General features: G+C 45.6%; 5 protein-coding genes and 1 long non-coding RNA gene across 10 annotated transcripts in view; 4 read left to right on the top strand and 2 right to left on the bottom strand.

Annotated features, from left to right (window-relative positions):
- The first annotated feature begins 27,847 nt into the window (after window positions 1-27,847).
- Window positions 27,848-60,406, top strand: LOC119393288 (uncharacterized). The gene is made up of 5 exons (XM_037660221.2): window positions 27,848-27,998; window positions 33,290-34,406; window positions 54,868-55,030; window positions 55,682-55,835; window positions 56,757-60,406. Exons 1-5 carry the CDS (start codon window positions 27,906-27,908, stop codon window positions 57,000-57,002), a joined length of 1,773 nt encoding a protein of 590 aa, XP_037516149.1. The 5' UTR covers window positions 27,848-27,905; the 3' UTR covers window positions 57,003-60,406.
- An 8,637-nt stretch (window positions 60,407-69,043) lies between these two features.
- Window positions 69,044-115,434, bottom strand: LOC119393287 (TBC1 domain family member 23). The gene is made up of 17 exons (XM_037660220.2): window positions 115,358-115,434; window positions 112,295-112,403; window positions 110,645-110,744; window positions 107,742-107,946; window positions 101,863-101,986; window positions 100,480-100,604; window positions 100,341-100,387; window positions 98,785-98,888; window positions 92,248-92,361; window positions 90,387-90,482; window positions 88,856-89,069; window positions 87,851-87,996; window positions 85,173-85,261; window positions 82,039-82,118; window positions 79,592-79,724; window positions 76,508-76,789; window positions 69,044-74,698 (listed from the first exon to the last, which is right to left on the bottom strand). The coding sequence occupies exons 1-17, from the start codon at window positions 115,390-115,392 to the stop codon at window positions 74,695-74,697; spliced, it is 2,007 nt and encodes a 668-aa protein (XP_037516148.1). The 5' UTR covers window positions 115,393-115,434; the 3' UTR covers window positions 69,044-74,694.
- A 146-nt stretch (window positions 115,435-115,580) lies between these two features.
- On the top strand, window positions 115,581-171,940 carry LOC119393282 (E3 ubiquitin-protein ligase CBL). The gene is made up of 12 exons (XM_037660216.2): window positions 115,581-116,174; window positions 122,075-122,221; window positions 125,041-125,172; window positions 126,507-126,644; window positions 128,029-128,248; window positions 135,507-135,674; window positions 151,678-151,752; window positions 154,556-154,698; window positions 156,168-156,265; window positions 156,923-157,258; window positions 164,187-164,301; window positions 168,085-171,940. The coding sequence occupies exons 1-12, from the start codon at window positions 115,627-115,629 to the stop codon at window positions 168,293-168,295; spliced, it is 2,331 nt and encodes a 776-aa protein (XP_037516144.1). The 5' UTR covers window positions 115,581-115,626; the 3' UTR covers window positions 168,296-171,940.
- On the bottom strand, window positions 154,653-302,931 carry LOC119393286 (uncharacterized). Its single transcript, XR_007416326.1, has 3 exons — window positions 302,819-302,931; window positions 204,196-204,333; window positions 154,653-154,765 (listed from the first exon to the last, which is right to left on the bottom strand). It is a non-coding gene; the product is annotated as an uncharacterized LOC119393286 (long non-coding RNA).
- Window positions 256,133-303,453, top strand: LOC119393284 (Friend leukemia integration 1 transcription factor-like). Of its 5 annotated transcripts, none has more exons than XM_049416187.1 (6): window positions 256,133-257,111; window positions 277,968-278,168; window positions 290,668-290,763; window positions 295,945-296,016; window positions 297,134-297,185; window positions 302,860-303,453. In XM_049416187.1, the coding sequence occupies exons 1-6, from the start codon at window positions 256,172-256,174 to the stop codon at window positions 303,395-303,397; spliced, it is 1,899 nt and encodes a 632-aa protein (XP_049272144.1). In that variant the 5' UTR covers window positions 256,133-256,171; the 3' UTR covers window positions 303,398-303,453. The 5 variants fall into 5 exon arrangements, with proteins under 5 accessions (XP_049272144.1, XP_049272142.1, XP_049272145.1 ...); XM_049416185.1 differs by having other exon boundaries at window positions 256,135-257,111; window positions 297,134-297,181; window positions 302,856-303,453; XM_049416188.1 differs by lacking the exon at window positions 290,668-290,763 and adding an exon at window positions 280,329-280,406 and having other exon boundaries at window positions 256,135-257,111; window positions 297,134-297,181; window positions 302,856-303,453.
- A 95,872-nt stretch (window positions 303,454-399,325) lies between these two features.
- LOC119393283 (protein c-ets-1-A-like) overlaps window positions 399,326-476,563 on the top strand; it is a 191,830-nt gene continuing 114,592 nt past the window's right edge. Inside the window, 2 exon segments of the mRNA XM_037660217.2 lie at window positions 399,326-399,766; window positions 425,498-425,606. Coding sequence (XP_037516145.1) covers window positions 425,508-425,606 — 99 coding nt within the window. The 5' untranslated portion in view covers window positions 399,326-399,766; window positions 425,498-425,507.

The raw sequence follows: 476,563 nt of genomic DNA, 5'->3' as shown, positions 1-476,563 counted from the left end.
GCTCAAGGAAGCCGTTTGCTTTCTCTCTTGATAATTGCCCAGCGAAAAGACCAGCAGGGGGAAGAGCCGAGAAATAAGCTTTGTACGACGTACCGTGCCGCGCCGTGTCCTGTCTGCAGGATCGACTTATGAGCGGCCAAACATAACAAATGACCATGTACCTTGCACCCAATTTGTCGAGTGGGAATACCAATACATTCATTGACACGGCATTGTGTAATTATGACAAGTACAAGAATAGACCATTTGTATTAGTTGGTGACCTGAATGTCGATATTACCAAAAAGAACAATGGGTGGTTAATACAACATATGGCAGCCAAATATGCCCTCACGTGCACGTCCTTTGATCATATGAAACCAACGACCATCCGAGGGACGTGTATAGACCTGGTATTTTCAAATTTCCAATTGCAACTTGTACAGGAACCGCTATCCCTTCATTTAACGGACCAGAAAGCCATGATAATGAAGGGACAACGCAAGCCAAGCATCATCTAATTAAGAAAAATAAAAGTTTGATGTTTGTAATATACACACAGTGTTTCTCACTCTTTATATGATGATTGATGGGGCGTTACACGGACGATTCACGGTTTACCGATGATTCCCTTCGTAGATTCGCTCCACTCATCATCATTCACCACGTGGATATGCTGTGATTTCATAAACATTCCATGGCAGTCAGGCTCCTGCCGTTTTCGCACATGATCTGTATCATGTGTGAAAATGATCTGATCTCTTTTAGTTGTGCCCTTTTACACAACTAAAATGACATTGACGCGACTAATTAACGAAAACGCGTTAACTTTTAATTATTTACTTGAGAGCAGTTTATATGCTACAGTTGTAGTGCGTGCTAATTTATGGTATACCCATTTTTTATAAATCACGAAAGTTGCACGTAATTAGAGATGTTCCTCATCGAATTTTAAGGGAGATATCGAATTACGACGTCGCCTTCATCACGGAAGCCAATCGAAACGCGCTTCAGGAGAGTCCCGTGACTCCAGCTCGAAATGCTAACTCTCTTCCTCTTCATCTACCTTCCAAAAGGGGTCAAAAGGACACCCAAAGAGAGTCACGCGACCGTGACCCTCTTTTGACTCTTTTTTTTCTTAGAGTGAAAGTGACGGCGCCCGGCGCGCAGAAAACGCGGCTTCTCTGCTACGTTAGACCGGAACTACCCGTGTCAGGGAAGTGACGAAACTTCAATGAAGGAGCACAATCTGGTCAGAAAAATCGGCAGGCGTTTTCAAGCACACAAGCAGATAGCTTATTGTTTGCATGCGATGTGTATGCTTGTCTGTTTCTTGAGCTATAAACATGCGCGAAAAAATTATTTCGCCTGTCTGCAAGAAGTGTCGTATTGGTTGCCCCTGAATTTTATTCTTCCTAGACAAGGAGCAGGTTGATATTGTGGTTCTCTTGCGCCCAGCTCGAAAAAAGCAGGTAAGCACCAAACACTACACGCAAAGGTAAGGCGATGCGCTGGCACAAGTGACATGACTTGCCGATTTTCACGAAAAGATACGGCCGCTGCGCGCCTTCATTCAAATTTCGTCACTTCCTTGTCACGGGTAGTTCCGGTCTGACGTAACGGAGCGGTCACGCTTCGCACCTTAAAATTCCCATCGCCCTTAAAATTCCATGATGAATATATCGAAGTATGCGCAACTTTTATGATTTCTAAAATATGGGCATGCTATAAATTCTTATGCACTAAAACTTTCTAATATAGACAACTGCCCTCAAGTCAACAATTAAGAGTTGATTAATGAGTTTTTATTAATTAGTCACGTCAATGTAATTTCAGTGAGGGAAAAGTATTTCCACCTCGACCTGCAGTTTGTGTGCGAAAACGACAGGAGCCTTGCTGTCGTAGGATATTTGTAAAAAATCTGTATTGTCTTAAAAAAACAAGACACCCTGTATCTCGGGTCAAGCGAGAACTCAGCGTTTGCGCAAATTTTGCGTCCTCGACCCTTTTTTTCTCAATAGTACTTCCTTGTCGTTATGTACTAGTGTGCGATTGTTTACTTTCTGCAGATTTCTCGATAACACATCCCGCAGAATAAATTAAGCAGGACACTTAAATGGCTTATTCAAAAGCAGACAGGTACAGAAACAGTAAAAAACTTCAAGTCGCTCCACTTTTAAAAGTGAAATCTCTCTCCGCTGCGCAGACACGGAGTGAAATAAAGGTAGGCACTACCGAATACCATTCACGCGTGAGGGTTCGTAGCTATTCGCATGACGGCATGACTACGCGACCCATATTACGGCATCTTAGGATCAAACAGAGTCTCACAATCTGCGCTGCACCTACAGTCTCGGAAGCCAAGCGGCCAAGTTCGTGGTGTTCCTGAGCACCGCGAGGTAGCGGCACTCGTCCAAACGAGGTGTAATAAAGAAAATTGGAAAAACAGAGATTGCAGGTTAGATACAAATTATAGAAACTAAGAAGGCTGTAGATATTCACAAAGGCAAAAAAAATATAGAGAGAAAGCGAAGTTTGTATGATAACACAAAGGACAACGCTTTGCTATTTGAACCCCGAGCTGGCTCACCGGGGAACACGAATGTTCGGCAGCGTGTTACACTCTCTGTAACACTTGAAGGCGAAATCCTGTCTCACACTTGCTCTGTGCAAGAAGCAATGTGAGAGACACGTTCTCAGCCAATTGCACTGTATCACCCCCCCCCCCCCCCCTCCCCCGAAGCTTTCTGCCTTGCATATCAGGTGGTGTTGCATTCCGCCCAACTTTGATCATGCGATAGTGTCTCGTTTCATCACCTTCAACCGGCAAGCAAGTAAGCGTGGGAGAAGGGGCTGTCCGGCTTTTTTTTTTTTTTTTTTTATGCACGACACACGCAAGTATGCGGCAAAAAAAAAAAAAGCGGCGCCTTTGCCCTATCGGGAAAAGGTGGGCAAGCGAGGCTTTACGCGAGATCAGGAGTCTCAGGCTTTTGTGACTCCAAAGCGTACGGAGATGGAAAAATCGACAGCACATCAGCGATCTGGCTCTCCTCAAGCAGGACCTTCCAAAAACTTGGACCAAGCTGATGTGGAAACCCTAACAGATGATTCCGACGATATTGCAGATACGGACGCGGACTCTCAAATGACACTGAAGCGTACTAGGTCGCCCCCTGAAAAAATGTCTCCTCATAAGTCGAAATCAAAAAAGTACCTGTCAAAGAAAGACTACTTTGAGAACCTCTCTAAGAAAGACTTCTTGAAAACGGATATATTGGATCAAGCAGTTTCGGCTACTGTTCTAGCATCGAAATAGGCTCCCTAAACATTTTGCAGTGGAATTGCCGATAGATTGTTTCGGCAGCCACAGATTTATCATACATTTCTTTACAACTTTCCCCAGACCTCATTGTTCTCCAAGAAACCTGGCTTACAAATAGTCAAAAATTTTCTCTAAAAAAATATCAACTATTTCTATTGGATCGACCTGGCAGAGGAGGTGGACTTGCCTTCTTAGTATCAACTAAGTTTAGTCACAGAGCCAAGATATCTTATCAGTGTATGGCTACTGACTGTGCAGTTCTCGTATTAGACGTAACATTGCCAGACTGTTCTCCTTTTTCTTTTGTTAACGTATATTTTCCTGCAGTAGTGCAAGACACGAGATGCCTAGACGTCATGTTACCTTCCTGCAGAAAGGACATATTACTGACTGGGGACGTCAATTCACACCACGTGTCTTGGGGTTTCAGAACAGATTTAAGTGGAAGACGCTTGTGGGAATGGGGTGCTGACAATAATCTATCTTGCTTGAATTCGCACGTTGCTACTTTTGTTAGAGGTCAGTCTAAAATCGGCAATAGACTTGACATTTTTCGCGCTCCTCTTTAAGCATATCTTCGTGGAACACTTTAGACTGCGCTACAAATAGTGATCATCTGCCTATTACCTTTGACTAACTTTCCGAGGATACGTTTCGCCGAAAAGGTTGGCTCATTCGTTAATTATGTAAAATTACAAAAAGACTTAAAGGCTACTTTGATTGCTCGCAAGGACATGCGGGAAGATATTAGGGCTATGAGCCTGTGTGCAGTATTGAAAAGATCATTAAAAAATTCAACTTTTAAATTAAACTCGGGCACAGGAGGATCTTTTAGTCCATGGTGGAACGCAGAATGTATGAGGGCTTATAGAAAACGAAAAGCTGCGTGGAAACAACTGCTAGTCAACCAATGCCCCAAAAATTTGTGTGATTATAAATTCATAGCAGCTGATTTAAAACGCACTATACGCAAAGCAAAAGATGACTACGATATTAACAAATTTAGTTATCTTTCTCGGGCTAAGAATAAAAAAGCGCTTTTTAGATTTTGACGTTCTCGAAAGATGATTCCACCGTCAGAAAATATGGATTCTTCAATTCTTTCACCCCGTGAACTCTGTGAATTATTAGAAAATATTGCTAAAGGATTAGAAGATAGATTTAAATCAACTATGCCAAAATACATTGTGAACCCAATTGCAGGTGAGAACTTCGATGAGGTTAATGTAGAAGAACTGGCGGATGTAAGAAGGCATTTAGCTCCTGCAGCACCTGGACCAGAAGGGGTGACCTCTGCAATGATAAAAGTAATATTCGAAATATCGCCAAATGAAATCCTTAATCTGGTCAATTATTCTTTGAAAAATGCTTGGATACCTGCAGATTGGAAGCTATCCAAGGTAATTCCGATACTTAAAAAACAGGGAATTGGATTTGCCCTTGACAATATAAGGCCAATATCACTCACGTCTAACCTGGTTAAACTCATTGAAAGAGTTTTGAATGTCCGGTTAAATAAATATATAGATGATCAATCAGTACTAAACCCCAGTCGAATTGGCTTTAGAGCTGGATGCTCAATATGGTGTGCGCATGTTGATTTAGAGAGTCGCATACAGCTGGCTCGGCGTCGGCGAGTAATACTGTGCGTTAGTTACTCTGGATTCAGCTAAAGCATACGATAAGGTTGAGCATTCGATACTCATTAAACAGATGGAAAATTACCGGTTTCCAAACTACATAACAGCGTGGGTACCAGAGTTTTTAAGAGAAAGGGAATTTTATTGTTTTAAAGATGGTTGCTCATCTAATAAATATAGGCAGAAACGTGGCGTACCACAAGGGGCCGTGCTGTCGCCCGTATTGTTTAATATATTCTTAAGCTCCATTCCTACTCATCAGGATATTCAATTGTATGTGTACGCAGATGATATTGCTTTCTTCGCGTCAAATAATGATCTGCACTCACTATATCAGACGTTACAAAATTATCTCAGTATACTAGAATCATGCCTTCAAAATATTCATATGACGTTGAACGTCAAGAAAAGCGCGCTTCTTGCGTTCTCTTTTAAGGAGCCTGTCAATATCTCGCTGACTTATAGTCAAGAGCTCATTCCACAGGTAGATTCCCTTAAATATTTGGGCATCATATATAATAAAACATTAAACTGGCGAAGTCATATTGAAGAAGTGTACTCTAAGGCAACACGTGTAATGGGGTGGCTGCGGAAGCTTGGTAACCGTAGAACGGGATTGCGAAGAGATACGCTGATAATGATTTATAAAATGTATTTGCGGCCTATCTTGGAATTCGGGTGCGTTTTATTTTCTGGCAGCGCAACTTATAAAATGAGACCCCTAGTACTATTGGAAAGGGAAGCTATGTGTTTGTGCCTTGGACTTCCAAAGTTTGTTGCTAACAATGTGTTGTATATGGAGGCGCAACTACCTTCTTTGTTAAATAGATTCAAATTACTTACTGTTCAAACATTCCTAAAGATATACGATTCGCCTCAGAGACGATCCCTTTACGTTTTCATTAAAGAACCGAGTTTATTCTTTGAAAAACATTGGTCGCGACTACAAACCCCACATATTATATTTGTACAAGCATTGCTAGAACCACAGAATGTAAAAATTAAACATATTGGCTCAACAGGTAATCCTAATTCAAATCTTCACATACAATTTCATGATATGTTTCCTTCTAATGCGAAACAAGTGCCATTTCGGTATCTAAATAACCAGTTAGAAGATTATATAGCTCATCTGAAAATAAACAATATAATTGCGACTGATGCATCAGTATCAAAGGAAAAGGCGGGGGTTGGCATCTTCTCTCCTTTTCTTGACTGGTCTTTTTCGGTTCGACTTCCAGATTACACTTCTATATTCATTGCAGAATCATTGGCAATTGTTCTAGCATTACGCAAACTTCCCTCAGGTGAATCAACAGCAGTGATAATTACAGATTCTCTCTCAGTATGTACTGCACTTTCTGCGACAACAAATTTAACACTCATTCGTTTGTTTAGTCACCTAATACCGGCAAAATTACAAAAAGTTCAGTTGCTATGGGTACCAGGCCACCGCGGATTATCTTTGAACGAAATGGCTGACTCATTAGCCACAATCGCCCTGAGTGGACCCCTCATCCCAATTTTACCAGATACGGCTTACGCGACAGCATTGAGAGTTCATAAATGCTTGTTTGCAAAGCGAAATAGGCAAATTCTCATTGGGTAAATTTAAAGACTTCGCACATCTAAGATATGGCTGGAATAAATAGTGGTGTTTATCTCGCCAGTTAGAAGTTTCATACAGCAGATTAGGATGTAGGATTCCGCAATTGAATTATTGCCTAAATAAAGCTGGACTCAAGGCGTCCTCGTTACGCATGCTTTGCAATGAAATTGAAACAATAGAGCATTACTTTTTACTTTGTCGCCGCTACTCTAATCAGAGAAAAAGATACCTTGTAGCGCCATTTAGGAAGTTAGGATTAGCAATGAATGTTCCAGAAATTTTATGATTTGGCGGCACTTTGTTAGGGTATAGCCACAGGGATGTCTGCTCTGCTGTGCTCGATTGCATCTGCATGCCTGACATACTACTTTTCTTTCCTTCTTTCTTTCCTTCTTTCTTTCTTTCTCTCTTTCTTTCTTTCTTTCTTTCCTTCTTTCTTTCTCTCTTTCTCTCTTTCTTTCTTTCTCTCCTTCTTTCTTTCTTTCCTTTCTCTCTCTCTCTTTTCTTTTCTTTCTCTCTCTTTCTTTTTCTTCTCTCTTTCTCTCTTTTCTCTCTTTCTTTCTTTTCTCTCTTTCTTTTCTCTTTCTTCTCTCTCTTCTTTCTTCTTTCTTTCTCTTTCTTTTCTTTTCTCCTTTCTTTCTTTCTTCTCTTTCTTTCTCTCTTTCTTTCTCTCTTTCTTTCTTCTCTTTCTCTCTTTTTTCTTCTTTCTCTCTTTCTTCTCTCTCTTTCTTTCTTTTTTTTCTTTCTTTCTTTCTTCTCTTCTTCTTTCTTTCTTTCTCTCTTTTCTCTTTTCTTTCTCTCTTTCCTTCTTTCTCTTTCTCTTCTCTTCTTCTTTCTTTCTCTTCTCTCTTTCTCTTTCCTCTCTCTTCTTTCTTTCTTTCTCTCTTCTCTTTTTCTTTTCTCTTTCTCTCTTTCTTTCTTCTTCTTTCTCTCTTTCTTTTTCTCTTTTCTCTCTCTTCTCTTTCTTTCTTTCTCTTTTCTCTTTCTTTCTCTTCTTTCCTTTCTTCTCTCTCCTCTCTCCTTCTTTCTTCTTTCTCTTCTTTCTCTTCTCTCTTTCTTTCTTTTCTCTTCTTTCTCTTTCTTCTTTTTCTCTCTTTCTCTCTTCTCTTTCTTTCTCTCTTTCTTTCCTTTCTTTCTTTCTTTCTTTCTCTCCTTCTTCTTTCTTTCTTTCTCTCTTTCTCTCTCTCTTCTTTCTTTCTCTCTTTCTTTTCTCTTTCTCTCTCTTCTTTCTTTCTTTCTCTCTCTTTTCTTCTTCTCTCTTCTCTTTTTCTCTTTCTCTCTTTCTCTCTCTTTCTTTCTCTCTCTTTCTTCTCTCTCTTTCTTTCTTCTTTCTCTTTCTTCTCTCTTTCTCTTCTCTCTTTCTTTCCTTCTTTCTTTTCTCTTCTCTCTCTCTCTTTCTTTCTTTCTCTCTTTTTCTTTTTCTCTTTCTCTCTCTCTTTCTTTCTCTCTTCTTTCTTCTCTTTCTTTCTCCTTTCCTTCTTTCTCTCTCTCTCTCTTTCTTCTCTCCTTTCTCTCTTTCTCTTTTTCTTTCTCTCTTTCTCTCGTTCGCTTTCTTCCTTTCTCTCTTTCTCTCTCTTTCTTCTTTCTCTCCTTCTTTCTTTCTTTCTCTCTCTCTCTTCTTCCTTCTCTCTCTTTCTCTTCTCTCTCTTCTTTTCTTTCTCTCTTCTTTCTTCTTTCTTCTCTCTCTTTCTTTCTTTCTTTCTCTTTCTTTCTCTCTTTCTTTCTCTCCTTCCTTTCTTCTTTCTCTTCTCTCTCTTCTTTCTTTCTCTCCTTTTTTCTTTCTTTCTCCTCTCTTTCTTCTTTCTTTTTTCCTCTCTCTTCCTTTCTTTCTTCTCTTCTCTCTCTTCTTCTTTCTCTCTTCTTCTTTCTCTCCTCTTTCTCTCTCTCTTTCTTTCTTTCTCTTCTTCTTTCTCTCTTTCTCTCTCTTTCTTCTTTCTCTTTCTTTCTCTCTTTTCTCTCTTTCTTCTCTTCTTCTTTTTCTTTCTCTTTTCTCTTTCTCTCTCTTTTCTCTCTTTCTCTCTCTTTCTTTCTCTCTTTCTCTTTCTCTTTTCTTCTTTCTTTTCTTTCTCTCTTTTCTCTCTCTTCTTTCTTCTTTCTTTCTCTCCTTCTTTTTTTTCTCTTTCTCTCTTCTCTTTCTCTCTTTTCTCTTTCTCTTCTTTCTTTCTCTCTTCTTTCTTTCTTTCTCTCTCTCTCTCTTCTTCTTTCTTCTCTTTCTCTCTCTTTCTCTCTCCTTCTTCTTTCTTTCTTTCTTTCTCTCTTCTTTCTCTTTCTTTCTCTTTTTCTTTCTCTCTTCTCTCTCTCTCTCTTCTTTCTTTCTCTCTCTTTCTCTCTTTTCTTTTTCTCTCTTTCTTTCTTTCTTTCTCTCTTCCTTCTTTCCTTTCTTTCTTCTCTCTTTTCTCTCTTTCTTTCTTTCTCTCTTTCTCTCTTCTTCTTTCTTTCTCTCTTTTTCTTCTCTCCTTCTTTCTTTCTCTTTCTTTTCTCTTTCTCTCTTTTCTTTCTCTCTTTCTCTCTCTTCCTTTCTCTTTTTTCTTCTTCTTCTCTCTTTCTTTCTTCTTTTTTCTTTCTCTCTTTCTTTTTTCTCTCTCTCTTCTCTCTTCTCTTCTTTCTCTCTTTCTTCTTCTCTTTTCTTTCTTTCTTTCTCTTTCTCTCTCTCTCTTCCTTCGCTTTCTTTCTCCTTCTTTCTTTCTTTCTCTCTTTTCTCTCTTTCTTTCTCTTCTCTCTCTCTCCTCTCTTTCTTTCTCTCTTTTCTTTTCTTTCTTCTTCTTTCTTTCTCTCTTTCTCTCTTTCTTTCTCTCTTTCTTTTTCTCTTTCTTCTTTCTCTCTTTCTTTCTTTCTCTCTTTTTTCTCTTTCTTCTCTCTTTCTTTCTTTTCTTTCTTTCTCTCTTTCTTTCTCTCTTTCCTCTTTCTCTCTTCTTTTTCTCTCTCTTTCTTCTCTCTTTCTTTCTTTCTTCTCTTTCTTTCTTTCTCTCTCTCTCTTCTTCCTTTCTTTCTTTCTTTCTCCTTTTCTTTCTTTTTCTTCTCCTTCTTTCTCTCTCTCTCTTCTTCTCTCTTCTTTTCTCTTTCTTTCTCTTTTCCTTCTTTCTTTCTCTCTCTTCTTTCTTTCTTTCTCTTTCTTTTCTTTTTCTTTCTCTCTTTCTTTCTTCTCTCTCCTTCTTCTCTCTTCTTTCTTTCTTTCTCTCTTTCTTCTCTCTTCTCTTTCTTTTCTCTTTTTCTTTCTCTCTTCTCTCTCTTCTTTCTTTCTCCTTCTCTCTTCTTTCTCTCTTCTCTTTCTTCTCTTCTCTTCCTCTCTTTTTCTTTCTTTCTCTTTTTCTTTCTTTCTTTCTTTCTTTCTTCTCTCTCTCTCTTTCTCTTTCTCTTTTTCTTTCTCTTTCTCTTTCTTCTTTTTTTTTCTCTTCTTCTCTTTCTCTCTTTCTCTCTTCTTTCTTTTCTTTTTCTCCTCTTTCTCTTTTTTCTCTTTCTTTCTCTCTTTCTCTTTCTTTCTTTTTCTCTCTTCTTCTTTCTCTCTCTTTTTTCTTTCTTTCTCTCTTTCTTTCTCTCTTTCCTTCCTTCTTCTTCTTCCTTTCTTCTTTCTTTCTTCTTTCTCTCTTTCTCTCTTCTCTTTCTTTCTCTCTTTTCTTTCTCTTTCTCTCTTCTCTCTCTTTCTTCTCCTCTCTCTTCCTTCCCTTTCTTTCTCTCTTCTTTTCTTTCTTTTTTTTCTCTTTCTCTCTTTCTTCTTTCTTTCTCTCTTCTCTCTCTTCTTTCTTTTCTTTCTTCTTTCTTCTCCTTTCTTCTTTTCTTTTCTTTCTTCTCTCTTCCTTTCTTTCTCTCCTTTCTTTCTTCTCTCTTCTTCTCTTCTTTTTTTTCTTCTCTTTCTTTCTTTTCTCTCTTCCTTTCTTTCTTTCTCTTTCTCTCTTTCTTTTCTTTCTTTCTCTCTTCTTCTTTCTTTCTTTCTTTCTTTCTCTCCTTCTTCTTTCTTTCTCTCTTTTTTTCTTTCTCTTTCTTTTTTTCTCTTTTCTTCTCTCTCTCTTTCTCTTCTTTCTTTCTTCTTTCTTTCTTTCTCTCTTCTTTCTTTCTTCTCTTTCTCTCTTTTCTCTCTTCTTTTCTTCTTTCTCTCTCTCTTTTCTTCTCTTTCTTTTCTTTTTCTCTCTCTTTCTTCCTCTCTCTTTCTTCTTTCTTTCTTTCTCTCTTCTTCTTTTCTCTTTCTTCCCTCTCTCTTTCTTTCTTTCTCTCTTTCTTTTTTCTCTCGGTCTCTTTCTTTTTTTCTTTCTCTTCTTTCTCTTTCTCTCTTTCTTTTTCTTTCTCTCTCTTTCTTTCTTTATTTTTCTCTTTCTCTCTCCTCTTCTCTTTTCTCTTCTTTTTCTCTCTCTTTCTCTTTCGCTCTTTTCTCTTTCTTTCTTTCTCTTTTCTTTTTTCTTTCTTTCTCTCTTTCTTTCTTTCTCTTTTCTTTCTTCTTTTCTCTCTTTCTTTCTTTCTTTTCTTTTTTTCTCTCTTTCTTTCTCTTTCTTTCTCTCTTCTCTCCTTCTTTCTTTCTTCTCCTCCTTCTTCTTTCTCTCTTTATTTCTTTCTTTCTTTCTCTCTTTCTTTTTTTCGCATTACACAATGCTCCCTGCTAAATGTTTCCTTTCTCCATGCCGGAAATCGGACTTTCATTCACGTGCTTAGCAGCGCAACTCTTCAGTTGCTACAGGCGACAACGACAGTCATGCGTTCATATCCAGGCAACAATGACACGTGGAAACGTGAACCTGACAAGTCACCTCGATAAGAGATTAGGTTGCCATATCAGGAACGGCTGATCGTCGACAAGCCCACGATTGAGAGAGCATCAATTATTAAAAATAAACGGTGCTTACAAATACGCGTGTGACCGACGCGCCTTCGAGGCCGCATTTCTGTACACTCGCCGGCGCCAGGTTTTTCCGCGTACGAAGCCACCGAAATATGAGTCATAAGAAGTTACATTTGAAAAACATTTACATGGTTTTTGCCCTGCTAGCCTTTCGTGTCAAGCGTCAACTCGGACGAGCCAGAGCATGCAGCGAAATCCGCCTTTTTTCAAGATGCCAAGGCGGATGCGCCCTTCCCTTAGCGGAAAAGTCGCGAAACGGCTCCTTATCTCCGAACGTTCCGTTCTGGCAATACCGGTTGCCCGGACCCTACCAAAACTGCAGAAGGCAGCAAAAGGCGGAATGTAACTGGCCTTACATTAGCTGCACCGCGAGTGGTGACCACTGGAAGACAAGGAGTATTGTCACCCTATTGACACTGTGCTTACCACGCACGAACGCAAAACAAGCATGGACAGTGACGGTGACAAAAGAATGAAGGAAGGAAATTTCAAAGGCTCGTTTCTTTGTTTGACACAACCTTAGTGAAAGGGTGACAAAAGAAGTTACTTTAGAAAAACGATAGAGAAATTATGGCATACGATCGTTAAACCGAGCAACCAACCTGGAGCTGAAGGGCCACAAAGAGTCCAGTGTTTGTAGCATGTCAAGCAGCGGCCGGCGAAGTTTCTGGCCATGTGGGATGCGTAATGGCGGTGGCGTTACGTCGCAGGAGCACGGGGAGTACCAAAAATTTACGCAAGCGTGGCCCACAGTTTTCGCAGCGTGTTCGTACACGTACTATCGTGATGAAAAGAAACGCGAACAGTGGCAAGCGTGGCTTTCGGCACAGTCAAACTCCGGCATGCCTTGACTGTCGCTCGGCGAATGTGCGCTATCGCACTGCGTGTGCGTATCATCTGCCAGTCATACCTGGTACTCGGCACGCACTGCGATGGCACCAGCAGGAGCAGTGTGTGCGTGTTCGAAGCGAAGCGAACGGCGCCCGTGCAGGATATGATGCTAAAATCAAATGCTGATTGATTGATTGATTGATTGATTGATTGATTGATTGATTGATTGATTGATTGATTGATACGACGTGAAATCGTGTCCCAATACGTTTGAAAAGCCAAGCAACGTAGCTTAACACTTCCGTGACAGCGCCTATTCTCATCTTTACTATGCTAACGATAACTTCAAGTTCAAATTTTGGCGCTCTCTGAGCGCTTCTGGACAGCTAACGCCATTTAAAGGCTAAAAGGAGGCAGTATTTTGTAAGTTTCGCTTCTCACTTTCTTTTTTCCGCCGCGGGGGGACTTTTAAAGCTCCTTCGCAGTCGAGGCCGTGGGCGCTCGTGGTTTCGATTATGGCGTCGATGCCGCTCGCGGGTGCTCCACGTAAACGGCGAATTTCGATGGATTCCGATGAATCTGAGCGGCAGTCTCTGGATGGTGGTAGCATCACAGACACGGAGTACGGACGGCGATAGTGCATCAAACCACGCCGAAACATCAGCAGGTATCCGCCGGTAAGTTTCGCACTCTCTTCGGGCCGTTTTATCACTGCCTCGCGTTGATGTAAACGGATCCGGTGAGTACTAAAGGTCACAGCTCTTATCTGCAAGGTGTCAACTTCGTTCGGGCGGGAGCGTTTGGCACGGGCCAGCAGAAAGAGCGGAGTTATCTCCCCGAAGACGGCGCAGAGTGTAGCTTGACCTAGAGCTTCGAAGTGCCGCGTGGTGGCTTCAACGTGTTGTTTTCCACCGCAGAAGTCGTCACAGAGATATGCAACCACACAAATAAGTGTGTGTGGATGCATATTTTCAAAAAGCCAACGCACATTAAGAGGTACGGATCCTGGAGGGATGTCACTGAAGAGGAGATGCGCATGTTCCTCGGACTTCTGCGGTGTACACTGGAATCGCCCAAGTCCCGCGCCTACAATGCTATTGGAGTCGACGACACATATTTCGAGGCCTTCTTCCACCGTCAGTGACCCCACGGGAAAGGCTCAAGGCGTTGCTTGCCTTCTTGGGTGTCTCTGATCCGGAGAAGACGACCGTCGCATCCCACGGGAAGTTTCACCACGTGTCTTCTCTGCTGCAAGGCATGAACGACTCATCCGCGCTATTTTTTCAACCGCGTCGGAACCCTTTCGCAGATGAGAAAATGGTGAAATCTGAAGGTCATTCCTGTATTGGACAGTACATGAAGGATAAAGTGGTCGGACATGGATAGAAATTATGGGTTTTTGCAGATTCGGAAACGGAATACACTGTTCATTTTAACGCATACGCGGGAAGGCACCTCAGCTCGCCTAGCACCAATTATAAAAAAAATTGAAAAATACCAGAACTACAAACTATGTCACAAAGAAAGGAAAGTTGAGCAGGAAAAAAAATGTTTTCTGCGAGACATGTGCAGCCAACCGTTGTTTCACCGCGTCGAGAAACTGCTTCGCGCGGTGGCATGATAGGCACTAGTGCTTATATTTTTGTATGTGTGTAAATACCTTTTGTACTTACAGAGCTTATAATGCAATGTCATTCTATAAGGGCTTCGTGTTCAAAACCTATATTTCGATTTTTTTATGTTTAACCTGTACAGAGTAGCATTGATGGTTTTATGACTTTTTTCTTTTTGTTACATATTTATATGTTTTGATAATTTTTTATAATATTCCATATAAATTAGTTGTTTTAAATTAATACTGCTAGAAATACAAATTCTTTCTCTATCATTTGATACTCTGCACTTTAGCATCATTCAATTTCTGTGGCAGGAAATAAAATATTTCATGGACTACCCAAAAGCAACCGATTTTTCCGCGGTCACGAAATTATTAAGACCATCTTACACGCCTAGCCTTTCTTTAATTATTTTCACGTGCTAAAACGCAGCTTTGGTAACTTTACTGTGAGCATGCTGGACGATGTAGTTACGCTGTATTTCGTGTAAAATGTTTTAGATTCGTGTTTCTAATGAAGAGTTGTTTTGAGTACCGCACTCGAAAATAAATATGTCCATATCTGTATAGCGCCGCTGCTACATATGCTGTTTTGTTTCTCATTAGGGAACTATGAGCACCCAGCGTCCCACGCGTCTGCGTTTCACCTGGCGCGTATGCATCGACGGGACGCGGCACGCTCAACCGGGCGTGTAAATTTCACTCTCACGCGCGATGTCGCGCACTGTGAAATGAGCGATCGAGAAAAAAAAGTGCCAGATAAATATAAATGTTATCTATTATAGCGGCAGCAGGGCGGCGGAAGCAGAGCGGCGTGCGCTGTCGCCACGCTATATACAAAACGGCGCGGCGTGGTGCTAGCTCCCAGGTGTGCAACCACCGCTGGCTGGCGCTGCGCGACCCACGCGTAACTGGACGGCATGGCAGGTACAAAAAAGTACCGTGTTCACGCGTAGATAACAGTACTTCTTTCCTTCTGGTAATATCATTCCAAGCAATTTAGCGAATTTTGGGGTTCACGAGCATATGTGAGGTCGGCAAACTCCCTCATGAGTCGACTCACTCAGACTCAGATCGAGCCGTGAGTCTCAGTCTCAATGAGTCAAGGTGAGCAATATTTTGTGAGTTTGAGTCCTACTGAGTACGGTTGAGGAAATTTTTGGTGAGTCTGAGTCCGAGTATGCCTTAAACCCAATATACATTTCTTGAGTGAGTCTGATGAGCTCCATTTTTTTTACGACTTATGCTTACGAGCCGCATGTCCACGACCTGATTATCAAAGCGAAAGCCTTAAGATGCCTCATGACACGCGAAAAGTTCGAAACACTCCCCCTCAGCGTTTCTTTCCACATCATACATTTCGCAGTGTGTCACTCAAGCCAGCTTTCGAGCAGAAAAAGTAAGAAGAAAGTGATACCATTTCTTGCATGATATCCGCGGTCCTTCTGGTAACACAATCTGTACGACGCGCTTGTGAGAATAGACCTTATGCAAAATTGCTGCCATCTAGAGGCCGCCGTGCGCATTTCCGCCATGTTCAAGGCTAAGCGCGATCCGCATGTGCACACACGGAGCGTGCGTATCAACGTGTGGCAGCTGATAGGAGCGGCAATGCCACCATATTTTCTTGTGCCGTGTTGCTCAGATTGAGGAAATCGCGTTGCTGAAAAAAAGCTTTGCAGGAAACTAACCTTCACGTTATTAGATTTCCTCACCGCCGACGAGAATCAGCAGATCGTTTCGTTACTCCGGCTACTGCTTATGACTAACGCCGTGTTCACGCTCACCGTTCTTAATATATGCGGTATGTGACAGCATCGGCACTCATCAGAGAACACTCTTTCATGTCATGCCGGAACGAGACACTTTTCGCGCCGTGTGCTTACAGGCACAGACAAACTCGCTTCGTGTACGAGCTTCAAAGCTGCATCGCGGCTACTCGCGTATGCCTGCGCTACTGTTGACATTACCTTGTTTATTGCATTACGATAACAATTACATGTTAGACAGGTAGCTCGTGCGCGTCATTGATTCTCAGCGAACGGACCGATTGTGCTGCAGCGTGTTGTTTGTAGTTTGTTTTCGATTTTGGAGTTTAACAAAGTAGCGTTTGGTGGGATGCTTTGCGCGTGTATTGCTTCACTATGCGTATTTTTCAAGCATTTAATGTGGTATCACTGCCCGATTCAGACGGGTGGCCCGGATATCCTGACCGACCCCCACCCCTTACCTTTTTTTTTTTGGTTAATTTATACCCGCAGAAGAGCACATCAGTTGCTCCCAAAAGCTGATTACCCTTCGGAAAAGTTCTGTATCCACCCCTGTGTGCTAGGTAATTTTAACAGGTGTTTCAAGTGCGTGGCACTTTTCTTATGAAACTAAAAAACATGCTATTCCGGGAAATGTGCTGAATTCGACCGTTGGTGCGCTACCGCTGGTGGTTTCGCAGGCGTTCAGTCGGCGACGCAAAACTGCCTTGCCGCTACGGGTTGACATTGTAAGGCACCAGTAAGCCCCGAAAGCGACGATGTGCACGTGATTTTGGCGTATCGTGTTATATAGGAACACATGTCGGAAGGATATTTAATAAAACACCAGCTGATCGGCATCTACTGCTTGGAGACACAACACTTTTCATGTTCACTTTTCACATGCGTGAGATGCGCAAATATCTTACATTTTAATCGTGCAGTAATTTTATACATAACATACGTCGGTGACTAAAGCTGCGAAATATTTTTTTATTTAAAAAATAAAAAAGAGGACAACGGCTTTAATTTAAAATTAGATGCACAACACATCATCTCGACATTAGGCTGTCCCTTACAGGGGCGTAGCCAGAAAATTTTTTCGGGGGGGGGGGGGGGGGGTTCAACCATACTTTATGTATGTTCGTGCGTGCGTTTGTATGTGCGCGTGTATATATGCGCAAGCAAAACTGAAAAATTTCGGGGGGGGGGGGTGAACCGCCCCCCTCCCCCTGGCTACGCCCCTGGTCCCTTACGAAATACGTTTTAAATTGGGTCCACAGCACTTTCTTTCCGTCATCGCTGTGCCTAGCCGTGTCGCGCGTTAACGCTTTTTCCATCCATCCTATACTACACGCATGATATTCAGATAGCTAACAACGCTTTATTCGCTACATTGAAAACAGACAGACCAAATTTGTAACCTTTCATTCATTAAAGTTTCATTCTCAACGACGGCAGGTCTACATGTAACTCGCGGTGTCAAACTTGTATTTTCTTCTCGCTTTGAGGCAGTTCTTTACATGTAATAACCGTCAACGTAATAACTAGGAAATGCCGGTAACACACTCGTCTGACGTTTTTATGCCCCGATTGCCCACTATCAAAGCAGATACGAGCCAGAAGTTATAGCAGCGACAGCAATACGATTCGGCCACAAGCCTCCAACATGGCGCCGAATGGGTAGCTTCGTCAAACCTCCGACAGGTGGCAGCAATTTTGCATAAGGTCTATACCCCATGCTGTCCAGAAGATTCCTCCTTCCAGAGCGAAATCTCTTCATATGCTGGTAACATGTGGGCAAATACGGTGTATCGCAGTGCATGTACGCCACCAGTTGATCATTCGCGCCGTGAGAGGAACGTGACAAGCAGCTCGTGCGGTCGGTGGAGGTTGTAGTATACAGTCCGGCATCTGCCGGAATATAAACTGCGGGCGCAGATCGGAGAGGAGGCAGCAAGATAAGTCTACAATGACCCAAAAAAAGCTACAACGATGACAGCAGGAAAATCGCGAGTAAAGATGTGAGCGGGGCTCAGTGAAGCGAGAAAGCGATCGCTGCATAGAACTTCGTGCGCTCATACACCAGGCGGAACGACACGTGCTGCGTTGCTTACTACTGAGCGTTTGCGTTCAACTCCGCATTACTTTTAGTGTAGCTGCTGTATTGCATTCTTAGTCATTCTTACTTTTTTTAGGTTATCCTGTTACGAAGTCGACAACTGAGTCTAGAAATTTTTGCTGACAAGGTTTTGGCAGTCATATGCCAAACATTGCAACGGTACCTCATCTTCTGTGACGTTTTATGGACTTGCTACGCATCATCACGCGTGATAACAACTATAGTGATAAGATTTCAGCCAGCTGTTGGTCAGTCGCGTCCAATGAAAGCGTTTTAACTCTAAGGCCGTTACGTTTAGCACGTATGATCTGATGTCTGTTGCAGCAAAACGGTAAGTTGGGCCAGTTGGTTGGGATTCATTTTTTCACTCGGGGACAGCGCAACACACGAGGACAAAAGAGAAGGAAACGGACAACACGGCGCTGGTGTTGTCCGTTTAGCGCCGTGTTGTCCGTTTCCTTCTCTTTTGTCCTCGTGTGTTGCGCTGTCCCCGAGTGAAAAAATGATCTGATGTCTGTTATTTATAATATCAGCTATGTCACTCGCGCAGTAACGTAGAACGCTGAGGAGAGAAAGAGAGAGGTAAACATGAGGGAAATGCATGGAGGTCAACCAGAATTGAAACACCCGGTTTGCTATCTTACACTAGGGGGACAGCGGGCCATATGTTGTTAAAGGACTGTAATGTTGGCAGCACCGTTATGAGCAAATAAGTGGTTTTTGTGATGTATTTTTCATAAGGTGTTGTGCCGGGCCCCCATATCATCAAACCACACCTCCATATAAGTGTCACTCATCACCAGTCACATGCGATGTCTGTAACATTTAAAAACTTCAAAAGTCTGCGGGATAGCTCATAGGCCTCCGGCATGTACTACGTTGTTGCGTCGCGCTGCGCGCGCCTTGTTGGTAGCCTGCCCGCGCCTTCGCTTTTAAAAAAAAATGGACACATTTGCAACATAAGCTGAAAGGAGGAAACCGAGCGGACATATTGCCTGCAAATTTCGCAAGGCTAGATTTCGCAAGTCCTCTTCATAGAACCAAATCTGTCTTTCCTCTTTTTTGGTGGTATACAACAAAGACACGTAGAAATATTGCGCTTGATGTCAAGTCGTTTAGGCTCTCCGAGAGCGAGTGCCTTTAGTCCGTGATGTTACTTATCCTACTGTCGTGATTGTTAAATAATAGGGAAGTTTTGTTAAAGTAACTAAGGTTTTCTAATAACAGACAACATTTTAAGGAGCACACTATGGTGAACCGGTGTCTCTCTGAGCATCGAACACAGCAAAGGACTGCACGCATGGCCCGAAAAAAGAAACAAAAAAAAAAACAAGGCGACGCTGCCAGCGGATGCAGGTGTTCTGAAAGGAAGTGATGTACACCAATAAAAAGTATATCAGGCAACAACGTCAGAAACAACGTCGGCCACCGACATGCACACCGCAGTCTCTGGGACTCACGTTTACTTCAACTGTTTGGTTTTATTTTATGTTCTTTCTTCATGCATAGGGAGCTTATGACACGTGCGATTAATCTGCAAGACCCGTTTGTACAGGGAACATCAAAAGACACGTCCGCATTTTTTTACAGGTGTCCTCATTTTTATGCTGCCTATATTAGGATCACCGGTGTCCTCCTGGTACACTTCCGGTTCAAATATGCAGAGTGTTTTACGTAAGTAGAACCACATATTAAAAATATATATAATAAACTGGATAATCGCAACTGAATGAAACCAACTACATATGGTTTGCTGTCGTGCGGCACCCGTTTAGGTAATTTTTTTTTATATCGCGCTTAGTTGGTTCGTTAACTAAGATCAATTATGCAAAATTTTTAATATTTACTTTTGGGCCAAGTGCGTTTCGTTATGTTCTATAGAAGGCATTCCAAAACAACCGATCCAAGTTCTCGTGGCAGCGTACGTTTTCCGTGGTGATTCTTCCCGGCGTTTAAAGAAAGCCTGCGAAAGCTGAAATCGAGCTAATGGCGCGTTCACACTTGGCCTCGATGGGGGCGAAAGCGGCAAAACTAACCGGAAATTCACTCGCTTCGCCGCCTAAGCGGCCGGAAAACCACGCCGCGAGGCGGACGCGAAAAAATCGGTCCGAGACCGATTTTTCCGCCACGCGAAAGCGGATCGCCTTTCCGCTTCACGGGAAGCCGTACTTTGGCTGCGCTAGCTCAAATCACGTGACGTAAACAACAGACCGCAAATTCAACATGGCGGCCAAGGCGTCGGCGGTGGCTCACATCGGCGCATTTGCAAACTACCCGTCCAGCACGACAAGACTCACAGCCTCGACAAGGACGCGTTCCTCGAGAACCTGGTTTGGATTACGATTGACAAGAACACTGGAAGTAGAAAAAGGTGTAGCAGTAGCGAGTCGGCGTGCCCCAACGTGTCTCGCTTCTTGCAAAGCCGGGTGAATCCGCCGCCGCAGCCACTGCTGCCGTGTCCGCTTATGTAGTTTCTGCTGGTGTATCTCCCGAAACGGCGGTTTGAAAAGGTGAAAGCTATTTATTTTCCGTGTTTTGCATGCTCAATTTGAATTCGGTACGAAATTAAATGCTCAGGAAACGGGGAAAAGAGAATGAATTCTCGAAGTGGCGAAGGCGGCGGCGGCGGCGGCGGCGGCGACAGCATGCTGGAGAGGCAGAACAAATGTGAACATTTCCGACGCGCGCGAAAACGGTTTTCCGGCCGCTCTGGCGCTTTCGCTTTCTCTTCGCTTCTCAAGTGTGAATGCGCCTTAAGTGACTGCGCTCGTGCGCGACCGTACTACTGCGCTCTCAAATGTGCTTTGAGTGAAGCAACCGGCGCGCGAGCTCCGGGCCCTGCGTAAACACCGTGCAAAGAATGGCGCTTACAGACGGATTACAGTGGTTTTTTAGGGGTGGTTCTTCATCCTTCAAAATGCTTGTTCAAAGCAGTGGTTTCAGAATGGTTTGACCTATAGTTCGCAAGACAGTAGATTCGCCTTGGTGTTTGACGTTACAGGTCAAAGCGCACGAAAAGGAGGAGATAGCGTGAGAAAGTCGACCAGATGCACGTTTGGTTTGCTACCTTATATACGCCGGGGATATGTCGTAAAGGACTGAAGAGAAATAAGAGTAAAGCAGGGAGAGATGTATTAACTGTGTGACCACGCAACGCTGCTGTCACGCTTACAGTCACGGGCTTTCGGAAACTGTAGCAACGTAGAAAGTGAGTGTCTAAGACCTCACTTGTCAGGGACTGCATCATCTATAACACGCGTATCAGTGATGTGGTATGCAGACTCCGATGCGGCTTGTTTTGAACCATCTCAAAGTCTTGAAAGGTTAACAAAAAATCTAAAGAAAGCAAAGAAATCTGAGTCTTAAGTCGCAACTGTAAGGAGCCATTCTCTGAGGCTCTAATTTTCAAAAAAATGCAAGGCCTATCCTGTGGAATGCTTAGCGCACAATATCAGAGGCTTCGAACAAGCTCGTGCATGCTTAAACGACGCGGTTTCACGAATGCAACAATAGACATTGTCCAGCGGTATACGTAATCGTGGCAGAAAAGCCGTGGACATGATTGGAGTTGGGATTTGGAACGTACTTTGCCATAAATAGAGCAGCGTGCATATGACATAGAGCTTTTTTAGATATTCACACCAGCGGCCTTATAGCTGACATTTATAAAGAAAAGATGCATGTTTACATTTGAAACCCAAAAACGGTCGCCTGTGTTTTGACTCTTAGGTGTACGGGCACTGTTGTTGAGAGCACGATAATAAGTCGTCATAGAAGCCTTCTAAAATATCATAAGAAATGCTTACTTCAAGTGAAAAACAATCGTAGTCGTCATCATATTTCGTAACACGGCATTAGTTGTACTGATTGACATACCTTATCAGGTCCAGATGAAACGTTCAACCGGATAAACTTACCAGTGACAATTTCAAGGTAATAATTAAACGGTGCCATGCCTCATGGACTGACGTCATCGCGAAGCTATAGTTCACAGTCAAAATGATCAAACTATAGGTACGCTATGCATGCTTCTTTAATTGAGTACATATATCTTCCCTTTGTGGTGCCTGGGGAACAAGGGATGCGAGATGCGTTTCTAGTGAGTGGGCACTATCAGAAGCCTATACTGTGCTTCTTTGTGGCATTCTAGGAGAAAGTGTTGTGTCTTGTGATAACAACGCTCCTTTTGGCTTCATGGGCGCCAGAAAATTGATCGACCGGTGCGATTCATTCAAGGTTGAACCTTGTAAAGGTACGTTGAATTGCTGTAATACACCATTGTAAAAGAGACACTACATGGAACGTGCGTGCGGCAAATTTTCAACTCCACGCTGCATGATAGCAGCGCCCATTTCACGCTGATAAGTATCCTCGCTGTTATCCCGGCAGAGATAAGTCCGACACAGTGATCAGTAGAAGCAATTGTCCCTATGTAAGCTTTTCGGCTAATACTTCCGGATGCGTAGTTATCCCATAGTGTCAAATGACATCTGTACCTTTTTCTTGTCTGAAATCGAGAAAGGAAGAACTTAATCGACGCGATCGACGCCGCATCACGAAAGGTGTCAGAAATATATACTCCACGCCGTGGCCTGCGCCATTAGCTCCGGTAGCGCGCTGTCGGAGCTAACCGCGGAGGCCGCATCCATCGGGTATTCGGGGAGTATATCTGTCAAACAACTATAATCGTCATCTGGCTTATCTGCGTTTCCTTTCTTCAAAACCCGGCTCTCGCCACTTTCCTATAAAGAGTGCTATGTCACGCTAATAGCGCGCACGGCGTTCGTGACTGAGAAGGGCCGGGACCGCCGTGATAACGAAAGGAAAGTACGCGAGGGGTGACGATTATAGTTGTGTGGCAACATTACTCCCCAAACGCTCGATTTTTTCTTATAGTGTAGCTTTAAGATTTAGTGTCTCATGAGGCCACACTCAGGATGACTTGCAACTTAACAACAACGATGCTCATTCGAATTTTTTTTTTTTTTGTAAAAACTGATCGACAGCGAAGGTCCTTCGCTATCAGTCAGGGTTCATTGTCTACGTTAAGCTCAGCGTCGCGAGTTCATAAGAAGCGTACGCAATATACGCAGGAACCAGGTGGGAGGCTAGAGGACGCCCAACGCCGTGACGGCCTGTCTGCGCTCGCCGCCTGCAGCAGAGCGTTCGATGAAGGAGAGACAGGCCGGTACCGGGAGGACGCCGCCGGCTATTCGAGTGTGACGTCGCGCTCGAGTACGGTACCGGCGCACCATGTGCGTCTCTGTCCGGGTGCCACGTGTGATGCGCGAGCGAGCAAGCGCCGGCCGGCCGGCGCAGACGGCACGTGGCGTCCGGCGTCAGCCACGCGTCGGAGTCGGCTGTGCGGTTACGACTACAACTTCCGAACCTACACCCTCCTTTCTAGCGCTGCTACTGGAACGCCCGGCCGCGCGGGAATCGGAAGCGGTGCCTGACGCCAATCACTTCCGCTAGTTTTGTTAATGAGTCCACGTGCGTGTTATAGGTGTAACGGGCATGTCAGCGCAGGGGGGTGACAACGAGGCGATCAGCTGCGATGCGGCACGCTGATTACGCCTCATTATGCGCCCGATGCAGGGAGCATGTACCACGTCAGATGTGCTATGCGGTGTTGCACGTGCAGTTTGGTTTGACTGGGCGCTACTCGCGGCAAGGATGAATATGACGAAAGGCAAATATCATCTGACAGCTTGCAGCACGAAGCCACAATTTAGAGTTTCTTCCTATAGCTTAACGTCATATACAGGTGGAAACACTTATCTTTTGCTTCTTTCGTTAAGATTCCTTCAATTAGGAGGCTTTCGCAGAATTTGGTTCGTTGTATTTAGTCAATGTGCTTAGAGATATCGATGAATTCAACCTGGCGCAGCGATCTGCTAGCCTTTAGATCCGACGGTAAAGCCGCCTTCCCGAGAAGTCCCGGGTCCGAATCCCTGACCAGGACCAATTTTTCGCAAGCTGAGAAGCTTTCTATATGAGAAATCAGTTTGAAATTCCTTTGCTGCATCGAGCCACAAATGGGTGAATGACTTTTTTAGGGGCGAAGCTCCTTATAGCGGCACCCGTTCGTCCCTCGTAGCGTAGTATGTAACCAGTCTTACGCTTTGACCTGCAAGGTGGTGCCGGTGGGAGATTTTTCCTGTGCGTTGTTGAACAATAAAAAATTCGCAGCGTTAGCTAAAAGCCGACTTCTTCTGTCTCTCATTCCCATTAGCAGCCATTCTTTACCTCCAAGGTAGTGCCTGGTGAGATTTCTCCTGTGCGTGATTAAACAATAAAAATTTTGTTCAAAACGCCGTTGATTGATGAAATAAACCAACAAAAGACGCCAGATGTTTTGTAAAAGCAAAACGAAAGAACGCCAGATGTTTCTAAAGCAAAACGAAAAGACGCCAGCTGCTTAACGAAAGACGCCAGATGTTTTCTAAGCAATGGTTTTCTAAACAATGAAAATTCACAGCGTACATGTAAAATTAAAGTGTGCTGCAAGTCGTCATAACTCATCGAACCTTTAGTATAAACGCGCCCGATCTCACGTCGGTGATGATGTACTGGGCAGAATTCACGGAAGATTCACGGTTTACCGATGAACCTCCGCAGCTTCGCCCACTCATCATCATTCACTCCGTGGATATGCTGTGATTTTTTTTCCTTTGAGCCAGCTGCTTAGCCGTACTAGTTAACATTAGACAACGGTTGGACGTCATTAGCCAGAAACCCCAATTTCTCAAATAATAATAATAATTGTTGGGGTCTTACGTCGTAAAACCACGATATGATTTTGAGGGACGCCGTAGTGGAGGACTCAGGAAATTTTGACCACCTGGAGTGCACCTAAATATAAGTACACGAGCCTCTAGCATTTTGCTTCCATCGAAATGCAGCCGCTGCGGCCGGGATTCGATCCCGCGACATTCGGGTCAGCAATCGAGCACCATAACCATTACCCCACCGTGGCGGGGTCCAATTTCTGAGAGGATGTCTCGCAATAACAACGTCGAACAGCCCGACTGACTCGCTATGTCATGGGTGCTGCACGCCTGGCAGCACGCTCTCTTCTAATAGCTTCTGTTGAAAATCGAAATTATAAACCACGTCTATAGGAAGCCTCTAAATGACTCAAAGAATGTACAATGAGAGGAAAAATAAAAATAAAAACTCGGCCGAGATGCGAAATGTCACGACATTTTAAGAAAAACATGACATTATCGGTGCAAGCGCTGTCTTTTCGTTTGTTTTGCTTCACACATAGAAATAAATTATGCATAAGCGTGGAAGCCGGTTTCACGCCGACGCTGCAGCTGCGACTTGTGAAGCGCATTATTCTATGAGTCAGCGCTCACGTAGTCATTAAAGTTGCTCAGCTGTTAACTTGTGCGTGGATTTCAAAAACGAGCAATATAGGCCTACGCTTTAATTAATTGTAGGGTGTACACTGGGTGCCTAGCTAATGATAGCCAGGATAATTTATTTTTAATTACTTTTCTTTAATTAACCAAGTTACCGATGCACTAACATAATATCGTTGGTGAAAGTGGACAGATGATCAAACACCGCGTACGACTAATAACGGCATCTCGTACGAGTTTTTCCTTTCCTTTTTTTAAGCATTTCTAAACTTGGCTGGGACGCTCAATACAGAGCAGTGGTACAGAAAGAAAGCACATTGTTTCTTTACGGAGTCGTCGATGGTCATTTCCACGCCTAGACTGCTATATTTTTATAGCCTCGTTATCACCCATTTGATAAAAAAAAATAAGAAGACAGGCATGTCAAACGCACATCTTTCAAACTGCATGTGAAGAGAAGGAGGTAATTAAGTGCTTAGATAGCTACAACGACGCCCTCATTTGTGTTTACTTTCATCGTATAAAACGTGTCGTCTCATGGCATTCGCAAATTAAATCAAAGTTGGCCCTTTTCCTTCTCTATCCAGCAGACGCAGAACACCGCATCATGCTGCAAGTAATAGCTACTGCACCGTAATATCTGAATCGGATGACAGGTTGTCCCTGGGAGTTGAAACTAGAAACGGCCGCCACGTGAACCCTAAATAAATTAAGCTGGTCTAGTGTAGGGCTGTTTGTGGAGTTGTCGGGTCCCACCTGAGATGCCAGTGCGGTTTGCGAGGTTATAAGAACTAGCGATGCACGTACAGTGCTAAATGATCGACGCGTATTCCCTACAGGAATATTCCCAAGAGGTGAAAAAATGTTTTGCTGGGCGAGTTGGTTCATTGTCTTAAAACCCTAAACTGTGACTTAGAGCTGCTTTGCCGCAATCTGTAGCAGATCTTTGGATGGATTCGCTTTTTGATGCGTACGCAGGAACTCTGCTTTTATTTTAAGAGGAGAAAAAATTCTGGGAAGGAGCTTGATTACATATGAGGACATGGTGTTTAACATCAATACATTCTGCAGCATTATATGGTAAAGGTGGCGGTCATGGTGTAATAGAGCTGAATGAATCGTACAGTATGAAATTATTTAGCGTGATAACGCACATACACTTGAAAGAGGGAAAAGAAAACCAAGGCTGAGACAGGTAGCAGCCACCAGAAGGAGCACTACTCCTGCCTGCTCTTCGCGAGGAGGAGACGGAAACAAAGAAATGAAAAAAAAGAGGAAGAAAGAAACTAAACCTGTACATCCAATAAGCAATGAAAAAGGTTAAAATCAATATACCGTAATCATGAGTGGCTTCAATGCGCCATTGTGGTAAAAGTAGGCTGCAAAGGAGGCAACAGCTAACTATAGCGTCGCTTCTATAAATATAGTAGAGAAGTTGTCAGGCATATATTGCGGAAATAAATTGTCCATAGCGAAAACATTCTTCGCGAAATACACTAATCGACACTGGACATGGAAGTGCATGTGCGTACGAAACAAACGACAGATACGTAAAAGAGTACCTTTCAGTCTTCCAACCATGACAGCCCGCCTCTTTATTTTTTCGTTTATCTTGTGATACGTTGTGACATTAATGAACCATTCCTTTATTATCAACAAGCTCAAACGCAAAAAGAAGAAAAAAGCTCAAGCAAGCTATATGGTTCACTTACCCTCACTATTGTACACTCCTATTTGTGGCTTAGCTTCCCGCGCCGATTGTTCGTGAGTGCAACAGCTGCGGCTCGCTTTCCTATATAGCAGCTAAGGCGCGACGCGGTCGCCTGGACAGGCCAGCGGTCTTGGGAAGGGGCGATAAAGCAAGACTGTTAAACATCGCTATATGAAAAGGATCTATTTCTGAGAATACCTTGCCGTTTGTGTTTTAGCCGAGTAACAAAAAGTCTCGCTATCTCTAACGCAAGAATAAACGACAACCAAGGACAGAGAACACGATGGCGAGCGTTTAAAAACAAATAGAAAAGTTGTTCGCGGTATTAACTGTTATGGTTGCTTTGTATGAGTTGTGAGTGAGCAAGCAGAGTCCTGCGTCCATGGGCGAACACTTGAAGTTTAATGTTCTTCAAAGACCACGCTCCTGTCGACGTGATCGAAAGAAATTCATATCTGGAATAAAAGGACGACAGTGAAAGCCTACTCGCTGGGCACTGTCTATTTCAATCTACAATGCATCTCTCTTGTAGCATTTGCTGCTACGCTGTACGCTACGCGGCCATTCGCACTAAAAAACTCGGCCCTAAACTCTCTCGCCTATCTTCTCGCCAGGCCAAACAACAGGTTGCTCTCAAATGCAGCAACACGCGCACCATCCCTAAACTCCGACATCCGTATATGCTTTGTGCCACATTCCTCGCATCCACCGGTAAGCACACCTACACAGAAGCATGCATCGCTTCCAAACGTGGTCTCTCCGCGTGTGGCTCGTTCGAATCGCGGGAAAGAATCAAGCTACAAAGAGACCCAAGGGGGGGAATAAATGAAAAACAGAGCGTGTATTTGCAGCGCGAGAAAGAATACGGGGTCCATGAGGGCATCGGAGGACAACAACAATGGCTGCCATCGCGTAGTAACCCCGCTCTCCCTGACGCGAGATCGCTGGAGCGCGCACACCGTGCTCGCGCGCGCCACGCTACGCGGCCGGCACCGCGTGCGCTCTCCTATCAGGCTCGCGCGAAGGCGTGGCCCCGCGCGCCCCCGCTCCGCCCCGAGGTCTGCCGCCGACGTCACGCATTGGCAGGCCGCGGTATTCACGCAACTGGTCTGCCGGCTGCTCGTGCCAACATGGACGAGGGCAACTCGGAACCGCAGACGAAAAAAAGACGACGCCTGGAACCGCCGCAGACTGCACAGGTCGCCGTTGTGCCCGATGGCCAGGTGAGGGACACCAGCGACCCTTGAGACGCCCCTGAGAGACGTCCTAGCCCTTTCGTTGCCCTGTTCCACGGCACGCGCTAAGCCTAACGCGAAACCCCCGGCTCAAGCCCCGCCGAACAGCGATTTCGCTCCCTCAGACTCTAGCTGCGATGTTCTCGATCAGAGATTACAACACAAGCCCACGCGCGTGATGCAATGAACATAGCGATGCATGACCTAAGCGTTCTACACGATCTGACATGAAAGAGGACGCTAGAAGCCGTCGAAGAGGGACAAGCGGCTTGGGCTCTAAAACGCGCGCTCGAGCTTCTATAACGCGCAGGAATTGCGGCAGCGTCTACTTTAATAGTCTACCTGAGGCGACTGACTGCGTGTCGCGTGATGTAAAGATGAAAGCTCGATTTAAAGGGCTGTGCTTGCAGGGTTGTAAAAGAGGTACTCTCACAGTACCCGTGCCACATAAGCGATGAGGGACAAACCGGTAAACTCCCGATGGTGCAGGCATCTCTGTAATATCGGAAGCACGAGTAAGCCTAAAACGACGAAGCCTACGTGCGGGCACATACTGACCGAACCCATAGCACCGATGTTTTCTCACGTTCATCCACCTTTTACTCTTTGGTGGCACCATCAATTCGCTCGATTTAACTCGGTAGAGTTAGCGCCGGCTCGCGACAGTGTGTGTTGCTTTGACACCGGTTCCGTCGGGGAATAAGAGCGCGCGTGACGAGGTTTGTTGTTCTCTCTCTGTCAAGAAAGCCGCTGCCGGCAAACTTGTGCATGCCAGCCGCCATGTGGCTTGCGTGTGCCTGTGTGCTTGCCGTTACGCCCACTTTTTGACGCGCCCGTTGGTGTGTTCGCTTACACGTGTGCTGCGTTCCAGATGCCGAACAATGACCACATCACTCTTGTACGTCAGATCTGGTTGCGGTCGTCGTAGGTTCCTAAAATTTCGTTATAGCTACACCCGTCCAACGAGCGATCGCTGAGCTGCTACAAAATAGTGGGGCTATTTTTCTGGAGATCGTTTGTTTTCGAAATTATTTGCATGAAACAAACGAATTACAAATATTCGCCGAAGGCCTGAAACAAGCTGGTGTTTTTCGAGGGTGGTGATATTGGTTGTCGCGGTTCACTCATAGCCTGTTCGTTCGATAAAAAAATGGAAGAAGAAAAAAAAAAAGAAAAGCTCGGGCTTCTTAAATTTCATACCCGAGCCACGGTTTCAAGAGCTTCGTCTTGTGATTTCGCAATCATTCTTTATTTATTTACATGGATTCTGATTCTTTCTACATGGGAGGAACTCCTGTAAGTAAAGCCTATGTTGAGGTTTTGTGCGTTCTAGAATTACAGCTTTTCTTCGCTAATCAAAAAGTGACTATAATCTACCCTACATTTCTATAAATTTCTATATAGCGCAGTGCTATATTTATTTATACGCTATAAGCTCTTTACAGTATGCGGTGTTCTCACTACTGTCCATATCATTCGCTTTCATTTATTTTTGCATGTACATTTGCTTTACAGATGTCCGTTTGCCGCTTATCTCTTTAGCATTTCACTTCGGCGTCCCTTTAGTTCTTCAGCCAGATTTTTTTTTTCTCGGTAAACAACTGCGTGTGCACCGCCCGTAAACCAGGGTATAAAACTCATAAGTGTTCTTACTATTCCGCTCGAAAAACACTGCATTCTTTGGGGATACCAGAAGCAGGTGTGACCCTCATTTCCAGGAAATCGAGGCTTGAAGCACCTAATTTTGGCTCGTAGAACATGCCTTGTGTGCTTCCACATTTAACATGCAGCTGCTGGTCACTGGTGGCAGCAATACACAACAACGCGCAGGATTAAGACCAACGTAGATACGCCAACCTATGCTACTGTCACCGTAGGAAAGCGCCGGCCGCCTTTCGTGTATGCCGCGTGGCGAGTTCCATGTCCTTGCCATGACTGTGAACGCAATCCATGCTCAATCCATATCCAGTGCTGTTCCCGTGCTTTTTACTTCACAGCTCGCCGATTCTGACGAATACATGCAAGGCGAATATTCGAACTCTCGGAACCTTACATGGCCGCGCGCTACACACGTACACAAGACTACCACGGTGCGCCCCTATACTGACGCTGCAATCATGATCGTCCGGGAAGATCAATTCCAACACACGTCGGATTTGAAAATCTCGCTAGACACATCAAACATCTTTGCCCAGTGCCCAGTCATGATACCAATGCCTTGCAGTTTCAGGAACAGCAAGTCACATTTTTGAAAGACTACAATTATCCTTTGACTGGGACAACCTTCCCGTCGGCCTTTACACCAGCAGCAAGGGTGCTATTTTGGACACTCAAATTCCGCAAAATTGTCAAATTCCGTAATGGCGGTATTTTAATCCAATCAGAAAGGTCATAGCAGACCTCTGGTCCAATCTGAGCTTACCAAGGGGGGAATTTGATAACATGGCGGAACTTGGCAATGTCCAGAATAGTACCCAGGACCACTGTCGAACCTCCGTGGTGCCTACGACAGCCGCAAGTGTGCCTTCCGATCCCCGGCATTACGAAGAAGGATAGTCATTCCACAGTTGCCCTACAATAGGCTACATTGTTCTTCAGCGATGAGCACGGTCAAAGAACTCATGATTTCCGAGTTCCTGAACTTTGCTGCCATTCACTCACTATAGGCGGCTCGCTAGGAAACAAGTTAGTATGATTAATTTAGGAGCATCAAAAACGCTTCGTCACAAATTCAGGTATATTAAAGAGGCACGGCTCAAATGGGCTTACCTGCTCGCTACATGTGTACTTATGTCGTGATGCGATTCACTTGACTCGCATCTCACTAAATGCAAATTTTCGGGACGGCACGGCGAACATGATTAACTTATCCACGCAGGTACTCTGGCGTCCGTTATACCATTTAATAGACTTTCCTCACCCCTTAAGCAGTAATGGAAGATTGTACTGGAGCCAAGATGTACTCGTTTACGTGGTGGATCAGTACAAGATGGTCTTGTGTACCAGTTTGGAATCTCCACGTTCACTAGATTTTTGCACGACTTCTGACAGAACTGCAAGCGCCGAACATAGTAGTTATTTCCTTCTGCCTGGCGTGCCCTGTTTCAGTTTGTTTCGCACATTAACCATATTAGCAGGCATTGCTCTGAACCAGGCGAATGTCAATTGAACAATTACCTAAATTAATTAATTAATTGATTGATTGATTGATTGATTGATTGATTGATTGATTGATTGATTGATTGATTGATTGATTGATTGATTGATTGATTGATTGATACAGGAAATGATGAAAGCTCATGTCGCCAACTTTTCCGCATTTTACTGCCAACTGAAAATCCGCTCCTCGCGTGTATAGACAGTGGCTTGTGCGTGTTTTCACGGGTTTTAGACTCTTATGAATCACTCCCTACAGATTACACATATCAGTGGTTTTGTGAAGGAATTCGCGTATATCGTAGCACTTGCGATTATTGTCATGACAATCCACACATAATCATCCTTTTTTATTACCGTTTATTAAGCGACGCATGCAGCGCAAGGTAAAACACGTAATCGAAATCTACGTGATCCTTGAATTCCGCAAAAGCGCAGAAAACATCCATCAACCAGCGCGCTTTGTTTTTGAAGCCGCAACCGGCGATGAAGGCGAATAGATATCCTGCGCCCTGAAATTTGGAAGCACTTTCTTTCACTTCTCGTAGTGCAGATGCTCATTAGAACGAAAGATAGACAAAAATGAAAATAGAAGCGTAAGAGATAAAAAACCACAACAACGGCAGCTCACAGAAAATGAATTGCCCTGATGTTCAGAGTCCATGTTCACAAAAATTTGGCAGATCCCACGCCTTGTGGGAATCGGTTTTACGCGAAGCAGGCAGCCAGTTGTTCAATTCTGTATTTTTTGGCCTTGAGCCAAGCTTTACGAGGGGAATCGACGTGTTTTTGTAAACGGAGGAGTTGTGTGCACATTGGATGAGTTGTGTGCACACCAGGCACGCCGACTAGACTGGCGTTGAAATGGTAACTTATGGTCTGACGTGGTATCGGTACTCACGTTAGAGCACAGGCGTCCATGTTGTTGAAGCGAAGTGCACGTTATGGTGCAATCATGTGAATATCATACATAACTTTCCTTAACATATACCCATCCGGGGTCGAGCAGCGCTGGAATGTAGCTTGCTGAATCATAGGAATACAAATGTAATGTTGACTGGAGGGCTATAAAAGCGTAGTCAACACTGGAACCACAACTGACGTTAACCCGACACGAAGAATGTGTAATAGGTGTACATATCTAGTGAATTAGCACAGAAAGCTGGGCGAGTTGGTAAGTTAACATGTTCGGATAAACGTGCAGCGCGGCACAGTCGAAGGACAAAGATACAGACGACACGAGCGCTGTGTTTATCGGTTTATTATAAAATTGGATAGCCAGCAGTAGAATCACAATTGACGTTGCACCGACATTAGGCCTGCATAGTTTTCTTTTCCAAAGCAGTTCCTAGACCTGGCGTGGCCCTGTCGTAGAATGCCTGACTGCCACGCAGAATGCTTGGGTTCGATTCCTGCTAGGATCTTAATTTTTATTCTTTCTCTCGTCGGATCAACGCTGCCGGTGTCGGTTTTTCTTAACGCTCTCGCATTTAAATTACCAGTGTCTGTTCTCGTTGTTCCTGGGGTAGATATAAACTGTCAATCAAGGCGTATACCCGTGTACCACGGCCCGTGGTATACGGGCATGTGCCACACGTGTCTGGGTGAAAGGGTTTGACGACGTAGGAGACAGGATTTTCACGTTATTCATGTCATGACCCGACAGTCATATTCGACAAATCATCTTACCCTCCCATGACAATTTTGGCCTACACCAAGTTAAGGAGGCGATCACGAGAGCACCCAGACGTAGGCGGCTAGATAGATAGATAGACAGATACGTAGATAGAAACGCTCAAAGTGCCTATAGGGTTCGCTAAGAAATTCTTCGCATTTAAAAGCTCTTGTGCTTGGATCGTTCGTAAGAAGAAATTTCAGCCAATCCTGATGCGAGACATATCAGCGAAGTCAGCTGACCAATGGCATAGAACCCTTACGGAAGAAAGTTTCGTGGATTCGTCCTCAGGAAGAAAAAAAAACGCGCCAGCAGAAAACGCCCCATTTAAACAATTCACCATTACGCGAGCAGGATAGTCTTGAAGGGTAGATGAATATTTTATTCAAAAAGAAAAAAAATATCTTGCACGTCACAGCGGTGATATCTTCTTTACGCACCTGCACAGGTACTAGTCCCGAGGAAGGCAAGCGACAACGTCCAGCATGGGAGTCCTAAACGTGAGTCTCTGTCGCCTCCGGTACAGTCGTCTCAGGGAGTCACCGAAATCGTTGTGCATCAGCAAGCACCGCAGGGCGTGGACGACGACGAACCGGTGCAGGTTAAATACGAGGTCGTCGAAGAAGTGGTGGCTTACGAGACCTGTCCGGCAACTATTATGGCCGGACATATCGCCGACGAGGATCAGGTGGACAACGACGCCTCCGATAACGCTGTACAGTCGCCAGCGCTGGTCCCAGCCATAGTCTCAGTCGGCACGGTCGAAGATGAGGACGCCGCCACAACGCCCAGCGGCTCGCCCGAGCTGGCCGAGCTGAGAGTCGAATGGCCCGTGTCTCCGTCGCAGGCGGCCGTGGTGGTCGGCGCTGCGCACCAGGACGGCCTGCAGGAGATGTACGTTCTCGACCCGCTGGCGCAGCCGACCCCCGAACAGCTCGCGGTCGTCGGCGCCGCCGGTCCCGATCACATGCCTTGCGACTACCGCATGATGACGCTCAACCAGGGATCTCCGGGCCCTCACGGCGAGTTCCAGGAACTGCCGCCGCCCCACCACCACCCTCAGGCGCAACCGTACCTGCTCGCCTCTGCCGACGGCAGTTACTCGGTGCGAATCCTTTCGGACGATGGCCAGACACTGGCGCAGACTCAGCAGCAACATCTGAAACTCGTCAAGGACAGTGCCGGCCGCGGAACAGCGGTTGTGGTGGACGGCAGCGGCAGTACCGGTGAAGTGGTACACGGCGAGGTGTTTCTCCCGTCAACTGTGGACATTGTGCCGAGGACGACCGCGTACGGACACCACGCGGGTGTGATCGCAACAGCGGCGCCGGTCACCACGGTACTCCCACCAACCGCCGCCGCCACCACTACGGGAACTACGTTTCTTTCCAGGGACGTCAGCTACGTGCTGCCCCAACAGCAGCCGCAGCAGCATCACCAGCGCCAGCAGACGCCGACGACGGTGCATCAGCCGGCGCAACAGCAACAGCAGGCGCCCCAGACGCAGCCGCAACAGACTCATCAGTCCAGGGGCTCCAGGAGCAGCGGCCGGACGAGGGACAGAAGTGAGTGTGTGCACGCTGTGCCTACCACGCGACCTGCTTCTCGGCACCAAGGTGCTTCAGAGTATTGTTAGGTGTGATTAGATGCACGTTCTTCGCGTCTCACTCCAACACCGAGGCATGACGCACCGCGTAGTGGATAGCCTCTCTTAAAGTATTCTACGTCTCACAGGTGTGGAGCATCTGTGCTTTACCAGAGGTCTAACTCTTGTTAGTAAGGTAGGGTGAACTCCAACAGTGAGGGCTTATATTCAACCCGGCGACTTCAAAATGTAGCGCATCCAATTTGGTCGTACATGTTCTGGCACACACTCAAGTCGCAAGGCGACCGGTTGCAATTAGCCGTAAATGGTTGCTTTTGCTGTAAAAGTGATTGTTTTGGCTCGCGGCTCCTATCCGTAGTAGCCAGTGTGTAAGTTGCGACCAACGCGGTCGCGCGACCTTTGGGAAACGCCGGTGTGTAGTTGCGCTGTTACTAGTTTTATGCAGTTGCAACGTTAACAGGTGGCACTTGTACAAGCACCCGTTGCTTGCTCATCCACACAAGGACAAACTAAATCAAACAAGCAGAATGAAACAATTTTCCCTTTTTTTTCATTTTTTTTATACTTGAAAGCAATGCGTCAGTCTGAACGTTTTCACAAATAGATTTCTGGATATCTAGTTCGCGCCACCGTAATAGGCAGAGTCGAGGGACTTTTTTAACATTATGGCAGAACAGCGAAAAATACGGGGCAGTAAAACACGCAGGACACGTTCATGAACTAACTACTCCACCTAAGAACCATTGGGCGATTTTTTGAGCTCTGAATTCAGTTTCCGCAAACAGCGGCTATCAGCACCAGACTCCGGGTATATACGCTTATACACCTACATGTGGTATCAAAAAGAGTATATTGAGAAATCGAGATGATCCAAAGAGAGGAAAGGTAGAGACGCCTGAAAGGCGTACGTCTGGTCCACTGCCTTGAAAAATAGTGAGGGGGTAGGAAAGAGAACACACCGGAAGAAATAGGGGTCCCAAGCCCTGGCCGAACGCAAGAGGATGCGTCTACATAAGGACAGGCAATGACAAAGCATTTAGGCCATTGCATTGTTGTTGCATATACAGGGTGTTTCAGCTAAAAAGCACCACGCAATAAAGAAATAAACATAGGTGGCACGCGTCTCCAATTAGCGTGGTATTGTTCTGAGCCATATAGAGCACGTCAGAATGTTTTTTTTCCAATCCGCCAAGCTCGGTAATTAACAAATATTGCTCAATGAACTTTTTAAATATTAACTTTAGAGAAAAATCTTCAACACAAAAGATGTAGCGCTTGTTCAGAAACATCGAATTTTTCGATCTATATTAAGATAACTCCACTGCTTAATTGCAATGCAAAGCGCGCGAATTTTAAAGAATACCACGTAACTGCCGCCAAACGCGCGGGGCTTTTAGTGCCCTCAAATGTAAGTTGAACGAATTATCAAAGGCTGCTCCGAGCACGGAGGTCGATTGAGCAGGCTACCGGTGACTGCGATGGACGCTAAATGATGATAGAGGCGTACCGCCTAAAGAAAAAGAAATCTACGAAAAAGCGGCCGTGCCGTGTGAGTGAATCTTTTATCTCGGTCCTTCATCACGCTGTCACCCTCGCCCCTTTCAATATGCTTCTTCATTGGTGCGACAAGAAAAGAAAAAATGCCTACGCTGCATCAAGTGCTGCCGACGGTCTCATGTAGTATTTGCTCCGTGGCTGCCGCTTTTCCGTTGAAGATGTTTCTTTCGTTGTTGTTGAAACGGTATGCTCATTTTGTCACTTAACGTCCATCGCAGTCACCGGTAGCCTGCTCAATCGACCTTCGTGCTCGAAGCAGCCTTTGCTAATTCGTTCAACTTACATTTGAGGGCACTAAAAGCGTCGCGCGTTTGGTGGCAGTCACGTGGTATTTTTTAAAATTCGCGCGCTTTAAAAAAAGGCCAGAAAAAAAATTAAGCAGGGCAGTTATCTTAACATAGATTGTAAAATTCAATGTTTCTGAACAAGCGCTACAACTTTTGTTTTGAAAACTTTTCTCTAGAGTTACTATTTAAGAAGTTCATTAAGCAATCTTTGTTAATTGCCGAACTTCGCGTATTGGAAAAAATATTCTGGCGTGCTCTATATGGCTCAGAACAATACTGCGCTAATTGCAGACGTGTAGCGCCTATGCTTAATTTTTTAATACTTGATGCTTTTTAGCTGAAACACTCTGTAGAAGCCTACGCACAGTTGCATGATGACTTGACATGGTCTACATCTGAAATCTAGGTTTTTCTTTCGTTACTGATAGCTATCAGACCGACAGAATAATACTTCACGCACGCCTGCAATTAGTAATGCCACATATGATTAGGACAGCTGTAAAAGGGACATCTCATGTTTCAAGTGAGCGGCGCCTATTAAATGAACAAAGGTGGCCCGAAAGCTGCCTGCTGTGCGCTTCAAAGTGAGCTTTGAGTGAAACCGCTGTGCATAATGCGCACAGTTTTACCGGTTTTCGTAATTAGGTAGCTACAGTGCCGATTTGCCGTCATGCATTATTATGAGCAAAGATTAGCTCGATTCACTAATTATATTAAAGCTACACTTCATGACTGTGATTTATAAATCTTTCACCCGAGGGACAGGACTGTGTGGTGTGGATTCACTTGGGGGAGGGGAATGTGGTGGCTTCGTGTGAGATTTCACATTCTGCAATCACGTTGAAATGTAGCACAGCAAAGCAAAATGTGGCACAGTAAATGAAGCTGCGTTAGGCAAGCCTCTACAGAACGCCGCTCTTCATTTTGCTGCACTTCATTTGCACTTCATTTTGTTTTACCTCCTCTGCATTACATAGTACAATGAAACTGAACACTCATAATTTTGTGACAGCATTATTGTGTCTTCTATGTAATACATGCGTGAGAGTGAACACATTGTAAAATGCACGAGGATGAACCCATTGGCTGTGGGAAAAGCTCTACCTAATGGCTACCACTGCCGAACTTTATAGTACAGCAACTATAAACTATAGCAACGTATAGCAAGACGCGTATAGCGAACAGATGACAGTTATCTTTTAACCTAGCTATGATGAACGTTTAGCCTGCTGTGTATAGTCTTACTGTGGTGTCTGTAAAAGAAAGGCTACCGCGATGTTGCGTTGCATCAAAACACACAAACACCGAAGTTTCTGACTGCAGGCCTCAAAGGTGTACCGGGGATTTCACATGTAGCAGGATTAGATGTAAGGCACCGGCACTAAGACACAATAACAAGAATGGGTCGCTGATGAAAAAAAAAGAGAGAGAGAGAGAGAAAAAGTGAAAAGACGTAGGACGCAGTGTGCGCTCTAAATACTCCAACGAGAAATGAATTTATGAATTTTGATAAAACTTGAAAATATATATCTTAAAAACGGAGATGATAATTCGTAGCACGCACAAAGCGACGCATGCGTCAATAACAGTCAGCTTGTTGTCTTTTTATTTACACTAAGTATTTTCTGCACGAAAAATCAAGAAAACCTCTGAAAAATGCCTAGGCTTCCAGATCACAACTTCTACAAAAAAAAAAAGAATCAACATCTTGCAGTGTTAAGAGTTCTGTAACTCTCGAGTGAAATCGATCCAACAGGCAATGGTCTTAAGACCTTTTCCTACTTCGCCATCCGTCATCTCATGGCTGAAATCGAGAAGCATTTGAGTAAGCCGCGTTAACTGTCATGAATTTCCCCGAGTGCACTTTCGCAACAGCATATCTTGAATCTATTGACATATATCAAGAATGCAAGTGAGAATGAAGGTGAGTGAGTGAGTGAGTGAAACAACTTTATTCGGTCCACAATAGACGCGAGTAAACTCAACGTCACCTGGCAAGGTGAAAAATTTTCATTTATCCCTTCGTCATTTGAAGCTGGAAAGAGAAAACAAACGGATTTCGCAGAAATTAAGTTTCTCAGCTGAAGAAATAGTCACCCGGGTCCGGTATTCATGCTACAAAACAGGTAGATGACAACCTTTCCCTTTCACGAACCGCGCTCCAGCTTGTGGGCTTCGGCAGAACTGCATTGCCGTGTTCAAGAATGCAAGGTGAGCAGGAAACTCACTGTAAGTCGTCGCCAGAGTTGCCGAACGCTGTAACGTCATCTGCAAACTGTTCCTGAGGCACTCTATTACTGAGCAGATGAAATGAAAGCAATCTCTCTTCTCCTTAACATTATCATATATTCGCAATGTTTCTGCTGCGGTCTGTGTTGTCAACGCTATCGTTGTCGTAATTCGTGTTTACGAAGCAAGCGTCATAGCGCGGTCGTCGCTATCATATTGTCATCGTTCTCATAGTCTTCTGGGCAACTACTGTTGTTCTTACTGGCACTTAAGGTTCGCTTTCAGGGCGACATACTCACGTATAGCTCCCCTTCCCTATACACGGAGGAGTGGGGAATTGGAAAGAAAGGGGAAAAGGAAAATCGTAATTTGAGGACGAACGATAAAACTCCGTTCGTCGTGAAATCAAAGGAAGTCACAGAGCGCTCAGTATATATCTTCGGGAACGTTGTTTTTCAAATGGTGTCATGCGGCACGCAAAGTCTGTCTTTTACTACAACGAAAAGAAAATACAGTAGATAGGTGCTATGCTGTTGTGGACCAATTACAGAGACAGACAGACAGACAGACAGACAGACAGACAGACAGACAGACAGACAGACAGACAGACAGACAGAGACAGATAGATAGATAGATAGATAGATAGATAGATAGATAGATAGATAGATAGATAGATAGATAGATAGATAGATAGATAGATAGATAGATAGATAGATAGATAGATAGATAGATAGATAGATAGATAGATAGATAGATAGATAGATAGATAGAAACGCTCAAGGTGCCTAAGGTTCGCTATGAAATGCTTCGCACTTAAAATAGAGGTTCCCGGTATAGCTCGAATGGATCAATATGTAAAGATCAAATTGCGCGACGAATGTCGGGCTGAAAGAGGCTTACATTTGAAATAAGTGACGCGTCGAGCAAGTGATACAAACTTTGCCAAAAGCACGCCGCTGTATCTGACGCTTTGGTACGAGGACCGCAGCGGCAGTAAAATGCTAAAGCATCCTCCTCCAATGTGGAAGGTGCTGGCACGGCCGCTACATAAAAAAGAAGGTAGCGGCCGTGGTACTGGTCTCGTGTCCCAGTGCTGCCGCACATCCACTTGTTTTATTGCGATAGCAATTATATGGACAGACTCGGCTGGTTTTTGCCGCCGCCGTCATGCACCGTATATGTATATTTGTAAAGGTGAGAGAGGTACCCCGACCTGACGCTTGGTAGTGTATACGGGCAGCAGCAGTAGTGCTTTTAGAGGAAAGACGCTTACTTGTGCAACCCAAGACGGAGCACGGCGCAGCGTCGTTGGGTGGAAGGGGAGTGAAAGAAGGGAGAGGTAAGGAGAGGCCGTCCTCTGGAAAAATGAGTGCCCACCACCGAGCGCCAGGTCGGGGTAACTGGCTCCCCATTAGAAAAAGCGGTGGGTGCTCGATATTTCCCGCATTGGGGGCGAACGCTCTAGCCCCTCGACCGCCGCTGCGGTTGTTTTACGGGCGCTCATCCCGAAAGGCGGTCTTTCCTCTATATACTATGTTTCTCTCTCCTTCCCCAACGACGCACCGCCATGCGCTTTTACGTGGGTTGCAGAAATAGGCGTCTTTCCTAACCTGAAACCACTATCTCTGGTATGATGATGCTGGTTGGGTGAACTTCCGTAAATATGAACGTAATTAATTGTAACAGCAAGACAGAATGATGTCGTCTATCTGTAGTACAGAGGCGCAGCTCCGCTCGAGATCACCGAAGGTGAGAGAGAAGGCATCAAAGAAACGAAAACAAGACGGCAGTGAGGCAGCAGCTGAGTTCGCCGGCTCGACGCAGAAACAGTTGTCGTAGGTCACGTGACGCAGCGAAGCGAGGCGTTAGGTCGACCATATCCGCCGGCGCACGCGCGAACGTCGCATCACGAATCTGCAGCGACGGCGCGCTGCTGCGCCCGCGCGCAAGGATATAGGGAAAAAATACATATATTAAAGACGCACGACTCGCCAAATGAGCGCGCTGTCTCCTCTTTTGAAAACGCGCCCCTCAAAGCGGAGTGTGGCTCCGCAGTAATAAACGCGAACTGTCGTCTCTCATCCCGCGCGCAGCGTCGTCGCCGCCTGTACGTTTCGCGCTTTGCGCGTGTACACGCAGAAGAATACGCTAAGGAAACGTGAGCGCTGGCGGCTGTCGGGAGTTTCGCAGAGCGCTCGCGCGCGCAGGCCCCCAAGGCGGCCTATATATTTCTTCTCCGCAGAAGAAATCAGCAACGCGGGCGGCATGCATGCACGCACGAAAGCAGCAGCAGGCAGCAGTTCGGGACAACAAGCTATAGCTATACAGCGAGGAGTGTGTCTGTGTGTGAGCGCGCACAGACACTCTCAACTGCTGGCGTGCGCGCAGCACACACACAGACATGGCAGCAGCAGCAGCCAGCCAGCACACGCACGTGGCCGGACATCTGTGGCTGCCTACAGGTGCCTGTGCACTTGCGTGCCGCCTGGGATCTCAGCGCCGATCCCTACGAACACCCTTTGTCAGCAGTCCTTGTCGAGGGACAACGCGAGAGCAGCGCCCTGTACAGCGGCAGACATCTATCTCTGCGACCGTCTCGCCTACAGCCCGACTGCCTGCCTTGACGACTGCCAACTATACCGCTGCTGCTGCTGCTTCCTGCGATAGCTCGGCGCCAAAACGACTGTCCCAGCGAGCATTCTCTCTAGGCACCCAAACACCGCCGTCCCGATGGTAGTGGCCCAGACCAGCCGCAAGGCCTCTAGGGGCCCGGCACCCGGGCGTCGAACCAGGCGGAGGACCGTGGCTCGTCTGCGTACGTACCCGGATGTACAGTGCATAGAACGTGCCGCTTTCACGGCATGCCCTCCTTTTCTCTCTCGCTATCTCTCTCTATATATCTACCGGAAGAGAAAAGAAGCACTGCACGTATAGGCGGCGGCACGCGCACAGCACACCCGCGTTCCTCCTCATATCATTAGTCCTAGCTGCTATACAGGTTACCCAAGGTTTGAGAAGCTGCGGCAGTACTGCGGTTCAAAACCAGTATTTTATGTGTAGAACATTAGCCCCGATGACGCTGCGTCTTCGGAAGCATGTCCCTTCGAGCTCGCCTGGTCTTCCTCTTAAATATTGAAAAAAAAATGAGGGAGAGGGGTAGAGGCAACGAGCTAGTAACGTACACAATGGCAGGTTCTACGCAGATGACGAACAATAGTTGATTACGTCTAAAGCATGTTGCCAGTTTTTCATTCAGGACAGCTTAACGCGTGCGTACAAACTCAAAGAAACACGAATAAGTATCAACCGCTAAATTAATTCAGCTAACGTACCTGGAAGAACATTCTGATGCCCGGTAAAATGAGGCTGATCAGGAATGAAACGCTGCGAAAAAATTATGGCAGCAAAGCGAGCAGGAAGACTGATTAAGTCTGGTGAATTACATGCAACACATTCTTTTCAATTTTAGCCCCTTTTTTTGTGTTTGTGCTTTGTGTCTGTAAAATGCTTACGCCATGAAATTGAGCACAGAAAGCACCCATCAAGGTATTATCGTCATTCACAATGCAAAAAAGTCGTGAACGTTGTATTTATTGCTTTAAAATGTTGTCTCTAAGTGCACGAGAAATTGCGTTGCGCCCGTTTTATGTCCAATGACGTCATTTTTTAATGAACCCTGTTAACTACATTGAGCAATATGATACGTGTGTGCTCTTACATCAAAGCTAACAAACCCATCCTCATAACCACTGTGTGGCTAGAAACGAACTGGTTGCGGATCCAACAAGCTTGATACGAATGTTCACTAAAAGCCAACCTGGGAGTCATGTTTTAGATTCGAAGGGACCAAAACGCCGTATCAGTTCACGCCCATGGCATCAACGAACGAAGAGCTATGTTCTCGGTCGTTTAGGTCTAGGATTCAAAAAATTATGCACGCATGTACTGACGTTGTTCAATTAAATTGCCTTTCTCTTGACAATCGCCGCCGCATTGGTACAGTGGCTACGGTGCTCGGCTGCTGACCCGAAAGACGCGGATTTGATCCCGGCCTCTGCTGTCGTATTTTGATGGAGACGAAATGCTAGAGGCCCGTGTATTTAGGCTTAGGTGCACGTTAAAAAATCACGGGCGATCTAAATTATCCGGAGCCCTCCACTACGGCGTACATCATAGTCATCGTGGTTTTGGCACGTAAAATCCCAGATATTATTATTATTCTCTAGACGGTGATCTTTTTAACAATTAACCTGTTTTTTTTTTTTTTCTCTTCAACCTAGGAACGACGTAAAGAGCGTTATTTGGTTGGAACAATTTTACGTTTCACCGGCAGTGAACAAAACGTATCTCGTCATCAAAAAGAAAGGAAATGTAGGTGACCTGAAACGAAATAATGTGCCTAAACAAAGCACAAACAATATGGCGCGCAGTATACTTTTTGGTATGCCTCGTTGGAACGCTAGTTCAGAGGGAGGAAAATGAACTGGAGAAGAAGAAAAAAAACAAAGAGCTCAAAGATTGGCAGTGAGCTGGAATCCTGCGTCATCTGGGCGCTTGCCAACGTTGCTGCGCGGCTGCAGCCGAGTGACGTCAGGAACGCATTTTGCGCGGCGCAGGTGCGCTCCGTTAAGTGCCCGCAATTTCATATATGGAAAGAAGAGAAAATGTTGAAGCTCGGCAACGGAGGTGTATGCCGCCGGCAGACCGCACCACCACCTGTGTGCTTCTTGTCCGTGACACGGCTGCGCAGGATGTTCGAGCCCGCGCGACTCAAAGCTAAGCTCGGAATATCATTTTTTTTCTCTCTCTTTATCCGAACTCCCACTGCGTGGTGAGTGAGAGCGAGACAGAACAGAGCATAAAATGGCGTCGCCACTTTCTCTGACGTCATCGCAAATACTACTCAGGTTGCAGTTCTGAAAAAAATTGGGAGCAAAAAAGAATATTTTCCGTGTTATCCGACTGGCCGAAAGAGCCGCCGAGACCCAAGACAAGGCCATGCTCTGAGGCCACAGGGAATGGTGGAGGGAAACATGGGGAAGAGACAAAAGAAGACAATGACCTGGAAATTTCCACGGCTCAAGCATCAAGCCTAACGTTGGCCAATGAAGTCCTTCCTCTCTCAAATTATCTCTCTAAACCTACACAAGCTAGACTAAAAACAAAAGGCTAAATATTAATATTAAGCCACGGGGTTTTGCGTTATCAAATTCACGATATGATTATGAGGTATACCGCAGAATAAGGGGGAGGGTTGCTTCGGATTACTTATTTTAACCACCTGGGATTTTTGAGGTGCAGCCAAATCTAACTGCAAGGATGTATTTTGCTTTTCGCGCGTTTCCGTACCCTCAAGAGCGCAATAACAAAACTAACGATCGCCGTCAGATGCGGCAGTCACGTGACCCGAGCATAAACGTCACGTGCGACGTCATATCACCGCCATAATTTGAATGAAAGAACAGTCCTGCCTGGCGTTGCGCAAGTATCGCCAATTTTCCAGTGTCATTTTTTGGCAACTAATACGCCGTTAGTAATAAACCAGTAATACGCCGTGCCGCTAGGTGGTTCTCACTATTTTGCCAGCATCGCTGCTGTCAGAGCCAGCATCGACAGCGACGTGCCGTTCTACCAATGACGTCACATGTGACGTTCATGCTAAGGTCACGTGACTCGCCCGCATGTGACGGCGACCGAACGTTCCGCTCTTTATGGTACGGAAACGTGCTTGCATTTCGCTGCCATTTAAATCTAATAATAATAATTATTGGGGTTTAACGTCCCGAGGTATGATTATGGGGGACGCCGTAGTGGAGGGCTCCGGAAATTTCGACCACCTGGGGTTCTTTAACGTGCACCTAAATCTAAGCACGCGGGCCTCAAGCGTTTTCGCCTCCATCGAAAATAAGGCCGTCGTGGCCGGGATTCGATCCCGCTACCTTCGGGTCAACATTCGAGCTACTTAAATATGGCTGCCTTGGCTGGGAATCGAACCCACGTGCCCTCGAGCCTAGCAGCGCAACAGCTTATCCGATAAGCTACCAAGGTGGAGATATATACATATGCATAAAAAAAAAGGAAAACGAATTCAGCTGGTGCTGTCTTCCGTTATATAGATGGCATTTTCCTGCACTCACCGTTGAAATTCAACAACGACAGTACAAGCGTTACGTCTTCGGCCGCGTTCGCGCAAAGGCGATCGTGTGGTATCGAATGTGCTGTTCCGACCCGATTCGACAAGCTATGTGCCCGTGTCATTTCACGAGTGTCAACAATGTAATGCCTCGTATATGTGGGGTACACAGTCGAGCGTAAAGAATAATAGGATTTGCGATTCTCGGTCGCTTTGTTAAGTAACGTCCATACGAAGAAACGGACAATGAAGCCAGATGAAGTTTTTCGTTACTTCCACAAGGATACCCCTGTGGATAGAGAATATTTTTTAGCCGTTATCGGGAATTTTAGTGCAGCTAAGACACAGTCAAGAAGGGAAACGACAGCAGCGCTTTGTCGTTCAATTTATTGTCCATGTCTCAGTTTGCGCTTAAATATTCAATGACGCATATGCATTAACTAGCTCGTCTTTCCGCCTTACATTAGTTCTAGCCGCAGGCGTCTCGTAGTATACGTGAGCTTAAAAATACAGGGTGTTAGCTATTAATTTATTTTTTTGCTATTATCGCATTGTTTTTAATATTTTCTACTATTGTCTGTGATATTTTTGCTGTTTCTGTCACTGCTCCTGAGCGTATGTATGGGTGGATGGACCTCAGTCAGGTACAGCTAATCTGCCTTTAGTCCTTTCAACTCAGACAGTGTATGCATAAACCATCAAATGTTGTCTCATGACATCAGAACTATCAAAATCCGAGGCCCCCGAAGAAAAATGAGTGAGTTGAATAAGAGAACTCGAGTACCTCGTTTTTTTATACAGTTATATCCACATACGAATAAACATTTTTATGGGCGGTGGAGAACCATAGCCGGCCGACTCACGTACCTTTCATGACTAATTACCTAATTAATGTTATAATTAATGCTTACCGACTCCCGTGCACCTTTCTGCTCTTCGATTTCATAGCGGCTTTAACGTAGCGCGCAATTACTATATACGGCGGTTTGCACAAACTCTCTGAAGGCGACCCCGCCCACTCCGAGCCTTTCGTCATCAGCGCGAAGCATTTGAACAATGAGTAAGCCATTCCTAGAAAACGAGAAACCGCGCGAACCACAGGACAACAGGACAGAGACCGACCAAGCGCTGTTATTTCTGTCGTCGCTGCGCGCAGCATGTGGAAGCACCCACCACGCTTTGACGGACCACTATGGCGCGCTTTTGCATGCATTGACATTTATTCGCACTGATAGAATCTTGTTCTCACCTGCTTTGCGAAGTCGAGGATTAATTAAAAATTTGATTAATTTAAATTATCTTTTTTACTGCCGCAATTTAAGTCTCTGGTCATCTGAAGCTGTCTGCCTCTGCAGAAGTGATTATTAAGGCGGCAAGCAGACATTCCATTTCTTTTACGTTTGAGGATTTTCGGACGCGTTTCTTGTGTTTAGAAAAATTTATTGTCACAGACGGTTAACATAAATAACAATTCAACGTAACATTACGTTTACGAGAATGACGAGTTCATTTACATGGGAACAATATTTTCGGTGGCTACGTGTGGTGTTTGCACTGCTGCATCCATCAAACAGACGGTTCAACCGACTACGAACTCCAGGTCCTTCATATCCCAGACAAAAGCGTATGGCGCAGCCAGCGTATCAATGAACGTACGAGACATGACCCATTCCGTGCCGCCTATCGAAACGTCGGCCGTCCTGTGTAAGATACCTTGCCACCGTTTGTAAAATTTTTATTTCAAAACACGCGCATTTAGGTGATTAGGGCGTATTTTCCTGCTATTTTAGTGCAAAGTTATGAAAATTTCTTTCGGGCATCAGCATTGTTGGATTCAACACGAACAATATATTAAAGTACACACACATTATGAATGAAGTTTTTAGAACTTAAATGATAAATCCTGTCGGAACGAATACAGTCAAGGCTGTAGTAGTGGTGATGATGGTGATATTAGTGGTAGTGATGGTGGTGAGAGCCTGATAAAATATGTGTTGTGTACATAGAATGATTTTTTTTAATTGAAACTAAAATTTATTAGGTTGTTCAGGCCTATGAGCCGAGACTCTGACATGATTTTGCTCTCGCCTCAAGGTAAAGAAAACTAACAATTCTCTGTGCATGTCAGTGGCATCGGTGGCATGAAGATTCGACGGGCAGCACAATATATACATGGACAGTTAACAATAGTAAACTATGTACTAAAAATGCAAAACTCTGTGTGAATTGGGCATCTAATGCATCAAAAAGAAAACAAACTGATTTATGGGGAGAGTTGGTTAGACTCAGGTATCGGCGTCTGCCCCGTCGCTTCTCACGATTTTTGTCCTTGTCTGTAAGACGTTGTTACGCAAGAGAAAGAGCAACATCACGACAGCTGAACGGAATTGCAGTTCGAAGACCTCGACTTATTGATGCGGTGTACACTGGTTGGAAAGGACATGTCACACGTTACTTAAATATTTTAGTACAAACTAAACATATAGTTACCCTTCTAAGAAACTGCGTGAGCAAATAACGAACACAGAACACGTTTCATAGCTGTAAGCACGGGCGCGAAATTTCTCGCTATATCGTGAAAGCGTTTGACTCGCTTTCTTGTAAAAATAGCGTTGCATTGTGTTAGAGAATATTTATTTATTGCATTAGCTACTCTTTAGAACATGCGAGGCGACTGAATAGGCATCAACCTGAGAACGGATTGTCGATTGCGAACCGGGGCAGGAAATATGAAAGCGAAGCCGCTTCACTCGCGTAGCTTGTTGTTCTTCGATTAAGAAGACATACTCTGTAGCGTTTGGTGAAAATTTCGAATCCTGGAAACTCGTGCACCAAACTGAGTAGCGGGGCCAGGGTCACATTCTTGTAGTATCTCGAGCAAAATACGCATTCACCAGTCGCAGCGGCAGTCCTAAATATTATAAGTGCGCAAAGAGGAATAATAATAATAATAATAATAATAATAATAATAATAATAATAATAATAATAATAATAATAATAATAATAATAATAATAATAATAATAATAATAATAATAATAATAATAATCAAACGTTTATTTAACGTGCCCAGGAACAACCGTAAGGTCTTTGTACTGGCGCACGCAAAAAAACAAAAAACAAAGGCCAACATTCATAATAAAATATCAGGGATAACAAACGTTGTAAAATTGCACATATACAACTATGCGCAGGCAGAAAAAAAAATGTCAACAGTGTACGAGGCTATGTAAGTACAGTGCAAAGCTCGGAGCAGAACAACGACTGGGAGCTGTGAAAAACATCGAGCTCCAAAAAGTAAGCATTGTAAAGACGTTGTATCCTGCCAATGGTCGAATGTTCACAGAGGCAGGCGGTTACATGAAAAGGTCTATTCTCTCTGGTCAGCTTACGTGGAATTCGGAAATTAAGACGGTTGAGCAGTACAGGGCAGGATATGATACCATGCACAAGCTTGTAAAGAAATAACAGATCAGCGCGATTTCGTCGGCAGCAAAGTGATGGCAATGATAATAATCCAGCAGTGTTAGAACGAGATCCAGAGTCATTTCCAGCGAAACTATGGTTGTAAATGCTTAGGAATTTTTTCTGGGCTCGCTAAATGGCGTTGCTGCTGGAATTATGAATGCCATTCCAGATCACAGATGCATACTCAAGTTGAGGAAGACATAGCGCGGTGTACAATATCCGGAAGGGCGTAGGAGAACGGAATCTCTAGACATTGTGCAAACACAGCCTAGGGTGCGAAGACCTCGCAAAGCAACATGCTTAGCGTGAGCAGAAAAGTGTAAGGTGCTATCAAAAAGAACACCTAGATCATTGATCTCACATACCTTACACAACGACACAGAATTGACAGAATATAAATAAGACACACTAAATGTTTTTCGAGTGAAATTCATTACCTTGGTTTTTGAAATATTTAGGGAGAGGTTATTGCTCCTGCATAATCAATCAATCATTTATTTATTTAACGTGCCCAGGAACAACCGTAAGGTCTTTGTGCAGGCGCACGCAAAAAAAAAACAACAAAAATAAACAATACAATACAGACAGTTTTCAGAAATAAAAAGAGCAAAAACACGTAGACAAAGCGAAATGAACACAAAAGGGGAGGAGTAAAATAAGACAACACGAGAAATATTGACGGGGAATAAAAAATTAGATTGCATATATACAACTATGCGGAAAGACTAAGAAGGGAATACTTTGTACATTGTGTCACACTATGTCAAAACAGTGCAAAGCTCGGATAAAAACAATGATTGTGGACTATGAAAAACGTCAAGATCAAGAAAATTAACATTATAGAGACTTTGTATCCTGTGAACGGTAGAGTGTGGGAAGAAGCAGGCGGGTACATGAAACGGTCTGTTCTCTCTGGTTAACTTACGCGGAATTCGAAAATTAACACAATTGAGAAGTACAGGGCAGGATATGATACTGTGGACTAGCTTGTAAAGAAATAAGAGGTCAGAACGATTTCGTCGGCAGTGAAGTGATGGCAGTGATAATAATTCAGCAGTATTTGAACGAGATCCAGAGTCTTTTTTAGCAAAGCGATGGTTATATATACTGAGGAATTTTTTCTGGACTCGTTCAATGGTGTTACCGCTGGATTAAGCAATGCCATTCCATATCACGGACGCATACTCAAGTTGTGGAAGACATATTGCCGTGTACAACTTGTGGAGGGCCATGGGAGACCTGAATTCTCGACATATTCTACAAACACATCCGAGAGAACGAAGGCCCCGCATAGCAGCCCGCTTAACGTGAGCAGAAAAGTTTAACGCGCTGTCAACAACACCACCAAGATCACTGATCTCATAAACGTTGCATAAGGACACAGAATTGACAGAGTATTGAAATGACACGCTAGATGTTTTGCGAGTGATAGACATGAATTTTGTCTTCGAGGTATTCAGAGAAAGGTTATTACCGTCGCACCATTCGGAAAAAGAGCGCAAGTCTGACTGCAGCAATCGACAGTCGTTAACTGAATGAATTTCCTTAAAAATCTTGATGTCATCGGCATACAAGAGGAAAGAAGAATTACGAATGGCAAAAGAAACATCATTAACGTAAATTAAAAATAGGAGTGGGCCTAATACCGACCCTTGAGGGACCCCACTAGTCACTTTATACAAAGAAGACGTTTGGCCATTTACGGCTACATAACAATATCTATTGAGCAGATAGCTCTGCAGGAGATTCACCACCGACAAGTCAACATCAAAGTGCGCAAGTTTAACCATAATCAGTTTGTGGCTGACTACGTCAAAAGCCTTGCTCAGGTCACAGTAAATTACGTCAACCTGTCCTCTCTGAGAAATAGGTGTGGAGACCTGCGTCATGAAACTAGCGAGATTTGTGGTAGTTGAGCGGCCAGCGAGAAAACAATGTTGATTAGGAATCAATGAGTTTTTCACACTAAAAGACAATATGTTGTGAAGAGCCAGCTCGAAGATCTTTGATGTGGCACATAGTAGAGAAATCGGGCGATAATTAGAAGCATCTGTTTTAGAGCCCGACTTAAATACTGGGAAAACACGAGCAGTTTTCCACATGCTAGGAAATGTGGAAGTGTCCAGGCAGTTATTAAATATCGTAGTCAGTACTGGGGCAAATATACTACCATAAGCTTTTAGTATGGCGGAGGGGATGCCATCTTGGCCACATGATAATGATGGTTTTAAGCGCTTAATGCATTCGCAGATAAGATTTTCATCCAGCGACAAAGCACTGGATGAGCTAACTGCCTTGGGATGTTGCCTGATATCAGTGCTAGTGTCTGAGGCCTTATAAACGGATGAGAAATGCGTGGCAAAACAGTCAGCGACGGCATGGACTTCTACCCCATTTGAGTCCAGTAGTCTGAAGGACTCTCCGCTTTTGCTCAACCGTTTACGAACATACTTCCAAAACTCAGCCGGCCTGTCATGGGCGCTTTTTTCTAAGAATTCAATATACAAACTATGATCCCGTTTATATAGGCGTTTAGAGGGAGTTCGAAAGAAGCTGAACTCTTCCTTCCACTCGCTGAATGGAGAACATTTAGATTTCCTGTGTGCGTGATCTTTATGCTTCAGTGCACTGATAAGTTCCAAAGAGAACCAGTGGGGATATTTACGTCGTTTAGGTGTATATTGGGGAATAAAATTACGCATGCTGCTCAGTACAAGCTGCGTAAACCGATCAACCTGGTCATCAACATTTGGTTTGTCAGTAACCTGTGACCACTCAACGGTGGACAAGTGATGATAGAGGCCCGTGTAATCACCTCGCTTGAAGGCAAATCTCGGAGATTTGTTTACGTAACTGCTGAAGCTCGTTGTTCGGCTGATGCGGATAATCTTACGTTAAGTGGTGGGTGGAATTTGTCAGGACGTACAAGAGAGATGTCGGAGCGGGAAACTTCAAGGGGTTGATTGTTTGACACACACAGGTCTAAGACGTTACCACTGGAATTGACGACTTATAATAATAATAATAATAATAATAATAATAATAATAATAATAATAATAATAATAATAATAATAATAATAATAATAATAATAATAATAATAATAATAATAATAATGATGAAGAAGAAGAACGAGAACAAACAACAATTAAAATATTAGAGTGGCAGAAAGTTCAGCTAGCTTGTAGAGACTTATCGCAGAATAAAAGTAAGGCGTGCAAACAAGAACGCAATTAAGGGAAGCGAAACGGATGAAAAACAGCCATTCGTGTGCAAATTTTGTCTGTTTGTTAAATTCGAAGCATTTCTTAGCGAACCCAAGGCACTTTGAGCGTTTGTTTCCACCTACCTACCTACCTCTACCTACTGGGTGCTCTCGTGATCGCCTCCTTAACTTGGTGTAGACCAAATTGGCACGGGAGGGTAAGAGGGTTTGACGAATATGACTGTCTGGTCATGGCATGAATAACGTGAAAATCCTGTCGCGTTCGTCGTCAAACCCATTCCGCCAGACACGTGTGGCACATACCCGTTTACCACGGGCTGCGGTATACGGGTATGTGCCACAGGTGATTGACAGTTTATATCTATAGGAGCGGCGAGAACAGACATGGGTAATTTAAATGCGAGAGTGTTAAGAAAAACCGACATCGACAGCGTTGACCCGACGAATGCAAAGAATAAAAATTAGGATCCCAGCAGGCATCATACCCAAGCATTCTGCGTGGCAGTCAGGTATTCTACCACAGAGCCACGCCAGTTCTAGAAACTGCTTAACCACAACATCAAGAAGGTGGCAGGCAGGTATGGTGTATCACTCGCCTTGTCAGCCTCGGCGAAGCTGGGTCATCTGTGCTCCTGTATCTCTGGTGACGGGACAAGACCGCAAGGCAAGGCTGTGGCACGAAACACGGTGCTATGAAACCAGATGTGAGACAGGAGTGGTATACGAGATCCCCCTGACGTGTGGCAAGTCTTATGTTGGACAGATTGTATGCTGTGTTAATATACGAACCAGGGAACACGAGCTAACTCTAAACAAAGGTAATGAACTTGCGTATTCGTCTGCGCACTGCAAAGTGTGCAAGTGTGAACCGCGATTTTATAACGTTAAGACCCTCGGTAGGAGCAATCAACAAACGACTCGTGAATCTTTGGAAGCCTTTTATATTTAGAAGGTGGATGATGCGTGTATTAGTGAACTATCGTTACAACTGCACTCTTCGGAGATTAGGTTCCTTGAGCGTTGGTTGCCCCGTGCGATATGTTTGTGCTTTTAGGCGCATGCGTTGTTTTTTCCTTGTATATTCTCTGTATCATGATACACATAAATTCAGTTGGAAATGCCGCCCTTTTCGCCGTCATTGTGCTCATCTGTCTGCGTGCATCCTTTTAGCGACAATTATGCTATCAAACACACATCATCTAGGCCAACGACATGCAAGTTGTCCTCGCGCTCAGTGCACTACAAAGGAAGCATAAAAGGGCAGAAATTCGGGCTAGTGGCGTTTGTGTTGCCTTTCTCCCTTCTCGTGCGTCAGTGCCTGCACGCCTTTCACACCAATCTAAAGGCTTATGTACGCAATTATTTTTTTCTGTCATATAGGATGAATTCAAGATCGACTACACCGAATCCAACACATCTCGGTTCGCTATTCTGCCACGGTGTTTTTAACAATTAAGTTTCAGAGATAATGGGCGTGAGCAGGTCGTGTATACGCAATTACGACGGCGTAGGCCCGCTTTCGGTGCACTATTTGTAAAGGTTTTCCATTGTTCCCCACATTCGGAGAAGCAGCAAGCAGAAACCTTTCCAGGCAACCACGCGCACACACACATGTACACTTGCAAGCACGCACACACACACGCTCAGACGCAGCCGATGTTCTTTTTCGCCTACAACAGCAGCGCGTACTCGTGAAGCACTAAGCTCCGCCTCCGCAGCTGCGCGGCCGGTCGGAGCGAAGCGCGGCGTCAAAGCCCGGTACACGCGCGCGTGCGGCTGCTGCCCACTTGCCTCCTCTTCCTTTCTTTCTCTCTAGCAAGCACTCACACTGACACACACACACACACACACACACACACACACACACACACACACACACACACACACACACACACACACACACACACACACACACACACACACACACACACACACACACACACACACACAAACTATACCGGCTTTTCTCGTATACCGCTAGCGGGCAGCCAAACCGTCGTCCAAAGCTGCAGGTACAAGGGCATTACACTGCGGGAAAATAGGAGGAGGAAACGGGGGCATGGACAGAGTGTGACGTGGTGGTGGCTTCGAATGTATATATGCAATGAACTCTTCTTTCTTTCTTTTTTTTGACATGACAAAACGAATAAATTACGTTTAAGCAATGCTTTTTGATAGCATGCCGGGATTTCAGCATGCCAGGATAGCATGCAACCTTTTCCGCGTCCGCGTATGCGCAAATGTACCTCAAAACCCGTTGTGCCATTTACACCACTCGAGCACTATAAGAGATACTTGAGCTAGTGGGTTGGAATTCATTATTCATCAACAACAGCACTAAAAAGACAAGGACCAAGAAAGACACGACACGGGCGCATATGTCGTGTCTTTCTTGGTCTTTGTATTTTTTAGCGCTGTTGTTCTTGAATAATGTACACCACTCGAGGCCTATATCTAACCCCACGTCTGGACTGCCTTCACAGTAGTTTCAGTTCACGACTATCTTCTCTCCGGCATTAAGCAGGAAAACGAAAAGCAGTATCTGAATATTATCAGTACGCGTGACCAGTGGCGTAGCCATGGGGTGGCACACCGGGCCCGTGCACCCCCCCCCCCTCCCCGATCTTTTTTTTTTTTTTGCCGTGGCATACAGAGCACAAAATGACACTCGACCACATCTGCCTGCCCAGCCCCCACTTCAGACCAAGCCCCCCCCCCCTCTCCGAAAAAAATTTCTGCCTACGCCTTGTACGTGACAAATAAATAGAACGCCCACTTTAATGAAACAAATCTCTGAATGAGTTTTGCGCCCCAAGTTTATCGTTTCACGCTCCTGCTTGGTCGCTCTCTCACCAGTAAGGTGTCGTAAAGTCGAATGTGTCGATGATCCTCCACACTCGATATGGCGCGCCAACACGAAATCAACACACTCTGAGTGACCTTGCTGCAGAGTTTGCGCATCAAATTCAGTCTGAGAAAAAAAAAAAAAAACAGACTGGAAAGCAATGCATGCGTATACGTCGTACTAAGCTAAACTCGCTACCAAATATCTCGTCTGTGCAAATTGTAAGTGCCATACATAACGACAACGCTCAGTATACATATGACTAAAATATTCATTATGTCTTTCCTGCTTCTTGAGTGAAGGAATTATGCCAGCTATTTGCACAATGTCCTCTATAGAGCATGTCTCCAAACAAAAGCGCTTGGGACTCGTGCTTAAAACTACGGCATATTCTGGGCCCATGGAAAGGCATCACCTGTGCGTTACGCGCCACGAAAGCGCAGCTGTCGTTCTTGCGGGACACGAGCCACAACGAAACTTTGCGAATTGTGTAATGAGTGGCTGTATGTGCTCCTATGTTTTTATCAGTGTATATACCGTAATCATCACCCGTCACCTGGAGTAGCATGTCAGGAGAATAGCCAGGCCAACGTCTCCAGCATTTCATTAAAGCATTTATCTCTCTCTAAATGTCCGTATTCACCACTAATGCTCACTCGTATTCTTTGCACACGCAGCTCGCAGTTCGAGCACGCTGAGCCGGGAGGAGCAGAAACGCAACGCGTGCGACCGCGAGCGGAGCCGCATGCGCGACATGAACCGCGCCTTCGACCTTCTCCGAGAAAAGCTACCCTTCTGCAAGCCGCCCGGAAAGAAGTTCTCCAAGATAGAGTCCCTCAGGCAAGTCACTCATATGTAGTGTACAGCAGTTCACGCGTACTTGCATGCTTCCTGAGCAACATGCCGAAGTTTTTACTGTTCTACTCTATATAATCGACGGTTACAGCGCGAAGAATAAGCGACGAAGACGAAGGCGGTCCGAGAAAAACTGTTATCTTCAGGTTTGGCGCTCACTCCTCGCGCCATTAGTAAAGGTCATCACCATCTTCGCCACAACATCATAGTCATCATCGTCATTATCATCGTGTAAAAAGCTTTAATTTTGTGCGTTATGTTCTTGATAGCTGTTTCTCTTCAGCCTGATCCCTCTTTTTTCTTCCTCTAAAAAGTGGTTACGACGATACCTACAGTTCTCTGTCGACTTTATTTTTAGTACTTTCTTCTAAAGCTATAAAGCTACGTCCAACCTATCCTAGTGATCAGCAAAACAATTTAATTGATTTAACTAATACGCTTCGCACTAGTTATTTTTGGGTATTGCCGACCAGTGGTTCTCAAGACCTAAAAAACTGGCCTAGAAAAGGTCATTCTCTAACGTCTGAAACAGGCTGAACGCGCGTGTGGTTTTTCCGCACCTGACGGCGTTCACTGCGGAACTCGTGAAGCGTCACGCGGCTAGGGTGGTACTAACCGGCAATTATTGCTTCTCAGGATGGCCATCAAGTACATCGGACAGCTGGAGTCAGTGCTGTCGTCCCAGTCATCGACTTCGGCGGGCGCAGCTAGCGGCCAGCACTACGACCCATCCTTTTTCTCATCATCTGTGTGGGCATCCGCACCCAACTACTACAGCTGGATACGACAGGTACGAAGAACGCGGCACCATGTGTCTCTGACTCTATGGTTATTTCTTTGTACTGGCTCGCACTTTTCATTTTTCTGTGAGTAGGAGGTACCGTACAAGTAAACGCCTTAAAGGGCCTGATAATCTTTTTTAACATTTCAAGTAAACGCGCGCATCGAGTTCAGAATGCCGTCACGATTAACAACTCCAAACGCGGCAGCGCTACGAGCCGCGGGCGCTCCACAAATTCTAAGAAACAATCCCTTCTCTTCTCCGATCCCCAGCGTCGGCTGTGACGTCAACATTCGCGACTGGTCATGCCATCCCCAAAAAGAATCTCTTTGTCTGCTCGTAGGTACGCGCGCTCGCTGCTCTTGCTCCTCGCACGGTGAGGAGGAGCACTCGGCCAGGAGGAGAGACGAGCCGATGAACGGAGCATAGCGAAGGAAAGCGAAATGAGCGAGGGCCTCTTTTGTATCATCAAACGCGTGTAACTCCGCTATTACGGCGCCGTTTCCAATATTCTCGCGGCTACGTGTTTGTTGAAGACTCGTGCACAACTGCAACGCCACAACTAAAGTTCGACCTCTGTGTGGTTTAGGGGCCTTTTAAAAGTCGCTTAAGGTATGAACGCAGCTATTTACAGGGGTTGTGAAGTCCTTGTATAGCATGGCAGCGCTTTGCCAGACCCATGGGTACGATGTATATACTAACTTATAACATGGAATGACTTAGTAAATGTATGGGGCAGACAAGGTGCATCCCTAGTAGATGATTATGAGGAACTGCCCCCCCCCCCCCCTTTTCCCTTCCGTGCGCACGCCCGTGCTTTTAGTGTAGAGTAATAGTAAATAGCATGTCGGTGGCGATGTATATTTCCATGTTATTACCATGACAATATATAACCGCGCAAATGAATAAGTACTTTACATCGCGGTACAGGATGTAGAGAACGGAGGGCCGAGCGGCAACGGAGGAGGTGCCGGAGGTGGCGCCGCCGGCGCAGTAGGCCAGGGAAACAACGGCATGGTGGTCGACTCTGCAACTGGCAACCCGAGCGCATTCTCGCCGCCCAGCCCCAAGTATTTCGCCAATTGCGACAAGGTGAAGGAAGTGACCATGACGGCTGACGGCGCCTACTGGCACGGAGACGGCACCGCACAGGCGGCGCAGTTCGTCTACCAGTAGGACAGCAGCGCATCCGCTGTGTCGCCCTCTGCACGCCGCCACGCCATTTTGCCTTGGAGCCATGTACAAAACCTGTATATTGTTGTTCTAGTCAGCCCGCCTAGCCCCCGCTACGGACATAGGGCGGGCTCGCTTACTTGTCTTCTTGTTTTTCGCCACTGAAACTGCCGACGGTTGTTTGACAATCGGAAATATATGTTGTCTGTTTTACAACAATTAATGGGAATAGGGACCAGATTCACAGTGCCCTTCACAGCTAAGAGCGACTCGCCGCAGCCAATAATGGCAGCAACCCGCTGCCACTAATTTTGTCACTGGCTAACACGTGTTAGCCAGGCAATAATGAAAGAAGCCAGCTGAGGTGCTAGCCAGTGACAAAATAAGTTCTACCGATCTAAACGCCTTCCTAAAGTCTCTAGTATTGCGCTCCGATGTACATATTCATAAATAAGAGTGGCTAAATGCCAGCGGTCAAGTTGGTCACCGACGAATGGTCTATGCAAAACGTTGTTTTTTTTTTATATAAAACCTCGTGTGATTCCGGCTGCTTGTTCACAGTCTTTCGTATGTAAGGTATACTTCCGTGAATGCTTGAAATTAACTACAGCCTCGTTAGTCATAGCTATTTCGCATAATTCGAGGAAGGCTTCTTTATGGAATAGTAGGAAGAAACATTATATGAACGAGTGAAACTAACCGCGAGCTACTGAACTACACAGCAGTTTATTATGTAATTTTTAACACAATTTCGTAAGTTCGCAAGCGAGCTTACAAAATAACATATTCGCATATCCGCTACACCATACCTCAAGCTGCGTTTGCATCAGATAAGGCATTGCTTGTGCTTTCCTGAAGAAAGCGCTTTTCTTTGGTTTGAGGACGAGGTGTCAGGATTTTCGCAAAGGCTGACAGAAGAAAACATTCCTTCCTTATCGCTTACGAGTAGCTGTGAAGGTATGTACACATGGTTACACCGTGTTATGCATTTTACATATTTGTTTTTTTTTTCGCTTGGCTTTTCTTTTACATACCAATATCTCGGCTTTAGTGAGTAATCATTTCATAAAATGGCGCATGTACTGAGCTAGTCAATGTCGCGGTGCGACATAAGTTGAAAGTTACCTGCAATCACAAAAAAATAATAATAACTGCAGAAAGTTTTACTAGTGAAGCGTATTCTGCTACGTTTATGCATGCAGGCCAATTTTCTGGCAGCGTTGACGCTATTTTTCATATTCAGGGCTACTCGGCGTCGGCGTAATGCTCTTGGTGCAGTTGAGATTGACAGCGCCAAAAATTTAACTCCTCTTAGGATGCCGCGAAAAAGTGATAAGGTTTTGAAGCATACCGGTTAAATACTAGACAGCGGCTGAGTTTTTAGTAAGCAGACATTGGCCTGGCGATTATATGTCGTGGTATTACATGACACGACACTGATGCGACATGCCACTGGAGATCTTTAGCATAGCGCTCACGTAGCACAAAAATGGCAGAAATGCTACGGGACCTAAACAATATGTGGTGATGCCAATTGAAATTAAACAGCGCCTAATCTTTAATTAACAGAACATGTATCTATTGCTGCCAACCATCAAGGACCCTCAGAAGATTCCTGTGGCTCTCTCACTCTTTTAGCCGTAAAAGAAGAAGAAAAAAAACTGCGCCTAAAGAACACTTCTAATGCATTAATGTTGACAGTGCTATCTCAAAATGGCACCACCAGTCCTGCTGCTACTGTCGAAGTTCTTCCAGTGTTTCTGAGCAAGTCAAAGCTGTGATAAAGCTTTATATCGTTCCTAATTAGCTCGTAATATTACTTGAGTTTCAGCAGTTATGCTCTGCGCCCGCGAACATAAATTATTACATTGAACGTCAGCACCACAGATTCGCCAGTGACTGTGTTTGCAATTGACTGATCAGCAGAGACAGGAGAAAAAAAAAAGAATGGCCTCGACAACACTCGCAGGAATGCGACGCTTCGAGCCAATCCTCCAACTTTATTTAGACGCCTTTTTTTACCTATGTGCTTGGACTAAACACGTGGATTACTAGGAAGTCATAGCATAATGGGCATTAAACTGTGTGGGAATAATTTATTTATAAATGAATGGCTCTATGCATTGAAAATATTGTTGAAAACATCGTTGTATTTTAACGCGTTGCAGATGATTTCAAAAGTTCTGATACATCGTTGTGGCGAACAGAGTTATGTACATTAACATTTGAAAGAATAGAGACGTTTGTTGCTTTCTCCTCTCTATTTATATGTGTGTATGCGTCCGCGCAAATATGTTTATGAAAAGCTTGGACATGTATCGTCTATTATGTCTCTCCGTTCGTTCGTATTCTTTAAAAATTATATATATTTTTTTTTGTTTTCTTAGTCGTTCGGTGATTTTGTTAGTCTGATTCCGAACGACCAGCAACGTTCCGAGCTTGAAACGACACCCAATTCTCAGATATCATTCAATAACGCGATACTGTTCCACTCGTTTTTTTTTAATTATTATTCCTAGATTTGCAAAATTATCAACGGCAACGAGATACCGACCAACCTCCCTTATTATAATTTCTCGAATCTTAAAAGCACCTTTGTTTTTGCGTCCTGTTGCCTTATAACATTGTGCAGTTATAGAATGCAGTGTTAAGCTTCACCTAGTGCACCCAAGTACAAGGTGCAGCCAGCTTTACAGCCGACGTCGCGGGAGCATTTTCGCTGGTTTTCCGGCCCGTGCATGGACGATATTATTTTCGATTGATGGGCGCTGCCATTTTAGAATTTTACAAGAATGATTTCGCAGTTTTGTATGACGTGACATCAAAGTAATCAGGTCTTGGAACACCGAATGCGCCCGTACAGCCGTTTTCATGCGTGTGAGTACGTACCGTTCAATTTGCTAGGCTACCGTCAAATAGAAACCTAGTGGTACCAATGGACCCACTGCATACATTACGGCATTATGAAGTTTCGCTGCTATTATTTCGGTGTGATTATACAGTCATATCCTCTGGAACTTGCAATAAAAGCGAAGTGCCAATAAAAGCGAAATGATGATATAGCGCACTTCTTTATTTAGATATATTTATCTTTAGTAGTAAATAAACATAGAAATGACGGTAGAGGATTACGAAAGTGAGGGGTGAGGAGATCACTGATGAGTTTTGTAAAGCATTCTTTTCATTTATTGTGTTGCTTGTGTACAGTGTGCTTAAAAGACGGCGTGATGATCATAAATGAGGTAGGGGGGGGGGGATATGACGATACTACGTATGTGCCTTATTTTGCCGCAGACGTGTTTTGTAACCCTGCAAAGCAATACCAAATCGTGCCTGCTTATAAGATATTGTTGCTCTTGCGCAATAATTGTTGTCATATTTCAGGAATAAAATGTTTTTTTTCCTCATGCAGCATGTCGCAATTTGTATCAACACCATGTCGCCTTGCTAGTCTAGCTGCGTTTGTGCAGGTGGGTTAGTAAGGCCACAAATGAAACAACTTTCAAATGAAAGCCCGTAAGCCTTTCCTTTGAATGGAACCCAATTGCTCCTGGAGAATCAAGGCTACATGCATGAACACATAAGAATGAAAGCTTGAGCGAGCTGGTATGTTTGGCATGTCCTGTGCCTTCTTTCTTCGTCGTCGTCTCGTGAGCGCTGTTCCACAAAGATGAACGCATGAACACATGTTGTTACCTTCTTAACACATAGGTTCATATTGCGACTATCAACAGGGCTTGGTAAGGATACTTCGTAACTGCATCGCGATACGATACAAGATACTCGGGCAAGAAGTATATGAGATACAGATACAAGACACTACCGTAATCATTGTATCTGATACAATATCTTCCAACTGTATGTCGATACCTCAATACATATGCAAATTTGTTATTATAGATCTATATAATGTGGCAGCAAATGCCTATACACAGAAATGTTCGCTCGAAAATTCCTTAAGCGCGATCAACTCTGCTTCATTTGAATGAAATGTCTGTTGGTATCTCAAAACATTTTGTGTTTCTTGCCCAAAGTATACTAGTTTCCTTACGAAACAATTTAGTAAGATTCTTTAGGCTGCTTAGTATGACAGCTCTTTATACACTGCACCGTCGGCGGCTTCTGCTCGTCGCTTTTGTAATTGATGCGAGTCACTGCTCTGCTTGTCGACCAGATAGTGAGTTGCAATCCAATGGCAAGAACTTAAAGGAGCCCTGCAACACTTTTTCAACATGGTCAGAAAGCACTGCCGATTGGTAGTCGAGGATCCTGAGACCACGCGAGCCAAACATTATAACGCAGTACCAGGCCTGGAATTTACAGTTAATTCTCAAAATCAGCTAGAAATCGTTCCCTCTTCTCTCTACAAATGATGTCATATACCCAAATTACCACGCTATATACCCAAATATTCGGCCATTGGCCGATTTGAGCATCGTGAGCTGTATAGTTAGTGCGGCCACCGCGGGAGGTCGCCACGTGCCCGCACGCTCGCTCGCGATCACACTGAAAGTAAGCCGCACGTTCGAAGAAAAAAAGAAATGCTCAAAGTTATGACGCGTGCGTGACGTAACTTCTTTGCCCCATGCTATCCCTCCCTGCTTAGCTTCTAGCGCGCTCGTCGGGACGAAAGAAGAGAGAGAGAGAAATAACTTTATTTATAAAGTCCAGCGAACTTGACTTGGGGTAGGCCTCATCCCCCGGCCTAGGCATCGGCCGCGAGCCCTTGGGCTCGGGCGGCTTCGTCGGCTCTCTGGACGGCCCAAAGTTTTTCTTCGATTGCGGAGCTGAGCAGAGCCTCCTCCCAGCGTACCCTGCGGTTCGATACTGTCTCCTCATGGTTTCCGTGTGCTTTGTCGTCTAAGGTCCAGCACTCCCATAGTATGTGGCCCAGTAGTATGTAGTACGTGGCCCAGATGAGGACAGCTGTGACCAATCAGGGGGAAATTGAAGTCGCCGAGGAGGTAAGTAAATTTAGTCGAACAAAGCTGTGTTGCTTTATCGATGCTAGACCGGAGTTCATTATTTATTTATTTATTTATTTATTTATTTATTTATTTATTTATTTATTTATTTATTTATTTATTTATTTATTTATTTATTTAAATATGCTGCAGCCCTAATGCAGGGCAATAGCAGGAGTGGATAAGTTATACAGAACTAATACAACGGAGCAAAAAACAACAATAAAACTGAAGTACATTACAGCAATACGTAAGAAAACATCACTTTGCATAATACAAACAAGATCCTTAAATATTTTCTAAGTGGTTATATAGCGGCATTAATTAAATCCTTTAATGGTAGTGAACGAATACTGCCCGGTAGGGTATTCCAGAGGTCTATTGTACGCGGGAAAAAACTAAATTTGAATGTGTTAGTACGAGCAAATAAAGGCTTTATGTTCAAGTTGTAGGAGCTGCGGGTGCAAGTTTCTTCCATAAATGCGATGTAGTTACCCCCAAAGATGCCAGGAGAGGAGTTGATGACTGTATATAATAGTTTTAAAGATTCGATACGATAACGAGAATGTAGTGGTACAATGTTCAGTAATTGCAGAGCCTGTGTTGGTGAGAAGTTGCGGCTGTAGTTACGGCATATGAATTGGATGGCTTTACGTTGAACGCTATCAAGGATTTTTAGGTCACATCGTTTGTAAGGGTACCAAACGACAGATGCGTATTCTAGAATAGGGCAAATGAACGTTTTGTACAAAGGTAGCTTGGTATCGCGGGGGGATTTAGCCAAAGTACGGCGCAAATAGCCTAATTTTTTTAGAGCTTTCCCGCTGATGTATTCGATGTGGTTGGTCCAGGAAAGATTTTTTGTTAGAATCACACCCAAATATTTATATTGTGACACTCTTTTAAGTTGTGTACCATCCAGATAATAATCAAATGAGAATGGGTTCTGTCCAATCGTAAATGACATGACGGCTGTTTTAACGCAGTTGACGTCCATCTGCCATGTTTTGCACCAAGCGCTGAAAGAAATGAGCGATTGTGAAAGACGGCGACGATCTTCCGCAGAATTAATGGATTTGTACAATACGCAATCATCAGCATAAAGTCCTATTTTAGATGAGGCGCAGTGAGGTAAATCATTAATATATATGAGAAATAATAATGGGCCCAGCACAGATCCCTGCGGAACGCCTGACGTGACGTCAACAAGGGATGATTCCACTGAATTAAAAGAAACAAATTCTGAGCGATAATGAAGGAAACTGGCGATACAAGAAACAAGACGGGAATTATTGAGTATGGTATCTAGTTTCACAAGCAACTTAGAATGAAGAACAGAGTCGAAAACTTTAGAGAAGTCAATGAAAATGGCATCTAATTTGATTTCCTATATCTAGATTAGAGGCGACGTCATGAACAAAATCGACTAATTGTGTAACGGTGCTGTAGCCACGACGGAAACCGTGCTGAGCTGAATTTAGAACTTCATTGGAGTCGAGGAATTCGATGATATGCTTGTGAATAATGTGTTCCAACATCTTGCATGGCTGTGGTGTAAGAGATATTGGCCTGTAATTAGATAAGAGTTGTCTATCACCAGATTTGTCAAAGGCAATACTTTCGCTGATTTCCATGAAGAAGGTACTTCACCACAGTCTAGGGATTTCTGGAAGATTACAGTAAGGTAACCGGCTGTCCATGCGGAGTATCTCACAAGAAAGAAATTCAGTACGCCGTCCGAACCGGAACATTTCTTGGTGTCGATATTCAAGATTAGGTTCAATACACCTTCACAGCTTATTACAATATCACCTAGCTTATTGCTTTGTATGTCATGATTAAAGGTTGGAACAACATGGTTGTCGAGGGTGAAAACTGACTGAAAATAAGAGTTAAATGCATTGGAAACTACTATGGGGGCGTTTGTAATGGTGTCATTAATCATTGAAAGAGGAACTGGTTGTCGTACTAGGCAAGACTGAAGTCCAGAACCTGCGAGGATTGGATCTAAGTAATAAATGAAGTTGTACAGAAAAGTAGAAGTCTTTAGCGTTTTTTGTGCAAGCGCGAAGTTAGAGAAGCATTTTGTGGAATCCGGGGTGCGGTAGCAAATACCAAACAGAACGTTCGTTGTGAAACTGAGACACACGGCCCACACAACCTCTAGCTCAGAATCTCTGTCAACCACATGCAGGATCAACAACTGCAATTACAAAAAAAAAATTTTTTTTCACAGCAAACTATGTATACTAACTTCGAACACCCATATATTGAAACTGTTGTACTGAGTTAGTGTGTAAACCGAATCACTGTAACATCCCCTTGCAAGTCCCATGCAACTGTCTAGGTTGGCTTAATACGAAACATACATGTAGAGCATTCACCTAAACTGTACCTGTATAGCTTTTTACATCATTGAAAATATTCATGTTCAAAAAAACAGTACTGTTGTTGCTGATTATATCAAGCGAGGCAATGAACCTCAAATGAATTACATGGCATAAAGGAAAAATGAGCATGGTGACTTTTTTCGAGATAAAGATAGCTAACAACAATTTCTTTTACTAATTTATGCTGCAACACAGTGATGATCTGTGACTATGCACACTGTTACTGGAAGGAACTGCTTTGCAGTGAAGTATTCAGTGGATGTCCTACATATCCCGTGTTGATTTGCCCTTCCACTGAACTATTTTGATCACCTTCAGGTCAGATATATATTGGTTGAACTGTATTAGATTTCTCATTGTAACTTTACTTATGTACAAGTGTATTCACCTAAGCCATCAGAGGTGATGAGGCAAGACAAAAGCCTATTTAAAATTTAGTAGCAGGGCACCTCAATGATACTGAAAGACAATCGTAGTGGTTTCGTTGTATTTATGATTATGGTGCCTATGGAAAAAAAACACTAAAATGTGCGCGTTTTCTTTTATTTGCAGAGTGAACCCATTCCGTAATTTCCAAATGAAATCCTGGGTGGCTAAAGGCAGCTGACCGAATGTATTGTCTGCACAAGCTTCAGTGCGGTGACTGAGCCACATTGCATAATTTTTGCTTAATTGTGGCATGGTGCCTGATTAATATATAAAATTTTGCCTGTCCTGCTTATATATAGATCAAGATGCTGGTCTGCAGTATGTATAAATAAAAAAGATAAATAAAATTAATTTTTTCAAACTGCCTGCCAGGACGTGCAAGGCTTTTTTTTAACGACGTGACGAACTTGTTACCTTTTGCACTCTGCGGAAGTACAGCGCAGTATTTATTTCTGCACCTTTATTGACATTCAGTTGCAAGTTGCAGGTCCATACCTGTGAACTCTTTCTATTTGCCCTGAAGACTCCAGATTTGTGACAAGTTCTCCAGATTGTATGAGTGCGGCTTATAATCTCCCAATAAACAGCTCTACCCCCACCTAAAGTAAAAATAACAAAGGAAAGCTGTTCTAAAAATTTTCTGGCCTTGGAAGAACCTCAGCAGATTGCCAGAGGACCTTCCCCTCTGTCCAGTGATGTAAGGGAAGGGGAAGCTGCCACATTTGTGAGTGGCCTTGGTTATCTACCGTTCAGCACGTTGCCCTGACGAGGAACTCGCAATAACATGACACTGCAGCGCAGGCAAGTTGGCTTTGCTGTCGTGTGCCATGTGTGGGAAGGGGCTACTGGATTTCTCAGGTCATATAATACATTGTGCGCTGCGCGCTTGTGTAATAATTACATATGCACTCTGGTGTCTATTTGGACCTGTAAATAATTTATTTCGAGCCCGCTCGGCTCGTATTCGGTGCAGCAAGGCCAACCTGCGCCTCATCTGTCTCCAGAATCCAGATTAAGCAGAACTGGCAAGCTAATCTTTTTCATTATGGTCATTAAGCTTTCGTGAAACTCGACGGGCAAGACGCGGCGTGGACGATCTGTCAATGAAGTACTATGTTAATACTCATGAAAAAAAAAAAACATTATTTTTACAGCACCGTTTAAATTCACAGTTTCTGGCAACATCAGCAAGCAAAAATAAGGTAGAGCTCACGTAGGTAGTTTCTTTTTTAATTGTGTGAAGAAAACTTCAGACCAGGCCAGCAAACCTATTTGCTTATTTAGCATTTTACAATAACGCAGTTTCTTTGATTGGGAACACTCTTCAGGAGGTACTGAATAAACCATTCGGTTTTGAAGTCCATGCAAGAGAACTGAATGTTGCAATACTGCTGTATTGACGCTGTGCGTCGGTTTGTAAAATACGTGCAGTTTCCACACTGTCCTGGGCAAACCAAATGATGTAGGCTGTTCTATACTGTGCCGTGGCTGACACAAAGCAGTGCCCTGTTTGGCCTATTTAGGATCTACCGCATACATGATACCAAATTCTGCAGACCACACCTTTAGAATATCTTACAAATATCATAACAGATGGTTAAAGCATGCAAACAAAAACATGAGTGAAGAGAACTAGACAACGCAAACACTACCTTTCAACTGAAAGGGTGCACTGTGGTGGAAAACCAAGTATACACTTAACTCATCAGCGCATGCTCAGGCATGGTAGCGCCACCAGTCAATTAGGCACACATGCAATTCTATGCGACAGTTAATTGTTTAGGCATTCAATTTCTTTAAGCAAGTTAATTAAAAGCTGGCTAAAGCATGCACTGTCACTACTGGTGATAAGCCTCTACCATAAGACACCTTTCTTTGTTCCTGTGCTTTTAGGTAAATGTGATTTCATTAATTTTGTGTGCATTTACAATCTCAACATCGCAAGGACCTTTAATGCTCCATAAATCTGATCAATATAGCGGCTCTGCCCTACAAAGAAACAGTTGCAAGGAAAATTATATACCACCCCCCCCCCCCCCCCAGTACATTACTCATCATCATTCTCAGCCCATATTTATCTCCACTGCTGGAAAACCGCCTCTGCCAATTATCTCCAATTTGCTTTGGCTTGCGCAAGCCGAATTTATTGCATCCCTGCCAACTTCTTAATTTCATCGCCCCAACTAAGTTGCTGCCGTCCTGGGCTTCTTTACCTTTTGCTTCGTATCCACTCCGTTGCCCGTCCTACATATTTCAACCAGGCGCTTCTTTCTATGTGGCCTTTGTGATCCGCTTCGGCAGCACATGGCACATAGTTCACCCAAGCAGGGCACACAAACACCGAGTTGCGAGTGCCCGGACCAGACACACAAGTCCAGAATTAGGGTCGCCTCCACATTTTTAATGCCTTGTTGCTTCCTCAATCGTTGTACGTCTAGATCTGTGCCATATCAATTTCTAACTCAGCTCCTTCGGTATACCAATACATGGCTGCAGGCTTCACTGCACTCACCGAGGCGTACTCGCTGACCGGAGCTCTCGGCATCGAAGCCCTGACCAGAACTCTTAACAACTTCTATGGGCACATCATGCAGCGTGAGCTCAGCAGAGTACTACTACGAGTCGCACAAGTTATGCTAGATCGAACGGGTTGAATTTCAGTTAGACTGGATGCAATGCTTCGCACGAGAATCGAAAGCAAGCAAAGGAAACTTTTTCAAAAGTACTTACTCCATAATAACGCGATCATTTATTTGGTTTCGTGCAGACATATTTTCTGCTACGTGGGGCACGTAGACGCCAAGCTTCGCTTGCCCCCCTTTTCCCAATAATGAAACGGCTCCTGAATTTTTTGGTTTGAGAGGAGGAAAGGAGGGAGTTATGGAATTGGGTTAATAAGCGGTATTTTGTGTAGGAGGCAATGCTGTGGGCATGCATTGTGAACGCAGTGAACACGGTATACGTGAGGGGGGGGGGTACCGCAGGAACTGGTACATTCTTATATGTTTACGCTGCAAATTTTTGCCCGTTTTGACGGTCACTATGGGGGCATCCCAAAAAACGGCACTATGATCGGACCTCTCATGATGAGCGAAAAGGGGGTAAGTCATTAGAAGAGTATTCTATCTTGTTTCCTGCACTACGTCTGATATGCAAGTCAATATGTGGAGACATCGTAAAATCAATAACTTGAAGCGGTACGAAATATAGCCATTTCTGCAAACACGGCAACTGATGATGGTGGCCACGACGGTCGTACATGGTGCCAATCAATAGAATCGATTTTTAACAAAGTGCTTTCTTGTCCAGGATCTTATATATACAAGAAAATGTATGGATCCCATAAATAACTTCTTGATAAGGGTGACAGATGCCACGGTGTATTGGTGGGATACTTTTGATAATTGTCGCTGCAAGGATACTTTTAACGTGCATCTCCTCATGACCCGAATATGTTACAAAGTGGTGTGTTACGAATATAAAAACCCGTTTTGTTTAAAAAATTCGGCAGATACAATGTACCACGGTAATCGATGTAATGCGGAGCACACGGCGGGAAGGCGACTGTGGCGCAATTTTTTTGCATTGAGTGAGATATTATGAAATGACACTAAAGATAGGCGCAAATGGTACACACAAAAAATTGGCTGGGCGTAGAAGTTCACGTGATCATTTTTTGTCGAGACAGCATGAGCACCACCATGCGACTCTGCTCCACCAATAGAGATGAGCAGAAATCATCGCCTGCTCTCGCTGAAGGACTCTGGCGGAAAGATAAAAGAATATTACTGTCTTTAGCTTGATTTAGGTGGCTTGGAGGCAGCAGTATTGGGTCTAGATACGGAGTTTGGACAACGTTCACTGTTTCGCACGGTGGTGTTGCGATCGCGGTATCTTGTACCTCAAGATACATGGTACATTATTTCATGTATCAGAAATACAGATACTGATATAAGTCTTGCGAGACGTATCGTGACACAGATATAAGATACCCAAAGGGTATCTACGATAGTATCTAAGATGCATATATCTTCGATACTGTCTAACATTGGCTATAACACGATGAATTAAGGTCTGTACCAGGGCACGGTCCTAAAGCTCAGCATTACACAGCAGTCTGCCTACCGAGAGCATGTCAGTTGCTTATAGTGGTCAATAACAATGAACTCAAGGAAACAGCACAAAAGAAACACTATGAATCAGCCTCCTGAAGAAAAAGACTCTTTCTGGAAGGACTTGCAGTAAGTACAAGGCAAGGAGCTTCCATCGAGACTTTATTGAATGTACAAGAAGGCTATAGATTGTACAGCAGAACACATAGCCATCTAACACTATCAACATATATAAAATACTATTTACATCTTGCCAACAAAATGATAAAACCGAAAGTAAAGTCTGGCACAACAGAGGCCTCTTACTTGAGTAACAATCACATGCGCAGCATCTGTCAAACATTTAGTCGTACAATATTTGGTCAATCTCAATTATGTCGCACATCTACAGGCACACAACATTCAACCTCACAAACAGGCTTCGCCGAAACAGCCCCAAGAAATTTCCCGGAGCTGTCAAAGGGACGGAAGGTGTGAAACAGCATTTCCTTAATATCCAAGTGAAAACACAGACGAATCTTCCCTGTCCACAGATTATAAATAAGCACTATGTATAGGCACACCACTTTGAAAGGACACTAACGGCAAAGGTTAAAAGCCAAGCTGAAGTGACAGATATGTACTCCCAAGAATATCTCCAAGTTGTGTCTCTGTTAATGAGGACATGGCTTTCTTAAGAAAATGACAAGCATAAAACAGGGTCTATGCCACCTCTGTAGAACTAACCAGTGCTCAATGACATAACACGAACACACAAATGATATAATTGGAATATAGCAGCCAACCGAGTACAAACAATAGAACGGTTGTGTTTGATATAAACACTAGATATTTATTTTCTGGATAATTATTAGGGGTTTTATTACCACTTTAACCAATGCTACTCTTTTTCACTGCCTCATCAGAGTTGCAAGCTCTTTGGCTCACCGATGCCTAAAGCATCCAGCTAACCTAATGTCCAAAATAGTACCGTGGTACGTCAATGCATGGAAGACTTATCACCACCTGTTATCTTGGGTTATCTTCCATCTACAATTACAGCTCTCTAGACGTTTAAGTGATCTGTTGGCGCCAAACAAATGTGGAAGAGTGATATCCATAACGGTAACCAGTCACTCCAGCTGCGCTTCAGGTATTTGCCTGTAGTGGCCCTTCTAGAATGGTCTCTAAACAGGCCATTCATTCAAGCTCTATTTGCTACAGCAATATCCTTTAGGCGTGCTATACTGTATATCATAAGAAGCACCAGAACAATGTACACCAGACACTCCTTTGTGAGCCCACTTTCAAAGGGCTCAAGTTATTACAAAAGAGCAAGGAAAGTAAAAAAAATCTAGAATACATAACAGCAGCACTGCGGTTAAACGAAATTAATACACAGTTAAAGGGACACTGAAAAGAAGCGCTAGACCAGTTTATATAGAAGTAAGCTTTCAAAAGCCTATCTGCAGTAATTTAATAGATACTGTTCATTATAGGCACAGAAAATAAAGAGCATGTTCACCTTTTCAAATTCAGCGCCAAGACTTGAGCACTTATTGCGCCTGTCCATATCATAGATTTCACTGCTGTAATTTATACGGGTATTTGGTGAATAAATTTTGATAACAAAAGTGCCCCGAAAACCTTCTGGTTCAACTATGCAGTCAGATTCAAATGCAGTATTAGTCTGACTAGAGTTACCATACAGGCTCCTTTAGGAGCCAGAGCTGCACATAAATCTTGCACGCAGAAGCAACCAATGTTCTCAGGGAGCGCCACACTTCACATTAGCACCAAGCAAGCTCATTGCAACACGTGATATTGTGGTCAAACTACACTACCCCTCTGGTCTATCTGCTTTAGGGGGGACAATCAAGGACTATTTGGTTGTGAGCTCATAGGTTTGAGCAATAAAAAAAACAGTTTGACTTTTTTTTTTAAATTGAAACATCCCGCTGTGGGTGCTAACACGCCTACCATTATATCTTTTATTGCCCATGGCTTGGTGGTAGAATCTGTTGAAAAATGTGCTGATGAGCAGCCGTAAATTAACTCAAAAGACAAAAAGGAAGGTGTTTATCATGCAGTTTTTGCTATAAAGAAAGAATAATAAGTCAAGACAAATTTCGGAAGCAATGTCTTGGACTTTGGTTAATGAATAATGAGCTAAACTGTAGTGACATGGTGGTGCTGCAATCGTCTGTTGTGTTTATCTGCACCCCAGAGGCGGCTTTTCCACACACATTCGACAGCACAAGCAATGAATAAAAAAACATATATATATGTGTGCAACTCGGGCTTCCCAAAGGGAGCCTATCAGCGCATACAGTAACCATTAAGTGTAACCATATTCAACAGATAAAAAAACCTGGTCAGTTGCCAGCACATAGTCAAAATCAACATTATGAACAGATATTTTAAGGAATTGCCACCACCCAGCATTTGTTGCTGAACCCTTCTAGGTAATCAAGAATCCCTTTAAATGGTTGAACTTACTCAGTTTTGTATTCCACTAAGGTCGCATACAAATGTAACTGGACCTGAAATTTTTTCTCTTTAGCATCCTTTTAAATTGTGCCCATCTTGGGAATGTGTTCATTGGTCCTTTCTCCTTTTTGACTTGAACATAAATGCTCAGTTCGATTTCAACACACAACTACTGCACGTATAAATAACAAAACATTTGTATGAAAATAAAAGAATACAGCACACTATATGGAGGCAGTAGGAAGATTAATCGGCTCCTTAAACATCACCACACGTACATTTTACGGCAACTATAGCAATGACAACATTATACGAACATGCGTGAAACTCCGTTCATCTGCTAACTTGTGATTTTTCAACGACGTGCCGCACAATCACACTGTATAAGGAAAGGCCGTTGAATCGTCCTTAGACAAAAAGCCTGAGGAAACTAGTCCGAAACATCGTAGTGATGAAAATCATGAATGGTCTGTTACAATGTGAATTAAGAAAAAAGGATAGTACAGACAATGCAGCTGCCAGCTCCCATTCGTGGCCATAGTTAGAAAAAAGTAAACAAAGTACAGATGCATCACATACTAAATGTTATTGTGGAGAATTGCAACTGTGATTACACCCTCTCGAAGGCAAATCTGAAGAGATCTAATGTCAATGAAGCTTCATGGAAATACAGTAAAACCCCGTTAATTCGGACTTCACGGGACCAGAGAGAATGTCCGAATTAACCGAGGGTTCGAATTATCGCGAGTACGATCAAAACACTAGAAAAATGTTTCCGCCACCACCAGACTTTTATTTCTTAAAAAAGTCGGTGATCGCGGTTTGCTTCGCGGAGGCAACGTGCAAGGAAATCACAATTTTGCTAAGTTCCTGAAGGTGGCTGTCCGCGCACACTGTGCCGCAAAGCGGCGGTCTAGCTGACGCAGCCAGGCTTGAAATATTTCGACCGTCATCCAAGCCTTTCTATTAAGGCGGTAGTCGACAGGCAGCTGCTTAATGTTCTTAAAACATCTTGGCTTCGCAGCCTTTCCTATCACCAGCAGCGGCAGCTACTATGTGCCGGTCATGTTCGTAGCCAGAAGAACCGTCACCCGCTCTTAAGACGCACGGGTGCCCCTTACACACGATCGTCTTGTCAGGCAGAGCCTCCTCGTCAGTGTTGAAAACGTTGCACGGCTCGTACGTAGAAAGGCATGCGGAAAGTCCGGAACGCCAGGCCTGCACAACGCTTCACCGCGCACGTTGCGGAACACCAGGGGTGCTATCGCGGAACGATGCCTTATGCCATATTCTATGCCATTCTTATCATCCACCACTCGTGGCTGGCTGATCGCGTTGATAACGCGGACGGACCGTCGCCATGTTGCCTGTTGCTGATGACAGTAGCGATGCGCTGCCTTTCATTGTGTATGTGCCTCCGAGATGCAAAGCTCGTTTTAAATCTCGGAGGCCATAATCCGATCTCGTTACCTCGTTTTAAATCTCGGAGGCCATGATCCGATCTCGAAGTTGTTAGATGCGCCGTCGATTTCGGCTGCGAATCCGAATTATATCCGAACCGCGGCCGTGGCGGTATCCGCTGCTGCTTCCCCGTCTCGACCCGACCTCGGTCGGGAGTTCGAATTAACCGAAGCGCGGTCGAATCTGTCCGAATTAATGAGAGTTCTCAGCCATAGAACAATGCACATTTTGGACGGGACCAGACGCCGCGTCCGAATTAACCGAAGTTCCGAATTAACGGGGGTCGAATTAACGAGATTTTACTGTATGTCCAACGCAATGCAATGCTAATTTTTCTTGATTATATGTGATATATATACTATTCAAATTCAATTCGAAATCATTCGACCAAATCACTATTCGCTTCGACCATAAAATTTACTATTCGCACAAGCCTAAATGCAATGAAATGCAATGCAATCAATCAATCAATCAATGAATCAATCCACTTTAGTTGCCCTTGGGCAACTCTGTTCAAGGTTAGTGTGCAGTAGTAAGGAAAACACTACACAGTGGCTCTTAATAGTGTTTGAATTCCCACACACTGCCCCTTCTTTCTTCAATGTCAAAGCACAAACAGAAAGCCCTGAACGTTCATATAATTTTGCAGATACAGGAGTCTTAATTTTGCACGTATAAAAAAAAAGAAAGAATCCTAAAGTCTCATTTAATTGATTACCTAACTGCATTGCAGTGCTGTCTACTGCAAAAACTAATCAGGACTTTAATGAGAAATACAGTCCCTTAAATCTGGAAATAAGAAAGGCTTACAAATGGAGCTCATGATTGTCACTATAATATTCTTATACATACTAACTGAAATAAGAGTCACTGAAGGAGGACTAAGTGTTTCGAAAACCACATTCGAACGTTTGTTATTATGTAATAGGAGTTATAACTGGCGATATAACCAAGTACTTTTTCGTGGTCAGGTGTGTGCTGGAGATGCATTCAGCCCTTGTTAAACATCGGTGTGAATTCCCTTAAAATAAATAAATAAATAAAGAACAACTCGTGCTGCTCTAGTACTACTGGCGATCCATCCCTGGGCGCCCAGTTCCAACGATTCAGCATCGAACTTTACATTTGGCGACTCCTATTTGAGTAGTGCACACAAAAGGTGCTGCAAATCTGCACTTAAACGCAACCTGTGATCTCATCAGCTTGTAATCTAATACTATAGTCACCGGTAAACACATCATCAGCAGACATTGAGACACTAAACACATTTTTCAGCATTGGAAGCTATACAGCGTGAGCGAGACGATTATGTTCATAAAGCTTAAAAAAATGTTGCCAAAACTTTTTAAACCACTGCAGCACCCTGCTAGACAAAGCAAAGGTGCTTTGTTCTACATTAATGATCGTTGTGTAGCAAAATGGGTGAAATTCCATTTCAACACGCGCAGTACGAACTTCTCTTGCAAAATCCGCAAGATTGAAGCGCACAAGACAAGATGCACAGCAAACTCTCTGCCACAATCTCGGTGATCTATAGTTTGTCTACTGACGGCACGTGTCCTGTACAAAAGAAATAAGCAACTAACAAGTAGCCGTTAGTATGCATTCTGTCCAGTCAGTTCAAAGAACACAGCCTCGAACAAGCACAAAGGAAACACCCCTAGAGGATGCAAGCGAGCTTGTAATAACATCAAGAAAAAAAGGGGCAACATTGACGTAATGTGTCATTGTTGTAAAAGAAAAAAAAAAGTGCCGTAAGCGCTGCACCGTCACAATCTTGCCGTGGTGCAACATTTGGCTCCTGATGAACTGCTAGAATGTTTTTGCTTGATCCCATTCATACTGACCTCAAATGGCCTTGCTGCTCCCATTACCTGCAAAGAAAAATGAATGCACTGAAGATGGAACAATCCAGAGGGCTGGTTTAGACATGTGAGCATTGCTTGCATCTTAGAAACGTGAACATATCACATTTTAGAAAAGCAATGACAGTGACAATGACTATTAGCCTCAAGTGTCCAGATATAATAGCCATTATAAAGACAAAAATAATAAATAAATAAAAATAAAAAGAAAATAAATGAAGGCAGAGGTCCTGCATCAGCTAAAAACACAAGCATACCATGAATTTCCTTTTTAAAGAAAGTACAAAAAACAACTTCTATTATAAAAAGTGGGCAATGAATCGTTTTTCCTTTTTGTTCGCAGAACTGAACATGACCAATATGTTCCCATTGTCAAGAGCATTTTAAGAAAAAGGGGGAGGATATAGTTATAAAAAGTAACACAAGGTTATAAAAGAACACTTAAAAAGCCCCTGCAGTTGCAGCGTATTTAGGCACCTCTAATCTGTTCAACGCATAGCCTCCATGCTTAGGGGAAATATCATGTAGATATTCAGGCAATCGCCGTACAAATGATTACTGTTTAACCACTCACTAAAATGTGGTATATATGCATAACATCTCACAGTGATCAGGTTTTTTTTCTCCCCCTGTGGAATCTCCAGTGCTGTAGCAACAAAAGGACACAGTACACAGCGACACCAGGGGAAGCTGGATTTCAGGAAAGTGCCAGAGCCACGTGGGAAAAATAACATCAAGGGATGAGAGAGAGTTGAGCATTTCCACGGCCGCCTCAAAGTTGAAGAAATTTTAAGCCTGATTCTTGCTTATGAGTACTCTGGTATTTCTCCTAAGAGTCCATGACCGTGTACGTTGTTTACACTGTCGGGCATTCTAATGCCCATGCATTAAAGCCTCATTCTGTACGAAAAGTGCAAGAGAAGGATGAGATAACAGCACCCCATAACACAAAAAATGAAGAAAACAAGCAAAACAAAAGTTAAAAATAATAGTTATACAAAAGCAAAGAATTAAAAACAACCACATAAAAAGACCAGATAAACTTTTCTGCAGGATTAGAACACATGACCTCTACCACATAAGCCTAATACCGCAATCATTATGCCAAGGGCGCACACACTGATGGAGTGAATAGCGCATGGCAAAGAGTTTCCTGTGCGCAAGCTGGCGCGTTGAGACACTTGACACATTTTCATTTCACAACCTGCGCACAGGCCCCCACAGCTCAGCACCACATCTGTGTCTGTGCATCTTGCACTAAAGATTATTTCAGTGTTTTGCCAGTTGGTAGTATGGCTGATAGGTGGTGCTATACAAGTTCAGTATTACAGATGCTGTGGGGAAGCTAAGGAAACGACAGAGCACATTTTAATTCAATGTGGAGATGTCCGCACGGATGTATGTTTAGGCATTAGCCTACATGAAGCCTTGGGTTTTAGGGACAGCACTGGAAAGGTAAACGCATCCACGATAGAAATAAGTAAGAGGCGGTTAGAGGATCGGTGGCGAAAAAGTAGGGATAAAGGACAAAAATAAATAGTGAGACAAATAAGGTCAGTTTACCATAAGGCGCAGATGGTTGGGCTGTGAATTTGGTTTTTGTTTTTTCTATCAGAAGGTCGTTTTAATTAAAGTACACAAGGCATTAAGCCGACTTAAAACAAAAGAAAAGAAAAGCTCCCCCCCTCCGAGCTTAGTGGCGCACAGGTCACTGCCCCGTTATAAAGGGAACGCTCATAGCATCTATCCACCCATCCATTATGCTTAAGCATTTCAGGTTGTTTTACCAGTAATAAACCCCTAATATATTTCCTCTACCTAGCATCAGTCTCCTCGAGCAGCTTTGTGATCTGGGTCTTGACGAGCTGTGTGGCCTCCTTGGCCTTGGGGATGAGTAAACGCTCCATCGCGACAACCGTGAAGGTTCCTGTGGCATTGTCGTTCAGGCCATACTTGAAGGTGATCAGTTCGGGGTGTTGCTTCTTGCTGGTTATCTTGAGCACCGAAAGCAGGGGTCTCTGGGACACTACCCGGGCAGTTCCCTTCCTGTGGCTCAGCTCACGCAGCAGGTACAAGTGAGTCTGAGTCACCAGCAAGTGACTGCACATTGGGAAGAAAGAGGCACGCTTAGTTATGCTAGGCTTTACATCTTGTTCATCAACTTTGAGGGAGATCTCTAACTAAGCTTAATCAAGACATCCTCAATGAGAAGAACACAAGAAAAGCTCAGTGACATACATATCGTATACAACTAAGACAACATTGAAAAACACTCAAACGTCATTTAACAGACTCGCATCAGACACGAAAATAAGTTCGTTAAATGTCCCAAAATTCGTTATAAATGTATATTTGTAACGCTCTATCTACGACAAGACTATTCTTCATGTGCTCCGTTATAACTGATAATTCGTTATATCGAGGTTTGAGTTATGTGCAATAGACTTCCTTAGGCAAAGTGACATGGCCTCAAGTAGGAAACAAGTAGGCTTGTGCGAATATTCGAGCAGTTCGAATATTCGAACGAATATTACAGTATTCGAATTCGCTTTGAAACGAATTTAAGTTATTGTAAATTTCGAAGTATTCGAAATGAACAAATAGACATATATAAACCGCATGTAACCCCCTGTAAAGGTGGTTTCACTGCAGCACAGCAGTGTTATGCTGTGAAAACACCTATTCAGAAATCTGCACTGCCGCAAAGCCCCACATCAAGGTTAAATGAACAAATTACCATCACATCGATGCATCAATTATTAAGCTTAAAAGCTAGTTACACGGGCTTATATGCTCTAATTATAGTAAAGTTTAAAACGTAATGTATTAAAAGCTACTATTCAATGTTCTTCCCTTCCACTTACTTTTGAACCAAAAAGAATGACATTTGCACATGCCTTGTTTCAATTAAAAAAAAAAATATTGTGCAGGTTAGTTGGGTCATGACAAATATGCTCATTTTTCTTTATAATATGTGATATATACTATTCGAATTCGATTCAAAATTATTCAACCAAATCACTATTCGCTTTGAACCTAAAATTTACTATATTTGGATAAGCCTAGAAACAAGCTCAGAAGAATACGTCGTTACAGGGACAACTGTTTCCATGCAGCAAAAGCAAGTAATACAATTTGATGAAGTGGCGCCAGTTTCAGATCAGTAGCAGGTCTGTGTACAAGTGCACACAAGCTCATTGGGGACAGCTGCACAAGTCATCTCCTCTGTTGCCATGTCAGCTGCTGTCTCACCTTTCATACTTTTGAAATGCTCCTTGGTATCGACACCGGTCACCCGGTTATTCTTTTTCCACGCTTCGATGAAAAGCCTGGCAATATTTACAGGTTAGTGCCCATTACTGTTTAGATATGCTGCATTCCCGGCAAGTACATAACTGCGGCATTACTGAATTCCCCAGAGGTAATATTTTTAAAATTTTCTCTGTATGAGGCCTAAAGTATGTGTGCGACACTGTGGCTGTTGCAAAGCAGGACAGTGAGCACAAAATATTTAAGTAAATGTTTATTTTTTTCAATAAACAGGAGGTTATTTCATGGGTACACAAATTACACACAGGTTATGCAAGTAAATATGGTAGAATAATGAACAAGCATAGGCTCATACACCACTTGTATATGCACCTGTGTGCTGTATTCCTTTAAAGGGACACTAAAGGCAAATAAAAATTTATATCAGAGTGAAAGCTCAATGTATGACAACTTCTAAAACGGCAATATTATCAACAGCAGTGCCCTACTTACCGAGAAATTAGGCTAAATGTATCACATGATGAGCGCCACGAGTGGGACATTTTCGAAGTGATCCCGATGACGTATGAGAGTCTGCCTACAATAAATCACTAGTAATTAAACTAGCAATAAAAAAGGAACCTTCCGTGCATCAAAAGACGTAATAAAATGCTGTTTGTTCGTTTCCGATTGATTCATGGAAAAAAGAACCTCTGTGGCGTTGCCATGGGGAACGGCGCGCGTGGTTCAAAGGTTCTGTTTTCGCCGAACTGCGCTTCGCCCGGTGCCCTGCTTCGCTCACGGGGTCGTGTGTCAGTGGTAGTTTCGGGATCGCGTACTGCCGCGTGTGTTTTGCACGCTCGTGAAAGTCGCTCTGACAGAAAGTTCGACGAAATGCCGCATGCAACGACGCCGGCACTACGAGCCCTCAGCAGCATACCACGTTTATCGGGGCTCAAGTCGCTGAATTGGAGCCCAGCGTCGCGAGCCAATGTCTCGTCAAGTTCTCCGTCCACATCCATTGCGGCGATTGCGGCAAGCTTCGACGGCAGTTGTTGCTGCTGTGAGTCCCGCTACTTTCGCTCTGCTGCTATTAGTGTCGGCGGCCGCGCAGTAAAGGCGGGCAACGTTGGGCACGGCAGCAGTGACGTATGAAAGTCGGATTTCAGGCGGGTGATTTGAAGTGCGCTAAAGCGATGCGGACCACTAAAACGTGATTTTATTTCAAAATAAGCACTTCCTTGGCATAAAAGTAGCACTACGAGGTTTCTGGACCGCTATTTCAACAATCAACGTGGACTTCACATTTGCCTTTAGTGTCCCTTTAAGCAGTGAGCTTTATTAGGCAAGACACGGCCAAGACAGCAGCTGCTACCCCTCTTCGAAGTAAAAGTTTAGAAAGCCTCCATTAAGTACTTATTTTATTTTATTATTTTTTTAACGCCCCAAAACTAAGATATGATTATGAGGGACGCTGATACAGAGTGCTAATGTGGGCTTGTAGTTGTCTACGGGTAAACAGCGTTGTAGTGCGGTTTACCCGTAGTTCATGAGGGACGCCATAGTGGAGGGCTCCAGAAATTTCGAGCCCCTGGGGTTCTTTAACGTGCACCTTCCTTTTAAATACTTAGAAAGTGTGAAACTGAAACAAACCTGGGGTAGAGATGTCCATTCTCTTTGATTTCTTCACACTTGAAGTGCCCCAGAACCTCGGGCTTTTTCACCCATGTGCTAATGCTTTCCTCCTCGTGTACTGATGCATCTAAGTCACCGTGACCGCCAAAGTCTGAAATAAAACTCGCACAATAAGCTTATAATGTACTGCTTCATGTTCCCCAAAATATGTTGACTACTGTCATCAATATTTAGATATGTAATTTGGAGAAGGAGGTCAGAGCTGCAACTAATCTAAACAATGCCTAGCAGAATGACGACATGTTCTTAGGAAATATGATCACCTTGATGTGCACCTCGATTAAGCAAAAAAGTATTGGTCTACATATTAGGCAACATTATTTCTGCCTTGTCTTATATTAAGGGGAGACGTGGCACTTTAAATCTTTTTTTTTATTTCTTGATCAATTTTGCTGGAACTCGCAGAGTTTAAGAATATTTGTGTGCAGATTTCAAGTATGCAATTGTTTTTTTTCTATCATAAGTAGTTTCCAGGATATCACACACACTTACTTCTTTGTTCAAGGCCTAATTATCTAATCAACCGCAACCTGCACACGAATGTACAATCCACAGAATACACTGAGAATGTTTGTAGTGTGTCGTAAAGTACAAATCATTGCTTTAGGCCATTCCCAAGCAGAGTTGTGAGCTGTTGTACAAGATTTAAAAAATGCCCTCATTAATACTCAAGACAAAACCTTGATTTAGAACATTTTCTCATGGAAATACTATAACAAAACTTGCCTTAAGAAACATCGCATCTATTTATCTTAGAAGCAAAAAAGAAATAATAATGACAACCTACAGAACAAAAGATATTGCTCCTCCATCACAGGAAGAACATGAAAAATTGTTTGCTGTTCGCCCTCAATTTAAAGGGCAGGATGCACGGTTTTGGTTTTTTAAAGTAGGATATGGATAGGAGACGACGGTATGCAGCAATAAAAGCTTGTAACTAAGTGCACAACGATGTCAGGAACATGCAGAAATGGCCAGCGAAAACTATATTTTTTGGTCGATTTTCGGTTTCTGAGTGCCACGTCGCCCCCCTTTATTTCTTGGTTGATTTTGATGAAACTTGGCGAGTTTATGTATATTTGTGTGCTGATTTCAAATGTGCAATTATTTTTCTAGTATAACGTGTAACTTTTAAAATACAAAATATTTCATGTGCCTTTTGGAGACCAAGATTTTTTCTCAACAGAGAGTTACAAAGTAAATCACCACATCAAAATAATCTGGAATCAGAACTGTGTGCAGTGTTACAGAAATGGATGTTCTAAACCCATATGAACAAGAGTTATGGTATGTTGAACATTCGCAAGTGAGTCAATTTCAAGCTGGGATTTCACTTGCGAATGTTCAACATAGCATAAATTTTGTTCAAGTGGGTTTAGAACATCCATTTTTGTAGCACTGCACACAGTTCTGATTCCAGATTATTGTGATATGGTGATTTACTTCGTAACTCTCTCAGTTGAGAAAAAATCTTGGTCCCCAAAAGACACATGAAATATTTTGTATTTTAAAAGTTACACATTATACTAGAAAAATAATTGCACATTTGAAATCATCAAGCAAATACATAAACTCACCAAGTTTCATCAAAGTAAATCAAGAAATTAAAAAATAATTTAAGAGCCATGCCCCCCAATTATTGTGTGAATGATATCACACACATACTTATGGTTCCCAAAAGGCAGTGTGTTACAGCTACACCTCCATTCGGTGACAAACGCAGACATTTGGCAAATGAAGGCCTGCCCGGATCTGTATCACGTGCCATCAATGATGAGATACCAACAATCAGTAATTCCACATATTCCAATTTATCCACAGTGCACAACACAAAGAAAACGCACAATTCAGAGTACTGCTAGAAGAGACCCGTCATCTAAATCTAAATGTAAACTGACAAATGAACCTATAAGCCGTCACTATATTTATAGGCTTTTCCTTAAGTACACGTATTGATTGTCCACTGCTGTTTTGCTTTGTAGTTTTGTAAACGGGGTGCTGGCCTTTGTCAAGCCGTTAGAGGCTTTTTGCTAGCACCCTGTAGCCTCACCAGAGTTGTATTCTTCCCTGTTGATGCTGAAATAAAGTTGTCTTGTCTTGTCTTGAGACCCGGAGCTGTACTGCATCTTATGACAAGTGCAACACTGGAGGACTCCAGATTAATTTCCACAACCCACGGATCTTTAGTGCATACTAAAGCCTAGTGCAAACCTTGTACGATAGCTATAAATGAACGTATAGACGAAGAAACAAGTCCTTCATATCATAAGCCACTACCAACATATGTCGCCAAACTCACTCGTATTCGGATTGACCTGCGAGTACAATTGAGTCCTCAACGAAAAATACATTTCATACGCGAGTCTGCAAACCTGTGGCTGCCAATGCTTCAAAACTCAGCTCACCATCGTGTTCGTCGTCAATGCTGAAGACTGGTGCCATGCCGCGGTAACGTTTGCCCAATTTGTCAGAGCTGCTCACATGCCTGCACGGAGAGCAAAAATGCTGTTGAACTGTTTGCTTATCGAAAAGTCAAAAGACACAAAAAGCAAGTCCTTCAAGAAACAAGCTCTTGTCCCGGCTAGTACTGTAGTACATGTAATGTTATTTTATTGTACCTAGGGGTGTGCGAACATTCGAAATTTCGAATATTGTTTGCTATTCAATTCGCACTAGAATTTTACTATTCGAACTCCCCAAAGACAAATACAGTCAAACTCCAATTGAAAGTGACCCCTTCAGATTTTCAATATACTTCACCTCATTACACACTCATATTGCGGCAAAGCTGCCTTTCAAGCTCCGTTACGGTTGAACTTGGCCAAGACACAGTCGACGTCCGATTGGAAGTGGTCCCTAGATTTTCAATATGCTTCACCTCATCACACCCCCGTATTGCAGCAAAGCTGCCTTTCAAGCTTCGCTACGGTCGCAAATGTATTAACTCAAGAAAACGCATGTAGCAGAGGTGGGGGCTCAATTATAGCTGTTTTGGACCTAAAATTTGGGCAGGAAGTCTGAAAAATTGGACGCCGAAGCTCTATATATCGACGTCTACGAGGCAGATTTGGAACTCCGGACTTGAAGGGAGCACACCCTTGTCCGCAACATCAGTTGGGCTTCCACAGAAGTTGAAAGAAGAGGAGAGGCTGAGGAAATGGCACCTTTGCCCATCATGTGTAAAGTGTTGTCGGCAACACTTTGCTTGCACCAAATCATCTACATAAATACAATTCGGCCTCTACATTGCCTCATTCTTGATAAGATGACTATGATATCAAGCTAGCGAAAAAAAAAAAAAAAGACACTTCATGTTGCTATCTCATAAGAATATGCTTAGGAATCCTCTCCAACATTTTTTTCTGCAATTTTGCTTCCAAGTGTTAGAAAAATATTCAAGAAATATTCAAAAAATATTCGAAAAATATTTGATTCGATTCGCACTCACACTTCAATATTCGAATTCGCTTCGCACCCAAAATTTTGCTATTCGCACAGCTCTAATAGTAGTACCGGATACAAGCAGTTTGTCACTACTGGTAGAGCCATCAGCAAAAAACCGAAAATTACCGTATTTACTTGCATAATGATCGCACCCCTAAATTTTGTCGTCAAAATTCAATTTTTTTTTCCCCGCGTAATGATCGCACCCCGAACTTGCCGCAGCGATATGTCGTGTGCCAAGTCTAGCTGATGATCATCATGTTTACCATCTGTCGAACGTTACGTAAGTGGCTCTTCAAGACTCACCAAGTGAACTGCATGCACCAAACAGATTCCTAAGTTTTGCCCACCTTTGGCAGAAGCGTGCGGTATTAGGATAGCAGTAAAGACAAATGCCGTAGTTTTCACCACATGCCCGCCATGTGTTTCTACGTCTGTGGCAGCTGAACGCGCCCATCTCTGTTTCTGTCCTTTAAACATGGCTATGCTGTTGCTGCAAATTTACCAATTTAAACGAAATAATTCATTATTTCGACGGAAGAAACTGTTTTGGCGCGCATGACGCACTCACGACCTCCATGACTTACGAGAAAAAAGGCGTTCGCTTAGCTCCGCCAGCCGCCATGTTTGCTTTGCCCACGTGGTTTTGATATCCCGCAGTGTTAAGGCCCAACCGCATGCACGCGATTTTCGAGCGACGGAGACGAGTGACAGGGATTTGCTGTCGCGGAGGGCCATCCATCGCCGTCGCTTGTCGCGTCGCAGGTTTTTGGGAAACCAAAAAAATCGCTTGTCGCCCGGAAGTGAGTGTGACGATTTCCGGCAACATGGCAGCATCACCGATCTTCGCTTCGGTTGCAATTTGCTCTTGATGCTTCTAATCGGCGCGTACTTCAACAAGGAATGCAAGTTATAGACTACCTTCTTTACAGCCCCATCTCACGCGGAGAGCGAGGCAGCGGCCGTATTTTGTCGTTAATTTTGATCGACGGTTCGTTTTGATGTTTCGGTGGTAGCTTGCTGCATTTGTGGTAGCTTGCTGCAATGTCAACATCGTCGTCGTGTGAGGTAGCCCTTCTCCTTGTGAAGCAGCGATGCGAGGCGCTGCGGCTTTTCTTAAACGTTTCATGACAGCAAGAGGAAACGTTGTCGAGATGTGCCTCGTGGGCTTGTTTGAGTGCCGGTTCACGATGGGGCGATACGCGAGTTTCACTGCCGTGTTTAAGTTGAAGGCGGTTGATTGCGCGCTTGAGCACGGCAACCGCGCTGCCGGCAGGCATTTCGGTGTCGACGAAATCAGAATTAGGTATTGGAAAAATCAGCGTGAGAAGCTCATGGCTACCAACAGCACGCGCCGGGCTTTCCGCGAAACCAAAACTGGCAAGAGCAAAACTGTCGCCAACAGCTTCAAGAAGACAGGCGTATCTAACGCGCTCGACAGAACGGAAGATAACCTTCTGTGCGACTGTGATGACACTGCCGGTTCCGACAGGGAATCGAGCGGCGACGACACTGACGCCAGTGACACTTCAAATTCTGAATGAAAGTTAGGGGGTCAGTGAATAAAAAAAATAAAGGACAATATGCAATGCATGTAGTTCCTGCGTAATGTGTGCATTTATTACAAAGACTCTACTTTTATTTTTGGTTATGTTCATGATAGCTATCGTAAGAATTCCGATATGCGACTTGTTCGCGTTTTCGGTGCTCAAAATATTTCGCGGAAAATTTACCCCGCGTAATGATCGCACCCCGAAATTTGCGTCAATTTTTTTTTTAAAAAAGTGCGATCATTATGCGAGTAAATACGGTAAGGGTGGGTGAAAAAAAACTAAAGTTACTTGCAACTTTGGCTGACAACATAAAATTAATTAATGTACTTTGATGTTTGCAATGCTAAATCTGAAATACAGTTTTGTTTCAGGTTACAGGCTTGGGCATTGAGGAATTATTACTTTTTTTGGAAAGATTTATAGGTTCACTTGCTTTCAATGATGCGTGCACATTGACATGCAGCCCCTGTTCCCTTTTACCCAGTAAGTTGTCTGTTTCTTTCTTTAGTGCAAGAGCCGAAAATTGTATTCACAGCACACACCTTTCGACAGGTGGTTGCTGTGGATTCGTAATGTAGTCCACCAGCTTGCCCTTCATGTCGCTGGCTCTGCTCTTGAACACAGTTGTGACCTACAACCAGGAAGCAAGGAGGAAATACTAGACATTTCAGTGCAAAACACCTCCAAAGACAGTTTTTCTTATGCTCATAAATATAATGCATACCAAACAGACTTGAAAAACAGGAAAAACAGGGAAAACAGAAGTGGATGCTACAGAAGAATCTAGATAAATGGAAATCGCTTAAAAGGAATTGATGCTCAAATGAAACGACTGCCTCTAGTGTGGTTGCTTTTGTATTAGACAGCTGTTCTCCTATGCATCTTTCTCAGTAAATGGAACACTTGTTAAATGAAACCTATTTTCCTGGACTCTTCAGCTTCATATAACAAGATCTAACGGTAGTTTGCGATGAGAAATTGTTAAACAGGCTTCATTGAAATACCCTGTTCGACGATTTCTTGTCACTTCAGGCCATCATCTTCCCCTGAACTTCTGTCTAGTTCGGATTACTGTACAGTCAAACCTCGTTAAAACGTACCCGCTTTCAATGTACTAACGGTTAAAACGTAGTTGCGACGAATCCCTGACCGACTCTCATAGAGACCAATGCACTCGCTAACAAAGTTGTAGTGGTTCGTCTTATGGCTACCTGTTAGTGTGTACCAGCTGCGTACCGCGATAACCTTTTGTGCCATGAAAGTTTACAGCACCGCTGAACTTTCCGACGCCATAATGTGCTGCAAACGGTTTTCCGTCATTTCGAAAAGTGCGGAGATCGGCCGATAAATTATTTTGACTGCCACACGATTACGGTGATGCCTTTGCGGGTAATCATCGGGAAAGAACGGAGGTGAGGTGGCGACCACTGACAAACGCGCCTGTATGACTTATCGCCGACTAAAAGTCTTATCACAGTAAGTATTCTCAGCTATCTGTTCAGACACGCGTGCAGCGTAGCGTCACTTTAAGCCTACTGCACGCTTTTAATAGGCGACTACCTGAACGCGCTGGGCCGCCAATCACTGCTGCCTGGTTGTGCGGGACCGTGTTCAAGCTCGCATCGCTTTGTAGAAACGAAAGCAGCTCACTGTTACAGAGTTGAGCACTGCCGGTCACGGGCACCAATAAACCTCACTGTTTCGATGCTATCACACTAAACGCATGCGTGCGGTATAGCAAGCGTAGCACTGTTGTAACCATACCGCATGCTTTTATTAGGCGACAGCCCAAATGCGCCTCCGTCGGCTGCCAGGACCGCTAGAGCATCCCGGAATGAACATCACTTGAAAAAAGCTTGTCATCACTGCGTTAACCCAACAGGCTATATACTACAGCAAGCGGCTCGACAGTCACGCGTGTGCCGAGTAGGCGAAGCGCTGCACGCAACTAGCCAGTAGACGATCGGCTCGCTGTGACCGTACCGCATAAAAAAAAAAAGAAGCTGTCGGTTTCCGCTTAGTAGTAGATCGCAGTACACATGTATCGTGGACAGCCGATTACGTCTGTTCTGTCGCTATGTCACTCGCAATGCATGCATCCTGGACCCCACAGTAGTTTCGAAATGCTCCTTGGCGTCGCCACCGCGTGCTATCAGACGGTCGTACGAGAGTGCCACAATCTTTTCTGCAGTTTGGCAAAAAGGAAGAATGGCTTTGTGGTGGGCACTTTAGGCAATATTTGCTGTGGCACTGTATTTATTTCTTTGTTGGCGGCGATGGCGCACGTCAGGAGAAGCAAATTTGTACTTGGTGGTTAATGCGTACTACGTTTAGTGCGTAGTTATGCCGTGTTCCCAGCAGGTACTTATTAACGAGGTTCCACTGTAGCTTCTTTACCACATGAATCATAAAACTGCACAGTGGATTCCTTAGTGTGCAATGAAAGCATTTTACTACACAAGCATTGTTCAATTCGAACACCATCAGAATATGACTACTCCCGCCAGGACTTCAATCATTGACCCCATGCTCAGAAGGGGTGTAATGTGACGGCCACTTCACTGCAGCAATGGGTAAGAACATACAAGAACCGTTCCAACAAACACAACTCAATAATCATTCCTAGAGTGCCACCGGTGTGTCTGGTGTTTGTGATGCAATGACCTTAGACCTCACTTAGCCAACATGTATTCCCTGCTGAAATATATTAGTGCTAAAGGGACTGACAGCTGGCCAAAACTTGTGATTAGATCTTAGTGGAAATAGAAAGATTGTGAATTATAGTCACAAAATTGAGCATTCTTTTCGTGATTTGAATAGGATTCGTAATATTACATTGTGTTTGAAGGTCACAAAAGCCGGTACATCACTCTGTATGGCGGACAATCCTTGGTACTACTCAAAAGAATCATTTGTATTGCTGCATGTAGTCTGCTGATAGAAAAATTCCAATAAAAAATGTTTCGCAGCACTTTCCGTGTTACCATTACATTACACTCCGACAGGTAGGCTTTCTGTAGCACTGAAGGAAACCAGTACCATAAAAATTGGCTGTCAGTCCCTTTAACATATTCCCTACTCACCATTGCGCACATCGCATGACATCTTGGTAATGCTCAACATCCAATGCCCAATGAAGGTTATCTACGGTGAAGGTCACTTCGTGCAAGTCACTGAGAAATAAAGAACGGGCAAGACAAGAAACCGAGTCAAATATAACCTGTTGCACTTTGGCGAAGAAGGAGACGTCGTCATCGTCCATGCCGTTTGTGGAACTGGCACTGGAGGAGGAACAGACGATGCATAACCGAGGACTGTGGTCAGCAAGGTAAGAGTCCAGATCTTCGGAGATGAAATCGTGCAGTGCTGCAGAGAAAAAGAAACAAGCGTTTGCAAGGTGGAAGCCCTATATGCCTTATCAAACGGAAAAAGTGACCGTTGGCGTTGACAACACAAATGGCACCAGAAACTGAATTACATCATACAAAATCTGATGATGTTGCATCATCACAACATCGTAGACCATCGAAATCTGCGACAACATCATGACTTATGATGACACAGTCACGTGACATTGTTGCTTGGTCAAAGGTGGGCCAGTCCCAAAGGCAGTGCAGCACCTCATGAGGTGCAAGAACCTTTGAAAGAGGGGAGCGTTGCATCTTACAGATTAAAAAGTTTTTTGCGGTGCTCACGGATTCAAACCCGATTCAAAGTGACTTCAGAGACAACTAATTAGCGCAAAAAGGAACAAAGGACAAGGCGAAGATAAGAGACAGGACATGGACGTTAGTGCCACGCCTTGTCTGTTTTCTTCACCTTGTCCTTTGTCTTTTTCGCACTAATTATATTTATGTCTGAAGTGAATTCGCACCAACTAGCCCAACCTAATACAACCTGAAGGTTGTGTTTGGGCACTATGCATGCCTTCTTCCTGCTTATTTCAGTGATTCTCTTTTACTATCCTTATTCTTTATTTGATTTTTGTTGAAATACACATTCGCGAAGGCTTTACAGCAACGAAAAAGCATCGCCTCTCTCGTGCATGCCTTTCAGCCTACCTTTGCTAATTTATTAAAGGGGTGAAAAAATTCAGGATAGTGATTTAATAAAATGTGAGTGCAAATGCAGCCTGGTGGCTTTTACAACGGTTGGTGCTGTAAGAAGGCTCATTGTGTTCACTGATACCTGCAATATATATCACAAGGCAGGGCACACTGCTTGCCTTTGTATCCACCCCGGACGAGGCCTACGTACTGCAGGTGCTTCTGGAGAAAGCTCGAGATGACCATGTGCACGTACTGGTCCTCCTCCTCCCGGCCGCTGCCCATGAAGCAGAGGTGCTCGCCACTTGCCACCGAGTTGGCCTCCATCGCCTGCTTCTGGGCTGCAAACAGTGCTTGCACAGCCGTCTCAAAGGCACGCGGCTCCTGCAACATCTATACGGGACGTGCCAGAGATACAACGTAAGCGGCAGGGACACTTCCCTTTACATGACACTCATTCTCTGCGGACAAAAAATAATAATCATAAATCCTGGGGTTTAAGCGCCAAAACTATGATAATGCCAAACGCGCTTCCTTTGTTATTTTTGTTATGGGCACGTGGCAATATTATTAGCAGGCATGCAGTAGTGGGGGACTACGGATTAATTTTGATCACCAGGCGTTCTTTAACACACATCCAAATCTAAATACATGGGTATTTTAGCATTTCGCCTTCATCGTAGTGTGGCTGCTCCAGCCAGGAATTGAACCCACACCCTCATGCTAAGCAGCACTATACTGCAGCTGCTTTAAGCCACCGCGGCAGGTACAGACCAGTTATCCGCTCACTGCACTACACGACATGCCCGACTACATTTTGGCCTCCTAGTCTTCGTCCGAGCATCAGCCACCTACATTTGCTCCTTGAGATATAATCCGGGCTTCCTGTCTTTTTGACATAGCAGCCACAGTATTTTCTGCTACATTATTTTTGTGTTGTTATTAGTTTACTTTTAAAGTTTATTTGCCAACGTTGTACTCCACAACTAAAGTTCAATAGTGGCATAATGTACTGATCATACACCACAAATGCCACTGTAAGTGCCGCCATTTTCCTATCAGTTTGAGGACACCACACCTGAGCTAACAATACAAACATGACCAAGACTGGCAGGAGTTCAACACATATATGACTGTTCTTGATCATTATGCATCCACAGGAGGAGTATACTTCTTCATTACAGCTCAAGGCCCTGTTAGCGCACACTTGGCAAAGTATGGAGTTTTTTCAGTTGTGAATAGTCAATTACTAATTCGTAAGGAACTCCAAATGCATGCTCAAAAAACATATCACCAAGTTCCACGTAGATGCGCCAGTTAAAACACAAGCCAACATAATTATGTCGGGTTGGCTCAGTGCTGGGCATAAGGGGGAGGGTTCGATTATAGGCTTTTGCGGGCAAATTTTAATTGGAGTGCAACACAAAAACACTCGTGTATGTACTCATGTCTAGGTACACAACAGAGAACTCCAGATAGTCTAAATTATTACAGAACCCACAATAAAAATGTCTCTCCTTTTATAGAAACATTGCACTCACTCACTCACTCACTCACTCACTCACTCACTCACTCACTCACTCACTCACTCACTCACTCAATCAATCAATCAATCAATCAATCAATCAATCAATCAATCAATCAATCAACAGAACATTTTGAAACCTGAATGAAAACAAGAAGTGAATAAACTCAAAACACTGCACCAACCAAGCTGGCATCTAAATGGAATGCAGTTTTGAGGTGTCCACTGTTGTACTGGTCAGCAGGCCTGCAATCCACCACAAAGTAGCGCACCAATGTATGCTGCAAAGAGTAAAGTCACCCTTTATCAGTTTGGTACGTGTTCATCAAAGCACAGTGTAGCAGTTTATGTGGTAGCATCTTATGGCATCACTGGGCAAGTGAAACATTAAAGAACATGCTCTCCGGTTTATAAGATTCTCTTTTGAACCTCAAGGCTGAATAACTTCAGTTTTCTCGAGCCAGATTTTGTAACCACTTTTGCCTGGACTTAAGATAGTACAAAGAATACATGAAAGTGAAATGATTTAGTTGAGGTAGCACCAAAGAGCCTCTTCTAAGAGATAACAATGCCATAAAAATTTTGCTGGGAAACAACCAAGCAAGCTTTAGCGAAAAGTGTACTCCAAATCGGCACATAACTACACATAGTAAACATGCATGAACACACACAAAGAAAGAAAAAGCCGAAGCTTTGCAATGAGCTTCTGTCTAATGGGCGGCCTCAAAATGTGTCAGAAATGAATTCCCCTCCACGAACATATGCAAACAGGCAATACTATTCGCTTATTTTTATTAATGATACAAGCTGCCAGTTGTGTCTGTAGAGACTGATAAAAATGGTATCCACCAAGAAAAGAAAAATAAAAGCAATGTCATTAATAATAATAATATCTAGGGTTTAACGTTCCAAAACCACGATATGATTATGAGAGACGCCGTAGGGGAGGGCTCCGGAAATTTCGACCATCTGGGGTTCTTTAACGTGCACCCAAATCTAAGTACACGGGCCTCAAACATTTTCGCCTCCAAAAAGTAATGTCAGTGTCAGTAGAAAGGGGAACTTAAAGGGGTCATGAAGCACCCCTTGGGCTTGTTGAAAAAACACATCCTACGGAAAGCTGACACGGCTATGAACTGCTCAGCCAAATATTGCAGTCGTGCGCGCCGCGTAAAGGCTACAAGCGGAACACGAGGTTGCCGTTTTCTCAGGTGCCCTCTTTTCAAATAGAGGCCGGTTCTCACTCTCGTCGGTGGGCGGGGCGTCTGCCGATTGACGTCGCGATCTGCATCGCCGCATCGCAAGAGACATAGCATCCTCACTGGCCGATAGCCGACGTAAATGGAGAGCGGCGTTCGGATCAGATGCGCTTCTTGCCACGGGGTGCCGCCACTTGCCGGCGCCGCACTCCTCAGTACACGGTAGCCACGCTCGCGCATGCGAATCACAGCGGGAGAGCGATCGCGTTTCATGACGCGCGCTGACGTAACTTCTTTCCCCCGTGCCATCCCTCCCTGTATAGCTTCCAGTGCGCTCGTCAGCACGAGAAAAGAGATAAAGCGCTGAGAGCATGCGCCCAAACCCCGTAACTCCGCTCATTGTTGACGGAATCGAGAAATTTTTGCGGCAATCGATTCGGGAGGCAGTAAACTCAGATACTGAGGTCATTAGATCATTACTTGGAAAAGTGGTTCATGACCCCTTTAAAGATCCACTCTATAAAGAAAGGTTATTAATCAGTTGTTCTAAAACCACCAATCACAAGGAGGTGAATGCGGTGATGAGAATAAAATAAATCTACGCACTGGGGTGCTATTGCACAGCGATGCTTTATGCCTTATTCTATGCTTTTCTTATCCACCACTCGCGGCTAGCTGATCCCGTTGATAACGCGGACAGACAGTCGCTCTGACCATTGGCCAAGTGCGAAAAGCATTGGCATCGGAAAAGGCATTGTTCCGCTGCTGTTTAAACAGAGAACAGGAACAGGTGAGGGCAATGCCGTGTGTAAATAACATATATAGAGAGACAGTGCCAGATGCTTACCCTGTCCAACCTGTTTGTTGTGACAAGCTCGGACACAGATACAGGCAGGCACAATGCCTGAGGGAGGTCCCTGTCCACACATTCTTCCGAGCCAAATATGATGGCGTGATGTTCCTGCACGTAGGAGATGAGCACATTCTTATCAGCCTGGAGCACCCCATGTAAGCCTGTCGTCACATGTAAGCCTGTCGTAGTTGAGAATGAAACTTTGCACTTGGTTTGTGTTTGTTTTCAGTGTAGCGAATAAAGCGTTGTTAGCTATCTGAATATCATGCGTGTAGTGTAGGATGGTTGGGAGGAGGCTTCAGCGCACGACACGGCTAGGCACAACGATGACTGTAAGAAAGTGCTGTGGACCCATTTCAAAGCATATTTCATGAGGGACAGCCTACGTCGACCTGGTGTATTGTGCATCTAATTTTAAATAAAACGTTGCCCTCTTTTTTATTTTTGAAATAAAAAGTATTTTGCTGCTGTAGTCACCCGACGTATGTTATGTATAAAATTACTGCCCGATTAAAATGTAAAGAATTTCCGCGTCTCATGCACATGAAAAGTGAACATGAAAAGTGTTAGTTGCTCTAAGAAGTAGATGCTAATTAGCTCGCATTCTATTGAATATCCTTTCAACATGTGCTCGTAAACATGATACACCAAGAATATTCGCGTTCACATCGTCGTTTTCGGGGCCTACTGGCGCCTTACAATTTCAACCCATTCCAGCAAGGCAGTTTTGCGTTGCCGACTGAGCGCTTGTGAAATCACCTCAGCACGTAATCAATGGTAGTGCACCCACTGTCGAATGTAACACATTTTCCGGACCGGCATATTTTTTTTCAGTGTCATACGAAAAATGCCACACACTTGCACACACTTGAAGCATCTGTTAACATTTCATAGCAACAGGGGCGGATACAGGATTTTTCTGAAGGGGGATCAGATTTTAGGAGAACCTGATATGTGCTCTTCATGGGGTATAAATTTTTTAAAAAAGTGACGGGGCACAGTCAGGACGTCTGGGCTGCCCTCTGAATTTGGCAATGATAGCACATGAAGTGCCTGAAAAAAACGCGTAGTGAAGCAATATGCGTGCGAAGCATCCCACCAAACGCTACCTTGTAAAACTCCACAATCGACAACAAACTACAAGCAACACGCTTCAATACAATCGGTCTGTTTGCTGAGAATAGATGATGCGCAACGAGCTACCTGTCCAACAAGTAATTGTTATTCCAATGTAATGAAGAAAGTAATGTTGTCAACGGCAGCGCAGAGTCTGCAGACAAGTGCGAGTAGCCGCAATGCAGCTTTGAAGCTCATACACGAAGCCAGTTTGTCTGTGCCTGCAGGCACACGGCGTGAAAACTGTCTCGTTACGGCATGACACAAAAGAATGTTCCCTGATGAGCGCCGATGCTGTCACATACAGCATCTATTAAGAACGGCGAATGTAAACACGGCGTTAGTAATAAGCAGTAGCCGCAGCAACGGAACAATCTGCCGCTTCTCGTCAACCGCGAGGTAATTTATATAATTACATGAAGGTTAGTTTCCTGCAAACATTTGTCCAGCATCTCAATTACCTCAATCTGAGCAACGTGGCACACGAAAATACGGCCACTTAACCGTTCCTATCAGCCGTGATACGTTGTTACGCACGCTCCGTGAGTACACATGCAGAGTGCGCTTAGCCTTCAACGTGGCGGAAATGCACACGGCGGCCGCTAGATGGCACGAGATTTTGCACAAGGTCTATTACAGGAGTGATATGCAACAGTTTACCTAAAGAAATACCTATCCACTATGAGCACAACTGTCACTGAGCTCTGGCTCTCTCATCCCTACATGGGGGCACAAACCTCATCCTAAGTGAAGATGACTTTTTGCTTGCGTTCACCACAATGACTATTTGATATTAAAATAAAAGTTAATCGATTCAGTGACTGATTGATTGAGTGACTGAACTCGTGCTGCTAGAAAGCTACACCATGATTGCATAAGAATGTGAAATTGCATGAAGCGTTAATGAACAAGGTTTAATATGCATTATATGCAAACATACACACATAACATGTCAATACAAGAGCAAGGTTTGTGCATGATATGGAGCCCTTCAATTTCTACCGATTCGCAATATTCCTGTTTGAGAAATGCGACTTCATACTATGCTGATACAGGAAGTGCTCATTCTTAAACAGCTTTAAAAAATTTCGGCTGCGAACATTAGCACACATGCACGCGCCCTTTAACCCCATAATTGCCGATGAAATTACGAAATTGTTCCACAATTGCCAAATTTTTTTATGACGTGAAATGCTTCAGTAACATGTTCAAAACAAAAAGAAACTTGTGAAAACGTTTTACGGCTTACAAAAATGCTTTATTCATCATATTTTGCACTGTCATGTAATAACCAGGCCCGTAGCCAGGAATTTTTTTTTGGGGGGGGGGGGGGCCACTTGCTAAAGGCCTTGAAAAACACATATTTTTGTTATTTATTTCGGTAAGACACACCCCTCCATCAGAATTTCGGGAGGGGGGGGGAGGGTGCCCTAGACTCCCCTCCCCCCTTGGCTGCGAGCCTGATAATACTCCATACCTGGAGCATTTGATCGGTATTCTGAAAGAAATTTCTGCAACTCCAGAAAGTATGGGTTCCATTTGACTTCCCATGGACAAAATGTACTATTCCTCGACAGTTCAATACAAACTAGATGAGACTACCATCCATGTGGTAGCGTTTAAAGCACGGCGCTGTGCCATGTTCGTTTATAATGCGTGGGTATGGTGGCTAGAGGGTGAAGTGCGACAGGCGCTGCATCCCCGCCGTGGAAGAGGGATGCGCGGAACAGAGTGAAAGTCCTGGCCGCCGCACGGGGAGCTGGTGTAGTAATAGGTGCTCGCCTTGCCTGCTTTGGCTCTTTCGTTCTCTCTGTGCTGTGCCGTCACATTGATCGGATGCTTCGCCTTCGCTGTCGTCGCTTGTTTACCCACGTGTTCTGCGAAGCATGCTGTCAAGTCGCACAAGTACATGCTTTGTCTCTGGTTGGTACAGGCGGGTATAGATCGTGCTTGGAGAAGCTTTCGGTCTTTAAAGCCCCGAAGGATCTCTCGAGGCGAGAGCAATAGACTCGAAATATTAAGCGGGCTGACAAAGAGCTGATGAGAGACAGCGCTGCTTGCGAGCGGCACTTTGACGTGAGTTTCATCGAAAGGACGTAGAGGCTCATTATAAATGGGGAGGTTGTTTAAATAACACGCGATTGTCCGCGTTTGTCGAAGTTGGCTGCGAAATTCACAGCAAAGAACTGACCACAAAAGTAGTGCACTTTTTTCTGCTCACGCGTATGCACGTCTGGACAAAATCTTTAAACAAAGACGAGGTTGTCCAAAGGGGGTGTCAAAAACACTTGAAGTTGAGGAGGGTCAAGTAATTTGACCTCTTAACGTGATAGGGAAGTATGTGATGACAAATGTGTGATAAATAAACATGTTTTACCATTTCCCCTGCGTGTATTTAGTAAACATCTAAAGCCGTAAGTTAACAGAAATCATTGGTCCTAGCATAAATAGAACTATCACTAAAATAATAAAATAAAATGTTCAGCATCAAAGAGCCTCCAGCTGTAGCATTCCGATCTCCACTTCAAGTTTATCGAGGAAAAGGAGCCGGAAAATGTAAATGCTTTGAACATTTCACACTGACGGGAACCCTCTACAATTAAGAGGAAATGAAGGGGGGTGCGGACTGAGAGAACATAAAAAAAAGACGCACAGCACTGCAGCCAATATACTCGCTATGAACGACTGTAAACACTTTACATTTCACCAAGATGAAAAAGCACTCTAAAGTCAGTTTAGCTATGCAGCCGAGCAAGTTGTTTAGTTCAATTGAAGCAGACTATAAACATGGTAAAAGCAGTGCAAAAAAAAATACGATAATGAGAATGACACGGGACAGTTCAGCGCCTGTCCTGTGTCGTTCTTATTATCGTGTTGCCATCTTTTTGCTCTGCTTTTATCATGAAAAATCAACCAACTAGCCCAGTTTTGCATGCTGTTGCAGATTAAACATGTCCAAGCAATCAGATATTAAGAACAGTGTTGCGGAGTTGCCACTCCGGAGTTGGAATGACTCCGGAATCATTCCACATTTTCGTGACCCCGGAATGGAATGGGGACAAGGCTTGGAGGAATGGAATGGGAATGGAATTAAGCGCCTTTTGCACGGAATGGAATGGGACTGGAATTACGTCTTTTTTCGAAAATACTAGAGCCTATTTTCGTCTACGCGCTCTTTTTCAAATTTCAGACATTAGTAAGTCAGAACCTCGAATTCAACAATAAAGCAGTATTTTTAAAATGGCTTGGCTGATTACAAGCATGGTACATTCATAAGCAATGCACCCACTACAAACCGAGGCAGAAGTTGGTGTACAAACAAATGCATTATCCCAGCAGATACTGAAGGGAGAAACAAATTATCCCTGCGCGTTGGTTCCCATTGATACCCATACAGAAAGTGTCGAATACACTATGCGCAGCCTGATCTTTATCTTACGAGCAGTTTAGTGCCTGACACACGTACATAACCTTTGCAACAAGGAAGACATTGCATACTTGCGCACAGGTGAACACAGTGAGTTCTCCTCACCCCATCCATGCTTGCGAGGTGTCCTTGACAAGCATGTGTGCTGACGAGCAGTGCGGCCCAGTGTTCCGTATTCGATGCAAAGGCACAAGGTGCCTGAGCGGTGCACTGTTCCAACTAATAACACCAGATCCCTAAAGGGTTTTGTTCCTTGTTAACCAAATCTTAGTTTTCTCCATATTCACGACCGCCACAGACGTGTGGCAAAACTGCTTAGTCCTCTTGAAGACTACTTTTGTCAGCTTAAAAATACACTATGTTGTCATTTTAGCATTAACAGATTTAAGCTTAAACAATATTAAAACATCACCATTCGTTCAAACATGCTGACCATGCGAATACTATAGGTAGCGAGGGAACTACTCCTATGGGAATTAGGAGGGTGGTTGTAGTGCATGAGATATGTCACCAAGATACTATCCCTCTACCTTGGTAACGTGTTTTGCATCCTTTTGCAGTTCTTAATGCATCTGATGACATCAGCTTTACGGGGCGTTTATTCTTAACTAGATAAAACTATCAAGGTGCCTTTCCTACGCTGAGGAAATACAGGAATGGTATTGAACTGCCTGGCCATTCCCGGAGTGGGAATGTGCTAAGTTTTTTCATTCCGTGGAATTGAAAGGAATGGAACGGAGGCGTCCATTCCGCAACACTGATTAAGAAACATTTAAATATGAAAACCTGACGGCACGGCAGTTCCGTCTGATTTAAAAGCATTCTTGGTGTTTATTTTTTCCCTCTGGCTTAACACCGCTCAGAACTTGCAACACATGCTTCTTAGCGAAACAAACACGTAGCGCCTTTACGCACGGGCGCGGTGTATAAGCGATTATTAGAAACAAGTGAAACTAACATCTAGCGGCCATACGCAAAGCAGGCAAATGCCGCCGCAAGCACCATGGCAAGCACCTACGTAGCGCCACCTGGTGTGACCGCCATCTTTCACTGGGAATTCGTACAGCCCTCCGCTCTCGCCCGTCACACTTCCCCCTCCAGCCACCATAGCGTGGGAGACGCAAGGCGTGCATTTCGCCATTTAGTGTGCAGAGCCCTCATTCAATAAAAGGGCCAATCACGGAACCAGTGCTGCCTTCTATGTTTTAAATAGGCTTTTGCTTATTTAGGCTTAAATAAGCTTTTGCTTATGATGAGCACAGCTCGTCATATGCAAAAAAGTGACAATTTCTCATGACAAGCTCAGCTCGTCATAAGCAGTTAAGGGATTAAAAGGACACTAACGTGACACAATGAATTCATTTATATTGATAAACTGTACTCTGAAAACTCTAATGTTGTTAATTTTACCATCATAGGTTTATTAATAGAGGAGAAAATCAAGGTCAAAGTTTAATCTTAAATTTCACACCAAAATCGCCGAGCATGACGTCATGGATTTCAAAGTATTTTTTGTATCTTGGCGACATTGGCTTTTTTGAAACTTGGTATGTTAAGTCTATGGCCCCTTCAGAGGACAATGTAGTACTTCATTTTTACTGATTAGGAATAATGCAGGACCTAGTAGATCCCTTCAAAATCTATGAAATCACAAACATTTCTTCAGGAATTTCAAGGTGGCCTCGCCACCCACATTTTCTTTTTGCACCGTCTCTCACTAACCAAGCATCTTTTCTCATGGCAAGCAAGGCGATTTTAGAACTGTGAAATAGTAATTTACTAATATGAGGAAAATCGTTTTTCTCGTTAATGTCCCTTTAAAGGCTGTTTGTTGGCTTTCAATAAACAGCTAGAAGTAGCGCATTGTACTGGAGTAATGTTTCTCTGCATCATCTGTATATACCCTGTTCTTTCATTTTGCAAACCCCTTACAAAATGCCCACCAATCAGCCCAGCCCGATGCTCTTCTCAATAAAGGCAAAGCATACCCGACTAAAAGAAAGGGGAGTCCTCGTTGAGTAAAACTGGGCAAGTGAGCAGAAATCTTCAATGTCTTCCGCTTCTAAGGCACAAGGAGCAGATGATATGAGTTCTGGAACAACACAAATAGAAAGAGGTTAAAGATACTATGGTCAAGTTTAGTACAGCCTGCTACACAAGTGCTCAAGGATATTCTGGCAATGCCAAAACCATAAAAAATGTGATATAATCGTAGTTTCCCGAGCTATGAGCATGTTCATTTAACTTCTTAACCCTTTGAGGGTCAAAGACGTAAATGCATGTAGGTACGTCATCCGCTAACAGCCACAAGGTGATCAAACACGTACATGTACGTCATTGCCTGTATGTTTAAAACGCATGCCTTTTTCGATCATTTCTCTTGCTTGGCATGTGCTGCCACACTGGGAATACGTGGAACTTTTTTCTTGCGCTGATATCTCTCAGTTGTTTTTTATGCCTTACTACAGTGGTGTGCCAGCTAGTTTCGGTTTCGTTCCTTGGCCAGTTCCCGCTTGTTGCGCCCGCAAAACTGATGGCTTTCCGGTTTAAAATCTTTTTCAAAAGGCAACCGACTTGTCACTCTCAATTATAGCTCCCCGGTATGCGATTACGCCTGTTTCCGTGCAGGCACTGACTGACACAAACGATGCCGCTGTGGTTGCGTTTCCCGTTTCAGGGACCCACAAAAACCGCTTCCGTCTCGTTGGCTCATCCGTGCAACCTCCGCGCTCACCCGTGCAGTTTGCTTGCGCTATGGAAGTGTGCGCCGGTTTCTCTGCCGCAAGTGAGTCGACTGCCGAATCAGAATCTGATTCAGTAAATGTCAGCCCATCATACGAGGAGTTACTTACCGAGTTAAGACTCGGACGTTGATGAGTGAGCGACATCTCAAAAGCGTGCGCATGAGACAATGCTGACTGGATCAAAAGTGGCTTTTCTCCCCCCGTGTTTCCACTTAACACCATTTTGTGCACTTATTCTTGTACGTCTGTGATCTACACAGACGTTTACTTCAACGAATAATTTTTTAACAGTCGTAGGGGATTTTATTTTTTTTTAGAATTTATCTTGCTGTTACTAATAAACCATATGTATGTAACAATACAAATTATATTTTTTGTCACTTTACGGTCACTAAAAAAATATGTTACACTTTTTTTCTTAATTAGATTTGTCTGAAGAATTCAGTTCAGTAATAAAAAAATACACTGGGGGGATGCATTTTGCGAAAGAAATCGATTCTCAAAGGGTTAACGACCCAGGGATTGATGGAACTAAGGGATGTAAAATGCAAATGTTACCTGCTTGAAGCAAATCACATTATTATTGTTATTATTCAGCTCTATTATTATTGTTATGATTCAGTTTTGTCAAGCGATTAAAACCAGTGTTATCCCTTATACACACTTTGATCTTAGCCAAAAGGCCGAGATCACTACATGCCCAAGCCTTAATGTGATTCAGCATGCTTTCATTAGTTTCGCTTTTCCAAAGTCTCCTATAGGCAGCTATGTTAAATACTAAATCAGAAGCAGTTACTCACCTATGATTGCAGCTTTGCTGTCTCCTTTCCTCGACATAATTTCTTCTCTGCAAAGGCAAAGGGTTACCGTGAAAAGTGCTGCCAGTATTAGGCCAGCCAAATGCAAGACAACCACCAAAACAATGCAACGGCCTCTTACTTGGTGTTTGCCAAGAGCACGAGGCTGAGATAGAACAGAAGGAACGGGTCAGCCAGCTGAAGGTAGATGTCCCACATGTTCTGGATCACTTTCAGGTCACACGTGGACGAGAAGAGACTCCGAAACTGGAAGGCATGATAAAAATAAAATAAAATATTAATATATAAAAACTCTTAATACTACCACCTTATCTGTTAGACTAACACTCATTATTTGTTATTCCATTGCTTACTACATAATACTTTCGCTCTATAATTGGAGTTTCTTTGTTACACTCCAAGCACAGAGAAAAGCATGTGAGAAGAGAAATCCGTTCGCTTGTGACAGCCCGCACGAGTGGTGCAATAACGTTACAGCTGAGGAAATGCAGGTTTTTGTCACTGCGCAACAGAACGCACATCATTCTTAAATAATATCTGGGGTTTAAAGTCCCAAAACCACGATATGATTATGAGAGACACCATAGTGGAAAGCTACGGAAATTTCGACCACCTGAGGTTCTTTAACTTGCTCCTAAATCTAAGTACATGGGCCTGAAACATTTTCGCCTCCATCGAAAATGCAGCCGCCGCAGCCGGGATTCGATACCGTGACCTCCGTGGCGGGGCGTCGTATCATTCTTCCAATGTGGACCATTCCCCAAGTGCCGAATCAGAACCTGATTCAGAATCGGAATCTTGATGTCAGTACGTCGGACAAAGATGAAGGAGCGACATCTTGACTATCACGTGCTGAAAAGTTTTTAGTGTTAGAGCAAGAACATTTTTTATCGGAAAAGTACTCTGGTGTGCTCATTTTTGTGTCTGTGAGCTATGTTTAATACAATGCATAATTTTTATTTATAAAAAATCACGTATTTATTTTTTACTATTTTGCTTGATGTTATTCACGAATAGACCATGTTTATGTAAAAACAAAACTGATTTTTTTTGTCATTTTACAGTCACGCAAAAAATTTTTAGACAATTTGTTTCTTAAATAGAATTGTCTGAAGAATTTAATCCAGCAATTAAAAAAAATACACATTTTTGGAGCCCATTTTGCAAAAAAAATTCGACCCTCAAAGGGTTAATAAAGCACTGTTGATAATCCAGTCATTGTGTGAGCCACTTCTTTCCTTTGTCCTTTTGACTGGTTTATTCTTTCAGCGTTGTGTATCAACTGACCCAGCCTTCAACCTTACTACAGCAGCTAAGACACAGGTTCTGGCATCATTTCTTACAAACACATTTATCGAGTGTGCTGATTCAAAGGACTTAAAACACAATTCAAGCCCATAAGTCAAAATCAAGTGTCCTTTTACGATTACTGTGGTACCAGAATGTTTTCAGCAGGCAGGAGATGCCACTCACGAGCCAAGAAAAGTACTGGGAGTATTCTCACCCAAGGCAGGGCATAGCAGTCTGGGGTGATTTTCATAGTGTCGAGAAACGAGCACAGCTCGGGGTCATGGTACAACAGCAGCAGCCGCAGAAGGTGGAAAGGGGCTCCATCTTTCACGCAATGCCTGTGAACACACAAAAGCCGCATGCATAAATTCAGCCTAACCATCCGCCAACACTATGAAAGCTCAAGAGACCACTCTCTGCTTGCTTTTGTGACCAAGAATAGCGTGCCATATGCGAATGAAATGAACAAATACGTGTAGGTGTTACACATACTGGGAAACGCCAGTGCGCACAATTAACACGAGAAGTGGTGCAAATGTTTGACCTGAGGCAGATAAATCACATTCTTTGCTTTTCATAAGCTATGCAAGAGCTCAATATTAAAGTTGTAAAAGACAAGACAGAAAGTATGATGAAGTGACATAATTAATTACAAAAAAGGTTTCAATGATGACCCATAGCAAATGATCACACTAATCCCGAGAAAAGGATGAAATGCTACATTTTGGGTCCTCGGTATCAAATTACCTATACATGCACCGATACCCAGAAGTGTAACAGATGTGGGCCACGACCAAAAATACCTAACTCGCCAATTTCGCAACTCTATCAGATGAGGAAAATGCTGCGGCTCAAGTGACTAGAGAATAGCCCAGGGTGTCTACCGAGTTGACATTTCTAAATTCCCTGAGTTTTCCAGGTTTTCCCTGAGTGTTTTTGCTAAAATTCCCTGAGTGAAACAGAACTTTGCTTTATGTCAAGATGGGTAGAGACCATATCGCTCGGTGATGTCACTCTCTAATACGCATGTTAGAAAATGAAAACAACTTAATCCCATTTGAATAGTACATAGAACAGATAAACCTCAATATAGCGAAGTTGGTAAAAGCGGCAACTCACTTCGTTATACTATCGAAACTTCGTTAAACTGAAATTCGACCTTTCATGCAAGGCATAGTTACTGAAGGATTAATCTTAAACTGAAAATGCCACAAGAATGCTTGACTAATATGGCAACATGAAAAAACTTTTTTTTTTAATTTTTTGCGTGAAAAAAAAGTCACAGTTTCGCCGCAAGGGCGAAGCAATGAATGCGATAGCAAGAAACTAATGCTACATGAAGTGAGGCTCGCCAATGGATACTCTCAGTTTGAACAGCGCTCCTGTTGCAAAGGCGGCCGAAGCGGCGAAGGAAACTAGCGTGCTTCAAGTGTCGAGCTGTGACACTTGATAGTTCGCGCTCATCTTCTGTTTGTTCGTTTAGCGGCGTCCCTTGAGCTCGAGTGACTTTCGTACGCTCTGTAACATGACCGCGGACATCATGGTGAAAGCTCGAAACATCCCTCTTCCCCTCACCACGAGAAAACCGCGCGAGCAGACACTAGAACGGCAAGGTTCTCCCTGCGCAAATAGAAGAAGCGAGCGAGTTCGCCGACGACTTTTAAATGCACCCGTCGCGCTCCTTGCGCCATCTCGCCGGTAATGAAGAAACGCTTATAAGCGCCGGCCGTCTCTGAGCCCGTCCAGCGGTAAAGGGTGTGTGTATAACGCTCGCCGTTAGCTACGTGGAGGATCTGCGTTTCGTGGCGTAGTGGCTAGCGCCACTCGCTGCGGAGCAAGAGGTCCCTGGTTCGATTCCGCGCTTCGGAAGCATTTTTCTGAATTATTTTTCTTTGGGGCTTTTATACATATATATATATATATATTATACATATATACACATATAGGGTGCATGACGGCGACGGCAACGGCAAAATCCAGCCGAGACTGTCCATATAATTGCTATCGCAATAAAAATCAATTTTGTTGAGCCTGAGATGCAGCAATCATGGTTAGATGCCTTGCCAGATTGTCACATGTAAAGACAAAACAAATGCGGGTTTAATGCACTGTGGAATTGCGCTTGTTCTGCTGCTGCGGGTTGTTGTCAAATCCTCGCGCGTTGCCCACAGCAATGCAACGCCTTTGCTATCATGTTGCCCAACCGAACCATTTGCTCTCCACAAACGCACAACATTGAAAACCATACCACGTTAGAAAAAAAGAGTCACAGTTTCACCGCGAGAGCAAAATAGTAAATCCGATAGCAACAAATGAATTTTATATAAATATAGGCTAGCAGCTCGCTCCTTCAGGAAACGCAGCCACTGCACTAACACAAGTGCCCTATCTATGGCTCAGGGGCGGATTCAGGTACATAAGGGGGGGGGGGTACAAAGGCTGAAGCCAACGCTCAGCAGTGCATTTTGGTGGGTCACGCATATTTACAACAGCCCAGAGGGGATTATGGCGGTGCATAAGAAGCCTTCGTTGGAAATGTGCATAGGGAAGCAGGAAAGGGTAGAGCTATGAGAGGCAGACAGCAGGGACAAGATTCGATTTACCCCTTTTGGACAGTGGCAGGCAAAGCAACCTGACAAAGGGGGCAAACTCGACAAGCAACCTGACAAAGGAGGTGGACGACAGGCACTGAAGGGAGGGGGCGGGGGCTGGCTTGGGGGGGGCGATCGCCGCTACCGCCCCCCCCCCCCCGGGATCTGCCACTGCTATGGCTTCAACGGAAGTTTTGCAATTAAAGCACAACACCTACAAAGTTATGAGCCGTCTGCTGGTCCCCACTAAAGATACCGCGGCGCACGCGACCACGCCCGCTGGTACAAAGTACGCACTTCCTGTCGGACTCATGCAGCCCCCCCCCCCCCCACCTTCCCAACGCGCCGGCTCCTATCTCCATGTGCCCATCGCGCGAATGAGACGGTCGGCTCGTTTCATCTCTGCTTAAGCCTCGTTCGTCGGCAGCGCTCGCGCACTTTCACTCGCACATGGAGCATACGACGCGCGGGGTGATGTAATCGCGATTTGGACTTGATAAGGAAGATCATGGCGAAGGCAAAAAATTCGCGTTGGAGTGTCTATATAATTGCTATCGCAAAAAAAAGCAATATAGTTGCGGGCTAAGATCGCATGAGAGCACGGCAACTGCCTGAATTACGGCACATCCGATTATGGTGGAAACGTTACTGTTTTCCGACATCGCGCGCCGAATCGAGCATGTGGGACCAGTGCCGGTGTCGCGAATTTCGGTCGCCGCTATGCCATGGCTATGAAAAGTTTTGTAATTCGGCTTTTTAGCAAACATCCGCAAAATTTCAGTCGACCGCCTAAAACTTGTTTCAGCAGTGCCCTCATCGGGAAAAAAAGAAAGAAAAAAGCTTTCACTTGCTGTGAATGGGCCCGTTAGTTACGCTAGCTCTCGCCTGGAAACTCATTATATTCTTCACGGAGTTCTAAATAGCATCTTTGAAGCTCGGGGATCTGAGCGAGTGAGCTCTCCGATAACAGCCAACAAGCGTCTTTTTTCTCGACGATCGGGGTGGCTTGCCAGATACAAGCCTTGTCGAAGACATCCGCTTCCTGCACGATCGCGATCGCTTGCAAGATAACTCAAGCTCGTTACATCTACTGCTACCGCTTCTACAACTAATCATGCTTGTTACTTGACACGCGGCGATAACAAAAACACCATATCGGGCGCTAACGCACAGCACGCGCGAGAAAGATGACAGAACTACACCGCGTACTCACAGAACACCCTGACAACATTGCGCAATACGATGTGTCGTGGTTCGCGGTTCCCGCACGCCACGCATTAGCCGGATTCTCTCCCACTTCACCGCTCCGAAGGCGATGACAGCATCGAGGTGTGCCACTTCCCCGCAGCCGCAGCGGCCGTTTGATTTGAAAAATGCGTTCACAAAATATCGAGCAAGCGCTACCCCGACTTTCGTCGCCTTTCAATAGTTACTGTGGATTTTCCCTGATGGGAGCACAATTTCCCTGAGTTTTCCCTGAGAATTTCCAGACTACCCAAAATCCCTGAGAATTCCCGGTTTTCCCGGTTTTCCCGGTCGGTAGACACCCTGATAGCCACATCATTTCCGTTTAGCTCAATAGCATGCACAGAATTCTCCACAGCATGCACAGAAATACTGCCTACCCATCCACCAAGTGAGCCTGTCACGGTGGCAACACTTTCAGAGTAAAAACACTTATTCCATTTCAAACACAGCATGCAACGCTGCAGAAGCTACGCAAGTAAGTGACAATCTACCCTTCGCAAGGTAGTCTTTCACCTGCATTGCTTTCTACAGATGATAATTCTAGCTGTGATGGCAGGTTCTTACTTAGAATGTGAAGAGGGTATCACTTTTTGATGTGACTTAGAAACTATTTAAGAGTAAATAAATAACACCTCAGAATAAGGTAAAGAGTGATCACCAAGCTAGAGCGGCTGCTGTTGCTTCGAAACCTGATGAAAATTGGCACTTTTGGCGAGAGGTAACATGCCTTCAATGAAATTGTCAATAAAGAGCGTCAAGGATGTACACAAAGAACAAAAGAAATTCATGCAGTCCTGCATGCATTTGCCTAAGACAACTCGAAGGCAAAAGCCATCGTCTTCTTTTTCTTCTCAGTTGATTGTATCAATCCCTTCCCGACCTCCCCAAAAGAGTTCTGCACCTCACGTGGTTTTGAATCGACTCCATGATCCACCCACCTTTTACCAAGAGAGGTTGTGTGATAACGGCATCATGTTACATCGCTCAGACAAGGTCACGTGGGTTTTTGGCAAGACCTTGCGAGACCTTGCAAGACTTTTGCGAGCCCTTATGGTTTTGCAAAGTCTCGCACACGTCTTGTGGATGGGACAGCCAACATAGCAACTTAAGGCTTTCTCCTTAAAAACTTGCAGGATGGTGTGCACAGTCTCAACTGCAGTTTTAATAACATTATCACTAGAGATCGGATTTTAGGCAAATGCCTATTTTCTTGCTTGCGCTCCTATTGTCGCAATTTGATACATGAGCATGAATTAGAGGTTAACAAGGGCTTTATAGTGTTTTTACAGTGCCTATAAATGCCTATTTTTGGTGTCTGTGGCTAAATGCCTATAAGTGCCTATAAATACCTATTTTCAAAATCAGGGCCTATAAGAACACTATTTAGCCTCAAGTTTCGGTTTTGAGTGCAGTTTGAGACAGTTATTAATGTTACTGGGCCACATTAACTGTTCGGAACTCAATGGGGTTCAACCCTCTAGTTCAGCCGACTTCTGGAAAACAACCGCAAGCACCAGTGAAACGGGACGCACCGACCAGCTTATGCCGCCGCGCTGACATGGCGCAAGCGGTTGGCTAATGCAAAATTGCAGAGAGCAAAGGAAGAAAGTAAAATGTGGTGTGCAATCAGCTTTTTTGTTTGTAATTTACTTTTTAAAGTGTTCACCGACAGGAGAGAAATTGTCCCTACACGTCTTGACCCGGCCAATCTGAAACATCCCTCCATTCCGGTCAGTCTGGTTATCTGCTCCTGCTCTGCCCCTCCTAGCAATGCCGAAAAGAAAGAGACCCAGGAGTGTGTTGGTTCGACAGTGGACACTTGACTCACCATGCTACAGAATAAAAGGAAAGGCCATGTTCTGCAAACCATGTGGGGAAAAAGGACAATTACACGGCTGTGTTCAACTGTTGGCACCTTTGTGCTATCATAAACAATGACATTTCTTGCTTTAATGCTGTAGATATAGGTCGAGCACGTCTTTGTTTTGAAGTTATTTGCATTGATGTAAAAACTTATTGTGCCTATATTTACGACGTTGGAGGCCTAAACCCCACTTTTTAAATGCCAGAAAATCCGACCTCTAGTTATCACACCAACTTGCCCAGTTGTCCCCACTTCTGCAATGCCTTTGACACTGTGTCCTATCACTACTAAGACAGACACTTGTAGCAAGAGTAGTGGGTTTGGTATTGCGAAAGAATAATTAACTTATACTACTGCGAGAAAAATCTATTCTTTAAGCTGCGGGCTTACCTAGGAACATAGGTGGTGATCAGGGCGTGGAAGCAAAAGTAGAGCTCTTCTTTTGACAGATGGAGCGCGATTAGGGGCTCCAGTACCTCCATCCAGCCATTGCTGCTCTCGTAGTGGAAGCCGGTGGTTTTGCAGAACCGGGTCAGCACGGACTCAAGGTCACATAGGACAGACAGCTTCTCCTCTTCATCATTACCAAACCTATCTGCAAGGAAACAAATGGTTCTGATACCACAGCTGTACAATAGCTGTGATAACCTAAGCAAGTTACACGGTCTGCCATGTGACGAGGATACTTAAAATGCCAATGACTTACAGTAATTTGCAATAATTACAGTACTACCATGACTGCCGTTTCGTCTTTTGTGACAATCGCATTAGGATTAAAAAAAGGTACGATCCAAAGCGCCACAAAAGACAAGATAAAAAGAGCATGTCTACATACGCACAGCCATGGCCCAGTCTGTGCTTTTCAGCTCTATTTCATGGTCTAGAAATTGGCGCACTGATTACTAGTCACCAGAAGCTATGGCTCACATTTCTGAATGTAGTAAAATGTTCCACATTAAGGATTATAAATTATCATTAGTATATGTTAAAAATTCACATTAGACTCAGAACTGAATAATAATAATAATACAGCATAGACCGCTTATAACGTAAGTCTCCGGAGTCGCGAATATCCGCACTATAAGCGGTACCGCACTATAACCAAATCAACATTTTTGAAAGGTTGCACGTGTGCAAAACATGACCAACAGGCAGGCGCGCGATTCCGACTATCGAGGCATGCGACTGGGACGCAAGTTTGCATCTGCTTACATTTGAAAATGTTGAACGGTTAGCGTCCGCGGACCTGCGGTGCCGACATAACGAACGCGGAAAAAATGCGCCGTCACGGGAAGTCGCCGCGGTAACATACTGCGCGTGCGCGATGTCGAAAACGGTGGCGACTGCAAACCACCACTCGAGTGTTTCACACGCACGCCCGCGTTTTCGTTAAAGATGTAAGCCACCCCTTCTAAATGCAAAATGTTTCATTGACTCGGCACCAAACCGCGACTTCTGTAGTCCGCGGCCACCGATATGGCAGCTAGTGCCCGTTAGGCCTAGCGTGCGCGTTGCAACTTCGCATGCCGTCACGAGAAGCTCGCCCTAGACAACACGGAGATCGGGCGTAGCAGAGATCGCACTCGCGAGCCGAGGGCATCGCGCGATAAACGAAGTTTCGGTTCGCGGTCGGGAGAACAGCCGCGGCAACTATCCTGAAAAAGTCTTTCAAGGTTGTAAGTCCGCCTGTTGGTGGCAAAGGCGAAAACTCAATCGCGTCTCAAAGCATTGTTACTTTCGGGGGAATCGAGATTGCACGCGCGATATCTGCGCTCTACGACGAAGCAACTATTTTCCCGACGGAGACAAACAGCGGTAACGCGCCCTTGATGCGGACGCGGGCGCCCGTACGTAGCGGAGCGCGCATGTCAAGCGGCCGAAGAAAGGGGGGCAAAGGCTTCTCCGTCGGCCACGCAACCGCTCCCCCTCCACACACCACGCACCCGCGCCGGGCTGCTGCCTCCCACCGCAGTCCCTTTTTTTTCTCCCCCCGCTCCTTGTTCGTTCGTTCCGCGTCCCCTCCTCCTCCGTAACGCCGTCGCCGCTCCCTCCGCCGCCGGCGCATCTCCGCTGAGAAGCACGCTCGCTCCCTCGCATCTCTGAGAACGTCCCGGCAGCCGCATTATAACCGGCCTTTCATCTCGGGGGACTGCACAATAAGCGGTATGCGTATACAAGGAGTTCTATGGGAAGGTAAACGGGAGTCAGAAAAAACCGCATTATAGCCGGTACTGCACTGTAAGCGGTTACGTTATAAGTGGTCTGAGCTGTAATAATAATAATAATAATAATAATAATAATAATAATAATAATAATAATAATGATGATGATGATGATGATGATGACGACGATGATGATGATAATAATAATAATAATAATAATGCACAGGCCTAGGAGAGCTTTCTTACCACAAGAAGCAGATTAGGTGCTGAAATGCTTTGCATTGTAACATGACTATTTTTTATGAGTCTCTTTACAACAACCATTTGATTAGTCACATAAATTGTTTTATGCAGTCAAAATGAGTGCATAAATCCTGTTGTGCATTTTGATTTTTCCACTCATCGTGTGCTTCTCTTGTCACACTCTGTTTTAGTTCTGGGTGTTTGCATGCCAAAACCAAGATATGATTAAAAGGCTCACCTTAATGAAGATTCAGGATTAATTCTGACTAAGTGGGCTTCTTCAAAACACCAGGCACAAAGTACCTGTGTGTTTTGCATTTTGCCCCCATTAGAATGTACCCATCGCAGCCAGGATTTGATCCTGCCACCTAATGCTTAGTACTAGCACAATGCCATAACCCCTAACACCACAGCGGTAGGGTTCTCTGCATACTTTCTAGCACTAGTGACTATGTCCACATGTGAGCATTTGTTATATTGAATATTTTGAAGGCAGGTGCACCATTCACTAATTGTTACAATTCCCTAGTGTGCTGGTGCTTACAGATTCATCAAGTCACTGAACCTGCCATCTTCATCTTCATCACTTCATCTTGCCTGATGCAAATGATTATCACTACTATATAATTTCAAGCTTCAAGTAAATGTGAACAACATAGACTGGATCAACTAATCGAAGTGACCTTGCTCTTGTGTAATAGCTCCCTCTGACAAATGTGCTGTTAGTCCTTATCCACTAGATACACTAACGGGCGATTTGCAGAAAGGAAAAGGCAAGCGCCCACAATAATGCCATGTCTTTTGGGAATGCTTTGCTAGTCTCTTGCCCTCTGATGACAAAAACGACTGCAAAAGGACAAAAAGAAACAAAATATGAGATCAACTCACCAACAAGTGCCTGACAGTCTTTTCTAATCAGTGACTGCTCTGCAAGGTCATAAATCTCGTCCCAATCGCCAAGTTCTTTACCTTTGACGCCCAAGCTTATCTGAAAGAATGATAACGAACCACTCGAAAAGAGAGATACAAAGGTGCACGAATGTGCAGGGAGGAATAGGGTGCTTTTGTAACACTAGCTATGGACAACAACCGCTCAGAACAACGTGACCACTATTTTCTTTGTGTACTAAGCAAACATTAATGAAAATTTCTGGGGTTGTGCACAATATCCTACAATAATATCAACATTTTAACTTTTAAAAAATCCGCATCTATAAGGGAACTCTCAAAAATAGTTTCCAGTGTGAAAACAAAACTGGCAATTTTACACTTCATACTCCTGAGGAAGATCTATCTGTTCAACACATTCAATTGGTACAAATTGCTACAGCAAAACATAACGAGAGGCGAGAATGAGCTACATGGTGATATGCTCACATTGCCAGCGACCATCCAGGGATTGCCAATAAAGATTTAATGTCTTCTTGTAACATGCTTGGTGCAGATTAGCTGATTTCACATGCAGGTCAAATTACAAGCGTCTTAAATAGTGTGAAATATGTTCCAAACATTGTTATTGTTGTATGTGCTTAGAATCTGACGTACTATCCTGATATGTACAGTTCAGTGCACTGTTAAAGAAGACACTAAATTGCTCTTCACTTTATACAAAGCAGGCGACACTATGAAAGCTAAAGCGACCACTCTGCTTGCATTCCTGACCAAAAAATAGTGAGCAATATGTGAATGATACGTATAAATATGTTAATGAGAACTGACAGACAATAATGCTAAGTATGTATGTTACACATACTCAAAAACAGAAGTGCAAACAACACTGGATCTGGTGCAAATGCAGGATTTCGGGCAGTTAAATAACCACCTTTATCTTTGCTTCCAATGTGCTGCTCAAAACCTCAATATTAAAGTTGTAAAAGAAAACAAAGGAAGCATGATGCAGTGACATAATTACAAAAAGGTTCCCAAGAGGAGCCATAGCAAAGCAGCACATTAATGTTGACAAAAGGATGAAATCCTATGCTTTAGGTCCTCGGGATCAAAGTATACTTGCACTAACACCAAGAAGTGTAACAGTGATGGCCTGCAGCCAACAATGCCTAACTCGCTGATTCCGCTACTCTATCAGTTCAGGCAAATGCTGCACTTCAGGTGATCAGAAAATAGCCAGACCCTTTTGCTTTAGCTCGATAGCACACACAGGATTCTCTCTCCCCGCACACGCGCCATCATTCACCTCCAAACGTACTCTGAAAAGCATTCCCTAACTACCTTCTACTTAGAAAACAAGTTCGTGGAATTGCAAAAAAAAAAAAAAGGTTAAAAGATAATCCATACCATATCAGCACACAATGATGGACAAAAGGACAAGACAGTCTTTCAGGTCATCAGCATCTAATTCTATGTGCATTCACCCCCAAAAATTCGCCCAGTATCAGCTACGATTAACAATTCCCAACTAACAAACACCACCATAGAATGCAGATCTGTACAGGATGCTGCAGCTCAAGCGACCAGAAACTTAGCATACCCTTTTCCATAGCATGCACAGGATTCCCTCTCCCACCCCCAAATACTCACCTTCCAAACGTATGCCCGAAAGCATTCTGGAACTGGCTTCATCTTGGAAACCTGCCGCAGTGTATTCAGGTCGCATTCTGAAAGGAGAGCACTCTCCAGCTCTTGCATCCTTTCAAGTGGTGGCCGCAAGAAAAAAAGAGGAGAGGAAAAACAAGAGAGAATAAAAAGAAAAAGTGAGACACTGGTCCTTTATGACCCCTTCTCTGTACGAAAAGGAAGTAAGAAGCAGTGAATAGCCTTGCCGAGGAAAGAAAATCAAGAAACTTTTCATACATACATGAACAAGTTAAAATAAGAAGAATCTACAGGGGTGAAGAAGCCTGAAATGCCACCCAGAGTGAATTTAGTAAATGACAGAAAGTGGGAGACACTGTTAAAAGATTTTAAAAGTGAGCTTTTAGGAAGATTTGAAGTTCTGTGTTCACTGAGGATTCAGTTATTGACAGGTCTGTTTTTCTTTTTGCTCGTAAACCGCACATGTTTCTTTATTGACTCCATTAAGTGCAAGCCGTCTGCGGTGCAGTCATGGTTAATGTGCATGAATGGTCAAACGTTTCAGTGACTTTTAACTGTGTTAATACTAAAAGAAAACATCACAAAACTGACATAGCTTGTAATGAAAATTCCTGCAATATTAACCACTGATAAATAGAATAACACATTGCGGTGACAATCTAAGAAAAAATAAAAGAGTAACAAGATTGTAGTAGATTACAATGCCACGTCTTTATGCTGAAGCACCTCATAGCTGCCAAAACATAGCACATGATGCACCGTATAAGCTCACCTATTCTCTGTGCTAACATTTCAGCTTGTTACAGCCAAAATTTCTGAAGCCCTCCAACATACAGACAACTGACACTGCTTTTTTTATGCAACATTATATTCAATGAACAAAAATACAAGACTAAACTCAAACTTATTCAATGATTAAAGCCCAAATCAAACACCACCACTTAATCAACTAGAACTTCTAAAATATCTGTCTAGCATGAACAGGCAGAATATATATCTGTACAAAAGAAATGTATGGTGTACTTTTACTGACTCCCTCTACACTCATATTTTGCAAAATTCTTCTGGATAATAGCCTATTTGGTTAGTTTAATGTCACTATTGAGCATGGCCTGGCAACAAGTGGGTGGTGACCCGCACTCATGACCATATTTGTTGATGTTACCTTACATCCAATCACCCATAGTCACATGCTCATCCACTCACTGAACGCATTACTGAACAAGCAGGTGGAACTGCGCTAAACAGACAGAGACACTATTTAGTGACAACTAAAGTACCAACTGACAACATTCTATAAGGACATTTAGAACCTTGCAAGTGCCCTGGCAGTTCTTAATATACCTGAACAACCACTGACACAAACTTCCTATCCAGTCAAGCCTTTGTGGAGCAGGACTACATGAACGGTATGAAATAAGCAGTGTACTGTTCCCATAAAAAGATCTGGTGCCAAACAAACAAGCAGCATTTTGTAAAGACTTATGCTTGACCCCTCTCCTGATCTCGATCAAAAACCAACAGTGATCAAAATAAGTGAGCGTCATTCTCTTGTTATTTTCTCCATTAGGCATTTTTCAACATTAGAAGAAGCATGAGCGATGTTCTAAACAAACATTTTTCTTCTCATGGTTAATAACGTGTTGCAGAAACATTAGGGCAAACTGGTGAACCTTTATTTTCAAACCTTAGTAACTACTGCTACGGCACCTGTACCAGGGGCATAGCAAGAAATTTTTTTCAGGGTGGTGGGGGGGTCAATCATACGTTAAGTATGTTCGTGCATGTGTTTGTATGTGTGCATTTATATATACGCATGCAAAATTGAAAAATTACAGGAGAAGGGGGTCGAGCCACACCCCCAAACTCTGGCTAGGCATGTGACCTGTACTGTAATTATAATAACAATACATAGCCTTTCTAATGACAAGTACTCTGATCGCGAGATGGTGAGCGGTCCGGGGAAAATTTTAATGCAATGTGCTGCGGACGACAGTGGCAGACAATGGCTATGGAAACCTAAACAAGCTTTTTTTTTATCGTCAAGGCCAATTACGCGGGCCAAGAAGTGATTTGTACAGTGATAAACTTGGCATCTAAAGAGACCGTTAAGTGGTTTGGCAAGTAAAGCATAGAATAACAATTAACGAGGCTAGACCGGTCACAATTATGCGAATCATGACAGCGCCTCCAATGCCCTGCAAAAGTCATGGCGAGGACGTAATGACCTAAAATGCGACCGCGACGTTGAACAAAGTTCGTCAAAGATAAATGAAGTCTGTAAATATCTTACGTGAAACCCGCTCTTTGGCAGAGGCAAAATAATGTTGAAAGAAGGCCAAAGTAATTTTCCTATTCTGAAACCCAGCATCTCGCAATTTGTGCTAGGGAGGAGATAGCGAAAGCTGATGTTTCCGCCTCAGTAACAGCGCACCCTGTACGCGCAAGTGAGATAATATGCCAGGCGCGTTGACGTGAGATGCGTACGGGCGGTGTAAAAGGAGTTTCGAAAAGTTTTCAAAGGAGGCCTCAGGGCAGCTTGAAAGCGGGAGCGATTGCCTCGTTGACGTTTCGAATGAAAATACGACACAACAGTGCACATTTAAATTCATAAGTGAGATCAAGTACTTGTGGACAGATGTGCCGAGATATGAGAATTCCTGGCATATTAACCGCATGATGTGTCAGTGACGGGCGGCAACACCGATGTCAACACTTTAGCAACAGCGAAACATACATTAATGCAAAACTTGGCTGATTGAGAATTCGCTGCCAGTACTGCGAACTGACATAACTTACAATGTTAAGCAGGGCTCTCCGTTAAGCGGTAGTTTCATTAAAGAGCCAGAAAATTAGAACTGCTGGCATGCAAGATTAAAGAGCGCTTAAGCACGCAACTCTTGCAATCATATGCGTAAGTCGACCACCGGTGAAAAGTCCTACAGCTTTATTAAATGTTTCAGGTTCTTCCACAAGACGCTTTGAACAGGGCGTTGCTAGGTTGAGGTAGTCGTTTGGTAAACAAGATTAAAATCCAACCCGGCTTACCAGCTTGTATCGTCGACGTCCACCGAAGTGGCCATGTTGGAAGAGGATGGAAAAGTGGCGAAATGGAAGGTAGCGAAATTTTTTCTAAGTAAAAAGAACTACCTCGTTACGTATATATTAAAACTGAGTGGTTAAGACTTACGATAGTAATTGTTTCGAATTATTTTATGAAAGATGAAAAGTAATGTTTATTGTGCGTGAATTATTTCTCTGGAGCTGTGCATTGTGGGTAGTTTTCTAGTTCAGGGTGAATAGCCAGGCGATGTAAGATGGCGGTGAATAGTAGGTCTAAGAATTTACAAGCAATGAACATTACGTCGTTATTTAGTCGAATACACGGCGCATTTTCCGAAGCGATGGCACCTCCCAAGTTTGTGATCGACCGACGGACTATCGAGAAGACGTGGAAGCTTATGGACAAAGTGGTCAAGCTGTGCCAGCACTCGCGAATGAACCTAAAAAATAGCCCGCCGTTCATTTTGGACATCCTGCCGGATACGTACCAGCATCTGCGGGTGATCTACAGTAAGCACGAAGACAAAATGCACTTGCTGAACGACAACGAGTACTTTCGTGTGTTCATTGAGAACCTGAACAGGAAGTGCAAACAGGCGATCAAGCTTTTCAAGGAGGGAAAAGAGAGGATGTTCGACGAGACGTCGCACTTTCGGAGGAACCTCACCAAACTGAGCCTAGTGTTTAGCCACATGCTGTCCGAACTGAAAGCCATTTACCCCAACGGCGTTTTTTGTGGCGACACTTTTCGGATAACCAAAAGTGACGCGTCCGAGTTCTGGAAAAACGCGTTCGGGGACCGGTAAGTAGTGCTCTGCGTGTATGTATGCTCGTGCTGTTTTTTTCCCGCAACACCACCCACCCGTTCCGTCCATCGTCTCTCGCGATCGACCTGCGTGTTTGCATGCCGTTTCTGCGAGAAGCTAGGCGTGGGAAACATCTCTCGTTTCCCCGGTGATGTCTGTCAAATAATACCCGTCGCTGCCGCGGAAACGCTAGACGGACGCTCTCCCGTTTTTTGTTGGTTTCGCGACGCCGGGGCTGCCGAGCCGTCCACGCGGTTTATCCGCTGATTGGGTCCTCCTCCCTAGCGTCAAGCGGAAGCGATCGCTCCATTGAGCCCGGTAGCGACGAGGGATCCTCCAAGCGCAACGAATTCTTGTCCTCCGCCCATGCCATATTTTTCTTTCTTATCTCTTCCTGTAGGTGTGAACCACTTCGACCGCGTTTAGTCAGTTTTGTAAACGCGTTGGCATAAGGCATACGCGGGAGCGCCTGCGACCACGATGTGTCAACTTGTGAGCCTACTGAATGCTTTGCCATATTCGAATGAATACTGTTACAACAGTGCGAAAGTCGGTTTGTTTAACTTCAGTTTTATTTTACTTGACTGGCATTCTACATTGTTTTAGAACATGAGCTGAGTGGCTCTGCTGGCAGCTGTATGCGAGTTAAAGCTGTTATATTTGCTTTGAGGCTTTTAGCGTACTTAATACGTGAGTTAAAACTGTTACATTTGGTTTTGAGGCTTTTACTGTACTTAACACGCCTGAAACGTCGGTTTCTTATACTGACATACAAAAGTGTTGCACATAATGCAGCAATGATACTGTTGACCTAGTGTATTCGTGCACACACACACACAAACTGGCTCTTTCATTGCTGAATGTATGAAAAAGTAGGTTTCTGGCATGGCCATCCACTTTGGATAGGTGCACTACAAATTGTTGGATTGTTTACAGAAGTTTAGTTATTAGTAGCTCAGTGGGTTGCCATGTACGATTATATGGTTACCCCTGCATTGCCTGCTGTCATACACGCTATGAAAGGAAGAGGTTGCCCACGGCTTTAACAGCACACTGTCAATAGTATGACATTCAAATTCAGCCCATACAAGACCATAAGTGAGGATACCACTGCCTAGAACTGCCTTTTAGAAGTAATTGTCATTGATCCTTTTACATAGATTTTTTTTCTTACCCATATCAAGTGGTGAGCATTACAGCACAGGGGGTACTACGACTATGTGAAATGCTATTAATACACTAAAGTATATGAAGTACATAGTAAACAAAATGAAACAGTGGAATCGATATTGCCTGACGGAATAACATTCATGAAACAAGATATATAGTTCATATTGATGTATCTAAAATGGAGTCTGTAATCAGTAAACAAATGTTATGACAATGAATTTTTAAATGCAGATAATGTTGCTTTAACATTGTCAAAGGGTTTCATTTATGATAGTTTCAATTGAAAAGGGCATTTATATTTGTTAATACGGCACTTGTGTCATTGTGCCCCTAACGAATGATCTCTTCTAGCAAATTAATAACATTGGTCCTTGACATATATGTGCGTGGGCACAAATGCTTTGTTCCTGTTTGGTTATATGTCATGCAGGCATGACTGATTTTGTCTGTTAAAAACTGTTTCACCACATTTCTTGCATTTCAGAATCGTTGAAGCATACTGCAGCACAAATATTTTGAATTCTTCGGTCAGTTTTGTAGTTTCCAAAATGTAAACTCCATGCCGGAACTTATTCATGTCCAACATACTTCAAAAGCCCCCATTCAGTCACATGGAAAATATGCCTGATACAGAAAATTGTCAGAAAGAATTGCAGAAGTAATATCACTCACACAAAGGCATAACAGCACTGAGAGAAAACTCAGATGTCTACCTTTTCATTACCTTCTTAAGAACACTGCAAATATTGAAATTTGGAGCAAAAGTTCAATCTGAAGTGCCTCAAGATACGCCACACAAATGCCATTATTTTTATCAGTGATTCTTTTGATGTGCTATTTTGGCAGGTGAAATTGTGCACACAGTACCTTAGTGATCATTTCAACATTTTTATAATTTCTCGCTGTGTTTGTCTGTGTTTGTATGCTTTAAGAATTATGAAAAGAAAAACAAAGAGAAACAAGAAGAATCATCATTGTATTTCCGGAACACAAAATGTTAAATGTTTTAGAGGCAACATGAGAGCATGTGCTTTTGCACTCACACTTTTTCATCAGTGTCACCTGACATCACTTACTAAACGAACTACCTCGATGGTAAGGGCTCTGGTCACCGACACTTTCAACTTCACCTACGTATTACACATGACCGACCCCCAATTTTAAAGCAAGTATAGACGTAGTGCCCCGTTTATTTCATCTGAGGACGATAGGGAAGCCTGCAGTGAACCTTGTATAACACTTAAATCTAAAAAAAAAAAGAAAGATAATTGGGTTGCTGTAATCATGCACACTGCTTCTTATCTTGTCATGCAAGGAACATTCATGTAACCATATGTTGTGCTTCAAGGGATACTAAAGGCAAATAACAATTTATGTCACAGTGAAAGGTCAATGCTTGAGAACGTCGTAAAACATCAATATTATGTGCAGCAGCGCTTTAGCAATCGAGAAATTAAGGTAAAAGTGGGACACGATTTGAGTCACCAGTCTGATATTCTCTGGTACAAGCCCGATGATGTAGTAGGGCCTCAGTCACTACCCATGACATAAAGGAGCATTTTAGTGCATTACAGGATGGAGTAAAGTGCAACTATTATATATTTCAGTCTGATTCGTCGAGAAAAGAACTTCTTGATGATACCTTTATTTCGTTTTTGCTGGGCTGTGCTTTGCTAAAGCTCCTTGCCCCGTTGCACCGCAGCACTGGCTGTCAGGCAGTAAAGGGAGGGCATGGCTATGCAGGAAGCCGTTCTCAGAGGTGGGTGGCTTGAATTGCGCTAATGGTATGCAGACCTCTAAGACGCGATTTTCTTTGAAACTAAGCATTTACTTGGCACAAAACAAGCACTGCGAGGTTTCCGGAATACTATTTCAACAGCCCAAGTCGACATATTTGCCTTTAGTGTCCCTTTAACATGTCCCCTACTTCCACCAAATAATCAGACTGTGTGTAACACAGAGTTAGTATCTTATGCCAGGCACGTAGGCAAGGGGGGGGCCCGGGGGGCCCGCCCCCCCCCCCCCCCGAAATTTTTCCAGCCTTCTATATTCCCAGGCAACTTTTTTTTTTGTTTTTGCCATGTAAAGACTTTCTTTCGAACAATTAGGCCTTGGGCCCCCCCCCCCGAAAAAAAATCCTGGCTACGTGCCTGTCTTATGCCATATGACATCGATTTGCCATAGCATACCCCCTCGTGCTTTCGCCAGATTCGACCTTGGTGGTGTTCATAGCTCTGTTCGGGCAACAGACTTGTATACCACACTGTTATTATTATGCACCGCTTGTACATCACACTAATAACACTTTGTACCAAATTCTCGGAAAATCTTCTGCTAGGAGTGCTAAAAGAAACTTGACATCCTGACGAAATTTCACTTTTCTTCACACTTTTTTCTTGTCTAGTATTCATTTGCCACCTGGAAATTCTTGTGGCCATCTGGAATTGGCTCAATTTGGGGCATGTTTGTGGAGTTAGGATTGGAAATTGTGTTGCAGTTTATTTTTGCTTTTAGGATGTCCAATACAGTCACTCGGCAAGTACAGTAAGATAGACTCACCCACCATGGCTTGCAATAGTAATTTTTACATTGACATGATGTTCCCTATTCTTAAAGTACAGCTACAGAATTCCTTGTGCTCCTTAGGCAAACATTCGTTACTAAGCGACACCTGTTGGCAGGGGCGTAGCCAAGGGGGGGGTTTGCGGGGGGTTCAACCCCCCCTCCCTGAAAATTTTCAATTTTGTTTGCTTATATATACACACACACATATAAATGCACGCACGAACATAAAAAGAAGTATGGTTGAACCCCCCCCCCTCCCCGCAAAAAATTTCTGGCTACGCCCCTGCCTGTTGGACATCAAACAAGAACACATCACTTTCGTAATTTATCAAGTATCGCACTGGAATTATCTTCAGAGCGGTGACACACGAAATGTATTTGCTTACATCACTTGCATGTAGACACTGTCATGGCTCATGTGATGTGTGCTACCTGTATCGAAGCTTTTTTTTTTCTGACATTCCGACAACCTGGACAAAGCATATTTTGTGTGTACGCTTTAGCACTGGTTTCAAGTATCCTGGGAGCAAGTTGTGTAAAAGCCCAATGCCTTATTGGCAAGGATATTGACAAGAGGACCACCGCTCTTCTTTCACAGTTTACTTTACCTTCTGTCAATATCATTACTTGCAAAACTCACATTTATGTGTAGAATGTTCCTCAGTCATACATAAGGTTGAACGAGCTTTCAGGTCTGTAGGACCTCCAGGGAATACTAAGCACATTTCCAAAAGCATGTCATTGCTACAATAGCAAGAAAGTGAGTGAGCAACATTGGTTTAGTTTTACAAATGGTATTTCTTTCTGGTAGGCTATAGAAAACATCTTGATCAAAGTTGTGGGTGAACCCCTGCCCCCCCCCCCCCTTTTTTTTAATACCTACCAGTGACTCATTATCATTGTCCTGTTAGTTCAAAATTTCTGAGCAAGTGTTTGAGCTGCAAAGCATTTAAAAAATTTTCAAAATGAAAGTATCTCTGCCTGTTCATTACCACTGTGAGTCATTCCACGTCACCTGCACAGACTAGGCATTTTTGTCTTGTGTCAGACGCGAGTTGCCTGCGTCAAAGATCAAATTTTTCGCCCTCTTCCTGTCGCCATTGACAATCCTGACATGAGTGGGTTTGCACACCCACTTGCGTGCCAGTTTCGGCTCTCAGCTGAGGCTGAGAGAGAAGCAGTGGGCATACACGATGTATGTGCACCTGAGTCAGTGCCGAAGAGTGAGTTGTCTGGCCGTGGGCCAGCATGGGAAGGCGACTGGGGCTGCTACGTGAATGAAAAAGTTTGGCAGTGAGCACGACGAGTGGGTAGTGGCAGGCAAGAAGGCAGGGAAAAGACCCTGGGCTGACAGCTGCGGCTGTGACCTAGGTTTCTATATTTGACACACCCCTCTTCTTCAAGACTCTTTGCTCGGGGGGTGTAGCGTATGACATCACATCCTCCCTCCCCTTCCAGTTTGTTTGCTCCTGCTACCTTGCGAGTTGGGAAACAATGAGGTTTCCTTTCCATGCAACTGAGTTTCGTTGTTTTAATCTTGTGTGTTGCTGTTTACGACACCGCTGACTGTTGGGCCATTACTGTTGGACAAACATGCCCTCCTCCTGATTCCATTTTTATCTGGGACCGATTTCTATATGGCATTGCTTCTTTTTATAGTCTAATACTGCCTTGCCCATTTGTTTGCCTGATCTCGAAGCTTAGTTTTTAAAGATATTTTGGTGGTCTTTGCTGACATATTTATATGGGCACTTGCTGCTGAAGGCATAGTCAGTACAGCTTTTGTTGTTAGTGCTGGTCTGTTGGCTAACAGATTGGTTTTGCAAGGCTGATGTTTCTCTGAGAGGAAACCACTCTAATAATGTACAACCATTACTGTTAGTGTACACCTAGCAACAAAAATGTACAGAACATGAGATCTGAAAAAAAAAAGCTGTATTTCTGCATAATCTTAAACATGCCCTCTAATGAAAAGTTTCAGCCTGTAGTAGTTCTTATGATCTGCACAGTTATTAAATTAGAAGCGTTGTGCACTAACCAAAAATAATTTCATATTTGCCATGGAGTCCGTGTCTTGTAAACTTCTGTCTGCATGTGTACACAATGGCATGTGTATGTGCATGACACTATTAATTGTCCATTCTCATTTGATGCTGTGCAGGACTGTCGTAGCGTGGCGGGTTTTTCGACAAACGCTTCACGAAGTCCATCCCATCAGTTCTGGGCTTGAAGCAATGGCACTCAAGTCCACCATTGACCTCACCTGCAATGACTATATTTCAAATTTCGAGTTTGATGTGTTCACAAGGTGAGTAGAGTGCACGGCATTTTTATGCAACTCTGCAGATGTACTTGTCAAAGAACAAAGTTTCTTAGGGTTCTGCAAATATCCACAAAGCTTGTACAAAGTGTGACACAAGTGATATGGTCCGAAAAGAGCAGTTAAAGTATGTCCCTGGTCTAGAGGTTGAAGTCGGCAACATCGTCAGTTAATGTTCCTGGATATTCACCTTGCTAATGTTGGTGTCATGCATAGCTTCATGTTACATCCTTTCTCAAAAGATTTCCACCGTCTCGGTTATCAGCTCTGTAGAACTCATTTGCATGTTTAATGTTCATCTGCATTTTAATTCTGAGATGGCCATTGCTATGGTGGCCTACTGCTAAGCATGACATTTATGAGCTCTGTAGGAGTCATTTTCATATATAATGTTCATTTGCATTTTAATTCTGATCTGTTGTGGTGGCCAGTGCTGTGGCGGCTTCCTGCCAAACATGACGTGATGCTAACTCGTGTTTGTAGCAGCCTTTTTTTTATTGATGTGTAATGCTAAAACACTGGTGTACTGCTTAAATAATCCTTGATGATTGAAGCTGCAGACTACCATTACAGTGCCATTATGATTCTGCTATGCTGGTACTTACAGCAGGAAAATACCTGTTACACCCAACATCTTACAACCATATATATTTACTAAAGGGACACTAAAGGCAAATATTAAGTCGACGTTGATTGTTGAAATAGCGATCCAGAAACCTCGTTGCGCTACTTTTTTGCCAAGGAAGTGCTTATTTTGAAATAAAATCACGCTTTAGTGGTCCGCATCGCATTAGCGCACTTCAAATCACCCGCCTGAAAGTGATCTTTCTCACGTCACTGTTGCCGTGCCCAACGTTGCCCACCTTTACTGCACAGCGGCGTGCACCATTCGGGCATCCTTCAACATCACATGCATGCGGCATTTTGTCGAAATTTCTGTCTGAGCAAGTTTGACGAGCGTGCAAAACATACGCGGCAGTACGCGATACTGAAACTACCACTGAGACGCGACCGCGTGAACAAAGCAGGGCGCCAGGCGAAGCGCATTTCGGCAAAAACGGAACTTTTGAACCACGCGTGCCGTTCCCGATGGCAATGCCAAAGAGGTTCTTTTTTCCATGAATCAAACAGAAACAAACAAGCGGCATTTCATTACGTCTCTTGATGCACGGAAGGTTCTTTTTTTTTATTGCAGCTAGTTTGATTACTAGTGATTAATTGTAGTCGGACGCTCACATGTCATTGGGATCACTTCCACAATGTCCCACTCATGGCGCTCATTTGTGATACATTTAGCTTAATTTCTCGGTAAGTAGGGCACTGCTGTTGATAATATTGCCGTTTTAGATGTCATACTACACTGAGCTTTCACTCTGACATAAATTTTTATTTGCCTTTAGTGTCCCTTTAATGCTGATATCAGTGCAAAGCATTTTCATTTTTCTGGCTCACTTTATTTAAGTGAGGTTCGAATGTATATCTTGACTCACAAATGTCAAATATGTTATTAGAAGACTGAACTGAATGGGAAATTCTTCTTGTTTTCTGGAAGTTTTGGATTATGGCACACTACAACCCTTCGTTGATTCCCAGCTTAAGCCGCTTCCTTTTCCACTGCTTTTGTTGTGATAGTTTCTTTGAAGACCAGCCTTGTAAGGTACCCTGCTTTGCTTACCAGAGCCACAGTACACTCATTGACCCACTTAATGTGTGAAGTTTAGGTGCTCTATGTTATGGTTTGTGCTGCTTTCTTTACCATGTATCCAAACTGTAATACCTGAACCAATGTTTTAACTCAAAAGCCTTTCATTTAGAGGTGCCCTTAGCTATGTTTTTTTTATATGTTAACATAACAGACCTTATTAATACTAGTATATACTTTCATCTGTTAAACCAAAATGCGCAGGAACTGGGGCCAGTTTTCTGCAGATTTATCTGGAAAAACGGAGTTGAAAAAATAATGTGAGCAATGTAGCGACATTAAGAAACTCTGCTCTGCGGATCGCAGGAAGTGCACCAGGAAGTGGGCGTTCGTTGAAGCAGGATGTTGTCTAATGATAGTGCAGCGTCTCAACTAAACTCAAGCTGAGCATGTGCGCAGAACGCCTTCTTTTCAGGGCAGGCATGTACTGTGTAAAGACAACGAATATTGTTTCACTGTCTTTCGTACCCCTTCGGGAGACAGCTTCCATGTGAATCTAATGTTGTCCTTATGATTCTTTTTGTTATTTGCTTTTAAAGGGGTACTGACACAAAATCTTGCGGCTGAGATCGCCAGCAACATTGATTCCCTTATACATGCCTATATCATCTACCAAATATCAAAAGCAAACGTAGCTTGGAAGGTGCTCTTTCCAAACCTGCGTATTCGTGGTTGCCAACGTTTTAATGAGTGCGAAATGCAATAGCACCTGCTACTTAGATTTAGGCACACATTTAGCAACCTTAGGTGGTCGAAATCTTTCTGGAGTCCTCCACTATGGTGTGTCTCGTAATGATATTGTGGTTTTGGCGCGAGAGACCCCAGAAATAATTATTCGCGATTGACAGCACGACAGCCAACATTGCCCTTTTTGTAATAGGATTACTTTTTTGTGTGGGTGCTCTGAAAACTAACCTTTCCTGGTAGGCCAGCAAATTCAGTGTAGCTGCGTTTGCTGATGACATGCATATAATGCATGCATTGCTATTATACGCATGTCGTCTGAATACTGTTATGCTCAATTCACACTACAGGTGATGAGGAAGTGCTATTTTTGCAATGTTTATACTGCTGTGTTTTAAGTGCACCAATCTCATCTTTTCAGGTTATTTCAGCCCTGGTCAACACTTCTTAGAAATTGGCAAATCCTGGCAGTTACCCACCCTGGCTATGTTGCCTTCCTTACATATGATGAGGTCAAGGCACGTCTGTACAAATACATTAACAAGCCAGGAAGGTGAGCTGTTGCCATCATGTGTCAAGAGGAATGACTGCACCTTTTTGTTGTCATTGTTGTTATTATTATTATAATGTCTAATTGAATTTGTGCCTTCACAATATATCTTTTACAATTTGGAAAAAGGAAAGTAATTTTCATCCACCAACTGTATTGCCAGACCTTCTGTATTTGTGTTCACTTAGATAATAAATTTCATGTAACAATATCGGATGATAAATCTGCTCGAGCACTGTCACTGTCACGTATCGCACAAGTTCGGATGCCGGCACATCTCGCAACTTTGTTTAATGACCATGGCTTGCGTGCAGAACATCCATGCTATGGTTGGCCATTCATTGCATGTCTTTTTTTACAGAGAAAGCTGTTATAGAGATCACAACAACAGCCGATTTTGGTGGCGTAGTTGCCCACCACCGCCATTGCCGCCTGTGTAGTAACCACTATCGTGCGAAATAAGAAAAAAGTGAAATTAGAAAAAAATATCCTGGATTAGACGGGATTTGAACCCGGGCCCTCTGCATGGCAATCAAGTTCTACCACAGGGCCACACCGGTGCTTGAAACTCCTTCGCAAAAAGACCCTATACAGGAGTCATGTTGGGCCAGGAATCACATTAACATATGTAATATAGTGGGGTAGAAGAGTAAAATAACAAGCAGGTGTCACACAATGCGAATTGCGTAACGAGTGGGACGTTTAATGCTTCCAGCCCATTACAAAGGGCTCAGCCATCATTCTTCGTCATCAGTCACAGCATCAACAAAGTCTGCATTATGCCTTACAGATGTGTAGCGGGTACCACGCTTCTCCGCAGAATGACAAATAATTGCGTAGTGGGTGCTTCCCTACTTCACAAAAATTATGATTTATGGTGTACTGCATACCTTCCAAGTGTACTTGTATGAGTGGCCCCAACAGAGTTTACAACAGGCTCTAGAAAGGCCACTCTTCCAGCTTTCACTGCGACTGTGCTGTGTGTTTCGCGCGTTAACCTGCCACACCTAAAAAGATGACTTATCTGAAACAGTGTACTAGTTTGCAAAATTTAGGCTTAGAAACTGCGAATTTCCTTTGTAGGAACTGGTTTGTGAGCTCACACAGTGTGAGGGTAGTGCCTGGCTTTGCAGGTGTTATCTGCTTATAGCTTCTTCGTAATTAAAAAGAGCTTCTTTTCGCGCTGTTGATATGCCACTGGAGGAATAACTGTCATGTTAAGCTTACTGGTTTTCTCATCTCTGTTGTTATAGCTGCCATTGCAGTTTCTGGTTTTGTTGATGCACTTTTAGTGGACACTGACATCTGACGTACAACTTTTACCCTTGTGCACACAGCTACGTATTCCGGCTAAGCTGTACAAGGCTGGGCCAGTGGGCCATTGGCTACGTCACAGCTGAGGGAAACATCTTGCAGACCATTCCACAAAACAAATCCCTGTGCCAAGCACTTCTCGACGGCTATCGGGAAGGATTGTGAGTGACCTGTCGTCCCCAACTTTGTGCCGTATCACGGTTTTTCTTTCTTCTTATTGCTTGTGCAGTCTATTTGCCACTGGGGTTGCATCTACAATTTCTAGTAAATTGCTTTCAATGTGTACCTTGCCAGTATGCTACAACTTTCTCGTGCCGCGTGGCCCCTCACCCTTTTAGATATTTTTATTCATAAATAAGGTATAATAATGATCGGATGAGCAATGACATGACATAATACAGTCCACTTCCATTACTTCAATCTTAAGGGACCCCTGACAGCAAAATTTTTGTTGATGACTTTTTTACTGTAATTTGTAGCTTTGTGTCTGGTAATACCTAAGTTAAATCGTAAATGCTCTAGCGTAGTTAATTGTGACCATTTTAGCGTCACTTCAAAACACCCGCCTAAAAACCATAATAAACTAGCGCCCCATGCGGGGGATCATCAAAGACCACGTGCACTCAAGTTGTGGTGACGCGGTTTTCAAATCGGGGGCCCTGCGAGCAGTAGAGATTGAAAGTATGTGGGTGCCTCGGTATGGGTTAAACCTGTTAAGTGCGTGTCCCCTCACGAAAACTACCTGGACAGCAGGCCAACAACAAAGCTAGAGGGGTGCAGAACAATAGGCCTCGTCGCCCGTGCGCAAACCTTCTGTGACGTCCACAATACTTGCTTTACTCTTGGAACGTCACACATGTCACACCAGGATGTCGCGAGGTGCAGCCAACTCAAATGAGCACTCACGCTTACTTTAAAACCAAATTGAGATATCTTAAAGGCAACGTTCGTCACTAATAATCGGTCAGATGTGCCCCCGTATACAGGAAAGTCAAACAACACAAACATCTCGAGGTTTCAATTTTGGTGTCAGGGGTCCTTTAAGGGTGTCATCAGTATCAATTAGTTATTCACTGAGCCACCAAAAAAGAAAAAAAGAAGGTGTGAACATACCATAAATTTATTGTACGGAAGGCCAGGGGACATGGTATTTTCTACTGGCGTAAAATGTATTTATTTGGCTGTATGTACTGACACAGTTCTAATGTGCCCTTGAATCTAATGGGCATTTTTGTGAGTTCAAAGCAGAATACAATGTTTGCCCTCATCTAACACTCACCCATTCGGAAAGCCAGTCTGAGATGGATTTGAGGGGCTAGAGCAAAGTCGTGTCGACGTGCTTTACGGTGTAAATGATGCAACGGGATTTTGCCCTTTTCGTTGTCTTTCAAATATAGTTACTGTGGGTAGTTTAAATTAGTTCAGCAGTTCCCTAGTGAGAGCACGCGTGTATTACAGCTTTACACACGGACACTAATGCAGGGAGCGCAGATGCTAACGTTGCTTTGTGGCAACACAGTGATGCCCTTGGACTGTTCTATGCAGCTACCTCTACCCAGATGGGCGCAACGTCAACCCCGACCTGAGTTGGGCCGTCCAGGCGACACCCGAAGACCACATCAAGGTGACACAAGAGCAGTACGAGCTCTACTGTGAGATGGGCTCCACCTTCCAACTGTGCAAGATCTGTGCCGAGAATGACAAGGACATCCGCATCGAGCCCTGCGGGCATCTGCTCTGCACACCATGCCTAACCTCCTGGCAGGTGAGTGTCTCCTTTTTGCAGCACTTTTCTCGCTTCCTTTCTAAGTGTGCTGCCATTAAATGATAGAAAAAGAATATTTATCAGATGGAACATAGAACAAGCACTAAGTCAGAATACTGCAGTAAGTTGCTGTGTTTTCTGTGCCTGTTGCCTGCCCCTGCATTACGGTCACCACCATTAGAAAAGGCAAGTTTAGTGCACTTGTGATTCATGCAAATCACCTCTTGTGTCGTTGTGCCTTTGCACAACTCGTCTTGCACAATTGGAGGCGCAAAGCAGTGCTCCAGGAGTTTTGTGTGCGTCCATTCACTACTGTTTTCACTGCCACTCCGTTTTACAACATGTGGCTTTGCATAGATGTGGGTTACACATTGTTGCAAAGCAGCATGTAAGGATTGTACCCGTCACACGGGTGCTTTAAAGTCTTTTTTAAAGGGCCCCTAAACCACCTTCAATATTTTTTTTAACATTTCAAGTAAACACATGCATCAGGTTCAGAATGTCGTCACGATCAGCAGGGTGCCAAACACGGCAGTGCTACGTGCTGCAGGTGCGCCACGAAAGAAAAAAAAAAAAAAGAGAGAAGCAATCCTGAGCTGCTCTCCAGACTGTTCAGTATCCCCAGAGTTGGCCGTGATGCCACTAGGAGAATCTGGAAATGTCAGCAGCAGCAAAAACCAGTTTCACGCCACAGAAAGCTTTGAAGGGCACATTGATTACGATTGCTACATCGGACGCCACCAGAATAAGGTACATAAAAGGCGTCTCCGATTAATCAAATTGAAGATTCCTTTTTTATCTGTGCAACAAAATACAAGAGAGTCAGAAGAATTTTCATGGTATAAACATGACACAGTGTTTGTTTCCAAAGTTTGCGCATTATACGGTGCCATCCATGAGCACAATCACTGGAAAACGTTCCGGTTATAATCGATGCACAGAAAAATAGGTTGACACAGGAACAAATATATTGCTAAGGAGCTATGGAGATCCTTCGCTCTAGCATTGCAAACAGCGTGCCTTGCCCTTTGTTCACATTATTTACAAATGCTGCCATGTTACCCAGATGGCTGATTGCTTAACCGTAATGTTTCCTAGTGGTACAGTAAAAGCTCGTTAATTCGGATAATTCGGACGGCTCTATTGGTCCCGGCCAAAGTGCATGTTAATCTATGGGACCAAACCTTCGTTAATTCGGCTCCGCACCGCTTAATTCGGATAAATGCTGACGGCTGCCGCTACACAAAAGTGTGGTAAAGCAGCGCTGGCGCCACTGGAGTGATACTGAAACCTGAGTGACATCACCATCGTCATCAACTAGCGGGGGGAAATCGCAGCGTCACCGAACGTCAGCATCTTCTTTCTTCGCTCCACTACGGTCCCTAGAATATACTGGCTAGTCTGCCGTCTCCGTTCTCCGCCGCGGCCTCTCGGGGATGCATGCGGCGGTGGCGTTGCGGGCAGTCGGAGTTCCTTGAGCAGATGTCTCTCCCGCGACTCTCGCTTACGGGCGGGCTGGCGGTGCCGTTTACAACCGTACTCTCGCGTTTGCTTACGTTTTCACGTCAAAGGTCTGCGGTGTTTGCTTTTATTACAATACGTGACATTGGGTACAAATAAGTAAGGAATACCTTAGCGCTAGTTAAAGTTGCAGAAGAGCACGAAGTCTGGCGTCACACAAGTTTCCCAGTGATGACCACCATCCCTCAGTGAATCCGTCCTGCTTATCACTTCTTGAGACAGAATTGAGAGCATCGGAATTTTTAATCTTTACTGGTTCCTTGTCATGGGTTTCATCAGCGTCATTTAATTGAGTCTTATCATCTTTAGTTCTCTTTTGCTGTTCAGTGATTTCGTGAAGGAGCGGAATCTAAGTAAAATGTAGAACTTTTGAGGCTTCTTGTGATGAAATTTGAATGTTCTTCACATCCCAGATGAGGCAAATCTGTTTTATTTTTCAAGAAAGCGCAGAAATCCACAGCGCTCTTTTCATGCACCTTACTCACGCTGAAATAAGTGGTAAAACTATTTTCAAGTTTTGCAATAGCTGCTTTGAGAGGTCTGGAGGGGTATATCAGGCCTCCGTTATCAAAGTGCGCTGTGAATAGCGAGGCCTGATCACTTCCCGTTGCTTTCTGTCTGATTTGAGACATGTTGCGCAAGTCTCGCACTGCGTCTGCTTTAGTGTCTTACGCGCCACATAACCAGCAATATAGTAAGTCAGCATATCGTTGCTTTTTTTTCCACATATGCACTGTGGTCTGTGCCTGACGCTAGTGCAGTCTCCGCGCCACTGAAATCTCCACCATCAATGAGGCTGTCAACGACGTCAATTGTGGCAGGCGTGTGTGACTGTCATTCCCAGATAAAAGAGAGCTGATTACTTGCAGCAAACAGTTCCCCGACTTTGGTGGTCTTGCGAGGTTATAAAATGCAAGGGCATTTATAGTAATAAAAAATTGAGCAGCGGTGGGATGATCAGTGGGATGATCACCACACATCTGGTTGATTATTTCTTGCGCTGCGAATGAGTATTTCTTGTGCCGCGCTTCGCGCCTATTTCCCGCTCATTCCCGCATGCAACAGTGTCATTAAAGGACGAACCTATAGCTTCAGTGGAGGAGCCAAAAACCAAATACAACGCATACTATGAAAACCAACACCCCTTTCATTTTATAATTTCGAACCTTGTGGCAAGATCGATACTCGTGGAAAAAGATCCCATATGTATGTTCTTCGGCTGATGCACATGGTTCTGATGTGCCAAGCTTCTGTTGTAAATGTCTCAGCCCGTGGGAGGCGCAACTGATATATATATATATTGTCGGACAGTAAATAGATCTAATATTAATATATTGGGCGAAATCTTATGAACTTTGCTTATTGTTGAAAAAAAAAACCTTCTCCAACATTACGATGTCTAATTAACACATCGAGAACAAACCTTTATGATTACGAGATTTAGCACATTAAATATATCTGAAGTAATATTCTTACTCTCAGAATTGCTTGCTTATTAAAAACTGACCTTAGAAATGTTTGGTACCTTCGTAAGGACAGTTTAACAGTATATATATTATGATGGCAGTCTTGTGATAACAGTAGCTCCTTAATGCAAAAAAAAAAAGGGGAATTTTTCGCCCTTTGGTTTTGCTTCGAGCAACCGCCTGCTCGAGTGTCTGGATCCACCGCCTATCTTAGTGTGATCATGGCAGTGTCCAGAGACGACGTGGAATGCAATGTTTGGTCGGTTCAAGACGTTCCATTCTCTGGCCACATGAACAGAACGAGAACATGTATAGTAAAATCTCGTTACTACAAACATCAGATTAACGAAATTTTCAGATTAATGAAATTTTCAGATTAACGAATCTTTTTCAAATCTCCGCCAAAATGCCTGTATTGCCAATGTAAGAAACTTTCAGTACTACGAATTTCAGAATACCGAATATTTCAGATTAACGTACGTAATTTAACCCCGAAATCAACAAGATGCTTCGTTATTACGAAGTTCCGTGAATGTTTCGATATGGAAATCACTGAAGCTTACACCTATCATCATCTGCAGCAGATATGCGCTGGGAAACCCACTTCAACGGGTGCAGCCCCATCAGCGTCGACATCAAAGCGAGCGTCACCAACCGGTCAAACTGGTCAAACCAAATCAAACAACGTCGCAGGCTTAGTCCCACTGTTGCCGCTGTTCTCACCACGTTTCCAGTTGCTGTCGTTTGGAGCTGCGAAGTTAAGATCGTGTTGTGTGGTCGCTTTTCTGGCAATGAGTTCTCCTGGCCTCAGCGTTAAAAAGAAGCGATGCCAGTTTTCGCTCAAGGAAAAAGTGGAAATTCTGACGGAGCTGAATGCTAGAAAAAAGCAAGTGGACATATGCAGAGAGCGTGATATCGCGCCGTCAACAGTGGCAACAATACTGAAAGATCAGGAGAAGTACGTGAAATTACATCAAGAATCACAGCTGGGCTCCCTCAAGAAAACACTTGCGGCTGGGCAACTACCAAACCGTCGACGACGACGTCCTCACATGGTTTAAGGATGCCAGACAACACGGTGTGCCCTTGTCAGGCCCTGTTATTCAAGAAATGGCGCGACAGTTCGCGGTCGCTTTGGGCACCTCCGGCTTCAACGCAAGTGCCAGATGGCTCTATCGGTTCCGGCAAAGGAATGGCATCATGTGGCAAGTCGTGTGCGGGGAAGAAAAGGCGGCTGATGCCGAAAGCGCGATTGCCTGGTGGAACGAGCGCTTTCAGGAAATCGTCGAGTCGTTCAGTCCAGACGACGTTTTCAACGCCGACAAAACGGCGTGCTTTTATCAGCTGTTACCTGATAAGACAATGAACTTTAAATGTGAAAAATGCATGGGTGGAAAAAAATCATGTCTTCGCGTGTCAGTGCTCTTCTGCTGCAACACCACAGGCACGGAAAAACTCAAGCCTCTTGTTATTGGCAAGTCCGCCAAGCCTCGCTGCTTGAAAAACTTTGTCTCGTTGTCTTGCGACTATTGGGCAAATAAGAAAGCGTGGATGACGCGGGAACTGTTCACGCAGTGGCTGCTGCAGTTCGACAACACAATGAAGAAGAAACAAAAGAAGGTTCTTCTAATCGTTGATAACTGCTCGGCACATATGGTGAACGTGTGTTTGAGCAATGTGCAGCTTGAATTTCTGCCCCCGAATTGTACGTCTTTGCTCCAACCTTTAGACCAGGGCATAATAAGATCTGTGAAGGCCGAATTTCAGAAGCGACTTGTGCAGCGCCTTCTCATTAACGTACGACCGAAGCTGCCCACGGAGGTCAACATCTGTCAAGCCGTAGAAATGCTGACAGGGTCGCGGTGGAACGTCAAGGCAAGCACCATTAGCAACTGCTGGCGAAAGGCATGTCTTCTCGAGACTTCGCTTACACCGCAAGGCTGCGAGCCTACGCCACAAGACTGCGATGACGAAGCGGAGCTCGACCCAGAGCTTTAGAATGAGCTTACTGAGAAGCTCCTGGTAGACGCTGCGGTAACCTTCGAGGATTACCTAGACAGTGACTGCGCAGCGGCTACGTCCGCAGAGCTCACCTGCGAAGAAAATGTGAGTCAAGTGCGTCAGCAGGATTGCTGTAGCAGTGACGAAGACGACGCTGGAGATGCAGAGTCTGGGACAACGGAAGAGTCTATTTCCAGCTCGGATGTTGTGGTGTTTTTGAGAAGACCTGATCGTACCTCGGGTGCTGCAAGGATGTACCCGAAGACATCCTTAGGAAGGTTGCAGATGTGGAGGTATACATGCACCAGCGCCTGCTTTCTACTCGCCAGAAGATAACCGACTTTTTTAAGCAGTAAATTGTTTCCACTCGGTGCCCAGTGTTTTCGTTCATTGTTTACGCCCCAACACGTGCACATCCTGCAAAGGTACGTTATTTTCGCTGTTGTGTTACATTACCGACATCATTTTTCAGTACTACGATATTTCAGAATAACGAATTAAATTCGGCGGTCCCGCGAAGTTCGTTGTAAAGAGATTCTACTGTAGTAGTCCATGCAGGAGCGCAAAATAAAAGGCAAGGCGCGATACTCCACCGATTCCTCCTGCGCGACATGCACCGCGCAGGCACTCCAATGGATCGCAGCGCCCCCTGCGCACGCAACCGCGACGCGGACGCGGCCTTGCATGGGGACGGTGCAGAGGCGGCAGACCAGCCAGTATGTTCTAGGGATCGTAGCTCCACTGCGCCTCCGACGCCATTTTCCCTTGTGTTGTGTCGGCACGATCTCTTCTTGCGGAGTTCTTCTTCCCCCCCCCCGTTGTGACCGTGTTTGCATGTGAGGCCCAAGCATGCGGCAGTACCTGACGGACGAGGTGTCTGCCGAGTCCACCGGCGATGACTGCCCGACCTTCGATGCTGTCCTTCCCACAGATATGACCCTACACCGCGATTGATGATTGTGTTGCCACGACTGGTCTCCGGACCGATCAAGAAATTATTAATGATGTCACGACCTCATCGCACCTCACGGGAAGTCTAGGAGGCGCTTTTGATATTAGAGGACATTTGCCTGAGTACTTCTGACAGTTTGCGTGCTGTTGGCCATTTGGAAGAGTTAAGAAAAATTGTAATGTCAGCCGGAATCTGTGCAAAAACACAGATGACCATTACAAAATACTTCAGCGAATAAAGGTATGCTTCTCCAACTCGATTTTAATGTTTTTTCTGTTCATTCGTTAATTCGGCATTCGGTTAATTCGGACATTTTTTCCGGTCCCGTGAAATCCGAATTAACATGCTTTTACTGTGCAATGCCAAAAGCGGTGAGTACTAATTATTGTAAAGAATATTTAGTGCAGGTATTGAACACCTGACACTGCATGGACACAGTGCGCACACTCCTAACAAAATTTCATTAGTAAAAATTTCTGGCACTTTTCTTGCATGGGCGCACTTCCGCAGATGTGTGGCATGTACGGCTTCATCACCGCTGCACATCAAAAAATTCCAATACCACAATCTTTCACAGTGTTTTCTGCGTTACCACTGCATGATTACAGACTCTGACCAGATTTCCATTGCACTAAAGAGCTTGTCCCAACTACGTCTACTGCCCTTCATGTGACACCGCTTTCCACCTTAAACAATGGAACATGGTGCGCGCTGAGGGCTGGATTTGACCTTTTCATGCTATTAGTTCGTACAAAATGGGATGTCATCAGAGCTTGGAGAGATTCCAAGTTTCGCCATACTCAGGCCATACTGCATAGCACCCCAAGCATTGGTATTGCACGAAGGATTTGGATCAGATTACTGTACATAGTCTACTGCTGCTTGCGGTCTGCAAGTCGTTCATAAAATTACAGTCTTTATATTATTGGGCACAGCTGCTTGATTTTATGCTCATTATGAGGTAAAAGGAGTTGACACCTAGATGCAAGCCTTTACGGCAATTAAAGAAAGCATGTTGATTTGTGGTGCATGTGAAGTGAAATACAGCATACAAACACGAACCGCTGTCGTACTCACCTACCACTGTCTGCAGGGTGTATTGCATGTACGACTTCATCGCTGCTGCAGATAAAAAATTCCAATAAAACAACCTTTCACAGTGTTTTCCACGTTACTGCTACATGATTAGAGGCTCTGACTGGCTTTCCGTTGCACTAAAGAAAACAGGTACTATAAGAATTGGTTGTCAGTCCCCTTAAGAATTTCGTGGTCTAAATTTAAAACGAACCCCTGTGCCTTTTCGTTGTTCACATTCCAGGATTCTGAAGGCCAAGGCTGCCCCTTCTGCCGAGCAGAGATCAAAGGGACCGAGCAGGTAGTGGTCGACCCATTTGACCCGACGGGCCGAACAGTGCGCAAGACCGACCTGCAGAACTACAATCACCCCAACAGCCTGGTTGACCTTGATGACGATGAGCCTTTCGAGGTAAAAGAACTGCTCACTATAGCCTCGTGACCCCCTGCACTGCTGCTCTCTTTCCCAATCTCCCTCCCGTTGTTCGTTGTGTGTGTGCGCTGCCAGACGATTGCTGCTTTCCCCGCCGACATGGGTGCGTCTTTTGATGGGGGTGAAGGAACTGTGCGTCATCACCTCCCTTCGTGCTGCGTTACGAGCCACCCTTTCGATGTAAAAGGGATCCCCTCCTCGGCATAAGAGAACTGCTCACCACATTATCGTTTACTGACTGCTTTTTCACCTCCTATCCCGTGTGATTAGCGCCTAAGATGTCTGCAAGTTCGTGTTGCTGACACCAAGGTGCACTGGAATCGCTGACCATGTATGCACCATATTTGGGTTGCCCCTCCTAAGCCTGCCTGCCCCAGTGTGTGTATGTGTGATGTGTGCACGATGACTCGTGGCCGATGTTTCACCCTCCCCCAAGACGACAGACAGTCCAGATGCCAAAGAGCTGTCGGCCAGGACACCTTTGATGCCGTAGAGGAATGTGCAGTAGTCACAATGTGCGTGTCACAACGCTGCACTCTTTTTGTCAGCTTTTTTTTTTTTCATTCTTTGTTTTTCTTCCCTCCTTGGTTATTATGCAGCACTTGTGCATGTTTGTACATGGTTTGAATACCTGCACCAGCGCACCAGAGGTGGTAGAGGCATTGTTTCTCTTTGCATAGCTGCTAATATTTGATGCTGTGCTTCTAAAGAAAAGACACAAACTGTGGATTGACAGAGCTTATGGGGGCTTACATTTAATATTATCAGCGATAGTTGCAGTTTACACCTCAGACAATACAAAAACTTATTTCTATAATGCTTGCAGCACATTAAAGAACGACATGCACATGCCTGCTCCCACCTTTGCCAGCTTGCTGGGGTGTCTTGTTTGCCTTTTTTAATCACTGTTATGGTGTGAAAGATGTTTTGGCCTGTGCATTATGATGCCAAGGTTTCTGGCGTATTTATTTTCTGTTGCTTCTCTCATTTGTTCCTTGTTTGCCGATGCAAGAGACCCATCTTCCGAGTGCAATTTGTTTTCTCGAGGTGAAGATGGCAAGCTTTAAGTGTGTTCTTGGTCAGCATGCCTACTGACACATGTGCCTGCTGTGCACTTTCATGGACACTCTCACAAGTTGCGCAGGTGGCAACAGAAGTGTGATGCTACAATTTCTGCCAATGGTGTTTGCTGCTGCTTTTCTGCGATGCAAGGCTTGCCTAACAGCCTGGAGCAATGCGCTTCCAAAAATGAATTCACATTGCACACCGAATTTCCCATTAGCCTGTTGATTTCAGTACCATGTATCAAATTGCACTAGAAACAGCTAATCTGCGATGGAAACATTATGCGCCAAGTCATTTAAGGCCATTGTTACAACATGCTCAGTACATATCGGACTAAAGTATGCTGTTTGACCTGTCATGTGAATCCGTTATAACAGGAGGGGGACAGACATTAAATAAAAATTAAATTGCAAATAAATAAATTAGTGTCAATAGGGCCGTCACGGGCAAAAGTGGTACAAGGTGACGAATTGGGCTAGTTGGAACATACTCGACATGTTCAGTGCAAAAAAGGAACACGAAAACACAGTGTCGTGCACTTCCTTGTGTTTTTGTGTTCCTTTTTTGCGCTGAACATGTCGAGTGATACAAATACAAAATGTGAGTAGTAACACAGTGTAATAATCCTGTACTTCTTCCCTGTGATGTCATAGATGTTGAAGAACTTCAAAGGAGCCCTGAAACACTTTTCCTGCAATCATCAAATGACTTCACTATTGAAGTTTATTGGCTCACGTACAATTACTGCAAAAATTGTTCGAACCAGTCAAAAATGAGCGGAGTTACAGGGATTTGTTGCACACTTTAATAAGCGCTTCCTCTCTTCTCCTGTCCCAATGAGCACACTGGAAACTACACTGAGGGGAATGACAAAGGGGCAAGAAGTGCATCACGAAGCGCAATCTCTCTCTCCCTCTGTGTGATTCCTGTGCACACTAGTGTTACTACTTTGTAATTTTAGCGCATTATAAAGTGCGGTGTTGGCATGTGCTGGGACCTCTGTGCAAGATGCACATCTGATCAAAGCACTGCTCTTGATTTATCTCAGCTATTGACCAAGAGCAGCAATCTGCTCTAATGAGGAGAGCTGATGCCGGCAGCTTTGAAGAGGGTAAGGATGGGACTCTGTATGAATAGAGGGCACTTGTGAAATTGGTAACTTCGCGCTCTGCTTGTGAACTCTACATGCTGGGCACGACTGAGCTGTTCATAGCATTGCTTGCTGTTAATAAAATGCATTTTTACACCAAGCACGAGAGATGGTTCAGGACCCGCTCAAGTTTTGTGAATCCAAAGTTAGGGTGTGCAAACCACTGGGATGCACAAAATAACGCAGACCAACTAGTGGTGTCTACTGTAAGGCTGGCACTATATCGTTCTTAGTCGAAATTCAACTGCTCAGTTAGGAGAGTAGATTTGCACATTTGGCTGTTCACTTTGTATCAACAAACATAGTTTGCAAATCACCCTTGCTTGCTCTGCCAATCCATAAGTTTTAGTGTATGTTGGCATTCTTAAGGAAAATTTGAATGCAGGCTAAAGGGTAAACGTATGTGAATTAGTCTGTAATATCAAAAGGATTAAAAAAAGATTAAAAAAACAAGAAAGGATTAAAAAGAAAAGAAAAGGAAAAAGAAAGGATTAAAAAGAACCTTAGAAACGCAATAAGGTACGCATTTGGGCTGGTTGGTTCATGATTAACTGTAGAAACAGCGCTAAAAGACGGGACGAGGAAAGGACACAAACCACGGCGCTGACTAACAACCAAATGTGTTTTATTCTTCCAGTCTGCATATATATACTCCGCCACAATCTCGAAGAAACAAAAAGCACAGAAACAAAGAAAAATGATTAGCCTGCACAGAGGTCAAAAAATCTTCAATCGGACAAAAACGTTAACTCCTTCGGAAGGAGGGCGATCGAGGGGAGGCTGACACATGCTTCTCCGCCATTATAGATATGATACGCTTCAGAAATGACACGCGCCCGTTCATCATGGTACTTCGACAGGAAAATGGAATCTTTAAAAGATGGCTGGCAACCACATTCATTACAGTGAAGCGACAATTGACTATCTCTGGCGTGTTTACGGACGTTGTTCGCATGCTCGCGCGTGCGGTCATTAGCGCAACGCCCCGTTTGGCCAACATAGTAACGGCCACAAGAAAGAGGTATCTTATACACAACTCTATCACAACATTCAACGTACTTCTGGCGATGCTTTTTGCTGCATCTTTTCGTCTTGGTTTCTCGATTTACTTGCTGACACAGGCTACCAAGCTTATTTTTGGCAGAAAACAAGTCTAACGCCTGCCCTGCTGACCAGGTGGCACATAATCTGAAGAAAGTGGTCAGCAGGGCAGGCGTTAGACTGTTGTTTTCTGCCAAAAATAAGCTTGGTAGCCTGTGTCAGCAAGTAAATCGAGAGACCAAGACGAAAAGATGCAGCAAAAAGCATCGCCAGAAGTACGTTGAATGTTGTGATAGTGTTGTGTATAAGACACCTCTTTCTTGTGGCCGTTACTATGTTGGCCAAACGGGGCGTTGCGCTAATGACCGCACGCGCGAGCATGCGAACAACGTCCGTAAACACGCCAGAGATAGTCAATTGTCGCTTCACTGTAATGAATGTGGTTGCCAGCCATCTTTTAAAGATTCCATTTTCCTGTCGAAGTACCATGATGAACGGGCACGTGTCATTTCTGAAGCGTATCATATCTATAATGGCGGAGAAGCATGTGTCAGCCTCCCCTCGATCGCCCTCCTTCCGAAGGAGTTAACGTTTTTGTCCGATTGAAGATTTTTTGACCTCTGCGCAGGCTAACCATTTTTCTTTGTTTCTGTGCTTTTTGTTTCTTCGAGATTGTGGCGGAGTATATATATGCAGACTGGAAGAATAAAACACATTTGGTTGTCAGTCAGCGCCGTGGTTTGTGTCCTTTCCTCGTCCCGTCTTTTAGCGCTGTTTCTACAGTTAGAAACGCAGTCTATGTGCTTAGGGTCTACTTTTGTATATGCCGCAATCGACTTTTTTTTTTTTTCCATAATTTTTTAACACACGTTTTTCTACCACCTACATTGAACTTTAGCTCTATCATCCAGCACGGAAGATATGGTTTTCTTGTTATAGTGTTGATAATTAAGAACCATGTACAGTGCAACAGACAAGGACTCTGAGAGATGACACCCACTGCGAAGTGTGCGTCATCTTCCCAAGTCCTCGTCCTTTGCTCTGTATGTAGCTTTAAATATGAATGATCAACTACCCCGAGCCTCCTTCACCCTTGGTAGTGTTGAATTCATGAAATGCAAGAGTGGTACAAGCATGCAAAGAAATCTGGGTTACTGCTCCGAAGTTATCTATGCACATCTGCTGACTCTCGATCTGTTGTGGAGACTTCCGAATTTTGAGCACTCCTCCTGATTGTACGGGCACTGCCATAAATCTCCCCAAAAAAACAGCCCAAATCTGATTGCCAAAAGAAAAGCAAAGGAAAGCGGTCCTAAAATTTTCTGGCCGTGGTACATCGCATGCAGAAAGCTTAAAGGGATCCTGAACAAAACATTCGCCGCCGAGATTTTCAACCCAGTCGAAAGCTTGGGTACTGAAACAACCTTGTTTTCATGCAGAAACTAAAGGAAAATATAGAATTTAATACTTTTTACACAACATGCCGCATCTAGCGGCTGCGCCGTGAGCTAGACGAGGTGACGCTCAACACTCCTGGAAACGGGCATGCCAACCATGACAGCCGTCGCCACGTCTCTCAACCCGCTCTGCTCATACTACGGTCCTTAGAGCCAGTACGAAGGCACCGGTAGCAAAAAACGACCCCGGGTGGGGCACGTCTTGATGCCTTTGTGCAAGGGAGAGAGTGGGATGTAAATAAGAGGAGCAGGAAGGGGAGTAGCAGGACAGAAAAGTGTGCACCCGGCTTCTGCTGTGGGGACGCCTGACGTCACAACTGTCGATGCACAGCTTCGCGCGCGCTGGCGTGCAGCCGCCACATGCTGACAATCCTAAAAAAATATGGCCAGCTGTTAAGAAATACGTGAAATAAACTCTGCTTGTCGGAATAGTCGTGTCTTCCTGGTGAAATTTCAACATTTTCATCATTCCTTCCTACATTTGCTTAGTATCAATTGTATTCACTTTTGCCACAGTACATTTGTGTCATGCGGAAAAGGTGCAAAGCTAGGGAAGGGGCTACCAGCTGTCATGGGACACTGCACCTTTTGTCTCTCAATTGCACACACATGCACACGCTGGGTAATTACAAGTACCAGTACAATTGCTGGCATCTAAAACTTTACTGGCAGTGATTCAGAGCTGTCTTATGATTCTGCAGCCCTAAGAAACAATAAATGAAGATGTATGCCAAATTTCTTTTCTTTTCTCGCGTTGCTCCCTCCTCCTCCCCACATTATGAATCTGCCAAATTTCAAGGTCTCCAGGTTGGCAGGTATGTCTGTGCAATTTGCTGTTAGGGTAACAGGCGACAGTTGCTGAAGCTGCCGCAAAGAAAGTAGATCACATTGAATTCAGAGGCAAGTATTGTGTTGCTGAAAAATAGTCATTTGTACACAGATGCCAGGTAAACAAAGCACGACGATCAGGCCTACGTATGCGTGGTCTCATAAACGAGGCAAGCCCACCAGCCCATGAAATCGGCCATCTCTGCACGTCCCCATTCATACATGTGAAAGTAACGTCCATGAAAGCGCACAAGTGTTTATTGTGAGTATCAGTGCGTTCCCAAGCATGTTTAACAAAAGCATATGTGGGTCCTATTCTGTACCTTAGTCGTAACCTACTGGTCTCTGGTCGTCTTATGTACATGGACATGTGCCTTTCACATGCCTTTTATATTTCGTGACACATTTGGCATAATTGTGAGTGTAAAGAAAGTGCCGTGATGTAAGGCTTTGCATACACTCTATTTATTTTGCTTTCACTGTGACAGCCGTCCTAGGACAGTTACTGTGAAAGCATCAGAGAAGTTATATAGGAATAAAGAAAAGTATAATTGTGATTCGGGATTCCAGTGTTATATTTTTTTTTGATGTTGTCCGTTTGTTTTGGTGTCCCACTTTCCCGTGTGCACTTATTGAAGAAGCTTTGCGATGACAGAAAGAAAAGCCGTCGTGCTTGGCTATACCTTGTGCTTTCCATTGTCCTTGCAGTCAAGCACTTTCCTTGTTGATCCTTCGTCTCTTTGCCCTCCAGGCTTTAATGGATGTTTTACGTGTTGAGAGACTCTCATAACTTGTACTTGCGCTTTCTAGAAATCTGCGAGATCCTACTTTGGAGGCACTTTACTGCACTCGAGTTTAGTCAGAAAGAAAAAAACAGTAGCATGTGAAGGCAGTGCACAGGGGTTGAGTAGTTGCACTAAATATCTTTCTGTAGCACTACCTGTATGTTTTACTTTTCGCTTTTCCCATTCCTCACTCATTTAGTACAATTTAGGGAGTGTTATTAGGAATACATTTCTTCTATTACCGTTGCCACCTTCTCAGAGCTCTGGAAGGTGACAGTGGCACCTGTAATGTTTTCAACTTGATATGTGTTCAGAAAATAATTCTTTAAATGCTTGATAAGAGGAGAGCTGCCTTAATAAGACATGCAAAGGAAGAAGCAAGCAACAAGTAGTGTTCACCCTTAAAGGAAACTGATAAAAAGTTATTACTGTAACACAACTTAAACATATTAAGCCCATGTGAAGACGCTTCTCAATATTCGACGTTATGTAGACCTGTAATCTTTGAAAAGTATTTTCAAGTTCATAACAAAGTCAGCTGTAATCAGTCCCAAAATGATATTTCGATGTTCCTTTTAACACTCGATTATGCTGGGCTTCCCCAAGCAAAAAGTCTGCAGATCAGAAAATCTGCAACAAGCAGATTTTCTTCCCCACCCATGAATGTAACGAAACTGGGAACTCCAGTCCAAACTTGTCAAACTTTTCAGTGCTCATCTGTTTCAGATTAGGCATCTGCATTACCAAAAAAATTCAGTTTCTTTGGCAAGCCTGTGGGCCACATACTTCTAACTACAGGCATGACAAACTTTCTTAGGTTAATTGACAAATAAGAACTGGTTATCACTGAAACACATGGGTAGTTAGGCTACACATTAGTTTCGCCATCACGAGTTAAATTTAGCGCGATGTTCGCTTACTACTCAAAAGGCTTGGCGTACCACATTTGCTGCAGAAGTTAATCTTATGACATTCATGGCTTAGAAAAGGTACGCTGAAAAGTACATCTCTTGCAGAACACTTCATGACAAAAGTAAAAGTACTAATGTGGGTACCTTTACAGCCAGTTTACTTTCTAATCTTGCCTTTGTGATGTCTTGCAGTAGCTACGCACAAGGGAGGCAATACACAGGGTTTTGCAAGCAGTGGAAATATTAACTTCAGCGTAAACTAATGTAGCTCATCTTTAATGTTTCTCCATTTTTAACTGGGTTACTATGGTCGTATTTATAAACTTGTTCATTTTTCTTACATGGGAGGCATTAAAAAAAATCAGTGCTGATGTTTCTGGGGTTGGAACAAGCTTAGCAGTTTTATAGAGCTGAGGTATCATCTGTACACAAATCACATGCTGTAACATGTGTGAAAAAAAAAAGTGAATGGGAAAGACGGTCTTCAAGTTAGATTGGCTAACCTTTCACTTTGAGTTTCATTAGTAGGGTCAGTAAGATCACATCACAAAGCATGGAGATGAGAACATACTGAATGTAGTGTCAGTAAGGCAGCCCAGCATAGAACAAGTGACTCAGAATTTGTACAGGTAGGGCATTTGACAATGTGTCTTCTTTAATACCCTGTCTGAATGCACAGTACCTGCCTGTTTCTTCCAGTTTAAATTAAGGATGCACAACATGAGCAGGAGCATTGATAAAAAGAATCTTGTTTTTTTTTTCTTAGTGGAGGAACGGGGCTGCCTTCTGTCTATAGAAGGGTGGAACATCTCTCTTTCCATTGTATTCCCTTTGGGATGGGTGTTTCACTCTACAAGAGCAGATGCCAAAGCTATTCCTTTCACCGCCAGTGTTACGGTCTTTAGTCTGTCATCGCCACAATACATCATTATTTGTATTTTATTCTGTTTGAGACAACACAGGGGTACTGCCTACAGACTCAGTGTTGGATGAAGCACCCTGCAAAATCTTGGCGTATTATGACACTGTAACCAGGGAAGTCACATGCTAAGCATTCTGTTCCAGCGTTGTACGTTAATTTCTGCTGTTTACTTCCAAGAACATGTTTGTTAAAATTCTATGGTTGGCTAAATCAGAAATGTCAGGTTTTTTCTTGGCAGATCAGTTTTCACAGCTTGGTATTTTGAATTTCGCAGTTGCCTTTTGTTTGTAGTTCTTGCAATGTGCTTTTGAGTACGGTTGATTGAGCTTCACTGATACCAAGCACATATTTCTCTTCTGTCTTTATTTTTGGTTCTTTCTTACAAGACATAGTGATTTGGCTACAAGTAGCATTGTTCCTCCATTTTTGTTTTGAGCATGCTGGTGCAGACAGTGTGTTTTTTGTGTGCATGCGCTATATAATTTATGTCCTCTGTAAATATGGTGAGAGAGAGAGAGAGTGATTGTGTGGCTTGCTGTATGCTTTATTGTTTTGTTTTTTTGCACACTTTGTGATTGCATGAATTGCTTGAAGTCACTCATGTTTTTGGTTTTGAACAATATGTGAATATTATTGTGTGCTCAGTTGGAAATGTCACATGCAATGGAAGACAGGAAAATGCTACTCATAGTGTCAAGAGTCATCCTGCAACGTCTTGTAGTGCAACAGAAACTTCAGAGGCTGGTTCTTTTTTGTTTCTATTTGTTTCTCTTGTTTTTTTCAAGGCTGGTGCTGAAGTTTATTTTAGTCCAAATAACAATTTCCCAAAGCTATCTTTGATTCCTGTGTTCACTGTAACTGCCTTCCAAAGTGTTTAATAAAACATCCTAGTTTCTTTCGGGAGCTCGATGCCATGGAAACTGTTTTTGTTTTATTTTGTTTTACTCCTCACGGCGATCAACTTCGCAGCCTTAGTGTTGTGCTTGCGCAGGTAGAACCACAGAAATTATATATATATATATATATACATTTTTTTTTTTCAGTTGTCATGACATGAAATGACTGCCTTAAAAGAACTTTAAAGTCAAACATTAACTAGGGGTGGCCTGGTAATGTACCGTCCCAGAAAGCTCACAGCATTTATTTCATGCCTTGAAAATGCTTTTTTAAAGAAAAAACTGCATTTTAAGGATCGACATATCGCTAGTGCAAGCCAAATCTTCCACCCAAGAGCGAGGAGTTGTGACGTCGAATATGCCGTAGTCTCTCTTTACTTCCCGGCAGTAGGTGCTGTGGTTTCCAGTGTAAAACGCAAAAGAGTGGCCAGAAACGGGAGCCAACAACATAATAGTATTGACAAATTATTTTGTGTTACTTGTAGTAAAGTGGTCTTCATGAGTGCAAAAAACAATGCAGCACTACACCATAATATAAATCCAGTATTCTTAAGTGCTTATGAAGTGAGAGTATAACAGCGGTATTGTGCAATTGAACGCCTAATCCAGCAAGCAGCAGCAGCCTACGGTGCCAACGCCGCATGCCCCAGATGAATTCCACAGCCCAGTGGGCGTGATAGAGAAATTTTCTATGACACATACCTTGCCACCGATATCTACTAAATGTGTCACTCGTGTTGACGCTGTCACGTGACTGAGTGTGCCGTGACGACGAATGTTGAATTTTTAGCCTCGGGAACCATATAAGGCTTTTGCGTTATTGAAACGTTGAAATGTGAGCTCGTATGCAATGCAGAGCTGGACAAAAAGGAAAGTTTTCGATAGCCCGCATCGTCATAAAGGGTAACATCAAAAAGTTATGTTTTTCCAAGAACAAATTAGATATGCACAAGTAGCAGTGTATTTTAGAAGAAAAAGAAGTGCATATTTAATAAAGCCAGTTGATAGTTTGCGCTCTTTCCGTTTACTCTGTCCTTTCCTTCCTGTGTTTGTCCGATTGAATGTGCAATGGTACCCACCACAGACTAGCAGTGTATTCCATCCTGCAATGCACTGCTGCGGTTACGATTCATTGAGTACTAGTGATGGAATTATCCTGAGGAGTTGCTATGTCATTGGGCTAGCGCTAGAAAGTCTTGCTGTAGTCGCAAGTCTTGACCTACATTCACTTTAAGTGCGTGATTACTAGAGAGTTGTCGTCAACGTGGACGTTTTTGACACTGCCAAGCTTTAATCTACCACCCTAATCTAAATTGTTAATTGCCTTTAACGTCCCTTTAGTACAGTTGAACGTCACCTAATTGACACAACTGTCTCCAGTCTGGAGAAATATTTCAGTACGTGATGATGCAGTTTTTGGGCAGATAGCAGAAGCAACAGCAACAGGGGACTTCAATGCCACATCTTGTTCCAGTGTTGGTGGACATAGTTTTGCCTGATATTAATGTATTCAAGGCTAGTGCCTCACCAAACCAGCAATTTGACAATTTGACCTAAATTCCAAAATTATTTGTGCCCTGCCACCACTTTGAGAAGTAACATCCATAACACTTGCACTTCAATCACGTCATTTGTTGCAACGACTGATGGCCTCTGAAGAGATGTCTGACTGTGCACAAATGTTTCAGATAAGAGGATTTCTCGATACTATAAAAAAATTTTTCAGTTAGTAATGAAAAGAGGCATTTTTCAAAGAATTTGTTCAGATTCTGTTTTCAGCATGGTGGTCAAACCAGGTGACCAATTTTTTATGGATTTATTTTCCTCTCGAAGCATATAATCTACGCATTCATAAAGTGTGCCTTTTTAAGCTCCTTTACAATAATTACATGCACTGTGCCCAAAATTCATTTTATGGACTGAAGCAAGTTTTATCCTTGCCGGCTTGACAGCATGGGATAACACTTTTTAAGCAAGTTTGTAGCATGCTAGATACAAAAGGCTGCATCACGTCGTAATTTAACTGCTTGACGCTTGCGCATGGTGGCGACTTCAAATAACCACATCGTATTGTTTATTGAAAAGTGAAAAAATAAGAAATTTCTTGTGAGAACAGCATTTTCGTTCCAGATGTCCTGTTTCTTTCAATAAAAATTTTGTTTAATTCGTCACTCAAACTTCTGTGCATGGAAGAGGTATGCTAGGAATATACATTTTTGAAAAACCTGTCTCTGAAGCCACAATTATACAATGGGTACAAACATGTGCTTTTTACACATTAAACATTTGTTTACTGATGGCATCAGTTACCTGTTAGCTGGGGCCTTTCCTAGGTTGTCAAGGTATTGACCTTTATCAAAATTATTTTCTTCGTAGACCTAATATGAGGGAGTAAAAAGCATACAGTTCCTGCGAGTCAATTCTGCACTGTGAGAAATCTGACAACTAAGGTGATATTTCAAGATACCCTAGTTAAAAAGACATTACAGTGCAACATTACATACATAAAGAGTTATGGTGGTCATAGCAGACACCGTGAAAATCTATGAAGCCACAGTGAGCTGGTGTTAAAAGCTCAAGGCAACATTGCCTTCTGTATTTTTGTTTTGCATATCGTCGCTTACCAAACGTGCTCTCACATTGAGTGGTACTTTTGATAGTGTGAAAGAGCAGTTTACTAATACAAGAAAAATTCTGCTTTTTCGAGGGGCACTAAAGTGAAACAATGCATCTATTTAGACTGACAAGCTATTCTTTTAGAACCCTATTGCTGTTAATTTTTCTATCATGAGTTTATTAATAGAAGACGAAAATAGAAAACGATGGTCAGAGCTTTATTTTTAATTTTCACGCCAAAATATCATGTTAGCATGACATCACTGATTTCAAAGTGTCCTTTTGTGTTTTTTCCACATTGGCTCAACAAAATCCGGTGAAACTTGGTACGTTAACTCTCTGGCCCCCTGAGAGGACAATTTACTTCATTTTTACCAATTAAAGAATATGTTCTAGTAAATGCCGTCAAAATATATGGCGTCAAAGCGAGTTGGTGTGGGAACTTCAAGGTGCTGTTGCCACCTGCATATTTAAAGACAATAGTCTTTCTTGGGATACTTAAACGCAGAAATTTTGGCCTGTCTGTCACACAATTTAGCCACCCAGCCAATGTTTAAGCACTTGCTGAACGCCCAGCCATCTTGAACTGGTAGCTGCGTTCATACTTGTGAACATTGTCAATCAAAAAGCAAATATTACGCATATCTGAGGTGCAACATCAATACGTAAGTATTAGGTGGTGTGTTCCTTTACTAGAAAATACATAGATACGTAATTCTAAAGACCCTAGTGTTTCTTAGGCTGCGCTGAAAATGCTAGTGTTTCTTAGGCTGTGCTGAAACAGTGCAGAAACGGCCGGCAGAGGCAGAAGACTATAGTCTTTCGAGAAGATTTGCAGGGAAGCATGCAGATACACGGCCATTTTTTTTTTTTTTTTCGCGTTTTCTCGCTTACCAAGCTTTTGCTCATGGCAAGGGTTGTGTTTTTGGTATTGTGAAAGGATAATTTACTAACAGGGAAAAAAATCATTGTTCTCTTTAGTGTCCCTTTAATGTCCCTTGTGCGTTTGTGGAAGCTTACAGTAGTTGTTGGTTGTGGATATGCAAGGGCTTTAGCCTAGTTAGAATTCGTAGCATGTGCAGTACCACTGTCAGTCATGTCCTTTATGTGTTCAAGTCACTTTGTTGACCATTTCTTAAACTGTCTCACTGTATTCTAGCCTCGATGTGACAAATGCAGCTATAACGAATCATCACTTAGCTTGTAATTATAAGTTCTCGGGTAAAATCATTCCAAGCTGGAAATTTCTGGAACACTAAGCGAGTCCAACTGATATGAAGCAGTTGTCATTTACAGAACCTCGGTAACCCTGGTCAGCTGCCCTGTGGCATCCTATGCTTTGTTCAGGCAACTAGTGCCTGAAAAGACCAGGCACAATTGTCGGTCTCAGATCCAATTGTTCAATCGAGTACAATCATTTTATATAAATGTGTCTCGCCAAACATTCCAGAATAATTGCTGGTGCTTACATGCATTCGGTCCCATGCAGTCTGATTGGACATCATAACTGCAAATGGTATAGTGCGTCCAGAATGGGACCAAACGAGCAAAACAAGAGCATATATATACACAGTGCTAACTTTCAACATTAAAGTTTATTTTTAGGGTCAGCAGTACATATACCCGGCACTAGGTACACCACAGGACACGTGCTGATGTATACAAACTAAGAAAAAAAAGAAAAAAAAATGAAAAAAATAAGAAAACATGATTTCTTCACAAATGTTTACGTCCCATGCAAAAATTCCATTTCCTTTGCTGACAATGTGATGGAAGGTTTGCCGACGCATGCATCACCATAAATGCCAGTGAACTGAGCTCCGATGATTAGTCTCATCATCTCGTTAGTGCTCTTCGCCAAAATTACCGTTTCACTGAAGAGGGGTCAGCATGCGCGCTTCTTGCAGAGAATTGCAAGAAACCGCCAGGCTGTGCTAACTTTGTTCCTGTGCTTGCGTTTCTGCACTCACAGTGCACGCATTTAAAACATTTAAAAATGCTGGAGGTGGCTTGGGCCCCCAGAAACATTAAAAGCGGACATCAAGTGAAGTAGCATTTGCTTTGGACTAGCCCAGGTCTGCATTTAAGCCATCTTCGTTACATCCATGCAAAAGGCCTCAGGCCGGGATGACGACCCTATCTTGATTGTTGGATGTGTGGACCATTTCAACATTCACTCCTCCACATTTTGCATGAATCAAGTTTGTTCACGTATCTGCAACGCACTATGCCTAAGGGAAAGCTTTCGGATTTTAAAAAATGTACATTGATACAGAGTGTTAATGTGGGCTTGTTTGTACATACTGAACTACGGGTAAAGAGCGCTACAATGGGACAAAGAAAGAAGGAACAGGACCAAGCGCTGACTGACAACGAGTTTTTATTTCACCAACAAGTTTTGTTCAATAAAAACTCGTTATCAGTCAGCGCTTGGTCCTGTCCCTTCTTTCTTTGTCCCGTTGTAGCGCTCTTTACCCGTAGTTCTGTATATTGATAGCTTTAATAGATTGGAAAATTTAATGAAAGAAGGACAGGTTTGGGACTTGTATTGAGGTAGTAGCAGCCCATATTGATACCTCATGTCCTCTCTATGGTAAACAATAATTGCCTAGTTATTCCATAAAAGAAAGTAATTATGAAGTTGAGCATCCCAGATCAATGCACTAGCTATGTTAGACATGAAGGGCTCTCAATTAACCTCTGCCACCTGGGGTTTTTTAACGTGGAACCAAATTAAAATCCTTTTTTTCCTATCGAGGACACTCTGAACAACAAGAAATGACCAAGCTTTCAATTTTTCTACACTACTTCAAAAATGGAACCCATTTATATTCTGTTGGAGCAGTGCTCAAAGGTTGACTGCTCTCTGCAATCTTCAATGCTGTCACGGCAATTATGTGACTGATACCATGAATTTCTTGTACTAAAGAACGTGTTTATAGAGTTCCTCTCCTTCTGTGAAAATTTATTGTCTATGAGACAGTTAGAAAAGAAAGTATTCAAGCATACACAGAAGAGCAGCGAATTGGGCAAGTTGGTTAAGGTTGTGTTGCTCTCAACCATGCATGTCCATGATGTAGTTGTCAAAGCAAAAGAGGAACTGCTTATCCAGCAAACGAAATGGGCCACTTTCTGTCAGACTAGTGGCAATTCCTTAATCTTGGTTTTGCAGCCAGCAGTGCAGTATAGAAAAATACTGGCAGTGCCATGAAAATGTCTAGTGTTTAAAAGATCCGAATGACTGAGGTTGCTGAAGTGGATAGAGAATGCCTAGTTAGAATGACTACATCCAAAGAATACTTCAGAGTTGCAGAGAGCTGAAAAAAGAAATTTTAAAAAGGGAAAAATGTGATGTTTTCACAGCATGATGAGAATGTCAAAATGACATATTGCAAGAAGGCAGTGACATTTCTGTTGGAAAATTAAGTAAACCTCACCTAAGGAAGGTGTCATGGCAACATTGAGAGATATTTCGACATCAGGGAGCTAAAGAAGAGTCTGGAAGAGTAGGCTACTTACCAGGGGAGGTTCGAGAAGCTCTTAAATAGTGCATCGTAATAGTATGACAGTTCCTTAAAAGCATACAGAAATAAATAGGAGTCACAAAAATGTAAGCTTGTGATGTAAGTGCTATTACATAACACATATTGGTGTTTTGTTGATGTCTGTGCTTTCAACAGTGCCTAAAATTTTGATGTCAACAGAAAATTAGGTTATCAAAAGGACTCACACAAAATGCAGTACCCAGCAGCATTTGGAGGTACTGTTAATGGGAGAAAATATGGACTACGGAAAGTTATCGGGAAATCTTTTAGTAGCTACTATTTCTACAGCTGTACTGCGATAAAGCAAAATAACTCTGGATGGAACTGTGAAATAATGATGGGTATGGTAAATATTCGGATACAACAAGGTAAATATATAATTTTTCTTGCTGGTGATACCAGTATGTCAGGGTTATATGATAATAGCGAATCTCGAATATAGCAAGAGTACCTTTGAGTTAAGCATCACTTTTGTTATAATGTGTTTCAGTTATGCCAGACATATGCATCACAAGCTCATTACGTAAGCATGTGGCATACAGTGATCTGTTCATTGCATTTTACCACAGTACATTGCTTTAACTCATGCATCGTAGTTTAAATACGCAGTTTGAGTGCGCAGTTTTTCAGACTTAACGTCTATCTTCCAGATATAGGCATGCAGAATGAAATCTTGACAGTCTTTGAAATTTTCACTTTACTTAGTAGGCACAACAAAAATTGTCTGGGAGTTGTGCACAGTGTGCTGTGGTGGTTCTAATTATAGGACCCAAACACGTGGACATCGTCATTACAAGCCCTGGCCCTTTCACCAAGAAGTGAAACAGCTGATGGGAGCAGGGTGAGTGAGGCATACTGCATAATTTTTTGTGTTCACATGATATTAATTTGTTGCCATTTATTATCATTAATAAATGAAGCATGTAAAGATGTATCAGGTGGAGAGAAAGATTTTCACAGTTAGTATGTTGCAAATGCAGTTCATAATGCCAAGGTTCTCATGTCAATATCGTTTAAAATATTCATCATGACACGAAAGGAACGTATATAAGAAGTTTAGCATTGTATCTGCAAGTCAAACTAAAACGTGCCAAGTGCAGTTGGGCTGTTGTGTAGTACTTGGTGCTTCAGTGTGTGACCAATATACATTTAATCGATTAATTTCCATAACTGAATAATTTGCCTTATCTTGAGTTCACCTTCATTTTACGCCTTCATATTATCATTTGCTGAAGCAATATTTTGTATAGGCTTTTTTAAGGGCCAACTCCGGCAATTTTGTGACCGTGTCAAAGTAGTGGTGCTTCTATGTTCCCGAGACACTCCTGTCATGTGCCCGATAGTAGAAATACTCGGCAAAGTAGACAGGCGGCCGGCAGTATCTGATAAATAAAAAATTAATTAACAAAAAAGCGCAACACTGAAACTGAAACCCAACAGAGCAGTACTGTCTTCGCATGACGTATAAGATGGTAGAAAATGGAAATCGTGCCAGGCATGCCAGTCTCTTCAGCGCAGTGTATGAACGCTGCTAAAGTCGTGAGGAGCAGATGCTCAGCAGAAAGGTGACTACGCCGCATCAGCGATACCATGTCTGTGACTGACCATGCCGCGTGTACAAGCTCCTCGGAGCTGTTGGACAATGATAGCTGTGATGGTGCATCTGGAGTCCAACTAGAATCGACATTCCTCTTCGATGAAGTAGAACGCATTTGTGGAGTTATGTGCTTACCTGGTTACATATTCCACCACCAGATGGCACCACCTGTCCACGTGGCTCAAGGTTGTGGCTGCCGCTATCGGGTAAATTGCTAACGCTAAGAAGTTTGCGGACAAACAAACTTTTTAATATTGCTATAGGAAGAGTGCATAAGTTAATTGACATCGTGTTGGTAGGATTGATGAAATTTAATATAAGCCATGTACAAGTCACCTTTCGCACGACGTGCAGCTTACCGTATACGGTAGGCCTGGTCATGGTGGACCCTGTATGCGTTACGGAAAGTGTTTCCATATGGTTCGTGCGCGTGCACTCTTCAGCCAGTACAGTATTACCTTATTTTCCATGCAGTAAACCGGCACTGCTAGCTAAAACATTCTAATATCAAGACAAAGGGTAATCGTTAGCTGCGAGTGTTTGACTTTTACGGTAATTATACAGGGAATCTTGTGCAGCCCACAATGCAACACCACTTGCCACCCATCGAATGCCCACCTACAAGGAACTGAAATTCTCACGCACAACCAACGAAGCACTGGCCAAACACAGACGATCGTTGCTTTGTGAACAGCAGATCCTTTAGTGGCCCCTGGGTTCCGTCACTTTGCCCTAAATGACGTCACACACACAATGTTGCCAGAAATTGTAGAAAGCCAGGTGGGCAAGTCAAAGCAATCAATAAAATTCATTTGTAAAGAATCTGCGTATCTCTCCCACCTGTAATTTGACATAAATGAAGGAAACGTGCAAAGGAACATACCCAGCGAATTTTATTGATATCCATTGACCTCGAAAAATCGCTGAAGTTGGCCTTTAAAGCAGCTTTTGCCTCACTTGAATCGGAAGGTACTAATTAATATGAGAGAAACTTGTCATCCACAAATATCAGAAACACTGATTTTCGTGGTCACATTTGTACCAGTTTAGTTCTACTCAATTTACACAAGTTCAAGTGCATGCAGTGTACCAATGCAGAGCTTCGATTTGTACTATACCTTTTCAGTGGCATTCTGTTGCTGAAGAAGGGGTGGGGAGTTTGATTTTAAGCTGCAGTGGCAGCATTTTGATGGAGGCTAAATGTGACATAGCTAATCTACATAAATTTAGGCATTTTAATTATATTCCAAGGCCATCTGCCACGGAATTTCTTGTTATTTGTATTTTGCTTTGGAGTGTTAACCCTTTCAGGCACAGTGTCTGCATATGTGGATGCAACTTGTTTTTGGCAGTTCTTTCGTCTAGTGGCCTAGAAAGAGCAAGATACGTTGCACATAGGATGAATTGAACCTCCTGCGCAGTCAGTGTGTCTTCTCGTAACCTCGATGTACTTTGTATGACTGGAGCTGATCATTTTGGTGAAGGCATTAAAATGTTCAACGGGTTGTTCGAAGTGCCACATTCCAAGAGCAATGTCAAAAGCGCTCTTTGCCTGTGTTTGTCTCATCCCTTTTCAAACCTTCTACGCGCGGTTAACATTTAACACCAACTTGCCCACGCGTCAACCCTTTCAAAAGTGTAATTTTTCACTGCTGCAAATGAATACAACCAAAAACAAATTGCACATGCATCTTGAGCCTTGCAATTGATTATATTTATGCAAAAATGTAAAATGACTGAATGCACAATAAAGAGCCATTTAATTACACACTAATTATGATTAATTACTGAAACTTACACAAAACAACATATTACCTCCTTTTCTTTCTTAAGGTATAATATCAAGTGCCTTGGAATGATGCGTAAATTTGACACATTTGCAGACGGTCCATTATATTTCACCCCTGAAGGGGGTTATACTCACAAATTTATTGTTCAGTTGATCAATTGATAGACCAGTTTATTGAATGATCAATTGACCAGTCAATCAATCAATTTTTTCATAACAGGGTTACACCATATTCATGTCCGATTCTTTCACTTGCAGTCATGTAGCCGTTCTCCTCTGGTGTCACCACATTCATCCCCCATGGTGACCCGTCGCATTGCGACTACTGCACCGCCTCCCGTGCCACCACGGAGAGCATCGCCCACGAACACTCCTGGGCAGTCACCCGGCACCTCACCAAGGTAACGCCACTTGTGAACACTTCCTCGTAATAACACCTAAGGCTGTAGTCTAACCACACTTGTCCTTCTGTGGAGAGAGAAAAGGAGAAACATTAATTGAAAGAATTAAGGGCTCTTCACTGAAGGAACTTGGAGTGCCTAGTGTAATGCTCGAAAGGAGTGATATTTAAGGGCTCGTTTTTCTTTGTTAGACACAACCTTAATAAGAACCAACAGACAGTCAAGTCGAGGAAAGTATAAAGGACGTTATTTGTAGTAGTACAGTGGAACCTCGATTATGCGACTTTCAGGGGACGACGCAATATCGTCATATAATCGAAAAACTAAGAGTATAGGCAGTGATGGTCATTGTTGCCCCACAAAAGTGGATACACACTGCCTGAGAAAGTCCACGGCATGAACCTGCGCTACTCCAAAGAAGGTAGATTAAATTGTTAACATGGACGGGCTTAAGAATCGCCATTCGATACGTCTGGTGCAATTACGCGAAATCTAGTGAAAGTTATTGCGTACTAAAAAGCGAGCTCGAATTTATCTGCCATGTTATCTGCTCACAACGGTCACTCCAGAACGACCCAGCCAGAAAACAACGACCACACTGGAAGTACGCAGGGCGGTGAGCAGTGCAATGCGACAAAAACGAATGCGCTCCGGCTGGTTCTGGCTAGCTATGGCAGCCCACGAGTCGAAAAATTGAAGAGGCCCTGTGGTAGCAGCGCGGAGGAACTCGGTTCCTCGGCTTCCCGACTTTTTCATCCGGCTGCAGTGTGCTCGCGTTCCGGCCTGCACCGTCTTCGGGCTTCTTTTTTCTTGGACGGTCCCAAGGAGGTGTTGTATGAGGCGGGGCCAGCGTAAAATTGAGTCGTACGTTGAGGTTTTTAATACATTATTTCCATGGGGGTTTTGCCGGGACCAAACCAATTCGTTGTAAAATGCGGGTTGTCACATGATCGCGGGACATATAATCGAAGTTCCACTGTAATTATGATAAAAGCATGAAAAAATGTGAAGTGGACAAAAAGACAACTTGCCACCAGCAGTGGCCAAACTTGCAACCTTCGAATAATGTGCCCAATGCTTTACCAAATAAGCTACGGCGGCGGTCATCCTCCAGTTTACTTTATAGGGTATATCTGTGCATTTAAACCTTAGAGTGTTAATCAGCACCACTTGTAGCCATGACGGCGAGTGGCTACAAGCTTTCATGGCTACGAGTGGCACTGACGCTACGAGCGGCAATTTGCTTTTTGTCCACTTTATTTCCTTTCCATTTATGTCATAATTACTACACTACAGTTAAACATTGCAAATAATGTCCCCTATACTTTACTTTCCTTGGTTTCATTTTCTGTTGGTTTCATTAAGTGCTGTCTACCTTTGTGTTTGACTTCTTCTGTAGTTCAGTCATGTGAGCAAGCTGTTATTCAGTTCCATGCATTTGCCAATAACCTTCGATCTTCTATTCTCAGGCACCAAACCCTGTTTAGGCCTGGTACAGATGAGTACATCAATGGGGGAGCACCTTCTCGAACCTCCAGTACGCCTCAAAGTTCACCCGAGAACTCCGGTGAGAATAATAACCACGGAGACACTACTTTTCTAAAAAGTTGTATCTTGATAAGGATTTGTTGTCCTTTCTTGCATTGAGAACGTCCAGGTACATACCAATTGGGACCTTGGACATCATAGTAATGGAAATTTATAAGTGAAGCATGTTTTGTTCTTTGCTCCAAAATGGAGGTAGATTCTATTATTGTTTTGTAAGGTATTTAAGAGCACTCTGTCACCTGTTCAGGGCTGTTCCTTTGCCGACTTGAGCTTGGAGTCTAGCTGCTGGCACTGTAGTGGCAAAGTAATCAACAGTTCGGAGCACTAGAGCAATCATTAAAATGAACAGCTCCTACAAGAAGGCAGAAAAGTTGTCCTGAATTCATTCCTTTTATCAGCGCTGTCTGTTGTTATGTGCCTTGTCTGTGTTTCCTCATTTCTGCCTTCCTTACAACAATGTAGAAAATCAGTTCGTAATCACCTGCGAAGCTTTTTATTTTTTCGTGGTAAAAGCTGCATGAGTTCTGTAGAAAGAAAATTAAACTCATATAATTTGTCTTCATGAAAGCTTCTTGACGTGAGTTTTCATATTTACTTAATTAGCGGAAATTTTTGTATGCAGGCCCTTGTATAAACAGAAGAAGCTCACTGCTACAACTTTCTTCGTTGCTTCCAGGCACTAGTGTGACATACTCAGAAGTCCAGCATGACATGGGCCTCTTCGCCAGGAGCTCGTGTTCAGGTTCGAGCTCCAACCCCGGCTCGGCCTCGAGCTCAAGCTCTGGTTGTTGCCTAGGTCCCCGACCTTCCTCCTCCTTCCCCCCTACCATCGTCACTCTGGCTCCGTCACCGCCCAACACCAATGGGACGTGGCCCGGTGGTGGAAACAGCGCACTCCTGCAGCGTGCACCCTCACCCCTGCCAGCGCCAAGCATCCATTATGCCGAACTGGCTGAGCTGTTTGAGGAGCCCAGCTACGCCAACACAGAACTCAGCGCTGCTACTGGGCATGGTCAGTGGACTACGGCAAAGCATTGAACTTTGAATGGGGCCTTGCAGCAGCTTTTGCATCGATACTGTTAAAGGGGCCCTGCAACACTTTTCCAGTATGGTCAGAAAACGCTGCCGATCTGTGTTTGAGGCTCCTGAAAACATGTGAGCCAAACATTATAGCGCAGCACGTGGCCTGGAATTTAAAATTAATTCTCAAAATCATTTAGAAATCGCTCACTCTTTTCTCGACAAATGATGCCACACACCTAAATGACTGCGTCATAAACACAAAGTCTACGACCATTGGCTTATTTGAGCATCGTGAGCCGTACAGTTACCACAGCCGCCACAGGATGCCACGACCTGCTCATACGCTCACTTGCGATCACACTGAAATTAAGCCGTGCGTTGGAAGAAAAAAAAGAGAAAGTGCTCAATGCCATGACCTGCACTGACGAATAAACGTAGCTTCTTGCCTCCTTGTCATCCCCCTCCCTGCATAGCTTTCAGCGCGCTCGCTGGTACGAAAGGAGAGAGAAGGTTTTTAAAGTGTGTGACAAATCCCTGTAACTCTGCTCATAGTTGACGGATTGTTAAAATTTTTTTGCGGCAGTCAATTTCGGAGCCAATAAACTCTTTAATGATGCCATCTGATGATTACTTGAAAAAGTATTGCAGGGTCCCTTTAAAGGGGTACTGACACGAATATTGTTACGGGAAAGACACAGACTCGAAGGAATGGGAGCTGATGTATTTACAACTGGTTAAGCGAGCAGCACTGCTGATAGGAACAGCTCGCGCCAGTCTATCTTGTTGTCGTCCTTTTCTTCGTCATGTTGACCGCGATGCCACTGGTACGTAGCACGACCCCCGGCGGCGGAAGCACCGTCCCGGAGCTTTAAAGGTCATTTTCAGAAGCAGTATTGTAGGGCTTCAGCCGTGAGACGTGAACGACATCACTGGACCGAACAACAGACGACGATGGACAGATGGGGCCAATCTCATAAGTAACACTTGTCACTTGACGCAGTACACTGTAAGGTCCCGTGTAACGAGACAAAGGTTTTGCAGATAGGCCTACTCGATGATGAGGGGACCAGAGTAGCACAAGGGTACTGGGAACGAAATATGCGTCTCGATGTGAGGCATCGTACCGACGTCGTTGGTTGCTCTGTGACACCGTCAGGCGAGCGCGGGCGATCTGACAGGCATGATTGGCTCACGCGATAGCATCACGAACATACTCACTGGTGGACGAGGTACTGGCCGAAATGATGGTGTCTAGTGGTAAAGTCGGCTCTCTTCTGTACAATAGGTAGAAGGGTGAAAAGCCTGCTGTGTTGTGACACGATGAGTTGTACGCGAAAGATGCGTAGGGTAGGACAATATCCCAGTCTTGGTGATCCGGCGACACATACATAGCGAGCATATCCGTAAGAGTGCGATTGAAGCGTTCCTTGAGGCCGTTGTTTTGAGAGTGGTAAGCAGTGGTCACTTTGTGCTGCGTGGAACAGGAACGCAGGATGTCGGCAATTACTTGAGAGAGGAATGTACGGCCACGGTCTGTGAGCAGCTGTCTTGGGGCACCGTGAACCAATATAACGTCCCGTAACAGGAAGTCAGCAACGTCGGTTGCACAACTAGTCGGTAGAGCTCGTGTGATAGCGTAGCGTGTAGCGTAATCAGAAGCCACGGCTATCCACTTGTTTCTCAATGTTGATGCGGGAAAAGGACCAAGCATGTCTAACCCAACGCAATGAAACGGTCCCGTGGGTATGTCGATTGGTTGAAGATGGCCAGCAGGTAGCAGCGACAGTGTTTTGCGACGTTGACATAACTCACACGTAGCCACGTATCGACGTACCGAACGAGCAAGGCCTGGCCAGAAGAAACGGCGTTGTACGTGCTCGTACGTGCGAGATACGCCAAGGTGCCCAGCTGTGGGCGCATCGTGAAGTTCAGCGAGGACACTGCGCCGTAAATGCTTAGGCACGACAAGAAGGTCAGGCCCGTCCAGTTGGAAATTGCGGTGGTATAGGATGCCCTCTTGAAACACAAAGTGACGGACGGAGGCATCGTTTGGGGAACATTTCGCGCGGCTGATGATGTCAAGCAGCAGTGGATCCCGTTTCTATTCTTCCCCAATGTGAATGAAAGCGGACACAGAGAAGATGGAGTGCACCGTGTTCGCGTCGGTGTCATCAGGATCGTCGACAGGGTACCGGGAGAGGCAGTCGGCGTCCTGGTGCAGAAGGCCAGATTTGTACACGACCGAGTAAGAAAATTCTTGCAGACGCAAAGCCCAGCGACCAAGGCACCCTGAGGGACCTTTAAGAGAGTTAAGCCAGCAGAGCGCGTGGTGGTCGGTAACTACCGAAAATGGGCGTCCGTAGAGGTAAGGCCTGAATTTCGCAACTGCCCAAACGAGAGCCAAGCACTCGCGCTCTGTGATGGAGTAATTGCGTTCAGGGGCGGATAGGAGGTGGCTGGCGTATGCAATAACGCAGTCGTGGCCATGTTGGCGTTGAGCCAGGACTGCGCCGATGCCATGGCCACTTGCATCCGTACAGATCTCTGTAGGGGCAGCAGGGTCAAAGTGTGCCAAAATCGGAGGTGTAGTGAGGAGCGCGATGAGACTCGAGAATGCAGATGCCTCTTCTGAGCTCCATGAAAACGGGACGTCTTGTTTAAGAGCTGCGTCAGAGGTCTCGCTATGTCTGCAAAATTTTTCACAAAGCGTCGGAAGTAAGAGCATAGTCTGAGAAAGCTGCGAACATCCTTTGCAGATCATGCTAAAGGAAAGTTTTTGACTGCACTGATTTTTGCTGGGTTTCGTTGTATGCCATTAGCGTCCACTAAATGGCCAAGTACTCTAATTTGGTGACGGCCAAAGTGACACTTGGATGAGTTCAGCTGCAGGCCAGCACGACGGAAGATATCTAAGACGGCTGACAGGCGCTCTATATGAGTCTCAAATGTAGGTGAAAAAACGACGACATCGTCCAAGTAGCACAAACAGGTGGACCATTTAAAGCCTCTGAGCAGAGAGTCCATCATTCGTTCAAAGGTGGCTGGAGCGTTATAAAGGCCGAAGGGCATGACCTTGAATTGATATAGGCCATCGGGGGTGATAAATGCCGTCTTTTCACAATCCATATCATCCACCTGAACCTGCCAGTACTCGGAACGTAGGTCTATGGAAGAAAATAGCGGGCACCATAGAGGCAATCAAGGACGTAATCTATTCGTGGCAGAGGTACACGTCTTTTTTTGTAATTCTGTTAAGGGGTTGGTAATCGACACAGAAACGCCATGTGCTGTCTTTCTTGCATACAAGTATGACAGGGGATGCCCAAGAACTGCAGGATGGCTCAATGATGTTCTTGGCGAGCATTTTGTCAAGCTCACTTTGGATAATTTGACGCTCAGTCGCCGACACGCGATATGGACGCCTATGGATAGGAGGCACATCACCAGTGTTTATGCGGTGCATCAAACCAGTAGCTTGCCCCAATGGACGGCCGCTGAGATCGAAAACGTCGATGTACGACAGTAGAACCCAGTGGAGCTCGTCAGTCTGCTGCGGTGTTAAATCAGAAGCAATCATCTACTTAACTGCACTGTCGGGGCAAATATTGGATTGGTGCTGGGCATAGGTGTCGGAAGGAGCGGCCACCGTGAAAGCATTCACTGCGCTGTCTTCTAAGGTGGACAGCAATGCCAAAGAGATGCCTTGTGGCAGCACTTGAGGTGCCAAACTAAAATTGACAACTGGAAGGCACGTGGAGTTCCCTGCGATAGACAGAACGGCGTTTGGTTATGTAATGCCGCGGCTGATGAGGACATCGGTTATAGGTGTCAGTACATAGTCGCCGTCGGGAACTGGTGGTTTTGATATGAACTCGACGTAGGTCAGTGTTTGGGGTGGAAGGCGAGCATATCGGGCAGTGCAGAGGCGACTTAGCCGTGGTGCAGCAGGGTCTGTCATGGGAAAGTGAAGACAGAGTGTACTGGCCGAACAGTCAATGAAGGCAAAATGTGCAGACAGGAAGTCGAGGCCTAGGATTACGTCATGTGGGCATTCTTCAAGGACGGCGAAGAGAACAACTGTGTGGCGATCGGCGATGTTTACATGAGCGGAGCACATTCAAACGACAGACGCTGTTCCCCCGTCGGCAACACGGATCAACTTAGTCGTCGCAGGTGTGAGAACTTTCTTGAGCTTTCGGCGAAAATCAGTGGTCATAACGGAAAGTTGAGCCCCAGTGTCGACAAGAGCAGTCACATGCACACCGTACACTTGTACATCGATAAGGTCCTGTTTCGTCTGTATGGTCAATAGAGGATTTTCGGTCAGTCCCATTGATGCAGTGCCACCTCCAGGGGCTGCAACATTTAGTTTTCCGTCAAGGAGCGTCGTGGGAAGGTGGGCAAAGGTGGTCGGCGGGGCTGGGGAGAACGAGACTAGTGATGTTGGGGTGATGGAGAGCGGGAGTAGCGGGGATCACTCACAGGTTCCTGAGGGGCAAAGTGGTCTGGGCTGGTCGCATGACGATAAGCGGGACGGCCATTGAAAGAACGCTGGGAAGTTTGGGCAGTAGGACCCCAGTGACTTCTGCAATGCCGAGAAACGTGCCCAATACGGCGACAAGAGAAGCAAATGGGCTTGACATCATGTGTTCGCCATGCGGACGGGTTGTGGAATGTGGATGGAGAGCCAGACGGGAATGGATGTGCAGTCGTGAACTGTTGCTGGAAGTTGGTACGGGGAGGCGTCGAAATGGAGCAAACACCCATGCTGGCATTTCCTGTCGCACGACTGCTTGAATTAGGGGCAAGGGGATTGAAGGAGAGGGGTCAGGGGGCAGTGGTGGCACTGTAGCAGGAGCGGCTGCTTCAAGTTCACACCGGATGAGTCATGTTAAGTTATTGCAGGTGTCTGGAGGACGATATGTGTCGAGGCAAGATGACGTCGCTGCGGTATTCAGTAGGCGCTGGAACTGGTGTGAGATGCGTCTGCTTTTAGCCTGTTCCAGGCGGCGACATTCTTGAATTATCGCATCAACAGACGAAACGTTACTAAACACCAGCAAATTAAACGCATTGTCGGCGATACCCTTGAGGATGTGTGCAACTTTTTCTGGCTCCGACATGTTTTCGTCGGCTTTGCGGCAAAGTGCTAGGACACTCTGAATATAACTGATGTAGGACTCAGTGGAAGTTTGCGCGCTCTGAATATAACTGATGTAGGACTCAGTGGAAGTTTTTGGAAACCCTTTTGGAAACCAAAAGGGTTTCCAAAAAGCTCATGGATCTTTTCCTTGAAGCTGTTTCAGCTTGTAATGTTATGCTCGTGGGTGTCAAGCCAGACACGAGGGGTTCCGTCGAGGTAAAAGATGACATTCGCGAGCATGAGCATGGGGTCCCACCTGTAACTGGTGCTGACGCGTTCATAGAGGCGCAGCCATTGGTCGACGTCGGAACCCTCGAGGCCCGAGAACACGCCAGGGTCTTTCAAGACGGGAAGCGTCACGAAAGTTGTTGCGGCCGGTGGGTTGGCAAGCAGGGCAGGAGGCGTGACGACCGAAGTGGGTGTATTTGAGTCCTGAGAGGTCATGTCGAAGGCCGCAAGTGAACGCCCGCTGCAGAGTTTCGTGGCGAGGACGGGGATAGCACCGCTCCACCAGATATGTTACAGGAAAGACACAGACTCGAAGGAATGGGAGCTGATGTATTTACACCTGGTTAAGCGAGCAGCGCTGCTGATAGGAATAGCTCGCGCCAGTCTATCTTGTTGTCATCCTTTTCTTCGTCGTGTTGACCGCGATGCCACTGGTACGTAGCAATATTTTCAGTTGTCGTTTTCTTGCGTCCAATGAAAGGTGAAGCCCTCAAGAGCCTAGAAAAGGTAGTGCTAAGCACGAGTGCACCCTGAAAAAGTAATTGCAGTATCTTTTTAAAAGCTAGTTTTGGTTCCTGCTGTACCCTAATGTCGCAACACGGTATGAGCTTCTTGTCATGTGCTTGCTGAATATATAGTGACGTTTCCACGGCTGCTCCGCACCGTGGCTCCATTGGTGACTCACAAGCGTCCATTTCGGAAGTTTTGATGACGCCAAGCGGCCATCTTGGAAGTTTTGGTGCCTAACGTCATCACAACTAGCCAGACTGCTGCGTGAAGTCACCAGAATTGGTACTGTAGCGTGATGTCAAGCTAGTGTCGATGTCAGTAGGTGCGCCATGGAAAAATTGACTTTAATATCAAATTAAAATATCTTACCAGCCTTTGCTGAGCTTCACACTTGCTCAGAGCCGTCTTTGTATACAGGAGGCTTGTATGGCACAGTAAGCTCGCCTTCGAAGAAAGGTGTCAGTACCCCTTTAAAGGCCAACTGCGACAAAGTTTTAGACTGCAGAAAAAGCCGTGTTTTATATTGTTAGTGCATATTAAGTGCTAAACATGGGCTATCACTCAGCACAGGCCACAATGGAGTGTATGGGAGCCTTCACGATTGTTTTGGAATCTTCTGATAAGATTGCCCACGTGACTCGAGTGCTGGAGTTTATTGAAGTCAGAGGCTGCTTTTTCGAAATCTCAAAGCGGCAATGGGCTCTTCACAGGAAGTGCCTTAACTTTTCCATTGGACCCAACAGCCTGTCCCTGCTAATTAAAAATATAATCAATTTAATTTCTTTTAATTACTAATATAAATAATGTCTCTAGTCATTTTAAGATGTCTTCCGCTACAGAAAAAGCAGTTATGAAGGCACCGAGCAAATATTCCATTTGCCTTATTTTTGAGGATTTTTGGACACTTCTCGAAATACCCTGTATGCAGGTATCATTTCCAATCTGTGCGTGTTTATTGGAGCTTATCTACAGAAAACGATTTAGGGTTCAGGGCTCTCATTTTCTCTGCATAACTATTTCTTTTTCTTGTTTGCAGCTGCAATTCCTGTTCCTCGTCAAACAGAGTCGTCCTCTTTGGACTCCCTACTGTGTTCACCTCTCCCCGGATCAGCGAATGGATCTGTGGGAACTAGCCAGAAAATTGAGAAGAGGTGAGCCGTTGGGAAGTTAGTTTATTGATGTAAACATTGGCTATTACATGTGTACATTGATGTCAGTTAATCGCAATAAGCCCTGCAGTAGCAGCCTTCAAGCTTTGTCTGCTTTGTTTGTTATGACTATTCATTTTATACTAGCATTGTCCTACAATCAAGGCTTGAATTGGAAAGAAATGATAGTTGTTTGTTTGTTGGGAAGTGCATGCTTTTTGCAACCACAAGAGTCAAAATGCTCCTAGATACATGCCACGATTTACACATCGTGCTAGGCATGGTTCTTTGAGCTTGTGCATTTCAAACTTGCCATGGTGGCTCACTGGCTGTGATATCCTGCTGCTGAGAAAAAGGTCGTTGCTTTGACTCTCAGCTTTCACAGGCAGACTTCAATGAAGGCAAATTGCTAGAACTCTTACATATACTTAGATCTAGGCGTGCAACACTAAGGAACCTCAGGTGGCTATAGTCAACGCAGAGCCACTCAATACGGCTTTCGTCATGGCGCGCTCTACAGCTCAGGGAGCTTTTTGTATGTTTATATAGTGTTAATTGTGATATTTTAGGTGCTGGCATCCGTGATAAACCATGATCAATGTGTTTAACCGGTACTGTATACGGTATATTGCATACAAGTGCAAAAAGAAGTTCACCCACAAAGCACCTCTGAAAAGTGTTTAAAATTCGGGTTTCTTGATCAAAATTAAGTTCCTAGTTACAATATACAGCAAAACTCGTTAATTTGGATATCATGGGACTGGAAGGAATGTGCAAATCTACCGAATGCCAAATTATCAAAAGTATTAAGAAAATAATTAACAAATGTCTACAATGTCAATAAAATTTCATTTTCTCGATGAGTATGTAAATCCTGTACTTACTTTGCATAAAAGCAGTGTAAAAGCTGCAATTTTAGTCATTTGTGATTTCATTCAGAATGTGACCACGGCTCAAGGGCCCCATGTCTTAATTAACCTGAAACGAGCTCTGCACTCCTCCCCTTTTACGTACCACCACCGCCAACACCACCACACACACATTACCATAACTTCTTCGCCGGCAAAATGGCCGGCAACTGATTGTTCTTCTATCACAACGTAGCAAGCCAGCTTTATGCCAGCATGCAGACCGGGGCTGAAGCGTTTTATCTTCTACGGCTTCCATCATGTTTGAGTTTCGTGACATAGCACATGCATTGCACAAAGTCAAAACGAAGCTGCTGATTGCCACATCTACTTTGGACGAAACCGTCATGGAGCCTTGTCGTCGTGAAATAAAGAAAAAAAATGCAGTTTTCGCTCATTTGCGTCGCACATCTGCAGTGCTCAGCACGCTGCAAGGATCGTCCGAATTAACCGGGTTGCGGTCAAATATGACCGAACTTACAAGAGTTAGATGCTATTAAACAATGCATATGCTTGCTGGGCCAGGGAAGAAGAACGGAAACTTTATTGTCAAATCAATGAGATTTGAGTCCGGCGTCTTTTTAGTGGGCCTGGGCACCCACCGCGGACGCGGTTCCGAGACCTTGTCTCGAAGCGGCTTCCTCGGCACGCTGGACGGCCCAGAGTTGTGCTGTCAGGTTCGAGCTGAGCAGTGCGGTCTTCCAGCGCGAGCGGAGGCTGGCGGTGGAAGAGACGGATGAATCGGCACTGTTCGATTTGTCTATTAAGCCCTGACACTCCCACAACATGTGGCTAAGCGTGGCAACCTCGCCGCACGAGCTGCATCTGTTTGTAGTGTAAATATCTGGATACATGGCGTGCATGAGTCTGGGGTTCCTGTACGAATCTGTTTGTAATTGTCTGTAGTGTACCGCTTGCGTCCTGTTTAGCCTATCGTGAGGGGATGGGTATACGCGTCTCTGTAACTGGTAGTGTGTCGTGATATCGTGAAACCTGGTCATACGATCCTCCCACGCCCAGACGTTTGCCGTACCCCGCGGGGGCTCTTGTTCCTCCGGTGATGCTCGGTGAGTGAGGCCTCGAGCAACACGGTGAGCCGCTTCGTTTGGGGTGCTCAGTCCGGTGTGTGCCGGTATCCACAGCAAGTGCCTTCGGTTATCGAAGTCGACCTCTCCTGGATGTACGGGATGTCGCTGTAGTATGTGGCATGCCTCTTGCGAGATGCGCCCGTTCGCAAAATTGCGAATCGCTGTTTGTGAGTCGCTGATCACGTACGTGGCCTTGGTCTGTGTGAGGGCCAGTGCTATAGCCGCTTCCTCTGCCGCTTCGGCGTGTGCAGTGTTCACGGTCACGCTCGTGAGGTATTTGCCTCGATGGCTGGTAACTGCCGCCACGAAACTCTTCCTGTCTGGATAACGGGCTGCATCTGTGAAAACCGCTTCCTTGTCGTTGGAGTAGCTTTGGTTCATGCTTTGTGCCCTGGCTTTACGCCGTCCCGTGTGGTGCTGGGGGTGCATGTTGCGAGGCAATGGCGGAACGTATATTCGCTCGCGTACTGCTCTTGGAATTTCGACCTTGATGCCATGCTGCGTGTGGTATGTTATGCCGAGTTTTTCGAGCACGTGTCGGCCCGGGCGGGTCTTGGATAGGCGCTCGAGCTGGGACATTTGTTGCGCCTCCACAAGTTCCTCGAGCGTGTTATGCAAGCCTAGTTCTAGGAGTTTGCTGGTGCTAACTCCAGGCGCAAGTCCCAACGCAAATTTGTACGTCTTGCGTATGAGGGCGTTAAGCTTGTCCTTTTCCGCAACCTTCCATTTGTGAAACGGTGCCATGTACGTTATTTGAGAAATGGCGAAGGCTTGTATGAGTCGTATGACGCTGCCTTCGCGCATGCCCGCGTGTTTATTCGCGATGCGTCGGATGAGTTGCATCGTGCTGGTGACTTTTGCCGTTATCCTGCGCAGTGCTTCGCCATTGCCGCCGTTCTGCTCTATCATCATCCCCAGTACCCGGATCTTATTTACCGTCGGGATGGGTGAGCCGTTTGATGCTGTTAATTTGATCTCTTCTTTTTCCGAGGGGACGTAGCCCTTGGGTGGGCGCCCCTTTCTGACCGGTCTATATAGCAGCAATTCGGATTTTTCAGCCGAGCAGGTGAGTCCTGTGCCTATGAGGTAGTCTTCCACGCATTCTATTGCCTCCTGTAAGCGTTGCTCGATCGCTCCGTCACTGCCCGTTGTCGTCCAGATCGTAATATCATCCGCGTATAACGTGTGGTGCAGTCCTTCGATTTGATGTAATCGTTCGGGTAACCCTAGCAGGACTAGGTTGAAGAGCATCGGCGAGATCACCGAGCCCTGCGGGGTGCCCGAGCTCCCGATGTTGATTGGATCTGACTCTAGTTGTCCCACTCGCATGCGTGCGGTTCTTCCCGTGAGGAAGTCTCGGACGTAGTTGTACGTTCGCAGTCCGAGATTCAGCTTGTCTACTTGTCGCAATATGGCGTCGTGTCGAACGTTATCGAAGGCCTTCTTCAGGTCCAGCCCGAGGATAGCTCTCGTCGAGCGCCCAGGATTTTCTATGATTTGATGTTTCAGTTGTAGAAGGGCGTCCTGCGTGGAGAGATGTCTTCGGAACCCAATCATGGTGTGTGGTAATAGTTCGTTGTTTTCGAGGTAATCCGTAAGTCTAATGAGAAACGCATACAGGGAACACATCTGAATTATCCGATTTTCCTAATTAATGAGCTTTTACTGTAACTTATTAGGACCAATCATCCTAACTTGTTACTCTGTGCTCACTTATTTGCTGTTCTGAATATGTAAGCTGTATTTATCTCGTTTGACTTTCTTGGGTTGTCGCTGCCTATTTCCTGCAGGCTACGAATGTTGAGACCACTCGGCACAAGTGCCCTGGAAAACAAGGAAAACGACCGAGTGAGCTACGAGAATCTTCATATGGACTACATATCGGAGCTCACATCTGAGGGCTACGCGCAGGACGCTGTAATTCGCGCTCTGGGTATCGCACGGAACGACTTGCAAATGGCAAGGGATATCTTGCACGAATTTGCCGGCAAGAACAAGTAAGGAGCCACGCGTCGCTTCTCTAGCAACAAAACTCAAGGAGACGGGACATACGGACCTCTGCGTGCAAGATGGCATGTCTGATCCAAGGGTGCAACGACTGGTGTGTTGCGACTTTGTGGGACTGATGAACAATGAAGTGCTGGGTTTCAACATAACAGTGTTGTCGTTGACTGGAGAAGAGTGAGCCAAAGGTGTGTTACCTAGGATGGAAACCTAGATGACATGCAAGGAAGGTTCAGAAGGAGTGTGTTCCTCTTCTTTTACTGGCCCCAAGATAACACTCCTATTTTTTCAGAACTTGAAGCTAGCCATCCCAATGTCTGCAAGTAGTGAACACCTGCATTCATGTTGTTTGTTGAAGGGCTTTACAACATTTTCACAGCGTTAAGTTAGAAAGCTGGAAACAGTTTTTTTAGGTGAGTTTTTGTAGCTCTCTTTCTTTTCTTCCTTCTTTGCCAAAAAAGGCAAGGTGCAGTTATGCAAGTTCAGTACTCCACCTACAAGTCTTTTTCTCTGGAATGTAGTATTAATTCGCCTTCAACAAGGAACACTGGAGCTTAGAGCGAATAAGTTTATTTTTTAAACGTTTGCCGTTCGAAGTTCTGCGCATGACGTTTGCATGCTAGTCACTTTTTCAGACAATGCAAAGTACAGAAGCAGGGCTATTTTTTTTCTTTGCATCTTTTTGTGATCACGTTTTACATAGTTTTGAAAGTCACAAAGGCTCATTCTGATTTTATGTGCGTGCTTGTACAGCATTTATACATGAGTGTTATCATATCACATTCATATTGAATGTTTTTAATTCAAGCGTTAGCATTGTACCGCTATTAGACGCTTCACCAGAGGCAGGGTTGGCCAGCCGTGTGTGGCTGCAACAAATATGCCCAATGCATAGGGCTGGCTCCCTGCATCGTACTTCAGTATGTTTTTATGAATACTGTGATTTGAGCCGCGGCGATAACTTATTCCAAGGATGCACGTGATGCAATTACATAACCGTGTGGACAGCGTGCTGCGGGGCTCTTTGTTCTTGCCTGTCATTATTGTTTTTCCCCTTGTCATTCTTCAGTAGCATTGATGATTTTATACCATCCTGATTTACATTGGATATACTATACATCTGTCGCACGGCGCAGCCACTCGAGTTCAAACTGTACATTGTACTTGTCGTCACCCTACGAGATCTTGTATATTGTGGCATTGATCAACAGTTGCAATTTAGACATGCATGGGAGACAATATCTTGCCTGCATGACTAGTTTGGCTTTAAATCCTTTGGTGTTTAGCATGGTTTGTACAGTATTATGAGTCATAGCCAACTTTGAATGATCGCAATTCTTATAAGTTGACGCAGAATTCACTGCTAAAAATATTTAGGTTGTAGTACTGGTTAGATAGAAGAGGTGATCTCGATAACCACCATGCTAGTTGGCATAGTTGATCAAAGAAGCCCTGCACACTGTGTCATTAGTATGCATGGGTATTTATTTAATTCACGCTTTCTTTTATTTGGAAGGGAAGAAAATACGTAGGAATACCTGTGTTTGTGCACGAGCTGGTAATAATATAGATAACTTTTAGTAAAGAGAATTGCGTAGGTACTATAAAGCCTTTATGTCAAGCATGAAAGGCCTTGTTGTATCTGTTACAAGGTTGGGCTCCGCCATGGAGCTCGTGTCTAATATATAATCACTCAACATGTTGTACAGAAAAAAGACACGACAGTTTGACTGGTGACTGTAGTCATCAAAACAAACAAAAAAAAAATTGAGGTATAAGTACAACTCTCATGCCCATCAGATCATTCGTTGATATCATGCACATCATGGTCACTCTTGTACGCTTCTCTGGTGTGACGTTCCGAGATTTGTCCCTTCACCCCTTATTCAGCGTTAACGAACTTTCAGCTCTCCGTCTCGTAACATATTGTACGTGCGTGTGTGTGCATGTTTAACTGTGTGTTCAGCTTACGAAATCCTGAACAGTACGACGTTATGTGTTACATAGCAGGCTGTCTTACAAACGAAACGGGATGTGGGTAGTCTGAATTGGGCACCAAAGCATACCTGCAGTGAGGATATATGTCTCCTGAACTATGTAGAGACCTCCTCACATAAAAGCTAAACTGCAGCCTCTGCTGCATAGTTAATGCAACATCTATCCTGGAATCAATGAAAACTCAATTAGACTAGGTGAAAGTCAAGCTTTGCTATTAGGATGGTTTTCTGTATGTAGGGTTCTGCATTTTTCACTTTCACCTTTTACAAATTAAGCTTTTTCGTATTTATTTTTAGTAGTATTTCTTGGAAGAGCACATTTTCTGTTTCCTTTATGATAGCATGGTTCCCACAAAATCTAACAGTAGTTTCTCCTGTTGTTTGCTAAATTTATTTGCGTCTGATTACTTGCGTGAAAATCTACCTTTTTTTTCTTCTTTGATATGTGAAACCTAAAACACTTTTACTTATTTGGCATATTGTGTGTTGTTTTTATCAGGGACAATTTTACACCCCTGTATCGGAAGTGATAATGTCGATGTTGTTAACACAATAATGGTTGTGGCAAAACACTTTTATCGCAGACCATGTGCAACCACCACTTGTATTTATCTTGTAAATAATCTAAAAAGGTGTGCTAACTCCAAATTGTGGCAATAAGCGTTGTGCCATAAGTGATAAGTTAACTGTTGTGTGAGGCATGCCTATACGTAGGATTGATTAAGCGCAACACACTTAAAACATTAACATTGTCATTGACAAGTATTTGTTCACCTTGTTTACAAGCAACACTGAATTTTCATTTATCTATTTTTCATAGTTGGCAACTAATTTATGATACCTAGAGGTATGGTATCAGGAGTAACAACTGTGAACTCAAGTGCTTCTTTGATAAATGAATTGAAACGTTATTTTAAGTGTGCACATCTTTCATGTAATGAAACACCAAAGGAGGTTAACTTGCAATGAGTTTGCCACACATTTTAATTATTTTATTTTTAGTACCATCGGTACATTCACAATATTCTTGTATACTTACTGTTTTCGCTCAGAAAAAAAAAACCCAACTCTTAGAAATGATAATGGCACACTTTTTTTCAGTGTTGTTTGTTCATAGTTACCAAAGATGCTGAACCCTACATCTATGACAACATGATCAGGAATGAATTTGACAAATTTTGTATCACGTTAGATAGCTTTTTCTGTTAATTATGCTAAAATAGGAGTGGTTTTCTCAGCCTGCACTGCATGGTATGGAGGTAGTGAAGCAAGTTGGTCTGTGGGTTTCTTGTCACCTTTGTGGATTTGCGTGTAATGGGGTGCCTACTATCATAGTACATTATAAAGGCTTGCATAAAGAATGCTGTATGATGTGCTTCCATGATTGAAAGGACACGTTATTGAGTGAAGTTTGGTCGAGCGTAAATGTCTGTGGCGGGCGTCGTGACAAAAGCACCGAAAGTGATTCATCATCTTTCTTTTGCAAAGGCAAAACAGAGTGTTTCTAGGTTTGCTTCTTCTCGTTAATGAATGCTCTAAATCTGGTCTCCAGCACGACCAAGTACGTTATGTTGAAATTACTTTAGTGCTGGAAAACTCAACGTGCACTCACAAGAATTAAAATAAAATTGTGTGCCAACCCTTTTCCAACTTGTGCTCACTTCAGTAATGCGCAAAGTATCGAGGCCTCCACATGCAGGCTGGTTAAGTTAGTCTTTTACATAGGACAATACTAGATGGCATTACTAAGTCGAATCCTGGTTTAAGCAAACCACTTCGATGATCATTGATACTGGTCGCAGACATGATTTGTCGGCTTTCTGAGCAAGGGCTCGCTGTACATTTTAAAAAATCAAGAAATACATGATTTCCAAAAGACCTTTTGGTCAAAAATGCGCCGACAATCGACATTATTCAAATTGGACGAAACGTTTTTAAAAAATCAAGGAATACAAAATTTCCAAAGGCTATAAGTTTACATTACTGCTGAAAAATGCACCCACAATCAGTTTTATAAAATGCCAAGAAACTTTTGAAAGTCGAGGAAACTCACGGATTGAAAAGCGAAAATTTATGGCTAAGTAACGCAAGTACCGTCGTTTCTAGCGTCTAAAGGTGGTATCATATCGGCGTAATTTGGACTCGAGCAAACGTAACTTTTAGCTGCCAGATTTGCAGCGACATGACGCGGTCATTACGAGAAATTGTTCGTAGCAGTCATACCATAGGCGGAGAGCTTTCATTTTCCCGAGTGGGGCCCGATTTGCTCTTCCACATTTTTCTCTCATTCTCACCATATTATATATATATATATATAGATATAGATATATACAGTAGAACCCCGCTGATACGTTTTTGAAGGGACCGTAGGAAATAAACGTAAGAGACGGGAAACGTAAGAGCCGAAAAACAGGAAAAACGACAAAATATTTAGTGGTACAGAATTTTATTTCAATGCTTACGAGCAGCACGAAAATTGGCGCGCTCAGCCGCGATCTAGTCGATGGACAGAAATGCGGAGCTGGGGACGGCCTCATCCACAGAAATCTAATCAACGTGTGTGATTTTTTTAACACCAACAGCTGTAGGCATGAAAGAACTAAGCACACGCAATCACGACGAGCGCGGCGAGTCCGACCGCGAACCGCGCGCACGACCATGCGAGCTCCAACCAGCTCGAACTCCTCCCGTCCTCCGACAGATAACGATGATGATGAGTCTACGCCAACGCGATGGCAGAAGTGAATGCCAATCTCGAAGGCTATGCTTTTTGTCAATAGTAAATGCCAATCTCGGAGGCCTTGCTTTCGCGAGCAATTACGTCATAGATGCCATCTTTGCAATACGAAACTCGAAGGCCATGGTTTTGTTTGCATCAATTGAAAGATATTGTTGCTTGCGCCTCTCATGCGGCCTCTCATGCGGCTAATATTACGGTCAAACCAGGCCAAGCTGCGTGAAAATGCACCATGGCCGCTCTCTTCGGTAGTCACTCGGTCGGCTCCGAGCGCACTTCGCAACGTATCATACGGGAACGGTCCGACAGTTACGACGTAAGAGCGGGGTTCCCAATACATTGTATCCTATGGGAGCTATGCCGGGACCGGCGGAAAACGACGTAACAGCCGGGAAAACGCAGCAGTGAGGAACGTAACAGCGGGGTTCTACTACTGAAAGAGAGAGAGAGTCCGACTTCCACATTAAAGAATTTAATACAACTTTAGTCTCTCGGGTGCCGACGCCGTGATATCATTACGAAGATCTGTAGTGGAAACTTCAGATTTATTTTGCAATTTACACAAAGACATCTATCCACCTCGTAACGCTTGGCTCAAACCGAAACAGGCCGCATAGGCTGCTTTTCGCTGACTGCATCGCGTAAAATATATTCCCACACAATGAGTATATAGGATCTGTCGAATTTTTTTTATTGGCATGCCTTACTTTGTTAAAATATGCACCAGACAGGAGAGAGTAGACTAATGCGGGAACAGGAAGCTTTAATAATGCCAGTGAATTCAATTTAAGGTGGCCAAAAATAGTCCTCAGATGGTAGCAAATGCCATTAATTTGCTACCACTACACCTTGTGCGAAGCTGACGTTACGAATTTTTTCTCCAAAGGTTGTTTTCTGGACGAGCACCACTTGAGTTTCTCTTCGGTCACCGAACTTGTAGTAAAACCCTTTGCTGATAAATAAAAAATGCGTACCATCTTTTCTCGGCACTATTATAGGCAGTCATGTGGAAGGGTACCCATTTGTAGACGACCAAGAAATTACCCTCTTTTAAATGGCAAGCAAGTCTGTGCGAAAGGATTCTCTGACTGACTGTATCGGGATTGCTTTGCATTCTCAGTAGCATTTTTGTGTTCTCAAAACCAATCGCTACGTGGTTCAAGACTTTTTAACTTTTCATAGCTTACGTGGTTGCTTCACTTGTTCATCAGCACAACATATTCTGCACGTACAAATTCGTTTGAGGGGCATTTTCCACTGAATGTCTGACTTGTCAATGGCCCATGATCCCAATTTTAAAAGCCTGAAATAAAAAAGAAGCGGGGCATAAACAGCCCCCTAAATTGCTGTCAGACAGGACGGCCAACAGTCCGTTGTCAATGGACGGGGATCCAAGTCATGCTCTTAAAAAAATATCAAGCAGTCCGGAGGGGGCCCGAGCCCCCCAGCCCCCCGTATTCGCCACCAATGCATTATAATATAAAAAAAGAAATCTGCCGCTTCCACGTCGGGAAAACTGTGGGACGGCGAACTAGGCAGATCACATGGTGCTGTAAATACACCACGTTATAGATTTGAAATGCGCGCGCTAACATCTAATCGTTCAGAGCGAGATCGTGACCTACCGGCTCGGACAATGGCGTTTCAGCGAAGGCCTCGCGTCATGTGATTTCCCACTAGCGCAGCCTGCCAAGTGTGCGCTTCCTGTTATCTACATCGTCCTCTTACGCACCCAGGTTCCTTTGCCTTGGTTTATCACAGCTAATGTAAATCTCTGAAAGAAGGTGCGAATTGCTTCGCCGGTATTTTGTACGAAAATTTGGGTTACAATCGTCGGTACCACGCATTCATATGCTTCAATAAAACTACTCGGGCCAGTTGGTGTTGTATCCCAGACGTCATATTTTTTAGCGCAAACAGGAAGAAAAAATGTGCAGTGGCTTAATTAGCTCGGCTATGCCAGGATATGCGTAGCGTTAGCAAAGGTTCAGCTGATTATTCTTAGCTTTCCAGATTGTCTAGGATTATTAGCCTTCTTCTGTTCATTCTTCGTACGCTGAACCGTTAATTACCAGGCAACTACTTCGGGATCCGATGAGATAAGCTTCTCGGCTCTTCTGCGCCGTCGAGCAGCATTTGCGCTCTCCTTCTCCATGGCGTTACCCACCTGCAAACGCCAGTCAGAGGCGCTATCAAGCGGCCCCAGCGGCCCCAGCGCAGTGTCAGACGGCGACTGCACAGCGAAGGCGAATAGCTGCGCGCGCGCCGGCGCCACTGTGTATATGGCTACGACGTCACTCCTCCCGAACGCGCTGACCAGCAGCGGCGAGCCGCGCGCGGTGGTGTCGGAGAGCGCGTGAGATGCCAGCTCCGGTGACCCAGCGCTGTGACATCACTGATCCTCGCGCATGCGCAGCACGGCTCATGACCCTCCACGCGAAATCGGCTCCGGCTAGGCAAGGGTAGCTAACGGTACAAAAGAACGGACTGGCTGAGGTGAGGAGAAGAGAAGAGACGTTCTGCAAGCGTGAGTGTTTAGCCCAGTGGTTATGACACGTGCATTCGGACCGTGGGTGCGGTTTCAAGCGCCGCCTCGTCACGAAAATTTATGTTGTTTTATTGATTTGTTCCCGTGAATAGCAAAACGTCAATGCCGCCAACGCCGCCACAGGGTCGACTAAGACAGCTGCACTGTAAAAAACGATGTCGCATTTCAATCCGCGAGTACTGTACAGCTGCGTGCATCACTGCCGTGTTCACACTGGAGCGCGAAGTGCAGTTCCTCACCATCCCGAGTTCAAAGACGAGGGAGTGGTTTCCTTCTCGCCTTCACAACCCTTACAGGCGATATCTCCTCCTCGCCACTTATTCCTTAAAAGCACGTGTACAATGCCAGCACTAAGCGTGGAGCCCATCAGGGTTTCGCGCTTGTCGGCTACAAGCTGTTATCTCCGCTTGCGCAGTCGAAAACACACAAAATGAAGAGAAACCAGTTGATCGCGCACGACAGTCATGCGAGACAGGGAAGAACGGGTGGGCGGTTTCATGGCAAAGCAGTGTAGTGGACAATTCACGACTGGTATTTGGGACCAATCGAGAGTATGTACTGCAATGACGTCACACGAATCGCTGTTCTTGCGTCACGGAGTGCGCCAGAAAGAGGAGAAACGCCAGGAGAGAGTATCGAGCTCGTTTTTTAAAATGCGAATGCATTTCTTAGTCGGGCTATGTCAGGCGTCCGGCGTTGTCCGTGGCGCCCTCTCCCATAGTAACAGCTGCGGGCGCGCGCGCTTATCCTCGCCCCAGCAACCGGAGCATGTGGTGCGAGAGAGTGTAGGAGAGGGCAGGTGCAGTGCTTCGCCGCTCCTTCTCTCGCCGTTCGCGCTCTCTCCTCCCTGCACCCCACTCTCCCGTCCGCTCGCGCCTCACTTTCGACCGTTCGCTGGCTGGGCGCCTCTCAAGAACATCCGGAAATATGTGCTCGAGACGCCGCTGTGAAACGCCAACGCCGAGCCGAGAACGCTGGCGCCCCACTCTCCCGTCCGCTCGCGCCTCACTCTCGACCGTTCGCTGGCTGGGCGCCTCTCAAGGCGATGGCAGAAGTCGGTGAAGGCGAATGTCTGACGGCAACGGTACACTCTCTCGGCGCAAGAAATGCATTCGCATTTCCTCACGATTCCCTTCGGGGAGGTGGGGGCATTTTTTTTTGTATTTTCAGACGCTGGTTAGGAGCCCTTTAACTCTTTCGTGACCGTGGGAAAATTGGCCAGGTATTTATTTATTTATTTATGTATGCTTTAGTTTTATTATTTAATTATTATTTTTATTATGAGTAATATAATAGATAAACTGTAATATTATATATCTATATAAAGCTAACTTTTTACTTCAAAAAATTAATATTAGAGCAAGAATAATATGCAGGAATATTTATGAAAAACAAGATTTAGTGAAGATTGCAAGAATATTTTTAATGTTTTGCTCCCAATATGAAAGAAAAAAAAGAGAAAGATAATCTGAAATATGCAAAATGTTCGCCTGACAGTTTCCTCTGTAAGAGGAAAGTTTGAATGATCTTTCTCAAAAAGCATATGAGCTACATTTTTTTTTTGTCTGCCCATTGAAAACTGCATTGTTCCATCAGGTTGCCGGGTTATATTTCTTCCCTCTATAAATTTTTCAAACAAAGTAATACGATAAATATAATGAAAAAGAAGAATAAATTTCCTTTTAGTAATTTATGCTGAATAGCAGCACAGAAAAAAAACCCGATACCAAAAGGTAACACTGAACATGGCACTGAAACATACGAAAGTCCAGGCTTCGCTGCACACAATAAAAATATTCTAAACTTGCAAGCCTCAAAAAAGGTCTTCACATTTCGATGTCTGACACTATCTAAATAGGTGGAACAATGTCTGAAAGCTCTAAGACGTAAAAAGAAATTTTTTCTAAAGTTGGTGTGCCACTAGGCAAAACAGGCGTTACAAGTGACATTTGTCTGGTCATCAAGTTTCTCGATTTGAATCCACTTTTCGTAATTTCTCGGCTTCGTCAGTCGGTAGGACTTGTTCTGAATGTACTTGTTTTGGAGAGGTGTAGTCTTGGAAGCTCGACGATGCCCAAGTAGATCAGCAGGCAAATGAAATTCACCATGTCTGCGGCCGTGACTATTTCCCAAGAACCATCATCCTTGGCTTAATACTGCTTCTACAGGGTTTGCAACCACGCATGCTCATTTTTGTTAACACAAATTATTACTTTCGCTGCGAAAAAGGTGCCCAAAACACCGATTTTCCTTGTGACATATATTGCTTCATTGCACAACACTACTCTGAGGACACGGCCGGCTACCCTTCTTGGGCTGAACATTACTGTCTAGTGGCTGAATGTTACCAAATATTTACCAGATACTGTTGAGACACTTCAAATAAAGGATATAATAGCGCGTACATTCTCACGACATCTGAATCGGAGTAAAAAATCGATGTTCCAGAAAGCGCAACGTACTGATCAACACCTGACGACGATCCGGGCTCGTTATACGGTTTTTTATCATCCGAACTATATTTCCATAATTTGACATCATCTTCAGAGTCACTTCTGCTACAAACAGCAGAAAAATCGCTTGCGGAAGCAACAGAATCGTACAAGGAACATTTCCGAGAGGGTCTGATCACTACCGGGTCACCTGCCATTTTCGCGAACGAACCAAGCAAACCGATATATCTTTGAGTCGCTGTTAAAAATCGCCGTCGCTCGGGAAAAAAACTAACTATGCAGGAAACTAAACAGTAGTGCTTACATAATGTTCTACATAGCACAACTAGTTGATAGGAGCGCCAGTCTTCTTAAATTCTCGCTCGGCGCGTTCGGGTCATCGGTGACCCACTTTCTATAGGCGCGGTCACGAAAGCGTTAAGTATTAGTGCTTTTCTGCCTCTTCAAGATGCCCTCATGTCGGACCGGCGACCCCTTGTCACCTAGAAAAGAAAACAAACAAATGAAATGAATAAACAAATTAAGTAAAGAAAAAAGTCACAGTTTCACCGCAAGGGCGAAGCAACGAATGCGATATAGCAACAAATTAGAATGTTATACCAGATACTGGTTATATGAAGTAAGACTATAGCAGCTAACTCCTTTAGAACCCGATCTGAAGAAAGAAAAACGCCGGCATAAGAAAACGCGGGGGAGGGCAGCCATCTTTGGCAGAAGGCTGCGAATAACGTGGAACGAACAACTTTGGGAAGACCACGATTACGCATGCTTGCCGCCGCTCTTCGCTCGCCATCAGATGTGACTTCGCCAAACCCACAAGCCCAGTGCTCCATATTGCTTTTTTAGCGCAAAAAACGACACCACAAGAAAGAAGACGGAACACAGCGCTGTGTTCCGTCTTCTTTCTTGTGGTGTCGTTTTTTTGCGCTAAAAAAGCAATATGGATTCTCACTAACTAGCCCGCCAACGCATTCTGTTGAAGCCCAGTGCTAGCGGTGCCGACAGGTGATAAATGGGGTCAGTATTATGTACGATTGCAGGGGCGTAGCCAGGATTTTGTTTAGGGGAAGGGGGGCGAAGTTAATAATCATTGTTCGGGTTTAATGTCCCAAAACCACGATATGATTATGAGAGACGCCGTATAGCGGAGGGCTCCGGAAAGGTGGGGTTCAATCATCCTGTATGTATGCGCGCGTGTGCGTTTGTATGTGCGCGTGTATATACAGACATGCTGTGTACAAGCTTCAGAAGCGTTGACGCCCTCTCCTCCCCTTCAGTGGCTTCGCCTAAACTTTAAACGCGAATGCGAGAGTAAAATAACCCTCGTCTATGGCCGCGTGCATCAAAATGCCTCAAATTGAGACTTGACTCTATAGGGTGGCTAGGATCCTGGCCACCTTTTAATTTTACACTGCCTGCATATTAATCCAATTCCGTTTAGTCGATACGGAGCTCCTCGAAATAGCTTTTAGCTTGTCTGTAGTTTGGACAGGGCCGCATTCGCTCAAGTGGCGACACGAATCACTTGGGTGCGCACTTTTCTTTTCTTCTTTTATTTATTATTTTTTTTCCGCAGTGGAAATACCCCGCGAACACAAGGTTCGTTCAAAGGGACCGCCAAAGATGCAAGATGACGGTCGCTGCTCCTCTTACAGACCCACCGCACGCGCAGGAAAGCGTCATCTTTGCCGACCTCCGCCATCCCGCGTCTTGATGCCTGAAGAAAGGGCAGGAACGACAGAAAAACAATAACAAAAGAGCAACAGAGAACCGGAGGTCGGCGGCAAGTCGCTTGCCCTGTGGTCTTCATCATCGACCACCGCTGAGTAGCGCGAGCGCTGTGGGTGAGGTGCGCGGCGGTTCGCACAATGGCGCCGGCGAAAGGCTCTTTGCCGCTCGTCTTTATCGGGGTGGTCTTTATCGCCCCTTTTGGTGTCCGCGTGGGCTGCGCCTGATGTCTCGCCTATATCGCGTCGAAAAAAAAACAAAAAAAAAACACGAAGCAAACAAACGACGTGGGTCTGGGTGGTCTCGCACCACTTGTTGCCGCCTTTCAGTACCTAGTTTGCCGCCCTCCACAGGCGGCGAGCTTGTGCCCTTGCTAAGTTTCACGCGTTGGGCAAACAAGATTGTAGGAGTCGAGCGTCGTTCGTAGCGAGGCTAATTGGCATTCCTTGCTGCCGTTCTGTTCAAGGGCTACACCGGTAGTCTGTCTTACTTTTTTTTTCTTAGCGATTTCAATCTCACGCTGTCTGCGTGACAGACTGGGTGCACAAACACGGACACTAGAGAAGCCAAGACAACACAAACGCCGTCTTGACTTATCTTGTGTCCGCGTTTGCACGCCCAGTCTTTCAACGTGAATACCTACCTATACACTAGAGCAGCTCTCTGTCAGTGTTCTGATGCGACGTTGCTATTTACAATAAAATGGCGCGATGGCTAATGTTGTGACTCGTACAGGTGCTGAGAACAACTATAAATGATTAACGATTTAGTGAAAGTTCTTTCTGCTTAGTTGCGGACACATAAGCAGTCTGTCAAAAAAAAAAAATAAGTGAATAATTTTTAAGTGACAGCGCTGGAAATGGCGAGCTACGCGCGAGGCTTGATACTAACGATACTTTCTTCAAGGGCCGTCTTAATTAGTACAAATTATTTACCCAATTTTTAAAGTATTGACCTAAAGCGAAATCTCATATAAAAAATTTCTATGGAGTGCGTAGAGAAATATCCACTCTATCTAATTTCATGACACCGAAATAATAAAGCCGCGAAATCTATCTCAGTGATAAGATTCCAGCAGGATGATCTTATTTGTGATTGCGTTCTACCGCATCTTCATTGAATATTTCTTTTATATGAATACTTCGAAAGTGAGTTTCTTATACTTGTTGATTAATGGCTTTTAAAGTGGTTATTACCCAGTGTTGGAATGATCATGACATAACACGGTAAACTGGCGAAAAACGGAACAAGAGACCGAAGGAATCGATGACACTGACGCTTAACAGGGAAAAACAGTGACTTAAGAGGACAAAGAAAAATGTATTTCTGCAGTGTTAGTAAATTTCCCTTCTAAAATACAAAAGAAAAGCTAGTTCCACGCCGTAAAAACCGTCGGATAGGGAAGCTGCAATGATGATGACGACTTTCGGTAAAAAAAAAATCAACTTCATCATCATCATTTCAAGCATCATCATCATTTGGCTTTATTTATTTCTTCATTCACTCTTAACTCTTCCTTCTGGTTACGTGACATGCGTGACGCCCACTGCTACTACTGCTGCTGCTGCTGCTAATACTACTGCTAATACTACTACTACTACTACTACTACTACTACTACTTCTACTACTACTACTACTAATACGACGACAGCGGCACAGGGTGGACTAAGACATCTTTGCCGTAAAAACTGCGCCTATCGCACGAAGACTTGATAATCTAAGAAAAATGCAATACTAAAAAAAAGAACAATGAAGCTGCCTTGACTTTATTTTCTGCACCAGCACTCCATGACGTCATAGGTTTGGTGGCGTCTGCTCGGGAATGGTTGGATGTTTATCGGTAAAAATGGACTGCATTGTATTATAGGGGAGGAGTCTATTTTCACCTTAGCAGCACGTAGTGACATGACCTAAGCAGAAACGCCACGTATGACGTCATACCACCGCCGTAGAATTTAAACGAAAGGCAAGGTTCTGCCTGGCGTTGCATAGGCATCGCTATTTTGCCAGTGTCAGTATAGTTGGCCCGTGTCAATGAGGGGCCAGTAACCTGCGCCGAGCCGCTTCACAGTTTTCACTACTTTTTCAGCGTCACTACTGCCAGGGCCAGGGTGGACAGTGACATGCCGCTGTGCTAATAATGTCAGACGTGATGTATCTGCTGAGAACAACTTGAGTTGGTTCTGCCTGAATTTGCCGTATACCCCCGTATATTCACAAACGCTCCTCGACTCGAATTTCGTCCTTCACTTGAACAAGTCGAGCACAGCGCCGCTGTTCGACCGAAAATGACGCCGCGCTTCTCAAGAATCGCTGCAGATAATCGCTGATATGCAGTGATTTATTCCGCCTAGAAACGGCGCTCCCATCGACTTTCTCAAGTGGAGCGTTGAGTGAAGGGACGTTCTAGAATACAGGGGATAGACTGAGCAGAGAAGGCCTCAGAAACGTTAACAAAACGACAAATCCCAAATGCAAAGAGAGAGAGAGAGAGAGCCCTGACGTCATACTGACGTAGGAGCTTGGTGTTTCGGCGCGAAATGAGCAAAGAAATTACCTTAGGCCTGAATTTTCTGTTCATATATTAGGCCTATATCAACGCAAAATCAACTAAATATAGAGCTCTTCCAGACATGCAATCTAAGCTAAAATAGTATCCCTTTTTACAGTCACTCTGAGCTCATAGTATACAGAATACTTGATTGGTTGCTTTCGTATGTCACCACACCCGCTTTTCTTCTTCTTCTTCTTCTCAGTTTTTTTGTTGTTGTTCTATAGGCTTGACACAAGTTAGCTGAAGCAGCGTTAAAACATAAGAATAAAGTGTATGTACTGCAAGGCTATCTCGATATCGCTCACTTGATTACGCGTAACGTACTGCTCGTTGTACAAGCGGTTACATTCCCGCACTTAACGTAAACTCACCCCAAAGATGACACGAACTCCACGGAGTTCGGGTATTCGTCACAAGGAATACCCCAGCTGGCCTGAATTAATCGCCGAACTTCACCCCCTAGGACCACATCTGGCTCGTAAGATCTGTGCCTAAAAAAGAAATTACAGGATGTTAGATAGGATACAGTTCAGCTGTGTTTCGTTTGCTGATTTTGTGAACCAATTAGCGTATAATGACTACCTTCGGCAAGCACCACGTCTAACCCGTGGTCAGCTTTGCACGAAGCTTCTGCAAGAAGGCTCATCGACGTGACGAGAAAACGAAGGAGGCGGTGCGCTATGCACCGGGACACCGAACGGGTTTTCCCTGTGCAGTATATGCTTACAGTGCTGTTTACACCTGGAGGCGAGGCACGGAGGACGCGCAACGCACGAGTCACGCGTGTCGGCCCACAAGGAGCCGCGCGCCATTTCCCGGAATAAGCGTGCTACCACGCGATCTCCGAGTCCAGCTGGTCGACCCTTCGGCACAGCCGCTGTTCGGGGTCAGAACACGCCCGATGCAGGCACCGCATCGTCATGGCTGGCCAAGAGATTCAGTAAACATTGCGGCTGGTACAGTCGTGAGCAATAAGCCAGGAAACGTTGAAATTATAGGCTATGCCTTTTAAATGTCATAGCGGCTAAACGCAGTTGCCAAGCGCAAAAGTGTTCAGAACACTAAATGCTCCAGTGGAAAACTATATATCTCTTGCATTCCAATACGTAACATTCATATCGGTACGTTATAGGTAATCGTTGGTGAAACACGAATTCGGTGTTCCCTCTCATACTGCTCTCAACTGTACAACGAGTATAATTACGCAGAACTTTGTTAACTCTGCATCAATCCTCTGTCTCCTATCATATTAAAAATTATGTAATTTAACGGTTCGAAATTTCACGCTAAATATGAAGGACGCGGTAGTGGAATCATGCGGATTAATCCTGACCCTCTGGAGTTATTTAACCCTCTCATGCATGAATTAAATTCAGAGGATAAAAAAATTATTCTTGGCCTAAAAGTATTGCTAGAGGCCACAAAAATCACGAAAAAATGTTATTTCAAGTAATCAAAAGCCTCTGTATCAGATTTCTGATGTGTCCCCATATGAGGACAACATGCCGTAAGCCGATATGAGTCCTTGGTATCAGTACACATGAAATATATCTAGAACACTGAAAGAAACAATTACATTTCAAATTGAAATGCTGAAGATCGGTCTTGCATATTTCGCTTCATGTTCTCGAGGGAGCCCTTGCACTAGGGCTTGTTGAAGCGCCGTTAGCACACACAGTCTCGCTGTCATCACTCTCTTCTTCTGAGCTACTGGAAGTTCCAAGGTCGGTTAGAAGCTGCTCTCAATCATCCGCCTCGGAATCGTCATCAGGGTCAGATGAGCGGTCCGAGAGAGCATCGATTTCTTCCCTGGACAGTCCTCTCTTAGGAGACATCTTAGAATAGTATCACTTTTGCCACGGTCTACGGAATTGCGAGTCTTATACACATCAAAAACTCCCGCAAAAGCAGACTCAACCGCGCACGTAAAGCACGGGAATATACAAACGCTTTCAGCTCAAGCCTGCCTTTCTGCGGGCGTGTTTTTATTGGTTGTGCTGCAGATGAGTCTACACCTTTCATGCATAATGTCCTCACTTGAGGACACTTGTTCTATTCCTTCTATAGAGCCCATAGCCGAGAGAAAAACGTCAGCAAAAGGAGCTGGTATTATTCATGAGTTGTTCTTTCAACACATATTTTTTATAGTTCAAAAGCACCATAGCCTGTCGAGCAATTATTTTTTGTTTCTTACGAACATTCAGTGACCTCAAACAAGCCTACTCTCCGCGAGAACCTGGAGCTTCAAGAAACATGAACAGCAAGCGCCATTTGTGAAACTAGTTAGGAACATTGGCGGGTCCACAATTGAGGACACCATGCGGCTAATGACTCGCTACAAGTAACGGGACGACATTTGTAGTAGGATAAATATCTGTCCTCATATGAGGCCCGTATGCATGAGAGGGCTAATGTGCGACTAAATTAATGTTCACGATAGTTCTGTATGTCACCCAGTCAGAGTTGGACCGCTGTTGTGGGGAATCAAACCCGTTACCTCGTACTAAGCAGCATAACGTCCCAGTCATTTGAGTTACCGGAGCTGGTCAATGGAAGACTGCGCTTTAACTTTGCTTATACCCGCAGTTTTTTGCAGGATTGATGGAACACCACTGAATGTATGCATACAACCGCTGTTCGTGGTCGGTATACGGTCCACCGTATCACCTCGGCAAGGCAGTGAATTTGTTAACCATCTATACCTGCGCCATGGTGGATCGTGCAGTTTACCCACTGTTCACATTCGGCCGTCTATCAGAGTGGGCTCCTGATGGAGGTTGCATGGAACGTTTGACTGTACACCTTCGGGTTCCATGCGAGCATCGAAGATTCAATAAACAAGGGAGTTCGTGATTCCTCGCATGTACGGTGTCTAAGAGGCGGGCATTTTTTTTCTTCTTTCGGGCGCATTGGGTGAAAAATAAGAAGGAAAAATGCTGGCTCTTATTGGAATAATCACATAAGGTGGGATAAAAACGTTACTCAGAACGTGAACACACTTTGTTAGGGGACGGAGCGTCGTTATGTAAAGAAAGAAAGAAAGAAAGAAAGAAAGAAAGAAAGAAAGAAAGAAAGAAAGAAAGAAAGAAAGAAAGAAAGAAAGAAAGAAAGAAAGAAAGAAAGAAAGAAAGAAAGAAAGAAGAAAGAAAGAAAGAAAGAAAGAAAGAAGGGAACCATTGCCGTGAAGATGAGCTTGAGACCATATGAGTGTTCACGCGATCAAGCGCCGTTTCTCGGGAAATCTGGACCACGCACCTCTTCTAAGCTCCCACGGGAGCCGGCCGAGTGCGCGCAGTTGTGCTTGGCCAAAGGTTCCTCTCGTAAGTCACCTTTAGAGAGTCCGATCACGTGCCCGTTATAGCCGCGTCCTCGCCGTTCGAACAAAACATTAAGAAGCTTGCAGCTTCCTCTATCACCGAGCTTATGCCGCCGTAAATCTTTGGCCCCCGCAAAAAGCTCGTGAGTGTACTGCCTACCATTTTATGTGCTTTGTTTCTGACTGCACCGGTTTGCGAACCTCACGCACTATCTGGCTTGGCGACCTCTTTGATCTCTCACTATGCGTACCGTATCTGCCAACAGCAATAAATATCCGCTACGCTGCGGAAAATGTGCGTTCAGTGCGCAAGCGACATAACTCCCGCGGTCTTCGTATATGCAGCTTCTTGGTGCATAATAAAGGAGGTGATATCCAAAGAAATGCTGACGGATACGTGTAAAGAGCTTGAATAGGCGTGAAGATTTGCTCGCGGCATTCGTATACCGACAGCTAGCTGGTATCTGTGAAGGGCAATCATTACAGGGAAAGGTAAATTGCTCAATCATTCGCTTTAAACAATGGTACAGTAATTGGTGCTGACAATATAATAATGCTGGGGTATTTCGTGCCACAACCCCGACCCAAATCTAAGCGCACTGGTGTTCTTTGCATTTCGCCCCCATCGAAATGCGGTTGCCGTGGCCGGAAATTGAACCCGCGCCCTCAAGCTTGGCAGCGTGGCACCTTACCTGCTAAGCCGCCATAGTGGGTGATAAAATGGTGCTGAAGCACGGCGTCTAACAACAACAACAACACCACCACCACCACCACCACCACCACCACCACCACCACCACCACCACCACCACCACCACCACCACCACCAACAACAACAACAACAACAACAACAACAACAACAACAACAACAACAACAACAACAACAACAACTACAACAACATAAACAACAACAACAACGACGACGACGACGACGACAACGACAACAACAACAACAACAACATTGGTTTTGTTCGCATACGAGTCCTGTCGAGTGTTTCGCATTAATGTGTCATACTTTTTATTTATTTTAGCGAAGTGTTCTCGTATGAGCACACAAAAAGTTCAACGTAAATGGAGCCAACACATATGGCGACAGCTCGTTTAAGCAAAAGAAGGAGGGAAAAGAAAAAAAATGTGTTTGCAACATTTTTTTTATTATACGAAAAGTCACGGGAAGGTAGGCTACGTTATAGACGGCTATCCCATCAACATGGCAGTGGTATTGAAGAAACACACAAAAGCAATAAAAACTAGGACGAATAAACGAATAAGAAAAAAGAAAGAAAAATAACCAGACGCACTATAAGTACATATACAATATATGACGTGTAAAAAATGAGCAGAGTCTAAGCGCAGAGTCAAATACATGGAGGGTGTTCACATAGATTACCGCGGGTAGAGTCCGTACAGGTTGTTTTCTATGCACTTACTTATAACATGACTACAAGATATGTTCATTAATAACACAATACTACGTACACTTCGTACACGTGACAGGCGCGCCCTATGCATTTTATTGATAGTAATTTTTGTTTCCTTTACGCAGTTTTCCTTTACGCATCCGTGGTTACTTCCTCAAGCATGATCGTCTGTTGCAAATGTAGGTATTGCTTTCAGCGCTAGCGGGCACAAATAAAAAGAAAGTGCACAGCTATACAAAAAGTACGGAGTTTACTCGCTGAATTTTATGCGTTTGGTGCTACACTCGAACGGACAAGCTTCCTCACCACACTAGTCCTTCTTGTTGCTGTCCTCCGAGAATGGGTCGCACCCAGCCAAATTTTCCAAGATTAAAAATGCAACGTTCTCTTCATTCAATATCGCCACAATTATTGCTTTTAATTATACTCTCCTTTCTCTCGAATGTACTAGCATGTTTAGATGTATTCACAAGATGTCACAGTCACCGCGTCAGAGTACAACAGCTTTCGTACCGCCACCAGTGATCACCGCATGGGAATCATAGCAGAAATTACATACATACATACATACATACATACATACATACATACATACATACATACATACATACATACATACATACATACATACATACATACATACATACATACATACATACATACATACATACATACATACATACATACATACATACATACATACATACATACATACAGGTGCATTAGGTGGTCAAAATTTCTGGAGCCCTCCACTACGGCGTCACTCATTATCATATCGTGGTTATGGGAAGTAAAACCCCGACAATTATATTATTACATACATACATACGAATAGATAGATAGATAGATAGATAGATAGATAGATAGATAGATAGATAGATAGATAGATAGATAGATAGATAGATAGATAGATAGATAGATAGATAGATAGATAGATAGATAGATAGATAGATAGATAGATAGATAGATAGATAGATAGATAGAGCTGGTGCTCTTTGAATCAAGATGGTACCAAGTAAAGATCAGTAAGTTATAACTGCGTACATGCACATCGATCCTCCCAATACTTGTAGACGACACAGAGAAAAAAGAATTAACAGCAATAATATTTCATCTGTCCCAGCAAATGTTACTCAGACGACAAACAAAGAACAGCCTAGTGTCGAATGTTCTATTCGAACCACGGTATGAGCACCACGGTGTTCCGCGAACTGCCGGGCGGTGCAGTGCTTATGGACGCCGGTTACCATACAAAGCGACCACCACCGGCGGCGCTGCGCTCGTAGAGACTCCTCCGCGTAGGAGGGGACCGGACGCTCGTCTTTCCGCTCGCTGTATTTTCGGACAGCTCAGGACGGAAGTGATTTCCATCGAGGTGCCGGCGAGAAAAAGAAAGGGGGCCCCATTTTCTCCCTCACCCCTACTCTCTCTACCGTCACCGGTGTCTTTTTTTTGTTGTTTCTTTTGGTTTTCGACCTTTGATTCGTTGGAGTCTTTTGCCGCCTGTTCCGCGGAATGATGGAAAATATAAAATGCAAAGAAAGAGAAGGATCGCTTGCTGGGGCAACAAGAGCGCGGGTTATACACGGCGCTGACACAATAGGAGCTAGGAATGAGAGTAGGAGTGAAAAAGAAAAACGGGGGCGCCTACAATGAGCCCTTGACGCGCTTACGCCGCTCTCTCGGAGAATATCCCGGCTCGAAAGAAACAAGAAGCGTCCATAAATTACCTTTCACGGCTGGTTTATACGAGACGTGGGGATTGTTATATTCCCGTATACGGTGGGAGGCCGAGGAGGAAGAGCGAGAACACGTATGTCTCGACGGAGTGAAAGGGAAGTGGCCGTCGATGATCTCTTTCGAACTCCTTGTTCTCTTTCACTTATTTCTTCCTCTCCATCGTCATTCCCCTTCCTACGGGTGAGGTGGTGTTATCTCCTCGGCGGCGGTCGCTAGCGGATTTCCACTTACTAAGTGCAAGTTTCCGAAGGCCAAACTGCCTACTTCCACCTGAACTTCCTCTACTAAAGACACTTCCTACGGCCACTTCCTCCTTCCCTTCTCTTCCTCCTATTCCCCACTTCCTCACGATTCTTGCTTCCAGCAAACGTTCGCAGAGCCCTCGCGGTCCACTCCTCCTCACACCTCTTCTTCGAAAGCCCTCGACTTCGCGCGCTGGGATCTTGGTCGATGATGGATGGTATGCGTCGTGGCTCCGTCGGCAGCGGGCCGTATAACGCTGGTCGTAAGGTGGTGAGCTTCGCGCGGTGGGCTTAACGTGCGTTGGCGGAGAGATCGCCTTTGATGGCGGATAAAGACGCCTCTCGGCTGGTCTCTGGCAGCCGTGATGTTCATCTCGCCCATCCACTCCGATGCCCATCTTTTCCACGCGTCTCTTTTCCCCCGCGCGCATCTCTTCGGGAAAATCGAGTCGTCGAGTCATCGCTCCGTCGACGACGGCGGCGAGTCAGCCTGTTGTGTGCGTTTGTCGCGAACAGCTTTGCATTTGAATCAGGTGCATTCGAAAGGTTCGTTTCGATCGCTCTCTTTCCACATGGCAGAAAAAAGAAATAAAACAAATTTCTTTACATTCGCTATTTTCTTCGTCGTGCGACTGTACGACCCTCTCGGTATTTTCTTATAGCAACGGTCCTCAACCCGTTTCTGCCTCTTTTCTTGTTTCTAATGTATCTTTAACATCCCTGGCTTAGCTGTCGAGGGCGTCGTCATGTTTCCATAAAAATTACTTTACACATTTAAGGACGTAAAACACTTTTACGTTAGCTGCTTTTAGGGGCGTAGCCAGAATTTTCACCAGGGGATGGGGTGGGGGGAGGGGTTTAACCACTCTGTATGTTCGTGCGTGTGTTTGTATATTAGTTAATTCGGTTGTTTATGGCGCAAAAACAGCTGAGGACATGGTGCGTCAGGCACAAGGTGTTATAGATGATGAGCAGTGAAAGGATGTCGTTTAAAGCTTATTTAAAAAGCCGCACTCTTTTAAAAAGTTCAACACTGCAGGGAAGGGTACCAGAGGTTCATCTCCAAGAAGCAGAGTAGGGTATGTGTTGTTTGTATAATTCGCTGAAGTATTTTTGTCTCTGCGTTTCAACATCGGGGCATGCGATTAGGATGTGTATAATTGTGAATATACACATGCAAAATTGAAAATTTCCGGGGGGGAGTGGAGAGGGTGAAGCCCCCCCCCCCCCCGCCCCCCTGGCTACGCCAGTGGCTGTTTTACACTGAGGCGAGCTTTAATTGCTTTTCACTCGGTACAACAGCAGACTTACGCCATGAAAATCTAACTGAAGCCTTGTCGCAAGGCCTCGCTCTTCTTATCATGATAGTATCGGTGTATAACGTCATGAGCAATGAAAGACCCAACTATTTTTGGGGGGCTTTTGATGCGACATCAAGCTGTTCATTACGACACATCTAAATTAAAATCCTGGTGCATTTTTGTCAACATAATTATCTACTCTGCCTACATTTCACTCAAGAGATCAAACTATGATTACGAGCTTTCTGTTATCTTGATTCGTTGATTTCATAGATAAAGTGATGTGCTTTTCTACGTTCAATGCACACATTATATGTTATCGTGATATTCATCAGATGTTTTCACTAGCCTAGGATCGTGTAGTCTGGTGCGGTCTTAATCTTTTACCATCACCTTGCTTTTTGATTCTTACTTAGGGCCTCGCTTCACGAAGTACGCTGTTCCTGCTGAAAACTAAGTAAGACAAACCTCCTTTCGCCTTCGCCTCAATAAAAAAACATGGCATAACATTTAAAAGCAATATTTGTAAGGACAAGCTGGCTTTCTTACATTACGCAAGTGCTATGCAGCAAAGTTGAATGCCGCGCAATACCGCGCTGTTGGGCAATATATAGATTATACACTAACTGATAAAGAAGATATCGTAGGTGTAGTGTGGAAGGCAGATGGATGACATATGTTTAACTGACATTAAAGTAAGTTCGTTAGCGTATGGTTGTTAGCTAATGAATGGCCTTTTTATCCCCACATTGCGTTTAAACATATATGAATGCGGGGGAAGAATTGCGGGGGAAGAAAGCCAAAGCTTTCGTTGTGACTTTATGTAATTGAAATGGATTATTTATTCCCTCCAGATAAGTTTGTAGGAACTTATTGCACGTAAAGTTCGTACGAAGTTTCATATAGACTTGTAATAAATAGCTTTTCATAGCGAAAGCTGTTATGAGATCACAACAGCCGATGTTGGTGGCGTAGTTGTCCGCCGGCGCCGATGTCCGTAACCACTATCGCGCACAATGAGAAAAACAAATCCAGGATCAAGGAGGATTTGAACCCAGGCCTTTTGCGTGGCAGTCGAGAAACAGAGCCACGCCGGACAAATACACTATTCAGGCGTCATGTCCGGCGAGGAATCACGTTAAAAGATGTCATATATAGTCGTATAAGAGTAAAATAATAACAGGCGTCACTCAATACGAAATGCGTGACGAGTGGCTGGTTTAAAGCTTCTCACCCATTACGAATGTTTTTCTGTTTGTTTGTTTGTCGCCTTGGCTCAGCCATAATTCTTCATCGTCATCAGTCGCAGCATCAACAAAGCCCACATAATGCCTCACAGATGTGTAGTGGGTACCACGCTTCTCCGCAGAATGACGAATAATTGCATAGTGGGTGCTGCCCTGCACGCTTCCCAAAAGCTATGATGATTTATGGCGTAGTGGGTGCCTTGCAAGCGTACTTGTGGTAGTTGCCCCAAGAGAGTTTACAACGTACGGGCTGGCCGCTCCTCCAGATTTCGCTGTGACTGTGCTGCGTGTTCCGCGCAGGCCTGGCGGGCGCTTACTTCGACGAGAACTTACTTTATATACGGTGACATGTTGACATTAGCACTCAAGACCAGGCTCGATCCCTTTCCTTTATATAGAACACTTCTTTCGCATCTGCCCAGGCTCTGAAGTAGCGTCAAAGCGTGTCGACAAAATATGTTTATGGCGCGTTTCACCTGATAAGTATAATGCGTGGCAAGAGCGGAAACAGTCAGAACGGAACAAACAACGGTGTTGATATCTCGTCAGCGCTCCCACGCACACCGGAGCGAGCAGTTCAACGTCCCTTTGTTTAGGTGTGACTCAATCGGTACACCGTTTACTCTCTACTTGTGAGTTGTACGTGTGCCGTAGTGCATGATACTGCACAGCCGGCGGCCAGGACAGGCGTACTACGCGTCGGTCGGCGAACGATTTAACAAACATCCGGGCGGCCGCGTTTTCCAATTCCGAGCACCACGGCGCATAGGTGGTGCGACTTCACCGCCGTTGCGCCCTGGCGGCGCAAAAACCCGGGTGCGGCCGCCCAAAAATACGCTGCTTTCCTTGTGGGTCCGACAGCCTTGGCGGCGTGCTCTCCCGGAGGGCATCGTGTTTCGGGAGTTTCTTGTAAGACAAACGCTATTGGTATAACGGTAGGTCGTGCAAGGGGTCGGGTCGAGGACAAGAGCTTCAGCGAGTGGTGCAAGAGTCACGAAAGCACATCGACTCTCAAAGTGGCTCAGGCCAAGAATTTGTCCTTTGAGACCGAGGCGAGGATAACTTCAATATCATAGATGGGTGGGAGACTGTCAAACTGGGTTGGATTACGATCCGTTGTTGTCTTATCAGGGCGAAAGCCTTAGATGCCTCATCAAACGCGAAATTTGACCGTCGGCGTTCGCGGCGTCAACACGAGTGAACAAAAGATCATCATTACGTGATGACGTCACCACATGACGTCACAAATCGCCAAAATTTGTGACGTCATCATGACAATATATCGACAGAGAAGAAAAAGAAGAAGACGGATTTCGCCTTCGAGTCATCTCAGGCGTATGCAACTATGCATACGGGACCCTGTGAGTTTTTTCGACGTCGGTGGGCAGAGGTTCCCCACAGAAACGCAGTATATACAGACTAAAGCATTGAACAGAAACCTGCTTTTGAGTTGTTGCTGTATTTTCTCTACAGCAGCGACCTTCAAAAGGCAGGGCGAAGTCTTCCTCGCGTACAGCGGAGGCTAGCGAAGCTCGCAAAATGTAAGGTGTTCAACCAAACTGAGACACAAGCACAGGAAAGATTATAGAGGATTGAACGACATTGACCCATTCATATAACCATAACGCCATAATATTTGTTGTAAATGGCTCAGAAGAACTGTGTATTGCGCCAACAAGGGAAAGCTTTTTTTTTTTCCCGCTTCACTTTTATAGAACAGTGATATATCTCCCCGACCATCCATATACCATGCTGCTCTTTCTGTGCCAGCTGACGAACATATACACCAGCATTGTCTCCTTTTCAAAAACCCACCACATTTATTTCTTCATATATCGTTTTTTGATACGCGAAGCAACTAGGAGGGCAATTAGGGCGACCCTCGTCACAGTCCTGATAAGTTGCGTAGTTGAAACCAGCCGTCAGGATAGCCGATATGTGTGATGCACGAGCCCGTTAGTGTGTAACAATGCTCGTGCGAGCACCAATCACTCGTCGAGAGAGCTGGTGAAGCGACAACAACGGTCAACGACAAACAGGGGCGTAGCCAGAAATTTTTTTCGGGAGGGGGGACGTTCAACCATACTTTATGTATGTTCGTGCGTGCGTTTGTATGTGCGCGTGTATATATACGCAAGCAAAACTGAAAAATTGCGGGGGGGGGGGTTTGAACCCCCCAACCCCTCCCACCCCTGGCTACGCCCCTGACGACAAACATTTGTTACAGGAACATCTTTCATGATTTTGTAACCTTTCATGATAAATACATAGTTGCCTCAACCTTTTTTTTTTTCCTTTCGCGCCATAGCGTTACAGCTGTACTTATCATCCCTATTCTCTCTGTTCTGTTTCACCCCTGCGGGTGCGAATGAAAGACGTGAGTGTTGTTTTACTATACTGTAAGAAATACACAAGACAGACATTAAGAACAAAGTGTCAATATTCAGTACACTTTGCAGACATTTGTGACCGCCGTGGTCATTCACTGCAATCTTCCGCATAATGGCATGATCATGCAGATATGGATGCACCACGCATGCTTCTGACCTATTTCAGCTTACCCTTAACCTTTTCGAATAATTATTTCACTTGCGCAGACCGTTTTGCATTTTCGCGTACAGTAGGCCCGCTGTAGCCTTCCACCACGTACATTGCCGGTAACTTTCTTTATTCAAACAAACAATCAGTTAAGTGTATACAGTGCACTGCACTACACTGATCATACATGTAGGGTAAGTGGGTAGGGTGGGAAAAAAGGAATTTTATTGCTTGACAAAGAGCCGTAACCCGTCCCAGTCATTACGCTTCACAAGGAGCAGTAATGAACACAGCATTTAAGAAGTATACTAAAAAGAAGCAGCGATAGTTACACAAGCTTTTCTAATAATAAACAAAACATTGCCAGAAGAACATTCATTCTTTGAGACCTGCCTGCAAGACTCACTTTATAACAATATTGCACTATAACATTTCGGTATGTGTTAGCGACCGAAAAAAAGGCGTGTAGAATATCAAGAAAGGCAATGTGGGGAAGGGGGGCAGGGAGAAGAGGCGGAGCGACGTGAAAAATCGGGCTCATATCGTAGGGATTTGCGAGTGGCCCGTAGCGGGCACTCTGATCCTTCCTCCTCGCCACCAACAGAGCTCGCTGAGCAGCGCCGCACGCCCCGTGCTTTGATCCCGCTGCGCGGGTTCATTTTCCGCGCCCGTGGAACGACGCGCCGCTGCGAGCGCTAGCCCCGGCAGCGTCGACGTCGGCGCTGCGTGACGGTGGCTTCCAGCTGTGGGGCGCTTAGAGGTCTTCTCGCTGCTCGACAGCTGCCTGCTGGACTGCGAGGCAGCACGAACAGTTCTGGCTGCGCCTTGGTGCCGGAGGCGGGCGACGTCCCCCTTCTGGCTGTGCCGAAATTGCATCCCATCGCAACTTCTGTCCCCCACCTCTTTTCCCCTTGCGTTGGCGACAGCGAGTAGCGATTGAGGCGGGGCCGCTGTGCTCACGCTGGTGTGAAACAAGCGCGTTATGTGGGGCGACATGGGCGACGATGCAACATCGGGAGTCGATGGTTTCAGCCCGTGCGTGAAGAAAATAAAGCGAGAATATTAACAGGCGCGCGGGCGCCATTTCACGGCATGGTTTGGTCCTAAACTAACCTAAAAAATCGGATTTGTGCGATAAGCAATGTAATTTATCGCCCGAATGATGACAATGATGGTAATAATAAAAGCAGCACGTGGGAAGATGAGACCGTTTTCAGGTTCGCGTAGATGAATCATGTGCTGGGTCGTCGGAAAGATTAAACGCCGCGGTTGCTCGGTGGCTGTGGCGCTTTGTTTCGAAGCGCGATGTCATGAGTTATATTTCCTGTCACGTCAAGAAAAATGGGAGCGGAATAATACTAAAGATAACTATAGTATAGGGAGCGTTGGAAGCGTGCAAGAGTGACATCATCAAGGTAAGGTTGCTGTGGTTGGCAATCGAACCCTCGTCCTCAAGCTTAGCAGTGCCGCACCTTAGACGTTAAGATATACCACGGTCTGTGTGAGGGCACAACAAAGACGCCACCTCGGTGGCCTAATGGTTACGGTGCCTGCCTGTTGACCCGAAAGTCGCGCGTTCGATCACGTTCGCGACGGTCGCATTTCGATGGAGGCGAAATGATATAGGCCCATGTACTGTGCGATTTCAGTGCGCATTAAAGAACCCCAAGTGGTCGAAGTTATCCGGAACACTCCACTAAAGCCTCTCTCATAGCCTGAGTCACTCTGGGACGTTAAACCCCACAAACCAACTAACCAACCAGCACAACAACGTGCAGAGCCTCGCTTGCATGAACTGGTGCTATTCAAGAGAGGAACCGCGACACAGTTTCCGCGCGAACAGCGGTTCGGGGAAAATAAGCATGCTTCTCTGCATAACACATCTCAAGCTAGTTAGTCGTTCGTCATCACAAGGCAAATGCAGCGCACAGTTCACGAAGACTGCAGGAACAGGAGCACCTGTGCCTCCTGTTCCCTATGTCAGTCTTCGTGAAGTGTGCGCTGTATTTGCCTCGTCATTATGCTTCTCCGGCTTCTTGCTAAGAGATGCCATGCACAGGGTCGCTCAGGTGAAGCTCGCGCATAGTGGGCAGTTATACTCGCGCACATGCGGCAACGCTGCATGGACGGTGGCAGGCGCAGCGCGACAGCTCTGGCGTACCCGTATCTGCGCATTGTGTGTCCGTCTCGCTCAGGACGGTGGCCGCCGACAAAAGGCCGCCGGCGCCTTTCATGCCCGGCCGCATCGCTTTTCGATAGGGCACGTATGTATGCAACGGCCGCGCGCAGGTGCGAGCCTTACTCCTGACTGAGTATACGTCACGACGGGCGCTTAGCGAGAAACGAGCAGCGGTTTGGCCCGGGTGGGAGGGGGCATTCGGCGGGTCTTCGATGCATCACCGGGCAGAAAGAAGCGAAACGTAGATAAGGAGGCCATACGATAGGGACGTGTGTGCATGAATGAAGCCCTACATTTCTGATCGCATAGGACACGTTGGCATTCGGTATGCCCGTGCGCAATGCGTGGGGGTGTCTGTGTGTTTGACAGCAACTATGCTCTTAAAGTGCACGGTGTGCTCAAAAATGACTTCGGAAAGATAGGACCACATTAGTTGTAAGGAGCAAGGATGTGGCTAAATAGTCCCGTGAGTATTATGCGGATGCTACGCGCATGAAAGGGTGTCTGTTTGCCGGAGCGGGTTTCAAATAAATCGTATATTTCGATGATAACATGATTCAACTGTGTTCTGTTAACGATACATCACATCAGGTTTATTTTACACTTGTGTTAATCTTCTAGTACTTTTAACTAGGATATTTTCTGATTTCTGGAAACAATACCATGGTTGCCTTTTTATTGATGTTCACATTAGAATAGTTTTGTATAATTTTTAATTGTCTTGTCCTCCTCTCATTTACTGTGATGCGAGGAGAACATGATGTGATGCGTCTTGCAAAAGTGACATTACTTTGTCATGCACAGCATGCCTTTTGTCATTACATCCACGACAACTTTTTACCCAAAGCGTCTCGAATAAAGAGGATGAAGAAGACGAAATGTTGGACTATACAGGCAGCAAATCACCAGAAAAAGTCGTCATTTTAAAAGTAGCGCTCAGTCCTGTTCTGTGTCTTTTTTTTCTTTCAACATCTTCCGCGTTAGATAATATGCAGAGACAACAGCACCAATTCGCCCAACTTCCTAGTTAGTTGTATAGATAATATGTTAGTGAACGTTTATACATAGAAACATGACGCCTGTAATAGCGATTATTTTCATAGTTTGCAACCTGTTTCCCTTTGAATGAACGTCTATTATGCTACGCTTATTTACGTCGCGCTTCGCCCTTCAACATAGGAAAGATAAATATCAGCGAAGTCGTTTAACATCATTCGTTCTTACAACAGGAGTTTGGTGTACGCGAGCAGGGCCGCTCCATCAAAATCAATGGTCGTACTCGTGACTTTGAAGGCGATAAAGAAAGAAGCGAGAGGTTAGCCGCCTGCTCTATTTTTCCACCAGATTCTCGCCCATATGTATTGATCAGCAACGGATACCGACATTCAGCGTCCAACGAAAATCCGCGTTAGTGTAAGTCGGGACTCCTTATAGTGTCGGAGGGGCCCAACGGTTTAAAAAAAAACGAGACAACGTCTCAACCAGAAAACGCGAATGTGGTGCTATCACCGGCGTTCATGCATCAACCATGCGACGTCACATTGTTGATACGTATGCGTGTGTGCGTCATGTAGCTGATAGTGTGCCTTTGTAAGCACCGCTTATGCTGCGCGTCGTCGTACTTTCCGTAATGGCTTCGCTTGCCGAATAAAACAATTAGGAGCCCTTCCTTTATCGGGAAAATGGAGGCAAGCGAAGCGTGGCGTGTGCGTACCGGACCTGCCCCTTCTCTTTCTTTCTCTCTATCGCATTGCGCAATGCTCCCTCCTAGCTGTTTCCTTCCTCCATGCCGAGAATGGGACCTTCATCCACGTGCTTAGCCACGCAACACTTCTGTTGCTGCAGGCAACAAGGGCGGCCATGTGTGAAACAATGAAATGTAACAATGAAATATGGCAGCGTGAAGTGACGGGTGACCTCGATAACAGATCACGTTTCCATATTAGAAACGGCTTATCGCCGGTAAGCCCACGATTGAGAGAAGATCAGTTATTGGAAAACGGCGCATACGTACAAATGCGCATGTGACTGGCGCCCCTTTGAGGACCTATTGTTGTATACGCCAGCCTTTCTGTGCACTCGCTCGTGACAGGTTTTACGCGAATTATGCCGCCGGCACCGAAATCTGTACATCATATAAGCTCAGCTTTAAAGTTTGATTCCGGTGCTTTGACTCCTGTATTGCCCGCCGCAGCCACAACAGTGACAAACGCATCATCCGATAACTACCCGCGTTCTAGTTGAATACGGGGTGATCACACACGCTCACGGTGTTCAGAGGCAACAACATCGAAGAATGCTTTCACTGCAACGATAGATTTTTTACAGTGAGCACCATGAAGAGCTATGTAGCCGCTGCCGCACAACTGCAGCCGTCGTCCACGTTTCTTTGCGCAGCTTCAAAATGCAACTCGCACGAAAATTTCCGGCGACACCCTATTACATAAGGTCTCGTACAGCTTGTTGGGTAATGAAGCGGTCAGTGAAGCAAAACATTTCGCTGGCGACTCAATGTCGTTGATAAAGCTCATCCAGTACGTTTCCGATGCCACGTTTATATTATCCTGCTGCCAATAAAATAGCGGTCAAGACCAGCTCAAGTCCGAGAAACCACTGGTCCAGAATGAAACAAGTGCTATGAACGCCGACGAAGATTGGCTGTTGATAATAATTAGCTTGAATATGGTAAGAACCTGCTGGCGCAGTAGCTGCTATAAAACTGATCATTACGTGGAAGCTTTGTTTTCACTGTAAGGCAACTCAGTTTTGCAACAAAGCCTACTTTCTGTGCGTCCGCGTGCTTGTGAGTGAAGGTTAGTCAATTTTCCGCTACGCGTACTGAAAACGAAAGCAAATATGCGGTTATACGTTATACGTTTAAACTGACATACATTCCAAAGAATGGAAGGCAGTTGCCGCTGTCTTTCCTGTGTAGGAGGCGCAGCAGGGAATAACGAGTATCGGCGGGCGGTGCCGGCAGGGAGGAAGAGGAGGAGGAGGTTACGTGGCTGCTGATTGGTTATTCGTGCTTCTTAAGAGCAAACCGATGCCTGAGGTACGCGGTCCGGACTTTTATGGCTCATAATTAATGACGTCTTAGGTTGCGTCTGAAGGTGGAGATGATGTGCTCGCAGCGCAGTCCACTCTCTTGGGGGTGTGTCTTTCCAGTAATGCAAACGCGGCATAAATTTCGCCCCGACACTTTCTCGTGTAGTACCCCAGTGACGTCTGGATGACCAGGGCGTAAACAGCATGCTGGTCTGTCAGCTTTTCGCTGATAATGAATGGCCCCTGTTTTCGCTAGCGACTGATGGCGCAAAACGAAGGAGAAATCGATGTTTGTGAGAATGGTAAATTAGGCTATAGTTGATCTATTCGTTCAATTTTTCTGCATTGCAAAGCATGAAGACTGACTAAAACTTACAAACGCGTGAACAGTGTCGTTTCTGTGTCTCTTTTAGTCTTCTTATATGTGCTACACAAATGACGGAGAAGAGACGTAGCTACAGGTACTTGTGCGAATTGTCAATCTCTGCGTAAAGCATCAATGGGTGAGGCTCTTCGATTCAGGAACATACCCATCATATAAATCATGACGCTATTTAACTACACAGAGTGCAAATATGCTTTGATGCCGAAGGTAGAGAGCGAAGATGGTGCTTCAAACATGCAAATAATAATCGAGATTAGAAAAACAAACAAGAAAATTCGAATTGTCTTCACTCTTCGGCATGCTGCAAGTGTAACGCTTAAACAATTTCAGCCAGAAAATATAAGCTAAAAAAAGCTACTTAGAGCATTCGTTGGTTACGAATTTCTAAAAGGTGTTAAACTTCCATCGCTTGTCTTTCTCGTTCTTTATTTGTCACTATGAATGTGCTCAAATTTATTTGGGTGAGTAACTCTTGAACAAAAGCCTACCTTGTGCAAATTAACTTCGTGTAGAAATAACAAACTCACAGGGTCCCTTATGCATTCACCTAAGACGGCTTGAAGGCGAAAGCCATCTTCTTTTCCTTCTCAGTCGATCAGGGGCGTAGCCAGAAATTTTTTTCGGGGGGGGGGGGGGTTCAACCATACTTTATGTATCTTCGTGCGTGAGTTTGTATGTGTGCGTGTATATATACGCAAGCAAAACTGAAAGATTTCGGGGGGGGGGGGTGAACCCCCCCCCCCTGGCTACGCCCCTGCAGTCGATGTATTTTTCCTGCCCCGCTACCCTCCGAAAGCTTTGTGCACCTAGCGTGGTTTTGCATTGCCTCCAGGATCGCAGGCACCTCACCTGGTTTTGCACTGCCTCCGTGATTTGCGTCACTTGACGTGACGTCACGCCAGAATTCATGACGTCGTGATGACGCCACGAATTTTGACGATCTGAGGCGTCATGGTGACGTCATATGGTGGTGTCATCATGTGATGATGATTTTTTTGCATCACTCGTGTGGTCCGAGACGCCGCGGGACGCCAACGTCGACTGTCAATTTCGCGTTTGATGAGGCATCTAAGGCGTTCGCCTTAATAATACCGAGTTATTGTACATATTTGCAGTGATGCGGACATGAAAAAATTCACCGACGATTACGATACTCCCTAATGCGAATTCTGAACGAAGGTTCGTGTTGGGGCAACGCCCACTGTGTTTGTAGTTTTGGCTATCCGCAGTTGTAGCGATGTAACATTCGTTACATGTTGCCACAGAAACTACCAGCGCTCGAGTGCTACGCAGACTACTCTGTGCATTGCAGGCGTCGCGAATCAAGCGAAATGACGACAGCCATGTTAGGACAAGCGAAGCCAGCCGCAGTGCACGTGCCAACCCTGCATGCGCGCGAGCTCCGACCGAGGGGCCAGCGCGCGTGACGGAGGAAGAAAGTGAGGTCAGAGGCCAGTGGCTCGTGATATCGACAGACTCCGCGTTCGCTCTCTTTCGTACTCGTTCGCTCTATCGGTTACGCCGACGCCGACAACGCTAACGGCGACGCCGCTCAACGCAGGAACGGGCGCCTAAGAGCTGCGCTCTAAAATTCACTTACATATATATGACATGAACGTGCAAGGTCGTTTCACAACAAGACAAATTTCAATTATTAATCGCCGTGATAACGTGTGTGACTGAGATGACCCGTTCATGGATCCTATTAGTTCAACATTGAACGTTCTTTCTAAATAAAAGTGCTGAAACTAAAACTTTCTTAATTTGGTCATGTTGTGTGAGCTATCACTTCAATGGCGCGAAAACTAATGTTTGCCAAAGTGGAAGCAAAAGAAAACGAGTCCGTCCGTGCGCGATATGCTTATATGGCGTTCATGCACTCGTGGTGTCACCAGCCGCTCCGCGGCACTTAACAATAACAACGACAACCACGACATTGCAGTACATCTCCATGATCGGCTGTGGCAACATCTTAGAGAACTTTCATGCTATGCGTGGACATTTTATTTGTGTAAATATTTGTTTTTGGTAAACTTTTGTGTTGAATGGACACTTTTTTTATTGAAAAACTGGGACTGACTGCGTGAGTGTTCCACTATGTACCCGTGTATAGTTTTGCGCTTGTCCTCTACTTTGCGACGGCAACTACCGTATTTACTCGAATCTAAGCCGATGTTTTTTTCGAAAAAACGATGTGCGAAAGTGGGGGGGTCGGCTTAGATTCGAGTACAATGAATAGGGTTTTTTTCTTTTCTGGCCTTGCGAATTTTGGGGGTCGGCTTAGAATCGGGGCCGGCCTAGATTCGAGTAAATACGGTATTGTGCAAGAGAAGAGGAGTAGCCGGCGGCACGCATTGACACCAACCTCTCCTTATACACATTTAATAATAAAAAAAAACAACCACCACCACGAGGATGGCGACAACAACAATGAAAGCGAAAACGAAGGTCGCGACGACGACATTGTTTCTGTTAGTATATGAATTCTGTCGAATGTTCGCTCTTATGTCTCCTACTTTTTAAAATTTTCGCGAAGTGTTCTCGTACGAACACACCGAAAGTACAGTGTGAATGGGCCCAGCTTGTTTAAGCAGAAGGAGGGGGAGAATAAAAAAAGCTTCCACAACATTGCGCTTCGCACACACGACAGGCGCGCCCTATGCATTTTATTGATAGTAATTCATTTTTTCCCTTCATGCAGCTCACCGTGAAAAGTTCCGGCTCCCCTAGTGTTTGAAACGGTTCAAAGAGCAGGGAGAGTGAGAAATGAAAACATCTATTGTAAAAAAAAGAAGAGTTTGGGGCCCAGTGCAAGAGCAGACTATCCCTCGGGCCAGGAGACAATGTTTGTTCTAAGATAATACGATCGTGACGTAATCACTGGCAAATAAAAATAAAATAAAATGTTTTCACTTGTCACGTGTTTGATCAGCTGTACTTAGGACGAGTATATGCACCAACGTTTCACGATCGTGAGCCACACAGAATATTACGCTTAGCCAGCCATCAATTTCACAATGCAGTGTTAGCTGGTTTATGGGGTGTAACTTCCCAAAGCGGCTCAGGCTATGAGAGACGCTGTAGTAGAGGACTCCCGATGACTTAAACAACCTGGGGTTCTTGAACGAGCACTGACGTTGCACTGTACACGGCAGAAGCGTAGCCAGAAATTTTTTTCGAGGGGGGGGGGGGGTTCAACCATCCTTTTTTTATGTTCGTGCGTAAGTTTGTATGTGTGTGTGTACATATACACATGCAAAATCGAGAAATTTCAAGGGGGGGGGGGTTTCGACTTTCTTTCTTTCTTTCTTTCTTTCTTTCTTTCTTTCTTTCTTTCTTTCTTTCTTTCTTTCTTTCTTTCTTTCTTTCTTTCTTTCTTTCTTTCTTTCTTTCTTTCTCTCTTTCTTTCTTTCTTTCTTTCTTTCACTCTTTCACTCTTTCTCTCTTTCTTTCTTTCTTTCTTTCTTTCTTTATTAGTTTATTTAGAACAAACTGAACTGTCCAAGGGGACACGGCTAAAGGCAAACATTGTCTGAGTGGGTCGTGCCACCCATACAGCAGCAGCAGCAGAAAGACAACATTTTAGAACATAAAAGCATACATGAAAATCAATCATTACACTTGTTTACACAGATGAGATTTACAATTCATCAAAATCAAAGGCAACAATCGAAAGAGAAAAAAAACATCAATGTTATCAGTTTGACAGGTACATAACACTAAAAGGTAGAAGCACAAATATAACAGATGATGAATTTGTAACTCTCGAACAAAAAATGAACGGCAACCAAGAACAACCTGATAGGGCTCATGAGCCACATGCGAAAAAAAAGGAACGATATATTGATGCAGAATCATAGTCTTCATAGAATAACATTAATTTTTGTCCTCCGAAAATAATACAGTATTCCACTTCTATTTCACTTCTACACTTAAGCGGTAGGTCACACAATCCAAGTCGCGGTGATCATCGACATGCGCTGGAAAACTTAAGTAAGACATATCTCCTAAGAGTCATCAAAGTCGTGACATTTGGCTCAAGGATTGACATAATTACCTTGCCTTTGCAACTTTCGGTAACTGAGTGAAATTGGTAAATACATACTTTTATTTACGTTTTATCAATAATAGTTTGAGATGAATTATGTGATCTATTCGTAATAGTATCGCTGATGATTGCAGAAAAATAATCAATACGGTAATTCTGAGTATTTAGAAGTGTCAATTCGCAGCTTGTTCAAAATGCGTGTGCAATACAGACCCCTCAGTGCGAAAGAAAGAATAACTATTTTGTCACCAGACGGAACATCTATCCTTACAAAGATAAGTACTGCCTGCCTTAGCCTTTCGGAATACCGGCTAGTTTCAAGACACCATTACTGTCACCGCAACGTATACACAGTTGCGAACATTATGTAAGACGAGTATTTGTTACATGCATATATGATATGGCAAGAGTACTTACTTGATTTACATTACACGAGTACGGGGATGCTCTTTCGAACAACAGCTGTCCGCTGTGCGACCCACTTTCGCTCTCTCGGTCATGTGACCATGATGAGTCAGCGGCAACGTTATCCTCGTCACGACGTCTGTAGCCACGCTGGAATGAAGCACATTCATTGTCTTGTTAGCATGAGCACGTATACTTCATACTGGGACACATAGTCTTAGGCAGGTCCACCCTTCTCACTGTAGCGAATACCAACACCGCACTTCCAGGATACCACTTCCTGGAGAGGACGCTGATGCACAATTCTGGTTTTCAGGGCACGTAAGAAGAAGAAAAAAGAAGTAACTGATCTTAGAGCGCCGTTCTAGAATAGGATACACACCGAGTACAAAGGAATGGTCAGGCAAGCGCTCCAGAGATTCGGCCCGTTGTCGCTGTGACCCTATCCCAACAGCGAGCCACGTCCGCTCGTGCTGCCTGGAAGTAGGACAGCGCTAGGTCAACCCTGGGGATTCCCCACAAGGGCCCTTGTCTGCTGTGCACAACAGGTTTCGCGGCTCTGTGTGTGCGCATACTTCGAAAGGAATTCACACGTCGCATTTTTTTGTTTGCTCGTATCATAGGTACTCTTACAATGTTGATTTTATGTTGTGTCTTTCTCGTACATATTCTCTGTCTTCTCGGGTCGCCAAAGCACAAGAGGAATTCCTTCGGCACGTCGTGCATGAGTAGCTAGCTGACTCAATACGTTACGCGCAATTGTCGCCTAGGGGGTTGGGCTCTGACGTGTCCACAGAAGGGCGCTTGTGTTTGTTATCTTAAGCCGAACGTTATTGATTGCCCAGCTACGGCCCAGCAGACGAGACCGTCGAAGGCCAAGACCATGAGCTGTCATTTCGGTTTCAATATAACATAGTTATCAGTTCGAGCTTGCCGGCTACGGAGAGTTCATGCTGCTTGCTCAGGTTAACTTGGCGTGTGAAAAGTAAGTTTCTGCGGCGTTTTGAACTGCGTAAGACGCACCCAGAACCCTATATATAGATGTTTGGTGGTACGTACATCATTATATCGATTGAGCTAGCACGAAGCGCGCTCTACGGAGAGAAGGATGTGAACAACACGAGCGCAATGTTAGACGCTCATGTATCTCGAGTTTCTTGCTTGTAACGGTTTTCATACGTAGCGTGTCTTCAGTTGTCGCAGTAGCGCAATGTGTGTGAACTGGTTTCTGCGGAATTCAGAGTTGGTCAAATGCGAAAGTTGTATCTGAGATTTTAAAGACCATTCAATACAAAGGTCACTGTATTGTATTTTAAACACGATCTACGTGGGTAAATCATTTGAAACGTTTTTTTCTGAACATCATTAGCACCAACGAACCCAGAAATCTACTTTGAACCTTATTTTTGCACATGAATTCTATAAATAATCTTTATTGAAATATAATTTTTCTAAATTATTTAGTAAACCAGTATAATAATAATAATCAATCAATCAATCATTTATTTAACGTGCCCAGGAACAACCGTAAGGTCTTTGTGCAGGCGCACGCAAAAAAAACAATAAAAATAAACTATACAATACAGACAGTCTTCAGAAATAAAAAGAGCAAATACACGTAGACAAAGAGAAATGAACACAAAAGGGGAGGAGTAAAATAAGACAACACGAGAAATATTGAAGGGGAATGAAAAATTAGATTGCATATATACAACTATGCGGAAAGACGGAGAAGGGAAGACTTTGTACATTGTGCCATACTATGTCAAAACAGTACAAAGCTCGGATAAAAACAATGATTGTGGACTATGAAAAATGTCAAGATCAAGAAAATTAACATTATAGAGACTTTGTATTCTGTGAACGGTAGAGTGTTGGAAGAAGCAGGCGGGTACATGAAACGGTCTGTTCTCTCTGGTTAACTTACGCGGAATTCGAAAATTAACACAATTGAGAAGTACAGGGCAGGATATGATACCGTGGACTAGCTTGTAAAGAAACAAGAGATCAGAACGATTTCGTCGGCAGTGAAGTGATGGCAATGATAATAATTCAGCAGTATTTGAACGAGATTTTTTAGCAAAGCGATGGTTATATATGCTAAGGAATTTTTTCTGGACTCGTTCAATGGTGTTACCGCTGGATTGAGCAATGCCATTCCATATCACGGACGCATACTCCAGTTGAGGAAGACATAGCGCGGTGTACAATTTTCGGAAGGGCATAGGAGAACGGAATTCTCTAGACAATCTGCAAACACAGCCTAGGGTGCGAAGACCCCGCAAAGCAACACGCTTAGCGTGAGCAGAAAAGTTTAACGTGCTATCAACAACAACACCAAGATCACTGATTTCATAAACCTTGCATAAGGACACAGAATTGACAGAGTATTGAAATGACACGCTAGATGTTTTGCGAGTGATAGACATGAATTTTGTCTTCGAGGCATTCAGAGAAAGGTTATTAGCGTTGCACCATTCGGAAAAAGAGCGCAAATCTGACTGCAGCAAGCGACAGTCGTTAACTGAATGAATTTCCTTAAAAATCTTGATGTCATCGGCATACAAGAGGAAAGAAGAATTACGAATGGCAAAAGAAACATCATTAACGTAAATTAAAAATAGGAGTGGGCCTAATACTGACCCTTGAGGGACCCCACTAGTCATTTTATACAAAGAAGACGTTTGGCCATTTACCGCTACATAACAATATCTATTGAGCAGATAGCTCTGCAGGAGATTCACAACCGACAAGTCAACATCAAATTGCGCAAGTTTAACCATAATCAGTGTGTGGCTGACTACGTCAAAAGCCTTGCTCAGGTCACAGTAGAGTACGTCAACCTGTCCTCTCTGAGAAATAGGTGTGGAGATCTGCGTCATGAAACTAGCAAGATTTGTGGTAGTTGAGCGGCCAGCGAGAAAACCATGTTGATTAGGAATCAATGAGCTTTTAACACTAAAAGACAATATTTTGTGAAGAGCCAGCTCGAAGATCTTTGATGTGGCACATAGTAGAGAAATCGGGCGATAATTAGAAACATCTGTTTTAGAGCCCGACTTAAATACTGGGAAAACACGAGCAGTTTTCCACATGCTAGGAAATGTGGAAGTGTCCAGGCAGTTATTAAATATCGTAGTCAGTACTGGGACAAATATACTACTATAAGCTTTTAGTATGGCGGAGGGGATGCCATCTGGGCCACATGATAAGGATGGTTTTAAGCACTTAATGCATTCGCAGATAAGATTTTCATCCAGCGACAAAGCACTGGGTGAGCGAACTGCCTTAGGCTGTCTGATATCAGTGCTAGAGTCTGAGGCCTTATAAACGGATGAGAAATGTGCGGCAAAACAGTCAGCGACGGCATGCACTTCTACCCCATTTGAGTCTAGTAGTCTGAAAGACTCTCCGCTTTTGCTGGACCGTTTACGTACATACTTCCAAAACTCAGCTGGCCTGTCAGAAGCGCTTTTTTCTAAGAATTCAATATACGAACTATGATCCCGTTTATATAGGCGTTTAGCGAGAGTTCGAAAAAAGCTGAACTCTTCCTTCCACTCGCTCGATGGAGAACATTTAGATTTCTTGTGTGCGCGATCTTTATGCTTCAGTGCACTGATAAGTTCAGATGAGAACCAGTGGGGATATTTACGTTGTTTATGTGTGTATTGGGGAATAAAATTACGCATGCTGCTCAGTACAAGCTCCGCAAACTGATCAACCTGGTCATCAACATTCGGTTTGTCAGTAACCTGTGACCAGTCAACGGTGGACAAGTGATGATAGAGGCCCGTGTAATCACCTCGCTTGAACGCAAATCTTGGAGATTTGTTTACGTAACTGCTGTAGCTCGTTGTTTCGGCTGATGCAGATAATCTTACGTTAAGTGGTGGGTGGAATTTGTCCGTACGTACAAGAGAGATGTTGGAGCGGGAAACTTCAAGGGGTTGATCGTTTGACACACACAGGTCTAAGACGTTGCCACTGGAATTGACGACTGAATTATGTTGCACTAGGGAATTAAACGCCAGAAAGTCCAAGAGCAGGCTGCACTTTTTCTCTGTGAAATGATTGTAATGAGAAAAGGTAAGCGTGCTCCAGTCAATTCCAGGTGCATTGAAATCCCCAAGAACAATAATTCTGTGCCCACTATGAGAAGATATCACAAGTTCAATAGAAGACATGACATCGTGAAACGAGGCAGGGGAAATGCTGGGCGGTAAATAGAAGCATCCAATCAACAATTTTTCACGGCGCTCAAGGTTGATTTCTAGCCAGATCGATTCTTCGATAGTTTCTAGGTCTTTCCGTCTAACGGATTTCAGTGAATTGTCAATGGCAATCAGCACGCCACCGCCTTTCTGTTTGGTTTCACTGAAATCTCGGTCACGGCGGAAGGTGGTGTAGGTCGGGGGAAAAAAGTCCGATGAGGGAATTTCAGTGCCGAGCCAGGTTTCAGAGATAGCAATAATAGGAAAAGCAGACGAAAGAACATTAGAGAAAAACTCGAGTGTCTTGGTACGCAGACCCCGAGCATTTTGGTAGAATATGTCTACGTCACACGGCACTTTGGATTCCAGTCACTATCTCAGAGGGATGAAGCATGTCATCGCGCAGCTCCCCACGAAATGGCTTGAAGAGGCATCCGAGGGGCCACATCGAAGGGTCATTCAGGCGTTGTAGTGTTTCCTCGTCAACTTCAATATAGAATGAAGAATATGACTGGAACTTTGTTTGAAGTCGCCGGCAGGAGATGGGAGACAGATCCAATGAAGCAATATGTTTCTTAATGTCAGCAGTAGTGGTGTCCGGGCTCAGCTTCGTAACAAAAATGGCCTTTGGCCATTGTGGCCTTTGTGGCCGTTGAGCTACAGATATAGTGGATGTTTTCATAACTCCAAACGAGGCGGGTTTCTTCTTTCTTTCACCCTCAGTCACCGCTGCAGAAGAGGCCAATAATAATAATAATAATAATAATAATAATAATAATAATAATAATAATAATAATAATAATAATAATAATAATAATAATAATAATAATAATAATAATAATAATAATAATCAATCAATCAATGATTTATTTAACGTGCCCAGGAACAACCGTAAGGTCCTTGTGCTGGCGCACGCAAAAAAAAACAATAAAAATAAACAATACAATACAGACAGTTTTCAGAAATAAAAAGAGCAAAAACACGTAGACAAAGAGAAATGAACACAAAAGGGGAGGAGTAAAATAAGACAACACGAGAAATATTGACGGGGCATAAAAAATTAGATTGCATATATACAACTATGTGGAAAGACTGAGAAGGGAAGACTTTGTACATTGTGCCACACTATGTCAAAACAGTGCAAAGCTCGGATAAAAACAATGATTGTGGGCGATGAAAAACGTCAAGATCAAGAAAATTAACATTATAGAGACTTTGTATTCTGTGAACGGTAGAGTGTTGGAAGAAGCAGGCGGGTACATGAAACGGTCTGTTCTCTCTGGTTAACTTACGCGGAATTCGAAAATTTACACAATTGAGAAGTACAGGGCAGGATATGATACCGTGGACTAGCTTGTAAAGAAATAAGAGATCAGAGCGATTTCGTCGGCAGTGAAGTGATGGCAGTGATAATAATTCAGCAGTACTTGAACGAGATCCAGAGTCATTTTTAGCAAAGCGATGGTTATATATGCTGAGGAATTTTTTCTGGACTCGTTCAATGGTGTTACCGCTGGATTGAGCAATGCCATTCCATATCACGGACGCATACTCAAGTTGCGGAAGACATATTGCCGTGTACAATTTGTGTAGGGCCATGGGAGACCTGAATTCTCGAGATATTCTACAAACACATCCGAGAGAACGAAGGCCCCGCATAGCAGCACGCTTAACGTGAGAAGAAATAATAATAATAATAATAATAATAATAATAATAATAATAATAATAATAATAATAATAATAATAATAATAATAATAATAATAATAATATTAATAATACATTTTCTTGGACGTATTTCTTCTGTTTATTGGTTTAATTGATATGAAAATGACCATTTGTTCTTTTTTTTCAATAAGTCATTTTCGTGCGTTAATTATGTATTTAATCGTATTTCATTCGGACTGTGTTAATTAGTTTTAATGTGAATATCATTGTATTGCTCGAAAGCCAAGTTTTCATCGCTTATTTAGCTGCTTTCGTCGGTTCTGATTCGACGCGCTTAGTCGTTCGCAGCTGCGCGTCACCGCCTGTTGCAGTTCCTTTCAGCCCCACGAGATCACGCTGTCCTCCGCTCGCCCACCGCGATGCGTGCGATTAGAAAAAATGTAAACTGTTTAAAGTACTTTGCAATCTACTACGGGAAAGCTGTATGTAGCTGTGCCAAACAATCAAGATCCAAGGGTTGGCGTGAAGCAAACGGCGTAAGTGCGGAAGCCATTTTCACTGAGCAGCCTGACTTATACGTATGCTTTCATCTAAACTAAGCCCCCCCGAGGCGCATGCGCGTGTTGCTGACACTTTTCACCATACAAATGCACAGAAAAACAACAAATGGTGCCTGAATAAACCTAGTTCAAGAAGTATACGTCATTAAGAGCACTTTATTTTAAAATAAAGATCTCTCTATGCCTGCTTTCCAGGGGTTTCTGATTTGGCTCCTACAGCCGATGCCATAGAAAAGTAAGACGATCCAGTGGAGACAACATGACATATTTATTTACTCGGTAGTTGCGCATAATGACTTTGCCCAATGAATGAACATTTATTATGTTCGCAGAGGGCACCTGTGCCTCTAAGGTGGAACCCTTAGTCGGGCATCACGCTGATGCCCGTTTCGGGTCGCGTTCGTCGCAGAACGCAAACTATTACCGGTACCGGTGTTTTGGAAACGCATACGATCTGAGGTGCACATACGATCTGGATGCACATGCGGACGGCGCAGCGTTCCCTGAAAAGCGACCTCATGCAGTTTTGACCGCAGCTTTTACTGACAACTTATTGGAAATGTAAGGTAGACGAAAATATCTTGTTTTGTGAATTCGCAAGCTTTAGAAGCACTTGTTCAGATTATTAGACACCAATGCGTAATAATTACAGACTATACTGCGTCTTCAGAGAGCGCTTTGACGAAAACATCGCATGTTAACGGTGTTGTCCTTAGGACATTTTTTTTGTAGTATCCTGGGAAAACAGTGACTTCCAAGTAAGTATAACATGAGACGCGGCGCTCACAGAACGCGCGTTACAGCGCGAAAGCTCTTACGAATTTATTTCGTTGTCTCTCTCTCATTATTCTTTTCTTTCTTACCCTTCTGTTTCTCTTTACATTTGTCCAGTGCCTTGTAACAAGCCGTGACAGAATTCACAAAACTGTCTCTTTCGTAAGTGCGTTTTACCGTTGGTCCACCGGCTCAGTCGCTAATGATATATATGTCCCGTATCATGATTGGCTGAAGTATTCTCCTACGAAAATGCTTAGCGTATGACGTTGTTGTGAATGCGGGCCCTGGTTATTTGTCTTCTGGTTATTACCCCACCCCTCCCCCTTTCCCCAACCCAAATATCCGCATCATTTATTACTATATTTTAGCACTTTTAGTAGTTTTTGCGTATGTAATACACAAAGCTAAACTATTTGATTAGTCTTGCATCACATTCATCGACAAAAACAACGCAACTCGCTACAGCAACGAAGTTCTGCGTAGATAAAATATCAGCGCACTTTCGCAACACATTTCTCGTAACTCACGAATCCAGTTCCATCTGCATCACAATCTGCATGCATCTCGCCGCGCAACTACAACTTCCTTTCCTGTCGTTTTTACTCGGAGTAATTAGGCAAGCTACCCTTTTTTGCCCTCCAGCGTCAGCCATGCAGAGCACAGCGAAGCAGATTGCGCCTATTCCGCACAAAAGGATCCCTTTGTTGGCTAAAAGAGTTCTTTCCCAGTAACACACCGTCTCATAGAGCAGAACCCAAGCCGAGCAGCGGCGGTCATTCAGAGAACGCAGGCTCGACTTCCATGAATATCCACGAGTGTACGCCGCGACGTAAGCGCCCGGCGAACGCGCTGACACGTTGTTCGCGACCTGCAAGCAATGTTTGGGTGAACACACTATATAACCGGCGCCGTTGCGACGCCCCGTCGCGACAGCTCGGTTTGGGCTTTTGATCGTTTAATCGCCCGCCTTCAACACCCGAGCGTGTTCGCGCCAGTTACTTCCAGGAGTTTTAACGGGGGCTCGCTTCGAGTGTAAGGTTGCAAGGTAAACGGGCTGCCCCCTGGCCTTTCCTTCTCACAGCCGAAGGTGCGTACTCCTCCGGGATGTCCCGTTCGTTCATTAACTGTCCACCTCTCCCACCTCACCTGAAACTTCTCCTGTCCTTGCCTCAGTCATTACAGTTGTTAAGCTAGAGGAAGGCGATTTCCCTGTCAAAGACTATACGCCTTCTTTACTTCGCACTTTTCGATTTCTGTTACGTTAAAAAGATAAATCTTTTGCCGCTCCATTTTTGTGTTCATCGCAGTATATAGACCAGATTATTCCTACTTTCGCACACACGTTTAGAGCAAGCATACATAATCTTGACCCCAGTTATCCTCAGTCGGCGAGACCAGTGCTAGGGGCTGCGGGCTTGGTTACGCCATAACTGATGACGAACCACAAACATTCGCGTCCGCAGCCATCATGCGATAAGGACAGGCCGGGCATTATCGTGGTCGTTCGTTCCATCTGATCAGCAGCCCCACACCACAGATGACCGCCTCCTGCAAGCCATGAAAATTATGGTCTACATAAGGCAAGAACATGCCAGTGCAAAACAACACAATGTATGTAGCCAGTGCACCCAACACGTAATAGTAGTGTAGCAATTATACCACAAACATTTTCCTTTTCGCTCTTTTTCAGTGCGGGCCCAACTTGCGTTACCATCAGGATCGGCCAGTGACGGGCGTTGGATGATAAGAAAGGAATAACTTCGAACAGAAGGAATCGCTACACTGTAGCAGCCTCCCAGCCATTAAAACGTATTTGTGCTTGTAGCTTCAGATATGTGCCACAAATTGGTTCATATCGAAGTGCCGCACGACCCACTACACCGGGGGCCACACTCCAGACCCAATAGCCCAACCCGATCTCTCCGGAATACGCCCGGGGCTCTGAGTCGCTTGAATAAAATATATTTCTGCTCTTTCACCCAACTCATCTCTGTGTTTTCCGCACCCTTCGCTTCGTCGCAGGGCTTTGAAGTTCCGACGCCGACTGTACACGGCGAGCGCGCCTTCCTCCTCCACGCGGCCTCCTTTGCATCACCCGGCGTGCGGGATGGGTTGCGCCCGCTCAGCGGAAAACATCGAAAGCGCTGTTCGGGACGCGCGCACGTCACTTGGTCGCCGGCGACTCTTGGGCGCCTTCTGATGTCAACGACTCCCGTGCTTTGTGCGCCCCAACACTCGGCAGCGTGCGAGAGGCGCGGCAGAGCATTTAGGGCGTCGTGCACGTGCTGTGCCGGAATCCCGTGCCGGGGTTTGGCCCCTCCATATCCTCTAGCCTCGCTTTTATATTACCGTTCTTGCGCCCATGGGAGTCATTTGAATTAAGTAAATACGTAGTGCGCGCATGTAAATGTGCTAGAGTCGGTGCCCCAGTATTTCTTGACGAGTGTCTCTGTGAGCTGACATCTAGTGTTCCTGTTTGTATCTAGCACCCCCGACAAGTGTCTCACGACGCCTCCTAATTTCCATACTTTGCAACTCATTTTAATTTTTCCCTCGGAGCTCGTAGGGGCGTATACAATTTTGAGGAGCAAAGGCAAGTGATACATTATTGATTTACACATTCCAAGGTAAATAGGCACGCGGCGAGTGCTCCTTTCCCTTTCCCCTTTGAAGTCACACTTGCCATTTTTACTGTAGCATAAATAATTGGTCGAATCAGCAAGCTTTGCTCAAAATGATTGTATTGCCTATAAACAATTATCCTTCGCGAAATGGCTTTGTGGCACTGTCACCGAGTTTCAAATCTCAATTCCGAAGTGAACACCCCTGCGCGCTACGTTCAGGACACTAAGATGAAGCGTAAACAATGTAAAGCAGGAAAACACAGACCACGAGTCAAATGCCCGCTAGTTTCTCGGGATGAAAGAACTCTGACTAAACGCACTTGCTGCCGAGAACACGCTAAATCAGTTGCTCAATTTTAATAGTGCCAACTCTTTTATTGCTTTGTAGGGTTTGGGCTAGGTGGTGTCGGTGATCCATAACGTCGTCGTTTTTAGCGCCACATCAAAGTGGGCAAGGACACGCTTCATCTTTCCGTGTCCTTGTGTACTTTGATTTGGCGCTAAAAACGACTTTATGGATCTTGTATTGCGTGCTTTTTGTTTCCTTTTGGTTATGCGACAAGCTGCCTCGCGGAAGCCGTGAAGAACAGACAGTGAATGGTTTGGTGTTCTGTAAACACGATAAGCAGGAGGTACTATACGATACCGCTGCTTCGCCGCTACCGTTTGTGTGGGCATCACTGCACGTGCGAGACTAACACGCATAGCGACAACCACCAACGAACGGCTGGCGAAGGCATGCACCTTCCGGCGTTGTACCGCTTATCGAAAGTCACGTATGCCAGAAATGCCCTGCGTGTGACCCGCAAAAAAAAAAAAAAAGAAATGCCTGCGTGTCAACCCTTGTCCGAGCTGCAAGGAGGCCAAACCTTCGAGCGTTGCGTGGGAGAGAGGAGGCTAATTTAAATATCTCCGCGGGGCGATCCAAATGTGGAGCATGTACGCGAGAGATAGCAGCGAGGTGTCCAAGACGAGCAGGTGTGAGCCGTTGTAAAGATAGCCCGAGGAGGCCTCTTCTAATCCGCGCATGTCTTAGTCGTACACGCATACCACGAACCGCCATTATTATTACTCGGCGATGCAACGGAGTTTGCGATGCGTGGCATGCTCGTCGCGCAACACGCCGACACCCACGCGTGCGTCTTTCAGGCTGCGGCAAAGGGAAGAGCTGGTATTTATGGCGACCATCGCGGCTTCCTTCAATAAAAACGGCCCGAGGCCTCAGAGCACGTCTTTTGTCTTTTCTTTCTCTCTGCGCGCGTCGCCCTATTGGAATGCGCCGCTGTTGTTTTCTCGGCGGACACGCTGTTCAGGAGGTGGCTCTTGTCCTTCCTTGCATTCTTTGCTTTTTATTAGTTTTTTTTTTCTTGCTTTTCAGGCGGCACATTCCTCGGGCGTGAGTTTGTTCGCTTCATTTTCCTCTCTTCAATATCGAGTCACGCCTGCGCACCACCGGCTTTGGCATTAGCGTGGGGCGCGTGAGAGCAGATCCATTGGTGTGAGTGGCTTGCAGCTAATTTTGCTGCCTAACATGAATCAATTTGGTAATCAATCATGTTTTTTTATAATCAATTAAATGTAGCATTATTTTGCTGATTTACCCACCGGTAAGGCCCCAATATCTCTCCGCATCTACTCTCAGAAAAAGAGTGGAGAGAAAGAAGCAAGGAAAGTCAGAGAGTTTAGCTAGGCGCACGTGCAATGGTGGAAGGAATAAAGGGGCGAAAAGAAAGACAGACTAAAAGAGAGGGATAGACAGAATCACGCGCAGGCATCGGGGAGCACTCCAAATCTACAGGCGGTCGCAGAGACCTGCCGTCGTTAAGATACTTCGGCAACGCCTCCGTTGCCTTCTGCGCCATCGAGGCACACGTCCGTGGTCCAAGAATGTTGACTGCAGAAAATGGCATTGAGTCCAGTTGTTTCACAAACATCCGGAGACAAAGGTATAGTTTGCCCTCTGACACAATCTGGCTTTATTGTCATGAAGGTTGGAAATGTTTTATTCTGAGAAAATCGCTCCCGATTTTAAGATGAGAACAAGGTAATTTTCAATGGACGGTCAATTGAAATTTTCAATGAAACTTGGAGGACACTTGAGCTTCGCCTTCAACAGTAGAACGCGATAGCGCTATCGGGCCCCATACGCATCGCCTTCTCAACTGCTAGCCTAGCTTCAGTTCTCGGTGCATGCCTCAACCGTGCCGTAAGGAAACGAACGACTGTGCGCGTAACATTGGCCTTTTCAAACTACCCTAGAGTGCCTACTGCAAGTACAGTTGTTAAGTGCCCACTACGCCGTAATTCTTCCTTTTGCTAATCAGCGAAGGGCCCACTAAGTGTCCGTAAGGCAACACGCGAACCTACGCAGCTGCTCACTTTGTTGATGCTTTTGCAGGTGATGATGATTAAATATGTCTGAGCGCTTTGTACTGGGTGGGCCTTCAAAACATCCACTCGTTGCGCAATTCACATGTTTTGACGCCTGGTACGATTCTACGCTTCTGCCACGCAATATTACATGCGTTAAGGAGAATCCTTCCACTACAGGACATTCATATAGTGTTTCTTTTTTTTTCCCGAAGCAGTTTAAAGCAATAGCATTGCTCCGTGGTAGAACACCTGCTTGCCAGGCAGACGGCCTGGGCTCGACTCTCACTCGAACCGAAAAATTTTTATTACTTATTATATTTGCATCTTTGTTGATTTTTCGGTCACAGACAAGATGATGCTTTTTCGCTCGCAACCAACGACGCCGACACCGGAATGTTTGCGAGACGAGCTCTTTAACGCTGTCGCGTTAAAACTGCCTTAGATGGCGCTGCGAAACGCAGAAAAATAAAAGCAAGGCAAGCATGTTAACCGTGGGTCTTATCGCCTCCACACCTCTTCACTTTGCTCTTCTTTAGGAAGGACGGTGGAATTCAACTTCCCTAAAGAAGAAAAACGCACGCAGGCGCAAATCCACACGCCTCCTCTGGAATCCATGATTGGACGGAACTCAATAGTGCATCAGCATTTTTATGTTTATCATTCAGCTAAAAATTAATAAATTGATAAGCCGAAGGAGATTTCTTGAGAAAAGTATACTCTGAGTAATGTAAGCGCATCTGACAGCACACTTCAAAGCGATCGTCACGGAAGGAATAGCCGATTATGCATTTACGATGCATGTATCTAAAATTTAACCATGTTTTAGGAACAGTACTTTTGTAGCGTTCATGCAAGCGAAGTAAATGTTTGTGCGCAAGGATTAGAAATGTTAAATTAGTTCTCACTGAACGCTGTACAAGCGACTAAACAATTTATAGAATTTTGATATCTATTCGTGACTAACTTACAGCCTTACCACATTTATGACCTTTTTTTTAAGCAGTAAATTTCCCTTATATTATCAGCATTCTTACGGTTCATATGCATTTAAATAATAGGACAGTCACTTTCACCAATAGGCACAGTCTATTTTCTCAGAGCATTTCGCCTTAGATTGTTGGTGCTTTTCAACAATTGTAGACATGCACTGCGCTCCGAAAATTTAAAGCAAATAGCTCACCACAATTTATACCTATTGAAATCCAGCCAGAGCAATCGGGTATTGAACTTGCGACATCGTTCTTCAACTCACCAGATTACCAAGGAGGCTTCGGGGAGTTGTGAGAGGGTGTTCACCTTATAGTGAACACAGAAAAAAAAAAGCTAGAGAAAGCCCATGGGGCTTCGAAATGAAAGCGTAGTAATATCGGTAGTGGAAGCGGCCGTCATTAACAGCTCATTACCGGAACTGCAATCTCCGGAAAGCGTACGTGCAGCGGCGAGGGTGCCGTGAGAAACGGTTGAAAAGGCTTGCGCCGCTCCTTTCACAAGTGCGCGGCCTGAGGTCACGGCCTTCGTGGAAAGTCCTCGACCGGAGAGTCTGCTTTCGCAGCTGTGTACACTCCGAGGGCCTCGTAGCATCTTTGGCAACAAACTAGATGCATGGCATCACTCACTCACTCACTCACTCACTCACTCACTCACTCACTCACTCACTCACTCACTCACTCACTCACTCACTCACTCACTCACTCACTCACTCACTCACTCACTCACTCACTCACTCACTCACTCACTCACTCACTCACTCACTCACTCACTCACTCACTCACTCTCACTCACTCACTGTTTCTGCGCTCAAGGTTCCAAGATATTATAGCTGTAGACTTTTCCAGCAAAAAATATATATGCGTAAAATTTCGCGCGCCCCATAAGCGCGCAATAAACGTGAAAGAAGAACATTAAGTAATTACGGCAATTTCTGTAGAAGTGTCCCTTCAATCGGCTTGCAATAATTTGATTGTGGTCGACCAGTAGATTACAGCAGTAGGCTGACACCTTCTTGGGGAATTTTTTGCTAATATATATCTCTACGTTAGTCTTTCCGGTGAGTGGACCGGGCTATATACATTATACTGGTAATCAAAGGTACAACGCGGAGTTATGTTTTCGTATCTCCAATTCCTTTTTGTTAATGGAGGACATCACAAAATATACACTCTGTAATGTGCAGCCCGCTTACTAATGCAGTGCTGGTTGCCCAGGTTAGGTGATGGCGGAACTGGGCACCTGGACAGCCTTATTATGCGTCGTCGTGATATTCATTGCGTCATTATATAATTAAATAATTCATATTTTTAATTCCGTGTATGTAGAAAGAAAAGAAATGCAGCCGATGGATATCTCAATCAGCAGGAAAGTAGAACGCGTTCTGCGTGGTTATAATACACTCCGGACTGTTGTGGAGCTAGGACGTTCTTTTAGGAGGCACCCTTATATGTAGCGTCCTCCACTCCTTTTGACAGATAACAGCATTCGGGAAAATCACAGGCATGTAAAAAGATTATATAAAATCTTATCTAAACAGTTCATGTAAGTCTGTCCAGCCATAAAAAGATAAATCACGTAAACACGAAGACAACAGTAGCTTTCTCACGTATTGGTGGACAGCTCAGCCAAATGCAGGTAGACACCCTCTCAAGAGCAACAGGACGGACAGCGCCAGTAGAAGTTCGCAATATTATGGCCAATAAGTAAACCACGACCTTCGTGTGTTTAGGGCTGACAATACAAGGCCACCTTTTGATGAATTACCCTTCTGGTTCGCTATAAATATTGTATCTATATAATAATAATCTGGACAATAGTAATGATTGTTGGAGTTTTATGTCCCAAAACCACGATATGATTATGAGAGACGCAGTAGTGGAGGTATGGCATGGCATGAGAAATTTCCACCACATGGTTTTTTTTTTAACGTGCACCTAAATATAACCCACGGGCCTCTTGCATTTCGCCTCTATCGAAATACGGCCGCCGCGGCCGGGTGTCGGTCCCGCATCCTTCGGGTGAGCAGTCAAGCACCATAACCACTAGACCACCTTGGAGGGTGAAGGCTGATGCACGTCGAGGTGCTCTCTGTGGGCATGTGTCGATGTTTGGTACTCTTCGTGTCCCCCTCCCGAAGTGTAGGGCAGTCAATTAAACACGTGATTGGATAAACACACTGTCTTTCTCCTTCGTCCCTATCTCTCTTTCTTGATGACTGCGCTCGTGCAGGCCAGCACGATGTTCCCGGTCAGCGCGGGCGTAGTGGCAGGCACCGTGGTGGCAGTCACAGCCATTCGAATCTGGCGCCTCCTACGTCGGCGGTCGCTTCTCGGGTTGCGAGAGCGGCGTCGTCGCGTCGCGAGTCGTGACTCGCGTCGGCGCTCTGCATGATTCAGGCGGAAGTGGGCGTGCTCCCGCAATTTGGCGCCGCTTTTATTTTCCTCCGTCGTAGTCCCTTCGCCCAAGCGATGCCGCCGCACGCACCACACACAAGTGGCGGCGGAGGAGATGTTTGAGCGCGACGCGCGAAATTGACGCGCTTGGGCCGCACGTGTCCCAGCCTGTCTCTGCACTCTTGTCTCGGTAAATCTGTGCAGCGTGTTCCGAAACTACTTGTCTCATTTGGCGGCTGTCTCACAATCATTGTGCTGAAGAGTGTGGTGAAGTGATTTAGGCGCTTTGTGTGTTCTGTTCATTATAATAGAAGAATCGTTGCCCCTTTGTTGCGGTTCGTGTAGCGAGGCACATCACTGTGGAAAATTTCTGACTTAATAAACTACTTTTCTGTGTAATTGTTGTTCCGTCAATGTAAGCCTTCAATCAGCAGTTGCCACTTAGTTTTGATTTTGTATCAAAATCAGAACTATAGAAGAACTATCAAAATTCCAACTATGGAACTATAGGAACTAAGCTCTGTCCATTTAATGGCATGCGATGTTTTGCTGTGCAACGTGTACGAATCAAAGGCACGTGATGTCGAGGTCAATAAGTTGAATTGCTCGGAGCAGTACACAACATACAACAGAAAAACATATTAGTGGTGCGATCAAGTGTGCCGAGTTTCCTGCATATCCAAAGTGGCTGACATGGAGTGGCTGACATCAACCATTCGTGCTGCACAGATTTCGCAGCTTTCGTGAGACATACGTCGTTTGCCACCGGTGCGTATGTGAAAGACGAAGCGGAACGGTACTGCGCACTGTTTGCATCTGCCCGCCATGCGCACCCTTCTCGTCTGCTCGTCGTTCGGCTCTGCCGCTACATGCCGTGACAAGCACTGGGAAAGGAGGCCTTGTAATAACGGGCCATTGCCTCTACTCAAGGACGCCTTTATTGCTCAGTTACCTAAAGGTCGTCGAAAGCTACCGCCACCTCCGCTGCTATATACGACCAACATTTCACGCCTCTCTTTCTCTTTCCGCAACCGTGAGGTAGCTGACGCAATGTCTTCGCTGATGCAACCTCATATCCTCACGTATTGCGTCTTGCGTCCAGCAATTGTATTTCATGTCTTAATCAAGAAACTATATCACCTGCGAATTTAAGTATTTTATTTAGTTTTACATAGTACTGATGACTGTTCTGAGATGGACAAAGAGAAATATAGTGGAACCATTCCTCCTTTTTACCATAGCTAAACCTTCTTGAGCCTCTATTTTATCAGACAGTGCAAACATGGACGCAAGAGAAGAGAACAAGACAAACGCCAACAAACACGAAAGGGCGCACTACGTCAGAAAAGGCAGCTTCTAGACACAAAAACTTATCTGCGCATGCGCAGGTATGATAGTCCACCTGTCTATCCGACACACGTGGAGGTTTACGCGAGAAATAACTGCTCGTTCCTTCTAAGGCTGGCTCACGCATGCGCTTTCACTATAATATCGATATGCCAGGCCTCAACCATTAGACACGTTTCTTCACTCTTATGCCTGTGTAACACTGCATTAATCGAATTTCAGTGTGCATTTATGTTCTCGACAACGTCAAGGAAGATTAGATGGCGAGCCTCCAGTTAACGACTTCTTATGCCTCGTAAATCTCTGATTAACACAGCAGCCTGTCTGTACTATACGTAAGCAGCTGCAGCTAAAAGGATCTTTATATCCCACACCAGTACAGCAATCTGTAAATTTGTTTGTGTGTTTCATGAAACAAACGTCCGGCAACCATTTATCTATTACCTGCTCATTGTTTCTGTGCGCGAAGGTTCATGTCTTACCTAGCTTATAGGCCGCCGTAAGAACGGCGTTAACGCCATATCTAGTTCCCAATTTCTTAAGCCTGTGGGATAAGGAATGAATGTAAGGAATAGCTTTGACTCGCATATTGTTACTATTGCCTTGCATAACCACGTTAGGACTTGATGTAATGGACATAATAGCGTTCAACCATACTGCCTACTGCAACACGACGATAACCTACTTCTTTTATTATAACCTGCGAGTTAAACCTGTCGTTCACTTTGCGCACACACGATCTGGGGAGGACGTTATTACAGCTAATAATGATTAAAATAAGATGTGAGCAAGCCTAACTGAATAATTACTCATTCAGATTCGTTCGTTAATTTATTTTATAGCATCGACTATGGTTCACCAAAGTCATTTCGAGACATGTTGCAATCGGTATCACTCATTCACAGTAAAAGGTGGAGAAAGGCAAACCATTTGTGTACGTAACTGGCGTAAACGTCAATGGTCTAAGAATAGCAACTGGCTCTTTAGAACGCGGGCAATGGTTCTTGCAACGTGTAATTTACATTCGACCAAGTTGCGACATGGATGTATAACGCGAACGAACAAGTGGACGGGAAAAAACACACAAGCAGCGTTCCGTGACCGGCGGTCGCTCGGAACGCGCGCGGTAGTATAGTCCTCCGCCTGTTAGTAAACACTTAGTTAGAAAGACGTGCTTGCATTTCGCAAGGATGAGGAAGCCGACATTTGGAACTCTGCCACGGAAGGCGGTTTCATGCCCCGTCCTCGCCGATCGTTTGATGAAACAAGCCGCCTCTTTTCTCAGTGTTATTCTGCAATGCATTTGCTGTACTTTATTTGTTACAACATTGTCCATACTCAGAATGAAACGGAGTTTCACCACAAATACTGCGTCAAGCACTTACCTTGACTTTTACTCTGCAACTGGCGCCTGAGCGCTGACGTTTATGATCGTGCTTGTGGTAAATAACGAGTCCTTCATAATAAGAGTCGCGAATAGGAAAGAGCCTGAAACGTGACATCGGAAATGAATAAAGAAAGAAGAACAAAGGTGCGTGAAAAATGAAATAAAGGCCGAAGAGCCAGCGAGAAATTTCTCGCCAACTCGTGGGCCCATATTTTTATTTTTATTTAATGCGAGGCATTTCTGAGCGAACTCTATCTATCTATCTATCTATCTATCTATCTATCTATCTATCTATCTATCTATCTATCTATCTATCTATCTATCTATCTATCTATCTATCTATCTATCTATCTATCTATCTATCTATCTATCTATCTATCTATCTATCTATCTATCTATCTATCTATCTATCTATCTATCTATCTATCTATCTATCTATCTATCTATCTATCTATCTATCTATCTATCTATCTATCTATCTATCTATCTATCTATCTATCTATCTATCTATCTATCTATCTATCTATCTATCTATCTATCTATCTATCTATCTATCTATCTATCTATCTCGCCTCCTTAACTTGGTGTAGACAAAAATTGGCATGGGAGAGTAAGAGGATTTGACGAACATGACTGTCTGTCTGGTCATGACAAGGATAACGTAAAAATCCTTTTCGCGTACGTCGTCAAACCCGTTCCACCAGACACGTGTGTCACATACCCAGTTACAATGGGCCGCGGTATACGGGTATGCGCCACAGGTGATTGACAGTTTATATCTACCCAGGACCGACGAGAACAGACATTGGTAACTTAAGTACCAGAGCGTTAAGAAAAACAGACCTCGGCAGCGTTGACCCGACGAATGCAAGGAATAAAAATTAGGATCTCAGCAGGAGTCGAACCCAAGCATTCTGCGAAGTCGGGTTTTCTACCACTGAGCCATGCCAGATCTAGAAACTGCTTGAGAAAAACACCTCATGCAGGCGTAATGTCGGTGCAACGTCAATTGTGGTTGTGGTGTCGGCCATCTAATTTCGTAACAAAGCAATAAACACTACATATGTACTCCTACGACGCAGGCATCACGTCAGGTTAACGTCTGTGGTTCTGTGTTGACTCCACCTATATAGCAGTCTAATAAATATTGCATTTGTATTCCTATGATTCAGCAAGCTATATTCAAGCGTTGCTCTACCCCGGATGAATGCGCTAACGAAAGTTACGTAAGATATTCACATTATCACACCGTAAACTGCACTTTGTTTCGATAATACTGACGTCTGTACTCTAACGTGAATGGTGACGTTATATACATCAGACCATAATTTACCCTTCAAATGCCAGTGTTGTCGACATGACTGGTAAGCCCACGATGTGCACACAGCTACTATACACTTACAAAAAACACGTCGATCCACCTCGTAACGCTTGGCTCAAAGCTATAAAATACAGCATAGACGTACTCGCTGACTGCTTCGCATGAAACCGATTCCCACAACGAGTGGGATTTGCCGAATTTTTTTTGTTTGTTTAGTCATTCTTACATATATCACTGGGTAATTCTTATGCTCGCATAGTGCTGCTCGAGTTTTAAAGTTGTTCGAGTTTAAAAGCGCACGGTGCACGCAAAATTGATATAGTTAATAATGAAGTATTTCGTCCAGCCCAACGTGAAGCCTTGGGGAAGATTGACTAAAAAATTAACGTCATGCATCAAATTCAATTGTTTTGCCGATAAAAGGTATGAAATGTTAAGTTGAGAAGATAAAAAAAAAAGGAAGAAAGACGCGTGCAGCAGTGTCTCGAAAGCCTGACATATGCTAACCACACCGAAAGACCTCCTAGTCAATAAAATACTGAAATGTTGTAAAGTATGAAAAAAGCGCGAACTTTACACGGAACAAAAATACAGACGCAAGACGACCGCTATCAAGCAGCCTAATTTTACTAAAAGCAACGTACGTACGTATACATACGTAAGAACGAGGCAGGTGAGACCGCGCGCCGCGCACCACGCATAACCGACACAGCCACACAACGCGTCATCTCTTCAAGATAACGAGATGTGCGGCCCAAACAACGAGGTTAATGTTTAAGTTATGATAGATCTTCTCGTTCCGTGAAGAGGACGGGCTATTTTTTGTATCTTGCAAGAATGAACCATCTAGCGAAGGAACACATTTTGATAAGGTAATCAAGCCTGTCGCTGTAAGGAAGCGGATATTCGATGACACCCTACCCTTCCTGACAATCTTCCTCGGGAGGGACATCAGGCCGGAAAAGCCCCTGCACCGTCATCACTGGAACTTGAGGTCAAGCATTTGAATATGAAGACAATGTTCAGTGCTCGAAGTGTTCCGCTCCTGCACCTAAAGCGGACGTCAAACGCGAATGGGCAAACTGGGTGTCTGCAGACTATCAGTTCTATTAGGAATGAATTCAACGCTTTTAAAGAGTCGCCATGGTGCTGGAATTGCAATATAGAAAGGCAGGAAGGAGATATTCAATATAAAGGCCCTCATTAAAAAAAAGAAAGAAAAACGGTTTCTGTGCCAGAGTTGTTTGTAAGAGTTAGTCAATCATGGTGTCAAACATATTACTTATGAAGGCATCTAGCGAAATACAGCGACTTACGAATGAAAAACTCTGGGAATTTGTGCTGGAAATCACATCGCACGTCGTATACCAGTGTAAATTATGTGTTTCGGGCGTTCAACTATGGGGCGACGTACCTTGACTCACGAAAAAGGTGCATCCCGAGTGTGAAAAGACAGGCCGACGCTTCTCACCATACACTCCATAAATAATTCATATCGTCTTTGTGACGTCTCCGATCGCCAGGCCCACGTTTCGTCGGCACGATGTGGCACTCCGACGTTGTCGCCCATGTGCAGAACCCCGACTTCCAGGAAGCCGTCGGGCTCGGCCGTTAAACCCGGCCCCTCTGCGACGTTGTGTCGGCGACGCGGCCGGCAATCGTTACGCGGGAAGCAAGAGCGGAGTAAAAAAGAACTGACGGCGAGCATGACTCAGTGCGGAAGAATGCTGCACCACGTAATGCAAAATGGAGAGGGTTGGGTGAGGGAGGGAATATCTGCGCTGTGTATCTGCAAACTTACGCACGCGTGCGTGAGTGGTACGTGCATCAAGAACACGCACTCACTCAACTATGCTGCGTACACTACGCCACGATTCTTTCTTGTTTCTTTCTATACCTGCGCGACCTCTTTTGCTTTTATTTGGTTTACATCGCGCGCTCGGAAGATCAGGTTGAAAGGAAGATTGGTGGTGGCGGAGGCCTCATCGGGACCAAGGAAGCACTTCGCGCTATCTTCCGGCGTGCTGCATGTTACAAACACCGCGTGTGTACGCTGCGCGGTGAAGACGTAGGCCTAAGAACTGGTTTAGCGTCATACACTTCGGCGCGGTGAGCGCCGCCTTGGAAGTGCCTCTTATTCTTCCGTTTTTTTGTTTATTTTTTTGTACCAAAGAAAGACCGGGCGCCCGCGTTGTCAACGCGTAAAGGCAATCGCGCCGCGCCGCTTTCCCGCCCGCTGCTTTGCCCGATTACATGTGGCGCGTGCAATGCAACAAGGGCGGAGCTAATTTTAGTGGCCGAGGCTGAGGGTTTCGTATGACCGCCGTGTGTGTGTGTATGTGTGTGTCGTCTACCGCTGGGTCACCACGAGCCTTTCCAAAGACCTTGCGGTGGGCACTGTTTGATTATAACGCCCGTGATCTTGTATCGTCGTGATGGCACCACTTAAAAAATTGCGTTGGTAGTGTCAGTGGTTGCAAGTGTTGAGGAGCAACTTCTCGCGTTTGCGAAGTTTGTGTACAGCGAGAGATTCGCGTTGTGTTGTGCGCGTTGACCGTGAGCCACATGAAACGACACTGCCAGGAGCTACTGCACCGTCTGCCTGCGTTTTATTACTGTCAAAAGGTAAATATCTATTTATTTTGTCATGTTCATCATTTGGTGACACGTACATATTAGCAAACAATGAAGCGTCGTGATTTTGTGACAGCCTTATGAACGATGACCATCATGCAAAATATTTGCCTGTTAATGCTAAGTAAATAGTTACAAGTTGGTCAAAATCATAATGATCATAATTTAAGACCACGAGCATCTCTTATTCTTTAGTTCTGATAACGTCTTTTCTTGCCTCATTAGACAAAATGTGGCCTACTTCAACCAATACGTCGAAAGTAACCGCCACCGAATTTTTTGTAGGGAGGGGGGAGGGTGGCAAATCAACCTTTCGCATTGTGTACAGTGCCTTTTGTTATGCTCTGCAGCTTTTGCTGAATTCATTATCGTGACCGACACGTCAAATTTGAGACATTCAACAATGCGTTTTTGCGCGTGTGCAAGGAAATACCGCGTCTCCTGCGCAAAAGACGCTATATATTTTGTGACGCGAGACTATCAATACAGATCTGGAATCCTATGTTTTATATATTATGATGATTATTACACGGAGCGCCACATACACGTGACGAATACGCGTGTCAATATCCAGTCAGCCAAGGTAGTACGAAAGCAACACGGTGAAATCCGCACATAGATAGATAATGCAAAAGGTGGCAGTATCATAAAAATGCCACTGAGAAAAACAAGCTTTGCTCTTATTTAACAGTGTTTTGTGTATATGCACAGCAAGTGATGTATATGTATTCAAGGCCTCGTTACGCGTCTGCACGAAGTTGAATTCTGCGAATGAGATCTGGAAGCCACCATGCAGTGAAATTCTGGCTGTATGACAATGGATTTGTATCAAATAAATCCGGTCATGGGCCCGTGTTTGGTATATTTTCATGAGTATATTAATTTTGTTCAGCCCACACAGGCAAAGGCAAGAAGGGACTGAAACGATATGGAATGGTGCTGATTGCATATAGCTGGCATCTTTGTTGGCATAGAAAGAGGTAGCCCAATGTAGAAAAAGAAATGGGTGCAAAGGAATTCGCTCGCGGGGTGTTGTTTCAAAGCCGATCAGTCTTGTGGCTTGAGGTAAATACTTTGGGCATCTACATTCCGGCATTATTCAGCGCTATCAGCAACGGTCCGCCGCACCATCTCGCGCAAGGCGAGATGGTGTGGCGGACCGTTTTACATTATATCACTAAAAAAGCAGCGTTCAATTTGATAGAACGTTATAAGCATCATGTTACGTTTTCGTAACGCGCATGGTTATGAAAGTGCTTGTTATGCAAGCGAAAGTTGAGCTATAGCAGTGCTCGCAGCACGTTAGATAACGCGACAACCACGACTCTACGTTGTCATGACGCAAGCACGAAAAATTATTGCAACCAAGGAACACTGGATTAATACATTCGATTCGAATACTATTCAATTAATACAATGTTCCCGTTGAGCACCATCATATTCATCGTTGCCACGCACTCCTTGCTCTAAAAGTGTCTGGCTATTTAAGGGTACTGAACATCTGCAATGTATTTCATCCCGGCCTAGAAAAAGTAAGTGGGGGAGACAAATGAAATAAATAAATTAAAATATTAGTGTAATTCTCGAAAGGACCATACGTTCAGACTTCGTACCTGGGGAAACGACGCTTAGAGAGATAAATGAAAAAAAAAATTGGGGGACGCTTAAGCTTCGCCTTTAAGAGTTGAACGCGATAGCAATATCCTGCCCCTAGTGCGCACTTCGAACACTACGAGTGTTTAACAGAATGCGCGCAATAAGGTGTGTGCCTTATGTAATGGGTAGCATGCTTTAAACCATAGAGTTTCACTCTATGCTTTAAATCAGGAGCAATTATGCGCGAGAAACTTTTTCGAAGCTGCGATGCACCCACTACGTGGTCTTAAGGGAATACGCGCAATAATTTGTGTGCCTTTTGTAATGGGTGGCTGTCTTTAAACCACCAAGTCGTTATGATATTGACGTGGTGTGACGCCCGATGGCAATGTACGCTTGTATTGCGCAATATTACTGTGATATTACATCTCGTACTGTGACACCTGTATACAGGACGCGTATTTTTGGGAAGCATCAAAGTTACTTTCAGCGCAGCTCCAAGCAGAGGCGTGGCTGTCTGCTCGAGCTCGAATTATTACATTAAATTTCCAGAGTTCCCAAGAGAAGCGCTTGTAATTCCTTTTATGTTTACCCGTGGAGAACGAAACCAAACAATGATCACTAAACGGGACAGGTGTAACTCTGTAATCATGGCACGAGGGGATCAGTTCAGCAGACACGTATACTCTGTCGAGTCTAGCGTACTTGTTCGCGGGAGAAATGCCAACAAAGCGAGCTCTAGGAGCTGAAAAGAGATATGCTTGCAAAAATGAAATAAGTGAAATAGATTATAAAGGAGCAACGTACAACAGGAAAGAAGCAATAGCCGCCGCTTTTTTCGAATACTACAAAGAGTTATTTACACCAATCAGTGTACAGGCTGATCGTTTTAAAAGTGATTTCATTTCATTAATGCCAAGACTGGCTGATGAAAGGAAGGATTTTTTAGAAAGGGCCATAACAGAAGAAGAGGTAAGAAAAGCAATTCACAAGCTAAACAATGGCAAGTCTCCGGGACCGGACGGCTTGAGTGCTGCAGTTTATAAGGCATTCCAAGACGTTATTGCACCTGTTTTGACGGAAGTATTTAACGAGGCCTTTGAACGCAAGCGATTACCACCATCTTTTTTGTCAGCCCACACGGTGTTGATACCAAAAACAGAAGATCCAGTGAAATTACGGAGTGTTGCTGCATATAGACCAATCAGCTTAACTAACGTTGACTACAAGATATTGATGAAAGTATTGGCCAGGAGACTACAAACAGTTATGAAGGAACTGGTCGGGTCCCACCAAACTTGTGGTATAAAGGGAAGAAAAATAACGACTAACATACACATAGCACGGTCAATCCTGGAAAGTTGTGACGCTATGCATCTCAATGTTGCCATGCTACAAATTGACCTTGAAAAGGCTTTTGACCGCGTGCCGCATGACTTGCTCCTTTCGATACTTGACCACGTGAATGTAGGGAGTTTGATCAGCAACGGAGTGCGAATGGCTTACACAGGATGCACGACTAGATTGGTAATAAATAAAACGGTGGGTGAGCGTATACCTGTGCTGCGCTCAGTGAGACAAGGGTGCCCACTATCACCCCTGCTTTTCGCCATTTTTCTCGAACCATTCTGTTTAAGTGTAATTAATAACAGCGAGATACGCGGTTTTAAGTTACATAAAGCTGAGGTCAGCCTCCTTGCGTATGCAGATGACATTGCAGTGTTCTGTACCAGTTATGAGAGTATAATGCATACTGTTAATGCCGTGAAAAGTTTTTGCCAGGTGAGCGGTAGCGCCGTGAACTGGGATAAATGTCTTGGATTCTGGCATGGGGAATGGGACGTCACACCAAGAGTATTTCTAAACATTAAATGGCAAGAAACACCAGCGAAGTATTTGGGAGTACCGCTGGAGTTCTACTGCGACAGTGAACAGTATTGGAGAAAAGAAACACAGGCTTTACGCAATAAGGCAGAGAAATGGAAAGGTTGGGGCATTTCCATATTTGCGCGGGCCACAGCGTGCAACTTGTTTCTAGTGAGCAAGCTGTGGTACGTCATGCAAGTTTTGCACTGCAGTAGAATAAACGTGCAAAATATACACAGAGTATTTGCAGTCTCATTTGGAGCTCTGTCTGGGAAAAATCGAGCCGTACAAACCTCTTCAGAAAAGTACGAGATGGTGGACTTGGATTGGTTCATTTGTACATAAGACAACTAGTCAATCGTTTTCTTTTCCTTCGAGATGTAAATGACCCCTTTTTGAGAACTGTAATACAACTACGGCTGTCTAGAGTGCTGCCGGAATTTATAATATCGTCAGTAAATGTGCAAGCGCCAATTCAGGGATATCTAAAGGAAGTTGTTTCTTCCTTTCGCTTCCTGTCAGTGCGATTTTCGTTAGAATATCTTACTGAAGTCTCACGTAAGAAATTGTATAAAGACCTCGTCTGTATTTTATTGCCAGTGCCACTGTACCGTCAACTATACTGTGCAGGCCCAGGACAGGATGTTCTGAAACGTGTTAAAAGAATGCTTGTAGCGCCAGGGGTTAAAACCTTTTTCTTTAAATTGCACACTGGTACTTTACCAGTCAAAAAATGGTTGGTAGATAGGGGATTATTCGTACCTTGGGGCACACATTGTTTCTTATGCAATAAACCGGAAACAATTGAACACGTGTTTATAGACTGCTGGAACGGGGTGTTCTTCTGGGACATATTACAGAGAACTTTGAAAAAAGAGTTACCGTTAAGTCCACATGGCATCCGTTTTCTTTCTGTTAGAAATGATGATGGAGTACCTTTTGATCTAGTCATGCTCCTGGGCCTGCATAGTATATGGCAAACTCGAACTGCCTTTGACAATGCGGATGTACAAGTGAGATCTGTACGGGAATATTTCTGCGAATCAGTGTGCCGTTTTCTTGAAGTGCTGAAAGGGCAGGAGGATGTACCAGAGTGGATTTCACGAGTGGAACTATTGTTGCGCATGCCAAAGTTTTGATTGTAGTCAGCTCAGTGCTGACGGTTCATAATTGCGCTTTGTAATTGTATAGCTGTACCCTTGTTTTTTTTTTGTTTTTTTTTTTTGTGAATATGTAAATAGTCTCGATTTGCAAGGCAATAAAGAAAAAAAAGAGGCGTGGCTGTGTGGTAGAACACCTGCTTACCACGCAGACGGCCTGGGTTCGATTCTCACTCGGACCCAACATTTTTATTATTTATTTTATTTGCAGCTTTTTCGATTTTTCGGTCACGGACAACATGATGATTTTTCGCTCACAACCAACGGCGCCGACGCCGACGCCGACGGCGGGATTTCTGCGATACGAGCTCTATAACGCTATCGCGTTAAAATGATGCCGCATTCGGATAGTTCGTAAACTTCAGAATTTAACGTGTACACAGAAGGACGCCTGAAAAAATAATGAAAACAACGTATTGGATTGAAGAAACAAACGGACAAAGGTACTTGCGAGCTGAGAATGTTAGACGCGCTTTAATGAAGACGTAATGTTTTCTTTGTTTTCGTTTTTGTTGTTCGTGCGCAGCCGGTGGCACGCGTTCTACACTTTGCCTTGCTTTCTCCTTACAGGGTTCTTCCGCACTCAAATATCTGTATTCAACACACCTCGTCTACCAGCTATTATCACGAAAGCTTCGGCTTAACAATGATCACACTTAGATATCCGCAGCAGTATCTAAGAATTTCGCGGCGCACCTCGCTCATCGCGGGCATTTCCAGCTGCTATCGCGAGAAGCCGCTTACACCAGCAGCTTCGTCTCTAATCAACGCCTGTGCTTCTTTTCCGCTCGAATTTCTTTCCACCCTGTTGCCGACGCGCTCATTAAGTGTTGCTTGGTATTCGCTCACGTCAGCGCGTGATAGCGATTGCAGTGGAGAGGGTGACGACGCTCCCGGCACACGAAACCCACTCACCCCTTCGCCACGCAAACAAATACACGAGCCCTCACTGTCTAGCTGCGCGCGTTTTATCAGGTGTAAACGGAGCGAAAGGGAGAGAGGGTGGAGCGGTGAGATGAGACAAGGCTTTACAGTTATTGCGATACGGGCACGACACGCGGCTCAGAGAAAGTGGACGAGCAGGCGTTTCGCGTGAATGACTCTCGCGCGCTGTGCTTACCGCGAGAGGTGAGCAAGTCGGGAGAGGAGGCAACAACAACATTAAAAGAAAACGACGGGAAAAGAATTTGTAGGTTACGTTGCGCAGGTGTCGCTTCTTGTTATCTTTGGGATTTTATTCGGACTCTTGTCATGTAAGAAGTGGAGTCAGAAACTGCACGTGAGGACGGTGCATCGCGGTGGGTGCTTCGTCTTTGGGGAAAAAAATAGGCGAGGAGAAGAAGGGATGTATTAGTCGCTCATGTTCACGCAAAGGCACCGGACAACGCTTATGCCCCTTGCCCCGGCGGGGTGCGGGAGAGAGGGAGGGGGCGAATTTTCTTCTCTCCGAAACGACGCTTCGCTGTCCGGCGGGAAAGCCGTGAGGCAACGTGCGGTCCATTCATTCATTCTAAGACCATCCGTGGTGGTCGTTGGTGGCTGCTATTCCTGGCCGATTTGGGCAAGTGGACAGTTTGACTGTGCCTCCATAGGCGAAGACCTCTGTCCTTCTCGCGCCGTTCATTTTTTCGTAGTGCGTACTTTCGTGTCACGAGCGCCTGTCTGAGAAACTGCAGCCGCGTCTTGTGTGGGACTTATTCTTCGTAACCCGGATGCCCACCAACCGGAGCGCTCTTCCACGGCGGCAAGTTTGAAAGGTGCGCGGTGGCCCCTTATTCGGCGTCGGTAAGTCGCGAACGTCACCCATCCATCTTATTCTTTTGGAGGTGCTGCAGAAGCCGTTCTTACTTAGGCCCGATTCGCGGGAACACTCCCTGTTCGCTTAGCTCGCCTGGCGCGCACCGCGATTGAGTTGTCAGGAAGAAAAGGGGTTTAACAGGAAAGGATGACACATCAACCTCAGCTTCTTCTACAGCCATGTCACGGCGAGATATGCTTTCTATCCATTTGTCAAGACGACCGCGCGAGCCCAAAAGTCACCTTATTTCGCGTGTATGTGCGAAAACAAAACGCAGAGAGAGAGAGAGAGAGAGAAAGACTCTTTATTGGAAAAACAGATTTTTGGCAGCGTGTGTATAAACCACTGGCTTGCTAGGTATGGGGAATGGGATTAAAATGTTCCAGGAGAGAGGGAAGAAAATAACAATAAAAAGAAAGAATATAAACATGTGTGAAATGCGCAAGTAAAGTTGATAGAAATATTTACAACGAGGGTGTCAGGTAAGTAAAGGCTTTGCTTTGTGAAATAGTCAATCATTAAAGCTTTCCGACTTGGCCAATTTTTGCCAGGTAATTAAAGAGTGTAAAACTCGTCGCTGTCTTGAAGGGCCGGGCACCGGGCCTAATATTCCGTGTAACATTAACTGGTCATGGCAAATTATGTCCGTTTGTCGCTTAAACAATTCTCTCACATCGCGGTACGCGGAGCATTCCAGTAATATGTGCTCCACTATCTATATGCTGCCATACTGATCACAGCAGGGACTAGTAGTACGCCCTATGCGGTACAAATAACTGTTCGCGTATGCCACGTTCAGTCGAAAACGATGGTACAGCGTCTCAAGGTGGCGAGCAAGTGCTCGGAAAATTTTCGCTCTCACTTCTGGCTCAATGCAACGCAGAAAGTTATCTTGGGGAAGCGGCACGCACCTCGCCGTGCTGTGCACTTGTGTAGCAGTGATAAAACAAAACTTGAGCACAAGTGTATCAGCGACACGGCTGATTCCAATTTAATCAAGCTTAAGAGCTCACCCTCTCCACACACTCGCGATATGATATTTGTTGTGAACATATGTGTGCTACAGTGTTTCTCCCTCTGTATGGCTACCCGTGCACCACATGTAACACTCGGGGAAGACCTAAAGCACGTACTCTGCGACTGTTCCCATTACGACGCAGAACGACAGAATCTGAAGGCGGCACTTCATTTGCAACGCGGCTCGAGCTTGGAGCTGCGGCCCCTTCTCGGCCCGTGGCAAGGCAGCAGTTGTGCGATGCGCAGCACAAAAGCGCTGTTGGCGTTCTTGAGGAACACTCAGCTTAACCAAAGCCTGTGAAGGACTCTTCTTATGTATATATGTGTGTTTGTGCTGCATGTACAATTTGTGTGTATATGGTGTATATGTGATCATTGTATATACCACAATCACCCGATACCTGGAGTAGCAAGCCACGCGACAAACCAGGCTAACCTCTCCGGGCATTTCATTAAAGAATCTTATCTCTCTCTCTCCCTCTGTATGTGTGGTGTTAGCCACGAGTCGTTATCGGCTCCATGTGATGTCATACTTGAGGTGTGTGAAAGATTCGCTTACGGTAACATACACAAAAGACTGGAACGCAGTATGAGCGACACTGTTCGCGTTCGTCCTGTGTCCCTGTTTCTTCCACCCCGTCTTTCTTTCTCATTCTCAGAAAGAACGAGAAAGTGAGAAATAGAAAGGAGAGGAAGAGAGAGAGAAATAAAAGAAAGAAAGAGGAAGACATAGATAGAGAGAAAGAAATAGAAATACAGGTAGAGAATAGACATAGAAAAAATAAACAGAGAGAATAAGAAAGAAAGAAGCAGGAAACTAAAGAGATGCGAAGCAGGCCGTCCAGCTCCATCACGTTTGGCACCACTATTCTGATTCACCATCTTTATTTCTTTCACTTTCTTGTGGTGGCTCCAGGTTGCCTATTCATATTATGAATTACCCTGCGCTTGGCTTGGTTGCCAACCTTTCTGACATCTTACTCCATGTAGAGTCCGCGGTTACACGGTACAGATATTTTTTCACCTTAGCCGCCAGTTTCCTTTAATGGATGTTGCTGAGGCTTTCTTGTAAAGTAATCTTGCCTCCCTGACCTCGAAACAGATCTACCTTCAAGCCATGTCACCCTGCGCTGTCCATCTTGTGGTTTTACCGTGGGTCCCCAATTCTCCAACCAGATCAATGAACACGTTAAAAATTCAGAGCGATCACGAAAGCCAGAGCTAGGAACACCGCGCGTTGACGCGTTAGTGGGAAAATGGGGTTGCCGTTAGTCCGAGCACTAAGCGACACCGAGATAGTGATGCCATTATTAGGAGTGTGCTCGCTAAAGCTGCGATGAAGTTGCGCCGTTGATGGATAAAATTCCCCCCATATAAACTAAATGCTTTTCGAAGTGTCCTGTTTCGAACGCAAACTTCTTAAATGCAACGCTTTCTTACGCACACAACGTTTCCCACTCTAATGAAAGATCTAGCATGGTGAAACCTTCGGTTTATATTCAATGTGGGAAGAGTGCAAGAAACTTGAAGGACGCATGAGCTTCGCCTTCAAGAGAAGAGCGCAATAGCGTACTCGGGCCTCGTGCGCATTGCCTTCTCAACTGCTAGCGCTGACTTCGGTTCTCGGTGGATGTCTCAACCGCGCCGAAAGGAAACTAACGTCTGTGCGCGTAACATTGGCCGTTTTAAGGTATCCTAAAATGCCTACTGCAAGTACGGTTACGAAATGCCCACTATACGCCATCATTCTTCCTTTTACGAATAAGCGAGGTCCGTATATAAGGCAGCACGCGAACCGCAGCTGCTCACTTTGTTGATGCCTTTGCTGATGGTAATTATTAAGCATATCTGAGCGCTTCTTAATGGCTGGGAATTTAACACACCTGCTTGTTGCACAGTTCCCATGTTCTGACGCCTGGCGCGATTCTACGCGACTGCCACGCAATATTACATGCGTTAATCCTCCCACTACATGACATTCATATAGTGTTTTTTTTTTTTTTTCGAAGCAGTTTCGAGCAGTGGTGCGTAGAACGCCTGCTTGCCACGCTGCAGGCCTGGGTTCAATTCTCGCTAGAACCGAATAATTTTTTTTATTTCTTTTATTTGCATCTTTCTAGATTTTTCGCTCACGGATAACGATGGTTTTCCGCTCAGACCCAACAACGCCGACAACGGCACCAGCATTTCAACGAAACGAGCTATTTAACGCTTTCGCGTTATAACATCAGGACGCCGAAGAAGCAGCGCTCCACGTGCATGTTTTTCGTGCGCCTCTTGTGCGTCCTCGTTATTTGGCGCTGTTTCCAATTTGAAAAAGTGAGGCCGCCGCATCCATGGAAGAAGCGCGAGCACAAAGGTCAATAATTACTCACTGCAGGACATGCGTTCAGATAAGTTAGGCCGGGCACGTATGGTTAGCATATTTCGATCAGATTTTAAAAAAAAATATCTATAGGTACCGCAGAGTATCAAGGATAACAAAATAAATACTAGTTTTTCGTAAAGAAATAACTTATTTGCTAAGACCATGTAGAACAGGGGTCTGAAACACGCGGCCCGACGTTCTTTCGCTAGCGATCGGGCCCGCACTTGACTACCTTCGTCTAATATTTATTTTTATTTTCCTAATAAGTATGTTCACGAGCTACACAGACATGAGTGGTCTCAAGCATATGTTTCGTGAGGCACCCCATGCGGTAACTTATATTTCTGTACAAGTGACCGCATGGTGTACTTACATATCAGAATCGGCTTCCAGATTTCAGTCATTCTGTTGATCAATATCGATAAGTTCGCGACAACTGATGTCAAGTCACCTTCAGAAATGATCCATATATGAGATATGGAAAAGGCCGCCTTTCAAATAGCAACGTTAGCTGACATTTTGTGCAGACTACCCGCTTCGACCCCCTTCACTGTACCGGCCCTTGCGGGACTAAATTTCGTGACTGCGGCCCCTACCTGAGGTGAGTTTGAGACAAGGTGTGGGTTCGAGCTAGTTGGTGCTCCATGATCAACACTTCTTGCGCAAAATTTCTTGGACAACGGACGAAACAGACACGGACGGGCGCAATCTGCCCGTGTCTCTATCGTCCGTTGTCTAAGAAATTTTGCGCAAGAAGTGTTGATCATGGAGTTTGAGACCCCTGATATAGAAGCTTCTTGTCAGACGAAGAGCTTGTTTTGGAGGGTTTTCCATGATCCGCATTTCAGTTTGCTCTCCCTCCCACTACCTTTCACAAAAAGAAATTGTTGGGGCCAGGGCACTAAAGCTATTTAATTGTACTGGACAATGACACAGATTATAAGCAATTAGCCTGAAGTAGGACCGCTATGTTTTGGAGAAAATATATAGGGTAAACGGAACTCCGCACAAAAATTGGGCAAGCTTCAGGCTCCTCCCCATCTCTAAAGAACGTGGTTTACAAATTTTGACAATCTGTTGCCATGAAATCTGTTGTAATACGGGGCAAATATTATTACCTTTGTAGGGGAAGCGCGAGACATTTCAAGAAAAAATTACAAAGAAAAAGTTTATTTCGCTCCTTTCATCGCATATGGACACAAATGCGCGTGCGCGAACACTAGCTGCACAACAGTGATTCATTACGCCAGTCTTTTACACCTTTTACCTCAAACAACGAAAAGAAATAATGAATGATTGAATCACTTGGCTAGTTAGAACATGTTTTCATTGTAGAGAATCAGTGCTTTGCGTTGTTCTATAATCACCTCAGCAGTGATCGCTTTGCACTAACAAATGCAGCATATACGAAGCGCATATACGGTCCGTAAGCTCGTGCACGGATAGATCAAATCGCAATTAAGGCGAAATCTTTAGATGCTTCATCAAACGCGAAGATTGACCGCCAGCACGAGTGATGCAAAAAAAAAAGAAACACCACATGATGACGTCCCCATATGACGTCATCATAGCGTCACATATCGACAAAGTTTGTGACGTCATCATGATGTAACATGCTGACGTCATCACATCATCGCTTGATCAAAGATGGGCCGATCACGGAGGCAATGCAGAACCACGTTAGGTGCAGAAAGTGTTCGGAGGGGTGCGGGGGAGGATCAGTGCATCGACTGAGAAGAAAAAGATGGATATCGCCTTCGAGGTCGTCTTAGGCGAACGTATAAGGGACTCTGAGTTTCTCCCAGCCCGTTTACTGGGTAAAAAAGGCTTACAGGTTGTACGAGAAATCGCGATCTTTGCACTCTGAAAGCGCGTGCGCGCATCGCTGCACCTGCGGCATGATGGTAGCCACGTGTCTTGCGCACGCCGCCACACGCACGACACACGCGAGGAAGTCACCCGTGACCACCGATTATTCACTCTTCTCCATAAACCGCAACTACGAAGAGGCAAGTTCCAGTTAAAGGAACTGTTTGTTTTTATCTAATGATGGCATCGCGTGCACGAAGCTTCAATGCCGAAAGCAGATCCAAAAAAGTTGCTCACTGCAGCCGCAATGTCGTTTTCGCCAGAAAAATGGGTCATCGCTGTACAACGGACAGCTTCAAGGACAAAGACGGGCGGTGTCAAAGTTTGAAGAGCGAGCTTCAAAGCACTGGGTATACCTTCGGGAGCACCAGATGGTCAGCCGCTGCTCGTCGCTATTTGTTTGTGCCCCCAAATCTGAAAGAAAATCGCAAATCCCTTGCCCTGTACAGGTCGCGTGTGGCCGCAATAACCGCATCCGCGTAAGGGGGCGGCAGTCCGGTCATTACAGTTGGCAATTGCCGCCAGGTGTGCAGCGACGATGCTTGCCGAGCATAATTTGCACGCATCCTGCTGTACACAGTGAGCTCGAAAGACCTGTAATGCCCACTTCAATGAGCAAGGCTTCGGCCCTAAAGGGTGTACATGCTATACGCTGGAAAGCTGGAAGGTGGCAGTGGACAGTGTAGTCAGTGTAGTGTATGCACGCTTTAGTCTCGTGTCGGCTCCAAATTGTGCCTCGCGCAAGACATCGCGTGCGCGCGCCGCTATATGCATGACCAAAGGGTTGATTTGAGCCAACCGTTATGAGGGAGGGGGGGGGGGGTTGACGATGACACGGGGGAATTCCCCGTCCTTCTAGCCACAACTTTGACGGCTACGCTGCTTGACCGACTGACTAGAAGTTGTCTTGGCTGCGGCAGCGCGTATGCTGTCCGCCGACGGAGGCGAGATTTCTTTCTTTTTCCGTTACGCTGTTGCTGGTCGTCGTTGTGATTGATGATGAACGCCGGGGGAGCTCCCTCCGATTCGTTGCTTCGGCGCCGCTTGTTTTACGTAGCTACTCGCCGAGCGTGGCTTATTCGGCGGCGGCGTCTATCGAACTTGGCATCGAGGCGCCTAACCGCCCAATGCCTTGGCGCCAGGCGCGTCGGGGCACAAGGCGCCGGGGGCGTGGAGTCGCTCCTCGTGCGAGCAGCTAGGCAAGCTGGGCGGTCAAGACGAGCCATTATAAAGCCCTATTCCGGCTAATTTCTCTATCCCTCTCCGCTGTCTCTATGTTCTTCATAGAAGGTGCAAGCGACTGGCGACTAACTGCGACTGAAAGAAACAATGAAATGCGTTTGTAGCTGCCTAGAAGGAGCAAAATCGTCCTTGAATCACGCAAATGTAATGCTGAAACCTTGTCGGCTGTCTTTGTTGGACGACTCGGAAAGCTGTGTTACTGTTATTACGGCGTCGCACTTTTTTTAATCGTTCATTTCATTCGAATTTCTGATGCTTCGTGCAACCAAATTGCCTTCCAGGCATGTTTTATCTCCTCTGGGTGCTCTTGTCGAAACAAAGGATTTCAGTAAACAATGTGCTCACAGTTACGCAGCACTGAAAGTTTGTGTACCAGCAACGTTTTATACTATATAGAATATGTTTCGTTAGTCTGAAGTTGTGTCCATGTTGCCCTCGTTGAACTCGTAGCCACGAACCCAATTACTCATTTTTTATTCTTTAGTTATCCGTTAATCAGCATACAGTACGAAGTTTGCGGGTAAGATTGCGGGTATGCTTGCGGGCTTTGCTAATAAGGAACTTTTCCCTGCAGTTGTTTCCCGCGCGACACCTCCAGAACAATCCCATGATGCGAGTTCTTTCTTTAACGTTTGCTTCTGAAGCATTAACAATAATTGTTGGGGTTTTATGTCCCAAAACCACCACATGATAATGAGAGACGCCGTCGTGGAGGACTTCGGAAATTGCGGTCACCTGGGGTTCTTTAACGTGCATCTAAGTATAAGCAGGCGGGCCTCTAGCACTTTGCCTTCATCGAAATGTGGCCGGCACGGCCGGGATTCGATCCCGCGATCTTCGGGTCAGCTGTCAAGCACTATAACCACTAGACCACCGCGTCAGGTTTGCTTCCAAAGCAAACGTCACATAGACATTAAGGGAAAAAAAAGATCTGGTACCCTTAAATGACGCTTAAATACCGCCTTAAATACCCTTAAATAACGCCTTAAATAAGATGACTTGAGGCGAAATCTATTAGGCATCATTGAAGTGCATTCCTTGGCATTGTTTTTAAAGTCTTTTGTTAGCATTACTACTTGTTTTTCACGCTACGGTGACACTTTAGAACGAAGGTGGCAAGTCTTGGAACTCATTTAGATACATTCGCAAGTTCACAGATGAAAGAATTTTTAATTCAACTGTTTTTCTTGAAGAAAGGGTCAAAGCGGTGAAGTGGGACTGTTGAGCTTTCGCTTAATTTTGCGAAAAAGCGGCTGCACGCCACACGGATCCACACGGAGCCGAAATAAGAAAGCTCAGACGAATCCATGTACTACCTATCATTCCGATGCTAGATGAAGCGCCATGAGTTGCAGTTTTCATTGACATTAGCTACAAATTTCCCTCTAGTGCACTATTATAAAACCATATGCCCCAACGAGCGCCACATGACGGTTGTTATAGGGTTCTACTGCGCGCGCTTGAAATGCAGCGGTTTCAGTCTTTGCTAAAATGGCACTTTCGAAGATATGCGCACTTATCTTTAAAAACACTTTAGTGAGTGTCGCGAAGTTCTTCATAAACTTGTGTCTTGTGGTGCAATCCCGCACGCTGCAGTGAATTCACTGCTTCTCTCCTCTCTATTTTTTTCTCTTCCATCCTCTCTATTTCTCGTCTTTCTATTTCCCTTCCCCGATCCCTCAGTGTAGGGTAGCCAGCCGGAAGTGTTTCTGGTTAACCTCCCTGCCTTCTCCTTTTTCTGTTTCCTTCCTTCCTTTCATAAAAAAATGTCTACAATGAAGCCTTTGCGCGGTGCTACTTCATAGCGGTTGCCTCAAGCGCTGAAAATTACGCCCACGTGATATCGTCGCGCGTGTTACTGAACTCACGTTCGTCTTCCTTGCATTGTTGCTGTTTTGCTGCTTGTGGTTGACGCAGCGTACGACACGCGAACATTGTCCGACACCGCGCTCTTTTCCATGGCCAAGTTTCTCGAGATCTTGTCTCTATTTGCAGTTCTCGCCATTCTGGCATCGCCTTGCGAAAGGCTGCTTTTGCATCTCTGGGCAATCAAGAAAACATGGTTGCCAGGCCGAAAACACAAAAAATAGCCAGAAAATTTGAAAAACCACTCATAAAGTAGCCAACTTGATCAAGGACTGCAAAAGTAGCCAAAAGCGGCCACGCGTGTTTGGAAACAATGTCGACGTTTTTATTTAAATGACTAAATGCAAAATCTCTTCGGAGAAAATGTAAAAGAAGTTTAGCACGGACTACTCAACACCAATATTGTTGATATTAAAACATAAATCGCTGACTTTAGCAATTATTTCGCGCAGGATGACGTAGTTTCTTCAGCTAATGTAAAAATGACACACTCTTCACGCGTCTTGCATGACTTTTCCTAAAAGGACTATAACAACAGTAAAAATGAAGTATACGGCATGAGTGCGCTCAAAATCGCAGTTGCTCGGATTGAAGCATAAGGTATACAGTCACTTTTTCAATAATTTCTTGTGTGATGACGAATCCCGAGCCGTTAACATTCCAGAGTCGCAGTCCATACCGAATACTAAGAAATGAAAATCAGTTCTACGGACACCAAGTTTCTAATGTCGATGAGCGGATATCGGCTATGACGGCTTTGACACATAATCGAGCACCAGCGGCTGCGACGTCACCAGATATTCATAATTTGGCCCAAATCGAGGGTAGAAGAAAGTAGCCAAAAAGTAGCCAGGTAGCCAAGACGTTTTTCTGGCTCCACCGGCTTTAAAAAGTAGCCAAATTGGCGCAATGTAGCTAAACCTGGCAACCCCGCACGGAAAATCTACTTTCGCCTCAACAGCTCCGGCTCACGTGACCAGAGCGTGAACGTCACGTATGACGTCATACCACCACCGAAAGATCTGAATGAAAGGCAAGGTTCTGACTGGCGTTTCATAAGTATCGCTATTTTGCCGATTTTGGCCGGTGTCAGTGGGGGAGGGGGAGAGGGCAGTAACGTTACTGTACGCCGCTCCACCAATGGCTTCATACGTGACGTAGACAAGTCACGTGAGCTCGAGCTGTTGAGGTGCAAATAGGACACTCCCTTTTTCAAGCTGTACAGTGTTGTCAGACAGCCAACAATCAACAACCCCGTCTTTCCTTACATGTGCTGTTGTCGTGCCCAATTCAATAGCTCCCACTAAACAGAAATAATTTCGCGTGTGATGGGGGGGGGGGGGGGGAGAGAGAGAGAGAAACATAAATGAGTGAGAGGCAGTGAGGCCAACAAGAACTAAAACATCCGGTTTGCTACCCTACGCTAGACTATGATTGTTACGAACACAATTGCAAGTCTACTTCAGATGTGGCAACGCCAACTTGCCCTTTGTGATAATCTTCGATCTTTGCGTTTGGCACGCCGCGTAGCAGAGGTTCGCGAGTACACATGCACGCGCATTAACTTTTTCTTAAGCCAAACAATCAGCAGTCAAATGAGCAAAGATCAGCCAGCCATACACTTCTCACTACCATCGCGTAGTCTACGAAAAAACAAAAACGAAAAGAGAACAAAAGGAAACATGACCACACCTTTGATAACACACGCGACAGGCGAGAAACAGCGGTGCCGTGCATCGAGGGTCACGATGACAACAGAAGTAGCGGCGTACTTGTCGCCAAAATTCGCTGCGCATCTCAATGTATTTCGATGCTGCGGCACAGTTATGCACCATGTATACGTCACGGGCTGTGATTCTATAGTGTCACATTTTTTGATATCCTCAATACTTCGGTTGTGCAAAATTCAGAATAATCTAAGCTCCCACCTCCATACTACATAGTGAGGTCTATTTCTCTTTAGTGGCCCTTTAACGCCAGGGCGGGGAACGCGCTTTTGGGGTAATAACGGCGAATCGGCTGTATTTAACTTAGAAGAGCTCCAGACGCGCCCGGTAAACCCGCAGAACGTTTATATGCAACGGTGCACTCAAGCACGGAGCACGTTATAATGGCTTGCGGAATTGAAAGAGCTGCCTTCTCATTGCTTGGTACACATGCAGTAAAGAGAGATCCAGAAATAAAAAAAAAAAGAAAGAAGAAAACCACACAACGATCACTCGAAACATAACTGCAGTTTTTTTTTTTTTTTCAGAACTTACTCTTCAGTTCTGTTTAATATTATTTTTCACCACCGTCGTAATACGCGCTGGAAACACGAGCTTCCATTCAAGAAGCCATTAACGGAATTCTGCGTGGCGCGCATTTCCGGCCTACTGCAATTACGTCCGCTATACCCACCGGCCTATACGCGATCGTTTTGGGATTTGGCGTTTTTTTCATTTCGCGTCTGAAATGTTCGCGTTATCCGCGGAGTGCGCGTATGAACCGTTTACTATACACACCTTGCGTCGCCGCTCTTGGGGTTGGAGATCGGGTGGACATCGCGTCGTCGGTTTCTTACCTTTTTGTCCTCGTGTGGGTGCGCTGTTTCGTGATGCTACCAACTCACCCAAATTGCTGCTTTGCACACCTCTGACCCGCACTGACATTTCTGCCACATACTATAATACGCGCGCTCTGGAGCTGACCCATAACGATGTCATTTCGAGTTCCGAGATTTATTCGTGCCCGTTACTTCCAATAACTTCTTGTGTACACATTCGCTTGGCACCATATGTTCAATTTTTCTCACGAGATGCATGCCCTTGCACCAATCTTTATAGTATTGTGTTCGCTTTCTATGCGGTTTTTCTCGCCCACATGCGAACTTTCGCAGGAAAATTACATCATGATGTTCTCGACACAGCCCTCTTGGCGGGGCTGCCTGTGGGGTCTAATATAAAGCTTTATAGTGCTCGTAAGGTATTCTCTGTGAACCATGGTGGAATTTCCGCGGTTTCCCAAAGAAATGCCGCGACACTCTCTTTCACTATATGGTATCCGACAAAGCGGATAGAAAAATGCTCGTGTGGGAGCCAATTTTGTCTAACGTAAACGCATGGCTAGGATACATCAAGTGCATTCCACCTCAAACGAGACCCATCACTAGTCTCCATGGTTGTTTATGAGCGATAACTTGTCACATATGCTATGCACATCCGCTCCTCTGAAACTGCTGCAACGCGAGCAGTCGCAGAGAACGACCAGAGTAGCGATGTATTGTTATATATTATGTGCAGCGCGAAGAAACGAAGACAAATGGAAGACACATAACGAAATAGACAACGCCGGTCTACGTCGTTCCTGTATATTCCCTTTGTCTTCGTTTCTTTGCGCTGCACATACTTAGTATATATCAAGACATGTACAAACTAGCCCAACGGTGGATTCTTCTATATATATAGCCTTGTTGGTATAACATCTCAACTGTTTCATTTGTTTCTAGCTCACGCGAAAGCAGGCCTCTGCATGTCGATTGTGTGTCTTCTCTTGTTCAGTCTTAACCCGCAATAAAAAAAAAAAACGGCAAAGAACGAGTCCTGCCTCTCTCAGGAATGCCGTATCTCGGCTCGCATCGGCTTCGCGACAGCAGTGCGAGTGCGTGGACATCCGCCACCGTATGAATGAGTCCGGGAGCGGCGTAGTAACGTAGTTGTAGTATACGGAGTGCGGCTATAAGGGCAGCTGGCGGGGCGGCGCTGCGTGCGCCGTTCCATTACGCCGAGAATGACCATTGTTCGGAGGCACTTGACGACTCGATCTATCCGCAAGACGAGCGAACCGGTCTCGTTCTCAGAAAAGTCACGTGTATCCGGAGCCGGGGTTCCTGGCCACCGGCCTTGCGGATGTCCACGGAGCGGACACGTCGGCCACCGCTGAGAGCCGGGTGGAATTCCTCGCCCGAGGTCAATGTGCATTGTACCGACTCGGCCGGAGATGTGACCCGCGTGCGCCCACACCTTTATAGTGTGCGCACCGTGCCAGCGTCATTCAACCCGCTCAACCATTCGAATCTATGTGCGGAAACAGCGCTTTGATGTCCTTCTCTTGTGTGGGTAGGCCGGTGTGGATAGAGGCGCAGACCTCCCAACACTTCATCCTGCAGTGCTGAACGTATCACGTATGCCACGTCGAGTTTGATGGTTTAAAGCTGGTTTAAGAACGAGAAGCTAACATGAATAGGTCAAGAAGCAGCTATTACCTACATAACTATAATTAGACGGCTACTGACATGACGTAATATATATATATATATATATATATATATATATATATATATATATATATATATATATATATTATATATATATATATATATATATATATATATATATATATATATATATATGTGAAAAAAAGACACATGGTATATCAAGTTTATTACAACATTCATGTGCGTAACATTTATCACGATGGCAGTATATGCTATTTCACCCTCTGATGTGAAAATATGGAATATGGCGGCTGCCAGGGTGTCGAAATGAAATGTTTTTCGTTTTGGTTTTAGTTTCGTTCCACCGTAAAAAGTTCCGTTGCGTTTCTATTGTGGAGCGAAAAAAAAAAATGTTCCGTAACGGTTAGTGACAATTTTTATTTGTATAGAAATATTTGAAGTCAAAGTAACGATAAAAACGTAGGATTTGTGGCATAGTTACTTGCGCACCTCTTAAGAACATGGGACCGCGGCAAAACACGCTCTTCACACATTCTTAAAATGAGTGCAAGGAACCATATACCACGAATTCCTACCAACTAAAACAGTACCCCTCTGTTATAGTATTTAATTTTCTCAAAGGTGAATTACGAATTTTTTTAGCATGCTCAATACCTTGTGTCAAGGGAGTGAGCATCACCTCAGAAACGGCCTGTCTTAGCGTGTGTTCTCTGGTATGCGAGACCGCTGCATGCGAGCGCCGAGAATGCGCTCTTCACTTTGACCTTTGTGACAGGCACACGAAAGTCCACTTGCGTTAACATAAACAGCTCTGGTTGCCACTCCTTTCGTTTTTCGCAAAATTTCCACACATCTTTACTTTGGAATAATACTGTACCCTGAGATATGCGTTATTGCTCACGTTGCATACCTCGGTTGTTCCACATCGCCAAGCTTTCCCGTGAACTCAAAAACGATACAAATATTTCGGTTTCCCTCCGGAACGAAATAATAGATAACGTTTCGGTTACGTTTTCGTTCCAGTCAGAAATATCGTTTTCTCTTTTTCGTTTTTCGTTTTCGTGCCGTTCCGACACACTGGCGGCAGCATAAGCATCACGGACGTATATTTGGGTCTTCGACGAAAGCCTGCTGTAATGGATGAATAGAGCGCTTGGCTGTCAATAGGTGGCAGTAGGTCTTGGTTCGGTACCTGGCAGCTGCTGCTGCATTCCGATGGCTGCGGAGTGCAAAAGCGCTGGTTCATCGCGCTTCGACTGAACTTCAAACAATGCAACGCTACATCTATAACGCAGAGTCCTCTCCCACAGTGTATTTGTTACTTAAACGCGTTAAACGAGCGCTATCTAACATGAACATTTGTTTCGTGCTGCTTTAACTGTGACGCACTGCTTTCTTTTCTTGAGTTGCCAGTTAAAGCGCAACATTCTCATCGTCATAAGCCGAATAAGAAGCTTACTGCTTGTCTTTACTGTTACGGCATGGTACATGTTGGGTTTCTCTTTGATCACAGCTTTGAGCGTGCCATCACGAGCAATGCTTAACCAATATTCATAAGATTTGTCCCGGAGTGAAGTCAAACAGCATCTGCTCAATTGTCAGCCCTGTAAAGAAATTGCACATCATTATTCAGTGGGAAACGAATAGGTAATTTTGCAGAAGAGAGAGGTTGATATTGCATTTTATTTGAACGAAATATAAGAAAAGTTAAATGAAAACGAAACAAATATATCTGCTGGATTGGGAGAAATGCGCTTTCCCAAAAGGCTCTCGTCCACAGACTACATTCAAACCCTCGCAGCAAATCCTTCTGCGGCCGTCCAGCCACATCCAGTCATTATGTTGTTTTAACGCGATAGCGTTAAAGAGCTCGTTTCACAGAAATTCCAGCGTCGGTGTGGGCGTCGGTGTCGGCGTCGTTGGTTGTGAGCTAAAAATCAGCGTTGTCCGTGAGCAAAAAATCGAGAAAGACGCAAATAATATAAATAATAAAAATCTTCGGTTCGAGGGAGAATCGAACCCAGGCCGTCTGCGTGGCAAGCAGGTGTTCCACCACAGAGCCACGCCATTGCTTGGAACTGCTTCCGTGTAATTAACGCATGTAATACTGCGTAGGAAAAGCTAAGAATCACGCCAGGCGTCAAAACACGCGATTTGCGCAACGAGTGCGTGTTTTAAAGACCCACTTATTACAAAGCGCTCAGACATACTTCATCTACGGTTGAAGCAGCGCACACGGGACTAGGCGCCTGTTCTTGTTCTTGTTCTTGTTCATCTGCAACTTTGGCTCACACCCACTCCCGTGCTCCTATTTCTTCGTCCTCGTCCCGCGTGCGCTGCTTCAACCAAAGATGAACGCCTCCCAACTCGCTCAATTTTCTATTCTTATACTTAATCATCATCATCAGCAAAAGCATCAACAAAGTGAGCAGCTGCGTAGGTTCGCGTGTTGCCTTACGTACGCGTAGTGGGCCCTTCGCTGATTCACAAAAGGAGGAATTGTGTCGTAGTTGGCACTTAACAACTGTACTTGCAGTAGGCATTCTAGGATAGTTTGAAACGGGCAATGTTACGTGCACAGACGTTCGTTTCCTTGCGGCACGGTTGAGGCATGCACCGAGAACCGAAGCTAGGCTAGCAATTGGGAAGGTGATGTGAACGGGGCCCGATTACGCTATCGCGTTCTACTCCTGAAGGTGAAGCTCAAGCGTCCTCCAATATTTTTTTTTTCACCTTTAGGAGCGTAATGCTGTTGCGTCGTTTTGGCGTATTATACTTTGAGGCGGCAATTCTTCTTTGTTATGTAATTCGGAATGTGCAGAATCTATCCCCTCTTTAAAGCAGATTAGCATTGTTACATGCGAAGTTTACCTTTAGGAGACACAGTGCAGATTGACTGGAGGGTAGTATCGCCTTTATAAATGTCACAGAATCATGCATGTTGACAATGACATTACGAAGCTCGTTCCAGTTGGGTTTTTAACGAGGTAGTGCAGATGCACCGAACGCTTGGGTGCGCGTGAAAAAAAAAAGGAAAACAAAACAGGGGGAAAAAAACGAGCGAAGCTGCGTTGATTATGTGATGACGAAATATGTGATGTCGTGTGATAGCGGCAAACTATCTTCGCGCATGCTGTGAATTGAGTGAAATAAACAGTTTTATTTCCCTGCGCGAATGATAGCATGGTAGTGATTGCAAGACATTCATATTAGTCACGCTAGAGTAGAGGCTCGATTTAATGAGAGCTCTGCCACGTGCGTGATAGAACATTGTGCTTTAAGCAATACTTTTGACATGAACGTGGAGAACTTTTGAGACACATTCACAAAGAAATTAGATGTAGGCAGAGAAGGGCAATCTCAGAAATGTTTATTGCCAGGAAGAAAATAAAACATATATATGTGGCGAGATAGTACAAGCCGGTGCATCAAATATTGTTGAATCTATACATCAATTCGAATGCACATCATCATTTTTTTTCAGAAATTCGATTTGTTTATCATTTAGCGATAAACTCCAGCGCGCTAACATATGCGCTGCCTCGTCACGATGCAACATGGAATGCTTCGATATTCGAGGCACAATCGGCAATGAAGCCAATTGCGGCGGACATTTTCTGGGCAACGTGATAGCAGCTTTTTCATCTCCGAGCATTTTTCCGACTACTTGTATCGCGTTGAACAACCTAAGGTAATTAAGGCGCACAAAAACACGGACAGTGAAAGAAAATTGACACACGATGTATATGTTCATTTGCAGTGTTTCTGCGAGCTTCGCCTACATTTAGATATCAACAAACCAACGAACTCGAACCCAGACCCAAGTTCAGGGTAGAACAACGTTTAGGTGAAGACGCAACAGGGGTGTACTATTGGCGGTATTATCTAATTATAGCTAAGGCACGTTGCCGGGCTACAGTTGGTTGGTATTCATAATTCGTATGGCGTAGCGCACGTGTGTGTGTGTGTGTGTGTGTGTGTGTGTGTGTGTGTGTGTGTGTGTGTGTGTGTGTGTGTGTGTGTGTGTGTGTGTGTGTGTGTGTGTGTGTGTGCGCGCGCGCGCGCGCGCGCGCGTCCCTCTTCTCCGTCCCTGTCGTGGTGCGCTACGCCATACGAATTATGAATATAATTATAGGTTTATTGCCTTAGCATATCACATAAGCAACCGACACCTTTAGCTAGTGGTAAGCTTGCAAGACGTCAGTATCGGCGCGTCACCTCCAATGCTTTTATAAGGAAGCCTAGTTATTCCCGCGTCGCGCATCATTTAGGAGATCGTGCCGAAAAGGTGCGCATTCTGGATAATAAGTCACTTCCAGCAAGCGATAATGGCGGCGTTTCTGTCAGTTTTAGCAAGTTTTAGTGTTCAAAGCTTTGTGCTATCTTTGTGTTGATGTGCCCGTTCGTATTTCAAACATAAAGTACATAGGGTATTGCAGTGTATAGCGCATTGTCTACGTTAATTTTTTTTTCCGAGTTGCGAGCCACGTTTACTTACACATTTATCTTGCTCTATAGTCGTTAGTCGTTTGTTGCATTTGTTCATGTCACTGTATTTTCTATTCTCAGTGTGTTTTGTTACGTTTATTAATGTACTCACTCCTGCTCTGGCCCGAGGAGGGCCTGCAGTATTTGCAAACAAACAAACAAACAAACAAACAAACAAACAAACAAACAAGCAAGCAAGCAAGCAAGCAAGCAAGCAAGCAAGCAAACAAACAAACAAACAAACAAACAAACAAACAAACAAACAGACAAACAAACAAACAAACAAACAAACAAACAAACAAACAACCTAACCACTCGGCTATCCAGGCACGCTGGCAGAGCATAGCACAGCCTCGTATAGTACGGTGTAGCAAGGGGGTGAGAAAGTGAGCGTGAGGAGGAGATGTGGTGGTGGTGAGAAGGAGGGAAAGGAGGAGGGGAGAGAGTAAAGCGTAGTCCAGAAAGAATGAGAAAGAGAGAAATAGAGAGAAAGAAATTCAGAAAGAGAAAGAAAGAGAGATAATCAAAGAGAGAGAGAGGAAGAAATAGAGTGAGAGATAGAGAGAAAGAAGGATAGAAAGAAGGAGGAAGCAAGTGAGAAATTGAGAGGGAGAGAGAGAGAGAGAAAGAAATAGAGAGAAACAGGGAGAGAGAAATAAATAGAGAAAAAAGACATAAAAAGCAGAGAGAAGAGAGAAGAAGAAAGAAATAGAGGAAGAAAGAAAGAAAAACTTAGCAAAACAGCAAAATCCAAGACTACATAGATGCCCACCACCTCCGCTGTCTCTTCAGCATTGCGCCCCCAGTGCAAGCTATGCTAATTTTTCATTTTGACATTTGGACCCCAAACTGGGGGGCCCTATGGCTTCATTTCAATGTAATAACAAGTGAGCTAGGCTACACTCAACTCTGGTTTGAGCCCAGTCTTGTTCACGGTGCTTGGTGATCAACGTACACGCAACTATACCCAGCTGCAATAAACACACACAAACGAACAGGCATCGTCTTCCCTTTTCCCAGCAACAGCATCTTCACACAACCCATATTTCTGTGCACCACGTGTATTGCGTCAGCGTATAATTGGGGGAAAAGCAACTGTTATACTTACCAGAATACAGCCCAGGTACGAAGGCGTCTTCGAAGTCGAACACGATCCAGCAGACACTACATTGCGCCTAATATGCTCAGCTGCGCTATCACTGCATGATTTTTCGCACTATCGAAAAGCTGTCTTGTATGGTTTCCAACTCGTAGGTGTGCTGTAAAAAGGGAGAAAGTAATAGCAATCCTAACGCTCAACAATGGCACAAGCAGGGACGCCACCACAGCCACATTCGAATTTGAAGGAAATGAAAGCACAGGAGAAAGTGTTTTTGATTGAAATACAGAAATTATAGGGTAAAGCGGGATGAAAGGGAATGAGAAATAGCTTAGCGCCGGTGATAGCCGAACCCACGACGTTTACGTTAGCATTTGCACATTTTAACTAACACAACAATTGCATTTCTCTAAGCTTTCCTTGACTCGTCTTTCCGATTCATGGTCGAGTTACGAAGTCTTGGATCTGCGAATTCTCAAAAACAAAAAAAAACGCAATGCGGCTTTACACCGCCCTCGAGGAGGCCGCAACTATTCAGCAATGTATGCGAATGTCGTAATATTAGTGATATTAAATCGGTGCTGCTTTTCCACGAGACAAAGGGCAACTGCGGCGCTTAGTGACGCCTAGCTCTGCTCGTATAGGACCATAATTAGATGAGAAAGGAGCATTAAAAAATACGTAATTTCGCATGTTATCGGGCGGCCTGCTTGGCATAACTGAAGCTCGTGTTGCAACCTCTACAAACATGCAATAGTATATTTGTTTTATATGAACACAATCTCTCCTGCCAATGTGCCGCAACGGTCATTTTCTGTCAGATCAGTTCTCATATCTAAACACTCTGAAAACTTTTCTGACACGCTCGTTTATTTCTTCTTGTCGGTGGTTCCGCGTAAAATCGAATGTCTGTAGGATGCCACACTTCTTTGTAGAGCCGCCAAGCATATGCATATGCAGTGCGCCTTTTTAAGAAGATGGAATCGTTGTAGGAACGGCGGCTCTTTTAAGTGGGTAAAACTGAAATCTGTGCACTGCTGTATTAATGTGGGTTTCCCGTAAGCTATTGAGTGTGAGTCGTAAACGAGCCATTAAGCGGTAAGTCACCTCCCGCTTGCTTTCGGAGCTGCATGCCCCGGAGGCCAATCGGCAGTATTTCTTTGATCTCAAAGGCACCGCGCCGTTATCGTTTGACGTAGGAAGAACAAAGAACTAGCGCAACAAGTGTATGGCAGATAGGAGAAGGCGGGGGGGGGGGGGGGGTAAGGGGGGGATAAAACGCGAGTAGCATCCTCTTCTCTCGGTGTTTCGACTTTTCCACGAAGCCGTCCTTCGACGTGGCGCGAACATTAACGACCGCCCTGTTTGGTCAACCGCCTTTGGGCCATCGGCGGCACTGTTGCTGCTGCACGTGGCACACGCTTCAGGACCGCCGCTACTCTCAATCTGGCCTGCGAGGAGGAGAGATAAAAGAAACGTTCGCATTATGTCCACTTGAGGGCCAAAATGAGAAGGCAGCCAGCCTGGGCTGCCGCGTGTGTCTTGCGTAAGCACCCCCAATCGTCAGTCTCGCACGCACGCAAAGCGCAGAAACGTTCTTTGCCAAGGGCCATGCTTTCCTTTTGAGCGAGGGGCGGCGCACTTACTGGCGCGTCACCAAGCAGGCGGCGGGCGTACTTTCCCCGACGCCTCACCTGCCTCGCTGTAAAGCCCACCCGACGCTGTCCCGCCGCGAGCGGCGGCCAATAATAAGGCTCGAGGACGGCCCGCCTCGCTTCTTCCCTTTCGCTACCACCTCCCACTTTGGAACGCTGCTGCGTCGAGGCTCGGTTTGGCTTGGCTACAAAGTGGATCTTGTGTGACCCCCCTCCCCTCACTTCTATCGTCACCAAAACGCTTTCTCACAAGCCCCCCTCGCTCGTCGTAAGGGGTGCAGGGGTGCGCGCTTTATTGGTCTCCGCTTATTGGAGGAAGGCACAATTTGAATTCGCGAATAACTCCTCCTGCGAGTCGAAAAAAACTTCCATTTTGTATCTGCGTGGATGTCAGGTGGCGAGCCCTCCGTGGCTTCTATAAGCAGTATCTTTTTGTGTTAGCACATCTGACCTTCACCCTCTCGGAGTTTGTCTGGCCGTGCGAGGAGATGAACCAAAATGGGCGGAGAGAGTTCGTGCTAAGAGTTTATTATTTTCTTTGCCCAACTGCCTCCTAGTATTGCGCCGAAGGACCCGCTTTTTTGCGTGTTTGTGTATGAACTAGTACGCCAGGCCTTTCTTTTCTTGTCGCTCTCACTCGCCCCTCGCCTACTTGCATCGGCAGAGCCATCTCCTCTCAGACAACTCTGTAGTGAAATTAGCTGCCGGCAACTGTGGCGGAAAAAAAAAAAGAGCGCCTCCGGTTCAAATCAGTCGACTTTCTATGGAGTGTGCGGTGCGGACCACGTGCGTGAAAGCTGTGCTTGCCTGCCAAGAGGCCCATTGCTCTGGATACTTGTACGGCGTGCGACATGTGCATCTGATGACAACGTACAACACCCGGTAAAACATCGTTGCTTCTTTTCTCCGTAATTCTGAGACTCACTTTTGGTTTTCAACTCACGACAACCTGTTCACGAGGCGGTATGATCAACTCGTTAATGGATTTAGCTGGGCTCGCTGGTACTGACTGAATACTTCCATAATACTAGCGAGCACACACAAATACTGTGTCCTGTGTCGTTCTGTGTAGCCTTTGTGTGTGTTCGCTAGTGTTATGGAAGCATTCGGTATGACCAAACTGATTTATTGGACCAACATTACTCTCGAATCGGGTTTATTATCGGCTTTACTAAAATAACGTACTCTATTTCTCTACGACCGCAGCATTAAGGGTTGTCATTACTATACGATAGCTTCGATTCCCGGATAATTAAAACGCGTTTGTAAAAGAGTCCGCTAGTGGGAGCCATTTCACACGAATGCAGTGCATTGTGGACTTATCCCTTTGTTCCTTATTTTGTAAATGATGAGAATTTCACGAAGCTTTTACGCGTGCTCTGCCGCCCGCATGGTAACTTTGCATACAACGACACTGTATCTCATTGACAGTGCGTCGGTACGTAATGAAGCTATCTGTGCATGTTTGTTGCTGTGCCAGAATTTCACACCAGTTTGCATAAGAGAACTGACAGCCGGGCTAGTTAGTCATGATTCACCTTGAATTAGCTTGTACAGCGCGAAATACAACGCGGTCGACAACGAACCGCGAACAGACAGCGCTGTACAAGTCTATTAAATATTAATCACTTGGTATAAAGTCGCCAGTGCTGGAGTCTGGTATTCTGCGTACGTTTTCTCACCCCGTGTTTGGGTTAAAGGTAGGATTCTCCGCAAAGCCTTACAGTGTTAACGATTGCTTTCCATGAATGCATCTCAGAAACCGTATTTCTACGACTCAGTGGTTCACTTTTCGCGTTCATATTCAGTCATCGTGTACATTTTGATCCTTGAACATATTCCTACGAAATATACCGGGAAAAGAAACAATGGGTCATTTACGGTGCACTATTATCATCATCATCATTTATTTACCCTTAAGGTAACCGCAAGGCATCCACGTAACCGCAAGGCATCCACTAACACCCATCTTTGAACTGTCGCTTAATCTAAGGACTGAACGGGCAACATGCGTTTCTTACACGTTGAAACGAATGAACACATTGTTTGATCTAGTCGATTTATAATTCGATTTATTTTTATTCACGACTCTTTGCTACAAAGAGTTCGACATTGTGGAAATAACAGCAGCATCAAGATCGACAACAATAGCCACAAATATCCTGAACAAGATTAGACATAGCTTCTACCGTAGCTTCTTTAAGAATCACTTGCATCTAATCTAATTTACGTACGTGATATCGCAACAGTACACACAGCACATTCTCGAAGTCACAACATTGTGGGATGTCGAAGTTGAGAGAACAGTGGGAATAAAACTCAAAATTTTTCGTGCTTAAGAACTTTTGCTAAGGTTATGCCGCATGTGACCTTATTGGAAGACCTAATTGCCGTGAAGCGAAATCACCCAAAACAAAAGCACAACAAACCCGAAGATACGGTGACACTGCCAATTGATTTTTATAGGCGTAAACGCAGTCATGAGTATACATGCAATCGCGCATGCGCGCAATGTATCATCCACAACTAACACCTTTCAAAGAATCTTGTTACAGGTTGTTATGTAACTTACACCATGGGCATGACACACTTTAAACACACGTAAAATTTTATCATTTTTCAATACCTTGTTTTGCGACAAAAACCAATGAAATAACTTTTATAATTCCCCAAATTTTCATGAAAGCTTGTATGCTGAAGCTATTAAAAAGCGAAAGCCTTTCATTATTACCCTTAGGTTTATTGAGAACTCATGGTTTGGGTAACTTTTAACAAGAGGTACGGTAAAAAAAGGCGCTTATAAATGATAGAGGGACAAATACAGTGTAAATAAGATACTGGCTGAAAAACCATCTTACTAGGCATAATTACTGATTTGTTTCACTTGCTGACTTTATCAGCTTAGCGAATGTGGCAATATCCCATGCCGAAAATTGTGCATAATTTCCAATGCAAAATTCACGTGTTCGTTAGTGATATTCATACTTGCACATGCGCTAACACGTTACTGGGAAAAACTGAGAGAAGAGACACGTATAGATGAGTAGTTATCAGTGATAATTACTGCATAAGCAATGATCACATAAACGCACTAATAGCACATACGGTAACAGACACGTACACAAAATAGTTGTTCACAAAATGCCTGCCTACTTCAAGTATAATTTCATGATACAGGCATGCAGGAACAACAAGAAAAAATTTGTCAGCGGCATCACATAATATATTATCTACTTTATTAATCACAAACAAATTTACATTTCCATATACGACCTTCCTGAGTGGTGAAAATAAAACTGCTTTTCTTCCATTTGTTTCAGGTGAAGACGATAGCTCTATGAACACAATACTGTACCAGAAGTGGAAGTACAACAAGGGGTCACCGAAGGAACCAAGAATGTAATGAAACTTACCGTATGTCGCACGGGAGAATGACCCCAGCCTGAGTGCGTATACATCCAATGTTCGTCGCGAAGAGCACTCTAATCGAATCGCGAGAAACTGCTGCGCGAGAGGCACCGCTCACCATGCAGGACGCAAATGTCGTAGGCACCATACCCACACCCCCGTACGAATACAGTGCCCACACCGGAGAGTACAACTGGGCCGACTTCCGGTTGCCTTCCTTGACGACGACGGCACTTCCGAAGCAGCCCATGTTCGAGGAGGCCGAGCTGTTCCACTCCTTATGTAACTCACTGCACTTTGCGGAAGACTTCAGGAGGACTGCGCAGACCTCGCTTCTAACTGATACCCCGGTGACTTCGCCCGAACAGCCGCAGCGAGAAGCGCAGCAACGCTGCGGCACGACAGCCGCTTCGTTAGGACTCGTCGGCGACACGGCGGAATGGTTCCAGCGCCGGACAGCGCGCGACCTGCCACTTCAGGGGCTCGTCGAAGAAACGCCGAGCTTGGTGCCCGGAGTGGGCGAGAAATCGCGCCAGAATTCTTCGTCGCCCAGCATGTACGACGAAGTTGTTGGTCCCGCGGGGGCCACGGCGTCGTGCAGGCCCGAGACACCCGGAGAGAGGCGAACATCGTCGGAGGCCTACTCGACGGAGGAGCACGACGAGTGGGCAATAGAAGACGTTGCCGTCTCTGCCAAGGGCTGGCCTTCGGCTTCGTCACCAGCCGACGCGGCGGCGGCTGATTCAGCTGCCGGACGTGAATCAGCCGAGCGGCGCGGCCGGAACTCGGGGAGCCTGAGCGGCGTTTCCGAAGACGCCGCGAGCCAAGCGGCGCAGGTCGCCGCAGGCGTCAATGGGACACCGGCGTCTCCTAATGCTGTCGTACAAAACATTTCTACGGCGTCGACGGAGAGCTTATTGGGGACAGTGACTCTTGAATGTGAAGAGGACGTCGAATCCGAGACGGAGGAAGAGCAGGTGCTGCTGCCTTCAGGTGAGCGTTGCCGCTTCCGCTGTTTTCTCTAAAGACTCGTTATTGCGACGGTCGGCCCAGTGCGTGGCCAAGTAGTCACGCAATTCGTGGTCCGGTGGCCACCGCAGCCGCCGCTGATTTCCTCCGATGCCGCCGTCTCAGAGCCGAAAAATAAACAAATAGAAGGCAAGCAGCACGGACGCGTAATTAGACGTGCCTCGCACGTGGTCGAGAGTCGAGTCGTGAGTCAGCGTTGGGCGCATGACTAAGAGCCATCCGATGACTATACGGCATTAGTTGGATATGTTATGTACTACGTTCCCTTCGGTCAACCGACGAGTAAGTAGTCATTCGTGAGCATTTGAGTCTAACGGAGATATGGGTGTACGGCTGAACAATTCGCCAATAAGCGATGGGGACATGTAGGTTTGGTTTCCACTTGAGGCATGTTATCGTCTTGAGGTCTTTTATTTCACTTCAGTCATGATTTCTGGGTTTCAACTTAACGGAAGAATTACTCTTTCTGACTTCATTTCTGTTTCTTCAGGTTGCGACTATAACGAACGCTTTAGCTCATATGGTTCCATTGTTTGCTGTTTTCACTCCCGCATACGAGGCTCTATCGGCCACTTAGCAGCACAGCTTTCGAGGTGACACCATGCGATAAAGAAAGAGCATCCGCCGTTTAGGCCGTGAGTGGCACGGGCTGACATTTCTTTGGGACTAACCTTTTACGCATATGCAAATGGACGAGAGGATGGCGCTGCTGCAGCTGAATTGATGATTCATAGGTAAAAACAGCACAAACGCAATGAAACAAGGAAGACACGGGACAGAGTGCTGACTTCAACTTCAACGGTTGAAGTCAGCACTCTGTCCCGTGTCTTTCTTGTGTTTCGTTTCGTTTGTGCTGTTTTTACCTGTGAACTATGCGTAACCAATTAGCCTGCCAGCAAATGTTATTGATTTGATGAATCACCGCACACGTAATTAGGTATGTTGGCTCAGCTCCCATTTGCAGCAAGGCATACCTTTTCGTTCCACTTCATGTCCCTTTATTTTTAATTTCTGCATTTCAACTTGACGTAATTACCCCGATCCTGCATGGACAAGATGAACCAAGCACATTTCTGTCGTATTTCACAATTCTTTCTAGTTGAGGCTAGTGTGAAACTCCATTTTTCGTGACGGGACACTTGTAGATACTCGTTTCTGCGTGACATAATGTATTGACAACCCGTCTGTCATGTTATGCACGCATGCATTCGTGCATGCATGCATGGACGAATCCGAATAGAATGAGGTGCACAGGGCCTCAGTTACTTCGTTACAGAAAGGTGTATCGCAATCACAGCTCAGAGAGCGAGAGAGAGGTAGAAGAGAAGGGCAGGGAAGTTAACTAAGGTTCATGCGGATTTCGTTCACTCTACATTGAGGGGTATCGAAGAGAGCAGAAGAGAAAAGCGAAAATTTCATTCAGTATCAAACTAATGTTCCACGTAACCGTATACACACCTACAAAGATGCACTGTAGTCTTCTCAAGTTTTGACGAGGTGCACTCCATGACCGTGTGCCAACATGTATGCAATGTTCGAACACGGCAATCGGTTCAAACGTAATTCACTCGCATGGAACATAAAAGACACCAGACAATAGGTTGTCATACGATGTCTCTGAACGCGTTCAATTTTTGCAATATTTGTCAGATTAATGCAGTTCCATACAAAAGAACTATACCCAGCTCCGAGCAAACGAATGAAAAATACAAGAGAACGAGGCAGCTGCTATTTTGTTAACTTTCTCGTCATCGTTGATGCCAGGCCGAAATTCTTCTAAGATGGATTAACAATGCTTGTGCTAAGTTCTTCAAATGTTAGTCGTGAGGCATTGAGTATTCCAGCTCGCTCTTTTCAGCGGAATGTTCTTCTACTGAGTATTCGTAAAGCAAGGCACACACTTTATGACTAAAAGAAACAACAAGTGCTTTTAAGCTCAAATACTTCAGTAAAAAGTTAGAAGCACACGAGTTCGCAACATAATACACGTCTTCCTGTATATAATTCACAATCATGCACTGTTTTAATTTCACGGTGAAGTTTTATATCGTCAGCTTACAAAAGCAGACGTAAATTACGCAATTAATAATAATAATAATAATAATAATAATAATAATAATAATAATAATAATAATAATAATAATAATAATAATATCCAGGAACAGCTAGGAAGGCTTTGTACTAGCGGAATTTTAAAAACAAATACACAAAACACAATTAGTGCAGGAAGGACTACTCGGGAAGGAAAAACTATATTAAATAATAAATGAACAGGCGAAAAATAAAAACAAGAAACAGTTGTAAAAACGAGTTAATAATAAAACATGAATATCTACAGCTGTCGAAAATACATAAAACTGAACTATGAAATATGCCTATAGGCATATTTCATAGTTCAGTATGCTGATTGCCTACTGCTTGTTTATTTTTAACGGTCGCGCCAACAAGGCTGCGTATAAAACACGGAATGCTGTCTTGTATACACAGACTCTTGCGGCACTCGAAGTTGTACACGATCAAAAAGTTCTGAGCAATTTATAGTGTCATGAACCAGCTTAGAGAAGACGCAAACTGAGGTCGTTTAAAACGTATTGACCTCAGACGTGCAAGTTGACATAGATTCAAAAAGGCTGCAGACCATGACCACGACAACGGCAAAAGCATGCAGTGTTTGAAAATGGATGCGAGTTTATTCCAGATTTCTCGCTCGATGAGTTAAGAACTTAATTTGCACCCTTTGCCCAAACTACGGAGGCCCCCTCCCCAAGCGCTAGGCAGTATATTATTTATGATTTGTCAACACAGTTGACTCTAGCGACAACCGTTACACAGTATGTAACAAATGATAGGTTCATACACAACAACAGTCTTAGAAAACACTGCGTAAAGGAAAGAAAGTTATATAAAGGACAAAATCAATCAACATCATTCATTTGACTTGCTTGAAAGAAATCATAAAGGAAAATACAAAATACAAAAGCAATCAACGTAAGTCATTATACTGGCAATCAATGTTTGTAAGTTTTCTGTATGTTTTTCAAGTGCTTCTACACCCCAATCGTTTAGGTTTAAAAGGGCGGCATAAGAAGGGAATTCATCTGATTGGTACATTCCATAGACATTGTCAGATCAAGAGTAATTTTTTTTACATAAACATTAATAACAATTTAACGTAGATATGAAGTGAGGCCATTAGTGACCGAGGATGGTGCCGCGTACTCTTTGCCTTGCGACTAACGTAAACATTCGAGACAGCAATCAACGTAACATTGCCGTGAACACCTTTCTGTCTATTTTCAACCGGTGTATAGCGCATCCGGTGTTGCGAATTTAGAAGGCCTACGAAACAGAAAATTCGGAAATACGTTTATGGAGCTAAAAAAAAATAGAGAAGTTTTCTTCGTTTTGAAGCAACGGTTGCCTCTTCTCACTTGTTTATTAATATATGATTTCAAAAATTGACCGGGGCATTGTCTAGGAATGAAAAATAAGCGCCTGCAACGGTGCATTTTCAACGGTTGTGTTCCTACAATGGGGAAGAGACGTTCTTTATCACGTGAAAAGGCAAAAAATCCTTAACTGGGGGTGTCGCACTAGCGATACCCCCAATTCTTCAAGCCTCAATACTCTCCTGAAGCTTGTTGCTGAAGCTTGTGTTTATCACGTCAACGATATGCACGTCTTGTAGGACAGTCCACATCCCTCGGCTATATTTCTTGAGTTGCTTCAACTAGTTGAAAGCTGCAGTTGCCATCACTTTTCCCAGCAGAGATGATGCCCTTTCGACTTTCAGGAAAGCCAACGACCCGCGTGCAGTCGGCTCTTTACGTCGTCTTTCGCTTGCCGAGTCGGTGGGTAAAAAGATTCGCGGTGATGACGGACAAAGAAGAAAAGTAGAGAAAAGGGGAGCAGTTAACCTGGTCTAACTACCGGTTAACCGTTGCCCGCTAGGCGTGTGCCGCTGACCTGCAAGCTGCCGTGCCTGATTACACGTTGCTTTGCAAAAGAAGGGAAGCCGCCTTCGCTTCCGTTCTTTCATTAACAAGTTGAAGCGCCGACACGTATAAATAGTGTTAGGAACAAGCAAAACAAACAAACAAAAAAGAAAAAAAAAACAGGAGCGTGGCCGCCGCTGCCTGTTGCAAATGATATACCACAACCATTAGAAACTTTCTCGCGTTCACTCTGCGAGTATCTCTCAAATATTTCTCTTTTCTGATTCGCGGGCAATGAGGAGAATCGTGTTAGCGTACGGATTCCTTGAAACACTGCGCCTTTCTTAATCATTCCTTTTCTTTATTTTCTCCCACTGCGAGCAAGAGTTTTCCGAGTTGCCTTCGCATTATCCAGCTTAGCCGGCCTCGTCGCCAACATTCGTATAAAGCGGACGCAATTAACTCGTCGCCACTCGGACGGGCGCCGTCCGTCTTGCCCGGGTCCCTAGAAGAGGTCGTACGTACTACCGCTGGGCGGCGTCCACAACAAGCCACCGACCCTGGACTTCCTCCTCGTAACCTGGTGTCAAGTGTACCAGCTACACGGGCGCGCGCCGCCAATCAAGCGCTCGCTCGCCTTATAACGAGGTGTAGAACGAGACGCATCGCCGTCGTCAGGCCACACCAGAGTAAAGGGGGCGCCGGGGGCACAAAGGTGCCGCGACCACGTGCCAAGCCTCCGCGACCAGAGGCGCCGGCGCGGCGGCCATGCGATTCATATACACCTGCCGCCATCGTGGCACACTTGTTGCGGGCCGCGCGATTCCACGCACGCTAACGAACGCACGAACTGGCGCTGTTCCTCTTGCCACGTGGTGGAGAGAGAGAAAGAGAGAGCAGCAGCACAGCTCACCGTTCTCCAGGAAAGCGATCGAGCTAGCGTCGTTCGGGGCGCCGCGGCGACGACGCGATTTCTGTGGGCGGCGAGCGCGCGCGTGGAGCGCCGGCTTCTGGGAAACGAATCTAATTTCGTAAACGCCGCTGGACCTTCGCGTTGAACCGAACGAGCGGGGGAAACAGGCGAGTATACGAAAGGACGCAAGAAAGAACAAAAAAAAAATGAACCTTGTGGGGCAAGATGTATGGGAAGTTACAGCACGACGCGACAAATTAGTTTAGGAAAAATAAATGTAATTTCATTCCCTAGACAACGTTGGTGGTATGACAGCGCGTAGCCAACATCGGCAATAATTTTGTCAACCTTGGCCATCATTTAGCCGACACTATCCGACATTAGCCATAGTTTAACCAACACCAACCAACCCAGTGATGACGAGTGCTGGTAGTACGCAAGTAAATGCGGTATTTGAAGTCACGTGACTTAGCGAGAGGTTCTACTGGACCACACTGCCTTGAAATCGGCCCATATCTTTCTTCGTAAATCGGACATCGTACCTTATTATAGAATGCGATTCAAAGCAGTCAAGGAAGACATTTAAGCAATTTTGGGATGCAAGATTCGTTTAAACAAGTCGTGATATACGCGATTAACACACGCGTTGTATGACGCGTTTGTTTGTTTCGTTTGACCCCTGGCTCTCTGTGACGATGAGTGCGTAGGCAGGAAGGGCGATGTGGGAGAAGAAAAGTGGCGCTCTGTCTTTTCGCGTCCAACGTGGCGTTCAACTTCGTTTAATCGTTATATCGTAACGCTTTCCTAATCCGCTTCACGAAGGTTTCGAAACATGGTTGTAATCGCAGCGGGCGACACTCGAGCTCTCGCTCTCTGCTGAGAGGTCATGAGAGGCACCGGCGGCGCGCCAGGCAAGGACGGCGGCAGCCACCGCCGATGCATGAATCACGAGAAACTTGGCGCCGTAACAATAAGGAAAGTGCTTCTAGCGCGGCAGTAAAGACACTGTCGTTGCCTCCGCTTGAATCAGCGGCGCCGTCTCCAGGAAAACACGGACGGATTCACGAAGGGGAGGGGCCTTGCTCTGTAGTACTACGCTCCGAAAACATGAATGAAAAACCGTGGCTCGCCTGGAGCGTGACGTATAACTTTGGCGCCCACTCTGGCCCTGTTTCAAGAGAAGGAAAACAGGAGGGGGTGGGGTGGGGGTGGGGGGGGATTGCCTGACTCCTTGTGGCTGTCGACCTTTTTTCGACAGGGGTGGTTGCAAATGACACTTAGCAAGATTGAAGAGGAATAAAGAGGCATTTCTGTGCGGATGAAAACAACTGCAGTATGGCAATAGCAGCCAACTGAAGAAGCGTCCAGCATTTGCCGCGTCCTATTTATTTTGCAACTTCTACTGGTTGATCACCCAACCTTTTTGAATTGTTAACTTCGCATCCACTACGTATAGTAGACGCTTGGACCTTACAGCACATCTCGAAACATCAGCCACAGCTTGCAGCGTGATACTTCGTGATCAGCCTGTTTTTGTTTTTTTTTTTTCATTTATAAGCGAAAGCGCTGAATATAAAGAAACCAGAATGAATGAAGAAAACGCCGACAAATGCTTTTTGATTTTTGAAGCGAACTGAAATAACACAATGTGGAACCTTTAACACAATAATTCAGGCCAGGTCAGGTCGCGTATGAGTTCGTATTCAAAAACGCTTCTTTTTATCTAAAGAAGGTTTCCAGTTACAAGCACTTTTCTCATTTGTTCCGCAAGTACGACGCATTGTTAGTCACTAGGAGCAATGATTACATATAATTTGTAAAACTTATAAGTATATAAAAACTAAAAAAAACGGTACGTCCTTCATACAGTAGCTGGCTCATCTGACGAAAACATAGCCTTATATCCCACAAGAAATAATAAACCTTGGTAAGTGTGAACATACAAAACAAGCTAAGGCCAATACATTACAAAACAAGTTACCCAACTACTAAATACATTGCACAAAAACAAAATTAAATTAGAGAGCATAACTTTAAAAGAACTACGCATTCATTTTAAACCTACTTAAATTACCACTAAAACTGTCGGCAGAGATGGCATCAATTTTTTTATGTATTTTTTTCCTCGTTGCCTTAATTGCGAATTGTTCTTTTTTTCACCCTGCTAAAACTGTAGCGATTTTCATGCGTAATTGTTAAGAAGTTTCTGTAAGCTCACTGTTAGTGGAAAAACGTGGCTTCATCAAGCTGTCTATGTCGGCAGCCTTTTCCGCTGATCTCCAGCATCATCTATGTGTTTGATCTAAATAAACTGATTATTGTTATTTTTTCTTAGGCCAGGCCACGTAATAGTTCATACTTATGCGGCAATCGTTGTTTTAATGTATAATATGCCTCTCACTTATGTTATATAGGTTTGTAGTACAATCATGAATGCTGGCTACATGCAATTACGGACGTCTAAATATCGCGCTGGAGCAGCATTTAAAGAGCGCATACTATGGCGTATGCCAAAGGCGCACCTCTTGTGTCTTCATGTTACACTGCTTCAGTTCTCCAATCGAGATTGAAGTTCGAAGGAACTGTCCCATTTGTGCGCAATCTCCGAGCACGCTAACCTCTTTACCATCACTTGTCTCTAGAATAGCACCTGCACTGAGGAATGCGCCGGCAGCAGTGGCAGCTCATCTCATGCTGCTTGATATTCAGATGCCGTTCGCGCGGCAGTTCTGTTGGTCCTGCCACCCCTGCCATCCCTCTTACCCGGCCGCGCTCCCGGTGGCCCCCCGATCATGCGCCTCTGAGTCAGAGCTGCGGCTTTATCGCCGCATCGTGATCTCACGCGGCGCTCCTATCCTTGGTCCCGCGTCGTGCCTGGAGGCGCGGCAATGGTTGGCCGCGCACACGTATTCAGCGTCACCCTAGCCGCGTAAACTCGTGCCACTTTCCTTTAGGCGTGGACGAACGGTTGCCACCCGGTCACCTATGTAGTCCGCTTGTATATTCGGCGTCTGTCACGTCGCCGCTTGTAACGAGGTCACTTGACCGTGACTCATCCCTGAGTTGTTGCCATCGCGTGGTCGAGATATCACACGGAGTTACCGTTCGACAGAACTATTATATAGAGAAGCCTTACGAGCGCAGAAGGAAAGGGGACTGAAAAAAAAAATTTTTTTTCAGTTTGTTACTTTCCTTGCTTAGTTCTCGCGAACTCTCTATTTCTTCCCGTTTTTTTTTTAACATCGCCTCTCGAGGCAATTCACTGAAGCGGCAAGAGAACGAACTAATGAAAAATATTTTGCTTCAAGGCTACATTTATAAGCGTAGTGCAGTGGTGAAACACAAGCACTTACCGCAGTCGTTAAAGGGGTACTGACACAAAATTTCGCGGCCGAGATAGCCTGCTGGATCGATTTCCGTGTACGTGCGTGTACCATCTGCGAAATATCGACAGCGAATAAAGCTTGGAAGGTATTTTATATGAATATTGAAGTTCGCGTGCGCGATCCAGCATTATAGGGCGCACCTATTGCATTGACACCCTCGGAGGTGACCCGAGGTGACCCCCCTACTTCCCCTACGTAACCGTTGTAGCCGGTACAACAAGTTGTGATGACGTCGTAGCCGCCATTTTTGTTTTGACGCGCTCGCCGCTGCGCTGTTGGTGTCTCAAGGAAATCGTCGCCAACAGACGATGATGAGGAGGACGACGATAACGAGGACGATGATGGCGACGTCATCGCGCAGCACGTGCGGCAAGCGTGCGAATGCGAGGAGACGACGCGAACAGCGCGGAAGTGCGTCACACTTCTGTGTGCTGACGTGATCGAGCGCTGCAGCCGCTAGGTGGTGATAGTTGCACCCGGAGGCTTGTCGTTTTTGAAACCGAAACTGACACTGGTCGGTAATGAGGAGCCTGTAATTAATTATTTGTCGCGCGCTGCAGCAAACGATGTGCCGTGTTATGACTAACAGGCCCCCAGCAACACATTGCAGCAAAAAAACGCGAGGCCAAAATTTTTGTGTCAGTACCCCTTTAACTTGTATGGGCAATGAAGTTCAATGTGAATCCTTGCAGGATGACGTTATTCGACAAGGCTGTATGTAACATCGGTGAGGTTCCATGTGATACCGACAACTTTAATAACAACTGCAACGTGATTGTATGAAACATATTCTTTTTCTTTTGTTGGTTTCCTCACACCCTGTGAACGCACGCTCTCTCGAAGCTCAGAATAACGATGCGTAAAAAAAAGCTAAGTTACAACTAGCGTGTTTTAACCTCTTTGCACTTACCCTTCTGTCCTGAATCGAGCAATTATCTAGGTACTATGATTACATGTTCTGAAACCTGAGACCATTGACGCAGCTTTTTTCCTTATTTTAGTACCACGAGACTGTAAAGGTCGATGCGACCGACAAATGACATGTGGACGAAAGCATATGAAGTTTCTAATGACGCTCTCTGCTCAGTACAAATAATAACAGCGACGACGAAGGCAACAAAAACAACGTGTTTCTCGCTGCACATCACCTTATGGACATTCAAGGTGACAGAAATGCGCTGTCAGAACAAAAAAGGAAAAAAAACATTGAGAGTAGTGCTTGCCTGAGCTAGTTGGTTGCATATCGTGAGGAGGGTGTCTAGCCAAACGCATTGAGAAAGACACAATATGAAAGACGACATATCGCTGGACTAGCAATGGTGTGTCGTCTTTCTTCCTGTATTTGAACAGGAAGAAAGAGTGCAGTGGCAGTGCGTTTGGCTGGAAACTCTCCTTACAACAAACCATTTCATTCAAGCACAAATAATTGCGGAGATGAACAGTGGACACTTGGGAGGAAACATCTAACGTCGTGATCACTGGCCAGCTTTGCTCAGCTCGCCTTCTCCAGGGGCGTTTTCTGTTTGCTTTTTCTCTTCCCCGCAAGGCTTGTTCGCTAACCCGAAAGGAGGCGCACGGCCGCTTGTTCATCGCATACCTACCCGATGACCTAAACTGGCCGCGCGGCACAAGCACACGGTGTATACGGACGCGGAGGCGCTTACCGGTCTTTCACACAATGCGCATTCTTTTCTCACGCTCAAAACGTCCACGTAGATGATGCCCCGGCCGCTCCCCCAACTCCTTTCGCTGAGGCTACGCTCTTCTGGGACCGTGCCGCATCTTTTCTTTGCGCCCACTCCCGACTTCGTCCCAGTGGTCAGGTCGCTGCCTCCGATGCAGTGGCCGGGGAGCGTGTGAATTGACCCCGCTGCCGGGTCGCCCTCCAAACCCATCAGCGTGGGAGGCTGAGCAGCATCGAAGTGCTAAATCGAGATACGTATATCGCCTTGGATATCCGTACGGTAGTACTGTACGGAGCACGCTGTCAGCAGTGGCTGGGATTACTCGACACCTACACAATTTTTGTTCAATGGACTGGGATTAGTTATTTTTGCTATTAATGCAGAAACATGGCGAATATTGTTTGAATTGTAAATGACGCTATGTTGCTTTGTATGAATTCCTTGAACAGGCGGAGATTGCTTGCGCGGCAAATTATGCTGCTCAGTTAGCTGATAACCCTCGATGAATTCACTTTATGTAAGGTGTTGGCCACTAAATTTTTTCCGGGATTTGTGAAGGCGCACTTGCAAGTGAGGCTTTTGACATAGTATTTCCGGTACTATGTGTGTATCGCAAAAAAAGTAAATAAACAAAAAAATAAAATAAAACAAAACTCCGATTTGCGGGACATAATGCATATACGCATGTATTACGTGAATGTCATCGCATGATGAGCTACTTCCTCGTTACTAATTCCTCCGTAGCTTGATCGCTCCTTGTGTACAGTTATTCCAGTTATATTCTCTATGAAACGATCCCCACAGACACGTTTCCCATTGCTGGCTCGTGCTCAATAATTCCTAGAGGAGTTTCATCGTCCTACGCTCTGCCCTCGCAGTACGCGCACTGCTCTGCTGATCTTGTGCAACATAACTATATGTACACACGATAATCGTCGACATGCCTTTCACTTGCATTCCTTGGTCGCTTTCAAGCTCCATAAGGGAGAAGATGAACGGTGTACATCACCTGAAAGCAAATCACGTCCCTTCTCTCGAAGGCTCGTGCCTCGCAGTATGCCTCGAGCTGCGTAACATTGTGCAATCTTGATAGGCCACTGCGGGGATTATGGAATGTGTTCTCAGAAATTGCGCCCTTGCAAACTGGTCAAAGCAGTGCACGGCGCGTGTGGAGTTTGCGAGGCCTCGGTATTCGCCGGATATACTTGTACGCATTGCTTTTGTAAGACGCTGGCTGGGAATGACGTGAGGGCAGTGGTGTAGCCAGAGGGGTGGTTTGGAGTGATCAACCCCCCCCCCCCCCCCACCCACCCTCCCCCCCCCACCACCACCATCGCCGGAATATTTACATTTTGTATGAGTACATTACACGCACATTAGAAACACACGCACGAACATATGTAAAAAGGGTCGGACCGCCACCCTGCCTAAAACAAAAATTCTGACTATGCCCCTGTGTACGCGGGTTAACACGCACAAAGAAAGAATACAAGAAAACGTGGAAAGGAAGAAATTGTGGAGTGGCGAGCTTGAATTCCTTTTCTACTTTGCAAGTGCTCTTCGCTGCATTGCATGACTGCCGATCTAAAAGCACCATTCGTTGCTCGGACGACGCCAAAATTAGAGTAAACCGGGGTTGCTTCAGTCTTTGTGATGAACGTGAGATGAATATACAGATGTGGGTGTAGCCGAGAGATACGTCTAACTTTTGCTCAAACACACACGGGGAGCTTACTAAGTAACTGACCGCTATATAGGTAGGGGTTTGTAGTGAGCTTGTTCTGCAGACATAGATTTAATTAAACGTTAAAGAACCCCAGGTGGTCGAAATTTCCGGAGCCCTCCGCTACGGCGTTCCTCATAATCATATCGTAGTTGTGGAACGATAAACCTCAACAATTATTATATGATGTTCTGCAAACAGATGGTTTTACGCTTCTGAAAAAATGTGCTCAGGTAATGTAAAAAACAATCATCGCGTCTTCGTGTGCCGTTTCAGTATACTATATTGTCACGGGGACCCTTATTCTCAACTTTTCCAATTGAAAGTGCGCTATACATCTACATCACTGCGCATGCGTCAGTTAAGTGACAGTCTCTCATTGTAACATTTCACGCTATTCAATGGTCTTTTAGCCAAACAATATTACGTTGCGCATACATACGAATGCGCAAAGCTCGTTAGACAAAACAGGACGTTGTAACTGTAGTATTAGAAGAATTTAATTAATTGATGATAATGATGACTGTCAAGCGTGCGGACCGCTAAATGAGCCGTACTGTCCCCTAACCAACTGTCAAAGTGTTATTCGATCGAGTCTTTTGTAGACTTTGTACATAAGCTACAACGAGAAAAAAAAATAATTATGGCCTACTTTTGCGAAGTCATGCGTGGGGCTTGGGCCATGGAGTGGGGCTATGGAGTAGGGAACAGGCATAGTAGCACGCATCTATTTTGTTATTACGTTTTCACCACACTGGATAGCCACCTTAGCCCACAAAAACCAAGACAAGGCAAGTACGTAAGCAACATCAGACATAATAGCCAACAGTGCTGGCATGATGCTGATAGGTACATGCCCCAGACACATTGGACTCATCAAATGTTCTCATCATCGAACGGACTCATCAAATACACTAGCACCTATGCGGAGCCTAAGAGAGGAGAGGAGGGGGTGCTTGCACGTGTGCATAACTAGACGCGAAAGATAAGGAGAGGGAGAAACATTGTTAAAATAAAGAGAAACCACAGGGTCCTTGAAAGAGATGCCTTTCTCCAGGCTTTCGTACTTCACAGCCTCAGTTATGCGCTATCTATAGCTTCTCGCCCTCTCTCTCGTTATAATCTGTTTCGCTGTCAGTGCTCTGGCATATCTGGTTCCTCTCTTTTTTATTCGTCGCTAGAGGGGCACGCGCCTTATCCACAGCGCGCCGAACAAACTCTCTCGCTCGCTTTTTCTGAAGCCGGGGTCACGCGTCGACGATGCGCCGAGAATTCGGCAACGACGACGACCACGACGACGCAGCGCCGCCCTATTCTGAGAATACGAGGAGCATCGCGGAACAGGAGCCGTTGTTTCTCGGCAGTGGCGCAACTGGCCGCAACGACTCCCGCAGCGAGCGATGGCGAGCCGCTGAGCGAGTCTGCACTCTGCACACGGCGAGAGGTGCCGCGGAAGAGAGACGCACGTCTCTGAGATGGCGGCGCACTATTTAGGGCGCCCACCCCTCTCCCATGCACGAAAAAGAAACAGCGAGCTTCAGAGAGAGACGTTGCGTTCGTGTGTGCCACTGCAACAGCAACTTCTTCTCCCCCGGATCCTTCGTTTTGCCTATATCTCGCGTCTCGTCAAATTACCGGGTGTTCCGGGTGTGGTGGCGACGAACTTTAACGCGCGGCCGTAGCCGGGGGGCTCGTTCTCGTTTAACATAAAAATAGGGCGACGCAGATAACGTCCCGGGAAGGGCAGTGAAAATAGACACGCCGATCGTGGTAGGAAATAGTAAAAGACACTCACCGTGCACAACCTCGGCTTTACGAGGGACATGCGCCAATTCGTTAGGGTGAGGTGTGTGCGGGAGGGTAGAGGAGTGTATGTAAGAGAGGTAAAACGTTGTTGTGATTTGTTGCTTAAATAAATAAGTACATAACATCAAAGAAGAAGCTAAGGGAATTACTGCTGCCCGCTCTGTTTATAGCACAACCGGCTGACACCTCAACGGCGGTCAGGAGTGGGGTTATAGTGGGGCGTGGGGTAATGGGAAAATGTGAGTACCAAGAATGAGAGAGGTGATTTAGCAAATAAAATTTACACATATGCAACAAAGCAACTAATTGTTCGCCATGCTTGCCATGGAGTTTGTAAAAACTCCATGGCAAAGCAAGACACGAGGAAAGAAGGGCACATGTTTGTCTTCATGTCTTGTCTTACCGCGCGGTTTGTAAAGAGACGTACGAATCGTACGAATTCGTACGAACTCGCCCAGCCATCAACGCTAGTAGCCAGTTTTCGCTTGTAGAGTGACGAGGACATATTCGAAGTGTTGCTGGAAGTTCCCTATACGCCTGCCAACTGCTATATATTTGCAAGATGAGGGCTCCAGTAATCATCGATTGACGTTCGGTGCATTACATGGACAGTGGCTTTTCAGTGGCCTTTAAACAATAGCTTTCACTGCAGGAAAACACTTTTTTTCCATCAGTACGTGCGTACGGGTCTTTGCTAAAAATACTATAGGTCACCTTGTGCACAGTGGCTGGCATTTGCTGTTGGTGTTTCGTGCTCCGCCCCCTTGTACATGTCAGTTCTTGCGCTTGCTAAATTGCCACCTCTCATTATTTTTTAGTATTTAAAATTTTTTTCGAAGAACTAATGTCTTCCTTATAGGTGAAATGGAAATTGTGGAAGGCGCTTTCTTCCGACCTCCCCTCTTACATCACAGTTAATCGCACGGATAATTACTTTAACGATTGAAAACCGCTTACAGTGAGGCGATAAGTTTGTATACGCGCATGCAGGTTTGCAACACAACTCTCTTCCGTTTCATGATTATTAGTCGGTCATAATTCTAACATACTTTTGAACATAATATTTATGAAAAGTGGTTTTGAAAAGTATCTCTAATACATTCAAGAAAGAAAGTTTCAGTACAGGCCCCAATTAAAGAGAAAACGAAAGTGAACGACGAAATAGTATAACGTATTTTCTTTCACTTTTACTTCTCATTGGAAATATGCACAGAAGTTCAACGACCACGAGGACGTGGCAAGCTCCGAACGCCCGTGGAAGCCAATATAGTGGTGCTGGCTTTACATGTAAACATATGAAAAAGTCTAACTGCCTTACGGGCCTCAGCGTCTAACGATATTCAGCCCGGCACTGTTTTCTCACAACCTTTGACCTCCTTCATATAACACGCAGGTGCGTAAGCGTGGGATTGCGTTGCGGTGCCATACAGGCGCGGTGACGAAAACACCACAATTAAAAAGAGAGAGAGAGAAGAAGAGACTTTGGAAGGCAAGCAGTGTAAAGAGACGGACCTTGCCACCTTTTTTTCGGAGGGCAACTCGTAATCAGCGCCAACAGTAATTGCCCTCGTCGCCAGCATCGCTGATGCGCCGCCGCCGGACTCGGTGGATGCGAGAGCTTCTCCCGGTCGCGACCTGGGTGCGGCTCCTACCCGGAGACGCTGGACGACGCTCGGAGCCAACCTTCGACCCGGATTCACCTCTTCGCCGTTGTGTGTGTGTCCGGCTGCCCCGTATACGGTAGCGGCAGCAGGAGCAATGCGGACCTTCGCTGCAGCGGCGGTGGCGACGTTTATTGATATCGCCCCACCACTATTACGCCCCGCAGACCGCGCGGTCAAACTCTGCTCCATCCGCGTTCGCGCGTGAGGCCGCACCCATGCAACGGCGGACTCGACGCGCTTCAATTTGAGCCGCTTGTCAGTCGGGGCGGAGAAACTGCAGTTCCGCCTGCCCCGTTACCATAGTAGAAGGCGGGACATCGCTTCGTTGTGGCTTGCCTGTACTTAGCTGCTCTTGAGAATCCGCAGCCGAGTCCGAATATGGAGAGGGATTGTGTGTACGGGATAGGATGAATCGCGTCAGTCTTATTTGTTCATCGTGGAAGCCCTAATTAAGACCGGTGATACTTCATTTTTATGAAGGGGAACAAGCAGTTCGGGCTACCCCTACTGCTTGAGATAGCAATGTCTAATACACAGACGTGTTCGCTCTAAGTGGTCTATATGGATCCAATGACATACAAAGAATCGTTAGTACAATTGTTAATCGTAAATAACCATAATATTCAGATCAGCGATAACGTGCAAGTGTCTCGTGTAGAGTACAGTTCAGCATTCGCGAAGGTAATGTGAATGAGTAATTTTTGTTTGTTTGTTTTTAGCACAACCTGTGTGAATTTAAGCTTTACTGTTGGCCAGCAAACGCTCACAGGAGAACAATGTGGCTAGATGTCGTATTTAAAATGAAACATGCAATCTACCACAGATGATGCGTGGAACTCATACGCGTTAATAAAAGAAGCATATGTAGACGTATTCTAAGGTCTGGAAGCTGCTTAATCATCGGTGAAGGCACGTCGAGGCTGGTGGAATGCTCCACTGGAATATCGGAGAGACAAGTCCTTCCTTCCAAATAAGTTGCGAGCAGTTTTATTTCGCGCTTTGCTTTTTTATGCGTTTTTTGTCATGCCTAATTTGTGCAGCATAAACTGAGTGCAGATCTTCAATTCGCAGTTTTCAATCGTTGCCAGGCTCATTTATACTGTGAACTAGATGCGAAACTGACCGTTAGTTATGTTTCGTCCTTAGCAAATATCTGTGCAGATTATTATTTGCTTAGAAGTAGAAATAAACATACCAAATTCTTCCCTCTTCTGACTAATATCCTCAGTTGCGCTGCCAAGGGAGAAATATGCGTATATTTTATTAGACAGCGCTGCAGCGCCTTCAGTCCCTTCTCAGTTGCTTCGATTCCATCTTCCGGTGCCAGCAACCATTCCACCCACCAATGCTAAATTTATCTTAACAGCGACTTCTGGCATGTTGCAACGCTCGCCATTATTCATCTCCACAGAGCAGGCCTTCTTGATTAAATATCGGAGTGAAAGCAAACAAAGCAATACGTAATGCTTCATCGTATATGCACAATATGGCAGACAAGGTGGTTATTCGGCCATCGCATGTTACACGGCTGCCATGTCTGTGAATTGCCGGCCTTTCGCGAGAAACGGTAGGCTACCCACGAAGCGTGTTCGGCGCATTCCATAAAGCAGGCTACGGTCGACTGTCAAAAGTGCCGCCTCATTCGCAGCACGCGCCTCGTTCGGCACAGTCGTGACCGGTCCTCACAAATTTCCATCGCGGCTTCCTATAAGCACGGCGTGCAGTTTGAATTTCTCTTTTAGCCACTGCCCAGTAACCGGAAGCTAGAGCAGGACTATTCAGTCATTTTGAATCTCGGAGCCCGGATGCAAGAATGCTACACTAATAGGTGCATTTTTTTAAAGAAGCCGTACACTCCCAGTAAGCTTTACAGAGTAAATTTTGCCCTGGGGCAGTGGCAGACCGTGTTTTGCACATTATATAGATATAGTCGCGGACACTGCGTATGACTGAAAATTGAGCACCCGGCATCCCACAGGGTGCTCAATATACAACCGTATGTTTCTCAACTTGGCGTTATACGGAGACTAATAATATATATATATATATATATATATATATATATATATATATATATATATATATATATATATATATATATATATATATATATATATATATATATATATATATATATATATATATATATATATATATTATAGACGCTCACTCAGAGTGTTTTATTCTTGTATTATCAGTTGAATTATTGATTTTGTAGGAAGCGGGAGTAAATCTTAGACGTGTTACCCCAAGCACCGTACTTACACCGATTTTTGATGTAGCGGGCGATGAAGTCTATAAGCTTTCTTCTTCTGGGACACATGCATTGTCTACATTATCTAGCCTTTTATTTTTTTTCATGGCGTATGCTGTGAACATTATATATATATATATATATATATATATATATATATATATATATATATATATATATATATATATATATATATATATATATATTTTTTTTTTTTTTTCGCAAATCCGTAGCACTCAGCCCCACGAAAGATGCCTCATGCGTTCTCATTTTCTTGCCATGGATGCGAGTAGACTTCAGAGAGAGGTACCTTAACCTTAAGTAACCTCACGAAGTGGCTACCGAGCCCAGCGGCAACCACTGTGCTTGTAGATTCGAACCTCCCGTCTTTCCTTTACCGTCCTTCCTCTCTCTTACAGGCCCGCTTTGCAAAACGAAGCGTAAAAGACAGTGTTCGCCTATCTACTTACACGTACACGCTCTATGCCGTACAGGCCCCAGTCGTTTTTTACTTCTTCACTTTCTTCATCTTCATCATTTGTTGGTAGAGAACTGTAACGCCCCGTCGGGTGGGAGGAGAAACCGTCCTCCGCCTCTCCAAAGAAAGGAAAAAGGCACAAAGTATGGAGAACCAGATCATAGGTCACGCGTCGGGTGACCCTTAATTACCTTGGCTAACAAAAGCAAGCGCTCCACGAGTGGAGGGAGAGGTAGCAGGAGCCGTCCACCACTATAGCTACGGTTCCCTACCATAGCTATATGCCACTCGGCTAACCGCCATGTTGGTCACGACTGCCCCCTGGCGTCGAGGGTGCGGCTCGTGCGTCTGCGCTACCATATCCATCCGGTCGGACCACGTCTCACCTGCATGCGCAACCGCGTGCTCGTTTTATCGCTTGCCAGAAAGCGATTCTCAGCTCTCACGCACTTTCCGTCTTATTTTTTTATCTTTCAAGGTTTCGGATGCACATGCGCTCATACCCCGCCCTTTTTCTTACTCTCGTTGTCGACGAAGCGAAGTGTTCAGAAACAACAAGTCTGCATCGACGTGAAGAAGAATCTTAGCCGTTCCCTTTGATGTACTGTCTTAGTACGCAATCTTGAAGACTAGATGCTAAAGCACCCTCGCCTCTCAGAAAGTCATGGAATCCTTCCCTTGAAACGCTGTCTTGGTGCATCCTCTCTGCCGCTTCTGCTGCCTGAAAATGCGTGCTATTTGTTTAGCGGTGATAATAGACAGGACGCTCGATCTCTCATTAAGATTGCGTATCAGTTCGCCCCTGCACGGCTTTACCCTTATACGAAAAGAGCGAGACAGGAAAGAGAGAAGGTGGAGGTGGTAGCACCAAAAAGCAATACAGAGAGAGACGTTTAAGCGGTCAGCAGGCGGTAGATGAGCGATACGCGGATGCGGCCGTCGCAGCGAGGAATGCTCGTTGGAATGCGCTCCCGCTCCTCCTCCCAGCTCTGACCAGTGCGAACAGGTCAGACGGTGATGTCCTGAAATGGTTGTGGAATGCCGGAGCAGCAGCGCTCTCTCTCGTATAGTAGCGCTGAACGGGGGCAACAGCGCTGGAATGCACCTCCGCCAACTTGGCGGTCGGTTTGCCGCGAGAGCAAGTTCGGTGGCGAAGTTGTGTATACTGAACCGTGGCTACTTTCACTATACACTCTCAGCCACGCGGCTGGTTCGGCGCTGTACCACCTCCTTCCTACCCCTCCACTCATCATCTCGAAGGAGGCTGCGTCAACCTGAGCTTCGCGCGTAACCACTGATCGCGCTGGAATGCGTAGGCGAAGCTACCGGCGTGCACCTGCTGCATGCTTCCAGTGGCTTTTCTTTCACCTCCGGGATTCTGCGATACTCCTTCCATAAACGTTGTTTTGTGCTTGAGATGCCGGAGGCTCTCTCGCACCGATGGGAGTACGCTAATGGCCGCACCGGTGGGGGATAGAAATCACGGTCGCAGCCACTCAGTCACGCCGCGCCGTCACACCTGAGCGGCCACTGAATCACGGTCATCCGCGCTTGACTCACGTGCCCGCTCGCGCTCAGCCACAATGGGGGTCTCTACCGTTGAATACGCGTGGGCGGACCTACGAAATAGGTTGCCGTCGCGCTCTTCATCCATTCCGTTCTCCGCTCGGAACCTTTTCTTTCGGGCTCTGCACAAACACGACAGTATGACGTCACTTTTGCCTCTGCGAGTACGAACGGCTTCGCTGGCATCGAGTTCGGTGTCTCCTTTTATCTGTACCATCTCGTGTGTGGTGGCATTGTCTCCTGAGTAACAAGGTGAGCTGGCAGAGGACACGTATGCCCTTATTCCGGCCTACATTTTAACGAGATATGTGCTGGACACGAAAACGGCTGCTGCTTATTGACAGAAAACCGACAAGCCAACGTTCGGCCTGAAAAATAGGCCGAATTCTCACTTCATCCGAACGCTGTGCATTTGCTCGCTTCTAACGAGGTGACAAGGAGTATGTCGAGGTTTATGTCAAGAGACAGGATTCGCTGAAATTGTTTCTACATAACCCACAAAGGAGGTGGTTCATCTTAGAACGTTTTCTTTTTCTTCTTCTTCGCGAGCTCAGTGGCATGCGGCTGCTGCGAATCGAACTCGCGGGCTCGCATTCGATACATCGAAGGTCGTTAGCCACAGGAATACCACTATAGCTAAGGCTAACGTGAGGTATTTATTTCTCGACGATAATGAAAATGCGGCCCCACGTGTGGCCGAACCTCCCTATTACCTTGGTTAACATTTAATAAATAAAGAATTGTTTATTTTCGTTATTTATGTTTAGAAAAATACAAATAGTGAGATTTACAAAGAATGAGAGTGGACGATATAACTTCATAATCGGTAACAGACAATTAAATGACACCAATGGAAGCATAGATGATGCCTCTCTACCGACTAATCTTCATTTAGAAGTTGGCATCGTTTATGTGTTGACGGTTAGATCTTGACTTATCTTTATATATCGATAAATGAACGTAAACATGAGTTCATGTTTCCAAATATTGGTTACTTTCAAGAGATGCGCTGTCTGTTTTTTCAATACCTTTGAATTTACACACCAGCTCGCCCAACGCGGTATGCCATGTTAATCAGTCTGGAAGTCTCAAACATTTTTAGAAAACATTGTAGCGCGATAAGAAGACACTAGACAAAGAAAGGAAAACACACCGCACGTGCTCATGCCTGTGCAAAGAGGGTTCTTATGCCGGTATCACACATTGCACTGCTGATCGCGATTAAGTCAGATCGGGATCAAATTTCTCAAGTGATCGGTTCCCTTTTGCAGCTTGCGTAAACGAGCCAATCACGATCAAAAGTGACCGTGTGACACCGGTACGAGAGAGAGAAACATTGTTGTTTCGCCAAATTAAAGGCGGTTCCTTCTTGCTCAGAGCTTTCACCTTCGATGGCCTTTTGGAACGCAGACCCCTCCCAATGGAACGGTAGCGACATCTGCGTATGGCTGAGCTGGCTGAGCGGCAAGTTCGGGCTTCCGGCGCTGGACGCCGCCAAGTTCCCGGACAACGGCGAAGCACTGTGCGCACTAACGCCCGAGCAATTCCTCGAGAGGACCGACGCTCGCTCGGCCAAAATACTCAACGACTTCTTGGCTTTAAGAAAGAAGGGTAAGTGATGCTGTTTCCATAGCAACAAGCCGCGAAGCTTCAAAGTGAAGCCTTTTTTTTTTTTCCTGTGCTTATCAACGTGGCGCCATAGCCACTGTGTTACCATGGCTCGTCTGTTTAGTATATTATGGGACAGCGTGCAAGTTTAAAGGGCTCCTATACCAGCTCAGATATATTTTTATCATTTCAAGTAAACGTACGTATCGACTGCAGCCTGGTGTCACGATCAACAGTGTCAAACGCGGCAGCGCTACGCGCCGCGGGTGCGCCAAAACGAAAAAAAAAATTCCGTGCTCCTCTCCGGGCCTTTCGGTATTTTCCAGCGTTGGTGGTGACGTCACCAGGAGATTCTGGTCATGTCAGCAGCAGAAAGAACCTGTTTTCTGCCTGCAGGTACCCACTACGCTTCTGTAAGCAATGCGCAGCTACGTAACTGTACACGCTGATGATTATGATGATGATCAATTATTGTTGAGCCCTTTGTAATGGGAGGGAACATTTCACCACCAACTCGTTACGTAACTCGCATGGTATGACGCTTGGTGCGATTCCACGCTTCTGCCGTGCAATATTACGTCTGTTAAAGTGACTCGTCGCATGACATGACGCAGGTATGGGGTCTTTTTCCAAAGCAAGTTCAAGCTCTGGCGTGGCTTACAACAAACGTAACAAACAAACAAGTTTCAAATGACACTGTTCTCTAAAATGTTATTAAAGCTGTACATTGTAGAGGCGGGGTTGGCTACTTTGTTCACTTGTCAATACATTATGAAGGTTTGCAAAAGATACCACGAAAGGAAAAAATAAAGCACTGGCGTGGCTCTGTGGTAGAGCACCTGACTGCCACGCAGAATACCTGGGTTTGATCCCGGCTCGAACCCTGATTTTTTATTAAGGTCACGTGGGTTTTTGTACTCCACGCCGCGTTTACAAGGCCAGCGTCTCAAGAGGCACGTAAGGCTTTAGCCTTATAAATGAAATGTGCGCCTTCGTGACACCGATCCCCTTTGCAGCCAAGGCGAACACAGCTCTCGGATCTGCTCGAATTACTCATTGGGCAAACATTGGTTATCCTTTCTCCCACTACTTGAGTTAGCGGCATGTCAGCAGTAGCTACGTCCACTAATAGCTCTTACACTTTGCAAGTAACGCGCACGCCTATTCGTTACTCGTTTCACCGGTTTTACGACGGCATATATAGAGATCGAGCTACCAGGTTTATCCTGATGAACAGGACGGATCAATGCATGCAAAATCTTCCCTAGAATGTCTGATGTAAATCGACGGTGATGGACGCATGAAAGAGGCTAGGATGGGTGCATAACGGAGAGGACGTATTCTTGTAATAGCACGACGAACTCTTGTAACAACAGTAAAAATTGCTTTCCTTTAATCATATATACGAAACCGTAACATCGTCCGGCAGATCGGTACATTGATGCGACACATTGGATTATCGTATCACGATTTCGATTTTTCGACACACTTCATGGGTGTTTTCTGTCACCTGCATGTGGCGATAAAGTGGTCTAGTTCAAATTGGCGTCAATTTTGGTTTATACTGAATGTAATAATATTCTCAAACCATTTCCATACATTACACCGTGCGTCCCACCATGTATCTGGCGCTATTGTCATGACTTTGTAGTGTGATTACAGACTCTGTTCTCCTCTTACCTTCTTTCTCACCCATTTCCCCTTCCCAAGTACAGGGTAGTCAACCGGATATTTCCTCTGGTTAACCTTCCCGTATTTCCGCTACCTTTCTCTCTCTCTCTCTCTCTTAGATGCTGATTTATGTTAAAGCTTCTGCGTTTATTAGGAAATCCGATTGATTAGACATTTGTGTAATATACGAGAGGTTAACGATGTTACGTATCGCTATATATCGTGCAAACGCGAAGTCGTCCGCTCCGGTGTGTGCTGCGCTTGCGCCTAGCCTCTCGGAAAGAGGAGACACGTCTTCTTCTCCACGCTGCGCGCTTGTATGGCGGGGGAACCACGGTTTGGCCTGCCGTCGTGGCTCGCTCGTGCCGCGTGCACACACACACACAGGCCGCGGCTGGCGACTACTGAGCGCGTCGGCGTCTGCTCTGAGGGAACACTCGTTGCACGCCTGGTCAACGCGTTGGAAATTTACAAGCCAATCGGCCGTTTCAGATGCCGGCCTCATCAAAGGGCCCGCGCTGGACGGCCCATTCAGCCACGACAGCGGCGATGGCCGGCCGCCCGAAGAAGGTGAGTCGTGCCCGCGGCGCGAGCTTTATTCCTGGGAAGGAAGACGGAGGGCAGAGCAAAATAAAAATAAAGAACACACAGAGAAAGGAAACAGACGCGGCGTGCACGTGTGTCCGTCGCCGTCGTTGGACGGTCAGCTCGCGTCCAACCGTAGCCGAAACACTCGAGCCACACTAGGCGGGCGACAACGGCGGCGCACTCGTTTGCCCTCTCACGGTCCGAGCGCTGCGGCTGCGGCCTCCGAGGCATTGCAGCGGTCACGACGGCCTCTGCTGTCTTCGATGTTCGAGGTGAGAGTCCAGCAACGATGCACGAAGACAAAATATATATACACGCAAGCAGTGGCACACGCGAGGATAACTTGCCACAGTTGCTGAAGGTGTGTGATGCGACGGAGCTGGTGGGGACGGGTTGACTCCCATATATCGGTTCACAGTTGCACGGGCTTGGCTCTTGCCGCAAATTCGTGCCTCCGCATGCACAACAGTGATGTCCAAGAGATACGCATTGTTGATAGGCACGCACATGTTGAAGCCTTATTTTCCGTTTGTATCTTGCATTGTCGGATACAAACTGAATCAAGCGCAATTCGATGACGCGGTACTCTGCTGAAGACACTGCCAGGCTTACGTAGGAAGGAAGAGGAGCTGCGCAGGGATTGGGTCATGTGGGAATTCTGGCGGTTGTTTAAAGCAGACGAATCAGTCCGCCTCGAAGAGAAGAACAGAAGTGGCTGATTATATGGCGGATAATTCGGATTCCGCAGATCCTTCAATGCGCTATAAATCGCTTATACCATTGTTGAGCTAGAGTAGCAAGTTGTTTGGCGCTTGCTTCAACTGGTACGCCAAACGTATTCGCGGTAGATTGGCAAATAACGGTATAGAAATGTCGGTGGACGCGCGTGAGAGCGTGAAGAACTGGCGGGACTTGGTATCCGTAATTACTAGATAATTCAGCCTTTTCGTGCAAAAAAAAAAAAAAAAGAAAGGCGGCCTATGAACTAATAAGACATAACCTTAATAATAATAATAATAATATCTGGTGTTTCACGTCCCAAAACCACGATATGATTATGAGGGACGCCGTAGTGGAAAGCTCCGGAAATTTCGACCACCTGGGGTTCTTTAACGTGTACCTAAATCTAAGTACACGGGACTCAGACATTTTCGCCTCCATCGAAAATGCAGCCGCCGCGGCCGGGATTCGATCCCGCGACCTTCGGGTCAATAAGACATAACGTTGTAAAATCGCGCTCCATATCTTTGATTTCGTTCTTAGAATCACACATGCATGCACGCATAATTGTGAGTGCATCGTTCTCTCCGTCACGCAGCTCAAAGAAAACATAAACACGACTAAGCAGCCTTTTTTCCTTTCAACAAAGCATCTATTTGTTCATATCTTTCCTGTACGTGAGAGAAGGCGTAAAGGCTTTGTTAAGGACAAACGTGCTGAGATCACATCCCCCCTGGGGGCTCCAGTTACCCCTTCTGGATGCACAGTGTTCTCCCTACATTTTTTCATTTTCTTTTTATGTTCTACAATATTGTCTGGTTTTACCCAGCGAAATAGAAGGACGTTCTGTGACAGGAGCATGTGTTGTGGTGCTGCCCCGCCACGGTGGTCTAGTGGTTATGGCGCTCGGCTGCTGACCCGAAGGTCGCGGGATGGAATCCCGGCCGCGGCGGCTGCATTTTCGATGGAGGCGAAAATGTTTGAGGCCCGTGTACTTAGATTTAGGTGCACGTTAAAGAATCCCAGGTGGTCGAAATTTCCGGAGCCCTCCACTACGGCGTCTCTCATAATCATATCGTGGTTTTGGGACGTTAAACCCCAGATATTATTATTATTATTATTATTTATTGTGGTGCTAGTTGGTAAGACGTTATTTTTAGAAAAATTGCGCTTGAGACGAGATCCAAGGGGTGCCGTCCTCAGCGCAGTTCGCCTAAGTTTTCAAAATAAAGTTATGTGACAGTGTTTGAAACAAACCCGCCGTGCACCTATACGACGAGCAAACATGCTTACAGTGAGGCACAAGTCACAGGGCAAGAGAAACATTCCGTTAATTTTTGTCTCTGTATTTTTTTTTCGTTTCTTTTTTTCTCGCCTTCTCGTTGAGTCCGGACGCGTCTAAGCGGTCGTCACCGCGGCCTTCCCTCTTTCCTTTTCCTTAGCTGCCGACTCGCGAGGGCGCAGGCTCGAGTGTTGGAGCACCGAGTTTCCCGCAAGCGCGAAACGATCTCGGCGGCCCCCCGATGGACGCCGGTTCGACGAAAAGGGGTGTCGTTCGCGATAAGCCTTCCTGCGCGAAAAACGTTGGCGTCCCGGGACTGCAGCGCTATATAAGAGAACGCTAGCGGGCGCAGCACACTCGGGTGGAGAGAGGGGAGGTCAGGCCTCTCCTTTGTCTTGGGCAAGCGAGGGCTGGAATGGCGGGAGGAAAGACCCCTCGCCTGCACGATAGATGGCTGTGGCTGCTGATAGGGGCCCGGGTCCGATGGCCGAGCAAAACGGGGCCCGAATTGCAGGAAGGAAGCTGCGGCCGCCGGGGTACTTTGCTCGCCCGGGACCCGGAACCCCTGCACCACTGGCCACTCCGCTGTTCTCTTTTGGAGCTGATATTTTGGCTCATATCTGCTTTCTTTCTTTTTTTTTTTTTTTGTTGAAGCCGGGGAGCGCTATCTTACTATCCTTCACCCCAAATTTTTTACTGGTTTTCTTTTATTTTCTCTTATGCCCTGGCACTCGTTCTATATCTGGTTTTCACGCACACATGTATACAGGTCCTCGCCCGGATATATCCGCGAATGTATACGTGAACGCTTCCTTTCATTTTTTTACACGTAAACGGCCAGTGATAGTTCCTTACTTCGCAGACCTGACCTTTGCTAGTTGTCGTTCGCTTCTCAAGCCCCGAAAGCATCGCTTTCGACTTAAAGCCAATGCGAGTTATAGCCAACCTTCTCGCCTTCGAGGGCGCTGGCGCGATCTCTGGCGAGTTCGTTCTTGTTTTCATTGTTTTTCTAATTGACACCGTTAAACAATAGCTTTTAAAGGCTTTCCTTGCTCCCTATGTTACTAAGCGATTCCTCATCTTGGAAGAAGAATATAATATTTAATCTTATTGTGGCGACATTATATAAATTTTATAATATCAATGTGGAGCCAGACAAACACTACGGCTGTTTATGCGCAGAAGTGTGCATTCAAAAATATTTCAAGCTGGCAACATTTATGAAATCTTCATTTCGCATGCGCATGTGAGCTAGATTCAGTTTTTTTTTTTATCCGCGAGAACCACCCCCTTTTTGTGTTGCCCTCACCCACCGTTCGTATAATTAAAACAATATAATTATGTGTGTTAAAGAAACAAGGACTCATTTAGAAAGCATACACGGTATTATAGTTCATGGCAAGCGACAATAGATGGCCCGACTTTGTGAAGTGCGATGCGGTGCTTCTCTGGCTTACAGGCAACGGTATTTCCCTGCGGTCCAGGGACGTGCAAGGGTGCTTGAGCGTCGGAAAATCCCGCCCCCGTAAATCCCCTCATTGACATGCCGCGGTTAACCCATTACCATCGCGGTCACGCTCTCACAGTGTTTAAAAACTCGTCCACACCTTCCGAAGGCTTCGCCTGCGTTTCTAACACGAAAGCCTAATGCTGCCGTAATAAGCCACCCGCTTTGGCTAGAGCAGTCCCCAAAGTCTCCCCTCTTGTCCACATGATCGAATAGAATCCTGTGATAACAATAACACTCCCCGGCCGCTACACGTCCCGCTTTATTAAATGAAAAAGGGCAACTCCCCCCTAATCCAGCGCCCTCTATTCAGGGCTCTATGAACCGTCGCTGTAGTCGCTATCTCGTACCCTCCCCAGCTTTTATTTTTCCCCTCCCTCCTCCCGGGCGTGCGACTGGCATCACCACCCCGAGCCATTCTTCGCTCGGCTGCTTTATCTTTTGTCTCGGTAATCGCCGCATTCGTTACCATGCACGTGCCTCCTTGATCGCATGCGTTCGCCGTCGTTTGGTCGCGTCTCCGCCGCAGTGGCGCGGTGACAACGCACGCGCCTTCCCGTGCGTGCGTGCGTGTGTGCGTACACGCGCCTTTATGCAAATACGCGCGCCGGGAATAACGCCGCCCTGCGGAGGATCTTAAAGGGGACGTCGCGGTGGTGCTTCGCCACACGGCGTTCGGACGACGTACTCCATCCTTATATACGCTTCCTCTCGCTCTCTCGAAAGCATCACCTCTCTCCTCTGATCCGTTTATATTGAAAACTGCCCGCCCGGTGGGCCTGAATAATAAGCCGACCGATGGGGAGAGGGCGCCTAGATGCTGATATCGTTGAACAATGCTCCCGTTCTGTACGTCTTTCTTTCTTTTCTTTCACCTTACCGCACTCAAGCCTCGGTTAGCTCCCCCTTCCAAAAGCAGGAGAAGGAGGAGGATCGACGTCTTTCCTCAGGTTCTCAGTCCGTGGCGCTGCTCTGTGTCGTAATGGAAAGAGAGCGCCGCGGCGCCGCGTGTAGTTCATTAAACGCCGCGATCCCTTCCACCCGTGGACGGGATTCGAGGCTGCACTAACTCTCTTCGCGATAGCATCGCTCTTTTTTTCCTACTCCTCCCCGCTTTCCTTTACCTCCTCCCTTGTGTTTCCCATAACCCAGTCCCTTCCCCTTTCTTCATCCCGTGGTTCCTCGCGGTTCTCGGTACATAGTACGTACTCTGCTGGGGCATCGCTCGCTGCATTCTGCAGTACTGCGTTTGCTCGACTTTCTCTTGTTCTACATTTCTGTTCGTGTATGTGTGCGTGCGTGTGTCCCGCCTTCGGGAGCGAGCACCCGCGGCTACTTATTGGCTCCCGACCCCTTCTTTGTATGCGACGGAGCTGGGTTGTGAAACTCGCCGAGACAGGGCACGAAACGCGTGGGCTTCATTCGACCGCGGGACCCAGGTCGTGTGTCTCGCTGGGGTACGGCCGTAACCGGAGGCTAGCACGTCGCCGAACCTTGCTTAATCAGAGAGAACGTATAGTGCGTACTGTACTTTGGTTGGCGCAACCCTAACTTCGCTCGTTTGGAGCGGGGCCAACGGAGCAAAGGTCGACTGAGGGAAACGTCATTCTAATGCATCGGAACTTCGAGGGACACAGCTCAACGTAATCTATAAATGATCTGACCATATTAAACGGTGTGATGGATGCTCAGCTTGCGCAACGAAGCGCAAATATGGCCTGTATATTGCGAGCTTGATATTGTCGGGTATCTTTAGTAATATACTGCGAGATTACTATTTCTTTTACACGGTCGCGATTGCAATGAAATATCTATAGAATCTGCAGTAAAAGGAAATCATAATCATTACAAGCAGAACCTACTCCCGGTAAGCGTTTGCAAGACTGATTGAAGAGCGCCTTGCTTGAATCAGACAAATATGGGCGCTCAGATTTTGAATAGATAAACATGTCTACGCACATATGTGATCATTTTAAAGATGCGAAGAACAACACAGATGGACTGAAACACGTACACATTAGGCTAATCGTGCATACTATAAATGTTATCTATACATGTTCTACACACCAAGCATATTTTGTGTACGGTACATCTCTTGTGCTACGTTTCGCCCCAATATGTATAAAAGGTTTCATTTTGACGTAACATTAGTAGTAGATTTCCTGTGTCGGAGCAATAATAAGGGCTTATAAGAATACACAGGACAAATGAGTCTAGTACCGCATCAGTAGCAGCCGCTCGGTATCTGCCTTCGAGCCCCCAACGAGTACTGCCTTTCGTTGTGGCTTTGCCAACCTTTCTTGCCAACCAGGGCGTTGTGGCCGCGGTTGGCAAGAAAGAACGCGGTGCTCTTTAGCGTTGTGCTCCATTGTTACAACTGAATGTCTACACGAACAAGATTAAAGTAACAAGCTCAGCACGTAATAAGTGCACTATGGCCCGCAGACCATGATTTATTACCATGTATGTCATAATGTATCAACCAATGAAACCAACCGACAGTTAAGGAAAGCATAAGGGACATTATTTGTTGTTTCTTTTATTGCAGTGTAATAATTTCGATCTTAACTGAAAGAAATTAAAGTGGACGAAGAATCACCCTTTCCATCGGTGGGATCTTAACCCACAAGCATCGGACGCGTTATTGCGGATGTCTTGATTTCATTGGTTGTGTCTGACAAAGAAACAAGCCCCATGAACAATTCCCCTTCTTTCGTACTTTCATAATGTATCAACAGCATTCGACTACGGACGATGATTTTATCTGTTTGTATAACTTTACTTAAAGGGACACTAAAGGCAAATAACAATTTATGTCACAGTGAAAGTTCAATGTATGACAACTTCTAAAATGGCAATGTTATCATCAGCAGTGCCCTACTTACCGAGAAATTAAGCTAAATGTATCACACGATGAGCGCCACGAGTGGGACATTTTCGAAGAGATCCCGATGACGTATGAGAGTCTGCCTACGATAAATCACTAGTAATCAAACTAGCAGCAATAAAAAAAGAACCTTCCGTGCATCAAAAGACGTAATAAAATGCTGTTTGTTCGTTTCAGTTTGATTCATGGAAAAAAGAACCTCTGTGGCGTTGCCATGGGGAACGGCGCGCGTGGTTCAAAAGGTTCCGTTTTCGCCGAACTGCGCTTCGCCCGGCGCTCAGTTTCGCTCACGCGGTCGCGTCTCAGTGGTAGTTTAATTCAGTATCGCGTATATCCGCGTGTGTTGCACGCTCGTGAAAGTCGCTCTGACAGAAAGTTCGACAAAATGCCGCATGCATGTGATGTTGCCGAGTGCCCGAATGATGCACAACGCCAGTGCTGCAGCAAGGAAACCGATGTGTCTTTTCACTGGGTGCCGCGGAATGAACCCTTACGCTCGAAGTGGCTTAGTCGCTGAATTGGAGCCCAGCGTCGCGAGCCAGTGTCTCGTTGTCAAGTTCTCCGTCCACATCCATTGCGGCGATTGCAGCAAGCTTTGATGGCTTCGATGGCCGTTGTTGCTGCTGCGGGTCCCGCTACTTTCGCTCTGCTGCTACTAGTGTCGGCGGCCGAGCAGTAAAGGCGGGCAACGTTGGGCACGGCAGCAGTGACGTATGAAAGTCTGATTTCAGGCGGGTGATTTGAAGTGCGCTAACGCGATGCGGACCACTAAAACGTGATTTTATGTCAAAATAAGCACTTCCTTGGCATAAAAGTAGCAGTACAAGGTTTCTGGACCGCTATTTCAACAATCAACGTCGACTTAATATTTGCCTTTAGTGTCCCTTTAAAGAAGGGTGCCACACTGGTATAACAAAGAGGTATAGAAAATAGTACAACCGCAATGATGGCCCTGCTATTTTAGAAAGCAAATTTCACTTTGAACACATTTTATATATGGTCTGCAGTGTATTGTTCTGGAAATGTACACTGTGGCGTGAATCTGACTTTACGGTAATGAGACATTGTGTTCCAGTGAGCGTGTAGCGCTATTTGATCTGAGGACCGAATTATGCTGAGCGCAGAAAATACGAATGTGGTAAGCATTTGTACCAAAATTCATTCGACATGAACTTAATACGCAATACTGAAGCTTATATAAATGCGCTCTAGCATTACGGTATACTTGGACAGGGATTTCAAAAGACAGCCTCTAAAAACAGCGCTTCGACATTAGATTAGAGGGAACGACGGACGTGATTGATTTGTGAGATGTCACCGAACTTTGAAAGAGTTGAATGTTGAGATAGTTGGTATTCTGACATTAAATTCATCGTAAATAGCGCAACGAAACGGGGCAACAGAAAGGAAGAAGTGTTCGCTCAACATGGCATATTTTGAATAGGAAAAGGCAAGTAAAATAAAGCGTAACGCGGAATGCGGACGCCTTTGCCGCAACCCCACTGGAAAATTGCAGTGTTCCACAATGCCGTTCATTTAGACTTGATCTCATACTGAGAATTCACAAAAGGCGAAACGGCGCCAAGGTATAAGATTAAAGTTTTCGCTACATTTTCAACACTTTCGACATTGGTGCTGTTCAAAGTACTCGTCTCTTTTCTTTCTCTGACTTTGTGTCACATCGTTCCGCGCTGTTCCATTTTGACACGTTCACCGCTCGCAGCAATTGCAATGCTCAACGGTACGTCGAACCAATGCCGCGGCGACCAGCACAGAGCGTCTTGAGGACGTCTCATTTATCGCAGACTACGACGAGATACATTCTCCGTTTTAGCGCCTCCTGACACGCCGTGTGTGCGGCCGCGCTGTCCCTCGGTCTCCTCCGATCCGCATCACTTTATTCCCGGAGCCCGACGTTCCTCCTCGGTTTGTTATATGTCGCGCAACGCTCGCGGAGGGCGGAACTCGGATCACGGCTTCCGGCCCTCGAAAGCCGACGAGACTGGAACGCTGCTTCTCCATTGGACGTCGCCATGGCAACCACGCGGTCGACTCCCCCGTCCTCTCCCGGCGATCTAACGCGAGCGGCGTTGTAATCCGCCGCAGCGCCTCACACTCCCGCCTTTCCCCATTCCCTCCTTTTTTCCCTTCTACGCCGTATTGATTGGCCCGACCTCTGCGTTTGTTCGCTACAGCTTTCAGACATCATCATCATAACTCGAGAACAGAAGTTGGTTCGCAGAGGCAAGGAGGGACGCACGTCTCGCTTACAACGATCATACACGGGGAGTGGAGGGAAAGCGCGACGAGAAAAGCGAGCGCAGTTTTCCCTAAAAGGAAAGATCAACTCCTGACGTCCGTGCTCCGTGCACTCCTCTCTCTCTTTTTTTTTCTTATTTTTCTTGCTTCTAATTTCTGTCGAGGAACGCCGACTGTCGTCGAAAAGGAGAGGATAATGCCCAGATTGAAGAGAGAGAGGGAAGGGAGACGCGGGATTCGGGACAGCTTCTCCCGCCTCTGTGTCTCCTTTCCCATCCGGGTGACAAAATATTTTCCAACAGATGACAATCGGGCAAAGCTGCGAGCAAAGACAGCCGAATCGAGTCGGGTCTGTGAGATCCGTTTTGTTGCTCCTCTGTTCGACGATTTGGGCGCTCCGTTCTCCCCTTACTTTAGCGCGCATATTCCGGTGTTTGTCTCCTTTCTCTCTCCCCATTGGGGCCTCGCTTCTCCCTCGGCATCGCTGCCTTGCCTGTGCATATCGCGCAAGCCGACCTCTCTTCCTCTCCGCCCGTCGGACGCCCACACTGGCGGCCGCAGGAGACGGGGCCGCCACACCGTCAGGAAGGAAGGCCTTGCGGCGAAGCGGACCCAACCAGGGTTAACGTTCCACTTCCTTCGGCGCTTGTTGAAGCCAACGTCGCTCGCTGCCGTGATTTTCCTGTTCAACAGCAGCTGACCGACCGCGATGCTCTACGCCGCCGCCGCGCCCGGTAAGGCGCTCTTTCCTGCAGAGCTCTTCCTGTGTCTCGCACGTTGCTCGCATGGATACCCAATTGGAATGATAGGAAATGGCGAGAACGTTCGTATTATCCGGTATGTCCGGTGTGAGCAATTTATCTTACAGCTGAGCCCAGCTTTCTTAGGCCTGAGCGTAGCGGATTGAGTTTGATACCTGTTGCTCGCGAGGCAGTAACATTGAATTACTGCTTGCAATAAGCTGAGGCCGCAATATTCTTTGCTACGCGTAAGACAGCCGGATGTTGGTTTTTCATCTTGTCTTTGACGACAGGTGTAAGACACGGCGCAAAAATTTTGCTTCGAGTGTGTTACGAGTGTAAGCTAAACGGAGGCGGGCATATCATGCTGACTGCATTTACCATTGAATTGTGCTCACCTGAACCGCTCATCTCACTTGCCGGCATATCACAAAAATTTAAAAAAATGTTGCGTTGTGTCCGCTAACGGCATAACTACAAAATTTAATCGTCACCGTCATTTTACAACAGCTCTTGATGTAAATTGCAACTTACCATAGAACACTACCTTGGCTTATACGGGTCATCGTAATGAACGTGCATAAATTGTTTCTGTTATTCAACCCCGTATACACTTAAAATGTTTAATCTTACCTCTTACTCATCGTTAAGCTCATGCATTAAGTGTTACACGGCTCCAGTTCCTCTCCTAATGGTAGCGCCAAATGCGGCCTTACATGCCCGATTTCTTACAGACTAGTTCGCGCGCTATGACGCTTTTCGTAAAGGCGAGCCCAGTGCAACAGACACAAAGTAAACGCTTCCCATTCACTTGATTGCAACTGCGATCGGCCATCTTATGTGCTCAGACCAGACGTCGTACTCGGAGGCCCTCCGCAAGTCCGGCTGGTCTGCGGGCTCTCCTACCAATGGAGGCTACGAGCACCAGACTTCGGTCTCGTCCTGTGAGTCAACTGCACCTTATGCGATGTCGTCCGTTTGTGTGTCAAGTCTTACGGTTCAAAAAACGGCAGGAAGGGGAAGATGGAAGCTTGCGATGAAAAAATCCGTAAACAGGGGGTGAGTGCTCGACCCGACGTTTCGACAAGTGGACTAGTCTTCTTCAAGGCTGGAACTTCCAGCCTTCCAGCCTTGAAGAAGACAAGTCCACTTGTCAAAATGTCGGCTCGAGCACCCACCCCCTGTTTACGGATTTTTTCATCGCAATTCTTGCGGTTGACATACTCAAACGGTGTATGAAAGTTTACGCATGCATTGGCAGCGGACGACTGCTTTGTTTGAGGACACCTCGTAGTCGACGTGCAAAAGCAAGCGGTGATGTCCTAAGGGTAATGTAGTGACGGGCCGACTCAGTTGATTTTGCGCGTTCTTAGACGGAATGAAGGACCCAGATTCAATGCTTTCAGATCCGTCTATTTACCTACGTGTGACGTTCTAGCATATGCTGCAACGTGAAGCAAGTAGAAATAAGTTACGAGACCCGCCTTTGTATCTCTACTTTCTGCGGCACGTTTCTCATGAGCTTTGTTTACTCAGATGCTCAGCGCAGGCTTGCATAAAGCTCAGCGTATAGTTACGCAACGTTTTAACACAGGGCATTTGAATAATTAAATCACTGGAGCTCCACGAAGCTTTAGCTTCAAGTTTTAGCCATCGATTTGTACTCCTATCTAGTTTCGTTCGTAAAACCTTACTCACTCCTATACGAGTTAATCTATAGCTGGAATTCACGCGCTCTGAAACGTAATTGTTTCCTTTGATGCTCATCGCTAAACGTTAATTTTTTAAAAGTCATTCATTTACTTCGATTGGAATGTTTTATTACTTAAGAACAAGACAATGTTTTGGTTATTGGCAAACTTCAGAGTGCACCTCACAAAGCATATTGACATGCCTGTTATGCATGTACCTTTCAAAGCTTTTGGTCGTAAATTATTTCAGATTGTTCAGCCACTGGTGCTGTAGTAACTAACGGATACTCGCAGCTCATTGCTTACAATATGTAAGCACTTCAGTAGTTTCGCATGAAAAAAAAAAAAAACAGAATCTGTGCAACACGAATAGCGTGGTGCGCTGATTCTGAATAAATGCTGTTTTCCGAATACGGATGTCCCTATAGGCGTTGAAATTATGCCACACTCGATCCACTTATGGAGTTAGAAGTAAACCGCGTTAACGTTAACCAGGCGCTTGTACAACACGTGCGGTTCTATAAAGTCTGCGAAGGGGTGGAATCACCTTTAAGTGCGCCAATAAACCAAAAGTACGATTGTCCTTCTCTGTTTCGTCTCAGGATTACAAAGTTACGACGGAATGAAGCGCTGATGTTAATTAAAGCCCCGCTATCCTTTAAAATGCGTTGGACGCTCACTGAAACTTCAGCACCGCTTTAGAAATTGATTATTCATGTTTTCCGTACGATGGAAAGAGAAAAATTGGCAATCTCGCGTAATGTGCAATGCAATGGCACCGATAATAATTATAAAGAATCGCTTCCCGTTATTGTTCCTTTTCAGTTTCGTAATAACACCTAGGGTATCACGTGCCAAGACCACGATATTATTGTGAGGCATGCCGTAGTGGAGGACTCCGTAAATTTCGACTACCTGGTGTTCTTGAACGTGCAGTGACATCGCGCAGTACGGGGGATTCTAGGATTTCGCCTCCGTCGAAGTGCGACCGCCGCGGCCGGGGTCGAACCTGCGACCTTCGGGTCAGCAGCCAGGCATGGCAACTACTGTACCACCGAGGAGGACACTTTTCATTCTCTCTCTTTTACATTTCCCGACGTTGTTTGGCGACGTTGTCTAACGGCTACCTCCGTATACAGGCAAATATATATGCCTGTACACGGAGGATGGCTATATAGACCTATAGGTCTAGTCATCCTCACGAAAAGCATCGCTTCACGGTATAACGAGCGCGAAGGTGACTCCGAAAGGTCAATGGAGCGAGCCAGACCAGGGTGTTCAATGTTGAGATGAAGACGAGATTTGTGGCGCCTGCGGGAGTGGCGTCAGTCGCAAACCAGCGGCGAGACGTACACGGCTATGTGGCCATACATGGGGTGGACGGGCGAATACCGGCGATCGTTATGCGCAGGGTGCAGTTACCCTTTGCTCAAAAAACGCTTTATTCGGAGCTCGGGCCAATATAGGTTTGGGAAAGCGAGCGCCGTCGTAATAAATTACCCGTGGCGGCGCGGAGTAAGTCGCGACGGCGCCGTCTCATCGCTGCCGCCGCTGGGATAATTGTGGGTCTCCTTTCTCATAGTTTGCAAGGCGTGTGTATATACTCGTCCCAGCCACAACGATCCCCGTGGCGCCATATTTGAGATACTGAATTTCTCTCTACTTCTCGCTATGATGTTTTTTTTTGTTTTTTTTTTGGCACCATAGATCTCATCATGTTGCCCGTTCGCGACAACCTTCTTTTTGCGCTTTGACGTGATTGGTAGCTACATATGCGGCACGTCCTGTAAGCACATTGACCCTCGCTGTACAGCCTATAATCACTTTGACCCTGGCTAATCCCGCCTGAACAGAAGGGATCGTTCGCTTACGCATGGAAGATTCGTGAATAATTAAGTTCCTTGGGAACTCAGTGCGATTGCAATTTTGCCTACCGACAAAACAGTGTCTTCGTAATTAGTTGATGAAATGCGGAGCAGATGTTAAAACGGGGAAGTTCACATATATACCGACTACTCGATAAGTTTTTTTTCAAAAAAAAGGAGATTTTTAGTTTTCTGTTCAGACTGACTGCGTTTCGAATTGAAAACGAAAAAGTATTGACTCCGTGTTGACGAAGGCGGAAGTTGTACAATAGTACCACTTATAGTCCACAAAATGCGGTGTGCATTAGTAACCGAACTAGTGGACGGAGTTTTAACCCTTAAACCCCTTGAACGCAGCGCAAGGGAGGCACGGACACCAGAAAAATATTGGACACACTACAGCGCTGAATATTCTCCTGGTGTCCGTGTCGTTTTTTCGCTGTGTTCAAGATGCTCAAGTACCACTAGCCCTGTTGACGAGTCTTCTTGAGTTTTAGTCATTGCTTTTATTCGTGCAGACTTATTTCTTTCTTTTAGTCCCATCATCCCTTTCCCCAGTGTAGGGTAGCAAACCGGACGCGCGCCTGGTTAACCTCCCTGCCTTTCATTCATTTCCTTCGTCCTCCTCCTCCACACAAATAAGAATGAGTCTGTGGGTTTGGTGGGAAATGGTTGTACAATAATGTTTTTCCATATTTTAAAGAATGCCTGAACAATATTGTGAGATAAATCTCGCATATAACGTTCTAATAGAATATTCTAATAAGCAGTTCATTTCTCTAACGCTGGCAGTGACCGGATTTGTCCGTTGGTTTCCTGTCGCTCAATTAGTTTTCACCAGTAACGTTATTACTACGCGCCACTAATCTCAATGAGGAACAGCAGCAAGAGCAACGCATCTGGTTGACACGAAGTCTTCTAGGCATGATCTTCTCCTTTTTCTTTTTTGTTATAAATGCATCTGAGGAAATGCTGGCGCCTGCCTCTGAGAGACGCCGGCTGCTCTGCTGCAACGTCCGTTAAAAGAAGTACTCCTATGGAAGTGCAAAATTATCACAAGAGTGCTCAATTGCTCCGCGAGTAGATCAGAGTTCGCAACAAACTTACTACTGCACAATACGAAATAGCAAGCTTGAACACCAATTACAAAAAGTCCAATAGGTCCAGTGAAGTAAATGCAATAAAAAAAGAGGAAACAACCCGCAGAAAGATCATCACAATATGCGATACACCTTATCCAATGAACGTACAAGGAGGACACAGCGATATATCGGGCATCACAAGCCCTATATTTGACCAAAAAAAATACTGTTGCTCGTACGTCGTTGTTTTTGCCTGAATGAGCGTAAGGTAGAAGCACAAACAGTCGATATGTGTCAAATTAATATAAGCGCGTTATAATGTTCAGCGATATTTGCTTCTTTAAGAGAGAGAGAGAGAAAGAGCAGATCAAGGCAGGGAGGTTAACCAGAAGTTTGTATCCGGTATGCTACCCTGCACTGGGGTTGGGGAATAGGGGGTTGAAAGCGAGAGAGAGAAAATAAATAATAAGGAAAAAAACAATCACAACCACACACACACAAGAGCGTTCCGCTCAGAGGCGCTCTGACAGGCCAGTGGATCGCAGGAAGGCGAGTAGTGCTTGTAAAGTCTTCTTCTGCGACGTTTAAGAAAGTGTATTAACGTACGTATACCCGTATTTATGCTGTTTCTGTTGGCTACGCAACACGTGATCTTTTTCCTGCTTTCTTCTTTACAAATTCTTCAGAATTCGCTAAAATGTAGACTGTACATGATTGAGTAGGTGTTATGCACTGCACACGACTTGTACTTTCCGACTTGCGTCATCGTAGCAGATATAACCTTTACTTATGAAATAGAACAAAATATTTAATGATCACAAAGAGGAAGAGGTCGGCTTGGAGAGCACGTCTATTGCCTGCTACATCTCACCTAGGTAAGGTGAAATGGAATAGATAGAGGTAGTTGCAGTTGACTGTGCTATAGTATATACAATGAGTAACTCTACACACGTTTTCCTGTGCGCGGATGTGCGCTCCCTATACTATGTGCAGGAGTCTTCGTATACCTCGCATCCTAAAGACGAGCAATCCTATCGCCCTTAAAAAGTTCAACATGAAATCTCAAGTGCGTTTAGCGTGGTCCACACGTCTCCGCGAGCCGAATAGTTTCTCCTCCAAACAAATGGCCGGGAGTCCACACAGTCTACCTTACATTAAAGGTGTCCTTCGCTCAGCCGCATATGCAGGGCACACAAAGACGTAAAATGTCCTATGTTTATGGTTTCGCAATAGCCGTGTAATTAAAGGTTAGTGTACGTAATTCTTCGCGCTTTGTCGGTTTTCTTTCCGCCAGCAGTTATTCTTTTTAATCCTAGACAGACCGCACGTGCGGTACGCCTAGAGCAATCGAAAACCGCGAAGGAATCCCATGAACCGCCCCTATGGCTTCAGTGTGTTCTATAGGTTTTCGTCACCCGTTGTTCGTGCGTTGCTTTTGCCATTTTTGTGTATTTTTTCTCATTTCGGCGTCCTGTCGCACTTTGCAGGTTTCAGCGCTCAATCGCTCACAGCCTCGAGCAAAGCTGACGCCCAGTCCCCCCAGAGGTCTTCGACACCTGGTACGGCTTTCTCTTTCTCTCCCCCTATCTCTCAGTACAACTGCCACGCTTTTCTATTAGTCTGTGGCCTACTGGTCTATCTTATAGACAGCGTGTTTGGAGATCTGACGGTCCCTCTATCCGTTTAGCCTGTCAGCCTGTTTGTCTGTTGCTCAGTGTTTTGGTCTGTATGTCTGTCTACTGTGTTATACTAATGTCGGTCTATGTTATTCTGCCAATGTGTGTCTTTCGGCCCCTATGTCTGTCATTTTTTAAAATAAATTATCTTTATGTGATAACTGCAGTTTAGCCACGTACAGCCAATCATGCCGCCTACAACGCCAACTTCTTTTTTTTTATTCGAGAGATTTGCTGCAAGGCATATATATAAAGATTGCATCAAACAAATGCAGGCAAGCAGTCGCAGCCGGTATCAGTTATCCGAGAGTCGAATCCGTGTAAACGTTCTTATGTTGCAAGGGCTCGGCGATTGGCAGTCGCTAGTGCATCGACTCAAAGACTGCGCTCATTATAACGACAGCAACAACTGCCAAACAGTCAAGAATGGATTCAACAACCAAACAGCGCTTGGTGTTCTGGTCTTGCTGGCTGAATGACTTCAGTTAGAGCTTTCACGACGTTTTTAATAGCATAAGAATTTAACCAGGTTAGTTCTGTGATTAACTTTACTATTTCTAGCATTGTCCTCTGGTTCTCTCTCCTCTGTGACCTTTCGTTTTTCCGCGCCATTCATTCAGGCATTTGCGTTCTTTCCGTAGAAATGTGTAGACACGTTCGTGCATTGAGGGAGCTTGCTTGAAATTCAGGATGTTTTCGAACGCACATGCCTACGCTGCTGCACAGTTCCTCTCCCATGTACGCATTTCTATTTTTAACTGTCACAGTTACAGTTTTACAGTTTTAACTGTTACAGTTACAGTATTACAGTTACAGTTTTAACTGTCACAGTTTTTGTCTATTCTTTGAAGCGTTGTCATTAACTCAATATAGCAGTTATCTAATTAGGTAGATAGCGCAGAGGCGCCATTATGTGGAAGATCATCGTGAAAGTTTTTTTTTTTTTTTTTTACCATGCCTGTGATAGTAACGCTTCTTTTGCGCATATTTATCGTTTCAGACTCATTTCAAATGTTTCGAGCTGCTAGCGCAAGGTTCTCATCACAAGGTACGTGCCAACGCCGTGTGAACGAATATTAATTGATTGAGTGATAGCGCGTAGTTTTACAAACTCCAAACGCAAATTTTGATGTTCATTGCAAATGGTGTCATTTTTTTTAAACTGAGTAAAATTTTTGCATTATGACAGTATCCAAACCGAGATGCCGTGTTGAAAGATTGCTATGGTTATAACCCGAAGGAAGTACAATTCCTTTTCATGTTCACTGTAGTCATGCATAAGCTCCACATAAGGTCGACGTTTTCCAGCTGTGCGAAACGCCTTCCTTCCGCAGAGCTCTTCATATTATTTTTTTTCTTGATTAATTCAGCATCCAGGTTCACTGACACTTCATATGTCAAAATGAGGCTCCGATTTGACCTCCAGCGCTAACACGTTGCCCTCAACGACGCGAGCTCTGTCACGTCGGCAGATTGGTTCTGCACAACCTAGGGCTATCTGCCATGCGTGACGATCCCGTTCCCGAGAACCGCCACTGGTGCTTAGTTTTCGGCCTTCGTTTGCACTGCGAACTCGATCGTACTCGACTGACAAGGTGGATCGGAAGCACATTTCTCCCAAGCGTAACGTCTAACATGCACACACAACACGTTCCCGGAAAGGCTTATTATACACACACAGCGGCAGCCATTGCACTCCACGCGATGCAAGGCCACAATGCGGTGCTTCTGGACTCCCGTTCTTGTTCCTTCGTTGTGCATCAACTCGTGGCAGAAAAAAAAATCATGAAAGCAGAGCCCCGCAGTTGTCTGTCGTGCAGGGAGTCACAAAGCAAGCGGACGTCGCCGATCAAAGTCCGCGCGAGCCCCGGAAGTGAAGAACGTGGTGTTTCCTTTACACGAGCAGCCGCAGCCGGCCTTGTGTTTAAAAGGCTCTCGAGAAATTGCTTTAGGCTCCAGTTCGCCAAAACGCAGGCCGCTCCTATCCCCTTCTCCGGGTGCCCTCCACATCGTCAAACTTACCCCTCTTGTCCTACCACCCCTGAACATTATTTATGTCCTTTACTTTTTCGATCGGGGCTCCCATAAACACACGCACACACGAAGCCACTCAGGCGCTCGGTGACCGCTCGTGCTTCGCTCGCCCGGCCATATTTACATATCATCGTGGTCCCATTAAGAGCGGCAGCAGCGTGTCCTATACCCCCCGCACCGTATCTGCACTCGCGCCCTCTGCAACGGTGCCGCATATCGCGCTCCACTTTCTCCCCCTCCGGCTTTTTATTTCCTTTCAACGCCCTTTCTGTCTTTCATCTGCTCCCCACTACTGTTTGCGGAGGGCTCTCGTAACGTCAACCTGGCGTTGCTTGCTTTATGGACGCCACGGGTCGAGTGCGGCATCCCCCGCCAAGCAGCCGGTTGAATTTTCGTGCCGCTCAATCTGGAGCGTTAGTCACGGCTTTGTTGCTGCTCGAGGGGCCGTGAAGCCAAGGGCGGCCGTCCTCCCGACCACCGCCGCCGTCCCACTATATATATTTTCTTATTCTGATATGCGCTTGCATCCCAGCTCATTCGTGCCTCGTTGCCTTCATAAGCGATTTGCATATACTTCCAGCGTCATCTACGTGACATAGGTGCGACCTGTGGTTCACACTGGGTTTGGTCAGGACTGATATCTCGTTTGATTGTCAGAATAACTTATTCAAGCGTACGAGCATTGCGTATTCGCATCGTATGGTCTTCATGCTACTTGCATGAGCATTTCAAGGAGTCGTGTTGACGAGATGCCCATGGTACGTGTCGACAACGGCGAATATATGACGATGAATGGATGACTAACAAGCGGAAGAAGATACAGCGTCGCCACAGCAACCAGGCACGTAGGCAAGGGGGGGCCCGGGGGGCCCGGCCCCCCCCCCCCCCCCGAAATTCGTCCAGCCTTTTATATTCCCGGGCAACCTTTTTTTCTTTTTGCCATGAAAAGACTTTCTTTCGAATAATTAGGCCTTGGGCCCCCCCCCCGAAAAAAAATCCTGGCTACGTGCCTGACAGCAACTTACGTATTTTGAAATAATAGTGTCAAAAAGAAAGTGAATTTGAAAAACGTGGCCCAAAACCAAAGCAAGCAGGAAGGCGAGTGATGAGAAGTGAGAAGCAGGAAAGAGAGAGAGAGAGAATAAAATATTTTGGTATGTGAGTAAGCTGCCTAATTTTAACATTTCTAGCAGTCCGTTTGTTCGCTTATTTCCAAAAAACGAAAACATTTCTTGTATATTCACAGACAGTTCTCTACTCATCATCATTCAGCAGGAGCCACTAACATACGGAGCATAGGAGTTTCGAGGTGGATATATTGTGATATAACTTTCGCGACCTTCGGTCTGACTGAACAGTCACCAAGCTTGTAGAGTAGCCAGACCGTGGCGTGAGTGAGCAGCGCTAACGTGACGTGGCATTCCTGCGGTTTTTGCGGGCGGCACTAGAAAGCCAAACCCACCGTTGGCGTCGCAATAACTTTCCTTTTTATTTGAACTTCAGTCTGTTCGGTTATTCGTCATGCGTTATATGTCACACTATATCACTTCTATATATGTTATACATTTCTCCGTGTTCCTTTTCTTTATTTTTCAGCTTATTTTATGGAGTTCTCTTCTCCATGCCAAAGCATAGTTTTAATAAATATTTCGCAAAAGCCGAGAATGGCCGAGAATCTACAACACATTTATAACATAGCCCTTAACTTCACTGCGCAGATTACAGATCTGTAAAATACATTCTTTCGTAAAATCTCGAAGTTGCCGCTGGTTACAGCTGTTGTTGGAATTCTGTGGTGGCGTTACTTAGAATGTCCGCTGTTCTTTTCAAGTGAATGCGCCTAAACGTCTTCTCTAACTTGAAATTTAGGGCACAGAATTGCCACAGAGTCCCCAAAACAACAGACTGCGTCCGTTAGTGTCATGCACGTAGTCTCTTTAAAGGTCTTGACAAGACCTCTGATGCGAGCCAGAAATTAAGCGTAGTCACGGCATACTCCGTGTGGTAACTCGCAGTGCAGGGCTTCCTGCAATACTCTGAGACGTCAAGTCAGCGCCGAAGCAGTTGATCAACGCACCAAAGCGCCTGGAAACACGCGCAGATTCGTTTTCACGTCACGTGCAGATTCGTTTTTGCTTAATTTTTTATATACGTATCAAAACGCGCGTTTCTCTCGTCATCCAACCAGTCAATTTTCCCAATCGAGATACATCGCTGTAATGTCCTGCAGTGACGATTATCCGCAATGAAAATGTCATTTCAATCTCCAAATTTTCTTTGAGTCTCTATCTTCTGTGCACAAAACGGCGCGACATTATCTTCAAGTGCAGTTTATTTTAACTTAATAACTTAACAAGGCAAGAATGTCGCCTCCAGCTAGGAGAGCCAACGTTTCGCTTTTTGAGTGTCGTTTACATGGCCCATTACCCGGCGGTGTCCGAAACACACACGGTCCGACCTGCCACTGCTGTTGCACCCTGTTCTCACTCGCCTGTACTAAAACAAAAAAAAAACGATCGCCTTTCCTTCCTTCCCTCCATCTTTACCCCGAATGGGAAGGCCACCGTGTCCACAGACGTAGCCAATGAGTGGAAGCGTTGATCGCCTCCCTTCCCTGTCGTTTCCAGCCGCTCTACTTTCAGCCACTGCTGGGAGGGGATATTGCGAGTTCGCGGCTGTGTGTATTAAGCCTTGCTCCGGTTGCCCCCAAGCACGTGCGTTGACACGGTGCTTATCGCGATTAGAACGTCACTCGTCGTCTCCCCACCGAAGCCCCGCAGTCACTCGCGCTATTGAAAGCACCCCTCGACTGATGTTGCTCGCTTTCGCCTATGCAACGCGTTTGCCGTGTGTGAGCAGGTGTGCCCTGATACGAGCTTTTATGCCTGTTATGTAGACGCGGACCTTTTAAGGCCGCCCGCGCAGTGAGCTTGTCCAGCGCCGCCAAAGCGGTCACTCGAGAACGTTTACATTTCTTCAGCCGCGTTGGCCATTTTTGTTATGTGGGGGCAATGAGACAAACCATAACGTTGAACTTCGAGTGAATTGAAACATGTGCTTCAACCTATGCTAACTCACTTCAGTGCTATGAGTATTGCCATGCATGACATTTTTGTCGAAGGTGTGGTTGACGTCCTGCATGGTATAGTTGACGTCCGGCATTGCGTTAGCAATGCCGAAATAATATTTTTTCGCGTATGATTGCAGCTAACAAGAAAAATGCGCGTATGCTTTAAGACGGTGACATAGCTTTCTTCGTGGAAAAAATGTCTTGATATTGATTGTAGAACAAGTAAAAACATAATTAAACAGAGAATATGAATACTCACTTGAATTAGCCTAAATGATTATCCATACCACCCTGATTTACTTTCAAATGGCCAGCGACATGGAATACAATGCGTAACTTTGACATATTTATTTGACAGATCATTGCAATTTGAGGCTGACAGAGATAATGGACGCTGCGTTCAATCATGGTGTGAACGCTCATTAATGGGTCGGCATTTCATCTTTGACTATTTCATCATTTGACCATGGACATAAAATATATTTTTTAAAGACCAGTAACGCGTTGTTGTGTAGACACAGAGGAAGCTAAGCGTATCTCGTGTAATGGCAGCCTCCTTGAGAGGCAATGTCATTCACCGACAGTCTGCCTATTCGAAGAACTGATTTATTTTTGGACATTCATAAAGCAGAGCCGTGGAGCTGAGTACTATAACTACGCTTAGCTGCGCCATGCCTGCACGGCTGTCACAGTGGCTCGTCCAGTGTTATTAACAATGTGGTAATAATGAAGGCATGAAGTCCGCGGCAGCACGTTGGATATAACATACAATGAAAATAAGCACACTGGTTGTCCTATTTATTCAGTGGGCTGTTGCCTGGTTGACGGTACTGGTTGTCACTATGTATGATTATGCAGCAGGTTGCAGCAGGACCTGCACCATCGTGCATATTAAATTATACATCGGGTACATAGTCGTCCGTACAGTTTAGCGATGCATTATATTATAGTGCCACGTGGTCGTGACGTTGACGAAAGCAGTCGGCGTGTTCAAGACTAAACTTTTTATTTGGGTGAACCTGAGCCCGGAAAATGAGAAGATAACGTGCAAGTGATTCAAACTGTAAATCGATAACGGCGTGAACAGTCGTCGGCCATCGAGTAATCTGATCTACGGTTAGGCGCGTCGGCATTTGTACATGCGGCATCGAACATTCGAGTCTTATCGCCGGTGGCCATGCTAGTTACAGATTAAACTCAACTGTTAGCGTTTGCGCGTTCAAGCCAATCAGACGATTCTAAAATGATCTGGAAGGTTACCAGACATTGGGGCGCGGTTTGGGAAAGGCAGTATAGTTTTACGTGTAGCGGACCGGTTACACAAAATACAAAAAGGAGCGCGCGCGGTAATAATCTTAACTGAAGGCGATAAGTGCTGCTGTCTTTCCAACGTAGATACTTACTTAAACGATTGACGTTTTATGCTTCCCCTCACCCTTTTTCTTAGACATACTTCTTATTATACTTTGTCGAACAAGCAGCACAGCAGATGATTCTACTGCTGTTAACTTCCCCGTCATTCCCGTTTGATCCCTTTCTCTCATAGTCCGTGAATCTGCTCAAAATGTATACTCTTAACACATTTTTTTTTCACTTGCCGCAATTCTTCTCTACGCAGGCAGCGGACAGATCCAGCTGTGGCAGTTTCTGCTCGAGCTCCTCTCGGACAGCAGCAACGCCAACTGCATCACCTGGGAGGGACAGAACGGCGAGTTCAAGCTCATCGACCCGGACGAAGTAGCCCGGCGCTGGGGCGAGCGCAAGAGCAAGCCGAACATGAACTACGACAAGCTGAGCCGCGCGCTTCGCTACTACTACGACAAGAACATCATGACCAAAGTTCACGGCAAGCGCTACGCCTACAAGTTCGACTTCCACGGCCTGACACAGGCCCAGCAAGCGCCCACCCCGGAGTCGTCGGCCGCGTATCGCCTGCAGACCGAGCTATTGCTACCGCACTACCGGAGCAACTACATCGGCGCCCACCAGCCTGCGCCGATGGGGCTACCCCCATCAGCCGCGGCCGCAGCAGCGGCTGTGCGTAGTCCCTACTGGACACCCAGCGCCACGGGAGCCTGCAACCTGTACCCAAACCTGTCGGGACACTCGCTCACGCACGCTGGACACAGAGCCAACGGCCTGAGTCACTACTACACATGACTCTGGGGCGGAGACCGTAGCGGCGACCGCCTTGGGTCGCATCACCATTGAGACTGGCCCCCACGTCGTGAACTGCGAATTGTGAAAGATATACGCACGAATAGAACGAACACATTGGACGCTTCAGAATATGCGCAGAACGGTGACCCTCGGCCTGTGTCGTTTTTTATAACTGTGCCCTAGGAAGAATTTCTGCAGACGTGCTTTTATGGGCGATACGTCGGACCTTCTAACGTTGTTTGAGTCTGTGCTTTGCCGCAAATCCGCGATGAGTGTCTTGACAACTGTGAGTGGAATGTTGTGTGAGAGAAAGCGACACTTGTTGCGCTGGCACTCTGGCGGGCTTGTTCTTTTCTACAGGCAGAAATGAACCGAAGCTTGTGATCTATCGCTAGAGTTGTTTTTTCCTTTGATGCGCACAGTGGACAAAGTACAAGTACCGGAATGTCTATGACCGTGCAAGAGTTCCGGAAGCCTGCTGTCACTATACGAAGGTCTTTATATAACTTTTGTTTTGCGATGCCATTAAAGGGGGTGCTAGAATAAGGCTCAAGTTTTGAGCCAATCAACGGATTTTAATTTAAATTTGTTCACTGAGTTCATATTTCCTGCCATAAATGTAACACAAATTTCCCCACGCAGTTGTGAACGGGCAAGAAATTATGCTTCTTATGTTGGGCACAGTGTGTGAACTTAAGCACAGCGTGTGAGACCATCAGCTAAAAAAGAACAAGAGATGTATTCACTGTTTTTAAATAAGTACGTATCAGTTTGTGTACAGTTCAGGACAACAATCGTATTTCTGTAAAATTTCGTCACTTGGAAACTAAGTTTGTTTTCTTCACCATATTTAAAATGTCTAATATTTTACGAGGGCAGAAGACATTTAAAAACTGGTGCAAAGTATCTTCTTAGTGACAAAATTTCACTGAAGAAACAAACACTGAAGGTAGGTTTTGGCATTAAACTTGGGAGATTGCTGTTCTCCTAAAGCTGTTACGGCCAAACGTGCAAACTCAGGACTGTAAATTCACATTGCAGAATATGCTGATTTACTCTATGGAGAACAGTGATTAACCAATGGCATATGTTTCATAAGTCTGGCCTTCTTCTTCAACATGACACTGCTCGGCGCTTCGGGTCGCCTTACCTTTCATCATCGTTATAGCCGCCCTTGATTGTGCTCGAGAAATAATTCCTCAGCTGATTATTCGATGCGCGTGCTTCCGTCTTGTCCAGACTCCATAGTCCAGCTCCATATTCTCGAGCACAGTTCACATGTCACATGCACCTCAATGGACTCTAGCACTGCCAAGGCTGCTGCAGTTTCTGCTGTTTTCATGGAAGCGAACACATATTCGAGCACCTCTTTCACATTAACGGCTTAAATTATTCGTGTGCGTTATGTGTCTGCATTCGAATGTAATCCGCTAGTCTAAACTTCAGTATTGGCTTGCCCTTCAGTCAAGGCTTGCAGTACTTTAAAATATGGAATTTTTTTTCCCTTCCAAACATAGTTTCAGTCCTCAATTGCGGCTCACCGCAGCATAGGCTACTGTTTTCTTTTTCGGGTACTTTTCAAGCATGTTACGCCGTGCAGCCCGGCTATAAGTCCCCTATGGCTCAAACGTACACAGAGCTATCTCTTAAAAAAGCACATTCATATATGCATGCACATTCTTTTGTGTTATCTGGCCGAGTTTTAATAACATAACTCACTATCACATTCTACAGCAAAAATTGCGCTAGGATGGCGCAATTTTTTTTATTCTTTTCATTAGCGCATATAGCAAACAAGCTTAATGCAAAGTTTCTTTATTAGTAGAAGAGTTCAAAACGCTACACGCATACAGTATCACAAGTTTTGAAAAAACAGGTTTTCAGTCCTGCATGCCCTCTTAATGCAATGATGCATACCCAAACCCCGTAGCGTTCCATCGCGGCTTCGTATACATGACAGCACGACAAACGAAAAATAGAAAAAAAAATTAAGCAATGTTTACTTTCAGGGGATATGTAGACATTGCATACTGATTTACGAAGCACCGCGAAGGGATTCACGTATTGATTGTATTTTTTATTTCTGTGTGTTTATATGGTCGCGCCTTGACAGAAGGGTTCAACGTAAGTTCTAATACTCACCTTAGTACAAGACAAGGCGCGGCATTTTTTTGTGTTCTCTTTAGGTCACTTGTCACGCGACTGTTAATATTGTGACAATTTACTTCATGTGAAAGTATTTAAGTGCTAAATCAGTGCTGCGCAAATGCGTCTCTTTGAAGTTGTTTCTGTTGGGAACAGATTTGTCCCCTTATGCTTTGTTTTTGCTAAGGCATTAAGTAGCTCGTGGCGATCAGTGTTTGTTGTTGACATTAGTGATGCTCGATGGAAGTAATATAAGGCAGCTGAAATTTTCTTCTACAATTGTTGAAGGCTCTTTAGCAAACTTGGCTGTTCTTATGGCTTCCCGATTTACGACGGCTCGCTTCAGCCTTCTTTATTATTACATTTCTTGTTTTGACAGTTTTTTTTTTCATTGAGTCATCTCTTTGCTTCAATTGGAAGCGAATTCATTCTGAACCCGGTGGTAGCATCACGCACAGTTTCACGCCGTTGGAAATTTTTTCAGTTTTCATAGCAACGCTCTTGATTCATCGCCTCTGTTTGCACACCTCACAGAAGCACATTGTTACGCTATACACAATAAAAGTTTTTGGCTGGTCCAAAAAAAAGGGGGTAACCGAGTTTGAACATGCATTGGGAGTGACTCAGTAATTTGTATTATAAATAGATATCATGGCCAACTGAGTTTATCGCAAAAAGCCATTTTTGCTACTATAAGCAGTTCCTTAGGAGGCTCCTGACTGATTTTGTCTAAAAGTGAATTACAACCTTGGTACACGAGCACTTCGTGTTCTAGTAGGCATGAAGACCCGCATCTTCATGTGCAAATGCATAAGTTCGTGGAAGATGGCCCACTTGCAGATGGGTTGCCTGCAGATTCAGGTGAGTAAGATCAGTGTCGGCTACGTGGCGTACCAGAACGTAATTTTTGAGCTCACAAGATGCCGAACCCGAAAATGAGTTCCTCGCCGTTGTACTTGGTCCAGGCAGCACCGTATACAGGGTGTTATTTTTTAGACAATACGGATATTTAATAAAAATTCCATGACAGTAAGGCTCCTTTCGTTTTCGCACACGAACTCTACGTCGTGGCGGGAATGATATACTGCTGCGACTAATTAACAAGAACTCGCTAATTAACTTTTAATTACTGACTTGAGGGCAGTTGTTTATATTAGAAAGTTGTAGCGCATGATATACCCATTTTTTTTTTTTTTGAAATCACAAAAGTTGCACGTAATGCGAGATATTCATCATCAAATTTCAAGGGAGATATCAAAACTGATCGCGCCCGGCGCGCACGAAACGCGACGACTCTATTACACCGGACCGGAACTACACGCGACAAGGAAGTGACGGAATTTGACTGAAGGGGCGTCGTGGTTGTATCTTTTCTTGAAAAGCGGCAAGTCATCTCACTTTCGCCGGCAGATCATCTTACCTTTGCGTGTGGTGTTTGGTCCTCACTATTTATTTCGAGCTGTGCGCAAGAAAAGGGCAATATCAACGTTTTCTTTTGTCTGTGAAACATAAAACTCAGGAGCAGCCTCTGCGGCTTGTCTTCTTGCAGACGTGCGAAATAGCTTTTCGCGCCTGTTTGCAGTTTATGAAAGAAACAGATAAGCATCACAGATCGCACCCAAATAATAAGCTGTCTACTTAATTGTGTATTTAAGAATGATTGTCGATTTTCCTGACTGGGTTCTGCTTTGGCGCGACTCTCTGCGTGCGGCCGATGCAGACACGTCTTGTGCGCCCCCTCACCCTCAAGTACTTCTTTTTGGTCTTAGTGTCGTGGGACACCTCAGGGGAGATGGAATAGAAAGCGATACGCCATTATGTTTTTTATTATTATTTTACATGTGTGCGTATGTGTGTGCATTTCCCCGTGGCGCTCGATCTGTATACAGATCGAGCGCCGCGGTGAAAGTCCCAGCTGGTTTTATTTGGCCTTTTGGCTGACCATTTGTGCGTTCGTAACCGCGTGCGGGCATGTGCGTGCGTTCACGCGCGCGTTTGAATAAGTTCGAGTGACTGAATGAATTTGTGTTTGCGGCGCAGGTTCCCAGATGCGAATGAAGACGCAGTACCATTCGAAGTAAAGCCACTCAATAGCTGCTCTTTTGGCATCTCCCACAGCCGCGAATCTTTTGTGCTCATTGCATTCGTATTCGACGACGACTCTACTCTCCCATACTTCTGCATTTTTTTATTCCCGATCATTCTCCGTTTTTCAATTCTACAGACGAGGAACCACACTAAGAGTCTTGTTTCTGACTGGGTTCTGCTTTGGAGCACCTTGATTCAAATTTCGTCGCTTCCTTGTCACGTGCAGTTCCGGTCTTACGTAACAGAAAGAGCCGCGTTTCCTGCGCGCCGGGCGCCGTCAGTTTCGGTATCGCCTTTAAAATTCAATGATGAGGATCTCGAATTAAATGCAACTTTTGTGATTTCTAAAAAATGAGTATGCCATAAATTGGCACGGACTACAACTTTCTAATATAAGCGACCGCCCTATCTGCCGGCCACTTACTATCAGCACCAAAATTTACCGCGAATGTACAATTAAGAGGATACAACACTGCATAAATCAGAACGGATGTCCGTAAAATTATACAGTCTCCTTTCTATTCTCTTTTATTCCCGTTGCATGATGATGATGATTTGTGGGGCCCTTTCCTTTGTAACGAGCGATCGACGGAATCCCGGATCTTGGCCAAAAAAAATTATAATAAATAGACACATAAATTAGGTGTGATTACACGAAGTTCTCGATGGTGCTGTTAAGTGGCTAACAGCGTCAGCGGCGTCACTGATCCAACTGCTGATGCTGTCACTTTTTGCTGCCGCTTCACCCTCGCGGCGCTCGAGTGGCCTGCCTGCTAGAGTTACTGTATATATGCTACCTTTACGTAGCAGAGTTGCGCATAGGTCTGGCTAGCAACCACAGCTATGCGGTGAAGTTGCACTCCGTTTGTGCAGGCGGCATGTCTACGGTGTCGTCAATCAACATGTCTGGCGTGTCGAAGACCAGCGATAATCATTGACTATCAATGTCTAGTGTTAATTCAGTTCGCTGCAGCGGCGGCGTCAAGGAATACAGAAATTGGCCCGAGCGTCAGCTTCTCTGCAATGCATGGCTGCTAGCAGCTTTTGGAAGACACATGCGCAACTCTGCTACCTAAAGGTAGCATATACAGTAACTCTACTGCCTGCCACCATCCGCTTCGTGGCATCCACTGCTTCCCAATGCGGGTGCTCGTCCGGTTTCCTGAAGCCTAGCGCTATCGCGAGCCTGCTGTTTACTTCACACGGGGCGTTGTCGTTACATCCTTTCTCCAGCGCAGGGTAGCCAGCCGGTCTAAGAACGGCAGGATAACCTTCATGTCTTTACATCTGTTTCTTTAAAATGCGATGACATCTTTTTGCCGAACAAAGCCACGGAAGTAAGCCACGGAATGCCCACAACAGCACAATTTACACAGAGACGTCGATCCACCTTGTAATGCTTGGCTCAGAAGAACAAAAGACGCGGCATAGGCAACTACTCGCTGAATGCTTCGCATGAAAATGATTCGCGCAGTGCGTGGGATCTGCCGAAATTTCTTTCTCTCCCTCTCTCTCTCTCTACAATTAAGAGAGCACGTATGAAAAGGAAAAGTTTTGACTATTTATAACACAACATATCTTGAGCAAACACGGATCATATCTTGTTCCAGTTCCACAAAAAGAACTGCATAGTAAGCGGAGCACAGTTTCGCTTTACTCACTGCCGATATTATTATTATTATTTAACAATACTGCCGATCTCACAAGGAGATCATTGCAGGGAGGGCATGCATATGAAACAGAAAAGAAACACGAAGCAATCATTTTTAGCATGCAAAACAATGGGTAATCAATACGTGAGAATCAGTAGTAGCAATGAGCAAGGTGAGGGTACAAATCACTGCAAAACTACGAATTATAACAACTATAATGACAAGGTGTACAATGATGCAATCACGTTATCGATATACAGAGCCTGGATACGAAATACAAGAGGACAAAAGAAAACAAAAGAACAACAGAGTTCACAAAAGCTGCTCAGCGTGTACCTTTGCTTCTACCATATCTAAGAACACATTCAAAGATGAAGTGTTGGTAACAGAAGGACTAAGTTGGTTCCAATCTCTGATGGTTTGCGGGAAATATGAATATTTAAAGCAGTTTGAATGAAAAGTGTATTCATTAAGTGTTTGAGAGTGCCGGCAACGTGTTAACCTAGAACGACTGAAAGACATTAGTTTTGACGCGTCCATGTTTTTTTCTCCGTGAATTAACTGAAACAAAAACTTTAGTCTTGCTATTTTTGCCCGACTTTGTAGTGTTGACAGACCAGCCTTGTGTAATAATTCTGTAGGAGAATCCGTTTGCCTATATTTATTATAAATGAACCTTACTGCCTTCCTCTGCACCCCTTCGTTTCTTGCGATTAGTTCATTTGTGTATGGAGACCAAGCATAATTGGCGTACTCTAACACTGGTCTGACAAGCACCTTGTATGCCAGCAGCTTTGTATTTGGGGGTGCCAGATGAAGGCGCCTTCTCAAAAAGAAAAGCCGCTTTAGTGCATTTGAGGTTATATTGTTGACATGGCTTTCCCATCGAAGATCATGCGTTACAGTGACGCCTAAATATTTATGTTCAAATACGCGAGTAAGATGTGTGTCATTATTAGTGTACGTGAAATCAGATATTGCTTTCTTTCTAGCTACAGTAAGCGTTACGGATTTTTTAGCATTCAGAGTCATTTGCCACTCCTTACACCAAGAAAACACAGACTCGAGTGCATTATTCAGTACATGGTGATCATCAGCGAAATTAATTTCACGGAACGAGATGCAATCATCAGCGAATAGCCGGATGTTAACATTCAATCTGGAAGGCAAATCATTAATGTATAGCAGAAATAATACAGGACCCAGTACACTGCCCTGGGGAACTACCGACGTAACAGATGCTAAAGTGGAATTTTCGTTATGAATATGCACGAATTGTAAGCGGTCACTAGGATAGTTCTCTATCCAATTAACAACAGGGCCTTCACCTATTGTACACTGAAGCTTCCTGATTAGTTTCTTGTGTGGCACGCAATCGAAAGCCCTTGAGTAGTCGAATAAAATTAAGTCTGTTTGTTTCCTATAATCTGGACTTTGTGATATGTCATGCGTTAGTTCTAATAGCTGTGTGACTGTTGAGTGACCGCGACGGAAGCCATGTTGATAGGGCGAAAGAATAGATTCCTTTTCAAGGTACGTGTTTATACTGCGTGTTCGAGCAGTTTGCACACGGTCGAGGTTAAGGAAATGGGTCTGAAATTAGATACCTGTGATGTGCTACCACATTTGTGAATGGGAATGATTTTAGAAATTTTCCACTCTGCAGGAAGTGAGCACGTCGTTAATGATTTGTTGAAGATGTAACAAAGGTATTTACCATTCCACTCCGCATATCTCTTAAGAAACATATTTGGTATGTTATCAGGTGCAATCGCTTTCTTTGTGTCTATGTTCAACAAGAGGTTTAAAAGACCTGAATCTGCGATTTCGACTGGCTTGATCCGCGTTCGGTCATATGGGACTATATTCAGTTGTTTTCCATTGTCGATGTTGAATACTGACTGAAAATAACTGTTAAATGAAGTTGCAGCGTTTCTGTTATCATCACTGTCAGTGGCGGGGCTGTCATGGCGTTTTGGGTTCAGGTAATTCCAAAACTTCTGTGGTGCACTTTTCAAGAAGTTAGAAGAAGAAGAATATGGTCTTTGTTCGGTTAAAGGGCGTTTCGGATGTGGTGTTTTTTTTTTTTCTTTCGAAAAAGCCTAGTCCACTTCAACTGAATCTTAGAAAAACGCAGTTTTTTGCTACTGACAACATGGTCAGGCCTGCTCCAACAATTTTTTGCCAGTGTGCTCATGTCGCCAAAATACCTCAAATCTATATCGCGGCTAAAATCTATACAGCCCACTATCGTCAGTATTCAGGCGTAAAATTTGGCCTTTATAGATTGTACCATTTCATTTGGGCGTGAATTAGCTCGTGAAAGAAGTATAAAGCGCAGTGAATGAACGATAGCAATACTTTTAGACAGTATTAACACAGTCCTTGTGCTTTCGTTGGTGCTGTCCTTTGTTGCATGGGCGTAATGGCGATGACTATAGACCTGCAGAGCGAGTGGTCTTTTCAGGCAAAAGGCGTACCATCCTGTAGTGTCGGCAGCGTTTGCTTGTTCTTGGCATCTTTAAAGACATTAAAAAAATGCTTCAGCTCTTCTACTTCTTAGCTCGTTTTATGCCGCGCCGTTTCAGATCACTTCTTCTTCAAGGAATAGATCGGTGCACAATATCTTCATTGCAGTTGTCTTCTATTTCGAAAATACCGTCTTGGAGCGAAATAAGGACATGATGCTGTAGCGCAAAGCTCGAAAAGAAACACTACAAGGCAGAAAGAAGTAGGAAAGACGGCCTCTTCGCTCTTTATATTAGAGTTGTGCTCTACAACATCATGTCATTCTTTATAGTACCAACTCGCCCAAGAAAAACTAATTGTGGAACGAAAACACGACAGGAAAGCAACTAGGACACTAACGACGCTTGTTGTTTGGTGCACGATTGTTGACGCAGCGCTGGTTTAATGGATCTGGTTCTGTTTGATTCAAACAGGTGCGGGATTTGGCACATATTTTCGATTTGAAACTGCATTTTGGGTTCCCGTTAAAATGAGGAATTGCCTAATTTCGATGACAGTTGTTTTAAAAGTGAAAGATGTCTAGGCGCGCGTTACGTTCCCGTGAAATTTAGCCCAGTTTCGGTTTCTGGATTTGGCTCTTTTAGAAAAAAAAAAAAAAACTGCCGCATATATTATTTTTCCATGTAGAAAATACTTGGACAGAAAACTAATTTTCAAACTGCGTAAGTGCAGCGCGCAACACCATTTTGCTGAATAACGCATCTTAAGCTAGTTGGTCGATCATCACAAATCAAAAACAACGCGCCCGTGGCTCGTCTTCCCTTTCTGTGTCCTTGCGAAGCGCGCGCTATTCGTGCTTTGTGATCATTTTGCTATAATGCACAATGCACTGGCAGAAACAAAAAGTGAGAAAAAAGAAATGAGAAAGTGAGAGAAAAAAAAAAGAAAGAAAAACGGGCGCCAGAGATGCAAACAAAGCAGGGTGCCTCCGTCTAACCCCCACATAACCCACGCTGTGGCGCCACTTGCCTGCATTCATAGCCGGGGAGCGCGTGGTTCAACTTCGTAGCAGTACGTTCGAGATGTGCAGTGAAGCTTACGCACTTGACGAATGAGACCGCACTCACAGTATAGTAGGATTAGAATTTGCCGCACTGCGTGTGCGGCTTAGGTTTTGACGAGAGTTATCTGGGCCACATATTCGTTTTAGCGCCACGATATTCTTAAGCATGCGTCGAATTATACGTGATACAGCTTCCTTGCATTCCGTCCAATCAAGAATAATAATGGGATCTGAGGAGGCGAGTCAAGCCTGCGATTAAGAATATTAACTGCATATATGACTTCGATTGTACAACCATGCGTAAAAAGTGACGACAACCAGAACATATATACTATTAGGTTACCTATAATGGGGAATGGGGTGGGGTAGAAAACATGTGTTATTGGGCTCTCACCACTGCTACACGCTTATGAAATTACTGAGCGAGTAGCAGTGTAGCGTGTGGTTTTCTTCTTTTTTTTCACATAGCGTTAGAGCGAGGAAGGTGGAAAAATTAACCCCATGCGTTGTTCAAAGTTAACTCAGCTTATTAAGCGCAGCTGATTACATAATGTCTATGTGCAGGTAGTTAAAATTCCGCATATGAAAAAACGAGGTGGTAACAGGTTGCATGCCCACAGTTTCCTTGCCGACAAAATGTGCCTCCTAATTAACCGGCAGGTGCGGGTTTCACAAATGTAGCTAAATTTCTGCGCTGTTTGTGGACATGCTCAAAATTATTGCAATCCCGCGCTGGTCACGCGCCATGACGGAGCTCTCCGTTGTAAGCTTTGTGCCCAGGATCTACGAAAATGAAGTTTTTTGCATATATTTGGCGCGTAAGGTCTCACGGCGGCTGTACGGCTAGTATTAAAGAGATTCTACAGGGTGCGCGCCGCTCAAACGGTAAGCTCAGAGCTACCAGCGTCATCTGTTGGGCGTCTCAAAACCGCGCGCGCTAGCTCGATTTTGCGCCGTAGGGTGCCCTCCGAGACCAACAGCATGGAACAGTTTTCGCGTCTCTCTCTCTCTCCCTTGTCAGCTGCATCGGAGGCGAACGCAGACGTTGATTTGTTGCTCATAGATGGCGACACTGTAAAACGAAACCTGTTTTTGGCGGCAAGTGCTGAGGCGTGCCACTCGCACCGTCAGAGTACAGTCAGAGCAAGGGTGGGCCAGCGGGGGGGGGGGGGGGGGGGGGGGTGACACAGGGGGGCGGCAAGCGAACTTCCAGAATTTTCGCATGTCCTCCCCCCTCTTGAACTACTACTTGTAATAGGAACTTGTATGGTGAACTTGTGGCTGATGACTAGAGACCGGAAGTTCAGGCACGAAAAAACAAGGTTTTAGGCGCCTATAATAGGCCCTAAATACTGTCATTTAGGCATATATAGGCGTTAAAGACTATCGTTTAGGCATATATAGGCAGAATTCATAATTACTTCAGCAGCGTGTTTCAGGACAAATCTTCCTTCTAACAAACAGAGCAGGCAAATCCTGTGCTTTGGGAAAGTTAATTTTATTTTTTTTTTCATGAAAAGAATTAGAAGAAGAATAACCTGTTGAACAGATTTAGGTAAAAGCTACGGTGACTGGACACTGTGAGAAAGGCTATGAAAGCAGTGGCAAACCAGCAGCATCTCAAGGTTTTCGGGCTTGAAGTTGTGCCTTCTTTCAGTCAGTATTTGTTTGTATGCAGAAAAAGAAAGAACGATCGACGTCCACTGAAGTCAGTGGAGCGTACTTGTAGTCCGGCACTTTCGATGCTCTAGTCTCATCTGGGATCTTCGAATCGGCACCGAATCGGCACCGCTCAAAACATTAGACACTTGTTTTAGCACATAAAATCCGGGATTCTTGTCCAAGACAGATTTAAGCTTCCGAGGTGACCCTGTCAGCGACAGGTCCATTGGGGACGGTGGCGAACCTTTCCTGCACGTCCAAAATTAGCTCAACACTCTGTGTCAGAGCGGCGCCCGAACTTTCAAGTTTCTGTATGCTTTCTGCAAGGAAAGTAAAATGAGCACACAAATAGGCCAAGTCAGATTCAAGTGTATCGTGGTGTAGCACAGTCTGGGCTCTTCTCATGGCGATGCTCTCGTCCGCTGCAAAGCTGTTAATAACAGCCTTAACACCAGCGAAGTGTAAGGGGGCCCACTAGCGCTAGGCTATCCTCGCTTTACCTCGCTGGGATACACTCTAGCCCCTCTCACGTAAAGGCGCGTTGGTAGACCGACGTTATCGGCGCGTTGGCGAGCGTCACATGCGTCGGAGCACATCGGCCGAGTCCGGTTATACGTTGGCTGTGGCAGTGCGTCGAACTAGGTCTGTTTTCGCCGACGTGACGAAGCGCATGCGCGCGTCTACCCTAAGCCGCACTGTAATTGCGCCTTAACAGGAGCTAAAAACGTAAACGAATAAAAAAAACATAACTAGCGCGCTATGCGACTGTTGAAGTTAATATCGCCACACTAAATGCTTCTTGTTTTCCTCCGTATGAACAGCTCATTTAAGCAAAACGTGTACTCGACGAACGCGAAAAGGCATTTTTAGGCGCTGAAAAGCTGATATAGGCACGAAGCTCGAAATAGGCACTTATAGGCACAATAAATGTTTGGATAAAACGTTTCCCTTCCCTTAGTTCGTGCTTATATGTCAAATAGGCTCGAAACGGACTCCAGGAAAAAATAGGCATTTTGCCTGAAGTTCCAGTCTCTACTGATGACTTGTGAACTACATATTGAGCGCAACTCGATCCTTAGTGTTTTCTGTATTACCATAGCATTCTTAATTTCGTAGTTTTACTCCTTTTAGTGCACACCGGATCATACGTGTAACCGGCGCATGTACGATGCGCCAGCATCTTGAATGCATATATTTTTTTAGAGTACATCAAACGCATTCTATTACTGAACGCGCTCAAATATAATCAAGTGCTCGACTGCTGACCCGAAGGTCGCGGGATCGAATCCCGGCCGCGGCGGCCGCATTTTCTATGGAGGCGAAAGTGCTTGAGGCCCTTGTACTTAGTTTTGAGGCCCGTGTACTTCGCTAAACGGCAAAGCTGTTTAGCAAATCCTTCTTTGTTCATCCTGTACCAAAAAACTATCACCATCATAAACGGGCGTGCGCAACAAAAATTGGGTAAATCCCCCTACTCACCACTGGTGCGCTAAAAATGAAGAAGAAAACTATCGTCATCATAAACGGGTATGTACCAAAATAAATTGGGTAAATCCCACTAAACACAACTCCCACTAAAAAGGAAGAAGGCAACAGTTAGCTGAGGCTGCGAAGTGACGGCGGCGAGCCGGAGACCCCGAGTATGTACACAACGGCGGCTGCGACAAGACCCCGAATCGATGGAAGGCCTACGCCAACGACGACGTGCCCGTAGATCTATGAGAGGTGCGAACTCTTGGTTTCAGCGCGCGTTTCTGTCTCTGTAGTTTGGACATCCGTGTCGTGTCTGTGACTGTCTGTGGTTTACCTCGAACCTCTCTGTGCTGAGAATCAACGTAGAAACGACCTAGCATAACCTAGCTAAAACCTAGCTACGACCTAGAATCAACTTAGAAACAACCTGCACCACCTAGCTGAGGCCTATAGAAACAACCTAGAAGCAATCAGATTAGTCTTCACAATCGTCCAGTTTCATTGTTTCAAGCCTTGCGCGACTTAGTGCAAGCTTCGGCTGATTATTTTATTTTTATTTGTTTGTTTGTTTTCTGGACGCGCGCGTATGGTCCACGTGTTCTGGCATGTTGACATAACTTGGATGACTCTGCTGCACACGCGCAGTCGCTCCGCTGAGGCGTGGTTGACCTTTGTATTGTATTTATTCGTGTTGTTTATTTCAATAAACTTTAGTTGTGAGTCAGAGCTCGTGTCGTCACCTTCTGCGTACTTCGTCCTCGTCCCTTTAGCACTGTGAACTATCAAAAATGAACCATCACCAACTAGCCCAGGTTTCTCTTCTCTTGTATTAGATTTAGGGGCACGTTAAAGGGACACTAAAGGCAAATAACAATTTATGCCAGAGTGAAAGCTCAATGTATGCCAACGTCTAAAACAGCAATATTATCAACAGCAATGCCCTACATACCGAGAAATTAAGCTAAATGTATCACACGGTGAGCGCCACGAGCGGCAGATTTTCAACATGATCCCGATGACGTATGAGAGTCTGCCTACAATTAATCTACTCGTAATCAAACTAGCTGCAATAAAAAAAGAACCTTCCGTGCATCAAAAGACGTAATAAAATGCTGCTTGTTCGTTTCTGTTTGATTCATGGAAAAAAGAACCTATTTGGCGTTGCCATGGGGAACGGCGCGCGTGGTTCAAAGGTTCCGTTTTCGCCGAACTGCGCTTCGCCCGGTGCCCTGCTTCGCTCACGCGGTCGCGTCTCAGTGGTAGTTTCGGTATCGCGTACTGCCGCGTGTGTTTTGCGCGCTCGTGAAAGTCGCTCTGGCAGAAAGTTCGACAAAATGCCGCATGCATGTGATGTTGCCGGATGCCCAAATGGTGCACGCCGCCAGTGCACGCCGCCGCCCAGTAAAGGCGGGTAACGCTGGGCACGGAAGCAGTGACGTGTGAAAGACTGATTTCAGGCGGGTGATTTGAAGTGTGCTAACGCGATGCGGACTACTAAAACATGATTTTATTTCAAAATAAGCACTTCCTTGGCATAAAAGTAGCACTACGAGGTTTCTGGACCGCTGTTTCAACAATCAACGACGGCTTAATATTTGCCTTTAGTGTCCCTTTAAAGGGACTGTCTACCGTCCTTCATCGCTTTTCTGTTTTGTACCGCAACCGAAAGCATACAGCCTGAAGTGTCCAACCCTGCAGCGGTTTCTTTGGAAAGTGAGCAGAAATTTTTAAAACAGAATTTTTCGATCTGCGTTTGGTCTTCTTCCATTGGCGTGAAACGTGCCCACAACACTGGTTGGTGGACGCGATGACGATTGTGGTGCCGGTAAAAATTAAAACCGAAAGCACATGTGGTTTCTGTAGGATTAAATTATTTTCGATGAACCCTAATGTAATGAATGTAACAGTCGTTTTCAGCACGCTAGCGGTTAAATGAAGCCTTATTATATGATTACAGAACACTTCTGCTGCAATCGCAGTCTATGCGCTTATTTTAGCACTGCTGCTGCAATCCAAGCCAAGTTGATTCATCAAAAGGAAACTATAAATGCACGCCTTCACAGCGCAGCACATGTGAGACATCCTAACAGCAATACAGCCGCACGGTACGACCAGCGCGGAGGGCCGCATGGCACAGCGCATGAGTTGGAGCAGACGAAATCGAAGGATGGATGGATGGATGTTATGAGCGTCCCCTTTATAACGGGGCGGTTACAAGTGTGCCACCAGGCTCGACAGAAAAAAAAATTCCCTTTACTCTTCTTTTTGTGTGTCTCTTTGAAGTGTCTCTACTTCAATTAAATCGATGTTACAAGGCGGCACCGCAAGCAGCGCCACCGGGCGCCTTTTTAGACACGTGAGGAAAAAAAGGCCATAACTTACTCTCTGACGCAACCGAAAGCTGCCTCAAGTGCGTAAAATACAATTTTTAAGTTATACATGTTTGTTTTTAAGCAAAATGAGTTGACCTGCGAAGATTTCTTGTCCTACCAGTAGATTGAACCACATCGCCGTTGGGTGACGCTAGCGGTCATTCTTTCGCGATTTTCAACATCAAATTAAAAATATGATTCATTCTTTATGGGACAAAAGCATGCTCGTTGCTGCCGATGTGACGAACGATCTTCTCATTTTCACCTACAATCAGAAAATTTTTTCCGAGCGGTAGACAGTCCCTTTAAAGAACCCCAGGTGTTGGAAATTTCCGGAACCCTTCACTGCGGCGTCCCTCGCAATGATATCCCTGATTTTGGCATGTTTAACCCCAGCAATTTTATAAATATAATCAATCCACACAGTGCTACAACAGAGTTCAGAGTTATTTGCTGTGGTTCCAACTAAAGGAAGCCCTTCAAATTTCGTGATACTATTGGTCTACCTTGAAAGCCCTATATCTCGCAAACAACAGCTGGCATTGTAAGTAGATTGCAGGAAAATATAACCGCAGAAAATATCGCATCGTGGTGCCAATCAACTGTAACCACTAAATTTCGTCCGAGATGGATTTTAACGTCCTAAAACCAGCGATACGATTATGAGGGACACCGTAATGCATGGGTGCTGTGGAAATTTCGACCACCTGGAGTTCCTTAAAGTGCACCTAAATCTAACTACACGGGCCTCAAGCATTTTTGCCTCCATCGAATATGCGGCCGCCGCGGCCGGGATTCGATCCCGCGACCTTCGGGTCAGCAGTCAAGCGCCATAACCACTAGGCAACAGTGGCGGGTCTCGTCCGAGATCCATGGAAGCCGAATACTTAAGATCAGTTCTTAACAAGCATGCACACGCACGACAACGTTCGCACAGCTTGAAAAATGTTAGATACACAGGCCTTCTGGGTGTGTCCAGATAAGACCGAACACGAGGTCTCGGTCACCATTCCCGATTTTGATGAAATTTACTGTAGGTCTAGGCATTACATCCAGAACAATGGTTTCAAAGTTAGTCTCGCGAAAAAAAAATTTGTTCGCCTGAAAAAAAATATATAAATTTTGCCCGCAAAAAAACACTTTTTCGCCAATTTCGCGATTTCTGAATTTTGAGCGCACCTAGGGAAAAAACGGTGCACTTCTTGGTCACAACATTTATTTCCCTAAAAGAAGAAGTGAAATACAATCTTATGAGTATATTATTTTTCTTGCTTGTCGAAGCACTTTTGAAGAAAAAAAATCACAAACTTGGCAAATCGCATAAAATACCTGTATTTCAGGAATTTATTGCTGTGAACAAGTAAAAGTGAGGATAATAGAAATCGGTACATATGAACTTTGCTACGTTCGCTCTCCTCTAAATAACTTTCGTGGTTTTTTCGCGCTCCGTTCACTCGATAATTGGGCTGAAACGTAAGTAATTTACCAAAAACGCCGAACTTTGAAAATAGTTTTCTCAAAAAGGCCATTTTTAATTTTATTAGATCCCTCTGATTGAAGTCAAGGACGTCATCTACCATTCTGCATAAAACAACATTGCATTCTTTTGGTTGCTAACAAGTTATAATGCGTGAAATGTGACCAAGTCAGCCTAGCGGCCGCGTCGTTCGTTATGTGCTGAAACTCAGATATAAATTGTCGAAAATGCTTGTACGTGGTATAATCACAAATCAGCAGCTCCACACCAACAAATGCGCAGCCAGGATGTCATGGTTCAAGCAAGGCTTTGTCTTGCAATCAGCCGCTTGAAAAACCCGCAGCAGCGGCCGCTCGATGCTGCGGGCGCTCACATTACATGAGTACCGCTTCGACTGCGGATAAGCTCCGCTTGCTCATTGCTCACCAAACTACGCTCAGAGGACGAACGAGAGAAGGAATGCATCAATGTGAAAGTTAAAGGCTGTTAAGGGCCAAGAAAATCCATATTATACAATGAAATCTCTGCCGGCAATTTTGCAGTGACCGCTTCCAATAGTGCGCTCATGTGTTGCTTCCTCTCTTCTGATGGCCTAAAGGTAATTAGGTTCACTCTATCAGCAACATATGACACAAAAGCAAGCCACTTACATCTAAAGAAAGCTGTCCTACGTGCTTCCAATGGTCGAACAACTCAAACTGCAGTTGTTCTCATCTCGTGCAACACTTGTGTCAGCCGGCTGTGAAAAGAAGTGTGTCCAAGTCCTTTGCTTCATTAAAGCACCCCTTTTACAATAATGTATTGTTGTGCGTCTGCAGATATAATATTCAGCGCAAGCCGAGCGTTTATCCCGTTATTTTGCGGCTGCGGGCATAATAGCAGGGAAAAAAAAATACATGCGTGCTGTATTGAAGGCGCTAACTGCGAAAGTTGCCGGCAGAGTTTTCGTTGCATATTATAACATTATTGGCACTTAAGAGCCTTTACCTTCCACCGCGATGCATTCCTTCTCTCGTTCGTCCTCTGAGCGTAGTTTGGCGCGCAAGCGGAGCTTATCCGCAGTCGAAGCGGCACTCATGTAATGTGAGCGCCCGCAGCATCGAGCACCCGCTGCTGCGGGTTTGTTAAGCGGCTGATCGCAAGACAAAGCTTGCTGAACCATGACACCTGGCCGCGCATTTGTTGGTGTGGAGCTGCTGATTTGTGATTATACCACGTACAAGTATTTGCGACAATTTATATCCGATTTTCAGCACATAACAAATGACGCGGCCTGCGATGCGGCGGTTAGGATAGGTCTAACTGTCCCCACGTGGGAGCGGCCCGCGGTGTCACCCTAAGGGGTGGCACTTCTCCGGATCTTTAAATAAAGTTCTTCGTACCGTACCGTATGCAGAAGGGTAGATGACGTCCTTGACTTCAATCAGAGCGATTTAAAAAGAAATTTTAAATGGATTTTTTGAGAAAACTATTTTCAAAGTTCGGCGTTTTTGGTAAATCACTTGCCCCGCCACGGTGGCCTAGTGGTTATGGCGCTCGACTGCAGACCCGAAGGTCGCGGGATCGAATCCCGGCCGCGGCGGCTGCATTTTCGATGGAGGCGAAAATGTTTGAGGCCCGTGTACTTAGATTTAGGTGCACGTTAAAGAACCCCAGGTGGTCGAAATTTCCGGAGCCCCCCACTACGGCGTCCCTCATAATCATATCGTGGTTTTGGGACGTTAAATCCCAGATATTATTATTATTATTGGTAAATCACTTACGTTTCAGCCCAATTATCGAGTGAAACGGAGCGCGAAAAGACCACGAAGATTATTTAGAGGAGAGCGAAGGTATCAAAGTTCGTATGTATCGATTTTTATTATCCTCAGTTTGAGTTGTTTGAAGCAATAAATTCCTGAATTACCGGTATTTTATGCGATTTGCCAAGTTTGTGATTTTTTTCTTCAAAAGTGCTTCGACAAGCCAGAAAAATAATAGACTTATAAGACTGTGTTTCACTTCCTCTTTGAGGGAAATAAAAGTTGTGACCATGAAGTGCACCATTTTTTCCCTAGGGGCTCTCAAAATTCAGAAATCGCGATATTGGCGAAAAAGTGTTTTTGCGGCCAAAATTTATATATCTTTTATTCAGGCGAAGAAAATTTTCTTTCGCGAAACTAACTTCGAAACTATTGTTCTGGATGTAATGCCTAGACCTACAGCAAATTTCATCAAAATCAGGAATGGTGACCGGGACCTCGTGTTCGATCTTATCTGGACACACCGTGTCTTCTTTAAAATCTTTATAGACGCGGCATGAAGCACTGATAATGTTGCCTTTTACATCAACATTTACGGGCACATACCAAGTATAAAGGAAGTAAACAAAGTAAAATACAACTGCTGGACCTAATAAAAGTTGTTTTCATTCATTCATTCATTCATTCATTCATTCATTCATTCATTCATCATGGCGCAGCCAATAATTCTGCGCTTCTCATCTATAACGATCGTTTTCGTTTAACATACAGCCGTTTACATGACCATACAGGGGAGGTGAACCGGTTGTATAAAGTAAAAATAATTTATAACAGACATTTCGCTTTACGATGACGTCGCACAAACGCCATAAAAATGATTCTCAACCCTAGTGATAGCGATGTGAATAGGGTTGACTTGAAGTGTAGTATAGTACAAACTATATAAATAACCACAGTGTGACAGCTTGTCAGCGTAAAGAGGTTCCCTGTAGTATAGGGTAGCTGCACTCTGGAAACGCATATATTAATCACTTCAGAGGTCCTGGAAAGCCTGCTGCGCCTAACCTTGAACGGGTACACTGTTGAACATAGGTAAGTCCACGCAAACAAGTTTCTAAAAAAAAAAAAAAAAGGGTTCTGCTTCCGAATAGCCTATGCAGGGTGAACGAATAAAATCTCTTACTCTATGAAGCATATCTCCCACATGTAGAATAAGCGACAGTTCAAGCACCGATTTTGCTTTTTCAATGAGAACAACTGTGATTCAAAGAACAGAAGGGCAGCGCACGCCGATGCTGTATATTCATGCGACATCTGTTACCGAATTGTAAAAATGGAAGAACGTGCGCTCATACAATTTACGACGCGTTCCCCATGCCTTGCGAGGACTCACGTTTTAAGCTTGCCATCGGTTGCCTTGACAGGCGAAGTGATTAGCTAACTTGTTAATAATGTCATACCAACGAGATTGAAGGTCAGCACTGATTAGACCTCTATGGCTGAAGGATTGGACGTTCCCGTCATACTCTTAGGTGGTGGTAGTTTCGTTTCCCTGAAATGAGCTCTGACCGAGTATGCATGCATGTACGCATGTATGTATGTATGTATGTATGTATGTATGTATGTATGTATGTATGTATGTATGTATGTATGTATGTATGTATGTATGTATGTATGTATGTATGTATGTATGTATGTATGTATGTATGTATGTATGTATGTATGTATGTATGTATGTCTAAACAAATAAATAAATGAATAAATACCCAGCACCGTTTCACGTCGATGAAACCGTTAGTTTGCAGTGGGAAAAGTACAAACAAAAAAACATAATTCTCTCTATGCTGCACAACTTCCCACACATTAAAAGTGAAGGCTTTTGCCACAGTCCCAGCAGTTCTTCGGAACGGGCGATGTTGTCACCTGCTTATATTAAAACCCACCGTAGCAGAATCAGCAGCAGCAGCTGTCACACGCGTGGTGTACATCGTCGCCAGCTGACGGGATTCCACCAGCACCAGCGGCGGCCCAGCCGTTACCGCGACTTCTGTACTTTTCGCTCCGTCCACACGAGAAGCCCAACCACACGTGGGAAGCTCCCACCGGAGCGCGCGCACTTGCCTTACTACGTGTCCCGCGTTCGCGCCAGAAAGTGTGAATGAAAACGTATACGCTACGAACGGCGCTCTCTCCCATTCACTACATCTCACGCACGCGGGGTCCGGTGACATAAAGACTGCGCGCACCGAGCGATCAATGGCAGCTGCACCAATGCCAGGTCGTCTTACACGAATTCGTGTCTGCTTGCTCCTTCGATTTTCACTTGTTTGCGTCGCCGCACACCGGCCCACGGTTGTGCTACCGACAGTTGTACGGCTGCAGCCACACAGTTACACCGAACATCGCACGGAGAGAGCACCGGTGTGGCAGACGAGGTGCCCCACTGACACAATGGAAAGCGTTATATATACGTTGATACTAACAAACAAGAACGGTGCCAGGTCCCGCGTCGATTCTTGGCGCATCCTGAATTTTGGTTTTCGTACTTTGTTATAGTAATCGAGGCGTTTTGCTTTTGCTTCGATCTGCTATTGCTTGTCTTACTTCTTTTTCCGTGTGTGTAGGAAACTTCTAAATAAAAGGGAGAAGGAAGGGGGGGGGGGGCTGAAGGCAGCTGCCTTGAGGAGCATCGAGTGTAGAAAGCAAGGCGAAGATAACTTCGGCAACAAGACAGAAGCAGCTGCTTGCATTTTTTAATGCTGCGTGAATAAGGCAGAAAAAAAAATATCGCTATAAAGAAAACGCAAACAGCCTCGCTGATGAAGGAAAGAAGGCAGGGTGACGATTCGGCAAAAATATACCTGCAAAATACAAAACAACTCTCTGCGTACGGCCGATGCAGACACGTCTTGTTCTCCCCCTCACCCTCCAGTATTTTTTTTTCGGTCTTACTGTCGTGGGACACCTCAGGGGAGATGCAATAGAAAGCGATACGCTATTGTGTGTGCGTGTTTTTTTTTTTTTACGTGTGTACGTGTGTGTGTGTGCATTTGCCCCGTGGCGCTCGATCTGTACAGCGGTGAAAAACGCAGCTGGCTTTATTTGGCCTTTTGGCTGGTCATTTTTGCGTTCGTAACCGCGTGCGGGCTTGTGCGTGCGTGCACGCGCGAGTTTGAATAAGTGCAGAGTGACTGAATGAATTTGTGCGTGCGGCGCAGAGTGCCAGACGCGAAAGAAGACGCAGTACCATTCGAAGTAAAGCCACTCAATAGCTGCTCTTTTGGCATCTCCCAGAGCCGCGAATCTTTTGTGCTCATTGCATTCGTATTCGACGACGACTCTACTCTCCCATACTGCTCCTGAATTTTTTTTTATCCCCAATCATTCTTCGTTTCTCAATACTACAGACTAGGGACCACAGTAAGAGTCATGTTTCCCTCTTTATTTTTTTTTCTTTTCCGAGCTGCAACAGCCAGCGTTCGCCTGCTACAGCGTAGCGTATCAACGCAGGGATGCGGACCTCAACGGCAGTCGAGTTGCCCGAATCATTCGACCTCATCCGCCTTTTTCCTTTTAGGTTACATGTTTCTTTCGACGATCTGGCTGCGTTGCAGTGGTAACTTGCGCTTGACTTGCTGCCAGCCCGCGTCCTTCGAGTTTGCGCCTGTTTCGGTGTACGGAGCAGACGTCGCCGTTGCTCGCGACAGGTGCTCTCGAGGCTGAGCTGGGAGTCGTATGTGAGAACGCTGCTGGAGAGGGCGAGGAGCCTGCGGTTGGCGGTCGCTTTTCGGGGATCAGCCCACAGATGTCACCGAGATGGTGCGGTCTTTCCTTTTCTATCCATCGTCTTCTGCCTTTTTTTTTTCAGCGCACAGCTTTGAGACGTGTTGAGTTTCGTTTTCGGCAAATCGGGTAAATGGGCGAGTTGGCATGCGTTCATATTCCAAATCTATAAAGCGCTACAAAACACGGGACACAAGGATAAAATGCACTACAAGGGGCATCTGCGGCGGCTAGGTAAGCTCTGGACGGCCCGACGTGGGAGACCAGAGCCCGGGTCATATCAGACTGTAGGACACTCAATACAAGTTTTTACCAACCAATTTACATTCATGCGCTAGCAGATAGCGGGCAGTTTCGAGGACCTGGTCTCAAGTGAATAGAGAGAGAGATAGCAATTTTTAATGATATTCCTGGAGATGTTAGCCTGGTTGATCACCTGGCCTGCTACTCCAGGTGTCGGGTGACGACTATGATATATACAATGTTCACATATGCACACAAGTAATGTGTACAGTCACACACACACACACACACACACACACACACACACACACACACACACACACACACACATATATATATATATATATATATATATATATATATATATATATATATATATATATATATATATATATATATATATATATATATACATATACAAAAGAGATATTTGTTTCGTTAAGTTTCGTTAAGGCGTGTAATCCTCCAAAACACCAACAGCGCTTTTGTGTTGCGCACACAGGGAACGAACGTTGAATCAGCTGATGCACCATACACTCCCTTTAATTAGGGACGACTCTCGGGCAATGACCTTCGCCAGACGTTGCTCATTTATATCTTTTGCCAGCACCTTTCGTATCAATTTTAATCAAATCAACTTTCCTCACATATGGAGAAACGAGACGGAGTAGAGAGCGAAGAAAATGTCTTTAACACCTACATCTGTACCATCGGCTAAATCAACTGTAATCTCCGTCTGCCTCCAAGCTTGTCAATTTTCAATCAAAACACGTGAGACGTACTTCACTCGTCAGGGCTCTGTAATTAAGCTCCGTGCCTTTCATTTCTCTTTTCTTGTATAGTTTCTCTATACCTTCATCCTAAAGGATTCGTCTACATTTAATGAATTACCCAAAATATTTTATCAGATTTAATACAGTTAAGATACCTTGACAGAGAAGAGAGAGAGAAAATTTTATGATATTCCCGAACATGTTAGCCTGGTTCGTTGCCTGGTTTGCAACACCAGTTGTCGGATGCTGACTACGGCACACACAATAAATCATCTAGGGGCGTATACGTTGGGATTTTATTTACGGGGTGTCCGACCCATACATATATGTACGTCCTTGCGTGCGCCCGTACGCATGCGCATATGGAGGATAACAATGAAACTCAACAAAAAGCTCAGGACTATGCAGCGCAATGGAACTGAAAATGATAGGCGTGACAATAAGAGATTGGAAAACAGTAGAATGGGTCAGACAAAGGACAGGTGCAACTGGTATTCTATAATCAATATTAAACGAAAGAAGTCTACCTGGGCTGGTCATAAGGCGTAGGACATACGACAGGTGGTCAGTTAGAGCAAAGGAGAGGATACCTAGGACGGCAGCGAGTTAGATGGAGCGATGAATGAATGAATGAATGAATAAACTTTAATTGAGGTCATTCCGGCAATTTCTTTCGGGCGGGGTGGGGAGAGATGAGATTAACCCCTGTCCCGTCCCACTCTCCGTCGATGATGATGGCCGTGCCTCATGTGAAGGCTCGAAGTCCTTGGACCCGGGATGAAGTTAAGAAGTTCACACAGGGACGAAATGGAATCGGCTAGCGCAAGATGGGGCAAGTTGGAGGTCATTAGGAGAGGTCTTCGTCGTGAAGTGAACATAAAAATATAGGCTGTGAGTGATGTTGATGGTGATGATGGTGATGATATACATGTACGACTGACTACGCCAGTTAGCAAGAAGTGGCGCTTGCTAAATGGGCGGGACAAAACAAACGGAGCTCTGAAGTTATAACTTCAGCTTCTGACAGCAAACGCACATTGTAAAAAGAGCTATGGAGCCAAGGGCCAAACCATAATCATTCAAAGTTCATATCTTACAGCATCTAGGAATGTTTATCATATCCGGTAATGAAAACGCTGGCCGTTGAACGAACTCCTAAAAATGACACGAAGAGACAAGGAAACGTCGCGTTGCCTGTCGAGGAATAAATTAGGCAATCAATGCACCCGACGTGACGCTGGCGCCAACAGATTGCGTGACTGCCTTTCGGAAGGAGCTAAAGTCTCTGGACAACCCTCTTTTGCGTGGCGCAAGAAAATGCCCAGCCTCGTGGAAGAAAGACCTATAGTTTCAGCTGCTTTCATTTACGCAAGAAAAAATCACGACCGCGTCGCTCGCTGACAGATGTTCGCGTGAGCTACTTCTATAGGAATTAATGGGATGAGATTTCTGAATTCGGGCCCTGATTTCTTCACTCCAGTCCCGGCCCACACTTTTCGGTTGCACCTGTGGAGAAAACGTAACCGTCCCTCTCCGCTGATTCGCCTGCGACGCTAGTGCCACTTTTGTTCACCCACTCAGCCCTGACGAGATGGCCAGTGTGCAAATACATAGGCGAGGGGTGAGACGCCAGGTGCGCGCCTGCCTCCAGTAGCAACAACGCTCACTCCATTCTCATAAAGGGGTCAATTATGGCCGAAATAAGAGCCGCTGCATTTCGTAGCGCAATCGATCATTGCGCAAGATCGTGAAAAATTCTCTGTTATCGTCATCTTCATTTTCTGTTGCTCTTATAAGCTTGGCTGTTTCTATGTGCTCTTAAAGAACAGCTGCCGTAGGGTCACTGGACTGGTGCTTTCTTTCCAGGCAGATGGCACGCAACTTGAGATGTGAGGCAGCACTCGATGGACATATCGTAGCGTCTGCTATCATCATCATCCTGACTGCGCCCACTGCGGGCCGAAGGCCTCGCCCATGTTTCGCCAACCAACCCGATCCTGTGCTTGCTGTGGCCACGTTATACCCGCAAACTTCTTAATCTCATCTGCCCACCTAACTTTTTGCCTCCCCTTCGCGCGCTTGCCTTCTCCTGGAATCCAGTCAGAGGTGCACGTTAAAGAACACCAGATGGTCGAAATTTCCGGAGCCCTCCACTACGGCGTCTCTCATAATCATATCGTGGTTTTGGGACGTTAAACCCCAGATATTATTATTAATTGGAATCCAGTCAGTTACTCTTAATGACCAGCGGAATTATCTTGCCTACGCGCTATGCCCTGCCCATGTCCATTTCGTCCTCTTAATTTCGGCTAAAATGGCCTTAATACCCGTTTGTTCCCTGCTATACCTTGTCGTCATTGCGCAAAGTGTTTATGGAATGTCAAGTGTCATTTGCTTCTCCCCTTCTCCTTATCCAGGCGATGAATAGAAGATCAGAGGGGAGCCCCTCTTGTGGCCTACTTCTCCTCCCCTCTCTACGTCCTCCTCCTCATCGAATTCAGACTACGTCCCAAAGCCTTCCGATGCTGTATTGCAGGTCACTCACAATATGACGACGTCTATCTCTCGATGTTACAACACGACTGCATTGAGTACGCTAAGTCAATGCGATGCCTGCTATCTCTATACATTTTTCCCATCCAGCACATGAGTGGAAAAGCAACCTGCTGCACACGTGTCCGACGGTCATGTGTGTCGTGTTTCCTATTGTATTCGGTGGTGACTGGCGAAGGTTGATCAGGCTTGTAAAAAAAAAAAAGTTACGAAGGAGAGATAACAGAAGCAGGCCGTGATTCGGCTTGATCCGTGTTATACATTTCGTCTCATAGCATCGGACTGCAGTATGTAACAAAATAAAGAATATGGCTTGATAAGCATGTCCCAAAATAAATAAACTATATATATATATATATATATATATATATATATATATATATATATATATATATATATATATATATATATGGCTTGATACCGAGCCATACTTTTTATTTTGGCACATATATATAACACGGAACCGCTGATTTCATTGGTTCCTTCGTTTTGTTTTTGCGCAAAGCAAAAGCGGTGGGGGTCAGAAGTTAAGCATGCCAAGAAGTATCCCTGCAGATTATTTAACAGCGAAGCTGTTTAGCAAATAGTTCTTTGTCCGGTGAACCAAAAAAACTATTATCATAAAGGGGTATGTGCCACAGAAACTGGGAAATCCCACTAGTCACCGCTGGTCCACTAAAAATGAAGAAGGCAACAGTTGAGAAGAAGTGGCTCTGTTCGGTCGCTGTTTTTGTGCAGTGTTCGATTTTTGCTGTTTTCTTGGTCTATTACGCTGACATCCATTTCTTCCTCGGCGTGCCAACAAGACGTCGGGTGAAGACTTCGAGGGCTCGGCGCCTTACAGGTACGAGGTTCCTTTATCAAAGACTTGGCTAGTACGCGACCACTACGGTGGTTGGTAACCATCGCCACGAGCCTTATGCTCGTCCAAGTGCGTCAACCCTCATGAGTGACACTGCAGGGCACAATGAAAAGCCTGGGGGCTTACAGGCGCGCCAAAACGTCATAAAGCCGGCACGTTTGCACATTCACAACCGCGAAATGGCTTCAGCGAGCCCAGCAGCAATGGACGACGATGAAGCTGAGCGCAAGAAGCTTCGCTTAGAAGAGAATCTTTTCGACGATAAAACGTCAACTTATAACCTAAGTGATGAAGAAGACATGGGCGAAGATGAACCATTTACGTTGGTTGCGTATAAGAAGAAGCGAGCAGAGGGCATCCCAGTCGTCTTTCGTCCAACAGCTGAAGGTGCTAGTTTCTGGAAAGTGAACCCCAATCGAGTGTCAGCCGAAGTAGTTTCCGCTGCTAAAGAAAAAGTGCAGTCATTCAGAACGACCAGAGATGGAAGCTTCAGTGTCAGCGTTGCTTCCTTAGCTTCAGCCAAGCGCCTTCTAATGCTTTCGAATGTAGGCGGCCTGGAAGTTAAGCCTTTCATCCCAGAGTCATACACTCGGAACGTTGGGAAAGTAAAGCATGTGCCTCTGCAGTATTCAGACGAACAACTCCTAGAGTACTTGAGAGATGCAGGGGTTATATCGGCGCGGCGGCAAATGAAATATTACCGCCAGGAAGATGGAGCAGTAACGTCGCGTCCACTTCACACAGTGATTCTGACTTTTCGAGATGACCGCCCGATTCCAGGAAGAATCTACTTAGGATTCACCAGTCACCCAGTGGAAGAATATCTTGGTCCAGCACTCCGGTGCTATAACTGCCAGCGATTCGGACACATGGCAAAAAGTTGCCGTAACACACGCCGGTGTAAGATCTGCTCAGAAGAACACCACCATAAGGAGTGCAAGTCAGTTCTTCAACCTAAGTGTGCAAACTGTGCAGGTAATCACGCTGCCTCATATTCAGGCTGCCCGCAAAGTAAAGCTGCTGCGAAAATGCGTCGGCATGAGCTCATTCATGGAAGAAAACCGCGCCCCAATGAACCCTCTCCAAACCTTGAGATTGTTCATCCTGTACGTGATCTACCTCAGCGCACACCGCAACAACAACAGCCGACAAACACACCAAGAGAACCGCCAAGAGCACACCCGAGAGACCACTCACGAGAAGTACATTTAAGTACCCCAACCTACGCGTCAAAGCTGCGAACGCCCACGCGACCTCAGCCGGAAAGTAGCAGAACCGACAGCGCCAGTGTTCGCCCAAGCTACAACATCGAAACATCACGTCGTTCTCAACAGGCCTCAGAAACTGAACCATTCAAGGGGGACCATGCCTCTGCATCAGTCATGCAATTGATTCTACCAATGCTTTTCGCAGCACTTAAGGCAATCCTGTCTGCTCTACCGGAAGCAAACAACCTGCCAGAAGTAAAAGCCCTGCTGCCTCTGGAAGCACTATTGTATCAACAATCCGGGTCAGACCTGCGATAAGTAACATATGGATAAGCGCTATAAAAATGTCTCCGTACTCCAGTGGAATGCCAACAGTCTTCGAAGGAAGTGTGCTGACTTCCGTAAACTCCTTTTGCAATATAACTTTCCAATACTTTGCATCCAAGAGGCAGGAATGAATGACGATTTCCGCCTCTCTAACTACGTGATATATAAGTCATCTCGTCGAAGTGGTCCTAGCAGAGTGCATCTGTGCGTCAGAAAGGACCTACCTTCTCACCAAGTTCACTCAAGTGATTCGGACTTCCCGGAATTCGTCGCTTGTAAGGTATCCTTTGGTGAGCAGTGCATAACAGTGATTAATTTTTACCTACAACCTTCAAGCCGCATTTCGGTGGAAGAGCTCACAAATATCTTCAATATTTCAAATTCATATACATTTGTTTGTGGAGACTTTAATGCACACAACATAATCTGGGGCAGTGATCGATGTGATGCACGTGGGAACGTTGTTGAGTGTGCCGCAGACAAATGCAATTTGACAATTTTAAATGACGGCTCCCCAACTTTTCTCCGTGGACATAATTACTCGAGTTGCATAGATGTTACCATGTGTTCCCAAGATCTAGTGAATGGTGTGGGATGGACAACGGATGTAGAAACACGTGGGAGTGACCATTTTCCCATCCTTATAAGTCACCCCTACTTGCGAAATGACGACATCAGGCGCTACAGCAAACTGACGAACTGGAAAGCTTTTCGGTACCGCCTAACAAACCAAAATAGTGAACTTACGACAGTTGAAAGCTTTACTGAATTTTTGCAAGATAATGCGAATAAATGTACAAAAAAAGTCCCGATTCCAAAAGACTATGCTGCAGTCGACGGAGAGTATGAACAACTAAGACGACGTTCCGAAAGGGCATATCGACGCAGCGGAAGTTTAGAAGCATACAAAAATGCACAGAAAATCCACAGTGTAATGCGCCGACGACTAGAAAATTTAGGTAAACGACGCTGGCGTAATTTTTGTGGAACGCTCTCTCCCCACACACCTGTTCCAAGAATTTGGCTGGTAATTCGAGCATTTAGTGGCCCTGTATCACAGAGCTTCCCATTTCGTGCGCTTGCTGTAGCCTTGGACAAACGGGAAGTTGTGGTAGCAGATGAATTTTGTCAACTTATCAGTAGGCCCGCCGCATCACACTGTGCCTTATTTGATAATTCTGTCGCGTTAGCCAGCCAGAAAATTAATGCTTGCTATTGGGCCCAGCATCCTCAACTAGACCCTCTATTTACGTTAAGTGAGCTGCAATGTGCTATAGCATCATGTCGTCAAAAATCGGCCTCTGGACCGGACGGCATTACGTACACTATGCTAAAGAACCTTGGGCCGACAGGCACAACCATTCTATTAGATATTTACAATAATCTATGGATGCAAGAAACTGTACCCGAGTCTTGGAAGTTTGCTCGCATCATTCCGATCTTAAAACCGGCTAAGACGCCCTTGAGCCTTGAATCCTTCCGCCCAATTAGTCTGACAAGTTGTTTATGTAAAGTAATGGAAAAAATGATTGATGCAAGACTTCAGTGGTGGTGCAACAGAACCGGTGTATTCTCCAACTACCTAACAGGTTTTAGGAAACAGAGATGCACAATGGATGCAATACTGGACATAGTAACGTATGTGGAGCATGAACACGCCTGTGGTAGTTTGACGGTCGCAGTGTTCTTAGACATCAAAAGGGCATTTGACACAGTCAGTCACACTCATGTTCTGCTGAGTATGTTGGAACTCGGACTGTCCGGCAGGTCTTTGCGGTGGATATCTAAATTTTTATCAGGTCGCAAAATATTTATTCAGACGAGCGAAGGAAAGAGTGCAGAACACGACGTGAGACAGGGAGTGCCACAAGGAAGCGTACTCAGCCCTTTTCTTTTCAACTGTGTTATGGCTGATTTAGCTAAAAGACTGCCTTTTAGGTTGAAATACTCTTTATATGCAGATGATGTGTGCATTTGGGCATCTGGCACGGATGTACGGTTGATTCAGATTGCATTGCAAGACGGCATAAATATTATTAACAACTTTTTAAAAGAAAGAGGAATGGTTCTGTCGCACGCAAAGACAGCTGTATTGCCCTTCACCCGTAAGAAGTTAAAAAACTTCAATCTCAATTTAGAAGGCGAACCACTAATGACTGTGACACAGCATCGGTTTCTCGGAGTAATACTTGATAGGCAGCTATCATGGGCACCTCACATAAAGAAACTCGAAAACGAGGTGAATATGCTAGTGAATATACTCCGCAGAATTGCTGGGACATCATGGGGCGGATCTGTATCATCCATGCTCGCTGTTCACAATGCGTTAATACGACAAAAAGTTGCATATTCTGCAGCAGTCTTACATGGCCTTTCCCGCACTTCAGAGGAGCGACTTCAAAGACTATTAGCTAGGGGACTGCGCGTCTGCCTAGGTGTTCCGCGAGCGACTTCCAGCAGCCTTGTCATAGCTGAGACTCGACAAGCACCCTTTCCAGTCATGAGAACAATCGAAACATGTCGCCATTTTTTTCGCTTACAGACGCAACACAAGGACCACCCATTGGCACTGGAGATTTTACGAAGGGATAAAAGCAATGCTCATGCAGAAATACAGAGTAATGTACATATATTACCAAGAAATGAAATTTGGAGCTCTGAAAAGGACTATTCTCCATGGCTACTTGCAATACCGAGCATTGAATTCTCAGTAGATGGCATTATCAGAAAGAGAGACATGTTCATCCAAGCTGCTCAACAACTAGCGCTTTATCAGATACACATGCGGTATCCAGGGTACATACAGGTTTACACAGATGGCTCAAGTATCACAACGTCTTCAACATCGGCATTTATCATACCACAGCTCAATATTCAGGAATCATTTAAATTATGTCGTACAACGTCATCTACTACAGCAGAGCTTTTCGCTATTCTGTATGCTATAAAGTTTATAAACTCGGCAGCAGACGCGAGAAAATGGGTACTTTTCAGCGACTCACAGGCCGCATTAAGATCACTCTCGAGTACAAACACGACAGTAATTAGTGATAGCATGACATACGAAACGCTGAAAGAGCTCACCAAAGCAAGCAAGGCACAACATGAAATCAAATTCCAATGGATACCTGGCCATTGCAACATTCCTGGAAACACAGCTGCCGATGAAGCGGCACGACAAGCACATCGTAAAGATGTTACTATTTCTTTACCAATTTCGAAAAATGAATTGCGTGGTCTTATAAAGGCTACAACTTTCAGGATGAGCAAAACTGCTTGGTTTGACCAAAGTACAAAGAGCTGTGATTTATATCACATCGATCCATTCATTGAATTCAAAATTACGATAGCATTAGATAGAAGTATGGAAACTCTTATTCACCGATTGAGGCTAGGCACCGCACACACAAAACATTTTTTGCACAGAATTGGTAGAACTGAAACTCCCGAATGCGAATGTGGATTTATAGATGAAGACGTATGTCACCTTCTCATAGACTTTCCACATCATGACACGCCACGACGCCGTCTTAAATCGGAACTGTTGGCATTAGACCGCAGACCGTTTAGCTTGAGGAAACTTCTGGGCCCGTGGCCAACTAGAGTTTTACAGACGCAAGCTTTAAAAGCGTTAACACGTTTCCTACAAGACAGCGGCATTGCTGACAAGTACTAAGAAATACCGAACTTTCATTTGTATAACACATGTCATACTTATTATGCGCAGTCTCATATGACACCCATCATATGTGTGTGCTGAAGTGAATAACGTATCGACTGTTATGTACTCACGAGCGAATACCTCTTCTTAAAGACCAGACGTGTGCTCTGCTGTTTTGTGCTGGTCGGACCAAATATTACGACGGACATTATCAGAGACTTCATTCGCTGAATTTGGAACATTTCTTTATCATTTTGTTGTGATATGTGCCTATAAGTGTGTTTTTGCATATGTGTGCCCGAGTGTTCTACTTTACATGAACTGCCTTGTATGTTTTACTTTAAGATATGTGTTCAAGTTTCACTCAAGGGCTAAGGAGTAGCCGGCGCCATAATTGTGCGCCAACATCTCCTTATATATCATATCAATAAAAAAAAAAAGGCAACAGTTAGCCCAGCAAATGGCTGCGAAGCGACGCCGGCGAGCTGAAGACCCCGAGTACGTACAAGGAGAGAATATCAGGGAACGGGAAAGGCAACGGCGGCTGCGAGAAGACCCTGAAGCGACGGAAGGCTTATGCCAACGTCGACGTTCTCGTAGATCTATGAGAGGTGCGAACGCTTGGTTTCAGCGCGAGGTTGTGTCTCTGGAGTTTGGACATCCGTGTCGTGTCTGTGACTGTCTCTGGTTTTACTCGAACCTCTCTGCGTTGAGAATCAACGTAGAAACAACCTAGCATCACCTACCAAAAGCCTTTTAACGACCTAGAAACAACCTAGAAACAACTTGCATCAGCTAGCAAAGGCCTAGAACAACCTAGATGCAACCAGATTAGCCTTCAGAATCGCCCAGTCTCGCTGTTTCAAGCCTTGCGCAGCTTAGTGCAAGCTTCGTCATTTTTTCCCATAAAATCTGCAGGCGAATATCAGGTGTTGAGTCAAAGTAATAAAGTCGACTGTGGAAAGCTTTACTGAAGACTACAACGGCACCGTAGCTCATCCCGAAGCTTATACTTGAAATGGAAGCAGGGTAAGCTTGGTAAAAGTGCCAGAAAACAAATACCAGTGGGATGAAAGTAAGGAAAACGAGTGATACGATTCAAATGGTACTGCGTAGGCGGGGTAAAGGAACAATATACAGAAAAATATATTTTTAGAGAAATTATAAGCCGTCATATTCTATACTAACGAAGTGCATCAATTAATTACGATATCATGGGCTCAGTGGTTCAAGTGAAAGCAACTGAGAGTTTTCTTCGTTCCGTGAGTGCATGGTTATCGTAAGCAAAAGAAAAGTGGAGTTAACTTCAGCAGACCGTAAGGAAGCATGGCTAAACGTCGCAGGGAAGGAAGTATAGAGGAAAATAATAAAAATATTCGGGAGCCTTTGCCCTATAGAGAAAGGGGGGGGGGGGGGGGGGGGGGGCAAGCGAAGCTTTGCATCTGCGTGCCTGACATAGTATACAGTCGAAGCCCTCAATAACGAAATCGTCGGGGAAGCGATTTTTCTTCGTTCTCGTGAGAATTTCGTTGTCGCGAAAACAGAAAAATACGCACACCACTTATTTCGCACAACCAAAATCTATTTAAAGAAGACGCTGATCTTTCTCTGTCCAACTCCTCTGCAATATCCGCCTCTTTTCTGCCTTTCGCAGCTTCGGCAATGATCTTGAACTTCTCCTAAAGCGTAATAAATGTACGCTTTTTAATAGCAGGCGGCTTTTCCCCGAAAGGCCAAACAACACTGCACATAAGCAAAGCGTGGGAGATCTCGGTGTGCACTAGTGTTGCAGAACTATCGATGATACCATCGATACTATCGATAGCTGAGTCACTATCGAACTATCGATGGTAAAAAATACTATCGATAGCGCTATCGATAGTAAATTTGATGGTACTATCGATAGCACAAAATCAACAGCGCAAGCTCATTTTCGAATAAACTTGTTTGCCCGCGCTCGTGGTTCATAGGAGCAGACTGAAGCGCAAGAAAGTTGACATGTTTGTGTTCTTCACCAGAGTGCTTTGCTGACACATGATCATAAAGTAAACTGTTCAGCTGTAGCGGAAAGGAAGCCTTTACATGTGGTGGAACTGCGCGGTTTCAAATTTATATTGCATTTTATGATTTCAAAATTAAACACTGTCAAGAACTAAGTTTCTTAATTATAAGGTGTAACTGGTCGCTTTTGGACATGAATTTCTCGATGGACATATTCCGCCATTTTCACTTCGGGAATAATTTATTTCTCTCGCCAAAAAATTGCTCATAAATTAAGCGAAGCTGGTAGTAGGCTATTGTAAATATTTTGGCAATATGGCCGACCAGCAACATCATCATCATTCACACCACTATCGATAGCATAGTCACGTGGTTGTAACGGTGAAGAACGCTGCAGCAAGACTGGGAAATACGGAGCTCTTTATTTGGGCGAACTTGTGCTCAGGAAATCAAGACACAAAATACAAGCGATACACGCTGCGCGCTGACAGTGGCGAGAACAGCTGTCGAGTAAGCTGATCATTGGTGTAACGCGTCGTCTTTTACACATCAGTCATCGAACCTTCCAGCGTTGTCGCTGGTGCTCGCGTATAAGCTCTCGAATAAACTTGACTATTCGCGTCCGGCGCGTAATCTTAACAGAATGATCTCAAACAATCGTGAAGCTTCTCAAGCATTACGGCGCGGTCTGCGTCAAACGTTCCTAACAGTCTTCGTGGTTGAAACCCGGTCGCGCCGATCCTTGTTGGTTGAAACGTATGTGCCGGACTCGTAGAATGAGCGGCGCTACAATTTTCGAACTTGTGGGTATCCAACTAGCTCTTGGGTTGAAAAAAATGTATCGGATCACTACCTGAAACTTTTGTTATTGCGGGAGTGCCTTTTTAAAATCCCTTCGCTGTCGAGAGGGGCAAATGCATTGAACTCTATGGACGTTCGCCGGGGACGACGCCAGATTTCTTCGTTGCCATGAGAATTTCGTTCTTGGGGGCTTCCGCTCTTGAGGGGTTCAACTGTACTTTCTTTCTTTCTTTCTTTCTTTCTTTCTTTCTTTCTTTCTTTCTTTCTTTCTTTCTTTCTTTCTTTCTTTCTTTCTTTCTTTCTTTCTTTCTTTCTTTCTTTCTTTCTTTCTTTCTTTCTTTCTTTCTGTCGCATTACGCAATGCTCCCCCCTAACTTTTTTCTTCCTCCCTGCTGTGAATTGGACCTTCATCTACGTCAGGCGCGTAGGCAGGGGGGCGGGGTTGGGGGGTTTCAAACCCAACCCCCCCCCCCGAAATTTTTTCAATTTTGCTTGCGTATATTACACGCACGCATACAAACACACGCACGAACATACATAAAGTATGGTTTAACCCACCCCGCCTCCGAAAAAATTTTCTGGCTACGCCCCTGATTCACCTGCTTAGCAGCTCGACACTTCAGCTACTACAGGCAACAACGACGGCCATGCATTCAACACAGGCAACAATGAAATGTGGCAATGTGAAATTACAAGTCATCTCGATAAAAGATCAGTTTGCCACATCAGAAACGGCCGATCGCCGACAAGCCCACGATCGAGAGAGCACGAATTATTGGCAAACGGCGCATATACGCATGTGACCGGCGCACCTTCGAGCGCCGCATTTCTGTAGGTTCGCCGGCGCCGGGTTTTTCGCGCACGATGACGCCACTGAAATCTGCGAGTTAAAAAAGCTTCGCTTAAAAAATTTCCAGTGGCTTAGCTCGGATATGCCTGGATATACGTAGCGCTAGCAAAGGTTCAGCTGATTATTCTTAGCTTTCCAGATTGCCTAGGATTATTAGCCTTCTTCTGTTCATTCTTCTTACGCTGAACCGCTAATTGCCAGGCAACTACTTCGGGATCCGATGAGATAAGCTTCTCGGCTCTTCTGCGCCGTTGAACAGCATTTGCGCTCTCCTCCATGGCGTTACCCACCTGCAAACGCCAGTCAGATGCGCTATCAAGCGGCTCCAGCACAGTGTCAGAGGGCGACTGCACAGCGAAAGCGAATGGCTGCACGCGCGCCGGCGCCAATGTGTCTGCCAAGGCTACGACGTCACTCCTCTCGAATGCGCAGACCAGCAGCGGCGAGTCGCGCGCGGCGGTGGCGGAGTGTGCGCGCGCGCCGGCGCCAGTGTGTCTGCCGCGTCTACGACGCCACTCCTCCCGAACGCGCAGACCAGCAGCGGCGAGTCGCGCGCGGCGGTGGCGGAGAGCGCGTGAGATGCCGGCTCCGGTGAGCTAGCTGTGTGACATCACTGATCCTCGCGCATGCGCAGCACGGCTCATGAGGATCCACGCGAAATCGGCTCCGGCTAGGCAAATGTAGCTAACGCTACAAAAGAGAGGAGATAGAATAGAGAGTGAGAATAACCCACGATCGTCGAAAAATTCGATGGTTGTCGGTTCGGTCCCAACTGCAGCAAGTTGTTTTAGGGGCGAAGCACCTTAAGGCCGAGGTTTGTCCGTATGGCGTCCGTGCGCACGGCCCAGCACCATGTAAAATCGAAACATCAGGTTTAACAATAGACTTATATCAATCATAACTGTGACGGGACAATATAAAACACCTACAAGCACAAACCCTTTATACTAGTCGGCGACTTCAACGTACACATTATGGACCTTAGGACCTAGTTTTGTCGTCGACTCTCACTGTCCGCTGTCACGGTATATAGAAAACCGTTGTTATAGTCGAAATATATATGTGTGTATGTGAATAAAATAAAGGTTTACAATAGACGAACATCAATCATAATTGTGACGGAACTAGAGCACTGCACGGGCTCGGGCCTACCCGAAAACCCGAGCCCGGTCCGGCCCACGAGCCGGGCTTGGCCGGGTAAAGTGATTTTCACGGCGGGCCCGGGCCGGGCTCGGGCCTGAAGCTCCGGGCTGAGGGCCGGGACCGGGTTTGAGGCGGCGGCCTCGGGTCGGGTCGGGCTTCCACTTTGCTCAGTTCTTAAAGGGACACTACATTGAAACACGGAATCGGTTTAGACTGATAAAGTGTACGCTGAGAACTCGAATATCATTCACTTCACCATCATAAGTTTATGAATACAGGACGAAATCAAGGGCAAAGTTCCGTTTTTAATTTCCGCCCTGAACTCTCCGTGCGTGAGGTCACGGATTTCAAACTTTATTTGTCGTATCTTGGGGACATTGGTTCTACGAAATTTCCTGAAACTTGGTATGTTTAGTCTATGGCCCCCTCAGACGTCACGTCAGTGTACTTCATTTTTACCGATTAGGAACTAGTAGGCCCCAGTAGACGCCGTCAGGATCTATGACGTCACGGCATCTGCTGCGCGAATTTCAAGGTGGTGTCGCCAGCCGCATTTGCTATTTGCGCGCTTTCGAGCTTACCAAGAGTCTTGTCGCGGTGAGTGTGGTGATTTTGGAATTGTAAAAGAATAATTTACTGATAATAGAAAAATCATTTTTCTCTTTCGTGTCCCTTAGAGATTGTTCCACACGCGTTGTGCATATATATATGTTTCACATTTTATCTTTTAAAAAATGTTTTTTTTTTTATGTCGAGCAAGCTATTTGGAGAAGTTTTATGAAGGGCAAGTACCGAACCTCTTTTGCTTCTTGCGTCTCTCATAGTCATATGGTGGTTTTGGGACGTTAAACCCCAGATATTATTATTATTATCTTTTGCTTCTTGCATGCGAAGCTTCTTGATATATCTGTAACGGGTGAGCTAAGAGTAAATAGACCAGGCGGCTATATAGTTAATATCTCGCTATCCTGTGCTTTGTTTGCATTCGTTATTATCTTATATCCCAAATGTCATTTTGTAGTAACAGTAATAAATGTATTATAATAAATTTATGCCTATAACCAAATGTCAGCTAACGTAGCCATTTCAAAAAAGACCTTTCCTACGATTTCGATCTATTTTCAGGGTTCGTTCTAGTTTGGTAATAAATGCGTGAATAAGCTTCTCGTCGCTTACTCATTGGATGCATATGGTTCGAGGTAAAGGGACATCACCCAGCACGGAATTCGTAATGGTCTTTTTTCAAGCCAAATGTTTCGTCAAGCGAATATACTTTGCCCCACGCCTTGTTTAATGGACCCACGCTATTCCTGTACATTCCAACGCTGTTGCGTCAGTATCATCATGCAGTCCTCGCACTATATAGCGCAGGGGTCTCAAACACGCGGCCCGCGGCGCGCACATGACTGTCTTCAACCAATTTTTAAAGACGATAGTCTTTCTTGGGAAACTTAAACGCAGAAATTTTGGTCTGTCTTTCTGTCTGTCTTTCTGTTTGTCGGCACGTCCCTCGATTCAGCCACTCGGCCAAAGATGAACCACTTGCCCAAGGGCCAGCCATCGTGAACGGCTGACTAGGTTCATACTTGTGTACATTGTTGATCGAAAAGCAAACATTACGCATATCTGAGGCGCAACATCACTAGGTAAGTATTAGGTGGTGTGTTCCTTTAATAGAAAATCCTGTTACGGGGAGACGACAGAAGAAGGCAGTATTTACACAACCACAGAGGTAGGGGTGACAACCAAGATGGCGAAAGCAGCAACGAACACGTCCTCTTCCTCTTCGTCCTCTAGGTAAGGCACATAACATTACCCGCCGGCGGTGAAAGCACCGACTCGGTGCGCCCGGGCAAAGACGGTCGCGAGGATGGTCACTATACACATGCGTCGGTGGGTTCCGTTATGTGATAGGGCTACAGACGGACAACGTGAACAATGTCGGTGCGGGGCTGAGTCGACGAGGACGAAGACAATGGCTCGATTTCATACGTCACGTCGGTCACTTGGCGGCATACACGGTATGGTCAGGTGTACGGGTAGATGAGCTTGTCAGAAAGCCCAACACGTCGTGCTGCAGACCAAAGGAGGACAAGAGATCCGGGAAGAAAGTGGGCGTTTCTGTGACGGCGATCGTAGCGAGATTGTTCGCCCGCTTGCGATTCGGTTAACCGAACGCGCGCAACTTGACGTGCATGGTCGGGTACATGGAAGGCGGCATCATCGCGTCCATCGTATCTATGTATAACAATACATAGATACGTAATTCTAGAGACCCTAGTTTCTTAAGCTGCGCTGAAAATGCGACTGCGCCCAAACTTGGCTTCCTCCGTGCCCTCTGCTCGAGCTCATTGTTGTGTTTCGGTTTCGGTTCAGTATTGCACTGTACGAGTGCCATGGGGCGCCGCTCTGGCATTCCCGCTTTACCTAGGCGACGTGAATATAAAAGAGTGTGTGGAGAGTACTCGTTGAGTGCGGACGTTTCTTCTGCTTCGGCGCTTCGCGCCAAACCGCGTGTTCGGGCTGGCTGGCGTCCCCGCCGGTCGCGTTGGTCACCGCCGGTCTTCGCCTGCTGCTGCGCCGGGACTACCAGCCCGCAACACAGCATTCACGTTTCCCGACGTATTGCCAGATGGCGTTCATATCTCACGCAGCGCCTCTTCTATCGTCTTTAGACGACATTTGCAGCGAAGCACGCAGATACGCGGCCAATTTTTTTTTAATTTTGTTTAAAATTACGTTCTTATGCTACACAGACATGACAAGCTTAGAGCATTTTTTTTTCATGAGGCACCCCATGCAGCCAGCATGTGCTGATTCATAACCGCGACACAAATCTCTATAATTCAGAATCGGCGTCCAGATTTTAGTCGTTTTGGAGGTAGGTATCGATGTTGTTGGAATCCTGCAGCCAAATACCCTTCAGAAATGGCTCATATATGAGCTATAGCTGTCGAAGACAGTCATGTGAGGGCCGCGGGCAGCGTGTTTGAGACGCCTGCGTCCAATGCATCCAATGAGTAAGCGACGAGAAGCTTATTCACGCATTTATTACTAAACTGGAACGAACCCTGAAAATAGATCGAAATCGCTTCGTCCACCTCCTGCCAATCCTCACGCCGAAGGCGAATAGCTGCGCGCGCGCCGGCGCCAGTACGTCTACCTCGGCTACGACGTCACTCCTCTGGAAAGCGCAGACCGGTGGCAGCGAGTCGCGCACGGCAGCGGCGGAGTGCGCGGGAAGTGCCAGCTCCGATGCGCCAGCTGTGTGACATCACTGATCCTCGCGCATGCGCATCACGGCTCTAGAGGATCTAGAGGCTAGGCCAGTGTAGAGGCCAGATCTAGAGGCTAGGCCACGGCTCACGGCTCTAGAGGCTAGGCCAGTGTAGCTAACGCTACAAAAGTGTTTTGTCTACGCGGTACCCAGCCAGAGGCGGTGCACCAGTGTTTCAAAGGCCCTGCTAGCGTTTAAAGTTAAAGGAACCCTTTATACTACTCGGCGACTTCAACGTAGACATTATGGACCTTAGGACCTAGCCAGTGACCTAGCTTTGTCGTCGAGTCTTTATATCCCTTTATGTCACTGAATTTACATTATATGGGGCAACGCTCGGGTAACGTACGGTTTCTCACCCACACGATACCCAGAGCTTCGCCCACTCGTCATGATTCACTTCGCGGTGGTGCGTGTTTTTTTTTTCGACCGCTTTAATTTAGTCCACTGAATTTCATTTCATGCGATTACTGCTACACTTCATATAAAACTACAAATAATGCGCTCTATGTTTTCCTGCCTTCGCCCCCCCCCCCCCCCCTGATAGCTGAACTCTGCGCACGCCTATGGACCCACTCGTTGTGCAAATCACATGTTTTCACGCCTGGCGCGATTGTACGCTTCAGCCACGCAATATTACATGCGTTAAGGCGACTCCTTCCACTACATTACATTCCTATATAGTGCTTTTTTTTTTTTTTTGCGAAACGGCTTCAAGCAATAGCATCGCTCTGTGGTAGGACACCTGCTTGCCACGCAAACGGCCTGGGTTCGATTCTCACCCGGACCGAAAATTCTTATTATTTATTTTATTTCCATCTTTCTAGATTTTTCGGTCACGGACAAGATTATTTTTCGCTCACCACCAGCGACGCTGACGCCGACGCCCACACCACAATTTTGGCGCGCTATCGCGCTAATAACATTCATACGTGCGCACGCCTTCCCGCCTTTTCATGCTCATGGGGTGTCAGAAACAATGTTTCCGGAGGTTTGTTGCACGATCTTTCACAAGTTTCTGCAATAGGGAACAGCCGTCGTCACGAAAGATGGACAGGATAGCTCCACAAAGAGTGGCTCTTGTATATAATGTCGCCATGTGACTGTAGCTGTTCAGCACGACTACCTCTTTGCTCCATGGCAGAACGGGGGGGGGGGGGACTTATCGGAAGCCGGCGCTTTTTATCGCGTCGTCATTCGTACCAATCTACGCACCGAAGATGCGAAACTGTTTCATTCCTGTTTACGTATTCTTTTACCCTTTTATTCAGACTCCCACAATCACGCCAGCATTTGTCATCGTAAGTCCTGAAGAGGCTGTCACACCTTGTGTGGGCGGCGTGTGACTTGGCCGAAGTATGTATTGAAAGAGTTCGTGCCACGCGCCTGATTATCGCGACAATGGCTGCCTACAGCCGATAGCGACTGATATCACTACTGCTGGTTTCGTAGGCAAGGTGCAACTATGTGTGCAGCTACGTGATGAGGGCTTCGTAGAGTAACACTGTTTGCCCTTGTGAAAGGTTGACTCTGCAAGTGAATTTTTTATCCTTTATTATTCTCTTTTATTATATTATTTACAAACAACAGAACGCCTGCAGAGATTAAATTGGTCATTTCAATCGATCGATAGAGTAACGGCTTCGTAGAGTAACACTGTTTACCCTTGTGAAAGGTTGACTCTGCAAGTGAATTTTTTATCCTTTATTATTCTCTTTTATTATATTATTTACAAACAAGAGAACGCCTGCAGAGATTAAATTGGTCATTTCAATCGATCAATCAATCAATCAATCAATCAATCAATCAATCAATCAATCAATCAATCAATCAATATGATTCAGTAGAACTTGTTCGGCGAATTTACCGTGCTTCTTATTTCTAATCTTGTGATCTTTGTTTTTCTTTTTTTCTCACGCTACTGTGCATTCTTTAGTGGTCAATATTATATTTCGCAACTACCATGATGACTCAGTACACAGCTATGGTTTATTGTTGCTGAGCCACGTATGTAGTTGCAGTCTATAAGAGGAACGAAATGCGGGAAAATGCTCTTGTTTCCATAGGCGTGCGCACGGGGGGGGGGGCAATGTATGCCCCATACATTGACTTAGTAAGCGGGGGAGGGGGGGAGGGCTGGGATGAACCTTCTCCCCACTGCGCTCGCCTATGCTTGTGCCGTATACGTTATGTGCACATTGAAGAATCACTTGTAATCAAGATTATTCCGGAGCATTTCAGTACGGCGTCTCTCGAAGCCATGCAATACATTACTTAGAGGAGCTTGGCTTCTTCAATCAAACATTATTAGAAAAAACAGAAAAAGCATGCTCTTCTGTACACACACACACACACAAAAATAAAAGGTCATAGGCTCCCTTATGCATTCGTCTAAGACGACTCGAAGGTGTAAGCCGTCTTCGATTTCTTCTCAGTCGATATATTGGTTCCTCCCCACCCCCAGTAGTGGGACATTAATCAATCGACCCTTAATGCATGCGTGGCGTAAATTTTGACAGCATGGGCAAATAGCGCTTGTAACAAGCGTCGTCCTATCATCCCCATATCGGGTAGACCGTCTCTGCCTTCTACTTGCAGTTGAGCGCACAGCTTGTTCACTCTTACGAGAAGCGGCAAGCTTGCTGCCCAAGACATTGATTAAGGCGAAAGCCTTATTCGCGTGTTTCAAGGCCTATGGGTGGCGCTACGCGTCTGACAACATGGCGCGCAACTATCGCGCCGAGCCGTGCTTCTGCGGTAAGCTGAAAACCCGCTGCCGCTAGTGTGTTTTTTGTGACCTGTAGCTGCCACTTCGCGACACGATGACAGCACTGAACCCTTTATCTATCGTGGCTGTCTTCTCCTATGTCTCCTATGAAGCCCTTTCCGTGCAATGGGGCGCACAGCAGATGCGAGTACTCCGGAAAGGCGCTTTGATGCGTGGTGCCATTTGAAAAAGTTCGAGAGCACGCGCGCGGATTAATAAAAAAAAAAAAGGAAACGTCGATTCGCAAAAGAACACTGACGACGACGCTCAAGCAACACCGCACGTGAGAAATGGCGGTTGCTGCCTGCAATAATCGAGATGGTGCTTCCGCCTCGTGCCGCATGGGGGCGCGTCGATCTGTGAAACACGCGAATACGTCGCAAGAGCGAAAAACAAGAAATCTGGCGTCCGGAATCATACGGCGTCGGCGTGAGCATGAATATTGCCAAAATTGTTGAGAGGTTAAATATAGAGATTCGGAATGATAAGGAGTATAAATTAAGGCGATATCAAAGTGAGGTTAAGGTGAGTCGACGCGCATTAGGGTGAATGAAGAGGGAATAAAGTCAAATAAGTGTTGTTCCAGAATTAATGAAGTAAATTAGGTTATAGGGTTGACACATTGGCACTAGAAAAAAAAAACCGGCTTTTCTTTTTCTTTTTTGGGGGAGGGGGGAGAGGGGGGAGGGACGGGGGTTGTACTTATGCAGGTGGTTGGTTGAATGTATGCTGAAAAAAAAAGATGCCATGCTCAGTCTTTGGCACGCAATGGTATGTATTGTAACATTGTTTGCCTAGTCAGACGTCTACATAAAGTACATGGACAAAAACAAAACAAAAAAAAAACAGCCAACCAACTATTCTGTTGGCGTACAAATAAATGCCGTCTACACATAATGCCGTCCATTTGGGACGTGTATCCCCAGCAGTTATTATTAACACATGTCGCCGACGGCCAGGAGCAAGCTCTCGTTCTCAGGTTGAGATCTTCAGTCTTTCGGAACAGACACTGGCGTAATTTTCGCTGCTTCGAAGGCGGATAATTTACGCTAATGATGCAAGCACGTAACCACTGATCAATTATTCGCGTTTATATGGGTACAAGATAGAAATTGGTTGAATATTGCGTGAGAGTTTTGGTGACTGACTAAAAAATATTTAGTATCTTCGAAGTTGCTGAATTTGCGCTTACAAAATGAGAAAAAAAAATCGCGATACGGTGGCCAAAAAACTAGCCACTAATGGCCGGTCGTAGGTGCGGACCGGCAACCGGTCCACTGTCTGAAAAACCAACCGGGCCGGTCTAAAAAAATTGGGGGACGCTTAAGCTTCGCCTTTAAGAGTTGAACGCGATAGCGATATTCTGCCCTTAGTGCGCACTTCGAACACTACGAGTGTTTAACAGAATGCCCGCACTAAAATGTGTGCCTTATGTATTGGGTAGCATGCTTTAAAACAGGAGCAATTATGCACGAGAAATTTTTTCGAAGTTACGATGCACCCACTACGTGGTCTTAAGGAAATACGCGCAGTAATGTGCGTACATTTTGTAATGGGTGGCTGTCTTTAAACCGCCAAGTCATTATGATATTGACATGGTGTGACGCCCGATGGCAATGTACGCTTGTACCACGCAATATTACTGCGATATTACATCTCAACCAATTTTTTTGGTCTATGTGTTGCTTTAAGAAACGATAGTTGGAAGTTAGCGCTTCTACTCGTCGTTTCTTTGTCCGCTGTGCACTTTTTGCATTGTTCGAGAAAAGACGGGAAGCTCTGGCGACCGCCTGGCAAGGCGTAAGTCACGCTCACAAATCTACTAAACTAACATCTCGTACTGTGACACCTGTATACAGGACGCGTATTTTTGGGACGCATGAAAGCGACTTTCAGTGCAGCTCCAAGCAGAGGTGTGGTTGTGTGGTAGAACGCCTGCTTGCCACACAGACGGCCTGGTTCGATTCTCACTCCGACCCAGAATTTTTATTATTTATTTTATTTGCAGCTTTTTCGATTTTTCGGTCACGGAAAAGATCATGATTTTTCGCTCACAACCAACGGCGCCGACGCCGACACCGACGCCGACGGCGGAATTTCTGCGATACGAGCTCTTTAACGCTATCGCGTTAAAACCGGGCAGGTGGCAACCCTAAATTAGGTGTTAATTAAGAGTGAATCAAGTCATGGAAGTATGAATGAAGTCAGTGGAGAGGGTCCCGCAAAACACAGGCTTTCGCCTGTGTTTACAGACAGCGAAAAGGAATCGGTGACCTTTTTTTTCTGCTTGCTTATCCATTTGCGAAGAAAATAGACGCGACGAATATCAACACCACGCACTACTTGGTTGATTTTGTTTAAAAAATACAACAGGAGGGCTGCGGGAATGATAATGCGAACAGAAAAAAAATGGTATGACTTGATCTCTACTTTCGCGGTTAACATATGTCCGGAAAATAAGCCGATGAATCATAATACGTTTACGGTCTGTATACGAGGAACATATGCGTCCAGCATAGAACAGTGAAGCATCGTTACTTGGTTGCTGTTGCACTTGTGCGAATGCCAAGGTGGTTGCAATATACAGTTGTATCAAGAAAACAAGTTAAGCGATGATCAATGCAATTATTTTCATTTTATTTCTCTTTTCGCTTCGTTTTATATGCCAAGAAATACAGATAAGTCGGTGCCACCTCAAAAGCGCCAACCTCTCCTACTCCATCACTTCAATCTTTAAAGAAATGGCCACATACCTAGTGGCCCTATTTTTCTGCCATATAATTTAGTGAAGTGTGGGATCGGGCTAGTTAGTATTCCATTATTAAACTGCTCAGGGCAAAAAGTCTGCGCTGGTCCTCGTCAATTCTGTGTGTACTCTGTCTACTTTTTGCACTGAGCAGTTTAATAATGATACCATTTAGACAGGCAACACGCATAAACGAGGTTAGTAGGCTAAGAATGTTGATAGAATTATATGTAAAATATAGCTGACTTCGGAGTGTTTTTGCCGAGCAGGACTAGATGTTTTGTCCAAAATGCGATATTATTCCAGCGACAATGATATTGAAAATAAAAAAAAGCGAGGCACGGGCTTGGTGCAAGTGCGATAGAAGAGAATGAGGTTGGGAAATGCGGAGCTAGCCTTTGCTGAGTAAAGACGTGTTCCACAGCTTCGAACTCGGGTATTCGTTTATTACATTGTTTGGTGCAGAAACACGGGATTGGTCCTTGGACCAATCGGACGGGATTATACTACATTCGATACATAAACGTCGCTGTCAGATTGTTCATGCGTTGTAGAGTACGGAACAAACTTTTTTTGCTAATGAGAAAAAGTATCTTGACCTGCTGACCCTCGAGGTGGCAACGATCGACCACAGCTGAAATGGGCTATAGACAAAGAGCGCGCGGATGCACCTGTCCCAAACCGGCTGTTCGATGGCACGCAAGGTGCGAGAAGAAACAGGCTCGACTTCCAAGGCAGCCCGGACGGGGAAGCATCAGGTGGCTGGCTGCCTGCGTGCTGTGGGAAAACGTTGGCCCGCGGGTGAACGGCGACGATCGATCAATGGATGAGCGAGAGAGGGCGCCACACGAGATGAACTCCGTAAGAGAAAAGTGCGGGGAACCGGGGTTGTTCAACTTCTTCCCTCCTCCTTTCTTTCCGCCCCGTAATGGGCATCGCCCGCTAATTAAGCGGTAGTGGTGGTGGTCGTAGCGTAAAACTCAAGATACTCCCGGTCCATTCATGCCGAGCCTGTTTGGAGCCCTTTCCCCCCCTCCCCCCCTTTCATAGTGATTTCTTTCTTCCGCTGCCGTCTCTTTACGACAGCGATGCATTGCGTACCCACCCCGTGAGGAATAGTAATGGAGAGACGAAGGTAAGGGAAAGAGGGAAGGGGGGAGGGTTCCTCGGTGTCGTGACAACGCTGCTCGCCGCACCCAGGAGAGCCATGGGAGACGCGACGACCGATTTCCGGTGCGCGTGCTTGCCGTAGGGCTGAAATCTTCGTCCGCAGAACCTCCACAACATCATCTGCCGTATACCCGCACACGTAAGCGCTAAAGATAGGCAAAGGCTGCGCGCAGAATTGGCACAGCGCTCTTTGAAACAGAGGTCTTCATACTGCCTCCTCTGGATTTCTTCTGTTGAAAACACCTGAACACGACAGTGAAGCCGCACAGGAAAGGCAAGCAAGCGACAACAAGTAAATAAACAAAATAACTTTGTCATTGTTGCTAGGTTTTGTCTGGGGAGCGGCCTTCGTCAACACTAATCCTAACGACGCACTATTGTATTCCGTTTGTTCACGTTAAATAGCTCTTTGAACCCGCCGCGGCGGTATAGTGGTTATGGTGCCCGACGGCTGACACGAAGTTCGCGGGATCTAATCCCGGCAGCGGCGGCCGCATTTCGATAGAGGCAAACTTCCAGAAGTCCGTGTGCTTAGATGTGGGTGCACGGTAAAGAATCCCAGGCGGTAGAAATTTCCGGAGCCCTCCACTACAGCGTCTCTGATAATCATATCGCGGTTTTGAGACGTAAAACCCCAAGAACAATAAATAAATAAATAAATAAATAAATAAATAAATAAATAAATAAATAAATAAATAAATAAATAAATAAATAAATAAATAAATAAATATCAAACTGGCTCTTTGACCTTTCATTTCTGTAATCTATTCATTTATTTTTCCCAAGTGTAGGGTAGTGAACCAGGCATGTCCTCGTTAAGCCTCCCAGAGTTTCCCTCTTCGTCTCTCTGTCCCCCTCTCTCCTACCGGCGCATGACAGCTATGCTATGCACTTCAGGTAAATGCAAGGAAATGTAATGCAATGTAAATGCAAGGAAAGTTCCATATAACGAACAAGGCAAGAAGATACGGAAGCATAATAGCAGCTTGTTGTCGTGAGATGGTTGTGAAACAGTTGCTCGCGTGAATTGACCGTCATTCTTGCTCATAACTTGAACATGTCGTCAACGACATTTGAAGCTGAAGCAGGACGGTTGTCTACCAATTTCCGGAATCTATTAAAAAAGAATCCAACACACCTTGGATGACGGTAGGCATGTGGTGCATACCTGGCATTCCTCAACGTACGGGATTAAAGTTATTGCGCAGATATTTGCACTGTCAGTAACAAACGCTTACTATACTGGCGCCAGGTCATCGTTCAGAAAGTCTCCAGTTAGGCTTCTCAACGCGACGGATGCAGGTGCGACAACGTTACAGTTCAAATATCGGCGTTCCGGGAAACTGATTCTCATGTAATTTCAAATGATCATAATGAAATTTAAGAAATGGCGCAAGAAATGCTAAGAAAGAACGAAAGCAAATGCCTCTAAACCGTCCAAGAAGTGATACGGCAAAGGGGAAGTAGTTCATGGCGTCGAGGGGCAGTCGCCTCTTGGGATACGAAGTACAGAGTTTAAAAGCAGCATGAACCTCTCACGTGCACATGGTGGTACCTGAATGGCTTGTTGTTTTCGTTTGGTCATTCTTTATCAACTCAGTCAATCAAAAATGACCATAAAGAGTGACTGCTGCTGTCGTTATTTATCACTCTGTAGACTCAATCATTAAAGCTATCTCCATTGCTAGTATGCACGTGATGTCGGCATGAAGTCCATCAAGGGCTGGGCGATTGAATGCGCACCTCCACCCTCTTTTTGTCAAGGAGGTGTACGGCAGCAAGGGTTGCTTGCGAAGCCAACGAAGTGAACGCTGCGTCCGGACGATCGTCGAAAACAAGCAAGCATTGTTCGAGAAAAGACGGGAGCCTCTGGCGACCGCCTCAAAGCAAGGCGTAAGTCACGCTCACAAATCTACTAAACTCACAGAAGTAAAGGGATCCCAAGTTTTGCTGATGCGGGTACTATAGATACAAGCACGATGTTTGGATTACCTACTAACGAATTCAGTCACCTGCGTAAACTAATAACACACCACCTGACATTGTCAAACGCCACAATCAGTCACCGCTGACTATAGCTTTTTCATCTCAGTTAGAGCGAGGCATTGGTTAGGGCTACCGAAAGTGTGTACAATTTGAGGTCATAATTAGCCACTCATTGAGCCCATAAAAAACTACATGAGGTTTGTGGGCATCTGCGCTGTCCGTAAAGGTATACGTACGAAACAGGCGCCGAAATGCGGGAGTGACGGTATTAAGTATTCCCATTATTACCGTCACCCTGTTTCGTAGGATGGTTCTTTCACGTGGATGCGACGTCCTATCGCCCCGTGATGGCGTCTTGACCATAAGTATTGAGCTTTTGCCGCACTGGTTCCACACAGCCAAGATCCATGTTTGTAAACCATTGAGGACCTTGTGATAGTTAAATTTCAATCGCTCTTCATTTCGTGCCAACAGTAAGCTGCGGCTAGGGCAGTTTTCTCATCATTATCTCATCATTGCCTGGCGCGGTGGTCTAGCGATTATGGTGCTCGACTGCTGACCCGAAGTTCGCGGAATCGAACCCTGGCCGCGTAAGCCGCATTTCGATGGAGGCAAATTGCTAGGGGCCCGTGTACTTAGATTTAGGCGCACGTAATAGAACACCAGATGGCCAAAATTTCCGGAGCCTTTCACTACGGTGTCTCTAATGAACATATCGTGGTCATGGGACGTAAAACCCCAACAATTATTATATTATTACTACCTCATCATCCGCGTCTGCCAGTAGCAGCAGGTGTGAGGCATGGACAGAGGGAGGCACCATTTGGCATGTCCTGGAGGACGTATCTGCACCCATTTCATTCATCTCAGCGCATGTCTGCACGTGCACGGACACGTGCGAGTGTGTCACTGTTAAAGAGCTAACGGCCCTTCGAGCAACTTCCGGCAATGGCAAACTGCCGCTGTCTTTCGTACCAAGCATGCGACACGCTGGGCTGAGCACAGGAACGGCTGCAGTGTCGCCCTTGCCTCTGGACGAGGCGCCACCTGCAGACGTCGGATACCGAGAGCAATAAAAAAACGAGGACAAAAATAAGTAAGGATGTGTTGTTTCTGCGCACGTGGCAGCTCTCGCGCGAGCCGGAGATTCAGCATGGCTATCTTGCGTCAGTCTTCGGGACTCGTGGCACGGCATATCACATATTGTGACAGTGTGCACACCTGCTACGCTCTTAAACACATCCCCGCCGCCCATTGGACTATCCTGACCTATAAAGTCTGACAGTGCAACGTATTTTGTAGGTACGATCAGCATCGCATGCTGCAAAGTGAAAGAAAGATGATACTTTAAAAAACGGCGCTTGCAGTTTAGACGTGAGGCAGGGGCGCAGCCAGAAATTTTTTCACGGGTCGGGAGAGGGTTCCGACACCCTTTATTTACGTTCATGCGTGTGTTTGTATACCGAAAACGGGTGAACCGTAAGTGGACGTGGAGGAGCCCTAATGGCGAAACTAAGAACGTGATAGACTTCATACTGTGCGCACACCCTGGCATCGTGCAGGATGAGGAACTGGTTGGGAAGATACGATGCAGTGACCATAGTGACCATGGTAAGGTCTCGAATTCGCCTAGGCTTAAAGAAGGAACGGCAGAAACTGATACGCAAGAATCCAATTAACGAGCTAGCGCTGAGGGGGAAAGTACAGGAATTCAGGGTCTCGCTTCGGAACAGATACTCGGTTCTAACCGTGGAAACCGAGCTTAGCGTTGACGCATTGAATGATAATCTGGCGAGCATCGTGACGGAGATTGCAGTGGAAGTCGGAGGTACAGTCATAACTTAAGACGGGACACTGGCAAGGTCTCCCAGGAGACGAGAAACCTCATTAAGAAACGTGAAAGCATAAAAGCCTCAAAAACGACAGACAAGATAGAACTGGTAGAACTTTCGAAGTTAATCAATAGGCGTAAAGTAGCCGACATAAGACGATATAACATGGAGAAAATTGAACGTGCTCTAAAGAACGGGCGCAGCCTCGAAGCGGCGAAGAGAAAGCTGGGCACAGGCAAAAACCAGATATATGCACTAAGGGACAAGGAAGGCAAAGTCACTGACAATGTGGATAGGATAGTAAGTATCTGAGGAGTTTTACAGAGATATGTATACAGTAGCCGGGACAACCAGGACGATAATGTAAGAAGTAGTAGTATATAGGCCAGAGAAAGTGGACATCCCACCAGTAACGACATGGGTAGTAAAGAAAGCCTTAGAGGGAATGAAAAGAGGAAAAGCCGCTGGTGAGGATTAGGTAACATCAGATCTGTTGAAAGAGGGTGGACACCCTGTACAAAAAAAAAGTGTAAAACTGGCCACCCTGTACACTAAATGTCTCTTAACAGTGACGGTACCAGAACCTTGGTAGAATGCTAATATCATCTTAATCCATAAGAAAGGGGACGTCAAGGACTTGAAAAATTACAGGCCGATCAGCTTACTATCAGTTGTCTACAAGTTGTTTACAAAGACAGTAGCGAATAGAATTAAGATAATATTAGAATTCAATCAACCAAAGGACCAAGCAGGATTTCGTACAGGCTACTCGACTATAGACCGCATTCACACTGTCAATCATGTGGCAGAGAAATGCGCGGAACATAACCAACCCCAATATATATAGTTTTCGTAGATTACTAGAAGGCATTTGATTCGGTCGAGATATCAGCAGTAATGCAGGCACTACGGAATTAGGGCGTCAACGAACCATATATAAACATACTGGAAGAAATCTACAGCGGCTCCAAAGCCGCCATAGTCCTCCATAAAGAAAGCGACAAAATCCCAATAAAGAAGGGTGTAAGGCAGGAAGACACGATCTCCCCAATGCTCTTCACCGCGTGCTTACAGAAGGTTTTCAGGGCCCTAGATTGGGAATAGTTAGGAATACGAGTTAATGGAGAATACCATAGTAACCTGCGATTCGCTGATGACATATAGTATTGATGAGTAACTCGGGGGACGAATTGCATCTCATGATTACTAAATTGGACAAGGGCTGCAGAAAGGTAGGTCTGAAAATTAATATGCAGAAAACTAAGGTAATGTGCAACAGCCTTGGAAGAGAACAGCGCTTTGTAATGGGTAGCGATGCACTAGAATTTGTAAAGGAATACGTCTACTTAGGCCAGGTAGTAACTGCGGAGCCGAACCATGAGACTGATGTAACTAGAGGATAAGGATGGGATGGAGCACATTCGGCAAGCACTCTCAAATCATTAATGGTGGTTTACCACTATCACTCAAGAGGAAGGTATATAACAGCTGCATCTTACCGGTACTCACCTACGGAGCAGAAACCTGGAGAAGAGAGAAGAAATAGTAGAGAAGGAAAGGCAGGGAGGTTAACCAGTATAGGACAACCGGTTTGCTACCCTACACATGGGGACAGGGTGGGGGAGATTTAAAGATGGAGAGGAAAGAGAGAGAGAGAGAGAAAGATAGAAAGATAGCACGACACAGCACACATAGAATCAGTCGGTCACTCTTGCGTGGTAACATAGCACACATAGAAACAGTCGGTCACTCTTGCGTGGTAGTTGGTCACTCCTGCGTGGTACGCGACATTTCTGTCACAGGCGCTTGGCCAAGTTCGTCGCTCTCAAAAACCTCAGCAGTGCCTTCGTCGCCTTCAGTTGTGATGTCTTCTGTTGACAACATGCAAGTATTGTTTGAACAGACCTGGAGGCTTACAAAGAGGAAGGAGGGAAAACGAGAGAGAGGAAAGACAGGGATGTTAACCAGTTTGGCATAACCGGTATGCTACCCTGCACAGGGGGAAGGGATGGGGGAGATTGAAAGAAGAGTAAAGAAAGAGAGGGGAACACTCGCGCACACACATAACTTCACAGCGCAGAGCGGCCGTCTTGTGCGGCATCATTAAGAGTCTACAGCCGCTCGTGCAAGTCTGTTGCCCATAGAAATTTGAGCAATGCCTTGGTTGCTTGAATTCTCGATTACTTTTCAGGATGACATTGGAGAATTGTTTCTAGTGTCGTCGTTCTGTTGTGAAGACGAGCGAGAGCGAATAAGAGGGATCGTCTCTGCGCAGCGTAGCGAGGACATGCGCAGAAGATATGCTGCAAGGTCTCCTCGGTGCCGCAGGCGTCGCAAAAAGCGTTGTCCGCCATCCCTATCCGAAACGAATATGACTTCGTGAAAGCCACTCTTAACCATAAGCAGCATAGCAGACTGGCCTCTGTTCGGCGGAGTCCGGATGGTATTTGAAATCGCCGCAACTCGCTTAGGTGGTGTTGCCGATAGTTTTGGTTTCTTGAGGTATTCAGTGTTGAGTGCGAAATATTCTTTGCGATCCTTTGAAGCATGGCAGCAGCATCAGACCTAAAGCTGACCGAGCAGCATTATCAGAATGTTCGTTGCCAAGCACGCTGCAGTGCCTTGGCAACCATTGAAATGTCACTTGGTGCCCCTTCTCAAATGATGTATGACTGAGGTGTCTTATCTCGAATACCAGTTGTTCGTATGGTCCACGCCGCAGGGCTGACAAGAGAGATTATAGGGCTGCTTTGGAGTCACTAAAAATTGACCATCGCTGCGGTTCTTCGCGATTGACAACACAAAGTGCAGCGCGAAGAGCTGTGAGTTCCGCAGCCGTTGATGTTGTTGGGTGGTCAGTCCTAAAGCTAACAGTTACACCTTTCGCTTGGACAGCTACTGCTCCGGACGAATCACGGATGGCCGTTGAGCCGTCGGTGTAAATATGTCTGTGGTCGGTGTATTTCTCGGGCAGTAGAAGCAGAGATAGCTGTTTCAGGACGGGCGATGACAAATCGGATTTTTTCTTGATTTCTGGTACACTTAGGTGCACTGCAGGACGAATCAAACACCAAGGTGGAATCGACGGTTTGGATGCAGGGCTGAAGCCTACAAAGAGGGTTCAACTTGAACTCAGGACGACGCAGCGAGCAATCGAAAGGAAAATAATAAGTGTAACTTGAAGGGACAAGAAGAGAGCAGAGTGGGTCAGAGAACAAACAGGTGTTAAGGACATCTTATTCGAAATCAAGAAGAAGAAATGGGCAGGGCATGTAGCGCTTAGGCAAGATAACCACTGGTCATTAGGAGCAACAGACTGGGTTCCAAGAGAAGGCAAACGCGCGAGGGGGAGACAGAAAGTTAGCTCGGCAGATGAGATTAAGAAGTTTTCTGGTATAACGTGGCAGCAGATAGCACACGACCGGGGTGATTGGCGGAACATGGGAGAGGCCCGTGCCCTCCAATGGGCGTAGTCAGGCTGATGATGATGCTGATGATGATGATGTGTGTTTGTACGTGTGTCCATATATAAACACGTAAAAATGTAAAATTTTGGGAGGCGGTAGGGGGGGGGGGTGTTCGGTCATGTAACCATGCCATGTACCGGCATCCTGGGCCCCCGTCAAGCTTTTGCATTACAGCTTTTAGCCTGGGAAGCTATGAAGACCATTTCTGGTGAAATAAGGCGAACTTGAATAGAAATCATTGATCAGCTCTTGCCCGTGTAGAATTACTGTTTCCGCGCAACTCGGCTGCGATTCATGGTGTTGCACACTCGAAATGTTCATTATTCTCTCACATCTATTTTGCATATTGAGCCGAGTGCTGCTTTAACCTAAACGTCGTTCCGGTGTCGGTGTCGGCAGCAGCTCGGAAAAAGCGCTTACAAAGGCAGATCACCGAAAATGCCGGCACACGCTGCTTAACGACAAGAGGAGGAGGAAGAGCCCCAGGAAAGTGGAAGTGCTCGCACTGCCCGATCATGGCCGACATCCAGGCGAGGGCGAGCGTCAACCGGTGGCACAGCCCGCGGCGACGGGCGGTCGGCGTCGCTTTCGTGTCGGGCGCCCGACTCGGAATGGCCAGCGAAGCGCTGCGGTCGTCGCTCGCTTCCTCCGGCTAGACCCGTGGGAAAAAAAGGAGCCACCACGCAGCTCACGAGGAGGACGCACACGCCCGCTCGAAGCCGTGCAAGCAACAACAGCCGGCCAGCGGCAGCCGCATCTCGAGGCGCGTCCCTTGATTACCTTCGGCGGCCCTTCGTGCGTCGCTATTACCTGCACTGCCAGCAATCGCCTCCCTCCGAAACCACCGCCCCATCCAGTGTCTCCCCCCCCCCCCCCACTTCTATTTCCATTCGCTCCACTTTTGCGCTGCTTGTTTTACTGCTTAGTCCGTTGCAGTACATTGGCGCCCCTACTGTCTTTCGTGACCCAGTGCCGCCGCCGAGTCTTGGCGAGGGGTGCGGGAGGGGGAGAAAAGAATACACTTGCTGACGCGGAGCGCCACCAACGCTATTTTGTGAAAAGCACGACTGCAGTCCACGCGGTGTGTGTGTGTGTGTGTGTGTGTGTGTGTGTGTGTGTGTGTGTGTGTGTGTGTGTGTGTGTGTGTGTGTGTGTGTGTGTGTGTGTGTGTGTGTGTGTGTGTGTGTGTGTGTGTGTGTGTGTGTGTGTGTGTGTGTGTGTGTGTGTGTGTGTGTGTGTGTGTGTGTGTGTGTGTGTGTGTGTGTGTGTGTGTGTGTGTGTGTGTGTGTGTGTGTGTGTGTGTGTGTGTGTGTGTGTGTGTGTGTGTGTGTGTGTGTGTGTGTGTGTGTGTGTGTGTGTTCGAATTCTACAATGAATTCGAAGCATTCCCCCAGCGAAGGTTCAATTCCCCAGCGAACGCATTCCCCAGCGAAGCATTCCCCAGCGAACGGTTCAATTCCCTGCGTTCTGCCTTCCTGCTTCCTTCCTTCCTACCTACCTAAGCATTCCTGAACAACATATATAACAGCGGCGAAGGTAGATGCACAATGCAATAATGTTATTTTATTACTGAAAGGTCGTTAGAAAAATGAATAAAGGGAAACGTTAGTGTTACCCGGAAAGGAGACCGTTTTTTTTTTTCTAGCCCTCACAGGTGAATGGACGAAACAAACTGAAGATGAAAGAAGTGAAATAATAATTCTTGGGGTTTTACGTCCCAAAACCACGATGAGATTATGAGAAAGAATCGCAAGAGATGAGTGGATGAATTGACGCTGACGCTTGAAGATAAATGCGGACAGCCATCCATGTTACAGCATATCTCGTAGGCCTCAGTCCAATCGGTCGTTTGGTTGGTTGGCTCATGGGGTCTAACGTCCCAACGCAGCTCACGTTATGAGAGACGCCGTAGTGGAAGGCTCCGGATAATTTCTACCACCTGGGTTTCATTAACGTCCGCGGACATCGTATAGTATACACTGGCCTCTCGCATTTCTGCTCCATCGAAATGCGACACATAGCATAAAATATTAAATAAGAATATCGCATTTCTAGAAAAACTCCGCCATCTTGTACGACCCAGGCTCCGGTTAAAAGCTTGCACACTGCCACTCCACTGCCCCGATCGTACCTCGAGTCTGCGCCGTCTGATGACCCGTGATCCTGGAGGCGGGGACGCTGAAGCCTTGCTCGACTCCGTTAAAAAAATACTAATAATATGCGAATCAGTGCAGCCCCTTCAGAACACTGTGCAGCTGTTTTACATTCAGTCGTAAACAGTAAAGAGTGAGTCCATTGCGGTGCCACCTATAGCAGTACGATAAATGAAAGAAAGCGTATAAAAGGGAAGCAGTGGCCAGCGCTTTCCTCGCCGGGTGGCTGCGACGGGTAAGAGCTGTAGAAACCCACGCTGTCAACATCAGTCAGATGATGATAAGGGTGCGTTCTTTGTGCACGCTTCTGCGCTGCATGTGAGAGGTGAAGTGGGCGCCTTCGTTTCTTTCGAGGTGCCCATTGCCAAATCGGTCGCGGCGCAGTGTCGGCGTGCGTGCCGCGAATCGTGCGACAGCATGCAGGAGCAAATTACACGGTGGCGTGTGAAGAAGTCCTTATCTTTTCCAAACGGTCCGGTAAAGCGAACGCTGACCCTCGCTCACTAAGCGAGCTTCTTATTTCATCAGAGATACGTAGCGCCGTGCTTCTTTCATTGTAATTTCCCCACATTGCTACATTTAAGCTCTTTACACTTGTGTTGATGTAGTCACTTTCTTGTTTGCATGTTTTTCAAAGTGAAATTACACGAACGAAATCTGCCTTACGCAGAGATTGAAGAGCCGGCTTATTCTAATGCACAGAAGCCTGACCTTGCCTCGTGCCTTCCCAATTTAGTGGTGTTGGATGAGTTGACAAAAAAAAAAAATGAGTATTTTGAAAGACAGAAACTCAACGATAAAAAATTCGGCAGATCCCACGTACCGTGGGAGTCGATGTTATGCGAAGCATACGGCGGGTAGGTGACTGTGGCGTAACCTTTTTTTACTGAGCGACACGTTACAAAATGACGCTAAAGATTTGTATAAATTTTACACGCACACTTATATATGTTGAAGAACCGCATATGTGTTATATAACCAGTTGTTTACGGTTGGGTAACGCTGCCAATGGCAACGTGGGTATTACCAACACCAGAAGCGGTAAGCAGATATGTAGCGCTTATACGTGTCCCGAGAACGCACGCACGTTTCACGAACCCGTGTGCATGTGTGCAAGAAGTTCTTGACAGTTTTTGAACAAAGGAATCATCACCGTGATCAGTGAGCACCAGCAGCTGGTCACGACTTGTTATAGGATCCGGTCGCGATCGTGGTGACGAGGGGTCCATGTGTAGTGAAATATGTGGTATAGTAGAGCTGTTGGAATTCGTGGATGCCTCGGTCATTTCGTCGACAAATTGTCTGTCGACAGAGCCGGCGACATGTCGGAACCTGAAGCCACCCTTCGCGTTGGTGAGGTATAGGCTGTCGAGGCTCGTAGGCCTGGATAGTGCTACGTAGACCAACATCAGTGGATGGTGTTTTTCGTTTTTGTAGACTACCTCGGCGTATGTGGCCTACGTAGCCTGGTCTACAAAGCGGCTGTAAATCAATCTGGCGTCATCCTCGGTCAGCATGAGGCCATCGCCCAGCCTCGTAAGAAATGAAGAGGACACTGCGTCGTTCTGGCGGACTAAGTGCGCTTTACGGTGCGGTGATGTGGATATCATATGTAACTTTCGTTAATGTATTCCTCCGGGGTCGAGCAATCTAAATCATAGGAATACAAACGTAATGTTTGTTAGACTGCTATAAAAGCGGAGCCAACACTGGAACTACAGACGTTAATCTGATATGACGCCTGTATCGTAGGAGTAGACATCGTAGGAGTATCATGTAGTGTTTATTGCTTTCTTGTAAAGTTAGATAGCCAGCACCACAACCACAATTGACGTTGCACCGATATTACGCCTGCGTAGGCTGTTTTTCCAAACCAATTTATAGACCTGGCGTGGCTCAGTGGTAGAATACCTGATTGCCACGCAGAATGCTTGGGTTCGATTCCTGCGGGGATCCTAATTTTCATTCTTTCCATTTGTTGCGTCGACGCTGCCGATGTTGGTTTTCCTTAACGCCTTGCATTTAAGTTAACAATGTTTGTTCTCGCCGTTCCTGGTAGATATAAACTGTCAATCACCTGTGGCGCATACCCGTACACCGCGGCCCGTGGTAAACGGTATGTGTCACACGTGTCTAGTGGAAAGGGTTTGACGACGTACGCGACAAGATTTTAACATTATTCATGTCATGACCCGGCAGTCATATTCGTCAAAGCCTCTTACCCTCCCATGCAAAGTTTGGTCTACACCAAGTTAAGGTGGCGATCATGAGAGCACCCAGACGTAGGCGGCTAGATAGATAGATAGATAGATATATAGATACGTAGATAGAAACGCTCAAAGTGCCAGAGGTTCGCTAAGAAATGCTTCGCATTTAAAACATCGCGTATAATTGACGATCGGCTGAATTTAACACACACGCACACGCAGGCGCACACAGAGATTATATATATATATATATATATATATATATATATATATATATATATATATACATGTAAAGAGAGGGAAGAGAGAAGTAAAAGTGCGCACTAGTACCATTTGCGGTTCAAAGTAGTTCGTGAAGACCAGATGCAGCGGGAAAGCTCCGAGCACCTGCACATGTGCTTACAAATGACCCGATGGAATTCAACGGATTTCACAAACGACCGCCTTTTTTTTATGGATTCCTGGATCCCCATACGACTTACCAAAATGTTTATGGTTTGGAGCACCGATGTTTGGAGTACCCTTTACGAATGCCTTCTCCGACGTCATCGGAATGACTAGAAGTATGCATTAGAACTTGAGGTATGTTGGTGCATTGAAAACACTGCACACTCTTCTTGCAATGTCGAGTCTCCGCCGGTGAATGCAAGTTTCATCTTGTCTGGTTAGCCCTTGTGGCATGTGAAAGCTGCACGTCGGGTCTATTCTGTGCAGCGGTCCGTACTGGTTATTTGCATCGCTCCATATTGTTATCTGCAGATTCCGCGCGAACGCAGATACCAAAATCGCTGCGTCTTTTCTTGAAAAAGGAATTTCGATTTTCTCAGATGCCGTGTCATGCGCAGCTCTGGCAGCGGAGTCAGCTCGAACATTTCCTTCGATGCCGCAGTGAGCGGGCAGTCACACTGCCTACACGAAATACTTCAAGCACAAGATCATGCAGTCGGACTCACCCACGTGCACCACATGTAACACTCGGGAAGACCTAAAGCACGTACTCTGCGACTGTTCCCATTACGACGCCGATCGACAGATTTTAAAGGCAGCACTTCATTTGCAACGCGGCTCGAGCTTGGAGCTGCGGCACCTTCTCGGCCCGTGGCAAGACAGCAGTTGTGCGATGCGCAGCACAAAAGCGCTGTTGGTGTTTTTGAGGAACACTCAGCTTAACCAAAGCTTGTGAAGGACGATTTTTATGTATATATGTGTGTTTGTGACTGTATGTACTATTTATGTGTATATGGCGTACATGTGATCATTGTATATACCATAATCACCCGACACCTGGAGTAGCAAGCCAGGCGACAAACCAGGCTAACCTCTCCAGGCATTTCATTAAAGAATCTCATCTCTCTCTTCTTGCAATTGCCGCCGCTTGAGTGCACGAAGCATCTTTTCCTAATCTGCATTACCCTTATCCCATCACGTAGCCAACTCGTGAACATCACTGCCCTTAATCTCTTGTTTCATATATCTCTCTCTTTCTCTATGACATGCGCAGTATAATACACCACATATGGTATATTACATCTGAGCACTACGAGTTCAGGTCAACGTTCCCACTAAGCAAAATTTCTGTGATATAGTATTACTCCGGGTAAAATGATGGAACATTATTTCTTTCCTCTGGTCTACGATGCCTGTCATGTGTTTGAAGGCTCCCACGTGCGAGTATACAAGTGCACGCGGGCATCGTTAAACATCGGTCAGTCTATGCTGACTGCAGTTTTTACAGTGCTATATAGGCAGCGTACGGCAAAAGTAAAGATAAGGTTGATATATGTGGAGTATATGGTTGGCTCTGTATTTTGTAATGGCTTTTGTTGTTCTGAATTACTTTATTGTCCTTACCAATAAACTAGCACCGGTCTCCACCTCTGCCCCAAGTAGCTACTCCTCAGCAAAGATACGTACTTCAGCATTCGTTCTGGGCAGCCCGTACAGCGTGTGAAAGCCAATCATCTAATTTTTCATTTTCTTATGCGTTGAACAGGTTGGTAACAACAGCGAAGTATTTTATTCCAATAAACTACCGGCTAGAGGCAACGGTTTGCTGGCGGAGCTCTCTCTACTGAACATCTGCTGCTTCGAAACCATCCACGACCGTGGATCTCACGTTCTTCAGCTCATTGGCGTAATCTGCTACATCTTTAGCTTGCGCTAGCGCACCAGTGTAGTGTTACCGCCGACATGAATGAAGACACGGCGAGACTGGAGCTATCGGCCAATACATTGCGCCTCGACGGGTAACAGTGACTGGAAACGTCGCTGGAAGCTGCACACAGTGACATGCTTGTAATGGGAGAGCGTTGACTGCGAGCGCCTGGATAGTGTGTGATGCTTGACAATGGATTGTACCCGTGGATACACGAGTACATCCGCAAGAACCGCGGCGCTGCCACTTTGGAGACATTGGAAACCAATAAGGCAGTGCTGTACGGGCCCTCTAGTACAACGTCATACGAGAGTGATATACGTGAAGCACGCGCTGCTGGCTCAGGCTGCATTACCTTTATCAACGCCCGCACTACGCGATGGCTTCGAGAGCACTATGAATGAATGAGAGTGAGGTTAAAGTTACAGCGCAAACACAAAAGACGCTCCACTGAGAAGACACGACACACACGATCGATCAATAAATAAATAAATAAATAAATAAATAAATAAATAAATAAATAAATAAATAAATAAATAAATAAATTTCAGTTTTATTGCGTAACATACATATAATGGCTGGTTATTATTATACAGGTAGGACCCCAGAGCACAGTGAAAGGCAGTTGCAGGGGTCCGTTTTTTAACAGCAGTAGGTACTGCTGAACTACAGAGCAAATATAAGTACATACAAGTGCAACGAAATACAATAAATACATATTGTAGATACATAGCAATACATAAATACATATAACCACAATGAAATCGAAATAATATTTATTAATACAAGTATTACTGTTGTGAGTTTTGCAGGTCATCGCGAACACATTGTTTATACAAATGAAATGATGTGGATGCTGCGATGGTACAAGGCAGGCCCGCAGGCAGGAATATTTTTCAGGGGGGGGGGGGGGGGGGGGGCACTTGCTGAAAGCCTTGACTATTTGAGAAAAACGCCTATTTTCATTATTAATTTTTGGTAAAACAGCATGTATCAAAAATTCCGGGGGGGGGGGCAGCCCCCCCCCTCCTGGCTACGGGCCTGGTACAAGGTAAAGTGTTCCAGAGTTTTGATACTAAGAGTTTTGATGCATGCGCACTGCAAAGACAAACACTGACTATCAACTGCTTTGAGCCGCTTGTGTGTGCCGTGAATTTTCTTCGAGGGGCGTCTTCTTTGTTTGCGCTGTAACATTAACCTCAGGATTACGTATCAACTATAGGCCTAAATTAAGTTTTATGAATGAGCGAAAGTTTGTTTGGCGTTGTAGAAAATAAAAAAGGCCTACTTGCGATGCTTAGAGCGTAGCGAAAGAAACCGGCACGCAATCACAATGAGAACACGGAATGGTACGTTGTGGTCCCGCACAGGTTTCTTTCGAAATGCTGCACCAGCAAGGCCGTGTTTTCAATGTTCAGAATTTACAGCGCGGGTTTCATTACCGAGAGGGCGGAGAAACAGCCGCCCGTAGAATACGAACAAAAATATGAATTGGAAAGCTTAGATCGATAGAACTGGAGTCGTTGCAGATGAAGGTGATGTCACAGCATGGAAGTTGGAAAAAAAAAAAACAAAGCGATAACCACGAATGCTAGACTACAACAGCTGTAACAAAACCTGATCAATACAAGCAGGCTAGAAGACTGTCATTTCCCCGTTTCAAAGCGCGTGCCAACGGTAACGATCATAATCAACAGCAACAGCAGCAGCAGCAACTTTGTCATCGTCGTCGCCATGACCATCAGAAAATTTTCACACACATACGCTCAAGCAGGGGCGTAGCCAGAAATTTTTTTCGGGGGGGGGGGGGGGGTTCGTGCGTGCGTTTGTATGTGTGCGTGTATATATACGCAAGCAAAATTGAAAAATTTCGGGGGGGGGGGGGGGTTTGAACCCCCCCAACCCCCCCCAACCCCCCCCAACCCCCCCCCAACCCCCCCCCACCCCCCCCCACCCCCCCCCAACCCCCCCCCCCCCCCCTTGGCTACGCCCCTGCGCTCAAGTGCTGCTACCTTGCGTAGCATCTCTTAGAATTCTGAAGAACTTGAGTCTGACCTAGTTGGTGTTTACTGCTTAATATCTTGACCGCAAACAAAATACCAAGAGAGTGCGACGAACGGGTGGAGTAGAAGGAGACAGTGGGAAGAACCCCTGACGTGCGGCAAGTCCCACACAGGGCAGACGGGGCGGTGCCTGAAGGATCGAGCCAGGGAACACGAGCAAAACTTAAAGAAAGACAATCTGGCGCACTTACATGCGCACTGCAAAGAATTCGCCTGTGAACATCAAGATTATGGGCAGAAGCCAGGATCAGACTGCCCGAGAACTGATGGAGGCCTAATATACGCAATAAAAGTGGTTACTGTGTTAGCGATACATCCATTAGGCTGTTTCATCCATTAGACAGGTTTCTTTGACAAGTGGTTGCCCCGCTAGGCTCTTGAGTAGATGTACTGGGTTCTGCGCATGTCACAAGTGCCTATACATTGCTACGTGTTACTATAATTAAAAGAGTTGGAAGATTACTGCCCGTGTCGTCGTTCCTCCCACTGTCTTCGACTTTTGTTTGCGATCAAGGTGTCAAGCAGTCTAAAGCTTCTGTCGTTAATTATCAACAAAGTCGACGCAACATTAATTTTCACTCCCAAATGGGCTAGAAGCCCCAGTAAGGATGTCACGCTAATTATTTTAGGAAACTCGATGGTGCCTGGAACTCCCAGCGGACCCCCAGTGGCAGCTCAGAGACAGGTCTTCTTGCAAGGCCACCCTGCACTTGCTTGGGGACGCCGGACTCGACGGTTGGCTGGAGAGCCAGTCCGCCTCACACATCCATGACCAGAGAACCTGATATCGTTCCTCCGTGATCCCCTCTTCCCATATTTATATCTCCCTGTTCCCCTTCTCATTGAATTTGAGCCGTGCTCTCTTCAAGGTCCGCACAACATAGCTTCTTTTCTATACCTTGTTCCCATCTCTCTCGGTCGTGGTGGTGCCATGCTAAGCGTATGTAGTAATCTCTAGGCTCTCTGATTAATGGCAATAGTTTTACGGCGATGTCATCCCGTGTGCCATGGAGATGCGACGCTCTCATCGTGTGCCTGTATAAGTGCAATCGCAAAGAAAGTAGTTTTAACGAGATTGTATTCCTACCGATCTCTAAAATGGTAATCTTCAAGGCCGAGATACCACTTAGCAATCTCATTACATTCGCTTATATCTTGGGATGGGGCATAGACGATTGTATTTAAGTGGACGAAGCTACTGAGCTTCGTCCACTGGAACATGGTCGGCATTTACAGCGGCAGACAATACGAAATCTGGGCGTCAGGCGCCATACTGCGCGTGTCATCGTCTACCATCTTGACGCCACAGTAAATAACGTTACAGTGCATGTAGTGCATCACGTCATCAAGCCACTTCATGCTTTTATATGCGCTTATTATTCTGCGCCGAGTTATTACTGGCTTTCTGCGCAACGGCTCCGCGTGCACATAATAAACACTTTCCGCTCGCGTTACTCCAGCCGACATTGTGATGACGCGGTGGAGAGAGCCAGACTTCTGCGAAGACTCGCTTGACGAGCTACTGCTGCCCTGTCATGGCCGCTCTATTCGCCGAGCTACCTTTTATGATTGTCACCCCAAGCGTGCCGCCCTCGCTCGACCAGCGGTGCCCGACGACGGCGCGCGTATATACTGACCACCGGCCGTGAACCCCTCGGCGGCAGCGGCTCCTTCCACGGAAGGTCGTTGTGCTTCGCTCATTGCAAACAGTGCGTCTGTGTCGGCAGGAAAAACACAAGAGCGACGCGGCAGAAGAATCCAGGTACGGCAGCTGAAATGCGGCTACCTACGTTTCGTGTGTTAACGATGCGCAGCGAAATTCACCGCTTTGGTATGCTATAATAAAGCTCGTGAAAGGATATATATAGAGTTTTCATCCACCTATATAAACCATGCACAGTACCAGGGAAAACAAACTTAACGCAGCTTTGCACTAGTGGTGCCAAGCCTGAAGGAAGAGCGGAGCTGGGCGACCTTCCTTGTTTCTCTTTATATTTCTATTTCTTTATTCTTCTCTTCCTTTCTTTCTCTTTCTTTCCGCTTTCTTTCTATCTGTTTCTTTCAATTTCTTTCGTTCTCTGGCTATCTATTTCTGCCTCTTTCTCTTCTTTCTTTCTTTCTTTCTTTCTTTCTTTCTTTCTTTCTTTCTTTCTTTCTTTCTTTCTTTCTCTTGCTGTCTTGCTCATTGTTTTTTCCACCACTTTTTTTTTAGTTTGTTTCTTTTTATCTCTTTCTCTCTGTGTATCTTTTTGTCTTTATTCCCTTTCTTTCTCTATATTGCCCTCTCTCTCTTGCTTTCTATCTTTCTTTCGCTTTCTTTCTGTACTCGTTCTATCGCCCATCCGAGTTATTGCATCCCACGCCGGACAGAACGGCGCACGTGTTCTGGGAGCAAACAGAAGATGAACAGGACGAGGAGAGCGAGTGCCGGCCGAGTTATTGCGTTCATGATGATGATAGTTTTTGTACACGACCGACGGAGTCTCTCGGGGCTTAAACAGCGGTTCTCTTCAGTGAAGCGATGTCTCAGACTGGCGAGGTTGCAGAAGCTATATACCAGACGGCTTTTGCGGGATAACATACATAGCAAATACAAAGAATACCTGCGAACGTTTTCTCTGTTTGTACTCGCGCGTGACAGCCTGAGCGATCAAACGAACGGAATGAGTCAATATGTCATGAATGAAGGAAAGTAGATGACTTTTAAGGGCTCGTTTTCCTTTGTTAAACACAATATTAATGAGAACTAACAGACTGTTAGACTAACAATCTGTTACTTCTCATTAATATGTCATGAAGCCATGCTGCACCCAGCAACGGAACACAACCAATACCGAAGCTGGTTAATACATATAGTAAGTGCTTCACTGCCTTCTGTCGATAGTATTTTTATCTGTATGGCTTAAAGGACTTGCCATTTTATTCAGTAACGAAGATGGTAACTAGGAAATGTCACTTTGGCACTCTTATAAAAAGAATGATGCCCCAAGAGGGATAAGTTAAAACGCAAACCACCACTGCGTGGGTTGTCGCTCTAACCTCCTTGGTACGTGGTTAAGTTAGTACTACCTTTATTCGTGTCATTCGAATTGCGCTGAACATTTTTCTAGAGCTTGATATAACGCAAGCTCTTTGCCTATGGCGAAGTCTTTTCCACCTAAGCTTCATCAATCATATCCACTATTGCTGAGTACATGCACCTACCTGCTCGTCGAGTTGAAGGGAAAAACACGCGACAAGGTCATCGCGCAGCGCGGCAACCCCCACGGTCGCCCAGACTGCTCGGTCTCAAGGGTAATGCACTGAGGACGCTTGCGATAACAGTTGCACTGCACGCGCGCGAGACAGGGCTCTCCGATTCAAGCGCCGAGAGCCAAATGCTAATTATGACGGCCTCAACCTTGGAACACGGCGTGAGCGTGAACGATATGTAAACGTTTTACTCGCCGCCACTTTCTCCCTTCCCACGGTGCTACCCAGCCGCGCTCAAGTGATTCTCGTTGTTATTCACTGAACGCCGGCTCCAAACTGATCCTGAGCCCTCCGCGCGATGCTGAAGCAAGTGCCGTCGGGTTAATTTTAATCACGTCGCGTCACCTATGTCATGGAGCAACTCCGCGGATGCAGCGAAACATCGTGCACCTTCTGTGTGAGTGCACCCATTTTAACTCCGAAAGAGCAGCCCCCTCAGCCGCACTAGGCCAGGTAGACAGCCGCTCTCTCACAGAAAACAAATCCTACGGCACTGGCCTACCTGGTATTCAACGCGAGCCGCTCTGAGGGCGTTGTTGCGGTTTCTTCGAGAAACCGAACTGAAGGACAAATTGTGACTTCACAGACAACGTTTGTGTGTCGTCAGAGACTCCTCTTCTCTTTCACTCCTTTACAACCCCTTTTCCTTTCTCAAGTACAGGGCAGCAAACCGGAGACTTCCTCTGGTTACCTGCCTGTCTTTCCTTTAACTTTCTCACTTTCTTTATGCCAATGTAGCGAGCCCGAGCGTCCTTGCTTCTTCCTCACATAGCCATGCGGGCGCCGTGACCACCGATATCATATTACCTGCGACCACGTGCTCAGCACCATTAGCATCAGCATAACCTCATAGCAACTAAGCCATCACGGCCCGCTTTCCGCACACACATATTCTTTTCTTTAAATAAATTTGGATAGTATCTCGAATAAACCCTCGAGCACGGGACGCACAAATGATTTAACGGATCCAAGTTACGTAACTTGGGCTATACCATGTCGAGTTCACTAAAACAAACAAGAACCATCACAGAATGTCGCATTCTCGACCCCTCACGAAGTCACGCCGCAAGACGACTTGACTTTTCGTAAAACAAGCGGATGCATAGCTTGAATCCAAAGCACGCATTTTCCATACGACGATACACACGGTCTAACTACCACGTAAAGCTTTCTCCGTGCCAGTGGGTGTGTGGCACCATCGCGGTCTCAAGCCACCCCGCATGACACCAGCAGAAACAAAACACGGCCGCTGCATACATCCATATCACTCAGCCCGAGAATTAAGCAGTTGCGGGCGATCTGAGAGCGATAATCTGCGACGAGCCTGATCTTTTAAAAGCTTAGAAGCGTGCAGAATAGTGGAAGGTTGACCCATAGTGCCGTCAAGTGATCAGGGAACGAATTTAGAAATTATGACTCCTACTCGACTATCGCCCAATGCATGACAGCGTTGGCAGAAGTTGTTCGACGGCTAACAGACGGCTGGAGAGAGCGAGAAGCAACTTTTTACGTGCTGAGATCACCGTGTACTCAGCCAGCGATACGAACACGCACTCCCCAGCTTCCACAATGGTGCATCATTCTATTCGGACCAGCTCTGCGGGCACTAACACGAGCGCGCCTTAAAGGTCCTTGTCTCTTCGCACTGGCCACCTGCGTCAGGAGGAGAAAGAAGTGACGACGATATGGGGTCTAGTTGATTGTGGCTGCTGCCTCAAAGATGATGTCAAGGTCAGAGCAGGGTGGGCATCTCAGCCAGCCAGAGCTACCTGGACATTCGCCGAACAACAACAATCACGGACCCGGGAACGCATCATCAACTCTACATGCCTGGCCTGCCAGTATAATTGCCCATTGTCCGTACCTACTAGCTGCTTCAGGTCAGTTGGAATGCAGCTCTTGTGCCTCGATTTACTCCTGCACCCGCTCGTTTGTTTGGAGCGTTGTATACATGATACCAGGGACAAAAAAAATGAATAATAGAGAGAGAAAGGGAAACAACACTTGGGAGAGCAACGAAGCGACAGCCTGAACGGCCCCCTGTCAAGACTATAGCTTGTGTCACGTACGTTGGCCCCAGTGGAGTGGCTATAACTGCGTGAAAAATAGTCGCAAACCGGTACTCGCCACAGTAGCTTCTCTAAAAACATCTTTCGTGCTCTTATCTTGTGCAGTAAAAAGAGAAATCAAACTTTTCGTCTGTGCGCTATAAAGCGTAATCTTGCACCTTACGTTGTTGTCGTTTGTCTCGGCTGGACGGGCAGCTTTAAGAAAGTTATTTATCGTTCTAAATGGTTAGGGTGACATTCGGTTAAATTATTTCTTTTGTTTTTTGTCTTTTTTTCCGTTTCAATTCATTATACTAGTGTTGCAAACTTTGAGTTCTCAGTAGTGATTACAACATAACAGGTGGTCTTGCAATAAAACTTTCATCTTCGTAGCCACTTAAAGCCAGCAAGAATAACTCAAGCTTCTGTCCTTAGAAGTCAAATAGAAGGGAAATCGTTTGATGGCTTTGAATTCCAGAACGTCAGCGTAATGCGGATGCTGCGCGCTCGGCCTACAGTGAGAGCAAGTTTCTTTTCTTTTTTCTTTTACACCCGCTTTAACTTTTTTTTTTGTTTAATTGAAAATGATCAATAACTTATACTGATTTCGCTGACTTCGTTACCTGGTGGTTTCACACGGCTTGAGAGTATTGAAAGTCAGTTCTGCGGAACCCCGGAAGGTGGCGAAATGGTTATGAAAGATAATATCGACAAGCACCTATTTGAAGCACAATTCTACGAGGAAATACATACGGATTTATCGGAAATAAAGCCTCTTAGATGTCGAAAAATTCACCCTAGTCCGGGAGTCGAACCCGGGACAAACGCCTTTCCGGGGCGGTCCCTCTACAAATTGAGCTAACCATGGATGCTAGAAATTGGGTGCGCGAGGGCGGATTTACCGGCAAGTCGAAGCGCAGGTACACACAATATTACATATCAGTTCTGCAGAATCATTCAAAATGGCGGAATCATTATGAAACCCTTCAGCCACCTATCAACCGGAACGTTTTTGTCAACTAAGAGGCTTTATCTTTGAGATATGTGTGTTGATTTCCCTGCATAGCTTCGAAACTCTCCCAGCTTGGGAGGTATCATTCATCTATTACCCTCACAACAAAAAGTAGGCTCACATACTTCACTATATTAAAAAATGGCTGCACTGCGTCATTCGGTCCGGTATTATAAGGTTTGTACTCAACATATGCAGTACTAATTTTGATCGCAGAAGTTCGCCATATGCGAAAATAAAGCCTTCTAAAATGCAACTAAGAGGTTGAACCATGTACGTATCAAAAAAGTTGCAGAGGATTCCTAAGCATATTTTTATCAGATGAGAACACAAAAGCGTTTCTTCTGGCTAGGTTGTTACGGAGGGTACTGCGAAGTTCGCTGCGGGGATTCCCTCTCCTACGCCGCCGCTGCAGGTGGTTCCTGCTGCATAGTCAAGCGCACCCAGCGAGCTGCGGCGATGTCATCTGGGTGCACGTTTTGGTGGAAATAAGTTATTAGTATCATTGTTATTTAGACGCCACGTTGCGTTTATGTACGCGTATACTATGTCCAATGCAGCTTTTCGCTGCAACTTTAACTGGCCTTTTCGCCAGCGTTTTTAAGGCAAAGGCCTTAGATGACTCATCAAACGCGAAAATTCACCGTAGGCGGCATCGGCGTCAACACGAATGATGCAAAAAATCACCACGTGATGACGTCACCATATGACATCACAGATCGCCAAAATTTTATCATCACAAGGCATCGTCACGAGACATCACAAAACGTCACAAGACGTCATCATCACGAGACGTAATCACAAGGCATCGTCGCTTGGACAAAGGTGGGGCGATCACGGAGGCAGTGCGACACCAGGTGAGGTTCAGAAAGCTTGCAATGCCTCCGATCCTGGAGGCAGTCTAAAACCACGTTAGGTGCAGAAAGCTTTCGAAGGGGTGCGGGGGAGGATCGATACATCGACGGAGAAGATGAAGAAGAAGATGGATGGCTTTCGCCTTCGAGTCGTCTTATACCCTATAGTTACACGGGCACGCTAACATCAGTTACGACGGACCTCAGTTAACCGGAGTAAACTATAGTTAGCGCCAACTGCGGTTGGCACATGTTACACGCCAAAAGTTGTCCTTAGTTTGGGTCGCTGAAGCAGTTCACGTGACACTAAGTTTCGTTTCTTGTTTTCGTCCGAAAACCGTCCGTTTTCTTGTTTTCGCACCCGGGGAGCAGGAACAAAATGTCGACAATAATAATCTTTTGTTGAAAGATAACAGGCGCAATGGGCAGCGAAAAATTATGAGCCGCTGGCTCCCTGATGCGAATGATGCCGCACGAAGGACGGCAATCTGATCTGCACACACGCAGAAGGCCGGGCTTGTATACTCCGTGAGTCCTCACATGGGTCCGCCCTGTGCATACAGGTGCGCGTGTGCAAAAACAAGAGCGGCGGTGAACCGCAGAAATAAAGTTCGCCAGGGGTGCAGATGAGAAGAGCGAAAGGCGAACGTTGTGCCGGGGAGCGAGAAGAATGTCTTTGACATGGGGTGCTTCGTGAAGCGTGACGCTTTCCAACTTGCTCGCTCCTTCGCCAGCCTGGCCGTCCTCGCCGCCGTCACGCAAGTGTGCATTCTCTGCAGCCAACGGTCGCCGAACAGTCGCTGGTGGCTGCCACGTATTCGGCAAGGCGCCGAGACCTGTTTCCGTCCGCTTTCAACGTGCTCCCTCCATCAGAGCGGTGGAGTTAGGCCGATGTTAGGAGACTAGCCGAACGGTCGAGTGACCCACTGCGTTTCGCCCAATATGCTGCTACGCCATGTTGGAGCAGTACGAGTACGGATTTGTGTGTGTTCGGGTTTCACACTCCACTCTTTTCTTGGCTTTATGGTGGCCTTAATCTGAATAGATCAGGGTGGAAAGGGGGACTGGGGGTGGAGAGTGTAGTTGGATACTCGAGATGACCAACTGGTAGTAAGACTGATTTGGACGAGCTGGTTCATAGTTCTTCAAAACCACAGCACAAATGAAACAGGACAAAAAGAAGTTACACATAACGACATCCCAAGCTCTTTTTGTTCTCTTTTATTCGCTCTGCGCTTTTGAAGATCAATAGGAGCTGAACAAAAAATTTGCGCCCAAATTAGGACATGTAGACTTGTATTCTTCCTGGACCTAAAAGATATATACTCCGCACACTTGTTTTGTTCGACCACTGTTGATCTATAAATCAATAGATGATAGATGAATCAATAGATGAATATAAATCAATAAATAGAGGAGGAATGTCATCAGTTCTATGTATAGATGTTTTAGGAACAACGCTGCCTAGCTCAAGCTATGAAAGAAACATAGTGCCTAACGTAGTGACTTTCGTGGAAATCATTCATTGCCTGTCACTTCAGGTTCTAGAAATATAGTACGAGTTGCTCAGGCGGAACGGGCCTGAAACGAATAAACGATTTCTGTGACCACGGGAACTTCGCCTACGGACTGAATCACGAGAAGTTAGGTTCGTCTCTCGAAACATTATGGCAACTTCCGCAGCGATAATGCAACTTCCGCTGAGCATAAGGCCCGCCACTGGGTGATCTGCGTCTAGAAGGTACAAACACTCAACGAGGCTTGCGTTCACCGATCCGCAAAAGTTTTTTTTTTTTCTCCAATCAAGTGACCGAAATCACTTGTTTATGAAGCTGTAATTTGGAACAACAATTCGCGTTTTTCGTTATTTTGTTCATTCGTCAGTGACGCGGCCATATGACGAATAATAATAACAGCAAATTGCGTAACGTTAGATGTATATAGGGGCCCTCATTTTTGACACTGCCCTCCAACAAGGCCAGATGCAGTATACATTCGTCAATGACCAAGAAGCAACGAAACAGAGTGCTCCCTAATAGTCGTTTAATATGCAACCGTTTTCCTCAGCGTACCACCGACTCTGCTGAGCGTTAAAGCGGTATGCGGAGGTGGGCTAGTCGGTTTGGATTCATTTTAACGTGTTAAACAGTGCAGACAGACAAGGGACAATGGGGAGAGCACACCACGACAAAGCCCGTTAAGTTCTTCGAGGTACACCGTCATCATGACCCAGCCACACTCGGGACCTGCTTTGTGCTGTACGGCAACGCACTTGCGTCTTAAAATCGTATGAACATGGGTCATCTCGTGCGATAGCTGCTGCGTCTGCACGCGCGGAGAATGAACTGGTCAAAAACTCAAAACAAGCGAAACCACGTGTACATGTGTTTAAGATCAACATTTAATACAACTATTAACATGCAAATATGGCAGAACCTCAGAGGAAGATGAACGCTTGAAGGGATGAAAAATCTTTGGAACACGGGGCGTAGCTGGAGCCAACGTTTCTACAAGTGGTCTTGTCTTCTTCAAGGCTGCAACTTCTGGCGCACAATTGCTGCCTTGAAGAAGACAAGACCACTTGCCGAAGCGTTGGCTCCAGCGACAGTACGTATTAGCACGCAAATATCTCGCAGGCGCCGAAACGAGCATCTTTTGGAACACATTTCGGGCCGATCTTGTATGAGCAGTACACACATTCCACCACAGCGGTCGCGCAGCCTGATATCATTGTTGGGAGAGTGGAGGTTGATCTCCATTCAAAATACGTCATCACAAACAGCGAACGGCCGTTGCATCTTCTCCGGCTAAGGAGCGGCGATGCGGAGGAGGCGTGAGCCAACGGCGTATATAATTAGGCATGCCGCAACAAAGCCCTTTAAACGTCGCCCTGGACTTGACCCTACACGTTGCACGAAGGGGGAAAAAAGCTAACATAAAAAAGCATGCGCCAGCAGTCACGCCTGGGCAAGCAACGACGCTGGCCGCCGCACATGCTATCAGCTAACGCCCCGAGGACATTTCTCGTTGGATGCTGCTTTGCTGCCATCGCTTCTGGCGCACAACGAGTCGGAGCAGTTCTTTGTGCATCACTGTGTTCCGCGTAGGGAGAGAGCGAAGAGATATGCACGGTGGAGAGGAAGGTAGCATCGCATGCGCGTATACGCGACCAGTGCATCTCTTTACAGACAAACAGGTTCAACGGCATGTCTAGAAGGGCCGAACGGCGACGGTTAGGTCACGACTGTCGACTTCGCACGCAGCTTGTGAGGAAGGGATGAAGCTGTTTTAATGACACTGTTCAAGAACTACGTAGATGTAGTAACTGCGCACAGAAGATAGGACGAAAACAGGAACACAGACGTGTGTTCGTCAATGTAGTATCTGACGCACAGTTTTCATTGATGTACGGCATAAACATGCACACTATTAGTTAATCGAGGAAGAAAATAATTCCTATAGGCTAGTCCGCTTCTGTCTGTTTAAACGGAAAACAAAAATGTAAATATAATAAAGAAAATGAACTTCGGTTTCCACTAAGCGAAGCACGATCATTGGTCTCTCGGACGCGACAAAACTGTGAGATGCATTTACGCGTCCAGTGAAGAAGGCCTCTATGTAGTAACGTGGACTGATGGTATAAGCATGCAGTTATGAGCGTGGTCTCCAGTGTGCAGAACATAAGACAGCAAATTGCAAACAACGTTACCAGGCTTTTTGTCTTGAGTGCTTATCTGCCTAACCCTACATCCACTAAGTAAGCTTTCAAGACCATTTTTCTTTTTTCTTTTGCTGAGTCATTACTTTTATGGTCGAAGCGCAATAAACACTTGGAGGTTAAATTTTCCACCAATAAAGGCAATACTTTAGGCTTTTACCGAAAGCCTTGTTTGCCTGAAAGGCATAGCCAAAAAGAAAAAAATTACAAACAGGCTTTACCTTCACTTCATTCGATGCTGCTTATAATATCCCTACAGCAAAGAGGCCTTTTGTAGATTCGTGTTATCAGTGTCAATTGATGTTCTGTACACGCAGCCACTCTCCCACTCCCCTATGGCAAAACATTCGACGCCTCTTTTACACGTTCTATGTGCCCATACATGGAATTCGACTCGAGTTTCGCAACTCTTTGCTGCGCGCCAATCCAAACATTGTAATTCAGAGAGTTCTATATTCTACCACAGCTTATTCAAGTGGGTATGATAAATACCAAAAGCAAAACGGGAATTTGTTTTTTTTTTTTCGAACGTCTGTGTTATTTCGAATTCGAACTAGTCTGCAGATACATCGTTTCACAGAACCGCGCCGTAACCATTCGCTTACAGAGAGAAAACATGTGGCCATGGCGTTTTCAGCTGCGATTTGGTTTTGAAAAGACTTGGACGGCGGGTGTGTAACATTTACACAAGCACCGGCTGTGTGCATTGCGGAGGTAGCCGACCTCGTGCATTTTTTTTATTTATTTCGGCGAAGAGATGATCCATCAGAGACAGCGATCGTGGAAAGTCGAAGCCCCGCCGTCACGGTTCCCTGGTCGTTTCCTCGTCGATGAAAGGGCGAGGGGGGGGGGGGGAGGCTGGTGGAGGCCAAGGAGGAGGAAGCTGCATTTCCACTACACGAACCCTTTTTCTTGCGTGTGAAGAACAGGAACCGATAGGAATCGATAAATGACGCCAAGTCTGGCTACCATGATCACAGCTTATCGGTGAACGCACCGCGAGGTTCTCTTTCGACCTCCTCAAAGCCTGCGCTGCGCTGAACAGGAAGGTAAATGTTGCTTACATGCGTGAATGAGACATAACTTCCGGAATTTAACGTGCCGAAACCAGGATACAATTATGAGACAGGTCGTAGTGGCGGGATTCTGAATTACTTGTCACTTGGGTTTCGTTGATATGCACCTAAATCTAAGCACACGAGTGTTCTTGTATTTCACCCCAATCCCCGGGGCCGGGAATCGAACCCGCGTCCTCGAGCTTAGCTACGCTACACCTTAGCCGATAAGCTAACCCGGCGGATGCCACAGAGCAAGTTTATTTGAAAATATGTCAGCCTGAAATGGCGCACGAACTTCTGGATCACACGAAGGTGCACTTAAATGACATCCAGTTTATCTCTTCTATCATGCAGGGCAGTTGTTGCAAGTGCGTCGAGCAGAGATCTTATGCCGTGGGAGCGTTTTCTACATGATGCCACCGTCTGGGCTAAGGCATGTTGCAGCGATGTTAGCAATTCAGTGAAATAAGCAACAGCTGAACAGAATACTGGGTGCGTAAATGCAATCCCAATGACGGTAAATAAACGTGGACTTTGAATCTTTGAATAAGAATATAAAAAATTCCGGACTATAAGGACAATCTGTAAAATTCTCAAACACTCAAAAGTAATTCAGCATACACAAAACGCTGGTCGAAAGCCCGTGGGACTTAGCGTTGCTGCGCATACGCTTTTGAAAGAACTTTGTACAAAATTGAAACAAGAACGAGAAGTTCCAGCCCCGGTCAATTATATGCTTCTTTTAGAATTATTTTGTTTTTTACTACAATCCTTAAAAGCAATGCATGCCAGAAATATGCATGAGTATTTTCCGCTGTCTTCTTAAAGAGTTGAGAATAGCATCAATCGCTATCTCAAACATTCGGTTGTTCATACGGCGCATATATTGTACACACACACTAATCGCCTTTTTTAAGACTATCCGTAGGTTGCTTCTACTCACGTTTTGTTCCTATTTGTGACGTAAATGAAGATCAACAAAATCGACATAACTGAACAAACAAAACACAAAGAATTAAAACATTACAAAATAAAAAAATACAATAAAAAGTACATTGAAAGCAAATAATAAGAGAAATACGACGCTGCTGCCGATACTCCGTCATGACTAAAAAATGCAACGTTGCGTTCATTCGGTCTCAAAAGAATTTAAAAAATTGGCGAAGCTTGCACTAAGTCGCGCAAGGCTTGAAACAGGAAAACTGGACGATTCCGAAGCCTAATCTGGCTCCTTCTAGGCTGTCGCTAGGCTTCAGCTAGGTTAGTCAAGACACGGATGTCCAAACTTCCGAACCGAGCGTTCGCACCTCTCATAGAACGACTTTTAGGGGCGAAGCTCCTCTTAGTCTAACCTTGTCACGTCTCCGTTGTCCGGCGTAACCACCTTTGCAAACTGCTCACTCCTTCGTCTTTGCAAACATCCCGCTACGACCCATCACCGATGCTTTGCAAACTGCCCACTACTTCGCCTTTGCAAACATCCCACTACGATCCATCACCGATCCATCCTTCACCGACCATAAAGCCATTATAATGAAGGGGGAACGGAAGCCACCTTTGCAAACTGCCCACTACTTCGTCTTTGCCAACATCTCACTACGACCCATCACCGATTCATGACTTCACCGACCATAAAGCTGTTATAATGAATGGGGAACGGAAGCCACGTCTAGCTACCACTTACGATTAATAAGATTTCTTGTATAAATATATACAGTGTTTGTCATGTCTTTGATGATGTACTGGGCTATCGCTTTGATTACTGCTGGGCGAAACCACTGAAGATTTCACGGTGTAACCATCATTGCTTCAGGAGCTTCGCCCAAGCTCTTCATCATTCACCCGTTGATATGCTGTGAATTTTTTTCTTTATCTCTGCTTTTTCTCTCTCTCTCTCTCTTTCGCTTTTGATCTTTTTATTATTTTTTTCTGTCTCTTTCTTTATCTGCTTCCTTCTCTACCTTTCTGTGTTTCTCTTTCTCTGTCTTTCTATCTATGTATGTGTTTATTCCCGTTATTTCTCTCAATTTTTTTCTCTCTCTTTCTTTCAGCAGCTTTCTCTCTCTCTCTCTTAATGAACCATGTGGTGAGTAGTGGGATTTGCCCAATTTCTATGGCACATACCCGTTCATGATGATGAGTTTTCTGATAGGCCGCACAAATTACGTCTAGCTTAAACATCTTCGCTGTTAATAAAACTGTCAGCGATATTTTTTTTTTTCTGTCTATATCTCAGATCGTTAGCCCTGCCCGTACGCATTTGGCGCGACGTTTTAGGTCGTGTTTACTGCTAGTTCTTCGGCGGTGCCTGTATATCACCCGTGAGGCGTCACTCTGCTAATCGAGGTGAGACGGCGTAGAGTCCGTGGCGTCAGCGGTTGCGTCGCATTCGTTTGCATGCTGCCATTCCTCGATGGGCGTCGCCGCCAACATCGTGGGCGCGCGAAGCGTCAACGTGGCACGCGCCTAAAGCGCCGAGCAGCGCTAAACACTCCGAGCATCACGCCCTGCGTGGAAAGCACGGCCGAGGATTGAATAAACATCCGTAAGCCGTGATGGCAGAGAGAGACGCATGCCTGCACTGCAGGGAGCTGCTCGCTGCGGCCAAGCAACGTCGACGCGGAGCCTATAGCTGTCAGGCGTTGCTTGGCGTGACTATATTTAGACCGCGAGTATGTGATCGGTCGCAGTGACCTAGAGAAAAGTAGGAGACAAGTCTGGAGAAATCAAGCAAGAATAGTAAGAAATGATTCCGGCACGTATTGGAAGAATCGACTTCACGCCAAGCAGTCGGCGAGGAGTTGCCTATATGCCGCAATTTTTGGCTTTACTACGAATCTTACGAGGTGGATCGACGTCTTTTTTTTTAAAATGAGTGGTTGTGCGTGTATAGTGTGCTCACCAGGCACGTCGTCCAACACGTTAGAGCATGGGCGTCACTTTTAGCGAAAGCAAGTGCAAGCATGCAGCAAGGCCCGTAGCCAGGAATTTTTTTCGGGAGGGGGGCACTTGCTGAAAGCCTTCACTATTTGACAAAAAGGTCTATTTTAATTATTTATTTTCCGTAAAACACCATGGCGGGGCGCCCCCCCCCCCCCCCCCCCCCCCCCTGGCTACGGCCTGCATGCAGCGTTCGTTGGGGATTTTCTGCGGGGACAAGCAACGTTAGAATATAGCTTGCTGAGTCATACAGGAGTACCTATGTAACGTTCATTACATAATTTTGAGAGCGGATAGCCAACACTGCAACCACAATTGAAATTAGGCAAGCACCACCACCACAACTGATGCATGCGCGCACAACGCTCTTACCAGCAATTGAAGGCACATGCAGGCTACTCAGACACCGCGGTTGAGTCGATTGAGCAAGGCGCGGGGATGCGTCAACTTGGCTTCATGGTTTTTCGTTATTTAGCCAAACTCACTGCGCGTTTCGTGTATGTCTCAACTCATGTGCGGCCTCATAGCGTTAAAGCAAGGCGTCACCGATGGTGCGAAGACGCCTGGAATGTTCACATAACTGCTATCGCAATAAATACAAGAATTATGACACGATCCGCACATAAACTGGATGCAGGCTACCACATTCTTGTCACACACTTTCCCTCATTTTCAAGCTTAAGGGGAAGGAATACATTTAAAGCTTCCTGTGTTACGGACACTGTATGGTGCATCAGACGGCTCACTCCTCCGGCTATATAGACTTTACCAAGAGTGGCGTGTAAGCTGCAGAGAAAACGAACACAGAATGTTGCACGCATATCCTCTCATTCTTTCGCTCAGACCTTATTTTTTTTTTTTTGCTACACGCTAAGGCTTTCTTCGCCTTGGTATTTCCGCCGAACAGAATTTTTATATAGAAGGAACAGAGCACATAAACTGCATTCAGTGATTGGTTAACTGTGGTTATCTGTCAATGAGCGAATGTAAACCGCGCGCATCTTAGTCTAAATTTGTGCTCTATAGCAAGCTAGCAAAAGTAAAGACCATGCTGATTCCTGACAGCTTGTCACTGGTTAGCCTCTCTGCCTTTCCTATTCTTGCTTTGGCTCTCTCTCTCTCTAGTTTAGTGCACGTAACAATGCACAAGAAGTAGGCAACTTCTTTCGACTGTGGCAATAGCTGCCCAATACTATGCGGGAGGAATCTGTTGCATTTATTGGGAGATATTTATGAAGTTGTCATACTTAGCTTCTTCGGGTGTAATTGAAATTGTAAATATGTTTGCTTTGATGCACTTCAGCGCACATGTAAAGTGGAAGTCTTACCCATCCATAATATGGCCTTACCGTATACAGTGTCACCAGCGCAATCATATTTCGCTTACGGATATATATCTTTCTATAAAGAACGAGTAAATAACCGTGCTTAAGGCATTTTCCTGTCGTCCTCGCCGCTCCCTATCTCAAGGTATCCTAACAAACACACCAGAGGTCATCAGCTGTCTCAGTCGCGCGCGCGTTGCCACTTCACGCACGCGGAGCGAGAAAGCCGTCCTCTCAGGCATGCCTCTGGAAAGGTCGCGCCGGAATACGCACCTCTCAAGATTGCATACCGAATGCGTCTGACGGCAGCTACATCCTTCGACTCTATAGACGGTGGAAACGTTTACGCATGCACCCGTAAGCAGAGAACGTTTGTTTTATTTGCTTTTATAGCTGCTTATATTTGAGACATGACACCCCCCTTCCTTATCGCTTATCTACGCTGACAAAGGTGTCGTGCCGGTATCGCGTGATCGCCAGTAGCGTTTTTTCCTTTCAGTGACCTCCAGACTGCTAGTGCGGTTGACCTCAGATATATCGGCCCGGCATTAAAGCGATCAGTGGCCTTGTCTACGCCTTAGAGTGCGCGTTGCGTGCCAGATGATGAAATCAGATGAGAAAACAAACGCGCATAAACACACGCACAAAAATAACGCCAACCTCCCGCGTATACGTGGCCTCCAGAGCGATGGCACTTTCCCTCTCATTGAGATAGTAGAGACCCCATAAGGTTGACGGTTATATTTTCGATAAAATGTTGCCGGCGTTCTATCGATGAAAGCTGGCAAGATTACTGCGCGTTTATGAAGCGAGTAGCCGTATCGCACAAGATGGGAGTCCTTCCGAAGACTGCTTACGTCGGTGTTTGAGGTCGACCTGCGCAAGATTGTGAGGTATAGATTGTGCGGCAGCGACGTCATCGTTAAGGAGCGGATGTGGCATGGATGTTTGAAAACTGTCTCTGTGTAATGATCTTATTATCGTTTTATCTGTCCGCTCGTCAAATATGGGATTTCGGTCAACGCGACAGGCTTTTTCAGACAACTGGCCAAAGGCCAGGGTCGATGACTGAAGACGTTGCCGCTAATTGTTGACAGAACAGCTTGAATTTAACGCTTTCGGCAGGTGCATGCAGCATGTCTGCTGTGTGCCTTTTACAATTTCCGTGTTCAACCCCGAACACTCGCCCGGTTTTCCCAATGCACACTTATCTACCACCAAAAAAACAAGAGCAACAACCTCTAGTAAATATTTCTTGAAGCACCGCGCGTGCGTGCGTGCGTGCGTGCGTGCGTGCCTGCGTGCGCATGTGATCTACCATTAGGACAGCGTTGGTTATAATCATCAGTCTTATGATAACCTGACCCCAAAGTTGAACTGCCAGCCTCAGCATCTGAGTCTTTCTTTCTTTCTTTCTTTCTTTCTTTCTTTCTTTCTTTCTTTCTTTCTTTCTTTCTTTCTTTCTTTCTTTCTTTCTTTCTTTCTTTCTTTCTTTCTTTCTTTCTTTCTTTCTTTCTTTCTTTCTTTCTTTCTTTCTTTCTTTCTTTCCATTTAACATAAAGTCTGCTTACATTCGTATTAGTCTTCTTGATGGGTAATCTGTGAATTCAACTTTTTTTTTATTCTCAAATTCATATTTAGCGCAAAAAAATTTACTAAGAACTGAATGAACTGAATCCTCGCAACGGTTCTTTCAAGCCTGTGCATGTTTTCGACGGCAACAAGTGACAGCTAGGTTCAACGGTTACAGTGTAGACGCCGAGATGGGATGCCATACGTGCACAGTGTTACAATTTAACTGCTTCCAAGGCAAAGCGTGCCGCGAACTGTGTTTGGCAATGGAAGAATGAAAGTGCGCGCTTTTACATCTTTTACGGCGTATGCCGAACGTTCGTGGCGGTTATGATCACCCCAGGTGCCGAGCATGCCAGAGAAAATCCGACTTCAAAGGAAGCCGCCACACCGGGGGCGAGGGTGGTCACCGGTGAAACGGCTCTTTCTTTTTCCTTTTTACATGTTTTCTCCGTATTGCTCTTCTCGTTATGTAACCTTTGTAGAAGGTACCGACGCCTTATCAGCCGAGTCTATATACGATCTACATGCGCCGCCTTGCTTTGCGCAAGCACAGCTGCCGCCTAAAAAGTGCTAAGGAATGTTAATTCAAAAACGTGACAAAAAGTACGAAGAAGGTAGCGGAACGGAGCAATAGATTGGATCCCTATAATTACCACTCGATTTATTATTTCGAGCTCCTTATTTAATTATCTTTTTTTCTTCTTAATGTGCTGACAGAAATTCCGTTGACTTCAAGCAACTCACCTGCATGCCACAGGTTTCAGTGAACGTTATGCCAGAACCTGACAATTCTATTAAAAAATGTCATATAGGTCCCTGTCGTTCTTGCAGATACGTTATTTGGCTAGGCGAAAAGACGGTACACACAACAAACCTGTCTGAGCATGTTCAGGAATGGCAGCACCACCTATCAATCTACGCGAGAAATAACCTTTTAAGCATGACATTTCGTCTCGACACAAGTGTATATAATCGAAGGCTGGCCCACGCATGCGCTTCCACTAATATTTATATGTCAATACTCAACCACTAGACGCGTTTTCTTTCTTTCTTTCGTTCTTGTGTCTGTATCATGATGAATGCGCAGTTTAACACGCACACAAGAACAAGGAAACGCGTCTTCTGGTTCACTTCAATAATTATGCCTTCAAGGCCAATAAAGACATTACAAGGGGGAGTTAAATTTTAGGTACATTATTCAGTATACGAATACAATGAGTGAAAAGAACAAGCTATTGCAAGGTATTAAAGAAATATAAGATGTACAAGACATACAGATATAAATGTAAAACAAATCGCATTCTAGTCAGTAATGTTGTTTCAGGCATCACGAAATAAGGAATTATCACTGATTTATGCGATGTTTTCGGGAAGGCGGGGCCACCCTAGTGACGTCATAGGGTTGAATGACTGGCATATTGTGTTTGCGCTGGGAGAAGGGATGTGAACCTCATAAGAATGACCGATGTGACGCGTTACATATTGTGGAGTATGAATAAATGCATCACGGAGTGTTGTGTGGTGAAAAATTTTATGAAACAATGACAAACGGAAAAAAGTGAAACGCTATATAGTGTTCCTGGCTGTTTTGTGGTTGATGCTTATGTGGAAGTGCATGCGCGATCCAGCGCTCCGATTACGTCGCTTAAAGCAGAGACGTCATGCTCAAAATGTTACGTCCCACTAAGGCCCGCACGTGTGCAAGATCGACGAGTGGCGCTGCTATTTCTGAGCGAACAGAGAGATAAATTTCGCGCCTACTTTCTTTTCCGCCGCAGTGCGACCTTTGAGTCGATAGTCGGCGTTTATGTTGTGTCGTTTTCATTTCCCGTGTTTGCACGCCCTATACTTCTTACACGATGAGTAGCTACGACAGTTTCATTGAGCGTGTTGCGTGGAGAACGTATGGCCAGCGCAGCCGCTGCGGCAACGATAATCACAGCAATCTGTTGGTGCTAGGGTGCCCTTGATTGTGCGGCGGCGCGCGCTTAGCGACCCGCTGTCCTTGCGTCGAGAGCCTCGCGCGTATGCATGTACGTAAGGCCAAGCCGAGGACTCGACTTTCATCGGAAATCCTTAGGCCACTTGCTAAGCCCCTCTCTTTAATTACTGCAGATAAATAATACCATTTTTTTTGTCTTGGTGCGACGAGCAAATACTCGAGCCATGCACATTCTCATTCTTCAACTTGTATGCTAACAGGCTCTAACTTGAGTAGCCACTGCCGGCCGATTCATAACCCGGGACCACAAACGTAACTAGAATGCCCGTGTTGCAGTCATCATAAAAGATTTAAGGAACACGAGACAAGAAAAAGCTGAATATTGCTCCTGCTTGGGCAGACAGCCTTGAAATCTGGCCTGTTCTGAAACGCTGTAACAGTTCGACTGGATACGGTCACAAATTGCTGAGAAATTTAAAGTTTTCTGCGACCTAGTGGTCTCTAAACTTTTGACGCCGTCGTACACTTAGGGAATATCTTGAAACAGATGTCAATCTGAATATTATTTCCAAGTGGACGTGCCTTGCCAATTTACTGGCTACGATGAGCAGATTACATGTGCTGAAACGTAATTAATTAGGAAGTTATTTAAGTATTTTTTTATTAATCAGCTAATTTTGTATCTGGCATTTCCGTGCACGTGACGTCCTCCTCATGAAATAACCGAGCTCTAGGACTACGGTAATGAGCCGCCGCGGCGTTACAGTGGTTATGGCGCTCGGCTGCTGACCCGAAAATCGCTGGTTCGATCCCGGTCGCATTTCAGTGGAAGCGAAATGCTGGAGGCCCGTGTGCTTAAATTTCGGTGCACGTTGAAGAAACCCCGGGTGGTCGAAATTTCCGGAGCACTCCACTACAACGTCTCTCATAAACATATCGTGGTTTTGGCACATAAAAATCCAGATACTATTATTAGGGCTACACTAATGCTATCTAGAGCAGGCGATTTTCTTTAAATGGTGCATTGCTAAAAAGAAAAAAAAGAAAGAGCGTGTCTATATGTCGCCTTAATTAGAGGGCAAAAGGAGCCGAAAGAATCCGTGACCGAGTGATACCAACTTCAATAAAAAAAGAGAATTTAAAAAAGTCGGGTAGGCGCTTCTCACGCGTAATTTGTCACTCTTTCTGACAGCGCGTGTAAGTACAATAAGACCGGCCAAGATGTTCCCCGCGCCTCTGCCAACGGGGGAAAGCGTCCAGAGCGCCCACAGACAGCCCGCGTTGCACAATGCGCCGAAATGTGGCCCACAACTGGCCTCGAGTTTCTAAAAATGCCAGCGCTGCCTCATAAACACGCGAAGGTCGTATTTCAGTCTGTTGGTTTGAATCTGATCGCGAAAACGGCGTTCCGCGACGATAACATGAAACACGATGGAACCTTGTGTATCGGGGCATGATTTGATAATTTATGAGTCGGCTGTTGCACATATCTCCAGTGCAACCGATGTGTTTTGGGGCTTTTGATTCAGGTTATGAGGACGGCCTTGAGAGAGATAAAAGAAGTGGAGAACGACAATCTGGTTTGCTACCCCTATATCGAGGGCACAGCCGCCGTGGTGGCATAGTGGTTACCGTGCTCGTCTGCTGACTGAAAGACGCGGGTTCTATCCCGGTCGGATTCCGACGGAGACGCAATGCTATAGGTTGCATGTACTGTGCGATGTCAGTGCACGTTAAAGAAAACCAGGTGGTTGAAATTCTGTGGAGCCTTCCGTTACGGCGGGCCTCATAATCATATCATGTGATAACAGCTGGTGTATTATTATTATTATTATTATTATTATTATTATTATTATTATTATTATTATTATTATTATTATTATTATTATTATTATTATTATTATTATTATTATTATTATTGAAGTTTCCCGCTCCGACATCTCTCTTGTACGTCCGGACAAATTCCAGCCACCACTAAGATTATCCGCATCAGCCGAAACAACGAGCTTCAGCAGTTACGTAAACAAATCTCCGAGATTTGCCTTCAAGCGAGGTGATTACACGGGCCTCTATCATCACTTGTCTACCGTTGAGTGGTCACAGGTTACTGACAAACCAAATGTTGATGAGCAGGTTGATCGGTTTACGGAGCTTTTACTGAGCAGCATGCGTAATTTTATTCCCCAATATACACCTAAACAACGTAAATATCCCCACTGGTTCTCATCTGAACTTATCAGTGCACTGAAGCATAAAGATCACGCACGCAGGAAATCTAAATGTTCTCCATCCAGCGAGTGGAAGGAAGAGTTCAGCTTCTTTCGAACTCTCTCTAAACGCCTATATAAACGGGATCATAGTTCGTATATTGAATTCTTAGAAAAAAGCGCCTCTGACAGGCCGGCTGAGTTTTGGAAGTATATGTACGTAAACGGTCCAGCAAAAGCGGAGATTCCTTCAGACTACTGGACTCAGATGGGGTAGAAGTGCATGCCGTCGCTGACTGTTTTGCCACGCATTTCTCATCCGTTTATAAGGCCTCAGACTCTAGCACTGATATCAGACAACAGCCCAAGGCGGTTAGCTCATCCAGTGCTTTGTCGCTGGATGAAAATCTTATCTGCGAATGCATTAAGCGCTTAGAACCATCCTTATCATGTGGCCCAGATGGCATCCCCTCCGCCATACTAAAAGCTTATGGTAGTATATTTGTCCCAGTACTGACTACGATATTTAATAACTGCCTGGACACTTCCACATTTTCTAGCACGTGGAAAACTGCTCGTGTTTTCCCAGTATTTAAGTCGGTCTCTAAGAGAGATGTTTCTAATTATCGCCCGATTTCTCTACTATGTGCCACATCAAAGATCTTCGAACTGGCTCTTCACAAAATATTGTCTTTTAGTGTGAAAAACTCATTGATTCCAAATCAACATGGTTTTCTTGCTGGCCGCTCAACTATCACAAATCTTGCTAGTTTCATGACGCAGATCTCTACACCTATTTCTCAGAGAGGACAGGTTGACGTAATCTACTGTGACCTGAGCAAGGCTTTTGACGTAGTCAGCCACACACTGATTATGGTTAAACTTGCGAACTTTGACGTTGACTTGTCGATTGTGAATCTCTTGCACAGCTATCTGCTCAATAGATCTTGTTATGTTGCCGTAAATGGCCAAACCTCTTCTTTGTATAAAGTGACTAGTGGGATCCCTCAAGGGTCGGTATTAGGCCCACTCCTATTTTTAATTTACGTTAATGATGTTTCTGTTGCCATTCGTAATTCTTCTTTCCTCTTGTATGCCGATGACATCAAGATTTTTAAGGAAATTCATTCAGTTAACGACTGTCGCTTGCTGCATTCAGACTTGCACTCTTTTTCCGAATGGTGCAACGGTAATAACCTTTCTCTGAATACCTCGAAGACAAAATTCATGTCTATCACTCACAAAACATCTAGCGTGTCATTTCAATACTCTGTCAATTCTGTGCCGTTATGCAAGGTTTATGAAATCAGTGATCTTGGTGTTGTTGTTGACAGCGCGTTAAACTTTTCTTCTCACGTTAAGCGTGCTGCTATGCGGGGCCTTCGTTCTCTCGGATGTGTTTGTAGAATATCTCGAGAATTCAGGTCTCCCATGGCCCTACACAAATTGTACACGGCAATATGTCTTCCGCAACTTGAGTATGCGTCCGTGATATGGAATGGCATTGTTCAATCCAGCGGTAACACCATTGAACGAGTCCAGAAAAAATTCCTCAGCATATATAACCATCGCTTTGCTAAAAGTGACTCTGGATCTCGTTCAAATACTGCTGAATTATTATCACTGCCATCACTTCACTGCCGACGAAATCGCACTGATCTCTTATTTTTTTACAAGCTAGTCCACGGTGTCATATCCTGCCCTGTACTTCTCAATTGTGTAAATTTTCGAATTCCGCGTAAGTTAACCAGAGAGAACAGACCGTTTCATGTACCCGCCTGCTTCTTCCAACACTCTACCGTTCACAGAATACAAAGTCTCTATAATGTTAATTTTCTTGATCTTGACGTTTTTCATAGCCCACAATCATTGTTTTTATCCGAGCTTTGCACTGTTTTGACATAGTGTGGCACAATGTACAAAGTCTTCCCTTCTCAGTCTTTCCACATAGTTGTATATATGCAATCAAATTTTTGATTCCCCGTCAATATTTCTCGTGTTGTCTTATTCTACTCCTCCCCTTTTGTGTTCATTTCTCTTTGTCTACGCGTTTTTGCTCTTTTTATTTCTGAAAACTGTCTGTATTGTATTGTTTATTTTTATTGTGTTTTTTTTTTGCGTGGGCCAGCACAAAGACCTTACGGTTGTTCCTGGGTACGTTAAATAAATTATTGATTGATTGATTGATTGATTGATTGATTGATTGATTGATTGATTGATTGATTGATTGATTGATTGATTGATTGATTGATTGATTGATTGATTATACTGAGAGTCGGAGAATAAGACAAGAAAGATAAAAGGAAATAGAGACAGAAATAGATTATGTGAGCGCAGTCACTGGTGTTCACAACACAGGGTCGCTTCATACAAATGGTACACATCCCATGAAAATTTTATCGTTAATGTAGCTATTACTTTTCATAGCAGCGTTAATTTTTTTTCAAGCATTAAGAACTACAATAGCGCAGCGATTTTTGGTTACTTTTTATCTTATGGATTATCAGAATGAAAATGAGTTTCCTTTAATAACTAGTAATGACAAGTTTTTATTTTGATATTGAGGAAAAAATAAAAAGAAACATCGTTATAATGCACCCTTACTAACTTGGAATTGGCAGCAGGTTATTTTCTTTAACATGGCCATTTCATTTCCAAATGCTTACATGCTTGTAATGTTATTTTATAAATCAATTGCAAAAGCTTTTCCTGAAGAAGTGAAGGTTGCATATATGTATTGGAATATACCCATTCGAAAAATGAAGTTCAGAAACTCTTCTCTTTCTTTAACGAAAGCACACGCATGGAAAAGTAGGCTAAATTTCAGCCGGCTATACCAATACATAGTTAAAAGTTTCGGCTTCTCATTTTCCTGTACACACACACACACACACACACACACACACACACACACACACACACACACACACACACACACACACACACACACACACACGCGCGCGCGCGCGCGCGCGCGCGCACATACACACACACATTGTACAAATAAGCATCACAGAAAGTGTGCAGAAACTGTAAGCAAGAAAAAAATAGATTTTTCGTGTACAAAAACATTCACAGGTAAACAAACGAGCTGTCTCTTAGTATCATTCGCGTGTGTTACTTAGTCATGAGTGTTGTTATAGATACGTCTGGAGAGATCATGCAGTGTATGAGTCATTTGCTATGCAGTCACACGCGACTCGCATGCCAATAAACGAGTAATGCACTGTATAATCTCTCCAGACGTATCTGTATTAAGACGTCCCCACAAACACGTCGCGTAAGACATATCACTGAAAATATGTTACAGCAAATATGCGTGACCATATACGACGAAATATAAGAAATGCATTCTCGCAATAAAGCTGTCAGGATCACTAGACCTCGCTTGATTACAAGTGCTCTATGATTTCAAGCCAGAACTATAATCTTGCCCGTCCATCACAAGAAACCACAATCAGCGCCATGTCTTGAGTAGAAGGAAGGGAAATATATAAAGCTCCGAAGACCAAAGACACCACGCGCTCAAGACCCTGCTGGGCGCCTTCCTTCAAAAAAAAAAAAAAAAATGTTATTCTCGCTTGCACTACAACAGCGAACTAGTTTATAATGGTCGACTACAAATGAGATCTGACAATGCTGCATGTTCCGCTTGTCTTGTAGAAATCCCAGCGCGCCTTACTTCCTTTCTGCTTTTAGTTTTGCGCATGTTACGTCCGTGCTTATAACAGTCGGTGTGAGCGTCAGCGCGCGTTTGCGCTGCCTCGATATTTCCGTTGCACAGGATTTATCCTAACGTTCACCATTCTTCTTCCAAACTGTAGCGAAGGAACCATCATGATACCATGGGTGTATGCGTTCGTTTTTTTTTTTTCCATTTCTCATGGGAATGCGTAATACATCATTAAGCCCGCATGCAAGGACGTATACTGGCGACGGCGACTGCACATGCAGTGCTTTTTTAAAGCGAAAGCCTTAGATGTCTCATCCAACACGAAAATTGACCATTGGCGTCAACGCGGGTAATGCAAAAACATCATCACGTGATGACGTCACAAATCGCCAAAATTTGTGACGACACCATGACATCACATGACATCGTCGCGTGTCAAAAGTGGGCCGATTACGGAGGCAGTGCATAACCAGGTGAGGTGCAAAAAGCTTGCAATTCATCTGATCCTGGAGGCAGTCCAAACTACGTTAGGTGCATTAAGCTTTCGGAGGGGTGGGGGGGAGGATCAATACATCGAGTGAGAAGAAAAGATCTTTCGCCTTCGAGTGTAGTCTTTGGCGAATGCGTACTTTCTCTCTCTCGCTTTCTTTATTTCTTATTTGCTTGTTGAACTTTCTCAGCATGCTCGACGTCAGGTGCACTGATCTGCCTTTCTAGTTTCTTGCGCACGATTTCTTCGTTTGATTGTCAGCGCCTTGCTGTGGACTTACGTGAGTGTCATCCTTCGAAAAGGGATCTACGCCTATCGGTAAAGCACAAGCGCTCGACTCCCGTTTCGATCTTTGGAGAAACAGGACTGAATGAAATTGCAATGGCTTCAGTATCAATTCACCGATTCGATGCGTTTACAGAGTCGTTCTCTGCGAGTAATTAGATACAGGAAAGGCAGAAAAATATCCTTTTTTTATTTCTTTATGCCGGAAACATTGCGTAGTTCGTGTTTTGTGACACCTGACAGCAGGCTAAGCCGCATATTACGCTCCATTAATCAGTACCATCGTTTCCTAAATGTGCTTTCCTGCAACAGTGATATTTTCCGAAAGTTGCTGACAAGCGCTGGGCAGCTGTTTGAAAAAAAAGTCACAGGGTCGATCAATGAATGCAATAGCAACGAATTGGAACACGTACAAAGGTGTAAGCCCTCTGCTGACATCCGTAAAGATGCGGCGCACGCGTCCGAGACTCCTTTAGTATATGCGGCCTGGCGTAACTAAACAAAACGTTGGCGTAAGGAAACGCAGCCGCTGTAGCGAGCGAAGCGACCTTCGTGCTCTCTTTGGCTTCAACGCAAACTGGGTGAAGAGAACGCAACACGTACAAAGGTATGCGCCGTCTGCTAATCTCTGTGAAGATAGGGCGCGCGCGACCACGTGCGACCACGCTTGGCAGGTGAAAGTACGCAGTCCCTGCCGCAGCCACGCAACCCCCATCTCCGGGATCCCTGTATGCGCCTTTGGCGCGACGGAGATGGCCGGTGCGTTTCCCCTCTGCTTGAGCCGCGATCGTCGGCAAGCCCGGGCACGCTTTCACTGGCACATAGAACATAACTCACACTCACGGGGCAATGTTATCGATTTGGACTTTTGTACGGGACCTCAGGGCGGCTCTGACGCCGGTGGCAGCGGCAAAAATGTGCCGGGAGTGTCCATATAATTGCTATAGCAATAAAGATGCCTCCATTCTCGACCAGCGTTACAGTACATATGACTCTTTTGGAGTGTTCTTCATCCGGCAGTTAAATGGGCGGGCCTGTTGGTTGTATTATTTTGCCGCTATATATGTATCTTAAAAATATACTTGTCTTGAAATGCTGAATTATTTGTTTCGCAAGTTTTCTAAGGCGTAATCGGAATTTTGCGATAAAATGTGGAATTAATAACTGCACTATGTAAGAAGAAATCACATCGCAAACTTCTCAGTCACACGTATTCCTATGATCCAGAAAAGAGAAAGAGAGAAAGCTCATGCTGCACCCCCATCGGCCATTGCTAACAGCGCCACAGCATATCTTCACAAGAGCTGAAATGGGTCTATACTACGCGTGTCAAGCGCATCTTCATTTTTTCTACTTTCTCTTGGAATCTGTGCCCACTGTACTTAGTTATCTCCACTCTTCTTATTTCCTGTTAGATAAAAATCGGGAATAAACAAGAAGAAACGCTTTCTCATTTCTGATCAGCAGGAACAGGAAACGAGCGGACCCCCGGTCTGACCATGCATTTTTACAGCCAGCCTATAGGACGAATGGCAAAACAACGCTTGTTGCCCTAGGGAGTGTTAGTTATTACGCACTTCCTAAGGGATGAAAACTGCCGGGGGTACGATAAGCTCAAAAATGTACACAAAAAAACGCAGAAGGTGTATGAAAGAATGCAAGCATGATGTGGAAATTCGGGCACGCAGTGACATCAAGGTGAGTCATTTGCACGATTCTTGAGTGCTTTACACAGTGATTTGTTAAAATGTTGCACTATGCATACAACAATAAGTGTGCACGTGGTTATAACACCTTAGGCGTAGGGTTTCAAGGACAGTGGCTTATACGTGGATTAATGTGAGGCCGGAAGAAGGGACGGGTGGGAGTTATGCGGAGCGAGGGGAGAAAAACAAATTACAAATACGTCACGAAGATATGGCGCAACGAAAGAGGCCTGCGACTGCAACCTCTGCAAAATGTCAGTGTCCGTATAAGCTGTGAGATATCTCCTTCGCTCAATACTGAAGGACACTCGGCGGGAGGTTTGTGTTCATACCGATATAGTACTGGAGCTAAAAACTTTAATACTAACATTATCGAGTCGTGTTTTCATGCTACAACCAGACTACCTACCATGTCCACAGGATCCTGAAAGCAAAAGCTGTGACGCCAATCACACGTGTGACGAACGCATTTCGCTATTGCCCACAAAAACTTTATTGTTTGTTTGTTTTCTTTGGAGAGGTTCTTCCATAATCCCCAACATAACGCAAAAGACAAGTCACGCGGGCACTTCTTTTGTGCATGAACACCTGTTTTGAGCACGAAGTCTACTAAAAATCGGTGAAGTTGTACATGAATCCAACTTTGCAAGGGAAGGCAATTCGAAAGACGTCCGGTTGCTTCGAGGTGGCGCACACGTGCGTGCTGTGTCCCCGGGAACAAACACATTACGTGTGCCACGTACGTTCATCGCAGTAATACAAATACCACAGCAGGGGCATCATGTCCCATAAGGTGCCCAGTACTGCTGTCAGTCGCATGCCTGTGTAAGCGCTGTCCCGACGCGAAGACTTCGAAGCGCCGTCCCAAGAGGGAGGTCGAAGCCACATGGAAGTAGAAACACTCTGATATTGCGCCGGAGACACTTAGTTTGGTGGAAAAGTTGTTCGCAAGCATCTTTCAGGAAATTGAGGGGACGGGTATGATATGACGATTGAGCAAGTGGCAGCTGAACAGATAGTGTGGCACTTGGTGCCGATTCGACACTTATCAAAACAGCGGCATTTATTAACAGCTGGTGGTTGGCACCTGATAGCGACATGAATAGGGCTCGCTACGTATGTCGTGAATTGCTTACGTGGGGTTAGAGTGGATGACAAGCTTTGAATAGTGCGCCACTTCGACGAAACGCGCTGCATGGTGCTTCAGGGCCGGCTGCATAGGCGCATGTCTGTTCTGCACTCGGTTGTTTTGGGATCCCATGCTATGTGCACCATACCGGTTTTGATACTCGCGTCGACATATCGTACAAGAATTCGTTGTGCTTCAGCGATACGTCTGAGACGGGAGGCGAGTGCCGTTGCTTGTCGAGGGACCGGCCGATGGAGACGTGGTGCGTCGTCCGTTCGGTGTAATATGTCCCACGCAGAAACAAAGGCTCTAATATTGGAAATTATTGGTGTCAACTACGAAGGGATAAGAGGGGGTGGGGGTGAGACCGGTCGCTGAGCTTCACTACCAGGCGACGCTTCACGCATTCTCTATAGCGTGTCATTGCCTATTTATCTCATGTTATTAGGGCGAAAGCCTTAGATGTCTCATCAAACGTGAAAAGCGACCATTGGCGGCGTTAACACGAGAGATGCACGAGTAATGCATTATGACGCGATGTCACACTATAACGTCATCATGACGTCGCAGGTGGCCAGAGTTTCTGAAATCATGATGTCACATCACATGTTGGCGTCGTCACACGTCATCCTCACTTGTTCAAAGGAGGGCCGATCACGGAAGCACTGAAAAACCACGTGAGTTGCGGAAACCTTCGAATTCCTCCGATTCCTGAGGCAGTGAAAACCACGTTGGTTGCGGAAAGCTTTGGGGCGTGATGAATACAATAATAATAATATCTGGGGTTTAACGTCCCAAAACCACGATATGATTATGAGAGACGCCGTAGTGGAGGGCTCCGGAAATTTCGACCACCTGGGGTTCTTTAACGTGCACCTAAATCTAAGTACACGGGCCTCAAACATTTTCGCCTCCATCGAAAATGCAGCCGCCGCGGCCGGGATTCGATCCCGCGACCTTGTGATGAATACAATCGACGAAAGACAAAAAGAAGAAGGCTTTCGCCTTCCAGTTGGCTTAGGCAAATGCATAAATGACCATGTAACTTTTTCTTGAAAATGGATGAAAGCTCCTTGTGGCATTGTTGGTATAAGGACATACTTCGCTTCCTTTTCTATGAATTCAACTACACTTAATCTTTAATACTGACATTAGGAACAAAATTGCCTGCGTATCTGAGAAGTGGTGTCCATCGTATTCATCTCGCCTGAACTAGAGTGTACCAGAACATGGGAGTGCTCGGAACGAGCTTCGAAAAGTGAAGCCCAAAAAGGGTCAACCTGCTTGTGGCGCTGCGATCGGTAATCTGCAATGTGTCGTCGCTTCAGAGTTGCGCGCGGCTCCGCCGAAGTGGTGCAGGGTAGAATGCCCGCATCCCACTCAATAGGCCCGGGTTCGAATCGCAGCTGTAGATGTTGGGTTTTTATTGTTAGGGTCACCTTTTGTAGCTGTATTGGTTTTTCTTCGTTTCTTAACGCTAGCTTCAGTTGCTACGCACTGCTTGTACAAAAAGTAACGTGAAATGTGAACAAATTTGACAGTGAGCGCAGTTATTTGCAGCGCCACCACCCGGTATTCAACAAAAAACGTACAGTATGGCTTCCGAGATTTTTGCGAATACGACACTCGAAACGAGATTTCACATTTTACGTTACTTTTTGTAGCAATACGTAGCAACAGAAGCTAGTTTTAAGAATCAAAGGAAAACCAATACAGCTATAAAAGATGACACTAAGAATAAAAACCCACCATCTACAGCTGCGATTCGAACATTGGCGGAGCCGCGTGCAACTCTTAAACGACGACACATTGCAGACTACCGGTCGCAGCGCAACAAGCGGATTGACCCTGTTTGGGCTTCACTTTCTGTACTTTGGTACTGCGGCCGTTCCGAGCACTCCCCTGTTCTAGTACACTCTACCTGAACATCGATGACAAAGCCGAGACCGCACACGTCGTTCTTCGATAGGTTGCCAGAACACGTCGAATGCGTGTGATGTTCACCGCATGAAAAGTAGCGGAAACATGAAATCTCTAACAGCGCTTCTGGAATAGGCTTCTCGAGAGTGAAGCCGCGACGTCATCTTGTCAGGGGCCCACGAAGTCGAAAGTGAAAGAGAAGCCGTGATGCCATCGAAAAGCGAAGCGTGGTAAGCGAATGAGATGGCGGTGCGAACGGGGCGCGATTACGCTATCGCTTTCCACTTTTAACGATTGTTGGGGTTTAAGGTCCCAAAACCACGATATGATTATGAGAGACGCCGTTGTGGAGGGCTCCTGAAATTTCGACAACCTGGAATGCGCAGCTAAATCTAAGCGTTGCCTCCAGTGAAATTCAACCGCCGTGGCCAGGACGATCCCGCGACCTTCGGCTCAGCATCGCGTTGGCTGCGACTTCAGCGCCTCTGCGAACACTGCCTTTACAGAAGATTTCCTTTTATAATCGGCTTCCGCACACTCCACTCACTGCCCTATTGCGAATGCGATAATGCTTACACTTTGAGCTTCGCAAGAATCCGAAGCATTGCATTGCCACGGAGCCATGCAGTATGACCTTGCAAAAATAGCGCCACGTCCTTGTGACGATTATGATCAGAACGCGAACCAGAGATTGAGCACTAAGCCAGTCGTCATGTATAACGCTGTCTCTTTCAACTCTGTACGCGTCTCCACAGCTGTATTCCAGTACACATGCCTTCAGACCCTCTGGGTATATAGGCGCCCTGTAATGCTATAGCCAATCAAACAAACAAAAGACAACAAAAGAAAGTCCTGCTAGTGGGAGCATAAGTGTAGTCTCAAACGTGGCTGACGATAGATCGAGAAAAGTAACTTTCTGCTTGAGAAAAAAAAATTATAAAGACGTATACATTATACGCTGCCCTTGTGACAAAGTTAGTACTCGGTTGATTGAACAAACGGAAAAGCAACTATTTCGACATCGTGACATCCTTTGCGGTATTTGGTCAGGAAAGCGCAACTCGATATTGGTCTGCATTCGCGGATCAGATTGCTGGAATGTTGAGAACCCATGGAAACCGAAAATAATACCTACGTTAACAAACAAAAGCGACACAATATATTAGAAAGATACGACAAAAAGAAACAAAATAAAACTGTGCATGTGCTAGTGCATTGAAACACATTGAAGGTTCACTAACTCTGGAAACAATGCGTCATGATTCAAGTGAAACAACGAGGGCTCTCAGACATTGCGCATCGTAACGCATTAACTGCGGCTCCGCGGCTCTGTTATTTGCTCTTCCTTTTGACCGCAGCATAAAGCATCCGGAGGTGCAATTCTACTCTCGTTTGTCTCTACCGCGTACCACCCGAACGTTCGCCATGCGACGATGTTTCTGGCACATTATGATGCTTTCGTGATCAAACAGTTTTCCAGCATCCGCTACAGCGCACGTAGAGCGATCTAGCGCTCCCTTCATTCTGGCTCTTCGGTGGTCGGTCGGTCCGATCGCCCTTCGACAAAGGAACAAGTAACTCCGAGCCTACAAAAAAAATATTACACTCGTCCCATTCACGTACGCTGAACATACAGGACTGCGCAACGTTGCACACACCAGCTCAAAGTAAGAAGAGAAGCAGCGCGGGTTGTTCTCGCACCTTCCTGACCCATTCCTCCGGCAGACAAACGGCCGCTCAGAAGCACACCAGAACACAAACATAAAGAAGCGGATGGGTTCTTAAAATACTCTCCCTCCATGCCCGCCTCACGCTTTCTGGCGAGCTCTCGCGAGCGAGCAAGCCGACACTGGGTGCGCGTCGTTTCTTTGCTTTTCGTCGGCTTTGCGCGTCTCCTAGGCTTCTCGGCTTGAAGCATCGACGATGATGATCCCCGCCTGCTCTTCCTCCTCCACTCCTCCTCGGAGGAAGAGGAGACGCTCGCTTTCCCAACTGATTCTGCGAAGTGGCAGCAGCTCGTCCCGTGACGTCGCGCGTGACGTCTCCCCGTTCAACCTTCGGCCGAGCCAATGGACTCCGCCGTGGCGTAGCTTCATTCACATCGGCCCGCTCGGTGATCAGCAGCGCCCCCGTGCGCCACCGCACCGGCTGCTCTGGCGTTCTCTCTCCTCCGCCATCTCCACTACTCGCTGCCTCTTTCAGACGCGAAGCTCCGATTCCCGTACGGGACGATCGTTCTCTCCCCTCACCCTCCGCTCAAGCGTCCCGTCCTGGAGTTCCACTTGATCGTCGCAGTTGGTTTCGGGCCTTATCTCCACGGCGGGCGTTCGCCCTCTCTAGCGTTCTTTACGAGAAGCATAAAAAAGCATAAAAAAGGTGTACATAACCAGAAAAGGAGAAAGAAGTTTCTGCCTCGAGAGTTACCGTGCATTACACACGCAACCACGAACGGCAGGTTTGTTTTGCTGCTTGGTCCTACCGGTGAGAGTCTGAGTAGGTGGAGAGGAGGACCGCGCCCTTTGGCGCGCGTGAGCGAGCGAGCGCTGCGGTCGAGCCGGCGCGCACACACTTTCTTCTCGGGCCTCAGTCGAGCGAGGTGCCCTCTCTCGATCTGACGTGGTTGCGTACGTGCGTGCGTGCGTTGAGTGCCTCGCTTCGGTCTCTTCGCCGGGCGTGCTCTGCTGTGTTCCTCGGCCCTTGCTGGGCCTGTAGCCCCATCCGTGATCTCGTAGTTTCGCCGCCGTGCACTTGGTTTTGGGAGCGTACGAACCAGGCCCACAGACGCCCCGTGTCCGAACTCCTGGATGAGAGCTGTTCCGGATTGAGAGAGCGAACCTCCGCAATACACCGTGCCGCGGTTACGTGTCACCGGGTGACGGGCGGAACGCTTGGTGGCGGAGACGGAGAGAGGCGCGCCCCATCGCGCGTCGGCTTGTGTGTGTGTGTGCGCGTGTGTGTAACGAGCGACCCGGCGGCGAGACGTCCCAGCCCGGCTGTCTGCTTTGGCGCGTTAAGCCTAAGGCAGGGTTGGGTGGCCCCGGGCTGGCAACTGTCAAGTTGCTGGGTGAGTGGATTTTCTGTTCCTGTGACTCTTTCCCTATCTTATTTTTGCCGTCTCTTCTTGTGTGTATATATTACTTCATCGCGGAAAGATCATATTTCTCTCATTTGTCCGTTAACGTTCCAAAGCTCCGCGGTGTGATAACACGGACTGCGTTAACCCGTTATGCTCTTTTACAGCAGCTGGGAAGTGCTCGTAGCAACCACTAATTTCAGCGATGACCAGTGACGAGGATCATTGGGCTTCACTGGTTGATTTAAAATGTTTTAGTGTAGTATCTGAATACGCCTTCACATGCGTGTATGTACGCTTTTTCCTGGCATCACATCTGTGATCCTGAACCACGGTGCTAGTTTCACTCCGGAGTAACCTGTACTGCTTCTAGAGCAGTTCTGTCGTTGTTTCATGGCGGGACAGTTACGCAAGGTGTGCACCTGCCGGATTCACTGATCGTATAAACAAAGCTAATGGTTGATACAACTAGCTCAAAAGCATCATAGTCCTAGCTTCGGCGTTCCAGCTTTCACCATAATAAGAACTGTTGAGGTTTAACGTCCCAAAACCACGGCTTTCATCACATGGCTCAGTAAGCTTACACGTACACGCGTGGTTATCTCGTATTACCGAACAAACCGCAGTGTAAGTTAATGACAGTGCCTTGACTTTGGCACTGCTTGCTGATGATGTCCATAATTGTGAAGGCTGTAACGCAAGTAGCGTTCGTCCACGGCTTTTCACAATGAAACATAGTTCGTGATTCACCATTAGGAAAATCATTCCTACACAATGCGGCAAGTTAGTTGTGACGTCATTCGGCTGCTGAGCTTCAGGTCGCAGTTATTGTGTATGAAGTCCATACGGTGACGGAGCCGGGATACAATAACGTAAGTGTGTGCTTGCGAGTGTGTAGTATGGTGCTTTTTGGAGTAAGGTCCTTTTCCCCAGCGCGAGTCTTCCCATTATTGCGGTTGGCTCTGTATTTGCGCTGGAACAATGTGACTATACTAAGGTGAATGAGAAAAGGTTAAAAGCCGCGTAATGACTGACGGAAGAAAAAAGAATGTTCGGCGTAACGTTAAGCGCTAAGAGACGACATGTATAGATTGAGGAGCCAACTGGTGCAGACAGCTATAAAGGGAGTTTAGTAGGCCATGCAATGCGTAGGGAAGATTACCGGTAGTCTATGTAATAGAGTTACAGGGTGGGGTATTAGAAGAAGCGAAGTGCAGTCGTGTACGTCACGGAATTAGGTGGTGTGATATAATTAGGAACACTGCAGGTGTAAGATGGGAGTCAGGTGACGCAAGTCAGGGAAATCGGAGATCACTCGCAGATGACTTCGCCCTGTCATGAACAAACCTAGCATAATGATGATATACTTAGGTTAACGTGTACGATAAAGAACACGGGAGGTCAAAATCAAACCGCAGCCCTCAATTACGGCTTCTCTTGTACTACAGACAGTGTTCACTTGAAGTGTTAACTTCAAGTCGACCTCATTGTCCGCTCGGAAGTGTGACTCGCGCGAACGGTCACAGACAACGTTCTCCTTAATAAAAACTCTGTCCCCAGGTTGGATAGCCTGGCGAACGCCTGTGGCATAGGGAGCTGTCGGCGTAATTGTGTAAGCGCAAGCATATGCTCGCTCAGTGCCGCGCGCTATCTAACTGCCTCTCCTGTCGCTATCAGCTCGCTGGCCGTTATTCTTTCACCTCCACAGCCGCTAGCGCACTCCGACCTTTTGCAATCGAGACGCAAGCCGCGGCGTTGTTTTTGTACGCCGATGCTCGACTCGCGATGGTTACCTGGCACGCAGCCCACTAGTGCCGGTGTTTCGATACGCCGAGGCAACGCGCGAAAGCCGCGGGCTTTTCTCTCCCCTCAGTTGACGGCTGATCAAGCTGTCTCGCGCGCGACCAAACAGAGCCCCGCCGGCCCGATGCCGTATGTCAATGGTCTGAAACTAACCTCAGCCACAGCATGGCTGCAATCACGAAATTTAGTCACACAATAGCCGGGTCAGCGAAGAAGGTAGGAGCAAGACCGGCGGGAGAGGGGGGGGGGGGGGTAGGTGGTTGCGCGAATTGTTAGCTAACGTTGCCATTTGAAAGAATTGCCATCCTATATCACATATGTGGGTCATTATTTCTGAAGGAGATTTGACGTCAGGATTCGAGGAACATTGATACCGATCTCCAGAATAACTAAAATCTGGAGGCCGATTCTGAAGTATAGAGTTCTGTTCCACGGTTATATATACGGGAAGAAGACATTCATGTGTGGGCCGGGCCGCGTGTTTGAGACTTCATCATTAAACGCAGCCCAAAAACACGGACACAGAAAAGGAGCACACTGTATACAGCGCTAACTATCAACTCAGATTTATTGAAAAATACGCACGCATATATACTCCCGAAAAACAAACACGTGATCCGAAACGAAAAGAGGAGTATTAGTTTTTGGAAATGAGGAAATATATTTCGATATTATGCAACAGTATTGATGGCCTTGCGACACATGCTTCACCAAATTTGCTGATAAAAAACGCCTCTTCAATCTCTCGCCCGCAAGATTAAAAGAAAAGACAGAGCGTTTTTTATCAGCAAGTTTGTTGAAGCATGTGTCGCGAGGCCGTCAATACTGTTGCATAATATCGAATAATATTTCCTCATTTCCAATCACTAATACTCCTATTTTCGTTTCGGATCACGTGTTTGTTTTTCAGGAGTATATATGCGTGTGTGTTCTTCAATAAATCTGAATTGATAGCGCTGCATTTAATAATGTTATCGTACCAACTCGCCCAGCAAGACACCCTTCTGTGTTTGAGACTCCTGCCATATACGACCAATATCTAATCTCATTTTCTCTTTCCGCGATCTGCACGGCGTTAATGCGGTGTCCGATTGGCTCGTGTTTGAGCAGAGTAATACGAAGTTGTCTCATATGTCGGGTCATTCATAAAGTGGATGGGACAGCGAGTCGAATGACTATAGAGGCCGGCTAGAGGAAGCGCTATACGTGTTCACGGAGGCCCGGAAACTTGCGTTAACACGGGCTACGGCCTCCGCTTGCGAAATCCTCGTGCTCCAGACACCTTAATATGCTTATGTCGTAGATTGCATTTCGCCGTACAGCTTCTATATAGTCTGATGCCGCCCCATCGAAGTGGAGCTGATGCCTTCTCTTAAGCTCGCCATGGCAATACGTTGCATTGCATACGCCTCATACTGGCGATTTAAAAAGATGCACCGCTTCTTTCCAGCACTTTTTTTTTTCTATGTTAGAACGTAAGTATACATCTTGCATCGCTTGGAATGCCTTGGAATTTCGTTTGGGATGCCCTATTCTTAAAATAATGAAACTCCATAACACAAAATAAGAACTAAGCTCCGGTCTGTACTGTGGAGTTTCTTAGAGCCACCATTTTATTACACGCTTCGACGTTCCACGAAATAAGGGACCAATGTATGTGCAAGCTTTCCACTGTATAGAGCCACTATATGCACACTATATATGAAACGCTGTGCGAGGTACTGTAACTTACTTTACAGTTTACAAGTGGACATTCTATGAGAACATAGAAGTAGAAAGAACCTTTTAGGCGCGCCATGCGGGCATAAAAGTGTGAGGTTCACAGCCTGTCCCGCATTGGATGGACGGAAAGAACTTTATACAGGTCGTGTACAGGGTGTTGCCACCTGCCTGGCTAATCCATGTTGGGACCGGGAGGTCAAGCCTCCTAGCTCTGTCACGGGCGTACTGGACAGCCAGGACTTGGGAGATATGGTTGTGTGACTTGATCATCCCTGAAAATCGTTCCCAGGAAATGCCAGGGCCAAGCGATCTACACTTCATTACTGCCTGGGAAGGAGGGAGGTTGAACATATATATGCCTGCCTCGCATTCTTATGTTCACCAAACTAGAAGCTTGGCCAGTTGCGTTAACGCATACGCTGTGACACCTTGCAGATGTTGTGGTAACGCTTCGACTGAAACCGCCAACGCCGCGTTATTATGCCTATTCCATTTTCCGATTTCTGTGGGCTTCATTGTATACCATGATGATACCGGTGGGTCGGTTGCATTCGTGACTCAATGCCGAAGTCCGTTTACCATTGTCAGTGCCACACGTAAACTGGACGCCGCGAACTGCGGCGCAAGTCCTTGGCATGTAATGAATGCAGCTGTCAAGCTGACGCCCCTCACCGGTGCGCACAAGGCGTCACGCCACACTTAGTAATGGTCCGGCACATTGTTGAAGCCCCGGAGGTCAGCTGGTTCGTTATCGGCCGAAACCTGCCTGCTATAATTTGTTTTGCTTGGCATTCACCGTTTATTCTTTTCATCTATTTCTCTTTTATCCACACTGAGAGGATGCATACTGTTATTATCGGCCATAACGAAATTTAGAAAACCCGTATCTCGGCTCATACGCACTGTGCAAAGACGCCGTGTCGAAACAAAGAAATAAAGAAACAAACAGAGAAGCTCTATTAATGTTGCTACTTTCAAAGCTACTGTAAAGCGAAGGAAGAATATCTCCCGCCTTAATATCGGCCATTTACGCCATGCCTCATTCGTTCTCCAGGTACTAACGGCACAATACAAACGAACAGGACGGCACACGTGACAAAATTAAAATTATGCGAGACACAGGCCATGCTGAATCGTTGCCCGCGCTGCGTTTTCGTGGTACTGCTGGCTACCCACGCTAGTTTTCTATTTTGGGGTTGTAGCGCCACTCCAGTCGTGGCCAGTCGGCTAGGGAAAAAGAAGAGCGTCCCGTGGCTCGTGGTGGCGCGAGCTAGTGGGAACGCTTTGGCTCTTGTAGACTTATGCCATAGGAGGGAAGAACCGAGACGGCTGAACCAGAATCACAGTATATATGTTAACCGCGGCCAGAATCCTGAGGCCAAAATTACGGCGCAGACGCACAAGACACCCACAAAGAAAAGAAACGTACGGCACGAGCGCTGAGTAACAACTGCTTTATTCTTTTATACGCCAATGCATATAAAGCTCAAGGCAACCTTACCGCACATGCGCGCACAACAAAAGCTCTAAACCAAAATGTCTAACAAGGATGACAGTGTATTAGATACGCGAAGACGTGAAATCATATTCACATGGGTGCAGGGATAAAGAAGTAAAGAAGAAGTAAGAATGACAAAAAAGTGCGTTTGCGCTGTAATTTTAGCCTCAGGAATATGTACCAACACGAGCCAAATGAAGTTTTATCTTAGTGACCAGAATCGACGCCCGCAGGGGACGCGAGCCGTGGCTTCACGTGCCACTGCCAAGCGCAGTCTTTATTTCATCTCTTGAGGTCGCGCGCTCTGCAGTTTTGTTCGCCACTCAGAGGAAGGCGCTGCAGGGTCTTTGGCCAACGCGAGCGCAAGAGTCCGACAGTGGCTTGCGTTCTGCGCATGCATCCTGGTGGCTCGCAAATTTCTTGGGTCCCCAATTCTAAAACTGTCTAGAGTTTTGCCAGAGTTGGGATGTGCGCCTTCGACTTGTACTTTGACATACAGGGCGTGGTCGGCCGTGCTCGCACTATTATCTCTTGAGGAGGAGTTTTGTACGTCTTGTGCTTTCACCGCAAAGTTTGCGTTGAAGCTATAGACCGCACGAAGGTCATTTTGCTCGCTGCAGCGGCAGTGTTTGCGAAAGGAGTGATCTGCTAGCTAGAAGAGCCAAAGTAGGGGTTAGTTGAAGTAGGAAGTGTGACAGTTCGCGCCCGTCCTATGAATACCTGTGCGTTCTTTTTGTTCCTCGTTCTTTGTGTTTGAGCAGTGCGCTGCAAGTGTCGAACTGTGACAGTTGTTAGTTCGCACTCGCCTTGCCTGCGTCCTTTGTGCTAGAGCAGCGCCCAGCAAGTTTCTAGCTGCTTGCAGTTCTTCCTGTGACATTCCAATTTCTTGCTATCGCATTCATTGCTTCGCCCTTGAGGCGAAACTGTGACATTTTTTGAAAGAGCTATAGGGCGCCGTGGGGTCTAATAAAAAGTGAATTACGTTACGCCGAGCAAAATCATTTGGATTTGGTACCCAGCGCATCTGCATGCGAAACATATCTTGCTTCTTACGCCAATACAAAACAAATGACACAATAGTCCGTCAAAACATACTCTTGTCACGAACAACTTCCGTCCGGCTACTCGGTTTACGTATCCGAATCTAACACACCGAATCTCAATTTATTTCTGTATGTGACGCAGCTTATGCCTAACTGTGCAGTGCTTGTTTTGGTTTTTAACATCGGTGCCACGAATCCTCGCATGAAATTGAGCTGCTTTCGAGTTTTGAAAAGCAACAGAAGGAAAGAGCAATTCCTGAACTTTGCTGCAATTCATTATGTGAATGAGCGGTCTTGGTTACTAATATTCAGTAGAGAAAAAGAAAACAAAACTTGAGTGATTACTATATACTGAAGTATTTCACAGGATGACAGCAGCATAGACCGCGGCATCGGACACCGCCGTCTTCTGAACAGCGACTTCTTTTCGATACAGACCGCGTAACAATGGCATGCAGCAAAAGTGTGTTCCAGGGGTGTAGCCAGAAGTCTTTTTCGGGCGGCGGGGGGGGGGGGGGTTCAACCATACTTTATGTACGTTCGTGCGTGCATTTGTATGTGTGTGTACCTTAGCGATATCGAGTCGATGGTTTTGGAGAGCTCTCTATAGACGACTTTATGTAAGACATGTGGACACCGCCACCTTGGGCTGTTAGACAAATGTTTTCTGATTTTTTGTATATCGCGGCGTGAATTGATAAGGACACAAAACGTCGAATGCAGCAACCCAAGCTTTTTCAAGCGTGTATGTCTAACGTAACACTGTTTGTTTAGTTGTTAAAGATACAAAACGGCAAGGTTAACACACCGATATGGCGGCAACGAAACTTATCAGCAAAATAGTCTATAGACATCCAGCCGGACGACCACCGAGTGGGCGTGCGCTGCCAGTGCGGCGTGCGTGAGTGCATCGCCGGCGACTTGGTCTTGCCACCGTCGCAGCCGCACTTGACCCGCAAGGCACGCGTGCGCGCTCACATACGCGCACCTGACAGGTAGAGGGCTTTCACGGCCGCCGAAGCCGGTCGCTAGAGGAGGAGAGAGGTCTGACATTGGGCCGGAGGTCGGCGGCGGTGAGACCGCGTGGCCGAACCTGCACCGTGGCGGCCGCTCCCCGCGGGCCCCTCACGACGGCGGCATAACGAGCCGCCCCACAGTCACGGCGAGCGGCGCCGGACTTTCATTCCGTTGCCACCGCCGCGCCGGCCTTCGCCGTGCACGGTATGCGTGTGGATTTGTACGTAAGTGCGTCGCGCTCTCCCCTGCGCGTATACAACGCGCACGTGGCTTATCTTGCCGCGTGGGGTCTGTTAGTAATAAAGAGCCGCAACTCCGCGACTTGAGGTGATGTTAGGTTTGAATGATAGCGAGGCTTGGGCCTGCGCATCCCTTTGGTGCTAACCCTGTGTACGGCGATCAAGGTAGAGCCGGTTTATCAGCCGAGGAATGCACATTTGCCAGCTTGCCTTAAAGCAACAAGAATAGGAGGACGTGGAAGTAACGGTTCTTGAATAAAAATGTTAGGTAGATGTCTTCGACCGGAGCAGAGAGAGGTACTCAGCGCCGGGCTCGTGCGGCCTTCGTTGCATTTCGCGTGCGTCGTATCAACCAGTGACGTAGCCAAAGCATAGCCAGAATTTTTTTTTTTGGGGGGGGGGGAGGAGAGGGGGGGGGTCAATCATCCTTTCCTGCGTGTGTTGGTATGACGTGGAAAACTGAAAATTTTCGGGATGGTGGAGGAGGGGGGGGGAGTCTTGAACCCCCACCCTTGGTTACACCAGTGGCATCAGCTGTGATTGATCGTTCGGATCCGAGCTATTGAGCAGGACCTGCGGCTAGACTACGCACGTGTATGGTTAAGGAACTTAGGGGCAGCTTGCACTGTGGGGCAGGCGCATGTAACATGGTAGAGGGAGGCGTGCTCGTTAGATAAAGGACATCAGTCCGAGTATAATGTGGGTTGCATGACGCGTAGTAAGCCTACACGCATAAAGAGCACAGAAAAACGGCACAGATAGAGGTTTCGTGACTAGCGATTCTCGAACGGGCACCAATTTTGCTTATTTCGTTCGGCGTAGCGGTAGCTCGTGTATACTGGGTACGCAAGCCTATGGGAGCTAACGGTGACAACGAATGCTGAGAAACGCAAAAATAACCTGCCTCCGAGGAAGGATTTTAAAAACAAAACGCATCCGCTTCTCGTGAATGCGACCCCCTCTATTTTTTTTCTGTTAGTAGCGCTGATTTCTCGAATTCACCGCTACGTGAGGCAGTTATATATAGCCTTGCTTCCGCAATCGCAAGCTCCAAGGAAGAACTGCAATATAAAACATAAAAAAATCAAGCTTATAGTTTGTAAAGCGTTATGCACGATATGAAAGATTACATTTAAACGCAACCTTTTTTCCTGTACAAACTGTCGAAATGCGTGCTCGTGATATAGCTTACATCTATGACATTTACTGTACCGTATCTGCGCTTTCAAGTGCTTCGCACTGCTCGCTATGACGGCAGTGGAGGTTTCCTCGTTTCTATGGGGGGAAGCCCGTGAAACTATGCAGAAAACGACATTCAAGTGTATATTCAACAATGGCTTTAGCCTTATTGAGCTTCATTTACGAAACGCGGAAGGATACTGGAACAACGCCGACGTCTCGCAAATCGATGTCTAATAATAACCTCTTTTGCAGCAGCGTGACAGAAAATCAGCTTCGCTCCGGAAATTCGTGTCGTTGTGAGTCGAGAATGATCGATAATTCGGCATTAGCGTTCTTCAAGATGTTATTGGTTCGATTCGACTGAATAGCTGCTGACGTCACTGGGTCAGCTAGTTACAAGTCGTGCCTGTTGAGGACTTCTAATGGCACACGAACGTGCCTTAAAAACATGAATTGGAACGTTCACACATTTTTATCCTTATAGAGGACGAATTAGGCATTGTCAACGAAATTCGAGCAGACTTTTTTTATTTTTTACAGCTATTGCGGGAAAATCACAAAAAGGAGGAAAGAAAGTAGCTTCTTCTCTTACCGGGATTCGCACTTACGACAACGAGCTTACCAGCTTCAGCTACGTTATTATTTCTTTTTCCTTCGCAGTATTTACTCCACGGAATGTGACATCGTATATTCGGACATTACAAAAGAAACAGGTAACACATCCCACTCGAACGGCGTTATGTCGAAAGACTCAAAGGATGCGACGTGCGTCAGTAGCAACAGATAATAACGGGCGTGCTTGCCTCCGGTGAGCGGGGTAACGACAGACAACTGATCAAACCCGTTCCGCTGAAATTCTAGCCATAATGACACTTCTTATCCACTCCGCTGATGGTATATGGCAGTGCACTATGCTTCTGCCTGTTCTTCTTCTTTGACATTCGTCTTTTGCGTTCTATTCCCTCTGCAAGGATTATGTGTACCAAGGAGGTATATGTACATACCTACATTGCCCAAGCCGTCACTGTGCTGTAGCGTATATTAACTTCACAGAGTGCAGTCGCGCCAGCAGATGCCGTGACCTACTAACACCCGCTTAACATTTGTGCACTTGGTGAAGCTGGCGTCAGTGCATTTGGGTCCCACCTCGTTGCCTTCCTAATTGTGCCATCTCTATGCTGTGGTCAAGCAAGTACCACAAGTTAACCAGCTGTTGCACAAAGCTTCGCACAAAAACGTCCCGTCTTTGAACTGCGAAAGCACTTAGCCTGCAGTGTCTCATTTTATAATTATTATAGGAATTATTGGTTGTTGATGGCTGTTTGTAAACAGCTGCTAGCTATCTTGAGCTGTTCATGCGCAGTGGATGTGTATGCATCGTCATGGCAACCAGAGTACATGCAAGTATACAACTAAAAATGGACAAGAGAGAGATAAAAGCGAAGGAAAGGCAGGGAGGTTAACCAGGTTGTACCCGGTTTGCTACCCTACACGGGGGGAGGAGGAAGGGGAGAAAAAAGAAGAGAGCCTAGCGTGTTGCGCTATACGATAGCACCGTGAAAAGGGGTGCCATTTCGCAACGTAAAGTGAATGCGCAGTGCTATCTGCCGACACAAATCCGGTCACTTTTCTCATTACAGCTTGTTACCCTGTTGTTATTATTATTATTATTATTGTCCGCGTAAATAATCCGCTTATTACAGAAGTACAAGTTTGCTTGATTACAGGGGTGAGAGGCGTGGACCAATAATATGTTAGCCTTGGAGTGAAAAGTACAAGCCGGAGATGCAAAAGAAGTGAATAAAGTACGGTAGTGAAACAAAACGCCCGTTGCCGTGCTAAGTTTAGCGCGAAGGCTTGGGCCGCTTGGGACCCATTCATCATGGCCTAGAACACCCTCGTTGTACAATACGATCCTCACTCACCGAGAACACATGGCTCAACTGACTCCTCTGTGCTAATAAACATGCTTCGTCGCTTGTTTCTTTTTGTTTAGCGTCCTCCTATCAGAAAACTTTTCTTTATTACATGAACAACCGAATGCTTTCTTTCTCTCTCTCTCATATATATATATATATATATATATATATATATATATATATATATATATATATATATATATATATATATATATATATATATATATATGATGGTGGTGCACACAACCCACTTCCCAGCATATCAAAAGCGGTGATACAGTGGTTATACATGGTGCTCGGCTCCTGACCCGAAGGTCACGGATTTGATCCCGGCCGCGTGGTGCGATGTCGGAGCATGTTAAAGAACACCAGAGGGTCGAAATTGCCTGAGCCCTCCGATATGGCGTGCCTCATAATCATGTCGTAATTTTGGCAGGTAAAACCCCAGATATTATTATTGTTATTATTATTGGCATATCAAAATGAGCATGGAAGCTTTAAAAAAAACTTACACATCAGTCACCTCAATACGATCACTGGAGCTTCATATTGGTTGGCAGTTCTCTAAATGAACATAGAAGCTTGTGACAGAGCATCACGCATTCCACAAAGAACAGAGCGCTGACGTATTTTAAATATTTGCCGATCATCGGGCGCAGGCTGTCACGGTACGCGAGTGGCATGTTGATTCGCTCCCGACGCCAAAAAGCCAAAGATAGGTGCGGTCTAGCCCATGTGTCAATCGTGTTTCATGACTGTTTCGTTTATGCAGCCTGTTGAAGGATTGTTGCTTTGGCGCAGGTTAGGCTCGTAGTGTTGAACACAGCCTTCTGCAGTTCCCTGGAAGGCGTTAGAAAGCATGAATGAGATTTCTGGATTGAGGGAACCTCGCTACTTCCGGACGGCCTGTATGTAACGCGTGCTCTTATTTCGACTTTCTAAGAATGATGATAGCGTCGAAATTATTGGTCTCGGGGTACACAAAGCTTTTCCCCAGTTGTGCTTTCTCCCAAGAAACGATATGGAGATTGTCTGCTTTCAAGCCAGAGGCGTGGGGGCTGACTTTATGAAAAGCGGCACGCTGCCGTGCCGCGTTGCCAAATGGCTACTGGATGATCCATGCGTGCCATATGACAGAGTACGTGGATGTCATAAAAATACAGCGGTTCCGGAAAGCGCTCGTCGTGGAACTCTGGGCAGATCACGTTCAGACGCGCAGTTTTTCGTTTCCATCGCGGAGTCTTTCGACGAAGAGGGCGGGAACGGCGTTATCTTCGCAGCTTGCACACGGCCAACTATGTAGGAAAGAGGAGCGCTGCTTGACTATCGGTGTGACTCGAACGAGCCACGTGTAGTACCTCAGTCGATAACGCCCGACTGTTGCAGCTGCTGGCAGTCTTATCGGGGTGATCGTAAAAGCGACCGGAGAGATAAGCCGCGAGTGCGCGCACACACGCTCGTTTCCACTCAGACGCCTTTGATGCGGGGGCGTCCTGGGCCGTCGGTGCGTCCGTGCCTGCCCGGAGCCTTCGAAGAGCCGAACGACTGGCTAAACGGGGCCAGTGCAGAAACGCTTCTTCGAACGCCCGCGCCTAAAAATCCTCGCGTGATAGCGCCCTGCTGTGGCATATATTTCAGAGATCTCGCTTTCAAGGAGAAGCTCTCCGTGCCCTTCGATGTCGTGTGTTTTGTTCGGTTTTCAAGTGTTCTTGAGCGCCCATACAGATACAACAATTGACCCTTAGCTCGCATATTCTTAACTTATAATAATAATAATAATAATAATAATAATAATAATAATAATAATAATAATAATAATAATAATAATAATAATAATAATAATAATAATAATAATAATTGTCGCAGTTTTACGTTAAAAACCAAGATATGATTGAGGGACGCGGGGCTGCGGAAATTTTGACTACCTGGGGTTCTTTAAGGGCCGCCTAAATCTAAGTACTCGGGCCTCCAGCATTTTGCCTCCGTCGACATCAGGCCGCCGCGGCCGGGATAGGCCGTCGCGGCCGGGATTTCATCCCGTTACCTTCAGGTCAGCAGTCGAGCACCATAACCACCAGACCACCGCGGCCGGTGAATCTCTTCTTAACTTAATGTGGTTGGGAATGATTTAGCCGCGCATAAGTGGCAATCCAGATAAGAGTTCCGACAAATATTGTTTGAGCAATGCATCCCTCCCCTCTATTTGTTTTGGAGAGCGCAGAAACTTCGAACTTTTTATCTGTGCAGTGCTGAACTTAATCGTGGTGTTGTACAGGCGTTTTTCTTGAGAAGTTAAGCTTGGTATAGTAAAGCGTTCTTGTGCTTTACCTGCCATCACCGATGGAAAGCAACCGAGTCGTCGACGCTGCATGCAGGCCCTGTGACCCGCATTCACGCGGTTTGTTCGCTCACTTGTTTACATCTTAGTGCGTTTAGTAGCCTTCGGCAAGGTCGCGCAAACCTTGATGCCATATGCCGCAAGTTCTGCGGGTGCGAATCGTGTGCTCCGGAATAGTGCTGAGGCTGCGGGCAAGGCGTCCTCGGTTCTGACAGCAGCTGTCCCGTCGTATAGAGCCGACGCACGCAGCTCGTGGGAGGCGCGCGCATCTGCGCGGGCGCTCCAAATGCGCGGCGGCTCAGCGCTTGTCAGCGACGCGCTGCGGCGGAGGCGCCACCGGGGCCAAAGGGAGATGCCCTGACGTCTTTTTCCTGAGAGCTCTTGGTGCTTGGCGAGCCTGACTCATGCATCGTCGGCCCTAGCGAATGATAAGCACGCAGCTCTCGACGCAGGTCGCGATGGCAGCGCTAACGGCTTCAGTGCGGTCTGTGCGCGAGTTACGCGAGGGACACCATCCCGGTGCAACATTTGATTTACACATCGTTCCTGATGGATATTGGTAAATGAGCGGTATTTCATGTACCAAAAGGAAGCAGCACTGCTGCTTGAAGGGAGCCTTGCTGAGAACGGACGTCAATAAATTCAACTTATAGGTGCACGTTTAAGAAGCCCAAGTGGGCGAAATTTCCGGATCCCTCCACTGCGACGTCTCTCAATCATATCGTGGTTTTGGGACGCAACCTCCCCCCTCCCCCCAATTATTATATTATCAATAAATTCAAGTGAACTTTTAGAGTTTGCGCCTGGAAAAAAAAGTTGGTCATCTAGTCGTTTGTAGTAAGAAGCTACAAGGAAATCCATACATATGTGGCAAACAAAGTTTCCCAGTTGACGAACAAATCTGCCTGGGTTTGGAATTCGAACCTCAAACCAACGCCTCGCCGGGTCTGTCGCTATAAGCCCCTGAGCCAAAGAGCTGAGTTTTTGTTTGTCTGTTATTTTCTTTACTTCAAGGTACTCATTCGATATTAAAATGGCACTTGCATGAACTTTACTGTAGCACATATCAGCTTGCGGGCGAAGTAATTGACAATTCGAAGCAACGTAACATTGAATATTGCCAGTCAGTTCTGCGGAAGCCCGCAAGGTGGAGTCAGGTTACGCTTATAGTGCGAAACAGCGCGAAAGGCCGAGGTGGGCGGCTCTCTCAGACAAGAAAGCAGTTGCAATCGACCTTGGCAGTTGGCTAATGCCGCCGCCCATGCCTCGTCGACAAGGTTTAGCTTATCCTCTAAGCGCCGTGCCGTCAACATTGCCTCCCACATGAAAGGACAACAAAAATTCCTCACCCATGTGTAACACGAAGCTAAACCGAAAATCGACGCGGATTTATCAGAAATGGGTATATGCCTGTCCATACCCGTTCATTCTATAGCTTGCAGGGCAGCATATCAACGTGTTGCCTTTAAAAATGCTCCACCTTACATGGCACTTCTTTCCTATCCACACTTACCCCTTTCCCACCATATGTTGCGCTATTTTCATATACAATACGCAAAGAAGTATGGTCAACACCCGAGTTATTTTGTCTAGACATTGATGCTGTCTTTCTATATACCCAACGTGTAAGTGACGGTCAGCAAGAGTAGTCGGCTTTATTTGCTAGTGAACTACGTTGAAAACGAAGTTCACTAGCAAATAAAAGAGACATTGATAAATCCTATCAAAATGGAAACAAACCCAGAAAATTAAAAGCTCAAGAGCTGAACAGAAAAAAAAAAAACGAATTCTTGTTAGGGCGTATGCCAGCCTGAGCAACTATATAGTTGATCGAATTAAGACGAGCTATTTCATGTATTCTTAAATATACGAAAGGTCACCTTCACACTATCGTCATTTGTTATTTCGTTTGAAAGCGATTTCAAGCCTCCGACACATCTTGCGTCGAGATTGACGAAAGCCGCTTTCGCCATAAAAGCGAATTCTACCCGCCATCGTTTCACTCGCAGTCCAACACGTGGATTGCGGAAACTGAAGCTTCGTAGATGACGCTAGTGTATTTGTTTTCCACTGAAACGCTATCGGAATTCGCAGCTGGTGTTTGAGAGCCATTGGTTCAAGTTGCAACAGCAATATTTCGCAACCTTGTCAGCAACTGTTCGGTACTTTTCCACGCCGTTCGTGCAGTAATTCACCGAATGTCTCCATACTTCTCGTTCACGCCTGCTTGCAGGTGTATACCCGCACACAAGGTCTATACGAATGCCAACATGTCATGTTTCGTTCGGCCCGAGGCCAGCGAAGTTCCATACAAGGCCTTGCACAATGTCGCACTGAGACTCGCGCGGCGAACTTACGTCACCATTGGACGGCCGAGCGCGGACGTGTTTCGGCACCGCGGCTTTTGAAGCCAACATTTCATTGACTGTCAGCAACGTTTGTGGCAATTCCAGCCGCGTCGCAAACATGTCTCAGTCCCCCTCGCCTTCACATAGCCTTTTTTTTTTGTTCTGTTTTCTAAATTCCCGTTGCTCCACAGCTGAATCCGATGACGTATCTATGCGGTCCACGCGGGAGAACGAGCTCGTGCATACACGCGCCACCCACCGCAACGTGATGTCTCAGTAATTCCGTGCAGTGTAGGGACTAGCCTCGAACTGGAGTCATTCCACTAGGGACCCTGACTCACTGTGCTATTCCCGCTGCAGAACCCCTGGTGATTGGCTGACGAATTAGCTGCCGCGTCTGCAGCTATCGCCATTGGTAAAAGAGCGGGCCGAGTTGACCTGGTTAAACTAAACCACGTGAACGCAGCCGCCCGATTGGCTGACGGGGCGTACAGTTACCACATCGCTGCACGGTTGAGGCGAAGCAGGCGTATGCGGTATACACTTGCAAGCGGCCGCTCTCTCGCGGCCGTCACCCAAACAACCCGGCTGTGTTTTGTCTAGAAGCTTCGCCTCAACCGCTTGCAGGGCTGGGCTCCGCGATGCGCGCTCTCAAGGCTTTCTCTTCCCACACTGCCATTAGCGTCTACTCGCCCAGCGCGCGTTTCTTTCTTTCTTTCTTTCTTTCTTTCTTTCTTTCTTTCTTATTTATTTATTTCTTTCTTTCTTTCTTTCTTTCTTTCTTTCTTTCTTTCTTTCTTTCTTTCTTTCTTTCTTTCTTTCTTTCTTTCTTTCTTATGAAGCAAATACTTATATAGATTATGCGCTTATTGCAAGGGTTAGTCTCTACTGCTTCCTTCCTTTCTGTCAGCGCACTGATTACGTGCTTTCATGAGTCTTCCCTTACTAAACAATTCTTCAGTCACACTGGGTAAGCACCTAAAAAGGAGGAACGCTTAGATGCATGTGCGCTGTGAATTCGCGTCATTTACTATGCTTATTTTGTCGTTATAAGCGTACGATGTTGCAGCGAAACCGAGGTGGAAAATACCTCCTTCACAGAATTCACGTACATGCGTTTTAAACCGAAGCAAGAACGATTAAGTGGCATTAAAGTTAACGCGGCCATTGCGGATCATTAAATAATCATCCAGCTGTTGTCCATACCGCTGAACTGCCGTATATACTTCACGAGATTTTGCCGCGCAGATGAATGCGTGCATGAATTGAGTAATAAAGAGAATTGGGGCTGTTAAGCCATAAATAAATTACACTTAGGTTCAGGGAGCGGGAAGCACCGTTTTCTTTGTATCGTAATAAGTTAAAAGTCTATGGCCTCAGCTGCTAAAGCGGGCAAAAGGGCATGTCTTTTACACGCCACAGTGCTATAGCTAAGCCGTGCTTTTTCAGCTTGTTAATTATGTAGTTGATTCATATAGTATAAAGTCCGAAAAAAGAAAAGGCGATATGAGATAAGCTGTTGGACGGCCTGCGGTAATTCCGATCACCGGTGGCTGTTTAACGGGTGCGTAATGTAGCACGTCACATGAGCGTGATCGCACTGTGGCCGCGTCAGAAGGTGGATGCTGTGGAGAGTTATCGAACTCACTGGCGTGCTCAACGCTATAAAAGGGCGTATTGAGCCACCGTGGATGGTTGCACCAGCCTATGAACTTTCGTGCTTAACTTCGGTGACACTTACGTGGCTAATGTTCTGCCATCTTATTAAGCACCTAATCACTGTTTTGTTTTTCTTCTCATATGATGATAACAATAAAGGGCTCCGGTCCACGCTATGAATGTGGGTCGGCAAGCGATCCAATACAGCAGTGTGACGTAGCCTTGGAACGATTGAGCAATCCATGTCAATCCTTGCTTCATATACTACAGTTGCAATCCGCTGGCATTGTTCGAACAATGCCTTTTTTATCTGTCACGTGGTTCTGACACATGCATTGTGTTTTTCTTTTGGTAGACAACTCAATCATTGTATTTAGATTGAATGAAGACAATGAAGAGATTGGATCTACATTGAATGAAGACAATAAGCTCATATTAGCTAACACTAGTCAGCGCTAACAAGTGCTGGTAGTGTGCAAGTAAAGGCGGCTGACTGCACTGTCTTCGGCATCGACCCGTATTTTAGGTCGACGCACACAAGTAAATCTCGGAATCCGAGTCATATGGCTTCGCTTTTAAAAACAAACTCACAGGTTCCCATATGAATCGCCTAAGGTGACTCAAAGGCGAAAGCCATCTTTTTCTTCCCAGTCGATGTATCGATCCGTGTAGCATCACGTCATGTGACACGTGACGTCACGTCATATGATATTATAGTGACGTCATGATGACGTCATACATTTTGACGATCTGTGACGTCATGTGGTGACGTCCATACGTGATGATTATTTTTTGCATCATTCGTGTTGACGCCGACGGTGAATTTTCGCGTTTGATGAGGCATCTAAGACTTTCGCCTTGACAATCTGTGGTCCGCTGCTATAACGACGTCCGCCCGTAGGAGCCAAAGGGTACCTGGTTTCTCGGCTAGCTCTGTCGCGTAAACTTTCACGCGCCGCAAGCATAACGTAGACACTGCTGAACGGAAACAGATTGGAGTTGGTTGAGAAGACGTCTGAACTCATGGAAGTCGTGAGAAAACGGAAGCAACATGGAGCACCACGCTGGACTAATTAACGGCTGCTTATATAAACCACGCGCGGTCGCCTTGCAGGGGACGGCTGCGTTCAACCATGACATCTGGCCAGCTGTCGTACAGCGCCGAGCGAACGCGAAGAAAGGGTCAGCGCACCGGAGATAAAGTAAAACGGGGGAATAATTCAACGAGACAAGGAGGTGGTCGCTGTTTAGTCTGCGTGCAACGAATGGCACCGCAGCTGTCGCGCATGTCGTTGCCGGGAATCGCCGCCTACGAAGGGCGACAGCCGTCGTCGACAACGGCCGCAACCGCAAACAAACGACGTGACGGCCTTTTCCAACGCACACGGTGTCTCGTCTGCCCACGGCGACGATCTGCCGATGCGGCTCCCGCTGTTTAAACATTGCGGCTGCAGCGATGGGGGAGGAGGGGGGGGGGGCGTTCACGGTGCGACCCGAAAGCGGCGAAGTCATCGACCACCCGAGCTGTGATTGAAGAGCGCAACGCATGATTGATCGAGACACATGGATGGAAAGGCGCTGCTACCTTCTACGCAGACCGTGCCCATTGTTCGCTTTCCTTTCGCGCCGCAAACTTGTTTCCGTAGGTGTAAACATGAGATGCGTAGTCAGTAATTGCGCCATACGCTCAGCTGTGCGTTTATAACAACCGATCACAATTGCCAGCTACAGCAAGTAATATGATTGTGGCAGCCGCACGGTTGGTCAATCATATCATGGTAGGTGAATACCTTCGACATTGATATCAAAGTTCATCAGCTTCCAGCTAAAGACAGTGTCTGTTGCATTCGTTAAATTGTCTTCTAGAAGTCTCTTCACTGCAAGAAGGTCTGTTTTCGAACGCTCTTGGAAAGGCTTCTAAGAAAAGAATGCTCTTTTTCTCAGAACAACAGTTAAGATCAAACATGACGTAGATTGAACACTGTGGTGGCTTGTCTCGAATAGGAATATACTAAGCGCAATGCACCGACATCGTCTCCACTATTGACTGCTTATGTTCATTAACTTATCGATTATCTGACTATTTTCATTCCCACTTATCGCGCGCGTATAATAATACTTGCAAATCCTGCCAAGCTAATGCATTTCGTACACCACACTTGGTAACGGAAACACTCACGTGACGCCAAATGTCAGCGCGCCGCACCCACAAGCATACGTATTTACTCACAGCATCTTCGGCCAGTGGCCATCCTTCGACAGGAAGGGCCCTCGCCCTTCGTTTCGTCTCATTCTTCAGCCTCGTCGGTGTGGTGCTTACAACGATGCATTGAGTTAATACAGCCAGTACATCGATTCCACATGTGAGATATGTGCGTGTGTATTCTCGGGACGACTTTCATTGCTTGCAGATTGTTAGCAGCGGGCGGCTGCTGCCTCGTCCGCTACTTGGTGTATACACCTGCCTCGGTGTCGTTGCTTTCACGGTTGGGTACGTCTGTGTACTCGCAGGCAGCGTACGTGGTGGGTTTCGCGTGGTCGAAAAGGGTGTCTTCTTATGAGGCAGCTGCAACAGGTGGTCGTCATTTGCCAGCAACTTCTCTCGCGCGCGAAGCAGTCCGTTGTGTGCAGAACTCTGTCGCGCAAGCACCATTCCTACAGTTGCGTCCCAGTCGATTACGAAAATGTCGTAGATAAGTTGAATGACTTAGAAGTGGCTGCATGTCGCTTCACTAAAGAGCCAGCCGCAGCAACGTCACAGTGTTGCTGCTACGCTCCATCATCGCGGCAGCCCCGCTTCGTGCAAGTAATAAAAACGACCTTGTATCCAAGCGGCCGGTGCAGTATAGATAGCTTAATTCTGCCTCAATCAAGTATGCGTGGCAGATGTTCAGCCAAAAGTGTAGACAGACGTTGAAGCGACCACTCCACCGCAGCGCCCCTTGCGAGCATGTGATGCGAATGGTGGTAGCCGTGCAGATTTTCCAAGTATTTCTTACTTACTCACACTCGAAGATAGATTACTCGCATTCACGGCCGCTTATGTAGCAATGGCGCTTCGATACGCATCTAATGGCGCAGTGACTGGAATGCGATTATTTAGCGAGGCAAACCAAACTGTCTACGTGATGTCTATAAGAGGGATGACATGAATAGACGTCATGGCGGTAAGCACCGCAAAGCATGTAATGCCATTTGTTGTGATTTTCGACAGATGTGACCAACTTAGCATTCAGGGACAGTTGGATGTTTGCAACAATTTCGCAGCTAGCTGTCCTCGCTCTTGCAATGTGACCAATTGTGAGACTACTGCACTCAGAACGCGAAATCTTGCAGGGTATTAGTTATGGTATAGCAGTGAAGTCCGCGGGCGGTGTCCTCGTGGACTCGACTGTGATCGAACGACTCATGAAGCCATTTCTTTTATATTAGATATGGCATCGACACGTTGATAACAAGTAGAAGGACATGAACCAGCAAGTGGTTTTATAGCATGCAATAAACTTTCTCGCAGCCTGACGTCACTGAAGAAAACATTGACATCTGTGGACAAATTCCAGCAGCATAACAGCTGAAAACAGCGCAGTGTTTCACAAGCAAGAACCCATTGATTTGCGCTGCTTCTGTGAACGGCTAGATTAGAAAAAAAAAAGAATAGCGTTACCTCCCAATGATTATGTAACTATGTCAGACATGTTAAATATCTTGTATGCGTACAAAAAAAAACTGTGCCATGAAACGGTACCAGACAACGAAAGGCTAAAAAACTAAGGGTACGAACTTATGCGGACATCTCACTTTCCTTTCTACATAAGGTCCAAGGATGGAAAGATTAGAACGTCAATACGACAAGGAGTACACGCAAACATGCACTACACTAAAGAAAGAAGCCAACTGACCTGCCAACACTCTAATGCTCCCGAGTACAAGAAGACACGTGTGACCTAACGAATTGCTCCCGCTGACACTTATATGCATTTTACGAACGTTAAGCGACGAGGAGTAACCGTCATCACTTGATGATGTAATTCGCGCAATAAACGTAAATAATAAGTGACGCACTATCTTTTGTCGTACCGCCAAGGAGCAGGGGCTCCTGGCCGACTAGCCGTCGTCGCCTCCCACAATCGAGGAAACCATTGGTTTTCATTAAAAGGTTTTGTTCTCTCTCTCTCTCAAACGCGCGTCTACACGGGTGCTTTATATGAAGAGTTAGCTGCGCGCTCTTCTCAGAAGAGTTAGCGAGCTGTTTGTGTCACCCAATTCGTGCAAGCGCCGCCTTCCATTCCGTCTTCGTGGCGTTGCGCTCTCCTGTCCCACCTCGGAGAAGAACATTAAGAAACGGGAGCTTGGAAATAGCGCCGCTTTCTCGTCTCTGGCGACGCGGCGATGGCGACGACGCCCTCTGCGAAGGACGCACCACGCATGCTCTTGAACTTCTTGGCTTTGTGTTTGTGCGCCACCTGGCCGGCCTCGTTTGCTCTCTCTCTCCCTCTTCTTGCCGCATGACATCTTGTTGGAAGGTATCTCGCGGAGGGGGGTCTGAGTGTCGGCGAAGTGATGCAACTGCAAGGCGAGACACTCAGCAGGCCGCGACGGCTGAGAGAGGAGCAAGGACTTCTCTGACAAGCACATGGTCATTCCAACGAGGAGATTGTGACGGTCGCTCTACCAATTCTATCCGGGGCGGTCGCTCTACCCTGATCACCCTGATCGGCGCACTTCTGAACACATGTAAATGAGTAATGCGAAGCTAAATACTAACTGTTTCTTGTACTTCGTATACCTTCAGGGAACAATGTAGTTAGTACTGTCGCTCGTATGTTATAGTTCAGCCTGGCTATGTTGTATATGCGGGCATCGTAAAGGTGTACGTCTGTTAATGAATGCTGATTATTCGGCATCCTCTTTTATAACTTGACCTTGAAGAGCTAGGTTAATATCGATGGGAATTCGTGCGCTCCTTAAGTTCTGTATGTAGTATACCTGCGACGCGAGTTGGGGCGCTCATTATAATTTCTGCGACATGAAGAGCGGTGTTTGCAAAGGGTTGGTGAGGTCCATACTTATTATTCGATATGTTCTTCTAAGCGAACGAATGCCGAGTGCCATATGCTTTTATTGGACTACCCTGTAGCAGCGATGACCATAACGAACAGCAAGTAGCGTTACTGCAAGATTCATGAGGCTCTCTAATACCTCTTTGCTTCCGTACTCTTTGTGTTTATACGTGAATAAAATGTGCCTAAGGAAACTGAGTTGAGCCTAATGACCACTGCTTGCGGTTAAGCAGTGTTACAAATGTTTCATTTGTTGCCACGCCAGTCAGCTGGATAAGATGTATGAACCGTATAGGGAGGGTGGAGGAGGGGTGGCGCCACACAGGGACAGACCATACCTAACTAAGCAGCACTCGATTCGTTGGCACGCCCATGTACTACCTTCCAAGCGGCGTACTTGAATCTAAGAAGATATACTTGTTTGTTTGTTTCTGATTCTGTGAAACTAAAACAGCCTTGACAATGCGACTGCCCTGGTCGAACCTTCTCGCCTGTTGGACAACACTGCAGGCGACCTTTGCGGCTGCATTCAGTACGTTTGTTAAATGATCTGTTCCACGAAGAGCACAGCTGATGTAAAAGTGTACAGCGGTGGTTCTATAGTTTGGGGAGTGATATCCTCGCAACATCTTGAACACGTAATGTGGATCCTCAAAAAAAAAAAAAGTGAGAGAAGGAAGACGAACCGCTGGTGTAGTCTTCGTGCGGGTGGACGCCAATAAAAAACGTACACTGTGCAGAATAATGCTCCCTCGCCGCCGTTGACACCCGCGCGCACTCTCTCACCCGCGGAGTAAATTTGGCCGCCGCCGCTTCGGCGTGCGGTTCGAGGCCATGGCACTGCTGCGCTCGACTGTTTTAACAGCGCTCTTGTGCATGAGTAAGCAGTCCACTTAACGACCCCACGCTTATACGCTCGCGGCTTCGGAGGTAGTATACGTGCGCGTGCCAACGAAGACGAGTGCTGGTTAGTTAGGTATACGGTCTGTCCCTGCGTGGCGCGCGCCCCCGCGCGATCTCCCGATATGGAGCACGGCCTGAGCATCAAGGTCGGTCTCACTTGAGCCGCGTGGAGCTTCATCGAAATGTGTGGCGTTGCCTGTAAGAGTACCGACGTGCTTCCAACACTAAGATCGCTATCCCTGACAGTATCATCATCATTATGATACCACCACCACCACCGCTTATTGACCCTTAAAGACCCCTATTGGGGTATTACCTAAAAGGGGAGCATGCATAAGAAAACGGAACGTTTAAATAGTCATCAATGAAGTAAAAACAAAAAAAAATAGAAGGACTCATGAGGTGGAATGCAAAGAGAATCAAATACACAATTACTGCCGTAACACCCAATGCTCTCAAATGAAAAAGAAGAGAAACAAGAAAAGCGCATGATACAAGGCGTATAAGATTGAGAGGTCACTGCTCTTTGAATTTGTTTTTCTTTTCTCCTGAAGAAAGTGCAAATGCACTTACTTTCTTTTATATTTCGAAATCCTGCCCTTAGGTGGTGCAGAAAATACACATGCAAATTTGCTTCATGTATAACGTGCTTTTAAATACTTACATATATTTTGGGCACTCTCCTTATGAGGAAACCGAATGGAAGACAGTTAGCCACATGCAATTACGCGATATGATGTCTGCGCAATAAGTGCGGCTGAACGCATTTCACGCATCTCACGCACAGGTGACGACTGAATAGAAACTAAAGCGAGCCCAGCAAAAAGTTTTCGGCATGTCCCAGTGCGTAAAGTAAGGGTGACACGGGTACTAATCGCGCTCGCAAGACAATGAACACCAAGAAAATGCAAAGACGCGGCTCTTTCTTCGACATGGAATTTTTTAGGCAATTGCGCATATGTGTATATATACACACACACTCGAGGAAATCAAGAAAACAGTTGGAAACACAAGCAACAGTTCACATTCGCAGGAATCAACAAAAAAAAAAAAGCGAAACTCGTTGATGTCACGCAAATACACCTTTGCCGCTGCCATACCTCGCTCGGGCCTAAAATGAAAATTTTTATCATCCAGCCGACAAAGAACGCGCACGAGTGAGATACGTGCCAGTTTGAGGGAATTGTTTTAACTATCCCAATCGCAACCCGCCATAGAAAGACACACGTATTCAGCGCTGTTTGTTCCTCATTCATGTGCCAACTAGCACGCCAATACTCATTATAAAGTGCGTACACCATCGCCCTTTTGGAACTTCTATATCGAGAACTCACACTTTTGACACATCCAGGGCTCGTGCAAACAGCAAGCAGTAACCGCGAGGGAACAGTCTCTGCCTCGAAGGTCGCGAACAGTCGATTTCATCGGTGCTCAAGGGACAGCCCAGCTGTTCTCCTTGAGGACATAGAAAGCCAGGCGCAAGCATGTGAGTGAGAAAAAGAGAAACGCTCAAAGAACAAAAAAAAAAAAAAACGTTGAGTCAGAGCCTTCTTCGTCGTCATCGCGTGCTGCCTTTTCGCGCACTGATGTGCGCCTCTCTCCCTGTCGCCCCTTATTCTTCGCGGGGCTCGAGTCAACTCCGCGGCGGCTGTTTTTAGAAACCAGGTTTTCGCCGACTCCCAATCTGCACATCGGTGTCCGAGACATCGGCTACACAGTTCCCACTGCTCACGCACACAAGCGCGCGCATCGTGTACGGGACAGTCTCAAAGAATGTATCCGCTGGAGGTGGGTTCATTCCACGTGTCATACAGAGACCGTTGGCTTATGTGCGTAGCTATGAATTTACATTAGTGTGACGTTAAACATACGGTGTACTATGGCTCTTAGTAGTCACGGCCACCTGCTTATTATGCGCATTCACTTAAGGACTAACCTAACCACAGATAGCGTAACGCCCTCGACATCCTTCATTACTTGATGCACGCAGGGAGCCTTCTATAGAGAAAATTCTGTGCTTTGATATCCCGCTACATTGAACATTCTCCTTGAGGAAATTTTATGCGAACGTCAACCTTCTTTGGCTGATTCGTTGATGACACGGGTTGATGCGAGTTATGTTTAATGTACGCTGTAAGTGGAAATAATTTTAGGTACGAGTTTGAGTGTTCTAAGCGTTCTGTTCTCTCGACTGCTGACCCGAAGGAAGTGGGATCGAATCCCAGCTGTGGCAGCTACACTTCGATGGAGACGGAAGTGCTTGAGGCCCGAGTACTTAAGATTTAAGTGCACGTTAAAGAACCCCGGATGGTCGAAATTTCCGGAGCCCTCCACTACGGCGTCCCTCATAACCATATCGCGGTTTTGAGACGTAAAACCCCAACAATTATTATTATATTAAGTGTGATGTTCTGTAGCAGAGCACACAATTTACCCACGTCCATTAGAGAAGAACACGAGTGAAATTTAGCGCTCCCTCTCCACGTTCCATCCCGCTGGTGCCGTGACCATGAACCTTGTACTTTAATGTTCAAGCACCTATTCATGGCTTTAGTTTTATTTCTCTTTGTCAAATACAGCTCGCGTTGTTCCCCTGGCTTCTCCAGCTGGGGAAGATTTTCATGAATATAGCTGTAAACACGCCACACACTGCGGCAGCAGATATCAATAATCCCTTTCAGAGGACAGCTGTTTTTTTGAAGCGTCCTGATATTTTAAACTGATAATTATTCTGTTTCGCGTGTCTGCATGGCCGATGGAATAGTATCGTTCCTTCTCAACTTTGTAAACGCTGCTATTTTGCATTGAAAAAATGTTGGTCTTCGAAATACACGCACTTGGCATTTGCTTCTCGCTCATCAATTCCGGGGAAGGTACATAACGGCCTACAAGATGCAATATTCTATAAATGAAGCATTATTAATACACGCGATGTAGTGTATATTGTCCATAGAAAACCGGGTTCTAATTGTTCCTTTATGTATTTTCCAGGATCTGGAAGATGGATTTAGAATTCTACGCTGACTTCAACGCCGTGGGTCACTACTCAGCCCAGACTTGTCTCAAAAACATGTCGGCGAGAAAGAACAAAGTGCCTAAAGTGAGTATTCGAATGGTTCTACATTTCCGGATTACGTCGGAATTCAGTAGTGTCCTTTGTTCGTAAATTATATTGGTACTCCCACCAAGAACACATCAAATATACCTCTGACTGAATGCAAGCAGGTGCCAATAAAGATCTACACAGTATTCCTCTCGTAAACTGCGCATGTAATTTGAATACGTGATTGTGAGCTGTGTCGTGTGCTGAAACATGCGCATATACACACCTTTTTTCTTCGCGACCAACTGCTTCAAGCCGCAGAATTAATGGACACAGTATACTAAAGCAACGAAAGAACGAATGTGAAGTTTTAAGAGGCGCTGATTTGCACGTTGCGTGATAAGTACTCTAGCTGCACGGCAGTGACGCTCAAGCGAAGTGGCTGCCGACTTTGATCGCCAAGCTAAACGCGCCTGCAGCTACAATACCGTCACCACAACGGGCTGAATTCCGACCAGCACCTTCCGCACCGCTGCACCAAATCAGATCACCTGTGTTAAAGATTCTTCACGGTGTTAAGGATTTCCCGTAGCCTCACGCGGTGCCCCCAACCACCAGTAGCCTCACGCGGGGTCCCCAACCATAAACACGAAACATCTCAGCGTTGGGACGCAAGTCCGCTTTCTACATGGTCTTAAGGCGTCTCTCCCAGCCCCCCCAAGCAAGCACGCAGTCCTCCCCTCCTGTCGACGTAACCGTACACCACACCGCCCTCACAGGCACGGCACAAACGACGCGACTGGGTTGTGGGGCTTTCCTGGAAAGTCATCGGGACTGCGCACGTGACGTTCAACAAGTGAAAATGGAAACAAAACAGAAATACCACAAGGGTGAGAGAGTGGCCGGCGCGGGGAAAACTCGGAGACCAGGGGCAGAGACTTTCGAGCCACGAACCAAGAATCACGTCTCAAGACAGTTGCTGTAAATTCTGTAAATAAACTTCTTGTTCTAATTGTAATCGAAGCTTTCATAACACACGGCGACCAAGGTTTTTAGCTCACGGCAACGGATTCCTCAAAAACCGATGAACGCGATAACTGCAACTGCAGCTCCTGACGACAGACTCCAGTGAGTGGATGCAGTTTCAGTGCAGGCACTTCAGAACAAGGCGACACCTTCAGTGTTTTCTCTAATTGCTGTCTTTGTTTTCATTTTTAATTGCCTTTCCCCGCGTATATAGGGTAGCAAGCCAAACGTGCGTCTGGTCGACCTGCCCGCTTTTTCTTTGCTGCTCGTTCCACGTAGCTACGACATCTTTTTCTGCGCCAAACGGTGGTTTTCCCGGTATTTATTTATTTATTTGTTTATTTATTTATTTATTTATTTATTTATTTATTTATTTATTTATTTATTTGATTTGCATACATAGATACACGAGGACAAAGAGAAAAGAGGGAGAGAGCAAGCTAGCAACTGCCACCTAGAGGGGCACAACGCCTGCCTGCTCGTTCGGGAGGAGGAAAGAGACAGAGGAAAAGAAATTAGGAGTAGAAGAAAGGAGATAGGAAAGTAAAGAAGAAAAAAATGGCATGGACTTGGACAAAAATAGGTAAAAAAACACACACAAAAAAAAGAAACGCGTATAAACGGGTGGCCAGATCTCTTTGGTCCATAAAGGTCAGCAGAGCTCGATAATGTCTGCAATAAATAGCCGCACGCACCAGAAATAGTGGTTTTCTAGGCCACATAAAGTGTATACCTGAGACCCTCAATGTGCCTATAAGTTTGTAAGCGCTACAAGGTCTTTTACAACGTCTTCTATGGAAACTACGTGGTTGTCTACAGTGGACAGCGCGCGCCGCGAACTTTCGATTACCACACAATCGAAACGACGCGAAGCATTAATCTACCGACACGCCCGTGTTTTTCTATATGGCTTGTAATTAGACATCCTTCTGAATCGACACCCTACACCAAGGTGGCCGGGTGGGGAGATTACAGGAACAACACTGCGCTTCGAGCTTCACTTCAGAGAAACGCAAGGCCAGAGAAACGTGCTGTACACGTGAGTCAGCGCAAGGGCGCCCAATAACCGTCTTTTGCCCAATCCAAAGGCCGCAGAAGCAAGTCCAAACCACGAAGATTGCGAGCCATCACAAATTAGCCGCGGGCTAGACCGTAACGGACACTCTTCGTTCCACCGAAAGCTTTCTTGGCATCGTCATCTTGTGCGGTGAGTTCGAATATAATGCGCACCGAGTCCGGGCAGAGGTGTTGGATTCGCTCCAGTGGCTAATGAGGCGTAATCTCGACTTATTTATAGGTGCAGGCTATCGGCGCGTGGCTTACGTAGCCTTCGTCTACCGTATGCACAGTGCTGATCGCGTCCCAAGTGTGTGTGTGTTTGTTCGTGTTCACTTGTTTCTGCCCCCGCAGCGTGGTGTCCGCCTCTTAATTGTTAGCGCATCGTTCGCACTCGGTTGTCCGTTGTGGGCATGCGTAGTACGCAGGGGAATAGCGAGGTCAAAGACCGAAGGCCACGCAAAGGCTCGATCGCTTTCGAACGAGCGGAGACCGTTTTTCTCGGCTCTCTAGCAGTTTTTTCTTTCTTCTTTTTCCTGTTTTTTTCTTCCTCCATGCGGCCTCCGTTATAAGCACAAACATGCACAGGCGTGCGGTAAAGTACTAGACCGCCTTCGACGCCTATAGCTCGTGTTCTCCGCATTCGAGGCCGCAAAGCATCAGCGCCTGCATGCCTACCACTTGATTAACGGCGAAAGAGCCTAGCGCGAGCAGGCATTTTCGAGCCTTGAGAAGGCGGTGGACGTGTTCGCGGTCGTTAAGGACGGTAATACCGTCACTCGTAATCATCATCGCAGAGGCCTTTTGTTTTCCTTCGCGCAGCCTTTCCCTTGGAGTAAAAAAAGCAAGATGGCAGGCTTCAGCACGCGTGTGTGTACCAGAAGGGAACCGTTGACTGCGCTGTCGTGTTTTCCTCAGACGCTGTGCAGCGACACCCAAGGAGGAAGCTGCGTACAAACAGCTCGATATTCTTTATTAGGCGGCTAGCAAGTACACCGCTATGGGTGTATTGTTGTGTGCACCACTGTGTACACACTGAAAGCTCCTTGAAATACTGTTGTTACTTTTTTGAGTGCGTATGTACATCTATATCGACTTAAAGAAATAGCGAGCTGATCAACGGAGCCGTGTGACGTCGTGTTCACTTAACGAAAGGGGTGGAATTTAAGGGCTCGTTTTTCTTTGTTAGACACAATCTTAATGAAAACCAACAGACAATCAAGCCGAGGAAATTATAGGGGACGTTATCTGTAGTAATCATGATAAGAATGTGAAGAAATTAAAGTGGACGAAAAGACAACTTGCCGCCGGCAGGGACCGAACCTTCGAATAACGCATCCGACGCTCTACCAATTGAGCTACGCCGGCGGTCGTTTGTCGGGTATATGTGTGCCTTTAAACCTGGGAGTGTTAGCAGTTGACATTCCATGTGCCTACTGCGTCACTCCTGGACTGAAAGCTCTTCTGCGATGCATGCTGTAAACAAACATGCGCTATTAATAATACGCAGTTATTTTTATTCACCAATTACGTGCTCATTACCTCTCTCGTGCGAGATGCACGTTAATGAGGTTGCCTGTAGGAAGATTACTTAAACAAGCTGAGCATTCTTTTAACTGGCAGCGAAAAATAGCGTAATCGATTAGAAGAGGAGGAGACGTTGAGGAGAGGAAAACAAGGTATTTATGTAGCGTAATGGACGCGTTTACTTTCAATCGCACTTCGCCTCCTCCAGGATACAGCGATATCGCGGTTTCGTCAGCGAAAGGCGCTTTTGAAGGCGATAGCAGGATATGCAGTTGGCAACGGCAGGGAGACATTCGCGCGTTCGCTTGCAGGATCCTCACTGTGCTGCTTACACTTTCGCTAAGTACATGCCATTACTTTTTTTTTCTTCCTTGTTTTCTAGCACTTGGCGCGACTGCACACTGAGGTTTGCACAGCAATCAGTGCCAGGATTAGAGGCGTTCTTCGATCGCCCAAGGACTCGTTCCATGTATTTCGCGAAGGCAACAGTAGGCAGAGAGAGCCAAGCATGGCATCAAACGCACGCTGTTCCGCAACCGTTATGCCAGAGTAACCGGGTTATGCGTGTTCCGTTGTTCGGTGCAGGCGCGGTGGGAGAATCGCTCGCGCCAGAGGGAAACGAAGACCGATGCTTGAAGGCGCTGCATCACTCCTTAGTCTTCACATCAATGTTCTTGAAAGTTTCGCTCTGTCAGGGACGCGTGTTTGCTGTCGGCTGCTTTCACAAATCGACACGCTGCCTGAGGTATGCAGCATCGAAGGAAAAACTTGGGCAACGCATTGTGGTGCGAACGCTGATTTCTTTACATTTTGCAGGTGCCATTATGTCTTGGCTTCTGTGCTGTAGTGCACGGTATTTGTGAGAAGGAAAAGTGCAGGCACCATCTGGGCGTCTCTCAGTCTGCATTTGTCCACCTTGGCGTGCTTCCCGCGCTCGCTTTTTGTTTGTACGCGTCAGCGACTTCGCGAGCGACGAGCGCTCTATGTAGCCTTGAAGCGAAATGCGTGCCTGCCTATATAGCCTGCCATGGGGCGTTTAGTACGCAACAGGGGTCTGGTTTCGCGGGTGTGACGTCGCCTCACGGTCACTCGCGCCCGGTGGAAACATCGACGGGAGACGTCATTGAAGCAGTCCACAGCACGTTTTGTTGTTTTAGCACTCGGTTTACTCGACGCTATTTGAGAGTGAAAACCTGGGTTTGTTTTGCCAAGTATTATAGAAAAGATACGATGAATATAGACTAGCAATAAATGTATAAGAATCTCGGCCTAAGCAGGAGATACGAGGAAGGACTATGTGAAACAAGCAAGAGAATGAAGTTCGCGTCTCGGAACTTTCTTCGATTAATTATTTGCACGACAACGGGACCAAAGTACGTTTTTCATGCGAATAATGTCCGCAAGATAATGTAAAGAAAAAAAGATGTGGCTTCGCGTGCAATTACTACGACATAAATGTAAAGCACGGCATTTTCTTTAACGTGCTTAATTTAAGTACACGGGTGTTTTTGTACGCCACAAGTTAAAATTGCGAGTTTTGCGATTTCCGCGCCATTCCATTTTCTGTTCTTTAAGGGGACAATTTAGGTACCAAATTGTCAGGCGTGACTTGACAGAAATATTTCTGTGTATTGGGACTAGGACCGTACACAACTAAAGCTCGTCGCGTAACCCATAACGACAGTCCCGAAGTTATACACCTAACCACAACGCGCAAGTGCACGAGAGCCTTTTTTTACCACCGAGCTGCTAAAAGGCTATATTCACATGAGGTTTAATACTTCTCATCTTTCGGGCAACGCCTAATGCACTTTGCGATGCAATTGAACGACAGAGCGGCACCTACACTGATATGACTCTCGTGAACGGAGGGTACGACGACCACACACAGCACTCTCGAGAAGTGCACTCACTGATATTATTACAGTACATATACAGCCGATCAAGGCCAAATGCTACTTTACATCGTGTTAGGCATACGTACGTGCGGTTAAAGTGCACTAAAGCAAAGGAGCAAACTGCCTTTTGAGCACCTGCCCGACGTATGCGCACATGCAAACACAACGTGGCTAGCAGACGACGCATGGAGCAATCCACACTAGGCGCAGTTTAACCAACAGCCGCCAGGCGGCGACTCTGCTCGATCTCGCGGCCAATATAGCCTTCCATGGGGCGTTTAGTACGCAACAGGGTCTGGTTTCGCGGGTGTGACGTCGCCTCACGGTCACTCGCGCCCGGTGGAAACATCGACGGGAGACGTCATTGAAGCAGTCCACAGCAAGCACTCGACTCGAGGCTATTTGAGAGTGAAAACCTGGGTTTGTTTTGCCAAGTATTATAGAAAAGATACGAGGAATATAGACTAGCAATAAATGTATAAGAATCTCGGCCTAAGCCAGGAGATAACGAAGAAGGACTATGTGAAACAAGCAAGAGATAATCCGTCGTGATCTCAACTTCAAGCAACGCGGAATAATAGATTCGGAAGAAGCCGGGGACGCCTGTTACGGCGTCTTCATTTACAAACATCACCACTTCCTACCCTGGACGTTCGGCAGAAGTGCAATTGTTCGTACTTTTTCTATGCCTTTACAGCCAGTTATGGTGTCCGCCCCGTGTAGATATGTATAGGTGACCACGCGTTGTGTAGCCCTAGCCTATCAAGTTTCTCGTTTACCTGTCTAATATTCCACAATTTTAACTTGAATATTAATGAATGTTTGAATACGTTAATTAAAGAACTTTCTTTGCTTCGTGCTAGGGTCCTAAGCCACACTTTATTACTGCGGAGGTTATGGAATCTGCAATACAGCTATACGAAAAAGAGATATAGAGAAAATAAAAAAATGAGATAGAAAGGCTGCCTTTTTTTTTTTTTTTTGAGGGGCACTACTGGAAACAAAAGAAGAATAGGAAGGGGACTGTGATTAAGGTGATGATAAGTGCTGCAGTATAACGTGACAGACATCGATCATACGACCCTTATTCTGTCTGCCTTAAGGACCATGCATGCACTACTCTAGCTGTCTGTCGTTATTCTAATTACGCCCAGCTTTGCTGCAAGCTTCGCCACATACACGTCAGGTGCTCGTGTATAGCGTGGGCGGGCTAAACTGAGCAATCAGGGCAGCCCTTCTACAAACGAGAACACTTTCTGGACTTCGTCAGAGATAAAAACGACCGCTTTCTAGTCCGGTCTCTACGGTCAATATACGCGGTTCACCAATCGCGCTTAAACTGTCGTCGCTTCCGCCAGTTGTTTCGAGTCGTACTCGCACTCGGAAAAGAAAGGCCTCTAATCGACCTACACCTCAACACGGCGCTTGAAGCCTCCTTCATACTTATAGGGACACTAAAGAGAAAAACGATTTTTCTCGTATTAGTAGATTAGAATTTGACAATACCGAAAGCACTCCGCTTACCGCGAAAGACGCTTTAGTAAGCGAGAAAATGCGCAAAAAGAAGATACACGTGGCGACGCCATCATGAAGTTCTCGCACCAGCTCGCCGGGACGTCATAGATTTTGACGGCATGTTCTAGGGCCTACGCAATCCTTTATTGGCAAAAATTGCGTAAATCGTGTTGCGATGGACTCAATCCCTTAACATAGCAAATTCGAGAAAACTTCATTGAACCAATGTAGCCAGAATACGCCAAAAGACTCAAATTCGTGACGTCACATTGACGTTCACTTGCTGAAGTTCCCGCGCAAAATTCAAACATGGAATTTTGACTTTTCCTGTTGTAATAATTATCCTATCAGTCCTGCAAGAATAGTATATCTGCCCAAACTGATTTGATGTTTCACTTCAGAGTCCCTTTAATGGCGCCAAATGTATACGAGGTCCTCGCTAAAAGAACGCTACGACAGCATTGATCGGTCAGAGCAAAACTTGTTCGCGCACTGCCCGAAAAACAAGCATTTGGATGCTGAGGTTCGACGCAGTGCTGACGTTTTGAGATACTGTTAAACGCGGTCGACCTTAGCCGTTACAGGCACGGAGCCAGAGTGTATTCTTAGGCAAAGGTGTGTGTCAGAACCAACGGGTTGTAGCGGAGGGCAGCGGTTAGGGTAGATCCCGTTACCCCGCGAGCCGAGAAAAACACGTTATGTTTGGAGTTGCACGCGCGCGCGGTAACCCAACGATAGTCGAGAAACGTGTTTTGAAGTAAGCTACGCGCACGAAACCATTACGTGTGAGATGTCCGTGACGCAGGGAAGAACTTGAGCCGTAGGAATCACTATTCCTGGTATATGAAGTAATATTCAAAATAGTATTGCCCTGTTCAGGCATGTCTGCGGTAGATATCCGCGCCGGCTGATATGCAGGCAGAGAGAGATGAATGCTTTATTTCGAGATACCTAACGTCAGAGAAAGGCTGTTAATTGTAGCTGTCAGATTAAAAAAATATTATCGAACAACTCCGGAGATGGCGCTATAGTGGCACGTGACATGAAAAGATAATGAAACTAAAAAAAAAAAAAAAAAAGAAAACTGTCCATTTGTATATTACCTATATCACTTAAAATGTGACGTTTAGAAGCCTTACCGTCGGTGGATGCCGATGGAGCAACTGAAGCACAGCATTTAAATTGTCGGGAGTTACACATTTCTAAATGCTTCCATAGAAAACTGGTTGCATTGTTGCATCATCATTGGTTTAAAATTGCATTAATCAACTTAGTGCGTGATATTGATGCAATGACCATGGGGAATTGCTGCTGTCGTAAAGAAAATCTTGCATTTGCAGATGTCTGTTCGCCGCAACATAAGGTAGTAAACTACAGGAACCACAGTGATAGCAATTTTACTACCCGATAAAGGTAGTAACAGTTACTAATAGGCCGCACGAAAAGGTAATAACCAGGATTAACGCGTTAATTTTGCCGCATGATTCGCCTATTTTACACAACGGTCAACTTAACGACCGACGGCATTACGATACAGCTGCGGATAGTTGTGCCCAGAATGTCATGAATGAGAGCAGCGCACACACATAATAGCAAGTTTACTGCGCAATGAGCACGAGCGATTCCAAGAGCCTCGGGGCACCGGTGAGCCCCTTGTATATTTATTTATGGGCCTAAATTTTTATAGGCATAAATATTCTATATGATTATGTGTACCAGGGGCACAACACAAATTTTAATGAACTATAATGAAGAAACTATATGCTATGTCTATTTTATATAAAATTGCCTCTGCAAAGCATAATATACAACGGCCAAAGCGAGCTAGTAAACTTACTAACACAACCTCAATGCATTTCGTTGAATGGATCCCCGTGCTACTAAATAGGTTGTAAAAAGCTAGTAAATGTTCGTATATAGGAGGTAGTAACTAGCTCTATTACTAGCATTTTAGTACTTTTTCTTAAGAGTATGATGAAGGCGTACCGCACTGGGTTACCCTTGAATAACTTTGACCACCAGAGCTTCTTTAACGAACACTCAAACCTAAATATACCAGGGATTTCTTGCCGTCATGGCAGGGAATCGAACCCGCGCCCTTGCCATGCTATATCCGCTGAGCCACACATAGGAGTGCGCGTCGTCGGTGTTTTATGTGCGGTCACCTCCTTTCACGCCTAGCTGATTAGAGCCGGCCGGTTGTCGAGTTGGTGCGTCCACATCGACTCGCCTCGGGCTTTTTGCAAGAGTGGGCGTCCCAGAAAGAAACCGCCATAAAACATCCTTGCACGAGGAGTACATATATATATATATATATATATATATATATATATATATATATATATATATATATATATATATATATATATACACTTGACTGCCTTCTTCCGCGCCGATTATTGCGGTCGCCTTTGCCTTGGGGAAGCGCCCTTGCGCCATCGTGTCGTTGTGCATGAGTCGAGATAATTGTCTTTCTCGCCTGTTTGCTTTCCTTTCCCACTTAAAGCCTGCTCCACCGCGCTCACTAAGTAACGTCTGCGCGAAATGTGCTACATGCGGGCAAGCCGAACAGCGTGACGTCACGCAGAAGCAGTGACATCACCCGCAGAGTGACACGAATGAGCGAGCTAGCGAGCGCAAACAACGCAATTACAACAAACTACAGGGGGAGCAGTCTTGTTGAAGGTTGGCATGCACGCCGTTGGGCAAGTTTTTTTTTTTTATTTCTTACGACTGTAATTTAACACCTTGATTAGCGGTAATAAATAGGGGAAGGAGAAGGGGATATCTGTGTTCACGAGGCGCTTGTTTTGCTATATACCATGCATAAACGTGAAACGCGCGGACGCCAGCTCCGCAAGCTGGCTAATATCGCTGATCTTCTCTCTTCTGTTCTTTTATTCCCCTGTATACTATCTCCCATTCTCGAACTCGAACCAACAGCTTGTAAGCACGACAAGTGCTCAATAGAGAGCAAGCATACCTATGCGTCTGGTCTCGACTTGACTCTTGTTTCTGTTATACTTCTCCACACTCGAGTGATGCGCCGACCGCTTCAAGAGACTCTGGTTATTACTATTATTAATTTTATTTTGCTTCCCCGTAAAAAAGAACGATAGAAGTCCGGACTGGGTATTTTGGGGCAAAGTTGTCGCTGTAATCAGAAGGGTAACCAGTTTCTCGTTTTCACATTGAACCTTTTCACCTTCGCCTGTCCCATCAGCCCCATGTTTTCAAGCTGATTGCTGTGCTGCTGCCGATTCGTAGAAAGATATACGGGCTGCTGCTGCGTGGGGAGTGTGCTCGCACTGACGCACACCTGTCCCAGCAGCCTCGTCTCGCTGCACTCTTATCTCGTCGCCGTTGTTGTTCGTTACTTCAGCGGCAGCCCCGTGACGCTAATGACCGGTTTGTGCAGCGCGCCTCTTTGTGATCGCGCGCGACCGCCGCGGAAATTACGCTGTCAGTTCGCTCATGCGTGCACTCGGGCATTGTATCACACTGCAAGCAGCGTTCGTTATGCCTGCTAGCAAGCCGACTCGTATACTACACGTGCAGTGCCTCTATATTGTTCGTTTATCTACTTTTGTTTTGTTTTAGCAAAGCGATGCTCCCCTAAGTCATTCTTAGTATACAGCCTCGTTGATGCGCTTGCACTGCGCACATCGCTTGCGTGTCAGCCTCATTTCACACGGTGCATTTACGCGTTGCCCTTGCTTTTCTGGCGCTCGTCGGTACTGGTGGCAGATAGCTGCTGTTCATTGCAATGGCGTAGCCAGAAGCTCTTGTTTTTTTCGGAGGGGGGGGGGGGGGCGGTTAGCCTCCATTTGTTATGTATGTTCGTGCGTTTGTTTGCATGTGTGCGTGTACATATACACATGCAAAATTTTAAAAAATCAGGGGTCAGGTTGAACCCTTCCCCCCCCCCCCCCCCCCCCCCCCGGACAAGTCCAGTGGTTCATTGCAAATACGATAAAATAACATATGTCCCGGCCTTCTCTACGGAAAACAGTAAGCAATGCTTTCGGCCCAACAGTCCTTGTTAAAACAATTTTTGGCTGTGAAATCTCGCGAACTGAAACAAATGGAACTGCCGCGAATTATAGTTGCGGGACCAATTTTTCAGTGAATCGCTTTTTTTTCTGCTGACCAAATACCTTTTTAACTGTTTGCAAGGCATGTAGTGCTTTTTTTTAATTATTATTCTCAACGAACAGAAATCTCTTTAAATTGCGACATCTTGCCGGCTAATTCGCGACGATACTTTTTCTTGGTATCTTTCGTGACCCATCTTTTTTGATCGCTTGTGTTATTCCTTTTCTTTTAAACGCGCTCTGTTATGCAATCGCGAGGCCTAGCAAATCACCGCGCTTAAACGCGCAGGAACTTAAGTCTGAGCGCCGTAATTTGTGAGGCCTCGAAAGGCATGCACGCGTGCGCCTTCATAATAGCGAGGCTCTTACGCCTGTACGGTCACTTCATTTCACGCACGAGGAGCGGAGAAGTAATATAATATAAAACAACGAACACGCATAACCCAGATAATATATGAAAACAGTGGTGTTGCATATTCTCTGCTACGTGTGTGTGAAGCAGGCGTCTAGAAAATGGACAAAACTCAATCGAGCAGGTGTATATGCTCGGGGTTCGGGAGGTAGTTACATGCACTGCAGTATATACTACGTATATTTTGCTGAAAACGGTGCGAAAAGCTTCGTAACGTAATATCGATGCCTTCTATGACCGGAATATTATTTCGATGTATATAGTAAAGGCGCGAAACTGTTTAAAGCCGATTGAAATGGTAACGTGTATAAGTAGCCTGAAAAAAAAAGCACGAAAATGTTAGAATGGAGTTCGTCGCCTTTAGCAGAAGTCGTCGCCGCTGGCGGCATATATATTGAAATTACTTCTCGGGTGTTGCGCGCCAAAACAACGATATGAATGATTATTAAGTACACCGTATAGTAAGGGACTACGCAGTAAGTTTTACCACCTGGGTTCTTTTAACCTGCACATAAATCTAAGTACATGGGCGTTTTGTCACTTCGCCCACATCGAAATACGGCCGCCGTGGCTGGAAATCGAACCCGTGCCCTGGGGCTTGTCAGCGCAACGCCATGGCCCCTAAGCTACCTCACCGGTACATATCCATTATACAACGAACTGCGAAGAAGAACGTAGCTTTCATCTAACTTGCGTCGTCCACAACGCTGCATCGAGTTGAGCAATGTGGAATACAGGCTATACGTCATCGTTCTTTCGTTTCTCTAGCCCGTGCTTGCAGTCTTCTGTTTGTTTAATGCGTTTGCCTGCAGCGGGCGCAATCGAGAGCGCGCTTTCGTCTTCCGCGTGCCTTTGGATGACTCAGGCACGAGAGTGATAAATAACGCGAGCCGAGGGCGATCCGTTCAGGTTCGCCCACACACGAGAGAAACGCGCGCAGGGCGCACATACACCACACACCTCTACACGGCGGTGGTTTTGCAGGCTTCTCGGTCGACATTCGGTCTCGCGTCCCGTATACGAATTTTGCGCCCTTGCACGCGTTGGCAACGAAGCCGCCGGCCGAGTGCGACGTGCCGCGAAAGCTGAGCAGCATCCACTCATCCAGCGTCGTCGCCTTAGCAGGGAACGCCTCTCAAGACGAGGGCGACGCATGCATTGAGTCTTTCCTCGCCTCGCTTTGCACCATATGCCTCATGTATAGTGGGCCACGGAGCAAGTTATTATATGCTCGCTCGAATGTAGCGTGGGCGCGTTACGTAAGAAGGGCCCCTCCTCCTCTTCCTACAGCATCTCGAGTGGGGTGAGTGTGCCGTTAACTCACTCGCACGCGCGGGAATGCGAACGGCACCGCTTCGTACACTCGCCATTGCTTTCTTCATTCTTTTCTCCCAGCAAGCGGTTCCTTCGAGAAGATACCCGTGTGGCTATCGCTTGCACCGTGTATACTGCCCTGTAGTGTGGCGGTTCTGTGCCTTGCGGTTCTATGGGTATGGGTGCCGTCCGTCGGCAAGGGCACGTTTGTATTCATAAGCAGGGAGGGTCGACTACGCTATGTTCACTCGTTCAATCACGCTGGGTTTCTTCTGGGGGAGTACCGCTGGCGGCAGAGGAGCGTGCAGGCCCTCAATGTGCACGGTATGCAGTGTAAACACTGCGCTCCGACAGGCTTTCTTCGCCAGAGTGTATTACTGGTGGACGTTGGTGTTGCCAGAGCGTGGTATAATGTACTTAGTAGCGTCTCGGTTCCGCCACGCGATTGTCAACGCCTGCTTTCTTTTTTACGGAGGCGTGTGTATACATTTTAAAAATTGGGAATTAATGGCAAAGTAATATTTCATAAATGAGTGTCAGCGTTCATGTGAGTTCGCAAGATGAGTTCGTATCAATCGTACTCGGTGGTGCTACACTTCATAACTTCGTAACTTCGTAATGTAGGTATACGCACACATACAAACATATACGAAATATGCTTGGTACCCCCCCCCCCCCCTGTTCGGGAAAAGTTCCTGTTTACCCCCTTGTTACGTAAACACGTCACGCAAGGAGGAATTCTCGACTTAATAAAAACACACAAAAAAAGTACGAATGGGCACTCGCCGCATAGAACAAATAACAAGGTTTGATCTAGGGAGGATTTGTCTAGATCGTGTGCAAAACTCAGCAGTGATATCGTAGGCTATCTCGAAAGTTCGATGTTTTTTTGTTTTTTTTTTTTTAAAGCCTTTCGTGTACAGGCAACCTATTTGTAATACGAGTCAATGGACCAGGAAAATTTTAAATCAAAGAAAGAAGCACAACAGAACTGTAAGCCGCATAATAAGCGTGAAATCCACGCAACAGATCGGGTTGCCGTCGTCGCAATTCCTTTTCTCGCCTGGTCACCGTCAGCCTCATCAGACGACTGCAACGCGAGCGCTCCGCAGGTTTGGCCTCCGTGATAGCGAAGGAATCCGACGTTTTCACGGCCGCCCGCTGGACGAGGGGACTACACGCACGAGGTTGGCAGGGAAAACAGGTTCCGCCCCGCTTAATACTCGCCTCCTTGGCGAGACTTGCGTGGCACGGAGCCCTTCGCGCACCCCTATATGCATGTATACGCATGCCATGGACAGTGCGGGCCCCGCTTGCCGCAGCTATTGACGTGCCTCCTTTCTTTCACTCGTTCTTTTTTATAAATACTTTCTTCTATACCGTCCCGTTCCGCACTCGCTTTCTCTTCTTCCCCGACCTCGGCGTCTTTCTCTCTTGCACCGTTGCGGAATCTGGGTCAATGTCGGAAGGAGATGGCCAAAGGGAATACGCTGCCACCGTCACCGATTTTGGCCCGCGTTCGATGAAGCGGCCGTAAGACCACGTCCCAGGAAGATATGAAAGTGGTGGAAAGGACATTTTCTATATACTCTTTCATCTCCCCCTCATCCCTGCTTCTTCGAAGCGTTTTGTTTTGTTTTCTTTTTTTTTCAATGTGGAGGACGTTGGCGACTGCCAAAGACGACCGCAAATCCTATTGCGCAGTTCGAAGGAGACGCTAAGGAAACACGTAGGCGTTAGGAAAAATCAAAAGACCCAGGGATCTGCGTCGATGCTGTGACGGTAATTTCGAGCACTAGCTTACGTAACTGCCTTCAAGATAAATGCGCGCACCCTAGTTTTCCCCGGCGTGGGTATCGGCTTGACTCGCAGCCATAGTTAATTAATCCGCTTCGTATTCTCTGGCTCTAAACTTCTCGCAGTGTGACTGAACACTTATTGCAGTGAGCTTTTGCATTCATTTCTCCATTTCCCGTACAGAACGCCCTGTTTTATGAATTCCGCGACGTCGTGCAGTTCCAGTATGCATCTCCTTCATCGTCATCAATCACCATTTTCTCGTTCCCCTGCATGCATGGTCTTTGGCAGACTTATGTCGACCTCTATGTCTTTATATGTACAGGTAAGTTCTCGCCCGTTGTATGAAACGGGCAGGTAAGAGAACAGTTTCGCAATGCGAGGGATGCCACTTTGACGTGTCTTCCGCCATTGCCCCCATCCTCAACAACCGTCGTCCTTTCACAGCGCCATTAAATGGGCTCTATTGAGTGTTTAACGTGAGCTGATGCGCCACAGGGCGTAGTGGCGCTGTGTGTAAAATTCCCTCGTGACGCGTCGCATCCTTGCTCTAACGTACGGTTGATGGGCAGTTTTAACACAACATTTGAAGCTTGGCCAGCTTCAGGGGGTTATATGTACGCGTCTTAGTTGCTATATAGCAGAGGCTAGTTTCCATGTAGCAAATCTACTAACCAATCACACACTCGCCCTTACGGTGGCAGTTTTTGCTTTGTGCCTACTTTCGCAGTGGAAAGCGGAAGTTCCCACAAGCAGCATACTGTTTTATCTGCATTAAAACGGGCCTATGTAGCAGGACGTCACCAAAACGGGGGCGCCGAGCACCGGAGTCCACACTGGCGTTGGTGACAGAACATCATGCAAACCGAGGCTTGTAGAAAAATGAAAGGAAACTAAATAATGAAAAGTCAACCACGATGCTGAACTGCAATAGGTTAAAAAACAAATCTGATTATAACAGATTCGCTACAGGTGTCCACTTGTTGCCGTCTCGTTTCAAAGGTGCGCCAATAATGGTCATCATTCAAGCAGCGTAATTCTCCAGTGCACTTGGATGCACTAAAATACAGGCCTCTTTGATGTTTACACAACATTCGGCCATTTTGCATTATTGCGACTTCAACCGCCGGTTCAACGCTAATCGTATCGCTTGTCACGGTTCGCGCTGGCTGCCACATACCCTCTCGAGTTGCGACCACGCGGAGGAGATCCCACAGCGTCGCGTGAAGAAGGCACGCGTGTCCAGGTAGTTCAGACAAAACGGTTCCGAGCGCGCACCTCTGAGCGCTTTCTCTTCACCAGTGGCAGCGGTCGCTGGCAGCATTCAAGGCCACCGGGTCAGCGACAGCTGCCGACGCGGCGAGCGCACCGACGGCCTTGAACGGGCTCGATTGTCGCCGTCTCTCTCACCGACGCTCACTGCCACCACCTGAGAGACGCGTTCACCTGCCTGCCTTGCTCCACGCGCACTTACGTGCGTTGAGCCCCCCGTCAGCGCACACTTTTTATAGAGCGCGAAACGAAAACGACTGCCGTGGCTCGTTAACGAGTCGCCCTTCCAGGGAGCACGTCATCGTGAGCGCCCCCAATTAATTTTTGCCGCTACGCCCTTCGGCTCTTGGCTCTCGAGACCAAAACAAAGCTCGGCTGTGTCGCAAGTGCCCTTGAAACAGTCGGGGAAGAATCGGTGCCAACTGAATATTCAATGCAACCTACAAGCTCGACAAACCTGCACTACCTTCACGACGGTTGGAACTTAGAAGACGAAGGAACTGTTGCGCTAGTTCCAAGAAGCGAAACACAACTGAAGCGATTGTAATCGGGAAGACGCTTTGGTTTATATTTGATGAAGGCACATGGCTGACACAGTTCATGTCAGACGGGGACATATCGTGAGAACTTCTAGACCCGAGCCCACCCAAGAATATGTGTGCATTATACGGAATGATTTCGTTGCAAGAGCCACTGCTCGTGTACACGAAGCGCTACATAAGTATAACGACGCATCGTTACGCCAAACGATGTGTATAGCTGTCCCTAACTATAATGCCTATTAACTGCGTCACCCTGGATTAACCAGGTGTAAATGCCACCTCCCGGGCATTGGTATTCTTCTTTGTTTCTACACTACAGAATTGCACTAAGTAGCGATAAACACGGTACCACTCATTAACTACGAAAATGTCATTCGTCACGAGTTCATTTTAAAACAGAAGTTTGTTTAGAAACGCCCAAGACTACGCGTGGCAGAGGGAAAAAAAAAAAAGGAAACAAGCACATGGCCACAGCGCTGCAGAACCTCGCACAAAAATAAGAATAGAAGCAGGCCAATATCCCTTTTATTGTATAAGCTTTTCTTTTCCTGCAACAGTTGTATTTTCGTGTTATTGGAAATGGGGGTGTTTTATTTTCGTCAACAAACGATCGCCAAATGCTGTTTATTTGTTCCGCCCGCACTGCGTCGCATTAATTTCGTGTGCCGACGGGAAAGAGAGCGAGAACTGGCTCAGCGATCGTTTGTGTCATGCACGTCGCAGATGTTTGTGTTTCAGCTGAACGTGTCCCGCGTGTCGCGACTGCGATTTCAATGACACCCTGCGTCGTATTCACCTGTAGTTTGCGATTCGGTGACCTCATTTCTATATATATATATATATATATATATATATATATATATATATATATATATATATATATATATATATATATATATATATATATATATATATAGACTATACCAAGAAGACAAATTCAGCACGTGGCGTGGCGCGACGCGCGCTAGCAGCGTCCGTGTGTGAGAGTCTCGACATTAAATATCAATTTATCAAAAGTCAGAGTTGAAATATGACGTTTACATGAGGTCTTACGTTGTTTTACGCAGTTCAAAGTGAAGTGAAAAAAAAAAGAAAAAAAAGGGTGAACTCATCCCGCTCTTGGTATCGGATGTCTAGACGCCATAATGGCTCATATTCTGCACGACCTTCTGCGCTTGAAACGTGTGCAGCAGGCGGAGTTTGGATTTTGTTTGATGTTCATTTTTTTTATCACATCGTACATGACGAAATTTTACATGAGCTATAGCAGCAGATACACTGGAGAAAACCGTTGTATAACCGCAGCTTTGTAGCCCCACTATACGGCTCGAACACAAGCTAGAAATTCTGAAATTAGGGTTTCACGCTCGAAAACCATTATGTGAGTATGAGACATGCCCTCAGAAACACAAAGGCAGCAAGCACTATTGCCCAGGATACAGTGTCTAACAGATATTAACGAACCCTCCGCGATTTGTTGCTCGACAGCTGGTTGTGGTGCTTGACTGCTGACCCGAAGGTCGCGGGATCGAATCCCGGCCGAGGCGGCCGCATTTCGATGGATGCAAAATGCAAGAGGCCCGTGTGCTTAGCTTTAGGTGAACCAGGTGGTTGTCCACCACGACGCAACTCATTCACACTGTAAATGATCTATGATGGTAATGCTTGACAAGGGCGGACAGATTGACATGATTTTTCTTGATTTTGAAAAAGCCTTCGACCGTGTGTCACACCGACATTTAATGTTAAAGATCCGATGACTTTTTGACAACCCTAAGATAGTACAGTGGCTCGACTCGTATCTTAAAGGAGTCCTGACACAAAAATTTTCGCCCCGAGTTTTCTTGCTGCAATGTGTTGCTGGGGGCCTGTTAGTCATAACACGGCACATCGTTTGCTGCAGCGCGCGACAGATAATTAATTACAAGCTCCTCATTACCGACACAACCTCAGTTTCGGTTTGACAGAACTCCAAAAACGGCAAGCCGCCGGGTGCAACTATCACCACCTAGCGAGTGAAACGCTCGGTCACGTGAGCACACAGAACAATGACGCATTTCCGCGCGGTCTGCCGTCGTCGGGCTCATCGTCGTCTGATGGCGACGATTTTCTTGTGGCGGGGATCGAAGGAATTTTCGACGTGGCGAATCACTTCAGGTTTGACCCGCTGGCGACGAGCGATTCGTCGGGAAGCGCGTCAAAACAGAAATGGCGGCTACGACGTCATCGTAACTTGTACCGGCTGCAACGGTTACGTAGGGGAAGTAGGGGGGTCACCTCGGGTCACCTCCGAGGGTGTCAATGCACTAGGTGCGGCCTATAATGCTGGATCGCGCTCGCGAACTTCAAAATTCATATAAAATGCTTTCCAAGCTTTATTCGCTGTCAATATTTTGCAGATGGTACACGCACGTACACGGGAATCGATCCAGCAGGCTATCTCGGTCGCGAAATTTTGTGTCAGTACCCCTTTAAGCGATGTATAGGTGTTTGTTCACATAGGCAACTCGGACTCGGATTTTGCATCTGTTCTTTCAGGCGTTATTCCCCAGGGTTGGGTGCTCGGCCCGTTACTCTCTTTAATCTATATTAATGATTTACAGATTAACTCACCAGTATGTTGTCGTTTATTTGCAGACGACTGCGTTGCATACATGCACATTCAGTCAGAGAAATATCAACAAATACTAAACAACTTCTTAGCAGCTGTTAGCAACTGGTGCTCAACATGGCAGATGCGCCTAACTAAACGTTTCCAAGTGTGTTCAGATGAGAGTTACACGCAAAAAGGAGCCGCTAGTCCACACCTATAGCATCAGTAATGTTCCACTAGCTTCGGTAGATCAATTTAAATACTTGGGATTGTATATCAGTTCTACGCTAAGCTGCAGTAGTCATGTGCAATACATAGTTTCCAAGGCTTTTGGAAAACTTTACATGCTAAGAAATCGCATGATGCATCGCACTCCTAAAATCTCACTCCTAAAAACTAAGCTTGTGGCCTACACGACATTAGTTAGACCGTTATGAGAATATGCGGACGTAGTTTTGGACCCGCACACTAAATGTGATACCGATTCCATTGAACGCGTTAAAAAAAAACGCCAGGCCTGCGCTGAAACCGCAGCACAGTCACAGCGAAAGCTGGAAGAGCGGCGTTTCTAGAGCCCGTTTTAAGCTCTCTTGGGGCTACAATACAAGTACACTAGAAAGGTACCCACTACGCCATAAATCACAATTTTTTGTGAAATTGGGAAGCACCTAATAAGCCATTATTCGTCATTCTGCGGAGAAGCGAGGCACCAACTACACGTCTGTAAGGCATTATGTGCACTTTGTTGACGCGACGACTGATGACGATGAAGAATTATGCCTCAGCCCTGGGTTGGAATCTCTAAACGGCCAACCAGTTATATAATTTGCATTGGGTGACGCCCGGTTGCTATTTCCCTCTCCCGTCATGCTGTATAACATACGTTGACGTGGGAGAGAGACGGGGGGGGGGGGCGAAGAACTTTACTGAGACCTCGAGGAAATGAATCATGCGCTTATGGGCTTCCTTGGCAACCAATACAAGTGCACTTGCGAGGAACCCACAACGCTATAAATCATTGTAATTTTACTGAGACCCCGAGGAAGTGGATCATGCGCTTATGTGCTTCCTTGGCAAACAATACAAGTGCGCTTGCGAGGAACCCACTACGCTATAAATCATTGTAATTTTTGAGAAGTAGGGCAGCAGGCACTGTGCCATTTTTCGTGATTCTACGGAGAGCGTTGGTACCTGCTAAACGCATGTAAGACATTATGCGCACTTTGTTGATGTTGTGCCTGATGACGATGAAGAAATATTGCAGAGCCCTTTGTAATGGGCTGGAAGCATTCAACAACCTACTCGTTGCGCAATTCGCATTGTGTGACGCCTGGTTACAGAATTCGCGTTGTGCTACGCTTGGTGCTTATTTTACTCATCTACCACGCTATATTGCATACGCTAATGTGGTTCCTTCCCGACATGAAGCCTGTATAGGACCTTTTAGCAAAGCAGTTTCAAGCACCGGCATGGCTCAGAGGTTGAATACTGGGCTCCCACGCAGAGGACCCAGGTTCGAACCTCGTTCCATCCTGGAATTTTTTTCTTATTTAGTTTTTTTTCTTATTTCGAGCGATACTGGTTACGGACACCGGCGGCGGCGGCGGCGGCGGCGGACAACTACGGCGCCAAAAACGGCCGGTGAAATGATCTCATAACAGCTTTCGCTGTAAAATAAAGCACTAAGATTGATCTTCAACGCTTACGGCAGGCATGTGTCCATTACTAACCTTAGACATTTAAGCGAACTTCCAACTCTAGAATCACGCAGGAAACTGAACCGACTGCAAATGCTTTACAATATTGTAAACGTTAACATTAGAATGGGCTTCAATGGTTACATGCAGTATAAGGCCAACGAGATGGAAGCACAGTAAAACGATTGTAAGGGCACGAGTAAAAATGAACGCATATCAATTTCGTTTTTTCCTCGAACGATAGCAGAATCGAACGTTGCTTCCATGTGATATAGTCGGCCTATCGTCAGTTCATGCGTTCAGAAATGCCGTGCAAGATTATCTGCGATGTTTTACGTAGCTATTTTCATTATTTCTCTTTTTACAGTTAGAAATGCATGCGGGTAACTATTTCTTTCGCGGTATGCTTCTGTGGGCGGAAGCTGTCCTTCGCTTCACATTCTTTGATTTTGTTTTGTTGACCGTTTCACTCATGTTCTGAACTCTTGTTCAATATTTCTTATACGTTTTTCGGGTCTTCAATAACTCGCTCCTACACGTGTTATTGTTCCTGATAATAATAATAATAATAATAATAATAATAATAATAATAATAATAATAATAATAATAATAATAATATCTGGGGTTTAACGTCCCAAAACCACGATATCATTATGAGAGACGCCGTAGAGGAGGGCTCCGGAAGTTTCGACCACCTGGGGTTCTTTAACGTGCGCCTAAATGTTCCTGTGTCCTACCTCAGTGTATTATTGCAAATGCGGTTGGACTTGTTCTTCATGTTCGCGTCTTGAATTCAGATTCGGCCGCATGTATTTTTATCGTTGGTCATATGTGCTTTTGTTCTGACGTATATATATTTTCTTTTTTTTATCCGTTTGTCGACTGAAACGATGCAATGTGTAATATTGTAACGTGGTGTACCCACTCCTGCCATGGCTCCCAAAAGGCAGCCGGCAGTATCTGAAATAAAAAAATAAAGAACCCCAGGTGGTCGAAATATCCGTATAGCCCTCCACTACGGCGTCCCTCATAATTATATCGTAGGTTTGCGGCGTTAAACCCCAACAATTATTATTGCTTGAACCGCTACGGCTCGAAAACAAGCAAGAACTACCGAAAACCACGGCACGGCCTCAAAAACACAACGGCAGCAGCAAGGGCTAGTGCAATATATAGTGTCTAACAGATATGAACGAGTACAAAGCTTACAATGAAACTCGACAAACAACCATATTTCCGCTGTATACGAGAAAGTTAACAACAGGGACGTATTGTTTGTACAATATGCCGAGTCAAGCTGCCCTCATTAATCAGACAGACACGCCCTTGCCAAGTACTGTGCCGTGAACAGTGGTGACCTATACACGTGTGTCGAGTTTCCGTTCCCGTCGCAAGATCTAAATAACCGTTGTGGTCGCTTCTATCCGGCACTGTGCACGGACAGAGACCAGGTGTTGCTTCCTCGTGGGTACCAGTGTTTCTATTATCGCTTAACAGGCGCGTTGGCAACAGGTGGGCTGTTTTTCATTGAATGGAAACGTTAGAGGAAGTTATAAAATTAATCGGAACTGATAAGCGTGTTTAACTGGAATTCAGTTGTAAACAAGCACGTGGGCGTTCGTTTTTTCTGGTGTACAGTACCCGGTATGAGACTAACCGTAACATTAAGAGTCGCCAACCACAACCCCCTTCTTTTTTTTTTTTTAATTTCAGCCATAGGAGAGAAGTTGCATACTTACGTTCGTTAAATTGTAGTAAGAATAATTTTTTCTGTAATTAATTCGCGAAAAGAAAAATGCTGACCGCAATTTACGGAATTAACAGTATACTATATGACTACGCTTTCGGTGCTCCCTGATGTCTATGCAGTGCACACATAAAATTCTGATCTTTATATGTACGCCAGATGCAAGGTTCACTCGTTTGATGCGAATGATAATCTGGGGAGTTTTACGTCCCAAAACCACGATACGATTATACGAGGCTCCTAAGTGGGGTCTCCGGAAATTTCACCCGCTTGGGCTTCTTTAAACCTAAGTACACGGGCCTCTAGCATTTCAACTCCATGGAAATGCAGCCACCAAAGCCGGGATTCGATCCCGCAACCTTCGGTTCAGCACGCGAGCACTATAACCACTAGACCACTTTGGTGATTTCGATGCGAACGTTTGTACATGCACGAAGCGTACGGTAACTGCCCCGAAAGACGCGGGATCGAATCCCTGCCGCGCCGGCCACATTTTCCATGGAAGGGAAAATGCTTGAGCCTCACTTAGATTTAGGTGCACATTAAAGAACCCCAGGTGGTCGAAATTTCCGGAGCCCTCCACTACGGCGTCCCTCATAATCATATCGTGGTTCTGGGACGTTAAACACCAACAATTATTATTAATACGGCAACTGCGCGTGGATGTCTACAGTGCTATCGCGCGTGCGCAGTAAGGCACGTCATGCGATGACCATTCTTCTGGTTTATCGTTTATTACGGTGGGTACAGTTTTGGTTGCAGTTTCATCTCGTAAGTAAAGCGTAGTAAACTGAAGCGCCCGGATAATCAGCTCATTCGGTGGTAGACAGCCTGCGTCCGTGACGCGATATGGTAGGGGCAACTTTCGTTGGTGAAGGTGCCGCATAGACGAGGCGGGGAGTGACGGCAAATATACGGGACTGCACGGGCCCGAAAGACGTCAGGCGAGTGCAGGGAGACCTTGGGCGCCAATCAAGGCGGGTCCGCGCCGGCGTGCAACCGGGTGGTACCGCGTGTGACGCGACGTGGCGCCCGCTCTTCCTCCCTCAAGCTCTAACCCTCGTTTTTTTTTAAATTTAATTTAATTTTTTTTTTTTGCTTCTGTTGTCACCCACGTGTGCGAGTTTTGGACCACGTTCCTCGCTGGCCCGTCAAGGTTACGTGTTGAATACGATGATAGATAGTCGCTCTTTCCGAAACGAGCTGTATGGATTCCAGCGCCAACGGACTCATCCGGAGCCGCGGTGCTTGTTTCTAATATGTTTGTAAAATGCGCCGTGGTTAGAAGTGATGAGTTCGCCGGAACAGGACCCGCGAACTGGAGCTCAGAGGGCGCAACACCACCATCACTGGGAGATTGACTGAGTGGTGCAATAATAATATCTGGGGTTTAAAGTCCCAAAACCACGATATGATTATGAGAGACGCCGTAGCGGAGGGCTCCGGAAATTTCGATCACCTAGTGTTCTTTAAAGCGCACATAAATCTAGATACACGGGCCTCAAACATTTTCGCCCCCGACTGAGTGATGCAGTAGGCGCGCGAATTCACCGCGTCTTTCCTTCCCTCCGCTCTCTGCCAATTCCCTTTTCCCTAGCGCAGGGTGGCCAACCGGACGCTTTTCTGGTTAACGTCCTAGCCTGTTGCCTAGGCTGTCTTCTCTCTTTCCCGCTCATCTTTACCACAGCTGCGCACTTCTAGAGAGCCGAATAGAGATTTGCGTGCCACATCTGGCGCCATTTGGCTTACATGGTCAAAACCTACAAGTTACTCCGGTTGAAGATCACTATGGTCCACGGCTACTTAACAAAATCACCAACTCTGTCTACTCCATATACCGAGCGTTTTGACCGTCTGTGAATGCGTGACGCACGCTGCCATGTGCGCGCACGCATAGCTTGTTCTCTCCGTCCTTAGTTTTTTCCAGCACGCCTCTTCCTCCTCCGCCGTGTATTGTAGCAAATCAGGTGCAACAGGATTATCATTACTGCCTTTTCTTTGTCTTATCTCTCTCTCTATGGGGTCGTTGACAAGCGCAGCCCAGCTAGTATGAACACTGTGTTGCTGAGTCCAGGGATTCTCCATTTGTTTCCTGACTTCATTACTATATATTTACCGACAGGTATAATAAATCCTGGTCGTATGTCTTTTATCCCCCATTTTAGCCATGCCTGAAGTGACGTTTATGTGGCCGAACAATGAGGAGATGAACGCCCTCGTTTTCCGGTAGCGTGCATTTCTATGCCAGAAATCATTGTGAATATCGCGATGGTTAAACTGAGTTGTAAGAATTAATTATTACTTCCGTAGGCCACTGTAAACCTCACGCCTTGTAGCCGTAGCCGTTTAATAGTTAGAGGCCTTGTTGCACTCGCCACTGCCATTCGTATCTTCAATGGCCTCCCGGTGCCTGTTGTACCGATATATGACTTTCTAGTGAACCTTTGATTTGATGCTCTCTCTATCTCATGAGGTTTGTAAATAACGAGGACCCGTGGTCGTAGATCAGGAACACGTCTTTACTTCATGAAGGCTAGCTCCGAATCCCCTCTTCGTTCTCCTCTTTTCCTTACTGTCCCTCGCGCCTCTCCCCTGCCCCACTTCTTTATTTTCAACATCCTCCGAGGGGGAGAGGACAAAAAACGTCACATCAGTCATTTCACTTTTTGTAACGTGCACAATCTATGTACAGGTCTTCAGAACGCGGTCAGGTTCAAGACGCACGAGACGAGCTCTGTCCATTGTATCTCTCCCGGAATGTAGCAATGCATCACCCGGACATGTCTTTTCTTCTTGCACCACTGCAGCGCCTCCAACATGAATCTCCGTTGAAGCCTGGTCCGGGATGTAGCGTGCTGCTGTGGCATGAAAACACAGTACATGTACAGATGATCATCAGCAGCAGAATCACCATCATCCTATCTCATAGCCGCTGCAGAACGAAAGCGGCTCCTAATGATCTCTAACCCACCTAGTCCTCCGTTCTGCATATCACACCTCCAAATTTCTTAGTTTCTTCGATCTGCCGTCCTCGGCCGTGCTACCCGTCTCTTGGTACCTTTTCGTTCCCGTTCCCGGACTGCACGCTGGGTAGTCCTTAGCTGCTTCTCGGCTCTTTTGTTATTATCCAACTGTCTATAGCGCTTAAAATACGGGCGCATTATTTAAGTTTACCAGCAGAATGTTTTTGTTTCTTGTTTTCGTTTTTCGAACACGGGAATAATTGCGAGAAACACATTAATTGCATCCGCTTACGCGCCTCTCTCGCAGCTATAGTGCGGGGAAAGAAACCGACTATTTCTCTGTAACACCCTTTTGGCAAGAGGTCTGTTAAGATCGTCCCTCGATCAGCCTGCACTGAGGACTGTGGTTCCCTCGTCGAAGTTCATACCCCTTCATTCCTAATGCTTAATTCATAGCTCAGCACAGTGGCCTCAAGTACATACTCGTAGTTCGTTCAACGCTTAAGCACGGCTGCATAAGGATGAACATGCAGCAGGTGAATAATAAGCAACGAACATTTGAATTGAAGAAAAAAAAGAAAACTTGCTCCAGTGCCGCGCGCCACTTGCTCTCTGCCTGCTCCGTAAGGTCGTCGACATGGCGCCAGCATCTCCATGTAGTCCTCCGCCTTCGCCGGCGTTGCGCCGCGCGAGCTGACGTCGCGTCACGCTCGACGGCTTACCGTGGCTGCCCAAGGGGAAAGCACACCGCGACGCCGTCGTCACGCTTGCGTAATTTCCGATTGAGACGCCCTTACCGAAGAAGATGGCGATTCGTAGGCGCCTGGCTCGACACCTACAGCCTCATGACGCAAGGCGAGCGTCCCAGACCCATGGCTTCCGACATCGTCAACATTACTGGGAGAAAGAAAAAAAAAAGGGGGGGGGGGTTGCGTCTTGCATCGGTAATCTCGGAGGCCATGGTACGAGCTTGGCGACACATTGGATGTTGCATGGTCTTGCGGGAGAGCTCGAGCGTCGACACTGGGAAGCGCATCTGGCGCGCACGCTGTTTCTCCGCGGCACAAAGGCATGTGTTCGTACTTTCGCGCTGCTCTTCTGGGATTGATGACGTAAACTTCCTTAACTCCTGAACTCCATTGGCAGTTACAGCGTAGCTGTACATGAGGGCATTGCGTTTGTTATCGAGTAAAGATGTATGTGCCACAGAAATTGGGCAAAACACACAAAATGAAGAATGGAACAAACGGGCGGCAAACACCAATTAAAATTGCGCACGAAACGCCAAGCGCACAGGGCAAGAGGAAGAGCAAGGGTTAATGCATGGGCTACGATTTTTAACAGCATATCTGCATTTCTAGTGTGTACTTTTGTTTGTATAACACTGAAAAGTTGATGCGGCGGTCAACGTAAAACATCTACAAATACCGATACTTTCATAAATTTTACTAGGTCTAATCCTTATCCAACTATAGTGTTGAGGATTGGTCAAGTCGGTTTGTCATTCGTAAGCTGACACAGAGGAACAAGGGAAATGAAGGTACAGCCGAGCCGGTCAGCTCTGTCCTTTCTTCTTGCCGTCTTGGTCCTATTTCCCTTGCTGCGCTTGTCCATGTTTCTTGTATGGCCTCCTAGATGAGGGGCGCTGCTGGACGTACGTGAGTGAGGTATGCAATGGCCAGCTGTGCCCGTCGAATCCATCATGCAGTACAGGCTCGACATGGTGGAGATAATGAACCTATTTTTATCCTAATCGAGCTAACGCTGACTTCGGCGAGAACGAATTTGTGCCTCTTGTGTCGCAGTCACCTAATACGGGTTCACCGCAGAGGTCGGACGCGTGCACAGGATGCGCTTCAGGTGTTCTGCGAGATTGGTCTGCAAGAGGCTCTCAACAAAATACGGCGATTTGTCATCGGGTTCTGCGATCGCTTAACGATCGTTGCTCGCTTTGACGATTGTATACAGGTGCCTGTCACTCGAATCGAGCCCAACCTCGGCGCGGCGTGCCGATGGGCGTGTTTATATTGCGGTGTGCACGTCTGCGTCGAACAAATTGAACGAATGTCGAACGATTTCTTCCTAAGTACTCCACCCGCATTAAAAACGTAGTTTATCGCAAAACGTTAGCGTCAGAAAGGTCGCCTCAGTTATTCAAGCGCTCTAAAGGACCAAATTCCCGGTGCTAAAGCGGCATTTTTGCTCATCGAGATGGGCGTCCGCCCTGTCTACTTTTGTGCCGCGTAATGCCGTGTAATTTGTGCTAAGTGCGAATTTCTTCCCTCCTTTTTTAGTCCCCTTCCCCTTTGTTGTCCGATACGCATCACTTGCCTTTGAGGTCGACGTTCTAAAACCAACCGAAAGGTGGTAATAACCAACGCGGGCGACGTATTTCCATCACTGTTGATGCTTGCTGTTTTTGCTGTTGCCTACGCTATCTGCAGGCCTAAAGAAATAATTGTTCGAAAAATTGGCTTATTCAGAGCAAGAAACGGTTAGGAACCTAGCTAGCTCTCTAAATGGAAGAAAAAGACGGCGGTAACTTGGGGAGACGAAAATTGAACCCATTCTGGTTGATTACGTGGGATTCGAAACCTCACTGTACAACATGGTGCGCTGGCAAATTAGCCAAACAGCGTGAGAGAACTACCAAGGTAAAAATTATATTGTACAATTCTGGAATGTTTTTCGGTTGAAAGTCGTGACTTACTAAAGAAATTAAGCTATCCTAGGGAGCTGAGAGTGGCGGCGTGATCTTTCTTTAGCTCTACGTCGTTAGTCGGTCACGTGATCTCAATTTTTTGTCAAGGTGACATGTTTAATCTCACAGAAGCTTTGTATTTAAGCCTTTTTCTCCGGTGTGCCCGTAGACTGCTTTTCAGCTCTGATTTGTTGAATACTTGCATTCGAATGCGTGTTCGCTTCTATAACGTAATGAGCGGTCTCGCGTAAACCTTTGCAGACTCACTGTTATAATCTCGCTCTACGACCAAGAAAAAAAAATACAGGTGTGTCGTTCATTCCCTGAAGCCATAGGTCGGCAAAAAATGTGGAACTCACTCAGACTCACTCACGAAACATATCTTACCCTTAGGGCTCACTCGGACTCAAACTCACCAAACGTTTCCTCATCCGGACTCACTCGGACTCAGACTCACTATAATTTTTCTCAACCGGACTCACTCGGAGTCAGACTCACCAAAATGTATTTCGCCCAGACTCACTCAGACTCAGACTCACGGCTCGATCTGAGTCTGAGTGAGTCTGAGTGAGTCGACTCATGAGTCCGCTAGCCTATAATTAGCCTCTTTCGACCATAATGTCAATGCTCTTTAACGCTACTATCTCGCATACTCGGTGCGCTACTTAGCGCATTCTGATCTCGTACCTTCAAAGACGAGTTATCTGAGTTTGCAGTTCAATAAGGACCTTTTTATTGAAAGAGATGACTCGCACATGATATTTTGATCAGTAACTTCCCGTGAAAAGGTTCGCGGGGGGAGGTCAAGGCACCTCCTCCCCTTCTCCCTCCTCAACTCATGCCTCTGATCAATAAATATTGAGCTGACGTATGAATGGTAGTGCGTTGAATTATGTGGAAGTATACGTGAGTATAAACGTTAGCCGACATAAGGATGATAGTGATGCTGAACTTGAGTAGATAAGACCATAGGTCGGCAAAAAATGTGGAGCTCACTCAGACTAACTCATGCAATATATTTTGCCCTTAGGGCTCACTCGGACTCACACTCAGCAAAATTTTCCTCAACCGGACTCACCCGGACTCAGACTCACCAAAGTTTTTCCCAACCGAACTCACTCGGACTCAGACTCACAAAAACTTTACTCACCCGGACTCACTCAGGCTCAGACTCGCGTCTCGATATGAGTCTGAGTGAGTCTGAGTGAGTCGACTCATGAGTGAGTTCGCCGACCTATGCCTGAAGCACGTTAAGTGTTTCCGCAAGCCAGACATTGGAAGAGAATTTTCTGGCGATCGCCGGCACTGACGGTGTGCGGAGGCCTTAAACTATTTAACGCTGGAAACGCTATACATGAGGAAAACATTCACCGTCACTCGGCGCAGCAATCCACGTCGACGCCCTTGGCACACGACCAGATCTGTGCCAACACGTGTTCAACAAGTTGCGAACAAGCCCGGAAACCGGGCATCTGCAGAGCGTTTTTTAAATGACTGGATAGCTCTTGTCGTCTTGGGAATACCGGTGAAGCCGCGAAGCAGCTATCGTGAGCTCTTAATGCGGATACAATCTTCGACGTACTATGTAGCTTTCATCCTACGGCTGACGAAGTTCCCACTGGAAAGGAGGAAACCTAAAGGCTGAAGGCAGCGAGCTTAACCAGAAAGGCGTCGTATCCTCTACATTGAGTGTGTGAAAAAGGGAATAGAAAGATGGAAGAGGGGAAGGAAGCACTGGCGTAGCCAGGGGGGAGGGGGGTGTTCAAATTCTCCCCCAATTTTTTTCCATTTTGTATGTGTATATATACACGCACACGTACAAACGCACGCACGGAGCATACATATAATATGGTTGAATCCCCCTCCCCAGCTCCCGAAAAAAATTTCTGGATACGCTACTGGAAGCAAGGAAATGTGCGGCGAAGTCGCACAAGCGTGCAAGACTGCGCGAGTTAGTCAAAGGCGTTCGCACAGGGCCGTCGTCTTGACGAAGTACCGAAGTTTCTTCACCTGTGGCCTTGTTGACCGACGAGCGCTATGGGGACGGCTTTCTATAGTATTGCATCTTCACAGAAAGCGGCCAATCGTTGCAGCGCGTTAGACAGTACATGATTTTCTCAATCAGATCGAGTGCACTGGCAAGGGGCTTCGAGAGCGGAGGGCGGAATGGGCCTGAGCCCCCATTTCTCCACGCTTCAACTTCCGACATAATTGTGCAAGACAGACCCAGTATACACGACGATCCGCGCAGCGGCTGTGTGCATCGCCTCCTTGCACATCGATGTTTGCCGTGCGTATAATCCGTGAATACGCCTCAGTTCTTTATGATATTTTGTAATCCTATCATCACATTCGCAGAAGGACGCATCTGTAACTGAATCTTTGTTCCACGTTTTCCTTCAAAATCATACAAAATCACAATCGGTGGTAAGACCGCGTTTTCTTTACCAGAAGCGAATTTATGCGCTGCAGGGAACTAAGACGAGCAAAACCCAAGCCTCCTCAAACACATGGATGCCTCGATGCAAGAGTAAAGCCAAACTCGCCACAGTGATTAGTAGTGATTAGTTGTCGCTGATGTAGCGGTTTCAATTCGTGACCGTTGCGACTGCATCATCGGAAACTTTTCGTACGCTTTCGACCATGGGAAGCATCGCTTCAGAGCTTATTCTAATAGTTAATAGAATAACGTAATGATGCTCGTGCTGCATGCTGCTTTGCTTTATATTCTGCTGAAGCAACACACGCACAGATTAACTTCCCTAGTTCGTTTAGTTGATATGATGAGAGGAAGCTTGTAAAACATACGTGCACAGCTTTTCCTTGTCTCTTCTCGCTTCCTCTCTCTGCGTGTGTGTGCGCACGCGCGCACGTTTGTGTGTGTGTTGCCTCGTGTCGTGTTTTGATTCATTCAGACTTGTGTCCTATTCGGGGCAACAACCGTGTCTGTTGGCCTAAATATAACATAATATCTGCCTCTGACACGAGCTGTTCACGTTTATGGGTGGCTGTATGCGATGCTGATGAATAGTGCTCCAGTTCCCTCTCCCACCCCCACCCCCTCTTTTTTTTAATGGGCCTGCTTTTAGCCAAGGGCAGTTAGACTACACGTGTAGCACGAGGCACTCTGCTCACGGCAACACTGAATCGCAGTGCAAGTGAGAAATTTTCAGATCAAGGCCATCACGCTAACTGACGAAGTATATGAATCTGGGTCATGATTGGCCGCTCTACACATTTTCGTGTATATCTATTGATAGCTTGCACGCGACGTCATGGACGTCGCTTGTTAAAGTACAGGTAGTTCAATATGGCCGCCAAGAAGAAATCAAGGCAGCATAATCACGTTATGGTTAACCTGCTTCAATGTGACAGCGATGCGGCCGGATTGTCATTGGCCTCAGTACATTTATAATGAAAAAAACCTGCACGCTATCTACTAATAACATTAACGTAACATAACAAACCTCGCGTCCCACAATGCTGGTACTTCAACATGGCGGTTTCAGTGACATGAACGCGAGTCATCTACTCGGCTTCGAAGATATATACACAGGCTCTAAGCCATGTCAATGCATCTAAACTGAACTTCTCAGGCTCAGAGGCCTCCTGTCTCTTCATGCAGAGAAATTCGCTTCTGTGGTTTTGATCATAACGAGATTTCTTCACGATTGTTTATATTGAGAGTGCTCGTCATAAACAGGCGCATATCTATCAGTCTTTCTCACTGCAGGATACACCGTTAACCAGTAGATCACGCTTGGAACTCAGTAAGGTAAAAAGTTGGGCGAGTTGGTGTTGGTTCATGATAAATGGAAGTTCCTTCCATTCGCTCCGTATGTTCCTTGTGTACCGTATTATCGCGCCCTTCCATTTATCATGACCGCTTGGAACATCATGATTTTAAGAACGCAAATATTTATCTGTACAGTCTCTAATGTCGTTTCATATATATAGATACTGTGGAGGTTCTACACTAGCGGCGATTGTTGGCAGGAATTAGCATCTTCCCAACTTCTGCCTAAATCATTATTCTATCTATCTATCTATCTATCTATCTATCTATCTATCTATCTATCTATCTATCTATCTATCTATCTATCTATCTATCTATCTATCTATCTATCTATCTATCTATCTATCTATCTATCTATCTATCTATCTATCTATCTATCTATCTATCTATCTATCTATCTATCTATCTATCTATCTATCTATCTATCTATCTATCTATCTATCTATCTATCTATCTATCTATCATAATAAAAACTTTAAATGCTGCTTTAAAAACACTGCGATAGGAAACAGCACAAATATTTATTTTCATTTTCCATCGCAGTACTGTTGAAGTTGTTTACTAATTTTATGACAATAGCCAGAAGAAACTCTCGTGCGTGTGTGTGTGTGTGTGTGCGTGTGCTTTTTGACAAAAAATCCTTGCATAGGGAATGTCGCTGGCTCCAGCGACATTCCCTGTTCAAGGGACCCTACGTGACGTGACCAACTGGTCTATACGTTTAGTCGCACAAAAAAGTGAAGTAAATCATCGGTACAGAAAGTGGGCTTTGTCGTAAGCGCTAGTTCATTAAAAGCGGAGAGGGTGTAAAAACGGTTGCTAATTGGTTCCTATAGTACCACATTCCAGCACTGTGGGTGCTTATAAAATGTGCGTTAAAATAAAGCTGCGCGCAATAGCGCCGTGAACTGACAGTGGCGAAATTCAGCTGCTAATGTTCGTGAGCAGCTGCCTCGTCGGTCGGTTATCATTGCGCGATAAAATTAATCGCCAAGATCTTCCGCCACGTGGAGAAATGACCTTGGCGCTCTTTATCTCTACAGTGACAACGAAAGAACGAAATGGGCTATTGTGCGTGCACTGCACGATGATGATCCCGCGCGAATTGTTGGCTTCTCACTTCGTACTAAACCATTGCCGCGGCGAAAAATACCGCCCGACTTTTATTCAGCGTGGTCGGAACCGTGGAGAACTTCAAATAGAACATTAAGGCATCGGCGGCGTCAACACGAGCGATGAGAAAAATCATCATCACGTGATGACGTCACATAACGTGATTTCGCATGATGAAGTTATCACATGACATCTTCGCTAGGTCAAAGGTGGGCCGATCACGGAGGCAGGGCAAAACCAGGTAAGGCGCAGAAAGCTTTTGGAGGGGTGCACAGGGGAGGATCGATACACCGGCGACTGAGAAAGAAAAACAGAAGGTGGCTTTCGCCTTCGAGTCGTCCTAGGCAAATGTGTAAGGGACCCTGTGAGTTATTAAAACAAAGCGATCTCGAGTAGTTTCACGCGCTACTGCATTTCATTCGTTTCCTTAATTTCACATTGTCTTATGTTTAAACAAAATAATTAACAACATAGTGAAGCATAGTTTCACGTACCGTCGACGTATACGACGATAACAATTCATTATTACGAAAAAACGTGAAAAGATATCTGTTAGTCTAATCGCGAGTTCTACACACATGTGCTCGGCGCGTTGTGAGGTCACAGGCATGCTTTTCTTTTTATTTATTTTTTTTTCCATCAAACTGAAACGGAGCCTCGTGCGCTTCAGTTCAATGAGACGCGGCGCGAGAGAACTAAAAAGAACGAAAATAAAGAGCAATATATAACGAAAGCTCGCACGCACAGAGAGAGAGAGAGAGCAAAAAGAAAAATCGCTGCCGCCGCGGTGCATGTTCCACCATAAACACGTCATGTACGACCGCAGCAGATGTCAAAAACTTGGCGGCGAGTCCGCGCGCGTAGCCAGAGCCCTGAGTGCACAGTGCTGCGCGCCAGTCCGCTAACAGGTGGAATGGGGTGTCGATCTCTTTGTTTTGCACGAATCGCGAAGCGCGCTCACCGATGCTCTGCCGCTGCTTTGTTTCTTCATCTCCAGCGCTGACACGATCGCCGACGGAGTCGCACAACACAGCTCGCTGTTCGGCGATAAGTGCCTAATATATACGTGTACACGCTGACGTCGCCGTGAAAGTGTCCGTGTTCGTATTTGTGACGGCGACAGGCTGGCTCTGAAGCTGCGACGGCGTTGAGACACTTCTCAAGGTAATGCCCGTTCGGTAAGAAGAGCGTGCTCGCAGTGAACTGAACTCTGCCTCGTTTTGCAAAACTGCGACCTCTTAGGAGCTACCCAAACTGCGCAATATGACATTGACATACTTCTGGGATGTATTGCAGGTGAGGAATTGTTTATAACGGCTTTGTATGTATGGGTTCTGTAACGGTCTCTTTCATGTCCCGCGTACACCTATACATACAGACAACTTCACCAAAACATGTAGACAGTAATGTCCTTTTAGTAATTAGTTATTCACCTCGAAATAAGATGAAGAAGAGTAAATTAAAGCACTTAATGCTGACCCCGCCTTAACTGCCCAATTACGTCATCTGACACCTCTGATGTAGGTTGGAACGACTGCGCAGTAGTGTATTCTGCACAGCTTTGTAGCCAAGGTTGGGTGTAGCTTCTTGAGGAGTCTTTCTGCCTGCCCAATACTTACAAATTCATTTTATCTTGCTTAATGTACTTCCTATGTCAACCTACATCCTGTTATCGTTGTTATCATGTTTTCAGCTCCAAGTTATTTCGGTAGTTCGCGGTTTCCATACCCGCCTTGTTCTCCAGCGCACTATACTGTCACTTCGTAAGCACCTTCTCTCTCTCTGTAAGGTGTAACGGCTGATGCTAAATGGTACCTGCCACACGGCAAGCTTCATTAAGTGTGCGGCCTGTCACAGCATTCGATGATTAATGACAGTTTTCGGCATACCGCAATAACATTCGAGGGTGCAATATATGGTTTTCGAATTCTCTGTGATGCGCGTCACTGTATCTCCTTTGATTGTTTGACATTTTGACCGCACAAAAAAGATGAGGACAGAGGGAGGTACGACGACACGGGCGGTACTGTCTCTGCTATCGCCGATCGCAGCACCCTCGAAACAGGACAAGTGTACTTGCCGAGGGCGCGATGGAATCACAATTTATGCCTACTCCCAGCGAGATATTACGACGAATGCAACGGTGACCATTCTCAGAAACCGCCTCGGAAAAAAAAAAAAATTCGGCAGATCCCACGCGTTGTGGGAATCGGTTTAATGCGAAGCAGTCGGCGAGTACTTTTATGCTGTATTTTATGGCTTTGAGCCAAGTGTTACAAGGTGGATCGACGTGCTCTTGTAAGTGTAGTAGCTGTGTGCACATAGTGCGCTTACCAGGCACGTCGACAACACTGGCGTTTAAAGGGTAATTTATGGTGCGGCGTAACGTCAGCCCTCACCTGAGAGTATATACGTCAGTATTATCGAAACAAAAAGCACCTTATGGTGCAATCATGTGAATATCATACGTAACTTTCGTTAATGCATTCCTCCGTGGTCGAGGTTCAATATAGCTTGCTGAATCATGGGAATCTAAAGGCAATATTATTAGTATGCTATAAAAGCGGAGCCAACACTAGAACCACAGACGTTAATCTGACATGACGCCTGTATCGTAGAAGTGCATATGTAGTGTTTAATTGCTTTCTTGTAAAATTAGATAGCCAGCACCACAACCACAATAGACGTTGCACCAACATTACGCCTGCATAGGCTGTTTTTTCAAACCAGTTTATAGCCCTGGCGTGGCTCTTTGGTAGAATACCTGATCGCCACGCAAAATGCTTGGGTTCGATTCCTGCTGGGATCCTAATTTCTATTATCTCCATTCGTCGGGTGAACGCTGCCGATGTCGGTTTTTTTTTAACGCTCTCGCACTTAAATTACCAATGTCTGTTCTTGCCGTACCTGGGTAGATGTAGACTGTCAATCACCTGTGGCGCATACCCGTGCACTGTGGCCCGTGGTAAACGGGTGTGTGCCACACGCGTCTGGAGGAAAGGATTCAACGACGTACGCGACGGATTTTCACATTATTCATGTTATGACCCGACAGTCATATTCGTCAAATCATCTTACCCTCCCATGCCAATTTTGGTCTACACCAAGTTAAGGAGGCGATCATGAGGGCACATAGACGTAGGCGGATAGATAGATAGATAGATAGATAGATAGATAGATAGATAGATAGATAGATAGATAGATAGATAGATAGATAGATAGATAGATAGATAGATAGATAGATAGATAGATAGATAGATAGATAGATAGATAGATAGATAGATAGATAGATAGATAGATAGATAGATAGATAGATAGATAGATAGATGACAGACAGACAGACAGACAGATAGATAGAAAGAAACGCTCAAAGTGCTGAGGTTCGCTAAGAAATGCTTCGCATTCAAAAAATATATATATTGATTTAGCGAAAAAGAAAGGGTACGTGGTAGCGATACTTCATTCACTACTAAATTGCGCTTCTGTTTATAACTTAACAGAACGGCGCCAGACTGAGTAGGCGAAACGCTCTGCGCGACTCGGTAAATCAAAGCATCCTCACCAGGAGCGCAGCCAGAATGTTTTTTTTTTTTTTTGGGGGGGGGGGGGGGTAGGGGTTCAACCACCATTTCTTTATGCATGTTCGTGCGCACGTTTGTGCGTGCGCGTGTACTTATGCGCATGCAAAACTGAATAATTTTGGGAGTGAGGGTGGTGTTTGCGCCTCACCCCATCCCCCTCCCCTGGCTACGCCAATGAGCCTCACAGGCCTGGAATTTCAATCGACGTGAAAATTCGCTGAAAATTCGATCGCTGCGTGGACCCTCTTTTGGTGATTTGCTAAATTACATGTCTGGTTGATCGGCTCGCGACGCGCCATTGTTTGCTGTAAATGCGGAGCCCATCGCCTGCCACCGGTTGTGCACCTGCCTGCAGAACACCGGCACTTGAGATACTTCGCGACAGAACGAGCCTTGCCGCCTTCGTTCGAACACCCGGACAGCAAGGAATGGATATCAATCTTTATTGTCGCCAAGTGGCGGCCTGTCTTTTGCGTGCGATGCCTTCTTTTCTATGACAGTCATGCCTTCTTTTCTATGACACGGCCGTGCGTGTAGCTGTTGGTAGAGGCCGCGGACCTCGTGGTCGGCGAGTCTCTCTCCCATACTCGCATCAACGCCACCCTCGAAAACGCGCAGGAACTGATGACTCGCTGTCCTTTGGATGGTCCCGAGTACTCCGCACATTTGGAAAAGCCGCTGTCCTAGACTCGCCAAGTGTATAAATAAAGAGGGTGAATTCGCCTTCAGCTTGATCCAATCAGCGTCATGCCGCCTCTGATTGCCGCTGATCGTGTAGGGGGTTGCTGTCGCCACACGATAGCACGCAGTGCCCCCTTACCCTGTGAACTCCACGCGCAAACGACAAACGCCGGGATTGCTCTAGCTGGCCCTTGTCCTCCGGCTCGTTGTGTGCATGAGGGAGAGAGGCTCTGCCAGGCCCTGTCGGCAGTGAAGCTGTACACGCGTGCGCGGGCGGCTTTGAGGCCTTTGTTGTTGGCTTGGTTTCGCGCGCGCTATCCTCGCGCAAGCAGCGCCTTGTTGACCGCTAATAAGGAAGTTCCGAATTGAGGATCCCTTTGCTCCTGGCGGCGGCCGCCTCGCTCGCAACACGGTCTGCTTGTTTGCTTGCTGAACTTTGTGTGGTTTAACGCTGCTCAGCTTTTATCGTGTACTTTTTTTTTCCTGCGACTAGTTGGTGGTGGCTTCACGACCTCTCTCATCGGTCGGCCTTCCTCCAATCTGTCTGCAGGCGCGAACGAATCTGACTCTTCATGGCTTCCCTCACTCTCTAATATAGTGCAGGCTTCGTAACTTCTTTCTTTCTTCGCCTCTTAAGTGAGACTGAAGTGGCGCGAACGCCTCGCGAGGAACTCAACGCCAGATTGAGGCGCTGTACAACGTGTGCTTCTGCGGTTTCTTGAAGGCCGTTCTGAGTGGCTGCGCACTATGCTACGCGCTTTGAAAGCCCCGAAAAGAAACTTCAGTTAAAGCTTTGCAATTCGCTATTAAATCTCCTATTTACTCTATCTCCAATTCATTTATTCCCTTACTCCCTTTCCTGAGGCGCTGAGCTGGATTTCTCATGGGCTGCATAAGATAACACCTGCCCCTCTTTTCCTAACAGTATCCACTTTCCCCACACCCTTCGCACTCATGAGTTCTATCGATCGTGCCACTCCGATTAAGGCTGCGTATCTATCGATGAAGGTTGCTGACGCCAGCGGTTTGGTAACCACTCACCCGCACGGAAACGCGCTTTCGTCAGTAGACAGTTATAGTTTAGCGGGTTTAACGGAATAGCGGGCTTACCGGAATAGCGGGATCGAAGTGCGCATGCGCAGTGCCGTAAACGACCCGTAGCGTTTACCGTACGCACGCTATTTTTCAGATTTAGCGTTAGCGTGTTTGCGTGGTTAACGTAGTGTACGTAAAACATGGCGGCGGTTTTCGACGCCCGCTTCGAACTGAATTTAGCGTTGATGTGGACGGATCCACTTCTTTCGTAGCAAACGACTGTGCAAAATGGCTTCGCTTGCCTTCAGGTAGCTTCGACGACACGGTATTACGGATAACTTAGCATAGTTTTTGAGATCGCTTCCCATTTCGAACGTCCCTAGGCCTATCTAGAAGATCGGTGTAAACAAGTCTGCAACATGAAAATTTTAGCTTTTGGTGCTTAGTTCATATTTATTTACTTTTATTTTCACTAAAAAAGGAGTAATATTGCTACGTGCGGGGATACAGGCGAGCATTCTCGGTTTTGTTCTTTTCACTTTTTTTTAACGCATTCACCCTTCGCTAGGTGGCGCCACCATCCCGGCTTGGGCACGTAAACGCTATCCCGCTAAACTAAAACACGCTTTCCGCAACCAACGTTTGCGGCACGGTAACGCTATTCCCTTAACCTCCGCTATCACGCTAACGCTAAACTATAACTGTCTAGTGTCGTTCGTCTCATTGTTCGTTGTGACAGGAATTGCTTCTTTCTTGATCAGTGTGACTGCGTCTTCTTATCCTTTACCGCAGAGCTGTTATGGTCGAGGTTTGCCGAATGTCGTAGATAGAGAATTATCATCATCATGAACCGACACGCGCTCACTGACCGTCCAAGCATTCACAGACGGTTAACAAGGGGTGCTGAAACGTGCCCACCAGCTGTGCTGTGACCGAGCCTTGCGCGACTCAGTGCAAGCTGCGCAAGTTTTTTCATTATTCATTTTACCTTGATTATTTTCTTGCAGCATTTTCATGTACAGCACTCACCAGGCTGATGTCTCTGGGCTGCCTGCCCTATGGGACGCCTAGATTGCTCTCCATTCTTGGCGTTGAGTGGTTGTCCGAGCCGTGCCCATTGGTGTTGCGGGTGGTCGCCCCACCTTGGATTCTAGAAGACCATTTATTACCTTTACGGGTTCTACGCAGCCACCTACACTGCCCTCAACACATCAGGGCTTCGTACACACTTCGACCACATTCCAATCGTTTTCTTCAATAGTTGGTTAATGTCGATTGTTACATCTCCGATTAATCGTGCTTAAAAAGCCGTACTGGAAAACCGAAACAGACAGGGGGGAAACTGCACAGGCGCAGCACATCCATCAACTGTGATCGACGCGCTTCAATCGATGTCTTCGTTTCGTTGTATAATAAGAGTACGCTAGTGCCACGCAGGAAAGCTTCGTCTGTTCAGAAACACACAAGTGGGACGCAAGCAAAAACGCGGTTATTTCAATTACTGGAGAAACCACCGGCGTCCCACAACGGGTGGCGTATTGTTCCCGACGCGCAAGCGGTGAACCGCCAGCGGGAGCCCTTTCCTCGGCGCAGAGGGAGGCGAGACGTTGCAGCCAGAACGAAAACAAATTGCGGTCGCCCTTTCGCCTTGCTGCCTTTATGTTCGCCCGTCCCTCCAATGGCACAACTGGCAGCCGCGCTTGTTCGGGTCGCAGGCGCGCCCCGGCAACAACATGCGCGCGCCACGATGCCCGAAAAACCTTCGCTCGAGACGAGGCTTCAGGCGGCCGTGACTCGGAACGCCGCCGTCGTGTTCCATTAAGGCTCGTCCGAGCTGCCATCTATCACGTCGAGATAGATAGGCCCCTTAAAACAAGCGACGGCTTGGCCCGCTCCGCTTATGGCACCCACAAGAAGGAGGCAGATGCGAGGAGGTGTCGCGGCCGTGCGCTTCTCGCCCCGTGGCGAGCGATACACAATAGCACGCGGTGGTAAAAAGAGGCTGTACGTACTCCGCTGCGTCATCCCTGGCACATTTCTTTGTTCCATTAGTTCCATCGGTCCTTTCTTTCTTTCTTTCTTTCTTTCTTTCTTTCTTTCTTTCTTTCTTTCTTTCTTTCTTTCTTTCTTTCTTTCTTTCTTTCTTTCTTTCTTTCTTTCCTCAGCCATTGCAGTGCTGAGACTACGTTGAGGATTTCACTCCTCTCTGTATACAGCTTGACTCCTGCTTCACGTCCTACACGATTAAATTCTTGTTTCTGTGTTCCGGACCATGTGGTTTGATCATCATCATCGTCATCGTCGTAGGCCTATGTCCACTGCAGAACAAAGGAATCTCCCAATAATCTCTAACTAACCCTGTCCCCGTAAGAGCTGAGTCCATTCTATGCCTCCTTATTTCTTAATTTCGACGCTCCATCTAACCATTTATCGTCCTCGGCCGCGCTTCCCATCTCTTGTTATGTATTCCCGTCGCTATCACTAGTCATTTTCTGGATCTGTAGCTATGATTGTGTACTTTATTTGGCTCAAGCAACAAGGTACAGTGTGGTCGATAGGCACCGCTGCCACGTAGTCTTCTACATCTTTTCTTTCTTGTTTCGACAGAGGCGTTGGCTGCTCCACTTGGGGAGACGAAGACCGCTTCCCCACCTGTTGTTACCTGCTCATTGCCATCCACTTCCCTCGTTTCCTGGAACCAAGTTCGGCACCCGTCTCCTGCGCAGAGGCCACCTTTCTCGCACCCCGCAGGGTTGTGCTCGTTCAAGCTTTCATCTTTTCGTATCGATTCTTTTTCGTCTCGACTTGGCAGTGGGCTGGCATTTTTAGCCCTCTCCTCTTGCCGAGTTTCTGCTTTAATTATCTTTTCTTCGTTGTACCATCCATCGCGGTGGTTTCATTTTGTATTTGCTGTTATTACTTTCAACGATTTATCTGTCAACGTTGCACCGTTGTCACGGAAAGCTCGAACGCGGGGATGACTCGCTGGCCCGTGTATTGTTACACGTACCTCTGGCTCTGGCCAAATTTAGTTCCGCTTTTTTAGTTCTTTTTTCACCCTGTTCTCCTCACAGAACTATTCTTGTGGTGTGTATCGTGCTGCTTCTCACACAGCCAGTGCGTTGATGAACAGAAGCGGGATTCTTAATACTCCAGGTATAGAACAAAACATCGTCTCATATATTCATGCTCAATGATGGTTCGCGTTTCTCTGTTATTTACTTTGGGAAACCTTTAAGCAAGAAAGTTCCTGATGCTTACATCGTAAGTAAATGTGGCACTATTGTATACGCTAGTCTAGTCGGTTTGGAAACGAAGAGAAGTGGTTTGGTTTGGGTGACAGCCTAGCGCACAATGTCACCACGGATAACGTAAATGCACGTTCTCGGCAAAAAGATTTTTAAGAAAGAAAAAAGAAAACGCGCACACCAAAGTTCGTATTATACTTTCTTTCTGCGCAAAACATATATAGACCACGAGAATTCGCGCACATCGTGAGCCATTCCGAAGTCAAGGAGCTAAATGATAGTAGTGAAGTCAGTAGACGTAATTAAAGTTGCGATGAGGCCGGGTTTGAGAATTGCCGCGGCGGTCGCATTTCGATGGAGGTGAAATGCGATAGGCCTGTGTATATTGTGCGATGTCAGTGGACGTTAAAGACCACCAGATGGCCGAAATTAACCGGAGCCCTCCACTGCGGCGTCCCACAATGACTGAGTCGCTTCGGGAAGTTAAATCCCACGAACCAACCAACCATGAGGAATTAGAACACGCTTTTATCTGTAATGTGCTGTGAATTACCGATATATGCGCAAGACAAACTAGTCTGATTTTCAGCTTTATAGTCAGTGTATAATGGACAAAGCCAATCCGAATCGTGTGTGTGTGTGTCCCCTTTACTCCCAGAGTGGTAGAATGACCACTTTTTCCCTTCACTAATGGGGCAAGAAATACAGTTCTCTCCGTGAAAACACGTGAATGCCTAGAAAGTACGAATAAGAAGCTGCTATAACCTTCCTCGTGAAGGAAACGCCAATGGTTTCGCTGTGCCTCGGGGGGTGAGGTTGGCGTTATTGTAAGGTTAGTGGAAACGTGAGACAGAGTCCTTAATTATAGCGTTTATTCTCGTTTCAATCTTTTCTTTCTTTTTTTTTCGCCCATATACTCTCTTTTCTATTTCCCCCTTCTGTCTTTTACTTTTTCCCACTCTATTCTCACTGTGTCTTAAGTTTTTTTTTTTTTTTTTTTTCGTAGCCATGGAGCACTGCATGTTCTGTTTTCTGAAAAATGGCTTCACGAAACTACCCGTACGCGATGGTTGGAAACTGGACACGCCCACTTTTTTTCCGGGGGGGGGGGGGGGCTGTTCTCTTGCCTTCTTTATCTTGATTTTATTTTTTTTTCCCTGCTACTTTCCGTCTAGCCGCAACAGCTACAGTGCAGGTTGTTTAGTAGGCTGGCTCTATTTCGTATGGACGGTACACGCTGCAAGTGCAAATATAAGGTTTAAATAGGCGAGCACCATACAGCGTCGAAGCAACCTGATCCGTTGAACTTCGCATCGGTAAGGTGACTGCTAGTAGGGCTGTTGAAATCTGGTGGAAATTTCTGCGAAACACTCTGACCCGATTGATTGTCTCTTAGATGAGGTGGCTTTTACACGCATGTGCATCGTGCCCGCGGATATCGACGATGTAGTTGTTCAGCGTAAGTTCAACAATCACGCGTACTCGAACGTCATTGACTTGTCCATTGAGTAGAATATATTATATATATAAAAAAAAGAAGTAGAAGACGCGTGACCTTTGAGAGATTCCGCAATTGAGAGTGGTTGTTTCTCAGGAGTACAATGAGGGCAGTCCGGTTGGTTTAAACTAGGTGGAACCGATGAAGCTATAGGCACAAAACTCGATTTAGGATGCTGAACATAATGAAATACCGCAGGGACTTGTTTACGGGCCCTGATCGTGAGAGTTAAAAGTAAGAAACGCGATATGCGGAAACGTTTGTTTATTTCGATCACAGACGCCACAGCTATAGTCAAGCACTGTGTTTCGCCTTATAGGAAACCGTTCTTACACGGCTGACCGTGATAGGTCCCAGTGCCTGGACATCTTTGATCACGTCCCGTCGAGTTCAGTGCAGCAGGAGCGGCGGCTACATCAATTGCCCCTTTCACCGTTGTTGCTGTCGAGTCCGATCAGTTTGTTGAAGAATATCGTGGTAGAGCATGGGGAATGCATGTGTATCGCTCCCCCTTCTGAATGCTCTTTATGATGAAAGCCTTTAGGTCTCTATGTTTCAGGGTCGCGTTGTGAGTTACAGAAAGTATGACGCGAGCTGCGCGTATAGTCGAGCGCGGTCTGAAGGTTATCGCGCGAGCGTCGACCGGACTAGCGTCCCAGGGGCCTATAGCGAAATTGATAGGAAGGATCTGGTAAAGCTGGTGCTTGGCACTGCCTCATTAAGCGACTAGCTAAGCTGGTCAAAATTAAATATCGCATCGTCATAAAAAACGAAAAAATGAAAGTGCGCCTTCCTTATACGGGAGTGATCGCGGCTTAAGGAACAGCAAAAGGAGCGAGTGAAGACTGCCTGAGACCTCCCTCTCCTCGAAAGAGGATTCTGAGACGTGGCACTGTTGTAGTTCGTCGACGCTCGCGCGATAACATTCACATGGCGTTCGACTGTACGCTACGTCTTTGCGGTGCGAATATCACGTGACCAGGCCCTAGTCGCGGCCGGGCAAGACCCAGAAAGTACGCCACGGCGGAAGAGGCTAGAGCATCGCGAAATGCCGCTGTCGGAAGGAAGTGGCTATGGATGAACTGCGGCAGCGGCCCGACGAGAGCACTATGCGGCCGTAATGCGACGCAGGTGTTCTGGGAATGCAGGATTGGTGGAGAGAGAGGCAGCTGCCGCCAACGGAAGGTCCAACTAGGCTATCACCTTGACATTCATAGAATATTCTAACCAGCCCCCGTGCAACTGAGTCTGAGTGAGTCCGGCTGAGTAATATGTTGGTGAGTTTGAGTCTGAGTGAGTTGAGAAAAAGTTCAGGGGTTCTGAGTCCGAGTGAGTCCAGTTGAGGAAAATTTTGGTGAGTGAGTCCGAATGAACCCTCAGAGCAAAATATATTTGTTGAGTGAGTATGAGTGAGGTCCAATTTTTTTGCCGACCTATGTGCATGATTAAGATAAAACACACAAGACTTTAGCAATAAACCATTGTTTGCTGCATACTGATGTCAGGGAAATAGTGTTGTGCAGCACACATGCTATACTGCTCCATAACTAAGCACTTCCACAGCACTTCAAAAAAGACCACTGCTTATCTGCATCAGCCATCGCTATTTTGCTGTCGCAGCACTGTATTCATTGTAGCGCGTGCAAAATGAGCTAGCGCAGTTACCACTGCACTACAAGGGGGAAAGTGCTGCTTGCGCAGCGAGACGGTAGAGGAGGCGAGAGAGCTCGGTCGAGTCAGCGTCTGCGCAACCGGCGTGCAGACGAAGCAGCATGGACGGTGCATCCACTACACGCCTCGTCGGTCTTCGCTGTCGACCGGTTTGTAGTCTATTAACCCTCATTAGGAGCGGGCCCTCCCGGCTGTTATCCCGTGTGTTCGACGACTACTCGGCCCGGCACCAAGCGGAGGTCGCGGGGCCCTCCTCCTCTCTCGTTACCCTCGCTTCATCTCTAATACCCCCACCCCCTACACACAGACACATTTTGTGGCCGAGTTAGCAGCACCATCCCGACGAGCCAGGCATTGTTCTCTGCGAGATACGATTTCGTTCCATTCAAAGTTTTTTCTCCCGAGAGTTCACTGATCGAAAAGAGTCTCCACTTTGTTTGCTGCTGTACGATAACAGATAGGGCGACACCGCTATTAGCATATTCGGAGCGTATACCGTGCTCTATCGGTCCTTGAGAGGCAACGTCGATTCACACAAAAGTCACGCCGCATCCCAAATTATGTGTTGTCTAACTACCTGGTCGTAGATGGTTCCGCTAAGATTCTTTCCTGAATGTAGACTGTTTAGTGGTTCGTCCGGGTAATTGGCCATTCACTCGTGGCTTGCAGAAGACAGTGATATGCGCGCCGCTTACGCAATTCACTGAGCGTTACACCTGCGGCCAGCTTTAACGCCATCTCCCAGATGCGCCCACGTTGAGGCTGCCTCCAGAGCTTACACACCCGCTGCTCCTTCTGAACAAAAGATAAACCATGTTGCTGAATCATGGCAGTATATAGCTAAAAGCGAACGACCGTAAAGGACCCATGACGCGAAAGAGGCGCGAAAAAGACGACACAAAATGGAAAGCGTCGTCTTGTGTTTTTATTCTGTGCGGTCGTCTTTTTCGTGCCTTTTCACGTCATGAGTCAAAAACAACTCGCCCAACTTTCCATTGCGAAGGACCCCATGCATTCAAAATTCAGTCAGAAAACTGCGATACAGCATATTGGCGCAAAGTGTTTCGAACAGAAACCATTACAAGACATTTGAGTTACCTGGTCGATGAGCAGGCACTGCGATGCAAGTTTTGGCATGTCCCGCGGAGCTGCCACGGCGCTCGTTGCTGCACTTCGCACGTCTCGCCGACCTGAATGCTGGCAAGCGATACGCATGCTCACTATTAGAAAGCAGCGCCGGCCACTGATAATCTGAGCCAGGTGAACTTGCTATTTTTCGCCGACGTTATTCGCAACTTTCAGTTGTGGTGGCGCCGCCACACGGCAACCGCAGAAAGCCGGGATCCGGTGATAGAACTGATAGAACAAATACTTGCCCGGCGACTGCGTGCGAGCTGTGCTTCGTCATCGTTGCCTTCCACAACTTCTTGCGCGCGCGCTGCAAGTGAATTACGATGGATTCTGTCAGTGCAACCGGTGCAATATCGTGGAACCTTTGTGCGTCAGTGATGGGTATATATTATAAGAGGAATCGCGTGGTGCTTCGTGCCGCGTGGTGCTTCAAACCGTACTGTGAAATACGTCATAGGCGTGCTTAGCTTTCATTTGGACAGGCGACGGAAAAAGGCAATGGGCTATCGAACTGCGCATCGGGAAGCTTGTCACATACAAAATGACGGTTTGCAGAGCGCATTTCACATCGGCTAGCTGCTGGGACGCAACTGAATTGCTCGGATATTGCGTGCTAAAGCTTACACTAAATGTGCGCCTTCTCTCCCAGTAGTGCGCTCTGTTGCGTGTGGTGTCGACCAACGTCATAGCTCTGCCGTGCTGTAAGCCTCGATTCACCGCCTATTAATCGTCACCAGCGACAACACCCGAGGCGCCACCTGGCTCGCAGGTACAAACAGTGTGGGATATCAGCTGCCGCCGCTAGCTGAAAGGTAGACGGTCCAGGAGGCACCGGAGGACTCCCTTTAATTCTCAACGAGCGTGTTTTCGGGTGTAAAAAGAGCGCTTTCTCGTGAAGGATGGGGAGGAGGTGTTTTGTAAAATGAAGCGGGGAGGTGAGGGGCAACTTATCGTGCGACCCGGTGGCGGTGGTTTCGCTCGATAGCGGGAGCCACTGGCGCTGCGCAAAGACGTTGTGTGTACAGATGCGCGAGTATACGCGTCCTCTCGAAAAATAGACGCGCTCACGCAGGCACGAAGGAGACTGCGCGCGCTATTGGCCCTGAATGGTGGAAAAACGGCGGCGGCAGCGAGCTGCTGCAGGTGCTGTTCCCACGGTCCGGGGTGAAAGGTCGCACGCCTCCCCTCCCTGCACCGCTGCCCGCCCGACACCGGCTGTCTTTTGCCGCTGGTGCTCGCCCTGCGGCAAAGCTCCCTGCTTGCCTTGTCGTTTCTTGCAAGGGCGAGAAAGAAAGCGGGAGAGAAGCGTCTGATCTCATCTGTGCTCATCTCGTGGAACTATGTACTTGTAGGCTCCACTTCATCTTTCATCAAATTTTGCTTTCTTGCAAGGGCGAGATCTGCGTGCCTCAGTTTACGTCCTCGACTTGTTCGGTGGCCACATCACGCTCGCCCCTTGTTGGGAATACTCGTGGGAAGTAAGACAGACTGACAAGAAATTTCAGAACTTCAGGAAGCGGCCTCTTTGTCGAGATGTTAACGAATGCTATGCCGGGCTTCAACTAGCATTGGTCTAAACTTGCGCGTACCTTGGCAAATATCAGGAATTTGGTGTTTCCCGCGGTTGGTGTCCACTCTGTATCAAACATTCGTAGTGGTGATAAAAAAAGAAAGAGGTACTTGCAAAATGTGCCAGCAGCGCTTACAATTACGTGTTCAGGAGTCATTATGTGAGCGGTGATAACTGTTGTGCAGAACATCAGCCGTAATCAGTCGTTGTGTACATTTAGAATGATGATACTGTATTAATGATGAAGAGCTGTCGCGCACTATCCAGGTCATTAGCCGGGAGTTGGCAATATTAAAATGTAATAACAATTGTTCGGTTACACTGCCGCTGGTAGATTGCTGTGTGCAGTGCGGTTCAATTGGTGGTATAGCTATGTACCCTGTGCGCAATACTGAGCGTTCAGAATTTCATTCGACGAGGTATAGCCATGCGGGTCATTGGTCGCAGAACACAATTAAAAATTAACGCCCATTCTTTGATGAACGATTAGCTTAGGCGATAAAGTGCGCAATCATGGGCGCTCTCTTCTGAAGTCGGTATCTTGTAACGGAGCAAACAGGATAAAAGAAATAAGCGAGAAGACACATTTCCCACACCGTCTCATTTCATCGTATCTCCGCTCGTTGAAATTAGCTCAAGACGTCGTCAAAAGATGCCTGTGCAACGAACCTTATGAATTTTCCTGCAGGGCGTTTAGCGCGCTGTTACGAACTGATACTGGTTAAGCTTGATTCAGTGAGGCTTCTTCGGGTTCGCCCCTGAATACCAATGAACAAAACGCCTTGATTTACCGTGCGCGGTCAGTATAGTGGCAAACACGGCACCACCATTGTTCGCTCCCTATTCCACACGCTCTCAATGGTAAGCAGAAAACGCGATCACGTACTACAAGGAAGGGGAAGGAAGTATAAGAGGGGGACGGGGCACCTAAAAAAAAGCTAGCAGGAAGGCTGTACTGATGGGTAGCATTACCCGCGGGCGGGGTTGGGAGGGGGGGGGGTGAGGTCTTTGAAAGGCTCTGAGCAGGCAGGTCTCACTTTCCACTGTCGCCGGCAAAATCCACTTTGTGCACACGGTGAACGCATGCCCTCTTCACGAAGAAAGGAAAGAATGAGGAACGCTACAGCGTCGTCCCTGTTTGCTCTCTCCCTCTCTGTCTGTCTCTCTCTCTTTCCTATATCACTCCGGGGAAGGACATTCGTACGACGTTATTTCCTAAGCTTCATTTTACTTATCTTCCATCTATTTGGGAAAGACTGATTTTTCCTTTCATTTCTTTCCTTGCCTAGTGTCACGAACTTTACCTTTTATCTCTTTCCTATTTCTCTTTTCTTTCTTTTTACCTCGCCGCATGCATGCGCGAGGTTGCACCGATTTACTTGTTCTCAAGGTTGCCGAGGTTCAAACCCCACCGAAACAGATTGAAAAAGGGGAGAGGATGGCGGATAAAAGGAAAGGGCGAAGCGTTGCACCTGCGTACGGCAATAGTGGCACACACGCGCTGTTCCGCGTAGCTTTTTGCTAAACAGGAAAGCGGAAGTAGTGTGCAGAGTGACAGGACGTCCGATGGCCTTGCTATTACTTATTCTACTCCCCTTCCCCTCCGCCCCTTTTTTCTTGCTGAAGAGGCGCTATGAAGGGAGCTCTGGTATACGCAATCGCCGTTATTCAACGCGTTATCCAGCTGCTACGATCTTCAACCAGGGTTGTCAGAAATTGCGGTGATCACTCTCTCGTGTTGCGTTGCCGTTGCGTGTGCGCGTGTCGCCCCACACAGCGTATTCTTTGCGGAACATATCGGGCAGAGTAAACAGGATAAATCTGGCCATTACGATAATCGAAAGGACAATGTGGAGGGGAACGCTGGACCTTATCAGCCATTCATAATTAGTTGTTTTTTTTTTTCACGTGCCCAAACCACGACATGATTATGAGGCAAGTCATAGCGGAGGACTCCACATTAATTTCGACCATCCGGGATTCTTTAACTTGCGCCCAAAACTTAAGCACACGGGCGGGTGTTCCTTGCATTTCGCTCCATCAAAATGAGAATCGAACCCGCGCCCTCGAGCTTCGTAACGCGACACCTTAGGTGCTAAGTTACTACAGTTGGTATATGCATACATGTATACTCACTCACTCACTCACTCACTCACTCACTCACTCACTCACTCACTCACTCACTCACTCACTCACTTCACTCACTCAATCACTCACTCACTCCACTCACTCAATACACTCACTCCCTCCTCACTCACTCCACTCACTCACTCCATCACTCACTCACTCAATGAATGAATGAATGAATTGAATGAATGAATAATGCATGAATGAATGGAATCAATCAATCATCCAACTTCAATCATCAATCCATCAATCGAATCAGTCATCAATCAATCAATCAATCAATCAATCCAATCAATCAATCAATCAATCAATCAATCAACCAATCAATCAATCACAATAGGATAGTACGTGAAAGGGACTGCGCTTGTTGCACACATATGTACGGCTTCATGTGCGTATATGTAAACGTGTCATACATACACGTACGGTAAAATAACGTTAAAAGTGGACAAAAGAGAAAGCCATTGTCCTCTCCTTTTTTTTACTGCTTTTAATGGAGTTTTTCCATCAGAGATAGTAAGTTACGGAGAACAGTGCGCAGTACATATCGTACAGTGGCATGGCCACTCGTGATTTACACGACATCGTTTATCATGTCACGTACGTGACCTCTACGGCGAATCTCGATTTCATGGATGATTCATATATCACGGAAGAAGTCATAAATATGCTCGTATACGTAAGCAAGTGTGCGATTCCGGGACGTGCAGGTATATACAATGCGATCAACCAGCATGTCTTCGTGCCTATATTCCGGTAGCGGACGAAGCGAGCGCTGCCATCGCAGCCCGGCCCACCTACGTATTTTGGATAAGCTATGGTGACAGATTTGACAGGCAAGGCGAGGAACACAGGAACACTCACACGCACACATATAATGTCCGTGTGTGTGTTCCTGTGTATGGGATGGAGCGAACCACATATATACATACACACGCACACTATATGTGTGCGTGTGTATGTGGTCAGTTCCACGAGCTTTGCTGATCTCCTCTCCACTTATCGCATCATTGTCTCAGGCACCTTGCTGGGAACAGCTCACCTTTTCCATACTATCTTAGAGATATAGTGCAGCTACAGACAAGCACCGCTTGAGGCTTTCGCCTCGTGTGATGCGCCCCGGGCGCTTCGAGACGTTAGTATTGGCCCGCTGTGCATGTTTGCTCAACGGCGTCTGTACAGTATATGGAACATGCGTGGGAAGGAATTCCTCGTCGATGACTGGGAGCATTTTTCATCGCATGGCCCACCCTGCGCGTAAACCGAGACAGCTTCTCGCTCTTTTCGTTGTTTTTTCTCGTGTCTCCGGCGCGCGGCCTCGGCTCCTCGGATTTCTGCGCAGCGAGACGTGGAGCAATGATCTCGTGCCCATCTCGAGGCGTTCGCGAGCGATGGCTGCTTGAATGCA

The sequence above is a fragment of the Rhipicephalus sanguineus genome, chromosome 5 (genome assembly GCF_013339695.2).
Source record: "Rhipicephalus sanguineus isolate Rsan-2018 chromosome 5, BIME_Rsan_1.4, whole genome shotgun sequence".
Lineage (NCBI taxonomy): Eukaryota > Metazoa > Arthropoda > Arachnida > Ixodida > Ixodidae > Rhipicephalus > Rhipicephalus sanguineus.
This window is presented reverse-complemented; position numbering and strand designations above follow the sequence as displayed.

What these genes read in the sequence shown, in the direction of transcription:
- LOC119393288 (XM_037660221.2), top strand. Translation starts at nt 27,906, where the DNA reads ATGGACGAGGGCAACTCGGAACCGCAGACGAAAAAAAGACGACGCCTG. An exon ending in CCGTTGTGCCCGATGGCCAG is followed by an intron (nt 27,999 to 33,289) that starts GTGAGGGACACC and finishes GCACCTGCACAG; the next exon opens with GTACTAGTCCCGAGGAAGGC. An exon ending in ACTACAGCTGGATACGACAG is followed by an intron (nt 55,836 to 56,756) that starts GTACGAAGAACG and finishes ATCGCGGTACAG; the next exon opens with GATGTAGAGAACGGAGGGCC.
- LOC119393287 (XM_037660220.2), bottom strand. Translation starts at nt 115,392, where the DNA reads ATGGCCACTTCGGTGGACGTCGACGATACAAGCTG. An exon ending in TTCGGGCATACGTTTGGAAG is followed by an intron (nt 110,745 to 112,294) that starts GTGAGTATTTGG and finishes TCATTCTTTCAG; the next exon opens with ATAAGCTTGGGCGTCAAAGG. An exon ending in TCTTCGCCAAAGTGCAACAG is followed by an intron (nt 85,262 to 87,850) that starts GTTATATTTGAC and finishes TCCTGGTTGTAG; the next exon opens with GTCACAACTGTGTTCAAGAG.
- LOC119393282 (XM_037660216.2), top strand. Translation starts at nt 115,627, where the DNA reads ATGGCGGTGAATAGTAGGTCTAAGAATTTACAAGCAATGAACATTACG. An exon ending in AAAAACGCGTTCGGGGACCG is followed by an intron (nt 116,175 to 122,074) that starts GTAAGTAGTGCT and finishes GATGCTGTGCAG; the next exon opens with GACTGTCGTAGCGTGGCGGG. An exon ending in TCACCCGGCACCTCACCAAG is followed by an intron (nt 154,699 to 156,167) that starts GTAACGCCACTT and finishes TTCTATTCTCAG; the next exon opens with GCACCAAACCCTGTTTAGGC.
- LOC119393284 (XM_049416187.1), top strand. Translation starts at nt 256,172, where the DNA reads ATGTTCGTCGCGAAGAGCACTCTAATCGAATCGCGAGAAACTGCTGCG. An exon ending in GCAGGTGCTGCTGCCTTCAG is followed by an intron (nt 257,112 to 277,967) that starts GTGAGCGTTGCC and finishes TTTGGAACGCAG; the next exon opens with ACCCCTCCCAATGGAACGGT. An exon ending in AGGTTCTCATCACAAGGTAC is followed by an intron (nt 297,186 to 302,859) that starts GTGCCAACGCCG and finishes CTACGCAGGCAG; the next exon opens with CGGACAGATCCAGCTGTGGC.